General features: G+C 45.9%; 4 protein-coding genes and 1 pseudogene across 20 annotated transcripts; 2 read left to right on the top strand and 3 right to left on the bottom strand.

Annotated features, from left to right (window-relative positions):
* Positions 1 to 1,420: 1,420 nt before the first annotated feature.
* On the bottom strand, positions 1,421 to 20,836 carry ADORA2B (adenosine A2b receptor). Its single transcript, XM_079904408.1, has 2 exons — positions 19,916 to 20,836; positions 1,421 to 2,104 (listed from the first exon to the last, which is right to left on the bottom strand). Exons 1-2 carry the CDS (start codon positions 20,251 to 20,253, stop codon positions 1,441 to 1,443), a joined length of 1,002 nt encoding a protein of 333 aa, XP_079760534.1. The 5' UTR covers positions 20,254 to 20,836; the 3' UTR covers positions 1,421 to 1,440.
* A 1,927-nt stretch (positions 20,837 to 22,763) lies between these two features.
* SPECC1 (sperm antigen with calponin homology and coiled-coil domains 1) lies at positions 22,764 to 270,661 on the bottom strand. Of its 10 annotated transcripts, XM_079903739.1 has the most exons (19): positions 270,603 to 270,650; positions 270,007 to 270,062; positions 206,003 to 206,169; positions 186,766 to 186,901; positions 115,984 to 117,560; positions 104,034 to 104,241; positions 101,018 to 101,091; positions 100,487 to 100,665; positions 87,581 to 87,726; positions 86,373 to 86,473; positions 84,300 to 84,338; positions 83,541 to 83,622; positions 80,437 to 80,593; positions 77,430 to 77,532; positions 44,907 to 45,023; positions 35,586 to 35,645; positions 27,467 to 27,552; positions 23,001 to 23,208; positions 22,764 to 22,796 (listed from the first exon to the last, which is right to left on the bottom strand). In XM_079903739.1, the coding sequence occupies exons 3-18, from the start codon at positions 206,147 to 206,149 to the stop codon at positions 23,187 to 23,189; spliced, it is 3,234 nt and encodes a 1,077-aa protein (XP_079759865.1). In that variant the 5' UTR covers positions 206,150 to 206,169; positions 270,007 to 270,062; positions 270,603 to 270,650; the 3' UTR covers positions 22,764 to 22,796; positions 23,001 to 23,186. The 10 variants fall into 10 exon arrangements, with proteins under 10 accessions (XP_079759865.1, XP_079759863.1, XP_079759866.1 ...); XM_079903737.1 differs by lacking the exon at positions 270,007 to 270,062 and having other exon boundaries at positions 270,603 to 270,661; XM_079903740.1 differs by lacking the exons at positions 270,007 to 270,062; positions 270,603 to 270,650 and adding an exon at positions 229,851 to 230,082.
* A 23,218-nt stretch (positions 270,662 to 293,879) lies between these two features.
* AKAP10 (A-kinase anchoring protein 10) lies at positions 293,880 to 353,517 on the top strand. Of its 5 annotated transcripts, none has more exons than XM_079905339.1 (15): positions 293,880 to 294,098; positions 301,149 to 301,196; positions 306,541 to 306,723; positions 309,203 to 309,742; positions 318,152 to 318,250; positions 322,456 to 322,540; positions 323,346 to 323,469; positions 324,588 to 324,724; positions 326,954 to 327,098; positions 329,052 to 329,225; positions 334,300 to 334,409; positions 337,249 to 337,331; positions 342,066 to 342,118; positions 342,738 to 342,833; positions 347,616 to 353,517. In XM_079905339.1, the coding sequence occupies exons 1-15, from the start codon at positions 294,011 to 294,013 to the stop codon at positions 347,646 to 347,648; spliced, it is 1,998 nt and encodes a 665-aa protein (XP_079761465.1). In that variant the 5' UTR covers positions 293,880 to 294,010; the 3' UTR covers positions 347,649 to 353,517. The 5 variants fall into 5 exon arrangements, with proteins under 5 accessions (XP_079761465.1, XP_079761466.1, XP_079761468.1 ...); XM_079905340.1 differs by having other exon boundaries at positions 346,183 to 353,517; XM_079905341.1 differs by having other exon boundaries at positions 293,961 to 294,098; positions 306,597 to 306,723.
* A 4,946-nt stretch (positions 353,518 to 358,463) lies between these two features.
* On the bottom strand, positions 358,464 to 361,076 carry LOC307177379 (heat shock factor-binding protein 1-like; annotated as a pseudogene). Its single transcript has 2 exons — positions 361,055 to 361,076; positions 358,464 to 358,743 (listed from the first exon to the last, which is right to left on the bottom strand). The product of its transcript is annotated as a heat shock factor-binding protein 1-like (transcript).
* Positions 361,077 to 372,922: 11,846 nt separating this feature from the next.
* ULK2 (unc-51 like autophagy activating kinase 2) lies at positions 372,923 to 440,025 on the top strand. Of its 3 annotated transcripts, XM_079905336.1 has the most exons (28): positions 372,923 to 373,504; positions 374,365 to 374,457; positions 375,598 to 375,639; positions 383,940 to 383,972; positions 384,268 to 384,304; positions 389,541 to 389,714; positions 390,573 to 390,646; positions 392,418 to 392,519; positions 393,823 to 393,881; positions 395,098 to 395,180; positions 396,714 to 396,761; positions 397,104 to 397,192; positions 402,832 to 403,003; positions 411,829 to 411,889; positions 417,390 to 417,527; positions 420,618 to 420,763; positions 422,466 to 422,546; positions 424,403 to 424,689; positions 425,572 to 425,759; positions 426,173 to 426,276; positions 429,233 to 429,382; positions 430,794 to 431,002; positions 432,549 to 432,727; positions 433,138 to 433,256; positions 433,588 to 433,760; positions 436,176 to 436,311; positions 437,127 to 437,215; positions 439,106 to 440,025. In XM_079905336.1, exons 1-27 carry the CDS (start codon positions 373,415 to 373,417, stop codon positions 437,183 to 437,185), a joined length of 3,126 nt encoding a protein of 1,041 aa, XP_079761462.1. In that variant the 5' UTR covers positions 372,923 to 373,414; the 3' UTR covers positions 437,186 to 437,215; positions 439,106 to 440,025. The 3 variants fall into 3 exon arrangements, with proteins under 3 accessions (XP_079761462.1, XP_079761461.1, XP_079761463.1); XM_079905335.1 differs by having other exon boundaries at positions 437,127 to 440,025; XM_079905337.1 differs by lacking the exon at positions 439,106 to 440,025 and having other exon boundaries at positions 433,588 to 433,745; positions 437,127 to 437,266.
* Positions 440,026 to 441,714: the final 1,689 nt, after the last annotated feature.

The raw sequence follows: 441,714 nt of genomic DNA, 5'->3' as shown, positions 1-441,714 counted from the left end.
AACGGCTGATTAAATAGGCTGTATCGTGAGACATGTAGTCAGTACCTAGGACAAGGAAGTGCCGGTTTGCTCTGCGTGCACTTCTGAGCTGTGTAACGAGCCAGACGAAGGAAGCTGAAGACGCTGCTGGGGATTTCCAGTCTGAGGAAGAAAAGGCTGAGAGATTCCCAAGAGGATGCTGGGAGGGAGATCAACGGGACGCATCCGGACCCCAAGAGAGAGCAAAGGAGCAATGGCGGATGAAAAGGAACACGAGACAGATTTCGGCACAGGACAGGAACTTTTCATGGGGAAGGCTGTCCACAGCTGGAACAGGGTCCTAGAAGGACAGGCTCTCCCTGTCTCTCTAGGGGTTCGTGAGCCTGCAACATGCGCGCAGGGTTACTGCGGAAGGAATCGAGTCAGCGACCAGACAGGTGAAATAGATGGTTTTGCAGCCTCGGACAGCCCCCAGCCCTGTGCCCCGCAATGAGGTGCTAACGAATGACTGTGGGGAAGGCCGCAGATGGCGCAGGGCTCTGTGGTGGCAGAGCCTTCTCTTAGGTCGAGGTGTGGCGAATAAAACCTATCAAGACTGTGCTACTTGGCAAACTTGGGCTCAGTGTAAACTTATTTCAGGATAAAGAACGGAAGGTAGGTGAGCTCTGCATAGCAGGCCGGCGCAGCACCCTAAACTGTATTTTTGTTTTTAAGTTTTATTTTTATTTCACCTCATACATAAACACAATTCTCTAACTTTCCTTAGTAAAATTTTCACTTTGGATTCCAGCAACTTGGCCAACTTGAACTTGGGAGAGAAGTAAAATTCACTATCTAGCTCTGGAAGGGGGAAACAGAATCTGGTGGCGGAGGGATCCCACTTCTCCAGTTTCTTCCTTTAGGGTAGTTTGCTGTACATGGAAAAGACTGTTATCAAACCCGTCATCTGATGACATTCTACTTAAGAACTTATGAGACTATCATCTCCCTAATATGGCAGTGTCTTGATTGAAGAATTATACTTCTAATTTTCCTGGTCACCTTCCCCAGAACAAGTATATATTTTTAGTATGTCCAACTTTTTCCATTGCCTGCTAAGTTAAAAAGTATTTGTATTGTAATAGTTCACAGTGTTTCACAGTAAAATAGTTTCAGTCATTTTCTACCACGAAAGAGGTAGAGTCTTAGGAAAACAAAACTTTCTTTTACAATCCATTCAAGTTGTCGGCATCATCAGCCAGAGCAGCCAGAGAACCGTAAACACATGTGCCGCCCCTCGGGACCTACGAGTAACGTGTGCATATTAACTAGGAACGTGGTACCTCCGGGGAAGTGCTCCGAAGAGGCCACCTGCTGGCCTGTGAGGTGTAGCTGTCCTTCCAGTGAGAATCCGCCAGCCATGCCCTGTCCCTTTGTTACCGAATTTGTGCCTTCTCCTCGAACAGGCGAGAGGAGCCTCGGTCACAGGCCCACCTGGAGAGCAGGCTGCGCCCCTGCCTGCCCATCCCCACTCTTGCGGACGTCTGTCCGGCAGAGAACATACCTGGAGATGATTTTGTGGAAAGTGTAGCGGAAGTCTTGGTTCCGGTAGGCGTAGACAATGGGATTGACGACCGAGTTGGCGTGCGACAGGAGGATGGCCGTGTTCATGGCCCACTTGGGCTTCTCCTTGGCCCAGCCTGGCTGAAAGAGCGAGGCACAGTTGATGGCGTGTACCGGCAGCCAGCACAGAGCAAAGATCCCAACAATCATGGCCAGGGACTTGGCCGCGTGGACCTCCCGCTGGAGGACAGTCCTCGAGTGGCCCACGAGCTCCATGCGCCGGAGCTGCCTGCAGGCCACCAGGAAGATCTTGACGTAGATGACCAGCATTATGAGCAGCGGGGGCAGGACGCACCCAAAGAAATTGAAGTACACCATGTAGCTCATGGGGACCACGTTCTCAAAAAGACACTTCACAAGGCAGCAGCTTGCGTTTGTGGTTCCATCCCAGGGCTCCGTGCAGTTGGCGGCACGGTCTTTACTGTTCCACCCCAGGAACGGGGTCAGGCCGATGCCCAAGGCGAGGATCCAGAGGACAGCAATGACCCCTCTTGCTCGGGCCCCAGTGACCAGACTCCTATACCTGTTGAAAAGAACAGCATCTGTCACCGCCAGCGTACAGCACTCTGCCACCGAAGTCCAAGACCCCACCTCTGCTCTTTGTTCCTTTGCCCCAACAGCCTCTACCGTTCAGCCTCAGGGGGCACCGTGGCCTTTTACTCTCAGCACTAACAGCTCGCAAACAGGTAGAAACAGCTTTGCTCTAACAAGCTCAATAAGGTTTTCATTCTTAATAAGTCACCTCTGTCTAATGACAAATCATGGTCGAGGAGAACAAGTGGAGAATTCTTAAAGGCTGCTTTCTAATCACCCAGATACTGACCTTGGGTCTAGGTCTCCTATGAGACACAGCTCTAGGGGGTCGAGATACACCAGGGAATGGAACCCACAAGACCCCTGCTTCTCAGGGACTTAACGTTCTAGCAGGGGAGACAGATCATAATAAACAACAAGCATAGGTTAGTAAATTATACAGAATGTTAGAAGGAGACGTGTAGTGTGAAAAGAGAAAAAGCAGAGTGAGGAAGGTGAGCTGTGGCAGGAACTAGTGTTAAAGAGGTCAGGCAGGGAGGCTTCACTGATAAGATGCCCTAGAACAAACACCCAGCAAGTGAGGACCGGAGGCCCCTGGAGTCAGGCAGCCCCACCTGGTGACTCTGGGCGAGAAGCCTTCTGGTCAGTCTCCCACCAACACCCTAGGAAGAGTCATCCCCCTGAATTCCCCAGTAAGGTGCTGGAGAACGAGAGTTCTAGCAGCGTCCCTGGCTGTCTCGGCTAGCGGCGAAGTTGATAAAAATTGGGAAAGAACTTAGCAGATATCCAACCTTTTTAGTAATTTTTAGACCATTAAATCTTATTTAAAATCTCTAAAAATCATCATACACATTTTGGACGGTTTGCTACAAGGTAGTCCATATATGGTTTATAGCAAAGGTATAAACTCTGCTATTCATAACTGGTCCATCATATGTATTTAACATAATGTATTGAAAAAAATGAAATAACATCTTTACTTAACCTCTGGGAAGAAAACTGGGAAATAACTGGATACACATTATCTTAAGACTCGTGTGTGGGAAGCGTCCGATCTCCTTCGCCTGCAGGGTTAAGCTCACACTTCTCAGCATGGACCACGGAGCCCTCAGGCCGCAGCCCCAAGTGCCCCTGCCTGCTGTTCCAGACGGCTGCTGCGTCCTGGCCCGGCTGCTCTCCTGTCTCAAAGGTCACCTCCTTTCCTGCTCCCTTCGCAGGCAAAGGTGGCCTCTCCCACTCTCTGGCCTCAGACACACACCTGTCATAGAGCTTGTTTATCTCTCGCAGGTGTTCAGCCTTTTAAGGACTTGGACCTTGTCCCTTTGATTTGGTGTCCCCAGGAGCTAGCATAGTGCCTGGCGCATAGGAGGTTCTTAGGATGGTGGCCATTACAAACACATTCCTGGCTCGCTACCAGACAGCTTTAAAACGGGCTTCTGCTTATTAGGAATGCCTGATGCTGTGGCCGGACAGGCAGCAGAACTGGTCCAGTTTGCGGGGGCAGTTAACTGAGGCCTTGCCTCACGCTGACAGTGATCCCTCATCTTCTCTGCTCCCTACGAGGGCAGCTCAGTTGTGGGGTCTTGACTACAGAGGACCTGCTGGGTGCAGCTGCTCGCTGAACTTTTCTGGGCCAATAAACCCATCTATTTCCAAATCCTTTCTGCTTCCCTCCTCACGCAGGAATGTAAAGCCATTCCTTATAAAAATGTTATTCCTGGCCATTGCCTTGCCAGAGACGTGAAGAATGCAATGTTACCCCTGTAGGGTAACAAGGCCACCGCCTCCTGAAGGCCAAGCACTTAAGAGTCCCAGAACTTCAGGCCCACGAGGCAGCCACGCCTCCACTGTTCACGGGACTCAGCTGCACCGAGCTGTGTACAGCTGAACACAGACCAGCCCCGGGGGATGAGTAAGATCTGGGGTTAGCACATTCTCTTGTCAGTCATGGTCTGGGATGGATATGGGAGGTGGTTCTGGCCAATGTGACTAAAGGAAGTCTGCTAGGGTACTTCCAGGAAAAGTTTTACTTGATAAAAGGAGAGAGACACACGAGGAGAGCTCCTCCCCATACTCATCCCTTTCTGCTTTTGATGCTCTTATGGGAGGCTGTGATGCCTAGAGCTGCAGCAGCCATCTTGTGACCATGAGGCATGAGCCTGAAAACAAAGCAAATGGCGAAGCAGAAGGGAGGAAAGAGTCCAGGTCCTTGATGGTGTCTTTGAACCACTACACCAACCCTAGAACCACCATGGCTCCATACTGTAGTTCAAGAGATAATTGATGGTCTTGACGGCTTAAGTCACTGTTACCTGCAGCCAAAAGCATGCTCGTACAAACTGGAAGGGACTTTCATCTTTTCTAGTCCAACTTCTCTTATTTTACAAATGAGGAACCAGACATACAAAGTCTTTAAGTAACAAAGGCAATACAAGAACCAAAGACCAATAAGTCAGGACTTTCAGGCCTCTGTTCCTTACACCACGTTATGCTGCTTTTTTTTTTAATATTTATTTATTTATTTATTTGGCTTCGCCGGGTCTTAGTTGCAGCACACAGGATCTTCGTTGAGACATGCAGGATCTTTTAGTTGCGGCATGTGGGATCTAGTTCCCTGACCAGGGATCGAACCTGGACCCCCCTGCATTGGGAGCGCGGAGTCCTAACCGCTGGACCACCGGGGAAGTCCCTATGCTGCTTCTTTTACGTGACTTTTTCCTAAGCAATATTAGACACGGAGTCCTCTGTACACAGAGGGATCCCAGGAGGTGGCTTCCTGGCGGAGTTCAAAACAACTGGAATCCACCCACATCTGAACCTCTCAAAACTGCTGGATTCTGCGCATATGAAAAACTACTTTTACGCTAAATCGTCTTAGATGAGGAACAGCAGCTGATTTCATTCGGGGAGCAGCTGGTCCCAGCCTTCTCCGTGACCCCCTGCACCAGGGCCCTTCTCCCCTACTGGCTCATTATTTTATTCAGAGTTCTTCCTTGTATTACCACACACTCCGCTGGCACTGGAAACAGAATCACAGCCCTCGTGGGCTGTGAAGCTAACGGAAGAGACAGAAAATAAACAGGTAAACACTCAAAGGTACAATCACAAGTCAGAAGGAGTCTGGCCAAACCAAAAGGAACAGGGTGCAGATTAGAGAAAACCAGGAAGAGCTTGGACACAGGGTGTCAGGGAAGCCTCTTAGGCAGCAGAGCCGGAGGTGCAGGGGGCAGGGAGGCTCTGAAAAGCGGGGAGAAGCCATTCTAAGCAGAGAGAACAGAATGTGCATGGCTTCCAGACAGGAAAGGGTTTCGAACTTCCTAGAGAAGCAGAGGGGTGAGGCGGGCCCGTCCCCCGGCCGGGGGAAGGGGCTGGAGCTTGATACTCAGATACCCCAGTGCTGCGGGATGCCATGGGGGGCTCGAGGCACACTGGGGGGACGGCACTGGTTTCGGCTGTGTGAAGCTCACCGTGGAGACTGAGTTTCAGAGCCACCAGAAGGAAAGCAGAGCAGTTAGGAAACTACTTCAGTGGTTAACTCAAGAGAAGACGTTGGCGTGGGGCAGGATGACAGCAAAGACAGGGCTCACAGACCCCACCCCCCATCCTAGCAGCTCTGAACCACACGGCCACACGACACGCTGGGGGCTGGGGGAGACACGTGCCTACAGACTCCCCCGGCCGCCAGCCGCACAGGGCACATCAGACGCGCGGCCGCCCCGCCTGAGCGCCGCTCCGCAGGCACCAGACCCGCGCGCATCCCCCGTCTCGCGAGGTCAGGGCACCATCGCCAGCTACAGATGTGGAGGCTGAGGCTCCCACGGTTAAATGATTGGCCTGCTGCCGCTGAACTGCAGTCAGGACACAAACCCACCGACCTGATCTGATTCCGGTTTTGCCCAGAGCAGTCACTTTCCTGCTCAGGACCCCGTGGTTCTTCTCACAGATCCCAGCTCCCCCCTCCGCCAGCCCCGACTCTGCTGCCCTCTGCCCCGGCCAAAGCTGCCGGCCGTTCCAGGGATCCTCCGCCCCAACTCCGTGGCCGGCCACCTGGGAAGCGGCAGAGGCCTCTGCTGCCCGCTCGGCAGGCAGTCCTTATAAGGCGGCAGGGAGACGCTTCTGCTGGCGGACACAACCAGACCCACAGCAAGACGTGGGCTCCAAAGGCAGACGCGCTTTTAGCGCCGGAGCTGCAGCCCCACGATGGCAGAACAGTCCGTGTCCGCGAGACGCTGCCTGGACCCAGGCACGGGTGGGAGACGGCCAGGGATGCTGGGGAGAGCAGGCCGGTGTCCCTGCACCGGGCGAGAGGCTGGGGTCACGACCCCCGGGTCTCTGGCATCTCACGGGGGGTGGTGGGCTCCGCTCTCCTCCCCCATACCCTCTCGTCTCCCACTTCCGGCTGGGCCTCTGTCCTCTCCCTGAGCGCCCCACTCCCACCCTGCCCACCCCTCGCTCCTTTGCTCCCCGAGCACCAGGGGCTCTCAGAGCATCCTCGTATGTGTGTGCGCGCGTGCCCCCCACATCATTCCTGAACGGCGGGAACGTGTCCTTTCCCACATCCGCCCCAATTGCAGGAGGAGTAAATGGAAGGCGATGAGTAGAGGAAATGTAGACGGCGGTATTACACCGAGCAAGCAGGAACAACTCCAGCCCACACAAAAGGGGTGTCCTGGGGGAGTCCACCCTCTGGGAAGTGGCTGTGCCCCCGCTGTGCCGGACCCACCCACTCTCCATGCAAGGGGCTCATTAGCTAAGGAGCCAGATCGAGAGACAGTCACAGCTAAAGGGAACAGTGTGGACGCCCGGGCTCACATCATGACACAGGGCTTGCCAAGCGCTGCCTGACAAGCGCTGGCCTATTTCTGGGCCAGGGTCCCCCCCGCTCCGGCTCTGCAGCCCTCGGCTCAGACCAGGCCACACGCTCAGCCTCGGAAGCCAGAATTCCCAGCGCTCAGGGTGCCCTGAGTGCGGCAGATCCCCAAGGGCAGCCACCCCGGCAGTGACACTGAGTCCAGACAGGGGCTGGGGAGAGCCGGAGCTCTGCTCTCAGAAAAATGGGGAGAGCGGTGGCTGCAGAACCCACCCCTGCGGGGCCTCTGAACACAGATTTCGTGTGTGCAAAGCACTTTATCAATGCAAATCACTAGGTAAGTACACCCCGAGTTCTGTCCTGCTCCTTAAAATTGCCGATTGTTCCTTTAGGGACTTTTCCCTTTATGTTCTGTTTCGCTCCCAAGTTTCATTTCTCTGTAATAGAAACACTTCTGCTCCAAAGCAACATACACATTCTCAGAAAACATCATATTCTCTAAAATCGCACACAAACAGTAACGGGACTTACATGAAAATGGAGTGAGGACAGACCACTCAACACCTACCAAGAGTTATAACTAGAGTGCTAACAAGATAACTTGGACGGCCCAGCAGGCAGGTCCGCGGAGGGGGTGGGGGTAGAGGCTGCCGCGGTGAATATTAAAAAAGTCCCCAGAAAGTCTAATGGAAATCCCGGCAAAAGTGCAATTAGAGCAAGGCCGACGGGTGCCAAGGCAATGCAGCCGGACGAGGCGATGCGGCCGTGCGCTGTGAGGGGTGAGGGCTGCGGGTGCCGCAGGAGGCCCGGGCCCTGCTCCCCCCCCCCCCGCCCCCCCGCCGGTCCTGGGAGCCGCTCTGGGCTGCGCAGCAGTCACACTGAGGGCTCTTCCCGCCCCTGCTGAAGCCGGCCAGGCTAATCCCACTATTCCTGCTCCTGTGTCCGGGCAGAACGCCAGATGAACCCAGACAGTGCCTGCACCATCCCAACACCGCTCGCCCAGCGCATGCGTCCCGTTCACAGGACAGAAATTCCCCTGAAGTGCAGCCCTGGGCTCCCGTGGAGCCCCGCGTCCCCAGGGCCCCTCGCAAGAGCCTCCCCGGGGGGCTGCAGGGCCATCCCCTCCCGCGGAGCCGAGACTTCCTCCAAGGCAGGGACTCCCTCACTCACGCTCGTATCCAGAACACCTCACACCGGGCCTGGCGAGCAAAGCCCCGACGCCAGCCTGACTTTGTAAGAAAGGAACAGAGCTCTGGTTCCTTGGCACATGTACCCGCTGAACACCCACCCGGTAGCTCTAGACAAGCCGAGGGGCGCGTGGACGTGTCCCGAGCTCCAGCTTGTAGCTCACAAGAGGCATCTGTCTAAGAGGGACCTCCTGAGGCTGAAGAGTTGCTTCCCACCGAGGTAACGGGGGTTTCAGACGTTGTCACGGACAGAAGCAGTAGCAGTTCTGCACTGTGCCCATTCAAGACCCAGGATCCACAAAGCTTCCCGCAAAGAAGGCCGAAGGCCCACATGACCTCACCGAGGAATTCTCGCAAACACATAAGGAACAAATAAAACGATTTTTACACAAAAAGAACTGCTTGGTTCTGTTGACGTTAAGTTCAGGTCTAGGGGTGGGAGAAGGGTCTCCCGTCTACCGTCTGTGGTAAATAAATGTCTTGAGGGCCAGCCGCCTTGTGGCCTGAGATGGTCACGGCTGGAGCCTGCAGGGCCGCTGGAGGCCAGGACAGCGCCTGCCCACCTACTGGATGACAAGCTCTGGCCGCCGGAGCTGCCCTTCAGGCTGAGTTCCTCCCGGGAGGCCAGGACCACTCTGGCTGCTGGGGGTACCCCATCCCCTCCACCAAGTTCAGACATGCCTGAATCCCGGTGGGGACCTGAGCCGGGCCACTGCCAAAGTGCAGGCGGGTGGAAGAGATGCCACCTGTCCTTCATGGCCACCCGGGAGCCTCAGAGGAAGAGTGCAGGAAAGAATGTGGGCAGCTGTCCGCACCAGGTCAGCACGGCCAGAGGAGGCCGTCCAGAGTGGCCTACAGAGATGGCAGTGGTGGCCAGGACCAGGTCTCCCAGAGCTCACCTTTGAGGCTGGTTCTCAGCGAGGCTCCCATTTTGGTCTCATATATCGGGTGGGACCTGGGGACAGCCCAGGGTCGCTGGGCTCCAGACTCTGGTCTCTTTGACGTGAAATAAGAACCCCCGAGAGAAAAGCCCACTGCCTGAACCCAGACCAGAGAAGAAAGAGGATACCTGTCATCCTCTCTCCCCGCAAAGGTACCCTCCTCCCACGGCTGGGGCTGAAACACACTGCGCTTCAGACACACCATTAATTGTCAACAGCGTCAGCCACCACGCACACTAACGACCAGTTAGACGTCAGGAGACACGCGGCATCGGAGGGCGCGGCATCCTGTTACTGGTGACGGTAACTTTGAAGGTAACTGCTCGCGGGGGCGTCCACCAGGCTTCTCCGCTGGGACTGCTCATCCCTCTGCGATCGGCTGTACCTCGTGGTGCATAGACTTTGAGATTCTGTAAACATCTTGGCCCTCATCAAACTTTCACCGGTGAGTTTTATCACCTATTGACTGTTCTTCCCTGAACCGGTTATTACGATGACAGTTGCCAAGTGATGACCCTCTTACACTCAGTCATCCCTACTCATTAGTGAGCTGGCATTCTCCTGCACGCAGGAGTTCCTCCAAGTCATTATTTAACAAAACAAAACAAAGCTCTCCTAGCTGTGTTCATCATGAGGGCCTAGAAGAAATGACGCTCCAGCAGCCATGAGCGCTCCTGCCGAATCTTGGTTTGTAAATACCATTCTCCACTGCAAGAAAACAGGGCTCCTTGGAGAAACGGCTGATTCCAAAGCCAGAAAATACAATGGAGCCTGAAAACCCTTTCTGTGCCAGAAAGTAAGAAGTGCTCAAAAACGTGACGGGAACGCTCCAAGAGAAGTCAGCTTGCACAGGCTCTCATTCTCCAAACTTGGGCATCAAAGTGAATAACAGGTATGGACTGTAACACATTAAATGAAAATAAAATTCCCTAAGTCCACTGGCATGTAAAAAACATAATTTAAGGAAAAGCAGGGAAAGGTAAACCTCTTCTCTACAGAAGAAGGACAACTGATACAGTGGAAGGAATGAAAAGAAATAAAATTACCATCTGACATGGTAATAATTGATCCAAGCAAGAATCATCAACGGGGAAAACACACCTCTACAGTGATGAACGCTAGCAGTGATGAGATTTAACACAACAGCAGTGGGACAGATTGACCCCGTGTGCCGTCCTATGTGATGGGCTGAAATGGACACACCATCAGGTAGACAGTATTCCCACCAAAAATGTTCAACTTGAGAATCTAATCATAAAGAAACAACCAAACTCAAAATAATGTATTGCCATGAAAGAGAGGGGGGGAAAAAAAGACTGAGGAATGCTTCCAGATTAAAGAAAACCAAAGGCACATATTAAATGGACGTGTGACCTTTTATTGGAATCTGAATTTTTAAAAAACTGTAAAGAAAATGATCGGGATAACTGGGACATCTGACTATAGACTGTACCACGTCAATGTTAAAGCTCTTGAGTATAATTGTGTGTGTGTGTGTGTGTGTGTGTGTGTGTGTGTGTGTGAGAGAGAGAGAGAGAGAGAGAGAGAGAGAGAGAGAGAGAGAGAGAGAGAGAGAGAGAGAGAGGGAGAAAGCGAATGTAGCAAAACACGAACCATGTGGGAATTTGTCTTAGTTTTGAAACTTAGAAGTTGTGAAAAAACACACACTAGTTCAGAATGACTCATTCTTTCTGAAACCACAGACCACACTAGATTAGTCAAATGGACACAAATGTGTGTGTGTATAACTATATATATATGTGTGTGTATATATATATATATATATATATACACACACAGATATAGATACATATATACAAATATATCTTTTAATAGCAGGGACTTTTTAAAAAGTACAAAATGAATGCAGTATGTGTGTGCTTGTGTATGTATTAAAAAACTACGTTTCTCATGACCTCTGAAAACGCCAAACTTAGGAGCTATTTACCTCTCTAGGCGATGCCAGTATGTCTTTGTCCTGAGAAGCAAAGCAGAGACACAAAGGGGAGAGGGGGGCGGGGGAGGCCGGCCCTGTCCCCAGGCGCGAGCAGGGCTGCAGGGGCAGCAAGGATGCAGGGCTGGCAGCGGGGACAGGGAGGAAGCAGAGGGGGGACCAAAGAGACCGGGCTGCAGGCGGGGTGAAGGCGTGCAGCCGCCAGGACCTGGTCTGGGATGTCTTTCACTAGCGCTTGACACTCTACATTATAAAAAAAGAAAAAAGAAAAAAAAGGCAGCTTTGGCGCTGGCGTTGGCGGTGTCAAAATCAGCGCTGGAAATCAAGATGTGGGACAGAAAGCTGCTTTGGGGAGCCCTGTGCGGGGCAGGGCGGTAGCAGACCGGCCAAAAGCAAAGCCAGTGGGGCTGAGAGAGGAGGATGTTTAAACAGCGCTGGGTCTGGAGTGATGCTGTCAGGAGGGGCTGGATACGGAGCCGAGAAGGGCCGCCCAGCCTGGAGCTCCCCGAGCGCCGCCCGCCACGTGCCCCGCCCCATGCGGGCGCCTTAACGGCCCCCGTGCCTCTGGGATGGGCCACCTGGCGGCCCAGAAACCCGGGCTCACCTGGACTCTTCCTCTCCTCGGGCCCAGCATCCTGCCCAGTCAGCGAGCCCTCCTGAACCCGTCACCCCTGTGACCCCGTGTCCTCGTCGCGGGCCCGCCGCTTGGCGCGTGGTGTCCAGGCGGACGCCAGCCCAGCCGCGTCTCTGGTCCCCGTTCACCGACGGTACCCCCAGGGCCCACCTCTGGTCTCGGGGGTCCTCCCCGTCCTGGTCTTCTGGTCGGCTGCACGGTTTTCCCCGTGGCCCCTCTGCTCCAGACTCTGCCCGACCTCCTGGCTGGCGCGGCGCCGTCAGCCTGCTTCCATGGAGCCCTAAGCCAGAAACAGGTTGGCCGGGAAGAGAGGTTCCAGCCTTGCAGACAGCAGGTTCCAGACGGGATTTAGGAAGGGAGCAGAAATCAAGAGGAAGGCTGCCTGCTGACCAGCCTAGGGCGGCCTCGCCCCTCAGGCATCACGCCTGCACTTCCCGCATAGCTGGGCACTTATCCCTCACGTCCCCACCCTTCCCTGGCTGAAGCTTGAGACCCAGTGACGGAGGATGGGGCTGGAGGAAGAGTCCTGATTATACACAATCTATGCCACAGCAAGAATCCGAACCACGTGAACCCAAAAGTGGTTTTTCAAAACTGACTCCAAAAGATTTAACCTTCAATCAAAAGTAAAAATATGAACGCTAAAATTTAAAAACAAACAGAAATAGAAGAACTAGGGGGAAAAAGTCAAGGAACTCTTCCAGGGGAGAACAAAAGACTAAAGTATTGGAACCTTATATGGAAGAGTACGTTTACAAGACAGAAACAGTCAAGGAGGGAAAGTCTCCATCTACTTATTAAGAATCCCAGAAGGAAAAACAGACGGAATGGAGATAAGGAAATAATCTAGGAAAATTCTTTTTTAAGATTTCAGAGCTGAAGACAGACCTAAGTCTTCAGACTGGCAAGGCGTCGTCCCCAGGTGAAGGAGACAAGCTGAAAGTCAACATTTAGACCCAACCTCGTGGAATTTCAGAACACCAAGCAAAGCAAAAGATCCCAAAGGCTTCCGAGGAAACAGAGTTACAAAGAAGGATTACACCCACGTCGGACTTCTTGGGCACCCTGGGTGTTAGAGCAATGCCTTCAAGCCTCTGAGCGTATCCAGTCCCACTACCAACCACGTGTGAGAAAGGAAAACGTTGCTGGCATGAAAGAACCCACGTCCTGAAAAAGCTACCTACGGATGGTATATAGACAAACATGTGGAATCCCAGAAAGAGGAAAGAAAACATGTGGGAGGGGGGCAAGAAATGGCAGAAGCACCCCAAGAGTATGATGGGGAGACCCAGCACGACACCCGCGCAGCACCGTGCACCCTCCGCAAAGAGAGTGAAGGAGCTGGGTAGTCCTCTGATTTCCAGATGGGAAGTTGATGGTCCAAACACGAGGCTGACTGAAATGGGGCATAATTCTGAGCAGTGGGCGGCACCTACAAACAGAACCCACGTGACCTGCCATGAGACCCATCTCCTGGAGAAGATGGGCTTAGCGACAGGAGGGCATTTCTGCTCCAGTCACCCTGCCCTGCTCGGGAAACGCGTGCGCAGAACATTATACGCACCGGGTATCGGTTTCCACTTTTCAGAAACTCTCTACAAAGTGCAGGAAACTTTATTATAGATACAGAATAAAATGCGAATGTTATGAACCTTGACACTGTAAAAGCAATGGTATAGTATAAATGTGTTCAATACGTAATTTGTGCAGGAAAAAAAAAAACAACTAAGAAGCAGTGGTTTCCTCTAACAGGCAAATGGGAAATCAGAGGTCAGACTGGGTGACTTCCTTCCCCCAGTTTACCCTTTTATATGGTTTCATTCTCTTTACTACGGCATGCATCGCCTTTGGAAAGTAACACCTCCTACCTGTCCAAAGTAAGGTAGAGACGGGGTGACAGCAGAGGTGGAGAGATGGCGGGGGGAGGGTGGTACACGTTTCCTCATTTTTCTTGACGGTTAACAGCTACTGCCTACAAGTGATGGAATCAGAAATAGAGGCTGAAATAGGATCCACAGGAAAAAATCAAAATATAACAGAAATTGGAAGGAACAGGGCTTGTGTCGTGTGGTAGGCAGTCGACAGATTCTGTTTCAAGACGGCAGCACAAACCCAGCTGTGACCGTGGAGGGTGGAGTGGCCCTGGGAACCAGTGTGGGAGGGCTTCCAGGCAGAGGGGCTGGTGTGGGCCACTCGGCCTTTCCCTGTGGAGCCCTCTGTGCTTTTGAATACCTACTCCTTCACACTAGTGGATTTCTAACGTAGGACACGACAAACAAAACCAAGTCCTTCGTGGACTTACCAGTGCCTTGAGGACAGAACCCACACTGCTCAGCAAGCCTCCGGGCCCCTCGGACCCGCGGTGCTGGGACCCCGACCCGAGGCCCGGCAAGCCCGCTGCTCCCACACAATCCCCACCGCGCCGTCACCCTCCATCCTCCCATCCTTCTCCCACATGAAACTTTGGCATCAGCCCCCCAGAAGGACCGCCGCCCCCTCAGCCCAGGCCGAGTTAGAAGGCCATCCTCAGCCCGTGACAGCCTGTTCCCAGCTTTAATTCTTTCAAAGAAGGTACAGTTGCTCTTTGCGGTCCAGTCCCTGCTGCCCACGGCAGTGTCTCCAGCCTGTCAGCCTCCGAGGTGAAGATCACAGCCTGCTAACGGGTCTCCTGGGTCGGGGGGGGGGGGGGGGGCGTATAAGAACCACGCTGAAGCCCAGCCCCTGAGGGTCAGTAATGAGTCAGAAGCATCAGAAAAGGCTGGGCCTGGCTTCCCGCATCTGAGGAAGGGGAGGCGGCCAACAGGCTCCCGCGGTCCAGGCAGCTGAGTCACATCCTGTGACGGTTCATGCACCTGCCGAGGCACCGGCCTCCTTCCCCTCTGGCCACGGTGCTGTTCCGCTGCATCCTCTTTATCCCGGTGACATTTAAAGGGTCCCACTCATGACCGCCGGGGTGCCCCCGCGTCCACGCCGAGAGGCTGCAGCCTCTCCCTCCAGGGGACACAGGCTTACCCCGCCCTGGCTGTGTGACCTGGGCCGATGACAGCTGAGCCCTGTCCTCCCCACCTGTGGATCTGGAGGTGACAGGATCGCCCCCAGAAGGCTGTCGCAGGGGCTCACCGAGACGAGGCATGGGGGGGGCGGTGCCCAGAAAAGGTCAAAAGAGCGGCTGCTGCTCACAACCGTGCCCTGCATTCCAGTGTCCGGAGCACACCTGTCTGCCCGCGTGTCCCTGCCCTGGTGGTGTGACCCCGGCCGGCAGGCAAGCGTGAGGTGGAGACAGGGTACCACAGGGCAGCTGTGCCCACGGTCACAGCTCGTCTGCCTGTGCAAACGCAGTTAACTCTGCCCCTTGACACATACTTTTTCTGCACGTGATCAAAGGCCACCTGTGCTTTCCAGAATCCTGTGCAAACGCTACTGAGCCGCAGAGCCGGGCACTGTGTCCCTGCGAGGCTGCTGCCCCAGCATCAGAGCCCGAGGGCCGCAGCCTCCCCCGCAGAGGGGCTCCTGGTCACCATGGTCACCATGGTCCAGGGCAGCCTAAGGTCGCGGGGGACCCCATCCCCCTCCCCCGACCCCCCAGGTGCTCGGGGCTCCGTCTCCACCTCCCCCTGCCCCAGGGGCTCCTGCACGAACGTCCAGCTGGTTGGACTCTACCCGCAGCGAGCGGATGGGACCCCAGGCGCCCTCCAGATTGGAGATGGGCCGGAGGGGAGCAGCGGGTGGGGGGGGTGTGATCCCCGCAGGAGCTGGTCCAGAGCTGCCAGAGGGCACAGGCAACGAGGCCCAGGAGGGACTCTCGGATTCCACCAAGAGGGGGCCCTGCAGGGGTGGCCTGACGGGGGGGACACGGTGACAACGGAAGTGGAGGCCGTGAGCCTGGACGGCATGTCAGAGAAGCTTCCTGTCAAGGAAACCAAGCAACGGCCGGCATGTGGGTGGGGCGAGCGGCGAAGGAGGGTCCGTTTCGCACGTTCGGATAGTGATGGGGGTTCCCTGGGGCCACGGTAACAAAGCGCGGCGAACTTGAGCGGTGGCTGACACCACTCACTCCCTCCACTCCCTGGAGGCCAGGAGCCCGGAATTAAGCGCGGCAGGGCCAGGCTCCTCACGGGCTCTAGGGGAGGCGGGGTTCTGGTGGCCGCCCAGCATCCCAGTCTTTGCCTCCATCTGCAAATGCCTTCCCCCTTCTCTCTGCTTGTTTACTTTATAGGAATGGGGTTTCACTTAGGGGCCGCCAGGTCATCCCGGGTAAGCTCCTCCTCTGAAGATCGACATAAGGTGATGTTCATTCTTTTCCCACCTAAGGCCAAATTCACAGGTTCTGGGGATTAGAGTGTGGACACCATTCAACCCACTCCAATGGGAATGATCTGGAAGAGAAAGACAGCCCTGGTGTGGAAGAAGGGAGGACCCAAGGCGGGGAGTGGCGGGACCCAGAGCTGAAACCTTCTTTCCCAGCTTTATTTCAAAACAACATCACAGGGACTTCCCTGGTGGCTCAGTGGTTAAGAACCTGCAGGGGACACGGGTTCGAGCCCTGGTCTGGGAAGATCCCACATGCCGTGGAGCAACTAAGCCCGTGCGCCACAACTACTGAGCCTGTGCTCTAGAGCCCGAGAGCCACAATTACTGAAGCCTGCACTCCTAGAGCCTGTGCTCCGCAACAAGAGAAGCCACCGCAATAAGAAGCCCATGCACCGCAGCAAAGAGTAGCCCCCGCTCGCTGCAACTAGAGAAAGGCCACGCGCAGCAACGAAGACCCAACGCAGCCAAAAGAAAAAAAAAAGTGGATAATGTTTTTAAAAAATCACAGGTGAATTTTATTGTATGCGAACTGCAGCTCAATTTAAAAAAAGAGAAAAAGTGAAAAAATAAAAGAACGCTCAAAATCCCCTGCCAGCCTCCTACAGGTCAGTCACCTGCAAGGAGCTCAGTGGAAGCCACCTTTTCACCCAAGACACAGTCTTGCTAAGAGGTCCCCAACACCTCCCTCCCAGACTGGACACGTGAGGCTCTGAGAAGATGCCTCCACGCGGCAAAGGGGGCAGGAGAGTGAGCATCCAGGGACAGACAGACAGATGCGGCGCCTGCCATCCTGCTGACACACCCAACCAACCCAGCGCCCCCAGAAACACCCTCCTTCGGCCCCAGCAGACACCAAGCAGCGCGGTGCAGGGGAAACGGGGTCCAGGAGCCGGGAGGGCAAGCCTCCAGGCGGGCAGAGGGGAACCACACGGCACTCCAGTGGCCTGGGGTGCGGCTGACAGGCAACAACATTAGGGAGGAGGAAGGGCTCCTGCCGGAAACGCCTGAGCCAGCAGCTGCGGGCAGACACCCCTGCCCCGCAGAGCCCCGCCCTGCCGGCTCCCCAGAGCACCACTGGGCCGGGGCCTGCCTCAGGAGCCGCGCGCACGTGAACTGCAGTTAGCGGATGTTCTCCTGTGTGTGGACGCCCCTCGCTCTCAGGCCAAGGGCAGGGCCCGGTGTAGGCAGACACGCCTCCTGGTCAGGTCAGCACAAGTTCTCGTCTTCGTTTCCAGCCATCTCCTCGGGCGCCCCTTTCCTGCAACGCTCCCTGGTCAGTATCCGCCTTGACAGCTGGGCAGCCGCAGGGCTGCAGGCTCTGCGGCCTCGAGCCGTGCCCACGGCGGACCGCCGGGGCCTCTGTCAGAGCCTTGGGGCACCGGCGACGAGTCCAAGCCCCCGCTCGTGCCCGGGTAGGAGGCGGGCCTAAGCTTCTGGCCCTCACCCTGGTTACTGCTGCCTCTACAGGGAGTCCCCTCCTCCCCAGCACACTTCCAACTTCACTCCCACTGACCCGTGACCCCAGGGAGGGCCTCGGACCCGAGTGGGAGCTGCCCGGCCTGGGCCAGTAAAGAAGGGAGCCCCCCATCTCTTGACTCCCAGAGGTCCTCGAAGTTTGGTGGGACCGGAAGTCCCCGGTTACATACTGGTACTGGAATCCACACACACCCGGCCCCAGAGGTTCTGATTCGGAGGGCCCGGTGCGGCCCTGTAATCTGCTCTTTAGCTCAGCAGGCCAGGAAGTGCTGAAACAGGAGCCGTGAGGACCTCTCCAGCCCATGACGATGGGCTGGGCGCCAGGGGCCAGGACACATGCCATTCCTTCCTGGGACAGGTCACACACACCTCCTGCAGACCTCTGACCTGCTGCGGGCAGGCCTGGAGGGCAGGGGTGGGACCGGCACTCACTCCGGGGTGCTCCGCCCTCCCCAGCCTACATCCCGCCCTCCTGGCTTCAGCAAACGCAAAGGAGAAGTTAGGGACCTGTGATTCACATTTCTTTCGCCTTCACACACCCACACCCATTCCTTCAAGACCCCGCCCGGCAGAGACCGGGACAAGAAGTAACAGATTTAAACTTTCATGGAACTTCCTGCTCCGTGGGGCACGGGGGATTCTTCCGGGGGATTCTTCCGGTAACTCGCACTGAGCTGAGGTCTCTCTGGACCTCTGCCAGGGCCAAACCCAGGGGGCTTCCGTGAGATAAGGCTGGGGCTTGTGGCTGCCTGCTGGGTGCAAACAGTCCAAAAGGCTACCAAGTAACCAACACAAGGACCAAGAGGCAGGAAAGGGAGCCCTAAGAGAAAAGAAGCTCGTGCCGTGCGCCCCGGTCCTCGGAAACCCCTGGGCTCTGTCACACCTGATGGGACAAATGGGGCCTCCTGGTCACAGGCCAAGGGCAGCAGCATGTGGCAAGGCCCAGACACACAGAGAAGGCTCACAGCCTGGCCAAGCAGGAGGCTCCTGCCCTCACTGGGACCCAGGACACAAAGCACAGGGAGCAGGTGTGCCACGCCAACCTGCTACAAAGGCTTCTGGGAGCATGCCCCCCACCCCTGTCAATTCCCTCAAACACTTTTCCCGTACAGCCACCAATTCACTGCAAGCAGAATCCACTTCCAGAAACGCCGTCTGCTCTCCGCCCACATGCCAAACACTGGTGCCACACACAGCGGGAACATGGGGCCAGCGCTGAGACCCAGTCCTGCTGCTACACTGATTCAGAGGCACCATCCTGCGTGTCCTCCCCTTGCCTACAGGACGCAGGTACCTACCTCTGGAATTACTGGCAGGATTAAAGGATGTAAGTTTAAAGCGCCCGACAGAGTTGGCACTCAAGAGATTAATTCCTTCCTTTCCCTCCTACTCAATTTCCCTGTCTCAGTTCTAGACCCAAAGAGATCCCAAGCTCACCCAACTCAGAAACGCCAAAGGGCATCCAGGCGCGCGCGCAGGAGAGAGCGAGAGAGCGAGAGAGGAAGAGGGAGAAGGAGAGGGAGGGAGGAGGGAGGGAGGGAGGGAGGGGGAGAGAGACAGGGAGGGAGGGAGGAGGGGGAGGGAGGGAGAGAGAGAGAGAGGCAGAGAGAGAGAGGGAGGGAGGGAGAGAGGGAGGGAGGGAGAGGGGGAGAGAGGGATGAAGGAGGGAGGAGGGAGGAGGGAGGAGGGAGGAGGGAGGAGGGAGGGAGGGAGGGAGGGAGGGAGACAGAGAGAGAGAGGGAGAGAGAGGGAGGGAGGGAGAGAGGGAGGGAGAAAGTAAATACTTTCAATTAAGCCCCACGTGATGCTTGTGATGCTCCGGCTCTCCAGCTCCCAGTTACACCTGGGACTCCGCTCCCCTTGCCGGCTGGCTCCTACATCTTCGGACTGTGGGAGAAACAGTGACCCGCAAGTCCTCCAGCGTTTGGAAACCCTGGTGGCACTTTCCCAGCCGCTGGGAATGGGCAGCAGATAAACAAGGCTATACAACGCACGAGGCTCTCAGGCTGTCGGTCTCGGCGAGCCGGGAAGCACTTTAACTCTCTCTAAAGTATAAGAAGGTGATGAGAGTCCGCACGAAGCGCGCAGCGTTCCCCAAAGTTAACTGGCACCTCCACCCGGGTCGGCAGGTACAGCCTGAAGTCGGGCGGCGAGTCGCGTCATTTTGCCCACGCATATCCCAGCGTCCAAGGTTGCCCTGGAGCCTCTCTCTCCGGCCCTACCGCCCAGCGCTCGCCCGGCCCCTTCCCGCCCGCTCGGGGCGCTTTCCCCGGAGCTGCCCCGCCGGGCCGCACCCCCAGGGCCCCAGGGCTGTCCCTACTCGGATCCCCTGAAGGAGGCGCGCGCCCGGGGCACCGACAGGGTCGAGCGCGGCGCACGTGTGTCCGGAGGCTGCGGGCCGGAACTCGCGCGCCCCGCGCCCCGGCCGGGAGGGTCTGGGGTCCCGGGGGCCGGGGCGGACGGGGCTCCGTGGGGCCGGGGCCTCACCTGAGCGGGACGCGCACGGCCAGGTACCTGTCGACGGCCACGGCCAGGAGGCTGAAGATGGAGCTCTGCGTGACCACCAGCACGAAGCAGGCGAGGAAGAGGCAGCTGTGGAAGTCGGTGCAGAAGCCCAGGCTGATAGTGACGGCGAAGGGGATGGCGAAGAGCCCCACGGCCACGTCGGCCGCCGCCAGGGACACCAGGAAGTAGTTGGTGGGCGTCTGCAGCGCGCTCGAGGCGCCCACCGCCGCGCACACCAGCACATTGCCGGCCACCGCCAGCGCGGCCAGCGCCAACTCCAGCACCACGTACAGCGCGGCCTGTGTCAGCTCCAGCGGCATCGCCACCCGGCCCAGCCGCGCTGCCACGAGCGCCCGGACCGCGCGTCTGAGCCGGGGTCTCGAGCTCTGCCGGCCGACGGGCGGGACGAAGGCTGCGCGGGGGCGGGGGTGGTGCCTCGGCCAAGCCCGCCCCCTCCGCCCTGCCGCCGGCCCCGCGCTCCGTGCGCCCCACCCGGCGGGGCGGTCCGAGCGCTCGCACCTTCCCGGGAACCCGCGCTGGGGGTCAGGGCCGGACCTGCCGCGAGAGGACCCCCGCGCCGCCGCCGCCGGGCGAGGCGACGACCTGCAGGCTTCGGGGTTCCCCCAATGCACACCACGGACACCGCTGGACGGCAGGGCTCACCCGAGAACGACGGCGAGGCGCGGCCCGGCCGGGCCGGGCTCCCCATCCTCGCCCCCAGCGCCGCCTCGGCCCTCTGTTCACCCCGGTTGAGCTCAGGCCCCAAGGCCTCACACGGGGCCCTTAACTGAATCCCCAGACCCTTCCCCTGCAGCCCCGGCGCCTCCGGAGAGCCCGGCCTGCGCCCCCTGCCGCCTGTCAGTCTCCCCAGGAGAGCCCGGGCCCAAGCCCAGCTGTTCCAATTTCGGCTCTGCCCAGGCCCGTGCCCCACCCCGCCCCCGCCCCGGGCCTCAGTGACTGACCTTACCACCCCTCGCAGCCTCGCCCACCCCGGGAGGGCGGGTGCTGACAACCTCCCCCGCCCTTCCCCACAGACACATCCGTACGCGGTGCTGCCGATTCTGCCTCCAGAGCTTCGGTTCTCTCCACCCCGAAGTCGCGGCTGGTGGTCCCGCCTCACTGCCTGCTCCCAGCATCCACCCCCATCGCTGCCCTGGGTCCCCGCACCCTGCTCCATGATGCTCCGGGGTCCTCGCCTACACCGTCATCATTCCAGAGCACACCTGGGCGTGCCTGGCCCCCACCCCACGTGCTTTGCTTGCAGTCACCTGACGAGGTAGTTAAGAAGTGTCAGGGAGCTTCCCTGGTGGCGCAGTGGTTGAGAGTCTGCCTGCCGATGCAGGGGACACGGGTTAGTGCCGCGGTCCGGAAAGATCCCACATGCCGCGGAGCGGCCGGAGCCTGTGCTCCGCAACGGGAGAGGCCACAACAGTGAGAGGCCCGCGTACCGCAAAAAAAAAAAAAAAAAGAAGAGTGTCAGGGACTTCCCTGCTGGCGCAGTGGTTAAGAATCCGCCTGCCAGTGCAGGGGACACGGGCTCAAGCCCTGGTCCGGGAAGATCCCACATGCCACAGAGCAGCTAAGCCCGTGCGCCACAACTGCTGAGCCTGCGCTCTAGAGCCCGTGAGCCGCAACTACTGAGCCTGCACTCCAGAGCCCACGAGCCACAACTACTGAAGCCTGTGCACCGCAACGAAGAGTAGTTGCTCGCCGCAACTAGAGAAAGCCCACGTGCAGCAACAAAGACCCAACGCAGCCAAAAATAATGGATTAATTAATTTTAAAAAGTCACCGTTTAAATACATGAATGAATGAATGAGCGGATCAGATGGCACGTGAACTCTATTTCAGTGTAGCCATAATAACAACACAGCCCCTCAGCCTCCATCAGGCATGACCAGTATCACCTGCCTATGTACCAACAGGGGCAACAAGTTCTCCAAAAGCACTCACAGTGGATGTCCCGGCTGGGCGAAGTTATTATAGGGAATTTTCTCTCTCACTACCAAGGGTTAGAAGCAGATGGCAGTACTGCTCCTTGCCCCCTCTCTGGGCTGCTAACAGAACCCCAGGTGGCAATGACATGCACACACCAGAGGATGAATCAGGAGTGGTCTAAGCCGATCAAATGACCCCTTTCCCCTTTGCCAGTGATTGATCTAAGGGATGGGCGGGTGACTAACCCTGGCCAACAGGAAGGAAGGGGGATTAGGCAGTGAGGTTCCCACCTCCTCCCTCCCCTCCTGCTTTGGTCACTGTTTTGTGAAAACATGTAACTACAGCTACGGCAGCCACCTTGCAACCATGAGGTGACAAACCTGATGTGAAAACCAACACACTGAAGGTGATGGAGGAAAGGGCTTGTGTCCCTGATCACATCTTTGAACAGCACGAACAACCCCGAGAACTACATCTGGACTTCTTGTTCAACACCCCTGCAAGTGTCCCCACAGTTGTGCATGTTTTCTGGGACTTGCGTCAAAGAGTCCTACAGAATTCAGAGCTACACAAATACTGGGTCAAGGGGATCTTAGTTCTTGGCTCACACATTCAGCAGAACCCCATGGGAGAGAGCAATGGCTGGGACCCCGAAGCCTAGTCTCCAGGGCAGGGCCAGGGCTGGGACCATCGCTTCACGTCTCTGAACCTTTGTTTCCTCAGGGATGAAATCATGAGATGAGAAAGCTGAATCCAGTGCCCTCTAAGGTCGCTTCCCTCTCCAACCTCCTGTTACTCAGAGTCCAGGACAGAAGTCCTAACTGCACAGGCCACGGACGCAGCAGGCCGCCAGCCCCTGCTCCAGATTCCACTCCACAGAGCTCCAGCTGTGCTCTTCCTGCTGTCGGGGGTGACAGCTCGGATTCTGGGGAAGATGAAAAAACCACGAAAGGAGAATTGCCACCCCTTTAAGAATAAAGGTTGTCCAGGGTTGAAAAGTAAAACCGGCCATCCAGCGGCTCAGGATGACATCTGGTGGGGCTGACCATGGCCAAGTCATGGCTGGTGACCACCATGCTCCCTGGTTTTCTATTCCCAGATGCCTGCAGTTACACAATTTGTGACTCACCTTTATGGCCAGTTTTGTGCTTCTCCAGCTGGACTCACGCCGCCCCGAAGCTGGACTCACTCCCCGGGCTCGCAGGCAGGCCTGTGGGCTCTCGACACCACGGGACATGGCTTTAGGATGAGGTGATGAACCTTGCCGGCATGCTGATGTTACTCAAAGATTTTCTTAGGGGAAAAGTCACCATCTTTATATGAGACTCACTGATATGCTGTGGAGGGAATGTAGAATTCTCAACATTTTTAAGACTTCAAATTAAAAATTGAGGCCCTCAAAATAAAAGATCCCTAAAAAAGTCATAGTGCACGGCTTCGAACTTGTCTTGAGACACTGAGGGGCATGAGCTGGTCTAGGAGATAAGGTCTAACACCCTGGCTTACAGGACTGCAAGCTCAGACTGGTTGAAAATATCCCTGGCCCTGTCATACATCCGATCTCGTCATCTGAACAAATGAAGACGCGGCTCTGCCCTGGGGAGCTGAGTGCCCTGCGGCAGGAGGTGGTGGTGCTTGGCCGCTGGCCACAGACCCCTCGGGCAGCTCAGAGCCACTCGGGCTGAGTCACGAGACACCACCAGGAGCACGGGCTGCGGGTCAGCCCCACCGGGAGCAGACTCAGCATACGCGGGCTGTGCTTCGTCCAGAGAGGGGCCCAGGCCCACAGACCAGGAACCTCCCCGCTGGACCCCAAGCCACGGAGGGATGACTGGCAACGGCTGAGGCACTGGCCATCCACCAAACGTCCACGCGTCCGTGTGTGTGGGCGCGCACGCACGTATGCGGGCTGAGCCGCTGACACGGCTTTGGGTCATCACACGGGGAGCCTGGTATCTTCTGGGTGCAGCATCACGCGGCAACTGACGGCCCAGAGGAAGTGGCTGGCGGCCACCGTCCTGGCCCCGGGCCTGTCACACCCTCATCCCAGGCTGTGCTGTCCTGGGAAGACCGAGTCCCCCAGGAGGGAAAGGCCAGCGCGTGGGGCCTCCGTGGGAGGAGGTGGAGGTGGAGAGGCTTCTCCTCTGTCCTCTCCTGTGGGCAGGGCTGGTCCCCAAAGGCACCATGAAGGATGGCCTCCGAGTGGTGCCCGAAGACCACACGTCACCTGACGAATCGCTCGCTCAGCGTCCTGGTGTCAGCACACACCAGCATCCCCGGTCCGTTAAAGTTCGTGTTCACTCTGCCTCCGCGATCTCGGTATAACCTCTCCTGCCCCCCACCCTCAGTGGGCACGTCCAAGCAGCTCTGCAGCACCCCGTGCGGCCCTGGAGGGCGGGGCCCCCGGGGAACCGCGGTCACAGCAAGGGGCCGTGCAGGGGAGGGGGCCAAGGGGCATCAGGACCCAGTCCTTTCTGGTGACCCCCGGCAGTTGCAGTGGGGACCACGGCCCAGTGAGGAACAGGGACGCGAAGATGCCAGTTTGGAAACAGACTGAATGGAAGCCTGGCATTTTGAGAAAATAGTAACAATAAATGTCACTGGGACAAATTCATAGTCAGACAGAAACAAAATATATTTATTAGAAATATTACAGAGCCATACATCGCACGCGTCCACGTTCACAGTTACACACGCCTCTGTTGCGTCCTGACAGCGCTGGGCACGGTCTGTGCTCTTGGCAGAAATGAGGCCACAAACGCACTGCTGCATTCCACTCATGCAGTCGAAGCTACTGAGCTACTCCGGACAGCACAGGTTTAGCCCAACTCTAACCTGGGTCGGAGAAGTGAAACCCGCAGTGATGCCAGGCACACGCGATATTAAAAATCCTCTATAAAAAGGTTGCTGGGTCCTGTCCTTTGCCGCACGTCACTCGTCAGCTCCTCTCAAATGGCCCTCGAGCTCTGGGCTGGGAAGAACTAGGGCTGGATTTGGCAAAGGGGCTTGTATCTGACGACCGAGACCTCTGTCCCCAGGCAGCGCGGTGCCTGTCCCCTCAGCGGGGACGTGGGGGGCGACTGGGAAAGCAGCCCGTGGGTCTGGGGACCGTGACGCCAGGTGTGAGCCGCTCAGGAGCCTCTGGGTGGAATCAACAAAAGCTATAAAACAACAGCTGGGTGAAGAAGGGAAACCAAAGGCCGTCTTGTTTCTGAAGTGAGGAGGGACAGAATGGGAGGTGGGTGAATTTGCCTGGTTGCCCAGACACCGCGCCCGGTGGGCAGGGCCCGTGCCACCATCAGCTGTGAAACAGCTCGACGCAAAGAACCATGGGCTTCTCTCCATGTCTTTAAAAATACAAAACACAACTCCTCCACCTTGGGGGGGTCTTGCATTCTGCATCTATCTTGTGTATAAAAATAATACATTTTTTGGAAAAAGGATCTGCAGAACCACCAAATAATTTTAGGTGACGAAGTACTGGCTGAAGGAAGACGGGAAGTGACACGGATACTGTGACCTCTGAAAACCTCAGGACAGAAAACTGGGGACGATGCAGTTTGCTGACAGTAACCACTGTGTGTTCTCAAGTTTTCCACACTCACCTTGTGCTCTGAGCTCCCCAGTTAAAACCTGACCTACGCGGTGGCCCCCTGCCCCCCGCCCCGACCCTGCAGTGCTGACAGGCCTGAGCCGGCACCCCCGGGCCCAACGCCACCCTTGTCCCTGCGGGCAGGACACAGGTGCCCTGTGCCCTAAGGGTGCTCTTGCTGCAAAGCAGTCAGGCAACCTCTTTCCGTTATAAAAACAAATTGCACGTGGCCTCCTCTCCTCTTTTTAGCCTAAAGGCAGCAGCAGCTCTAGCATGGGGGGAGGGGAAACAGCAACACCTCCACCGCAGAGGCTCCGTGCTGATTCTGAATCCCCCTCAGTGACCGCAGCATCAGCGGCCCCTCCCACACGGAGCCTCACGGTGACCCCAGGCTGCACACAACCAGCAACGTCCCAACCGCACTCCCGGGGAAGCAAGCAAGGCAGGGTCGGGGGAGGAGGAGACACCGGGAGTATCTTTCAGCGGTCCGCCCCTCAGGAAGGCGAGAGCTACACCTGTCCGGGTGGTACCTCCAGCTTCATGTGAAGACAAATCGTCACGGCCACCGTCACCAGACTCTCTCCTTTCAGCACTTCTCGGGGACTTTGAAAATATACAGAACGCAACCCTGGTCCCCTTCCCAGTACTCTGACCCCACGCTGGGGCAGGTGAGGAGTGTGTGTTATCAACGAGCCCCCTGCAGAAGGACCCCAGCCAGCGGCCTCGGCAGCATGAGGTGGAGGGACGGGCGCCGTGTGGGACCCGGATGCCTCTTCCAAGGCGGCCGGGAGGGAGGGTCGAGCTCAGCCGCCCCCAGGACAGGGACCGATGGGGCCCCGGCTACGAACAAGGGCTCCTACCAGCCTGCAGGGAGTACTGCGCCAGCTGCCCTGGGCTCTGGGGCCGTGGGAAGGACCCTGGTCGACGGGCGCTGATGTAAGCAGCTGCGGGATCCCCCGGGCCGGGGTGAACCTCATTTGCTACGTAATGTACATTTATTTGCCCAGGTGATTACCTGCACCTGCACCTCCCAGGCGGAGGGCAGCTCTGGAAAGGGCTCTGCTGCCGCTTAGGGTGACTGCAGGCTCTAGGGAAACTGAGTTGCCTCCTTCAGTTGTACCCCAGCCGGCTCTGCCTGCCCCCAGGGCCTCCTCTGCCGTGCAAATGTAGGCGGCCTGGGGAAGGGCTAACACCACAGCCAGAGTTGAGATACTGTTTACATCGCCGCCTGCCCAGCATCCCAAGAAATACACGTCCTCCAGCTGTTTGTGCAAAAGCACGAGGACCCCGGCCGGCACAGGCCAGTGCCTTCTGTCTGAGCGACTTTGTCAGGTTCCGTGCGGGGCAAACGTGTGGGTGTGGATGGGGCGTGAATACGTGCAGGACACTCGGAGCAGGTGACAGTCACGGAGGCTTCCCGTCCGCCGCCGCTGAGCACGGGGTCCTGGTGTGACTGCGTCCCAGACACACATCCTCCTGTCCTCCCAGGGACACCTAGCAAACTACCCAGGGGCTCCTTTACATCTCAAGTTTGATCTTCCACCCAAAGAATCAAATAAGGGACAGAAGACCTAAAGGTGGTGAAGTTCTTACTGAGGACGCAAGTCTTTTCCCCAGGATGCAGGGTGCTCATGTGTTTCAGGGTTTCTTGAGAGCAAACTTTCTCTTTTTGTGTTTTGTTGGGCATTTTTCTTTTGGAGGGGTCTGGGAGGTGTCAAGTGGAGAGTTTTTATAGAGGCAGAAGACAGCATCTGTAGTAGAGACGGTGGGGTTTGGAAGTGCTGTTTGTCGTGAGATTCAGGGCAGCTCCAGTGAACACACCGCTGGGCTCCCGCGGAGAAGGGGGGCCCAAGAGAGCGTGGCCCCCCAACTCCCGGGCCACGTGCGTCGGCATTCAAGGTGGGCGTGGTGGACCTGGCTGTTTCTTGTGTGTGTGCTGGCCCTGGGCAAGCTGGGCGGTGGACGGAGCAGGGACGAGCAGCAAGCGCTGCCTCCAGACTTACGTCTCGAAGTACTTGTAGATCTGGGCCACGTACTGCATGACGCTCTGCCAGTCGGGCCGGTCTGTGTGCAGCATCTCACTGAGCTCCTGCGGGAGAGGGCAGAGGTCACAGGGGGCCACAAAGCCTTCCCATGCAGCCGGCAGGTACAGGCAACACCCAGCCGGTGCTAAAGGTGCTTAGTGAAAAGAAAAGCTTTTTCTTCCCGTTTGTTCAAGAGATGCTGTCCCTTTTAGGAAACATTAGACTTGACCTCCCGCCTCTCCCATCTTTTAACAACATGACAGTGAACATTAACAGAAGTTTTGAACTAAAAATAAGAATTGCCCTATGATCCAGCAATCCCACTCCCGGGCATATGTCTGGACAAAACCAGAATTCGGAAAGACCCATGCACCCCAATGTTCACTGCAGCACTGTTCACAACAGCCAAGACATGGACACAACCTAAATGTTCATCAACAGAGGAACGGACAAAGAGGATGCGGTACATATATATGATGGAAGACCACTTGGCCATAAAAAAGAATGAAATAATGCCACTGGTAGCAACATGGATGCAGCCAGAGATTACCATACTACGTGAAGTGAGTCAGACAGAGAAAGACAAATACCATATGATATCACTTACATGTGAACCTAAAATATGACACAGGGCTTCCCTGGTGGTGCAGTGGTTGAGAATCTGCCTGCTAATGCAGGGGACACGGGTTCGAGCCCTGGTCTGGGAAGATCCCACATGCCGCGGAGCAACTAGGCCCGTGAGCCGTAACTACTGAGCCTGCGCGCCTGGAGCCTGTGCTCCGCAAGAAGAGAGGCCGCGATAGTGAGAGGTCCGCGCACTGCGATGACGAGTGGCCCCCGTTTGCCACAACTAGAGAAAGCCCTCGCACAGCAACGAAGACCCAACACAGCAAAAATAAATTAATTAATTAATAAACTCCTACCCCCAACATCTAAAATATGACACAAATGAATCTATATAGAAAATAGAAACGGACTCACAGACAGAGAACAGACTTGTGGTTGCCAAGGAGGAGGGGGTTGGGATCAGCAGATGCAAGCTATTATATATAGAATGGATATAAGGTCCTACTGTAGAGCACACGGAACCATATTCAATATCCTGTGATAAACCATCATGGAAAAGAATATGAAAAAGATGTACATATGTATATAACTGAATCACTTTGTTGTACAGCAGAAACTCACACATTGTAAATCAACTAGACTTCAATAAAACAAAAGTTTTGAAAAGAGTCACCGCGATTCCATTATTGTAAAAGGATTCCTACCTCTCCAAGCTACCTCTGAACGCACACCTGTGTCCCACACGCTCCGTCATTGTGTGCCCCGTGCTTTGACACTTTTCATACACCATTTCCCGCACAACTGTGCTGTGTTGTTTTAGCGGATGTGCACTGTCCTCTCGGTGCACGGCATGTGACCGTGGTCCCTCCTTCACCACAGACTTTGCAGCGAGCATCTCCTCTGTGCGGTACTGCTTCCTTCTGTCGGATTCGTGCCACAAAAGTCCTGACCTGATTGAAAGCTGTTTTACCAGAATGAAGGGTCACCATTCCATGTTTTATTGTCGTTTCCCCCTCATTTCGTTGGCAACGAGCAGGCAGAGGCAGAGGCCGGGAGTGGTGGCAGGTAGGACGGCCCTCCGTCCGTCTACTGCGTGGCCAGGCCTTCCTGAAATCCATGGCGCTGAACGTATTTAATCATTCACTTTGGGGCTGAACCTGGATTCTTCTGTGGTCACAGGAGAACACTAGGGAAGGTCCTGGCGTAAAGCCAGAAGCAGAGATGCAGTGGAAAAGCAGGCTGACCTTAGCACATCTGCTCCTGGGCGGGGTCAGAACTGGCTGAGGCCTGGAACCAGCCATTTAGCTTCTGTTTCAACATCTGAATATATCTTACTGACTTTGCTCCCTGGTTGTGCGAAGAAATCAGCACAGCATTGGTCACGGGAAAGGGTGGAAAAGAAATGTGTGGAACATTCCGCACAGATGTACCTAGAACAATTTGAAAAGGAAAACAAAGTGTTTTCCAGAGATGCTGGAGGGACGGCAAACCTCCCTCCAAGGGGGGCAAGGACGCGTCTTCCTGCTTAGAGAGGATTCGGAAGTCTGATCAATATTCACTGTTTTACTCAGAGTATCCGATAGGCCTGAACCTAACAATAATTAAATTTTAAAATATTTTGGTACATGGTTAAAGTGACATCTGAACGTGTTTGAAGAAATCATTTAGCACTCTTCAGGAGAAGAGAGGGTACGCCGCATCAATAAAAATCTGCTAGTGCATGACACTTGTTTGATTTAGTAGCTTAAAACCTTCCCCAAAAAGAAAACACCAGGCCCAGATGGCTTCACTGGTTAATTCTTCCAAACAGTTCAGGACAAAATAATACCAATTCTACACAATCTCTTCCAGGAAACAGAAGAGGAGGGAACACCTCCTCACTCATTCTGTGAAACCAGCGCCAATACTAATACCGAAATCAGACAAAGACATTACAAAAAAACAACTACCAGGTTCTCACTTGAACACAGACACAATAATCCTTAATAAATATTATCAATTGAATCATGATCAAGTGGGGTTCATCTCCGGAAAGCAAGGCTGCTTCAACATCCATGAATCAATCAATGTTATTTATACTAACAGACTAATAAGAAAAACCATATGGTCATATCAATAGATGCAGAAAAAGCATTATACAAAATTCAATAACTATTCATAATAAAGGTTCTCAAAATACCAGAAATAGAGGGTATTTCTTTTACCTAATAAAGAACATATACAAAACCCAAGGGCTGACATCATACTTAATAGTGAGAAACTGAGCACTTCCCCGCTAAGATTGGCAAAAAAGAACAAGGTGAGGATGCCTTCTCTCACCTCTCCTAGTCAGCACTGTACTGGAAGTTCTAGCCAGTGCATAAGGCAAGAAAGAGAAACAAAAGGCATACAGATTAGAAAGAACTAAACTGTCTTTATTTGCCGATGACATGACTGTCTATGCAGAAAACTCCAAAGAGTCTACCAGAAAAACCTCTTGGAACTAATACGCAAGTTTAGCCAAGTCTCAGGACACAAAATCAACAACTTTCCTACATGCCAGCAATGAACAACGGCATATGAAAAAAAAGAAAAAAAAAAACCCAACCATTTAAAATGGCACCCAAGAAAATCTACACGCAGAAAACTATAAAACACCACATGCAGAAAATTACAACATACTGATGAAAGAAATCAAGAAGCTCTAAATAAATGGAGAGATGTTCTAGGTTCATAGCTTGGAGATGGAGTATTGTTAAAATGGCGATTCCTCCCATCTGATCTACAGATACAATGCAACCCCAATCAAAATCCCAACAAGCTGTTTTTGGGGGTAGATAGCGACAAACTGATTCTAAAATTTACAAAGGCAAAGGTACCGGAATAGCCAAAACAATTCTGAAGAGAAGAATAAAGTTGGGAGACTTGATGTCACAATTTCTAAAGCTCTATTGATCAAGGCAGAGTGGTGCTGGTCAAGGGGCAGACACTTGGGGCATGTTATGCGTATTCTACCACAATAAAAATAATTGATAAAAAGAAAAATGATAGGGCTTCTTGTCCTCAGGGGTCTTGGTGGGGATGGAGATAAGCTCTATCATCAGAGAAATTACAATATCACACACACGTGCTCCACAGACTATGAATAAATTGTGCTTTCAGAGCCCAGGTGGGCATGGCTGCCCAGAGGCAGGGTCACGGAGGGGTGAGACGTGGGCTCTGGAGACAGCTGGGCTCCTTGACCCTTGTCTTTGCTACTCACTGGCCACGTGCCCTTTCATGGAACCGCACTGTCTCAGTGTCCCACCCACAAGGAGCATCTACGTCGCAGGGCTTTTGAGAGGGCCAATGACATGGAAAATGCCCGGCACAGAGTAAACATGCACATAGTAAGTGAATTAATTGTCTAAGTAGCCTCTATAAAGTTTATGCTACAGATCAGGCCCAGTTATGCCTAAGGAATCATTCTGATATCCCCGTAAAATCCTGAGTTGCAATGACCTCCCTTCCCAGGTGACCTGAGGACCTTAGGCTGTGTGAGGAGTGACCGTTCTGGTGGACACAGCGGCTCACCCAGCAAGCAGCACGCTCACAGACCGTATGACCTAGTGCGGGCGTGCCCACCTCAGCAGGTGCGGAGGGCACACACGCTGGCTGCTTTCACGGCAGTGCCAACAGTAGCACACGTATTCTCTCTCCTATTCTTCCTGTGAGGAGTTGTTCCACCTGGGATGTGGCGTGTTAAACTTCTATATTACACCGTGGCTGGGAAGGAATGCATTCTAAAATTTGGGGAACACTGTAGGGTTTTCACTTGTAAAAAATCTCATCCTTGCTAACAATGGTAAACCCAGAAACCTATATTTGCTAGAATATACACATATAAGGGAATTTTTTTCCTGACTAATCTAATAACAGAACTTGACCAAGGACTTGGGATTATTACTGCTGTCAGTTCTGATTGGGTGTATTTTTAAAATGTCATGTGTAACTAAATATGTTATTTTTCAATCCATCTCACGATACTGTAAAGCGAATTTAATAATGTAGGAAGCTTCTATATTTTTGATGGCATAAACAGGTTAAACTGCTCACAAACATTCCTAAATGGTTTTGAGATTCATCATGATGTTTGTCAGTAGTTCCTCAGAGACATCTCTACAAATGAAACTGCTGGCTCTGACTGTTAGTTCAACAAGATGATCTCATTTGCTCCCCAGCTTTCACTACAGTAGTACGTGAGATGAAAAAGAGGAAAAAATGTTAAATTTAAAAAGCAAATATTAACTGTAACACCACAAAGAAAACCGTATTCTGTGTATAATATCATCTTCTAACAAGTTCTCATGGTGTCTTTGATTCCTTATGTAAATTATCTGTGGTCACTTGTTAGCTGTTTAGTGTTTCAGAAGATAAATCAGGTTTCTGCTACGCCGTCTTGGCCAGACATTAAGTCCCCTCACTCCTTTTTAGATTCTCTAGACTTGTATTTACACAACAGGGACACCTGTTTCTTAAAGGTTCAGTGGAATTTGGGCTTACTGGGAATTTTTTGTTCGTGTGTGTGTGACTATATTTAAAACAATGAATTTCACTTGCTAAAGTTCTACTTCTAAGTTTTGGAGAAATATTTATATTTACTTTTTTTTTTTTTTTTTGCAGTACGCGGGCCTCTCACTGTTGTGGCCTCTCCCGTTGCGGACTACAGGCTCTGGACGCGCAGGCTCAGCGGCCATGGCTCACAGGCCCAGCCGCTCTGCGGCATACGGGATCTTCCCGGACCGGGGCACGAACCCGTGTCCCCTGCATCGGCAAGCGGACTCTCAACCACTGCGCCACCAGGGAAGCCCTACATTTGCTATTTGAAGGAACGTATTTACATATTTTTTTTAGAAAACTGCCCGTTCTGTTTCAAACACTTTGGCGTACACTGTCACGGTACTAAAATTCCTGATAGCTGTCCTTTCCCTTTGTCATTTCATCCTCTGAGGTTACACAAGTATGTCTCACTGTTAACTTCAACTGAGATTTTCCTAATCGCTAGTAAGATTGAACATCTTTTTAAATGTTTACTGGCCATTTGTGAGTTGTCTGTTCCAGACTTTGATAATTTTCTACTAGGTTTTTTTAAATTATTATTATTGGTTCGTAGAAATCATTTGTAGATTATACGTCTTTGCTTTTTTTTGCAGTTACGTTATGATGTGTCTGGATGGATATTTTGTATTATTCATCCTGTTTGAGATTCATTAAGAATCTGTGGTCTTTCATCATTCTGGAAAAATTTCAGGCACCACTTCTTCAAATACTATCTCTCTTCACTTTTTCTTTCCTCTTCTTCTGGAATTCCCACTGGACGTGGGACTTGGACACGGTCTGACTTTATCTTCCATGCCTCTTAAGCTCTGTGACAGACACTATCAGATGTTCCCAACCTCTCTCTCCCTTGAAAGGCTTCCCACTAAATTTAGAGAATGAGAAATGTTATATGCTTACTTTCTCAAACTCCCTTGCAGCTGGTGTGGCCACATAACAGTACTACCAATGAGCTGGAGGGACCCTGGGAAGGCTTTTGGTTTCCTTATCAAAGGGGGAAGATGTTAGGCACTTGCTCCTCTCCCTTCTCCCTCCTTCCTGCCCTGCAGACAGGAGTGATGTCTGGAGCTTGGTAGTCATGTTCAACCACAGAGAAACAAGTATGAGGGCAAAGAACCAACAGATTAAAGATGGTGGAGTGAAGAGAAGAGACACTCTGGGGTCCTTGATTATAACATTGAGCAGTGAACCATTCCTGAAACTAAAAAAAAAAAATATATATATATATATATACACACACACACATACACATATATATACATATATATATACACACACACACATATATATCTTTATGGTTGAAGCAACTGTTAGTTGGGTTTTCCATTTCTTGAAGTTGAAAAACCTATTAACTAATAAAACCCCTCTATTACATTTTCCATTTTTAAATGTCCCTGTTTTATGTTCTGGGTAATTTCCTTAGATCTAGTTTCCAATTCAGTAGTTCTCTCTTCTGCTGTATCCAATCAGTTTTCAGCCCAACTGGTAACTGGTATTTTTAATTCCAAATTTTAATTTCTACAAGTTTTACTTGATTCTTCTCCAAGTCTTTTTTTTTTATAGTACTGTGTTCTTTCCTTATGATTTTAATATGTTTAAACGCAGTCTTTTGAGGTCTCTCTCTTCCTGTTTTATTATCTCAAGTTCTGGTAGGTGATCCTCTTGTTGGTGGTGTCTGCTGACTAGCTCAAGTAGATGGATTTCTTTTCTTTTTTAAAATTTTATTGGAGCACAGCTGATTTACAGTGTTGTGTTACTTTCAGGTGTACAGCAAAGTGATTCAGTTACACATATACATATATTCACTATTTTTCAGATTCTTTTCTCACATAGGTTATCACAGAATCTTGAGTAGAGTTCCCTGTGCTATACAGTAGGTCCTTGTTGTCAAGTAGATCATTTTCTTGAGCGCTTTGTAATTCTGGATTATGAGCGTATTTTCAGCAGCCTCTGTGCTACGGGCCCAGGAGCCTCCAACAGCAGAGACAGTATAAACCGGGGAATGCTTGCAGTAGATATTATAAATTTGGACTCCAAACCTCATCTGGCCCAGTTTTCTTTCCTTACAGGAGATTTTCCTTTTCTGGCCACCAAAAAATCCCAGGAGGAGACCAAGCTTCCTTATCACCTCCCTGGACTGGAAGGTGGAGATTTTTATTTCCCCGTCAGTAAGAGTAGCATTTGTGAGCCTTGGCTTTGTGCAGGGGTCTCAGGACTAATGCACTGTTTACAGGAGCTCAGGGCCTTGTCTCTTGCCCCTGCATGGGCAAGAACCACAGCCTATACCCATCAGATGCCCGCTCATTACGAGCTCCCTCCACTACCCCAGCCCCAACCCTGGGGGTGGCCAGAGTCCTAGCACATGCCTCAGGGCTCTGGTCTTCACGCCTCTTTTAATTTCCAGCATCTGGTTATTTCCCCGTCTTTCTTCAGAGATCAGCTATGTATTGATTTTTTTTTTTTTTTTTTTTTTTTGCGGTACCCGGGCCTCTCACTGTTGTGGCCTCTCCCGTTGCGGAGCACAGGCTCCGGACGCGCAGGCTCAGCAGCCATGGCTCACGGGCCCAGCCACTTCGCAGCATGTGGGATCTTCCTGGACTGGGGCACGAACCTGTGTCCCCTGCATCGGCAGGTGGACTCTCAACCACTGCGCCACCAGGGAAGCCCTAATATTTTTAAAATTACATTTTATTCAGATTTCTAGGTGCCTTGAACAAGAGGGTTTTAATGATAATTCAGTCTAGAACTGAAATTTATCCACAGTGAAATCTTCACTGAAAACACTCTAAATCACATGTGGTCAGACCAACTGGATAATTTTCATTAGGAATCACGAGTAACATATCTTCAGCAGATGAATTTCACTGTTGTGTAAAAATTATTTAGTAGATGGTATAAAGTTCTTCCTCATATGATTAGAACAAAGTATCACAAGGACACGAAGGAGGATACTTACCAGGCTGGGTTTGATGCCTACACTTTCAGCTGCTTCAAATGCCAACAAGAGATTTCTTTTCTAGGTTAAAAAGACAAAGACAATGAAATTATCAACTAAAAATATATAGTTTTTGCTAGGAAAAAACACCAACTGACATTCCTATAAAGATTACCTACTGTTTATAAAACACTTAAGTTTTGAAGTCAAGTATGCAACCAATGATCATAGTTTACGGGGAAAAAAAGATTAACAGGTTACCGTTGTCACTAAAAATGACATTATTGATTGATTCCTGACCATCAAAGATACATTTTTGTTAATTCGGTTATTTATTTATTTTTTTGCTTTGTCAAGATTTATGACATACACATTACGTTGGGTATCAAGTTGTTTAATCATGGTGTTAGACCAAAAAAATTATCAAAGGAATATGTGCACATCGTTAAACACAGTCATATGAAAAACTGTTGCTTCCCTCAATCCTGGTCCTCGGGAGAAGACCTTTTTGTTTCTCTCTTTAATTCTGGTGATCTCCTCCATATCTCTGTAACTGCTCACACCACCATTGCTTGATTTCCGAAACAGAGGCATTGCCTTCTAACTTCTTCCCAAGATAAATGAGGACTTAGGTGCCTCTCTCCTCCCTGCATTATACTCACATAGCTCACGTTTGTGCCTGTGTTAGTTATGTCTGTGACTTGGACCATTTTCCTGAAACCTCCATTTCTCGTCCCATCAATTGCAGACAGCCGTTCCCGACTCCACTTTGGATGACAAGGAAGACGTCCCCTTGCCTTTCATCCACCTTGTCAAGTTTTAAACTGTTAAAAGCTGATAGAATTTGCTTCCTTTTCTTCAACCACACTTAAGTGTTCAGCACCCTCTTAACAGAACGACTCTGAAGGCTGAACACAGTAAGCGGTGTTTACACAGCAGCTGCGATCAGATTCCTCTCCCCAGTTCCACAGTCGTGATGCTGTGCCCCTCAAAACATTTCTTCCAGATGATTTTCTTCTTTGTAACTCGACCAATGGCTCAAATCCACACCACGTTTCAGTGTGCTGCAGACCTGGACCTTGACTGTCCTCAAGTCCGTTTGTTTTCAGTTCTGCTTGTTGGGATTTTTCTTGCTGGGAGAAGAACGGTGCCTCCTCTCATCTTCTGGTTTCTTATCTTTCTGACTATGGCTTACAATCCATGATATTCTCTTTGTACCAAACTGACTTTCTGTTCTAATATGTCCTGTTCTCTCATTGCCCCCCTTTATTAGACCCCCAAGCTCTTAATCGTATCATTATTCTATGAAACCCTTCAGCCCTGGAGTCCTCCAGAACCTGTCGACTGACCAAAAAAAAAAGCACAACCTAAAAGTGGAGAATTATGTTTTATTTGGTGGACATACTGAGGACTTAAGCCTGGGAGACAGGCTCTCGGATAGCTCTGAAGGCATTGTTCCGAATAGGTCAGGGAGAAGCCAGAATACATAGGAATTTTGCAAAAACAAACCAGGTAGTTGAATATCAAAAGATTTCTGCTAATTAAAGAACAAAACAAACTTCTCAAGCTAGTGAGTTTAGCACTTTTCTATGCATGGGAAGATGCAAGAGTCTGGGCTCACTGAAATCGTTTCTCCGAAATGCACCTTAACTATCTAGGGCCCGTATCCTGCTTTTTTCCTCCATCCTGGATCCTCACAGGTTACATGCTCGGGGCGGAGGCAGTGGCTGAGGGCTTGATGGCCACAACGTCCTTTGTTTACTGATATGGCAGGCGACACTTTTTGTCCACAAACCTCATGTCAGTTTTTGGATAAAACCCCTGCTCTTTTAAAAATTTTTTTTAATCTATCTATCTATCTATGGCTGTGCCCTGCATCTTGCGGGATATTAGTTCTCCGAGCAGGGATTGAACCCACACCCTCCGCAGTGAAAGCTCAGAGTCCTAACCACTGGACCGCTAGGGAATTCCCCTGAGAACCACATTCTACTAGAGCACGTTCTTAGTTTCCCTCTTAAAGAAAGGCTGTGGGAGAGATACATTTTCTGGATGCATTCATATACGAAATTTTCTCTTTTCTGCCATCTCACTTGGTTAATAATCTGGCTGGATACAGAACTCGATGTTGAAAATAATTTCCCCTAGAACTTTAGAGGCTCCACATCACTTAGCCCTCGTTTGTTGTTCCTGTTTTGAGACCCTTTCTGGCTGTTCTCTGATGCTTCTTCACCTGGATGAACTTAAGAATCATTTGGTCACACCTCCTCCCGTAATTCATTTGAAGTCATTCAGATTATATGAAACTTTAATTAAATTGGTAAAGTAAGTCTAATTGAGAGACGAATGTTTCCCTATGTATTCACGTTTTCTGTTGCTCAGCAGAATTTTGTAATTTTATGCATTTAGATTTTCTACAGAATTTTATACATTTCCCCACTTCCCCTTTCCGTCCTTTCCGGCACATCTGGTGCCTGAAGATTAAGGGGTCCGCTGGATACCGAGGCAAACTCTCTGTACTAGGTACCAGGTCACGGGAAACACTACAACACGGCAAAACACTTTTCTTCTGGTCTGTGGTCGGGGCCTTGGAAAGCCGTTGACCTGTGGTCGTCTTGCCCAAGCCGCCGGCCCCCTTCCTCCATATTAAAGGTAATTAATGGGGATGGACTGAGCGGAAACTTTAACACTGCTCTCCGTCCTGCTGAGAGGGGAGCTGTCCAGTGGCTTCTGGCTTCCTTTACTTTAGCCCCAGCCAGCAGCAGGAAGCTCCTACTCTGGTGCTAATGAGGCCTTTGTCCTTATCTTAAAGTCCTGTGGGTTCATTCTGGGGGAGGAAAGGGGTCTGTAAGCCAATGGTTTTTAGGCTCCCATTACTCCAGACATTAAGATACAAACATTCTTTTACGGTTTTTGGTATGCAATGCCCAACAGCTTTGTAAATGTTAACACAGTTTTCAGTTCCAGCAACAGCGTTTAAGGGCCCCTTTTCTCCCACCTTTACTTGCACAGAATGTTACGATTTTCAAAAGTCTCTGCCAAATGTGACAGGCTAAGAATAATATTTTGTTTTAATTTGTATTCTTTGATTACCAGTAAGGTCTAAGGAAAAGGCATTTCTAAACCTCAGGTTTTATACAGAACTCCCCCCCCCCGCCCCCCAAGACCCTTTATCCTGATTCTAATGAAACTGCTAGTGTTTTCTAAGCAGAAATTGAACAAAGAAGAAATAGTCGAAAACTTGTCAGAAAACACTCTGAAACTGCATATGGTATGACATGGACCATTACAGGGAGAGGTGGTTTCCGGTGCATGAAAATGACTTTTATTGGTTTTGGTGGCAGCAGGACATTAGTGATGAAGCATCTTGATCCTAATTCTCTCATTAGAACACCGTCATGGCCACTGTGGGGAGGCCAGAGGGGAGACAGACGCAGAGAGTGTGCCCGGCCAGGACCTTCCAGCCCCTGGACAGTGGAAGCCCCCAGCCATGGGGACTCTGCTGCCAGCTGGCCCTGCAGTGGGGATCTCGCCTGAAACTGATGGGACTGAGGAGCCCCAGCCCAGAATTTCCCCCTCACATCAGTACTTCGTTTCAGACACCAACATAAAGACGGTCCATCCTACCACCTGAATCTGAGCACCTCAGCGGGAGTTTCACAGGAGGACAGAGGAATAGGCTTATTACTGAAAAAACACCAAACCTTCCACTGACTGTAACTCACATCCCGTGTTTGTAAATCTCTTTAACGTCTCAGGAGACATCCTTGTTAATGTTATCAGAAATTCCCTACCTAGTACCGATGTCACACTTCCACTGAGGAAGGAGGAACAGCTCATGACTTATGAACGTTCTGGGCTGTCGAGAGCTAGATCGTACAGTTTTTAAATTCTGATTTTAATGGGTTTTTACAAATATTACCGGCCTCTCTTGGTGCCCTTTTTGATGTATGTTGCTCAGCAAAAAACCTGAGAAGCGCCCAGCACTGAGAGCTCCCCAGATTCAGGCTCCGGGTGAGGGCTGGACTCCACGCGTCCTGATGACGTCAAAGCATACTTTTCGTTCAAATTAGCTCGTCCCCTTTGAAGCCCACCTTCGAATAGGCCCCTTCTAGGAAGGCTTCCCTGCCTGAATCCCTCTCTCTCCACCAGCAAGATACTCCCAGGCTGAGTCTCACACACATGCTCAGTTTTAAACTTGTAATGATTTGATCTGCCTGTGCTGACACACTGTTTCTGAGAACCCCCATCAGTAACTCTGATAGATGTGAGTTTCTCTCCCCATCCTGAAGGCAAAGCTCCCCAAGGGCAGTGGCTAAACTGTCCCTCCACCCAGAGCGCCTCTACATGGGGGCATTTAGGAAGCAGGAGGCTGGCTGGTCCTTTGGGGAGGCTGTGAAGCTCCATGATCTTTTTTTTTTTTTTGGCCACACTGTGTGACACGTGGGATCTTAGTTCCCTGACCAGGGATCGAATCCGCAACCGCTGAAGTGGAAGTGAGTAATCTTAACTGCTGGACCGCCAGGGAAGTCCCACCCCATGATCTTAAAATGAAAACTCTGGCCACCTGGAGCTGAGTTCTTCATCTCCTCACAGACCCGAAGCCTTCCACGGTCCGACGGCGGGCTCCCCAGTGACAGTGTTCTGGATTGGGGAGAAAAGAGGCAACCCCACGTGTAGGGACCACGGGCCCCTGGACCACAAGGACAAGAGAGTGACTGAGCCGTGACGCCTGGCTGTTCTGCAGGTTTCCAGATCCAGGCATCCGGCCGCGCATCGCGGAAATCATCGGCATCCGGGGAGACGCTGCAGTTTTCGTCATTGGGAAGCAATCACGATCCCAAGTGTGAAAACACACACGTTTAGGCCCATTATTTTCCAACACATCCGTACTGACTGGAGGGCAAAGCGCCCACGACTGCAGGCAAAAACGTCACACTCTGAGGATGTATCTGCATTAGGCATCGACCAGACCTCCCCATCGGCAGGAATGCCTACTCAACCGCAAGGAGCACCATTCTCCCGGCACCAGCGAGACACTCCCTAGAAGGCAACCTTCCTTCTTAGTCTTGCCAGGGGCCGTCATGACCCATGACCCGCAGCAGACCTGGATCATGTGAACCATTTAATGCACAGCCCTCTGTCTCAAAATCCTATGTAACTGTGCTTTGACCTCTAAAGGGTGGAACAGTTCTTGGAACTTCCTCAGAAGCTGTTCCCGGGTTATAATCCTCAACTTGGCTCCAAGAAAATTTTCTATCTCTTCGTTAGATCAGCTGATTAATTTTTTTGTCAGCAATGCCCGGGCTGCGTGGACCCCGGCACTCCACATGCCCCCGCTCGTCTCCTCCGTGGCGGTACCTTCTGTCCTTCCGTGGCGACACCCTCCTCTGTCCTGACAGGTGTGGAGTCCTCAAAGCTTGTTCCTTGGTCTTCTCCCTGTGCCTCTGTGAAGCTGTGATTTATAATAAGAAATGCACCTTTGCTCTGTCCTGGTTCCTGGCACAGAGCTCCTAAAACCTTTGTAATTTTCTACGTAGGAGCCACGGGGGCATCTTTTGTTACAATATTTGGTTTCTGTCCTCGGTTCCAGAAACAGCTTCAGAGCAATAAAGGTGAAACAGGTGTCTTTTGTTTTTTGGCTGCATTGGGTCTTCGTTGCTGCACGCGGCCTTTCTCTAGTAGCGGTGCACGGGGGCTACTCTTCGTTGTGATGCGCGGGCTTCTCATTGCGGTGGCTTCTCTTGTTGCGGAGTACGGGCTCTAGGCACGCGGGCTTCAGTAGCTGTGGCTCGTGGGCTCAGCAGTTATGGCTCGTGGGCTCTAGAGCACAGGCTCAGTAGTTGTGGAGCACGGGCTTAGTTGCTCTGTGGCAGGTGGGATCTTCCCGGACCAGGGCTCAAACCTGTGTCCCCTGCATTGGCAGGCAGATTCTTAACCACTGTGCCATGAGGGAAGCCCGAAACAGGTGTCTTTTGTTACTCATAACAAACCCCTTCCAACAACACCAGCGTTTATGTTAACGAGGCAATTTTTTTTAAACCCCTGGATGACTGAAGGATGGGGCTGGTTGCCAGGGGAACCAACCACGGGATTAGAGGGTTGGAACCTTCTGTCCCACGCCCTGACCTGCAGGGGCGGGAGAGGGGCTGGAGGTTGAATCAATCACCAAAGGACAATGATTTAATCAATCAGGCCTCTAATAATGAAGCCACCGCAAAAACCCGAAGGACGGGGTTCAGAAAGCTTCTGGGCGGGTGAACGCATCGATGTGTGGGAGGGTGGCGCGCCCCGAACCCCAGGGCACAGAGGCTCCTGTGCTCGGGACCCTCCCGGACCCCGCTCTACGCATCTCCTCATCTGGCTGCTCATCCGGACCCTTTAATATCCTTTGTAACAAACCAGTAACCTCGTAAGTCAGCTGCTTCCCTGAGTTCTCTGAGCTGCTCTAGCAAATTAACTGAACCCGAGGAGGGGGTCCTGGGAACCTCTGATCTACAGCCGGTCGGCTGGAAACACAGGTGACAACCTGGACTTGTGACAGGTGTCTGAAGGGGGTGGGCAGTTGTGGAGGACTGAGCCCTTAACCTGTGGGACCTGACGCCGTCTGCAAGTGGACAGTGTCAGAACTGAGTTAAACTGCAGGCCACACAGCAGGGGGTGCAGAATCACGTGGGGTGGGCCCCCCACAGCTGTTCACAGAGGTGTCAGAAGTGAGATGCTGAGAGCAGAGGAGCCACGGGGAGGGCCTTTCCTTAGTGCCTGGGGCCCAGGTGACCTCCACGCTCACGGCTTTAATACCACCTATACCTGCCCTGTTTAATTAGAAGTAATTAAAATTAAAAATTCAGTTTTCCAGTCACACGAGACACTTCCCATCAGCAGCCCATGTGGCGAGTGGCTACCGCACGGGACAGCATGCATGTATCACATTTCCATCATTTAAGCTCAATTAGACACAGCTGGTCCACTTCCTGGGGCCCCAAATCTCTATTTCCAGCTCTGACCTGCCCTCTGAACCCTGGGTTTGCTATCCAGTTGCCTCTGACATTGCTACCTGCATACTTCGCAGACATCTCAGATGTAACATGATTCAAAACGGACCATTTCCCCCCCAAAATGTTTAATAATCCTGTCCAGCCTGCTTTACAGATTACAAAGCATAAATTTTAATTTATGCCCTGAAACTTTAATACTTCTGTGATGGTTAATCTTACGTGTTGACTTTGCTAGGCCTTGGTACCTAGATATTTGACTAAAAATTATTCTAGGTATTTCTGTGACGGTATTTTTAAGACGAGATTAACATTTAAATGGGTGGGCTTTGAGGAAAGCAAACGACCTGCCATAATGTGGGTGGGCCTCACCCAATCAGTTGAAGGCCTGAATGGAAAAAAGGCTGATCTCCCACCAAGAAGAGGGAATTCTGCTGGCAGACGGCGTTTAGACTCCACCTGTAACACCAACACTTTGTGTCTCCAGATTGCCAGCCCGCCCTGCAAACCCTGGATTTGTCAGCCTCCACAACTGCATGGGCCAACTGCTTAAAATAAACATCTCTCTCCCCCTCTCTCTCTCTGTATGTGTGTATATATATCTGTGTGTTTACACACATACACACCCAAATCCTAGTAGTTCTGTTTCTCTGGAGAACGCTGACCGATACACACCTTAAACAATTAAATCACTTTGTTCAGTTATCATCGCCACCAGTGCCAGGACCATTTGGACTTTATTTACATCCTAGTGTGAGAAAGTCAAAACCAGAGCTTTCAAACATTTCTGTTCCTTCCCCCTCAGCAAACTGTCCTGCCAGCCAGACACCTGGGTCGCCTCCGACTTTCTCTTCTCCCCACAGCCACTTAGTCACCGTGTCCAGCTGGTTCCGCGTCTCAGATGTATCTCGAATCTTCCTCCGCCTTCCCACCCACGATGCTGCTACTGGCCTGCACTAACGGGTGAACAGGGAAGTGAGCTCTCACCACAATGCCTACAACCTCCCAACTGCAGCCTCTCTTTCATTCTTGTCCCCGTGACAGTTCACTTTTTCACAGAGAGATCTTTTCAGAACAGGAATCGTCGTCTGTCACTGTCCAATGCCGTCTGCCAGCTGTTGTGGAAGCCAGGCGGCATGGCAGGCCGCCTTCCCTGTCCCCTGCAACCCTGGCTGCAAGCACCGGGCGTCCCCTCGGCTGTGCTCCCTGGCTCTGGAAAGCTCCCCCGCTTTGTGTCACTGGTTCCTTCATGTCAGCTTTTCAGCTGGAATTCCGCCTCCTCGGAGACCTTCCCAGCCTTCCTGGTGGAAGGAAGTTAGGTCCCCTTGTTCACACTACAGCCCCGTGTTTCTCTCATGTTCTTCCACATTTTGTTTATTTACAGTGTTGCTTGTTACAGGTTTACTCACTTGTTTACTGAACGTCCACCTGCTGAGGACAAAAAACCTGTCTACGTGCTCACTGCTGCCCTTATTACTGTGACTGACGCCTGGCAAGAAATGCTTGTTGAATGAATGAGCACAGGGCCCGGGACAGCGTTTCCCAAAGTACACTCTGTGGAATGTGATTTTTAGGATATTCTAGGTCAGGATTTGGCAAACCACAGCCTGCAGGCCAATCCTGGCCCTCAGCTCGTTTTTGTAAATAAAGTTTTATTGGAACACAGCACGCCCATTTGTTTACAAACATCTGTGGCCGCTTGGGAGCCACAGTGGTAGAGCTGAGTAGCTGTGACAGAGAACACAGATCCACAAAGCCTACCACTGGCCCCCAACAGGAGAAGTCCGCTGATTCCTGTTACGGGTGATTATATTAAAAGTTAAAAAGGTTCTGTGGCTCTGATACAGGTTGGGCTAAACAGAGTCACACAGGTTTCTTTAACAAAGGACTTCTTGAAGTCTTTACGAGTGCTGTGAATCTCCAAAAGTGTGATCAAATATACAGCTTCCCAAGCTTATTTGAGCAGGGAACTCTTTTTAGTGGTGCTTTCTGGTTCTTTGGATTTTGAAAGATTTTGAAAATGCTGGCCAAGGTCTTAAAATCATGAAGGTGAGAGTCCATCAGGGCTTTCTTTGAAAACCGGGTGACGGGAACTTCTCAGCAGCCACAGTCAACTGGGCTCCACTGTGTTTTTCTAGGTAACAAAGGAAACTGAGAACATTTGCCAGGGGCGGGGTTCTGCAGTGTAGCCCTGTCCTCCGTAGTTATCTGTGCTGGAATCAATACCCCAATTACCACCTCAAGTCCACAAACCTCACCCCGGTCGGGATGTACTGAAAGTATGAGGAGTTCACCTTGTGTGTTCTGGAGGGTAACAGGGGTGACCAGGGAGGGGTGGGGGGGGACTTACCTTCTCCTGACTGTTCAGCTCCTGGTATGGGATGTGAGCAGGCAGGTAGGTGTGCAGGAGAGCACACAAGGCCAAGCCATCACTCCAGCTGCTGCTGAAATTGGTGATATCGATGTTCTGTGGGGGAAAAGCAGCATTTATCACCAAACCGTGCCAAGTCACAGACTATGAACGGGACCGTGCTGGGATCCATGTGCGTATCCACCTCTGGGTTTGCAGTAAGACAAGATCAGACACTGCCCAATCTGCTGGCAGTACCTTTAATTTTGGTACCAGGAATGGTGGCCTGGTGTTGCCCAAATCCATTCACAGAAAAGCACAAGGGACTTCTCTGACGGTCCAGTGGTTAAGATTCCATGCTTCCACCACAGGGGTAATGGGGAACTAAGATCCTGCAAGCTATGCAGCATGGCCAAAAAAAAAAAAAAAAAAAGGCACGAGAAAAGCCTTTGGAGCTCAAAACAGTAGGGAACTTCTTTTTTTTATTATTAATTTTTATTGGAGTATAGTTACTTTACAATATTGTGTCAGTTTCTGATGTGCAGCAAAGTGAATCAGTTATATATATACATATATCCATTTTTTTTAAAGATTTCCTTCCCATTTAGGTCACCAGAGAGCACTGAGTAGAGTTTCCTGTGCTATACAGTAGGTTCTCATTAGTTATCTATTTTATACATAGTAGTGTATACGTCTCAATCTCAATCTCCCAGTTCACCCCGTCCCACCTTCCCCTCTTGGTAACCATAAGTTTCTTCTCTACATCTCAAAACAGCAGGGAACTTCTGCCCACCCTCTGGTATGTCAAAGGCTCTGACATCTTACTCTCAAATTAGCCTACCTAGTCAGCTTTGCACATCCCAGCACCTCCCAGCCTTATGTGGCCAAAGAAGAATCATCACCATCACCACCACCATCACCAACATCACCATCACCACCACCATCACCATCACCATCACCAACATCACCACCACCACCATCACCACCACCACCATCATCACCAACATCATCACCATCACCACCACCATCACCATCACCACCACCACCACCACCATCACCAACATCACCATCACCACCATCATCACCATCACCACCACCACCACCACCATCATCACCAACATCATCACCATCACCAACACCACCATCACCACCATCACCATCACCATCATTACCTATGACCCCAATTAACAACAGGGAGACCAAGACTAAACAAAAGACCTTAAAAACCCACATGGCTTATTCCTGCCACTACCCTCTTCTCCCTACAACTTGGGGGCATCTCAGGGGGGGGAGAAAGGAGCTCCTCCTTCAGGACAGGCGGGGGCCCCAGGAGCTGCCTGGCAAACAGTGATAAGGAAGCCAACATCCAACTTGACAGGCAGCCCACGGAGATGACAGTTCCCAGGCAGGACCCCTGGTAGCTTCGGGCTACCTCCACCTCTTAGACCCTCACACCCATCTGCCTTTCTCCCTGACCGAGCTCATCCTAACAGGGCTGGTTTTCTTCCCAAGTTCACAGGCTCATCCCGAATGAAATGCCAGGTTCCCACGCCCACCGACCCCTCACCGCTTAGGCTGATCTACACAGCGGCTGCCTGAATGTGTTGAAACAGCCTGGGAGAGGCCGTGCAAGCGCCTGCAGGAGGGCACACCCCAGGGGGCCCCGAGTGCAGGCCTGTCCTGGGTGCTTTCGGTGGAGGAGGTAGTGTTGCCGCCACACATGCAGCTTTACCTGAACCAGGACACGCCAGGGACCCAGGGCCCTCATCTGGCCTCTCTAACAAGTCTTTTCCCGCCTCCAACTGCAGTCCAGGGTGGTCCCGGGACCCCAGGACGCCCCTCGGGGGCACCGCCTTCAGCTGTGTGTCCTGCTCCGGGTCTGGTCTGCAAGCACACTCCCACTCCCCGCGAAGGGACGTGGCCCAGAGCACAACCAAACACACAAGCTGCCAGGTACCAGTGTGACATAAACGTCTGCGAATCCCCCGCTGGGAGGGGCCCGTCTGTTCTCAGGCTGGACCCAAAGCCGGGATCCCTGACAAGTGGCTCATCTGCATCTTTGGCTTCAAAAGCCTCCTGGGGACTTTGGAGCTACCTGATGCGGGGGCTGGGGGCTGCTCTAGACATGGGAAGTGCTTTGACTTTATACCTTCTGAAGAGGGAAGAGCTGGGCGGGGCCACGGTCCATCCAGTTCACTCCCAGCTTTCAAAGCAGACACTGGGCCATCAGACCCTGGGAAGGGGAAGCCAGGCTGGGCCAGGCCAGCTGCAGGGAAACCGGGCAGCACCGTGAGGGGCGGTGTTTCCAAATGCTCCGCGGTCCAGACTTAAGGGGGCGGTAGGGCAGAAACGTTTGCTGAGTGTCTACAAGGTGCCTGTCGCTGTGTATCTTCTCATTTAACTCCCAGAACCACCATGCACAGTAAGCGGTGTGGTGACCATTTGACAGGTGAGAGAGCTGAAGCGAAAAGAAATGCTGCCGGTGTACCAGAGTCACCGGCCGGCTCCCGCCCGCCCGGCTGCAGGGCACGTGTCCTCTTGCTGTGTCTCCTTCCTCCTTTTCCCTTTCTTTTCTCTCTCCCTCCCTCCCCACCCCCCGACTTCCTTCCTGTGTAAATTCACTTTACATTGAAAGCGTCTGACACTTGGCAGATCTTTCTTTTCCTAAAACGTGAAAACATTTTCTACTTCTCTCTCGTGCCATCTATGACACAAAGCATCATTTTTCCCCATCTGCACAATCTTCACTGGCGTTTGGAGAGCCCAAAGGGACCCAGAGGGATGACAATGCCATCCACCTCACAAAACCAGGACGGCACCCTCTGTTTTAGTTCACTGAGCACCACTCAGGAGCAGCTTTTGATCTGAAGTGCAAATGTCCTCGTTTATTGAGCAGGTTGAGACGAAAATCTGGTGCGACCAAAGCCAGGGTTGAAAAGTCAATCAAAACAACTCATGCCCTCAGGATAGCGCAGATGGCCGGGTCACTTCCGGGTGGACAGCCCCTCGCAGGCCATCGGGGATCGTTGAGACACACGCAGACCCTCACGTTTCAGCAGCGGGACCACCCAACACTGTCCCAGACTAAGGAGGCAGTGTCCTAGCTTTTAAAAAAAGGAATAATGGAAATTCCAAATCCGGTCAGCTCAGCAAATCCAACATCTGGGTCAGGAAGGGCTTCTCTTTCATGTCAACCGTTTCCCAGGTTTCGGACTTTGAACAGTTCTGACTCTGGCAGAGACAGACGGCATCAGGCTACGATTCCGTCACATTACGTTCATTCCAAGAACATGATGTTATCAAAAGAACCTTACTTTTATCTCTGGGTGGAACGACCCAGCTCTAGTTCCCTGAAGGTCATCTGAGACTGTCCATGGTTCTACGTGAACAACAAGAGTAACAACAATTCCCACCTCAGCACAGCTGGCGGGACAGCTAAACACATGTGCATCTATGGTCCCTCTGGTCCGAAGGTGAGGGCCAGCGTGCGGAGGCATCAGGCCTCAGCGGTCGCCCTGTTGCTATATCACCACCCCATGTGCTTCCTTACTGCCCCCCAAGGTATATTTGGGTGAGTGAGGGGTTAGCTGTGGGGTGACACAATTTGATAACGGCCGCCTTTTTCACATGAATCACAGGAAAGGGGTGAGCTGATGTGTGCCCTACCGGGTCTCTCTCACTTGAATCCCCGTTCACCTGTGCACCCGTCTTCGGATCACTGACCTGAGTGCTCTGAGGGTCTCTGGTCAGCAGACCGAGGGGGTGCAGGAAATGCTGAGGACGCAGGGGGATGGCCTCGCCGAGCAGGGAGCTGGTGCTTCCTGGGGACGGCACGGCCTGCCCGGGGGCCCTGCAGACTGGACCGTGTGGACAGCTTGGGGGTGCCGGTGGCAGCACAGGGACCACCTATCTCTGGGTGGCCAGTTTCCCTGGACAAGAAAGGCATCCAGGGTAGCTGGGCAGGGGCTGTGGGCCCAGCCCCACTGCCGTGACCAGAGAGGTCAAGGAAACACAGCAGGAGGTACTCGTGGATGGGACCGGGGTGCCGGGTAAGGGCAGAGAGGACAGTTTCCTGGGCCAAGGAACAAGGTGACTACTGACTCCAGGTCCCACCCCTGGACAGGATGAAAAGCCTTCTTTTCAGTTGGGGATGATCAAGGTCAGCTCAGCCTTGGTGAGGGGTGAGGCCTGCCGAGCTTGCGGGCAACAGTCCTCAATGCTCATAGATGCACTGACCAAAGACAAGAACACAAACACCCTGTGAGTGCTAATACGATGTCTTCCTCTTCCTAATGCCCATTCAGCTGAATCTTAGGGCTTCATCAAAAGAATAACTTAGAGAAAAAAGGAAAACGGCCAACAAGGCATTCTACAAGATAGAGCCTCAATTCTTTGCCTTGTTACTTATTCCTGAGTAACACTGACTGCGATAACTGCTATCCTTGACTGGAAGTCGGTAACTGGAAGGGAGCACGAAGGGGATTCTGGGTGGGGGCAATGCTGTGTGTCGTGAGCTGGACGCTCGTGACGTGGGCTACATGCACTTTGTGAAAATTCACTGAGCTGTACGTGTGTATGTACAATAAAACCTACATCAATAAAACAGAAAGGAAGGGAGGGAGGAGGGGGAGGGAGCGGAGGACGGGGAGGGGGGAGGGGGATGGATTAGGAAGGAAAAAGGAAAGAAACTGGGACCCTGATCTTCTTAAGGGGCTGAACTGTGGCTATTAAAAAGAATGCCAACATTTTGCAGTTTAGGTACTATAAGATTTACTGGCGGGAAACAGCAGAGCGACAACCAAAAGAAACTTGCTGATTATTTTCCCAAGGGTGATCACTCACTGCAAATTATCTTTAACTTTCTCTGGGATATAAATACCTCAGAGGTATTTCTCAGTGAGAGAAAATTCTGGGGAAAGGAAGGCTCAGATATAAAAAAGGTAACATTCTGAGCATCTCCAAAATAGGTTAAGTTTCTAGGAGCACTTAGAAGAAAATTTCCTAAGATAAGAGAATTCTGTCCTCAGGGCAGCAAAAGTCATTTGAGAAACATGGAAACACTGAAGGGCACAGGGGAAGCTAAACCAACTTTAGTGAACATCCAAGAAAATAATCGGAGGGGCTGAGATTGCGGACAAGCTCCAGAAGGGCGAGTGGAGAGGCAGCGCTCTTAACGCAGACGGACGGAGCAGAGCAGAACCCAACACGCCACAGCTTCCGCTTCTGGAAGGCCCATCTCATTTGCTTCTGTTGCCTGGAAACACCAACATCTGGTAAAAACAGGAACCACTCTGCCGAGCCTACACGGGTGGGTCCCCTCAACCCCACCGAGGATATGGCTGTGCTCCCACCCCATCTTCATCTTCTCTCAGGGCCTCTCTAGGCTCCTCCGCTAGATTTCTATGAGCGGGTCGACCCTGTGTGCACTAAATGCACGAGTTTTTAAAAAGTTAAAAAGGAAAAAAAAATGAAGGTTCTGGGAAGAAGACAGGAGACTGATTAGAAAATGCCGTCTGTCCCCTGCTGTAGGGACCAGCTGTCCTGGGCACAGGGAGGCCTTAGCATCCCCTCTCTGGGACCTCCTGGACCTTTTTTGGAGACGTCTTATTGTCACAGCTGTAGAATCAGACTGGGTTTTTTTTGCGGGGGGGGAGATGTAACAATTTATAGCTCATGGAGGATAAAATCAGCTCATTCCTCAGCAAGGTTCAGCTTGTCTAGGAAGGAGTCCTGGGGAGACCCAAGCTTCCTTTGAAGATTTGGTGAGAAACAGTACAGAGCACGTGCACACGTGGGGGGAGGGGGGCGGGGGGCAGGTGGCAGGTGGCGGGTGAAATCACCACAAAGGCGGCCTGCACGCCCTCCCCTGCACGTGACCCGGCCTCACCCCCTGTCTGGATACGTGTCTGCATCCATCCCATTCCAGGAGCCGGTCCAGCCTCGGGCTACCCGGTGAACCCCGAGTGGCCTGGACCCACACGTGGACAGCACAGTCCTCAGCCATGGAGTCATGGAGACCCGCCTGTGGACCACAGGGGCCCCTCTCTGCAGAGTCTTCCTTTCTGAGGCCCCATACTGCTGAATGTCACTGTTTTGGGTGCCCACTCTGATCACTGCCTCCCACCCCCGCAAAACACGCCAGCTCTGCACCATGATGGAAACTGTTCCCCAGCAGAGAGCTGTGACCATGGGGTCACCTCGCAAGTTTCCCTTCTCTCGGAGATTAGCTGCCTGGAGATAAGTATGTCTTATCAGATAGCGAAATTTATAAGCCAACATCAAACATTATTAGAATATAGATGAACGGATTTATCATCTTGGGGAAAGAAAGCCATCCAAGGCACAAGATGCAACGAGCATAAAAGGACTGAGAGAACCGACTACATAAAATTAAGTTTCTGTATGACAAACATTAAAAATAAGCTAGATGCATACATACAGCAAATGACTAATATCCAGCATCTATTCCTTTAAACCATGAGAAAGAGAGAAACAGCTCAAGCAAACACTGGCAGAGGAATGAACTGGTGAGGTGCCAAAGAGGAAAAACAAACAGAAACATAAGAAGAGGTGTTCAGCCTCACCAGAAAATAAAAATAGCGAAATGTTTCACTCAACCAATTGGCAAAAATGAAATAGATGGTAAATTCACAGAGGTAATGAAGATACGGGGAAATAGGTATTCTTATATTGGCTGATAGGAACACAAATTGGTACAGGCTTTTAGGAAGGCAACCGGAAGCGTTTTTTTTTTCATGAAAATATGATTTGATCAAGCAATTTCACTTCTAGGCAACTTTTCTAGAAGAAAGAGTCATGCATCTATCTGCCCAAAGACATACCTACAAGAATGTTTACTGCAGCATCATTGCTCAGAATGGGGAACTGGCAATACCCTAGGTTGTCTACCAATTAAGCTAAGTAAACTTTTCTTTTGAAAAACTTCATAAAACATCTGTAACTCAGTTTTCTAATCTGTATACGTTCCAATGAAGCTCGTGGGAAAACTCCGACGTTCTGGTTTTTGAAATGTTTGCCACATGCAGTAACTTCTAGATACTTGGTAGTTTTCATGAATTACTGGATGAACGTTAGCCTAGAGGGTTGTTCCTGGATTCTTCTACATCATCATTGACTTAGTTGAGGAAATCTGGGAGAGACAGAGAATTACAAATGCATAGATTCAGACGCCAAAACGATTTCAATAAATCAGAAACAGGAACCAAACTGAGCGACATTCAACCTAATTCTTCATCTTCCTTTTGTATGTGTTTCCTGTTTTTTTCCTACAAGCACTATGTGCTACTTTTACAATTAGGAAAAATAATACACGTTATTAAAGATATTAATGGCATCAAATACAGACAGAATAAGCCAATGTAGATGCCAAGGTGATGAATGAATCTGAGTCCTAATAATTGCATGTTTCTATACTGAATAGTTCCTTGCGTTATGCCCTCTTTTTTCTTTCCCCCCCCCCAAAATTTTGAGGAAGGAGAATACAGACTTGGCTGTAGATGAGCGAAGGAAAATGGAATTAAGAACTTGCTAGAAAGACAGTCTAGTGGCCGTAATTTTTTTCCCCTTGTGACAGATTAAAGGAGGCTACAGAGTCTCCGAAATCTTCCACGGGAGGGGCTGAGTGTACCCCCTCCTCCTCCTGAAATCTGGTTTGGCCTTAATAGTTTACGTGAGTGTGGAGGAGTGACCCGTGGGACCCTCAAGGCTGGGGCACAAGGAGCCTTAAGCTTCTACCCGGGACTCGGAACACCATCTCTGGGAGCCCCGAGGCCCCCGGTATGCGGAAGCCCACCCCAGCCAAGGGCAGAGGCTGTCTGGAGAGAGGCTGGCCAGCCCCCAACTGCTCCGGGCCCCAGACATGGTGCAGCAAAGCAAGTCAAGCCTAAACCGAAGACTTGGGAACAAAACACTATTGTTATTCTAACCCACTAGCTTTGGGGGTGGTTTGTTGTACAGGTATAGGTAACTCAGAACTTGCTTAATGTACCTCTTTTATGTCTGCTGCACAGTGGAGAATGGAAACCAACCTTTTGTCCCTCAAGCAAATAACTCTGGGGCTTCCCTGGAATTCCTTTCCTCTCCTGATCCTATTCATATCGTTGTTTTATTATTTGTTTCTCTACTTAAGATTTTATGTGGCTGATTCTCTCTCCAGTCTGAAAAGTTTTGCTTATCCTTTTTTTCCTCAGTTGTACTAGTCACATTTTAAAAAATTATTTATCTATTTTTTATTTAAAATTTTTTGGAAAATTGAGGTACAGTCAACATACAATATTATGTGAGTTTCAGGTGTACGACATAGTGATTCACAGTTTTTAAAGGTTATACTCCATTTATGGTTATTACAAAATATTGGCTATATTCCCTGTGCCGTACAATATATCCTTGTAGCTTATTTATTTTATGTGTAGTGGTTTGTATATCTCTTGATCCTCTCTCCCTATCTTGCCCCTCCTCCCTTCCCTTTTCTCCCCACCACTAGTTTGTTCTCCGTATCTGTGAGTCTGTTTCTTTTTCTGCTATATTCACTAGTTTGTTTTATCTTTTAGTTTCCACATATAAGTGATGTCATACAGTATTTGTCTTCTCTGTCTGACGTATTTCACTGAGCATAAGATTTAAGATTTTATGGTCATCTCTCTGGAATCCGTAAGGTGGGTTAACGGGGGTAGGAGGAAGGGGCCTGACCTACTCCAGCTTCAGTATGTTCCCCATCAGGCATGGCAAATGCGCCTTCATTATTATACCATATACTCCTTCAAAACTTTCTTGGCTGTTCTTGTTTGTTCTACCAGGTGAATTTTTAACTATTTTAAGTTCATGAATAAAGAAATCCAATTGGGATTTTTTTTTTAAATTATTTATTTATTTATTTTTGGCTGTGTTCAGTCTTCATTGCTGCGCGCGGGCTTTCTCTAGTTGCGGCAAGTTGAGGCTACTCTTCATTTCGGTGCACCAGCTTCTCATTGCGGTGGCTTCTCTTGCTGTGGAGCATAGGCTCTAGGCACGCGGGCTCAGTAGTTGTGGCTCGTGGGCTCTAGAGCGCAGGCTCAGTAGTTGTGGCGCACAGGCTGAGCTGCTCCGAGGCATGTGGGATCTTCCCAGCCCAGGGCTCGATCCCGTGTCCCCTGCATTGGCGGGCCGATTCTTAACCACTGTGCCACCAGGGAAGTCCCCCAGTTGGGATTTTAATTGGAACTGAATTCAGAGATTAATTTGGAATAATTTACTTTTTCAATGAGTCTTCCCACACTGTATCCATGTTGAAGGAACTGAGGCCTCAAGACCTGGGAAAGCATAGCTCAGAGCAGCGAGTCTAGGAAGGGTTGCCCTTTGCCTTATATGGCGAGGACCAAGGGGTAAGTTACAGGGGAAAGAGAACAGGAACATCTTCTGAGGATAAGGGCTTTCTGATGACAAAAGGGCTGCTGTGTCTCCAGGGATGTATAGGCAGATATGCATAACCTCTCCCTGGAGACAGAGTCAAAAGGGTACTGACATCAGAAGAGTGGCTGGAGCTTATCCTTCTTGCTTCGTCCTTCTTCACTGAACAAGCGCTGGCGCGTCCCCAGCCACGACTTCCCTCCCTGAGGTTCTCTGACCTTGGCATTGTGACACGTGGTCCTGTTTCACTGCAAGTGCCCTGCTGCCTCACGCCGGCCCCTGAACTACCTAGCTGGGTCCAGCCCCAAGCCAGCGCCCCTCCCGCCCTGCCCCCAGCTCAGCTTGCAGGGCTGGCCTCCCTCAGCACGGGGACAGGGGACAGCAGTTCCTCTGCAGCTTCCTGTGATGTCTCCCCTACCCCTTCGGCTTGGCTCCCAAACAACCCCCTGCCGCGCCCCATCCCCAGGCCCAGCCCTCGTTCCAGGTCTCATTCCAGGAGGAACACGTTTCAAGAATCTTCTTCCTCTCCTGTCCTCTACTGCCTTTCATTAATTTCACCCATCATTTTCATTAATTTCACTCACCTTCTTGGCTGTCTCTTTCTAAAAAAGGAGATGGTTATTTGCAGCTCTGCTGGTTCCATGCATCCTAGAATGGCCCCGTCACCCCCTTTCCAGGCTCTGTCATCTCTCTGCACCCCTAAACCCCATCCTTCTAGCTGAGAGCTTATCTGTATCCATCAAGGATGTGTTACAGAAGCCTTCTCATGCACCATCTGCACCCACGGGTCAAATCTCCAGGCTGGAGGAAGAGCCCAACCCACTGCTCTGAAATCTAATTACAGCAAGTGTTCATCAAGCCCCTCCGGGGGTCAGGGCTGAGGGACAGACAAACAACGAAGCGCGGTTCCCGGCCCGAATGAGTGGCCACGTTCAGTGGAGCAGGCGGGGCAGACACACCGTGATGGGGGAGCGGGTGTCACATGGAGGATGCCCCTGGTGGTTGGGCTGCAGAGAACCAGCAAGTCGTGGACGGGATTCCCCATGTGGTTGTGGGACACTGGAGACAAAAGTCCGGTTTTTGTTTTCTTTTTGTGGCCGAAAGTCGGATTGAACGGGCCTTGGCAAACCAAAACGTAAGTGGCTCTAAGGAGAAAAAGCACACCCGAGTTGTGACCAGCTCCTAGGCCCGGGTCTTCCTCTGTCACTAAAGCAGCCATGTGACTGTGAATTCAGGCCAATGACTCAACTCTTCTGGTTTTCAGTTTCCCCATCTCCCAAATGCCTAGATCAGATGTGGTTAGATTATATTCATGGTATTGAAATGACTGGCTATGGAACCTGCCCTTCCAACGAAAGCTTCTGCTAAAGTCGAGCCTGAAAACCAGACGATTAAATGCTCTCTCGCCAGCTCCCGCGTCTGTTCTGTCCTACACTGTCCAACACAATAGCCACTAGCCACGGGTGGCTGTTTACATTAGTTAAAATTAAATAAAGTTTAAAATTCAGGTTCTCGGCCACACGAGCCACCTTTTAAATGCTCGGGAACCACGAGTGGTGAGTGGTTACCATGCTGGATGTCACAGATCTAGAATATTCTAATCAGCACAGCCCTGCCCTGCACTTACACAAACACGTATATTTATTTCCTCTCCTTTTATGCAAATGTAGCACGATGTGCAGACAGTTCTGCATCCTGATTTTTTCCCTCTCACCAAGATCCACAGAGATAGGTCTTTACACCACATAACATAGAGACGGTTACAGTGTAGAAACTAGGAGGCTGGATTCTGAAGCCAGAAGTCCCGTCAATTACTAGTGGTATGACTGTGAGCACGTAGGCAACTTCTCTGTGCCTTGGTTTCCGAATCCTTAAAGTGGATTTGGAATAGATACCTCATAGGATTGCAGTCAAGGTTAAATGCGCAAGGCACAGGTAAGCATGCAGAACGATGTCCGCCACACGTGAGATACTCACTATACACCAGCTCATTCTCATCTCCGTTCTTTCCTATGACACGCATGGACACAACAGACGTTTAGGCTGTTGCCAGTCTTTTGTTATCACTCTGCACACATGTGGAACAAATTATGATGGATTCTGCCAAACTGCCCTCCAGGACGTTCTTTCATCTTATTCCCTCCCATGCCCACCCCACAACATACCAGTGGCTTCTCTATACATTTGTAAGGGAATCCACAAAGTTTCAGGGAACAACATGATTCTGTCCACCCTACGATGTTCTAAGCACTCCAAACAGAATATTTTTAGCAAGGAAAAAAAAAACCCATTTTTTAAGGGAAACAGCACTTGTATATTTTTGGATGTGCTTACTAAGAAAATAATACATAATAGCTAAACAACTTGTGGAGGAATTCTGTTCTAAGACCGAGTTTAATTTATACTAGACAAACAATCTTCAAGCCAATCTTAACCTCCCACCCCCAGAAAGACTGAATTCAGCCTCTGAAATCCGAAGCTTCTTGCGGCTGGAACGCTTCGTTTTCCCAGATGAACATTTCATGATTAAGAGAATGGAAAAAATCCTCAGTGCAGAGTCACTTGGGACTGTTAGTATCTAAACAGACTTGCGTGCTGCCCTGGGGGATGGAGAGGGAAGGGCTGCAAACATCCAGGCCTCTTACTGAAGGCAGGACGATGGCGTTTGGTGTCTGGTGGTGCCGCACTGGCTGCTGGTGTATCTCATCTCCAGAGCCGCCCCCCACAACCAGGGAGCAGACAGGAGGAAACATTCTCACACCATTTGACTTTGAAAATCCTGCTCTTGCTTCCTGAAGCCGGCAGGACACCTAACATCTCTATGCGTGTGGAGAAATGGACGCACTGGCAGTGGAAGAACGCAGGCGTTTCGTGCCAACGATCCTGTGCAGCCACAAGCCTCAGCTGACTCACAGCAAGAGCCTCGAACGCTGTCCCTAAAAGCCCACTTCCTTCTGCCCCCTGCCTTTCTCCGGCACTTGCTAGGAATTCAGCAGGTTGGAACGGACAGGATGTGGGTCCCTCGGCCTGTGGCCTGTTGGGCTGCCGACACTCCTGCCCACTCCCCCCGACGGCCCCTCCCCAGCCCGACTCCAGCCCACACCCAGCCTGCCCTCCAGCCCTCTCCCTCGGGGACCCCCTGCCTCTAGTTCCTCAACACAGACCTTTATGACCTCGGAACTCCAGAGTCCAAATCCTCAGGGACCAAAACACTCTCCTTTTCCTGGAGGACACAGAGGAATTACTCTCCCAGTCTTTCCAGTAGGTGGTGGTGACTTGGGCTGGGGGGGACTACATTCCAAACCTCTGAGAAAAGCGAGCGAAAACAAAACAGCTAAATACTCCTGCTGGAAAAGCCTGACCTTCTCACACAGCCCACAGGTACGGGTCTAACGTCGGGTCACTGAGGGTGGCAAGTGGTCCCAGGGCACTGAGGTGTTCCTGCTGAGTTCACCCACGAGGCAGGCGGAGGGCTGCAAAAGCAGGGGGGTGACACCTGCCCCAACGTGGACGAACCTCGAGGACGTACTGCCCAAGTGCTATCAGCCGGACGCAGGGGGACGAGCGCAGCACGGGGCCACTTCTACGGGCACCTGGGGCGGCAAACTCACAGAGACAGAAAGAGAACAGAGTTTACTCGGGGGGAGGGAGAATCACTGTTCAGTGGGGACAGAGACTCAGTTTGGGAAGCTAAGAATGGTCTGGGGTTGGAGGGCGGGGACGGCTGAACAACAACGCGATGTGCCTAATGCCGCTGAGCTGCGCACTTAAAAATGCTGAAGACGGTAAATGTTACGTTATTTATATTTGATCACAATTAAAAAGAGAGAGAGAGAGAGAGATGGAGGACAAGAAAGACAACCGGGCTGAAGGGATGGCTCCTGCCACGAACACCAACACAAGTACCTAAGTGGGTTTCACTGACAGCAATGGATGCTCCCTGGGTAATTAAAAGTACTTTCAAGAATATCCTGGGGCTTCCCTGGTGGCGCAGTGGTTGGGAGTCCACCTGCCGTTGCAGGGGACGCAGGTTCGTGCCCCGGTCCGGGGGGATCCCACATGCCGCGGAGCGGCTGGGTCCGTGAGCCATGGCCACTGAGCCTGTGCGTCCGGAGCCTGTGCTCCGCAATGGGAGAGGTCGCAACAGTGAGAGGCCCGCGTACCGCAAAAAAAAAAAAAAAAAAAAAAGACTATCCTACTCTACTCAGCAAACTGCTAAGTAATCTTGCCCAGTTCAGATTCCATCAAATCGCTGCTCAGAAGTTCTCCTTGGCTGTGCTGTTGGCACCGTTCTGTCCCTGGAGCCCCTGCACAGCTGCATGTGTGACCACATGGTGTGGCCACGTTCACTCCTTCTCCCCTCGCCCAGCTTGCTCACCCCCCCGACCCTTCCAGGTTGCTGTCTGACCCCCTCCTCTCCAGCCCACGATGCTCCAGATGGCTCCCAGGTCTCCCAAGTCCCTCTCCCTCTCAGGCACGACTCTGGCTCTGACTGCTTCCCTGGAGGCTGACCCGTCCACCTGGCCCGAGCAGCCGGCCTGCACTCTGACCCCGGCAGGAATCCCTGAGCCATTTCTCATTCATTCGACTGGCTTTTTAGCTCTACATTTTAAAAACCTAACTGTGATGAAAAAGGTCTCTTTATGCTACTCAAATTTGATAAGTACTGACCTTAGCTTAATCTTCACTTGGATCCTCAGGTGGGGACACCTGTGCTTTTCCCACCTTTTCAACCCGCATGCTTACCACAGGTGCCGTGGCTGGAAATCAGTAAAAAGAAAGCCAGTAGGAAAAGTATACTACGAACAAAATAAGACTAAATCCATACTAATAAGCCACAAGAAAATGTGAACGGACTAAACTTCCCTATTAGAGGAATTTTCAGATTACACATAAAGCTAAAACTATTTACAAAAAATCCACTTAGAGCGAGTAAAGAAGACAGAAAACGAAGGAAGCCGAAGATACATCACGCAAATAAAAGCGGAACAGCAACGGGAACAGTAATGTCTGTGTCACAGAATGTAAACTTTCAGATCAAAAGGTTCAACTGAAATGACAGGAAAATGTATAAGAGCTACAAACCCTTAAATCTGGTATCAAAATAGTGTTTAAAAACTCTTAGAAATCAAAGATTTTGACAAAAACCACAATCAGCGTGAAAGACTTCAACGAATCCCTTGACCATACAGTGAGGGGCACTGTTCAGCCTAAACCACGCAACAAGACAAATGTCCTTTATGACGAGTACAGTACAGAAAACAATATACTTTGTATTAAAAGAACAGCCACAATCAAGCAGAGATTTCCCCCAGGAATAATACACCATATTAATAAATACCATACACCATGACCGAGCTGGAATTTGGCCCCCAAGGGATATAAGAATGTTTCCCTAATGGGAAATCTGTTACATAATCTATTTATGTTAATTACACAGATGGGTTAAAAGAGAAAAACACCTGATGGATTTATTGCTCGACAAATGCCAAAAAGGAATTTGATACGTTTCTTATCTATTTCTGGATTAAAGAAAGAAAAACCTCTCAGTAAACTCAGAACGAAGCTTCCTTTAGTGGGCAGAGTGTTTATCAGGAAGCAACACAAAAATCATATTTAAAGGTGAGATACTACTCACCTTGAATGCAAAACAAGACAAGAATATCCATCATCAAATGTATTATTCAACATTTTCTGAACTTTTACGAATGAAGGAAACAAAAAAAGTACGAGAGGTATAAATATTGGAAAGAAGGGAGAAAGTTATTATTTGCAATAGTCTGCCTCAGAAACTCTAGAAAATCAACAAATACAACCAAATAATGAAAAACGAAGAGTTGCAAACACTGTGATCAACCACAAGGAGAAGGAATGTTCTCGGAGCCCTTCCCATGGCTCCGCACATGGCAAGTACCTGCCGGTCACCTTCCCATTTTTCTGCACGGCAGCCACTGGTGGCAGAAAACCAGACCAAGAGACCAGCAGAAGAGCCTGGAAAGTCCAGACGCTGAATCTCCATTTATGTCTGGGTCTAGTAAGTGGTTTAACAAAGACTGTTAAATAAATGATGCTATAACACAGAGCCACTCATTGAGAAAAAAAGTTACAATTCTACCTGGTAAAATAAACACAAATTGCAAAAAAAAAAAAAAGGAAAGATTTAAATGTTTAAAAAAGGATATCTGGAACCACCGTGGCAGCTGAAGGCTAATATTTTAACCTATAAATAGCTCTGAGACTCCTGGGTAGAGAAGGCAGACGGACACATGCTCTTAATATCATTCTCTCTCAAAGCCACTTTAAAACCTCAGAGAAGAGATTTTGTTTTTCTCCCCCAAAGGTATTAACTGATAAGGAAAAAGGAAACGGGAAAGGAAACAAAATTCTGCTGTCTGAAAAGCAGGTGCACCGGAAATAGCTAACACAACAGACCTAAGAAAACGAAATCCCAGGCCAGTAGGGGGAAGAGCGAAGATCCAACCTGACGTCGGCGCAGAACCTCCCCAAGGTCAGGCGATTGGCACGAGCACTGGGACGTGGGGACAAAGGCCGTTAAGACCAGGAGGCCCGGGTCTGGAAGTCCGTGCACAGCGGTCAGAGCCGCACATGCCCGGGCATCTCTGTACAGCCTGGAGCGGCCCCTCCACGTGGCCGAAGCCTGGAGAGCAAAGGGGGGGGGTCCCCGGACTGGGGGGTTATCGAGCACAGTGCTTATCTATTTCTGGATTTAAAAACAAATTCCCAGTAAACGCAAAAGAGAAGCAAGATTCCTTTCGTCAAGAGAGCATTTATCAGAAAACAATACAAAATTCCTATTTCATGGTGAGGCATGTCCCGAAAACAGGGAATCAAGAGGTATTTACTGGGTGCCCAGGCGGCGGACAGTCCCCGCCCCTTCCCACTGACTCCTCTTCTCTGATCTGCTGCCCCAAACCCCTGCTGCCAGGCCGATGCCCTCAGGCAGGAGACCGGAAGGTCCTTCTCTGGGGAATCTGACCAGCCCCAGACACCAACACCAGGAGTCTGTCAAGGGCATGGCACGAGCACAGCACTCCACAGTGACAGCCTCAGTCACAAGCCAGGAGCTGCCAGTCAGCTCTGCAGAGCCCCACGCTCATCAAGACCACCTGGCTTCCGATAAAGCCTCCAGCAAGAACAGAGGCCCGGCGATACCAACACAACAAAGGAATCTGTAGGAAAATCTAGGCAGGGGGAAGATTTGGGAATAAAAACAACCTATTATTCTCGGCAAGATTAATAGATGATATTACATGTGTGAAAAAAGAATAGGATGCTATAAAAAATTCAGGGTCCAAAAAAAAGAACCCCTAAGACTTAAAAACACGATAGCACATACACATAAAGGAATATTACTCAGCCTTACAAAAGAAGGAAATCCTGACACGTGCTACATGGATGACCCTTGAGGACATTATGCCCACATTATCATGTAGAATAAACCAGTCACAGAAGGACAAACACAGTATGATTTCACTTGTGTGAGGTCCCTGGAGTCATCAAATTCATAGAGACAGACAGTAGTAGAAGGGTGGGTGCCGGGGGGCTGGGGGACAGGTAGTTAGTGTTTAATGGAGACAGGTTTTTAGTTTGGGAACATGAAAAGGTTCTGGAGATGGATGGTGGTGATGGCTGCAAAACAGTGGAAATGTACTTAATACTGAATTGTACACTTAAAAATGGTTAAGATGCTAAAATTTTATGTTATATGTGTTTTACTACAGTTAAAGATTAAAATAAACTGAAAGGATGCAAAAAATATGATAGCAGAAATGAAACATTTAATAGAGTTTGGGAGACTAAGTTAAAGAAGTTTAGAAAAACAAAACTGTAAAACAGATGGAAAAAAAGGTAAAAAAGATAGGATAATGGGGGATCCAGGCTAGGAGGAATTTGAGAAAAAGAAAACAGAGATGAAGAAATTACCAAAGAAATCATTCAAGAAAATAAATACATGCATTACCTTATTGAAAAGGTGCAGTGAGTGTCCAGTATGACAGCAAAAAAAAAAAAAAAAAAGATACACATCAAGGCAGATGACCCTGAAATGGTAGAATACTGGGGGACAGAAGCTCCTACAAGCTTCTGGAGAGGAAAAATTACAAAGGATTGGAATTATTTTGTTCTCATTGCAACACTGGAAACTAGGAGACAATGGAGTGACATCTACAAAATTATGAAGGAAAATATTTTATGACCTAAAATTTTATACCCAACGAAACCATCAAGTGTCAGACTAAAATAAAGATGCAAGGTCATAAAATTTTACCTTCTTTGAACTCTTGTTCAGAAGATACTGGAGGAACCAAAACAAGAAAAAAAAATAGGGTATGGGACCCCAAAGATCAAAAAAAGGGGGGCAGGCAGAAATATAACAGCGACACCTGAGCATCCCATAGGTCTCCCACTCATCTCTCCTCTGCCCCATCTATTCTCTACACCATCACCACAATCACCTTTCTTTCCTTTTTCTTCCTTTTAAAAAATTTTGGTAAAATCTACATAATGTAAAATTTGCCATTTTAACCATTTTAAGTGTACAGTTCAGTGGCGTTAAGTACATTCACACTGTTGTGCAACCACCTTTTTCAGTTAAGTAAACTTCTTCTGAAGTAAAACATATACGCAAAGGGGGGTACAGATCATAGATGGGCAGCCTGATTGTTTATAAAGTGTACACACTGTGTATCCCATCAACTAGATCAGGAAATAGCAGCTGGAGGAGACCTTCACATCAAGAGCATACATTTTACATAACTGTAACCATAAATACAGTTCTGCAATTAGGACAGCTAGCATTTATTAAGCCTTTATTCTGTATTAGTCTCAGGGTTCAGTGATTTATTTGCATTATTTCATTGAATCCTCCTGATCTTTTAAGGTAGGGATAATCATTATCTCCATTTCACAGATGAGGAAATGGAGGCCTAGAGATTATCCAAGACCATATCATAAGCGGGGTTTGACTCTAGGCTGGAGTTAATGCCATTATACTGTTCATATTATTTCATGCCTGAACTGCTTCTCATTTTTTTCTTGCCTTATTTATTTTTTTACAGAAAAGCCTGTAACCATTTAAAAATTTTTTCACATAGATGTCATAATGAATTTTTTATAGTGGAAGAAATTACATAAAATTTAGTGTTACCATTTTAAAGTATACAGTTCAGGTGCATTAAGTACATTCATTATTTTGTGTAACCATCACACAAAAGTCATCATTATTTTGTTCTTCTTTTTCAACACTGTTTTGGGTTTTCAGGACTCCTTGCAATTCCATATGAATTTTAGGATCAGCTTTTCCATTTCTGCCAGAAAAGGCCTGTTTTCTTAAATTTCATCTTCAGATTGTTGATTGTGAATATATACAACTACAGCTGATTTTTGTGTGTTGATCTTGTACCCTGCAACTTGTAGACTCTTTGGGGTTTTCTATGTATAAGATCATGTAATTTGTGAATAGTTTTGTTTGTTCCTTTTCAATTTGAATGCCTTTTAATTTATTTATCTTGCCTAATTGCTCTGGCTGGGACTTTCAGTACTGCGCTGAATAAAGGTGACTAAAGCAGGAAAAAAAAAAGAAAAGAAATACAACAGTGAAACGGTTTGACGGCTGGGCACCAGGCACAGAGGACAAGCCAGGAGAGAGGAGGTCAGAAAGCTCAGGAAAGATTCCTCAGGGGGAAACTAGTGGAATCCCTCACACGTATGATGTAAGGAGATATTCCATGAGGGTTTGGATTGAATTAGTGATAATCATATAGAAAACTAAAGTAAACAAAGAAACACCAAGATGATTAAAAATACAAGTAAAACAAAAGATTATGCAGAAAAGAAAATGTAACATGTACTATTACATGGCTTATCCACAGATAACATTTGTATCATTTTAACGTAAACTCCAAACACCCACAACCACGCTGGGTAGAATGGGAAGACAGGAAGTACGGGGGGTGGTGAAAAATATAAACTCTCATCTTTCACAGGAGGAGGTCAAGACACAACATCTAAAATAAGAAACAAGAAACAGCAGTATACGTGTGCTGTCTAGCAATGGGAAGGTAAATTCCGAAAGACACAGCGGCTGCACCATTTTACATTCCCACCAGCAGTGCGAGGGGCACAATCTCTTCACATCTTTGCCAACACTTTTCAAATTTTTCACTTCAGTTCTAATCCTTCTCAGCTGCAGGATTTGTTTGGTCCCTTTTTATACTCCCTATCTCTTTGCTGATTTTCCCATTTTGTTCATGAATCCCTTCCTTGATTTCCTTTCGTTTTTTGGCCGGGGCCTCCGTGAGCTGAGTGTATTGAAGGCAGTTGGTTTAAAGTCTTTGTCAGTAAGTGGAGTGTCTGGGCCTCCTCAGGGACAGTTCCTGTATTTTTTTCCCCTTGTGCATGGTGCCGAACTGTCTTGGTTTTCTACGTACCTGTAACTTTCTGCTGCAAACTGGCATTCAGAGCATGACCGTGTGGCAACTCGGGAAGTCAGAGTCTCTCCCTCCGCAGGGTTTGTTGTTACCATTTGCGGTGGTGCCTGTTTGTGTAGGGACTTCTCTGAACTAGTTTTGCAGAGTCTGTATTCTTTTCCGAGCGAGTCACTGCAGTCTCCGCTCTGTTAGATCAGTGACCAGCTAGTGACTGGACAGAGATTCCCTCAAACGCCGGGAGACCTCCCCAGTCTCTGCAGGGCGGCTCTGGGAGGGACTCGCCTGCAGCCGCTTAGGGCTCAGCCTTCCCCTCCTCCCTGTGCGGAGCCTGAAGGTCAGCCAAAGGTCAGAGCTCAGGCCTTTTCAGGTCCTTCCTGAGCTTCTAGATTCTCGGGATACAAGGGGACTTTTCACAGCCCCGTCCCCACATACCTCCCTCCCCAGGCTCTCCTGTCGGGCTGCTCAGGCTGCCTCTGCTTCAACCACCCGTCCACCCCTCGACCTGGGAGGCAGAATACCTCTGCCTTCAAACGCTTGTACCTGGGAAGCCACCCTATCTTTAAGGAACCATCAACAGGTCAAAACGCACAACTACAGTCCTCGGAGAGCAAGGTCTGTTTGGCGCCCTCTGGTACTAGCGAGCTGCCCAAGGAACAGTGGCCTCCATCTTCACAGTTATCACTGAGCTGGGGGTGCGGGGGACGCTAGCAGGGGAAGCTCTCTGCCTGGAATTCTGCCGGTGATTTTCCCCCTTCACCTATTACGTATCCCCGCCGGTTGCTGTAAGTTTTTGATTAGATTTCAGAGTTCTGAAAAGGTCGGTCCTGACAGTTTTGCCACCTTACTTCTTGCTTTTGTAGAGGGATGGAGTCTTGGATTTCCTAACTCCCCACTTTTGCTGCTGTTCCCTTGGCAGCATTTCTAGGGGTGGTGGTAGGACAGATATTATGGATTACTTTAATCAACGGTCATCTAACCCCTTTCAAGGAACTCCGAAGTTGAAAAGTACATCTCCAAGGCACACATGCAGCCTGGGTTCAGCATGTGATTTGGGTTCTGCCAATCAGAGGCACTTGCATGAGACGGATTCAGAGCTGAGTCACACGAGGAAAGAGGCAAGGCTGCGGCGTCCACCCCATAGCAGAGGCGGTCTGATTCTGGAGCCCACAGCTCCAGTAATCACGGATGCAGCTCCCCTGGCAGGTCAGTTCTGACACGTACAATTTGGGAGTTATCAGGCTGGCCAAAAAGTTCGTTCGGGTGTCTAGCAAGCGGTTGTGAAATGCCTGAACGAACTTTTTGGCCAACCCAATGTTTCTAGAATTTCAGCCTGGAGTATGTGTCTTTGATACTCCCAACAATTCTGTGAGCCAAGTATACCCTTACTAAACAAACCCCTTCCTGCTTAAAACACCTGGAGTGGATTCAGTGGTCTGTAGCAAAGCACCCTGAGAAAGTCAAACGTAAAGTAACAAGCAACCTAACAGTTCATTAATAGGAGACCAGATAAAGTATGGTGATGCACACCGTGAAAACCCATGCAGGTGTGAAACATAATAAAGTAGCTCTAAATGCACCAACAGAGAGATGACCACAAGACGTCAACGGAAACATTCATCACAGATCAATGTACGACCTCACGTTTGTGGAGTTAAGCTTTTATACACACAGTTGTATATTTAAAGCAGCGATTCTCAACCAGGGGCAATCTTGTCCCCTCCCTCTCCTGGCTGGGGACATCTGCCAATGTCTGGAGACATTTTTGGTTGTCACCACCAGGAGAATGCCATGGCATCTAGTGGGTAGAGGCCAGGGATGCTGCTGTAATCCTACAAGGCATAGGGCAGCCCCCACAAGGAAGAACGATCTGGCCCAAAGTATCAGCAGGGTGAAAGCTGAGAAACCTTGATTTAAAGAAAAATACCCAGGGACTTCCCTGGTGGCACAGTGGTTAAGAATCCGCCTGACAAGGCAGGGGACACGGGTTCGAGCCCCGGTCCGGGAAGATCCCACATGCCGCGGAGCAACTAAGCCCATGAGCCACAACTCCTGAGCCTGCACTCCAGAGCCCGCAAGCTACAACTACTGAGCCTGCGTGCCACAACTACTGAAGCCCGTGCGCCTAGAGCCCGTGCTCTGCAACAAGAGAAGCCACCACAATGAGAAGACTGCGCACCGCCAAGAAAGACCCGATGCAGCCAAAAATGAAGAAATAAATTTATTAAAAAAAAAAAAAAGAGGGGCTTCCCTGGTGGCGCAGTGGTTGAGAGTCCGCCTGCCGATGCGGGGGACACGGGTTTGTGCCCCGGTCTGGGAAGATCCCACATGCCGCGGAGCGGCTGGGCCCATGAGCCATGGCCGCTGAGCCTGCACGTCCGGAGCCTGTGCTCCGCAACGGGAGAGACCACAACAGTGAGAGGCCCGCGTACCACAAAAAAAAAAAAAAAAAGAAAGAAAGAAAAGAAAAATACCCAATAGTTATAAAAAAAACATTTTTAAAGGGTAGAATTGAGCAATGGGCTAGGAGTTGTCACTGTTTATTTATTTATAAATTGATTGATTGATTGATTTTTGGTTGCACTTGGTCATTGTTGCTGCGCCCGGCCTTTTTCTACTTGCAGCAAGCAGGGGCTACTCTTCGTTGCTGTGCGCGGGCTTCTCATTGTGGTGGCTTCTCTTGCTGTGGAGCACGGGCTCTAAGCGCACGGGCTTTAGTAGTTGTGGCACACAGGCTCAGCAGTTGTGGCTCTCAGGCTCTAGAGCGCAGGCTCAGTAGTTGTGGCTTGCGGGCTTAGTTGCTCCGCGGCATGTGAGATCTTCCCGGACCAGGGCTTGAACTCGTGTCCCCTGCATTGGCAGGCGGATTCTAAACCACTGCGCCACCAGGGGAGTCCCTATGTCACTGTTTATACACAATTATTTTATTTTCTCCCAAAGAATTATGATTTTTTAAATTGAAAAAACACAAATAAGGAATAAAGCAAACAGCACCATTTTTTCTAATAATAAAAGGAACAAATGCTTAGCGTAAAATATTCAGAAAACACAGAAGTAAAGAGAAGATCAGTTATGATCCTTTTGTATGAGCTAAACTGTTAAGCAACAGAACCCAACTGGAACTGTTTTAAGAAAAGGGGAAATCTGTCCTAAAGATGTTAGTGTCTCACAGAAGCCAACGGTACCCAAAAAGGATGCTGCTGAGCCTTGAGATGCTGGAACCAGGACACTCAAGGTGTCTCATTCTGTCGTATTATCTGGCCATCTCCCCCTGCATTTGAACCATTCTCTGTCCTCCACTCTTTTCCTGGTCAGTTAGCCACGTCAGGGTCTCCGAGACCACCTCCAACTCAGGTTCAGTGACCACTCGGAGGGTGCCCAGGACTCAGCCCAGAGTCACACTCACGGTGATAAATCTGTGCACAGACTTATCACAGAGAAAGGACTCAAAGCAAGATCAGCAAAGGGAAGAGCCCCGTGGACTCAAGTCCAGGCGTGCAGGCTTCCACGAGTCCTCTCCAGGCGGAGTCACGTGGCGACAAGCCGTGAGAACACGGGAAGCTCCCCGGGGACTCGGCACCAACGTTTCCTTCTGGGGGCTGATCATGTAGACGCCCTTTACCTAGTATGAACCCAAACTCCCAACTCCCAGAGGGAAAGCAGAGGTTCAGCATAAACCACAGTGTTTGTACCCACTGTTCAGGCACAGTGAGCCTCTCTTATCAGCTCTGGGAACGGTGAGAACCCTCCCAAAATCCAAGTCCCCAGACGCCAGGCCCGGGCGCCCTGGCTGGCAGCCTCGTGGGCACAGCCTCCTCAGGCCCGCCACGCCCGCTCTTTCCTGCACAGCGATGAAAACACAGCTGCACAGTTTCTGGTGCTGTATCGGAGTCACGTCTCTCTCAGCTGTAGTTCCGAACCCCCTGGCTTAGATCGGGTGCCTCCCCGGACCCGTCGGCAGTGGAGAGGACGTCACGGGGCTGCTTTGCGATCGTGTAGGTGAAGGTGGGGGAAGACCCTCCCCATCTGCTGCGCATACAACCTCACAATCTACAACCTTCATTTGATATTGTTGTTCAGAAAAACCTTTTTATTGCTCAAAATTTCATCCCTCTGGGCGTGCATACACAACTGCGAGCAGGAAAGGGGGACTCCTGAGCACACCGGCTCGCGAGATACAACCAGCAGGAGTTACGGGTCGACTGCACGTCTACCACAACTTCATCTTTATCCTCCAGACAAGCTCTACTGTTGCCTCACGTTGTAAGGCAATGCCTGGTGCCATTTAAAATGTCTCCACAACATACAGACGGACAACAGGCCCATGAAAAGATGCTCAGCATCGATAATCATTAGAGAAATGCAAACCAAAACCACAATGAGGTATCACCTCACACCGGTCACAATGACCATCATCAAAAAATCTGCAAACAACAAATGCTGGAGAGGGTGTGGAGAAAAGGGAACCCTCTTGCACTGTTGGCGGGAACGTAAATTGGTGCAGCCACTATGGAGAACAGTCTGGAGGTTCCTCAGAAAACTAAAAGTAGAGTTATCACATGATCCAGCAATCCCACTCCTAGGCATATATCCAGAAAAGACAAAAACTCTTAATTAGAAAAGAAACATGCACCCCAATGTTCATAGCAACACTATTCACAATAGCCAAGACATGGAAGCAACCTAAGTGTCCATCAACAGACGAATGGATAAAGAAGACATGGTACATAAATACAATGGAATGTTACTCAGCCATACAGAGAAGGAAATAATGCCACTTGCGGCAACACAGATGGACCTAGAGATTATCATACTAAGTGGAGTCAGACAGAGAAAGACAAGTATCATATGATATCACTTATACATGGAATCTAAAAAGATGATACAAATGAACTTACTTACAAAACAGAAAGACTCACAAAGAAAACAAATTTATGGTTACCAAAGGGGAAGGGGGGTGATAAATTAGGAGTATGGGATTCATAGATGCACGCTACTGTATATAAAATAGATAAACAATGATTTACTGTATGGCAAGCACGTGAACTATATTCAATATCCTGTAACAACCTATAATGGCAAAGAATCTGAAGCTGTACACCCGAAACTAACACAATATTGTAAATCAACTATAGTTAAGTTTTTTTTAATGTAAAAGAAAAATGTCTTCACAAATCACCGTGTTTCATCAACAGCTGCAGAAGCAGAGACAGCAGGTGAAAAGGGGCCTCCACAGAGCACAGGCCAATAAGGACATTGGTTTACTACTGGGAATCTATCTTTATAATGCAGGAAAAGAGCCACTTTAATGACGATAAACAAAGCAAAGCATTTTGCATTCTCTGAATCGTGCTCGCAGCTCTCAAGAGACCTGTCTCAAAAAAGAAAACAACCAACAGAGCCCCAAGTGGCCCGATGGAGCACAGGCTGCTCGCTATTGGTTAGGTGCTTGCTGGTGCTTGTCTGGGAAGCAGAGACAGAAAAACGCAGCGCCGGCGACAACGACGTGGGTGTTCTTTCCAGATGCAAAATAAGGTTTGTTTTGGACAACACAAAGACTGCTTTTTTCTCTAACAGAGGAGAATGCGTAGCTGCTAGCTGAGAGGTTAAAAACAGGCTCAAAGATGTCTGGGCCTTCGTGACAGCACAGCTATCTCCTTGCTAGCTCAACTCGTGCAATACAAAATCAGAAACTGAACAGATTCAGATACACTTTCAAGTAAGTCTCTTGACATCTCTTGACATCTGAACACTGGCTTCTTGCTATCTGAAATGCAAAAGCCAAATACGATTTGAATGATGGGGGATACTTGTATGCATCTTCATCTAAGGGAGGGGTCAGCCAACTTCTCCCGGCAAGGGCTCTTTTGCAACTACCCAACTCCACTCTTGCAGTACAGAAGCAGCCATAGGCAACATGTAAATGAACGGATGTGACCGTGTGCCAATAAAACTTTATTCATGAAAAACACGTGGTGGGCCACATTTGGCCCCCGGGCCGTGGTTGGCTGAACACTGATCTGAGTCAAGACTTAAATGTTACTTAGTGTAACAGGATCAGACCTGTGCTACTTCAAATGGCAAAAGCTTTGATGATATAAAATGTGAAAAGATAAGACGAGCCAGGCCAAAATGAGAAAATTCTGAGTTATAGTATGTGCCATTCGGGGTTAAGGACATTTTAGGTATACCACTTGGAGAAGCCCATTTTTCTGAAAAATGTGGGATCAACCTTTTAGGTTTATGTTTGATTTTCAAGCCCATTCTTTGTACTATAATTCCTTAGGTGTTCTGCTCTTCCACTTTAAAGTTTTTATCAGAAAGGATGTGGTTTAATTGTTGACTGTAACACACTTTTACGGCCTTTTCCCTCAGACTTCACCCCCAAACTGTATGTCATAACACAACGATAGATACAAAGAATGTATCTGGATTATGAATCATGATACTAAAGTGAACAAGTGTGAATCTCACCTCCCAAGTAAAAACTAGAGGACCAACACCTTGCGTATCTCCATTTTACTTTTCAATATTTTAAAAAAATTTTATTTATTTTATTTATTTATCTTTGGCTGTGTTGGGTCTTCGTTGCTGCGTGAGGGCTTTCTCTAGTTGCGGCGAGCAGGGGCTACTCTTCGTTGCGGTGCGTGGGCTTCTCATTGCGGTGGCTTCTCTTGCTGCGGAGCACGGGCTCTAGGCACACGGGCTTCAGTAGTTGTGGCGCATGGGCTCAGTAGTTGTGGCGCACGGGCTTCGTTGCTCCGTGGCATGTGGGATCTTCCCGGACCAGGGCTCGAACCCATGTCCCCTGCATTGGCAGGCAGATTCTTAACCACTGCACCACCAGGGAAGTCCCTCAATTATTTTTTAATATACAAAGTAATACATGGATACGTTTTTTAAAGTTATAGTTTGATAAGATTTATAATTTAAGTACTGGTTTCCTACCCCGCCCCCACCTACATCTCACCCGCCATCTCCTTGATGTCTCTACAGAAGCTCTTCTAACTGCCTTTCCTAAAAGTAAATAATAGCTTTACTGAGATATAATTCACATACCATAAAGTTCACCCTTATAAAATGTACAATTCAGTAGCTTCTGAGTGTTCTCACATGGTTGTACAACTACCACCACTATGTAATTCCAGAACATTTTCATCACCTACAAAAGATGAAACCCTGTACCCACACACTCCCTCTGAAACTGGATCCCCCTAAAATCGAATTCCCCTGCGGAGTTTATGATAAACCTCTCTATCTAAAAACCTTATTCCCTTCCATGTCCTGCCCCGTTCCCCTCAGGATGGAGGAGTATATCGAAGAAAAGGGGGGGACTGAAACAGCGCAGGATCCTGTGGGGCCTTCCCGTGTACAAAAAGCCCCCGTGTCCCCTGTCTCTTTTTTGTAGAAAAAAGGCTTTAGTCTCCTAGGCTTTTCCTGAGCTCCAAAGAGCAGATTTAAGCAGTTACTAATTAGGTAAGGAAGGAATGTGGAAAGAAAGGACAAGTGGTCAAGAAACAATAGTTCAGCATGAAAACAGAGTCCAGGTTCCTCCCAAGAGATACACAGAACAACCTGACGCGTATCTCTGAGTTGTTCCGCAGGAACTAAGACCCCCACCCACGTGGCGGATGGTGACTACAAGGCTGACCACAGCATGCAGACCCCAGACTGGTTGGAACCAGAAGGTTGATGACTAAGATTCCTGAAACACCACCCTGTTACCTCACCTCCAGCCAATCAGAAGGATGTGCTCGAGCTGATTACACACCCTGCAACCCTTTCCCTCTCTTTGTCTTTAAAAATCCTTCCCGGAAAGTCATGGGGGTTTGGGCCTTTTAAGCATGAGCTGACCGTTCAATGAATGGTACACTAGTGGCCTGAAGAAGAAGCGTCTGTCCCTGGTTGATCGGGTAGGAAAAGTAAATAACCTGACCCGAAGGCAGAATCTGGGGCTCTCTCTGCTGCGTCCAGATCCCAGTGACTCCACGCTACCAGCATTCTGTTGCTGCAGCAGCTGAAACGACACCCATTTACTGTTAGCTTGTGTTTAGCGGGTCAGAGGTGCCGGCAAGCTCCGCTGGGTTCTTTGCTTCAGACGTCAAGGTGTCAGCCGGGCCGGGCCCTGCCCTGGAGGCTCTGGGGCAGAATCCGCTTCCCAGTTGACTCAGGGTGTTGCCAGAACTCGCCCTCTTAAATTTGCCACATGACCTTGATGGAATTGCCAGTGTGGCCGCAGTCCAGGGCATGGCAGGGCCCTGGGAACGCAGCCAAGGGGCCACCTGCAGAGGGCGGGGTGTGCGCCTCTGTCCTGCTTCCTGGGAGGCCCCAAGACCTTGCCGAGATCGGGGCTGAATTCCACACATTCGTCATGGTTACAGGTCAAGGCCCCTCAGCTAAGGGCGGCAGGAGGCCAAGCAAGCCGAGCACCCTTAGCCCAGCTGAGGTCCGAGGGCACCAGGACAGGGACAGAAGGGACAAAGGACTTGCAGCACCAGCCGGTCCACTTCAGAACTGCTGGGTGCCCCCACGGCGTTTCCTGGGTGTTGGCAGGACCTCGGCGCTGGAAGGCCTCCATGCTGGAAAGTCCTGGTCTCCTCGCTGGCTGTCAGCTCCTCTCCACGTGTCCCCTCCACCTTCACACCCACCGACGGTACGGGTCCTTATGCTTCAGAGAAAACTCGCGGCTTTTACAGGTTCATGTGTTAGGTCCACCCAGGTAATCTCCCTTTTGTCACATATACAGTGGGAAACTCCACAGGGCGAGGGTCACTGGGCATCATGCTTAGAATTCTGCTCCCCCCACCCACCACCATCGTGGTTTTCCGCCCCTGCAGAACACTTCCTGGTTCTTTAGAGATGGAAATCTCTCTGTCATAACCCCAAAGAGGGAACTAAAAGCAGATGAAGAAAGGGAGTAGCAGGGGTTCTGTGGGTTGGGTGGGATACAGCTAAAGGCATAACCAGTGCCAAGCCCAAGACTGAGGGCAGCTGCAGGGCCTTCCCCGGAAGTCTGACTTTTTCCCAAGAGGATCCAAGGAAATCTGAGTTGAGCAGACCGTCTGGAAGGGTCTTCTCCTTTTAATGAGTGTGGGCCCCACCCCACAGTGCAGGTCTGCTCAGGCTCTCCTGCCCAGCCTCCATCCTGGGGCAACCCCAAGACACCAGAAAGCTGGGCCGGGGGCTCAGCCGGGGGTCTGGCTGGCCGTTCTAACCTTCGCTGCCACCAAACGAAGCAACCACCTCGCATTACTTCAACTCCAACTGATGCGCCACTAAGGCCGTGACCTCTGAGCCTAGTACTTGGTGTGAGATAAACACTGATGAAAACACGAGTCCTCGCCTTCTCCAGGTGAGCTGAACCATCATCCAAATATCACCTCTCCGACCTCTGTGTTAAAATGGCATCCACAGGACCGACATTCCCAGTCCTCCTTCCTGGCTTTATTTTTCTCCCTAGCACATTCCACTGGCGGATACAGTACATATGTTCCTTTTCTATTTTAATTAACTGTCGTTCCCCATGAGAATGTAAGTTCCTCGCCTGTTCCATTTCCAGCACTTAAATATTACACGGCTCCCAACTGGCACCTCAATACAAATTCACTGAATTAATATAAGGAGAGTTCCCTTTTTTTTTTTTTTTTTTTGGCTGCTTTGGGTCTTCATTGTTGCGCGCGGGCTTTCTCTAGTTGTGGCAAGCAGGGGCTACTCTTCGTTGCGGTGGCTGCTCTTGTTGCAGAGCACGGGCTCTAGGCACATGAGCTTCAGTAGTTGGGGCACGCGGGCTTCAGCAGTTGTGGCACGCGGGCTTCAGCAGTTGTGGCACGCGGGCTCTAGAGCGCAGGCTCGGTAGTTGTGGTGCACGGGCTTAGTTGCTCTGCGGCATGTGGGATCTTCCCAGACCAGGGCTTGAACCCGTGTCCCCTGTATTGGCAGGCAGATTCTTAACCACTGCGCCATCAGGAAGTCCCATAAGGAGAGTTCTGATCTAACCCATCACACTACACTTTGGTGGGGTAAAAAGAAATCATTTTCACTCAAAATTACATGGCCACCGGTTTTTAAAAAGATGGTTTTTAAACTGTCTGAGTTTTCTACAATTTACTTTTGGCTTCCCAAGTTGGAGAGAACAAGCTTTAAAGGCCTGTCTTAAACAAACAGGTCTAGACAGAGAATATTTTGTGAAGAGTAAATAAATCAGACACATATGATTTGTATTTCTCTCCAAGTTTACAGAGACTTAACAATGAATGGAAGATACTCTGCAGGCAAAATCAGTTTGGGTTTCATCCAATGTGAGATGCTCTGAAAACTAGTTCAGAATGTTCACAAAAAACAAAGCAAAACAAAGCACTACAGCAGGAAACGTCATTCTCACTCACACGACTGGAAATGTCTCGTCTAATCCCTCCCTGTGACCTAATCATAATGACGTTCCACGTTCAAGGGCTGATTCCTTCTGAAAATTTTAATTGTCTTTCGTACCTGTTCTAGCACGTCCCTCAGCCCACTTCTGTGAATCGGGGAAATGACAGTGCCTTCGACCACGGGCTTGGCCATGGCTGGACCTCGAGCCTGGTTGATTACTCCTTCCCATTTTCACTTTTCTGTTACCAGGTCTACTTCCTTCACCCTGAAACCTCCTGTAACCAGCTCTCCTCTCTGACTCCTTTGACCTTGGGAGCCTCTATTATTGGTCATTACCCTGACCCTTTCTTTTCCTTTTTTAACAGAAAATGAAAAGAAGGTGATGTCACATATTCGGGACACTTCTCTCCTTGGGCAGAGTCTGACTTTGAGACGCTTGACTTGCTGCTGCTACACAGACATCCCAGCTGCTGCCTTGCCGTCGGGGCTGGCTCTCAGCCAAGGCCTTGTTTTCTTGCCACCCTTAAAAGCCGGAGGTTGGGGAAGGAGAGTCGTGGTGCCGGTGGCTTCAGAATTTTTAGAAAAACGGGGTAAAGGCACGGGAGGCTGGGTCTGAATAAGGAGAGTGGAGAAGTTGGCCGTTTGAAAGAGGGCGTCTCTTTAACGGGAAGGTAAAACAATCCAACTTCCAGAAGAAAACATAAGAAGATGTTTTCATGACCGTGGAATAGTCAAAGCTTCCTTAAACAGAAACAAAATGCACTAATCATCAGAGACTGATAAATTATACTTAACTGAAATGAAGAACTTTGTTCAACAAAAGAGTGAAAATGCAACCACCCTGGGAGAGGATATCTGTCTATTTGACAAAGGACTTGTATGCAGAATATATAAAGAACTCCTGGAAGCAATAAGGAAAGAAAGACAGTCTGCTTCTAAAAATGGACAAAAGGCCTGAGCAGGTGTCCCAAGACAGACAGCCCAGACAGATGTCCAGTGAGCACATGAAAAGGAGCTCAACCTCACCCTCCAGCAGGGAAACGCCAAGTCACAACCACAGTGAGACCCCACGTCACATGCGTCCAAATGACCAGGAGCAAAAAGACTGACAACAGCAAGTGCTGGGGAGAAGGTAGAGAAAACAGAAATTTCATAAATCGTTGGTGGGAGGTAAACCGTCCAACTGCTTCGGGAATCTGCTACCACACTTGAACACACGCACATCCTGTGGCCCAGCCGTTCCATTTCTAGGTATAGATCCAGAAGGAATGAGCACGTGTGTGTTCCAAGAGGAGTACAAGAACATACCAGCAGGATTTGTGACAGCCCCAGAATGGAAGTAACTCACCTGCCCATCAACAGCAGAAGGGATAAATGAATAATGGTGGGATCATACAATAGGTTACTGATGGGTTGAAGAAAACGAACAGACTTACAGTTATAGGCAGCAACATGGATAAATCTCAGTAACTTAACTTAAAAAGACAGGTGGAAATACTACAGTTTTTAACTTCCATTTATATAAAGTTCAAATGTGGGCAAAACGGACGTGGCATTTAGGGATGCACACTTTTGGAGAAAGCCATCAGGAACCGAATTGAGGACAAAGGTACCTGTGGGAGTCGTGAGGGCTATGACAGGAAAATCACACAAAGGGTTTGGAGGACGGCAGTGCCGTTTCTGGGTGCGACTCCGTGGGTTTTCACTTGACAATAATTCATGAAACTATGATTCACGCTTGCCGCGCTTTTGTCTTTGTACATGAAATTTCATAATAAAAAAACTTAAACTTATATCAGGTATTACTTCCTTGTTTAAACTTCACGGAAAACAAAAACTGTCCCAGCAAACCGAAACTCTTCAACTAAATGCAAGCAACTCCTAAAGTAACAGAAGAAGTTGAAGGTCCACCACGTGGGGACTTTATGTGAATTAGGAAACGGCTCCCTCTTTGGGAAGATGATTTAGCGAAAGCTGTCTGCTCGGGCTGAGCAACCTGTCGGGCGCCCTGCTTGGGGGTTTATACCTCCTCTGAGCAAAGGAAAGGGCCCCCTCCCGTAAGAGACACAGGCCTGCGTTGAGGTCACGTCTGCTGGGAGTACAGACGGGCCTTCAGTCCCGCCCGCCTCTCCGACGGGGCCCTTGGGGCCGCACAGACATCTCCCTCCCTGGCAACCCCGCCTGTGAGAACAGAAGCCGACAGTGACAGGCACAGTGGCCCAGCCCGGCCAGTACACACGCAGGACACAGGACCCCGCCCGCCCCCCCGAGCCGCTGGGCGCTGGCCGCCGCCGCCCCTTACCGCGTAGCCCTCCGTCTTCTTCTGGCACCACCTCAGGAGAGCGTTGCGCTTGGAGCCACCGTATTCCCGGGCCAAGGCAGCCAGGGGGTCTCTTCTTTCCACGCTAGTTAGAGAGGAGAGCACACAGTACAGAGAAGATGCTAACTTTTAAAACCCACAAATACGTAGGAAACAACTAACTAGATTAGAAAAGCAGAAGTCGAGGTCTATCCAGTGAGACTCTAAAGAAACCACCCAATTGGTCCCATCAACAATACATTTTATCAAGTCTCATGGTATGAAAGAGAAAGTAAATTGTGCTTCTTGGCTTTCCGAAGTCTGAGGAGGGTTTTTTTTTTTCTTTCTAATCTATCTGCTGCTCCATCCTTCTAGCCTTTTATTTATGTATCAGTACTTATGTACAGTATCATTTTAATTAAAGACACCTATAGAAAAACACTCTGCATGCTTCAAGGCTACACCTATTTCCATGTAACAAATAAAAGGTAGATTGGAAGGGCATTTTAAAAACACCAGATTGGCTACTTACGGGGAAGTGATGGGAATGGAGATGAAAAACAAAATCGGTAAAACTGACTCAAAATGGCAGGGGGGACCTGATACTCTGAAGGTGACACTCATACTCCTCAGTTTATGGTGCAGGAACTCAATTCTGAGCACCTGTTTAGCCAAAGGAAGTGATTTCACTAATTAATACCATATCATTCCAAGAGCAAGAGTTTAGGTGCCCCAGCCTCAGTTTTCTATAGACACCTATACTTCGTATGTGACCTAAAATTATCCAAATACTAAAGAGGGACTAAAGATTACACAGTGTCTTCCATGATGAATATCATGAAATGAGAACTACATTCCTACAGCAGGTGGAACAGTATTCTATTTCCCTACACCGCTAGCAGTAGAGGGAGAACAGGAGGTGGTGCACGTCTGGAGCGGCACCTGTAGCAACAATTTACGAGCAACAGACAAATACTCTATGATAGGATTTATATGTGGGACCTAAAAATAAAACAAACTAGTGAATAGAACAAAACAGACTCACAAATATAGAGAACAAACTAGTGTTTACCAGTGGAGGGGGGCCGATATGAGGGTGGGGGGATTAAGAGGTACAAACTACTGCGTGTAAAATAAATAATCTACGAGCATATATCGTACAGCACAGGGAATATGGCCAATATTTTATAACAACCATAAATGGAGTGTAACCTTTAAAAAGTGTGAATCACTCTGCTGTACACCTGAAACATATATAATATTGTAAATCAACTATACCTCAATTTTTTAGAAAAGAGTAATAGGATTTCCTCCCCGATGTACATAGCATCAGGGCATATATACAAGAATGTTCATAGCAGCACTTTTTATAAGAGCAAAAAATTGGAAACAAGCAAATGTACCTCATCAGGAAATGGATAAACTGTGGTATATTCATACCAGGGGATGCTATATACCAGTAAAAACTAAGGAGTTACAGATGTATGCAATAACGTGAGTGCATCACAGGAACAATTTTGAATTTAAAAAAACGGAAATAAACACAAGATGTTTCCACGTATACAAAACGTTAAACATATAATTTAAATAATATAGTTTATACTGCTAGAGGTACAGACATACACAGTGACAGTATAATGAAAAGCAAGGCAAGTTCAGAATGGGGGGGCAGGGAGGTGATACCAATGAAGCGGCTGATAGGAAATTTCAAAAGTAATGATTTTCTTTTCCTTAAACTAGAAGGTAAGTACCCAGGTGCATCTCCATTGTACTGTTAATTCTTCATGCCTTAGACATATTTTATTCTTCTTCTTTTGTATCCATCCACTATTTAATTACAATGACTTTTAAAAGAGTAACGGGACACTTCTGGACCTCAGGTGATTTCTCTCCCGTGTACCCAGCATATTTGTAAATTGGAGTCCATGAGTTTCTGTGGTCAGAATCACCGTTAACGATGAAGTTATGGGGATTTTGCCTGTTTTTACTATGCCTGGTCTTAATTCATCACTTAACTCATCGAATTTGTCAGCCAAGTTTTTAGGCCTGACAAATCAGAGAAGACTGAGGGAAGGCTTGGAAAAGAGTTTCTGCATAAACAAATAAAACATTTACCAGTTTTCTTTAAAATTATAAAGTTAACTAGATATGATTGCAATAATAATAATACAAGAATTTCCAAAGTAAATAATTTCTATTCTATTATAGTTTTGTCTCAGTAACATGAATATAAAAATGAAACAACAAATTAACTTCACTAATGTAACCTTTCATGATGAATGTATAATATAAATAGCATATTAACATACACATAGCCTGTTTATATACATTTCTGGCATAAAGAAAAGAGAAATTTCAGAATAGCACTAATTCTGGTACTTAAAGCCTGTTTTGATTACGTAAATCTCTTGCACATAAACATGACAGAAATGTAATATCTGGGGCTTTAAATTAAACCTCTGAAAGATATGACCTCATCTATTTGGGTCCAAATATAGGCCACACCCAAAGATATGACAATAGCTGGCCTGAGGTATTCAGACTTATATAAAATCCTTTCATAATACTCATAATGGTAGTTCTAACATATGTTAAAAAGCCATTACTTCTAAAGTAGCCCATTTTGTGTATTCATCTACCTGCCTATTCGTAAATATTTACTGAAAGGCTCAGTGTAGCACAATACAAGGGGCTGAGAAAGAGATTAAAGTGTTAAGATGGAGTATTTACTGTCCACTAAATTATAGCCCAAACGGGGACCATGGCACACACACTATGCAACGGTAAATTAAACACCAAATGGGTGTCAGACACCAAAGGCAGAAAAGGGGGTGCCCCGGATACCGGGTGGTGAGCTGCAACCTCAGGGAAGGGTTGACACAGATGGAGAAGTGGTATTTAGGAGTGTGAAAGGACAAAAGGAAGGCAGTTCGGCCGGAACCTCGTCAGCAGTCAGAATTGCTGGTGTGACACTGCAAAGGCAGGAGACATAACAGGCTCTGATGGATACCTGAGTTTGCTTTGTGGCTTCCAGCCCCCGGTGGGAGCGCCCAGCAGCCTGGAGCCCCCGAAGCCCAGAGAAGGAGGTCTGCTCAGGGACTCGAGCGAGGGGCTCTTCCGGAGATAAGGGTCTGGTCTCAGGTCCTCGGCCCTTCCCTTCAGAAGATCTGTGGGGACAACAGAATCGCCCGTGTGAGGAGGAGAGACCCGAGGGGTCACCACACTCTCCAGTACAATCCTCACATCAGTGTCACGTACAAATGCACAAGAGACACTGACTCACTGTGCTGTGCACCTGAAACCAACACGACGTTTGAAATCAACTGCACTCCAGTAAAATTATTTAAAAACTACACAACAGATACAGATGGAGATGCAGATACACTTTTTGGACTGAGTGATGAAAATGCAAACAGGGACGTCGTGTTTTCTAGAAAGGATTCTCCAGGCAGGACTGGCTCTGTAATTCATAGGGACTGATGCCAAGTTAGCCCCTCGTTCAAAAACTACTCTGAATTTCAAGATGGTACCAGCAGGGCACTGAGCAGACATCCTGCTTCTAAGAGCCTCTGGCAGGTGCGCAGGTGGCCAGGCCCATGCAGCCAGCCCGACCCCCGGTGAAGCACCATGTTCTAACGAACGCGCATCTGAGGGAGGGCGCCAGCAGGAAGACCTCTAGTGGGATTATCGGGTCAAAAAGCTGGGAACAGGAGTGACACCCATTTCCCAGGACAGGAAGCCATGCCAACCACAGGGCCTGGCTTGCCAAAACTCAGTCACAGTGTTTCTTCTGAGGCTCCTCTCTGCTGTCCTATTAGTCTGTGGCAAAAGAGCTAATGAAACGGCCTAACCCTCCAGAGGATATTCCCTAAAGGATCACAAAAGTACAGAATGGGAGAAAATTCCCAAGACTGTCTAGTTTGTATGTGCAGAGGATCTGGGAGCAGGAAACTGGTCACTTGCTTGATGCCACACACAGCTGGTGACCAGGCCGAGCCCAGCGTCCCTCCTCTGACGCCACAGTCGTGGAGAAAACAATACTTGTATAGCTGATAGCATCAATTATGGGTGCTCAAGCTGGGAGTGAGGCTAATTAGCTGGGAAGAGCAGAGAAAAACAGAGTTTACATCACTGAAGGGAACAACAAAAACAGTGTATTAACCCCAGTCCTGCAGCTTCTGGGGACGTGATGCTGCAAGGCTGGCCAGAAAACAGGCAATTGTCACCGTGCAGTCCTTTCTGAGCCAAGTAAACAGAATCACCTGGGTGGACAGGGGCCTGCCGGGGTGGGGGGGTTGCTGAGGATGAACTATTTACTTCCGGGCAATCGCCGCTGTGGTCTCAGCGTCAGTATTTATCTTGTCAATGAAAAGAACGGTTTCTCTATACAAAGGAAATTTTAGAGCTGGAGGAACAGAGATTACCAGTACTAAGACCAAAAGTTCAACTGATGCACTGAAAAATGGTTCAGATGGTAAATCTGATGTTACAGATATCTTACCACAATTGAAAAAACATCACACACACAGCCCTGTGCTTATAACCAAGTCATTCCTATTTCACACTATGTGGCAAACAAATGTGGAGAACTCAGCGCGGGCACCCCCTCTGGTTCCCTTATTCCTCTGACCCTGGACAACCCGTGGTCTCTGGTCACCATTTCCTCTTCCTGGAAGTCATTATGACAACTTGAAGTCCTATACAAACCGTGACCACTTCTTTATGAAGCTGCTATCAGAGCGATCGCCAGCCTCGTCACCAGAAGGCAACCGGGTAGAAAGAATCAGGAAAAATCCTATCCTGGTCCCAGAGCTACTCAAAATCAGTGTGGCCTTTGTAAATTGCTTAAGCTCTTCAGGGCTTGCGTCTCTTACCTGTAAAATGCAGGGAACGGACCAAGGTAATCTTTAAATTCTCAATGTCGGGGTTTATCTAAGGCTAAAATCCTATTAATTCCATGAAAAAGAAAAAATTCAGAAGCGAAAAAAATAAGGTGGTGAGGTGAAACAGTTTACAGTCAAAGGGTAAAACTTATCTCACAGAAACAACTATTTTAAGGATAAACCTGTGTTTGACCATGACCTAAAAAAAGGATAGTGGGGATGTCTTTTTTATTCACCATGTCACAGAAACTGACACTTAAAAGACACAAAGGATTTCTCTCCATGCGGTCTAGATTTCTGGCTTTCTCTCCTTCTAACAGGCACCAGGAATAAGTCAGTTAGTGTTCTTTTCATTGTTTTTGTTTCCTCATAGCAGTGACCTCGCAGCCAGCCATCAATTTCCAGGGTGAATGTTCTACACAGCCGGAACCTTCCGCTGACGCCTGCCGGCTCTGGGGTGTGAGCTGACTCCACAGGCGACAGTGCGTAGGTGACAGCAGCCCCTCCGCGGCTCTGTCCCCAGCCCGGCTGGGTTCACTCAACCCTCCAGGCCGTCCCGCGAGGCGGACGGCACGATTTCTGTTTCGGAGATGGGGGAACCCCAGCGCCGAGGGCTGGAACAGCGGGAACAGAGCCGGACCGTAGGCAGCAGGGGGGCCAAGGTGCAAGCCCACACGCCATCCCGCCCCGGTTCCCCCTCAATAGCTCCCTCACATCGGCCATCAGCACGGCATGTGCAGCAGGAGCGAAAATGAGGCGCGTGCGGCCCTGCAGTCACAAGCAGCGCTTCGCCGTTGGGATCCGAAGTTTTTAAAACAGGGCATAACAACAGGAAGAGGTCTACACTCAGAGACAAAGACGGCTCAGAAGAGGCATATTTTAGGTACTGTGGGAGCAACAGACCTTCAGAATCAGATAAGATTTTTTTCTCAAAATAGTTTCTTTTAAAGATGCGATAGTCTCTTGAGATTTAGTTAAAAGAACAGACAAAAGATCTCCACAGCCTGACATTTCTCCCAAGCTCATGCACCCTGAGAAGTGCAGCCAGCAGAACACAGCTGGGGTCTTGTGTCCATAAAACATACACTCAGAATTTGAAATTGTTGGCGATAAATGCCACTTACTGCAAATAAATGATTCTTTTTCTAAGCTCAGTTTCATGCAAAGAAAAGAAGAAAAGTTAACCTCACAATATGTAAGTCAGAACTACTTCCTATTTAAGGTGATTTACCTGAGAGGGGAAGGTCTGGGAGATCCAAGCGCTGAGTCACTCCTTTGCTGGCCGGCCGAGCACTACTGAAGGTTGAATGCCTCTGAAACCAAAAGGTACCCGCACATAGGTGGACGTGTCACATCAGGGACAGCATGAGCAAGGGGTGTGTGCGTGTGTGTATGCGTGTGTGTGGGGGTGCGTGTGTGCGCACACGCATATAACAGTTCTCAAGCTCATTAGAATCCCCAGGGGGACCTTTTAAAACGACTTCTTTATTTGAATAGGTAATAGATCCTATTAGGAACAGAAGGGACACAGAGTGAAAACAAAGTCTCCCTTTCACTCCCATCACCCAGTTCTTCTCCCTGGGGTAATTGTTATTAATCAGGTTTGTGAACATCTTCCTGGAATATTCTATGTATATTCAAGGATGCGTGTAAAAAAATACTGTTTTTTAATGGCCAACGGGTACATGAAAAGATGTTCCACATCACCAGTCATCAGGGAAAAGCAAATCAAAACCACAATGAGATAACGCCTCACACCTGTAAGGATGGTCATTATAAAAAAAACAACCACCACAGAAAAAACAACTGTTGGTGAGGGTGTGGAGAAAACCCTCCTGCACTGCTGGTGGGAATGTGAAACGGTGCCGCTGGTATGGAAAACAGTAGGGAGGTTCCTCAGAAATGTAAAAATAGAACTACCACGTGATCCAGCAATCCCACTTCTGGGTAGATACACAAAGGAATTGAAAATGGGATCTTGAAGAGGTACCTGCACACCCATGTTCACTGTAGCATGATTCACAACCACCTAAAAATGTATTAACAGATAAATGGATAAAGGAAGCCTCTGCATGCAATGGAATGCTATTTAGCCTTAAAAAAGAAAGGAATCCTGTCACTAGCTACGACCTGGATGAACCTAGAGGGCAGGATCTGCTGACAGGGGCTGCACCTGTGCCGTGGCCCGAAGGCTGAACCTAGATGTTCACAGAAGTGGTCCCAGGCTGCACTTAGAGGAAGACTTCCTGATTCTGGCAGAAATAGATGTTCCTTTAATGGGCCAACTCTGGGGTGTTCTGGGAACGTTTGCTGAAGCTCAGTGTAGATCAGAGCTTCCCCTGCAGCCTTCCCTGTGTTAAATGGAACCATCAGTAGGATGGATAAACCATCAGTAGAATGGTATATTTACACAAAGGAACATGACACCGCAACGAGAAAAGAACTGCCACAAAAACAGGAATGAATCTCACAGACTCAGCGTTGAGCAAAACCATCCAGTGACAAAGTCTGAGGTCACAGAGAACTAATCTGTGGTGAGAGGTCAGAGAACGGTTCTTTCTAAGGGGTCACTGACGAGATGGTGGCATGAGAGCCCCTTCTGAGGTGACAGACATGCTTTATCTTGGTGTTGGTTACACATGGAAACATCCAAGTTACGTATTGAAGAGGTCTGTACTTCACGGTATGTGAATTATAGCCAGTGGTGTGCTGCAGCTGGTGTGTACCTGCTCATAGCGCCGACGGATAAGTCTTCAGGAACCGTGCAGGCTAAGCTACTAACCACGGCTGTTATTAAAATGAGACTATGTTAAAAGCAAAAGTAATTAATACTCAAAACTCATTGCTTCCTAATTATTTGTCTACATTTTGCTAATGGGGTTTTCATACCTGCCGTGTCTGTCTTGTACAAATACTATCTAATGTACATCTCTTCTCAACCCCATATGCACTGAGGTCGTAGAAAAAGCTTGAAATTGGCCACAACGGGAATATTTACCAAGAAATTGGCAAACACTACAAATCCGGGCTCTTTCCCCCAAGGAGCCAGTTGTAAAACATTTACTAGCAAACTTGTGTTTATAGCTCAGTAAAGATAAGTAAAAATGAAGCATGACCTCTTTCACTTTTATTAAATAAAAAGTGATTATCATAAAATAAATAATTGTCTTATTTGGTTTTACACAGAAGGTGGTGGAAGTTACCTTCAAGGGCAAAAAAGTGAAAAAAGTATTTTTTTTAAAGCTTAAAAGACCCCAAACAATGTCCGTAACTACTAATAACATCAGAAATGGAAGCTGCTGACGACAAGATCAACCTTAGCTCAGCAGAGGCAAAATGCTGAGCACTACTGATAACAACAAAGGCCCTGGTCACAGAAATGCCAAGAGGCTGTGGTCTAAAACCTTCAGGTTTCACATGCAGTTACATGCAGTGAACTCTAAGAATTTATAAATTGTAAACATTCTCTCTCTCTGGGGGCATTTTAAAAAATCGATTGTTTGAGTAATATACCCAGTTCAATGTCCACTTCTAATAAAAATTACAATCTTCATTTAACTGAAATCTTTGACAGTGTCATCTTATGGGAAACCAAGAAAGAGGCATTAACAAAACTGTATGACAGGGGCTTCCCTGGTGGCGCAGTGGTTGAGAGTCTGCCTGACGATGCAGGGGACACGGGTTCGTGCCCCGGTCCGGGAAGATCCCACATGCTGCGGAGCGGCTGGGCCCGTGAGCCATGGCCGCTGAGCCTGCGCGTCCAGAGCCGGTGCTCCGCAATGGGAGGGGCCACAACAGTGAGAGGCCCGCGTATCGCAAAACAAAACAAAACAAAACAAACAAACAAACAAAAAACCGTATGTCGTTTGCAGCATCTCAGACCTTCCTCAGGAATCAAAAGGCAATTTTTAATGCAAGTTTCATTATTATTATTTTAGGCGTACTAAAAAAATGTTCCATGTGCCTCAAAAAAATAAACCCACTGGTTTTCGGTTCCCTTTTGTTGCCTGGGTACCGTGTGACACCAGCCCTACCCCCCACCCCACGCCGTTGGCTCTGATACCTGCATTGGAGACACAGCGGCAGCTGGAGTGGTCCTCACGGGGATTCCGCTCAGGGGGCTCCTGGAGGCCTTATGGACAGAAATGTCCTGCCCAGCTCCACCTGCCAAGAAAAGAGATGGGGACATTTCTACGCTGCTCCGGTTCAAAACAGCAAGTAATAGTTCCTGACTTGCTACTCTTTTTGGTGACTAAAAAAGTATCCCGTGATGCTAATTAGGTATTACGTGTACTCTTTCACCCTCTTCTGCCCTGGACCAGTATTGAATTGGGGAATGAGTTGGGGGGAGTTAACTAAATGGGGGCTGGTCTTAGATGTAGGACACACGCGGAACAAGAAAACATACAGGTGATGAGTCACCTACAGCAGGCAGAACAGAACACTCTTGCATAAACCATTATTGTTCATTCCTTTCCCACCTTCACAGACCAAATGGAGTCACTGAGCCTTCACAGCTTCCAGTCTTTGTAGTCTAATCTTAATCTAATTTAGCCCCGAACTATTTTAGCAGAGACAGCATCCTAGGATTAGCTGTTACCCTGGCCTTCCAACACAACAGGCGTATCTGTTGCAATCAAGGGAAAAAATAGATTGCATTTTGGATACAGACACATCTGGTTTCTTCTCTTTACTGTATTTACAGGTGTACAGTATAGAGATGCATTTTTCTCATGTGGTGGTCACAGTGACTAAAGGTGACTTGTGAGTCAGGCAGACATTGCCAGAAAAAGCTGGGAATGTCCCACGATCAGGAACGACACGTCAGCACCAGCGGCCACACACGAGACCAGGGGGAGAAGCATGTAACAGCACGTTCTAGGATAAAGGAGCCCAGGGTGTCAGCAAGGCGGCCGAACACACAGATCAGCGCCTCATGTCCCAAGGGACGAAGCCTCTGGCTGGCCCTGCTAATCCTCACGAGATGATAAGAAGGCGCTCAGCAGTGACCTGGATTTAACAGACACAGAGGCAGACGAGGAAGGTGGAGAGGCAGCAACTGGAGTTGCGGAGAGGAGGAGAGGAGAGCTGACTCTCTCTGTTGTCTCATTGGAGCCCCAGAGGGCATCACGCACCACGTCTACACGTGGATGGTCTGGGAAGGGCCCCGTGGTCACGCCAACGTGGGACCAGGGTGGTGGAGGACGGGCTTGATCCATGGGGCCACGGTCTGAATTTGAGTTTTGCTTATGAAACAAAATGACGAAATACCTGGACGCCCCAAGTCAAATGACTTGATGAGGGATTTAACGGTGGTTGCAGACTCTGAAGATGTCGGAGGAGTTCTGTTCACGTAGCAGCCGTGCCGCCGGCCAGGAGCATCCGCCTCGGAGGGCTCCGCATCCTCCTTCACAGGCCTGCACGGCAAAGAGCAAATCAGACTGAAAAGCTGGAGGATGTCCCCACGGGACACAGGACACAGAGGGAAACAACCAACGTCGAGAAGAGAAGCAAATCTGGGAGGGGGATCGCAAACTGAAAATCCTGTTTTCCGTACCAGCTTTGCATTTTAGGAAATAACGTGGGTACCGCTCTTAATTTGTATCAGAGATGTTTTCTCCGGAATGGCCAGAGATAGCATTTTTCTACGCAGAGTGACTTGACATGAGCTCTAAATAAAAAGGATGTAACTGTAAACTGCAAAAAAAAAACCCCAGACAAATGTTATCATAAAACAGTTAGCTTACTGTCCGTGGTGGATACAACGGGTTGGGGTGTCGATGGGAATCTAATCCCCACCTGGCACACAGAGGTTCGAAAGACGACATTTCGGGACCCCCTGCAGCTAGGATTTCAGATGGGGGATTTAGGCTCCTGCCAGAAAGACTGGACAAGACGTGCACCAGGACCTGAGTCAGGAAGGAGAGGCCGGGCACAGGGCCTTCACTACGCTGAGACAGACGGAAGCAGAGGCAAGGTTCTCCTGCTGCTGGAAACTGGTGGCAGCTTTCCGCCCAGGCAGGCAGCTTCCTGGTTTAAGGCTCCCCTTCACGGCAGAGGCAGCAGCTGGCCTGGCAGCCCAGTTCTGTGTGCTGTGACTTCGAGCGTCGTTCCTGGAAGCTGAGCCTGGAGTCTGTTTCTCCAGCAATCCCCCCATCCCCCAACAGTCCTGCAAGCCCTTTAGTACCTTCCTGCTTAAACCCCCGAGGCTGCCATCTCTTAGGTACAAGAGAATCCTGACTCATATGTGTTTGCCCCCCCAAGAGGATGGTAACTGTGCTCTAGAGCAACACTGCAGCTCTGCATGAGCTGAGGCTTCTCCGCTCTCCCACACTTTCCTGGGGAGTTCTCTCTGTGGTTTCCAGACTGCAGCACAGACTCATAGAAGCGCCTTTTAAAGACAGACCATCTGCGTCAATCCTCCCATGCATGGCTTCCTCATCCAGGGGACGTTGGCCTGTCATTTAATCTCCCTGTGAATGTGCCAAGACAACACCTCCCAACTTCCCATTCCTAAAGCACTGCTCTTTCCATTGTGTCAAATTGCCACAGCTGTTTTGCAAAAAGATGACTAATTTATGAGAATACGGCTCAAACAGAATACTTCCGGCAAGGTCAGTGGAAGTTTAAAATATTCATTTATTGATCTTTTTGAAAGGAACCTAGCTACTCATAAGCTTCTGCGGTTGAATTTACTTGTCCTTAATCCTCAAAGCTTTCTCCTGTTGTTCTGTAATCAACGTGAGTAGAATAAATTTAAGTGAAACAGAACTTAAAACGCTTAAGTCACACTGCCCTACACTCTTGTCTCCACAGTCCCTTCTTTCGAGTGAAAAAGAAAATCAGTAAATTGATGACTTTTTCTGGAACGAAATATCAGGTATTTCAGAAATTGGTAAGGGTTTGTTTTTTTTTTTAATCGAATGGCGTTGGTTCTCTTTATTTTCCCTGTTGTGTCACACAGTATAAAATCAGATGGTAAGTAGGAAGAGAGAGAGCGAAATCAGGTTAGGTGCGAGCCGGGGAAAAACCTCTCCTTTCTGTCCCAGCCATTCTCAGGAAGGTGATACAGAGGGCACCTTCTTGCCCATCCATGTACCCGCCCTGCCACCTGGCCTGGAGGATTTAGAGCACCCCTCAAAGGAAGACTGTTGTTAAAAGTCCACTTCTATTGCACTCCCTGATAATTTAATAAGAATAAAATTACATTCTGCCGAGGTGCTCCCTTTGATTACCTAAGTTTCTCTGTGACTCACAACATCAAATGATACAGACGACTCATTTCGACACCATAAGGAAGTAGCAAGGATGCAAGAAGCAATCCCAGCCCCCCTGCTTTCAGGTGTCAAGGGCAGCATTCCACACTAGCCACGCTAGTCTGCTGGGCTAGGACAGCAAGAATGAGTGTGAGAAAACCCAGCCAGTTGTTTAAGTAGGTTAACGAAGCTACTGGACTAAAGACCTACCATGTTACATAACAGCGATGTGTGTGTGTGTGTGTGTGTGTGTGTGTGTGTGTGTGTGTGTGTGTGTGTGTCTAGGGAGAAGAAGCATAGGTGTGTGTGTGTGTGTGTGTGTGTGTGTCTAGGGAGAAGCATAGGGGTGTGTGTGTGTGTGTGTGTGTGTGTGTGTAGGGAGAAGACGCATAGGGGTGTGTGTGTGTGTGTGTGTGTGTGTGTGTGTCTAGGGAGAAGACACATAGGGGTGTGTGTGTGTGTGTGTGTAGGGAGAAGACGCATAGGACACTGTTGGTCCCATCAGTGCTGTAACCGTGAGCAGGGACACCTCCTGGCTTCAGACTGTTGGGATCGACCAGCAACAACCCCAGCGATACACCGAGTACGACATTCCCTCTGTTCTGCGGAAGAATAAAGACCCTGTATTCTATAAAGAATACTAAGAAATACTCAAGCATACAACCAGGTGTACACTAACCAATTCACTAAGTAAAGGAAACACTCCAAGGGCCCACTGCGGGTTAAACACTGTTCACGGTCAGCCACGGCCTCCTAAGACACACGAGAGGCTCTTGGGTTTATCTGTAAAGTAAAAATCACACGTGTAGCCTACGGAGCCTTGGAAATCCCGTGAATCGCCCAGAACGGCAGCTTGCACGGTGCTGTAATACAACTGCACACAAAAGCAGCTGCTCTTCTTGCGCTTTGCGCAGTCTGCTTCTCAGGTGCAGGTCAGACAGCTGCGTCGTTTAGCGACCACGTTTAACCAACCACAGAAACGAGGCATGTTTCCCGTCGGCTCCCAGCATGTACAACTCTGGTGACAATGAATAACTTCCACAAAAAAATCTGTGTCTGATATGTAACTCCACGGCCAGTACCATGGGTCTTAAAAACATTATCTAATATACTTTTCCACAAAAACTCCATAAGTTACAATCCTTCATTTTAGATGAAACACTTGATGAAGGTCATAAGGCTGGTATGTGGTGAATCTGGGGTGAAAACCCAGCTGTTTGATACGCCTTACTCAGGTTTTTCTATGACACGTGGGTGTCCTGGGAGAGGCACAAAGGGCTCTTAAAAAAAAAAGGTAATAATGCTGATGGGACTTCTTCTCCAAATTTGTTTAATGTATATTTAAGAAAAATGCTACCGGGGCTTCCCTGGTGGCGCAGTGGTTGAGAATCTGCCTGTTAATGCAGGGGACACGGGTTCGAGCCCTGGTCTGGGAGGATCCCACATGCCACGGAGCAACTAGGCCCGTGAGCCACAACTACTGAGCCTGCGCATCTGGAGCCTGTGCTCCGCAACAAGAGAGGCCACGACAGTGAGAGACCCGCGCACCGCGATGAAGAGTGGCCCCCGCTTGCCACAACTAGAGAAAGCCCTCGCACAGAAACGAAGACGCAACACAGCAAAAATAAATTAATTAATTAATAAACTCCTACCCCCAACATCTAAAAAAATAAATAAATAAAATAGTTGCGTAGGAAGATATCACTCTAAAAAAAAAAAGAAGAGTAGCCCTCGCTCACCGCGACTAAAGAAAGCCTGAGCAACAATAAAGACCCAACGCAGCCAAAAATAAATAAATAAAAGTTCCCTTAAAAAAAAAAAAAAAGAAAAAAAAAAAGAAAAATGCTACCAATATTTCTTTCCTTGCTTGTATTTTTATGGGGTAATCTGATCTTAGCAGGTGGCAACCCATCTCTGAGAACGACAGACAGTCAGTTGTATGTGAGGTCACCCGAGGCACCAACACAGGAGATGGGGGCGTGTCCTGCCCGTGGACCACGTCCCCTGCTCGCTGACTGCTGCCTACCTTCTGTACCTCTCATTGGTATGTAAACATGTACACGCGCCTATGTCTGTACTTACCCCTTACTTATTAAATGTTGTCTAATGCCTCTAACGCACGGCTTCCCTTGTCTGGTTACAGAACAGAATCTTCAAATAGTGTCGGTTTTCTACAGCTCTTAGGTCATCACACAGGGCACAGCTCGGCATTGCTGCTGGTTTTGATCCAAGGACGTGCGAGTTATTGCTTGCAATTAGCTTTAAGGTATTCAAGGGTTAACTATGTTTGGGAAACGTCGCATTACACCACTGCTGCCTCCACCACCGGGAGACTAGTTTTTGTAAAGAAGACGGGGCACGTCAATCTCGCGCTCAGGACAGCTCTTTCCTGAACAACGGAATGGAGCCACCCAGGCCCTTCCTGGGGCCGCACAGACCGACGGCCCGTGACTCCCCTCCACCCACTGGCTTCCGGACCAAAGCCCGGCCGCCTGATGCTCTCTTCCTCTTCTGTCCTCCGTGCCTTTGCTCGTTCTGTATCCTGACGTGGAAGGAAACCTTCCCAAAGTGTTTCTTCTTATTATGTACAACACAAACCTAAAAGAAGTCTGCAGGTCCACAGCGAGACAGAAATCAGTTAAGCATTCTGTCTCAGGTGTCAGGGTCCTCGGAATCTCTGTGTAAGTATGTCTATGACAATAAAAACAAACAGCGTAAGACAGCATTTTGAACACAGCCTCTTACCCTCCAAATCCCAACAGCAAGAAACACAGGAATACATCGTAAAAATCCTGCATCGGCACCAGAAACTACAGAAAGATAGCACGTCCGTGCCTCAGACTTTGAAGAATTTCTGCGACGCAGAGAATAAGTGGGGGAAAGTGACAAGAAGATTACTACCGGTTTACCCCGATTCCCTTGCAAAGAGATTGAAGATGTGGGAAACCCCACTGAGGCCCCGGGTCCTGGAGGGCGGCCAGGGCTGGAAGCAACACCTGGGGGACAGGCAGAGCACCCCTCCTGCAAAGGATCAGTGACACAAAGAAAGACACGCCCGTCCAAGGAGGCCAGGGTGGTTGATTCCCGGCACAAAGGACAGTAGTAAAAAGGGGCAGATTGGGAAAGGCCACAGGACACGCCTGAAATGGACAACGGCCAAGCAAAACAGACCCCCCAAAACCGGCTCCTCCATGCTGCCTCCACCAAACAGAGAAGAAACCGGACACGGGTGAAGTTCCCCCACGGGCACCTCTTCCTCTGCGCTCCTCCTCGCCCTGTCTGTGTCTGCGACGTGCCACAGAAATTTACGTTAAAGAGGCTTCCTTCAAGTTTAAGATATGAGAAGATTTCTAGAGCAGTCAGGCAGAGTGAGCACAGATCAAAGCAGAATCCAGACACTGATCCTGGGCGAGTGACAGGCCCTGATACACTTTTATCCACTGAAGCAAGAATAAGTGATGGGAAAAAACAGGCCCTGATCTATGAATAGATCTCACAGCATAAACTGAAAAGGATCACCGCACTCAAAGGAGAACAGACATTTGTAAATACGGAACAGGAAACAGATTTAGACACTTAGAAGCATCTGCCTTCAGAATACAATAAAATTCAAGAAAGTATATGAAGGATGACACTTTAAGATGAAAGGCCGAGTGTCAAAAATTACATTAGCAATCTAAGAATCCCATGAAGACAGTTTAAAGCAGAATCAGCTCCAGAGAAAAAAGAACAAGGGCATCCTGGGAAAGTCTCTCTGAAAACGGATGAAATGAACGATGTCAAGGTGGGATTTCAGTTCTGCGGGCAAAGGATGGTGTGGTAATATAATAAACAGTGCTGGCGTGAATGGCTGTCCATCTGGAAGAAGACCCACTCCTCACATCAGGCTAAATAAAGAAAGCAGACCAAATGTCCGAGAGAGTATGTGTGTAAAACAGATGAAGAATACTGATTACCTTCCAGGACGCTACTCAAGGGGGAGAAGGATGAATATTTTTCTTTAACACCTCCATTTTATTACCGGTTCACCTAATATTACTTCATAATTAAGAGGAAATCCAATACAGTAAATCACCAAACAATCTACTATTTGTTTTTAAATTTCAACAAGACAGTTCTAGACTTCAAATACCATGTCCTGTACTTTCCAATACTCCAGAATCTTTAATTAAAAATTCATTTATGCAAAATTATTATATTTGCTCCTTGCCCTCATTTTCAATAATGAAATCATTTTTTAAAAAATAACATTTGTACTTAAAAATCAACCTCCTATCTACAACTTGCATTTAAAATACCATTTGCTTCTGCCTCAATTCCAGTCATCTGACATGGCTTTAAAGTTCTGAAACTACACACCCTGGAAAATTGAGAACAAAGTGACCGGAAGGCCCTGCAGAAACGTGGCCAGTGATTAAAAATCAGGCAAAAGACTCTTCGAAATAACGACATGTTTATTTAGCACTTCATAAACGCTTACATATAAAAATACTCGACAGTCCCCAGAGAAAGATCAAAATATGTGGGGCAGAGACAGCTGTGCATTTGAAGCTGAGATTGCCTTTTTCTTGTTTGTATTTGAAAACACCCGGCAAGTGAGTTTTATATCATCCTAACGATTCTCAGTCCGAGGTAAAGATCTCCCAGTATATAAATTCCTGTCCCACTAGGATAACTCCAGCGAGTGTCAGAACTATTTTTACAGAGAGGACGTCGACCTCTCCTCTTTCTGTCACCAAGTCGAATTTTTCTAGTGACTCTGTGCTCTCTTGTTTGACACTCACAATGTTGTCCTCAGTTAAAGGGCTTTCCTGTTCCTGATTTTCCGTGGATCCCATCTTGTCTCACCTTCCTGATGACGTAGCTAATGGCCTAGAAGTTCTTCACATGAGAGCTGCAATGAGTTCTGCCTGAGGGAGGTTGCTGAACTGGACCCAGATCTTAACAAACGTACGTACTTCCAAGAGTTTCAAGTCACACTTTGAACCTTGGATCCCTCTGAGTTATATGCTTCCGGATTGAAAAAGTCTTTAGATTTCCAGGGTGAGTTTTATTCACGAGGCTTTTGTCGTTGTTCGTTAGTTCTCAGTTCAATTCCAATTAGCATCGTCCCCACAGAAGCTTATCTGATTCAACTACATCCTTCATGATCAAGCAAACATCGATGCATATTGAACCCCAAAGAGATTTTGGAAATCAGCCCAAAACATGGTGGTGGCTTGTTTCAGACAAGCTTAAGGAAGTCAGACCCCAGCTGGAAAAGGTGAAATCAAGACTGGACACAGAGGAAGCAGAACTTTCTAACTTCTTCAGAATGAGACATCATGCAGATGGTTTCCTGTTTCACCTAAAACAGTGTTAATTCCAAGCTTATCAGACACTGTATTCAAAAGGATACATAAAAGTAAACTCCAAAAAAGTAAAGCACAGCCTGGGCTGTGTTCACTCTGCACGTGCAACGCCACGGCCCTCGCTCAGCACTCTGGCTGCATCTCAAAAATTTTTTCACGACAGACTTTGTTTTGCAGAACAACTTTATTTCATGCTCCAAACAAAAGACTGCTGAATCTTCTGTGAAGAATAAAGAAAAAAAAAAAAAAAAGAGGGAAGGATCATCTTTGTGCAGAGTTGACTCCAAAATGCAAAAAGAAAACAAAAAAAAAAGGTAAAGAGACTTGATGACAATGACTGGGCAACAGTGGCTGTTCTAAGGAGACCGTTTGGTTCTTTATCAAAAGGTTATTTCTCCTCTACACATTCCCCCTTTCACAAAGAAATGGCTGTGGTTTCCCATCATGGCAAGGGCTGGGCGGCCTCTCTTCCACCACCTGCTCTGCTATAGCTGACAGATACCATGGAGCTGGAAAATAGAAACGGGAGGCAAAGGCTGGTAAAGGTGTTACTTAACGCAACACGACCTTAGTCTACACACACAAGGACTAACAGCTGGCGCTGTCCACGGGGAAAAGCTCAGAGCAGCACGTCTGAATTTCGACTGTCCCCATCTCTTTTGGAAGTCAAAGGTCTTCAGACAGAGAAAATGCTAAAACTTCAAAGTGTCGGGCTCCTCCCACTAGACCGTCACCAACAGACAAGGGTGTCGGCAGAGATGTCCAAGACCAACCAAATCAGGTCCCTGTGATTGACAGAATGGCTCGTGCTTCCCTCTACTGTCCTACAGTTAAGGCCAAAAAAAAAAAAGATTTCTTTTACTATTTCAGTATACACATTCTAAAGGCTTCCGGGAAGCTCACGCCCACTTTTCAAAGCAAATCTGTAAAGACAGGGGCCTGGGAGCAGAGAAGGAGACGTAGCTCTTTAGAATCAGAGGCTACAGCTCTAACGCCACAGATGCAAACTGAAGCTATAAAACATAAGTCATATGAGAGTGAAAGGATTATGCCTGTTGGGATACCAGAGGACCGGTTTCTACTTCGAGGGGCAAATAAAATGCCAGAGGCCCCCAACAGTTGGAGCTTCGCATGTGAGGTTCACTCGAAAACTGCTCAGGAATCCCCACGAGAACTGGCCCCCTAACTGGAGGGCCCGAGATGCTGTATCGAAGCATCCGCAGGGAGCGAGCTGGACAAGTCATCTCAGTGACCCAAGAAGCTATGCCTCCAACTTCCTACTTTCCCTTTCCAGTGACAGCTCCAGACACCCAGCGAGCGGCTGTGACACATTACAGCTGTAAGAACGACACACAGGGCGCACAGGCACACAACTGACGTCAGGGCAGAATGCACGTGTGCACACACAGAGTTAAAAGCCAATTCCAGAGAGTCTGGCAGTGACCGGCCGCCATGCTGCTCAGTTCAGAGGTGACAACAAGAGAACCAGTGGTACAAGCTAAACACACTGGGAACCTTCGACGTTCTATTTCAGAAACTGATACAGTTACTTAGGCACAGACGTTCAGTGTGTTTAACTCTTTAAGAGGCTGCTTATTGGTGTCGTACGATACATACAGCAAAAATCGAATGTCACCCTGAAAACAATGGTCCACACCGTGTCAGAGTAACAGGAGGCACACAAAGGTCTCTCCCTGCTACTGTTTGAGAGGCCCATGTCATGTACATGTCACCGACAGTGTCTTCTGTTAGAAAGGCTGCATGTGGCCCAGCAAGGCATTAAGTTGAGCTGCACGTGTGTTCTCTGAAGCCCAAGGACTCAACTTTTCAGGAAAAAGTTCTGATGTTTTGACTTTGGCGAAAGTTTTAATTTCCTTGTATTTCTCTTAATGGTTCAAAACAAGACACAGCCAGAGTTGAAAAAGTTATTCATTATCCTTCCATCCAATAATTTCTGTGTCTGGCAAAACAGATCATTTTCAGGTCCACAAAAACTACACAGGTTTGTTCAAATTTCTGGAAGAGAAAGAGGAGGTCCATGGCCCAGCTACAAGACGGAGATGCCACTGTGTAAGGGAGAACCAAGGCTTGAGCTGGGAACGTGGTACTGGGGGCACATGTGTCCCTGACTCCCCCATCAGAGAAAGGCTCCCTGACCAACCAGTCTCAGAACAGAGCTTAGGGGGAGTCTTAAAATCCGACCTACTCTTAACCTTCTCATTTTTTAAAAAAAATTTATTTATTTATTTATTTATTTATTGGCTGCTTTGGGTCTTCGTTGCTGTGCGCGGGCTTCCTCTAGTTGCGGCGAGTGGGGGCTACTCTTCGTTGCGGTGCGCGGGCTTCTCACTGCGGTGGCTTCTCTTGTTGCGGAGCACGGGCTCTACGCGTGTGAGCTTCAGTAGTTGTGGCACATGGGCTCAGTAGTTGTGGCTCACGGGCTCTAGAACACAGGCTCAGTAGTTGTGGTGCACGGGCTTAGTTGCTCCGTGGCCTGTGGGATCTTCCCATACCAGGGCTCAAACCCATGTCCCCTGCATTGGCAGGCGGATTCTTAACCACTGCGCCACCAGGGAAGCCCTTACCTTCTCATTTAAGAGAGGAAGGAGCTCGGTCTGGGAAGAAAACCTTGCTAGTTGGTGGCAAAGATGAGACCAGAGCCTCATTTTCCCATGTACCTTAACATCAGTTATTCTGACTCCAAAATAAAAATACCTCTGAAAACATCACAGGATTTAAGATGGCTAATGAGCTAAGCTTTAGAATCATCTAAAACTACGTTAAGTAATGTTCCACTTTAACTATTAAATTCTTGGGAATAAACGCTAACTTGCCTTCACACCCAGGCACCCCACCTGCCTGCCTACTGGCCTGTGATCCCTTGAATGCCAGTTGATGAGAATGTGAATCAGTCCATCCAGGGTCACAATCAAGTCGCTTTTCTGATGCTCTTACTTTCTCTTGATTGTACTTGGAGGACCCCATCAGAGAATTTTCTGCAAGCTCTTTGGCTGTGGCTGAACCGGGAAGGACTTCTGAGTTCTCGTCAGAAGACTGTCAAAGTCAAGAACCCAGGCAGCCAAGATGGAAACCCTCTGCAGCTCTGGGGCCTCGGAGGGTGTCAGCTGGCTGCAAGTCTGGCTCAACGTGGTAGGTTCAGGAAGAGGTGGAGCCATCTGCGAGTAACTTTCCAACAGCCAATGCTTTAGAAGGGCAGCTAGCCGGGGCAGCGCAAAATCAGACAAGAAACCACTCTGGCAATCATCTGAAGGGCAGTGACAGCCAAGAAACCCACGGACGCCTGCAGGGTTTCAGCAGCACGCCATGCTCTGAACTGCTGTCAGTTCTCGAATTTTGAAACATTTTGTGATAAGGGATTAAACTGCTGGAATTAGGAGGTAGGTTTGCAAATCACTGGAAAATCAAAAGAGAAACATACTGTGTTTGAAAAAAAAAGTGACCCTAAGTTTGAAAACGTTGGATGTAGCACATGGGGCCCTAAACTGTCAAGACGCAGGCAGATTTCCTATCATATCAGGGTTCAAGTTGTATAATCTGACCTGTATCTTAGAATCTAAGTAATAAATGCAGCATCCCATACAATAACTTATTTAGGGCCACCTCTTAAACGCAAGGCTTGTCTTTTATCATTTATCTGTAAATTCACGTATATATGAAGCAATGCAGGTTATGACGTGGTTCCTCTTCCAAAGACACACAATAGAAAAGCAAGACACATGGACAAATACACAAAAGCAGACACCAAAGCAAACCAGAACGACCTCACAATCACTTCAATAGAGAACACTATGAAATCTAGTTGTCCTATTCCGCTTCTCCCTTAAAATTCACGTGCTTTTGGTGGCCAGAGGGTATAGGTGTGACTATAAAACTACGATCTTGATTTTTATAAACAAAGGGCCGCCAGATTGATTGAAGCAAGTTTGGTAAGAGAATCAAAAGAGAATTCTGAGCAGAAATCTACTCCTTCCACTGCTGTGAAGTTCATGATACTATATCAGACCCAGAGGCTCAGGATCCAGCCCCTGTCAACCCTGGAAAACAGGTAAAAAGGGCAAACTGTACAAATCTGCACCCAGAATGTAATAAATCTGATTTTTAAATTCTACTACATCTTATGTTGAGAGACATCCAAAAATTCAAAATAACTTCTAATAACCAAGAATCTCAACATCAAGGACATCTATTCCTGATGGGGAAAGAGACAGCACTGCATTAGCTGAAGCCTAAAATACTGTAGATAGTCTTGTTTGTAAACCATTTAAATTTTAAGCAATAACCAACTCTGGGCTCACTTTCGGAACAGCTTATTCTGAAAGCTCGCTGTTAAGAAGGGCCTGCTTGGGTAACGGACTGTAACGATCCCCTCGAGAGCATAAGGGAATCACGTATCAGCCAGACATATGTTCTCCACGCTTACCCTTTCTAATAAAGTGGCTTATTTCAAGGTCTTCTGCAGGGAGCCCACGGGGGCTGCTAATACAGAAGCAGGTCCTGGGCCAGGACGGTGAGGCCTCCACCTGGTGGCCAGGCCCCAGGAAGCGGTCAGTTTCTCCCATTGGGTGAGGGTGACCGACACGAGTTGCCCAGACCAACAATGAGATGTAAGGGCATCCTCTCCTCCAAACCCAGAGGGGACTGGGCTAAAACTTTGTCCCCTCGAGTGACGAGCTTTCTCACCAGCGGGAATGGTGGTGACGGTGTTGGGTGGAATATTTCTACCATGGAGCTAGTTATGCCCTGGCCGTGGGGTTCGTTATACCCTGGCCGTGGAGTTAGTTATTCCCTGGCCGTGGGGTTCGTTATTCCCTGGCCATGGAGTTAGTTATTCCCTGGCCGTGGGTTAGTTATTCCCTGGCCGTGGGTTAGTTATTCCCTGGCCGTGGAGTTAGTTATTCCCTGGCCGTGGGGTTAGTTATTCCCTGGCCGTGGGGTTAGTAATTCCCTGGCCGTGGGGTTAGTAATTCCCTGGCGTGGGGTTAGTTATTCCCTGGCTGGGGGTTAGTTATTCCCTGGCCATGGGGTTAGTTATTCCTTGGCCATGGGCTAGTTATTCCCTGGCCGAGGGTTAGTTATTCTCTGGCCGGGGTTACTTACTCTCTGGCCGGGGTTAGTTATTCCCTGGCCGTGGGGTTAGTAATTCCCTGGCCGTGGGGTTAGTAATTCCCTGGAGTGGGGTTAGTTATTCCCTGGCCGTGGGGTTAGTAATTCCCTGGCGTGGGGTTAGTTATTCCCTGGCCGGGGTTACTTATTCTCTGGCCGGGGTTAGTTATTCCCTGGCCGTGGGGTTAGTTATTCCTTAGCCGTGGGGTTAGCTATTCCTTGGCCATGGGCTAGTTATTCCCTGGCCGTGGGTTAGTTATTCCCTGGCCGTGGGTTAGTTATTCCCTGGACGTGGGTTAGTTATTCCCTGGCCGGGGATGGGGGCAGAGGGCCCTGGAGGGAGGGGAGGGCTCAGGACAGACACCCAGCATCACGTGCGTGGATGCCGTCGGCCCTGGCCAGGAGGGCAGGTGGGCCCGGCCCAGGGTGCGTGCGGCATGACCCACCTGCCGCGGGCCCGCGCGTCCCCCAGGGCCTTCTGCAGCCGGGCGTTCTTCTCCTCCTCCTCCAGCAGCCTCCGCTTGACAGCACGCAGCTCCTGCTGGGCCTCGCACTTGATGTCGTTGGCCACCACCACCGCTGTCTGCAGGTCAGCCTGGAAGCGCCGCCACTCCTCCGTCTCGTCCTGGAAGAGCCGCAGTCCGCGCCCGCGTCAGACCGGCCCCCAGGCAGGGGCTGCGGGGCCCCGGGCGGGTCCCCGAGCAAGGCTGGCTGTAGCAGCCTCGCCGCCACCGGGAAAAGGCGCAGGCGGGGCTGCCGCCTCAGGTGTCGGAGTGCCCGTCCTGAAATCAAGGCCGCCTGAACTTCCCTCCCGGCCACACCGTTCATGGTTCCAGGACCCGGGCCCCGCAAACCTGCTATACGCAGCGGGCCAGGGAGTCGTCAGGGCACCTCTCAACGGCGTCCACACCCATGTTCCCGGGGACCCCTCCAGTAAAATGATGGCGGCGTCCCATCCCTGCGTGACTGCGCCTCACCTTTATCTGCTTTGTCAGCGTCTTCAGCTGCCTCTCCAGGTCCGACTTCTGTTCCTCCAGTTTCATCACGTTGCCTGGAAATGAACAGGCAGACGGAGTTGGAAAAGTCTCAAGACCCTGGGGAGAAGCTAAGCTCGGAAACAGAGCAGACCCAGATCCTGCAAGAGGCTTTGAAGTCCACCCCTTCTGCCTGCCGGGGCCCTATCTCAGCGTCCTGAGCACGGGAGCCAGAGGCGGGGGCTCCTCCGAGAGAGGGGGGGATGATTCGGGAAAGCGGCGGCGTGAGGTTAGGGCACAGCCTCACAGAGCTCCGGGAAGAGGGCAAACAGCGGCTCACACTCACACACTTACTCTTGGCCTCCCTGGAAGTGAACGCGGCAGCCTGAACGTCCTTCATCACCGTGAGGTGGAGGGAGGGCTTTAGCGTAACAGCGGATATGGCTGGTTATTACCGTCGTGACTTTTAGGTCAGTTTCTACAGCCATGGGACTTAACTGCAGTTAAAACTCTGAATCACTTGGGAAGCTTTCCAAAAGAGCAGATGTTCAAGCCCCAGACTCTGCACAGACTCAGAATCCCCCAGGGTGACAAGGGTCTGGCGGGTGTACGTTAACAGCTCCACTGGGGACTGGACTTCCTTTCCTTAGTAAAGAACATCTTACTTGGAGGGTGTTATGCTCAGTGAAATACGTCAGAATGAGAAAAACAAATACTCTATGATCTCACTTATACGTGGAATCTAAAAGTATACAACAAACCAGGGCTTCCCTGGTGGCGCAGTGGTTGAGAGTCCGCCTGCCGATGCAGGGGACGCGGGTTCGTGCCCCGGTCCGGGAGGATCCCACATGCCGCGGAGCGGCTGGGCCCGTGAGCCATGGCCGCTGAGCCTGCGCGTCCGGAGCCTGTGCTCCGCAACGGGAGAGGCCACAGCAGTGAGAGGCCTGTGTACCGCAGGAAAAAAAAAAAAAAAAGAATACAACAAACCAGTAAATACAACAAAAAAGAAGCAGACTCGCAGACTCGCAGACATAGAGAACAAACTAGCAGTTACCAGTGGGGAGAGGAAAGTGGGGGCAATATAGGGGCTGGGGATTAAGAGGTACAAACTATTAGGTATAAAATCAGCTCCAAGGATATACTTTACAACACAGGAAATACAGCCAATATTTTAGAATAACTATAAATGGACTGACACTTCAAAAATTCTGAATCACTGCCTTATACACCCGTAACTTATACAATATTCTACATCAACTCTACTTCAATAAAAAAATAAAATAAAATTGAATTAGAAACTTAAAAAAAAAAATCCTCAGTCCCTCTCTCTCTCAAGTTCTCTCCACGTTGCTGTCAAGAGTCGTTCAGTTTAAATCTGATCGCGTCCGTTACACGTAGTGTCAGTTCTCCAGTGGGTCCTCACGGTCCCTCCAAAGCCGTCCTTGTCTATTAAGGACATGAACCGAAACTACCAGAAAAGCTTCAAAAAACCCACACATGGTCAGGTTCTACCCCAGCAGTTCAGGTTCACACGTGGGGCCTGAGGATTTGTGTTTGGGGTCAACGGTGCAGAAAAGGACAGCGCTCCGTAACTTCTTTTTATCTTTCTATCCATTCCTCTGAAGGGTCTTAAGGGGGAGGAGCGGTTCATTTCAAGATGGATTTTCGTGTCCCCGCGTATCCTGGTGAAAAGACACCTATCAACACCCTAATGTCCCCAACAGACGTTAACGGCTTCTCAAAAGATGCAGGTCTGTCACTGTTCTTTTCAGTCTTGGACACATTATGACGTAACCAGAGGGAGTGGGCCTGACATGTGCTCCGGATAGTAATTACATGCTGCTTTCTTGGTGTGTCTGTGCTGACGTTTTAGGATTTGGGGACAGTATGACCGAATTCTCGACAACAATAAATCACTGAAGCAAAAACAAACAAAATGCAAACGAAACAGGTCTCCTCCTGTTTGGCCCTGTACTTGTCCGGTCCGGCGTCAGGTGTTCTGCTGTACTCTCAGGTGTGACCTCTGAGAAGAGCCTGGGTGACAGTGATGCTGAGTGTCCTGTCGTCACCCCCACATTGCACACGAAGTAGCCGTGACGCTGACCACCGGAGCGAGGCACAGACTACGCGGCCAGGTGCCACGGTCGAGGCAGGTACGTACAGTCGCCAGGCGCACGGGATCAGCTCCCGCGGCAAAGACGGGTCACCTTCCCGTGGGCCTCTGGTCCCGACGTTTTGCACATCGGGAGGGTCAAGCTTTCCGCTGCTCTGCATGGGCGCCGGCGGCAGTGGGAGCGCTGTGAGTACTGGTTTTGGGGGTTACAAGTCAGTCTGGGCGAGCAGGTGAATTCGAAAATAAGGGCTCCTCAGATAATCAGGATGGGCTGTGCCCACTGGGGGACTTTTCAGGCAACCAGCATGCTACTGCCAGCAAGGCCGTACCACTAAAAGCTCTGCACGCTAGTCTTTTGTTGCGAAGGGAAAGCATTCGATGCGATCGTTTGATAAGGCTTATTTGGACAAGGCAGGCAGTGTTTAATCTCTGACAAACATCCCTCCCTATTCAAAACAAGCAACCGGTTCACAGGTAAGGCATACAGTGGTGCCTCCTGAGTAAGAAGGGGGTAACATCTGTAAGTCACTTGATACCAACTATCCATGGGGCCCATGCTGGAACTGTCTTCTTCTGAGGCCAAGAGCACACGCCGTCCGAATCGGTCTGACCCCCTGCTCCCTACCCTTCTATCCATCAGAGCCCAATGGCAACACCTGTTGGCACCTGCCGTGTGGTCAGCAGCGGCTCACACGCGGTGCTCCTAACTCCACACACTGTCCGCCCACGATCCACAGTCTTTCTTCTGTATCACCTGCTTTGCAGCTCAGGCGAGGAGACTGACGATTCTGTCTCTTTTAACTGCCGTTCTTCCCGGGAGACCACAGCACACGCAAGGGGAAGACCTCTCACCAGCATGCTCCCCTCCCTCCTGACCCACGCGGCCCGGGGCTTGGTTCCACTTACTCTCCAGCTCACTGATGAGCTGCTTGTTGTGTAACTTGACGGCTCGATGCTGCTCCACCTGGTCCTCCAGCTCGAAGATGGTCTCCTTCATGTCTTTAATCTCCGCGTCACTCTCCGACGCTTTCTCCTGCAGCTTCAGGCTGGTTCTGCTCAGCTGTTCTGCCTGATGATCGCATATCTCCTTCAAGTAAGAATAATCCTTTTCCACCTGGAAGAAAAGGAAGGTTCCCTGCTCACCTGGACAGGAAAAAGCTGCCCGCATGTCAGCGTCAGACCCATCGATGCAATGGCAAAGGAAGCTCTGGGCACGTGTGTCCGGCACCGTCTCTGTATCCTGAGCCTTGGAAACAGCCAAGGCAGCAGACGTGCAGAGGAACGTGGTGGATGTCAAGGGCCCAAACGGGGGGATTCTGGGCCCCTTCCTACAGCCTACAGAAAGCTGCATGTGCTTATTAAATACCCTTCCTTCCTGCCCCTTCCGCGGTGCTGCCCAGCCGCCTCGCGTCCGCTATGCTGCCGCGCCCCCTGCTGGGGCCCCAGGAGGCTGGCACCCCCCCACACACACCCCAAACCTCTGTAGCTACAGTGTTTCTTTAGAGGAACATCCATGTGACAGCAATGCCAGAAATGTGCACACGCCAGACAGGGAGAAACGCACAACACGCCCATTTCACCTGTTCAAGTTTAATCAGTGAATGTTCTCAACACACAGAAAAGCACCAAAGGTGACGGTAACCAGGCACCAAAACAGATGAATCCATGGTTAAATGTTGCCACGTCTGCGAAATCTTTAACGTTTGTTAAAGCCTCAACCTTCCTTCCCACACCAGAGAGTGTCCAAAAATTGGCATGTGGTTTTTCCTCGAATGGTTTTTCAGGTTTACTATATGTGGACGTGCCCAAGATAATACACAGTATTGTTCTGGATGTCTTTAAAGTTTTACACAAATGATATTACACTGTATGAAGCTTCTGCAGCGCACCGTATTATACTGCGTTGTATCCTACGGTAAGATGCTCTTGTCCGGTATTATACTGTGTCCTGTTATATGCTATGCTGATTACACTTCTGTAACTTGTTTTCAACTAGGTTTTTGAGATGTATTCATGATGATACACATTGCTCTGGTCAGTACTCTTTTTTTTTTTTTTTTAAGGGAAGCTTTATTCTTTTTTTTTGGCCATGCCACAAGGCTTGTGGGATCTTAGTTCCCCAACCAGGGATTGAACCCGGGCCCCTCGGCCATGAAAGCGCCAAGTGCTAACCACTGGACCGCCAGGGGATTCCCTAAGTCACTACTTTAGATGCTGCATTGTGTTCTATTGTCTGAATACACTAATCATTTTATTATTATGAACTATACCCTGTTTCTGTAGTTCTCTGTTATTAAATAACTATATATTTGGTAACATAAGCTTGATACCTAACACATTTCTTACTAGATTTGGGAGAGGGGGTCTCCATATATGATACAATTTTTTCCAATTGCATTTAATGTACAAAACGTGTAGGCCGTAAGCTCTGTGGGGACAGAGCCCATCTGCGGTCTTCCCCGGTGTATCTATCCCTGGTGCCAACACCGCCAGGCCCACAGGAGGCATCTAACGAGTAGCTGATGAATGGATAAACAAACACTGGAGGGCAGTATTGCACTGGCTTTCAACTGGGAGGTTGTGACAAAGGATAACTAAGGAAGGAAGGGAAGAAGGGAGGAGCAGAGAGACAGAGAGAGAGAGAGAGGAAGAGAGCGAGAGAGAGACTGAGAGCGAGAGCGCGAGAGAGAGAGAGAGAGAGAGAGAGAGAGAGAGAGAGAGAGAGAGAGAGAGAGAGCGCGCGAGAGAGAGAGGGAGAGAGGGAGAGAGGGAGAGAGAGAGAAGGAGAGAGGGAGAGGGAGAGAGGGGGAGAGAGAGAGGGAGAGAGGGAGAGGGAGAGAGAGAGAGAGAGAGAGAGAGAGGGAGAGGGAGAGAGAGAGAGAGAGAGAGAGGGAGAGAGAGAGAGGGAGAGAGAGAGGGAGAGAGAGAGAGAGAGGGAGGGAGAGAAAGAGAGAGAGAGCGAGCGCCGGTGTGGGCAAGGTAAGGGGGAGAGTGATGGTGAGAAAGGGTGGCTCTGGAGGGCCATGCCCATTGCTGCAGGGGGGTCAGGAGCCTGAAGGCTGCTGTGTGACATCCAAGGGGCGGAGGCTGCAGGCCCGGAGCCGGACTGCAGAGTTTAAATCCCAGTTCTGTCAGACCAAGCCCTGTATCCTTCCAGCTCCCTGCCTCAGTTTCCTCATCTGAACAATTAAATGAAACAGTGCACTTCACGAGTTTATCACAGTGCCTGGCACATGGCAGGCATGCGAAGGAAACTATTATTTCTCTCTGTCTTCGTGTATGCACACTAAATGATAATACAGGTCCAAGAAAATTACAACACATGGAAAAGGCCAGAAGTCTTACGTTCTATGATAGCTACTTTAATAAACAGAAGGCAACTCCTAAAGAGAAAGAACCACTACACCTTGGCTACTAGAAGGCTGACGTCTGGCAGCCTTTAAAAAGCAGCCACAGGGCTTCCCTGGTGGCGCAGTGGTTGAGAGTCCGCCTGCCGATGCACCGGACGCGGGTTCGTGCCCCGGTCCGGGAAGATCCCACGTGCCGCGGAGCGGCTGGGCCCGTGAGCCATGGCCGCTGAGCCTGCGTGAACGGAGCATGTGCTCTGCAACAGGAGAGGCCACAACAGTGAGAGGGGCCCGCGTACCGCAAAAAAAAAAAAAAAATCAGCCACGGAGGGCACCTGTGAGTCTTGCATCCCGAGTCAGACCTGGCTTTTCTTCTGCAGCGTGACCGGGCTCCACATCATGGAACCCTCAGGCTGAGGGCTGCTCCCCTGGGGTCTAGAAACACGCCCATTACTTGGCTGGGACTAAAATGGGAGGATGTGACCAGGTGAGGCAAGGCCGAGGGCCTGAGGAGGGTCTCTGCGTGCAGCAGAGGCTGCCGGCCTCTCAGCGGCTCTGGCCTCCCGTTACGTCCTCCATGTTGGGGTCATGAGCACAGGCACCAGTGTAAGCTCAGCGGCGGGGAGGGGCCCCTGTGATGTGTGCCGAGCACAGCTGAGGCCAGCCAACCCATACGCCAGTGAGTGCACTCTTCCAAATTACACACATCGCTCTTCCTTCTTGATTTTGGGATAATTCTCTCAAGTTTAGCCATGTATTCTGGAAAGCTCTTTTATTTAAAAGAAGAAGAAAAAGAAAAACCCTAAGTAGCTTCACAACTCTTCCCCCAGGGGCTGGGTAGTAACAGGGAGGTACTGTTATATTCCTCTCACAGAGTAAACTAATGGAGAGAAAAATTCAATCATTTGAAAAGAACAGTCTGTTCAGCCGCTCAGACCAGCAGCCTGCCCCTGACAACTGTCGGGTTCCAGCTGCCCCCGCACCCAGCCAGTTCCCCTGAGCCCAGCTCCTCTAGTCCAAGAACTGCACTCGGCACTCACACACCCGGTGACGTGGTTTCTGTCCAACGCTTCCCTTTAAAGTGAGAAATCACTCACGTGTTCCAAGCACCTCTCCTCTTCAGAAGCCAACTTTTCTCTAGAAATGGGCCGTGCAGAACTGCACCACAAATATGTCAGATGAATTCCCTGGGAGCCCAGGAAAGGTGGCGCTTAAAGCCGTCCCTGCTGCTCTGACAACCAGCAAAGGCAGGTGGCAGCAGAGACCACTCAAGAGGGACTGTCTTGCGGGGCTCAGCCTGAGCCAGACGGACGGGGCTGGGATCTCAGCAAGGCTCACCACCTTCCCTCTGGCCTGTCAGACACTGACACTGAGGACCCGCTATTGTCAGAGGCCTGTTCCCAGGGAAACTGACCCTGAGATCTCTGGGCTGTGCACAAGGAACTCACCCGGGAGCACTGTGGAGACCCACACCTGCAGGGGCGGGGGCAGGGCCGGCGGCAGAGGGGGGCAGCGGTGGAGCGGTCACAGCAGAGGCTCAGCTCCTCCCAGGGCAGCTCTGCCCCAGGACGCCCTCCAGGGCTGCCCCACGCTGAAGCAAGGGCCAAGGGCCAGGCCTTTCTCCACGCCTTCACCCCCAGTGGATTAGCCATGGGGGCACGCACCCCGGAAGGCGGTGGCTCTCCCCACAGAGGGCAGGTTCGGGGAGGGGCTCCAGTGGGGTGCTCGGGAGAGGAGGGCTTCGGTGCTGGGGGCCCTGGGGGCGCCCCCCCGTCCCCCCAGATATTACAGAGCATTCCTGGCTGGCCACGGGGGGCACCACACACACCCCTAGATTCTCTCCCAGGGGAGTGGACAAGCTGTTGGCATGGTTTCACCACCATGTGATCTGACCACGGCGGGGGAGGGTCATCTACACGGGCAGAGGGTGGTGACGGCAAGTTTAGAATCCTACCCACCCTATCTGCAAGGATGTGTCCCCCCCTGACGCCACTGAGACGCTTTGCGAACCCCAGCAGAGGTAAGTGCAGGGTGTTCTCCTACTCGTGTTCTTCCTGTGTCTCGGATACCGGAGGGGCCAGGGGTCCTCGCGCACGAGAACGGAGGGGCCTCCTGGACTCGGGGGCATCCCCGTCCGGCCTCAGCATCTGCCCGTGGCTAGGTCGGCGGGTGCCGAGAGCAGCCGGGCTTTGCCGGCCTGGACGTCCCTTCTGGCTCCACTACTCCCACGTCCGACAGCCGTCCCTCCTCAAACCCGCTCCGTGTTCCATGACACCCCACCTTACAGTAAGCAGCACAACCACGCCGTCAGTGACACAGCCAGAGATCTGCAATGAACTGAACCCCTCCTCTCTCCTGCACACACCCCCAAACGACCCGCCTGTCCATCAACTGACGAAGGGATAAACAAATCACTCAGCTCTAAGCAGGAATGAAGTTCCGGCTCACGGTACGATGCGGATGAACCTCGAAAACGTTATGTCAAGGGAAAGAAGCCAGAAGCAAAAGGCCACAGACTTCAACTCCATTTAGATGAAATGTCCAGATCAGACAAATCTACAGGGACAGAAAATAGAGCAGCCGTGGTTGCCAGGGGCTGCGGGGGAGGGGATACCGAGGAGGTGACTGCTCCCAGGTACAAGGTGATAAATATGCTCTAAAAGTGATGGTGGCGACGGCTGCACAACTCTGAGAATACGCTAAACCCCACAGACTTGTACACTTTATATGAATTGTATCTCCATAAAGCTGGCATTAAAAACAAAATTCTTCAGAGGCTCCCACTGGCTTGAGGGTACAGTTCAAAGCTCTCGACTGGGTCTCCTCCAGGCCCACCGCAGGTGGCCACCGTGCACTCAGCGACTGCAAACCACTTCCTTGATCGGTGGCCGAGAACTTGCTGTTCTCTTCCTGCGGCATTCCCGCTGTCCCCGCCCCACCGACACACCTGGGTAACCCTGACTCCCCTCAAGATTCAGGTTATAAATCAAACAGGAGGACGTGTCTTGATGACTCAGCTTTTCGCTGAGAACTTCTCTACTGTGTTTACACGTAAGAAAATGTTTCCTGGTTCATCGAGACCCAACCGGTTGCTTTCTTCAAACCAAAGGGCTTTGGCCCCCGTAAGACTGCTCTGTATTTGAGCCCTTAAGGTCTGCTTTCGATGGTTCTCTCTCTCTCCTCTTTACTGTCACGTAACCAGGAAGCAGCGTAAGTCAGGGATGAAGAATAAGAGCTCGGGGGTCAGACCCGACTTTGAATCCTGGCCTTCATCAGTTAATTAATTAAGCCTCGTAACTTCATCATTCTCTGCCTCAGTTTCCTCAACGGAAAAAAAAATAGATAATGACAGTACCTACAGCCTAAAACTACGACGATTAAGTGAGATTAAATGACCTAAAGGCCCTAAGAGTGCCTACTAAAACGGAAGCTGTTATTAAAATACGACAAACTTTTATTTTTTAACATACTGATATAAAATTCTAGCAGCCTCGCTCTCCTAATTCTGTTGCGAGTTTCTCTGACATTCATTCCTTCATTCATTTACTCACTCACTCAACAAGCATTTACTGGGGGCTTAATACATGGAAGAAGTGACATGTCACGACTGTACATAGTATGACGGCTTGAGTAACTGTACCATGAGCGTGTGTTATTTTGTTGTGTTTGTTTTACATCGAACTTGGTTATTCCAAAACTCCTTCTGCTGACTCTTGGCCCTGTTCTGAGCAGACACCGCTGATGGGGAGCCGGGTCTCATTCACTCTGGCCTACGTTTGCACTATTTTTTTACAGTGCTACTCTGCACGGGACAGGGAATAGACAGGCTAACTCAGTCTGCACTTTTGTTCTGGAAAAAGAAAAATGGCGACGGAAAACTCAAGGAAGAGGGTAAAAAATCTGTATTTCACCGGGGAACCCTCGAGGAGACCTTCCGAAGCCAGGGCTGTGATGCTCCCCGAGGTGTTTCCCAAGATCTCACCGGGGAGGTGAGCGCTGGGGTGGCCAGAGGCTTCAGAGACCAGCTCTGTGGTCAAGTTAAAGAAGAGAATGGCGCTCAGGCCCAACTCAGCACCACCGAGGTGCCCGGGGCGGGCAAGAGGCCCCATCTCATTCGGGACATGATCATCTCGGTCCACAAGCCCACAGCCCCCCAGAGCTGAGGGTCTCCCTAAAGAAGGGACGCTGCAGTTGAGACCTAAAGCTTAAGACAGGACCTGCAGGGGGAGGAACGGGGCAGCCACACCTGAGGGCGAGAACTGCGCCTGGCAGGGATGGGGGTGGGGGGAGGGCAGTGAAGGGGCCGAGGCTGGAGGGGGAAGCAGACAAGCAGACGGGTGGGGAAGTGACCACGCGGAGTCCTGCTGGCTGTGGCAACGGCTCACCTACCCAGGGGCCACTCCCCCTTCTTTTCTTACTTAGAACGCCCATTTATTCAGGAATCAGGCTGTGATCCTGTGATTTCAGGGAAGGTGACCAAGGGAGGGTGTGTGACCCAGTTCTGACCAGGTATAAAGGGAGGGCTGCTGAGGGGCTCCCAGGGAAAGTTCTTCCCACGGGACTGAGAGCCTCCTGCCTGCAGGGACCGTGGAGACCAGACGCTGAAGAGGTCGCGCTCACCTGCACCCCAGGCAGAAGGGCTGAGAGGGTCACGGAGCCGCCTGCCTGGAGCCGTGACGTTACCCCGCCTGGACCCCAGGCTCTGGGTTACGGAGTGCAGTGCGCATCTGCCGGCTCTGGCACCGACACCAGGGGTCTGTTTCTCACGGTCCAAAGCGTCACCTGGGTATCCTCACGGATCACCTGCTATTTAAGGCAGGGTCCAGGTCCCTCCAGTCCTGGCAGGGTCCTATTCTCAGTCACGGAGACAGGATCATCCAGTTGGCCACGCCGTCCTCTCGAATTCTGCTTTTGCCGTTTCTGGCCAGTAGCTACCCTAATTATTCTGCCTTGGTGACCAATGCTGGTCGCACGATCATCATGTCACCTCCAGTTTTCCCCGACCATTCACAGCAAGTGTTTCTTTACGATCCCCTTACTCCTCGGGACAAAACACCTGAGTTTTTGCAGAAAGAACTGAATTTCAAAGGATACCACCTATAAGCTTTCAACCTCAGGAGGGGAAAAACATCAGTGTTTTCTCTGAAAACGTCTAGGTTCCAAGCCTTATAAATTCTCTAGCTTGACATCAAGATCCCAAATGAATGAAAACTTGAAAGTCAAAAAAATGTCAACCTGGGTTGCATTATAGTCTGGAAACAATGATGTGGTCCAACTCCACGCACCTGGCTGGCTGGGGCAGGCACGTGTGCGATCGCAGGAGGCCGAGACCTCAGGATTCTGTGGAAATCAGCCCCTCCCTCAAAGCTGTGCAGAGGTAGGTTACATACTCACACAGAAAGCTGGCAGCAAAGTCATATAATGGGTGTCACAGAAGCTCAAAGAATGAAGACATTAGCTGAAGACAAAGAAATGAGAGGGAGAGAAAGCCTACAAAACATTCACACCATTAACAAACACACCCGCCAACTGTCCACTCCCTGTCTGAGGAACTGACACACACAGGCACCCCACCCCCTCGCCCCGTACCAGAAAAAAGTACTTTTTAAGGCCTTTCCGAGGCTCTTCTAACAGTATCTGAGTCACTTAAGTAACTTATCTAAACTGGAGACTTCTCCAGATTTACTAAATCTAAAAGGTCACAGGATGGTTTGGCATTGCCTTTCCTCTCTGTAAATAGGTTATTTTGTTCTTTTCTCGTAATATTCACCTTCTGCCAAGAATAGGTGGACGGATGCAGGGCTCAAGGGCAAGAGCTGTTCAGCACCACGCAGTCTGCTTGGTGACAAAGAGGACAGCCACCCTGGCATCTGCTTAAGGAGGTTACGTTTGAAAGTTCTATGCAAAGTGTCCAGTGAAGCAGTTGAGAACTGGAGACTTAGAATTTACCCAGGAATGCAAAAGTGGCTTAACATCAGACTGCCTTAGAAAGTCTGTTACCCTAATCTACCTCATTCACACATTAAAGGAGAAAACTCATTATGATTATATAAAAACTATAAGATTTTAGTAGATGTACAAGATCTACTGCATAGATCTTACAGATGTCTAAGGTCTACAGCAAATATAGAAAAATACAATCCCCATCCTTTTTTTAAAAACAAGCAATGAAGTTAAAACACTAATTCTTCGCAAAATACTTGCATAATTCAATAAAAGGTATATAGCCAATGCCTACCATGGACATCCTTCATGATGAAATGCTGAAAGCACTCCCTTTAAATCAGGAACAAGGCCAGGATCCCTCTACCATCACGCTTCTACTGTACACTTGGAAGGGGCCCATGGTCACCAAATTAACCATCAGCTGAGTCAGGAGGACCCAAGCGTTCTAGCTGGTCCAGCATTTATATCCTCATTAGAGTTTTGTGCTAAAAGTGCTCTGGTTTCCTTTGGGCAAGAATCCCTACGTCTTACCATCTAAATTCACGGTTGCTGGTGGGTCAGTTGATATGCTTCGGTGGGGCTACAATAAGCTATTAGGCTAGGAGATCTGGGTTTTACTTTCCTACGTAACAGAAAAGGGCATAAAGATTAGAAGTTACAACTTCTCTGTGTACAAGCACAAAATCACAGACCTAAGATCTCAATCTGTGACATCATGCCTCACACCTTTTACCTCCAACTCATGTCAAAATACTAGCTAGGACCTTTTTCATCCTACTGTCAAGTATGTGATCATTCTAATCAGCAAGCAATTAATAAAGATATGGAATATACAAATAATATAATAAACAGCTTGATTTAAAGCATATATATTAAAAAATGCTTTTTCTTTCTCTCCAAAATAGATTCCATTTATCCTAGAAAATTCTAGACTTTACTGTCTTCATTTAGCCAAAGCTATAATAAGGGGCAAATTCATAGCTTTAAATACTTATACTATCAACCAAGAAAGGATAAACTTAAATGAACAAAGAATTCTACTCAAGAAACTAAGAAGAAACCAAAGAAATATACAAAAGGCAGGATGAAAGAACTGATAAAGATAAAAGTAGAAACAAATTAATCAGAAACAGATTAATAGGAGAATTGATAAACTAATCCAACTGGGTCTTTGTGTTCACAGAATGTGGAGTGACATACTCTGTTCCCCTGAATTGGAAGATTAAATATTGTAATTATGCCAGTTCAAGTTTGTATGCATGTCAAAATGTGCTTAACCTAGGAAAATGTCTGAAAAGACAAAGAGTAAAAATGTTAGCGGCACTTTTTTCCTCCAAGTAGTGAGATTAAAGGTAATATTTATTTTCTTCTTAACACTTTTCTGTATTTTCTAAACCTTCTGTGATGAATATACAACTTTTTGATCAGAAAAATAAGCTATTGTCTTAAGATGCCAAATTATTTCTCGCTGATGCACGTATTTAATGTAATGCCAATGGAAATAACAAAGAGACAGATGAAGGACTGAGGGAGGACTTCAAGAAAGTTGCCTGGGAGATCAAACATTTTGCAACAGAGTAACAGAGGGGGGATTATTCCAGACACGAAATCTCAATGTAAAGCTACAAATTACCAACCGACAGTTCACATGGGCACCTGGCTAGTACCTGCCAAGGGTACCGCTTCCACACTTTCAATAAAATGCTGTGAATTCAGAACACAATGATAAAAACTTCTAACACTGCCCACCACTCAGATCGGCCCAATGCCAGAATCAGGCTCAACTGTCAATCAGTGACAATTCTTAAGGCAGATAAAGCAGGAAAGAGAAATCCCCCTGGGGGTTCAGGGCAAATTTGTTTCTTAAAAGAGTGACAGCCTCTGAAATAAGGTGGGAAGATGTTTTCAAGCTCTCTCACCAAGGGACCCCTAAATCACAGACCCAGAGCTTAGAGGAAACAGGAAATTGGAAGCCACCTGTCTACACTTTTCCAGCACTGCTCTGTGGGTGGGCAGAATATCACACAATCGGGCTTCCCTGGTGGCACAGTGGTTGAGAATCCGTCTGCCAATGCAGGGGACACGGGTTCGAGCCCTGGTCCGGGAAGATCCCACATGCCGCAGAGCAACCGCGCCCGTGTGCCACAACTACTGAGCCTGCACTCTAGAGCCTGCGAGTCACAACTACTGAGCCTGCATGCCACAACTGCTGAAGCCCATGTGCCTAGAGCCTGTGCTCCACAACAGGAGAGGCCACCGCAATGAGAGGCCCGTGCACTGCAAGAAAGAGTAGCCCCCGCTCACCGCAACTAGAGAAAGCCCATGCGCAGCAACGAAGACACAATGTAGCCAAAAATGAATAAATAAATAAATTTATAGAAAAGAATATCACACAATCACCAGCAATCTTCACCACAGAACAAAGGTCCAGACTGATTAAAGGATTATTTTTAAAAATGAAGGTGGTGATCATTTATTCGATCCTGGGTTGGGGAAGATCTTTCTAAGTAAAAAGGGGAAGGGTCAAAGAAGAAATGAAAACCAGATCTGAATGACCCAACAACTTGATACCAAGTGTTGGCTACGGGTCAGGGAATCCCTCTGCTGGTGGGAGCACCTGTGTCACACTCCTGGCGGCCAATCTGGACAAATGCATTCAAAGTCCTTAAAACAGTCATACTCTGACACAGTAAGTCAATGAGTAGGAATTTTTCCTAAGTCAGAGAGATAAAAAATGATTTACACTATTGAAAGACTGGAAAAGAACAAAAATGTTGAACAACAGGTGACTAGCAAAGTACTTAGGAAATATTTATAGAACAGAGTACTATCTGGCCTTCAACATCATGTTTCAAAGAATAGTTAATGATAATAGTTAATAGTTATTAACTATTAAATAGTTAATAGTTAATGAAGAGTTAATGATTAACTAATAGTTAATAACACGCTCAGGAAACATCAGATTTTTAAAAACTTAATATACACAGGATGACTCTAAAAAAAATTTGTTTTAACTTGTGGGACACACACAGACACACACACACACACACACACACACATCTGGAAGAAAACACCAAAATAGTGGTTATAGCATTACTTGGTGGGGAAACTTGGGGTGGTTTTAATTTTCTGTTCCTAGGTGCCCAAAGCATGGTATCCGAGAGACCTGGATGCCTCTCACTCATTCCTTCAAGACTCAGCTCACTGCCACCTCTTCCAGCAAGTCCTCCGGCACTACTACCTCCTTTATCCACGTTTTTCTAGGTGTTCTTCTGGGCACTGGACTCCAGGCTGTCCTCTGCGATGCTCTTTAATCCCACATCATCTTTATCCCTGCATCAGACTCACTATATCCCCACTACACATTCAACTGCTGCAGCCAGAAACTGGGGTGTCTCGTTTCTGCATCCCCAGTCTGTCTGGACTCTGACAGATCTTCAGGCTAGAATGCTGGATTATGAATGAAATCGAGGGCCTGATTCTCTGTGCCGTGTGCCTCTAAAGGCCGAGGAGGGCTGCGCTTTCAAGGATGAGCAAACACTGGCAGAGAGAACGCCCCTTACCTTGGACAGCAGGCTTGAGACACGCTTAACCTCACCACGTGCCTTCAGCAGTTCCTGTCTGAGCTCTGCGCAGGACTGTTCCAGCTGGTCCTTCTCGGCTCGGGCCACCGTCAACATTTCCTGAACCTCACAGCCCTCGGCCGTGTGCCCCGGGGGGCTGGTCTCTACGGCTTTCGGCTTCTCATTCTCCAGGTGCGCCTTCAGAGACCCGTTCTCCACCTTGAGCCCTTCCAAGGGAACCCGACACTCCTCCAGGGTCTCGGCCATGGTCCCGCTGTCGCGCCGTTCCGGCTCCAGGAAGGTGGTCCGTTCCCCGTTCTCCTCCTCCAGGAGCCGGACCGTCTCCAGAGCCCCCCGGTCCTCCCCGCCCTTCCTCAGACGGCAGGTCAGCTGCTGCTGCATGTTGAGCAGCTTCTCCCGCTCGAAGCGGCCCTGCTCCAGGATCTCCGTGCAATTCTGCTCCAGCTCCAGGATTTTTCCTTCCTGGGCGCTGAGCTCCCCGCTCTTGACTCGCTCCTGCAGGAGGGTCATCAGCTTCTCGTTCTCCTGACTCAGCTGCTCCGCCCTCTCCCGATGCTGATGAAAGGACGCTTCCAGGAGCGTCTTCTCGTCCGTCAGCTTCTCGTTTTCAGCCGTCAGTTCCTGCACCATCTGCTGCTGGTCCGACAGCTCCTGCAACGTGGCCTGCAGCTCCTCGGCAGTACTGTGGTGGTTTTCCTCCATCCTGTGGATCTTCTCCGTCAGGGACGCCAGGGACAGCTCACTCGCGGTGTGCGGGGAGCTGCCAGCCGCCAAGCACCTGGAGCTCTTGATGAGGCTCCCGGCGGGGGACAGGGGCCCCGGAGGGGCGTCTGCTGGGATGTGCTCAAAGTCGGAGGCGTCCGGGGACAAGGAAGCCTTGGTGACATCGCTGCTCGAAGAGCCCGACGTCCGCAACACACCTTCGTGTGGGCCTTTTTTATACACGTCCATTTCGCCCGACAACTCATTTCCCATCGGGCTCCCGAAGCTGGACTCCTGAGTTACCGACGTCCGGCAGCTGCTGTCCCCCGTGTGACTCGCTCCCCCCTCTGAATTTGGGGAATGCTCAAAATAAGTCAGTTTCTCCTTCAAGGCCCGGTTTTCATCCTCAAGCTCAGCGAGCTCTTTCTGGAAGTTCTTGTTCTTCTCCTCGAGGGCTCTGATCAAAGGCTCCGAGTCACCCGGCAAGACTGACGCTCCGTCCACACTTGGGTCCAAAGCGTCAGCCCCTTCGGTGTTCTGAGTCCACTTCTCCATCCATTTCTTGAGTTCACTTCGGAGCCTGTTAATTTCACCATCTTTCTCTTTGGCTTCTGCCAAGAGTTCCCGAACCTGGGACTCGAGCGCGGCCTTCTCTGCGTCTTCGTGCTCCGGCCTGGGTCTCGTGGGAGTGGCCCGCACGTGCTTGGTGGGGGTGGGTGTGCTGGAAGAGGTGGGGCTGGATACCGCTTTCCTGGAGTTGGAGGGACCGCGTGGCAGCGTTCTCTCTCTCGAGACAGCTACCGCGAGTTCTCGAGGGGTGGGAATGCCTGTCCGCTTGGCTGCTGCCACAGCCCCTGAAGAGAGAAGGAGAAACCAGTGAAACCCAGCAAGCGCTTATATAAACAACTCCAACTACAGGGCACGGTGAGCAGGGTGGCTGTTGCCTCCCTCCATCCCCCTCCCCTAAGTAACTACCCTGCTCTGACTGGGGTTTCTGTACCTGTACTTCAGCGGGGAGCTGACTACAAGCTGAGCTACTCAGCATAACCCCATCCCCAGCCATGGCTGCTGGTTCAAGGCACGGCACAAGCCCCCCAGTCAACGTCCATGAGACACAAGGAGAGGTTTCCTGGGCGAGTTTCTAAAACATACTGGACACGGGTGAGCAATCATGTTAAGTCTGGCGATGGCTGGCAACCACCATCACAAGAGGAAGGTGAGGATGCAGGGTAGAAAGAAGGAAACCGAGCTCTTAGTGGACTGTGGAGCTGTGCACCAGTCACCCTGAGGCTGGCCCTACCCCTAGCCTTCCAATTACACAAGCCAACAGTCACCCTTCATGAGTCACCCTGAACTGGGTTTTCTGTAACTTGCAACAGAACACATCTGAACTGAGAGTTCTGGCAACTAAACAAAGTACAGGATTGTTGTGAATTCCTAAATAAACACTCAAAAAAATTTTATCATTAACATTTTTTTTTTTTTGCGGTACGCGGGCCTCTTACTGTTGTGGCCTCTTCTGTTGCGGAGCACAGGCTCCGGATGCGCAGGCTCAGCGGCCATGGCTCACGGGCCCAGCCGCTCCACGGCTTGTGGGATCTTCCCGGACCGGGGCACGAACCCGTGTCCCCTGCATCGGCAGGCGGACTCTCAACCACTGCGCCACCAGGGAAGCCCTATCATTAACATATTTTGACTGAGCACAAATTCGATGAAGAAATCATAAGACCCAAATAATACTAAGGAGACACGGATCTGATTCAATGACCTATTATTTTTAACCTAAGTGTGAATGCTGTGTGCATTTATATTCATATAGAAACAGGAACCAACAGGATAAGGGCCCAGTATGTTCATCTATGGTATGGTTTTCAATGCCAAACGGATTTATATAACATGGAAATGATTCAGGATTTAGAATACTTATAATGGGAAATGTAAGGTACGGAACTATTTGTTATTTTCCCCTATACCACCATCGTTATTTTTTCGTCTTCATCTATACTACATTTTTAATTTTCACTTATACTATTTACTCTAGACGATGTCAAAAAAAATTCTAGGGGTGAAAACCCAGACATCGATCTCCTAAATGCTCTAGAAATAAAACCCCCTTGGAGGTTAAAGTATAAAATGAAAAATCTGGACCTCTTTTACAAACTCAAAAGACATTTGATGAATCACAGCCGATCGCAGTAACTTATACATTTGCACCGTGGGTTGGAGGCCTCTGCTGTGTAGGGAGGGTTGGGGGCAGGGACGCGCTCACAGGCTGGCAGAGGCCTCCGTCTTCTGAGGCAGAAGCAGAAACCACTGTGGTGAAACAGCTCTGAACCCACTGCCAAGACAGCTACTGAGACATGAGCAGCTGCATCTCCCAGCATCCCAGAATCCGAGGGGATGAAGTGGAGGCGGGTGGCGTCCTCTGCTAAGTGTCTGACGGCTGAGTGCTTTGAAAACTTTGACATAATAAAGGCTAAACTGCCATATTCATACACTGGAAAGTTATGGTTTTTAAGTTAACTTTTCCAAATTAAGCTACCAGAAAGCTAAGAGCACGATAATACACATGTAGTGCATGTAGGTGTCCAGACGCCTCACTTGCCATCACGCTAAACAGTGATGAAGAAAAGATGCATTTAATTATTCTTGTAAAATGAAGATTAAAACCACTAAGCGATAAAACATTTTAGTAACACCAGCCCTCTGGAGTGAAGTAATCTTGGCAAGGACCATAATGAAAACTGGAGGGTAGCTGAAGTTTCAACATAATTACAGTCAGAACAGGCAAAGCTGAGAGTCCAGGACTGACTGTCATAGAGGCGTTTTCCATTCCTAATAACACCACTAAAAGTAAGGCTCCTTTTCAGCTATTTGTTGGTTTGGGAAGAATGACAGAGGACCGTAGACCAACCCAGGCATCATTCTCAGCTACAGCTTCAGTCCTTCCTTTTGCCAACAAATCTTGGTCTGTTCGCCACTTGGTGTTACTTATGCCTTATCTAAACCACTAGGAATTTGCTTACATCAAACCAAAGTACATTATGAAATGCATCCAGTCGTAGATTATGAAGCACACAGTCCAGCTATACTTTTACCACATCTGCTCCTTTTTCCGTTCTTGCCACTTCATCCCTGGAAGATCAGTATAATTTGCCCCCTGATCTTCTGAAAGCCTCTTCCCATCTCTGGACACATCTTTTCAGAAACTGTAACGAGCCGAGGTTAAGTTGAGAGGGTTGCTAAAATTCATCATCAGACCAAACTAAGGTGGGTGTCGCTCCCCCACCTGTGCTCAGACACCCCGGCACTGTCACTGGCAGGGGGGCGGTCCCCCAGCTTATGATGTCATCCACCAGAAGGGTTCCTCTTCTCAGTTCTCCTTCAAGTACTGAGTTCAGAAGGCTCACCACGGAGCCATCCATCCTGGGCACGCTCCCTCGCACAAGAGAGCGGGGCAGGGCGACAGCAAAGGTGGCGGGAAGCCTGGGTCCATGGACAGGGCCCGGCTCAGCTGGCGCCCTGAATCTTTCGTCTTCTTCCCCTCCTCACACCAGAGCGCGGCTTACTCCTAACCGAGGCTGGTGGTCCAACTGCAAGAAGTTAAAGTAAAAGCAGGCTCCACCTAATGTAATCATTTCTTTAAGCCGCGTGTGACGTGTCACGTTTCACAATGCCAAATGAAAAACTGTATTGTACTGTGGTTGATCACAGGTGCACCTAACTACGTATCACAGAGACACACACGGGAAAGGAAGAGAGAACACAACAGGAGAGTGTTAAGCTGGTCGGACTGTGAGTAATTTTCCTGTTTCTTTTTATAGTTACATTTATGCAATAAAGAGAAAAAGAGGAGGGAAAAATCCTATCATGCCAACACACAGAGAGAGAAGGGGGTGGGAAAAATTAATCTTTCCACAGAACAAAAAGCACGTTGTGAGTAACAATAGCGCGATCATTTCAATCATGGACCAGGTTTTCAGAAGTGATTCTCAGGAGCTGAAGATAAAATATTTTCAGTCCCTTTCTGACTTCCTCATCTTACCTAGGGAACATGCTACTGGGGCTGTTCTAACGTGCACGGGTGAGGGAAACGGTGGCATTTTGAAGTAAGCGATTAACCTTTGGTTTAGGCACCAAGGAGTCGAGGACCTGCTCTACAGGAGATACACGTGGTTCACATCGTCACACGCCTGTTGCCCTGCCTCCTAAACACAAGGGGACTCACTCGTTCTGTGTCTAAAAATCTAAACTACTAGGTTAGTCTTTACTGTTAAGTTTTTTTTTTTTTTAAAGCACTGACTAATTTAATCCTCACATCCACGGTGGCATTGGTACTTTTTTGTTTTTTTAATTAATTTATTTATTTTTGGCTGTGTTGGGTCTTTGTTTCTGTGCGAGGGCTTTCTCTAATTGTGGCAAGCGGGGGCCACTCTTCATCGCGGTACGCGGGCCTCTCACTATCGCGGCCTCTCTTGTTGCGGAGCACAGGCTCCAGACGCACAGGCTCAGTAGTTGTGGCTCACAGGCCTAGTTGCTCCGCGGCATGTGGGATCTTCCCGGACCAGGGCTCAAACCCGTGTTCCCTGCATTGGCAGGCGGATTCTCAACCACTGCCCCACCAGGGAAGCCCCTACTGTTAAGTCTTCATAACCTTTTTCTCGGAAAGGTCCAATAATTTCTTCACCGTCAAATCTAATTTCCCCGGGCTCCTTGTCCCTCTCCGCTCTTGGCCGGCGGCTCACTTTTGAGAATCTTCACTCTTTTTATTCACGTTTGACACTGGCACCAAATGTTTTTCAGGTTCTCCCGTTCAAGGAACCTTGAAAACATATTTAAAACTTCCCTCCCCCTTTCTTTTTGTAAGCAACCAGTCGGTCACTCAAACGTATTAACTGGTTTTGGAAAAGTCTCCATATTTCTCCTTTCCCTTCAGTATTGAATCTAGGCCAGGTCCTTGGGATGTTCCGTTGAAATTTCTGAAACGTTCTCACAGGGCTTCCTGATTCCAGCCTCTCCCACCTCTGAGATGTTCTGGATCAGTAACCCTTAAAAAACTCTCATTTTTCTGTTTCAGAATCTGTAGGTATTTCCTCTTGTCTGCTGCATCAACGTCAAACCTCTTCCCGTGGCTTCAAGGTCACTCCAAGGTCATGCATAATCTCTAAGCACACAGCCAACCATACTCACTATTTGGGTGTTTCTGCTCTCCACCACCCCCACTGAGCCCTAGCCAGTGTCCCCAGTACACATGTGACTTGTGGTATCATTCTCTTTCCACTGGATACTTCAGACTGGCATTTAAACACACTGAATTCTCTTTAATTTAAAAGATACATGCACTCCTATGTTCACAGCAGCACTATTTACAACAGCCAAGACATGGAAACAACCTAAGTGTCCAGTGACAAATGAATGGATAAAGAAAATGTGAGATACACACACACACACACACACACACACACACACACACACACACACTGGAATACTACTCAGTCATAAAAAAGAATGAAATAATGCTATTTGAAACAACACAGATAGACCTAGAGATTATCATACTAAGTGAAGTAAGCCAGACAGAGAAAGAGAAATATCATACGATATCCCTTATATGTGGAATCTTTTAAAAATGATACAAATGAACTTCTTTACAAAACAGAAACAGACTCATAGACGTAGAAAACAAACTTATGGTTAGCAGGGGGAAAAGGGGAGAGAGGGATAAATTAGGAGTTTGGGATTAACAGATACACACCACTGTATATAAAACAGATAAACAGGGACTTCCCTGGTGGCGCAGTGGTTAAGAATCCGCCTGCCAATGTAGGGAACACGGGTTCGAGCCCTGGTCCAGGAAGATCCCACATGCCGCGGAGCTACTAAGCCTGTGCGCCACAACTACTCAGCCAGCGCTCTAGAGCCCGTGTGCGACAGCTGCTGAGCCCGTGTGCCACAACTACTGAAGCCCATGCGCCTAGAGCCCGTGCTCTGCAACAAGAGAAGCCACCGCAATGAGAAGCCCGTGCACTGCAATGAAGAGTAGCCCCCGCTCACTGCAACTAGAGAAAGCCCACACGCAGCAACGAAGACCCAATGCAGCCAAAAATAAATAAATAAATGTATTAAAAAAGAAAAAAAGGGCTTCCCTGGTGGCGCAGTGGTTGAAGGTCCGCCTGCCGATGCAGGGGACACGGGTTTGTGCCCCGGTCCGGGAAGATCTCACATGCCGCAGAGCGGCTGGGCCCGTGAGCTATGGCCGCTGAGCCTGCGCGTCCGGAGCCTGTGCTCCGCAATGGGAGAGGCCACAACAGTGAGAGGCCCACGTACCGCAAAAAAAAAAAAAAAAAAAGGAAAAAAAAACAGGTAAATAACACGGACCTACTGTACAGCACAGGGAACTATACTCAATATCCTGTAATAACCTATAATGGAAAAGAATCTGAAAAAGAACAGATAATTATATATGTATAACCAAATCACTTTGTTGTATGCCTGAAACTAACGCACCACTGTAAATCAACTATACAATAAAATTAAAAATTTTTTAAAAGAATAAAAAAAAATATATCCGAATCCACATCTTCTTCCAGCTCATCTCTGATCTGCCCCTCCCCCTCCCAGCAGAATCCTGCCCCAAGCTGTGTTTACTGGTGGTCTTCATGTCTCCCCCTATATCCCCTCCTCTGCCCACTCCCATTACTCAACCAAATGCCAGTTCATCAGTGACCTCCAATGCAATGGGCGTTTCCAATCTGCTCAGCAGGGCGGGAACAATACCTCCCTTTTTGACACATGCCTCCGATGTCACACGCTGACCTACTCTCTCTGACCTCAGCAGCCACCCCCTGTCTGGTTCCTCCCCCGCCCCACTCTCTGCATGCCGGAATTCCTCAGATCTCAGTCCTGGGCCTTTTCCCTTCTCTTATTACAAATATTTTCTTGGTGCTTCTACTCAGTGCCATGATTTTAAATATCACCTACATACTGATGACTTCTACATCCCTTCTCTCATAGGGTCCTCTCCTCTGAGCAACATCTGAATATCAAACAACTTCATAAGCATAACTGAATTACCACAAAAATACCTCAAGCTAGATAAAAGGGAGAAAGGAAGGCTAGGAAAGTGTGAACAGAATGGGCAAAGGCCCTGGAGTGCAGGGAGGGTGAGGTAGAAGGCTAACTGGCAGAAGGCACTCAGGGAAAGTCTTGCCATTGAGATTCAAGGTGACACACATCCACTAAAACAAGGCCAGGACGCTATGGAAAAGGAACAGAGATAAAACAAGAAGAAGCTCTCAGAATATTTAAATATGTTTTTCAAATTAAAAGATTCAATGGAAGGAATGGAATGCAAAATCAAGAAACTCTCGCAATGTGTACAAGAGAATCGATACAAGATGAAAACAGAAAAGAGAAACACAGAGGGCCAATCCAGGCAATCAAATAATCAATTAATAGGAGTTCCAGAACTATAGATCAGTGGGAACGGAGTGGAGGAAATAATCAAAGAACGGACACACAATCCCCCAAAGTTGAAGAATGTTGAGTCTCCAGAATTCGTGTCAGGCAAAAAGATCTACATGGAGATAGATAAATATTTTTTAAAGTTTCAAAATACCAAGAATGCCTGAAAGTTTAGGGAAGGGGTGTGAACTGAGAATGAGACTGGCCATCACCATGTACAGGCAATACTGAATGCTAGAAGGCAACAAAGTAAACGCCTTCAGAGTTCTGTGGGAAAATGATTTTCAACCTAGAATTCTATACCCAATCTAACTATAAATCAATTAGAGAGGTGGAAAACACGTTTCAAAACATGCAAAGTCTCAGAAAATTAAATTGTGAACACCCTTTCTGAGGAAGTCATTTGAGGACGTGCTCCAGGAAAACAAGGAAACAAACCACAGAGAGGAGGAGGAGTAATCCAGGAAGCATGGCCCTATCAGAGGAAAGTGTTCAAGGGAAGTCCAAGATGGTAACCATGGAGCAAGTCTGGAGAACAAGCCCAAGCTGGGTGAGAGGACAAAGTGCCTAAGAAGGGAATTTCTTTAACAGAACACCTCATCGGATGATGAGTACGGGGGGTGGGGGGGGTGGGGGGGGATGAGGGTATAATAAACATGGTGAAGAAAACAGAAACCTCATAAAAACAAGAAGCCACATAAGAAAGGTAACAAAATCATAGCACAGGACTTCACTCTGCAAGGAAGACTATCTATGTAGTCATAAAAACATTAATACTACTTAAATTGACACCAAGTAGGAAAGACCCAAAGTAGGAAAGACTATTTTATAGAACATTTGAATAGTATCATCCTTGTTAGCAAAAAAAGTTAAAGTACAGATGAAAGAAATTGGGAGGTAGAAGACAAGGTGGAGAGAGCTGGCAGAGAGGGGTAGAGACAATAATATCCATCCTCATCTTACAAATGGAGAGGCCAAGATACTAAATACAGTTGACAAAAGAAGAAAAAAAGATGAAATACATTATTAAAATAAAAGAGGTAACCACGAAAGGAGCTAAAAATAGTGATATTATGACACTGGGAGGAGGTGAAATGTTATGAGTTAAATCCTCATCTATCACAGCAGGAATCCACAAAACGTCTAAACTTGAAAAATTAAAATATAGCAATGTCGGGGCTTCCCTGGGGGCGCAGTGGTTGAGAGTCCGTCCGCCTGCCGATGCGGGGGACACGGGTTCGTGCCCCGGTCCAGGAGGATCCCACATGCCGTGGAGCGGCTGGGCCCGTGAGCCATGGCCGCTGAGCCTGCGCGTCCGGAGCCTGTGCTCCGCAACGGGAGAGGCCACAACAGTGAGAGGCCTGCGTACCGCCAAAAAAAAAAAAAAAAAGCAATGTCAAGAGAATGATTAGACAAGCCACAGACGGGGTGAAAAAATTTGCCAAAGACGTATCTGATCAAGAACTGTTATCCAAAATACACAGAGAACTCAACAATAGGAAAATGAACGATCTAATTAGTGGGCAAAATATGTGAACAGACACCAAGCAAGATATACAGATGGCAAGTAAGCATATGAAAAGATGCTCAATGTCGTATGTCATTAGGGAATTGCAAATTAAAACAACAGTGAGATACCACTGCACACCTATTAGAATGGCTAAAACCCCAAACACTGACACCAAATGCTGGTGAAGATGTGGACCAACAGGCACGCATACCTTGCTGGTGGGCACGCAAAGTGGTACAGCCACTCGGGAAGACAGAGTGGTGGTTTCTTACAAAACCAAATATACTCTTGCTGTGCAATCCAGCAACTGCACTCCTTGGTATTTACCCAAATGAGCTGAACATTTATGTCCACACAAAAACCTGCACATGGGTATCGATAGCAGCTTTCATCACAGTTGCCAAAACTTGGAAGCAACCAAGATGTCCTTCGGTGGGGGAATGGATAAACTGTGGTACATCAGCCAATGGAATATTAATCAGTGCTAAAAAGAAATGAGCTATCAAGCCATGAAAAGACACAGAAGAACCTTCAATGCATATGACTAAGTGAAAGAGGCCAACTTGAAAAAGGCTACATTCTGTACGATTCCAACAACATGACATTCTGGAAAAGGCAAAACTATGGAGACAGGAAAAGAGATCAGTGATTGCCAGGCTTTTAAGGGGGGCGGGGATGAACAGACAAAGTGTGAAGTATTTTATGGGCGGTGAAGCTCTTCCGTAAAATACTTAGATGATGGATATATGTCGTTATACATTTGTCTAAACCCATATAATGTACAAACACCAAGAATGAGCCCTGGTGCAAACTACGACTCTGGGTGATGATGACATGTAGGCCCATCGACTGTTAACAGGCCCACCGCTCTGGTGCGGGACGCTGCTGGTGGGCGAGGCCGTGTGTGGGTGGGAGCAGGGGGCATATGGGAAATCTCTGTACTTTCTGCTCAGTTTTGCTGTGAACCTAAAACTGCTCTAAAAGTCTACTAAAAAAAAACTAAGCAGCATAAGATGATGAAATGGTTACCTTTCAGAAGCGGGACACAAAAGAAGAAGGTGACAGGCAGCAGTGGCCTGGATTTTCATAATAAGGGTCTTGCCCTATTTCATTTTTTTAACCTGTGCATCTGTCACTCTGTTAATAAGACTTAAGGAAAAGAAATGTGAGCGTCTGTGGATGCAGTGTGGAAGCAGGTAATCAGCAGTTGGTTTTATAGGCAGCGCTGATCCTTTGGACTTAGAACAAACGAGATAAAGGAGGACAGCTTGAGGCCACTCAGCAAGCAGCAACACTGCCGCGAGGAGTCTCTTATCACGCCTCCGGCCGCACCTTGCCTGTGGCAGTTAAGCCTTTCCATAGCTGGACTGCCTTCCGGAGAATCTCAGTCCAGCGATTTCCAGAAATTCACACATACCTCATATTAAAGTTCACAGAAACTCCCTCTGCAAACCAAACAGAGGAAAACACACAAAAGAGTTCTACACGCACACAAATGAACCGAATGACGTGCTCATCTGGCTTCCTTCACCGAAGGCAAGCAGTAGGGTCCACATTCGGAGCTGGTTTTTGAAACAGGACAAATGGGCTGTCTCGTCTTCACCTCACTTTTCTTTCTCCAGAACGCAGAATTAACTTCACTCACGCTCCATTTCGTCAGCGACTTGGGTGAGGTTTCAAAACACCCGGAAATCTGCATTCTTCTCCTTCCCAAACACTCACGCTGGACCGCAGCCACGAGGTACAGTGCTCCAGAACCGGGGAGCTTCTGAACAAAAGACCCCTAACACTCAGGAGGGGCTCTGGCCTGGGGAGGACACAGTGGCCGCTCTGTGCCGGGTTCAAGGCGAGATGGGGCAGGAGACAAAGCGGCAGTGTTTGCAGAAGAGCTTCTTGCACGCGGCCCGAACAGCCGCTCGATTTGTCATCACCAGGAAGAGCCGAAATGCAAACGGGAGCTGGACAGGCAGCTCCCAACGTGCTGGCCGAGAGGCACAGGGACAGCTAGTTTCCCTTGAAACCAAAGTGGCCCGGACGTCGCCCTGCAGGCCACGTGAGCCTCCTCACATACCATCCTCATTGCCTAACCCTAGAGCTCAGCATCTGCACGCAGGAATCTCCCAGCATCCCCAGGGTCTCCAGGCAGCAAACGCGAAGAATGAGGGGGATCTGGGGGCGGAGGGGCTCTAGTGAATGAAAAGACCTGCCTCTCCATGCACAGCCTTCCTTCAGGTCAGACAGAAAAGATGGACCTTGCGAGGCTTGATGCAGGGGGGAGCGACCTATCTCGGATCATGATTTAGCTCTGGCTCCTTAAGATGAGACACTTGGCTGTATCTCACAGTGACCCCCAAGAAACTTCCGAGTTCCACCATTAAAAGATATGAAATTCACCTGAATTTGCGCTTGGAGAAACAAGAGAATTAGGTGGACTGGGCAAGCTGAATCCTATTTATCTGATTAGTATCACTTTTCTTTTTCTCTCTCTCTTTTTTTTTAACCACCCATAGGTCAAAACAAACAAAGAACTTTAAGGAACTGTCCACATTCTTTAAACTGGAGTTCACAATGTAGGCAGTGATAACAGCTTTTGCCATGTGTGGAGGGCCTTGGTTTTCACAGCATTTTCATACACATTATGAGGCTCACAAAAGTCAGCTGGCAACGTGCTGTTATCTTCATCTTATGGAAAAGGAAAACGAGAGCCTGAGAGGCCTCACAATTTGCCTGAGGGTCACATAATAAGTACATCTTCTGAGACCTAAGGAGGCTCAAAATCCTGTTATTTCAGAACTGGAAGAAAAAGAGAAATCATGTAGCCTCATCTTCCACGAAAAGCAGTTATCGACAGCACCCAACTTCTGCTGCTGTTCTGAACTCTCACGTTGGGCCCAGCATTAGCTGCTTCCACTGCTGAGCAGCTCAAATAGTCGGACCTTCCTTCTTTATACTCGGCTGGACGGTGTCTTCGTTAACATGGCACATGTGGGTTCCAGTTCCGAAACCATCTGGAACCACAAACAACAAATGGACTGCCTTTTCCACGTGACATCTGAACATCTGAGGGCAGCTTTCATCCCCCTGGTCTTCTATTCTCGAGACAGGACATTCCTAACCCTTCCCGCCAGGCCTCCCAGGACCCGGGGCCAGTCACCGGATGAACTGCCTGGAGATCCCCTGATTTAGCAAGGTCCCTCCGAAATGTCACCCAGCATCTCAAAAATGCTGTGGATGTGGTCACTAGGAGTTTTTGCAACAGAAAATCCAAGTCAAGCTTGCAGTAATAAAAAGAGAGGTTTTGGGCTCACAGAACTGTAAGTCCAGGAGCGGCCCAATGTCAGGTCCAGCTCAGCAGGAAGATGTCCTCAGGGCCCATTTCCCTCCATCCCTTCCCGGACAGGTGCCCTTCATCAGTAAGCTGCTCTGCCTCAGGGCCCCAGGATGCCCCTGGCAGCTCGAGGCCTCATATCTATCTGCACACCCCCAAACCCAGTGAAGAGTGCTAAATCTCTCCCAGAAGCCCCGACAATGTCTCCTCACATCTCAGTCTGACTGGACCATCCTCGTCTCACTGATGTCAAGGGATCGGCTGATCTACTAAAAGTGGAGAAATGGTGAATTAGCCAAGGAGAATTCCTGAAAGAAGAGGGAAGTAGATGCTGGAAACAAACATCAAAGTTTCAGAAAGTGTTCACAACGTGGTCTGAGCAAAGCTGAGTCGGTTTCCTGGTATAGTACGCCAGTATGGGAATACAGCATAGAGAAAATGGCACAGTACTCCAGCTCAAAACGAAGAAACAAATAAGGCTTCAGACCCCAGCACGGGATATTAGGCAACAATTAAAAATCAATCGACAGATGAATGGATAAAGACGATGTGGTGTGTGGGTGTATATATATATATATATATATATATATATAAAATACACACACACACACACACTGGAATATTACTCAGCCATAAAAGAGAATGAAATAATGCCATTTGCAGCAACATGGAGGCAAGTAGAGATTATCATACTAAGCGAAGTAAATCAGAAAGAGAAAGGCAAATACCATATGACATCACTTATATGTGGAATCTAAAATATGACACAAATGAACTTATCTACAAAACAGACTCAGACAGAGAGAACAAACTTGTGGTTGCCAAGAGGGGCGTGGGGGGGGGATGGATTGGGAATTTGGGATTAGCAGAGGCAAACTATTATATATAGGATGGAGAGACAACAAGGTCCTACTGTAGAGCACAGAGAACTATATTCAATATCCTGGGATAAACCATAATGAAAAAGAATATATATATATTTATATAAGTCAATTTGCTGTACAGCAGAAATTAGTACAACATCGTAAATCAACTATACTTCAATAAAATTTTTTTAAACGTATATTGTTTGCCATACTTTTAGTGTATGTAATGCATATATAATATATATATAACATACATACAATTATAATATCTAATACATACATGTAATACTTAAAAATAAAACATTATATGTAAAAAGGCCAAGTGGGATACCAAATATTAAGAGTACTTATTATAACCAGGCAAACCTTTCTTGTTTATGGCATGGTTTATTTGCGTGCAACACGCAGCTGGGATCAGCCCCGTGAAAGCTCCTCTACCCTGAGTGTATGAACATAGTCACAGTCACGCTGCTGTCTACCAACCCTGCATGTCTCAGTTACTGCTGTTTCAGGACTAGTTTCCCCATAACCTCAACGCTTTAAACAACCATTTTATTTCGCTCATGGTTCTGCAGGTCAGGAAATGTGGGAGGGGCTGGGCTGGCTTGCCCGCACGGCCGGCAGGTGGGAGCTCCCGGCAAGGTGGGCTCAGGGATCCTAGCGTCCCTGTTTCTGCAAACAAGGGCAGCTGCCGGGCCTGTCGTAACCCGGCCAGCCCCGGTGGTCACACAGCATCACTTCTGTCATATCTAGTGGTCGGAGCACCTCCACAGGTGGACAAGACAGAGCTGCTTCTCATAAAACCAGCAACCGCTCACTGAGCCGTCCAGACATGAAGCCAACGTCCATGCTACTGGCGATCTGCTAGTCCCCAAGGCACAGTGAAGACACCTGTAAAGTCCACTCTGCTAAGCACACGACTCTCTGTGGTCTGCACTTTCCTGGACTCTCTGTGGTCTGCACTTTCCTGGACAAGCTGGACAAGTCTTCACTACATGCCAAGGAGTGAAGCCACACAGAGATAACAAAATTGAAATATTCAAAATCCCCTACCTTCCCGAGCCATCAATAAGAACTATGAGACATGGGAAGAACGCGCTCTTCCACGGTGAGACAAAAGGGCTTAGTCTTTTGTTTGGGATCATGACATCTGCATACACGGCATAAAGCTGCAAACGCCCCTTTGTGAATTCCATTTCATCACGTTAGAACACACTGCATTTACAACCTTCCGAGACAGTGGGAATAGATCTCGCTGCTTTTTTAATAATACAATACTTCCTAAGAATAATGGCCTGCAATTTATTCAGCCAGTTCCTACCAAGGAACATTCAGACTGTTCCCAGATTTGGGCCATTACAAAAAAAGTACTGCAATTGACAAACTTTTTCTACCTTCACTGCGTGCTTAAGTACTGGTGCTTTTATTTCTAGAGGACAGAATCCCCCAAACGGAACTGCTTTGTCAATAGAAACGTGTATTTTCAATCTCAGCAGCTACTGCCGGATTGCCTTCCAAAAAGACTGCAATCACTCATGCTGCCACCAGGACGTCGGGGAGTAACTGTTTCTCGAGTCTCTGACCAGCCCGGGAAGCTATTACTCTTTTCGATGGGCGAAAAATGGTTGTGTTTGACTTCCACTTCTCTGATCACCACTGATGTTCACTATCTTTGTTTTTTCTTTTCTTTCCTTTTTGCCATTTAGTTGCTTGTCATACTGTTGCCAGTTGACCTGGACCACCACCCACTCTGGCATTTAGTTTTTCCTTATTTGTTTCTAGGCGGACATCACAGACACGGGGTATCCTGCAATATTTCCCCCGATTGTTACATATCTGTAAGCAGAGGTTGGCTGTAGCCCAGGATTCCTTCCCTTTTCCTCCTCAGTAACTTGACTTTTCACTGGGCACATGGTTTCAGAACGAGGACATTTTCCAGCCTCTTTGCAGCTGGGTGTAGCTGGGTGACTAGGTTCTGGCCAACTGGATGAAGCATTTTCTGCAAGGTCTCCTTAACACCCCTTTCCTCCATCCTTAAGCCTGAAGTACAAATGCCACGTTTGGGACCACGAAGTCAGGGTCTCACACGGTGGAGCAGGAAGTCCCCGGGAGCCCAGGCCTGGAACATCAAGCCCCATGCCGGCCTGGACCACGTACCTAGACTTTCACGTGAGAAATAAACGTGGGTCTGGTGTCAACCTCTATCATTTGGGGGAGGGGGATTGTCACTTGTAGCCAAACGTAATCCTAAGATAGAGTGACTCTGCATCTAAGGTGATACCCATCTCCCAAAGAGCAAAAAAAACAAAACAAAATACAAGCTTCTTGACCAACCTGAGAAAGGTTTCACTGCTGCAGACAAAGGGGTCAAATCCCTATCTTTAATTTATATATTATATATTTAACATATAATAGGTATTCTATATTTCCCTACAAAATATGTACTTTAATTATATATTTCTATGTGTTAATATATACTATGATTATATATAATGCCTTACTGTATTACATAATATGTATTAATACATTAAATTTCTGTTTATATGTACATATCTAAAATCACATTATATAAAATATATTCGTTCAGAAATATTGATCCCATACTCACATTTCAAGAAAATGTCCAGATCTGTCACAAGCTATGTCCTACATCACAGTCTCCATCACCACTAGAGCTACTTTTTTTTTTTTTGCGGTACGCGGGCCTCTCACTGTCGTGGACTCTCCTGTTGCGGAGCACAGGCTCCGGACGCGCAGGCTCAGCGGCCATGGCTCACGGGCCCAGCCGCTCCGCGGCATGTGAGGTCTTCCTGGACCAGGGCACGAACCCATGTCCCCTGCATCGGCAGGCGGACTCTCAACCACTGCGCCACCAGGGAAGCCCGGCAGGCAGATTCTTAACCACTGCGCCACCAGGGAAGCCCTAGAGCTACTTTTAAACCATCTATTCCAATTTACAAGAGAACCGCTGAAGCTGTTTGAGATTCTGTGCTTTTTGAGTCCAGTGACAGTACCATGCTGTCACTGAAAATTTTATACCAAGTCACAAATACATATTTGCATGGTATCAGGTTGATTCTTTAAAAAACAGTTCTTCCCATGGGAATATATATTTCAGAACTCTACGACCTAACCACCTACTGTACTGTCATGTCATCTTTCAAAGCCTCACGCCAACAACCTATGATGCTTGTAACTCTGAGATCATACCTCATGGCATAAGTACTAAGTTTGTTTTAAATGTGCCTCCCTTTTTCTAAACCAACTCTATAATTAAAACTCTAAAATTAAATCAGAGTCAGGTTATTTTAGTCTGTCTTCCCCAAGTATTACTTTGTTATTCAGAATAAAGTAATTAAGGACATGCTCAGTTAAAAGTGACATTTTGTGAGGCTTGAATGTAAGGAACTTCCTTTTTTCCTAAGAAATAATTCTGGGGAGAAATTAGTCTCATATCCAGGCATATTAATTGAGAAGTACAGTTGCTGTATCATTTCAAGTCTTGTTTTATGAACCACAGTGAGGTTTAATATTTTCCACTTTATGTTCTATAATAGTTAAAATTAATCCTAGATATTTTATGACACCCGTGATTTTCTTTTTTTTTTTTTTTTTAATTTCCAGGGTTAACCAGTTCCTGCTAGTATAGAAAAAAAAGCTATTGTTCTTACAATCAAATTCCCTTATTCTTGGGTCTAATTTTTTTCTTTTCAATATTTAAACCAACAGACGTTTTTGCTTAATAGCATTAATACCAGAACAATGTTAAACGCTAGTGATAATAACTTCAAGTTTTCTATTTTTTCTAGGAACAGTTTTGTGAATTTATATTTTGAGGGAAATTCATCCATGTCCTTCAGTTTTTCAAATGTGGGCTCAATTTTTCATTTCTTTCATACTATAACAATAGATCCTTACTCATTTTTAATATTTTTCCTCTTTTCTTTTTTTAATCAGAGATAATTTCCATTATTTGCCTTTCAAAGAACTAGTCTTTGGCCTTATTTATCTTCTTTACCATTTTGTTTTCTATTTCATTCGTTTCAGCTTTTATCATTATTAACTTATTTCTCTTTTATTTTTTTTCTGTTTCATAAGTTGAATATTTCACCCATATATTTTCAGTCTTTCTTTTCTTATATACTAGTATATGCGTCTATGATTATACATTTTCCTCTGAGTATGGCTTTAGTTCTAGTCCATGAATTTTGCTACAAAACTCTCCTCCCTCCGTTTATTTCTAGGTGATTTGTAGTTTCTGTTTTGACTTTCTTTTGGTGCAGAGATTATTTTAAAAGTGTCTCTGAATTCCAAAGCAGTTTTTTTAATATTCATCTTTTTTTTACCACTAATTTCATTGGATTAAGATGACATATTGCAAATACAATCACAATGTTTTTATTTTACTTTTTGTTTTCTGTGACAAAGCACACAACTTCTGTCAACAATCCTAAGGTCCAGAGGAAGAACATATAAATTTGCTGAGTGTGCTATTTATAATCTGTACACTTTGCTTTTTCGTTTTGTTTTGTTTGTTTTATTTATTTACGTAGTTATTTATTTTTGGCTGCGTTAGGTCTTCATTGCTGCGCATGGGCTTTCTCTAGTTGCGGCGAGCGGGGGCTACTCTTCGTTGCAGTGCACGGGCTTCTCATTGTCATGGCTTCTCTTGCTGCAGAACACGGGCTCTAGGTGCGAGGGCTTCAGTAGTTGTGGCACGTGGGCTCAGTGGTTGTGGCACGTGGGCTCAGTGGTTGTGGCTCGCGGGCTCTAGAGCGCAGGCTCAGTAGTTGTGGCGCACGGGCTTAGTTGCTCCGCGGCATGTGGGATCTTGCCGGGCCAGGGCTCGAACCCGTTCCCCTGCATTGGCAGGCGGGTTCTTAACCACTGCACCATCAGGGAAGCCCTACTTTGCTTTTTTAATTTGTTTCAGAGGTTGAAAACTGGCAGCCTGCAAGATACAGATATGTTTTCTTTAGCTGGCGAAGTGCTTTAAAATGTATGAATCTCAATGCCCTTAGGCAAGGCATGCATCCTCCAGTTCATCGTGCAATCCTGTCATCTGTGCTGTTTTACACCAGGAATTCACATATTCACGCTGCCCAACTGGTCCCTGTGGGCATCCCAAGTTGGCAACCTAGTTTCCCTGGCTCGTCAAATTAGAAAAGACACATAATTAACATCTCCTGGCATAACATGTGTTTTTTTTTTAATTCAATTCTTCTTCTATTCCCAGTTTTTGTTCTGCGTAGTTACTTGAAGATTAAAGATGGTCACGTACTTTTGGTTTTTATCAGTATGTATCTCTCTGTGCTGTCCAACGCTTTTGTTCTTCACTCTACTTTGTCTGGCACTAATATTGCTACCTCTGTTTTTCATGGGTGAATTTGGCTTAAGAATACTTATTGTGAGGCTGTTTCTTTGGCTTTATTGTTCCAATTCATTTTGTTTACTGTGTATTAACTCCTGGTTCACCATCTTTCCTCTCCCCATTTTGGCTGATTTGGTACTGTTTCTCCCCATTCCTCGGTGGCCTGCCTACCCCTCATGGTCACCCTCAATCCCTGTTATTTGGGGAAAACTAGCTTTTCTATTCTGTTTGTGGTTACCAGGCGTTCCTAACAGTCCTAACCACACGTTCATCAAAATTAAATAACGATGCCCCCCAGTCCCTTGCCAACAAAGACGAGATCACTTTCACAGTAATTTTACATCTGAACGTCTTGAATGCCCCCAGCCGCAAGCCTGGGTTTTGCTGAGGTAGGCAAGAGTTCTTAGTTCTGGGCTATTCCCTAGATTTTCCCTGAGAGGGCAATCCTTCCTTTCAAGACTCCTACTTCACATTTTCAGCCGTATTAGCATCCTCCACTTGTGTGCAGTGTTTCCTGAATTCTTCACCCCCGCCCCATTTCTACTGATCCAATCACCAACATCTCATTGGACGTCTGAACATTTGCTCAAGTAGGGAACATAAGTCCTTCATGTCTAAAAATACCCTTCTCCTGCCCTGATTCATTGGACTGATTCATCTTGGCAGGGGGAGCTGCATCGGGCACCCTTTCTTTCCTGTGCTTGGGGACTTCACACTCTGTGAGTCCCGGGAGAGGGCAGGGTCCACCTCCCATCAAATAAGCTGAGAACGTCACCCGCTTGCTTTCCCAGCTGCCGCCCCGCCTCCCCTTGCAGCCAGGGAGGCCCCTTGTCCTGACGTCATGTGCGCCTGCCCTGGACTCTGACTCCGGAATTCCCGCTGCACGGCGACGCCAAGACAGGGGTGCTCGCTGGCAGGCATGGTGGCTGCAGCAACACCCCCAGGTCCCGGCAGGCGGTGGCTCAGGCGCTGGCCGTGGCCCCGGTGTTAGCGTATCTGGGGCCAGGCACACTGGCCACGCTCCTGCACACGCAGTGGCGTGTCCAGCCGGAGCCGACCTTGCCTGCGGTTCTGCGCGCTGCTCCTGGCTGCAGCATCCCCGAGCCTCGCTCGCCAGCCCTCGGGACAAGTCCACAACCACTCAATGGCCTTCACGAGCTGAGTTTTCTTCCTCAAGGAACCGAAACCAGCTGCTGTGGCTGCAGGGAAGCACCCAGGCCCGCAGGGCTGGCACGGAAGCCGCGAAGACCTTCAGAGTCACTCGTCCCTACGGATGTGACCCTCGCTCCCAGGGCAGGGGCACCTGGCCCCATCCCCACGCCCCTCAAAGCTGCATGTCCTCCTGTGGAGAAGCTGCCAGGATTTCTATCTTCATTTCTGCAGTCTAGCCACCAAGTTATGTCTTTTTCCAGAATTCTGCGAGCCCTCTTCCTCTGACGTCTAAAGTTTTCTTCGGCTCAGGTCTTCTCCCTTTACTTATTTATGTCTTCCCCCTTTTACTGATGATTTAATTTCATTTTTTATTTTTTGGCTGGGCCACGCAGCTGGTGGGATCTTAGTTTCCCGACCGGGGATGGCACCTGGGCCCTCGGCAGTGAGAGCGGGGAGTCCTGACCACTGGACCGCCAGGGAAGTCCCTCTATGTCTTCTCCATCTGTTCCTTGTTCCCTGCTAGAAATCCTAGTGTTCAATGCCTCGGTCTCCTGGATTGACCTCAAGCATCTTCCCTTCTTCACCTCGTGATAACAGTATCTTTGTGTTTACAAGCCACTCCTTCCAGAAGACTAATTCAGTTCCCAGTAGGGGCCGTGATCTTCTGTATTTCATCAGGAATACTAACTCCTGGAGAATGATCACTTTCTTCTGGTGAATGCTTTCTTCTGTCTCTTTATTCTCAATGTTCAGCTTGAGGTTTCCAGCTCAAGTTATTCAATCTCTCTTAAGGTGGAACAGGTTTGTTCTTTGCAAAAAAAGGGTTTGGCCCCCGGCATGCAAACACGGCAATGCTTCTAGGGCAGCGGCAACTCATCACACAGAGCAAGTTTCATGCTGGAACCCATCAGTGAACGGGCTGGCATACTGGGACCCCCTCCACCCAGCCATGGGGAACATTTCCGTCTGAGCTCACGTCTCTGAGAATAAACAGAGGAGACGCGCTCCTTCCCAACGGCCAGCTCCTGCCCGCTCCAGGTTCCTGGGATCTTCGGGACCCGGGGCCCCTTCCAGGCTGAAGGCAGGGAGGGCAGAGGGCATTGTTCTACCTGAAAGCAGGGAGGGCAGAGGGCACTGTTCTACCTGACACGCTGCGGCTCCTCCTGTGCTGAAAACCGCCTGTGTCCTGAGCAGTGGCCAGAAGATGGGACCAGGCCTGAGATACACCATCTCCATCCCCAGACTCCAGACGTAAATAAGGTTCGCAGGAGATGGGTTGGCGGGGGGGGGGGGGGTTGCAGGGTGGAGGGAGTGCTGACTCTGCTCTTCCCTTTTTGTACCTTTTCCATAACCCGCCTCTGACGTGTCAGACAGCCACCCCATGTGAATGATTCCCAAATATTAATCTCCAGCTATAAGATTTCCAACCACCTGTGTAATTTCTCTATATCTATGTCCTGGCATGAATGTAGCTCAGATTGTTTGCTTTTTTAAAAAAATTTTTGGCTGCATTGGGTCTTTCTTGCTGCGCGCGGGCTTTCTCTAGTTGCGGCGAGCGGGACCTACTCTTCGTCGCAGTGCGTGGGCTTCTCATTGCGGTGGCTTCTCTTGCTGCGGAGCATGGGCTCTAGGCACGCGGGCTTCAGTACTTGTAGCATGCAGGCTTCAGTAGTTGTGGCTCGCGGGCTCTAGAGCGCAGGCTCAGTAGTTGTGGCGCACGGGCTTAGCCGCTCCAAGGCATGTGGGATCTTCCCGGACCAGGGCTCGAACCCGTGTCCCCTTCACTGGCAGGCGGATTCTTAACCACTGTACCACCAGGGAAGTCCCAGATTATATGCATTTTAACAAAGCTTTCCTGAATATGTTGTATGTGCCAAGCACCCTGGTACATGGTACTGATGCCAGAACGTATGTAACAGATACCCAAAGAGGTGCTTTCAATACAGTGCGGTAAAAAGAGAGACTTGGGAGCACAGAAGGGCACTGGGTCCAGCCCAGGGGGACAGGGGAGATGGTCAAGGAAGGGATCACAACTAAGCTGGGTCTCGAGGACAGACCAATAGGAGCAGTGAAGACAGGCCATCCCAACAGAGCTGGTGGACTTGCAGATGAAGAAAGTGGAGCAGACAGATGAAGCTACAAACCCAGTAAAATAAACAGCACGTAATAAAACAACAAAGAGTACACCAGCATTTCAGAAATTAGGGAGGAGCCAATCTCATCCCATCATCTTGAAAAGCGCCATCCTGAGACAGAACAGTTAAGAGGATGAAACCCAGAAAGGACTCCATAAAGACTGAGGGCAGCACAGCAGGGATGACAGCAAACGCACCTGCTGTACAGTGACTTGTAAAAGATACCAGAATGGCTGTCCACCCTCCTGGAAGAAAGGAAGCATCCCTGGGGGGTGGGGTGCGGGGAGGGAGGTACTTAGACCATCTCCATCGACCAGCAACCACTTTCCCCTACACAAATCGATGGCAGCTCAACAGAAGACGCAGAGCCATTCAGATGTGCCCATGCGCTAAAACTCAACATTTCTAAAAGTGAATTCTTCACGTTGTCTCTCACACCCTCCTCCGGAAGTCCCTGTTTTCAGCCTCTGTCTCTCTCTCTCTCTGTTACTGATATCACCGTTTTCCCAACCACCCAATCTTAACACACATCACCTTTAATTCATTTCTCCCTTTAATGGGAAGAAAGTGAAAAGTTTTACTAGAGAATACAAAAGAGAATGACTGAAGACATATATCACATTCCTAGAAGGAAAAGCTCTATACTGGAAAATGTGCTAATTCCCTCCTAGAGTAATACAATTTCGCTAAAATTCAAATTGGATGTTTTGGAAACCAGCTAAAGTGACTCAAATACTCATTTGGAAGAATAAATAAGAAAAACAGTAAAAAAAAAAAAATTACAATGAAGAAAACTTGTCTTGTCAGATACTAAGATACTGCATAGCTACAACAATTAAAATCATACAACCAATGAACAAACTATAGAGAACAGAAAATATATCCAAGAATATACAAGTGTCTAACATAAGATAAAAAATGGAAAATTCAAATCAGTGAGGAAAAGAAATTTTGCTCAGTAAATGCTGCTGGAATAATTGCCAAATGTTTTAAATACATTTTCTTACAACATATGTCAAAGTACATTCCAAATGAATTACAGACATAAATATTAAAAAATGCAAACATGAAACCCCAAAACATCTGACCTTTGGGAAGGAAAAATCTTTCTAAGCCTAGAAACAATGCTAGAAATCACAATGGAAAAAAAAAGACTTCTATGTTTCAAAAAACTGAATAATTAATATACTACCAAAAAAACCCACAAAAAACCCTGTACAAATTATCTGCAACAATAGAACAGAAATAGATTGGCAGTGTTCACATGCCAAAAAATAAACAAGAATAATACTAAAACTCCAATGGAACATTGCGAAAAGACAGGAATAGACAAATCACAAGAAAAAATAACCAATAAATATATGAAATTCAAGAGATACACAAATTAAAACAGTGAAATACTTTTTTGCCCATCTAATTAGGAGAAATCATTTAGGATCAGAATAACACTGGCAAGGCTACCATGAGACCAACACTCTCCTCCTACCCAGCTGCACGTATTTTATAACACTTCCAGAAAGGACACAGAATACCTATCAAGAGGTTTACAAATGATCTTATATTTTGGCCAAGTAAATATCTATCTAATAATTTAGCCTAAGGATATATTCAGAAACTTAGACACATTAATACATAACAATAGAATATCACGGAGACGTTAAGAATATTTGGGAATATTTAATGACACAAAAAAACTTTATGATACAGTGTTAAGTAAAGAAGTCAGGACGTGAATCTGAATACACAATACGGTTTAACTGTGTGACAGTGCGTATCAAAAAGGCTCAGTAACCACACCACACAGAAACGTCAAGGGTCATGATCTCTGAGTGGCAGGATTATGAGTGATTTTATTGTCTGGACACAGTTCTTTAGTTTCTTCATTTTCTATAAAATGAGCACGTATTACTTACGTAATCAGACAAGACATATTTGTATTTTAAGAAAAACTACCAAAACAGCTGCACGGGCTCCCCCCTCTCCACGGGGTACATTCTAAGCCCCTGACCACAGCACACTGCCTTTTTAACCTGCACATCTTTGCCTCCCATCCCTCAATGCTCTGGCAACAACAAAGAGCTAACCAGCCCTCAACACTGCTGCATCCTCGCACAGCTCCACTTCTTGGCAGGTGCTGCGCCCCCTGCCGAAAGACCGTTCCACCCCCAAAAGGCCTCTTCATCCTGAAAGACTCACTCGAATGTCCCTCTTCTGTGAAAACTTCCCCAGTGTCCCCAGGAAGAAATACTGCTTCCTGGTCTGGGTTCCACACCTCTTTGCTCAGGGCAGCAGTGTGGAGGGAGGGCGCCATAACGAGGTTTACTGTGTGTCTTCCTCCCTGTGGTAGACACGACGATGCCCCAAAGGTGTCCATTCCTAACCCCGGGGCCGGGAATATGTCACATGGCAAAGGGGCTTTGCAGGAGTGATGAGATTACGGATCTTGACTCAGGGAGATTATCTTGGATCATCTAGGGGGTCAACATAATCACAAGGGTCTTGTAAGAGGGAGGCAGGAGGGTCAAAGACAGAAAAAGGAGATGTGACCACAGAACCAGAGGCTGGAGGAGGAACTTTGAAGGTGGAGGGAAAATGCAGGTGACCTTTAGAAGTTGGAAAAGGCAAGGAAACAGATTTGCCCTGAAGACTCCAGAAGGAATGCAGCCCGGCCAACACCTTGATTTTAGACATCTAACCTCTAAAACTATAGGCAAATAAATCTGTGCTCTTTTAAGCCCATAAGTTTGTGGATTTGTTACAGCAGCAATAGGAAACTAATACACTCCTGACCACACCAAAAGCACCTTGGGGCGGGCACGGGGAGGGGAGGGGAGGGGACGGGGAGGGGAGGGGAGGGGGGAGGGGGGAGGGGTGGACAGGGCAACAGGGGACACACTCTGTCAAACATCAGGTGATAAACGAACCACTGTCTACCTCAAGGAAAACGATGGAAAATAAGTAAGAAAATGAGAGGAAGGAGGAGAGAGAAGAGGTTAACATTTACTGAGACATTCAAGTTTATTGCTAATTTATTTGTTAATGTTTATTAACGTTTTTTGAGAACTTATTCCCCCTTCCAGGCATTGTTCTAAGAACATTACGTCGTTCTGGTAATTTCTTTAAGGAAGTGCTATTATCCCCATTTTACAGAGAAGGAAAACAAAACAAGAAATTAAGCAACCAGCCTAGGACCACCCAGCTGGTAACTAGGGAAGCCAGGATAAGAATGCAGGAATTCTCGCTCCAGAGCCCAGGCTGTTGAATATTAAGAAGAAACAGCGTACACACTGAGGGACCGGCAGGAATTTGCACGTTTGCATAAGACACAGGGAATAAATATGCTTTAAATTAGGCTGAATTTATTAAAGGACTATTCGCTATTCGACCTGCCATGCTTGGTGCAGCTCTGTTTTCTGCGTAGTCCGACTCACACGGGGACGCAAACCCCGCGGCCTGATGCCAAAGGGGCTGTTTGAAGGCTGCGGGGATGCTGCCTGGGGTCTATCCTTCCCAGGCATCCAGCCCTCCCTCTTACCCCCCGCCCAGTCTGTCCGCCCAGTCCGTCAGTCCAGCGCACACTCCCCGCACGAGGACCTGAGCTGACAGTGGTCAGAGAAGCCCCAGGACCTGTAAGAAGTGTTCGTTTTGGTCAGGAGAGCCGGTGGAAGGGAGGTGGGTGACTGTAGGCCGGCAGCAGCACTGACCGCCGGAAGTAAATCGGTCACGGTTCCCAGATTACAAGGCAAGGCCAGTGGGGAAACACATCTTTGCAAAGTCTCCCTTCCCTGTTTTCAGTAAGATCTGAAAGGAAAACACCTTCCTTTAAGGGGAAAACTTGGCCTCAGGAAAGACTGCTTTCAGGTGCTAAATACCGATGCCTGGCCATACTGCCCAGGACAGAAAACCAGTCCGGGAGTCAGAAGACCAGCTAAGGAAAGTCACTCCGAATCCTGAGAAAAAGGATAATGGGATGAATACAATTTGGGGTTTTTTTGTTTTTTTTTTTTTTTGCGGCACGCGGGCCTCTCACCACTGTGGCCTCTCCCGTTGCAGAGCACAGGCTCCGGACGCGCAGGCTCAGCGGCCACGGCTCACGGGCCCAGCCGCTCCGCGGCATGTGGGATCTTCCCAGACCGGGTCACGAACCCGTGTCCCCTGCACTGGCAGGCAGACTCTCAACCACTGCGCCACCAGGGAAGCCCAATTTTTTTTTTTTAAATTAAGAGACACGGAGGACGATCAGAGAGACCAACCTAAGCACTGTAGGAAAGCCAGGTGGTAAGAAGAAAGCAACTGGAGAAAATTAACCTGAGATAAAGAACAGGGTTAACGGACTTCAGGGATCACCAATTACCTGGCAAAGCACCACCAGGGGTGTCAGCCCAGCCGGGCTGGCCCACAGCAGAGGCAGGAGGGAGGGTTCCGACGTCTGACGAGGGTGCTAGAGGCGGGAGCCTAGGAATGACTGGCCCCGACTGGGGGCCCCCCATCCTCCGGGTGGCGCTGCAGATAGAGGTGCCGAGCCCACAGCGAAGGTGCCAGGCTGAGCTGGAGGATGTGGGGAGGCCCCTGGCTGGAAAGAACGAACCCTGCTTCCCCGCTGCACTTGCCCCGACAGCCGACCCCAGAGGGGTGGGTTCCCCACTCCGGCCGCCTCTCTCAGCCGCCTGAGTTCTGCCCTAACTACCTGGACTTAACCCGGGACCCACAGGTTAAAGTAAGGGCTCAGTCCCCAAGATCGCCTCCCCCCACCCCCCGGAGGTGCTGTCACAAGTTCCACGTTGTCGCCTGTACTTCTGACCACCCGGCTATGGACCACCAGTCTCACAGCCTCCCCCTCAGCTTTGATCATGCGCTACAGCCGCTCACAGAATTCCGCAAACAGGTAGATCACCGGTTTACTGCAGACGACACAACTCAGCACAGCTGGATGGAAGAGAAGCCCATCCAGGGGGGCCACACCCTCCAGCACCTCGACGCCCTCCGCAGCCCGGAAGCACCACGGCCCACAGTGAGGAGTTTAGGGAGGTTCCGCTACGTAGGCAAGATTGATGGGATCCCTGGCCATTGGTGGTGAAACCCCTCCACACCCCCTCCCCGCCCCAGGGGTCCCAAGCCTCCGACCGACCGATGGACCGCCCGCCCGCTGGTCCCTCTGCCACCAGCCCCGGCCTCAGGTACAGAAGAAGGAGCTCGTTACAGTTAAGAAAAGACGTTCCCCTCACCCCATCACTCAGAAATTCCACTGGTCTCGGGGCTCTGTGCCGGGAACCGGGGCCCAGATGTATATGTCTTAACTCTGCCAGGCATCACCAGGCCTGTGACTTTGCACGGCCTCCGGCGCACGTGTCCCGGGGGAACAGAGCGAGTCAGGCCCCGCGCTGACCTCCTGAGTCAGCCAGTCCCTGTGGGGCAGGACCTGTGGTCAGCATGGAGCCAACTCCCCGCGAGTGAACTTTTTAAGGAAGAAAACTCCGGGTGATCTTCATCTGCTTTCAGGACATCAGAATGCTCCCTTCGGGGCAGAATTCGTAAAGGAAATGAAAGATTGCTGGAAGACGCCAGGAAACAGATTCTCCCTTGGGGCCTTCCCCTGGCTGATGGGGGACGACAAAGGTCTGACCACCCGGCCTCAATGTGGGCCTAGTGTGAGGACCGTCCCAGCTCCGGCTCCCCCAGGACTGACGGACAGCGGCTGTGACTGCATCACTCCCCCTCTGCCACCCCACTTCCGTGGCCCCCTCACAGGTACTGTTTCCACGGGGACCCGCCCATAAACCTGCTGCACACAAATCTCTGTCTCGGGGCCTATTTCCCCGGAAGCAACCAGAACAATCCGTTAAAACCTCATTACACGTGTGTAGTGTGTTCATTTAATTACTTGATCTTAAAATCATCTTTCTTTTAATTTAGTCTTACTTCATTCTTTTAATATATAAATTTATTTATTTATTTTGGGCTGCGTTGGGTCTTTGTTGCTGCGCACGGCGTTTCTCTAGTTGCGTTAAGCGGGGGCTACTCTTTGTTGTGGTGTGGGGGCTTCTCATTGCAGTGGCTTCTCTGTTGTGGAGCACGGGCTCTAGGCACACGGGCTCAGTAGTTGTGGCACGTGGGCTCTAGAGCGCAGGCTCAGCAGTTGTGGCGCACGGGCCCAGTCGCTCCGTGGGATCTTCCCAGAGCAGGGCTCGAACCCGTGTCCCTCGCACTGGCAGGCGGATTCTCAGCCACTGCGCCACCAGGGAACTCCCAAGTCTTATTTCGTTTTAATTCGTCTTATAATTTCTTCAATCAGAGGTCAAAAGCTCAACTGCCAAGAGATCCACACAGGTAAATAAAGGTCTGAAAGGCAAAGTAAGGAGCCAAAGGGAATGGAGGGAAATATGACACGGGGAGCTCAGGCCCCATCTGAAAACTTCCAGACGCTCCGGAAGTAAAGGAGGTTTGCCCATCCACATCCTCTGGACCGTACTTCCACAAAGACATCAACGGTACACACACAACTCTGCACTCGGCTTTGTTCATCCCCCTCGACATCACATGCTTCTCATCCTTGGGTGTAACCCTGACGGTTCCGTCTGGTGCTACCCAGTGAGTCAAATCACCACAATCACTGGACCATTCCTTCTGTTTAGACGGCTACACTGTGGGGAAGTGACCCAGCAACACTTGGGATGGTTATCAGATGGGGCGCTGACTGAACGTCTACTGTCAACATCTGTGGGCTTAGATTAAGTTTTTCTAAATTTGGCTTTCAGGCCCTGCTCCTGATACACAGACAATGAAGCATGGCAGTTTCACGGATAAAAGTGAGCACCAGGCTCTCAAGGATAATATAATCCACTCGGTATTACGCAAACATCTTTAAAGTCTAAATTGCAACTTCTTTGGGAATAATGGTCAAAGCTGCCCATTTCACCTAAATATGAAATAAAACAGAAACCTTTAGGTCAGTCAGCAGTCTGCATTCTTTTCATGCCAAGGCAAAGGCTAGACTTGTATTTTAGTATGATTTCCCTTTGTTTCCCAGAGTAGCTCATGCACCCTTATTTGGAAGTTTTCCTTTCTGGCCTGCAATTGGGGGAAAAAAACAGTACTCTAGAAACTCAAAATGCCTTCTAGTCTGGCATCTCCAAAGCATCCCGTGGAATCATGCACTTCTTCTAAAAGGTGGAAAGGGCATCACGAATACAGCTCAGGCCCTCATCTGACCAAACGTGAAAACCCACCGGGTCAAAATGGAGAAATGAACCTCCAGCGTCTGTCTCTGAATCCAGAGTCTGAATCTGTCTAATATACGAATCCAGGGCTCTGTCTAATATACGACCTATCACCGAGAGAAGATGCAGTTTATTTCACGCAATCCGTGTATAATCAACCCCCTCCCTGCATCGTGCACAGTGACTGTCTCATTTCTGAAGCACTTAAATCTGATGCTACAGGGCTTCCCTGGTGGCGCAGTAGTTGAGAGTCCGCCTGCCAATGCAGGGGACACGGGTTCGTGTCCTGGTCCGGGAAGATCCCACATGCCGCGGAGCGGCTGGGCCCGTGAGCCATGGCCGCTGAGCCTGCGCGTCCGGAGCCTGTGCTCCGCAGCGGGAGAGACCACAACGGTGAGAGGCTCGCGTACAGCAAAAAAAAAAAAAAATCTGATGCTACAGCCTTGAGGGAAGAAGAGGGGATTAGAATTCCTTGAGGGAGGTTGCCCAGGATCACAGCAGTGACTCCCCCCTCCCACATAGACCATGTCCCCTTGTTTCTTCCTCTCTTTCTCCTCTTCCATTCACCTCCCTCCCTGCCCCCCCACCCCACCTAAGCATCCCCTGTCTCACTCCTCCCGGCCTGGCCCTGCTCCGTCCTGTCCTCTCCTGCAAAGAAGCCTAAATTTCTCTACTTCGCACAAACCCCGGCTCAGCCCCGCCCCGCCCCGCCCCGCCCCGCCCCGGGGGCCGTTCAGCGGCCACACAAAGAATCTTCCCCCCTCCCCGCCCCCTCCCACCCCGGGGTGGGGGTGGGGGAAGGGAGCCTGCCCGGGCTGGTGGGGAAAGGTCCACCTGGGGAGGCCACATCTGAGCTGAGGCCTGGGAGCATGAGGAGTAGGTTAAAGGTATCGTTTATCTTCTCAATGGCGGCACTTTTGACGGTGCAGATAAGAGTAAACCGATGGGCGGGCGGCGGGCGTTAGCTGGGACGGTGGCAGGCAGGGTAACCCGCGGCGGCGGGCTGTGAGTCCTGTGACAGGAGCAACCCAGGAGAGGGGCAAGGACAGAGGCAGGTGGGTCACGGGACACAGAGGACACGCCTTAGGCAGGAACGGCACGTGACCACACAGGTGTGCACTGAGGCCCCGGCTAAGGCTCACCTGGACGGCCCTTCAGCCTCCTGCGGTAACCGGGAACAAGAAGAGATCTCCAGAGATGGTAAACATGTCTGTGCCCTAAACTTCACACCCTTTCATCAACAGGAGAAGCACCTCTGCTTTAGACACATCTGGCAGCTTTGGTGACTGGTTTCCAGGTGCGTGGGAACACACTTGCGGCAAGAGGTAAGTGACGGGGGGAGTCCAGAATGTGACCAGCACATGACCCCCGTGTGGACTGACCACAGCCATCAAGGAGCCCCAGGGCACCCCATTCTGGGGACAGAATTGACATGGACAGTGGCGACCTGGGTAAACAAAAGGAGGACGTTGGTAACACTTTGGGGGATGATTTTGTATCCGAAGTGGTTAGCATAAGACTCTGGATACCAGAATTTATTACAGAGAAGAGGTTGTTTTAATGTACAGATTACATTAAAATGGAATCACTGTTATCTCTTCATTTTCATTTTTTCTTAATCGCCAAGAATTACTGATTGAAAATCCCTACATAGGCAGAAAGCACAAAAGCAGAAGGCCACAGAAGATTAGGATGCCAGCAAAGTTGTGAGGGACACACACAAACACAACACACACAAAGGCACACCCCTCCCCAACATTGTGAACCTGCAAAAAGACACTCTTCTGCCACATCTTTGGTCCAGCTTGCAAGCATGTAATTCCACGTAACTCTGGCACACTGTAACGCACTCAGACTGAAGAGAGAGCAGAAGAGACCAAAATAAAACTACAAACAGATAATTTTCATGATAGTTCTATGCCCATGTGAGCCTCTGAATAGGCTCTTTGTTCATCTGTTTGTAAATCAGAAGAGAAGGTTAGACTGCTGATAACTTAACCTTCCAAGTTGTTTTGTTTTGTTTTGTTTTTTAATGTGGCTACTGGTGCCAGAGAGAAAAGCAGGACCATTTAGAGGAAGGAGATGAATTCTTTGGCAGATAAAACAAAGGGGATTTTCAAGGGCTCTGAAGGTGGTTGGCACTGGTTCTTTCCTGGATATAGTTTCAGGTCAAAACTTATGACTTTACTTTCCAAGTTGATCATAACCCCTAATCTTAACACTCATCGTAATTAGGTTTAATTTGGAACAAGCAGCTGGAAATGAGGGAGGATAAGGGGTAAAGGAGAAAAGACTAGAGAAACAGAGCACGGGTTTTACAAAATGAGCAGAGGCAGAAGGACACTGGTGAGAGAATATTTACGAATAGATCTGAGTTATGACAGGGGGACAGCCTCTGTGACAGGCAGGGAAGGAGACGATGGGGGCAATGTCCTGGCCAGCCCCCCAGGGAGTCCTCAGCCCAGGATATCTGGCTTATCTCTGTAGTGGTCTGGAATGCAGAAAAACTCTTTCTGTGAAAGAAGCTTTTCTGAATTTCATAACATTAAATGATTTTTTTAACCTCAATTTTAAATATTTGGCCAACCGCATTAATTTTGAAATATCAAACCTACTTTCTCCTGAGAATTCAAAAATTCCCTGGCAATACAAGGGCCAGCTGCCATTAAGGTCTTCATAAGGATACACGGAAACCTTCGAAATTCTCCATGTTTTAATGCTGCTTCTATGATACTACTACACAGTCTGGTCTCAGCTGATTGGAGCCATAACAACACTTAAAGAAAGTAAAACAGGATTCAACAGACTAGAAATCTCATACCTAAAGCACATTCGGGCAACACGCTCCCCAGGTGAAATCCCAGTCTCCCCCATCCCCAAAGTCACAGAATGTTAAAGGCAGCAGAAAACCCTGCACACACACCCTGTTTTACATACAAGGCAACAAGGGACCAAGAAAAGCTTTAACTGATAATTCACCTTTCCTGTTAAAAAGGTTTTTTTTCCAAGAGGAGGATTTAAGAAAAACCTGATTGAAAATTTCATTATAAGGTGAAAAATTTCAAATCCATCACATTATTCTGCCTAAAAAGAAAAATCATAATCTCAAGAGCGATGCCCAAGAGGCATTTTACAAAACTCAGCAACTGTTTCTGACCTTAGAACCTGTAATATGTGAAGGATAATTCCTCCGTGTAACAGGGGACATCCATCCTGTGATCGCGAGCATGCAGCTCAGAGTGGAGAGCTCACAGCTCATCACAGAGGGCCTCACACACCCATTTCTCCCCAGGCTCACGCCATGCATGTGACCTTTTAATAAACCCTTGTTTCTGGTTATCATTAACTTAAAGAAAGCTACGGTCCTACACACATCTACATACACACATGGACGCACGTATACGCATGTTCGCACATATAGGACTATACGTGCATTTCCAAGCTGGTTACCTTACCGTATTCTCACTAGTTCTAATAGTTTTTCAGTTGATCTTCTTGGCTATTATAACAGAAGAATTACAGTCTCTATAAATAATGCTAATTTTGTCTCATTTTTAATAAACCTTAAAAAAAAAAATCTTACTGCCTTGGCTAGTCTATCTGAAAACAACGTCCTCTATGGGCACCACTGTTTTTTTCCTGACCTTTGAAGGAATGTTTTTAGTTTCCTGTTAAGCATGGTGTGTGTGTGGCTTTCAGACCATTTTATTTATTATCTTAAGAAAGAATCCATTCATTCCTATTAAATGTTTATGAGGTAGATGTTAAGTGTTATTAAATGCATTACTGACATACAGTAAGATGAATTTTTTTCCTCTTTAAATTTACTGATGTTGTAAATTCTATTTATATAATACTATTATTGCATTCTTGGAATTAACCTTTTTTTTTTTTAACCAGTGGGTATAATATTTTAAAAAGGCATCGCTGTAGTAAATTTGGCTTATATTTCAGCCGGGATGTGCACTCCATACTGTCCTCTGCATTTCTTTTTTCCTCTCTCTCTGAAAGGCTCTGGTATCAGGATGAGCACTGATCGTGTTAGCACTGCTTCTGTCAAAATAAATTGAAATGCTCTCCATCTTTTATGTATTTTGGAGTATTTTTCAAGCTTCTGTTATTTGAGTATCACCTTTACATTTTTGGCTGTATTTGCATTTACCTGTCCTATTACATATTTAATATTTTTCTGCATAAACTTAGTATCGACTCACTTTTTAAAAAATCTAACCTTGTCCTAAGCAACACAGATTCAACGAACTAGTTACAATTTTTCTAACACATTTTAATTTAATTATTAAAATAAGAACTAGTCATCAGTATATACCTTAAACCATTATCTGCACCTTCTGTAATATAATAATCTTTGGGAAACGATGCATTAGACGTCTTTAAATAGCACAGAAATTCTACTTTTCTGATCTTTGAAAAACTCTGCCTATAACACCATCTGGGTTCAGGATTCTTTTTGGAGCTTTTTTTCTTAAGTCACTTTGTGATGTCTTCCAAGATTATTTTTCTGCCCAAGTATCTCATTACTTCATGAATTGATTTTGGTAATTTCATTTCCCTAGAAAATTTCAATTTCATCAAAAATTTCTATTTTTTTCTCTTTTTTAAAATCTCCACATCTCTGATTACATACATTCTTACATTACTAATTTGGGGTATTTGTCGGGGGGGGGGGTTTCTAAGTTTAACTACAGCTTTATCTACTTCATTGTTTTAACAAAGGACCTACTCTTAGATTTTTCAATTCTAGCGTTTTTTTTTCTTTTTTGTTAATTCATAGATTCATTTAACAAATATTTACTAAGTGCCAACCATGTGCCAGGCCACCTGCCAGGTGCTGAGGGTAGGAGAAGGGGGAACAGACGCTGTCATAATTTACTTCATTAATTTCTGCCCCTTTAAAAAAACTCCCTCCTGTTTTCCCAGATATCTTTTGTTGTTTATTTTCTAATTTTCTGCACTTCATTTATGATAACAAAAGCTTTCAGAGAAATGAATTTGCTTGCTATTTGTAACTTTATGAAGTATTTCATAACTATTTTTCTAAAGGATGTGAATTATAGTTTCCAGTTCCTATTTGCGTCAATTTCCAAATCTTTTTTTTTTTTTTTTTTAGGTATAATTGACAAACAACATTATATTAGTTTCAGGTATACAACATAATGACTGGATATTTGTACACACTGTGAAATGACCACCCCAATAAGTCTGGTTACCATTGGTCACCAACAAAACGATTTACCCTCCCAGCAACTTTCAAATGTTCAATACATTATAATGAACTATAGTCACACCATGCTGTACCCAGATGGATTAAGTTTTTAAATGTCCAATTTTTTTTTTTTTTTTTTTTTTTTTTTTTTTTGCGGTACACAGGCCTCTCACTGCTGTGGCCTCTCCCGATGTGGAGCACGGGCTCCTGACGCGCAGGCTCAGCGGCCATGGCTCACGGGCCCAGCCGCTCCGTGGCATGTGTGATCTTCCCGGACCGGGGCACGAACCCGTGTCCCCTGCATCGGCAGGCGGACTCTCAACCACTGCGCCACCAGGGAAGCCCTAAATTTTCAATTCTTATTCCTACAGTTTTATGGCCTTACAATCACACAGTGACCAGTAAAATTTCCCTTAAGAGATGGTAATAAGGTTTTCTTTCTGGTCTAGAACAGATCAATGTTTTAACCATTCCACGAACAATCTAGAAAAACTGTAAGACACAGGTTGAAGTCTCTCATTTCACATGTGAGTTTTTCCAGGCATTTCTAATAGCTTTTGCTTTAATCACTTCCATGGTTTTGCTAGTTAGTATACTGCATTTTGTAACTGCTACTTTTTCTTCTGGAATTGTACTTTTGTCAATAAAGAAGGTCCTGTCTGATTTAAGGTACTCTGTGGTGTGTGTCTTTAAATGATACTACAGTCAGCTGTAAGCCAGGCAGAGGCGTGAGCGATAGCCACAATTAAATCACATTTTGCTTTACTATCAAGAAAGACACCGCCTTAAGAGACCAAGTGTTAAGAAAAGCAGGCAGAGTTGTATCAAGTCAAAGGTCTTCTGAGTCAGATGGGAAAACGTCTACATATTTTAAGTCCCAAAGACGTGCAAACCCTAATCAAGTGATACAAGTGATACGGCCGCTGGCCGTTTGAATGGAGGTCTCAGACTGCTGTCGGGAGCTACAGGAATTACATAAAATGTAATTTGAATCTAAGGTACATGGGCATTATGACCACTTCCTTCTTCAAGTTTTGAAGTTAGTGTCACAGAGAGATTACAAGGATTTTGAACCTAGAATTCTCCACCCTATCAGTAAGGTTGAAGGCATAAGAGAGATATCCTCAGATAAAGGCTGAGTCAGTGCATCACTCCTGGATTATCTTTGCATGGGCGCAAACCCAACTGCTCAAGAATGTGCCCCAACCACAGCAAAAGGTGCTCTGGATGCTATGGGTAAGAATCCCGTCCCTGTTCCTGCCAGAAATCTCTGTTGGTTAAAAAACCTCAGCAAACTGAGACGGCAACCCCAAAATTATACGGGATGAAATCCCAATACCATTTATTATTTGGAATAAAACACTTAAGTAAACATATTTTAATTTGAGAGGTTAGAATCAAGGAGAAAAATATTCAGAATAATTTAACAAGTAGTAATAGTATTATGTATTAAGAAATACCTGCATTTTGGAATTACGTGTTTTAATGTTTAAGAGAACTGGACCTACCAAGAGTTACCGATCAGCCTCAAGATTCTAATTTAAAATGTGTAACTGAAAGTGTGCATCTATATACACGCACATATAAAGAGAGAATGTGTGAGTGTTTGGGGATGTATAAGAGGACTTAAGAAACACTATATTTTTAAGAATAATTATTAAATGTATAAGACTTCTAAAATCTGGACTTGTCAGTCAGATTTTAACAGGTACCTAAATATATTAAATAAACACAATTTAAAATATTTAAAATTTATTAACCAAGTTTGAACACTTGGTTAATAAATACTAATTAAATAGTGATTAATAAGTCACCCTTAAATAATGATTATTAAATTTTACTTGAGTTATAAATAGAATAACAAGATGCTGAATTGAAAGCTTTCTTTAGAATTCGTTTCTTATTATTCACAACTTTAACTGACTTAATTTTAAGAATCAAACTAACATCTGAATATGATTTTCTGCAGCATATTTTGTTTTTTGTTTTAATCTAGAGGAGGAGGCTCTTTTTTTAAGTGAGTTTAACCCATTCACATTTATTATAGTAACAAATACATCTGATATTCTCACCTTTTTTTTAAATTATGTGTTATCATTGATCTTTGATATACACATCTTTTTAATCCTAAAAGGCTGCATTTTCCCAAGTATGTCTCTCAGGACACTAGTTCCACTCTGAAATTCTTCTATGGAAGAAAATACATCTGAGAAAAATGCATGCTATATTCTCTTCTTTGTGACTATTGTAAAAACTCTGATGAATCCCTGAAATCTAAAACTAAGGACAAGAGAAGCCACTAACTCATTTACTCAAGCCCTCCTACCAATTCCACTCCCCTCCTCCCTTAACTCAAAACCCTAAACTGCTATGAATAAGATAAAACAGAGCACAAAAAAATACACTGGAAATAGAAAACAGAGTTGATGAAATTTTAGAAGTCAATAGGAAACCTGGAAGAAAAATGTGAATGTAGAGATGATACAATATATAAAAGTTCAGCAACAGAGAGAATCACAGGAAATATTCCAGCCAAAGCAAAGGGAACGCAGGAAAAGAGAAAAAGGATTCAAGAAGCAGTCTGCCCTGAGAGTGAGTCAGGACCAAAAGGCAACCAAGTCCAAACGGAAACATTAAGTCAGAAGGCCTAGAATAGTAACAACTAAACCTTACCAGGCACTTTCTGTGACGTGTGAGCCTATTCTAACCCATCATGTGTTTCAACCTATTCATGACCACAACAACCCTATAAGGTAGGTTGTTCAACTATCCCCTTTTCTAGAGCTTAACTCACTTGCCCAAAGTCTCAGAGCTACTAAGTGACAAAATTTGAACACGGAGTCTGGCTCCAGAGCCCAAACTCTCAACCACCATGCCTTGTGTCTCTAAGAAGAAAATGAATTCTCCACGACAATCCATAAAATCGAGAAGGTGGATAAGAGGTTAAAACCATGTTAAGATAATTTTCAAAGTATCAATAAATAACTATACTACTTTCCAATCTCCTTACTCGTTCTATTTTTCTTTTAAAGTAATATTGTCTGTCACAGATTATAAGTTAAATGACCTAAGATTGCATGTCCTTCTCTTCTACATCTAAATGCACTACCTGATTTTCCAGCACATAATATACATGGGATCCTAATATTTTAAATGTTGATTGGTTTTCAATTTTTAGAATCAACCTACAAACATGCACAGAAGATTTAATGATACTGATTAGGAAACAGAATGTTCTAGCCAGGTAAAAATAAAGGTTGAGAGTAGGCCAGGATAGGGTATGGAGGATGTAGGGGAAAAGGCAGAAGAACTTTAGAGACAGCATATCCTCCTTTACCCAGCCAAGGACACTGTTTAAAGTTGGTTACCGTCAAGAAATACAAGTGGTAAATAATAAAAGATCTCCTTAGTATTTTTGTTTTTTGAATGAAAATTTCATAGAGCAAAGTTAAAAGAATTTTACAGCGAACAACCAAACACCAACAACTGTATTCCACCGTTACCACTTTACTAACAATAGATTTAGAAAATTTCAGTATGACTTGCAGGACTGGGGGAGGACAGGAAGACAGCAGTAAAAATGTGCTGAATTCCTCACCTTGCACAGTGACCGTTCGTAGACAGCCTTCAAAGCTAATAGGTCAAGAAATAGCAGAGGTATAGCATATTATGTAGAATTACAGAGATAACCACCATTTCTTTGAAATGCATCAAAAAATAAGAGGGACTGACGGATGGATAGCAGGATGAATAGAAGGATAAAGCAAATGTAACAAAATGTTAATTGTAGACTCTACGTGGTGGGTCTATGGCTGTTAACTATATATATCTTTCCATTTATCTGACTAAAATTTTGTAAGAAAATATTGACACAGATGTGGTTGAGAGTGAGCTGCCTTCCAGCCCCGAGCCTGGCCGGTGGAATGCGGTAGGGATGAGGGGCACCCCGTCCAGGCCTGGCCCCACCAGCCCCCGCAGGAACCTCATGCCCTCTCCCCTCTCCTGACCGCCACCAGAGCCAGCACAACCAGGGAGCCAGACCCTGAAGACGATGTTCCCCAGCCTGAGCCTCTAAGCACCCTACAACTCCCTGGACGGCACCCACCTCCCCCTAGACTGGGGGCTGAGCGAGAAATCATCTTTTACTGTCTTAAGGGGCTATTTTGGGATTCGTCTTTAACCACAGTTAGCATTAACTATAACCAGTACCGAGTGGAACCTGAGGGAGTGTGGGTAGAAGCTTTTACTTTTGTTTCCTATCACTGGTAGCCACTGTTTAAACACATACATGCAAATTTAAAGCAAAGACTAAGCAGATATCAGCTAGTTGTGAGACTGGGAAAAGCCTTCTAAGCTTCTAACCCTAAGTAGAAACTAACACCTCCTTTAGCATACTGGGTACCTTTGTGTGAACATAAAATGGCAAAATGGTACCCCTTCCTCTGGAGTGATACAACCCCACCTGGGCCCACTCGTTTCTTTATTCCCAGCTGCCTTTGAACAGTGTGCAACCTGCGCGACTACACCCAGCAACCCTCTCTGACTTGCAGGCACCAACAACCTGGTTGGAAACTGAAAGACTGTTAACTGAGATCTTTTAGGATGTTAAGAGGTGTGGTCATCAACACGTTCTGATTCCAGCTGCCCTCATCCGTGCAAACTTTCGTGCCTTCTGCTTGATTCATTTCTCCTGTCCATCCTGTAACACCACAGTAAAAGTGACTCATCTCAGAGGATCGCAGACCCCACAAAAGAGACTCTTGCTGTCACAGCAGCCAATTCCAAGGCTAGAAAAGCAGCAGCAGCTGAGAACCGCCTTCTGCCTCAGGCCTGCCCGCAGAGGGGGCTGGGGTGGGGTAGGGGTTGGAGATGGGGCTTTTACCTCATTTACCCTCTCATAGCCCCTCCCTGTGCGAGTAACCGAGGTCAGGGATCCGAGGGAGTCAGCCAGGAGGTGCGCCACTTGGATCTCCATTCCACAAAGACCTCGGCGTTCAGCTGCAAGGGCTGGGGTTAGCTGACACTCCAGCTGTCAGCGCCGCTGGGACTCAGCCTGGCTTCTGGGCCTAAGGCACATTCCTCCCAGGCAGCCTCCAGCACGAGGACCAAGGACTGGCCATCACTGCCTGAGCGGGGGCTCCTCTGCTGGGCAGTCTGCTGGGGGCTCCGGGCAGCTGGCCAGGACTTGGTCGGACCTGCGCGGTTCTCTGCCCACACCTGCTGCTCCCTCCTTTCCCATTCCTAGGTGGTGCGTCTGCATCATGGTCCACAGGCTTTCCAGGCCCGGTCCTGCTTCCCACCCCTTCCGTCTCCCCTCTGAAAACCCTCCTTCATTCCTGATTCTGTTTAAGGGTCTGCGCCTCAGAGGACAAAACTGACACGACAGAAGATGGGTGTGAAAATCATACTTGGGCGTTTGTCGCTCTGCCTCGTCTGCCTGTTTCTACTGCCCGCCCTTGGGCCCTGCTCTGATGACCCACTACAGCACTTGCTCTGATGCTAGTCCAATGCACCGCACCTGCCAGTGGGAGGCACCGCCACTTCCCGTGTGGGCGAGGTGGCAAAAGGGATCGAGGATTCGTTAATCTTTAACTAAACTCTCATTTCCGGGATCTCATTGGCGCATTCTATAGGATTTCATCACAGCACGGAGATCACCTAAAGTTATACACACACTTTCAGCCAACAATATTCTAGCATTACAATCTTTCCTAAGACTTTCTAATTGGGTATCTTTACTCGCAGCAAATCAGCCTGAGTTCCCATTCTGAAATTATTTGCACTCTGAAAAATGCAATAAAATAACTCACTGGCATAAAGTGTCCTTTTCATCTCCTATCCATCAGAGTTCCCTGGTGGCGCAGTGGTTAAGAGTCCACCTGCCAGTGCAGGGGACATGGATCCGAGCCCTGGTCCGGGAAGATCCCACATGCTGCAGAGCAACTAAGCCCGTGCACCACAACTACTGAGCCTGCGCTCTAGAGCCCACAAGCCACAACTACTGAGCCTGTGTGCTGCAACTACTGAAGCCCGAGAGCCTAGAGCCCGTGCTCCGCAACGAGAAGCAACCGCAATGAGAAGTCCGCGCACCGCAACGAAGAGTAGCCCCCGCTCGCCGCAACTAGAGAAAGCCAGCGTGCAGCAACGGAGACCCAACGCAGCCAAAAATAAAGTAAATAAATAAATACATTTATTAAAAAAAATAAAAAGGTCACTTAGAAATCGGAACACAAGCACCCGAATAACTCTTAAAAACTCTAACAAAGGGCACAGTCTCTTCACAGTTTTGACACTAAAGAAATAATACACAGAGCAAGTGTGTACTACTGAGAGGTGTTTTTAAAATGTTACATATCCGGGGCTTCCCTGGTGGTGCAGTGGTTGAGAGTCCGCCTGCCGATGCAGGGGACATGGGTTCGTGCCCCGGTCCGGGAAGATCCCACATGCCACGAAGCGGCTGGGCCCGTGAGCCATGGCCGATGAGCCTGCGCGTCCGGAGCCTGTGCTCCGCAACGGGAGAGGCCACAACAGTGAGAGGCCCGCATACGGCCAAAAAAAAAAAAAAAAATGTTACATATCCTTCACCTAATAGCTTACCACAGGGTTGTTTATGACACAGGCAAATTTGCACTAATTTGCAAATGTTGGCTATTTTTTGCCCAAAGAAGTTTGGATAAGTGCTGTGTAGTTTAGAAAGTCACCCCTACGTAATCAATGCAGTAACCCCATCTCTAGAGTTTTTCTTCGCGGTCTGTCTCCCTGTGTGGCAAAGTTTTCCATCCCGGTTGTCATACCGGTCCAATGTCCCACAGCTGCCAGGGAGGCACGCGCCTCCGCCCAGCCTCAAGGATGTGGCCTGGCCCTGCTTGGCCTCCCTGCCAAGGTGAGTGAAGAGCAGTGACCCGAGGCTGAGATCCAGGTCTTAATTAGCGGCCCTGCCTCCAATTCGACGGATAAGTCACCTGGACCATTCGCTGCACCTCTCAGAGCTTCCATTTCCTCATGCAAATTCAAATTTAAAAATCACCCGCTGGAAAAAGTATTCCGAGTTCTGACTGTCCCACAAACACAGACCCGTCACCTGCCAGCCCAGGACTCCAGTCCCTGGTGGACCATCTCTCCCCAACCGGCCAAGATGCACTTTTGGGGGCTAAAGGAAACCCCGTTTGCGTGTGTGACAGTACAGAAATGTTCTGTTTTGTTTGTAAATGCGACCCCGCGGTCAGCAGCATCTAACTCTGCTTAGGAGGTCAGAATGACCAACAGGAGATGAAAACCAGAGGCCAGTTGCCTTCCACCCAGCTCGCCCAATCTCTGAGCAAATAAAAATTTGATAAGCCGGAGAAGCGCCGGAATCCCAGAATAAGCACTGGCTATTTTGAGTAAGAAACAGTCACAATCCAGACCCGGGTCTGAGGATGAGTTAACAGACCTGCTGATGGGCCGCCACCTTCCACAGGACTCTGGAAAGTGTGTGACACGCACACGGACAGTGCCCACAAAGTCCGCACGAACTGCCCACGCGGCCACGGGGGCGACCCCGGCCCCTCGGCCGCCCCCGCCCCGCCCCCGCCCGCGGGCCCGGGCGCCAGGTGAGCCGGCGGCGTTTCCCCGTCGCGGCGCGGGCACAGGTGAGTTCACCACCCCCGGCGCGCATTCCAGAGGCGGGACTCACGCCCGAGAACTTCGCCGTCCGCGCCCCTCGGCGCCCGCGGGCAGCGAGGCTCCGGCCCAGAGCGGTGGGGGAAGGGCGCCCGGCCGGGAGGGGGTGCGGCGACCCCCCGCCCGCCGCACCGACCTGCTTCGGGATCCTCGGGTCGCCCCGAGTGGTTGCCCATGCTCTGCGGCCTCGGGCAGCGGCCGACCGGCCGCCTCGGACGGCGTGTCCACCAAGCGGCGGCTCGCGCCGGCTCCGGCTGGCGAGGCGGCTACGTCCGGCGGGTCCGCTCCAGTCAAAGAAAGGGCCGGCGCCTCGAGTCCCCGCGACCGCCGGCCGCTCTGCGCCCGCTCATCTGCATACCGCCCGCCCACCTTATCTACATACCGCCCCCCACGCAGGCCGTCCACCTCGACTCGGGCTGCCCACCCCACGCGGCCCGCCCACCTCATCTACATACCGCCCGCCCACCTCATCTGCATATCTCTCTGGATCTTCCAAAGCTTCCCTCCCAGGCGGGGGAGGGACGCGCCCGCTGCCCGACTTCCGGCCTCTAGGGGCGGACGCTGAGAACTGCGGCTGGACCCTGCAGGCTGGAAAAACCCCACTGCGGGGACGCTGAGGCCAGGTGTCACGAGGAAGGAAGGCACAGTCCCGCGCGTGAGAAATCAGACCTTCGGGAAATCTGGGTTGCCATAAGACAGGCGCTTCGTAAGTATTTTTTGGGACTTAGTTCTTGGATGAATGAGTAGACGAATAAGCAAGTTTTGAGGCGGAGGCAGTGTAGACGACGCTTTAACAACATTCTCCACGATGAATACTGCCACTAATAATAAATATGCATGCCAGTCACAAGGACAAACTGCCCTCAGAAATGACTGCCTTATCGGGGACTTCCCTCGTGGCGCAGCGGTCAAGAAGCTGCCTGCCAATGCAGGGGACACGGGTTCGAGTCCTGGACCGGGAAGATCCCACATGCTGCGGAGCAACTAACCCTGTGCGCCACAACTACTGAGGCTGTGCTCTAGAACCAGCGATCCACAACTACTGAAGCCTATGCACCTAGAGCCTGTGCTCCGCAACAAGAGAAGCCATTGCAATGAGAAGCCGGTGCACCGCAACGAAGAGTAGCCCCCGCTGGCCGCAACTAGAGAAAGCCTGAGTGCAGCAACGAAGACCCAACGCAGCCAAAAATAAATAAATAAATAAAAGAAATGACTGCCTTATGTGAAAATGCTTAGAACTCACTAACTCTTGCAGTGAAAAGTATGTAATGGGGAAAAAAAATTATGAGGACAGCGGGTTCCACGTGCTGCATCACTTCAACACTGGCCCATTCTCAGCTCTCATTCAACATCTTAGGTCACCGCTGGTCACTCTCAACAACAGTTTATTCCCTTGGTTTCAGGGACACCACACTCTCCTAGTTTTCTGCCACTTCCCCGGTCCTCCTCTCTGTCCCCTTCATTGGTTTCTCCTCATCTCCTCTAGACCCCCAGCGCCCTAATGCCCAGTCACCTCCATCCAACTTACTCTTTGCCTTTAACTTGGCCATCACAGCCAAGCTGTGGCTTTTAGATCCCACCTGCATATCTTCAGCCTGATCCTGCCCTCTGAACTCCAGACTCATCTATCCAACTACCTTCTTGACGCCTCCACTTTGATGTCCTAATAGGCATCTTCAGTTTAATGGGAACAAAACCAAATTCTAGATTTTCTTCCATCGATGTCTCATGTAGTCTCCTCCATCTCCATAAACGGAAGATATCAGGATCAATATGGTAAATGCCACCTCCTCAGCACTTCTCACCGCTTCCACTGCTACCACACCTGGTGCAGCCCACAATCACCTCCCACCAGGATCACTGCAGCCGCCTCCTAACCTTCTTCTCCCTTCTTCTGCTCCTGACCTTCACGTAACAGAGTGATGCTTCTAAAACCCAGGTCAGATCATATCACACCCCCACTGACACGCTCTGATGGCTTTCTGTCTCACTCGGCAGAAAAGCCAAGCCCTAACAATGGCCTTCAAGGCCCTGAATTCCCTTCCCCTCCCTCTACCAGTGGACTCGCCCCCCCCTCCACACACACACGTCTTGCTACAGTAGCCTCCTCACTCTTCCCAGGTAAGCCACGTTGCTCCCACCCAAGGGACTTTGCACTTGCTGTTCCCTCTGCCCGGGACGCTTTTCCCCACATTCCTACATTACACAGACCATATGGTTCACTCACTCTCACTTCCGAGAGGCTCTCACTTCTCATTCATTCGATTAAGAGGGGCTTCTCTTGTCACATCATGTGAAATAGTCAATCAGACCCTCCACACATACACTTCCCTGGTTTGTGGACCTCTGTGACACTTTCCACCGTTTAGTCGACGTTAACTGGTTTACTGTCTCTCCAGTAGAGTGCAACCATCATGAGAGCAGGGAATGAATGCATGAGTGAGTTTATAAGCTGTACTGTAAACACATCAGCTCTTACACGTTACTGCCTTTCAGTAGGAGTGCTGTGAGTTATTCTGCATCAAAACTAGTTTGTCAAAGACAAGAGCCATAGTTCTACTTCTATAAACTACAAAACCTGGCACAACCCAGAGCACATAGAAGCGGATGTATGAAGGAAAATAAATTGCATAGGATGACTTCAGAGCAGAAATGCATATGAGATCAAGCTCAACCCCCCTTTTTAAAAGGTGAAGAATGGACTTCCCTGGTGGCACAGGGGTTAAGAATCCACCTGCCGGTGCAGGGGACACGAGTTCGAGCCCTGCTCCGGGAAGATCCCACATGCTGCAGAACAACTAAGCCCGTGCACCACAACTACTGAGCCTGTGCTCTAGAGCCCGCGAGCCACAACTACTGAAGCCACGTGCCTAGAGGCCATGCTCCACAACGAGAAACCACTGCAATGAGAAGCCCGCGCACCGCAACGAAGAGCAGCCCCCACTTGCCGCAACTAGAGAAAGCCTGCTCACAGCAATGAAGACCCAACGCACCCAAACATAAATAAATTAAAAAATAAATGGTGAAGAATAAGCCCAGAAAAGATGTCTGACTTCCCAAAATATGTATGGATCAATTGACAAAGGCTGAGTTTGTGAACACTGCCACAGTGACACCACTTCCACTTACAGAACAGTTACATACTTATCTGGAGCATTTTGCAACTGATGAGTCATCTTCTTAATCCCATAAACTGTTATGCAATTAACATGTATCTTGTCACGAAAACTTGACAAGATACCAACCCGAGATACATCCTGTACAACTATGACTCTCTTTCACAGTCGAAAATATTTAAGTTGAGTCCTGTGTGTATTTCACCTTCTTAACATTGTTCTAATCTTGCCTCTCTCTCATCTTTGCTGGCACTTGCTTAACTCAGGCTGTTAATTCGCACAAGGAGAAACTAGCACTAGCTTCCAACTCACTCGATGCTTTGATGCGGCTGCCCAAACCCCTCCGCCATTCCACCCATCAAGGAGGCAAATGCGACCTTATCACACCTCTGCTTAAAAGCTCCCTGCCGCTCCCTTCTACCTTTAGCATAAAGTCCCCAGTTCTTGGTGTATCATCTTGTACCCCCTTACCCCTTACTCTACCCTCATCTTTCAAAAATACACCCTCCCTTTATCTCCCAGTGACATGAAGCCAGTTGTGGTGCCCTGAAACATGCCCTACTGTCTCAGGTCCCTACGCTTTCATATCTGCTATATGCCCTCTGACTTGATACCCCACTGTAGCCTGGCTACCTGGCAAATGCCTACGCTTTCCTCTAAATTCCTGGGCAAGCATCACTCCCCCTGGGAGCCTGCCCATCCCAGCCAGAATCAAATACATACTCACTCCCTTATGGTATTTCTGTCCCTTGTAAATGCTTGTATTTTCCCACAGAATCACATTATTTAAACTATGCTTCTTTGTAAGACTGTGAACTCTCTGAGCAGCAGTGATGCTGTCTTAGTCATGTTTGCATCCATATCTCATAAAACTGAAGTAAATAATATATTTGCCTACTCTATAATACAATGCTAACTTAAACAAACAAAATAGTTCTGGGATGGTCACTTGAACTTCTGAAGGATTCTTTGCTCTCCAGAGACATCCTATGTTATTGAAATGAAAAGACTAAATATTATAAAGACATCAAGTCTGCCCAAATAATTAATCTATAATTTTAACAAAATTCAAATTAATCATGAACTTGATGTATTTACTCCAAGATTCACCTGGAGGAATAAAGGCATCAGAAAGTCTAAGAAACTCTGGAAGAGGAAGAAAAAGAGAAGAGATTTGCCTTATTAGAGATGAACACATGCCATAAAATTACATCAGAAAACCAGTGTGGTTACAACAGAATGGAAATTCCCCAAAAAACAGATTTAGAAGAATTGAACAGGACTTCCCTGGTGGCTCAGTGGTTAAGAATCTGCCTGGCAACACAGGGGGCACGGGTTCGAGCCCTGGTCGGGGAGGATCCCACATGCCGCGGAGCAACTAAGCCCGTGCACCACAACTACTGAGCCTGCACTCTTCTAGAGCCCGCGAGCCACAACTACTGAGCCTGCGTGCCACAACTACTGAAGCCCTCGCGCCTACAGCCCGTGCTCCACAACAAGAGAAGGCACCGCAATGAGAAGCCTGCGCACCGCAACGAAGAGTAGCCCCCGCTCGCCGCAACTACAGAAAGCCAGTGCGCAGCAACAAAGACAAAACGCAGCCAAATAAATAAAATAAATATATAAATAAATTTATAAAAAAATTAAAGAATTGAACATAAAGTAGCACTTCAAATTAAGTGACAGCCATATATCCCTCTTTATGCCAACAATAAGTTCAATTCAGTATAAATTTAAGTGTAAAATATGAACATATAAAAGTCTTGAAGTAAACACAGATGAATGTTTTATAATATTGAAGGGGAAAAAGTCTTTTTTTATTCTCCGACTTTTCACTGTGAACATTTTCAGATTGACAGAAAAGTGTGCCCAGAACACCACAATGAACCCCTTCTATATCCATCACCTACATTTACCAATTGTAAACATTTTACCTCATATAAACATTCTACCACATTTGGCCTTTATCTCGACCCCTCTCCATTTTCCTTCTCATTGACTCATTTGAAAGTATGTTGCCAACCACATGACATCACAACACTTCACCCCCAAATACTTCCAGCAGGATCTCCTAAACTCTCCTACAACCACCATGATCACACCTACGAAAAATAATATTCTCAAAATATTACACGGTACACAGTTCATATTAAAATTTCCCCAATTGCCTCCAAAAAATTTTTTTTCCAAAAACATCATGAGCCAATCAATGTTAAATACTGTTTAAGGAAGACACATCCTGAAATAAACTTCATCAATGATAGTTTTATTTATTTATTTATTTATTTGGCCACGCAGCTTGTGGGATCTTATTTCCCCTAACAGGGATCGAACCCAGGCCCTCTGCAGTGAGAGCAGCGAGTCCTAACCACTGGACCACCAGTGACAGTGATAATCCATCAGTGACAGTTTTAGATGCTGATGGCGGTAACCTGATAAAACCATTTGAAAAGGAGATAGAGAAATTTAACACACTCCTAGTAATTATTCCTGAGGGCATGACCTCACAATTTTAAGTATCAGCCATCACTGAAAACAAATCTTTTAAAGAGAACTTTGAAAGCAGGACAGCGAGAAGTCAAGTTGTGGCGATAATACGAACTGGGCAAACAAACGCTGACCGTCCAGTGTTGGAATAGGATAAAATTTCCAGTGGAATCAGTTTGTCCGGAGCCACAGGTGGAGGTACAGCTGACATGCTCCAGAACCAGAACCGGTGCTAAATAACCTCAAAAATGGCTCTAGGGACGTCAAAGGCACCTATGATGCTTGTTTTAAAAGAGCAACAGGGCTTCCCTGGTGGCGCAGTGGGTGAGAGTCCGCGTGCCGATGCAGGGGACACGGGTTCGTGCCCCGGTCCGGGAAGATCCCACATGCTGCGGAGCGGCTGGGCCCGTGAGCCATGGCCGCGGAGCCTGCGCGTCCGGAGCCTGTGCTCCGCGGCGGGAGAGTCCACAACAGTGAGGGGCCCGCGTACCGCAAAAAAAAAAAAAAAAGATACGCTGCGTTTGTCTTTCTGCTCAGACCTCCCCGCGCCCTGCCCTGTACTGCTCTTTGCTGCCTCTTCCTTCTCTGCTGCTTCCAGTGAACTGTGCGCTGGACCTGCCGGCAGCACCCTCAGGAAGCAAGCCAGTCCCAAGCGTGGCTGAGGCCTCTCTCTCCCCTTTATCTCATCTTCTTCAAAGCCAGTATCTTTCTATCCTTTATTCCTGGCATTGAGGCACCCCCAGGCTTCAGTCCTGCTAATTGATTTGGAGTAATGACGGGGCTCTTTTTAGTTCAGAAATAATTGAGTCTTGAAGGCTCATCCGTTTATCTCCTTTTACTTATTAAAAAAAGCCCCAGGGCTTCCCTGGTGGCACAGTGGTTGAGAGTCCGCCTGCCGATGCATGCAGGGGACACGGGTTCATGCCCCGGTCTGGGAAGATCCCACATGCCACAGAGCGGCTAGGCCCGTGAGCCATGGCCGCTGAGCCTGCGCGTCCGGAGCCTGTGCTCTGCAACGGGAGAGGCCACAACAGTGAGAGGCCCGCGTACCGCAAAAAAAAAAAAAGCTTCTAAAGATTTTAAAAATTAAAAAATTTTTTTAAAACCCAGCTTTATCGAAGTGTAATTTACGTATCACTAAATTCACCCATTTAAGATGTGCAAGCGAAAGAGTTTTAGTCAGTTTACCGAGTTACAACCATCCACCACGACGGAGCTTTAGAACATTTCTGTCACACCGAAAAGATGCCTTCTGTTGATTCCAGTCAACTCCCGTTTCACGCCAGCTCCAAGCAACCACAAATCTGCTTTCTGTCCCTACAGATGCGCCCTCGACGTTTCCTGCCACCTTTTGTCGTTGGAGTGTTTTTCAGACCAATATATGTGCTGTTTGCCTGAGGAAATTTTCTTTCGATTCAGTTACTAGACTTCTTCTGTTACCCTCTCTTTGACTCTTTCTCCCAGCGTTTTAAGTTTCTCTTGGTTTTCTTTGTGCGAATCTCGTTGGCCTTTGACTTATTAGGAAAGTTGAGGTTTCCCCCCTCCTTTAGAAGATGGAAAACTTGGAGAGTGTCATGTACAACACAGGTGCTGAATATTATTGATTGAATAAAGCAGCCTAAGCCCCATGCTCCTGGGACTTCCAGAAATCATTGAGGGGAACACCACCCCCTTTGTGCTCCTAGACTTGGAAGCTTAGGGAAAAACTCACGTTACACCCCTAGGCTTGTCTTTCGCATATAATGTGAACTTCAGAATCTGAAGGCCAGTGATGAGTTTTTATTATTCATACGAAGCTCCAAGGGAAGGTGATGGGTAGATAATAAGGCTCTTGTAGGCTCCGGGGGTGGTCTGGGCGAGGTCACCTAATGAGTCAGTGGCTGAGACAAGGACAGACAATGGGCATTTTTATTGTACCGGGGTCTATAGTGGTAATGACCATTATCTCAATCTGCCTTCCTTTACCCTCTAGCGATGTTATTTATATTTAAGTTAAGCCCTGTTGGAGATTTAAAAAATGTGTTTTCTCTAATTCAGGAAGGGTTCTTCAAGATTTTCTCCCATAGTTTACAGTTACTTATTACAAGAAACTATTTGCTTTTCTGAATCCTGAAAGAGTCGCTTCTCTTTGAAGATTCCGCGGCCAGCTTCTCCTGAAGTCAGAGAGGTAGAGAAAGAAAGAACAAGTGCTTCGCAGGCAACAGGCCTGAATTGAACTCTGGCTCCTTCCTTTTTATCTCTATGTCATTGGGCAAGATAGCGAATCTCTCTGAACCTGAGTCCCTTATGGAGAAAAAGGAGAGCTACCAGGTCAGATCATATCTGACTCAGCTGGACTTCAACACTGAGGAAGCGTGCCATGTTGTATTAACAGAACAGAAGGTAGGTGACTCAGAGCAGGTTTACCTTGGGGACACAGTGATGTCGTGGGAGAACCAGTTCTCTCTGTCTTTCTCATCTACCCTCCTGGCCACCTCCCTTCGCCGTCTTGGTGGGGATGGCCGCTGTAGTGCTGGTGACTGCAAGCAGGGAGGACAAAGCCCCATGGAAGAAGAGAGCATGCTTCCAGTGTGTCCCCTTAAGGGCAAGAAAGCGTTCCCGGACTCTCCCACCAGACCTCCCTCAGTCACTAGCAAGGAAAATGGAATCACCACGATTGGCTTCGACCGTGTAATTAAGATTCATTCCGGAGCTAAGAACAGTGTGACCTTCTATCAGCATCGTGTTCCGTGGAGTTCATTAGCAAAGAAGAAGGAAATGGCTGATGGACAGGTGATCCCTGGTGACTGTTATTCCTGTTTTGTGGTGTTACTTTAAGCCCGAGGCAGTTATTTGGATCACGATTTTTGTTAAAGGAATGGCCTTTGTTTTTTAAAGAGGTTTCAGGTTTATAAAAAAAATGAGTGGCAAGTATAGAAAGTTCCCATATACCCCCTCCGCACCCCCCTCTGTTTCCCCCTTTATTAACAGCCTGTACTGTGGGGTATATTTGTTACAATCAATAAGCCAATATAGATCCGTGTTTTTTTTCTTTTTTTTATTGACGTATAGCTGATTTACAATGTTGTAGATCCGTTATTGTTAACGAGACTCCACAGCTTATATTGGAGGTCACTCTTTGGGTTGGTTATACATTCTGTGGGTTTGGACAAATGTATAATGACATGTATCCATCACTGGAGTGTCACACAGAATAGATTCCCTGCCTTAAAAGTACCCTGTGATCCACCTAGTCTTCCCCCCACCTTTCTTCCTCCAAACCTCGGCAACCACTGATTGTTTTACTGTCTCTGTGGTTTTGCCTTCTCCAGAGTGTCGTATGGTTGGAATCGTACAGGATGCAGCCTTTGCGGACTTACTTCTTTCACTCTGGAATCTGCATTTAAGGTTCTCCAGCTCATTTCTTTTTTTTTTTTTTTTACACGGTACACGGGCCCCTCACTCTTTTGACCTCTCCCGTTGCAGAGCACAGGCTCCGGACGCGCAGGCTCAGCGGTCATGGCTCACGGGCCCAGCCGCTCCATGGCATGTGGGATCTTCCCGGACCGGGACACGAACCCGTGTCCCCTGCATCGGCAGGCGGACTCTCAACCACTGCGCCACCAGGGAAGCCCAAACGCAGTGTATCTTTAAAAGGGGAAAAGCTCATCCTGTTGTGGGATCGAGAAAGTCTTCACGGAGGAGGTGATGCTTACCAGTTGGTCCTCCCTCCTGTGGTGAACAGCACTGCTGTCAAGGTCCAGAGTGGCAGGAGGGGCCAGCAGGAGAGGTGCCGGGCCTGGACGTGTGTCCTGGAGGAGCATTGCCGGGTCTGTGCTCACCAGGACGAACAAAGGCTTGATTGTTGGAAAGTCTTGAGTGGATTTGGAGAACCAGCCCCCTTGTGGCCCAGGGCGGGAGCTCAAGGCACAAACAGGGTTGGGCCGAGGCTGCTGTGGGATCGCGCTGGATCCAGGCAGGAGCTTTGCCCCTGGTCTCCCATGGGAGAGCCGCAGGTGTCTGAGTAGAAGGCTGAGCCATCCAACACTGTGGTTCAGGATGAGGGCCCTGCTGATGCAAAGCCTGTGTTCATCCACCCTCTTCCTAGCATTTTACACATAACCAGCTCACCAAGGTAACCAAGGTGCCCATTTGAACAGGACACATTGACCAATGTCCTGGGCAGGACGAGCACAGTTGGCTGGCAGGCCCCACCTGGAACAGCCGTGCACTTCAGCCCCCTCCACATGGGTTGTCTGCATACTGAGAGTAGGTCTATTTGTTCCAACCCTATTTACGCTAGTTGTACCAGTGATTTTATTTACGTAACTTAATTATTATGTAAACCAATGAAATAGTGCAGAGAGAGAGAGAGAGATTGTTTCCTCAAAAGCCACTCTGGGGCTTCCCTGGTGGCGCAGTGGTTGAGATTCCGCCTGCCGATGCAGGGGACACGGGTTCATGCCCGGGTCCGGGAAGATCCCACATGCCGCAGAGCGGCTGGGCCCGTGAGCCATGGCCGCTGAGCCTGCGCGTCTGGAGCCTGTGCTCCGCAACGGGAGAGGCCACAACAGTGAGAGGCCCGCGTACCGCAAAAAAAAAAAAAAAGCCACTCTGAATGGTTTGAAAAGACTGGATGAAAGTGAGCTGTTAAAATAGGGGATGGGGGACAGATAAATTAGGACCTGGGGATTAGCAGATACAAACTACTATATATAAAAGAGGTAAATAAGGTCCTACTGTATAGCACAGGGAACTATATCCAATACCTTGTAATAAACCATAATGGAAAAGAATCTGAAAACACACATTACATATAAATATATATATATAAAACTGAATCATTTTGCTGTACACCTGAAACTAACACAACATTGTAAATCAACTATACTTCAATTTAAAAAATGCCCAAAGTAGCTCTAAATGATGAGGGGACCAGTAGCAAACACGTGAAGGGAGTCTGCAGGCAGTCCTCTTCGGAAGCACCTATGCTCTCGCTCCTGTTTAAAGCTGGAAATCATGGAAGGTGTGTCACAGGTGTGGGAAGATGCCAAAGGGTTCCCACCGACATGTGCGCTCCAAGAAAATACCTTGGCTCTGTAGCTGGACATCAGTGAATGAAAGCACTTGAACATTTTAGGTGAAAATAAAATGTTTAAAGTATATCTTTCATTTTTTAGGATTCCCCAATTTAACCAACTTTGTCAATGAACTGACCCAAACTGGTCCCAGTCTCTCAGGACAAGAGGGTGGGGCAAACATTACCAGCAGCCCGACTTCAACCAGGAAGCCTCTGTGCCTTAGGTGAGAGACGCTGTGCCAGGTGGGGTCAGGGGAACCCAGAGGAAATGAAAAGAAGTGGGTAGACGTGGTGACAAAGAAAATCACACGCTGAAGGAAAGGAGGCTGATGGATAACAGGAGAGTTGATCTGGGTGTCGGGAGAGCGCTGCAGTCGGCAGGAGTCAGATGCTAGAGGAAGCAGGGAAACAAGTGCAGTGAGAGGGGTGGGCATCACTCCCACAGATCCCACACGAACGCAGTGTAAGACCCAGGAGAGCCAGGGCTTCCCTTGTCTCGCTCGTGGCTGCGTCCCCGGCACCTGGGAAGATGCCTGGAACTCAGCGGACACATTTGTTGAAGGAACGAAGGGACGGACACAACACGTGCAGAACATCCACGAGACGCCGTGGGCAGCTGGAGGCGTGTTTCCGGAAGGCAGGTGCAAGTTGGGGCAGAGATGCAGGTTTGGAGTCATCAGGTACCTGGTGGTCCGAGGGGCTGGAGCAGTGTCTCCCACATGGAAGGAGACAAGAGGAGGAGGTCTCTGAGCTTCACAGCAACCCCTTGAGGGCTGGGAAGGACGTTAGTGAGGATCTGCTCCCATCGCCCTCCAACATCTCCAGCAAGGAGTTCAGCGCAGAATGAAACCTCCCCACCGATAACCGGCAGCTCTTGGTTTCCTGGGGCAGCATGCTTCCCTGTACTTCTGTGACTGCTAGAACATTCTTCCACATATTCAGTCAAAACCTGGCCCTAATTTTACTGCTTGGAACCAAAAAGGAGAACTCTAACTTTGACTGAAAAAGGAATTGTTGACAAAGTGCAAGGAAGAAAAAAAGCACATCATCTTAGGAAAGCAGAGCTGGAAGAGCCTGGTCAGGACGCCCCAGAGTCCAAAGCAGGTGGATTTTACTGAATTGTCACCATTCCTAACTCGGAGATCCTGTTATGGAGGATGGTTTCAGAGGAAAAGCAGGTTTTATAGAGATATCTACATTTTAGGCTCTGTTCTTGGTTCCTGACAAAGGCCATTGCCTTTTGTGGTCCCCACTTCCTGAGATGGGTGGGGTTAACTTCGTCTTACAGGTAACGAAACACGTGATGCTTCTCCAAACGGGAGAGTCTCATCCCACAGTGAGTAACGATGGGAGAAAGGGGTGATCCCTAAGCAATCAGGGTGACGGTGACGCGGGCAAAGTCGAGGACTTGCGTAAAACTGAAGGACAGGACGCAGAGCCTTGCCTGACTATGAAGTTGGCAGAAACCTGTAAGAAAATGGTCTGGAAAGCTAATCCTGGAAAGGAGCTGAGGTTTGCTGAAAACAATTAAGGGCAAAAGCTCTGCCCCTTCTCCTGTCTTCCCGCACACACGTGCCCCCCAAAATGGTTTTGCCCTGTGGAGGGCAGACCAAACCTTAGTGAGAGGAAACTCAAGCCCAAGAAAACCACCTAAGGAGCATAAATTTCCTGGCCCAGGGAAATGACGACCCCAGAAGTGGAGATAACTTTGAACAAGGTCATGAACGGCTCTCATAAACACAGAGAGATGAGGGGCAGGCTGGAGAGGAGTGAAGCACACCGCACACGTGGGAGGGTGCAGACTGGGTTCCGGGGCTCACCACGCGGAACGTGTGACCGTTCCCGCCACCGTCCGTGCACAGAGAGGGAAGAGGACGCACACCTGCTTCTGCACACACTGGGAATCTCTAGAAGGATAGCGGAGGGCCAGACAGTGCTGAACGAGGCAGACGGGGTGGCAGCAAAGCTTCTCCCTGTACCCTTTACATTGTGAGCCATATGATTCTATGACCGATTCAAAAAATGAATATGATTTAAAAATTTTACCTGACCAAAGACTAGAGTTTGATAGAACAGATTTTTAAAGGAATGGTTTGCAAGGGCCCAAAAGGAGCCCCAGGGGTGGCCGGGAGCCAGGATGGGTTAACTCGGAAAACGCACTGAGAACGAGGCAAACGGCAGAAGGACCCTTCCTACCTGCTTTCATTTGAAAGCCCACAGGCGCGGCTACTCCAAGAGCGGGACTGGCAGCGTTGCTGGAGGATCCTTTTGCTTCAGGCCACACAGCTGGGGCATGGCGGGAAGGGAAGAACAAAGCCGCATCTGTGCCCGCCTCTGCCACTTTTCTTCCAGCCTTCCTGCTGCTCCACTGCTGTCTTCAAGCCTTCCTTTCGGACTCTCCGCCATCAACCCCACACACAGTTCCTGACTTGAGTACTCTGCACTTAGATTATCAAATATATGTTGATTTCATTTATTATCAATCTCTTGCGTTCGGGTTCCGAAACGAATTCCCGCAGCATAAAGCCACCTCGGCTGGGCTGTCTTTTGGAATTGATCAAATGAGGATAAATATCCCCTCCAAGAGCATTTAAGAAAACCTGAGCAAGGTTCAGTTGAGGAAGGGGGACGGCACGTATCCGCAGGACACACTTCTACTCTATCTGTACTGTAATTTGCTTAGGAAAAACAGTTTCCTCAGTATTCACCTAATTTTTGATGCGGAAATCAATATGCTAAGAAATAAAATTCGACGGCAAGCTTAATCATCCAGACAAACTTTCAGGAAGAGAGAACAGAGCACTGAGAATCTACTGTGCGTCGGCAGCCAGGAAAGGCAGCACGAGGGAGCAGGTCTGGTCATGTTTTCCAGAGGGCGATGTGAACGTTTCAGAAGGTCATGGCCAAGTTCAGGGCCTGGAACTTGAATGTTCCATGAATTCAGTGGAAAGACCTCCGGCTTACCTTCCATCCAACGTGACGGTTACCCAGAACCAGAAAAGCAGAACTTTCTTCTGGAACATAAAACTCATTCCACAGTGGGACTCACCGTTTCCTTCCCTTTTCTCCGCTTCCATAAAGAAGCCTGGGGCACGGGCGCCAGGCCACGTGGTTCTGACCAGGAACCAGCTCACGTTCACTCAAGGAGCAACACCCACGATCATCCTCCTAGAAGAACGAATCATTCCATCCCTCCGTCCAGAAGCTGACCCTATTAAAGGCCATTAGTCACCATGCTCTCCTGGGAAGGGCAGTTGCAGTGGGAAATGTCCTCGACCTCCACCCACTGTACTGCAGTCATACTGCCCCTGCCAAGCTTACTCACAGGCATCCTCGACATTTCAGCTAGCAGACCCCAGCTGTCAACACAAACACGTATCATCAGTAGTATCACAGCTCCCTCCCTGAAGTTTACTGCTGTAATGTCACTCTGGCACGTAACCCAATACGCTCACCTGGTTTAAATTCACCGAAATCTAACAGTAATGCTGTGTTTCTGACTAAATACTGCAGAGAGAGAGAGTCAATGTATGAATTGTTTAAAAGAATAATAAAGGAGAGAACTGCTACCTAGGGGTGCTAGTGAGGTGTTCAGACATGTAAGTTTTGCTTTATAAGATGCCTTTGCCGACTTTAGAAAATCGATACCTTGTTCCCTTCAGATACCTAAAGGAGACTTGATTTCTGTACATTTCAGTCCCGGGACGGTTGTGTGTTTCATCAGTAGCTGGCTTCTTCTCATCTTATCATGAATCAGGTTTCCCTCTCCCCTCTGGCTTCCAGAAACTCCTCACCAAACTAGCAATCATGCACTTTCCTTCTAGCTTTTGCTTTTTCTATTTCCGCCCCCCCACATTTTTATCTTTTTATTTTCTTGCATTTATCTCTATAAGATTTCTTAAATTCTTTCATACAACAAAGGGTATAAATCAAAACATTAAAAATTCCACTCTCCCTTTTCTTAACGAGTGGTTCACAAAACGCTCTCCCAACCATCCACATTTTTAAAAAGTAAATCTAAAAATAACTAAAAAAATAATAATAATTTTTAAAAAAAGTAAATCTAGCTGGTGAATACATTGACGGTCAGCTGGTCCACTTTCCACCTTCCGTTCATGATAAACGTTGGAATAGAGGGGAATTCCTCAGAAAAAAAAAATCTTACAAAAATTAGGATAGAAGGGAAATTCCTCAGCTTGATAAAAAGCATGTACAAAAAACCAAAAGCTAACATTATACTTAATGGTAGAAGATTGAATGCCTTCCCCCTGGGGTTATGAACAAGGCAAGTATGTCCATTCTCAGCACTTTTATTCAACACAGTGTTGGAATTTCTAGACAGTGTAACAAGGCAAGAAAGGGAAATAAACGGTATACAGGTCAGAAATGAAGAATTAAAACTGCTCCTACTTGTAGATGACATGATCGTCTACATAGAAAATCCCAAGGAATCTAAAGGAAAAAGAATCTCCGACAACTAGTAAGTGAGTTCAGCAAGTTCACAAGATACAAGATAAACGTAAAAAATAAACTGTATTTCAATATTCTAGCAATGAACACCAAAATTAGAAATACAGTAACATAATACTTACAATTGCTAAAAAAAAGCAATAGGTATAAATCTAGCAAAATAGGTACAGGATTTGTACGCTAAAAGCTATAAAATGCTGATGAAGGAAATCAGAGGAGATCTAAATAAATGTTTGTGTATTGGAAGACTCAACACAGTAAAGATGTCTATTCCCAGAAGACTTTCTGTGTGTACACAGATGAGATAATTCTAAATTTATATAGAAAGTCAAAGGAATGAGACTAGATAAAACAACTTTGGAAAAGAAGAATAAGGTTGGGTTTTCCCTGGTGGTGCAGTGGTTAAGAATCCACCTGCCAATGCACGGGACACGGGTTCGAGCCCTGGTCCGGGAAGATCCCACATGCTGCGGAGCAACTAAGCCCGTGCGCCACAACTACTGAGCCTGCACTCTAGAGCCCACGAGCCATAACTACTGAGCCCGTGTGCTACAGCTACTGAAGCCCGCGGGCCTAGAGCCCGTGCTCCACAACAAGAGAAACCACCGTAATGAGAAGCCCGCACACTGCAACGAAGAGTAGCCCCGTTTGCCACAACTAGAGAAAGCCCACGCACAGCAACGAAGACCCAACGCAGCCAAATATAAATAATAAATTAAATAAATAAAATTTTTTTTTAAGTTGCAAAAGAAAAATAAGATGTGCTTCAACATCATTAGCCATCAGGGAAATGCAAATTAAAACTAGAGTGAAATATCACCACACACCTATTAGCATGGCTGTGGAGAAACTGGATCACTCACACATGGCTGGCGTGACTATAAAATGGCGCAGTCACTCTGGAAACACATTGTGGCAATTTCTTAAAAAACTAAACATGCAACTACCACACAATCCAACAATTGCACTCCTGGGCATTTGTCCCAGAGAAATGCTTCCACAAAACGTCCACGTAAAAACCTGTATCGCATTATTCATGATAATGTTTGTGACAGCTTTATTCATGAGAGCAAAACACTAGACACAACCCAGACTTGTGGGTAAATAAACTGTGGCACATCCACACCAAGAAATACTATGAAAAAATTAAAAAGGAATAAACTTTTGATATATACAACAACCTGGACCACAACCTAACAGATCACCCCAAATCCCTGATCCTTCATAGCCTACTTAATTACACTGATCAGAACCTTGCCAATCAACAGTGGGCCCTTATTTGCCCCCTTGCCCCAGGCCCTACAAATGTCAGGGGTGTGCCTGCTTCTTGCAGCCCTCTCCCCTTTCTTAGGATACCCAGCATTCGGGAAGTGAAAAAAAGAACTGTTTATAATGATCTGAGTCCAGAATCTAACACTATTTTACATAGAAACACAAGGAGAGGTTTTTTTGTTTGTTTTTTGGGGTTTTTTGCGGTACGCGGGCCTCTCACTGTTGTGGCCTCTCCCGTTGTGGAGCACAGGCTCCGGATGCGCAGGCTCAGCGGCCATGGCTCCCGGGCCCAGCCGCTCCGCGGCATGTGGGATCTTCCCGGACCGGGGCACGAACCCGTGTCCCCTGCATCGGCAGGCGGACTCTCAGCCACTGTGCCACCAGGGAAGTCCACAAGGAGAGTTTTTACACTTTATTAGACACTGAATTTTCTAGAAATGCAGCTAACATGTAAATCAAGGGAAACCAGCACTTTGCATTATTCAAAGTTTACCCTGAGTCTCAGCGTGAGAGAAAGTCACCGCATGGACACCACCCCTGGGACGTGACACAACAGATTTCCCTCTGTGAAGATAGACGATTCTAGAAAATCACTAGATCTATATGGAAAGTCTCAGCAGTTCATAAAAGGGGAATCATCTGAGGAATTCAGATAAATATGTACCTATGAAACAAAGTTATTGGAAGAAATAGGAAATGTTTTTAAAAATCTCTAACCTGCATCCTCATTGAAATTCAAGGAGCTTTTATAGCTATGAAGATAGAGCAGGAAGTCATAAAGAAGAAGCAGTTTGCAATCAGAGAAATTATACTAAAGACACAATAGTTGAATTCAAGGAAAGAAACAAAGCAAAGCATATTAGATGATAAGCTTTTAAAAATCAGAGGATGCATGAAAGCAATCAAAAGGATTAAGGAAATCCGTGATGTGGAAGACATACCCAGGAGACCAAGTATACACATATTTGGATTTCCTGAAGGAGACTCCAGGGTAAAAAAGAAAATCAGTAATTAAAGTAATAACAGAATGCCTTGAGGGCATTTAATAAATCTACCACCCAATCCTAGTAACTCTGAGCAAAAGAGGAAAGGAAGAACTGAACCTGCAAAACAATATCTCAAGCCAACTTTCTGTATCTGATTTAATGGGGAAACATCAAAAGCAATCACAGTGGGCTTCCCTGGTGGTGCAGTAGTTAAGAATCCTCCTGCCAATGCAGGGGACACGGGTTCGAGCCGTGGTCCAGGAAGATGCCGCGGAGCAGCTAAGCCCGTGCGCCGCAACTACTGAGCCTGCGCTCTAGAGCCTGCGAGCCACAACTACTGAGCCCACGTGCCACAACTACTGAAGCCCGCATGCCTAGAGCCCGTGTTCCACAGCAAGAGAAGCCACCGCAATGAGAAGCCCATGCACCGCAATGGAGAGTAGCCCCCGCTCACTGCAACTACAGAAAGCCCACGCGCAGCAACAAAGACCCAACACAGCCAAAAACAAAATAAATAAATTTATAAAATTTTTTAAAAAGCAATCACAGTAAAATGAGAACAAGGACATCACTAGCATTGAACACAACTCGGGTCTCACGATACAGCAGGAATCAGAGAGAAAAGACACAGCTATGGGATGGAGGAGACAAAAGGCATTGTTATCGCAGCTGACAGAATCCTCCACTTGGAAAACACATAAGAATCAACTGAAAACCATCAGTACCAGTAAGGGAAGGAGTCAGTTATGAATTAAATAGTTTAAAAATATCTAATTAAAAAAATACAAATGCTCACTTCAGCGGCACATTCTAAACTTGGAAGGATACAGAGAAGATTAGCGTGGAGGATGACATGCAAGTTCATGAAGTTTTCCATGTTAAAAAAGAAGAAAAAGAAAGAAAATACAATGACTAAGGAATCCCATCCACCAAAGCAGGATAAGTATAAACCTAGGCATAAACTCAACAAACAGAAGGAGCCGGAGGAAGAGCCGCGGTCAGGAGGAGGGGGAGGGGGAGGGGAGGGGGGGAGGGGGAGGGGAGGGGGGAGGGGAGGGGAGGGGGAGGGGAGGGGGAGGGGAGGGGAGGGGAGGGGGGAGGGGAGGGGGAGGGGAGGGGAGGGGGGAGGGGAGGGGAGGGGAGGGGGGAGGGGAGGGGGAGGGGAGGGGAGGGGGAGGGGGAGGGGGAGGACGGGGGCAATAAGCAGACATCAGGGAAAAGCGAAAATGAAAACTCAGAGAACTGGAGAGGCAGCACATTTCTGGACGGAAAGACTTGGCAGAAACGTCAGTGTTCCTGGGGGCAGGAGCAGGGAGAGCGCCCCCCTCTGAACCACGGGTTCCCGGGGAGGACCCCGGAAAGCCGCCGAGCCCTGATGACCCCTGGGAAATACAGGGCCATGAAACCACCAGGTACTACCTAAGAACCCAGGACTTGATAATACCAGCACCAAGTTCGAAACCTCCTCATACCGGGGTCACTCCAGACACCACCTGAAGTTAAAGCTCGTTCCTGGTCTTTCTGGTCTGTCCGACGGCGGAGGGATATAGAAAATGTAGTATTTACATATGATGGACTATTATTCAGCCTTGAAAAGTCTCTCTCCTAGGGTCTGGCCATGGCCTCTCATCTGGTCTCCCCTGTCCATTCGTCCAGTCTGCACAGGCAGCCAAAGTGCTCCTTCCAAAATGAGGTCGGGTCATTCACCCCTCTTTCTCTCAGTCCCCGGCCCCCCCGCCCTCTGTCCTCCTCCCCCACACGGCTCTGTTTACGGAGCTCCATGTCCTGCTCCTCGATGTCTCTCTGTTGCCTAGGACAGCGCCGAGCACACAGTAGGCGCTCGAAAATATTTGTTGACCTAATGAATGCCAGGAGGACTGCTGGTCAGAGCGGGGACTCCCAGCGCAGGGGTCAGTGTTTGGACGAGACTGCCATCTAGTGGCAGGACCGCCTTGCAGCTTTGGGGGGCGCTCAGCATCTCGTGGGGGCTGAGATGCGCGGTTATGGGGTACCAGGGAGGACAGCTGCCTACCACGAGGGGCCACCCCATTCTCTAAGCTCCACGCCTATCGGGTAAAACTAGGTCTGCACCACGGGCACCGGAGGGAGAAAAGGAAGAAGCAGGTGTGTCCGGCTGTACCGCAGAGATGTTATAATACTGATTCAGAATCAGTTAGGAGGAGCCCGTGTTCAGTGTGGAAATAGGGCGGGCGTGGGCGACACAAAGCCACGCTCGTTTGACCTCTCTGAAGCCCCCTGATCTGGATGAAACACCGCCTTCTCCTGGAGGCTGCTGGGAGGACGAATGAGGCCAGCACCTCGGGGGCATCAGCTGGGGCTGGACTCCGAGCGCCCGTCCACACCCCTGCGGCTGCTGCAGTTACTGCAGACGGCGGCAGGGCCCCGGGGATGCTGGGGCCTGGACACCAGAACCCGGAGACAGTCCAGCTCCTTCACGCAGTTCCCCCAGCACCTGGGTTAGACTGTGCGTTAGCAACAGATGCAAGCGTGAGCAATCATACAATCATTATTATCTAAGGAGTGAGCATTTTCTCTTGTTCTACGTTTGAGGGCTCCTCCTTGAGGATAGATCAATTCCCAGGAAAGGGTGCAATACAGGCTGATCACAGGTTTAACCACTGTGAGTTTCAAACCACAACACCGTATCATAATTTCACAATGAGATCCCTTCCAAATTTAATATATTTGAAAGAAAACACAGATTATACCATACCATGCATTACCAAAAAAAGTGTCCTAAAGCCAAAAGTTCAAAAACTAAGTAAGACTTGAGGGCCATAAAAAGATTTCTGTCCCCTAAGTTCTATAAATAATTTATAATTACATCTTTCCTTTAAGAGGAAATCAACTACATACTGCTAGCATTTTCCTTATTTTCTTTAGTTTTATATTATTCTTCACAGCTGAATCTATAGAGAATGGTTGTGAGTCCAGTGAGGTGCCGTTTCTAACACACTAAATCACCTCCCTCTTTGACTCAACAGGACTGAGATTTAAAAACCCACACTTACTACTAGTGCCAACACTCTCGTTCCCCTGGTTTTCGTGCTCATAAAATAAAGACAAAGTGTGATCCGATATTCACACGACCAACTAACACGACTGCATAATTGCAGGGGTGCTGGCACCTGCGACAGACACACACCGGCTGACGGGCAGCATGGCCATGCCGGCCACTGCTTCTAACAGTGGGCTCATCAGCTGATGCACGGGTCCAAATTCACCAGGAACGAGGCAGTTTGGGGATACATGACAATGTACAAAAGTGTCAGCTGTCCAAAAGCTGATATGAAAATGTTAAGGACAACCTGCACTTCAAAACAAAAGGTCCAGAGACAAATGCAATTTTCTAATTCAACTCGATGAGGTCAAAGGATATAATTTCATTACAATCAAGTAGATGGCAAACTGGATTTGAATGATAACTACAGGAAGAGAAGTGCATCTTACATTTCAATAGCCCGTTACAGTTTACAAAGCATTCACAGACCTTTGCTGTGACATCATTGTGCCGTAGATCTGTAGGTATTTCCTCAAGGGAACAAGTAAGGAAACTAAAGCCCATGGGGTGTGGGAACCAGTAAAACCAAGGTCTTTCTCTAGAATCCTGAACAAAGGGAGTACGTGCTGGGATCAAGCAGTTAAATAATTTACCAATGAGTAGTTAAGACACACTAAAAAGCAAGTGGAAGAGGAAGGATTTGGCTAAGGCAAAAAAAAAAAAATTAGGTTATGATTTGTATTTACTCTGTTTTTATTTTTTTAAAGCAATGTCTGCATGTGTTTTTAAACAGAAAGATCTAACATGAAAAGTCTCCTTCCTCCACCACTTCTTTTTTGTGTGTGTCTTTTTTTTTCTTTAATTTATTTTTGGCTGCGTTGGGTCTTCGTTGCTGCGCGCGGGCTTTCTCTGGTTGTGGCATGCGGGGACTACTCTTCGACGCGGTGCGCGGGATTCTCATTGCGGTGACTTCTCTTGTTGCGGAGCACAGGCTCTAGGAGCGCGGGCTTCAGTAGTTGTGGCTCGCAGGCTCTAGAGCGCAGGCTCAGTAGTTGTGGCGTGTGGGCTTAGCTGCTCCACGGCATGTGGGGTCCTCCCGGACCAGGGCTCAAACCTGTGTCCCCTGCACTGGCAGGCAGATTCTTAACCACTGCGCCACCAGGGAAGTCCCTCCCCCACCACTTTCAATTCTGGTAACTCTCCTCAAAGATAACATCCCTACATCCTCCCAGAAAAAAAGTTATGATTTCAAAAATTATATTAACATCTATTTAAAAATCAAAACAAATGAGGTCAGACTAGATGCACCATGTTATTTTCCCCACTTAGTAATGATCTTTCCCTGTCCGTACAGACGAATCTGTGTCCGTTTCCATGGCTGCATACTGTTCTGCTGTACCAAAATCTCATTCTGCAATCAGCGCTGGGCTGATACACACTTAGGTATTTCCAGTATTTTACTATTACAATAATGCCACAACCGAATATCTTGTCCATATATATAGGCATCCTTTTTCAAGTATATCAGTAACGCTAAATGCTAAGCGGTAGAAATTCTTGGTGAAAGATTATATGTATTTCAAATGTAGATAGATTTTACCAGATTGTCCTTGCCATCAGTTATATGTGGTGTGGTTCCTTTCACACTTCATAACATCAGAAATTATCAATCGTTTTAATGTTTTGTTTTGTTTTTTTAACTTATTTTGGCCGTGCCACACAGCATGTGGGATCTTAGTTCCCCGACCAGGGATCAAACCCGTGCCCCCTGCAGTGGAAGCGTGGAGTCCTAACCACTGGACCACCAGGGAATTCCCTCAATCATTTTAATTTTTACTAATCTGTTAGGGGAAATTGTATGTGATAATTATTGCTCTGATTTACATTCCTTTACCTCTAAGTAAGACTTGGCATCTTTCTAGTGGCTATCTGTATTTCCATTTTATGTGAACTACTCTTTTCTTTTTTACTATTTTTCTTTTTCTTATTGATTTATACAAACTCTTTGTAAATAAGCCCCCTTTGTTACATGTTTTGCAAATAATTTCCTCTTTTTACGAAGGAGTGTTTAATACTTATGTGATTTTTCACCATTTCCTCTATGGCTTCTGTGTTTGTTCCTACTTAGAAAGGCCCTTCCAGGGCCGAGACTACAAGTTGATTCTCCCATGTTTTCTCTTTGTACTTGCATGGTTTCACTTTTTAAAATTTAATCTCTAATTCACTTGGAATTTGTTTTGATGAGAGGAGTGAGATAGGGATCCAGCTTTATTTTTTCCTAAAAATCCAATCAGTTATTATTTTTGAGTGAATTATCCATCTTGATATAAAATGCCGCCTTTATCCTACATGAAATCCTCCAGTGTATTCTGGACTGTCTCCACTGTTCCACTGAAGAGGTTAGTCCCTCGATCACTAATTTTTCAGAAATTTCCTGGTTATTCTAGAGTATTGAGTCTCCTAGATCAGGGTTTATCAACAGCGGCACTAGTGACATTTTGGGCAGAAGTCCTGTGCTTTGTAGGATATTTAGCGGCATCTCTGATCTCTGCCCACTAGATGTCAGTATCACCCCCCTAGTGATGACAACCAAAAAATGTCTGCAGACTTTGCCGCTTGTTCCGTGGGTTGGGGTGCAGGGCAAAATCGCCCGCAGTTGAGAACCCCTCTTTTAGATAAATCCAGTATCATTTTATCAGTGTTTTTACTCTCAAATTCCCACTGATATTTTAATTGTGATGAAAACGAATTCACAGAATAATTTAGATATTTTTGTTGTATACTGACTAAATTTAATCTTTTTTTTTTTTTTTGGCTGTGTTGGGTCTTTGTTGCTGCCTGCGGGCTTTCTCTAGCTGCAGCGAGCTGGGGCTTCTCTTGTTGCAGAGCACGGGCTATACGCACGTGGGCTTCAGTAGTTGCAGCTTGTAGGCTCTAGAGCGCAGGCTCGGTAGTTGTAGCGCACAGGCTTAGTTGCTCCACGGCATGTGGGATCTTCCCGGACCAGGGCTCGAACCCATGTCCCCTGCATTGGCAGGCAGATTCTTAACCACTGCACCACCAGGGAAGTCCCTAAATTTAATCTATATTATATTTAGTCTTCTTATCCAAGAATCATGTGTATTTATATCTTCTTTTATGTCCTTTAAAAGGGTTTTAAGAGTTTTTAAAATAGAGGCTCTGGTAATATTAAGTTTATTACTAGGTATTTTACCTCTTTTGTTCCTTCATAAATGGGATCATTTCTTATTATCTTTTCTAACTAGTCACTGATAAGAAAACTACTGATATTTTATATTCTATAACCAGCCACACACTGAACTCTTTTTTTTTTTTTGCGGTATGCGGGCCTCTCACTGTTGTGGCCTCTCCCGTTGCGGAGCACAGGCTCTGGACGCGCAGGCTCAGCGGCCATGGCTCACAGGCTCAGCTGCTCCACGGCATGTGGGATCTTCCCAGACCAGGGCACGAACCCGTGTCCCCTGCATCGGCAGGCGGACTCTCAACCACTGTGCCACCAGGGAAGCCCTGAACTCTTATATCTAATAGATTTTTAGGACATGCTAAGTTTTTTCTCATGATACAACTTTCAGGAAATTCTAAGCATTTTTCTAAACATACAGCGGTATTACCTGCATAAAATCATCATCTTGTATCCTCATTTCCAACATGAATACACTCCTATAGCTCTCCTGTCTCAATGCCTAGGTTAATACTTGCAGAAAAATTTGGTGGTGGGCAACCTTGAATCATTCTTGATTTTAATGGAAACACTTCTAGGATTTCACCATTGGGCATAGTGCTGGCTTTGGCTTGAGATACATATATTTCTTTTTTTTAATATAAATTTATTTATTGATTTTTTGGGCTGCGTTGGGTCTTCGTTGCCATGCCCGGGCTTTCTCTAGTTGCAGTGAATAACGGCTACTCTTCGTTGCAGTGCACATGCTTCTCATTGCGGTGGCTTCTCTTGTTGAAGAGCATGGGCTCTAGGCACACGGGCTTCAGTAGTTGTGGCACATGGGCTCAGTAGTTGTGGCTCACGGGCTCTAGAGCTCAGGCTCAGTAGTTGTGGTGCACGGGCTTAGTTGCTCCACGGCACGTGGGATCTTCCTGGACCAGGGCTCGAACCCATGTCCCCTGCATTGGCAGGCGGATTCTTAACCACTGCACCACCAGGGAAGTCCCAAGATACATATATTTCATATCACTAAAGAAGTACCCATACACTTGTAGTCTACCAAGAGCTTGTTTTTAAATCAGAAAGAGTGTTAATTTTGTCAAAGACATCTTCCATCTCTATGGGCATGACCATATGGTTTTTCTTTTGTAGTCTATTAATATTGTATGATGGATTATATTCCCCAATCTCCTATTAAGCATTCCTGGATGGCGTAAATCCACTTGGTTGTGATGTGCACTACTGTTCTTTTAATTTCTTGTTGAATCACACTTGCTAATATGTTCATCTCCCATTTTTGCATCAATATTTGAGAGTGAGGTCAGTCTGTTAGTTTTTAGTGGTGCTTTGTTAACCCTTATTTATTTGTTTGTTTGTTTATTTATTTTTGGCTGTGTTGGGTCTGCGTTGCTGCACGTGGGCTTTCTCTAGTTGCATCGAGCGAGGGCTACTCTTGGTTGCGGTGCGCGGGCCTCCCATTGTGGTGGCTTCTCTTGTTGCAGAGCACAGGCTCTAGGCGTGCAGGCTTCAGTAGTTGTGGCATGCGGGCTCAGTAGTTGTGTCACGCAGCCTCTAGAACACAGGCTCAGTAGTTGTGGCGCACGGGTTTAGTTGCTCTGTGGCATGTGGGATCTTCCCGGACCAGGGCTGAAACCCATGTCCCCTGCATTGGCAGGTGGATTCTTAACCACTGTACCACCAGGGAAGTCCCTTTGTTAACTTTTAGAATCAGTCTTAGGCTGCCTTGATAAAAATAAGTTGTACTTTCATATGTTGTACTTTACAAACCAAATGTGGGGACTTCCCTGGTGGTCCAGTGGTTAAGAATCCTCCTTCCAATGCAGGGGACACAGGTTCAATCCCTGGTAGTGGAACTAATACCCACATGCTGCGGGGCAACTAAGCCCATGTGCCGCAGCTAGAGAGCCCAAGTGCCGCAAACTGCAGAGCCTATGCACCACAACCAGAGAGAGAAAAACCTGCACGCCACAACTAGAGAGAAGCTCACGCGCCACAATAAAGAGCCCGCACGCTGCAACAAAAGATCCCGCATGCCTCAGGAAAGACCCCACGTGCTGCAATTGAGACCCAATGCAGCCAAAAAAAATAATAAAAGAAAATAAATAAATTTTAAAAAATAATGAAGTGTCAAGTTAAAAAAAAAAAAAGTAAAACCATTATGTAGAAACACAAGGCCATTCCCCTGCATCCTAGAAAAAAAAGCCACATATATTCTTCACAGATTCAACTTTTTGAAAACTAAATAAATTAAAATACACCTTTGGAAAGCTAATCTGGATTGTGATATTTTATGTAACAGTGAAAAAATCACAAGTAGTCTACCATTCACCTCCTATTATAAATGAGTAATGTCATATTTCAGCTGTGTTCCCACCTTAGACAATTGAGCAGTACATTACTATTATTAATGGAGCTGCATTGTGAGTTAGACCACGGAAAGCTTAGCTTTCTTATCTATGTGCTGCAAAAGAAAATGAAATACATTCTCTGACGTTTTAAGTTTCCTATACTCTGGACTCAAATATAATGGTTTAAAAAAAACCTTTTCGAAAGAATGAAATTAGAACACTCCCTCACACCATACACAAAAATAAACTCAAAATGGATTAGAGACCTAAATGTAAGACCAGACACTATACAACTCTTAGAGGAAAACATAAGAAGAGCACTCTTTGACATAAATCACAGCAAGATCTTTTTTGATTCACCTCCTAGAGTAATGGAAATAAAAACAAAAATAAACAAATGGGACGTAACGACACTTAAAAGCTTTTGCAAAGCAAAGGAAACTACAAACAAGACAAAAAGACAACCCTCAGAATGGGAGAAAATATTTGCAAACGAATCAACGGACAAAGGATTAATCTCCAAAATATATAAACAGCTCATGCAGCTCAATATTATCCAAAAATGGGCAGAAGACCTAAATAGACATTTCTTCAAAGAAGACATACAGATGGCCAAGAGGCACATGAAAAGCAGCTCAACACCGCTAATTATTAGAGAAATGCAAATCAAAACTACAACGAGGTATCACCTCACACCGGTCAGAATGGGCATCATCGGAAAATCTACAAACAACAAATGCTGGAGAGGGTGTGGAGAAAAGGGAACCCTCTTGCACTGTTGGTGGGAATGTAAATTGATACAGCCACTATGGAGAAGAGTATGGAGGTTCCTTAAAAAACTAAAAATAGAATTACCATATGACCCAGCAATCCCACTACTGGGCATATACCCAGAGAAAACCATAATTCAAAAAGACACATGCACCCCAATGTTCATTGCAGCACTATTTACGATAGCCAGGTCATTCATCGACAGATGAATGGATAAAGAAGATGTGGTACATATATACAATGGAATATTACTCAGCCATAATAAGGAACGAAATTGGTTCATTTGTTGAGACGTGGATGGATCTAGAGACTGTCATACAGAGTGAAGTAAGTCAGAAAGAGAAAAACAAATATCGTATATTAACACACATATGTGGTACCTAGAAAAATGGTACAGATGAACCGGTTTGCAAGGCAGAAATAGAGGCACAGATGTAGAGAACAAATGTATGGACAGCAAGGGGGGAAAGTGGAGGGGGGGTGGTGGTGGTGGGATGAATTGGGAGATTGGGATTGACATATATACACTAATATGTATAAAATAGATAACTAATAAGAACCTGCTGTATAAAATAATAAAATTCTAAAAAATAAAGATATGCAAAGATATAAAATGCCATTTTTCTCAATATTATTTTTTGTTTTTGAAAATTTTTCATAAAGATATGGTAATTATGTTAACATGTAATGGGTTTAATTTTATTTCTGTTATTTTTAAATGAATTAATAAATCAATATTTTTAAAACTTAGGAAAAAAAAAAAAAAACCTTTTTGGTTTCTCAAAAAGAGCTAGTAACACTGAGAAAGCCCAGGGGTTCCCGAGGCCACTGGCATCTAAACGAGTCTGAACAGCCTTCCGAGAGGACCTTCCCGGCTTCCGTAGGGCCCAGGACGGATGCTGTGCCCCTGCCTCTGCCAGGGACTTACGCACTGACTCGCTTATCTGACACGCGGAGCAGCACGAAGACACCAAGACGGCCCCAGAGCCTGCACCACCCTGCCCGGATCTCCAGGGACGCAACACGTGCTAGATGATGGGCAACCAGAGGGACCGGGGGAAGCACAGGGCTCCCCACTGCCTCTTTGCTTCCTTTTGTGGATCATCCCATCTCCTGTTGTGGGCTGTTGTCACCTGAACCAGTTCCTCACTCAGAGTAAGTGCTCCGTACGTATCTGATGGGGAAGGAGGCGTGAATGCCCGAGGTGCTTTCAAATGGACAAGAAAAGGCCCGCCTGGGTCCCTCTGTCCTGGCTCCCTTCCTGCCTGGGTCCCTTCAACCTGGGTCCCTCTCACCTGCGCCCCCCACCTGGGTCCCTCCCACCTGTCCCCCCTCAACCTGCCTGAGTCCTTCCACCCTGAGTCCCTCCCACCTGTCCCCCCCTCGGGCCCTCCTACCTGGGGGGCCCCTCAGGCGGCTCTCTGCGAGTTCGGAGACGGCCCCGGACGTGGACGTCTTTTTCAGTCGAGCTGCCCCAGAAGCGGCGGCACCGCCTGGCTTGTTGAGCGTGTCCTCACTGCTGGCCCGCTTGAGCTGAGAGAGAGGTGGACGGAGAGAGACAAGGTGAAGAGACGCATTTTCGGGCCGGAGCGCTATAAACCAGGAAAGCACCGAGCAGGCCCACCTGCCCGGCAGCTGAGGGGCAGCGAGGGCACCTCGAGTAGCGAGGGCACCTCGAGTAGCAGGAAGGTGCGAGGGGAAAAGCGCAGACAAACCCGCGATGCCCTCACAGGTCACAGCGTGATCCTCCATCACTGTTTCAGAGATCGGTATAAGGTTGCGGGTGGTTACTACCCATCATTCACACGTCAAATAATGAGTTTTTTTTTTTTTTTTTTTTTGCGGTACGCGGGCCTCTCCCTTTGCGGAGCACGGGCTCCGGATGCGCAGGCCCAGCGGCCATGGCTCACGGGCCCAGCCGCCCCGCGGCATGTGGGATCTTCCCGGACCGGGGCACGAACCCGCGTCCCCTGCATCGGCAGGCGGACTCCCAACCACTGCGCCACCAGGGAAGCCCAAATAATGAGGTTTTTTAAAAACAGTTAAAAGGCTGGGAACTGATGAAGAAAGAACTGTATGGTACACAGAAGTCAGGATAGGGCAACGCACAAGAAATTCAAAGACAATAAAATGTAGCACAAAAACATACGTCTGGAGGAAGCAGGCCGAAGAGATACAAAGATCTGAACATCTGCGCGTGCTCACCCCAAGCACTCCCATGGCCCCAAACACACGCCGCCTCCGAAGGGAGCAGAGGGACTTTTTTGGAGGCCAGAAGAAGGCTGTTAGGGACCCTCGGCTCCTTTTCTGCTTTCTTCCCTGGCATGGGAGGTGCAGAACAAATATTTGTTGAAAGGTATTGAAGTGTAAGGGGGGGACCCCGTCCCGAAATGAGCTCACACTCTGGCTCAGGTAAATTACGCTCAAGGTGAAAGAGAAAACCCACAAATAAGTTCTCTCAACCAGTGTGAGTCTCTGCTAAAGAACACTAATCGTTCCAGAAGATGGAGGCAGGCAGATGCCACCACAAACGCACCTGACATCCTGGGAACCAGCGTGAAAACGCCCTCAAATCAACCGGGACGTGGAAGCAGCAGCCTGGCCCACCACACCGGCCAAGGGCCCTGCTCCAGCCCGCTTTGCTGGCTCTGGGGTCACATACTGAAGGTTAGGAGTCTAGATATTTGCACCATGCAAAAAAAGCATGTCCACCTTTGCAGCATTTAGATTTCAGGGTGTTGCGACATATCCCTCAGAATGCCTTGAAAGAGAAGAGAAATACCAAGTGCTGGTGAGGTTGGGGGGCAACCGGAACACTCCCCGTCTGCTGGTGGGAGTGTAAACTGGTCGCCGCTTTGGAAAACAGGGAGGATTCACTAAAGCTAAATATTTGCACCCTGTGATTCAGCGAACACCCTCAAGCTCTACACAGGCTCCTCAAAAGAATGTTCACAGCAGCTTTATTTATTATAGCCAAACCTAGAACAACCCGAACGTTCTTCAACAGAAGGGGTAAATTAAATAGTGGTACAGTATACAATGGAAACCACGCAGCAATTTAAATAGTTACCGATACAGTAATGAATGGGTGGGTCTCACATTCATTATGCTAAGTGAAAGAAACCAGACACAAAAGAGTATATTATGCCTGGTTCCATGCAAGTGAAGTTCAAGAATGGACAAAACCGGGCTTCCCTGGTGGCACAGTGGTTGGGAGTCCGCCTGCCGATGCAGGGGACACGGGTTCGTGCCCCGGTCCAGGAGGATCCCACGTGCCACGGAGCGGCTGGGCCCGTGAGCCATGGCCGCTGAGCCTGCACGTCCGGAGCCTGTGCTCCGCAACGGGAGAGGCCACAGCAGTGAGAGGCCCGCGTACCACACAAAAAAAAAGAATGGACAAAAGCAAATGATGGTGACAGAAGTCAAAACAGTGGTTCCCTCCGGGGGAGTTACGGGCTGGGAAGGAAACTTCTTGGGCACTGGCATGTTCTACATCTTGCCTGGGTGCTGACGGTGACACAGATCTAAGCACACGTAAAAATTCAATGGGCCGCACAGCTAAGACTGAGATTAATGCACTTTATATGCCGATTTGTAAGTATGTTGTGCCTCACTAAAAAAAGAAAGAAAACTGGAGGATGGGTTAAACCAGGGGCAAAGCCCTGGTGCCACCCTGCCAACTGCTCGTGTAGGGTTTTCCCTCATTGTTATTTTTGATCGTGGTAAAATATACATAACATAAAATGTATCATTTTAACCATTTCAAGTGTACAGTTCAGTGGCCTTAAGTACATGACGTGGTTGTGCAACCCTCACCACCATCTAGAACTTTTCCGTCTTCCCAAACTGAAACTCTCCTCCTTAAACACTAACGCCCCACAGCCTACATTTTAAAAAAGGCGGTAAAAGTCTAAATATTAGCCAAGCAATCCTAGTCGAGATCTTTAACAAATGATTAATGTTTAGAACAGCCAGTTAATAATGACAGGATAATCTGCGTGCGCACGCTTGCAGTTTACTGGATGTAAATGTAACCACACAGCCCAGCCAACAGCACAGGCCACCACAGCTTAACAAAAGGGATGAAATACGACAAGGGTTGACGCAGAAATACCTCAACTGCCTTCTAGCACGGACCCCATGATCGCTTTCCTACCTCCCATTTCAGAGTAATAAGGGTCCCTGCACCCAAGCTCTCCAGCCTCTCAAATTATCCGCCAGGTCATCAGTGTAACATGTATTTAGTACTGAACGACAATAGCTCAGGATGTCAGCACCATTTCCTCAACAGAAAAGAACTATTGTTCACTCGGCCTAGAAGCGTGCCAGGGGCTTCCTGGGTCCCCACAGGGAAATCAATTCTGATCTTAGACTTTGAAAACACCTCAAAGGAAACAAGGAAGGGAATTCTTAACGTAATTTTGCTAATGATGCTCTTGGTTCTGCTTTGCTCTGTCTGGTTCTCCGACATTCCTAAAATCAGTAAGTCTGACGCAAAGAAGTGCGGAATTATCAAACTCTGCAGCAAAGGCCCAGAGAGCCAAGGCTGGGTCTGCAAACCAGGACAGGGCACCCACCGAATGAGAGGTCCCCACCGGCCTCCAGCCATCCCACCCTGGCCCCCATCCCCGCCTGCCCCGGGGCATGGGCTCAGGGGTAGAGCTTGCCCCCGGCCCCTTCCCATAGAGCTTGGTTCTTGGTGAGATGGCGGGTGAGGCAACAGAAGGCAGGGGTGGCAGGTGGCACGTCACCACCCCAGGCTCAGGGCTGGAGGGTCTCCAGTGGGGATTTAGCAGTGCGCAGATGCTGTAGCTGAGGGTCTGCTTTTGTTCACAAGGGCGGCAATGCAAAAGAGGACTTGGGATGTGGGAATTCAACATATGAGGTGCCCAGCAATCCCATGGGAAGCAACCCACATAGTGATTAAGGTGTGTGCCTGTGGCTCCAAGAGAGGCTGCTGGTGACGGACCCTGCCTCTGCCTCTCCCTACCTGTGTGATGGGAGAAGGTGCTGAGGGCTCCTCGATTCTAAAAGGGAGAAAATAACACACACATCTCCAGGTTTCTGACCCTAATTAAGAACACAATAAATAGCGGCCATCATCACCACCACCACCATCATGATCATTAGCAACACCACCATCACCACCACCATCACCACCATCATCACCATCATCATCACCATCATCACCACCATCACCACCACCATCACCATCATCACCATCACCACCACCATCACCATCACTATCATCACCATCACCATCACCATCATCACCATCACCATCATCACCATCACCATCATCATCACCATCACCACCACCATCAACATCACCACCACCATCACCATCATTATCATCACCACCATCACCATCACCATCACCACCATCACCATCACTATCATCACCACCACCATCACCATCACCACCATCATCACCATCATCACCATCATCATCACCACCACCATCACCACCATCACCACCATCACCATCATCACCACCACCATCACCACCATCACCACCATCACCACCACCATCACCACCATCATCACCACCATCATCACCACCATCATCACCATCACCACCACCATCACCATCACTATCATCACCACCATCACCATCACCACCATCATCACCACCACCATCACCATCACCACCACCATCATCATCACCATCATCACCATCACCACCACCACCATCACTATCATCACCACCATCACCATCACCACCATCACCATCACCACCATCACCACCATCACCATCACCACCATCATCACCATCACCATCACCACCATCACCACCATCACCACCATCATCACCATCACCATCACCACCAGCACCATCAGCACCATCACCACCAGCACCATCACCATCACCACCAACATCACCATCACCATCACCACCACCATCACCATCACCATCACCACCACCATCATCACCACCACCAGCATCACCATAATCACTGTTACAACTGTGGGAACTCAGCCAGAAACTTCCCTCTTTGCTGTCTGAAAGCTTTCCCGGTGCTCCTTCCATGATGGTTCTCTGGGCTGGTAGCCACGGCAGCACCTTCATACTTACAAACAAAAGTCTGGAACCAGAGCATGGGGTATTGTTATGTATTAGAAATAGGTGACTGATTGGCTGCGGGGCCCTGGGCAAGTTATTACATAGGGACTCAGTTTCCTCACCTAAAAAACAGAAGAACTTGATTAAATCATCTAATATCCTTCTCATCTCCTAAATCCTAGCTGTTATATTAGATTTTGTTTACTTATTTAGGCTTAAAGAATTTGTTGATCAGGCTTATTGCATACTGTATCAATGTAAAGCTTTTGCTCAAAGCACAAGTACTATAACGATGTGACAACAACAATACCCCAGGCTCTGGGCTGATAAATAGGAGGGCGTGCCAGCCCCATCATGATCCTAGACTAAGGCTGCACTCGCTCCCCACCCGCTTACCACCAGCAGTGGCTGCCTCTGACCCTTCCTTACATCAGAAACACCGGCACTGCCAAGGCACCGCGGTAAAAGCCAAGCGTTGTAGTGACTGGCTTGATCTAACCTCCGTTTCAAATACAGTGAATTTTGACTATTAATCCTAAGGCAGACTTTACATTCATTCCACAGACAATATGGAAACTCTGTGATTAATCACCTTGGGTCTGGATGAAACAACATTTCACACCAAAAGACTGTGATTCAGGGAGGTCCTGAGAAAACGCCCTTCTCCCCCACCCTTTGCTCTTTTGCCCCTTTTCCCCCATCCCTAAGGTGTCCTGTGGGATATGGGGACCATCTGAAATATCAGCTGCTGCTAATAGTTTAAAGGTTCAAGGGCGTTTCGGCCATTGAACAGCCTTTCATATCTGATTTCATCCGACTGCCTTCCATCCAGATGTGAGAGCCAGGAAGAAGTGGGCCGGGAGAGTCGGGTCCCGGGGAAAGAACCGAGGGCATCCCTTCTGGGTACCATCATCCCAGGGAGCCCAGAGCAGCCCTATGCACATACCCTGGGGAAGAGAGAGAGAGAAAGGGGGAGCGGGGCCGGAGCAGAGACCCTGGGACTCCTCCCCTCTCACCACGACCCCTGGGGCTGCTCCTACCGTCCTGGACACTGTGACCCGGAAGGCCTACTGCAAGCCAGGCGTCCATCCTCAATACACACAGTGTACTTAGTCCACGGGGCCAGGCTGCATGCGTGTCAAAGCGGAGCAGGCAGGCCTGTGTTCTGAGTTAACGTCCAGCAAAGGGCCTGGTTCCTGCGCAGTGACTCAGAAAACCAAGACGGGAGAGGCGGGTGGCCTCCCAGAGCAGGTGCCCTGGAGCAGGCCTGGAAGACCACCAGGCTTTTATCGGCAGATGAGGCAGCGAAGCATCCCGGAGGCCGCAGGTATGTGCTAGAGGGTGGGGACAGGCAGCCGGGGAGAGGGGGAGCAGCGTGTGGGACCAGGGCAGGACCCTCCAGATTCCCCAGGTCTGCAGCAGTGATAAGGATTCAGACTTGGTGAGCTGACAACGGGGACACCCATGTGTCTGCAGCCAGGTGAACCCTCGGGCTGCGCTGGGGAGAGCCCTCTGTCAGCAGGACCAGAGGAGGCACCTAGGGGAGGTGGAAGGAAGGCAAAGTCGAGTTCTTGCTTTGAAGACACGGAGGACGGGGCTGTTTGGAGGGCCGGGGGCAGAATTCAGAAAACGGACGGGAGCTGATGACACGGGGCGGCGTGGGTCCTTCTAGGTCCTTTACCCACAGGTTTCTTCTCATTCAAACCACAACTCTGCCGTGTTGGACGTGAGAAAACTAACATGAGATTACTAACTCACTCAAGGCTGTATGGGTAAGGCAGAGTGGGATTTAGGCCCGGCACTGTGTTTCCAAGGGCTTTAACATTCCTGCTGGGCCGGAGACCAACAGGAGTCAGAGGCTCTGGCCATACCTCATGGGGTGAGGGCGAATAAATGGGGCTGCAGGAAAGCCACATCACGTGGGCGGCCCAGGTTGGTGACTAAGGGCATAGGCTCTAAGTCCAAACCTAGAATCCTGGGTTGGAAACTTGGCTCTGCCTCTTACTAGCTGTGTGACCTAGGGCAAATCACTTTACCTCTCTGTGCTTTGGTTTCTTCACCTAAAAATCAGATCTAGCAATGGTACCTACCTCAGAGTGTAGCTTTTAGGCTTAAATGAGTTAGCCATAGGACGTGCTTAGAATAACAGTGTCTGACACATAGCGTGCTTTTAACAGATGCCGGCTATAATCGTAACCAACACAACTCATCGTTATTATTTTTGTTATTAAAGGAAAGCAAGAATGAGAAGGGACTGTTTTAGGAAAAGATTAAGGCAATGCAACAGGGATTCCAGAGGGCACAGTAGAACTTTTTTTTTTTTTCTCAGCGGCCATGGCCCACGGGCCCAGCCGCTCTGTGGCATGTGGGATCTTCCCCCGTGTCCCCTGCATCGGCAGGTGGACTCTCAACCACCGCGCCACCAGGGAAGCTCACAGTAGAACTTTTTAAAGCAAGTCACTAACCTCCCTGGACCTCAGACTCTCCGTCTTTTCATAACAACGTCCAGGAAACATTCATGGTGTGCGCGCTTATGAGGCACCAGGCACAGCCAGGGACGGCAGACTCTTCACGTGGCTATTGTGAGAAGTGGGAATGAAATATACAAAACACCTTGGCACAGGGCACCTGCTCCACACATGACAGCTGTTCCTGAAAGTTCTGTTGCTTCTACACACCATGCCAGCCCTGAAGCCCGCTTCTGAGCTCCATTTTCCCAGCCGCACCCAACTTACTCTGCCTCCTCGTGGACTTTGGGGTCCCACTCTGTATTATAAAAAGATCTGAGCCCATCCTTTCCAGGTGAAAGGATAAGTCAGACACGTTCCAGGCCAGGGGCATGCCGTCTCTCCCTACCACGCACACGGCGCGTTTGGGTGGCAGCAAAGCTTTTACGGGGAGCACTTCATTTCTCCTGCACCTTCCACAGGGAATTCCATCAGAGAAAGAGTCACGGCTTAGAAGGTCTCCCAGGGGGCAGGGCCTACAGACCCCAAAGCGATCCTACCAGTCCTCTGAGGCAAACTGCCGAAGCCTCTCTTACACCGTCACTATTTTTTGAAGGCAACATCAGACACAGGAAGCTATGAGGCTCCGTTTCTAAGTCTTTTTCTTTCTCTGTTTGTGGCTGCATTCTTGGCTTTGTTTCCTAGTCATCAAGTGCAGCCTCAGCACCACTTGAGATTTCTGGTTTGTTACAGAAGATCCCTACGAAAGTGTTGGTGTTGCTTTGATATGCTTGGTAAGTATTTTCACTATCGCTTCCATTGATATTCAAGCCGCTGAGCACCTGTACCTGAAAGCTGACAGAAGGAAAACCTTTGAACAGCTCACAGGTGAATGTAACTAAGAAATTCCTTCAATTCCACGAAGATGGGGTGGGGGGTGGAGATGCAAAGCTTTCAAATCGTCACACAGAACACAACCCGGTCTTTAAAGGGAGATAACATGTTCTGGTTGGAGCAGTGGTTCTCAAACTTGAGAGTCCATCAGAATCCTTGGAGGTTCTGTTAAAATGCAGACGGCTGCCTGCACCCCAGCCCGCAACCCTAGCATCACCACCAAGCTTCCGAATCCCTAGGTCTGGGGCAGGGCCTGAGGATTTGCATTTCTGGCAAGCTCCCAGGTGATGCCGATACTGCTGGTGTGGGGACCACACTTTGAGGACCAAATGGTTTACAGCAGCACTGTCGATGGAAATAGTATAAGAGCCACAGACCTAAGTTTACATGGTCGAATAGGAACATGAAAAAACGTAAAATGAAATAGGTAAAATTAATTTTAACGATATATTTTCTGAACCCAATACATTCAAAATAGTATCAGTCGATGTAAAACACGTTAATAAGGTCTTTTACTTCTTTTGCAGTCACTCTTCAAAATCTGGTTTGTATTTTTTTTTCACCCCTGTGACTCATTTATTTTTTCTTTTAACATCTTTATTGGGGTATAATTGCTTTACAATGTTGCGTTAGTTACCGCTGTATAACAAAGTGAATCAGCTCTACGTATACATATATCCCCATATCCCCACCCTCTTGCGTCTCCCTCCCACCCTCCCTATCCCACCCATCTAGGTGGTCACAAAGCACCGAGCTGATCTCCCTGTGCTATGTGGCTGCTTCCCACTAGCTAGCTATTTTATATCTGGTAGTGTATATATGTCCATGCCACTCTCTCACTTCGTCCCAGCTTACCCTTCCCCATCCCCGTGTCCTCAAGTTCATTCTCTACGTCTGTGTCTTTATTCCTGTCCTGCCCCTAGGTTCTTCAGAACCTTTTTTTTAGATTCCATATATATGTGTTAGCGTACAGTATTTGTTTTTCTCTTTCTGATTTACTTCACTCTGTATGACAGTCTCTAGGTCCATCCACCTCACTACAAATAACTCAATTTCATTTCTTTTCATGGTTGAGTAATATTCCATTGTATATATGTGCCACATCTTCTTTATCCATTCATCTGTCGATGGACACTTAGGTTGCTTCCATGTCCTGGCTATTGTAAATAGAGCTGCAATGAACATTGTGGTACATGACTCTTTTTGAATTATGGTTTTCTCAGGGTATATGCCCAGTAGTGGGATTGCTGGGTTGTATGGTAGTTCTATTTTTAGTGTTTTAAGGAACCTCCATACTGTTCTGCATAGTGGCTGTATCAATTTACATTCTCACTAACCGTGCAAGAGGGTTCCCTTTTCTCCACACCCTCTCCAGCATTTATTGTTTGTAGACTTTTTGATGATGGCCATTCTAACTGGTGTGAGGTGATACCTCACTGTAGTTTTGGTTTGCATTTTTCTAATAATTAGTGATGTTGAGCCTCTTGTCCATCTGTATGTCTTCTTTGTAGAAATGTCTGTTTAGGTCTTCTGCCCATCTTTGGATTGGGTTGTTTGTTTTTTTTATATTGAGTTGCATGAGCTGCTTGTATATTTGGGGGATTAATCCTTTGTCCATTGATTCATTTGCAAATATTTTCTCCCATTCTGAGGGTTGTCTTTTCATCTTGTTTATGGTTTCCTTTGCTGTGCAAAAGCTTTTAAGTTTCATTAGGTCCCACTTGCTTATTTTTGGTTTTATTTCCATTTCTCTAGGAAGTGGGTCAAAAAGGACCTTGCTGTGATTTAGGTCATAGATTGTTCTGCCTATGTTTCCTCTAAGAGTTTGATAGTGTCTGGCCTTACATTTACGTCTTTAATCCATTTTGAGTTTATTTTTGTGTATGGTGTTAGGGAGTGTTCTAATTTCACTCTTTTACATGAAGCTGTACAGTTTCTCAGCACCACTTATTGAAGAGGCTGTCTTTTCTCCACTGTATATTCTTGCCTCCTTTGTCAAAGATAAGGTGACCATATGTGTGTGGGTTTACCTCTGGGCTTTCTATCCTGTTCCATTGATCTATATTTCTGTTTTTGTGCCAGTACCATACTGTCTGGATTACTGTAGCTTTGTAGTATAGTCTGAAGTCCAGGAGCCTGATTCCTCCAGTTCCGTTTTTCTTTCTCAAGATTGCTTTGGTTATTTGGGGTCTTTTGTGTTTCCATACAAATTGTGAAATTTTCTGTTCTAGTTCTGTGAAAAATGCCACTGGTGATTTGATAGGGATTTCATTGAATCTGTAGATTGCTTTGGGTAGTATAGTCATTTTCACAATGTTGATTCTTCCAGTTCAAGAACATGGTGTATCTATATCTCTCCATCTGTTTTATCATCTTTAATTTCTTTCATCGGTGCCCTACAGTTTTCTGCATACAGGTCTTTTGTCTCCTTGGGTAGGTTTATTCCTATTTTATTCTTTTTGTTGCAATGGTAAATGCGAGTGTTTCCTTAATTTCTCTTTCAGATTTTTCATCATTAGCGTATAGGAATGCAAGAGATTTCTGTGCATTAATTTTTTTGTATTCTGCTACTTTACCAAATTCATTGATTAGCTCTAGTAGTTTTCTGGTGGCATCTTTAGGATTCTCAATGTATCTGCAAACAGTGACAGTTTTACTTCTTCTTTTCCGATTTGGGTTCCTTTTATTTCTTTTTCTTCTCTGATTGCTGTGGCTAAAACTTCCAAAACTATGTTGAATAAGAATGGTGAGAGTGGGCAACCTTGTCTTGTTCCTGATCTTAGTGGAAGTGCTTTCAGTCTTTCACCATTGAGAATGATGTCGGCTGTGGGTTGGTCACATATGGCATTTATTATGTTGAGGTAGGTTCCCTCTGCCTACTTTCTGGAGGGTTTTTATCATAAATTGGTGTTAAATTTTGTCAAAAGCTTTTTCTGCATCTATTGAGATGATCATATGGTTTTTATCTTTCAATCTGTAATGCAGTGTATCACACTGATTGATCTGCGTATACTGAAGAATCCTTGCATTCCTGGGATAAATCCCACTTGATCGTGGTGTATGATCCTTTTAATGTGCTGTTGGATTCTGTTTGCTAGTATTTTGTTGAGGATTTTTGCATCTATGTTTATCAGTGATACTGGCCTGTAGTTTTCTTTTTTTGTGACTGTCTGGTTTTGGTATCAGGGTGATGGTGGCCTTGTAGAATGAGTTTGGGAGTGTTCCTCTGTCTGCTATATTTTGGAAGAGTTTGAGAAGGATAGGTGTTAGCTCTTCTCTAAATGTTTGATAGAATTCACCTGTGAAGACACCTGGTCCTGGGTTTTTGTTTGTTGGAAGATTTTTAATCACAGTTTCAATTTCAGTGCTTGTGATTGGTCTGTTTATATTTTCTATGTCTTCCTGGTTCAGTCTACGAAGGTTGTGCTTTTCTAAGAATTTGTCCTTTTCTTCCAGGTTGTCCATTTTATGGGCATATAGTTGCTTGTAGCAATCTCTCATGATCCTTTGTATTTCTGCAGTGTCAGTTGTTACTTCTCCTTTTTCATTTCTAATTCTGTTGATTTGAGTCTTCTCCGTTTTTTTCTTGATGAGTCTGGCTAATGGTTTATCAATTTTGTTTATCTTCTCAAAGAACCAGCTTTTAGTTTTATTGATCCTTGCTATCGTTTCCTTCATTCCTTTTTCATTTATTTCTGATCTGATCTTTATGATTTCTTTCCGCTAACTTTGGGGTTTCTTTTGTTCTCCTCTCTCTAATTCCTTTAGGTGTAACGTTAGGTTGTTTATTTGAGATGTTTCTTGTTTCCTGAGGTAGGATTGTACTGCTATAAACTTCGCTCTTAGAACTGACTTTTGTTCATCCCATAGGTTTTGGGTCATCGTGTTTTCATTGTCATTTGTTTCTAGGTATTTTTTGATTTCCTCTTTGATTTCTTCAGTAATCTCTGGGTTATTTAGTAGTTTAGCCTCCATGTGTTTGTATTTTTTACTGATTTTTTCCTGTAATTGGTATCTAGTCTCATAGCGTTGTGGTCAGATAAGATATTTGAAACGATTTCAATTTTCCTAAATTTACTAAGGCTTGATTTGTGACCCAAGATATGATCTATCCTGGAGAATGTTCCATAAGCACTTGAGAAGAAAGTGTATCCTGTTGTTTTTGGATGGAATGTCCTATAAATATCAATTAAGTCCATCTTGTTTAATGTACCATTTAAAGCTTGTGTTTCCTTATTTATTTTCATTTCGGATGATCTGTCCATTGGTGAAAGTGGAGTATTAAAGTCCCCTACTATTTTTGTGTTACTGTCAATCTTCCGTTTTATGGCTGTTAGCAGTTGCCTTATGTATTGAGGTGCTCCTACGTTGGGTGCATAAATATTTACAATTGTTATATCTTCTTCTTGGATTGATTCCTTGATCATTATGTAATGTCTTGCTTTGTCTTTTGTCATAGTCTTTATTTTAAAGTCTATTTTGTCTGATATGAGGATTGCTACTACAGCTTTCTTTTGATTTCCATTTGCATGGAATATCTTTTCCCATCCCCTCACTTTTAGTCTGTATGTGTCCCTAGGTCTGAAGTGGGTCTCTTGTAGACAACATATATATGGGTCTTGGTTTTTTGGTTTTTTTTTTTTTTGCGGTATGCGGGCCTCTCACTGTTGTGGCCTCTCTCGTTGCGGAGCACAGGCTCCAGGCGTGCAGGTTCCAGACGCGCAGGCCCAGCGGCCATGGCTCACAGGCCCAGCCGCTCCACGACATGTGGGATCTTCCCGGACGGGGGCACAAACCCATGTCCCCTGCATCAGCAGGCGGACTCTCAACCACTGCGCCACCAGGGAAGCCCCCATGGGTCTTGTTTTTGTATCCATTTAGCCAGTCTATGTCTTTTGGTTGGAGCATTTAATCCATTTACATTTAAGGTAGTTATCGATTTGTATGTTCCTATTACTATTTTCTTAATTGTTTTGGGTTTGTTATTGTAGGTCTTTTCCTTCTCTTGTGTTTCCTGCCTAGAGAAGTTCCTTTAGCATTTGTTGTAAAGCTGGTTTGGTGGTGCTGAATTCTCTTCGCTTTTGCTTGTCTATAAAGGTTTTAATTTCTTCACTGAATCTGAATGAGATCCTTGCTGGGTAGAGTAATCTTGGTTGTAGGTTTTTCCCTTTCATCACTTTAAATATGTCCTGCCACTCAGTCTGGCTTGCAGAGTTTCTGCTGAAAGATCGACTGTTAACCTTATGGGGATTCTCTTGTATGTTACTGGTTGCTTTTCCCTTGCTGCTTTTAATATTTTTTCTTTGTATTTAATTTTTGATAGTTTGATTAGTATGTGTCTTGGCATGTTTCTCCTTGGATTTATCCTGTATGGGACTCTGTGCTTCCTGGACTTGATTGACTACTTCCTTTCCCATATTAGAGAAGTTTTCAACTATAATTTCTTCAAATATTTTCTCAGTCCCTTTCTTTTTCTCTTCTTCTTCTGGGACCCCTATAATTCAAATGTTGGTGCGTTTAATGTTGTCCCAGAGGTGTCTGAGACTGTCCTCAATTCTTTTTTTTTTTTTTTTTGCGGTATGCGGGCCTCTCACTTCGTGGCCTCTCCCGTTGCGGAGCACAGGCTCCGGACGCACAGGCTCAGCGGCCATGGCTCACGGGCCCAGCCACTCCGCGGCATGTGGGATCTTCCCGGACCAGGGCACGAACCCGTGTCCCCTGCATCGACAGGCAGACTCACAACCACTGCACCACCAGGGAAGCCCTGTCCTCAATTCTTTTCATTCTTTTTTCTTTATTCTGCTCTGCAGTAGTTATTTCCACTATTTTATCTTCCAGGTCACTTATCTGTTCTTCTACCTCAGTTATTCTGCTATTGATTCCTTCTAGAGAATTTTTAATTCCACTTATCGTGTTGTTCATCATCGCTTGCTCTTTAGTTCTTATAGGTCCTTGTTAAACATTTCTTGTATTTTCTCCATTCTATTTCCAAGATTTTGGATCATCTTTACTATCATTACTCTGAAGTCTTTTTCAGGTAGACCGCCTATTTCCTCTTTGTTTGGTCTGGTGGGCTTTTACCTTGCTCCTTCATCTGCTGTGTATTTCTCTGTCTTCTCCTTTTGCTTAACTTACTGTGTTTGGGGTCTCCTTTTTGCAGGCTGCAGGTACGTAGTTCTTGTTGTTTTTGGTGTCTGCTCCCAGTGGGTAAGGTTGGTTCAGTGGGTTGTGTAGCCTTCCTGGTGGAGGGGACTGGTGCCTGTGTTCTGTTACACGAGGCTGGATCTTGTCTTTCTGGTGGGCAGGACCGAGTCCAGTGGTGTGTTTTGGGGTGTCTGTGAACTTAGTATGATTTTCAGCAGCCTCTCTGCTGATGGGTGGTGTTGTGTTCCTGTCTTGCTAGTTATTTGACATAGGGTGTCCAGCACTGTAGCTTGCTGGTCGTTGAGTGGAGCTGGGAATTAGCGTTGAGATGGAGATCTCTGGGAGAGTTTTTGCCCTTTGATATTACGTGGGGCCGGGAGGTGTCTGGTGGACCAATGTCCTGAACTCGGCTCTCCCACCTCAGAGACACGTGCCTGACACCCGGCCAGAGCACCAAGACCCTGTCAGCCACAGAGTTTTGTTTTTCTTTAAGGATAATTTGCTTCATGGAGGAAGAAGTATAGGTTCTTCTGACTCTTTTCTATCTTGCTTGTTTCTCTTTAGGGCCTGACAGATTTGGTGCAGCAAGTTAGAAGGGAGAGTAGAGAAGATTCCTAGAGACTGTCTTAGCTACGCCTTCTTGTGGCCACAGGAAGCTGCAGTGGGTCCCGCCCTCTCGGGGTGGATCCTTTATTCCCTTCCCAGGATGGTGTATCTGAGGCAGGGCTTAGCAGAGGCGGGAGGTGGGGAAGCCAGCGTCTCTGAGGACGTCAAGGAGACATGAAGATGGCGAGGCGACCGCTCTGGTGTGTATTTTGCACTCACAGCACATGTCAAGGGCTCATCGCCACACGGGGCTGGTGGCTCCTCTACCAGGCGGCGCAGGTGTAGAGCATTCACTCCTGAAGGATAATGACAGGGCTGACCGGGTCCCCGAGATTCGTAGAGGACATAAACCTTAAGACTCTGCTTTCCGGGCACGCTGAACCCTGGCCACAGGAGACTGGGCAGGATCAATACATGACTCGCGCCTAGCCAATTCTTCTCTTGCTTTTGTTTTTAACCAGCCAGAAGCAAAGAAGCAGCTGGGCCTTCCAAGGGATGAGGGAGGCTTGGGCCGGCAGGCAGCCATGCTTCATACCACGTGCAGGCGACAGAGAAGCAGAGACAGGTGACATGAAGTCCTGGGACACCCCAGTCTATGGTCCTGGCCTATCTGTGCTCCGGTCTTGCACCTTTGGCCTGCACACAGTGACCCGGGAACCTCAGATCTGTTCCATATATTTCTTTTCTGCTCAAGCCAATGTTTTGTCATTTGCGACCAGGAGAGTCCTGACTAATAGACTTGGGCCGTGTAAGTGGCCGGTGTGACGCAGCCTGTCTGCATCAAAGCAGTCCAGGTACCTGCCTCCCTGTGCTGTGCTCAGAGACACAAGGAAGACTCACGGCAGCCCCTCACAACACCCCGTCCCATCCAGGCTCCTGTTCCCCCACTTGCTCCCCCAGGGCCCCTTCAGCTCAGGCCAGCATCTGCAGTAGGGTATTTCATCCTACTTTTGGTGCATTTGTTTTAGTTTTCCTATTTGGGGCTAGTGAAAACACATCTGTCCATCCCATATGTGTCCATCTCCTCCAAAGCAGTCGTAGTAAGACGTTAACTGTGGCATCCAGGTGGTGGGACGCTGTGTTCACTGTGTAATTCAGCTTCTCTGAACGCTGACAGATTTCCATAGTAAATACTCAGGGGGAAATCTGCTTGCTCTTCTGTCCATCGCTGTTGCCTCTTTCTCTTCTGTTCTCCGGGTTTTTTGTGTTCTTCCTCTGTCCACTGAGGCGGACAGCAGAGACGGTCAGAGCCAGACAGGTACAGGGGGGTATGGCTCTCTGCTACTCCGTCCCCCAAGCCCCATCATCCTCTTTTACAGGGTCGGGCCTGGGAATCCCAAGGACCAGGACGAGAGCTGAGAGTCTCCCCAGGAGTATCTGCTTTGCCCCTGACATTTTCCCCGTGGAACAAGTTTCCAAAACACACACCGATCAAAGGCGGAGCGGCCACCGTTTCATTGTCTTTAGGAAACACACGAGCTTCAGACCTTTTTTGAAACACTGCTTTTAAAATATTTTAATGTATTCCAGAAGCTCTAAGGGTCTGTTCTGGGGGAAATGTATGTATTCATTTAAAATCCATATTAGGGCTTCCCTGGTGGCACAGTGGTTGAGAGTCCGCCTGCCGATGCAGAGGACACGGGTTCGTGCCCCGGTCCGGGAAGATCCCACATGCCACGGAGTGGCTGGGCCCATGAGCCATGGCCGCTGAGTCTGCGCGTCCGGAGCCTGTGCTCCGCAATGGGAAAGGCCACAGCAGTGAGAGGCCCACGTAACGCAAAAAAAAAAAAAAAAAAAAAAAATCCATATTAGAGATGTCTCCCAATGTGCTATAGGTCAAAGATAATAAAAATTAAAATCATGGAAATAACAGTCAAGTCTGGGATATTAGAATAATCATCCAAATTATAAGTAGGTCACTTTATCCACATTTACTCCTTGTGGCAAGTACGGTGCTCGTCCCATCTCGGAGCTCAGGGCAGCTACCTGGCTTGCCTGACGTTTCACAGCTAGAAAGGGGCAGAGCTGGGGGTCCCAATGCGGCCAGGGGTCCCGACCCCCTCTCCTCCTGTTCCCACATCCATCACCCCCGGGAGAACAGGTGTGCTCGGGCATTCAATCCACGCCGAGCGCTGCCAGGTAGCAGGTGCTCTCCTAAGCGTGAAGGACACAGCTTGTGACAAACAAAAGAGCAGATGGTCCCGGCCCTCGTGGGACTTCCAATCTAGCCATGGGGAGACGACAGTAACCACGCAGGTGGGTGTGAGGGCCCTAAGAGCTGAGAAGGAAAATGAGGCAGGGCGGGGAGGACGGGCCAAGGCCACACTTTACACAGACTGGTCAGGGGCGCGCCTGACAAGGTGACCTTGAGCACAGACTTGGGGAGGAGAAGCGGCAGAGTGCAGGGGGTGGAGGGAGGGATGCCCCAGGCTGGGGGGCAGCTACCACACCTGGCTCGCACGAGGGACAGCGCCAGGGCACCTGGAGGCTGTGTGTCCGGAGCCCGGGCAGCCTGGGGGGCGGTAGGGGTTGGACTTTGCTCCCCTCTGAGTCGGTGGGGAGAGCCTGGAGCGTATTAAGCAGAGAAGTGACATGACTTGTGTTGAAAGGACCACTCAGTTTCTGCTGAGAACGGAGCATAGGCCTCAAGTGAAAAGCAGGAAGGTGGTGGCATGTCCCCGGTGGTCCCCAGGAGGCGCTGGGAGCTGGTGGGAGCTGACATCTATTTTTAAGGTAGACAGCATTTTGCCGATGGACCACGGGATGTGAGAAAAGGAGGGTCCAAGGATGATGCCACGGGCTCTGGCCTGAGCGACTAAAAGATGGAGTTGCTGGGGACTTCCCTGGTGGCAAAGTGGTTGGGAGTCCGCCTGCCAACGCAGGAGACAGGAGTTCGAGCCCTGGTCCAGGAGGATCCCACATGCCGCGGAGCAGCTGGGCCCGTGCGCCACAACTACTGAACCTGCACTCTGGAGCCTGTGAGCCACAACTACTGAGCCCGCGTGCCACAAATACTGAAGCCCACGTGCCGAGAGCCTGTGCTCCGCAACAGGAGGAGCCACCGCAGTGGGAGGCCTGCGCACCGCGGCGAGGGGTGGCCCCCGCTCGCCGCAGCTGGAGAAAGCCTGCATGCAGCAACAAAGACCCAACGCAGCCAAAAATATAAATAAATTTTTAAAAAAAAGATGGAGTTGCTGTTTACTCAAATGGGAAGAGTCAGCAGGGGCAGGGGCGGCAGGTTTGGGGGGCAGGAGAGATGGAGAGGAGGAAGAACAGATTCAGTTTTGAATAGGTCACCTTCAAGGTGCCTTGTAGACATCCAAGAGGTGGTGTCACAAAGGCAGTTGGAGGAGTGCTGGTTGGAGATGCACATTTGTGGGTCATCCACACATGGTGTTAAAATTCATGAGAGCAGAAGCTGTCATCTAGAACAAGTGTCCTCACCAGGGACGGTGCCGTCCCTCATGGAGTGTGTTGGAAACCTGTGGGGGCATCTTTACTTGCCACTGCAATTGGCGGTGCTACTGACACCTAAGGGACAGGAGGATGGAGATCGTGAACGTGACAATCTTGCACAAAGAATTGCCCTGCATCCCACATGTCTCACGGATTCCACAGACACTCAGCGGTGGAGCATCTTCTTATTGTTAACCGAGCCAACAGCATCCCTTTGTTTTACATGTAAAAACAGTGTATTTCTTGCACAACTTTAAGATACACTCAACTTTCTAAGAGTAACGAGGGGAGGCTGCACTTGGGTTCAGAACTTTACGAAGAGCGCTCAGCATTCAAACCAACATGTCACGCGTCTCCCCCCCAGCCTTCCTGGTACCTGAGACATCAGCACGACAACCCTGAATCCGTCTGCCCAGAGCCGCCATGCCCACAGGGCTCCAAGGAGCATGGGGGTCCTTCAGCGGAGTCACACGCAGGCAGACGTGGGTAGAAATGCGGTTTACTTACCTGTAAGCGATGTTCCCTTTGTTTGGCTTTTATAGTTAGGATACTACACTGACTTCTCCAAAGTGTGTGTGTAGGTAGGTGACACGGTCTCTGAGTTTCATCTCAGGGTGAGGAAGGAGGCGCCCCAGCCCACCTGATATTAGGAACCCCTGGGGGGTGAGAAGGAGCCAGCAGTGGAGCCCCCAGGGGCTGCCCGGGTCAGGGGAAAGGAACACGGAGAGGAGGGAGCCCAGCTGCAGGCAGGTGGGGAGTTGACACCTGGACTGTCAGCATCCTGGTGACGCTGAGCCCGTCTAGCGGGCGCTGGGGGTAAACTCTGGCTGGAGAGCCCACATGGTCCAGGGCAGGGGATCCCAGGCACCCTGTTAAGCTGCACATTTCCCCTCTCCACCCCAGGGCACTCCGACTGCATCCCCTTTGCTCTGCGTCTTTAGGTCAAGCAATGCCGGGGCTCCTGGGGCCTTGCTCACTGTCACGGGGCGCCCAGCAGCCCTGCCCTGTGTGTCCCATCCATACCTTGCTGAGTCGGGACTCAAATGCCAGCGAGGTGGACGACTTGGAGCTCTTCATGCCGGGAGGGGGGGCGGGGAGGGGTCGCACGCGGTCCACCCCACGGCCTCCCACTCTGGTGACTGGACTCCAGGGCTTGGCTGCACTCCTCATGTCTGTCCCAGTGGGTCCTTCTGTACAAGAGCAGAAGAGAAAAAGCGTGTGTCCACACTTGAACCACCTGCTGAGACATATCACAGAGATCCATCCCCACGCACCACGGGCACCACCGTGGTCATGGAGAACGAGCCTTCGGGATGGGGCTGCACACAGAGCATCTTACTACTGAGAAGGTACCTTTGCAGCAGGTTTCTTTCTCTGGCTTCACTGCAGCTTTCATGAAACTATTAATAACACATGTGCGGGCTTCCCTGGTGACACGGTGGTTAAGAATCCGCCTGACAATGCAGGGTACATGGGTTCGAGCCCCGGTCCGGGAAGATCCCATATGCCATGGAGCAACTAAGCCTGTGCACCACAGCTACTGAGCCTGTGCTCTAAAGCCCGCGAGCCACAACTACTGAAGCCCGCGCGCCTAGAGCCCGTGCTCCACAACAAGAGAAGCCACTGCAGTGAGAAGCCCGCGCACCGCGATGAAGAGTAGCCCCTGCTCGCCGCAACTAGAGAAAGCCCGCGCGCAGCAACGAAGACCCAACGCAGCCAAAACTAAATGAAAATTTTTTTAAGTGCAATATTACTGATGCTCTGACATTACTCTTTGGCAAAATGATGGCTTCTCCTTGGTCAGGGGCACCTAGCACAGTCTTACTGCATATGTATATATATATCTATATCCCCACATAAAGCAGGTCAGCTTGAGTCAAGACACGTTATGTCCATAAGCCTTGCCGTTTTAGGGTTGATAATTGAGCAACTTAACGTAATTTCCAAGTAGACATAAATGAATTACTTGAAAAACAGATTTCACAGAAGCACAGGTTTTTTCTTCTTTTGGACAAAAATGGTATCAAAAATTAATAGGGTGCCCTCAATAAATCTGTGAAATAAATTTTTAAAAATTAATAGGGCAGCTTTTAATTGGGCAGACCTGACATTATAGGACAGAGTTACCCACCCTAACTAAAACATTCTATGAAAGACAATTTATGCAAAGGAGCAGGATGCGGTTAAAGACCTGGGGGGTGGGGGAGTGTGAATCCACATCCCAAGGCAAGCAAGACAGCCTGAGTCCTTCGATCAATGCTGAGGAGGTGGGCCGGCCGTCTCTTAACCTCTCTGAGCCCATTTCGTTCTCAGTAGCACAATGGGACCCTGACTCTGCTGTCCCCGTGGACTCCCATGACCAGGGATGTGAGACAGAAGACCAAAACCGCAGACAAGAAACAAACTGAAAAAAAGCACTTTAAAAAACACCACTAGGGGGCTTCCCTGGTGGCGCAGTGGTTGGGAGTCCGCCTGCCGATGCGGGGGACGCGGATTCGTGCCCCGGTCCGGGAGGATCCCGCGTGCCGCGGGGCGGCTGGGCCCATGGGCTGTGGCCGCTGGGCCTGCGCGTCCGGAGCCTGTGCTCCGCGACGAGAGAGGCCACAACAGTGAGAGGCCCGCATACCGCAAAACAAAAACAAACAAAAAACAAACAAACAAAAAAAACACCACTAGTAAGGAAATCCAAAAAAGAGGGGCTATATGTATAGGTATAGCTGATTCACTTTGCTGTACAGCAGAAACTAACACAACACTGTCAAACAACTATACTCCAATAAAAATTTTAAAAAACAAACAAACAAAAAACACACCACTAGGTGACAGCTAATGCCAGTGGCCGCACTCACAGGACCCGGGGCTAAATAACTGCTCCCCAGGATCACAGCTGGTGCTCAGCGGCCCTGGGCCTCCTCTCCCATCACCGCATCCCAGGACACCCTGTCCGTCCCGCTGAGAAAAAGAAAAGGCTGCCCACTGCCCCCAGCCTGGCACAGTGGGGTCCTCCTCCCATTCTTATCTCCTTTCCCAGGGACACCATTTCAACCCACAGCGTCCCAGCCAGGGCCATCCAGTTCCTGCTCCTACTTAAAGGGATTAGCTGGGGGCAGGGGTCCAAGACCTGGGGCTCATTCTGCAGCACTGCTATCCTGGCAGCTGTGCCAATGTGGCTACAGGTGAAAATAATATTTTTTAAAAGATTTATTTATTTTTGGCTGTGTTGGGTCTTAGTTGGAGCATGCGGGATCTTTCGTTGCAGCGCACGGGCTTCTCTCTGGTTGGGGTGCAGGGGTTTTCTCTCTCTAGTTGTGGCACGCGGGCTCTGTAGTTTGCGGCGCGCGAGCTCAGTAGTTGCGGTGTGCGGGCTTAGCTGCCCCGCAGCCTGGGGGATCTTAGTTCCCTGACCAGGGATCGAACCCCCATCCCCTGCATTGCAAGGCAGATTCTTTACCACTGGACCACCAGGGAAGTCCTGTGAAAATAATATTTTTAAGACAGCGATTTGTTTTCTAAAGTGTTTTTGAGAAAAATTATTCACGATTTCAGTTATATGATTAGTTCAATAGTCTCAGCTTGGTTCCAGGTATCATGATTTTTAAAAATTCTATATTTAAAAAGCCACTTCTCGTGTATTTTATGATGTTCAGCGCCAGCTATTTTTCTTTCTCGGCCCACAATTTTTAATTATGGTTTCCACAGCAACAATGAAAGAATTCCTAGGTTAAGACCTATAGAGCAACTGATTTTATTAAATGAATACAAACGTAAAATGAACGAACATAGCCTGAGTGATTCTTGGAGAGAATTACTGATGAATTTTATCCAGGACTGCAGGAACAACCAGTAACATGTCAGTGTGACTCATGGAGACGAGAAATAAAATACGTTTCATGAAGACGCCCTTTTACGTGATGATTGCAACTACTTAGAGATGATTATTGCAGGGCTTACTTGATGAAAACATAGGTGATTCTGCAATGCATCTATGCTTTCCAAAATCTGCCCAGGTCACCCCTGAAATGAAATGCCTCTTGTTTATTCCCCAGAAGGAAGAAAGAATGTGAAGAGGAAAAGCAGAAGAAAGATGATAGAAAATATCCCCAATGTTGCCCTAAGTCCTTGGCAAAAAAAAAAAAAAAAGTAATAACAATAACAGAAATAAACAAAGGAAGGAAAGAAAAAAGGAAGGAGAGAAGGAAAAGGAAAGGGGAGGGGAGAGGGGAGGGGAGGGGAGAGGAGAGGAGGAGAAAGGCATCCTAGTGAAAACTCCAGATCTAAACTCTTAATCTCTGACAACCTTCTAGACAATCACCTGAAAAACATGCAGCCACTTTTTTTTTTTCATGCAGCCACTTTTCAAAGGCTGCCTGGTTACTTGCTCTGAGGCAGAATTCTCAGGTTTACTTCATTTGCATCATCACACCTTTCTTTATTCTCCTAGAACCTTGAACCCATCAAATTACTCCCAGACAAGTGTACACAGAGGGCCTTCCTGCCGCGGGCCCTCCTCGCTGCCAGGCTCTTCTTCCTTGTCTCCCTTCATGCGTCTTTCCCGTTATCTCCCCAGACGGAGGCTTCTATTTTGTATTCGTGCACCAGCCAGGCTCTTCAAATTCCATCTTCTTCCAGAATTCAAAATACAGAGCAATGAAGTAAGTAATGTCCCCTCTTGAACCAGGAAGAGAGCCCTAATGGTAGGGAGCGTGCCAGGGGGTGGGATGCCGGGGGGGTAGTGGGCTCTGCTAGATCAAAGCAGCTCTCCAGGGACGGACAACGAAAGGATGAGAGCAGAGGGTGGGGACACCGCTCCAGCCAGGCTGAAGGCCAGCTTTGCACCCTTCTCCCCACGCTCCACGTCCAGGACCTTGTTAAGCATCGCCCAACCCCCATCCAGCAGGACTGGTGTCTTCCTAGTGTTCTCCAAATCTCCAAATCAGCCTGCTCCAGCCCTGCCCTCTGTCCACTCCCAAGAAGGCCTCCTGCTGGCAGGGGGCAGGTGCCCTCAGGCCCACTCCTAGTTTCTGCAGCCTTTCACCCAATCCGCTTCCCCCCGTCTCCTCTCCGACCCTCCTCTCGCCCCTCACCCCGGGCCTGGTGTCAAACCCTCCCTGTAATCCTACGAGGTAAGGGTCACCTCCGTTCAGGGAGGTTAAGCAACGTGCCCAGACCACAGAGTTTATGATACAGCCAGGATTCAAACCCAGTTTTAATGGGCTCTTACACACCAGGGTTGGGTACGGCCTCCCTGGATAATCTTTCTCCCACAGGAAAGCACACGGGCTTCTGGATCCAGTGTTCCTGGTCAAAATCCAGCTCCACTGTTCACTGCGTGAGCTGGGGCATGCTTGCCGAAGACTATGATTCTCAACATCGTCACCCGATAAATGGAGTTACTGGTGCCTGCACCGCAAAACTGAAGATGAAGGAGGACACGGCACCCGTAAGACACTCAGCAAACACCAGATGCCCCCCACAACCGTTCGCCGTGTTCAGCTGAGGGCCGCTCTGCTTTAAGAACTCAGCAACACCCAGCGGTGGATGGATGGGATCAATGTGCACTGGCCGGGGCCACCTAAGGAAAGAGCTCTCTTTATACACAGAGCGGCCTGTTTTCATTTGGAAACGTCAAAGAGGGAAAGTACGGAGGAAGATGAACACTGAGAGCAGACACCTTACAGTCACTAGAACTGGCCCCTGCTGCTGAAAGAGAAACACGGGTGTGAACACTGGGTGAACGATACTTTTCTTAGGGATGTGAACAAGTAACGGAAAAGAAATAGACGGGTTCTGGCCAAGGACAAGATCATGGGAAAAGAAGTTTCTATTACTAATTCCCTGATTTCTTAACATCCTCCTAAACATCTCAAAGACGGTTGCATCCACTGTTGCAAAACACTCACTTGTAAGTAGATCCACGCAGTTCAAACCCGTGTTATTCGAGGGTCCACAGTACAGTTAAATTTAGGAATTCACTCCCACAGGGGTGGGGAGAGGGCCTTCCCAGAGGTGTTTTCCTTAAATTGTTCATTTTATTTAATTATCAAGCTCCTTTCCTCGCCAGAATCATGCAAGACTTCTCTTTAAACCAGAACTCATTAATTGTATGGAGTTAAGTAGAAAAGATAGAAGAGAGAGAGGGAAGAGGGAACACAGTTAGGAATACGGTGAGTGTCCGGGCACCGGGGAGGGTCAGAGCCCCTCCAACATGCTGCTGGGCTGCTTCATCACCGCCTTCAGAACCTGGGCTGGAGGGGTTGTCTCGGCCCTCAGATTGGTTACGCTTTTAAGGCAAGAAAACGGAAAGGCGACTGGGAAACCATTCTGGACCATCACAAATAACAGGGAGCGTCCAGGGACTTCCCTGGCAGTCCAGTGGTTAAGACTCTGCGCTTCCACTGCAGGGGGCGAGGGTTCGATCTCTGGTCGGGGAACTAAGACCCTGCATGCCGCGCAGCTTGGCCAAAAATAAATTTTGAAAAAAATAAGGAGTGTCCGGGAGTGGGAGAGGGCATTGAGGTTTGCACTCCAAATACAATAAGCCCCAGGAAGCCGAGAACTGAGGCATTCAAGTCTGAGAACGAACAAACTAAGAATGTTCGCATAGCTCAACTACCAGGGGACTCGGCAGGAAATAGAAGGCAAGTGAACAGCAGGCCGAAAATATCTAGCTAGAGCTTTCTAGAACACATGCCCAGTTTGCTCTTGACCTCTTCAGCAGGGTGGGTGGCTGATTCTGCCCCCGGGGGAACATTTGGCAATGTGCACAGCTGCTTTGGGTTGTCACAACGTGGGGCGGGGGGAGGTGCTAGGGTAGAGCCAGGGATGCTTCTGGACATCCCAGTACCCAAAGGGCAGCCCCACAGCAAAGAAGGATCCAGGCTAAAAGGTCAAGAGTCGAGGTCGAGAAACTCAGTTCCAGAGGAAGAGGGAGGCTCCTCGGGCGCTGATTCTTAGGCACCTGGTTCGTTTATGCTAACATTGGAATGTTTACGCCGAAAATCTAGTTTGGGAGCAGCTGAGGGAATCCCGGACTTCGGCTGGAGGCCACAGGAAACTCTTCAAAGCTTATTATTTCCTGTTAGTCTCGACATGAAAAATCATCCCGTTAGCCTTAGATTCCCTCCTGGTAAATAAATAGAAAAGAACAGGTTTCCACACAGCATCAGGAGGAAAATGGCAAACAAAAATTCACTGATCCTATCAGGAGAAGTTATTGAAAGAAAACGAGAACCAAGAAGGGATAAGACAAAAACTAAACAGAAGAGAACATTTGCACAGCACTAGCCATACCATCTCAAGCCAAAAACAAACTCTGGAAATGGAATAGGGACTTGCAGAAACTATGACACACTGCCACGAGGTGGAGACCGTAACAAATAGAGCTTAATCTGGAATAAGAAACAGGAGGAGCTGGTCTCTAAATATGAAATGCAGACCCCAAAAAGAGGCTGTAATCTGGGAGCTATATTGAGACCAAACCCTGAGAATCGCTGCCCCAGGACATCCTTCTGTCTCCAAAGCTGAACCAAGAAGCCAGCATCCCACAGAGCTGGTGGCCCCTAATCAGTAGTTATTTCCTTACTTATAACATGGCTTCACATCAAAGAATTAAAAGAATGAGCCAAGGCAGTAGAAAGGAGACGGAAATAAAATACTTCCAGGAGCTCTTTCTATAGGAATAGTTTGAAAAGGTCTGTTGAAAGAGTAACTAAGAATACAAACTATAGTCTAGTGCCAAGACCATTCAATAGGGAAGGACAGTCTTTTCAGCAAATGGTGTTGAGAAAACTGGATATCCACACCAAAAGAATGAAGTTGAACCCTTACCTTACACCATATACAAAAAGGAACTCAAAATGGATGAAAGACCTAAATATAAGAGCCCAAACTGTCAAACTCTTAGAGGAAAACACAGGGGAAAAGCTTTATGACATTGGATTTGGCAATGAATTCTTAAATATGACACCAAAAGCACAGGCAACAAGAAAAACTAGACAGATTGGGATATGTCAAAATTAAACACTTCTGTGCATCAAAGAACACAATCAACAGCGTAAAATGGCAACTCACAGAATGGAAGAAAATATTGGCAAATGGGTTTGCTGTGGACTGAATTGTGTCCCCTGTCCCACCACATTTACATGTTGAAGCCCTAATTCTCAGTGTGATTGCATTTGGAGATAGGGCTTTTAGGAGGTAAAGTAAGGTTAAATGAAGTGATAAGGGCGGGTCCTAATCCAATAGGATTGGTGGCTTTATTAGAAGAGGGGGAGAGAGAGATCTTTCTCCTGTGCACACACACTGATGAGAAGCCATGGGAGGACACAGTGAGAAGGCGGCCGTCTGCAAGCCAGAAAAAGAGCCCTCACCAAGCACCAAATCAGCCATACATACCTTGCTCTTGGACTTCCCAGCCTCCATTATGGTAAGAAATCAATTTCTGTTGTTTAAATCACTCCGTCTATGGTATTTTGTTATGACAGCCCAGGCAGACTGAGACAGGGCTAATATCCAGAATATATAAAGAACTCCTGCAACTCAACAACAAAAACAAACCTGATTTAAAGATGGACAAAGGGCTAGAATAGACATTTCTCCAAAGAAGATATATGCATGGCCAATAAGTACACAAAAAGATGCTCAACATCACCAATCATTAGGGAAATGCAAGTCAAAATCACAATGAGATACCACTTCATACCCATTAGGATGGGTACTACCAAACCAAACCAAACCAGAAAGAAACAAATGTTGGCGAGGATGTGGAGAAATCTGGAACTCTTGTGAACTGTTGCTGGGAATGTAACATGGTGCAGCTGCTATGGAGAACAGTATGGCAGTTCCTCAAAAAATAAAAAATAGGGCTTCCCTGGTGGCGCAGTGGTTGAGAGTGTGCCTGCCGATGCAGGGGACACGGGTTCACGCCCCGGTCCGGGAAGATCCCACATGCCGCGGAGCGGCTGGGCCCATGAGCCATGGCTGCTGAGCCTGCGCGTCCGGAGCCTGTGCTCCGCAATGGGAGAGGCCACAACAGTGAGAGGCCCGCGTACCGCAAAAAGAAAAAAAATTAAAATTAAAAAAAGATAGATTTTACCGTATGATCCAGTGATTCCACTTCTGGGCACATTCCCAAAAGAATTGAAAGCAGGGTCTCAATGAGGTATTTGCACACCCATGTTCAGGGCAGCATTATTCACAACAGCCAAAAAAGGTGGAAGCAACCCAAGTGTCCACTGATGGATGAGTGGATACACAACATGTGGTCTATACATCCAGTGGAATATTACTCAGTCTTAAAAAGGAAGGAAATTCTGATACATTCTACAGCATGGATGAATCTTGAACACCTCATGCTAAGTGAAATAAGCCAGGCAGAAAAAGACAAACACACTTGTATGATTACACTTATATGAAGTACTTACAGGAGTCAAATTCACAGGAACAGAAAGTAAAATGGTGGGGGCCAGGGGCTGGGGGAGTGAGGAACAGGAGTTAGTGTTTAATGGGGACAGAGTTTCAGTTTTGTAAGACAAACACAGTTCTGGGGACGGATGGTGGTGAATGTACTTAATGCCACGGAACTAAACGCTTAAAAATGGTTAAGACAGTAAAGTTTATACTATGTGTATTTGACCACAATCTTTTAAAATGTGATAAGAAAGACAAAACAAAACAAAAGCTATAGTGTAGGAGAGAACCGCAGACTTTCATCTCCATTTCGGCAAAAGCATCTTGGGTCAGAATGTTTGCTCAGTCACATGATGCCCCTGCCACTGTCTGGGACATCAGCTGGGAAACTGGGAGAGCTCCAAAAGGACCCGTTTACAAGGGGCTAGGCTAGGATGTTATCACCACCGGCCCACGGGGTCGGGGAGGAAGCCGCTGGGACCCGGAGAGAGCTAGACCAAGAGCAGAAGCTGAGGCCTAGGTAGAGAAATGCAGCTAACCCAAACAGCTCAGTAGCACTGGGGGCGGGGGCGGCGGGAGCAGCTGGGGAGAGAAAGGCCTCAAGGGCATTCTCCCCTCCCCGAACCTCCAGGGCTACCCACGGGCTCAGGGAGAAGATGGGGGTGCAGGGGTGGAACGGCCACCACTGATGCGGCATCCACAAGGTGGTGGCAACGTGGAAGGTCTGGCCATCTCCCACCCGCCTTCCAGAGTGAGCTCAGGGGTCTCCCTCCGGAAGCCCCCCCCCCCAGCCCAGGAGGGCCTCCTCGCGGCTCCTACCCTCGTCTGTCCACCGACCCGCCACGCTGCTGGCCTGTCGCCTTCCCAGGGGCCGCCTGCCCGAGCACAGCGCGGAGACAGTCCTAACTCCAAAGCTTCTCCCGACTTCCCGTTTCTGTTATCCTTGAGGGCTTCCTCCCGGCCTCCCAGACTCAAAACCTCAGAGCATCGTGGCCTCCCCGCGGCCCGCGGCCGCTTCTCACAGCCACGGCTGCCGGGGGAGCTCAGGCTCCGGCACCAAGCCCGCAAGCCCTCCTTCTTCTCCGGATGGACTGAGCACAGCTCCGGCTCCTCCGTCCCGGAGCCACCCCTGTTCCGCAGTCCTCCTGCCCGGCTCCAGCGCTCAGCTGAGGCCGCCGCTCCCGCTCAGACCCTCGGTCGGTGCTCATCTTCAGGCTGACGCTTCTCACAGCGTCTCCGTGCCAGGCTCGGGGCCAGAGGCAGAGATGTCACCATGCTTCACAGTCAGCGCCCAGTGAGGCCCCAGGAATTTGCTCGCTTCCCAAGCCGGGGCCTGTGCTCAACCTTGCTCCAGATCAAGGGACTGCCCAGCTGAGCTCTGCCGTGCGGTGCAGCCAGACCCAGACCTCCCCACCGTTCTCGTCTGGGGCACCCACGGCCCCGGGACCCTCCTCAGAGACCTCCCCCAGGAATGTTCCAGCCCCTCCTGCGAGGCTCTGCCAACAACTTTCTGATACTCACCCGCCCAAGACTCCCCCCGCATTTCCCTGCCCCCTCCTCGTCCCGCCCCCCTCCTGATGCCGCAGCACCCCCGGATCCCCAGCTCTGCTCTTGCCCATCTTGCCCACAACAGTTAATGCCACTCAACAGCTGGAGGGCTCTTTAAAAACACAAATCATGGGGCTTCCCTGATGGCGCAGTGGTTGGGAATCCGCCTGCCGATGCGGGGGACGCGGGTTCGTGCCCCGGTCCCGGAGCGGCTGGGCTCGTGAGCCATGGCCGCTGAGCCTGCGCGTCCGGAGCCTGTGCTCCACAATGGGAGAGGCCACAGCAGTGAGAGGCCCGCGTACCGCAAAAAAAAAACCAAAAAAACAAAAATCATAAAATTGGGTAACATGGTACATTTTATGGTATGTGTGTGTTTTTAACCACGATTTAAATTTTAAAAATTATTAAAAAAAAAAACAAACCACAAGTCAGATCATGTCCCTCCCTACGGAGAAACTTGCTGTAGCTTCTCACTATATTTAGAGTGCAAATCCAAGATCTCTGTCACAACCCCAAAGTCCTAGGCCATCGTGGGGCTGCCCGTCTGCATTCTGAGACCCTCCCCTGTGTGCTGTGGGAGCTACTCCAGCCCCTCGGACCTGCCCAGCTGGTTCCCAAGGAGGGCAGTTGAACTGGAAGGCCCCCCTCCAGCTCTTCACACGGCCCGGGGGGGTGGGGGTGGGGGTGGCGGTCCTTCCTCCAAAAGGTCTTTCCCTTCCAGTCTCCGGAGGAGCTCACCGCACAGCCCTCCCGTCATTCCTTCAGAGCTTCTATCACCCCAGCCAGGCTCTGGCTGTACTGACCATCCATCGTGGGTCCTCAGCCTCCGCCCACCCCCTGCAGCTCCCAGGGCACTTTACCTTCCGGTTCGTCACAGTGTTCCCGGATGCACCGAGCAGGTGCTTAACCAACATCAGCTAATGAATGTTTAGATCCTGCTTGTCACTGAAGAACTGTGAGCAAGTGTCTCCCTGCCCTTCCCTCTCTAGCCAGGCACCCAGATTCACAAAGTATTTGCTGAATTAATCAGAGAACACAAAATGGAGCCGTAAAAAAAAAAAAAAAAAAAAATGGAGCCGTAAAGCAATGACAGTTCTTCTCCTGTAAGACTTATAAATGCCTCTAAACAATTACCAAATAAGCAGTCCCCAGATTGCTTTCAGGATGAGAACCCCATGGATATTGATACAGAGCCTTCCAGCATTATTACCTTGAAAACACGGTTCATGTTGCTGTATACGCATTAGCCTTATGAAATTCATCTCATTAACTTATAACATGCTGGAGAAATAGTTCCCAAAGTTATTCAACACCAAACCTCAGAAATCATCTACTGATTCATCTCCATTCGTGAGTTTATTCCCGAAGGACAGCTTTTTCAATTTGTGCTAGACATCCCAGTTTCACCGTAACAGTCAATAATAGTTTACAAATTTTTTTTTTTTCTTGCGGTATGCGGGCCTCTCACTGCTGTGGTCTCCCCCATTGCGGAGCACAGGCTCTGGACACGCAGGCTCAGCGGCCATGGCTCACGGGCCCAACTGCTCCACGGCATGTGGGATCCTCCCGGACTGGGGCACGAACCCGTGTCCCCTGCATCGGCAGGCGGACTCTCAACCACTGCGCCACCAGGGAAGCCCAATAGTTTACAATTTTATGCTCTAAGAGTTCAGACACTTTAACCAAAATATCACAATACATGCATTTATGTTCGATGCTCTGTTAAGTGGTAGCCAATGGCAACCACAGGTTTAGGGACCCAATAAGTTAAAGTGTCAAGTCTAAGTACCTTTTATGCAGCCTTTTCTGTTTCTTTGTTCCTACCAGGGGCCCCTCAGTCAGGTGGGACAAGGGGCAAGGCCCTATGATGTCAGTGGCACAGCTTCCAAGGAAACAGGCGGCCACTTCTGAGTCATTCTGTTCTATTTCCTCTAGAAAACAATGCAAACACTGCAGGGCATGCCGCCCCCAACCCCAGTACCCCCAGCAAAACCCTATGCCCTCCACCACTCACTTCAATGCACTTGCCCTACAGAGATGGGGGGCACGCAAGTCCCCTCCCCCAGCGCTACAGGGCACAGATGCAAACAGGGGCCCTCCGTCCACGGGCGGAGAGATGGGGCCCCACCCCACATCCACCGCCCCCCTGGGCTCACTATACGTTAGCCACATGGGCCTCTGGCCATGTTTCTGACCTTGTGTGTGTCTGTCTGTATGTATGTATACCTGTGTGTGCACTGTCTGTGTGTGTGCCTCTGTGTGTCTGTGTGTGTGTGTGTGCATCTGTGTGTGTCTGTCTGTGTGTGGGTGTGGCAGTGGGAACAACCGATCTGTTTTAGGATTTTTTTTCTATTGGGGTATAGCTGAGGTACAGTGTTGTGTTAGTTTCAGGTGTACAGCAAAGTGATTCAGTTATATATACATATATATATTCTTTTTCAGATTCTTTTCCCTTATAGGTTATTACAAGATATTGAATATAGTTCCCTGTTCTATACAGTAGGACCTTTTTGGTTATCTATTTTATATAGAGTGTATATGTTAATCCCAAGCTCCTAATTTAGGAGTTTGGGAACAAGCAACTGAATAAGCAAAGTAAATCTTGAGCTCGACAAAATGAAGAACTTGTATAGGCAAGAAACCAAGATGGACTCTGGTTGCCTTCTTGCTTCTTACTCAGAAAGGGCGGACTTCTCCTCTGATCGGTACCTTCAGAGGTCTGTGGTCCCTGACAGACTCACAAAGGACCCCATTGGCGGCTGTGGGTTTTCTATAACGATGACATTATTCTGAAAAGGCAGCCCCGAGTCATGGGAGCTTGAAGGGTTCAGAGTGGCAGGGTCTCAGCTGGAGATCAGCCACGCTGCGTGCTGTGGCCCAGGAGTGTCGGGAGGCCGGCCAGGGTGGCCCCTGGCAGCCCGTCCATCTGTCTGCCTGTCTGTCTGTCCAAGGCACTGAAGAACCTCCCGGGAGAACTCTCATCCTGGGGGCCCAGGGAGGGAGGCAGGGACTCGGCCGGGAAGATGAAGGGCCCTTTCATCGTGTCTTTGGGGGCGTATGGAAGCCCTGGCTCTTGGCAGTGGCGGAGGAGCGGTAGCAGGCGGGCCAGGCTCCCAGCTGTGGCCCCAGGAGCTGGGTCTGCAGCACCTCGAGTGCAGGGACAGGACAGCGGGGCAGGGGAGGGACAAAGGGAGGGACCGCACAGCCGCTGACCCTGTTAGCGGTCTGTGTCGGCTCCTGGACCACGGGAGGAAACGAGGGGGAAAGAGAACTTTCCTGGACCTTCTACAGGCACAGAGCGTGCAGGGGCCTGACTCAGGCCCGCACGGTGGCACTGGCCACCCCAGGCGTGGCAGACACCCCCTCTGGGTAAGGGGCAGAGTCCGTCCCTCCAGCAGGGCTGTAGGACTCTGCCATTGCTCTGGATTTCCTTATTGTTACCGGCTTAAGTTAAATCACTGGACGTGCTGATTTCTTTTTTGTTTTCACATTCCTGAAATATTCTTTTCTAAGCCACAGGCTTCAGCTATTTTCCTGTAGTGCCAGCTGGCTCATGAAAGCAACTGCTGTCCTTTGCAGGGTTAACGTATTCAGCACCTGGAGCACGCCCTACCTTTCCCCAGCACACCACACTTTGAGGATTGCCTCAAATATGAGGGATCATGTACAGGCTGCTCCTGGGACGACCTTGTCATCATGGGTGCCTCTCAGGGGTCTTGGGAGCGAATATACAAGGAACAGCAGGACAGCAGCGGCTCTCTGGTCCACCCCAGGGTAGGAGCCTGAGACAATGACGCCACAGCACTGTGGCCGTCCCCTAAGGATGGGCCCTTTGTGATACGGAAGAAAGATAGTCCCCTGTCCCTCAGGGGACCCGGCATGAGCCACGTCACCAGGCTGCCCCCACCTTCTCTTTGTTCTGGGATGAGGCCCACCGTGCGCTCTGCCCACGCCTGCCAGGCGCCCTGCACTCAGATCCCAGCGCCACAAAGGATGGGCAGCTATCCTGCCACCAGCCTCCAGGCCTCCCCACTGCCACTCCACACCCAGGACAATGGCTCCCCACCCCCACTCCTACTTTCAACCTAACCCCTACCGTCCTGTCCTGCTCCCCCACCACAAGGAGTGTCCACAGCACCCCAACCAGACTGACACCCTGCTGACTCATCTCCCACCCCGGCTTCTCGGTCCCCAGGATCCTGGAGCAAAGGACCATCTCATTCCTCTGTGGTTTCACAGCTCTCCGCCCACTGTCTGGGCCATAATCAATGTTGTGTAAAGACAGGCTGAAAACCTCAATAAAATTAGAAAGCTGCTAGAAGAAGACAGGAGAAAATCTTGGTGACCTTCAGTCAGGCAACGATTTCTTAGAATCAACACCAAAAGCGTGATCCATAAATAAAATTTTTTTAAAAACTGATAAATTGGACTTCATCAAAATTGAAAACTTCTGCTCTTCAGAAGACATTGTCAAGAAAATGAAAAGCCAGCTGGAAGGGAAGCATCCGCAAAACACAAAACTGATGAAGGACCTGATTCCTGCATTTAGGAGGAAACTCAGCAAAACTCACAAAACTCAACAATGACAAAACACACAACTCCATAAAAAATGGTCAAAGATTTAAACACTTCACCAAAGAAGATAACTGGACGGCAAATAAACACATGAGAAGATGCTCAGGGGCATGAGTCATTAAGTAAATGCAAATTGAAACCACAGGGAGATATTACTACATGCCGAATTAGAATGGCTTGAAGCTTAAAAAAATAAAAACAAGTGCAGGCAAGGATACGGAGCAACTGGAACTCCCATTCATTGTTGATGGAAATGCAAACTGGTGCGGCTGCTTTGCAAATCAGTGTAGCCATTTCTTATTGTTAAAAAAAACCCCAAAATTTAACTGAGTAAATTTTAAAGATCTTATTGGCTTTACTCAATGATTCACAAAGAGAGCAGCATCCCATCTAGCACAGAGAGAGGAGCTCCGAGGAACTGTACAAAGTGAAAGTCTTTTACAGGCAGGAGGAGCGGGAACAGGAAGTTATACTCGGCCAAAAGCAGGCTGGTTACTGCAAGGTCACTTCCCTTTAAGGGATGCAGGGGTCCACCCGGCAGGTGACCTCACTGGTGCTGATCAGGGGATTCCCGATTCCCTGGTTAAAGATCCTATTTCTGGGAGAGGCTGAAACTGTAATTAAGTGAAATTTGGTGGCGTGGGGCTCAGCACCAGCGACTCCATTTGGGGCCTCTTGTTTTTAACGTTACAAAATTAAACATGCGCTTGTCATACAATCTAGTAATCCCACTCCTCAGTATTTATCCAAGAGAAATGAAAACTGTGTCTGAGTGGGAAGCCTGATTCACAGGCTTGGGTTCTGATGAAATAAAATGCCTATTTTAAGGCAAGACAAGAAAAATTTAAACAGAAACTTTTTTCTCTGCTTTTGGTCTCCTCCCCCGCCTCCAGTGTCCACTGTGCATCTTCATCAAACAGACTTCCCCCATGGCAGAGAGAACTGCTCAACCACAAAGATCAATTTTTCTCCTTCTGCGACAAGGACCTACTGGATAGCACAGAGAACTATACTCAATATTCTGTAATAACCTGTAAGGGGAAAGAATCTGAAAAAGAATAGATATACATGTATACATATAACTGAATCACTTTGCTATACACCTGAAACTAACACAACACTGTAAATCAACTACACCTCAGTAAAAAAATAAAATTAAAAAACAAAAAACAGGGCTTCCCTGGTGGCGCAGTGGTTGGGAGTCCGCCTGCCAATGCAGGGGACACAGGTTCGTGCCCCAGTCCGGGAAGATCCCACATGCCGCGGAGCGGCTAGGCCTGTGAGCCATGGCTGCTGAGCCTGCGCGTCCAGAGTCTGTGCTCTGCAACCGGAGAGGCCACAACAGTGAGAGGCCCGCGTACCGCAAAAAAAAAAAAAAAAAAACAAAACAAAAAACAAAAATGTTCTCCCTCTGGTACCAGCCATGTAACTCATGAGAAGACAATATTCCTTTCTCAATCCTGTAAGGGGTCACGATGACCACCAGTGGCCTGGTGCATGCAGACATCTTTGGTGGACTTTATATAGGAAGCCAATATATCATTTCCCTTAAAGACAGTGATTGGTGCAGAAGAGACTGGTCAGAAGACCTAGAGAGATGCTGGGCCATACCTAAAGGAAGTTCTTAGCTTAAATACTTATGACCTTACATGAGCATTACTAGCTATGTTACCTGTATCCTGCCTATTTTACAAAAGGATTGTTTCTTACGTCACCAAATGTGTGACTGAGTCTCAGGTAAAATTAATGATGATTAGGTGACTTGAAACGACTGACCAAATACATAGTTCTATAAGATCAGTGATTGTAACAGTGTAACTCTAGAATTGGGAGGAAGCCACAGAGGGAACCGTTTCCTGGACCATAACAGACTGTAGGACAGGGGGTCCAGAGGTTTTGGGCAACTATTAACAGGGCCTAGTCCAGTATCAGCACATCAAGGGGCACATCAACAAAATCCTCACCCGACCTGGGAATGAGCATTCCTAGGACCATGGGACAAATTGGTCACTAAATGCCTCCCAAACCTTTGTCAAAATTAAGACCAAAAGGGAGGGGCCTGTAACATAAAGAATGTAGCCCACCATCCAGTTCCACAAGAACCAAGTCATCAGCCACTGCAGCGCAGTCAGTGACCCACAGGACACCTTGAAAGGAATTCTGAGCAAAGACCAAGACGAGGCACTCTGTGTTCTGGGAAACCTGGCAGAACCAACCCTCAGACAGTTAGACATTTCCAGGAGAAATTTTTTATGAACCTGGATTCTTGCATCTTCCCATACTTAGAAAAGCACTTAAAAAAAAAAAAAGCATTAATTAAGGTGTCTGTTCCTGGTGACCAGCAGCAACCTTCTACTGAGATGAGTGCTTCACTGTATGTACCCCCTTTGCCAAAATCACAGCCTCCCCGCCTTACCTCTTGGGAACAGTTCTCAGAGTTACCTGACAGGCCGTCTCCCGGGTTATAATCCCTGGGTTGGCTCGTATAAAATGTCCATTTCTTTCTTAGATTGACGATCAATTAATTTTTGCATCGACAGTTCATAACGGCAAAAACTGGACACAACCTGTCTCCATGGTGGGTGGATAGACAGACTGGAGTGTCCACGCAGTGAAACACTCCTCATCAGTGAAAAAGAAGGAGTTAGTGGTACATGCAAGAAAGTGGATGAATTATGCTTAGGGGAAGAGGTCAGCCTCAAAAGGCTTCCTGCTACGGGACTCTATTCACATGACGCGATGGAAAAGGCAACACCCTGGGGACAGAGCACAGACCAGCAGTTACCAGGGCCTGGGAGTAGAAGAAGGAGTTGTGTATATGAAATATACCTGGCCTTTGCCTGTGGTTCCTGGTATGGGGCTGGTCACCAGGAAGACCAAGTGATTAGAGGGTTGGGATCTCAGCCCCTTCCCCCAGCCTCTGGGAAGGGAGAGGGGCTTGCAGATTAAGCTCCATAATCTCTTGGTGGACACGTACACATCCAGGAGGGTGACACACACCAGGTCCACAGGGACAGGAGCTCCTAAGGAAGTGCTCGGGACCCTTCTCGACCGCCCCCTCTATACCCCTTCATCCAGCTGTTCATCTGTAGCCTTTATAATACCCTTGATAATGAACTGGCAAACGTAAGGAAATGTTTCTCTGAGTAGCAAATTAGTCAAATCTGAGGAGGGGGTCCTGGCAACCTCTGATCTATAGCCGGTGGGTCCGAAGCACGGGGGTCAGCCCGGACCTGCGATCAGCGTGTGAAGCGGGGACAGTCTTGTGGGACTAAGCCTTTACACTCTGTCCAGGTGGACAGCACCAGAACTGAGTTAACTGCTTGGTGGCTGGAAAACACCTCAGAGGGGCTGACTGTAAAGAAGAGCCAGGAGACCTGGGAGCGACTGTGGCGGAGGTCACACTCTGCAGGCATTGGTCAAGCTCATGTGGGCTGACTGAATGCCATCTCTCCTTGGTCCAAGCCCACCTTCCCAAACTCGCTTCTGCTCCCCCCAGCCTGGGCTTCCCTAGCCCCCAGCAGCCTGGGATGCCCACATCCTTGCTTTTTTTCTTGTTCCCCGGCCTGAGCTGCCTTTCTCACCCTCACTGCCCTTTACTCAAATCTCACCCATCCTTCAAGCCCCAGATCAGATGTGACTTCTTCCCTGTAACCTCATCTGACTGCCACCTCCCCACACCCACAAAAAGCTGGAAATTAGGGCTTCCCTGGTGGCGCAGTGGTTGAGGATCCGCCTGCCGACGCAGGGGACACAGGTTCGTGCCCCGGTCCGGAAGATCCCACATGCCGCAGAGCGGCTGGGCCCGTGAGCCATGGCCGCTGAGCCTGCGCGTCCGGAGCCTTTGCTCCGCAATGGGAGAGGCCACAACAGTGAGACGCCCGCGTACGGCAAAAAAAAAAAAAAAACCGTTAAAGGGCTTCCCTGGTGGCGTAGTGGTTGAGAATCTGCCTGCCAATGCAGCCCTGGTCTGGGAAGATCCCACATGCCATGGAGCAACTAGGTCCGTGAGCCACAACTACTGAGCCTGCGCGTCTGGAGCCTGTGCTCCGCAACGAGAGGCCGCGATAGTGAGAGGCCCGCGCACCATGATGAGAGTGGCTCCCACTTGCCACAACTAGAGAAAGCCCTTGCACAGAAACGAAGACCCAACACAGCCATAAATAAATAAATAAATAAATTTTTTAAAAAAAGAAAAACGTTAAGGAAGAATAAAATGTTGCCTCTTAACACTGCCTCAAATGTTGCCTCTAAAATTCCTAAAATTGTGAACTTTCCCAATCCTGAGCCTCTACAGCTGGGATCCTGCTCCCTAAAATTTTCTGGCCCGCGGGCCCGGAAAAGTGTCTATTTATGTATTTATCTTACACAAATACAGACTCATGAAAAACTCAAACATGGACGTATATCTAGAAAAAGGTAAAAGAGGCCTTGCCCTAATTCTCCCTACCTCTCCAGAAGTAACACCGTGAACAGCCTGATATTTGGTATCCAGAACTTTTTAAAAATGAACTTTTATATTCATACAAATAAAAATCTAGAGCTCAGGTTTCTTAACATAACGACATTTTTAATGTAAATATGATTATGTTGGATGTGCGTACTTGAAAACATGTACAGTATTTTCTAAGACATTAAAGGCTATTACACGTTTTGGTAGGTTTTGTAAAATTGCCGTACAAAAAAAGGTTTGCTAATTCTTGTTCCTATTAGTTGTGACTGCCAGTGCCCATCTCCATATGTTCTCTTTGACGCTGCCTATCTGCTACAGGGAAAGTGACATTTCATTAGTATTTGAATTTGCATTTCCCTGATTCTTACCGAGGTATCTTTGTTGGCTGTCAATATTTCTTCATATATTTACGGAAATAAATATACATTTCTATTTATAAGTTGCCTTTGCCCACTTTTCCTGTGTGTCTTTGCCTTTTTCTAATAGATGTGTGGAAACTCCTCTCTTATAATGGTTAGCAGCTCTCTGTGGTATGGGCACTACACATAGTTCTCTCTGCCACATGCCTGTCTTTCAATGTACCAAGTTTTTAAATGTGTATAGAGTCAAGTGTGTCATCTTTTTCTGTCTCCCAAGATTACATGAAGGGTTGTCTTAAGTCATAAAGGGAAAGAATGACACATTTGACTCTATATAAGAAATACAAGGGAACCCTCCTACACTTGGTGGGAATGAAAACTGGTACAACCATTATGGAAAACATTATGGAGGTTCCTTAAAAAAAAACTAAATATAGAACGACCAGATGATCCAGCAATCCCACTCCTGGGCATATATCCAGAGAAAACCATAATTCAAAAAGATACATGCACCCCAGTGTTCACTGCAGCACTGTTTACAATAGCCAAGACACGGAAGCAACCTAAATTTCCACCAACAGAGGAATGGATAAAGAAGATGTGGTGCATATATACAATGGAATATTACTTAGCCATAACAAAGAACGAAATAATGTCATTTGAAGCAACATGGGTGGACCTAGATATTGTCATACTGAGTGAAGTAAGTCAGACAGAGAAAGACAAATATCATATGATATCGCTTATATGTGGAATCTACAAAAACAAAAAATGGTACAAATGAACTTATTTACAAAACAGAAAAGGAGTCACAGACATAGAAAATAAACATATGGTTACGGGGGGGGGGGAAGGGGGGATGAGGGATAAATTGGGAGATTGGGATTGACATATACATGCTACTATATATAAAACAGATAACTAATAAGGACCTACTGTAGAGCACAGAGAACTCTACTCAATACTCTGTAATGAGCTATATGGGAAAAGAATCTAAAAACGAGTGGAGAGATATATATCTGTACATACAGATAGATATAGATGTATCTATATAGATTTATCTATATCTATATATATATCTGATTCACTTTGCTGCACACCTGAAACTAACACAACATTGTAATAAACCAACTATACTCCAATAAAAATTACATTAAAAAGAAACACAAAGAATGCATATTTATGTATATAAAATAGATGTATACATATATATATATGTCTCTATGCATATCTGTGTACCTCAAATACTTTTTCAGTATTTCCTTGTTTAACTTTATTTCCCCACCCCAACAACCCATGGCGTGGACACTATAACCATCCCCATTTTACAGATGAGAAGACTAAGGCCAGGGAGGCTGAGACGGAGCCCTCGCTGCCAACAACTCTTCCTTTGACTCAGCGTCCCTCCACACAACCCATTCTCTCCACACATCTTAAAACAGCAAAATCAACACAGAGTGATAACAGCTCAGACACGGTCAGCTCCTATAAATAAAACAGACAATCCAGAAAAAGCACATATCATAGAACAGCTGAGGATATAAACTGACAAAATTATAAAATACTAGCGAACATAAAGATCACTCATAAATGACAATGGGAAAACGGCCTAGCATTATTTTGTTTAAGTCAAAGTGCACTTTTCACATCATGCACCAAAGTAAAAACTAGAAGGAAATAAATCCCTTAAAAAAAGACAGATTTCTAAAGTAAGAATAGTTAAAAATGGACAGATGTGACTATGCAAAAATGTTAAACGGCTGTATGGTTTTAAAAAATTCATTGTAAAAAGGTAAAACATAGTCTGGGGAAAATAACTGATGAAACTTTGTGAGTAAATCTTTTAAAAACCTTTATGGGGACTTCCCTGGTGGTCCAGTGGTAAAGAATCCGCCTTACAATGCAGGGGACGCGGGTTTGATCCCCGGTCAGGGAACTGAGATCCCACATGCCGCGGGGCAACTAATCCCATGTGACACAACTACTGAGCTCACGCGCCTCAACTGGAGAAGAGAAAAACCGCACACCGCAACTAGAGAGAAGCCCGTGCACCGCGACGAAGAGCCCACGTGCTGCAACTAAGACCCAACGCAGCCAAAACTAAATAATAAATAAATCTTAAAAAAAAAAACTTTATGAATTAGCCACCCCCACGAAAAACGCATTAAGATCCTAATAGATGAGTGAGCAAAGAGAAGGTACAATTTGTAAACAAATGTGAAAAAAAAGTTCATCGTAAGTATATTAAAAAAGATGCAAAATTACCAACAAGTGCTTCCTTTTTACCTGTTCTTTTTTTTTTCTTTCATGGTGCTGTCACTGGAATGGATAAAATTAAACTGACATCTCACACACAATGTTGGTAGAAAAGCAATCTAGCAACATATACAAAGCACTGTTAAAAATTCATGCGCTTTGGGCTTCCCTGGTGGCGCAGTGGTTAAGAATCCGCCTGCCAATGCAGGGGACATGGGTTCAAGCCCTGGTCTGGGAAGATCCCACATGCCGCAGAGCAACTAAGCCTGTGGGCCACAACTACTGAGCCTGTGCTCTAGAGTCCACGAGACACAACTACTGAGCCCGCACGCTACAACTACTGAAGCCCAGGCGCCTAGAGCCCGTGCTCCACAACCAGAGAAGCCACCGCGTGAAAAGACCGCACACCACAACGAAGACTAGCCCCCAATCGCCGCAACTAGAGAAAGCCCACACGCAGCAACGAAGACCCAACGCAGCCAAAAGTTAATTAATTAATTTTTAAAAATTCACGCGCTTTTGACCCAGTAATCCCACCTCTGAGAATCCATTTTACAGATAATCCAAAAACTTGGGGAAGATTATACGGACAAGACAGTCACTGAAGTGCCCTTTATCACAGCGAACAAACAAACAAAAATCAATCCCCTTTTCAAGAACAGGGAATAGTAAATTAATTTATAGAACAAACCCTTACTAGAACATTATACGCCATTAAAAATAATTGTGAACTAATAATATAAAGAAGTATGCTATAATATTTTATTGTACAGGTCCAGAGAAATATAGAAATTTGAAGTCGTTTTAGTGCATGGGATTGAGTCACTCTTTTCCTCTGATTTCTAAACTTACTCCGGGTTTCGAAAGACCTACGTTCCAATCCCAGACCACCCCCACCCACCAGTCAGTCTGCCCTTGGCCAAGTTACAAGACCTTTCTGTGCCTCAGTTTCCCCACCTCGAAAGTGAAGACCGCACATGTGGGCGCCTCAGGGGACGACAGTGAGACTCAGAGAAGATGATCCTCGGGGAGAGCTCAACTGCTGTGTCTGCCACGCAGTAAGCAGACAAAAGTGGTATGTTTATCATTTTTAAAAATATTAACATGCTTGAAAAATAAAATTGAAGCGCGGGAAAAAGATGCTTTTCCCAAATGAAGGTGTGGTCTTGTCTGTTTTGCACTCCCTCGACTTTCGCGGGTGTCTTCTGCTGAGACGACACTGCAACTTCCACGTAAACTCACTTGGCAAAGGAGAGATGAAGGGAAGTGAAACGGCCACTCTAGCCAGAGCCACATAAAAATGTATAGTCTGTGGGGCGCAGCTGCAGAGAATGGACCCAAGGTCCAAGGAGCACATGTGTGTCTCCACCTTTGCATCCTAATGGGAGGGGGCAAAGCACATTTCTCGAGTCAACTTAAAAAATGGACTTTCTACATAACTGAGCTAAAGGTTTGATTCTACCAAGAGATTAGACCCAATGGAAAAAAAAGGGGAAAATAAAACCCAAACTTAATTTCCAGCAGCGTGGTGGAGACCTTTCAAAGTAGCTGGAGCCCTTTGCCACGGCGGGTGGGGCAAAAGACCGTCTAAACAGAAACCATATAATGAGTAACTTCCTAGAAAAGCCTCTATCTTTGTCATATCTTTGAAACTCTGCCATCTAGGCCTTGCAAGCACAATGTTTGGCCCAGATACTGAGCACGGGCACGTTATCGGGCCCTCTGCAAGGAGGGGTGGGCGTGCTCCCCAGAGCTGGTCTTCCAGGGGAGAAGGCCCTAGAACCTCCTGGGGGTGAAGAACCAGGCAAGTGGGCGGCTCCCCCCGTGGGAGTTCAGACTTCCACCCTTGGCGAGAAGAACGCACAGAAGCAGTCCTCTTCACCGCGGTTGTGAAACACAGATCTCCACGCTGCTAGGAATTAGTACCCACCGGGAGGATTTCTCTTCCAAAGACCTTTAGACGTTTAACCTAAAGTTAGCATTAATTATCCTTACTTGGCAAGACGAGAAAAGTGACAGGCAGTGAGAAAAGACAGTGTTTTCAAGCCGTCAGAAAATGTCTGAAATCCATTTTTAGGCCCCCAAACATGCACGTAGCATGAACTTGCCCAGTCCACAAACCACAGGACGATATATTAATAACGCTGTAGTCACAGCAGGAGTCACCGGGACTTGAGACGTTACAGCCACAAAAGAAGAACCTCTTCCCACAGATACAGCTGTTCTAAGAGTTTCCACCTCCATCTTAAAGAATAACCAACTGGGTACTTACTGCAAAACCTTTGGCTTCTCCTGCTTCTCAGAGCGGCTGGCCTCAATCAGCAAGCCAGCCGCACTATTTTGGGGTTTGGTGCCGGCCGGGAGGAAAACCACACTCGAGGGGCCAGGCACTGAGCACTGGAACGACGCTTCGCTCAGGAAACAGGCGGGCTCTGCTCTCCAGGGCTTCCGACGGCCTCTCCCTCTGCCTCTCCCTCCCCTCCACCCCCCACCCACTCCCCCCAAAAACCTGCAAAATCACTTCTATCCTACTGGTTCCTGAATACTTCCTTTGAACCTCTCTGAACCAGAAGGATTTAAAGATGTAGGCTGACTAGTTTCTCGCTGATTGCTCCCTGAGATATCAAACAGAAAAAAAAAAAAAAGTCAGTCTGCTCTTCAGAGGTGAGTCTGCCCTGAAGCCTCAGGGTCCCTTCCTTTCGAGCCTGTGACTCGTAGAATGTTCTAGGTAGGATGGGAAATTCAGATTACAGCCAGGAACATTTCAAAGCAGGGGGTTCTGATCAGCAGACTCTAGGGACCTCGGAGGTAAGGCGTCTGGATCTCCAAGGCTCCGTGATCGGTTGAGATTTCACTTTTCACTCAAGATAAATACTTTCATACTTAATTTTGAATTCAGAGAGCTCCAAGATCATAAGAGCACCCTCACGACAGGTGGCCTACAAGCCCCATGACGGTAAGATCTCCTGTCACAGGGGGCGAACACGCTGCGTGGAAAATACACATGGAAGAAATTTTGTGAAGGTAAACAAGCTACTGTGCTGTATCCACACTCACCAAGAACCGAAGGGATCAGGGCCAGGCAGAGCTTAGTCACAGCCATAAACTGGATTTTAATTGCTATTTTACTGAAAAATAGGTGTGAAAAGCAGCCGAGTAGCCCTTACATGGCGGCGTGGGTCGGCAGAGCCTCGGTGATGCTGAGTTCCCTGTGTTCACCGCGGTTCCATCCCCATCCCAGACCACAGAAAGGTGCTCTGCTCACGCAGCTTAGAACCGCTCCCCACTACCTCCACCGCCAGGGGTGTTGCTATAACTGTGGCCCCATGCCCCCCTGGCAAACGCTGCTGCCTCGGGGGGCCCCCCCTCTTTCCCTTAAAGAAAGCGAGAGGCACAATGCACGGGACACGCCCTCGCGGAGGAAGGTCCATCCTCCGGGGTGCCGGGGACGCACGGGGACCTAACTCACCCCGGGGTTCCTCCAGCGCATGGCCCCGTGGCACAGTCACAGGAGGTGGCCATGGTCCGGACTCTGCAAGTGACAGAACTCCGTTTAAGCAAAATAGCAAACTTACTGGCTAACTGGCTAGTCTGGGGATGACTTCAAGCTGGCTTTAAGCCAGTTATACCTGGAGGTTCAAACGCCACTGGGAAGCTGCTTCTCATCACCTCTCAGCTCTGCTTCCCTGAGTTCGCGTCACTCCAACACAGGAGCTCTTGGGATGGGAAAGCCTTTCCCAGCAGCATTCCAGGACTAGGGGGCTTTAAGCATTCAAGATCTCAGGAGAAGAGACCTCAGAAAAGAACCCCAGAGTGATACACTGTCCAACCCAGTGGAGGGGAGAGGGACCTGGGTGATTGGTGACCCCACTAGTTGTAAGAGCAGTTCCCAAAAGCAAAAGGACAGACAAAAAAGTACAAGCTAGTCACCCACTAGCGCCTTGGAGTTAAGCCTTTCATGTGATCATGTCTTACTTCCCCAATCGGACTGTAAATCTATTAATAGGAAGATATACACAAAATGTTAACAGTGGTTATCTCTGGAATTGCAGGTCATTTATTTTTTTTAATTCACCTTGTATCTTCTAAATTTTCTAAAACAAGTAGGTATTAAAATTGTGTAATAAAATAATTAATTAAATACGTTACTGCATGCTAAACAAATCCTACTTACAAAGTAAAAAATATGTATATAAAATATCTATGAATAAACCTGGTAAGAAAATTGCTGTTGCCCCCCCAAAATCTACAATATTTTACAGAATGACAAAAAGAGGGCTGGAGGGAAAAATATACCATGATTTTCCAATTAGATATTCATCATTCACAAAATAATTTTATAAATGTATTGTAATTCCAATAAAAATTCTAATAGGATTAGAAGTGTGAAGAAAATTCTTTATAAAGTTATCCTAAAATTCATCTGGTAAAATAATTCATTCTTCTCTATAAAAGAAAATTCTAAAAAAAAAAGAAAGTGTATTTATACTCCCAGATATTAAAGCAGACCAGAAAAGTAAAATAATTATAATAGTACGGCTCAGGAATAGAAGGATCATCAGTGAACCATAACAAAGCGCAAGCATGAGAATTTGGATTACAATAAATAAATAAAGATGGCGTCACTAATCTGAGGACAAGATGGCGTCACTAATCTGAGGACAAGGAATGGATTGTTTTTTAAAATGGCATTGGGAAAACTGGCTGGTCATAGGCAGAAAAAGAGAGTGACAGGGAAAGAAGGAAAGAGATTCCTACCTCACACCAAATGAATTTTGAAGGAATAAAGATTTAAGTGGGTAGAAAAAGAAGCATTAGGGCTTCCCTGGTGGCGCAGTGGTTGAGAGTCCGCCTGCCGATGCAGGGGACACGGGTTCGTGCCCCGGTCCGGGAGGATCCCACATGCCTCGGAGCGGCTGGGCCCGTGAGCCATGGCCGCTGAGCCTGCGCGTCCGGAGCCTGTGCTCCGCAACGGGAGAGGCCGCAACAGTGAGAGGCTCGCGTACCGCAAAAAAATAAATAAATAAAAATGAAGCATTACAAGAACTAGAAGAAAATAGAGGATATTCTATATCTAAACAAGATGAAAAAGGCCCCTCGGAGCCCACCTGCAAAAGCAGAATACATAAAGAAAAACAGATTTGACTACTTTAAAAAACAAAAACTCTGCGAAACAAAAACTATGAACAAAATGTAAGTGCCAATGACAAGATGAGCTGAGCATCTATGCATAACCTTTGGTTCAGTTATTCCATTTGTAGAAATGAATCCTATGAAAATAATTATGAAGGAATTTACAGCTGTGTGTACAAGGGTTATAAGCTTATCCTTGATTATAACAACGATGACAACAAAGGAAATGATTAAAATCGAATTGGTTAGATGATGGTATATTCACATGATTAAACATTATGCAGCTGTTAAAAGTGACATATATCAACCAATATTCCCTATGATACTAACGCAAAAATCCTCAACAAAATACTAGCAAACCAAATTTAACAATATATATAAAAGATTATACACCATGACCAAGTGGGATTTACCCAGGAATTCAAGGTTTTCCAACATATGACAATCAATCAAATACACCATATTAATAGAATAAAGGGCACGACCACATAATCATCTCAATAGATGCAGAAAAGCATTTGACAAAATCCAATGCACGTTCACGATTTAAAAAAAAAAAAAAAACACTCAACAGGCTAGGAATAAAAGAGAAACTCCTTGGCCTGATAAAGAGCAACTACAAAACACCCAACAACTAACATCGTACTTAATGGTGAAAATCTGAAACTTTTCCTGTAAGAGCAGTAACAAGGTAAGGATGTCTGCTCTCACCGCTTCTCGTCAACAATATAATGGAGTCTTTAGCCAGGGAAATTAGGAGGAAGGAAGGAAGGAAGGGCGGGAGGGAGAGAAGGAGGAAGAAAGACAAGGTATCCAGACTGGTAAGAAAGTAAAGCTATATTTATTAGCAGATGACATGATCTCATATGTAGAAAATCCTAAGGAATCTACAACAACAAAACAGAGCTAATAAACTTGTTCAGCAAGGTTGTAGGCTACAAGATCAATGTACAAAAATCAATTTTATTTTTATACACTTGTAATAAACAATCCAAATATATTTTTTAAACTCCATTTACAATAGCCTCAAAAATATTTAGAAATATATTTAACAAAATACATGCAAGACTTGCAGTACACTAAAAACTATAAAACATTTAAAAAATTGAAGAAGTCTTAAGTAAATGGACAGACATCCCAGGTTCAAGTACTGAAAAACTTGAGACGGCAACGCTCCTCAAATTGATCTACAGAATCAACACAACCCAATATCAAAATTCTAGCTGCTCTTTTCATAGAAGTTGACAAGTTAATTCTACAACTCATATGGAAATGCAAGGGACCCAGAATAGTCAAAACAATTTTGAAAAAGAGGAACAAAGCAGGACTCACACTTCCCAATTTCAAAACTTACTACAAAGCTACAGCAGCCTAGACCATGTGGTACTGGCATAAGGATAGACATATGTAGATAAATAGAAAAGAACTCAGAGTCCAAAAACGAACCCATACATTTATAGGCAGTTGATTTTGGACAAGGGTGCCAAAACGATTCAATGGGGAAAGAACAGTCTTTTTCAACAAGTGGTGTTGGGACAACTGGACATCCACATGCAAAAGAATGAAGTTAGACTCCTACCACATACCACATGCAAGAATTACCTCAGAATGTAAGAGCTAAAAACAGAAAACTCTTAGAAGAAAATATAAGTATAAAACTTCATGACCTTGGATTAGGCAATGTTTTCTTAGATATTACACCCAAGACACAAGCAACCAAAGAAACACTAGATAAGCTAGACTTCATAAAAATTAAAAACTTTTGTGCTTCAAAGGACACTATCAAGAAAGTAAAAAGATAGCCCACATAATGGGAGAAAATATTTGCAAATCATGTATCTGATAAGGGTCTATTATCCAGAGTATAAAGGACAAGTAACCCAACCAAAAAATGGGCAAAGGAGCCAAACACACATTTCTCCAAGGAGAATATAAAATATACAAATGGCCAAAAAGCACATGAAAGGATATTCACCATCATTAGGCATTAGTGGTATGCAAATCAAAGCTACAATTAGATACCACCTCACATCTACTAGGATGACTATAGGCAAAAAGACAGACAGTAATAAGTGTTGGCAAGGATATGAAGAAATTGAACCTACATACATTGTGTGACCCAGTAATTCCACTCCTTGGTATATACCCCAAAGAACCAAAAACAGGAGTTTAAACAAAAATTTGTACACAAATGTTCACAACCACACTATTCACAATAGCCAAAAAGTAGAAAAAAAATGTTCATGAAGTGATGAATGGATACACATAATGTGTAGGTCCATATGATGGAATAGTGTTCATCAGTAAAAAGGAAAGAAGTAAAAAAAAAAAAAAAGAGTGAAGTAGTGGCACATGCTACAACATAGATGAACCTTGAAAACATTATGCTGAGTGAAAGAAGCCATGTCAGAAAGGCCACATATTGTATGATTACATTCATATGCAATTTCCAGAATAGGCAAATCCATAAATACAGAAAGTAGATTAGTGGTTGCCCAGGGATGAAGGGATAGGTTAGAATGGGGAGTGACTGCTAATGGCTCCAGGATTCCTTTTTGGGGTGATGTAAATATTCTGGAATTTGACGGAGGTGAGTGTTGCACAACTTTGTCAATACACAAGAAAAACTACTGTATTGTATACTTTAAAATTGTGAATTTATGGTATGTAATTTATAGCAACTTCACAAAGGATACTGTAAAACATATTTGATCATGTAGAACAATGGTGACAATAAATTAGTGGAAAATATGATTGTAAAAGGTGTATACAGAAAGACTTAGAGAAAAGAGACTTAGAGAAAAGTCTATATATTAGAAAAAGACTTAGAAAAAAGTCTATATATTAAAAATGTTATTATTGACTCCCTTGTTGAAGGATGAGTTGACCATATAGGTGTAGATTTATTTCTAGAATCTTTATTCTGTTCCATTGGTCTATATGTGTGTTTTTTATGCCATACTGTTTTGATTACTATAGCTTTGTAGTGTATTTTTTAATTAGAAAGTGTGGTGCCTCCAGCTTTGTTCCTCTTTCTCAAAATGATTTGTGGGGTTTTTTTGCAGTTCCATATGAATTTTAGAATTATTTTCAGTATTTCTGTTAAAAAATGCCATTGAGGGCTTCCCTGGTGGCGCAGTGGCTGAGAGTCCGCCTGCCGATGCAGGGGACAGGGGTTCGTGCCCCGATCCGGGAAGATCCCACATGCCGCGGAGCGGCTGGGACCGTGAGCCATGGCCGCTGAGCCTGCGCGTCTGGAGCCTGTGCTCCGCAACGGGAGAGGCCACAACAGTGAGAGGTCCGCGTATCACAGAAATAAATAAATAAATAAATAAATTAAATAAATAAATAAATGCCATTGGGCTTTTTTTTTTTTTTTTTTTTTTGCGGTACGCGGGCCTCTCACTGTTGTGGCCTCTCCCGCCACGGAGCACAGGCTCCGGATGCACAGGCTCAGCAGCCGTGGCTCACGGGCCTACCGCTCCACGGCATGTGGGATCTTCCCGGACCAGGGCACGAACCCGTGTCCCCTGCATCGGCAGGCGGACTCTCAACCACTGCGCCACCAGGGAAACCTGCCATTGGGCTTTTGACAGGGATTGCACTGAATCTCTAATGGGGAAAAGACAGTTTCTTCAACAAACGGTGCAGGGTAAATTAGATATCCACATGCAAAAGAATGAAACTGTACCCTTATACGATAAACAAAACCAACTCAAAATTGATTAAAGACTTAAACATAAAATCTGAAACCATAAGACTCTTAGAAAAAAAAAAAGGTGAAAAACTTCATGACATTGGTCTTGGTAATGATATCATGGATATGACACCAAAAACACAAGCAGCAAAAACAAAAATAAACCATCAGGACTACATCAAACCCCAAAAGCTTCTGCACAGCAAAGGAAACAACCAACGAAGTGGAAAGGCAACATACAGAATGGGAGTAAATATTTGCAAACTATATATCTGATAAGGGGTTAATCTCCAAAATATATAAGGAACTCCTACAACTCAATAGTATAAAACTAATATCCAATTAAAAGATAGGCCAATGACTTAAGTAGATGTTTCTCCAAAGAAGACATACAAATGGCCTACAGGTATATGAAAAATGGTTAACATCAGTAATCATCAGGGAAATGCAAATAAAAACCACAATGAGATATCATCTCACACCAGTCAGGATGGTTATTATAAAAAAAAAAAGAAGACAAGTGTTGGTGAGGATGTGGAGATGCTGGAACCCTGTGCATTGCTGGTGAGCACGCAAAACAGTGCAGCCACTATGGAAAACAGTATGGAGGTTCCTCAAAAAATTAAAAACACAGTTGTCCCTGTGCATTTTCAGGGGTTGGTTCCAGGACCCACCACGGACACCGAAATCAACAGATGCTCAAGTCCTGCAGTCCACCCTCCGTATCCATGGGTACCACATCCACAGAGTCAACCACCCATGGCTCAGGTATTAAGTTTGCATCAGCACTGAATTGAAGATGCAGAACCTGTGGCTACAGAGGGCCAACCATATATTTATTTTTACAAATCTGTGTGTAAGTGGACCCATGCAGTTCAAACCCATGTTGTTCAAGGGTCAACTGTGGAACTATCATATGATCAGGTCATCACACTTCTGGGCATTCACCTAAAAGAACTGAAATCAGGATCTCTAAGAGATATTAACACTCCTGCGTTCATGGCAGCGTTATTCACAATATCCAAGACGTGGAATCAACCTAAGTGTCCATTGACAGATGAAGGGATAAAGAAGATGTGGTGTATACATACAATGGAATATGATTCGGTCTCAAAAAAGAAGGAAATTCTGCAACATGTGACAACATGGATGAACCTGAGGACATTATGCTAAGTGAAACAAACCAGTCACAAAAGAACAAATACCGCATGATTCCACTTAACGTGAGGAAATCTAAAAGAGTCAAATTCACAGAATCACAGAGGAGAATGGCGTTTGCCAGGGGCTGGGGGAGGGGAATGGGTCATAAAGTTTAATTATTTAATTGACGGGCATAAAGTCTCAGTCAAGCAAGATGAGCAAAAGCTCCAGAGACCTGCTGTATAACGTTGTACCTACAATCACCCATCAGGTATTGTACGTATAAACATTCAAGAGAGTAGATCTCACGTCAAGTGTTCTTACCACGTTAAAACAAAACTTTCAAAAATAAATTACAAAAAAGAGGATGTTATCTCTGGGTGCTGGGACGATGGGAGGTTCTCATTTTCTTTACGTTTTTAAGATTGTTCTACACTCGTTACAATGAACGTGTAACGTTGTACAATTTTAATAACAGTATTTAAGCATAACAACAATTATGCATCTGAGAGCATCAGACTCTATTTGTGACTTGATAGCTTATACTGCAGAGAGTAAGTTCAATGTGACCCAAGGAAGGCTTTCTTAATTGTAGAAATAAGTAAACCCTGGACAAGACTCCCTCTGCAGGGACTGAGAATCTCAGAACAGAGGGAGGTGACAGACCACAATGGCATGTCCAGGTGTCCACTGGCACGGAGGCTGCACAGTACAAGGGTGGACCAGCTCCTGGGCTGGGTCCATGACTCCAGACCAGCGCTAAAGGAAACCTCTGTGCCAGCCAAGTTCATAAGCGCCTCAATGGGAAACCTGCCAGCTCTCCATGGAACAGAATTTACTAAACCTTAGCCAAATATCAAAGCCTTAAAATGTTCTGTTTTGCTCTTGGAAAAATAAATGTATCAACCCTAAAAATAACTAGGACAAAGCCAAAAGATGAAAGTGGCTCTGAATGGGCTTCAAACAGATGTTTGATGAATTTTTGCAAAGACTGTGAGAGTCCCCAGGACCCCTCTGCATTCTAGCAGAGAGGTGCCCACGAGGATCTGTGATGATGCACCTTGAAAGGGCGCCCTCCCAGGGGCAAAAACAGCTGGTAAATCTTCACGGGTTTCTACATGTCACCTGCCAGCAACAGATCCAGCGTTTCTTACTGGAAAATGAGTATAAATAGAGATTGCTGGCACCTCCCTGGTGGCGCAGTGGTTAAGAATCCGCCTGCCAATGCAGGGGACACAGGTTCGAGCCCTGGTCCAGGAAGATCCCACATGCTGCAGAGCAACTAAGCCCATGCACCACAACCACTGAGCCTGTGCTCTAGAGCCCACAAGCCACAGCTACGGAGCCCAGGCGCCACAACTACTGAAGCCCGCATGCTCTGGAGCCTGTGTGCCACAACTACTGGGCCCGACTGCTGCAACTGCTGAAGCCCACATGCCTAGAGCCCGTGCTCCACAACAAGAGAAGCCACTGCAATGAGAAGCCCGCACATCGCAACGAAGAGTAGCCCCCACGCGCCGCAACTAGAGAAAGCCCATGCGCAGCAATGAAGACCCAACGCAGCCAAAAATTAAAAACAAAAAAAGAAAGAAAGAATAATTGTTTACCTGATGGGTTAGCAGGTCATAATGAATATGCTGATCTACTATAGAAACTCTGCAACCTGACGTCAGCGTGTAGGATATACATTGCTCTTCCTCGTAAATATCTACAAGGCCTGACTGTAAACACTCATTCCTCCTAAGAGCAACTTGACTTTTATGTTAACCCAACCGTCTCTTTAGACGACTTTTTAATTTAGTTCTAAAGCATAAAATTTCACTGTAGGAAATTACATAGAGAGGAGTAATTACAGAGGGAGACACACTGCACCAGGAAAGGGGTGGTTAGTGAAGTTGGCCTCCATAAGAGCTCTGGGCAGGGGTCACCGCACCCTCCCTAAGAAAACACAAAGGCCAGGCTCTTTCTGTAAATGCACCGCTAGGAACAAGAGTTCTGTCAGCCTATGAGTTACAATGCGTTGATATAGTGTCCTAAAAAGCACTCCTGGAGGGCCAGATGAATTCATGTGCCCAAAGGAGCCTGGACAGGTCACGTCGCCATGAGGCATATGTGGCTCCAGGGCTGGACCCGCTCTGCTGACTTCCCACCGCAGCCCAGACCACCCTCGGCTGCTGGTGCCACGCACCTGCCACCCACACTGCGCTCCCCTCCTAGCCGTGTGAGGGTGCTGAGTGACGCAACGCGTATGTTTGAATTTGTTTAATTAGCCAGGAATAGGAAAGCAGTGACTCTTTTGGCTTCAAAGCAGATGTTAAGCTAAATTTGGGAAAGAACAAGAGCCCCAGAGCGTCTGAAGAATGACTCAGCCTTGGTCCCCCACAAGTCCCATCATTTCTGGAGACGTGCCCGTCTACCTGACTCTCCTGCCATCAGCATTCCGAACCTGAAAGACCCGTCTCTGACATCCAGCGGCCCCTCTTCCAGCTGTCCCACCACCTCCTCCCTCCCAGCCTGGTTTGCCCCTGCACCCTTCCCAGACTCGTGTTCCTTCCCTCCCCTGCGGGTCCCACAGGCCTCCCGGCCCAGTCTGAACCCCAAGAGCACCTGCTTCCGCCAGGCTCCCCACCAGCTCCCTGGATGCCCTTACTCTGGCCCTGCTCAGTCAGCCACCAACTGGGGACCCACCAAATCACCCATTTTTCTTTGTTTCCAATCTGGGTCTCCGGATGGAACTCTGGAGACTGAACTCCCCTGCGGGCATGTAGCTCTCATAGCCCCTGAGCAGTTGATTTGTTCAGCTCTAACTGGCTTCATGTCGAACCTTCCAAAAAGCATTTGCTCTAAGAATGTCTTGGTTAAGTTAACCCAGAGGGAAAGGGTCGTTAGCCTGACTAATCGCAGGTCAGGCATTATTCTTCAAGCCAGCCTTATTATTAACAAAGCTGACACGATCTCCACCTGATGCCTGACTTGTTTCTTCCTGATTCTGAACCGTCTGTATTGGTGATGGGGGGGGAGGGGGGCACGCGGGGCGAGGATGACGCCAACAGTTACTCTCCCAACCCCCAACAACCATTGAGCCTTTGCTCCCACCTTCCTATGTGCGCACAGAAAGCAGAAGGAAGAAATGAAAGTAGTGCATCCACCGGAGGTAGAAGGAAGTAATGAATAAAGAAAAAGCAGCAATTAACGAAACAGAAAACATTTTTTAATGGTCCAGAAGATTAATCAAATTAAAAGCTGGTGTTTTAAAAGGACTAACAAGAGAAAAAAACCGCTGGCAAATTTAATCAAGGAAGAAGAAAAGGCATCCAAATTAGAAACAAGAAAGAGGACATAATTATATATACGGATTTGTAAACTAGGCAAAATGGATAATTTTGTGGGAAAACACAGATTACCAAAGTTAAGTCAAGGAGAAACCAACAGTCCCAGAGGGAAAAGAAGGGAAAGGTAGGAAAAGGCAATTCACAAAAATACTAAAGACTAATAAACATATGAAAAGATGCTTAATCTACCTTTTTTTTTTTTTCTTCGGTACGCGGGCCTCTCACTGTTGTGGCCTCTCCCGTTGCAGAGCACAGGCTTCGGACGCGGAGGCTCAGCGGCCATGGCTCACAGGCCCAGCTGCTCCGTGACATGTGGAATCCTCCCGGACCAGGGCACGAACCCGTGTCCCCTGCATCGGCAGGCGGACTCTCAACCACTGCGCCACCAGGGAAGCCCCAACAATGAGATACTTTTAAACCCATCATATGGACTAATATTTTTTAAAAGGGATAACCATGTGAGCAAGAATGTAGGAAACAGGCAATTTCACACACTTGTATGTATGGCTCCTGGGAAGCAGCTGGACTGGAGACTGTAAAAGGGGACTTTTCATATTTTACTCTCTGTACTGCTATATTTGAATTTTTACAAGAATGTGTTTTATGTATTACACCTGGAATTTCAAAAATGAAATTTCTGAGCTTGTATACACAAGGATTAATGCCACAATTGTTATCGTATGTTTAGATTGGAGAAAAAAGTAACCTGAAATGAGGACACAGACTTAAAATAGTTTATGGATCTGAAACATAATAGGTAAGAAAAAGGGGAAATAGAAAAATAAGCCGCAAAGTACAGACTGGATATGATACAGAAGGAAACCGCACACGCAAAAGCCATTAGCTCCGTGAGGGCAGAAGCTCTGTCTTATTCTCCCTGCCCCCTGCCGAGTGCGGAACACAGGGCACTTAGTAAATGTTTGCTGAATACTGAAAGAAAAACTGGAGGAACACATCAAAAGGTACTCTGGGAATTTCAATTTCAAAAGAAACAAATGCAACAATTTTGCTCACATGTATTTTACAAACTTAAAATGTTAAGATTATTCTTTTCACTGAAATCCTGTTGCACTCTTCATATAACCGTTAAGTTTGAAATTTATACTTGCACTCATCATTTTTCTGCATCTAACCTTTAGTTAAAAGGATGTGGTTCATCTTGGTTGGTCTGTTACTCTATTTTCACTGTATATTTCCAAAATATTGGTGCACTGGTGTTCGTATTTGTTAAAACTCAGTTTTTATCTTTTTATATTTTGTAGCATTATATCAGTTCAGAAAAACTGATATAGCAGAGAGGTTCAAGGAAACATAAAGGTCAGGTTGAGAGTATAAATATGACTCAGCAATCAGAAGGGTCACTGTTTTTTTTCTATTTTGAATCAACGTTTTTTTAATTGAAGTACAGTTGTTTGGAAGGGTCACTATTGAACAGGACTAAAATGTAAGCTGGAGAGATGCATGTCCCATACGTTGTGACGTGCCACCCAGCCAGTTAAAATAGGGATGTTGAGGCAGAAAGCAGAGCAGCGAACACTGAAGAATTGGAATTTATTGGCCCATTGATGCATTTGTTCCTAAAGGCTAGAGCACTTTACTGCTTTTATGAAGCTTCTGAAATAGTGGCAGAAAACCACGCATGCCCTCCACGTGACTTCCAAACAAAGCACCGTGGCCTCTTTGGTAAACCAACCAAGCTCTTCCTCAAGGGCAGAATAATGTTTCTCAGGGCAAAACCGATGCATTTCAAAGGAAAACTAGAGAGGCCTCATTTAATGTTGTACCCCTCAGAGATAAAACTGGTACAGAACACACACTAACGGAACGTCTTTTAGAACTGCCCCAAAGTTAATGATACATGTTTTGGTCAGAGAGAAAACAGAACAAGATGTTAGCAAAATTCCTCTATCAAATAATGCTCTGAATGTCAAGGAATACCTATGGCACGCCACGTGGAAGAGGAATCGCAGATAACTTCAACCCACCGTTGATTGAAACCTCAGGGAGCTAGACAGGTGGAGGGCCTGTCACTGGTGCAGCCAGGGAGAAAAGGAGCCGCAAAGTAGACTCAAAGACATGGCACTCAAGGCCCATCCACACCACTGCTGTTTTTCTCGGACAAGAGCAGATGATCTGAATAAACCATCTGATCTTCACTCAGGGCTGAGAAAGGGATAAACACTCGGACTCAAACTACGGTCATGGACGATCTCTCTCTTCAGTGTGCAGTACGGAATGTGACACCAGGGTTTGCTTTTCACACCGGACAGGCACTCACACGGGTACTTAAAATGAGGAATCACAGAAAACTATTTCTTCAAGACATTGATGATGCCGATTAAGACCGTTTCTATGATCTCAAGTGACTCGCTGACACGGTATATCTCAGTAATCAATATTTGGAGCGGCCTGAATCTTAACCAAAACATCCAGGCTTTTAATGCTAAGATGTTAGGATACCTTTTTTAAAAATTTTATTGAAATACAGTTGATTTACAATGTTGTGTTAATGTCTGCTGTACAGCAAGTGACTCAGTTATACATGTATATGTTCTTTTTCATATTCTTTTCCATTATGATTTATACAAGATATTGAATACAGTTCCCTGTGCTATACGGTAGGACCTTGTTGTTTATCCATTCTATATATAATAGTTTGCATCTGCTTATCCCACACTCCCACTCCATCCCTCCCCACCCCCACTTGGCAACCACAAGTCTGTTCTCTATGTCTATGAGTCTGTTTGTTTTTTTGTTTTTTGTTTTGTTTTGTTTTATAGATAAGTTCATTTGTGTCATATTTTAGATTCCACATATAAGTGATATCATATATTTGTCTTTGTCTGACTACTTCACCTAGTATGATAATTTCTAGGTCCATCCATGTTGCTGCAAATGGCATTATTTCATTCTTTTTTTGTGGCTAATGTTCCATTGTATATATGTACCACATCTTCTTTATAAGATGTTAGGATGCCTTGATGTGACCAAACTACAATGGGCAACTAAGTCTCCATGAGCCTGACTTCCCCAGTAGTTGACAGTTTTCTTTACAAATTAAATACATTTTTCACATATTATTGGCATATTTAAAAACTATACTGAAATGCTGCAAAGCAAGATAAACAAGTATTCTTGTGATGGCTGAACTCTCTCCTGCATGAGATTCAGGAGATGAAGCTGCAAAGCAAGAAGGGCTCAAACCTCAACTATCTTTACCTGTGTTGCTAAGGTGTTTGGACTTGATAAGCCCTAGTCAGTGAGGAGGATTTAAGCAAAGAAGCAAGGCGATCAAATTCACATTTTAGGACAACTGCTCTGATGGCGGCGTGGAGGATAGATTATAAGGGAGTAAAGCTGGAAGCAAGAAACCAGTTAGGAGGCAATTTAAACAGTCTAGATGAGATATAATATACTAAGAGAGGGACGGAGAAATTCACAAGAGGTTGAACCTACAGATACCAAAATGGAAATAACAGGACTTGATCACCAGTTGGATCTGGGGGAGGAAGGAGGTGTTTCCGGTTTGGAAACAATTTGCTGAGATGGACAAAAGAGAAGGTTTGCCATGCATATTCGTTATCTACTGCTGTGTTAACAAATTAGCCACAAAATTTCCCAGCTTGAAACAACCAGCATTTATCATCTCACAGTTTCTGTGGGTCAGGAATCTAGGAGAGGCTTTGCTGGACTGTCCCTGAGCTGGGGCTGCAGCATCCAAAGGCTTGACCACAGCTGGAGTTCCAAGGGCTTCGCTCACGTGCCTGGCAACTAAGCGCCGGGTGTTAGCAGACCTCAGTTTCTTGCCAAGTGAACCTCTACAGGGTTGCTTGAATAGCCTTCAATGACGGCACATGGCTTCCCCCGGACCAGGTGACCCAAGAAAGAGCAAGGAGGAGGCCACAATCTTTTTAATGACCCTCAAGTCTCACACATCCTTTCTGCCTTATTCCATTCATTAGGAGGGAGTCATTAAGTCCAGCCCACATTCAAGAACAGGGAATTAACTCCACCTCTTGAAAGGAAAAGTATCAAAGAATTTGTGGATATGTTTTCAAATCACCACACCACTCAAGCGGAGGACGAGTTCAGTTCATGCGGAATGTGAAATGCTGGAGACATTCAGCTGGAAGAGTCCAGAGGGCAGACGGACATACCCCTAGGTGGTCGCTGCTGAACTCAGCGAGGACAAAGTCTACAGAAGACCGAGTTAGAAGCAAGGTTACAGAGTTAAGGAGGAAATGAGAGACAAGGGGAGTCAGGTTATTCCTGAAAACTTAGGCATAAAAGGAAGTCAACAGTTAGAGGTCAGAGTAGGGGATCTGGGTGGACTTCTTTTTAATAAGTTTTTTTTTAATTAATTTTTTAATTTATTTTTTTAGTTTTGTCTGTGTTGGGTCTTTGTTGCTGCGCGCAGGCTTTCTCTAGTTGCTGCGAGCAGGGGCTACTCTTTGTTGAGGTGCGTGGGCTTCTCATTGCGGTGGCTTCTCTTGATGCGGAGCACAGGCTCTAAGCGCGCGGGCTTCAGTAGTTGTGGCAGGCGGGCTCAGTAGTTGTGGCTCGTGGGCTCCAGAGCGCCAGCTCAGTAGTTGTGCCGCACGGGCTTAGTTGCTCCAAGGTATGTGGGATCTTCCCGGGCCAGGGCTCAAACCCGTCTCCCCTGCATTGGCAGGCAGATTCTTAACCGCTGCGCCACCAGGGAAGTCCAGGACTTTTTTTTTTTTTTTAAGACAGGAAAGCTTTGAGCATGTTTACAGGTAGAGGGAGAAGAAATCAGTGGAGAGAGAGAAGTCAGAGTACAAATGAGTAGGGGGTAGTTGACAAAGGTCCCACTGACTCAGCACAGAGGAGAGACCCCTTTACTTGAGAGAGAAGGAAAAGAAGAAAGAAGTGGTGCTATATAGGGTGGTCCTGTCTCCAGGACAAGTAGGTACACGACCAAGTGTGCCGTTCTGAACGTGGATGCAGCCCCATGCTGGGAAACACACTGGAGTCAGCTTAGCTGTTCCCTGAGCCTTCCCACCTTCTCTTGTTGCTGTATGCAGACCCTTGCGACAAGCCCCTGGCCTGCTGTAGGTTTCACCGTTCTGACTTACCTGCTTTCCTGTTCCCTAAGCTCTTATAAGGCCTTTGATTGGCTGCCTATCTAAGAAGATGACCAGCTTGGCCTCAGAATCTCCTCTGTGGAAAGTTCCCATCAGCAGCCCTGATAGACTTGGTATCTTGGGGGCTCTGCCTGCTCCCGCTCTGTAGCCTAATAGGATCCCAGCCTGGACCCCTAGTTGTACGGATGAGGTAGTAAAATTCCTCTGAACCGCAGCATGTCGCATTCCTCGCGGCGGAACAGAAGAAACTGGTGGTGCTGACGTTTCTGCACTAGAACCCTGTTCTGGTGTCTAGATTTATTACCTTTCAGTTCTACTAAAATTTTGCAGTGTTACATACAAATGTAGCTCCCTTTCTGTTATTTTGGACCTCAGCAAAATCTGACCAAGAGTAGATGAACATTAAACTATGATGATTCATGGAAATGAATAAGCCGATACCAGCAAGTCCCCGTGTTAGCAGTTACCATGGTGACCATGGGCATGAATGGCTATTTAAAGGTGCTTTCTTTGAAACATCTCATTAGGCACAAGATAGTAAACCTAATGAAATCATGGGGAAGCTTCTTGTTTTTTAAATTTTAATGAAGAAGGCAATTAAGCAAGAAATATTTTAGCTACTATTTATAAAGCAACTATTACAGATCCAACACTTTCCTAGGGTTTTTTGCTTAAATTGGCACATTTAATCCTTAAAAAGCCCCTATGAGCTACGTATTACTTTTTACCCTCAGCACAGTTGAGGAAACTGGGGATCAGAGAGGTTATGCAATTTGCTGAAGTTCACACAACATGTGTTAAAAAAAACCTGAGATTTGCATAGAAAAAGCCCATGCTTTTTCCATTTTCCCACATTGTCTCTCTAATGAACGGTAACTAACTTAAAGTATAACTATAGTGACCTTCCACCAGATAGTCACTCTCACACCACCCTGCTTAACTTTCTCCGTAGAACTGATCATGACCTGAAGTTTCCTTATTGCTTGCCTATCTTCCCACTGAGATGATAAACTCAACGAGAGCAGGGTCCTTGTCTGCTTCACCCCCCACCCAACCTCAGTACCTAGAACATCATCTAGCATGGAGCAGGGAATCAAGAAGTATTTGTTGAATTAATAAATGAATGAAAAACTTCCAAAGGAAAGCGAAATTGAGCAGGACCCTGCAGGGCCTTCCTGGGGACAGACAACTCGCCACCTTCCGTGTCCCCTGCCTGTTGTTTGTAGAACAGCTTTGATCTCCTAGGCCTTCCTCAAGTTCCAAAGAGCAAAGTTCATCAGAAAAGTCAGAAAATGCAGAAACAAAGGAAAAAAGTCTAGCAAGACGAAATAATAATAGTTTAGCCATCAAACAAGTCAAGGACCTTTCGTTCCTCCTCAAGGGCTATAGATAACATCCTGAGCCGTATCCTTAGCTGTTTTGCAGATACTGAAACCCCCCCACCAGGTGGAAGAAGTTAGCTGCATGCTGACCACCAGCACGCAGACCCCAGACCCACTGGAACCAGAAGGTCGATGATGTTGACTCCTGATTACCTCACCACCAACCAATCAGAGAATTGTGCACTAGCTGATCACACACCCTACAGCCCTCACCCCTAACAGTGTCTTTAAAAACCCTTCCCTGAGAGCCCTTGGGGGGTTCGGGTCTTTTGAGCATGAGCTGTCGGTTCTCCTTGCTTGGCCCTGCAATAAACGCTGTACTTTCCTTCACCACAGCCTGAAGTCAGTAGATTGGCTTGGTGAGAGTGGGCCCAAGTTTGGTTTGGTAACAAAAGCACTGAAACAAATGCTTATATAAATAGGCGTTTTTAAAAGAAAGCATTTGACAAGTCCAAGACAGAATTTAAATTATAAATTTTAAAAAGAAATACCCAAGGGCTTATTTGGGACATACTGTGCTGTATTTTTCCATGTACTATTTTCAGTAAAGCATTTAGCAAACTTGCAAGATCATGATAACAAAGATGTGCTTCTATAACTCTGAAACTGTGCCTAAAGGAAGTTCTTCTTTACCAGCTCACGCACACATTTGCCCAAAAAAATTGTAGCATTTTTTTTTTCCTGGAGAATATCCATGGCCAGTTTAATCAAAGGAGGATGCTTACTGAGGTGAAGCTATCAAGTATGAGCCTAAGTTAGTGCCGATATATTCCGGAACAACAACAAAAAATCCTAATTTCCTCTACCAACCCTGAAAATGCATTTCCTATATCACTGGGGAGCCAGGGTAAGAGACTGTAGAAAAGTCCTGATTTCTATCAGCAGAATCAATTCAAAGCAAGTAAGTAAACGGATGCCCTAACAATGAAGAGCGGGTTATGTCCAGAAGAACCATCTAAAATATCTTACTGTGAGGATGCTACTAAAATCTTTCAACGTGATTTCTCTCCGAAATAATATTATTGAATTAGTATTTTTATAAAAAATATTATAAGACTAAATTTTTAAATGTTTGACACTGGTATACATCAATAAATAAACAGAGCAACAGAATCGATAAATCGAGAACTCGGTCCATACTGCATAGCACATGGAAATATACTCAATATTTTGTAATAACCTATAAGGGAAAAGAATCTAAATATATATATATGTACATATATATATATAAATACATATATGTATAACTGAATCACTTTGCTGTACACCTGAAACTAACACAACATTGTACATCAACTATACCTCAATAAAAATTAATTAATTAATTTTTAAAAAAGAATTAGGTCCAAACAGACACAGGAATTTAATACATGATAAAGCTGATATTTCAAAGGAAAAGATTGGGTTCAATAAATGGTCAGCTGGACAGGCACCTGAGGGGAAAAGTGCCGTTAGATACCCTACTTTCTCCTTACCCCCAAATGACTCCAGCAATACCAAATATTTCAAAGAAAAATAAAGCTAAAATAAGTAGCAGAAGAAAGTGCAGGAGAATATTTACAGTCAGAATGGGGAAGGTCTTTCTATTTATAATATGAAAACTCAGAACCTAGGAACGAAAAAAATCAACTACATACAAACAAATCTTTCTGTATATTTAATTAAACACAGCACAAACACAGTTAAATAAACATCACTGAATGAACCGAGAAAAAACACTATTTACTCATATCCAGGCAAAGAGTTAATTTTCTATACATGAAAGGTGCCTACAAACCCAAGGAAAAACCACCATTAATCCAAAATAAAAATGTGCAAATGTAACTGTTCACAGAAAATACAAATGGCTCTTCAACATATAAGATGCTCAACCTCAGTTTTAAAAAAGGAAATGTTAATTAAAACTATAGATCTATTTTACCTATCAGCATGGCAAAAATTTGACAACTCTGGTACATCACAGTGTTGGTAAGAGTGTGAGGAAATCAGCACTCTTATTTTTTGCTAGAAGGATACATATTGATATCTTCTATGGAGGGCAATTTGGAACATCTATTCAATTTACAAATGCATATCTTCTTTGACAAAAGCAATTTCACTCTACGAATGTATTCCATAGATTTATTCTTTCCAGACTCGGGAACTGGGGACTAGGGAACAGTGGTGAAAGAGGAACTTCTTTTTCCCCATATCTCCTTTTGAACATGTTGAATTTTGTATACTGTCATTTGTTACTTTCTCACAAAACACAATTTTTAAGCTATATGTCTGTGAACTCTTATAAAAGAAGACATATTTATTTACTCTTCCCTTCAGTTAAAGTCAAAACAGAGAGGGAAATTTGGCAAGTAACAGATTTCTCTATATTAAGAGGTAGAAGCAAGGAACATCCCACCGAGGGCTCTGGTCCCCACTGAAGGAAGATACAGGAGAAACAGGTCATCACAGCAGAGCTAATAAGACGACAGTAGGAGATGAAAACGACACAAATGGAAGAAAAAGGCAGCACCATCCCATGGTAAACGTTACACAAGGAAGAGCAAGAAGTGAAACTGAAATGCTGAAAAAGCCAGGGAAATAGAAGATTCATTTGAGAAGATGGAACAGAGGAAAACAGGGGTGAAAGTGACTAGAAAGATGTTTGTTGTGGAAGATAAAAATGTGATGCACACGTAATTGCTATATTGAAGAAGAGAGCAATGGGACAGGAAAGGGAACAAAAGATGTACTATAAGAAAACTCTTCCTGAAATTGAAAAAGTTCACCGTATATCAAGGAAATTGGGAGATGGCAATCAAGACAGGCTCTATCCTGGCAAAGCTGACTGGTGCTCAAAGACACAGAGATAACCTAAGAAAATGAAGCAGAAGCATCAGATCACCTATAACAGGGAAACAATCTTCTCCAGCCACCTCCATGACATCAGCAGTCAGAGATGAAAGAGCCATGTCTGTGGAGTGTTGAGGAGGAGAAGAGACCCAGGAATCCTTCACCATGTTAGAATGTGACTCATTGAAAGGGAAAAAAGGCAATTTAAGATATGAAAGAACTCAAGAATCTTTTAGAGGGAGAGATAAATTAGGAGTTTGCAGTTAACATAGGCACATTACTGTATATAAAATAGATAAACAACAAGGACCTACTGTATAGAGACAGGGAACTATATTCAATATATTGTAATAACCTATAATAGAAAGGAATATGAAAAAGAATATAATATATATGTGTATAACTGAATCACTTTGCTGTGCACTTGAAAGTAACAACATTTTAAATTAACTACACTTCAATTTTAAAAAAAAAAAGAACTTTTAGAAAAATGTAGTCATAATGCAGCCAGTTATAAGTTAGATGTAAATAATGTGCTCATTTGCGGAAATTTAATGCCTCTGGCGTGAAGTCCAGAGGCATAAAAAAGAGATTTATAATGTTACTATGTAAAAATTCAAAACTTTTATAGGGCGCCAAACCCCATAAACAAAATCAAAAGACAAGAAACAAACCAGATTAAAAATATGTGCAACACTGCTAATATCACATAAAAATAGAAAGAGTTCTTCAAATCAATTATAAGGTAAACAGTCCAGTTGAAAAAAAGAGAAAAGAACACAGATGAAATACAAATGGTTTAAAAATACATGGGAAAGGTTGCTCACACCGATTAATCATTTTAAAATACACAGTAAAACAATGATCTGTGATACTTGCTAGACTGGCAAACATTGACAATACCAAGGCGAGAGGGCGGGGGAATATTTATTATTTGCTGAGGACACATTATGTGTAAGGAATTATTCTGGGTGCTGGAGATACAAATATGAATAAAATAGAAACAATGTTCCTGTCCACACTGAACTTATATTTTTAGGGGGTAAATAGGGGAGGGGGAATTTACATAATTATTTAAATGCAATTCTGACACGTGGTACAGAAGAGAAATACAGGGTGCTTTGAGAGTGTAGGAGAGGGAAGATCTGCTTTAGTTTGGGGGGGGGGTGCCTTCTTCGCCACTGTAAATTGATCAGCTCTTTAGGAGAACAATTGGCAAAATCCTAAATAGTCACAACTTTTTATTTTTTAAGTCTAGTTGATTTACAATATTGTGTTAATTTCTGCTGTACATCGAAATGACTCAGTTATACACATATATACATTCTTTTTTATATTCTCTTCTATTATGGTTTATCCCAGGATATTGAATATAGTTCCTTGTGGTCTACAATAGTACCTTGTTGTTTATCTATTTTATGTATAGTAGTGTGTATTTGTTAATCCCAACCTCCTAATTTAGCCCTCCCACCCCCACCTTTGGTAACTATAAGTTTGTTTTCTATGTCTGTGAGTCTATTTCTGTTTTGTAAGTAAGTTCATCTGTATCATTTTTCTAGATCCCACATATGAGTGATAGCATATGATATTTGTCTTTCTCTTTCTGATTTAATTCACTTCGTATAATCACCTCTACTCCTAGATATCATTTCTACCAAAATACATAACTGGGCAAAGATACACACACAATAATGTTACTGAAGCATTGTTTATAAGAGGAAAAAGATGAGAAATAATCCAAATGTCCATCATCAGGATATTGCCTATACGAGAGCACAAAAGAAGCATAAAGATGTCCACATATTGACATACGGAGACGTGTGTTATGTGAAAACAAAACCAACGAGCAGTACAGTGTGATTATGATAATATGAGCAGATTCCTGAAAACAAATATAGACTATGTGTTCCAATGCACGCACAGGAAATGTCTGGAAGAATAGAAACAAAACAGCTGGGGGAACATAAGGAATTTTCACTAAGTCGTATATCTGTGTTGTTCGCAATTTTTACACCAAGCAAGAATTACTTTTTGAAAAAAAAGAGATTAAATTCAGGAAACAAAACATTTCTTTAAACCCACTGGTCTTAAGCATCGACAACTTTTCTCGTATTTTGATATCTAAGACACACAGAGACACACATGGAATGCCTCTGTCAGTGATGATGGAAGTAAAAGGATTCTTCCTGATCATAAAAAAGTAACACACACACCCTTTGCTTGATAAATACTGTGTTTAATATTTTAGTCTTTCCTTTTAGGTTCTGTCCCTTCAGTCAACATGCAGGTTATAAATAATGTCACTTTACATGTGCCTCTGCCAAAGCCCACTTAAAGTCAACCAAAAAACCTACAAGCTTGCAGTCCCTTATCATTACAATCTCAAAGCTAGACTCGGTCTGCAACCACCCTGTCATTTGGAACACTTTTTAAAATGCCACACTACAGCTCCTTTAAAGAAAAAAAACAGGGGCTTCCCTGGTGGCGCAGTGGTTGGGAGTCCGCCTGCCGATGCAGGGGACACGGGTTCATGCCCCGGTCCGCCGGTCCGGGAAGATCCCACGTGCCGCGGAGCGGCTGGGCCCGAGAGCCATGGCCGCTGAGCCTGCGCGTCCGGAGCCTGTGCTCCGCAGCGGGAGAGGCCACAACAGTGAGAGGCCCGCATACCGCAAAAAAAAAAAAAAAAAAAGAAAAAAACAAACCCTACCATATGGTGTTAGGCATCCTTTGTTGCTACTTATAAGGACTAAGTCCTGCACTTTTAATACAGCTTTCACTTAATTACTACACATCAAAGGGTTTTATAGGTTTTTCTCATTACACCTTAATTAAATTTGTTTAGGATACCGTCACACTCTTTTCCAGACGAAAATGAGGAAAAGAAATTGAGCAACTTACAAAATAATATTGAGGGAGATTAGGTGGAAGTATAGATAAAACAAGTTTGGTCACGATTTAATCATTGTTGAAGCCAGGTCATGGGTACATGAATATTTATCATATGAGGCTGTATATTTTTGTGAATGCTTGAAATTTTCTACAATAAAAGTTAAAAGAAAAAAAAAAAGGAAATTGAGCAACTGACTTAAAAGTCACAAAGCAATACAGAAGGAGCACCTGGCAGCAAGAGAAAAACCCTAGTTCACTTACCCAGAAGCTGGACACCAGCGGTGCACTGTTACCTGTAGGGTGAGCTATGAAGCTCTGAAAGTCACCTTCAGCAATGAATGATTCATTCCAAGTGAGGCATGTCCCACTGCCTTACCTGTAAGACCAGCCTCAGATCTTATTATAGCCATGGTAGCATGCGGAAGCCAATAAAATGTCTGCCAGCCTGCAGAGAACGTGTTGCCTGCTTTAGAAGAAATACTAGAGGAAGTTCTTCAAGGTAAAAGCAAGTAGCCCCAGGAGGAAATTCAAATTCACACACAAAAAAATCACAGAGCACCAGTGAAGGTAATTAGGTAATTATAAGTGATAGTAAAAACACAGGTTTTACTCTCCTCTGAATTGATTTTTTAATTATGTAAAATATTATGCATATAATATATTGTTGGACCTGTAACATCTAGAAATATATGTGTAATATATTTGCCAACAGCTACACAAAGGAGATGGGTTGGAACAAATCTATGTTGGGCTAAAGAAATCACTGTAGATGGTTCAGATGATAATTACAACAATGTACGGTCAGGTTTGCAATATTCATTGATATAATATGTTATACCACAAAAGGGGAGCAAAGGGAGTACAGCCATACAGCAATAACGTTGCTGTAACTCACTGGAACTAAACTAATATAAGTCTGTAGTCGATTCTGATAAGATATACACGGTGTGCCCTGCGGCAACAACAGAGAACATAACTCAGGTGTGGTGGGGGGAAAAAATCACTAAAGAAGATAAAAGGTTTGCATTCGTTTCCTAGGTCTACAGGAATGAATGACCACAAATTGAGTGGCTTAAAACAACAGAAATGTCTTCTCTCCCAGTGCTGGAGTCTCAAAGTCTGAAATCAGGGTGTCTCCTCCCTCTGAAGACTCCAGGAAAGAAACTTTCCTTGTCTCTTCCAGGTGCTGGTGGGTCAAGGCGATCCTAGGTGTTCCCTGGCGTGTAGCTGCACCTCTGCTGACTTTGGGTGGACTGCTTTCTGGGTGCCTCTGTGTGTCCTCTTCTCTTCTCATAAGGACACCAGTCATTGGATTTAGGGCCCACCCTAAATACAGGATGATATCTCAGGATCCCCAGCTAGTTACATCTACAAAGACCCTATTTCCAAATAAGGTCATATTCTGAGGTTCTAAGTGAACGTGAAGTCGGGGGGAGACTATTCAGCCCACTGAAATGTTATATTAGAGAGCACTCAATGCAAAAGAAAGCAATGAAGGGATAACAGAAACAACTATACTGGTGATAGTGAAGAGGCTGAATTAGTAATTTAAAAAACTACCCTCTCAGCTCCGTGCTTTGTGATGACCTAGAGAGGTGGGACAGGGAGGGTGGGAGGGAGGCTCAAGAGGGAGGCGATATGGGGACGTATGTATGCATATGGCTGATTCACACCGTTTGTACAACAGAAACTAGCACAGTATTGCGAAGCAATTATCAATAAAGATCTACTAAAAAAAAAAAAAAACTACCCACAAAGAAAAGCCCAGGCCCAAAAGACTTCAATGCTGAACACTACTAAACATTTAAATAATAATTAACATCAATTCTTCACAAACTGTTCCAAAAACAGAGAGGAAGGAACACTTTCCAACTTATTTCATGACAACAATATTTTCCTGATACCAAAACCAGATAAAGACATCACAAGAAAACTACAGACCAGTATCTCCTCTGAATATGGATATAAAAATCCTCAACAAAATACTAGTAAACCAAATCCGGCAGCATATTAAAAAAATTACACACCATGACCAAACGGAATTTATCTGAGAAATGCAAGGTTGGTTTAACATCCAAAAATCAATTAATAGAACAAGTAAAAATCACACAATCATCTCAACAGACATAGAAAAAGCATGTGACAAAATCCAAGACCCTTTCCTGATAAAAAACACTGAACAAGCTAGGAACAGAAGGGAACTTCCTCCACCTGAAGAAAGGCATCTACTAAAAACCCACAGGCAACATCATTCTTAACAGTGAAACACTGGATGCTTTCCTCCTAAGATCAGGAATACGAGGATGTCTTCTCTGCCACTTCTAGTGAAATTGTACTGGAGCTCCTGGTCGGGGCATTTAGACAAGAAAAAGAATAGGCAGCCAACAAAGTGTGCTTCATCAAGCAAATTACCACTGTGAGTACCTGAAGCTTAATCCCACCGGGGAACTCTGGGCGCCAGCATATACAGTACACTCCTTAGCGTTGTCCCATGGTAGGGGGAGGTGCAGGGAGCTGGGGTGGTTATACACCAACTCCATCACCTTTGGCGGAGGGTTTCTGGGGAGTTGGGAGGGTGTTCATTCCCTGGCACTTCCACTCTGCTGTTCTGGGCAGCAAAGTGGGCACCTGTGGGCCCCAGGAAGCCCGGGGCAAAGACATGCAAGTGCTAATCACTGCGAGTCGGGCCAACGTCCACCGAAGCGGTGAAAAGAAGGGGATACAGACAGGGTGCCCATGCTTCTGCTACCCATCCTAACCTGGGCATCCAAGTTCCTCTTGGATTCCCCATCATGGCTGGTATCCAAGCCAAAACAAAGGCGTCAAAACGAGCTCTTCCAGCCCCACACCCAGGACCCTGAGGGTTCCAGGCCCTCTCGTCATCCCCACTGCAAAAGCCTTGGCTCACACACCATCGAGGTTCCCAACTGGCTCCCCTACACTCAGCAGACTCTTTCTCTTCTTGACAATCCTCTAAAAAGTGGCCCGTGTGAATGTTCTAAAATGCACATCTATTTACCCACCGTGTTACCACCAAACTTCAGTGGTTCTTATAAGGTACCTAGAGTAGTCAAATTCACAGGGACAGAAAGTAGAAGAGTGGTTACCAGGGCCTGAGGAAAGGAAAATGAAGAGTTGGTGTTTCATGGGGACAGAATTTTAGTTTAGTAAGATGAAAAAGTTTGGAGATGGAGGGTGGTGACGGTTGCACAGCAATGTGCACGTACTTCACGCCGCGGAGCTGTACGCTGAAAATGGTTAAGAAGGTAAATTCTATGTCATGTATATGTTACCACAATAAAAATTTTTAATGCTTCAATGGTTCCCACTGCCTAAGGAATAAGGTCCAAGCATCTTACTTTACACATCAGCCCCATCCCCCAGCCCTTGCCCGTCCCTCAGCCTCACCTCCAACCATCTCAGCTCTGAGCCTCCCCTCCCAGAGCTTCCCTACATGCAGTTTCCAGAGCACGTCTTGCTCCTCCAGGCCCATTTGCCTTTGCACTTTCTCGTTTCTCTTCCTGGAGCGCCTTTCCCACCCCTGTCTACAAGCAATTTCTCTTCCTTCCTCAAAACGCATTCATTCATTTGTTCAACAAGTATCTACTGGGTCCTTGATTCCTGACTTAGGAAACAGCAGTGAGAAAGACAGTGGGGGCCAGTAGTTTGAAGCACGAGTGTACACGGGGTCCTTGGGAAGCACCCCAGAGGAGGGTCTGGCCTCACCTGGGAAACTCAACAGTCAAAGCTTGACCACCTCCTCCTTAGGGAACCCTCAGACCGCGAGTCTCTCTCTTCTTGATGCTGCTTCTGAGCCTTGATATTCTTTGAACTCCTGCACACGCCACATTGCTTATACTCATTTTATAAGCTTCTGGATTAGTCATGATTCTCTAGGTTGCAAGTGACATGAAACTAATCTGAACTAGCTTCACAAAGAAAGAGGGAGGGATGACCTGCTTCCGTACATAAACCGTGGAAAGCACAGGGGTGGATGCGGCCCAAGGAACAACTGGGTCCGGGGACACCCACTCCCCACGTCTTCCTGCGAGTTGTCTTCACTCTCTCAGTAAGGGATGGGTTCAGGCAGCACCAGGTTCCTTCGCTTAACTAACTGTGCAAATACCACAGTCTGTCGATTCTAAGACACACATTTTAACATCCCTGAAGTCAGCATGCCGCCTACGGTAGCCACTGGCCGGGCGTGCTGCTCGGCCGGTTACAAGATAAGCTCCCTGGGCTTCCCCGGTGGCGCAGTGGTTGGGAATCTGCCGGCTAATGCAGGGGACACGGGTTCGAGCCCTGGTCTGGGAAAGATCCCACAGGCCGCGGAGCAACTGGGCCCGTGAGCCACAACTACTGAGCCTGCGCGTCTGGAGCCTGTGCTCCTCAACAAGAGAGGCCGCGACAGTGAGTGGCCCGTGCACTGCGATGAAGAGTGGCCCCCGCTCACCGCAACTGGAGAAAGCCCTCGCACAGAAACGAAGACCCAACACAGCCAAAAATAAATAAATAAATAATAATTTTTTTTTTTAATAAAAAAAGATAAGCTTCCTGAAAAAGTGCAGTGACTCGGCTTCCGTTCCAGGTGGCCTTACAGACGACCGCAATCCTACAGTATTTCAGCCTACACACCAAGACGGGCAATCGAAGGGGCGGTGTGAGTCCTGGCTGCTTTATCAACACCTTCTGCTGGTCCCTTCGGTGAGATAAGGAAGGGCCAGGATCAAATTTGAAGGATGGGTGTCAAAGCTCAAAAGAAAATCCTGGAGACAAGTGAGGAACAGTTTTACAACCACACGTTACCAGGGTTCCTGATGGCAGAGGGGACATCATCTGCAAAAAGTCACAGACAGATGACCTGGAGTCAAAGTGACTCAGAAGAGGAGGTTTTAGAAATGCCCTAAGCAGTTCCCTTCATTTACACTTTCCGTTCTGTATACGAACCAGAACGCCGTATGACATGAATTGATGTCTTAAATACGTGTAAATGACCTTTTAATAAGTCTAAAATAAAAAGTGCACATAATCAAAAACATTACATCACAGTTTAATTGACAGTATTTTTTTTTCTTTTTTAGTGGAACACAAAATAATTGTTTGAAAATGGATGGCATCTTAGATTTTATGAAATGATGTTGACTGGGCACTCACTATGCACTGGAGACACACACTGAACCAAACAAAGACCAAGTTCATAAATTTAAAATAATCAAAAAACCCCCAAAGACCAACCTCCCGCAGAGCTCACGCATCCTATGACCCCCGAGAGCAAAGGGGGCTCTGGCCCCACCAGCTCCATCTCCAGCAGCTCAAAAGAAAGGGATTAACCTGGTTTGGAGACATGATTATCCTTGGAAAAGTCTCTGTGAACAAGGAGTGTGAAGTCCTACAATGGTCTCAGTCTGGGTCACGGCCAGTGCTTGCGCCTGAGGTGAGGTCTACTTGGACAAAAATCAGAGTCGTTTTAATGTCTTTGTCCTATAAGATTGTGGGCACCCAGAAGCAGGGCTCTTGTCTACACTGGGCAGGGTCCAATCAAGAAAACAGAATTCAAGAGCAGTAGTTCAGTAGAGGGAACCTAATACGGGAACTGGCCACAAGGTCTGGGAAGAGCTAAAACGCCAAGTCGGGGGGCGAGCCGACCCAGAGATTCCCAACAGCGGGACCCCTCCAGCATGTTTAATAAGGCTGGAGGGACAAGGGAAGGAGGTGGGACAAAGGCCAGAGGCCACTGTCACTCAGTTGGAGCTGGAACCACCCCTGAGACAGGGTCCAAGGCAGCAAACGGGGGAGAAATCCCCTGGCTTCCACCCTCCTCTCACCTCCCCGCCTCCTACTCACACCCATAGCCGGCGGCAGAGGCCAGGGGAGCACCGGGGACCAGCCTGAGGGCGAAAAGGCAAGTGACCGGCATCATGTAACTTAGCTCCTTATCTGCAGTGCCCACCACAGGACCAGGCTCCAACAGAAGGAAATCAACTAAGTATTGAGAGAGGCTAAGAATTACAACTGAAATGCACCATGAGAGGTCTGAATAGTGTTCCCTGGACCAGGGAGAAGAGAATAACCTAATTCCACACCGAGGACACAGGAAAGGGTCACAAAGGACATGAAGAAGGAAAACGTAAAGAAATGAAGAGCAGAGGTGTGCCAGGGAAAGAAAAAGGTGAGGAAGTTAGGCAGGGAGACTGCACACCTGAAGGCAGGGCAGTGGAAGCTTCTCAGGAAAGCACACTGTTCAGCGTCAAATTCCATGAAGTGCGTTTTCAGTTTCTCTCAAGGTGATTACACAGCTTTCCCCTTTTATTACTTGCATAATAAATTAAACTAACTTATGTCCTAATATCAAAGCATTCTTCAATTCCCAGAATAAAACTTACTTGGGAAAATGTATTCCTCTTTAACTTCTGCTGAATTCATTTTGCTATTTTATCTAGGATATTTGCATACATCCATATGTTAGCTTGGTCTACACTTTACTTTTGTGGGCTTGCACTGTACTCCATCAGGGTTATTTTAACTTTGTGAAATTAACGTTCTGTGTTTTCTTATTTTCTGACACACCATCAACCTTTTTTTTTTTTTTTTTTTTTTTTGCGGTACGCGGGCCTCTCACTGTTGTGGCCTCTCCCGCTGTGGAGCACAGGCTCCGGACGCGCAGGCTCAGCGGCCATGGCTCACAGGCCCACCCGCTCCGTGGCATGTGGGATCCTCCCGGACCGGGCCACGAACCCGCGTCCCCTGCATTGGCAGGCGCACTCCGAACCACTGCACCACCAGGGAAGCCCCCACCATCCTTTGATAATTCAAGCACACGTAACTGTGTGTGTGGAATTTTTACCCAGTCTCTGTCTTGTCATTCCTGCTTCCCACTTTTTGGCTGGTTACCACCCCTACTACATCCACCCTGAGCCCCATTCCTTGCCACTACAAAACCCAGATCTATGCTTTCCAGCTATATTGAGCAAAACTCGCGCCTTTTGGATTTGTAGAGGAAGTACATAAAGGCCCTGCCCCTGTCTTGCCTAATTCCTCTACCCGCTCATTTCTGACACCTCCTTCTTACAGAAAGTCTTCCCTGATATGCCCTACCCTAAACCCCGATGCCCGATCTGGGCCCACCCAGTCCTGGCCTGTTATCCTCCCTTGTCTGTCTCCCCACCCAGACCTCGAGCCTAAAGTCTGAACTTGTGTCTCATCCATCGCTATAATCTCAGCACTGGCACACAGTAGGTACCTGCTACGCAGTGATTAGATGAATGTTATAACCGTGCACCTTAGAAACAACAGAAGGAAGAAAACATTAAGTGAGCAAACGATAGTCTGTGGGTCAAGTCTGGACCAAATGAACGAACCACATTTATTCACATACTGTCTACGGCTGCGTCTGAGCTATCAGGGCAGGAGCAGAGTGGTTGTGAGCGCGTGTATGACCCCGAAAAGCCTAAAATATTTTCTATCAGGCTCTTTACAGTACAAGGTTTTAGACCCCTGGTTTGGAGCCTCCACTTGTATGCGGACTCCACTAAGCCATGGCCTTTTTTTTTTTATGCATCAAAACAAGAAACAGCCCAGGAAAGGTTGAAAAGAATGAGTTACTACTGCTGAAAGATGGTGGGCAGTGCAATAGGTTCTTTTCCTACATTGACACTCGTTGGACGTCGTGAGAACGGCAACCACACTGTGCTCCCAGCTCCACGCCCACTTCACCCCATAATCGAGTTCACTTAACACCCTCATGCACACTTACTACCACCATGCTTGTTTATTTCAAGGTGTTGCTCCACACACAGCAGGGGCTGGTCATAAGCTCAAAAGACCACACAACCAAGAGGTCACAAGAACGAGTGAGGCGAGACAGCCCACCACTCGGTTACCCTAGCCAACATCAAAGCACGACTGATTCAACAGAGGCTAGAAATCTGGATTTTTATGTGGAATGTCTTGATTATTAAAATGTTGTCAATCAACAAACATAGGCATTTATCTTGGGATCTGGGGGCAAATTTTTTCTTTTGAACTACAGTTGAATGTTGTGTTAATTCTGTACTGCAAAGTGACTCAGTTATACATATATATATATTCTTTTTCATATTCTTTTCCATTATGGTTTATCACAGGATATTGAACATAGTTCCCTGTGCTCTACAGTAGGACCTCGCAGTTTATCCATCCTATATATAACAATTTGCCTGTGCTAATCCCAAACTCCCACTCCTTCCCTCCTCTACTCTCCAAATTGGTTATTTTGATTACAGAATTAAGGATTTCTACTCAACAAAGATACCAACAACAAAGTGAATGGACACATTACATATCAGGAGAAACCATTTGCATCATCTAAAAATCAACAAGCGGCTAATGTCTAAAATATTCTAGTCAGAAATTCCAGTTGAAAACTGGGGGGCATGGGACTTCCCTGGTGGCGCAGTGGTTGAGAGTCTGCCTGTCAGTGCAGGGGACACGGGTTCGAGCCCTGGCCGGGGAAGATCCCACATGCCTCGGAGAAACTTAGCCCATGCACCACAACTACTGAGCTTACGCTCTAGAGCCCACAAACCACAACTACTGAGCCCACGGGCCACAACTACTGAAGCCCGGGCACCTAGAGCCCATGCTCCACAACAAGAAGAAGCCACCACAATGAGAAGCCCGTGTACCACAACGAAGAGTAGGCCCCGCTCGCCGCAACTAGAGAAAGCCCACACGCAGCAACGAAGACCCAATGCAGCCAACATAAATAAATAAATTTAAAAGAAAAAAAAGAAAAATGGGGGGCGGGAGGGAATTCCCTGGTGATCCAGTGGTTCAGACTTGGACTTTCACTGCTGTGGGCACAGGATTGATCCCTGGTCAGGGAACTAAGATCCCACAAGCCGAGTGGTGCAGCCCAAAAAAAAAAAAAGAACGAAGGAAAAATGGGGAAAGAGCGGGAACAGGCAATTCATGTTACAGGAAATTCAACAAGGCAGCAAACATATATAAAGATATTCTCAAACTCAGTAGTAACCAGAGAAATGTAAATAAAAAGAGTAAGGCTGCTAAAAATTAGAAAGCTGGACAATGCCAAGTGTTTGCAGAGATAAAGATCTTTGGAATCCTGTGCACTGCTGGGGGGAGGGAGGAATGTAGGATGGTGCAGCCTCTTTCAAGAGCAATCGGTGGTACTCGGTTCTATTAAGTATAGGCACACGCTATGAACAGGCAGTCCTCTCCTGGCCTGAATCCCAGAGAGATGCTCCCAGAAGTCCATATGGGACAAATACAAGAGGTTCATGTCTGGGCGTAGGAATCAATGTGGGCGTCCATCACCAGGAGAGAGATAGGCAGAATGCGGTGGATACACAAACCAGATGGTCACCATAGCAACAGGGATGAGTCAAAGAAACATGGCGGTGAGTGATAACACTAGGAAGAGCCATAACGTGACACCATTTATGTAAATTAAAAATACTTGCACACAAGGGCTTCCCTGGTGGTGCAGTGGTTGAGAGTCCGCCTGCCGATGCAGGGGACACGGGTTCGTGCCCCGGTCCGGGAGGATCCCACATGCCGCAGAGCGGCTGGTCCCGTGAGCCATGGCCGCTGAGCCTGCGCGTCCGGAGCCTGTGCTCCGCAACAGGAGAGGCCACAACAGTGAGAGGCCCGCGTACCGCAAAAAAAAAAAAAAAAAAATACTTGCACACGTAGCCTGGATGGGAGGGGAGTTTGGGGGAGAATGGATACATGCACATGTGTGGCTGAGTCCCTTTGCTGTGCACCTGGAACTATCACAACGTCGTTAATCAACTACACCCCAATATAAAATAAAAAGTTAAAAAGAAAGAAAGAAAAAAATACATGCACACAAATTTTAAAAAATATGAAAAAACATGCACACAAAACAGTACACATTCTTAGGAATACATACAACAAGACATGGAAATATTTGGTAGGGAAGAGACTTTCATTCAAATGCAAATATTTTGGGAAGATGTAAGCACATTATCTAATGAAGTCAAGGTAGAGAATAAATTGAGTTACATTTGGGCCATACAACTACAAATAAAACCACAACTGACGCTAAAAAAAAAAGAATACACACAACAAAAGCATATGTATTAAACACATTAGAATAGTCAGCTGTGGGGGGAAGAGAATGAGAGAGTGGGGTACACAGAAGAAGAAGGAAGGAATTATAAATGAACCAACAAAAGCATGAACAAGCACACAAAACAAGAGAGGATCTTGGACGGACGAACGATGATAAAGTGCTAAGAAGGAGCATGTGATTAATTCAATTCCCCATACCTGAGGTCTAAAACCATGGGGAGACGGAGGAATGAGGTCTACAACTGGACACTGCCCGTAGAGTCAGAAAAGATTTGACAATCTAAGTCCACACGCAGGTTCAATGACCTCAAAAAGCCTTTCCAACGGAGACGTTTCGTTATACCATCTGCTGCTTGGGAAGACAGAACTCAGACAACCCAGGCTGTTAATGTCAGCTTGGAGCTTTCCCTCACCATCCTCAGCACAGAACAAGTCAGCAACGTGGGGAGCAGGGAATAGGATGAAAAAGAGACAGCTTCCTGTGTCCTTAGGATAGCTGAGACAGGCTGGGACCTGGGACTCTCTGCTGCAGTGCTGCAATGCTTGCCCCTGGACACACCTCTCCGGAGCAACAAAATACAAAGAAACTATATGGGACTAAAAATAACCGCACGAATGCTCAGCTGGGGCAAATTCTGGACCCCAAAGATACAAAGAGACCGAAAAACCCAACTGCCACTTCCGAAGAGCCTGGAGCAAAAACAGGGAGCCGGGAGCAAAAGCAGGGTACGGTGCATGCCCCCTGCACACACCACCACCTAAGGGGTGGGCAAAACAGCTAAGTCACCCCTCTGACCCGTCACCTGGACACACCCCTACCCTCTCCGCATATAAGGCACAAGCCCCACCCCCTACCCCCACCCCACCCCCCCACCCCCACCCCCGCCTCAGAGAGAAAGCAAGCAAGAGAACCGGTTTGTTCTAGCTTCCCCCAGCTGCAGCAGGGGCCCCAATAAAGCCTTGCCTGAATTTCTTGTCTGGCCTCTGGTCAATTTCTATTAATTAAGGAGGCCAAGAACCTGGTCTGCAACACAGCTAGCTGTTCCTCAAGCAGCGCTAACAGGGACCAGTGTCAGCAGTCACCCTGGCAGGGAGGCTCTGGGTCCATAGCTACGTGTGATTTGCTGTTTGATCCTCAGGGAATCCTCAATCTTGTGGGAGATTAAACTTAGACACAAAGTGAAGCAACAAAAGCCACTGAACACAGCCACGGAAGAGGAGTAAGAGATGAAAGGCCCCATGAGCAGAGCCAGGGCCAGAGTCTGGGCAGCAGAGCCTGCCACAGACGGGGTGACCAGAATGGACCATGGAAAAGGTATGCATGACACCGGGACTGCCATGTTCACGATGAGCCACCAGTTGCCCTGAAGTGACCAAAGACCAACAAGAAAACCAATGATTTAACAGCCACCCCATGCTCTGCCCCCTCAGGGCTGCTTGGCACGCGCCATACTTTGGCTTCTTTCAAAGTCAGGAAACAGTTCTTTACCCATCACTGCATCTTAATACTCAAAAAAAGCTGCTCTCTCCAGAGAGAGGGCAAAAAGCACTTGGTGAGCTGGATGGGAGAAGTCAATTCCAGGTATGGTATCCATCTTTTTCTGTGGAAAACAGGAGGCACACTTTACAAAAAAGGGTTAACAGAGCAGGCCTGAGATGGCTCTTCTGAAAAAAGACCTGCTTGCCAGGTTGGCCCTTGGCTGGGAACTCGGGTTTTACTTCCTGACATGTGTAGGACTGTGAAGAGAGGCTCTTATTGCTCCTAAATTGTTTGTGCAAACACGGTGGTTTATGCTGAACACCTGCTTTCCTTCCGGGAGTCAGGAGTTCGGATAGGTGCCAGGCAGAGGACGCCCGTGTGGCCAGCCCCCGGAAAAAAACCCTGGTGCCGAGTCTCCAGAGAGCTTCCTGGTGTTCTCACGACGCGTCACCGTGTGACTCAGCCAGGAGAGGACTTTTGGAAGCCTGTGCCTGGTCCCCTGGACCTGACCCCATGGGGCTTCTCCCTTTGCTGACCTTGCGTTGTATTCTTCCACTGTGACAAATCGCAGGCATATAGATGGCGATGTGTTGAGTCCCCTGACACCTCCTGGGGAATCACTAAATCTGGGGGTGGTCCCGTGGACCCCTGACACAGAAATAAATTCAAGATAAAAGAAATATTGGAGATCAGACCAAGAAAATGAACTAAACACATACTTCTGCCTTCCAGGTACCCTAAAATGCTTTGGAATGACAGAAGTAGTTTGAAACCACTAAATCAGTAAGAGACCTGGGAAACAAGAAACAGGGCCACTGGCCGACTAAAGCATCTGAGACACTTCTGAAAGGTGGAGAGTTCTCAGGATCAGACGGCCTGAGTGAACCCCAGCCCAGTACAAGCTTGGGAGGAGGCCGTCATGCAGGGGCAAATGGTAACGGGTTTCAGGCTCCAAATCTGCAGACAGAAAGAGGGGCAGGGATGGGCTCTGACAAGATGAACTGGGGCGCGGCTGCTGGGATGGCCAGGGCCCTGGGATGCTTTCCCCGCACGCTGAGCGGCCACAACATGAGCCCCTCCCCTGGGCTACACGCTCCGCCAGGCAGCACGTCACAGCTCGTCAGCAATCACCAGAGGCAGCAAAGAGATAGGCAGGGAAACAGGAATCCTCACACTCAAAATGAGCACACACATGGGCTTCCCTGCTGGCGCAGTGGTTGAGAAACTGCCTGCCAATGCAGGGGACGCGGGTTCAAGCCCTGGTCTGGGAGGATCCCACATGCCGCGGAGCAACGAAGCCCGTGCACCACAACTACTGAGCCTGCACATCTGGAGCTTGTGCTCCGCAACAAGAGAGGCCGCGACAGTGAGGCCCGCTCACCGCGATGAGGAGTGGCCCCTGCTCGCCGCAACTAGGGAAAGCCCTCGCACAGAAATGAAGACCCAACACAGCCAAAAATTAATTAATTACAGATGAGCACACAAAGAAAGGCACCCCAGGTTTTACTCGGCGTCATGAACATGGGGACACGAAGCCAACAGGAATACATATACCAGAAAAAGGAGTTCATAAAGCCCATAGAAGAAATTATTAAATGTCCTTGGAAAGACTGAGGGGAGACTCTATCGGCAAAAGCAAGAGCCAGCTGATGGGTGAAGAGCTCTACTGCACGTTGTGAGATTAAAAAGGAGGGTCAAGAGAATCCCCCGGCGGTCCAGTGGTTAGGGCTCGGTGCTTTCACTGCTGGGGCCCAGGTTTGATACCCGGTCGGGGAACTAAGATCCCGCAAGCCATGGGGCGCGGCCGAAAAACAAAAAAGCAGGTTCAAGGGTAGTACTGTTTGTGCAAAAGGAAAAGGAGGGATCAAGAATCTAATTCATATTTGCTTATATTTACATAAAGAGACTCTGGAGGGATACGTAAGAAACTAGTAACAATGGTTACCCACTTGTGGGGTGAGGGAGAACTGGGTAGCGGGGGATAGGGTGGTGGGGAGACCTTTGAATACAGTATAATTTTTGAACACTGAATATCTTATCTATTCCAAAAATTAAATTTCAAAAAGTAGAAACCTTGAAAATTAAATATATGATAAACAATACTTAAAACACTCAACAGATCGGCTAAAGAGTTGACTGGACAAAGCTAAACAATAGATTAGGGAAATCTCCCAGAATACCGTCCACAGAGATAAAGAGACAGAACATTTGAGAGAAAAGTCAAGAAACTTGAAAGATAAATTAAGATATTCTAATACCCCATTTAACAGTAATTCCAGAAGCAGAAAATAAAGAGAATGGAGGAGATGAGGAAATCCTCAAACTTCCCCAGGGCCAAATAAATGTATTAATCTATAGAATGAAAGGGACCACAGAGAACCCAGCAGGAAGAACAAAAGAAATCCAGCCCTAGACAAACAGTGCTGAAATTTTAGAACACTGGAGAAAAAGAAAAAACTGTAGAGCTTCAGAGAAATAAACAGTTTAACTACAAAGAAATAGGAATCAGGCAGCATAGACTTATCAACCACATTAGATGCCATGCCAGCAGGTAATGGAGAATTATCTTCAAAATTCAGAATTTTTTTAACCTAGAATCCTATACCTAGTCAAGAGTATTCATGTGGAACAGCAAAATTTAAAAATATTTTTAAACATGTGAATGCTCAGAAAGTTTACCACCCACAGAATCTCTGGGGGAAAAAATTTACTTAAAGACTCATTCAATCAAAATAAATAATGAATCCAAAAAGGAGGAAAACAAGAGATAAAACAATCAATGATGAGCAAATAATCAGTAAAACTTATGACTGTTGATGCATAAAGTACAAAACCCCCAAATCTCATATATGCAGATATCTTTAAACATCAAGAGAAAAAAATGTTTAGATATGTGTGAAAACTTAAGGATACCAAAAGAGCTCAATTTCACCTGTCATCAGAGAAATCCAAGCTAAAACCACAATGTGATACCCACCAGAATGACTAAAATAAAAAAGAAATTAACCAGGAGTTGGCAAGGATGTGTGGCGACCACGTATGCTTCTTGGGTACATAAGTTGATGCAACCACTGTTGAAAACTGTTTGGCAGTATCTACAAAAACTGAGCCTATGCATACCCTATGACCAAGCAATTCCACTTCTAGACATATGCTCAACGGAAGTGCACACAGCCCGTTTGCTTAGGGCTGGCCTGTAAATGTATATAATATTGCAAAAACTAATAGAACTAGGAATCATAGTGGAAGTCTTTAACACAACTCTCGGAATCAATAGGTCAAACAGAAAAAATAAGTGTACAGACAATATAAGTTATAATTAATAAATTTGAGATGAACATATAACTTTGTACAGGGAAAAGTCACTAAAACTGACAGTTTGTTAGACTACAAATTAATTTGTTTTTCATCTTTCAGCAATATAGCAGAATTGAAGTCCCCAGACCTTCCAGCTACAAAGTATCTTTTAAAAATACTAGAAAAAATAATATATATATATAACTTTGGAAACAATAGGTTAGAGAAACCTGGTGAAGTCAAAATTCAAAAATGTGGACAAAATTAAAGGAATTTTCAGATATTATAAAAACAGAAAAATATGTTATCACTGATGGAACTTCTACAGAATGTACTTCAGGGAGAAGGAAAGTGATCCAAAGAAGAGTATCTGTGATCAAGAAGGAATGAAGAGTGAAGACAATGGTAAACAGGTAGATAAGTTTAATATTAACCTAGAAAATAATAATAACAGCAATAATGTCTGATTTGAAGGGTTAAATTAAAAATAGAGCAAAGGCCAGATGGGAGGCCACAGGAATTAGAGGCTCTTGCCTCCATCAGAAGGAGATTGATTACATAAATGACCTAATCTTTCGATTCAAAGGCTAGAATTTGAGTAAAATAAACTCAAATTGAGTAGAAAGAAAAAGAACAGAAATTAATGACATAGAAAAAGAAAAATGAATAGGATTAGTCAATAAATCCAAAATCTGGTTCTTTGGAAAGACTAATAAAGTAAGCAAGCATTAAGCAAGTCTGACCAATTAAAAAAGAGAAAAGGCAGACATGCACACACACATGCACACACACGCACACACACGTATGAACAAGAAAAAGTGCACCACAGATATGAAAGACTTTTTTGCTTGCAACAGACAACTATACACATTATGCTAACGTATATTAAATATCAACAATGTTAATGATTTTCCAGGAAGATATAAAGTATTAGGTTGACTTTGGAGATAGAAAACCTAAGAAAAGTCAATGATCATGGAAAAATGAAAAGGTAGTTAAATACTGATACCAACTTCCTTAAAAACAAAAACAAAAAAAACACCAGCAGCCCAGGCGGTCTGCAGTCAGATTGTGCCACACTTCAAGGTGCAGACCGTTCTTCTGCTTCAAAGCATAGAAAATAATGGAAAGTTTCCCCACTTAATCAGTGAGGACAGCATAACCTTGATTATGAACTCAGACAAAAATGGGAGGAGGGTGAAAAAATATATACCAATCTCTTACAAATATAGATACCAGAACCCTAAATAAAATGTTAGCTAATTGAATCTATCAAACAACCCAGACGTGTATTTTAAATTATCCCAGGATTTTATTGACAGAAAAGCTAGCAGAATAATCACCTATGTTTAATAATGTTAAGAAGAAAACTACATGGTCATCTCAATACATGCTATACAAAAGCATCTGGGGGGAAAAATCAACAAAACAGAAACTTACTTAATCTGATAAAGAAGATACTTAGTGAAGATACACTGGGAACATCCCCCGAAAACCAAGCCCAAGACAAAAATGTCCTATTTTACCCTTAATAGTCCACACTGTGGAGAAGGTGGTCCATAGAAAACAAGGAATGAGCACAAACGCTAGAAAGAGACATCTGTTGCTTCTTAACAGAAGAAAAGATTACGCACCACAAGCAGACACATCAACTTGAAAAACTATTAAAACAGAGTTCAACGTGGAGGCTTCAGATCTAGTTTGGGGCACCAAATTAAACCCGCTTGCTTTGCGAGTTCATCGTACAAAGCCATTTGCTGTAGAGTTAAGGCATCAGGGTTGACAGGTTTTGCTGCCCTCACCCCGTCTTAAATGAAACAACATCTTGTTTGAAACTAGATGACAAAAGTCTTCTGAAACCAAAATTTGCTTTGAAGGGTTGACTTGTGCCGACTCCACGGGACTTTATCTGCTGCCTGCAGCGCCCGCAGCTGCTAATGGATAAGCGTGTCGACCAGTCCGCGAAATTCTCCCGATAGAGGGCAAGGGAGAGCAGCTTCCCCGGAACGCGTTATTTCTAACCGTACACCGCTTATTATATAAACTTACCTGCTGGTAAATACAGCGCCCACAAAAGAAAAATGAGGTATTCAGGGTCCCACTTCCTTTAAAAAAAAAAAAGAAAAGAAAGCATCTAAAACTAACTGTGCTTCCAGGATGCGCAGGGAGGAGGCGTCCCCGCTGCGCTCCTGACAGGCTGCGCGCATCCCGGGCCACCGGGCATCCAAACGGCGCCCGGGTTCCAGGTGCGCCGCGCGGGCCCCGCCAGCGCAACGGTGCCCACGGCTCCGCGGAGCCGGGATTCCACGGGCCGGCCGGCCCCCGCCACGCAGCACTCAGGACAGCTCCCGCGGGGCCGCCGCGCGCCGGGCCGCTGGCGCCTCTGTGGCCCAGTGTCCGCGGCACCGGCCTCCGTCCTGCGCTCTTGGACACCCCCGGCCCGGAGGGGAGGCCGGCCACCTGCCGCGCCACCCGCTACACGGGTCCCGGCACCCGACTGGGCGGACAGGACGCCGCCTCAGTGACGGGCAGCCCCGCGCCGGACCCCGCATCCCGGACCCCGCACGCCGGACCCGGACACGCAGCCCGCGTAAACGACGCCGCTCAGGCGTGAGGAATGGGCGGTCGGCGTGGCCCCTACTCACCGGCCAGCGCTGCTCTGCAGCCCGCAACCGCCGCGGCTTGCGCGCTCGCTCCCGGACTCCCCGAGGGGGCCCCCGCCACCAAGCGGTGCCCCGGAGGCGCCGGCAGGAGTCGCGAGCGAGCAGCGCGGGGCAGCCTGGGAGATGTGGTCCCGCGGCCCTGCGCCGTCTCTCGCCCGCGCAGTGCCCGGGCCGCCCGGCGTGGTACCTGTATCCCCAAGCTCTGTGCCCGGGCCGCCCAGCGCGGTACTTGGACCGCCAAGCTCGGTACCCGGACCGCTCAGCGTGGTACCCGGGCCGCCCAGCTCGGTGCCCGGACCGCCAAGCATGGTACCCGACCAGCAGCTTCAGCATCGCCTGGGGACCTGGCGGAAACGCAAACTCTCCCTCCCCCTGAGGCTACGCAGGGTTTGCTGCATTGAAAACTCTATGGGGGCGGGGGGGGGGGGAGCCAGCAATCTGCCTTTTGCAAGCCCTTCAAGTGATTCTGAAGTTTCCTCAGGTTTGAGAACAACTGCTCTACATCCCCCCGACCCCCCGACCCCCACCCCCGCCAAGGGACCTCATCTCACCTATGGCATCAGTTACACACATAGCACACGCACACCCATACGTCCCCAGGTGCACCGCCGGCCCAGACCGCCCCTCTCCCTCCCTCCGGCAAGTCTCAGTGTCCACCCAACATGTCCTCGAGGATGCCTCTGAGACACTCAGACTCATCAGGGTCAACACCAGACTCGGGATCCCCGCTACCCCCTTCTGGTTCTGCTCCAGTGCGCCTCGTGTCCACTGTATTCATCGACGCGGAAGTCACCTAAGACCTTAGCGGAAGCCGAAGGGGCAGAATGGCAGGACACTTAGTCATACTTGAGGGAGGATCAGAAGAGGAGAAAGGAAGGGAGCAAGGAAAATACCAACCCGTCAAGACGTGAGGGGAGGGGAAGGACAGGTGCCGGTGTAAGGTGTAAGAGTTCCCTGGAAGTGTTACTGAGGGAGGGTTGTTTAAAGATGTTGAAGTATTTATGACAAGAATTCAGTTAAGAGGGGCTGTGTGCTACACAGGAAAGAACAAGATAGCTCACACTGTATGATTCCTAAGAAGTTGTACATATGTGAGCGGGCAGGCAGAGTCTGAGGGCAAGTAGAGGAATGAGCCAGGGCTAGAGGTTCTCAGGGGCCATATGTCCCCACACCTTCCCCCCACTCGCACCCAGGAAAACTTGCTGCGTCTGGATACACTGTGGTTGTCACACTGGGGATGCCACCGCCATCTAGTGGCTAGAGGCCGGGGACGCTGCAGCGTATAATGTTGGCACAGGACGGCCCCGCAACAAAGAAAGATCTGGCCCAAATGCCGAAAGTGCTGAAGCTGAGAAGCCCTGAGAAAAGAAGAGAGGAAGTTGTCTGTGAGGACAGACAGGTGTGCGTGTGTGTGTGTGTGTGTGTGTGTGCGCGCGTGTGTGTGTGATGCTGAATCTAAGCTGAGCAAGAAAAGAAGTAGGAGGGAGAAAGCTGAATGGCTGAAGGAAGTAGTGGGTCAGACAGACTGGGAGTTCTGATGGAAGTCAGTGATTTATTTATCTTACTGGAGTCATTGAAAAACCAAGCTAGAGAGGAGCTTCTGGTAAGGGAATAGGATGGTCACGGAGGCCCAGGTCAAGATGTGAGGATGGATGTCTAAGGTGGGGGAGAGGCAGGGTCCCTGAGTACCATTATGTCAATTGCACAGCCTGGGGTTGGGGCGGAGGAGTGGAGTAAATGAGAGACCAAGGTCACGTACGTGGATGCGGAAACCACTGACACACACGGCAAGAAAGTAGAGAGATATCAGGAAGGGGAGGGGAGAGGGTGGTAAAGGCAAACGGTTGAAGGCTTGGACAAGAGTGCCGGGGGAGGTGTGGGCTGGCCCTGTAGAGAAGAGCAGGCTCAGGTGTCCTTAGGTGTTCTCAGGACGGTCAGTGTTTCCATCAAGGCAGAGGTGGAAAAGTGGAGCCACCCGGAGTGCTTGAGGTTAAAGAGGGATTTACAGGTTGTGGGGCAGATATTCCAGGGGATTCTGGGTTGGGATGGGAAGGGTTCGGGAGGTGGGTTTAGGGGAGCAGGGGAGAGCTAGATCAGGAGCAAGAAATACAGAGCATGGGGGGACGTAGGGGTGGGGTCATGTCTTATGTCTTGGAAGTTTATTGAGCCTTAAGACCAGAGAATTTGCAGGTGGCAGGGGGGAGGGGGGAGGGGGAGACATTCATCCTGGCAGTGTCTGTAATCTCAGCAAGTCCTGTGACAGCAGAGTTCCTCACCCTGAAATGGTGAGTCTTAGTTACAATAAATTCCTAATAAAAAACCTATTTCATTCCTGGAATAATCTTACTATCATATATTTTTTTTAATTGGGGCTTGATTCGGTTTGCTAATACTTTAGGATTTTTACACTGATATTCAAAAGTGAGAGTGGGCTATAATTTTCTTTTTGAATGTCCAATACTGTCTGGTTTTCAGAATCAAGGTTACGATCAACATTTGGAAGCTTTTGTTCTTTGCTTTTACTCTGGAACATTGAAGTAGCATGAAATTTTTCTGTTCTCTGCGGTCTGATCACTGTCTAGGTGAAACTGTGTGGGCCTGATGCTTTCCTCGGGATGAATAACTCTTTAACAAGCTTCTTTATTTCTTCTGTGGTAATTTCACAATTTAGATTTTTAAAACTCTTACAGAGTTAGTTTTGATAAATTATAGTTTCCTCAAAATAAATTGTCCAGTTCATCCAGATTTCCAAGTGTATTTCCGTAAAGCGGAGCAAAGCATTCTCTTGGGAACTTTTTTTTTTAATAAATTTATTTATTTTTTGGCTGCGTTGTGTCTCCATTGCTGCACGCAGGCTTTCTCTAGTTGCGGCGCACGGGGGCTACTGTTCGTTGCAGTGCATGGGCTTCTCATTGCGGTGGCTTCTCTTGTTGCGAAGCACGGGCTCTAGGGCACGGGGGCTTCAGCAGTTGTTACACACAGGCTCAGTAGTTGTGGCTCGCAGGCTCTAGAGTGCAAGCTCGGTAGTTGTTTCCCAGACCACGGCTCGAATCTGTGTCCCCTCCATTGGCAGGCCGATTCTTAACCATTGTGCCACCAGGGAAGTCCCTCTCTTGGGAACTTTTTAACTTCCCACTAATTTCTTATTTTGTATATTTTCGCTTTCTTATTTTACAGTTTAAAATTGTATTTTTCTTTTCAAAGAATCAGCTCTTAGATTTATTTTTTAGTTCTATCATTTTTTGTCACTATTGTTTCCTAATTCATTAATTTCTGCTTTTATCTTTACTAGTTTTTTTTTAAAATTTCTTCAGGGGTATTTTTGTTGCTCTTTTTCTAACCTCTTGAATTGGACGCTTAATTTTTCAATTCTTTTTGTAAATGTAGGTGTTTAAGGTTAAGACCCAGCCTTTAGATACAGATATGTACTATCTTAGATATAGCCCATAATTTCTGATGTAACTCCATGATTGCTATTTTGTAAATATTTTAAAATTTTGGTTTTGACTTATGGTTGATGTGGAATGTTTTTTTAATTGAAGTAAAGCTGACTTACAATATTATATTAGTTTCATGTGTAAAACATAGTGATTCAGTATTTTTATATATTACAAAATGACCACCACTGATGTCGAGTTTTTTAACCTGAAGCAAGAGTATGAGAGTTTTTAAAATTCCAGGCGTTAGGGTCTTTTGTTTCTGATTTTGTGATTAATGTTTAGTTTTATTTCATGGTGATCAGAGATCAGAAATCAATGTTGCCTGTACTACTTTATTTTTTTTTAATATTTGAGTTTTCATTTGCAGCCTAAATAGTGTCAATTTTTGTGAAGGTTTTAAGGGCACTCAAGGAAAATTCATAGTCTCTGGTTTTGGCCTAAGAATTTTGATATGTATCAATGAGATATAACTTATTAACCGTATTATGTAGGTCTTCCATATCCTTAGATGTATTTTGACCTGATGTAATCTGAGAGAAGTAAATTCAAATCTTTGACTGCTACTGTGTTTCTTATTTCTCTGGAGTCCTACTTTATAAATGACGATGCTATGGTATTTCTGCACAAAGAGCCCTCTTATATTATATATCCCTCTTTTCGTTATAAAGTGACCTTCCTTGTCTCATTTAACCTTTTGACCTTTGCCCTGAGTTTAACCTTGTCTGCTATGATGACAAGCCTGAGGAATTTTGCTTGCTTTAGCCCAATATCCCTTGGCCCTTTTATTTTCATCATTTCTGAAGCCTTTATCTTAAGTAAATCCCTTGAATAGGGCACCAAGTTTTGCTTTGTGATTCAATCTGAAAGTCTCTTTTCTTGGAATAGATGAGTTTAGCCCTAACATGAATGTGAATTATTTTATGCCATGTTTTCAGCCTTTTTAGTCCTTCTTTATTTTTATATTGCGTGCTTTGTGTTTGCTTTGCCTTTGTTCTAGGTGTGTTTCTCCTGATCATTTGGAAGGTTTGCATGTTTATTCAAGCAGCTGCCTTTACAACGATAACTTGACAGGATACTCTGTTTCTCCAGACTGTTTCCGTTGACCCCATTCTGAACAATGTAACACAGCACTTTTCCTCTTTTTTCTTTACCCCTTCTCCTTCTCTGCACTCAATGTCAAATGATTTCATTTTTCTTTAGTGTTTGTTTTTTTTTCATTAAATATGTTTATACATACCTCTGTTACTTGATTTTTTAATCAGTTTTAAATGAGATATTTCAATCCCTGTGTATAACAGATGAGGAAACCAGTGAGTTTAAATGCCCCCTCTTTTCTTTCCCTTTGCATCCCTATTTTTGTTAATTCTACCATTCCCACATTACTGGGTTTGTAAAATCATCCGTTCTGCTGTGACCATAATTCCCACATTTGTTTCGTTCCAGTCCTACAGTTAAACAGGTTCAGAATCCCTTTCACCAAAGCGTTTCCCCTGGATCATTTTGTTTTAGATTTCACCTTGTGATCTCATCTTGTGAAGATCCTGCTTCAGTAGTTTCTTCAAGAAGAATTTATGGAAATGATAGTCTCTGATGAGCTTTTCATGTTCAAAACTGTTTGTTGCCTTTATCCTGAAAAACAGTTTGACAGACTATAAAATTCTTGGGTGACATATTTTTTCTTGAGGATGTAGATATTGCTTCCTTATCTCCTAGCACTGAATGTTGCCATAAACATCTGAAACCAGCCTGACTTCTTTTTCCTTATACGTGATTTAATTGCCTTGCTGCCCCTATGAAATCTATAAACCTCATTGTTGTACATTTTGGAGTTATCATTCTGTGCCTGTGTTTCCTGGGACAGAGTGGATTGACTGTACGGATTCAGCTCTTCTTTTTATCTGATCATTTTTCTTAAATCTTTAAATATTTGTTTTAATACTTTATTTCAGTCTAATTCCTGGGTGCACAAGCACCCTTTTCCCGTTGTTCCTGGAAAGTGCCAAGGTCTGCCCTCACCTTGGTAGTAAACTTGGCTGGCTCTTCCCAAGAGATCCAGGTTCCTCCTGTTTCACTTCTGTCAGCCCTCACCTGTTCTGGAATTAACACCTGTCTCCTAGCTTTATTAAAAATGGTGTTTCTGCTTCTGTCTCATATTCCTCCTTACTCTTGCATAATTTCTGAAAGAGGACTGGGAGATTCCAACTTTATTTCACCATGTCTAAGCCAGATCCAGTTTCGACCCTTTCTCAGCCCCTTCTATTACTTTAATTTCACCTGTGTCAGGGGACCATATCGTTGACTGTCCAAACCTGGATACTATGAGCGTGAAAGAGGGTGATATTAATGTGATGCTGGGACTCGCATTGTAACCTGGGATTATCTCTGGGAAAGCGAGAGGTGTGGCCACGCGTCCTATGGGGTGCTTGTCTTTGGATTGTCGAGTTTGGAGTTTCCATGTGCAGACCTATTTCAGCTGAACAGCCTTGCTCCCTCCCTGCCTGGCACAGTTACAGGTCCCGGCACTGGCCCTGTGGGACCTGCAGTCCAGACCCCCAGTCCAGTTGTTAGCTGGGGTATTAAAGGTACTGCAGATCCCCTCACCAAACCAGAGGCTGGCTTAGCTCAGTCCCCTGTCCTCCCCGGTCCCTGAATGGCTGCTTCACAAACTGTAACCCTGGACAGGTATCGGCTGCAGCTTTTCTTAACACCATTTCAGGAGCCAGGAATCCCCCCTCAGGTCCTACAGCCCCATCTCTCATGAGGCCGTTTCAGTTCTTGTTGCCCATGAGTCGAGCCCCCAGCCTCCACTGCCTGATTTCAGACGGGGGCCCAGCAGTCCAGCGGCTTCAAGCCCGCAGCCCACTTTGCATCTCTGCCCCCCTCTAGTCCATGGAGATGCGGCAATGTCTTTGAGCCTGGATACATACTTAAATTTTGTTATTTTTATATTTCTTTGCTATATTTGAGGAATGAGTTTACAGTGCTATATTAAATAGAAATATCTATGTGATTTCTACTTTGGGAAATATTCCATTCATAAATATTAGGCCACAAAGAAAAAAATCTCAAAAAGTTCCAAAATCAACAATCACACTGACCCTAAGGCAATAAAATTAGAAATTAACCACAACATGATGTTACAAAAATGATTCAGGTCAGGGAGGAAAAAGGAAATGAACATTAAAATTATCCACTCTCTACAGAAATAACCGGCAACATGAGAGTTACCTGTCAAAGCCTGGGGGAGGTTGACAAAGGAGGACTCAGGAAAATTGATCACCGTATGTGAATTTATTTGAAAACAAGAAAAACAAGCCCTAAAAATAAAGGAATCAAGTTTTCAACTCTAGAAGCTAGAAGACTGTAAGTGGAAGAAAAGGATTAATAAGAGTAAAGGCAGAAAATGTTTGACCTGGTAATAAAACAAAATACTGGTCCTGTACCCTCTACACTCCTACACCCAATGCCCAATTTTCAGTTCTTTCCTTTTTTTTTTTTTAGGTCCTAGTCATTAAAAGAAAATTTTATTGAAGTACAGTTGATTTACAATGTTGTGTTAATTTCCGCTGTACAGCAAAGTGATTGTTATACATATATATATACATTCTTTTTCATATTCTTTTCCATAAAAACACCAAACATTGGCGAGCTCAAATTTACACCCATTCAGCCGGGTGCAGAGAAAGATGTCCAGCCCTGCTGACCGGTTTTGCTTCAAAATTCAAGGTCCCTCAGCCCTCAGCATTCCCCAGAAACCCAACTGTGTTTCTCTCCCTCTTCCTCTCCATCCTCAGACCTCCAGCACTTCCTTCCCCTTCCTCAGCCTCAGCTGCTGACCTTGCTGAGAACCGGACGCATCCAGGGGGGGAACTTCCACGTCCCGCACATCTCTGTACACCTGCGTCCAGACGGGCATCCCCACCGGTGGGGATGAATGAACAGTCCTGGGGTCCCACCTCGGTCCTCCCCTCCCCAATCCCCGCTCCGGCGCACCTCCCACCTGGCACTTCCTCCTCACTCTGCTGCTTCATCAGCTCCCTGCTGTCCCAACAGCACATCTTTCTCCTGTCTGATAAATATTCTTTTTCTTTCTTTCTTTTTTTTTTTGGTTAAATATTCTTTTAACCTCACCCCTCCCTCCAGCTACTATCCCACAAGTTTCTTTCCATTCCCAGAAAACTTTTTCCGATGATCTGTCTGATGTGCTGACTGTGTCTCTCTTCCCCTTCTCCTGCGAGCCCCCTCCCACCAGACTTTTGTCCCAGGCCCTCCAAGAAATACTCTGGTGGAGGTCATCAAAGACCTCTACAGTCCTACACCCAATGCCCAATTTTCAGTTCTTTTTTTTTTTTTTTTAGGTCCTAGTCATTAAAAAAAAATTTATTGAAGTACAGTTGATTTACAATGTTGTATTAATTTCTGCTGTACAGCAAAGTGATTCAGTTATACATATATATATGCATTATTTTTCGTATTCTTTTCCATTATGGTTTATCACAGGATATTGAATATAGTTCCCTGTGCTATACAGTAGGACCTTGTTGTTTATCCATCCTGTATATAATAGTTTGCATCTACTAATCCCGAACTGCCAATCCATTCCTCCCCCACCCCCTTCCCCCTTGGCAACCACAAGTCTGTTCTTTACGTCTGTGAGTCTGTTTCTGTTTTGCAGATAACTTCACTGTGTCATATTTTAGATTCCACATATAAGTGGTATCGTACGGTATTTGTCTTTCTCCTTCTGACTTACTTCACTTAGTGTGATAATCTCTAGTTGCATCTGTGTTGCTCCAAATGGCATTATTTCATTCTTTTTTATGGCTGAGTAGTATACCATTGTATATATGTACCACATCTTCTTTATCCATTCATCCGTTGATGGACATTTAGATTGTTTCCATGTCTTGGCTATTGTGAATAGTGCTGCTATGAACATACGGGTGCATGTGTCTTTCTGAATTAGCGTTTTCTCCAGATATATCCCCAGGAGTGGAATTGCTGGATCATATGGCATCTCTATTTTTAGTTTTTTGAGGAACCTCCATACTGTTCTCCATAGTGGCTGCAGCAATTTACATTCCCACCAACAGTGTGGGAGGGTTCCCTTTTCTCCACACCCTCTCCAGCATTCGTTATTTGTAGACTTTTTAATGGTAGCCATTCTGACCAGTGTGAGGTGGTACCTCACTGTACATTTGATTTTCATTTCCCTAATAATTAGTGATACTGAGCATCTTTCCATGTGCCTCTTGGCCATCTGTTGTTAAGTCTGCTTTGGAGAAATGTCTATTTAGGTCTTCTGACCATTCTCCAGTTGGGTTGTTTGGTTTTTTGTTGTCCAGTTTTCAGTTCTTAATTCTACCTGATCTTTCAGCAGCATCTGACCCAGCCCATCGCTTCCTCCTCTCAGTAATACTTTTCTCAGCCACACTCTTCGGGTTGTCCTTCTCCTTCTGGATGGACCTTCTCAGTCTCCTTTGCTGGTGCGTCCTCATCTTCCCACTCTCTTGACCTTGGAGTGCCCCTGAGTGCAGTCCTTAGACCACCACTACACTCACTCCCTTTGTGAGCTCACCCTGTCTCAGGGCTTTAAATGCCATCTATATACCAGGGACTCCCACATTTTTATCTCCTGCTGGGAGTTCTCTGAGCTCCATCCTCACATATCCAACTGCAATCCTCAGCATCTCAAATGCAATTTGCTCAAACGTTAACACCTACTTTTCTCTTCAAACTTGCTTTTCCTGAAGCCTTTCATATCTTAGTTAATGTCAAATCTAGCCTTCAGACGAAAAATGTTGAAGTCATTCTTACTCTTCTCTCTTACACACCATATCCAATCTTTCTGTCAATCCGGTTGGCCCAATTTTTAAATCTATTCCTAAATCAATGAATTCTCATCATCTGCCCTGTGACCACCTGGTCCAAGCCACCGTCCCCTCTCACCAGGTGGTCACAGGGCACTGTAATATATTTAGCTCATGGTGAGATGGACCACTGAAAGAGCTGAAAGAAGCTCCAGGTTTGGGTTCCGTACTTGGCATAAAAAAAACAATGTGCTAAGAAAATTCAGAAACCAGAAGTGCATTTGAGGGTTTTGCTGCCACCTAGAGGACTGATGTAGTACTGAACTAGGCACCCTGAAATGCAGAGCCCCAAAGAGTAGGCTGCTTTTAACAGAATACCCCAGAATTATTTGGAGCTTTGAATAAGAACTTTTAGATGTTTTATGCAGGGATTCATAACACTTTGGATCATGGGCTCATGTTAAGATGTGATGAAACAATGAACACTCCAGATAAATGCACAAACCAATCCCACCCATTTCCAGGGATCCTGGGACCCCCCCAAGACCATAGCCAGGTTCAGTTTCCAGTTAGGAACCTCTATGTTACATGGGAATTAACTACAACTTCAGAATTCAAATTCAATTTCAAATATAAATACACTTTTTTCATATGGAGGCATGTTCCTGCATGGGACATTGGCTGCATACACACAGGGAGCCATTGCAGGAATGAAGACATTTCTGCGTTCACAGATGGGATTAAATGAATGGCCAAGGCTGAGAGCACTGGTTTTGGGGTCAGACAGCTGCATTCTGAATCTGGGCTCTGCCACTGAGGCAGAATCTGTTAGTTGCCCCTAATACCCATCCTTACCCTCTGACATGGAACGAGAACCCCCAACTATATGAAACGTGTTGTTTCAGAAGAAACAAGGCTCTAGGTCCAGACCCAGTGTTGACCCTCAACACAACAGGATGTTGACCCTGCTTTGTTCTGAGCACATCAAAACACGGCTCTGTCTAGATGTCACCAACACGCCACCCTTCCCGCAAATCCCAGAATAACTATGCTGTCCCTTGTTTGCTGAGTCCTCCCCGTGGGTGCTCAAGTGTGCAGTTCCTCCTTGCAGGAGGTAATGGCCTGATTTTGTCGGATGGCAGGTTCGTCCCTGGGGGCTTGGGCTGCCTGGGCCATAACCGTGTGCCTGACACATCTCTGCTTCTGGGCTTTGTCCCCAGTAGACTCTGCAATATTTATATTGTGTGATGCTGGGAGCATGTGGGTTTGTGCTCCCTTCTCACGACCGTCTTCTGAAACCTGCCCAGGGATTTCCTCCTCGGCTTCCTCAAGTCCCGCTGCTCTGCAGGTGTTTCTCCCCTCACACCCCTCAGCCACAGGCTCCACTCTCAGAACACTTAGAACAGAGACTCCCTCTGCAACCCCAAGAGCAGCCGTATCCTTCTCTCCCACCCCCTCCAGACTGGGTGATCATAGCACCTGGCAGCCTATGTCAATGAGCCACTGGAGCAGGTGGACTCCTCCCTCTGGCGCTGTGCCATGGCAGCACTGCTGGCACCTGCACAGGAGGGGTGACATTCCAGGAGCCGGAGCGCGAATCTCAGGGGGACGGGATGGTAATCAAGCAGGCAGCCAAAGGTTGGTAGAGTGAAGCCACCAGACCTTCCTGACCTTCCTCCAAAACAGGGCACCTGTACTGATGGTCCCTTCCTGGGGGCCACGGTCTCTGCCCCCAGTTGTCCTGAATTCCTGTGAGTGTCCTGATGAGGTCCTTTTCATACCCCAGGGCCTAGAACAGCGCCTAGACCTTCAACATGAATAAATAACAAAAGCTGGCTTCCCTGGTGGCGCAGTGGTTGAGAATCCGCCTGCCAATGCAGGGGACGTGGGTTTGAGCCCTGGCCCTGGAAGATCCCACATGCCGCAGAGCAACTAAGCCCGTGCGCCACAACTACTGAGCCCACGAGCCACAACTACTGAAGCCCATGCGCCTAGAGCCCGTGCTCCAAAGCAAGACAAGCCACTGCAATGAGAAGCCCACGCACCACAACGAAGAGTAGCCCCCACTCGGCGCAACTAGAGAAAGCCCACACGCAGCAACTAAGACCCAACCCAGCCAAGAATAAATAAAATAAATAGATTTATAAAAATAAATAAATAACGAAAGCAATAGAACCATTGCAACAGTAACAGCTGTAGCAGCGACTACCTGTTGAGTGACTTCTATAGGCTCAACTCTGTTCTAGGCACTTCCAATACATTATCTTTATTTTTTAAATTCATTTTTATTGGAGTATGGTTACTTTACAATGTTTTGTTAGTTTCTACTGTACAGCAAAGTGAATCAGCTATACAGATACATATATTCCCTCTTTTTTGGATTTTCCCATTTAGGTCACCACAGAGCATTGAGTTCCCTGAGCTATACAGTAGGTTCTCATTAGTTATCTATTCCAATATATTATCCTTAAATGCACAACCACCCCCAAGAGGTAGGTGATATTTCCATTTTACAGATGCCACTCATCAGCGGTAAGTACTTTACTCAAGAACAAATATAGCGTTGGGGTAGATATCCAAATCACTGTTCCCAGACCTACATTCTTTCTGGTAAGACATAACACTCATAAATGGAACATTTAGGAACCGGTGGAGTCGGTCTTCCTGGATAACCCGGTGGAGACAACGGTTAAGAGATGGACTCACCTAGTCCTGCAGCTGCAGTGAGGAAACACCAGACAGGAAATCCCCATTGGCCCCGTATACACAGACCATCCCCAGAACAGGGCCTCCCTCTTTCTGGGATATGGCCTTACCATCCCTCTTCTCCTCTCACATCGGGAGGGGGACAACTCCGGTCTTGCCAGCTCCCTGGCGGCACAATTAGCCAGACGGGTTCCAGAAGCCTGTGCAAAGAGGGTTTGTACAAGACCCAGCTGCTAGCTGTTTTCTCTGCTTGGCTACAGGGTCGACTTGTCTGACAACACTGAGGGCAAAGCTCAGTTTCTCTACACGTTCATCTGTTATAAAAAATTCTACGAACATCTGTGCCCGGAAGCACGTGCAGGCTTGAGTAGTCTTTGGATGGAAAGTTCATCCTTCAGCACCTCGGTCTGAGGAATCCCAGTTCGGGCAGGTTCTGGCCTCTGCTTGTGGCTCTGCTCGGCTTACAGACAAAAGCTGTCTGGGGACGTCTGCGTTTCTGCTGCAGACCCGGGTATCACACTTGCTTTCTGAGTCCCCTAAGTCAGGGCAAAGAGAATCAGGAACTGAAAATCATTCAGCCACTTCACATTCTCAAAAAGACACCTGTGCAAAACCTGGTTATTATTTTCAAATGAAATGAGTCATCAGATTTGACAAACCAACCCTTTACGCAGCATGGCACAAAGAAAGAGGGCTTTAGAGGCAGAGGAAACCGTGTTGCAATCCTGGGCTCTGCCTTTTTAGCTGAAACGTTTTAGGCAATTCATTTGCCCTCTCTGAAGACTCATTCGCTCATTTGCAAAATGAGGCAAATAATAACACCTAAGATCTCAAGCTGCTGTGAGAATTAAATGCACCATTACTTTAATCAAATAAAAAGTCCCTTGGACAATATCTGGCATTCAGTACGCACTCAGCAAATGTTAGTCTCTCATCTCTAGCTTTTCGTCTAGATACTAAGCATCTCAGGATGGATCCCCATAGTAACAGAATATGGGAGATATGCCACCCAAATTCATTTTAAATGAATGAGTTTGATGGTATTGTACACAGGCAATTAAAGGAGGGGACAAGAGCACCGACGATAAAGTTTCGGGCTCGCTAGTCTCCTTTTGGGGGAAGGGAGACAAAACAATTTGCGGTTAAATGTCTAGCCTACACCCTAGTCACTAGAATCAGGCAGACTGGTTAAAACAGAGCCCACCTGAGACCCTTTTTCATCTGCAAAATGAGACCTCTTATGGGAATTAAGTTTTCTAAAAGTATGTCTGGTAGGTGCTCAAAAATGATAGCTGAAAGATGGATAGACCTAGAGATTATCATATGAAGCAAAGTATGTCAGAGAAAGACAAATATCATATGATATCATTTATATGTGGAATCTAAAGAAAATGATACAAATGAGCTTATTTCCAAAACAGAAATAGACTCACAGACAAAGAAAACAAACTTATGGTTACCAAAGGTGATAGCAGGGGAGGGGGGGAGATCAATTAGGAATTTGGAATTAATATATACACACTACTATATATAAAATAGGTAAGCAACAAGGACCTACTCTGTAGCACAGGGAACTATACTCAATATCTTGTAAAAACCTATAAGGGAAAAAAGACCCTGAAAAAGAATATATATAACTGAATCACTTTGCTTTATGTTTGACACCAACACAACATTGCCAATTAACTGTACTGCAATTAAAAAATGATAGCTGAAATTCTCACCTTAAATTAGCACGTTAAAGAAACGGGCAGTCAAACCTCCAGGCTCCACAGATGCCCTGGAATCCGTGCACCTTTGCGACCCTACAAACCCATTCCCTCGGCTGCACTCCTGGCCGCTCTGAACTTGCCGGTCTGGGGTGGGGTGGTGGGCCGGGGTGTGAAGCGCGTGGTGTTTGCCCACTGCTTCCTCTGATCCCTGACTTGGGCCATTCCGGACCCTCTCGGTCTCAGCTGGCTCTACTGCCAGCTCTGCACGGGCTCCGGACGGCTTCGCGCAGGGGTAACCGGACAGCACCTCACCTCCCGCCCCTCGCTGTGCCTCCCGCCCCGGCTCCGGGGCTCCCATACTGACCGCGCCCTGAGGTCTGTACCCCAGCGCTGAAGCGCAGGAGACTCGACGCCCTGTGGGGTGACTCCCCGAAGAGTGCGGGCTGGGAGCCGGTGGGCGCAGTTTGTACACTTCCCCGGACGCAGTCCCACGGACCCGGCGGTCCTGCCCACTCACGGGCAGCCCACTCGGTAACACCGGCTCCCACTGGCTCCGCCCCCTTCCCCGCTTCCCTCCCCCCGTGAAGGCACCCTTAATGCAGCCCTGCTGGGAGCCCTCTGCTGCAGGCTTTGCTTTCTGTGGTTGAAATTTGGGAGTTAGGATATTCACCAGTATAACAGCAATAAGAGGACTGTTACAAACAACAAGGTCCTACTGTATAGCACAGGGAACTATATTCAATATCCTGAGATAAAACCATCATGGAAAAGAATATTTTTAAAATGTATATATATGTACAACTGAATCACTTTGCTGTACAGCAGAAATTAACACAACATTGTAAATCAACTAGACTTCAATTAAAAAAAAAAAGGCACTGTTGCTGGTGGGGAGTGGAGGAGCCAGTCGCCGCCAGTGAGTAGGGAGCCCCATGCAGCAAGATTACTCAGGCTCTCACCTGTGGCCACAGGTGTAGCTGAGGCACTTAGCGTCCCTGTAATGACCATGCGGTGGCCTGGCTGCCAGTTGAAAAACGGAAGGGGTGGGGGGCTCAGGGTGGCTAATTGCCAACTCGGGTCACACCGTGAAAGCCACCGACCCCTTGTAAGGAACAATTGCAGGACGGACTCTGCTGCAGAGCAGGCCCACGGTCTAACTGCAGGAGTGGCAGAGCTGAAAAAGAGTGCGTGGTCCCAATGGGACCCCACCTGATGAGCAGGCGTGGAATCCGACCTGTGAAATGGGGGCATTTGAGAGGATACCCCTGAGCAGCTGAACCTGCAGACCCCTCGAGCCCCCTCTCCCCTCCAGAGGAGGTGGGACCACGACCTCAGGGGAGGCAGGTGCTCTGCAAGGTGCCTCTGGTTCTGCTGGAGATCTGCCCTCCACTCCTGATGGCCTCAAAGCAAACAGCCAAGGCCAGGTCTCCGCACAGCCATCCCCGCTTTGATGAGAGGAAACAGCACACGTGCCAAAGGACTCGTGGGGGCCACTGCACCTGGGCAGAGACCGGGGTCACACGGGAGGGTTTTGAAGCTCTCGGACTGGGGAACAGGTGGAATATAAGCCTGGATAAGGGGAGTGTTTTCCCACTTGGGGGCCTTTGTCTGAAAGTCAAGATCCAGTGGTACAGCAAGAACGCCCAGGGCTGTTCCAAATAGACTGTTGGGATGGAACTTGGCCTAGAGAAATGGGGACTGACATAGTCTTGAGGAAAGGTGAGAAGGGCTAAGGAGGTGGAAATGTTGGAATTGATTTACTGTGTAAGAAGGACACAGCCTCTATTAAGGCCACTGGCCTGAGATGCTTAACGGTGGCAGTGCTCTGTCGGCTAGTGTGGCCAGTGAGAGGTGGCCACAAACGGGAAGAGGAGGCCAGGTGACTGCACTGAAATATCAAAGGAAGGCGAGTGTAATTATTGTGCCAGAAAACTAGGCTGGACCAGCTCTCAGGGCTCCTTAACCCACAGGGATCTGGGGCAGTGGCTATTGGGTCACTAGTGGGTCACTGTGTTCCTAGTGGGGAGAAAGATGGACAACCAACTAGGACACGCTGACTTATATAATTTAAAAATAATCAAGAGCTCATGAGCAGAAGGCTGATGTCAGCTGTCCTAATGGAAAATCACGTTCCCTCCCAAGTTTCCAGGTATAAGTCAGTTCACAGGCCCAGCACTCATTGTTTGATAGGGAAGTCAGCTCTCCTTAAGGAAGGTCCTGCAACACCACCACACCTATATATAGCAAATATTTCCCCAATCATCCCCCCAGAGAGACTTGAGGTCATTTTCCAGGGTATCTATGCACCAGGGAAGGGAGAACACCAGAATTTCCAAGGACTTTGTGATACGGGATCTGTAATAAGACTGACTGAAACCCAAAAACTCAAAACATCACATGCTCCTGTGTTTAGAATGAAGGCCTATGGAGGTCAGATGATAACTAGTCCTAGCTCCAGTTTAGCTGACAGTGGGCCTAGGGAGTCTTCAGACCCACCCTGTGGTTATTTCCTCAGCCCCCAAGTGGGAACTAGAGTAACACAGCAGACACTCTCTGTCCCCGGCCCACATACCCTGGGCACTGAAACCTGACAGCTTTACTGCAAACACCTGTGACTCTTTGTGTGTGGTCTTCCTTTAGCAGCTGGCCTGTGCCTGGAGCAGGTTGGACATGCCAGAGGACTGACAATCCTAGGTGAGAGAGGTGGGGAGTCCGAATGTCCTGTGTCCTGCCAGAGGCTCCATCAGCTGATTGTGTTTCCTGGGAAGTCCCAGAGGTCACTCCCTTCTCTGAAACAAGAAGGAATGAATTAGTGAGAAGGCCACTGGGTCATGAGAACCTGAGTGGTGGCCCAGGACTTAGGGGAGGAGATGCTGCTATGGAACTGTGCTCCCTACTGTCAAGGGTCATAACAGGACTCCAGGATAGCAGAGCCCACATGACAGCCCTAAACTGTCAGAGACGTGGTGAATATAATTGCCACACCCGAGGTGGGAAAGGTGCCAGAGGGTGACTTGACCCTCAGGATATGTGGAATGGCTGATCTAATGATGATTATGTCCCTGGAGGGAGATTGATGGGCAGTGTCATGGACTGAATGTTTGTGTCCACCCAAGTTCACATGTTGAAATCCTAACCCCCAGTGTGATGCTATCAGGAGATAGGGACTTTGGGGGTGACTGGGATCAGTGCCTCTGTAAAGAAGACCCCAGAGAGATCTCTTGTGCCATCTGCCTTGTAAGGGCACAGAGAGAAGACAGCCATTTATGAATCAGGAATTGGGCTCTCACAAGACACCAAATCTGCAAGGAAAAAATGAAAGTTCACTGGAGGAAACCAAAAGTCCCAATGATGACAGCTTCTCATTGGCTGAGCTGTGGTGTTTTCCATTGGCTGGGCTTGTTGCTGGGTGAGAAGAAAGCCTTCCTTCCACCCTCTGCAGTAGTAGAGCAGTGGCACTTCCTGTTCAGGGGTGTAAGGTACCTCTCTCCATCTCCCCGTTAGTAACTGATGTCTTTCTGTTGGGGTAATTAATGGTGAGGGGTAGGGGGGGAGACCTCCCTCTACAGGCCTTCTCAACTCCAATTTTAGTTGAGGTTTCCTTTTATTAATTATTAATTTTCACAGTAACCACACTAAAAAAAGTTCAAAAAGCAACAAGTGAAATTAATAATACCTGTATTTACTTAGCCCAACATATCTAAAATATTATCTTTTCAATATGAAATCAATATAAAATATTAGTGAGCTGTGTTAAATTATTTTTTCATACCAAGTCTTTGGTATCTGGTGTATATTTTACACATACAGCACATCTTAATTCAATTACCCACATTTCAAGTGCTGAATAGCTACATGTATCTAGTGGCTACCATGTTGGACAGTGCAGGTCTGAAGAATCCTTCATCATCTGGACGTTCTGCAGAACATGACACTAGGGCACTATATTGATGACATCATGCTACCTAGACCCAGTGAGCAAAAACCAGCAGGTATTCTAGATGCCCTGGTAAGACACATACATGCCAGAAGGTGGGATATAAGCCCTACAGAGATTCAGGGGCCTGCCACATTGGTGAAAATTTTAAACCTGTTAGATGTTTGTGTAGAAAACAATTTAACTTGCCCAAAGGGGAGTCTGGCCTTAGCCATGGGCTGCAGGAAAATTATCTCTTGCCCTTGGAATGTCATGTCTGATAGGAGTGTTTTGTTTTGTTTGGCCTTGGGCCAGCCATATAATAACAATGTGATTTGGGATGGGGGCTTTGGGTCATGCGATCTATCGGGTGTGACCTCTTGAGGGCCAGGAGACTGAGATCAGCCACGAGGGCAGTTAACCACGCTTATTTGATGGTGCCCTGCCCCGCCCCAAAATATCTTTACACACGGAGGCTTGCGTAAGCTCCCCTGGTTGGCAATCCTCCATGAATACCGTTACAGATCAATGCCTGGAAGTAATGCTGTCCAGACTCCACGGGGAGAGGACAACTGGGAAGTCTGGGTTTGGCAGCTCCCTGGATTCTGCCCTTGGTATTTCTTCCCTAGGCTGATTCTAATCTGTATTCTTTAGCGGTAACAAGCTATAACTGTGAGTATATAACAGCTCTCAGTGAGTTCTGCAAGTCCTTCTGGCAAATTATCAAACCTAAGGGTGGTCTTGGGGCCCCCCAAACTTGTATTTGGTGTCATAAATTAGGGTGATCTTATGTGGACTGTGCCCCCTCACTTCACAGTTGGTTACTTTCACAATGTTATTAAATGTTTATTTACAATTATCTATATATTTACCATTTTCTTTGCTCTTTATAATGTCTTGCATATCAGACTTTCCATCTGATATCACTTCCTTTTGGCCTGTAGCAAATTCTTTAGAGTATCCTTTAGTAAGTTCTGCTGGTGACAATTTTTTCCTGTTTGTGTCTGAAAATGTCTTATTTTGTGTCATCTTTGAAATATATTTTTGATGAGGTTTGTAGTTACTTTTACCAGCACATTGAAGATTTAATTCCACAGTCTTCTGGCTTCCACTGTAGCTGTTGAAAAAACTCAGCAGCCAAAGTGTCATTCCTTTGAAGGTAATCTATTTCCCCCACCTCAGCAATGTTCGATAAGTTTTCCTTGTTTCCTCAAGTTTCATTATTAATAATCTAGGTGTGTATTTCTTTTTCTTTATTTTTGTGTGGAGTTCATAGTCCTTCCTGAACTGGTAGGTTGGTTTTTGTCATCACTTCAGGACAATTATCATCAGCCTTTAATTTTTCAAATATTTCCTCTGCTACATTCTCTCTCTTCTCCTCTTCTGGGACTTTGATCAAATATATGGTAAACTTTCTCACTGTATTCTCTATTTCTCTAAACTTCACTACATGCTTCGTTCTGGATATTTTCTTCTGACTCATCTTTTCACAAATTCTCTCTTTAGCTGTAACTCGGTTTATAGATCTATCTAGTTATTTTGTGTTTCAGTTCTAGAATTTCTAGTTGCTTCCTTTTCGTATATACTCTGTCAGTTCTTATAGTTTCCAGTTCTCTACCCAAATTTCCAGTTCTCTGCCCAAATTTCCAGTTGTTTTTTATATCCTTGACCATAGTAAGCAGCATTATGTTAAAATCTATCTCCAATAATTCCACTACCTGGCGCTCTGGTGTGACTATTCTATTACCTGCCACTTCTCTTGGCTCTTGTTCCTGACATATTATCTCTTCATGTGTCTGATATCTGTGATTGTGTGTTAGGCATTGTTTTTGAAAAATTGTTTGTGGAAATAATTTGAGAATTTGAATGTTAGTATCTTATTCCAAGAGGATTTGCATTTGCTTCTATCAGGCACCTGGATCACTAGCAATCAGGATTTTCTTAATTTACTGTTAGGGATTAAGGTTTCCTGAGTCACACAGATGACTTGAAGCTGGGTTGCATCCTGGCAAGGGCTGGTGTAGATTTTTCAGAATCCCAACCCAAAGCAGGCCCTGAGCTCCAACTTCTGTCCTTTTAGTCTGTGCTGCTGTCAAAAGCATCACTCAGCTTCTCAGTCTCTTTTCCATGAACAGTGGATGCTCCCAGAACAGGAGGTCCCAAACGCAGGACGTGATTCACTGGATTTTGTTTTTCTTCTCTATCTTCAACTGATAATTCTTTATTACCTTCTTATTTCGTCAATGTCTTTTAATATTTTGTTCACCCTTTTCAGCTTTCCTCAGCAGGTGGCTGGCTGGTCCCAATTACCTGTTTCACTGTTATTAGAAGTGAAAGTCTCTGTTATGCAAATGTAAGAGATTATTATTGTTATAATTTCCTGACTACTGGTTTTGGGTTCCTTTGATGGGAAAAGTGTGCGCTAAACTCCCATTTACTTGGCATGATATAGAGATTACAGAAGAAATAAATTTTGTTAAGCCCAAATTGCTTTGATTCACCTTTGATTAAAACTGAAATCAGAGGCCACAATTTTTTTAGAGATAAATTTTACAGAGCTATTGATACAAATGCTTTTGATAATGTAAAACACTGGGTTATGAATTAGCCTTTGTTAGACAGTTGAGGAGAATTTTAAGTTATATGAATATATATTCTGAATTTTGTTAAAAATCTGAGTTTTTATCTGCTTATTAAAAAGGTACAAGGAGGGCTTCCCTGGTGGTGCAGCGGTTAAGAAACCGCCTGCCAATGCACGGGGCATGGGTTCCAGACCTGGCCCAGCAAGATCCCATATGCTGCGGAGCAACTAAGTCCATGCACCACAACTACTGAAGCCGGGGCACCTAGAGCCCATGCTCTGCAACAAAAGAAGCCACAACAATGAGAAGCCCGCGCACTGCAATGAAGAGTAGCCCCCGCTCACTGCAACTAGAGAAAGCCCGCGCACAGCAACAGACACAATACTGTCAAAAATAAAAACAAATAAATAAATTTTTAAAAAAAGTACAAGGAGCTTTCTTTTCCTATAATACCAAACAATTTGTTTGAATAGTTTCCTTGATGTTATGAATGTTTGATATAGAAAACTAACGTGTTCGAATATTTGTTGTGGAACACCATTCATTTGATTTGTAAATCGTATTTGTCGTAGGAGATTAATTTTATTCACTGGCTTTGTGATAATTAACTTGCTGATTTTACCTCACTGATTTGTTGTAATTAATACAACTGGTAGAAAAAGCCTGTGAGGATTTTCTTAAAATTAGGAACATAATGAAAGAAATTCCTTCTGGTAAAAACTAATTTTGTTTCACAAAAATTATATTTGTTTTACGTGTAAATTAAAGTGGCTCTAACAAATTAACTTAGAAATGCAATGCAAAGTGTCAATTTGTCACAACTGGGTATTCAGGCTAATGGAATCTTCTTGCTTATTTTGATATTGTTGTTTTATTTTACCTCTATTCATATGTGGATCATCACATTCCAAAAGATTAAATGATAATTCTCTTAAAGCTTCCCTAAGCATATAAACACTTAAACAGGTGGTGATTCAGAAGGCGTCTGCACTGCTAAATTATCTCTCATCCCCTCATTCTTGCCCAATAAATAGACATCTCATGGTGGAACATGGGATAAATGGGAATTAGCAGCAGGTGGAGGGAAAGACAGGAGCAAGTGGTACAAGCAAATGGCCTTGAAGTCAGACTGATGGTGATTGAAACCCCTTACTAAGCTTTGTGATCCTGGGTAAGTTACCCTGAGCCTCGGAGTCATCAACTGTAAATTGGGGGTAATGATGGTAGCCACCTCACAAGGGCTTTTGTGGGGGAGAAGGTGAAGGATTACCTAAGATTGTGGTTATAAATCACTCAGTCCCTTGAAAGCATGTGATAAGTACTGTATAAATAATGACGGCTATTATTAGCTGACTGGGATGCATTTAGCTGTCTCGGGAATAAAGGCAGCTGCAGAATTTCTGCTAGGAGGGTCTCCGGAACAGAGCTCACACTGGAAGGCGCGATAGGACCCTGCTTTTAAGTTGATTCTTTGCGTAGTTGAAGAAAAGAGGAAGGAGATTTAGAGGGACTGGAGTGCTTCCCCCACCCCGCACCCCTTGTGCGCTGCTCCCGTCCCGGAGATGTTCGGGGCTTGTCTTGCACTCCTCCGTCCCGTCCCATTCGTTCCAACCAATCAACCAGTCAACAAACACGAAACAGCCCTGCCAAGGGGTTGTGGACTCTGGAGAGAGGGCGCCGCATTTCTAGCTTGAAGGGTAGCCGCCCTGCGCTCAGGTCCCCGCCAGATGCCCCTTACCCCTTACACCGACCCAGTGGGAACCCACCGAGACCCACCCCAGCCCCGCTCGCCCTGGACGTCAGCCTCATCTCCCTTTCCAAGGAGCAGGGGCAGCATCCGGGGTTTCACCGGCCACAGACCGCAGAGAGTGGTCCCCCTGAGCCAGGCTGGTGTCAGCGCACTGCTGACCCGGGGAAGCCGCTCGGACCCGCTGCAGCCTCCACCGTCAGACAGGGATCCATTCCCAGCACCTGCTCAGGTCGGGGTCACACTCGGGCATCCACAGCCGCGGCCAGTCTCCTGTTCCCGCACGGCCACTCTCCCCACCCAGGGCGAGGCTTGATCTTGGCACTGGAGCCGACTTTGAGGTCCAGGCTTCGCCTCCAGTTAGGACGTGACCTTGGGCAGGTTATGTTTGTGTGTCCGGTTTCCACCATACCATGATCACCCCCAAGGACCATCATCAATCTGGAGGGTTTGGCACCTGCGCTCAGAGAACTTTCAATACGCGTCAGCTGTGATTACCTTACTTGCCCCGAACCCAGACAAATCTATCAACCTGCTCTGATTGTATGGTGAAAAGACCCCGGGTTCTGGTTACAGTCCCAACTGCAGTCTCAACACAGACACGCTGAATAATCTGGGACCAGTTGCCCCTTCTCTCTGGACCTCTGCTGCTCCGTCCGTCACCTGATCGACGTCAGATTTGAAAAACCCATTTATTGATCTTACAGGCTCCTCCCCCGCAGGAGCGCCCAGCTACAGGGATTACGCAGTCCTGTGGGAGGGGCCCCACGGGTGGGAGGCTGGTCACTCTGCTTTAGGGGCGAGGGAGGTCAGAGGTTCATAGGAAAATGGCATTTGAACGAGGCTAGAAGGATGACCCACTGGACTCCGTCCGGTAAATAATGGCGAGGCTTTTATGTCGCTGCCCTTTCAGAGCTGAGCGTTCGCAGGGATCGCGTCCTGTAGTAGGCCCACTTTCCTCCTCCACGGCTGAGGTCGCGGGGACCGCGGAGGAGCACAGAGCAGGTGGTGCCCGGAGTCCGCATCCCAGGACCTGGCCCGCATCTCGAGGCCCGCTCCAGGGTCCGCTCGCTGGGACCGCGGGGGTGCGGCCGTTCTGGCCGCCAGTGCCCTGGCCACACTTGGCCGTGGCAGAGGCCCCGCTTCAGGGAGGATTGGCTCGGCTCGGGCAGCGCCCGCGCAGTCCCAGCCCGCGAGAGCCACGGGGTCCCGGACCGAGCGCCGGCTGCGCGCGCGCGTCACGTGGGCGGCGCGGGCGCGCCCCGCCGCGGGCGGGGCGCGGGGGCGGCGCGCGGCCTCCCGTGAAGCCCCGCGCGGGGAAGGACCGGAACTCCGGGCGGGCGGCTTGTTGTTAACATGGCGGCGGGAGCTACCGGCACGTCTCCAAGAGACGGCGGGGCCCACACCCGGAAGACGGGTCTCTTTTCGGCCTAGCGCGGCGGCCGCTGTGGACCCGGAAGTCCGGGCCGGTTGCTGAATGAGGGGAGCCGGGCCCTCTCCGCGCCAGTCCCCCCGCGCCCTCCGCCCCGACCCGGGCCCCGCCATGTCCTTCTTCCGGCGGAAAGGTAACGAGGGGCGCGGACGGGCGCGGGGCCGGGCCTGGGGCGGCGGGTGGTGGCGAGGCCGAGGCCTCGGCGCGGAAGGACGCTCTGTGCGCCGCGCCCGCGGTCTTGCGAGAGGGAGCGGGGCCTCCGCGCGGGCGGGCGGGCGCCCAGCCGGTTCCGAAGTGTGTTCCGGGACCCGCGCGGGGTGGTGCCTTTTGCGGACACACAGCTTTTCGGGGGCGGGGTGGTGCGTGTGTGTGCGTTTGTACCAGAAGAAGGGAATTCCTTCCGTACTTTCTTTACGGAAGTCTCGGACTTGTCAGAATATTGAGGGGTTTATGTCAAGCAACACGTGAAAAAATTGTTTTCTTCAACTAGTGCTCTTTTCCAGTTTCCCCTTTTTTCGGGGGGTGGGGTGGGGGAGCGGGATTCTGCTGTTCCTGAAGTGACAGTGCTTAACTTATGGCTAAAAGTCTCCTAACGAAAACGACTCCTTCATTTGATGGGTTAGCAAGTTTACTGAGTCCTGGCACCCAAACTCCAGAAGCAAACTGCTTATATTTCTGATTTTCAGGAGTAGCTCCCCAGTTTTTGAGTAGAGGCAGCTTGATTTTGAGCCTGGGTAAGGTTGTTGGCGTTTCGTTACCTGTACGTATCCAGAGTGGACAAGTGTGGGCCTTCTGGGTTGATTAGTGGTTCTTGTATCGATTCTCGTTGCTTCCGGGAAAATTTACCAGACAAAAACGGGTTTTGGGGAAAGCACTAAACTAAATCAGGGACTTAGGTTCACGTGACAGCTCTGCTACTAACTCTGTCACCTGGGACAGAAAAATGTTAACCCTCTTTCCTCTCTCACCTGAGAATTCAATGATTCCTAAAGGCCCCATTCAACTCTATAAATTAAAGATTTCCTTTTAAGTACGCACAGAGTTTTAATAACCGATGCCGTGTGATGAGTGAATGAAACCATGATGAGTGAATGAAAAGCACTCTGAATGAATGAAAGTGGTAAAATGGTACCAGGAAGCTTTATTGGTAAGGTACCTTGGTATAGTTAATAGCTCTCTAATTTGTTTGAGTGTTGGAATGGTTAGTTGTAGTGTTTTTTTCGGGGGGGGGAGCATTCTGTGTATAATGAGGCAGATTGCATGTTGCACAATAGACTGTTGTCTCTATTCAACAAATACTTTTGAACGTCCACTGTTTGCCAGGCACTGTGCTAGGCGCTCAGTATTAAGCACTGAACAAGACAAAATCTTTATATCCATGGAGCTTGTTGTCTGCTGGGGTAGACGGACGATAAATCAATCTCTCTCTCTGTCTCTCTCTGTCTCCCTCTCTCTGTCTCCCTCTCTCTGTCTCCCTCTCTCTGTTTACAAATTGAATACAGTGTTATGAAAGAACTTGAGAGAAGAAACATATTTCGGTTTGATGTTAGTCAAAGGCCTCAGCAGGTGACCTTGAAACTTAGAGCTGAAGGAACAGCAGGAGGTAACATACAGAGGCCAGGGAAGAGCATTCTAGGCACAGGGAATAACGTGTTCAGAGGCTGGGAGGTAAGAGTTTGGTGCCCTTCAAGAAAGACAAGCCCACTGGGACTTGGGCTTAGAGAGGTAGACAAGGATCAAATGATTCAGAGCTTTGTAGGTCACGGTTAGGTGTTATTCCAAGTGCAGAAACAATATTACTTTTAAAATTTTAAAGAGGGGTGATTTGATCTCTTTTTATGTTTTAAAAAGATCATTCTAGATGCCTTTTGGAAACTGGATGTGGCAAGAATAGAAACTGGAGATGGTCTTATTTAGGGATCCCATCCAGTCTCTGAATACCATTTTTAAATACCACCTATCTGCTGATGACTCCCAAATTTACATCTCCAGCTTGGATTCTCTGCCCTGAATTCAGACTGTGTATCCAGCCCTTGGTCCACTTTGTACCTCTACCTAATAGATGTCTAATAGATAAATCTTTAGCCTACTGTATCTAAAATTTCCCCTTAGATTTAGTCCTCCTAAACTTGTACATCACTTTTTCTCATCTTAACAAATTACATTTCTGGCCTTTTAATTGCTCAGGCTAAAACTTTAATACCTTCCTGAACCTCTTTCTCTCCTACTGTATATCTGATCTGTTAGGTCTACCCCAGAATATACCCAAATCCAACTATTTCTCACCATCCCTGACCATTAGCACCCTGGTCTAGGGAGTCATCTCTATTTAGGTTGGGTGGTTAAGGAAGTCCTCTGAGGGATGTCATTCGGATATCAGCTTAAATGTCAAGAGGAAGCCCGTTTTGTGAAGATCAAGGAAGCAGGATTATTTTACTATAGGCTTCAATTTGGTTTGCCTTCTTCCATTCTTGACGCCTCTGGTGTATTTTCGAAATGCATTCTGCCACACCTCTGTTCACATTCCCTCAGTGGCTTTCTGTACATGGCCCTCCATAATCTAGGTCCCATTTCTTCTCTGTGTTCATCTCCTGCTTTCTTTCTCCATCATTCTTCCATTTATATTTGCCTCTTTGTTGTTAAGTACATTCCCACCTCAGGGCCTTTGCACTTATTCTCTCTGCCTGGAAACCTCTTCCCACAGATATGTGCCTATTTTGTCCCCCATCTTCTTCAGGTTTTTGATTAATTGACATCTTAGTGAAGCTTTCTCTGACTAACTTGCTTAAGATTGTAGTCCCCAGGCCCTGCACTCCCATCCCGTCACCCTACTTTATTTTTTCTGTAGCATTTGTCACCATCTGCTGTACTATGTGTTTTATTAGGATGGAAGATGATTTCTGTTCATGGCTGTATCCCCATGTCTAGATTAGTGCCTGGGATATAGTTAGGAAGTTAGTAAATATTTGTTGAATAATTAAAGTAGGAAGTAATAAGTGCTGTGCAGGGAATTTAAACAGTGATGTGGGAGCAGATCGCCAGATGACAATTTGTGTTTGGATAGTGAGGGAAGGCTTGTCTGAGCAGATGGTATTTAAATTGAGGTCTCAATGAGGAAGGAGAGCCAGCCTTGCAAAGGTAAAAGGAACTGCATTCTGGCTGGAAAGAACTGGTAATACCAACATCCTGAGGCAGGAAAGAGCAGGGTTTGTTCAAGGACAGAAAGAAAGCTGAAATGTGCTGGGAGTGGAGGGCAATGGGGCATGTTTTAGAGATAGAGATAGCATGACTTGAGTAGATGATTGGAGTGAAGGAAAACTGGGAAAGCTTTGGAAAGCTTAGAGCTTGAGGTAGGAGGAGTCCAGAGCTCTCTTCTGGCAGTTGTGAGTTTGCAGAAACTCTTGGACGTCCGTGTGGATATGTCAAGGAGGCAGTTGGATGTACAGGTCTGTAGTTCTGGGAGGGGATCAGAATTTGAGTGCTGAATCTGGACTTAGAAGTATTTTGCATAAATGATGGTTAAAGACACAGGCCTAAATGAGCTCATCTGTGGAGTACATATGGGATATGAATTAGTTGTGTTGAAAGGCTAAGGTACCGTGACAAAGAGACACTAAGTACAATGGCTCAAACAAGGTAGGCCTTTATCTCTATCTTGTGTAACTATCCAAGTCCCTGGTCATCAGGTGGCTTTGCTTCACGATCATTCAGGCATCGTTTTCCTCCCATTGTGTTATTCCTCTTTCTCTTAGGGTATAGTCTGTGTGATCAAAGCCAGATCTTAGTCCCTTCTGTCAGCTTTCTGACTCCTGATAAGGGGAAAGAGAAGCATTGGCCAGAAATGGCACACACCTCTTCTGTTCACACTTCATTGCTGAGGACCGAGTCATATGGTCACAGTTAATTAACTCAGGGGCTTCTGGGAAATGGAGAGAAGCTAGCCAGTTGTGTGCCAGGATACAACCCTCTTACTAGGAAGGCCAGGTAGAACCCTCTACAACCCTCTACAGCGGCCAGGTGGAATCTCCTGCCATGCTGTAGACAAGGAGAGCGCTCCGGGGTTAATCCAGCTTTTAGAAGTTGAGGAACATGAGTCATTGGCAAAGGAGAATCACAAGAAAACGCCAGTGATATAGGAGTACGATATCATGGAAGCTAAGAGAAGATAATATTTCAAAAAGGAGGGGTAAACGGGGAAGGGGCTGGAAGGGGCCATTGGGGTAAGGGTGGGGGGTTGTTTTTTTAAGATAAAAGATGCTAAGCGCGTTTGTTCTAGGAAAGATCCGGTAGAGAGGGAGAAAATGATACCAAAGAGGTTACTTGCAAGAGTGAAGTTCTTGAGAAGACCTTAGGAGTTGGGATTAAAGCCTGGCTGTATCAAGATTTGATTAGGATACACTGCAGCTGGAGATGGCAATCGGCACAACCACTTGTTTAAAAACCTTCAAACAATGCTATAACCTGTTTATGAATACATAAATATATTAAAGGCTAAAAATGATGGAAACCATAAACATTCCATTTCTGAAATTTTTTTCTCTAGGAAGAGGGGGAATGAGTTGAGGGAGGGACTTTAGTTGTAACTGCAGTGTTTTATGTCTTTTAAAAATTCTTCTGAAGCAAATATGGCATAATGTTAAGATTTGCTAAACCTGAGTGTTCCTCATATTAAGGTCTAGTCTTGCCTTTGTTTTAAATGTTTCATAATAATAAGAAATTATTATTTCTTATAGAAGAAGTAGTGCAAAATAAGATGACAGAAATAAACCACTTTAAATATAAATAGAATAAAATCTCTATGGCTAAAAAATCTAACAAAAGTCTGTATAAAGATGGACTAAAAGATGAAGGCTCAAGTTGGGTAATAAGCCAAAATGCACCTATTTACCAGAGACACAACCAAAACATAAGGACGTAGAGAAATTGAAAATAAATGGATGCAAAGATATATCAGGCAAATGTTAACTAGAAGAAAGTTTGTGTGGTAGATGAAATACTTCAAAGCATAAAATACCATTAGGGCTAAGAAGGCCTGTAAATCATGATGAAGCGAAAAGGGTACTAGGAAGATAAAACTGTGAACTTGTTTGTACCTAAATCAGTTTCAAAAGGTATAAAACAAAATACAGAATTACCAGGAGAAGTCAACAAATTCGTCGTCATAGTTAGAGTTTTAAGAATGTTCTTTTTAGAAATAAAGAGCAGTAATCACAATAAAAAGAAATGGGTTAACCCAGACGATAAAAAGATGGTGATCTTCAGATTGGTTTCCTGTACTGTTTAAATGTTAAAAAGGTCATGGGAAAGTTAAAAGTAAAAGGATGGAGAAACATATCAGGGATATACAAACAGAAGGAAAGCTAGCATAGTCTTCACAACAGCACACACATGAAAAAAAGATGGAAAAGTTAAGTTTTGTGAGGGAAAGGGAACAAGAGTCATTATTCACAGATAATATGATTGCATACATAGAATATTCAAGAAATTCTAGGCTTCCTTGGTGGCACAGTGGTCATGAACCCACCTGCCAGTGCAGGGGACACGGGTTCGAGCCCTGGTTCAGGAAGATCCCACATGCCGTGGAGCAACTAAGCCCATGCACCACAACTACTGAGCCTGCGCTCTAGAGCCTGTGAGCCACAACTACTGAGCCCACGTGCCACAACTACTGAAGCCTGCGCTCCTAGAGCCCGTTCTCTGCAACAAGAGAAGCCGCTGTAATGAGAAGCCCAGGCGCCACAACAAAGAGTAGCCCCCACTTGCCGCAACTAGAGGAAGCCTGTGCACGGCAACAAAGACCCAACGCAGCCAAAAATTAATTAATTAATTAATTATTTTATAAAAAAGAAAAAACATAAGAAAAGTAAAGTGGGCTGTGTCAGATCTCGTAAGTTTCTCACTTGGCTTGAGCTACCATGCCCTTTCCTTCCTGCATGTGATCTTGCTAGTGTGTCTGCATTAGAATTTCCAGTGTTTTGTGTAATAGAGGAGAAATGGTATAATTTTTTTAAAATTTATTTTATTTATTTTTGGCTGCGTTGGGTCTTCCTTGCTGCATGCGTGCTTTCTCTAGTTGCTGAGAGTGGGGGCTACTCTTCGTTGTGGTGTGTGGACTTCTCATCGTGTTGGCTTCTCTTGTTGCGGAGCACGGGCTCTAGGCATGCGGGCATCCGTAGTTGTGGCTCGCGGGCTCTAGAGCACAGGCTCAGTAGTTGTGGCGCACGGGCTTCGTTGCTCTGTGGCCTGTGGGAACTTCCCAGACCAGGGCTTGAACCCTTGTCCCCTGCATTGACAAGCAGATTCTTAACCACTGCGCCACCAGGGAAGCCCGAAATGGTATAATTTTTTAAGAGACAGTTGTTAAGGCTTGAGTAGTAGAAGTTTTAGAATGTTTGTAAGTTTAGAATATTTGTATTTGATGCTGTGGCAGGGATACACAGGAAGTCAGAGATGTTACACAACCAGAGAACTCTGTCTTTTTCTTCAGGTTGCATCTAGTAGTGAGTGGCACATGGTAATAATGTTAACTAGCGTCTTAAGTTTACTGTGTCCTAGCTCCTCTTGGAAGCCCTTTACAAGTACTTATGTTTTCATCCACAACCCTATTAGGTAGTCTCCACTGTGGCTGATGGAGAACCACACTGGGCAAGTACATGTTCGGTTTTGGTATGCTGGCTGGGAGATGCTTTTGAGATGTCCATTTACACACGTTATCTTAACCACGCAGTAATTCTACAGTCCGAGTTTTTAACCAGAGGTAAAAGAGTGATTTTTTTAGGGTCTAGCAGACCAGGGTTGAAATCCTGCCTGTTGAAATGACTCTTTACTAACTCATAACAGTGACCTAGTTTTGTAAATGAAGGAAGTTGAGACCCAGAGAATTAAAGTAACTTGTCCAGCATCACATGGCTATTGAATGGCAGAGCCCAGATTTGAACCCAGGTGTTCTGACCTTGTCTGTCCTTAAGCTCTGAGCGTACTTGACCAAATGCTGTTCAAAGATCACTTCCTGAGAGAAGCTTCCCCTGACAACTGCCCTGCCCCGCTCCAGGGCAGCTCGCCCGATGTTGCGGAACTTTGAACACACTCACCTGTGTCAGAATAGAGCTGGTGTGATTTTTACAAGGTCTGGAAGGGGGTTTCTGGCTGTAGAAGTTGGTCATGGTGATCTCTTCTCTTCCAGTGAAAGGCAAAGAACAAGAGAAGACCTCAGATGTCAAGTCAGGTAAAGGTGAGTCAGCATGTTGCAGGGATGAACTCTTTCATCCTGTTACATTCTCCCTTATTTTGCCATTAATCGTCTCTGCCTTCTTTTATAATTACTTATGACTGTGACACATTTCCCTGTTAACTTATATACTCTTCAACACCCACCATATAATAGACTTTTACTAAGTATTTATTGGTTGTCCTAGTGATTTCAGTGAACCAGTGTCGTCCTTACTAATCACACATTTGATTATTCCCCAAAAGCAATTAGTTGACTGTATTTAAAAAAAAAAAGCAAAAAATACTCTTTACTGAGTAGTCTGACCACTGACTTATGAAGCCTGGTTTTCTGTGGTTTATCTGGGAGTATGGATGCTGACAGTTTTCACTTCCTTATTACTTTGGATGAATGGCCTTAACCTAAAGTTTATTTGGAGTCCTTTATTGGAGTCAATATATTGTCCTTATTTATAGGCAAGAGTATGTTTCTTTAAGATTGTAATCTCTGCGTAGTTTTGACTGATTTCATTATGTCAGTGTACAAAAATTGAAAAGGGAAAATTATAGTGAAAATTACTTTCATGACCATTACGTACAAATTTCATAGGTGTAATTTATTTACGTGAATTCTAAAGATTGCCACTTATTTAGATTTTTCTTTTAAATGTTTGTATGTTGTGTGGCTAGCATTGAGTAGTAACTCCATATGCTCCAGAGGGACACTAATCAATAACTTAGAGGTTTGTAAGATTAGGGAAGAAGCAGGGTAGCTTACAGCCTTATTTTCTGCTTATTTCTGATAATTTAAACCCAGTTGGTTCATATTGCCTTTTTTAAGGAGAATTTGATTGATATTGGTAAAGACTTCAAGCCCTCAGCAAGCAGAGGCTTGTGAAGTCTAACCTTGATTGCAGTAGCAGGAGGGACTTTGATGTCCGAGGCACACCAGCCTCCGACAGTGTGACCTGGGGGAACTTTCCTCATTTGTACAACAAGGGGATTGGCCTACCTAACTCCTCAATCTGTCCCAGGCTAAAACACTCCATGCTTGTACTCTATTTATGACAGTACATTGTCTGTGCTCACATTCACTGCCTTAACTTTATTATTATTTTTATTTATTTATTATTTTTTTTGCGGTACGCGGGCCTCTCACTGCTGTGGCCTCTCCTGTTGCGGAGCACAGGCTCCGGACGCGCAGACTCAGTGGCCGTGGCTCACGGGCCCAGCCACTCCGCGGCATGTGGGATCTTCCCGGACCGGGGCACGAACCCACGTCCCCTGCATCGGAAGGCGGACTCTCGACCACTGCGCCACCAGGGAAGGCCCACTGCCTTAACTTTAGAATAACACAGACACAGCAGGGAAACAGGCCCTCAAGAAGTTTGCAGTCTGATTAGAAGGACAGACTCAGACCCAGAACAGTAGCAAATAAACCAAAATCATAATAACTATGGTTTATTGAGCACCTGTTCTGTTCTAGGTGTTAGACAAAAATTGTGGCTGTAACAGTGAACAAAAAAGACTTGGATCCAGATCCTGCCCTCGGTGAACTTACAAATTGGTGGTAGGAAGAGGAGCATGAATCAGATGATGCACAGATGGCTGGGCTCAGTCAGCAGTGGTGGAGATAAAGAGACCTGGACAGAGCCGTGTGGGAGGTGGAATAGGTAGAGCTTTGTTCTCGATTAGGTATGAGGGCGAGGAAGCTAAGCCTGGCACCCAGCTTTCTGGCAGGCCTAACACTGTGGCTGGTGGAGAACCACACTGGGCCAGTACCTGTTCCTTTTTGCTATGGTGGCTGGGAGGTGCCCTTGAGACGTCCATTTACACACGTTATCTTAAGCACAATAATTCTACAGTCCAAGTAACCAGATAAAAGAGTGATTTTCTATAGTCTAGCAGACCGAGGTTGAAATCTTGCCTGTTGAAATGCCTCTTTACTACCTTATTGACTTAGGGCAAAGCACTTAACTTTGTTCTGTTTGTGTATTCGTCTCCAAAATGAAGAAAATACTGGTCTTGTAGCATTATTGTGAGAGATAAATGAAATAATGTACCCCAAAAAAAGTACATCAAGAAACCAGTACAGGGCTTCCCTGGTGGCGCAGTGGTTAAGAACCCACCTGCCAATGCAGAGGACATGGGTTCGAGCCCTGGTCCGGGAAGATCCCACGTGCCGCGGAGCATCTAAGCCCGTGCGCCACAACTACTGAGCCTGCACTCTAGAGCCCGCGAGCTACAACTGCCGAGCCCATGTGCTGCAACTACTGAAGCCCGCACGCCTAGAGCCTGTGCTCCGCAACAAGGGAAGCCACCACAATGAGAAGCCTGCCTACTGCAACAAGAGTAGCCCCCTCTCTCCGCAACTAGAGGAAGCCCACGTGCAGCAACGAAGACCCAACGCAGCCAAAAATAAATAAATTTATTAAAAAAAGAAAGAAAGAAAGAAAAGAAACCAGTACAGTGCCTTGTACATAGTAGGTTTTATATTGGTAGCTATTACCATCTAGTTTTAACAGAGTAGGCCCTTGATATGTTGGATTAGTTGTTAGTTATTAGTATTACAGGGAGTTCAAAGGAATTTGAGATCAGCAGATGGTTTCTGGAGCATAGGAAAGCCTTTATAGAAATGAGACTTAATGTGTATGAAATTTGAATGATAAGAAGGATTTGAATGAAAGAGTCAATTCTTCCTCTTTCCCTTACCAGCCCAGCTTCTTAATTCTTTGAGTATATACTGGGCAGAAGGACCTTCAGACTACTAAAAGGAAATTTTTAAGATAGATTGAGGTCAGATTGTAGAGGGTCTTAAAGACCAGAAAAGAGTTGAGACAGAGAAAACAGGGAACCACTATGGGCTTTTGAGCAGGATGTTGATGCTTTACATATGGCATTTATAGAGGTTAGTCTGAAGGAGTCATGTAGGATGGAGACCCTAGAAGTGCTTTGCTGTGATACAAGAAGGCCTGTACTAAGGGTGTGGTGTTGAAAATAAACAGGTCAGTATCTTGAAGGAAAAGTCAACAGATCTTGACAAGCAAACAGGTATAGTGAGAAGAGTGGGTCCAAGCTCTTGAGCTTTAGGGACTGGTGGATTGACAGAGAGAGGGAAATGAGAGGAGAATTAGTCTGGAAGAAGATGTTTTAAGTTTAACGTTTGGAAAAATTGGTCTTGAGGTGGTAAAGATGACAAATGAGAGGTTGGTTAGAAGCAAATAATTAGAGCCACAGGCAGGAAGCTGAGCTCAGAGGTCAGCCTGAGATCGGGTCAGGGTCCCCTCTGCCTCCAGCTCTGCAGGGGTGAGCCCTTGGAGCTGGCGCTGGGAGGGCCCGAATCAAGCGCACGTGTGAGACTTTCCCCTTGAATCAGCCAGAGTTACAGTTAACTCTGTTTTGTCTATTTTAGATAACACTTTAGATTTTAGATATCTGTTTTAGCTAAAGTTTTATCTATTTTACAGACATATCAAGGTCCCACTTAAGTTTATTTGGGTGGGGGGAGCTTACAGCTAAAAAAAAGCTTGGAAAAGATTGCTCTAGTAATAACTGAAGGTTTGAGAATAAATGTGCCTTCCAGCAGAAGGAGTAAAAGAAGAACAGAGAACCTTGGGAAGCAGAGGAGTGGTGGATGCCTTGTCTGGCCCCGTGGGCGCTGATATGCGCATTAAAGAGAAGGAGAGGGAGGAGCTCTTGGGAGAGGAGAAGGGGGAAGAGTAAGGGACCACGAGGCCTGGGGGTGGGATGCTAAGAGGGTGAGTGTGAGAGAGGTGGCTCTAACAGAGAATTAAGAAAGAGAGAAGAAGGCTTGCACAGATGAGTTAGTATTATTTCACATCATCATACACGTCTAATTAGGAAACAATCAGAAAGTCTCACTGTTCTTGATGCAGGGTATTTGTAGCTTGTCTGTACAAAAAAACTAGATATTATTGTTTATAAACCTACCAAAATGATTCTGCTCCCTTCAATTTATCATCAAAATAAAAACAAAAAACAACTTCCTTCTAAAATTGAAAAAATCATTTGAAGACAACTCCATTGCATAATTCTCCCAGCTCTTATTGAATGACTGATAAATACATATGCCTAAGATAAACATTCTCATCTGCTTTATCCTGTAAACACATCTCACAGTAATAGATTGAATTACAGTACTATGTATTCTTCATAGGAGGTATTACGTGGTATCACTCAGATTCTGTGTCCGGGAACCGTTTGCTAAGATTGAGAGCACTTATCTGTTGACCAATTTATCATAAATTGACCGCTCAATAAAATAAGTGGTGCTAGTAGACAGAAGTTTAGTCATCTGAGAGTATTTATATTGAGGGTGTGGAATGCTCAGTGACCTGTATGTTTCTAGCCTTCTTGCTATATAGCAATGCACAAAACCAAAACTTCTTAAAAACCTTTCATGAGAGTCTTTGATATTTGTGTAGAATAAATGGGATAGGTGGAATGTTAATTCAGCTGTAGCAACAAGTTCATAGGGTTACTTTGACCGTATTATAATATGGAGTTGATGATTTCCTACTAACACATTGGTGACTAACCTCTTTATTCTGAAGTCAAAAGGATGATACTAATATTTCTTCAGGCTACTAAAGAAAATATATTATGTGAATTTTTAAGTATGCTTCATCTTTAGGCAGCTTGAACTTTGATCAGTTTTTATTAGACGGTGGAATTTTGTTACTCATTTAAAAAGTAAAATAAGTTTCCTGAAGAGTATTTTTCTAATTTTTTTCCCGTAAGCTTTTATTTTGGAATTTTAATTTTGTTCCTTCAGCAAGCAAGTATTAAGGAATTGAAAAGGGTCCATGTTTCAGAATGTTTGCTGCCTTTGGTACTTTCTGTCTTCAGTAGAGTTCTCAAAGAGAACTCAAAGAAAGATCTCTTTTTTTTTTTTTTTTTTTTGCGGTACTCAGACCTCTCACTTTTGCGGCCTCTCCCGTTGCGGAGCACAGGCTCCGGACGCGCAGGCTCAGCGGCCATGGCTCACAGGCCCAGCCGCTCCGCGGCATGTGGGATCTTCCCGGACCGGGGCACCGGGGCACAAACCCGCGTCCCCTGCATCGGCAGGCGGACTCTCAACCACTGCGCCACCAGGGAAGCCCGATCTCTCTTTTAAGTTACATTTTTGGCACAGTATTTTGAGAATTACAAATAATAGTAGGACATTTCTTTCCAATTTTCTGCTGCTTGGTTAATTTACCATTTCCCCAAGTATTTTTGTTGAGTGTATGTACTTAAGAGAGGTGTTACAAAATCTAATTTTTCAAGTTCCCTTAAAGCCCTCTTAGGAGACAGTTTTAGACTATCAAATTGTGTTTAATTTTTAACAATTTTTTGAAAAATTATAGCTTCAATATCCGTACATTCCCCACAAAAAAGCACTAAAAATCATGCCTTGCTGGAGGCTGCAGGACCAAGTCACGTTGCAATCAATGCCATTTCTGCCAACATGGACTCCTTTTCAAGTAGTAGGACGGCAACACTTAAGAAGCAGCCCAGCCACATGGAGGCCGCTCATTTTGGTGACCTGGGTAAGTGACTTTGAGTTTTTGTTAACTTCCTAGGAGGAGGAACTGAGTATAATATGTGAAATTCCTGCCAAAGGATACCGAACTGTGTAATTGGATGGGACTTTGAAAAAAATGTTTTAACTGAAGTAACAGCTATAAGTGTAATTAATGGATGACTCCATGTTGTGTTTCTATAAATATAAAAAGCAGGCCCAGTAGAAAAATGGGCCATTTCCAGAAAAAGAAATACATTTGGCCACTAAATATATGAAAAGGTTGCCTCACTGCAGTAATACTAGTGAAATGCAAATTAAAATAATGAGTTAATGTTCCCCCTAACACACTGGCAAATATTTAAAGTTTGATAATTGGGATGTTAATGTAGATGCAGAGAAATAGCCACTTCTGTATAGAGGAAGTATAAATTGGTAAAGATTTTTTGGAAGGCAGTTTGCAAGTATTTATCGAAAGGTAAAGTATAAGATGTAGCCCTCAGATATGCTCCCATATGTGCACAAAAATATATGTACAAGTATGAGGCTATTCATTGCAGTAATGTTTACGATAGCAAAAAATTAGGAACAACATACAAATATCCATTAATAGAGAAGTAATCCAACTGTGATATGCCCATGCTCTGGAATACTGTGTAGCTATATGAAAGCCTTCAGAAGACATTGAGAAATGTCTAAGATATGTTAAAGTGAAAAAAGGTGGTCACATAGTGGTATGTATAGTAGGATCTCTGTTATGTTAAAATAATTCCTCCCTCTCCCCGCAAAAAAAGAAAAGACATGCAGGAGATCCTTGTTTTCTGAATATTTGTTGCCCAAATTTCTGTACTTACAAAAATTGTATGTCAGTTTATCATAAATTGAAAAAAATCTATGAATGGATCGCCTTTACTAAAATTAGTCCCTCTTCTGATACCTCTCTCTGCTTAACATTTGTGTGTATTCAGAGCTGAGGTGTCAGAGTCTTTGTGGGTCACCCTCAGCAGTGCACTGCAAATGACATTTGTGTTGGTCACAAAGTAAAATTGTAAGTCACTGGATTACTCGTATGTCTGGTGGGAATGTAACATGGTAGAGCTGCTCTGGAAAACAGTTTGGCGGCTTCTTACAAAGCTAATCATGCAGTTACCATACGACCCAGCCATTGCAGTTTTAGGCATTTATCCCAGAGAAATGGAAACTTATGTCCACAAAAAACCTGTACACCAGTGTTCATAGCAGCTTAAAAGCCAAAAACTGGATGTCCTTCAACAGGTGAATGGTAAACAAACCGGTACATTCATACCACAGAACACTACTCAGCAGTAAAAAAAAGAACAAGCTCTTGATACGCATAACAGCTTGGGCGAATCTCAAGGGGATTATGCTGAGAGAGAAATGTTTCTCCGTTCTGGGGATGGCGGAGAGGTAGAATGGGAGACAGAAGAGCGCTTGCCGTTGCCTGGGGTGGAGGAGGCAGCTGTGAGAGGCCGCATGAGGCACCTTTGTGTCACGGGGCTGTTCCGTGTCTTGGTGGTGTTTACACGAATCTACACATGGGACAAAATTGCATAGGACTAAATACACAAGTGAGTGCTGGTAAAATGGGGGAAATCTGAGTACGGTTGATGGATTGTGTCAGCGTCAGTATCTTGGTGTGATATTGAACTGCAGTTTGAAAGGTGCTACCATAGGGGAAACTGGGTAGAGGGTGCACAGGTTCTCTCTGTGTTACTTCTTCTACCTGCACATGAATCTGCCAGTATCTCAAAATTAGAAGTTTGATTTAAAAAAGTGCTTAAAGTCTTACAATGGATCGGGATTTCCTGAAGTGCATGAAAAGAGATGTTGGCAGAGATGGACTCGTTAACATTGGCAGTAGGATAGTTAGCAAGGATGATGATACACGAAGTGCTTCAGAAGAAACATCAAAGGATTAAGAAGAGCCCTTTTGAAAAACTGATGAAGCCCTCAGTGAATTTTATGAAAATGAGCCTCTTTATGTCATGCTGTGAAAGTTAAAATTTTTTTATTTTTTTCTTTATTCTGATAATTAGCTTGTGGTTATAATCATAACCTAAATTTAGTTAACTATAAAATAAACTTCTATTAAGTTTTATTAAGTTTGGTTTTACTTTTCAAGATAAAATCGCAGAGCTAGCTCTTTATTTTGTTATAAATAATGCTAAGAGTTCATAACATCTTTCTAGCTATATCCACACATCCACAATTTTTCCTCAGGATAAGTTCCTAGAAATGGAGTTACTGGATTGAAAATCCAAAGAGGTCTTGCCATTTTACATTCTCATCATCCGTTTTGCTATGCCCTGGTTAGTGCTTGTTATTTTTTTAAAAAAACATTTTTCAGTTTGACAGGCAAAAATGTTATCTTCTATTAATTTGCTTTTCTGAGATTTTTAATGAGGTTGAGTTGTTTAAATATTTTTATTGTACGTTTTGGCGGTTGTTGTCTGTTACTGAACTGCTAACTCTTCTGCTTCTTTTAGGCAGATCTTGTCTGGACTACCAGACTCAAGAGACCAAATCAAGTCTTTCAAAGACCCTTGAACAAGTCTTGCATGACACTGTTGTCCTCCCTTATTTCATTCAATTCATGGAACTTCGGAGAATGGAGCATTTGGTTAAGTTTTGGTTAGAGGCTGAAAGTTTTCACTCTACAACTTGGTCCCGAATAAGAGCACACAGTCTGAACACGGTGAAGCAGAGCTCACTGGCTGAACCTGTCTCTCCTTCTAAAAAGCACGAAACTACAGCAGCTTTTGTAACCGACTCTCTTGACAAGAGAGTGGAGGATTCTAGCTCAGCCCAGTTGGAAGGAATTGACCTGAATAATAGAACTAGCAACACTCAGAATCACTTGCTGCTTTCCCAGGAATGTGACAGTGCCCATTCTCTCCACCTGGAAATGGCCAGAACAGGAGCTCATCGAGGTTCCGTGGAAACCCAGGAATCCTCCAGACTTATAGTAGCCAGTAGAAATAGTCCCTCTTCTCCACTAAAGGAATTATCAGGAAAATTAATGAAAAGTAAGTGTGTGATTTTTGTCTCTCTTTATCCTGTTTTGTTGTGTATTTTTAAAAAAATTTTTGAATCTGTTTACAAAGTGAAACTTGAGATGGGGAATAAAAGGGTTGGAATAGTTTTCTCCCACACTCACTTGCAGATTTGGGAGTATTTGGGTAGTGCCCTGGAGTAGGGTCGGTGTATGAAAAAGGAACAGAAGGGCTGTCTACAGTGATTGGATCCTCTAAGAAAGACGTTGGCAGAATTAACAAATGAAGAAGGGTCAGGGGTCATGCTGCTTTTTCCCTTCCACAGATTTTGAAATCAGATCCTTACCCAGATAGGCTGATTTCAGCCCTGCCACAGTCTTAGTTTTGTTACTATTTTACTGTAGTTTGCAGATAAAATTATTTTTTAATTGCCAGCAGGTGACATTAATTGAGTTCTGTGCTAGGGGGGTACTTGGATTTCATGGAATAATCACAGCATCCCTGTGAGGTAGGCAGTTACCCCGTTTTACATGTGAGAAAGCCATGGTTTAGGCAGGTGGAGGAGACTTCCGGGGTTACACAGCAGGTGGGAGCTGGGATTAAAGCCCTGGCATCTCAACAACAGCACCTCTTTCTCTTTTCTGTTCGTTTGGAAATTACAGGCTCTTCACTTTTCAATTATCACCTCCTGGAATTCTGATTAGACAGCTTCCAATCCATGCTTGTCGTCTTCTCTTTTATCTTTTCTCAGGGGTCTAGATGATTTCTTTTCTGGATTTTCCTTGTGTGTTTTTTTCTTTTCTCTTTTCTACGAAGACTTTATGAGGGCAGTTTTAAGGTCCACAGCGTAATTGAGGGGAAGGTACAGAAATTTCCTGTATGCCCTTCTGCCCCCGCACTTGCGTCGCCTCCCCCGCTGTGAATATCCCCCACCAGAGTGGAGCACTTGTTGGCATCAGTGAACCTGCCTGGGCACGTCGTAATTATCCAAAGTCCGTAGTTTACTTTAGCGTTCACTCCTGGTATTGTATGTTCTCTGGGTTTGGGCAAATGTATAACGACATGTAACTGTCATTATGGTGTCATACAGAACATTTTCACTGCCCTAAAAATCCTCTGTGCTCTACCTGTTCATCTCTGTATACCTGCTGATTTGACCCTGGCAACCACTGATCTTTTTCCTGTCTCCACAGTTTTGGCGTTTTCCAGAATGTCATGTAGTTAGAATCATACATAGTATAGCCTTTTCAGATTGGTGGTGACTTCTTCAGATCTTTTAGTTCATTGATTCTCTCTTAAAATGGGTCTAACCTGCTATTGAGTCAGTCTTTAACATGTTATTTTAATCTAAAAGTTAGTGAATTTTTCATTTCTAGAAGTTGTTTCTTCAGGTTTGCCTGGTCGTTTTTTAGTTTCTTAGTCCTTTAGCCCTCCATCCCACTTTTGAGCCTATTTTTTATTTATTTAAATTTATTAAACATATATTCATTATCTGAGAAGCCCAATATCCCAGTTTTTGTGTATTTGAATCAGCATTTATTTGTTTCTTCAGATTCACACTCTTGGTAGCCTGTGATTTTAACGGGTTTTGGCTGTGAATATATGTCTTTGGATTTTTATCTTTGGTAATTCTTTGAGGACTCTGATTAAATTGCGTTATTGCAGAGTGTATTTACATTTGCTTTTTTAAAAAAATTTAATTCATTTATTTTTGGCTGCATTGGGTCTTCGTTGCTGCACGCAGGCTTTCTCTAGTTGCGGTGAGCGGGGGCTCCTCTTGCTTGAGGTGCACGGGCTTCTCATTTGCGGTGGCTTCTCTTGTTGCAGAGCATGGGCTCTAAGCACGCGGGCGTCAGTAGTTGTGGCTCGCAGGCTCTAGAGCACAGGCTCAGTAGTTGTGGCATGTGGTCTTAGTTGCTCCACGGCATGTGGGATCTTCCTGGACCAGGGCTCGAACCCGTGTCCCTGCACTGGCAGGTGGATTCTTAACCACTGCGCCACCAGGGAAGCCCCTGCATTTGCTTTTGCCATACTTCTGGGGCCAGCTTCATTACTATCCCATTATCGCTTAAAACTGAATTTTTGTCTTGGGTTTTCCAGGCCCTAAACTCTTAAGGCCTTCTGCCTGGTTTTGGTCTAATCTACCCTGTTTGGGCCCTGGGCAGCTGCCCTTGAAAGTGCAAGCCTCAAGTCTCTTGGAGTTGGTGGTTTTTCTCAGGTGAATGCCCTCTCTCTTGTACTTTTGCCCATCTTGATTTGTACTGACTCCTACAGGTCCACCATTCCTTGTCTGCAGTCCAGAAATCCAGAAAGCTTTGCCTATCACAAGTTGTTTTTTAAATGAACAAAACTTGACCTGAAGGGACGTGAGCTTATTGCAGAGTCATGAATGCGATCGTCTCACATGCTGCTGGGGTATTAAAATGGTATATATAGGGACTTCCCTGGGAGTCCAGTGGTTACAACTTCGGAAGCAGTATTGTAACAAATTCAATAAAGACTTAAAAATTTTTTTTAATGGTATATATAAACACAGTGCGTTACCTCTGTAAAAACCTCAAATTCCGAATGCTAAAATATTAGTGGTCCCAAAGCTTTCATATAAGGAGCCTGCTTGTACTTGTTTCTGTTTCTCACTATTTCCCACAACCTCTGATGTAGTTTTCAAAAGCATTTTGGGAGAATTCAGTATTAGGAAGTGTTTCTTTGAACATCTAGTGAGGCCTGTTTCTGGAAATGAAAGTCCAAAGTCTGTTTCTTTGATTGTAATACACTTTATTGTTTTTGGAAACTGTCTTTGTTTTGGTGTTAATTTATTTCAATAGCAGTGGAGTAATTAAAAGAGTACTAGTTTTTCATTTTTTGTTATTTAAAAATTTTGCATGCAGTGAATTTGACACCTTTTGATGTGTACGTGAGGTTTAACACATGCATAGATTCCTGTAACTGTCATCTGTTAACTTTAATAATATAATAGCCAGTCATTTTACCAGCAGAAGCAAGTTTACTTGGAAATAGCCAGAAGAATTGCAGTTTGAGATATGCGAATTGTGGTGGACCATAGGCAAATCTAGAGAAGGGGAGCTTGCTTTTTTTATATGGAAAAGCTGGGGCGCCGGTAGTAACCGGAGACCATCAGAGGAAGCTGGGGGGTCCAAAGTGTGGAGCCTTCTCATTGGTTGGGCTGCTACAGTGTCTGATTGGCTAGGCTGCCCTGGGGCAGAGAAAAGTTTTCTTCTTCCTGCTGGATGATAGAATAGACAACACCTTCGTGTTGAGACATAGGTGCTGGTCTCTTCCTGTTTGGGGTAATGAGGATGCCTCGCGGGGTGTGAGAGCTCACCCTATAGGCCTGTCCCCGCTCCAACTTTAGCTGAGGTTTCTTTAACTCCACACATCACAATCAAGATGAAGAACAGTTCTGTCGCCTTTGTAGTTAAACCCTCTATCTCAGCAATTAACAAGCACTGATCTATTTGTCTCTTTTTTTTTGCCTTTTCTGGAGTGCCATATAAGTGAATTTATATAGTATGTAGCCTTTGAGACTGGCTTCTTTCACTTAGCATAATGGCTTTGAAGTTTACCCATGTTGTTTCTGTCATTGCTTTCTATAGCTAAGTTCCGCTGTATGGATGTTCTATCCATCCACCTGTTGAACCACGTTTGGATTGTTTCCAGCTTTTGATTATGAATAAAGCTGCTTTAAACATTTGTGTACAGGTTTTTGTGTGGACAAAAGTTTTTATTTCTCTGGAGAAATACCTAGTAGTGGATTTATGTGTTAAATGTGTGTCTAATTATATGAGAAACTGCCAGACTGTTTTGTAGAGTGGCTGCACCATTTTGCATTCCCAGCAGCAATATATGAGAGTTCTAGTTGCTTTATTTCCTTGCCAGCGCTTGGTGTAATCAGCTTTTTGTTTATTTGCGGGGTTTCTTAGCCATTCTGATAGATGTGTGGTGGTATCTCATTGTGGTTTTACTTTGCATTTCCCTAATGTCTGAGGATGTTGAATGTTTTTTCATGTGCATATTTGCCATCTGTATCTTCGGTAACTTGTTCCAGTCTTTCCCAATATTTTATTGTTGAATTTTGAGGTTCTTTATATGTTCTGGTTATAAGACCTTTATTGGCTATGTGACTTGCAAATGTTTTCTCCCAGTTTATAGCTTGACTTTTCATTCTCTTAAGAGTATCTTTCAAAGACCAAAAGGACTTTTCTGATTAAGTCCAATTTATCAACTTTTTTCCTTTATGGATTGTGCTTTTGGAGTCATGCATAAGAGCTCTTTGCCTAATCAAAGGTCATGAAGATTTTCTCCTGTGAGATATAAGCTGTGGTGGTTAGGTCAAGTTTTTTTTTTTTTTTTTTTTTGCGGCACACAGGCTTCTCACTGTTGCGGCCTCTCCCGTTGCGGAGTACAGGCTCCGGACGCGCAGGCTTAGCGGCCATGGCTCACGGGCCCAGCCACTCCGCGGCATGTGGGATCTTCCCAGGCCGAGGCACGAACCTGTGTCCTCTGCATCGGCAGGCGGACTCTCAACCACTGTGCCACCAGGGAAGCCCTTAGGTCAATTTTTTTTTTTTTTTTTCTTTTCACATATGGATCATTCCATACTTTATTAGTTAAAGACTACTCTTATGCCATTGAATTGCCTTTGTACCGTGGCCATATTTGTGTAGGTCTATTTCTGGACTCTCTGTTCTGTTCCATTGGTGTATATGTCTGTTCCTTTACCTGTACCACGCTGTCTTGATTACTATAGCTTTGTAGTGAGTCTTAAGATTGGATAGTTTGAGTCCTCCAAGTTTGTTCTTTTTCAAAATTGTTTTTTCTATTCTAAGTCCCCCCCCCCGCCCCCGATATAAATTTTAGAATAATCTTGTCAATATCTACAAGAAACCATGCTGGGATTTTTATTGGAGTTGTGTTCAGCCTATAAGTCAGTTTGGGGAGAATTTATGTCTTAACTGTATTGAGCCTTAAAATCCACAGATATGATGTGTGTCTTCATTTACTTGGGTCTTTGATTTCTTTCCTCCACATTGTATAGTTTTCAGCATACAGATCCTTAATGTATTTTGTTATTTGGTGCTATTGTGAATAGTATGATTAAAAATTTTTTGTTTCTAGTGTTTTTCATTGCTAGTACATAGAAATATCAATATGATTGACTTTTATATGTTGACCTTCTATTCTGTGGCCTTATTACTCACTTGTTATTTCTAGGAGCTTTTGTGTAGATTGCTTGAGTTTCTTGTCTTGTTCGTGATCTTAGAAAGTATTCAGTCTTTCACCATAAAGTGTGAGGTTAGCTGTGGGTTTTTGTAAATACCCTTTATCAGGTTGATGAAGTTCCCTTCTCTTAATAGTTTACTGAGAGTTGTTGCTGTTTGAATCATGAATGGTGTTGAATTTTGTCAAATGTTTTTTCTGCGTCATTTGATATGACCATGTGGTTTTCCTTCTCTGGTCTGTTAATATGATGGATTACATTGATTTTTTTTTTTTAATATTGAATAAGCTTGCATTCCCAGGGTAAGCCTCATTTGGTTGTGGTGTATTAGTCTTTTTATATGTTGCTGGACTTGATTTTCTAATATTTTGTTGAGCATTTTTGCATCTGTTTAGATGGATATTGGTCTGTAGTCTTCTTATACTGCTTTTGACTAGTTTTGGCATCAGTGTAATTCTGGCCCCATAAAATGCGGTGTCATTTCGTGGAAAACAGCTGACAGTATTTGTTGCCCAGTGGTAAAATTTAAGTTTACAAGTGAAACTTAGAATTTGGAAAACTTCTATTCACCACCGTGTGCTCTAACAGCTTTATAGAGTGTTCTGATAAGATCATTGTGATATTAATGATGTGATTTTTTTTATACCGTATGATGCAATGCATCAACATTTGTAAGATCTTCATAAGTCAGCAAACCAGTATTTTCTACAATATTTGAAAATATATGATGCTATAAAATCAATCATGAGTAAAAGACTCTTTAAACATGGGAGATAGACCAATAGATATTAATGTAACAGAATACAACAAGTTCATTATATGGTTTCAGATTCCACCTTCTAATTAACCTTTAAGAAACTACCACTTTTCAAGTTTTGGTATAGTATCAAAGAAGAATATATCCACAGTTATCTCAGAAAGCTATTAAAATACTCCTTTTCCCAATTACACATCTCTGAGGCCAGCTATTCTTGATATAAATAAAAGAAAACCATTTCTCTATTCATAACACTTCTGACACCAAATATGTGGGTTTCCCACATTAAGCAATTCTCTAATTCTCTGTGGACAGTAACTGGGTACCCTATAGTTTAATTCATTCTGACACTACCCGGAGTTATTGCAGACCCCCCCAGGTTAAGGGCTCAGTCCAGAAGACTGTCCCCCCACTTCAGATGCCAGTCACAAGTCCCAAGTTGTCACCTGTACTTCTGGCCAACCAGCTATAAATCAGGGGTTCCCACTACCCCTTCCTCTTTCAATAATTTGCGACAACAGCTCAGAGAACTCAGGGAAACACTTTATGTTTATTTGTCTATTATAAAGGATATCGTAAAGGATAGAAATGAACCGCCACGTGAAGGGGTACATAAGTCAAGGTCCAGAAGGGTCCCAAGTGCAGGAGCTTCTGTCCGTGGGGTTGGGGTGCATCACCCTTCCGGGACATGGATACATTTGCCAACCCAGAAGCTCTCTGAACCACTTCATTTAGGGGTTTTATGGTTCTGTCACGTGGGCCCAGTTGAGTAAATCATAGGCTATTGGTGATTAGCTTGATGGTCCCTAACCCCTCCACCTTCCCCAGAGGTTGGGGAGTGGGGCTGAAGTTCCGTGGTTGCTTCTTTGGCAACCAGCCCCACTCTGCAAGAGTCACCTCATTACCATAAACTTTTCCCCTGGTTGAAATCAGAGGCTTATTATAAATAACAAAAGATGCTGCTCTGGCCCCTGCCACTCAGGAAATTGCAAGGGTTTTAGGAGCTCTGTGCCAGGAACCAGGACAAAGACTATACATACATATACACACATGTACACACACACACATACTATATATATATATATATATATACACATACATACTATATACACACATACATACTATATATATACACATACATACTATATACACACACTATATATACACACACATACTATATATACACACATATACTATACATATACACACATACACACACATACATACTATATATATACACACATACATACTATATATACACACACATACACATACTATATATATGCACATACATACTATATATACACACACATACTGTATATATATATAGACACACGTACATACTATATATATACACACATACTATATATATACGCACACACATACATACTATGTATATACACACATATACTATATGTACACACACATACTATATATATACACACACATACATACTATATATATACACACACATACTATATATATACACACACATACATACTATATATATATACACACATACATACTATATATATACACACATACTATATATATACACACATACATACTATATATATACACACACACTATATATATATATATATACACACACACACACACACACATACATACATTTCTTCTCATATCATGAGAGCACAGTATATTTCAACCAAAACAAAAAAGCAGAACAGATTGAATGCCAAAGCAGATTTGAGAATCTAACAGTTTGTTATCAAGACGAATAGAGATGCAAAAATGTAAATTGATGCCCTCTTCTCATTAATTTTTTTCAGTTTGGGAAACAGTTATTTTCTGTAAAAAATAGTATTTATGTTAACTTCTAACAGATTTAATATTGTTAATTTAAACAATAATTTTTTCTCATTTTAATTTTTAATACCTTACTATCTATAGATAAAACTCACATAAACAAAAGCTCTTTAGGGTCCTCAGTAATTTTTAAGATTTCAAAGTCCCAAGACTAGGAAGTTTGAGATTCACTGTTTTAACGTTCCAGGGTTGTTGAAGGTCAAATGAATGTATTCATGAATATGAAATTTGGTAGAATATGTAAAATGTAGATTTAAAAATGATTTTTGAGCTCCCGCTGTGTAAGTCCTTCAGGTTAGGACTTTGGAGAGGAGAGATGGAAAGAGGATGGGTACAGCGATTGCTGTTACTCATCAGCTTGTGAGCTGAGGCGAGGAGGGCCACGGGGTCACATGTATCTCCTCTGCTCCAAGAACCAAGCAGTGCAGAAGCAACATTACCATGGAGGCTGTTTTGTCCTAAGTATATTTACAGAGATATTTATTTGTAATAAAAGATATGTTTGTGTGTGTGTGCCTGGGCACACGGCAAACAAACCTTGCTGTTCATGAATATGGTCCGTTACTGGTCCAAGTTGCTTTTTGATTTTTGAAGTTGTCCCCTTCTTACCTTGCAGGTATAGAACAAGATGCAGTAAATACTTTTACCAAATATATATCTCCAGATGCTGCTAAACCAATACCAATTACAGAAGCAATGAGAAATGACATCGTAGGTAAGCGGTGCTTGAAGCTATGGCATCAAAAAAAAAAAATTTGGTTATTATTAAGAGAATTTTTCATGAACATGTAATTCAACATATACCTTCCTTGTCTGTTTTCAGGGTACTTTATTATATCTGATTGTAGCTCACTTCAAAAGTTTCCCTCTTACTTGTTGGACCCAAATTATGAGATTTTTGACTTGAATAATAGTAGCACATGTTTACTGAGTACTTGCTGTGTTCCAGACAATATTCTAAGCATTTCCCATTGACAAACTCATTCAATCTTCTAAAGAACTGTGCAGCATAAATACAGTTGTTATTTTATAAGTGAGGAAGCACAGAGAAGGTAAGTAATTTGCCCAAGGTGACAGCTCGGACACGGCAGTTAGGACTTGAAACCAGACCCCTACATGGTAACTAGTATGCTATTCGGCAGTGTTTTTCAAACTCTGGATTAGGACCAGTCTCCTCATAGGTCCTCACCCCCTGCCAAAAAAGACCAGACTGGAAAAATCAAAGTGCTTCACAGTAGTAAGGGCAAATACACACCACTTCAGAACATTGTTTCCATCATATGTACATATATATACTGAGTCACATAAATATATTTTTCTGTAGGTCATAATAAAAATGTTTGAAAGCTTTGACTATGTTGTATCAGAAAGACTTCAGGTACACCTGTAATCACAGATACAAGTGGTTGATTTATTCATTGAACAGATATTTATTATACTCTCATCAAGTCCTAGCACTAAGTTTTGAGTTTTTAATACAAAAATTAAGTGTTTTTGATTTCTGAATGAAAGCCTATTATTCTGCTCCTAGCAGAGTCGACCCAGCCTGGGGCTCTTTCGGTCTCTCCTCGTCATTGGGGACAGCAGAGCCCCTCCCGGTCTCAGCTGAGCCTCTTGAACTGGCCTCGTACTTCCAGGGCACACCTGCTGTCTGCCTCAGGCTGCCGGGTGCTGCCCCCATTGTTTCCTTTTTCTTCTCCCTGGCAGAGCCTGTGACACATGGGTCTTGTGGCTGTTGGTGGCTGTCCCCGTCTGCTTGTATTTTGGAGTTTTCACCCAGTTTTGTTGCAGATGTTGTCATGGGATTTTGGGTTTTCTATGTAGTTCCTCTATTTCTATCTGAAAATTTGTTGCTGCCATCTTTTAGACTTTCCTAGACCAACTGTGCCTAATAATAACTGTTAGGTGTACGAACAGATTAGCATTTGACTATTTGAGGAATTGGTTGGCTAGTAATTCCACTGGGTGTTTGTACCAATTGATAACTAAACTGTTTGGGGTAGGTGAGAAAAGGAGAGAGTTTTGAGTCAGACATTTTAAAATGAAGTGTCACTGCAGTTCTAATTTTCCTTTCCTTAAACTTTATCAAATTAACGATGTAATCCCATGAGGGGAAAAATCTGAAGGATCAAGTTGATAACATTTAATGATCAAGAAGTTTCCATTCCAGTGTGTATTACTATGCGTTCTAAAATGTTAATTACCTCTGTGTCTTTAGACCACTCACTTTTCCTCTTTGGGCCTCATTCTTTTGAATCCTGCCCTAATTACTTGTCTCCTCTTCAAGCTGGAATATTTTAATATAGCTGTACGTCAAGTAAGTTATAGTTTGAAGAAGCCTCCACTTAAGCTTTTATTGTGTATCCCACCTGCCTGGTTTTGTTGTAGATGTTATCTCTGGGTTTTGGGTGTTGCTATTTAATTTGTTTGTTTTTATGTGGGGAATTAGATTGACCTCAAAACTGTGCTTCCACTGCTTGTTCCATCTTCCACAAATCCTTGAAGTGGTGGAATTTTTAAAATATTGTGGAGGTACAGTTGACAGAAGGTGCTGATGGTTTGGAAGTGAGTGGTGTGAGAGGAAAAAAGGAATCAAGCATGACTTCATTTTTTTTTTAACAATATATTTTTTAGAAGTTTTATAGTTTTATTTTTATTGATTGATTGGTTGATTGCTGCGTTGGGTCTTCGTTGCTGCGCGCCAGCTCTCTAGTTGCGTCTAGCAGGGGCTACTCTTGGTTGTGGTGCGTGGACTTCTCACTGTGGTGGCTTCTCTTGTTGTAGAGCATGGGCTCTAGAGCGCAGGCTCAGTAGTTGTGGCACACGGGCTTAGTTGCTCCGTGGCATTTGGGATCTTCCCGGACCAGGGCTCTAACCTGTGTCCCCGGCATTGGCAGGCGGATTCTCAACCACTGCCGCACCAGGGAAGCCCCAACTTCATTTTTTTAAAACCTGCATACCTGGGGGAGTATTTATAAGGTGAAGAAGATGCAGGAGTAATGGCTGAAGGGGAACATTAGGAGTTTGGGTTTCAGACATCCAAATGCTGAGCACCAAGTAGGCAGTTGGATGTTAACGTTAGGAGCTCGTGAGAGAGGTCCGGGTTGGAGATGTATGTTTGGAAGTGATCAGCCTATGGTTGGGTTTGGAGCCATGAAACTGAGTAACATCCCTTGGAGGAGTGTGGTGAGTGAGGACGCGAGGTATGAGGACTAGGTGCTGTGGCAGGTCTAACATCTGGAAGAAACAGCCAGTAGTGGAGGCCTTCCTGCATCAGCTGTGTATCAAGAGAGCAGTTTTTTCTGGAAGCCAAGTGAAAAACTCATTCTGGGAGGAAGGGAGTGATCAAAGATGGCAATTCGCGCTGATAGGTTAAGTAAGGTGAATACCAGGAGTGGGATGGACTTGGCAGTGGTGGGCATCTTAATTACAGTGGACCATTAGGGACAAAACTTAACTGGAGGCGTCTTAAAAGCAAATAGGAGGAGCGGAGACAGCAAGTATGGCAACTGTTAGAGGCATTTTACTCAAAGGTGAGCTGGCAGGGGGTGTTAGTCAAGGGACAGTGGTTTGGGGTTTTGTTTTTAAGGTGACGTGTCACAGCATGTAAGGTGTATGACAGTATACAAACACATATATATGTATAACATACAAACAGTTCATAGCTGGTGACAATGAGGCAGTAGGAGGAAGTTGATACAGTAGGGAGAGGGGGCAGTTGCTGTAGAAGAGGTGCCTTGAGGAGGTAAGAGAGGATGGGACCCGGTACTCCTAGAGTTTTCCAGATAGGAGCGAGGACAGTTCATCTGTAGTAGCAGGAGAGATTGCAGAGTCAGTGATGCGGGCAAGTTGGTAGAGGTGGTGGGAGTGGATGGAATTTGTTTTCTGATTGCTTGTTTTCCAAGTCATCAGCAAAGAGGGTAGAGAAAGAGGTGCTAAGACGTCTACAGAGAGAGGAGGTGTGCTGTAATGGACCAGGTAACTGTAGCACGATCCTTGGGTTTCATGAAGGTCCCACTAAGGTCCTGAACTTGAAGTGAAACCAGCCATCATGGTGGGGTTTTTCCAGCCATGTTTAAGAGCTAGCTAGTAAACAGCTTATTGATTTGTTGCAGTTTATTTAGACAGTTCCTAATTTTAGCCCATTTTATGTTTTAAAATTTCTACCAAATAACATTTTGATAAACAGATAATTCTTTCACAAGTCTGTAGTTCCTTACGTTACAACCCTAGAGATAGAATTGCTGATTGCAAGGGTATGTTCATTTCTAAAGCTTATGCTAGAAACTGCCAGATTGCCCCCCATAAAAAGATATACCCGTTTATATGCGCACTAACACACGTGTCAGTTTTCCCATGCCCTTGCCCAAGCATATGTATCGTTAAACAATTAAGCTTATGGATTGTTAAAACAATTTTGTGCCACGCTACTAGACAGAAGGTGGTGTGCCTCCTCCTTCTAATCTAGAATTATATTTACTTGGTTACTAGTGAGCACGCATATCTTTTTATATTGGCCATTTTGTATTTGTTCTTTAGTGAATTTTTCTTCGTGTCCATTTTTCTTTCTAGACTTTCTTGTTAGTTTGTAAGAGCTCTTGATACATGAATGAAAATAATCTGTCATTCATAAACTGTCATATATGCTGCCAATTTTTTCCCCCAGTTTACCCTTTTATTTTGTTTTGGGGGTGTTTTAAGGTATAGAAGTTAATTTTATATTGTTGACTCTTGATTTGTGCTTTTGCATTTATGCTTAGAAAGACCTTCCCTACCTCAAAATCACCTGTACACCTGTATTTTCTCTTAATTCCATTTAAAACCTGCTCATCTTTATGCCTTTACAGGTACTTCCTACTTTGATTTACAAATGTGTATAGTTTGGATTTAGAGAAAAATTATTTACCATTTCTTTTACAGCAAAGATTTGTGGAGAAGATGGGCAGGTGGATCCCAACTGTTTTGTCTCAGCACAGTCCATAGTCTTCAGTGCAATGGAGCACGAGTATGTCGATTTCATATTTCCACGTTGTGCATTCTGGGTAGTTCGGGTTCAGCCTCAGGAATAAGTAAAACCAAACTATCTTTGAGGATTTAAATATTTTGAATGTTTACAGGATCTTATAGACATTCCTAAGACTGTCTTGGGTAATGGTTTCTTTTAAATATAAATTATGTGAGTTCTGTTAAAAATAAAACAGATTTTTATTTTTAATGTTAGTATTTCCTAAGTTAAAAGAATTTATTTTTAATTCCAAAGTCCTTAGGGGTGATTGTGACTGTAGTGTGATATAGTAATTGGTTTATCTGTTTAAACAATGCATGTCTTCAGGTGGATATCCTGATTTGTTAGTGCATGCTTTAAGCTTAATGGATGCCATATTACTAAATCCACATAGATTTGTTGAAACTGCCTCCAAAGTTTTCTTAGATTAATTATTGCTGCATGCCCTCAAAAAAATCTCCATATTCATTCTTTCATGTAACATTTATGAAAAGCGTGCTATGCACAGTTTGGATGTAGTGCCTGCTTTGAAGGAAATTACAGCCTAATAAGAGAAATAGGGCATGTTCTTTGCTTACTGTAATACGAGGTAGCGTGAGTTAGCTATCAGAGGAGAGCTGCACGTCATTAAGGGGTGGGAGAGATTACTTACAGGGAGAGGAATCAGGAAGGCGCCATGGGAAGGGAGGTCACGTTGACCTGGGCCGTTAAGATGCAGTAGCACAGTGGGGAAAGAGTGTGTTCTTCCCAGATGAGCCCTTTCCTTGGTCGGTCCCTCAAACTTTACCTTTTCGTCCACGTGCAGGCACTTTAGTGAGTTTCTGCGAAGTCACCATTTCTGTAAATACCAGATTGAAGTGCTGACCAGTGGAACTGTTTACCTGGCTGACATTCTCTTCTGTGAGTCAGCCCTCTTTTATTTCTCTGAGGTAAAGTCTGCATTTCCTTTCACACTCTGTTAGAGCATTCCAGCCTCTGAGCTGTACGTGCTGGGCCCTGTCTATAGGGAATAACATAGAAGACACAAATCATTTCCAAACTGATCAGGTGGATTTAAGTACTCTGATTACTGTTTTAAGTTGTATCTAATGGCAAGAGTACTTGAATGGCATTAGTCAGACTAAAGAGAACATGAAAATTCAAAGTAAAGTAACTCTAATTTTGAAAAACCTAATTAAACTGCTTATAAGAGAATGCAGATTTTTAGTTATTTAGAGCTGTTTTAAAACCACGAAATTTGATACTTGATTCCAGTGCATAAGTGTTTGCAGAGCAGACTTTAGAAGAGAGAAGGAAAAGTAAGTATTTTCCCACTGTCTTCATTTTACTTTAGCCACTTGATAGGATTGCCCTTGATCGGACTGAAGCATTTGCAACAAGCAATGAGTATATATTCATCTCTTTGAGGCATACAGTGTAGAGTGATGGGATTTGTTAGGCTTCAGCAAATGAAATTCTTTTGTTGCAAAGCAAATGACTATTAAGTCGAGATAAGAGGATTCCCGGTCTCACAAAGCAGTAACTTAGACTCACACTTGCATCCTGCCTCTTGACAAGGATACAGTTATTCAGCTGATTTGTGTTTTCACTCCCTCTCTTTGCCTTAAGTTTAAGTCAGCATTTGTTCAGGTTAGTATGGCCACGTGGAGTGGTGGAAATGATCAGGTATAAAAGATTTGGTCTGCTTGGTTTACCTTTTGTATGTTTGCCAGCGAGGAACCACTAATCCATCTTTAATTTTTACTCCAGTTCACTAAAGTTTGCATTCAGCTGTGTAGTGGTTGCTTTTTGTTGTTGTTGTTAGGTTTTTTTTTGTTTTTCTCCCCCTAAAAGAATATTTAAAAATTATTCAATCTCAGATGACTGTAAGTTGCAGACTGGCATTAACTGAACAAGTGGACCTGTTTTGGGGTGGGGGGGTTTCTTTTGTGGTTTTTTTTTTCCTTTATGTCGTGTATTTTAATAGTTGGGGCTTAGATATAGACGAGAGATAGTGAGAGAAATCTGTGTATAGCCTGATTTTCCTCTTTGTGTTTTTCCTTCCCAGTACATGGAGAAAGAGGACGCAGTGAATATCCTACAGTTCTGGTTGGCAGCAGACAACTTCCAGTCTCAGCTTGCTGCCAAAAAGGGCCAGTATGATGGGCAGGAGGCACAGAACGACGCCATGATTTTATATGACAAGTGAGTCTTGGTGATAGACACATCCAGCTTTCTGCGAATATTGAGTACTTGAAGCATATTTCAGAAGTCACCTTGGTCTCTGCCGCCAGGGAGCTCACAGGGAGCCGCATAAGAGCTGCTTTTCATTCGTGTGTTCAGAGTAGGGGGTTCTTAGAATAAGTTGCCGGCGGGGCAGGGGGAGGCTTGTGTGTGGCAAGCAAGACGATGTTGGTGGAGGTCACCGAGGGCTTCACAGAAGGGAGATTTGATTGGCGACTGAAGAATGGATTGAATTCTGCTAGCGGGGAAGGACACTCTTGGCAGAGTCATCGGTACGAGCAGCGCCATAGAAACTTTGCGTAATTGACACTTGGTCAAGGGAACAGAAGAAGATGAAACTAGCTGGAATCTATTGCAAAGGGTCTTAAATGTCTGTGTGGGGTATACCATGTTTTCTGGTGCAAGTCTGCTCAGCCAGATTAACTACTTGGTGAAGAGTAGTTATTCATTAGTTTTCACTGAAAATGAGAGGACAGCACAATCTTAGTGAACAGAATTGAAAACTGTGTCTGTCCCCCCTTTCATCTAACTTTTCTTGTTCTATAAAGAAATGTGTTATTTGTATCTGTGAGCACTTGCTAATAAGAAGATAACTTGAGAGGCAGAGAAAAATCTATGGGATATTAGGGTTGGGAGAGAGCTGAGAGCATCTAGGTCAGTGGTTCCCGAACATCACCGGGCTGGTCCGTGCTCCTGTCGGCATGAGAGTCACCTGGGAGCTTGTCAAAAATAGGTTTCCAGTCCTCTTCTCTAAGAGATTCTGATTCAGCAGGTTTGAGGTGTGACCCAGGAATCTGATTCTGATGAATAGCCAGATTAGGGAGCTGGTTTGATTTTCGCATTTTGCAGATGAGGAAACTAAGGCTTGCAGGGGTAGTGACTTTCTCCAAGTCACAGGGCAAATTAGTGGCAGAACTTGAATGCAATTCTAATGTTTGTCCAGTGTTTATTTTTGTGCAATATATTTGTGGGAAAATATTATATAAGAAACATTGTTATATGGATGTTAATGTAGCAAGCATTTACCTTTAGAAATTTGAGGGAATTCCCTGGTGGTCCAGTGGTTAGGACTGCGCACTTTCACTGCCGGGGCCTGGGTTCAATCCCTGGTTGGGGAACTAAGATCCCACAAGCCGCGCAACACAGCCCCAGAAAAAAGGTCTGGGCAGTCCCAAAATTCAAATTGTGGAGGAAAATTTGCCAACTTAGTTGTTGCATGATGGGAGACTCACTTTTTGTTAAGGAAGTACTGATAACAAGATAAAAGAAGAGTTTTCTCCTGCTGGAATAGAAGAGTGGCAGTGGTAAGGTCCTGGCTGGAGCTCAGTGCCAGGCAGAGCTGAGACCCTGTTTTCCCACTGGATCCCATTTTCAAATTGGGAGCCATTTTTAAATGAAGATTACTGTGTGACATCCTCCCGGCACTGTCATTTTAACAGCTCCTGCTTATTTGTTTTTCTGTCTTTACTTTTTAATATCATGCCTCATCAGCCTGTCTGTATTTGTATCATGGACAGGAGTTAGAAGCCGCAGAATGCTCAAAAGACAACATATATGTTTTTCTGCTTTTAATGCTTTTTTTGTATTCAGTTTATAACCAGTTTACCAAAACACCAGTTGCATTATATCCTATGAAGTTAGAAATCTTTATCATTGATTACTCCTTTTCCTTTCATTAGCAAATCCTGTTATTCTACTTAAATACATCAAATTCATCCACTTCACCCTCAATGCTATTTTGTTTTGAATTCCTACATGTATGTTTTGTATGCCACATAGTTATGCTGGTATGTTCTGCTTTGTACCCTGTACAGGGATCTTTTCTGTTCTCTTTCCAGGGGACATGCCTATGTCTTACCCTGTTTTAAATTTGTTTCTTTCTCCCAAGCACTGAACAGAGACTAGGTGCCCATTAAACGTGTGCAATTGGTTTCTTTGCCTCAGTTGTAACCTGACCTGGAAAATCTTAAACAAGAACCGAAGATGATGGCAGGCAGATAGGGAGGGGGGCACGTTGGCTCAGGTATCTCTTCGGCGGTGGGAATACAGGTTGCAGCAGGGCTGTCATCAACCCAGCTCTATAGTCCTAGGTCTGCAGGAGCCTCATAGAAGGTTCTCTGGTGTAGGTGCCAGAAATTGCTTATGATTGCTGTGAAGTTGGGGTTTACTTTGGCTGTCTTTCTGCCATAGGTACTTCTCCCTCCAGGCCACACATCCTCTTGGATTTGATGATGTTGTACGACTGGAAATTGAATCCAACATCTGCAGGGAAGGTGGGCCACTCCCTAACTGTTTCACCACTCCGTTACGTCAGGCCTGGACAACCATGGAGAAGGTAACCAAAACTTGAAAAGCATTAAACTACAAGAAGTTCTTAACTGGTGGAACCCAGAAAATAGAACATGGGAAAAAGCAAACAGAACAGTGGAAAGTTGAAGCAGTGCAGCAGTGATGAGAGCGGGGGCTTTGAGTCTGGCTTGGTATGTATTAATCTTAACCTTCACAGGCTGGGTGACTTCAGGCAGCTACTGAAGTCCTTTAATGCCATGTTCCTCCTCTGTGAAATGGGGCTAATACAGATACTTAGAGTTATTTTGAGGATAAAAATGAGGTACGACGTGGAGAGTGCTTATTAGTAATGTAAGCAGTAAGCATTAAAAAATGTTAACTGCTATTATTACTGTGATTATAACATCTTTTAGATAATTAGTATTGAGCAAAGTTAGCTTGGGGATGATCCAAATATTTCACCAAAACTCTCCAACAGGGTTGGAGCACTAGTTTTCTGTATCATGATCACTTACAGAGTATCACTAATAGCTGCTTAATAAAGTGTTGGAATTTGTGAATCATTTATTCTTCTGATGAACTAAAGCAGATTGTACTAGGAATTGCAGGAGCCCAGGATAAGCCCATGAGGTTATTTTGCTCATATGTGTCATGTGCATCTAGGTGGAAAGGGATTAAGTAAGCACTGCCACATGATACCACACATAAAAACTGAATTTCAGGAATATGGAGGAGTTACATATAAAAATCAAATCGGGACTTCCCTGGTGGCACAGTGGTTGAGAGTCTGCCTGCCAATGCAGGGGACACGGGTTTGTGCCCCGGTCTGGGAAGATCCCACATGCCGCAGAGCGGCATGAGCCATGGCCGCTGAGCCTGCGCATCCGGAGCCCATGCCCCGCAACGGGAGAGGCCACAACAGTGAGAGGCCCGTGTACCGCAAAAAAATAAAATAAAATCGTTGAAAGGCTGGTAGTAAACTGGATAGACTATCGGCTGTTGTCCAAGGTCGATAATTTTTTCATGATTAAAATTAAAATTTTCTGATCTTAAAGGAAAAGTTCAAGATATGTATCATATAAAGAATGTAAACTTTCTGGGTAATAAAGTTAAAATACAGAGAAAAACAAAATGTAAAAATATTTCTTACTAACTGTGTATCTAGGGAACTTATACTAATTTTAATTTTTAAGAGTACTATCAAGTAGGTACATGGTAAAAAGATACGTATGCTTCGTTCCCTAATACTTTGAGTATTTCTCTGCTAGGTATTGTTGTTATGGGGTAAACTAAAAAAGAAACATGGCTTCTGCCCTCCTGGAGCTCTGTCTATAAGGAGAGCACATATTAAACACAGACGTAAATATTTACAGTTGTGCTAAATGCTGTGAAGGAAAAGTTGGTAATAGGAAATGCCAATAATAAAGATGGGAACTTAACATCATTAATAGTTTTTAAATGGAAATAAAAGTATCCATGTACCATTAGACATTTATTTAACAACTATTTGAAAAGACAGAACCCAGTGTTGGGAAGCCCATGTCAAAACAGATGCCTTGATGATGCTAGTGATGCATCCTCCACATTTATCAAAGCTAAAATGTTCATATCATTTAACTTAGTAATCACACTCCTGGTAATTTATCTTAAGGAAATCAGATCAAAAGTGAAAATCAGTATATACACAAAGACTTCAATATTTATAACAAACAAGAAAAATGTAGCTTCAAATTAGATCCCTCCCTGGTATCTAAGAAGTCTAGATAATCAAGTCCATTCAGTAGTTTCATGGCAAGTTTTCTGAGGGAAAAAATCTATAAATTGTACACATTGTAGTTTTAGTTACAATGTAAACTGTGTACAAAGGGATAATACTTGGAGTGTAAGAGGAGTAAAATCATGTGTGCTAACTGGTAGCATTGAAAGTAAAATTTTGTTGTAAAATAAAGTTTTAGTGTATTTGATTTCAACTTTAAAATAAATTGTATCCTCTCTTCAGGTATTTTTGCCTGGCTTTTTGTCCAGCAACCTTTATTATAAATATTTGAATGATCTCATCCATTCGGTTCGTGGAGACGAGTTCCTGGGAGGAGGTGTCTTGCTGACGGCTCTGGGCTCTGCCGGCCCCACTGAGGACTCCCACCCCGGGTCGGCCGACAGCTCTGCTGTGCAGGTAGTGACCCCTGTGACTCTGCGCCAGGATTGTTTCGCTCAGATCTTAGCATCAGATCCCGTTTGTAGCTTTTAGGTGGTAGAAGAAACAAAGGAGTGATAAAATTAGCTTACTTACTATATATGCTAACCAAAGTCTTTGTGATGATTAACAGTGTGTCATATTGTAAAGATGTCAGACCATTATTCTGCTTGACACTGCGGCTCTTGCTTTATTTTTTTAAACATTTATTTACTTATTATGTATGTATGGCTGTGTTGGGTCTTTGTTGCTGTGCGCGGGCTTTCTCTAGTTGCAGTGAGCGGGGGCTACTCGTTGTGGTGACTTCTCTTGTTGCAGAGCAGGGGCTCTAGGTTCCCGGGCTTCAGTAGTTGTGGCTCTTGGGCTCTAGAGCGCAGGCTCAGTAGTTGTGGCGCACGGACCTAGTTGCTCTCTGGCATGTGGGATCTTCCCAGATCAGGACTTGAACCCGTGTCCCCTGCATTGGCAGGCAGATTCTTAACCACTGCTCCACAAGGGAAACCCAGCTCTTGCTTTAAATAATCAAATCACATGACATATTTATAGCCTCTGAAAAGTTGTTTGTATAATTATTTGGGAAATTTTAGTAACTAAATTTGGAATGCTCTTTTAGAGAATAATTGAGTGAACTCCTAGATTTATTAATATTTCACTGAAGAGCTTTTGGTTTCATTTTGAACTATAATGCCATTGTACATTTCCTTAACCTTTTTTGTTTTTTTGGAGTGCTTTCATATATCAGGCCTTCTCTGACTATCTGCAAAATCACACAAAGTGGGTTATGCCCAAGAACAGAGTAAGGAGGTAGTAAAAAGTCGATTGATTTTATTGAAGTCACACAGTAAGTGGCAGAGCCATGAATATATTCTCTGTCTAGTTTTTTCCACCGTAAGTTTAATAATATAGCATAATTATTTTCTCATCACTATTGGCAAATAATTTTTGACCCTGGGCCTTGGATAAATTTTCTTAAGTTTTAAGACAGTGCAGTTTTCTTGCCGTCAACAAGGCTGTCTGTCCTCAGTACCTTTTCCTCTTATTGAGGTTGCATAGGAGGTGACCTGCTGAGTGTGGTTGCCATTTCGTTTTTTGATATAAGCTGGAATGCTTTGTTTTTATTTGGGTACTTAAAAGGTCTAGCTGCTAACCATAAAATGTATTTTTACATTTTTGGTTGAAGTATAATAACATATACAGAGAACTCTACATTTCATAACTGCATACAGCTCAAAGAATTTCGGTAAGCAGACCTAACCCATGTAACCAGCATCCAGATCAAGGCACAGGCCTCGTTACCAGCAGGTCAGAAACTCGCGCCCCCGCTCCGGTCACTATCCTCCTCTTTTCTTTTCTCTCTCTCTCTTTTTTTTTTTTGGTAGAGCCTTATTGAGATATAATTCACATACCATACAATTTATCCATTTACACTGTATAATTCAGTGGTTTTTTAGTATGTTTATAGAGTTGCTAAACTCTCACCACAATCAATTTTAGAACATTTTTTCACCCAAGAAAGAAACCCTGTATCCTTTAACTATCACCTTCCTAATCCTCTGTCCTCCAGCCCTAGGCTACTGCTAATCTACTTTAACTTTATGTCTCTATAGCCTAGTCCAGACATTTCATATAAGTGGAACCATACGATATGTGATCCTTATGACTAGCTTCTTTCACTTAGCATGTTTTCAAGGTTCATCTGTGTTTCTAGCATGTATTAGAATTTTGTTCATTCTTATGGCCAAATGATATTCCACTGTGTAGACACACCACACTTTGTTCATCCATCAGCTCATCGACATTTGGGTTGTTTCCACCTTTTGGCCCTTATGAACAATGCTACTGTATAATTTTTGTGTGGATATGGGTTTTCATTCCTCTTGGGTATATACCTAGGAGTAGGATTGCTGGGTCGAATGATATCTGTTTAACTCAGTCTTGGTAACTGTTGCTTTGTAATAAGTTTTGAAATCAGGAAGTGAGAGTCCTCCAACTTAGTTCTTTTTCAAGATTGTTTTGACTGTGTGAGGTCCCTTGCAATTCCATGTGAATTTTAGGGTCAGCTTGTCAATTTCTACGACAAAGCTAGTCAGGATTCCGATAGGGAGGGAGTACTTTGACTCCACAGATCAATTTGGTGAGGATTGCCATCTTAACAATACTTTGTAGTTTTCAAGTATAATTCAGTATTTCTTTTCTTAAATTTATTTCTAAATGTTTTATTCTTTTTGATGCTATTATAGATGTAATTGTTTTCCCAATCTCATTCAACTTGTTCATCGTGTTTAGAAATACAATTTTTTTTAATTGAGGTAAAATTCATTTAACATAAATTTAAGCATTATAAAGTACACAATTCTGTGACATTAGTATATTCACAGTATTGTGTAGTCATCACCACAATGTTTCATCATCCCAAATGGAAGCCTCGTGTCCATTAAGTAGTTACTCCCATACCCACCTGTTTTTGTTTGTTTGTTTGTTTTGGGGTTTTTTTTGCCATACGCCGGCCTCTCACTGTTGTGGCCTCTCCCATTGCGGAGCACAGGCTCTGGACTCGCAGGCTCAGTGGCTATGGCTCACAGGCCTAGCCACTCTGCGGCATGTGGGATCTTCCCGGACCGGGGCACGAACCCACATCCCCTGCACCGGCAGGCGGACTCTCAACCACTACACCACCAGGGAAGCCCCCCACCTGTTTTCTTCTAAGAGTTTTGGGCCTTTGGTCCATTTTGAGTTAGTTTTATGTATTATGTGAAGTGGGATTCAACTTTATTCTTTTGCATGTGGATATCTGGTTGTCTCAGCACTATTTATTGAAGAAACTACTCTTTCACCGTTGAATGATCTTGGCACCCTTGTTGAAAATCATTTGACCTTAGATAGATGGGTTTAATTCTGGACTCTCAGCTCGACTCCATCATCTGTGTGTCTGTACTTAGACCAGTGCTACATTGGTTTTTTGGGGGGTTTTTTTGTGTGTTTTTTTTTTGCGGTACACGGGCCTCTCGCTGTTGTGGCCTCTCCCGCTGCGGAGCACAGGCTCCTGACGCGCAGACTCAGTGGCCATGGCTCACGGGCCCAGCCGCTCCACGGCATGTGGGATCTCTCCAGACCGGGGCACGAACCCGTGTCCCCTGTATCGGCAGGCGGACTCTCAACCACTGCGCCACCAGGGAAGCCCTGGTACATTGTTTTGATTACTGTGGTTTGCAGGCTCTGTTTTGAAATCGGGAGCTGTGTGTCCTCTGACTTTGTTTTTTTTTTTTCATTTGCAAGATTGTTTTGGCTATTTGGGTCCCTTGTAGTTCCGTGTGAATTTTAGGATCAGCTTTAACAGTTTGATCAGGATTACACTGAATCTGTAGATTCCTTTAGGGAGTATTGCCATCTTAACAATATTAAGTCTTACAGTCCATGAACGTGGAATATCATTCCATTTATTTAGGCCATCTTTAATTTTTTTCAGCAGTGTTTTGTAGTTTGAAATGTACAATTCTTACACCTCCTGGAGTCAGTTTATCCCCGAGTATTTTATTATTTTCAATGCTATTATAAATAGAAATTGTTTTCTTAATTTCATTTTCTGATTGTTCACTAAGTGTATAGAAATGTAACTGCTTTTCGTGTGTTTATCTTGTACCTTCAACTTTACTAAATTCATTTGTTAGCTCTAATAGTTTTCTTGTGGATTCTTTAGGATTTTCTATATGTAAGGTCATGTCATCTGCGAATAATAATAGTTTTCTTTCTTATCAACTTTAGATGCCTTTTATTTCCTTTTCTTGGCTAAACTGCTCTGGCTAGAACTTGCAGTATAGAAGTGGTGAAAGTGAACATCTTTGTCTTTTTCCTGATTTCTCGGAGAAAGCTTTCAGTTTTTCATCATTTATTGTGATGTGTGGGATTTTTATAAATGCTCTTTATCAAGCTGAGGAAGTTCCCTACTATTCCTAATTTGTTGAATGTTTTTTATCATGAAAGGCTGTTGGATTTTATCAAATGCTCTTTCTGTATCAATTGAGGGGATTATGTGGGTTTTGGGGATTTACTCTGTCGTTATGGTATATTACATTAATTAATTATCAGATGTTAAACCAACCTTGCATTCTTGGGATAAATTCCACTTAGTTGTGGTATATAATTATTTTTATATGTTGCTAGTGTTTTGTTGAGGATTTTGCATCTGTGCTCCTAAGAGGTAGTGGTCTGTAGTTTTCTTTACTAGTGATATCTCATTTTGGTATCTTACCTCAGCGGCCTCATGGAAGTATTTCTCTGTTCTTTTATTCTGGTGCCTCTTTCTTTTTAATTATGTGCCCTTCTCAGCATGTAAAGAGAGCCCTTTTTACCCCTACTATAGAGTGTTCCATAAGTGTCTGTTCAATTATTTTTTTAATTTAACCTATGCTTTAGTCATGGATGTTAAATGTATTCCTGTCTTTTGTTACTGGAAATAATGCTGCAATAAGTATTCCTGTGTATAAGTCATTTTGCATAAGTGTGAGTCTGTCTATAATTGAATTTTTAGAAGTGGAATTTCTGGGTCAACACATGCCTCCGCATTTCACAGAAGTACCAATTATGACTTGCTTTTTTTTTTTTTGTGGGCATGAGGAGTAGGAGATAGAATGCTGGTCATTTTAGAAAGTTTCCTTTATCTTCTCTTTTGTCACACGGCCACACTGAGAATCAAAAGCATTCATGTTTATCCTGTAAAAGTTGGGCTTTACATTTATTAGGCAAGATACATATGCTTGGAAGAATGGGAGTTTTGGGAATATAAGCACGTTTGTTGGAACTTCAGTCATTAAGGAAAATACATTTGCCACATAGACGCATGTGTCATACGCTTTAGTATTGTGCTTCCCTCCTGTAGTTATGTTCAAGATGACATTTCAGAATCATTGCTGTTAAACATCTCATTAGTGACAGGGTTGAGTGAAAAGTGCATGTGTTTCAAACACTGAAGATTTTGTACGAATCTGTTATTCCAAACCCAGGACTGATTTGACTCCTGAATAACATACTACTAATTTCACAATTTCTCTTGTAGTCTAGTGTGAAAAAAGCCAGTGTTAAAATTCTGAAAAATTTTGATGAAGCGATAATTGTGGATGCTGCAAGTCTGGATCCAGAATCTTTGTATCAACGGACATATGCAGGGTGAGCATCTTTTTTATTTTTTAATTTAAAAATTGTTTTCTACTCTCTTGAATATACCTGCAATGCACTAGAGCATGGTTAAGGGTGAAGGCTCAGGAGTGACTTCCTGGGTTTCAGTCTTGGCTCAGCCGCTTATGGCAAGCTACCTAACCTCTTTGTGTCTCAGGTTTTTCATCTGTAAAATGAGGATAATATTCCTGCTTCCTTGGGCTGGTGAGGGGATTAAATGATATAATACGTGAAAAGCATTTAAAACATTGCCGGATGTCAGTGAACACTTGGTAAATATCATTGACATCATTATTCTACCACCATATACGACTCTGATGAGTGTCATGTTTACATAGTGTGTTTTAGGCTATCTCTTCCACATTTCATTGGATTCATATGTTAGCTATTTCAAAGTCTCTCTCTTAAAACCAAAACTAAACTACAAAGATGCCGATATGGTTCATCATGGACTGTATAACTATTACTGTTATCCCTCAGTAACTGCAGGGGATTGATTCCAGGACCCCCTCGGATACCAAAATCTGAGGATACTCAAGTTCCTTATAGGAAGTGGCCTAGTATTTTAAGCCTGTATAAATCATCTCTGGATTACTTATAATACCTAATAAAATGTCAGTGCTATGTAGATAGTTGTAAATACAATGTAAATGCTATGTAAATGGTTGGAATGCACAGCAAATTCAAGTTTTGCTTTTTGGAACTTTCTGGCTTTTTTTTCCCTAAAGTTTTCAGTCGGCAGTTGGTTGAGTCTGTGGATGTGGAACCTGCAGATACGGAGAACCAACTATACTTGGAAAAATGGAATAAAATGATTCCTTTGTATTTAAGAATTAACTTGGTTCTTTATTTTTTCCTGTAACAGAAAGACAGTGATTCCTGTGTTACAGCACTTCTTGATCCTTACCACAGATCAAATCATAAAATCACTTCCTCTTCCCTAAAGATGGCTTGAAAACACAGAAACCTGTGTAAAGGCATGATTACCGCACCCCAGTCCTGGCAGTACCATAAAAAAGGGATTTCAACATGTTTAATTGCTTTTACCAGAAAGTAAATTGATATTTGGGAGACCAAGAAGTCTGAAAAATACTTTGAAGTAAATAGAAGGTTATTTTGACCACATTGTCTTCAGCTGTATCAGTGTTGTAGTAATCTTTATTTCTTATTTTAGGAAATGGCGGACAGTAAGCCTAAATGAGTTAATTCCCAAAGATGATATTTATTCTTAAGGAATGGTTGGTTCATTTATTTCAAACCTGACTTAAGAAAGTCTATCAATTGCAAGACGTTTTACTTCTATAGTTTTTTTTGTGTGTAAAATAAATATATTTTAATTTATAAAATTTAAATTTGTAAAATATAGTGTATAATATACATATTTTTTAAATTATAAAATGGGTCATAAATAGAGAAATAATTATCTTTCTCCATCTTTAGAGATAGTTTTCAGTGTTTGTTTTAGTTTTATGGTTTTAGCATCTTCCTGAAATTTTTCTAAAGGCAAACAAATTTGTATCAGTTGCTATATTGGCACCCATATATTCATTGATGACTTATTAGGAAGGCTGTCTCTAAAATAAGATTCACTTTGCCAGAAATGAAGTAATATATAGGCATCATAGGATTCTTTTTTCTTCTTTTAACTTTTAATTACAAATATATTAATCTCTTCTTACAAAAATTAAATTTACAGATAAGGCTAATGTGCCCTTTGATTACACACCAATGCTTATTTCCCCCCCTTCCTTCTCAGGATAGTCACTGTTATGTTATTGTGTATATTTTTGTTTGCTTATTTTTATGTAACTGGTGTTATACTCTATGCTGTATCTTGTGCTTTCACTCATAGTGAGTTTGGAGATTTTTCTGTGTTAGTCTGTACATATTTACCTCATTTTTAACTATGTTGTAGTATTCCATAAATAATATTAATTATAGCTCATAACTGTGTCAAAATCTTCCATAATGTGGTATGTTACTATTTGGCTATTTTGGTATTAATGGGTTATTTAAATGGCTTGCAATTTTACTGTGATACACAGTATAGCAAAGACTTCCTTTTATATTTCCTTGTACCAAGAAGCAGATTTAAAATTTTCATAGCCCTTAACCAGTTTACAGTTTACCTGTAAAAGGATCTGTACATTTTACATTCTTACCAATCATTAATAAAGTTACTAATTTTCCCCACATCCTTGTCAACAATAAATAATATCAGACTTTAAATGTTTTACCAATCTGGGTTTGTTGCTTATGAGATTGAGCTTCTCTTGTCATGTTTGTTGGTTGTTCAGGTTTTTCTTCTGTGAATTGACTATCATCTCTTTTTCACATTTTTCTGTTGGGTAATTTCTTAGTGGTTTGTTGGAGTTCTGTATGTTTATGGTTATTAATTATCAGTTACTGCATCTATCAAAAATAAGACCTGTCACTGTATTTTTTGCCTTTTAACTTTGCTTTCTATTACTATAGCTTTATAATGTATATAATTATATTTTTATCTTGTTAGGGCAAGTCTTACCTTTTTGTTTCTTTTACAGAATTATCTTGGCTATGCGCGTGCCTTTTCTGTATGAATTTTAGAGCTGTGAATTATCTGTTAACTCATGTTTCATAAACTTTTTGAGGATTTTGAATGGAATTGCATTGAATTAAAGATTGCTTTCTGTGGGGACAGTTCTTTTTGAAATTAGCCCCACTTAGAGTAACATGGGGTAGATATAAATTGTATTTCTAGCTTTCTAGATCTAGAAAAGATGCTTAAAAATTATTTTTTTTTAATTTTAAATTGATTTTTAGAAAGTATGTTCTTTTCATACTTATTTAGGAAGATGACATTTGGAAGAGTTAGTGACTTGGGGCAGTTCATCCGAGAATCTGAGCCTGAACCTGATGTAAAGAAATCGAAAGGTTTGTGGTTGTTTTTGTACGTTGTATCAAGCCTTTACTCACATTAGTTACTGACAGTAAGTAAAGCATCGCTGAAGATTTAAACTGTCTATTTTGCCAGATAACTGCCATCTCTTGACCTTGGGTTTATAGTCACGAGCGCGTGCAAGGGCTTCGTGTAATCAGGTCTCAGTGCAGTCTCTCTCTGAATCAGAAGTTACTGAACTTGCTTTACCATTACAGAAGGCGCATGTGCGTGAAAAGATACTCTTCACCTTTTGATTTAAAGGCAAAATACCCAATCCAGGTTGAACTTGAGGCTTATCTTGATACCCTTTATTTTACTAAATTTCCTCTAAATTGCTGAAAGTTATTATGAAATACATGTGGAAAATATTAATAGGTTGAAATTGAAATCCTTTGTTTAATCAGCAAAAGAGTGCTTGGTTAATTCCAAGAGTTAAACACAGACATACTCTTTGTGACTGAGCTCAGCTTCCAAACAGTTGGTTTACACAGGAAGATTTAGGAAACCACTGTGGGTCCATTCGATAATATGTAGAAAATTTTCAGTGTGATTGGATTGACAGTATTATCTTGAGTAAAAGATACTAACTTTTGTTAGAAGAAAATGTTCCATTTTGATAAGTGTGTTTAAAATTAAGAGCTATTGGCAGTCTTCCTATTGAATTGAACTGCATTTCTATTCTGTTTATCTTATTTTTTAATACACGAATTGTTTAGGTAATGATTTGCACCACATTTTTTTTTTTAATAGTTACTAACTTTAGATTTTGTTTGTTTGTTTATTTTTGGCTGTGTTGGGTCTTCGTTGCCACGTGGGCTTTCTCTAGTTGCAGCTAGCGGGGGCTACTCTTCGTTGTGGTGCGCGGACTTCTCATTGTGGTGGCTTCTCCTGTTGTGGAGCACGGGCTCTAGGCGCGCAGGCTTCAGTAGTTATGGCACGTGGGCTTCAGTAGTTGTGGCTCATGGGCTCTAGAGCGCAGGTTCAGTAGTTGTGGCTCATGGGCTTAGTTGCTCCGTGGCATGTGGGATCTTCCCGGGCCAGGGCTCGAACCCGTGTCTCCCACATTGGCGGATTCTTAACCACTGCATCACCAGGGAAGCCCTGCACCACTTTTATGTTGATGAATAATCTACTTTGGGGTCAGATATAAATTAACAGAGTAAACAAAAAGTGCAACAATTGTTGAAATAATTTAAACGAAGAAAGGGCCTGTTAACCTATTTGTCTTTATTAGTTTATCCAAAAAATTGATTTTATTTCCTATTTAGCCAGAGAAGTCTGAGGTACACAGTTGGGAAAGTGTAAAGACCGAAGGAAGTCTGCACAGCTCATTCTGTAAATAATTATTGAGTGCCTCCGTGCACTCAGACTCACGGGGCAGTTAGAAGATACAGAGCCTGTTGTTAAGAAACTTACAGTCCAGTAGTGTCTTTTATTGGGTAGAAGTTGAATACTAGGAAGAGATCAGTGGTAGCCTAGGTGTAGAGAAAGTGCTGGACAACCTCTGGAGGTATCGGTCAGGAATGCCTCCACTGTCATCAGGTAGCTTCTGCCAGAGAGGGTAATGGGGTCTCCAGTAATAATAGAGTCTCTGAGCTGTTTGGGTTTTTTTTCTGAAGCTGGTCTTATTCCTTTGACAGCTCATAAGGTGCTGCTGCTCCAGAGAATAAGTGTTGGGTGTTTGCAGTTTGTTTTTGTATTATATGAATTAACATATATTAAAGATATATGAGTAAAGATGAAGGTAAGATGTACAAAAAACTTTTCCCCAAATCACTGTCTCTGCTTATTCTATTCATTCAGTTTCTTCATATTATTCGTTTGTTCATTCATTCTAACATTTGAGTGCCTACTATATGCATCTACTGCTCTAAATACTGGGAAGAAAATGAGATTCCTGCCCTCATGGAACTAACGTTATAGTGGAGGGACAGTAAACAGATAAATACAGTGTGTGTGTCTGTCTGTCTGTGTTTATACACAGACAAATAAGCAGAGTGAGGGACTGGAAGAGTGGTGGGTAGTGCAGTCTTAGAAGTGGTTGTCAGGAAAGGTCTCACTGAGGAAGTAGCATTTTGAGTAGACACCTGAGCGGAACGGGGGACTAAGCCCTGGCTCATTCGAATCGTAGATGATACATCTGTGGGTACCGCCTCCTTCTTCTACAGGTGAAGAAGTTGAGGATCAGGGAAATGGTAACTCGTTACGGATCACAGAGCAGATAGAGCGCAGCCTCGAGCTTTGGTTCAGAACACCACGTTTGTTTGCAGTTCAGCTCTGCTTCGTCCCCCTTCATCTCCTTGCTGAGGGCAGCTGCGAAGAATGTTTGTCATTTACCAACCTGTAGTTTCATTTTGGATTTTAAAGCTCTGATAGTAGAGCACAGAAGAAAGGACTATGTTTTGGGGTGGGTGTATCTCAGAAGCTTCTGAGAATGTGAGAACTTTGCTTTCAGGGCAAGCAAGGTAATTTTAAAAGTTACCTTCGCATCATCTAGGAGAAAGTGTAACAAGAAGGAATTGTAGAGGATGTTGTGAGAAGGTAGTCCCTGCAGTGGCAGTCTCCTCGTGCACCGGTGCAGTGGTGGGAGATAGAGCCGCGTGTACGCTGTGAAAGCCCGCGCATGTCATACTAAGAAGCCTGCGGTACTGTCTGTTGAGCACCAGAGATTTCTAATCAGAGTGCAGTGAGATGCATTTTTCTGGCTGTAGTCTGCGAATGAATTGGAGTTGGGGAGAGACTGGTATCAGAGATTCAGGTAGTAGTCAGGTAGTGTAATTTGCTAGTAATGTAGATAGAAGAAAAAGAGGATCCGAGGATAGGTAGTGGTAGCAGGAACTAGAAGGTCAGATTTATAAGACTTCCAAGGGGGAATTCAGGAGACTACATCCAAGGTGGAATTTGGTGACAGATTTCCTACGGAGAGCAGATGAGGAAAGCAGATGAGTTTTCTAATATCAGTTCTCTAGATGAAGCATTATGATGTTAATTTTTAACAGAGGATTAAATTAATTTCTGAGATAGAGGCTACAAGAAAAAGAGTACATGGGAGATAGAAGAGCTCAACTCGGAACATGTTATGTTTGAGGTGCCTTAGGACAATTTGTAAGTATTGGTTTGACACCCAATGACAAGTTTTTGAGTTATTTGCATTTTGAAGGAAGTTAAAGCCACAGGAGGGGATGAGATGCCCCAGAGAGAAAGTGCTGAACGGAATGGAATCCTGATGAAGCTCCTTGTTAAAGGGGGCAGGGATGCACAGGAGTCAAAGACATTAGAGGGCATTAGAAGAGGAGGAGGAAGTGTTCACAAGTACGCTGCCAACAGGGTGACTGCAGGGGAGCCCGAGGACAGAGCATTGCGGCAGGGGTGAGACTATAGGCAGAGTATGTAATGTTGTGGCCCTGCTGGCTCTGCTTGGCTATAAAATTTAACTAGATCAGTGTTCAAACTTTTAGCTAATAATACTAAACATTGGGCTTCCCTGGTGGCTCAGTGATTAAGAATCCGCCTGCCAAGGCAGGGGACACGGGTTCGAGCCCTGGTCCGGGAAGATCCCACATGCTGCGGAGCACCTGAGCCCGTGTGCCACAGCTGCTGAGCCTGCGCTTTAGAGCCTGCGAGCCACAACTGCTGAGCCCACGTGCTGCAACTACTGAAGCCCGCACGCCTACAGCCCGTGCTCCGCAGCAAGAGAAGCTACCACAATGAGAAGCCCACATGCCGCAATTAAGAGTAGCCCCAGCTCGATGCAACTAGAGAAAGCCCGTGCACAGCGACGAAGACCCAACACAGCCAAAAATAAATAGATAAATAAATAATAAATTTGTAATAATAATTTTAAAAAAAAGAAAGCCATTGTTTTAAAAAATAAATAAAATAAAAATATATTAAGGGGAAAGGATCCAGGTTTTTTTTTTTTTTTTCATGAATGCTTCAGTTTACTATAGCATATCCCAGTCATTGAACTAATCAGGATCTTGCCTAAGAAATAATCTACCAACCACTTGGTTGAAGGCAAAGTTAGGATGTGAGCCTATATGTATTAATGAAAGGATAAGCTGTGTATTTTATACCTGGAAATAGAGGCTAGCCTACGTCCTTGGTGACTCCTCAGCATCTAGAGTACAGATGTAGATAGACTTGTGTGTCTCCTGGGAAGTTGAGGTGTATTATGGCCTGGACAGAGCATGGCTGTTTAAAACTCTGATCTTACCCAGCAAATTTACACAGACCAGAGATCCAGCATGTAGCGGCATAATCTGCACTGGAAGCCCTTTTGTATAGGAGCTGATCCAAAAGATTTATATACATGACATCTCCTGATGTATTGCTAGATTCTTATCTCAAGACCAGATCCTGGTCATGGTTTTATTTGATCTTTGAATGTTTACTGCAGATTTAACACTAGATGATAGTTTCTTTCATCAAGTGAGGAGAATAGAAGAAACATCTAGAGCTCTAAAACAGCTTTTCAAAGTTTTTCAAACCATAATATTTGCAAGTTAAATACTCTGCTATGGAGCCACTATAATCAGTTTTTATTAATGGTAATATTCCTTAATTTTGGGGTGAGGTTGTACCCCAAAAATAGTATCTTTTAAAAAAGATACATCTTTAAAAAAAGAATATCTTTTAAAAGCTGGGAAATAGATGTTTATATAAGAGCATTTTTTAATGTAAAATTACGCATGAGGTCTACATTCAACTTTGGCTTTGTTTACTAGGATCCATGTTCTCTCAAGCTATGAAGAAATGGGTGCAAGGAAATACTGATGAGGTAAATTCTGCTTTTAGTGTAAACAGATTCCTGTTTATAAGGGACACTTGCTCTAAGCAAGGTTTCGAGTTTTCTCTTTCCTTAGTTCCCTCGCTTAAGCAGCATGGTACATCGCTGCTTCCTTATCTAGGAGATAACAAGAAGGGGTTGGCCCTCCGTAGCATCTCACAGTTGCCTGGTAGAGGCAGTGGAGGTATCCTCAGTCCAGAGTCTGGCCAGTGAAAAATATCCAAGCAGTCAAGGTTCCATTAATCAGCAGAGGCACCAGTAACAGTGTAGAAACAAAAGCTCAGTGTTTCCTTCCTCACTGTCTGTTATACTTTCAGAAGTAGAGGCTTGCTTTTTGAATAGTTAAGTACATTGAAAGATGAGAGTGGAAAAAGAAAGATGTTTTGTTTTGACCACCTAACATGAAAATAGTCATGATGTCGGATAGACAGTGAAGAGCATGTTAATATATCACGACCAGAGGGTGGCCCGGGTCCTTTCATACGTGGGGACGTGCTTCTTCCCAAATAAGTAGAAATGATCTGCATATACAGGTGTGTTTAGAACATTAATAATGTTTGCTTATTCTTCTAGTGAGTAACCATTATCAACAGTTGAATTACTTTTATAGGCCCAGGAAGAGCTAGCTTGGAAGATTGCTAAAATGATAGTCAGTGATGTCATGCAGCAGGCACAGTGTGATCAGCCGTTAGAGAAGTCCACAAAGGTAAGGATGATTTGTGTTCTGATCTAGCGTGTGTAAAACTGAAGAGAATTAGATCCCAGAGACACAAAAATTTAAAAGGACATAAGGGAGCTTCTGCTTCTGCTGTTGAAGTGTTAACTGCTATAGGAATTGCCCTCTCATTATAAACAACTAGAAAACTGACAAACTAAATGAAACAGCTATTTCCAGATATTAGACAACACGCAGTAGAGGACTTTAATCCTTGAAAGGAAGGTAACATTGAGATGATCCCTAGTTCACTTCCTGGAAGCAGTTTCCAAAGTGTAGGGAGGACAAACTGTAAGCTTGCAATGAATTTTAAAGGATTGAAAGCATACAGTTTCTTCTCTGACCATAAAGGAATTAAACAAGAAATCAGTAACAGAAAGATATATGGAGGGAATTCCCTGGCTGTCCTGTGGTTAGGATTCTGGGCTTTCACTGCTGAGGGCCTGGGTTCAGTCCCTGGTCGGGGAGCTAGGATCTCACAAGCTGTGTGGCACAGCCAAAAAAAAATAAAAGAGAAAGAAAGATATGTGGAAAATCCCCAAATATTTTGAAATTAACATACTTCTGAGTAACCCATTAGTCAAAGAAGAAATCAAAAGGAATATTAGAAAATATTTTGGACTGAAAACACAACATAGTAGAATCTGCCCTCCCTATTCGTGGGCTCCACATCTGAAGGTTTCACATCCATGGATTCAACCAGCCACGAATCAAAAATATATTAAAAAAAAAAAAATTTCCATGAAGTTCCAAAAAGCAGAACTTGAATTTGCCATGGCCTGGCAACTATTTACATAGCATTTGCATTGAATTAGGTATCACAAGTAAGCTAGAGGTGATTTCAGATACACAGGATGAGGTGTGTAGGTTATATGCAAATACTGTGCCATTTTATGGAAGGCACTTGAGCATTCTCGGATTTCGGTATCTGCAGGGGTCCTGGAACCAATCCCCCACCATTACTAAGGGACAACTATATTTGTGGGATACTGCTAAAGCAGTTCTTATAAGTAAATTTATAGCATTAAATATTTATAATAGAAAAGAGGAAAAGTCACAGTCTTCTATCTTAAGAAACTAGAAAATGAGTAAATGAAACCCAAAGAAAGCAGAAAGAAGGAAGTAATAAAGATAAAGGTGAATATCGATTACTTTTTTTTTTGGATCTACTAAGTCATTTACACTCTTCCATTTTGTTGTTGCCTCTTCTCTCACTTTTCCCTTTCATGTGACTTTGGTTTTTTTGTTTGGTTTTTTGTTTGTTTGTTTGTTTGTTTTTGCGGTACGCGGGCCTCTCACTGTTGTGGCCTCTCCCATTGTGGAGCACAGGCTCCGGACGCGCAGGCCCAGCGGCCATGGCTCACGGGTCCAGCCGCTCCGCGGTATGTGGGATCCTCCCGGACCAGGGCACAAACCCCTGTCCCCTGCATCAGCAGGCGGACTCTCTGGGTTATTTTTTTTTTAAGTACTACTTTAGGAAGGAGTGAATTGAATGGATGTGATCAATCTGCCATCTTTACCTGGAGGTCAACAACAGTAATTATTAGGAAATTCTGACTTGCCCCCAACTGAATACTCTGTTTTTCTATGGCTTCACCAGCTGTGCCCACAAGAGCCACACAAATAACCCAGCAAATTGGAGGCAGCCCCTTAGCACCCCCGGTTATCTCTTCAGGCAAAGACTCCCAGTTCCTCCACCACCTTTGCTTTCTGTAACTTGAATTGACTCACAAAGACTTCATGTGATAGGAGAACCTCTGCTCAGACTCTTTGTGAAGGTGTTAAACTCTTCTGTCTACTTTATCAGGAGTTAGGAACACTATGTTAGTTACCTGTGTTAGTTACCTATGCTCAGATGGAGGCGTGAACTTAGATTTGGGTCCAGCATCACCTTTCCTTGCTATCTTTGTAGCCAACTTTTTACTCTTGTTATTACCAGAGCTTGGTTTAATTTTGAACTTTTCATTGAGCTGATTCATACCAAAACTCTGTTTACTTTTGCAGACTCCATCCTCTTTTCTATGTAAGGGTGATAATTTTTGCCTATATTCACTGGCTCAGTCAAACCCAGAATAGCAAATAACATGGTAAAGGTGTATAAAGAAGTGCAAGGTAGTTATTTTTGTGCTTCCCCATTGTCATGTGGATGATCAAATGTTTGACAATATGAAAATGTTCTTTAGAAACCATTTTGGAAAGCAGATGTTTAAACTTAATGCTTTTCATTGGAGTTGTGTGTTCAGATTTTATTACCATATGCTTTTCATTTCTAAGATACACAGATATATTTTGCGTTTAACCTTGCTAGACCTTCTCTTTGGCTGGCCAAGATGATTGTCCTGCCTGTCCTTTAGGAATCAGCAGTGTATTGGTATGGAAAAAGCAGTAGGATGGCAGACCTCGTTCAGTCCATTTTTAGTAGGTGTGACCTTTTGCAAGTTAATTTTCTCTGGTCCCTTCATTTCCTTATCAGTAGATCAGAGAAGTTGGACAAGAAAATCTCATAAGATCCCCTGTAATTCTCATTCCATGAATGTGTGAATGTGAGAAGTCCTGCACCCACAAAGGAGTACCCAACCCCTCTTTAACCCCTGTGGATACCTCTCTGCTTTGAATCACCTACTCTACATTTGTCTATAGAAAGCACTTGGGCATTTAATGTAAATGACCTCACAGCATTACTGAATTGTTTCATGTGTTTATGTCCCATCTCACAAATAGCAGGGACCATGTCTTCTGTGATGTTTGTTTCCTCCCCAGTGCAGTGAAAAAGAGGACTCAGCCTCAGAAGCTTGGTCTTAGGAGGCCAGAAGATCAAAGCTCTCTGTTTTCTTTCTAAAGGCTTTGGCGCATTCCATATTATGGCTCTGTCTTCATCTAATGAATCCCCTGTGGATGGTCACTTAGGTCGTTTGGGATCGTTCCCTGTTACAAACAATACTTTGATGAATGTGTATGTAAGTCTTTGCCCTCTCTTACGAGTATGCTTTAGAGTTAATTCCTAGAAGCAGAATTATCTGTCAAAAAGTAGATGTTTCGTTCTAATATCTGTTGCCAAAACGGAAAGATAAAAGCAAGTCTGGGTGCCAGTCCTCGTTATATAACCTTCAGGTGGGTTGCTTGGCCTCCTTAGGCTTCCATTCACTCAGCTGTAAATGAAGATAATTAGGGCATTTTACCTCCCGTGATTGTAGTCGGGTCCTGGCTGTCATGAGCGCTGGTATGTAGTAGGCGCTCACCAAGTGTAAGTGTTGGTGCCCTTCTTCCTTAATCTGTGATGGTAATGTGTCACTGGTTGTAGAAATGTACCTTACCTTTTTCTTTTCCTTTCTTTCATCAGCTATGACTCAAGACCTGAGATAAAGGAAATCTGCTTTTGGAAAATAGGAGAACTTTTTTCCTTTGGTTGGATTCTTCCCCACAGCCAGTGAAAACAGAGCACTGTATTTCTTCTCACTGTTGTTCCCAAGAAAGAATGGCAGACAATCCTAGACTTCCACCGTCGGCAGAGTGTCGCGTAGACACATCTGCACATGTTGATCACACAGTGAAGGTTGTAGAGACAGAGTGGTGTTGTTTACATTACTAGAGAATTACTAGTTTTCCAATGGCAATAACCCATGTGTGGAAGAGTGTTACTCCACTGGGATAGGCAGGGGCCACACGCCATGGGAGACGCAGAGGCGTAGAGCCGGTATTTGATGCACCTCCCTTGGCGGTGACTCACCCCAACAGCATCAGACAGCGGGTACCAGAGGGGCCTCGCTTGGTCTCCTGAACAGGCAGGTGAGTCGGCCCCTCAGGAGCCAGGCAGTGCGGCGCCAGCAGGTGGCTTTTCTTCCGGGGAGCGGGGTCTGCACAGAGGCGTCAGTTTGGGAGGAAGCTCACGGGCCGTGAGTCAAGTCTTGGTGACGTTGTCCTCCCCTTTGGTGACAGTGTATGGTTTTCACGTTTTAATTGCTCCTGAGACGCAGTACTCTTAAAACCAGCTCCCCCGCTGCCGGAAGGGCGAGCCTCTGCACTGCAAGTGGTAGGACTTGCTCCTCCGAGATTCTGGGCTCCGGTGACGTCACCTCCCCTCAGAGTACTTGTTAAAAGGGATGTGCAACAGCCATCACTCCAGTTTTCCCCTGTGGTTCCTTGAACAAAATGTTTATTCCCAGATTGTAGAGTTTTTAAAGAAGGTGGGCGGGCAGGTGTGGAGACAGAGAGGCACTCAGTTCTGACTCTCTCCTCTTCTTTGCTCTGCGCTGGGAAATGTGCAGGTTGTGGCCTTTTTCTTCTGTCTGTGGGGTAACGAGAGGCCCCTCCCTGCACTTCCACTTGGTCAGCTTCAGGGTCTGGACCTCGCTGCCATGGGCGGGGCCGCCCTGTCGGCCAGCACACTCCATGCAGGCGGTGCCCGTGCTGCCTCACCACACGGACTGTTGGAGGGAAAGAACGTTCTCTTAGGTGTTACTGCTTTTGCTCAGACTTTGCAAAAAATACATATATACACATATGAATATATAATTATCACCTCTGTCCTTGAGAAAGTCTTGAATGAACAGAGAATTTATTCCACTGCAATATTTGGTTGTATAGACATGCACTGTTTCATCAACAGAAGAAGCAGAAAGGCTGTGTATGAGTTTTTGGTACTATGTACCACCTCTGTTATTCTTCTAAAGTGAAGTATTCATGTACTTAAACCATATTCTATTTAATTGTGTTTGATTTTAAAATATATATATATGAATTATATTTAAAATTGTGTCAACTTTCTGCTTTCAGGGCATTTATGGCTCCTCTGTTGGGATGTGTTGATTCTTCCCAATATTTCCATTTGCTTTACAAGAACCCAGAACATGAGCCACTCCTGGACTCAGCCTTGTGTTTGGAGCGTATGGCATAGACCTGAGGTGTTATTAGATGCATATGCTGTGATTGACTCACTTTGTTCTTTTAACAGAATATTTCCATCCACTTCACTTTGCTTCAACCTTTAAATAACAGAAAAGCAATATAAAGGTCATAGAATAAACTGTGGTTTTGGGTGACTCTTGCTGCCTCTGCATGGTTTGAAATAACATTTTCCGTAAGACTCTAGGCTATTTAAACTAGTGCTTTCAGTTAAGATACTGTCCAGTCATGTCTTTGTGTGCGTTGTGTGCTTCGGAGCTAGAGATGTCGGTAGTTGTAAGGTTCTTAAAAGGAAAAGAATAGCAAGTTTGAGACTGGGTTACTTTTTCTGCCCCGCCCACTGTAGGACACAGAAGCAAAGTGTGGCCTGAAACTGGTAGCCAGACGAGACATATGCTCTCACGGAGCTCCTTGTGCTTATTTTCAGGTTAGGATTGGAATCATCTGACCTCGAGTGCCAGGCTCTGTGTGGTGTGCCCACAAAATAGGATTCCCTGGCAGGGTTTTTATAGGTGCAGTGAATCAGCTGAACATCCGGCTTTATCACGATGTTGACATCAATGCATATTGTTAAAAAAAAAAAATGTCAGTGAAAAGGGGCGTACCTTTTGTAACTGGGCGTGTCTTCATCACTCATGTAAGATGTGATGAAAATTAAAAAAACAAGTACCAACCTAGCCCAGTGAAGGGCAGTAAAACAGGGAGCAACTTTTTGTAACCTTTTCTGCTTGGGTTTCAGCTTCAGTACAAGTTTGTAAAATGCCGGTCATTTACGTTTCTGAAGCTTTGGCTAGTTCAGTAAGCATTTGGAGGGGAAGGTCGCTCTGAATAGAAAAGTACAGACGTCTTTGTTTTAAGTACTGATAGCTAAGCACTGCTGAAGCGGCGGGCGCCTCTCTCATTACCGTGCTGTGGGGCCTTTTGTACACAAGGACCTCGTCCCTCCCCTCCCCCGCACACCAGTTGATCAGACCAGGGTTGATCTTCTCCCGATCCAAACAGGCCCAGGAACATTCTTTATCCAAAGAATTTTGCAAAGGGCAGGAGACATCCCAGTCCCTGTCTGGGGTGATAGCACGTATGGGGCACTTGCAAGTCAGGACCCCTGAGCTGGTGCCACGTGGACGAGCAGAGATCTGTACAAGCAGAAATGACAGACACGAGAGCAAGTGGGTGAGAGCAGCTGCCTTGTAGCCTGGAGGTGGTGAAGGTTTCTGGCTCTAGTCCTGCATCCTTGCCGTGGACTCCATCAATTCCTCGGGTATCCTTAGGATGCACTTTGGCTTTTTAAAAGTCAGTCTCAAGGGAGTTTTTCCTTTGCACAACCAAAAGGACCTTGACTACAGTACTACCAGATTGATGTAATCACTAATGATCGCATGTGCTCAGCATGTTCGCAAAATACTGGTGAATTCTGGAGAATTTTTCTTCAGTAAACCTTCCTTGGTCATTTTGTATATTCTCTCAAAATGGAATCCTAAACTCACGGAACTAAAAGGCACTCCCTCATTTTTCCAGGGGGGAGTTACTCAGGCCTGGGAAAAGGGCAGGTCTTTGGCCTTTTGTCGGATGGTCACCTTCTGGACCAGGGCCTTTGCACGCTTCCCAACTTCCTTCTGAAGGATAAACACCATTCCCACTTTCAGCACCTACAATAAAACCCAGAAATAGAAGGGCATTTCTGTTAATGAGTGATAAAAACTTCAAATGAGGGAGGGCAATGATTATCACAAACTTTGTAAGTGCTGACCATTTCTACGTACTAGGCAAGGTGTCTGGCCTTTGGCTGGGGCCGGAAGTAGGAGTAAGTTCCAGCAGGACGTTCAAGGTTACAGCTTCAAAGACCCACCAGGACAGCTGCTGTGTGGGGCCCTCTGCAGATGAGCCCTGGGACGCCACGGAGGCCTCTGCTTGGGCTCAAGAGTAGGAAGTGGGGTCCTACGCGGACTCGGGGGGTGGGTGGAAAGGGCCAGCAAAAGCCTGGAGGGCGTTCGTGACCACGGAGGAAAGCCCGTCTGCTGCCTGTCGGTCGGAGTTGGAGCTCTTCCCGCTTCGTGGTTCATGCCAACGGGTGCTTCCTCGTCTGGTCCCTCCACGCTGCCTGCTCTGGCTGGCGCACTGCCCGGGCACGATGGGGCACCCACGGGGCTGCTCCTCAGCTGCCCCCGAGGGAGCACTCAGCCCAGGCAGGGGTGGCTGGACCCTGTCGGCGGTGGGCGGGCAGGTGCCCGGATAGAGTGGCTTCCATTCAGCCAAAGACAGCTGCCATTTGCCAAGGAGCAAGTGAGGGTTGTGACAGTGGCGTTTCCTCGGACGCCTGACTCCCCGATCTTGAGTAGCCGCCAGGCTTAGCCCGAAATGATCCCAAGCCGGCCTCCACCTCCATCCCGGTAAGAACCCCACCTGCGGGCACCTCATGGAACGGCTCGAGCTGGGCCTCCAGACCAAGCAGAGCTCCCCGTCTTGGCAAAGGGCCCTTTGTTCTTTCTAATGAGAGAGCTGCCGGGTTAGCAGATGTTCATCTACAAAGTGTTGATGGTGCAGGGACGCAGGAAGGGGTAAAAACCTCTGGGCCCCCTGGAGCTTCCATTCTACCGAGGAGGTAGAGGTTGGAGCTTCATCTGAAGTGGGTGCTGGTATTTTTCACTCAAGACAGCCCTTTGTTTTTTGTTTTTATTTTTTTAATTTTTTTTTTGCGGTATGCGGGCCTCTCACTGCTGTGGCCTCTCCCGTTGCGGAGCACAGGCTCCGGACTCGCAGGCTCAGCACCCATGGCTCACGGGCCCAGCCGCTCCGTGGCATGTGGGATCTTCCTGGACCGGGGCACGAACCTGTGTCCCCTGCATCGGCAGGCGGACTCTCAACCACTGCGCCACCAGGGAAGCCCCAAGACAGCCATTTGAGCCAGTGATTTAACACCCTCCCAAAGCCCTTCCTGGCAGAGGTCACCAGCTTTAGTGACCTCTTGCCCGCGCCCTTCCACGTGCCCCCAGAGGGCCGGTGGCTGTGCGGCTCCATTTCCTCGCCGTCACCTGGCTGACAGCGAGGGGTGGGCACCTTGACCCCGGGCCCTTCAGGCTGCTCTCTGATTCGGGTGGGCCTAGGAGCAGCCACAGCCCCGTGGGGCTCTCTGTAGAGCTCCGGGAAATGTGGAGCCTTAGAAGCTAGAAACAAGGGGACCAATGTAGAGTTATTACACGCAGGTGGTATAAAAACCCCAAGCTTGGAAAACCCAGCTCCCTACTGAGCTGATGCCAAGAGGTGATCAGCCCCTCCCGAGTTCTTTCACGAGAATAACCAGCACTTGTGTACTTGTCGTGTGCCGGCCTCTCTCAGGTAACCCGTGTGACAGTCTTCTAAGTGTGTACTTTTCCCTCGTTGTAAATGAGGAGACTGAGGCTCTGGAGGCAAAGGAATTCTCCAGGGGAATCAAGTCCAGGCAGCCATTAAAAACATTCCATTAGCTCAAAGCAGCGGTTCTTAACACTTGCGTGTGCATCAGGATCCCCTGCAGAACATGTTAAGATGGATTGCTGGGCCTCCACCCCTCCCCCCTGCCCACAGTTTCTGAGTTGGTAGGTCTAGGGTGGAGCCTGAGAATGTGGATTTTAGCAAATTCCCAGCTGCTGCTGCTCACGAGACCACACTTTTGAGAATCAAGGCCTTAGAACCTCTCCTGTAAATTGGGAAATACATGTTTTCATTCCCTTTTATTGGACCACAGAAGTGTAATTTGAGATCTATTACTCATTCACTCAGGCACATAAATCCTTTATCAGTATTCAGGTATTTGTCAAAGCCGAGGGGACCCAGACGCCAACCCGCTGTCTCATTGCCTGGGCAGGTCTGAGGCCGTCCAGGCAGGTGTCTCCCCCGGGGGTGCGGCTTGGAAGAGGCCCAGACCAGCCTCAGCCCCCAGTGCATTTGCTGGGGACAGTGCACGTATCCTCCCTTCAGGGCTGAGTCCGGGCTGGTGGGTCACACCAGGGTCCCGGTGGAAGCTTTTGCACAAATCCTGCCTGGTCCACTTCCTTCCAGCTTGTCCCCCAGGTCCTCGATGCCACCTGCCCCTGAGGCCCTGACCAGGCCTCTCCCGCCCCCTCTCCATTGCTGCCTCTTTTCAGGTCCCTCCCGCAGGGCTCGGGTGCCTTGTTCCCCTTCCTCTGTCTTCTCCCTTCAGCACACGCTTCCTGGGGGCCAGCTGTGGGCGTGTCCCCAGAGCAGACACTGCCCACCCTCCTTGCTGCCTAGGAAACAAACCCTGACGCATTGCTGGGGTGAGTGACCTGCTGGGGGCAGCCTAGGTGGACCTGAGGTTCGTGGACTCCTGATTGCAGTCTTGCCCTGGAACATGCCCACTGTTTGTTCCCTCAAGACTGTACCCTCCCCTCCCCTCCCCTCCCCTCCCCTCCCCCAAATGGACCAGGACTCCACATCAGCATCGCCCATGACTGCCCACTGCTGGCCCAGCCCTGCCATGTCTGCACTCCACATCCTCCGTTACTGCCTGAGGAGGCTGTCCTCTTATCTTCTTACCCAGCTCGGGTCCACTCACCTGCGCACAGCATGGCCAAGCCACTGACACAGGGTGAAGGAAAGTGCAGCATTTATTGTAGAACCCCAAGCAAAGAACTGGCAGCTCTTGCTCTAAAGACACAGGGCTTTCAGGGAAGGGTTTTAAAGACAGGGTGAGGGAAAAGGTCAAGGGGTGTGTGATAAGCTTGTGCACAATTCTCTGATTGGCTGGAGGTGTGGTAACAGGGTGGTGGCTCAAGAATCCCAGTCATCAGCCTTCTGGTTCCAACCTGTCTGGGGTCTGCGTGCTGGTGGTCAGCAGGCAGCTAACTTCTTCCACCTGGTGGGGGTTTCAGTATCTGTAAAACGGCTCAAGGATATGGCTCAGGATGTTATCTATAGCCCTTGAGGAACTAAAGGTCTTTTGGCTTTGTTCTATGGCTAAACTATTCTTATTTTGTTCTGTTTGACTGTTTCCCTTTGGTTTTGCATTTTCTCACTTCTCTGATTAAATCTGCTCTTTGGACCTCGGGGAAGGCCTAGGAGGCTAAAGCTTTTCATCAGACAAGAGGTGGGGGACACGGGGGTGGGTCGTCCCGGGGCCACTCTGGCTCTTTCTTCGGAGCTTTCATCCCTTTCTCACCCCTACCCCAGCAAACTGCACTGTCCATGATGGCGACCCCGCCTGGGGCTCTCCAGTCACACCCATGGCCAGACTGTCATCTCCTGCAACTGCTCTACCTCTGGTTTCCCCTCACATTTCAGCCCCTGGCAACCTCCAGCCATGCAAGTTTTGCAGGGTTACAGATGCCTCCTATTGGAATGGGTTGAAAGAGGAGTGAGAAGAAGCTTGCGAGTGATCCCAGGGGTTTTCCCCTCACTGTTACTAGAGTTGGGCTTTGTAAACCAGTGTCAGAGAGCAAGTTCAAAAGCAATAAGTGAGTAGTTTTGTTGTAAGGATGACAAGCGGGGGCTGGGGAGGACCGTGCTGATGTGGAACTTGGGTTAGTCTTCCCAGTACCAGTGTGGGATACGTGTCTCATGCATCGTAAACAACTTAGATACAAGGAGAAACACTTCGAGAAACCGTAGCTCTATCGTGATGAAGACTTTGGTGTCCCAGATGCACATATAGTGTGAATAACATTGTTACTTGAAATGTGAGATGGGGAAAAAAAGCAATATTTTGTACTGATGTATTCTTGTATATAATGTTATTTTAAATATGCATGTGTAAATAAATTAGATATTATAACTAGACATCTGACTATTTTGTCAACATTCCAAAAACTTTAAACTCAGATTGATGCCTTACTTTTTTTTTTTTTTTGCGGTACGCAGGCCTCTCACTGTTGTGGCCTCTCCCGTTGCGGAGCACAGGCTCCGGACGCGCAGGCTCAGTGACCATGGCTCACGGGCCCAGCTGCTCCACGGCATGTGGGATCTTCCCGGACCGGGGCACCACGAACCCGTGTCCCCTGCATTGGCAGGCGGACTCCCAACCACTGCGCCACCAGGGAAGCACGATACCCTATTTTTTTTTTTAATTTTTTCTTTAGGAAAATTGGGGCTTGCCTTAAATATAGAATCACTTATATCATTCATTACCTCCCTGTGGTCTGCTGAATAAAATCCAAATTCCTTATTTAGCACTGAACGCCCTGGCTGACCCAGCCTCCAAGACCTTGGAACCCTAGACCCTTAGCTCCGCCTCCCCACACTCTTCCCCTGTGGGGTTCTGCACACTTCCCCCCTACACTCTGCCTCAGGAAGCCCTTCCCCTTCGAAGACTCACTCCTCCCCCTCCTCCAAGACCCTCCCTGATGTCCGGTCCCCCTGAGTCCCCCAAGCACATCCTCACACAGCATCCAACTCGGCCTTATCGCGGCTGGGTCCTGGCCCTGTCTGCCCCACCCGATGTGCGCGAGCTTTTCCCAGGGAAGGGTCCCAACCAGGGAGCGTTGCCCAGGAGATGCTGGAGAAGAAAAGAGAAAGTTTGCTTTAAATGGACCAGGCCCAGCTCGTGGTCTTTCTGGGCTCATCTGCCCAGAATCGCAACCAAGGCCCCCCATGCCTTAGGGGCTGAAGGGGTCCCTACCTGCTGGCGGCAAGAGGCTGACGTTGAGGTAGATATCTCAACCCAGGTCCAGCAGCTCACAGGTTGCCCAAGTGTCCTGAAACCCTTTCAGAAGGTCTGCAAGGTCAAAACTATTTTCTTAGCAACACTAAGATGTGAATTGTCTTTTTCACTATGTGAATATTTGCATTGATGATGCAAAAGCGATGGTGACCCCCTAGCAGGAATCTGGACACACTGTGCCAGTGGTCACTGTACTCTTCCCCACCAGGCACTTGGCACTTAAATAAAGGGAGCCAGTTTCCCATAAGAGTGTCTTGATGAAGCAGTAACATTATTAATTTTATTAAATCTCAACCCTCAAGTGCCTGTTTTTAATGTTACGTGGGACAACATGGGAAGGACACAGGAAGCCTTTCTGCACAGCGAGGGGTGATGGGTGTCTCCCGGGAAGCTCTGGCCACCCACCGTGGACCCCCATGAGAGCACACTCGACAAGCCGGTTATTCAGGCTTGGGTTTTGCGAAGACATTTTCGTGAAAATGAAGGAAGCGAGCCTATCACTTTGAGAAGAAAACACTGCTGGTATTTATTATATTATTGCCCGGGATGAAATTTGAGTTTTCAAGCAAAAACTAGAATTTTGGAAAACTGATATTCACCACGGAGGCCTTGATAGCTTCCCTTCCTGAAAGACGTTTCTGATGAGGTCTAATATATGTGTGATTTATTAAAATATTGTATGATGAAATGTGTCATATTTGGAAAAGCAGCGTAACCCAATGAACCAGTATTTTCCAAATGACCGACACATGATGCACAAAACAACAAGTAGGTGAAAGATTGGTTCAATGTGTGAGACCCACCCATAGGGTATGAAGGATTCCGAGATGAGAAAACTTGAGAACTGCCCCGCTGGTCCGACCTCGGGCCGGTGGAAGAAGCCACACCCAGGAGGCCAGACCTTATTTGCACTGTGCTTGTTTGAATGAAGGTAGGTTTGATTCCACATGGTGCTCTATTCTTGCTGGGGGTCTTCGGCCTTTCCTTCACCTCTTTGGGCCTCTGTGCCTTCTGTAGAAACGGAGATCGTGATTCTTCAGAAACAGGTGGTGGCAGAGAGGGTTCGCTGGCACGGGAAACATTTGGTAGTGCAGTCGGAATGTCTGGATGATGTACGATGAAGAGGCTGGAGAGCTAGTTTTCTTTGGTTTAATTACAAAGACAGACCCGCCCTAATCATCTCCCAACTAAGGCTGCCCTCAGGGTACAAATGAGCGGCTTTGCGTGCAGGCCCTGGGCTTGTGTGCAGGGGCTCCTCCTTAGAGGCGAGAGGCTTTGTTTAGAGTCGTGCTGTAATCACCAGGTGTGGGGAGAACTGCAGATCCGAGGTCTTCAGCCAGCACAGGAGGAAGTGAGCGTTCTGTCCCGAGCGCAGGGCGCCAGGCCACCTCCTCTGCCTCTGGGAGCCCCCGTCTGAGGTCAGCGGCACAGCTGGCGGGCCAGCCTCTCGGGAAGGAAGCTCGAGGAGGCTGGGAGCCTCTCTCAAAGGAAGCAAGAAGCAGAACCACAGGCAACAAGGACCAGGACTGTGCACGGGGTCTCGGAGCAGAAAAGCAGAGGTCAGCGGAACTAGATGCAAAGCCCAAGACACAGGCGAGGTCAGCCCAGCATGGGGGGTGTTGGCAGGAAGTGGATGGGGGAGCAAGCGGCCCTGCTGTCATCCCCCAGGGGACTCACCACACCTGATCTCATGAGCCCCGAGGGCCAGGGTGTCAGATTCAGGGACAGTTCACGTTAATCAAGCTCCCACAGGCTGTAACACACAAATACAGGTCAGAAGCCCTCTTACTGATTTCTGAGGAAAAGTTCAACTGTCAAAAAGTAAACCAAGGACTTCCCTGGTGGCGTAGTGGTTAAGAATCCGCCTGCCAATGCAGGGGACACAGGTTCAAGCCCTGGTCCGGGAAGATCCCACATGCCGTGGAGCAACTAAGCCAGTGTCCCACAACTCCTGAGCCCGCGAGCCACAACTACTGAGCCCGCGTGCCACAACTACTGAAGCCCGCACACCTAGAGCCTGTGCTCTGCAACAAGAGAGGCAACCGCAATGAGAAGCCCTTGCACCACAATGAGGAATAGCCCCTGCTCGCCGCAACTAGAGAAAGACCGCGCACAGCAACGAAGACTCAACGCAGCCAAAATTTAATTAATTAATTAATTTTAAATAAAAGTAAACCAAAAAGAGCATTTGACACAATCCAACATGCCTTCACAATAAAAACTCTCAGCAAAATAAGCTACGAGGACATATTGTACAGCACACAGAATATAGCCAATATTTTATAATAACTATAAATGGAGGATAACATTTAAAAATTGTGAATCACCGTATCGTACACCTGTAACTTATATAATATTGTACATCAACTAGACTTCAATTAAAAAAAAAAAAACGCTCAGCAAAGTAGGAAGAGAGGGAAACTTCTCTCAACTCTGATGTTTTTCCAACCCCACGGAATGCACCACAGCAGGGGTGAGCCTCATGTCAACTCTGGGCTCTGGGTGGTGATGATGTGTCCACACAGCTTCATCAGTGGTAACAGATGTACCCTGTGGTGGGGTGTTGATGCTAGGGGAAGCTGTGCGTGCGTAGGGGCAGGGGTATGTGGGGAATCTCTGCTTTCTGCCTAATTCTTTAACTGAGATAGAGTTGACGTTTAGCATTGTGTAAGTTCAAGGGGCATGACACGGTGATTTGATGCACTTATATTGCAACATGATTGCCACCGTAGCGCTGGCTAGTTGGCTAACACCGCGGTTGCATCATACAATCATCGTTTCTTCTAGGGGTGGGAACAACTTTCTGCTCAGTTTTGCTGCTATGATGTTGTTCTTTCCTTAAAAACCTTACAAAGGCTTCTCATCTGCCCCAGGAACCTGTGGGACCCTACAGCCTCCGGCCAGTTTTCCCTGTGACATCATCTCCAATCACTGTCCCGGGTCCACTCAGCCGCAGCCGTGCTGGGATACAGGCACTCCCCTCCCTCAGGGCTTTTGTACCTGGAATTCCTCCACTCTACATGGATCACAGCCTCACTTCCTTCAGGTCTTGGCTTCGATGTCACCTCAGTGAAGTCATTCCGGGTCACCTTTTCTCAACTTGGGCCCCTCCCCCCATACTTCCTCCCTCCCTCCCAGATTTAGTTCCCTCCTTGGTCCCTGTCACTAGCTAACCTCCTAGCTATTTTATTTATCCTATTTATGGTCTGTTTCCCCCGCTAGAGAATAAGCTCCTCAAGGGTAGGCACTTTTTCCATGTCGTCTTCTCATAAACACTTGTTGGATGAATGAAGAAGTGAAGTGTACAGTGGATGAGAATGCTTGTATCAGGAGATCCTGCAAAGCCACCAGAGAGCCAAAGCCCCAGTGGTACTGAGTGAGTTGGACCAAAGCCAGGGTTACTCTCTGACCTTGGGTAACAGTGTTGGAGGCCCTCACCCATCGAGGCAACTGAAAATCCTAACCCTCTGTCTCCTTGACTCCACTTTTTTACTCTTCCTAGGTTCCCAGCCCCTCTTTGGTTGGCATAGGCTTTCTTTTCTTCCTTCCTTCCTTCCTTCCTTTCTCTTTTTTCTTTCTTTTTTTCTTTCTTTTCTTTCTTCCTTCCTTCCATTCTCTTTCTTTCTTTCTTTCTTTCCTTCTTTCTTTCTTTCTTTCTTTCTTTCTTTCTTTCTTTCTTTCTTTCTTTCTTTCTTTCTTTCTCTCTCTTTCTCCCCCCACCTCTCTCTCCCTCCCTCCCTCCCTCCCTCCCTCCCTCCCTTCCTTCCTTCCTTCCTCCCTCTCTCTCTCTTTCTCTTTCTTTCTTTTTCAGGAACTGCCAAAGTTTTCGTGTTTAACAGCACAACTGACCAAGGTCCAAGATGTGAAGTTACCGTGTTCAGGAAACATGGGGGGTGCAGGGGAGGGAAATCACTCTATAAACTAACTATATCACATGTGCGGAGAAAAATGCACCCTTTAGAATATAAAACATGTCCACGCATAGTAGTTAGCTGCAAAAAGCCATCTGGCTTCTCTTGGCTTGTGGAAAGGGCGCTCCAGATTCCAGCGTAAATGAGCACCACTCAGCTCTTCTGTGCAGCAGGGTCTTGTCTTCACCATCCAGCTCTTCCCCCCCAGCTCGTATCACGAGGGCTGCGATGTTTTTCTCCGGGTCATCCATGCGACCGCTCATGTCCTCAATTCTTCCAATGATCTGGTTGGACTTGGTCTGCCATTTACCTTGCATCTGTTGCAGGAGTGTCTGCACCACTGAGGTGAGATCCTGCACGGTCTTGGGGTCAGTCTCGGCCACCTCCCTGGTTCCTGGCTTGGTGGTACTGTCTCCGACCGTCACCTCCACTTCTGTGTGTCCCCACAGACTGGCACAGGCCTTCTTAAGAGATGCTCGACTTTACCGCGTCACTGACCCGGAGTCACATTTTTTTCTCTACATCTTGCATGAACTCTGCCGTGAGCCACTGTGCCGACTTTGAACTCCAACTCTCAGGGCCAGTCCTCCAGTAAAATGCCTACTACGCCTGCTTCCATCACAGAAGTCCCTGGGCCCAACGTAGCAGACGGAAATAAAAGGAATGCCAGAGACGTCGCAAAACAGAGGTGCTTCACTTAATCCATTATCCCGGGAAAATGAAAGAGCAAATTTTTTTTTTTTTTTTTTTTCGGTACGCGGGCCTCTCACTGTTGTGGCCTCTGCCGTTGTGGAGCACAGGCTCCGGATGCGCAGGCTCAGCGGCCGTGGCTCACGGGCCCCTCCGCGGCAATGTGGGATCTTCCCGGACCGGGGCACGAACCTGCGTCCCCTGCATCGGCAGACGGACTCTCAACCTCTGCGCCACCAGGGAAGCCCAAAAGAGCAATTTTTAAAAGTAGAGTTTTATTTTTATAACTTAGGAAAAGCTAACTTTCAGATGGATTTAAAAAATTAAATGAAAAAAAAAAAAAAAAGAACTTCCCAACTAGCACAGGAAACCCAAAGATGGGGGAGGGGGGAAAAGAAATACATGTTTGCAAATTAAAAATGTGAAATGAGGGATACTGTAAACAAAGCAAAGGGTAAATTATGGATTTGGAAAAACAGTAGTCTCAAGGCAAATGACAAAGTGTGTGTATTATATAATTCCATAAAGAACTCTGACACATTCCATTAAAAGAGACAAATCACCAAAGAGCAAATCCAATGGCCTACAGATATGTCCCCCTTAGTTTCCAGGGGAAAACATATTAAAGAAGAATAAAACATCATTTTATTGCCCATAGACTGGGAAAATTAAAGAGGTAGAAATGGAACTGTAGCAGCACTTTAGGAAAGCAATCTGGAAAAATCCATTACATTTAAAAATCCATATACTTAGACCAAGCAATGCCACTCCTGGGAATCTATTCCAAGAAATAAAAGCACCAATACATAAAGGATTAATGTAATATAGCAGTGTTCATAGTGGCCAACACACACACACACACACACACACACACACACACACACACACACACACACACACACACACACACACACACACCAGGGAGCAGTGAATGTCCAGCAACAGAGAATGAGTGAATATATTCTGGTACATCCATACCATGGAATGTTATGTAACCATTAAAAAGGGTTAACCAGCTTTGCTCCAGTTAACTTAAAGGAATTCCATCAGTCAATACCTGAGAAAAGCAAAATTCAGGAAAGTGGATCATATGATCCCACGTTTGTCAAACTGACATACAGGAAGGATGTTTTCCACATACATGTTTATAAGCAACGGTCTGTATATATTTGTATATGACAGTCATTGCATGGGGAAAATCTGTAATAGGTTGCTGACATGGGTCTCATGGGAGGAGAGGAAGGGAGAGGTGAACGCAGATAAAAGGGAAACAAACAAGAAAGAGGGGAGGAAAGCGGGGGCCCCAATAGCATAGCACCATTTATACTTTCCTGAAATCTACATACGTGAACACACAACTAAACTTCAACATAGTTTAAAAATAGATACACTACCAATATCCCTCTCACTCTCTAAAATTGTAAACAGATCGAGCAAGAGACTATGAGTATCTCTGCCAAGACTGGATGTCCCTTGTATTTTCAAGTTTGTCTACACTAATATGCCGTAGCTTTTGTTACAAGTAAAGGTAATATTAGAGGGGGCTTCCCTGGTGGCACAGTGGAAGAATCTACCTTCCAATGCAGGGGACACAGGTTCGAGCCCTGGTCTAGGAAGATCCCACATGCCATGGAGCCACGAAGCCTGTGCACCACAACTACTGAGCCCTCATGCCACAACTATTGAAGCCCACACGCCTAGAGCCCGTGCTCCACAACAAAGAGAAGCCCCTGCTTGCCGCAACTAGAGAAAGCCCACACGCAGCAACAAAGACCCAACGCAGCCAAAAATAAATAAATAAATGTATTTTTTAAAAAAAAGGAAGTTTGAAGATAATATTAGAAACAAGAAAATCAGGGGAGGTTCCCTAATACCCACCAACACCCTGTCGTGGCCTGTGTAGCTGTACCAGATCCACCCTCCTCTCCCGTCTGGCCTCAGCCCCTCTCCCTGCTTTACCTCCTGCGTGTTCCCCAACAGCTCCCAAACCTCTCTCCCGTCCAGGTGCTAAACAAAGGCTTGTTGAATGAAGACCTGCTGTGTGCCCCCTCCACTCTCCCGCTCCGCCTCCGTCATCCCCTGCCCACTCCCTGCACCAGCCGCCCCGGCTTAGTCACCGTAGCTGGACCTGCACGCGGGGAACCCTTCCTCACGTGCGCCCGACTCACTTTCCTGATTCACCTGAAACACCGCAGCCTCACCTGACTCCAGATTCGAGGAGCTGCTTCTCGTGCTATCTAGTTCTGCTCTCAACAGATCGCCCGGCTTGTGGGAAGCCCCAGCCGGTGCAGGACAGGTAAATCGAGAGACCAGATGTATTCATTCAACAAATTGAGGCTTTACTGTGTATCAGGCCCTTTTCTAGGCCTGGAGGCTAGAACAATAAATCTCTACGTCCCAGTGGGGAGCACAAATGGGGAACACGGGCGAGAAGGAGGTGAGGGGCCACACAGACGGAAGAGGGCTCCCGGCCGAGGGAACAGCAGAGGCAAAGGCCTTGATGGGAGACATGGGAGACATGCAGGAGGGACTGGAGAACCCCAGAGAGCCTTCCTGGAGGGGGCGTCTGAGCTGGGCCTTTGAGAGAGAACAGAGTCATGCCAGGCAGGATTAGGACAGCAGTGTGAGGGGCGGGTGGGCTTGGGAAATGACTGGTCCATGGCACATCTGGAGCTGGTTTGTGGTGGGTAACGATGAGAAACAGGGACCTCCCTGGGGGTCCGGTGGTTAAGATTCCGCAATCCCAATGCAAAGGGCTTGGGTTTGATCCCTGGTCGGGGAACTAAGATCCCACATGCCCCACGGCGCAGTCAATAAAATAAAACAGAATAGAATAAAATAAAATATAAAATAAACAAAGCAGGAATGCATCAGGATCCAGGTCTCCTGACTCAGGGTCTGGGGCTGCCGCAGCCTCTGAGGGAACCCAGAGAACAAAACCACTACCCACGTCCCCAAATTAACTTCCACCGATTTTCAAATCACCATCTGTCCAACCAATTGCCAGGAAGCTGTGGTCCCTGAGGGCTGCTCCTCGTGGCTTCAGAGGTGAGGCAACTGGTCCTCCTCCAGTGACACCAGCCCCAGAGGATGTCCCTGGGCTGTAGAATGCAGCTTATGACCTGCCAGGAGGAGGTTAAGACCGTCCTATTACACTCACCAAATGGATAAAAAGACTGACACCACCAAGTACAGGTGAGAATGCAAAGCAACAAACTCATACTCAGCTGGTGAGTGCGATTGGTCCAACCACCCTGGAGTCCACTTTATTACTGTCAGTGCTGAGATGTGCCCTGCGGCCCAGCGACTCCACTGCTGGGTGTGAACCAAACAGAAACGTAGGCACATGGTCACCAAAGTCCACATACACCAGACACGCCCTGGGTGCTTATCAAGAGCAGAACGGAGAGGTAACTCGAGGTTTCTTCACATCGTAGGACCTTGAGTAGCAGCCAGAAGGAGCGGATGACCGCAGACAAGAAACTGAATGATTCTCTCATGCCCGTAATGCCCAGGAAGGAAGCCAGACAGAAACCAGACAGAACTCAATCCACAACCGAGATAGTATTACTCTCTTGGGGTCAGTGACTAGATGGGGCACGAGAGGGTCACTAAGTGAATCCAGCTCACCCCAGCTGGTCAAGCCATGACCCGGGAGAGGCACCAGGCATTCACTCCAGTCGGACTGTGCCGGATCCTCCAGCCCCACCTGAGCCTTTCCTGATGCGCCCCGCCGGAACTCCTGACCCACAGAAGCCTCAACAATTGACAAAAACAAGCAAACAAAAAAGGGGTCTTGTTTGAAGTCACTACGTTTTTCAAGAGAGCAATTGATTATCGAAACAATTTTCATCCTTGAGGGGCTGCTGAAGACAGGGACCAAATCTTTCTTGTATTCAAAGTGATGTTAAGAACATTTAATAATATTTAATACAAACAATACTGTATGTTAATATACAAATAAATAATTTTAATCATTCTTTTTTATTCTCTAAGTAAACTAAACAACATATAACATTAAAGCCTCTTACCAACGCATGTAAGGTGCAGCATGCATTACTTATTTAATTACTTTGATAATTCCTGAATAATTTAATATTTTGAAATTGTTGGGTGATTATTTCTCTGATGTGGCTGTCACTAGTTAGATGAGGGCTCGGTCTGAAACATGATTTAACAGTAGGGAACTACGGCAAACTCTTCTTGAGACTTCTCCATGAAATTTGAAGTCGTAAGGTGTTTCAGCATTCTTAATTTCAGAATAATTTCAGTATTCTTAATAAGTAGTGAATGTCTCTTGATATTAACTATGCTGTTCTTGGCTCTGAATCTTTCTTAATCCTTGTAATAATCTCAGAGATTTTAAAATATAGTCAACATCTTTATCATCAAGTATATATAAAATAAGTCATTAGTGTGTCTAATTAGTTGGCATAATTTTGTTAGTTTTTGTTCATCTTCAATCCACGAGGCTAAAACATCATGTGGATGAGTTTCCATTTAATAAATGAAAAGATTTAAAAGTTTACTCTAATTTTCACTTTTGTCATTAGATAATAAGTTCATTATCATAGAATTAAACAATCTAAAATTCTCTCTTGGAATTGATACTTTGTTTTATTTCTGATAGTATGCCATATCTCTTTATTTCTCTTTCTTCCACTCACTTTTCAGAGTTTCCCTTACGTAGTTTTCTTTTTAAATAAATTTATTTATTTAATTTATTTATTTTTGGCTGTGTTGGGTCTCTGTTGCTGCACGCGGGCTTTCTCTAGCTGCGGCAAGTGGGGGCTACTCTTTGTTGTGGTGCACGGGCTTCTCATTGCGGTGGCTTCTCTTGTTGTGAAGCACGGGCTCTAGGCACGAGGGCTTCAGTAGTTGTGTCTTGCGGGCTCTAGAGTGCAGGCTCAGTAGCTGTGGTGCATGGGCTTAGTTGCTCCACGGCATGTGGGATCTTCCTGGACCAGGGCTCGAACCCGTGCCCCCTGCATTGGCATTCAGATTCTTAACCACTGACTGCACCACCAGGGAAGCCCCCCTTACTTAGTTTTATGTGTTCAGTCACTTTTTATCATTGGCTCAATTAATCCAGCAGTTCTCAAACTTTTGTCTCAAGAGACGAACCCCCTGACATGTTTACTGTATTAAAAATTAAAACTAAAATGTTAAAAATATGTTTATTCTTAGTTTATTTAGAAACACAACAATAAGCCCATTATAAATGAACATAAATAACATATTATTATGAAAAATAGCTATATTTTCAAAAACAGATTTAGTGAGAAAATGATTCTGCATCATCAGTGCCAATATTGACTCAATAAGAAAGGCAATTCATATCTCTGTGTTTTTATGAAAAGAGTTGTGAACTCACCAGAACCTCTGAAAGTGTCTCAGAAGATTTCAGGATACCACACTTTGAGGACCAGTGAAATGATCTACAAGCTTCAACAATATCTCGTAAAGATATTGCCTTTTCTATTATAACACATAATAGATAATGTATAATATCATTTATTAAATCCAAACTCCTAAAATTTTTCATTTATTTATTATTTATCTAGCCACTCCCATTTTACAATTTTTATTAAACTCTATAGAGCAGGATTGATAGAATTTTTAAACTGCTTTGTCATCCTAGGGTAACAGGCTGCCTATCAAGTTTTAAGTCTTCATCCAAGTTCCATTATTTCAGTCCCAGCTTTCAGATATTTTATTTCATTCTTCTTACTGTTTATTTGACATGTGCTAGTAAATATAAAATCTATGAAGGAAAGACTTAAAGCAAGTTAACAGATTTGCAAATTTGTTTCTGTATTTGGCTATTTGGCTGAAATGCTAGACTTTCTCCATAGCATAACACCGAGCACTGTCTGTACAAAATCCATTAAAATTTTCACATGAATATTTATGATTGAAACCATTTTTCTTGCGCACGGACCATCAAATTTAATGTATGATTTTAGATGTTGTTCTACTAGCCCCACATAACCCGCAAGGCCCACTAAACGATCTTCCAAGTGTTCAGTTTTGCAGTTTAAGTACAGTACAGTCAACCCTCTATATCCGCGAATGCACAGTTGGTTGAATCCGAGAACGCGGAATCCGTGGATGCGAAATCCGTGGATACGGAGTGCCCGCTGAACTACCCATTTTATGTAATGAGCATCTGCGGATGGGTCCTGGAACCAATCCGCCATGGATACGGAGGGACAACTGTATTACTTGTTTGTGGGGCCTACAGCCAGATGGGGAAAATTGGTGAGCACTCTGGGAACTAGTGACTGCACGGGGCTAGAAGCCTGGCGGGCCTTGCAGATCCGGGTGGAGAATGCCTTGGGGGCCCGCAGAGCCAGGGGAAGGCCACGTGGTGGGGGTGTGCAGTGGAGGAGTGCTTCTTCCACAGTGAGCACCTCCGCGAATAAAAGGCTCACTGTTTGGACCTTCACCCACCAACGTCGTGGACCCAGCAACTGACTTGGAGCTAGATGAGACAGAAAACTCCCTCGGGAGCTCACGACCAAGGAGTGTGGTGTGGTTGGGGAGGATGGCGAGCCAGCCTCTGCAGACCAGTCCCACCACCTCCAGAGGGTGATGGGGCTGCTCGGAGGGAAGTGGGCTCCCCATCTCCCAAAGGAAGTGCAGGGTCAGAGCCTCAGAGCGTAGGCCCGCCAGAGAGACTGACCAGGGTGAGGATGATGTGGACCCCCAGCGGAGATGGAGTCACAGCTACAGGTGGGGTCTGCCCCTGGCCTGAACCCTCGGGTCCCCACTCTCAGACTATTAAGGAAGAGGAGATGATGGAGGATGGCCGGCTCATTGTGCAGAGAGAAAAATGATGGGGCTGGAAATGGTTGGGGCCCTTGTTTGCTGGTTGTCTGAGACTCCTTTGTAGGAGTTTTCTGGAGGATTGTGGCCCTCTGGACTGGTTACCGCCCCCCGCAACCCTTTCCCCATCCCCTATCCAGCCTCCTCCAGGGGAGGAAGGGCCTGGTCTTGGGGTGGTGGGACCCCACTCACATCACCCCCTTGGGCCCTAAGTTACTGAGTGATGAGGCCTGGTTTCCCAGCGCAGCCCTCTTGGGTGCAGTCAGTGTGATGGGCGAGGCATGGGGTGTGGGTGGGGCCGGAGGGGAGCTAACCCTGACTGGAGACAGTGGGCAGGTGGATTGTGAGGGGAGGGGACCAGCAGAGGACCAGTTCTCAGCGCCAGGGAACCAAACTCGGGCTGGGTTGGGAACGGTGAGATGAGCATGCAGACAGAAGGGAGACGCAGTAGGTCCCCTACATTCGAAAGGGGTTCTGTTCCAAGAGCACGTTTGTTAAGTCCAATTTGTTCGTAAGTCCAACAAAGTTAGCCTAGGTACCTGACTAACACGATCGGCTATATGGTACTGTACTGTAATAGGTTTATAATACTTTGTGCACCAGTATATTGTGTCTGCTGAAATAAATATAGGTTCTAGGGATCCAAAGAAATCATAAAGACCACACATAATATTGATCTCAGTTTTAACAAATGTGGTCACAGTGAAGTAATTGGATTAAAAAGATGATGTCTGATTTTTATCTGTCAATCAATATCTATAATATCTAAAGTACATTCCTATTCAAAATTCTTCAGAGTGAAAATGGGTCTGATGAACCCAGAGGCAGGACAGGAATAAAGACGCAGACGTAGGGAATGGACTTGAGGACAAGGGGAGGGGGAAGGGTAAGTTGGGACGAAGTGAGAGAGTAACATGGACATATATACACTACCAAATGTAAAATAGGTAGCTAGTGGGAAGCAGCCGCATAGCACAGGGAGATCAGCTCCGTGCTTTGTGACCTCCTAGAGGGGTGGGATAGGGAGAGTGGGAGGGAGACACAAGAGGGAGGGGATATGGGGATATATGTATGCATGTAGCTGATTCCCGTTGTTATACAGCAGAAACTGACACAGCATATACTCCAGTAAAGATGTTAAAAAAAAATTCTTCAGAGTGAAATTATTTTATGGCTTTAAATATAATTTTTAAAGAAATAGTTTATTCTAAGTTCTGCACTAGTACCAAAGAAATGAACACTTCTATCTTTTACTAGTACTGTACTCTATACAGTACTGCACAGTAAAGTACACAAAAGCACAACCACTTGTAGAGGATGCCTGCACGTGAAAATGTACACCAGACGTGAACTAACGTAATGTGATTGGACACACGAACACACGTTCGCATCTTTGAAAGTTGCAACTTTGAAAGTTCGTATGTAGGGGACTTACTGTAGTTGAAGACGTGAACCAAAGTAACAGTGGAGCCCGCCCACCTTCCAGCCCTGCTCCCATAAACACACACACACAGGGCAGCTCTCACCCTGCCCAGAACTCAGAACCTCCCAGGAACACGCGCTTCCCGCAGCTTGGCCTCCAGCCCTGGGTTCCCTCAGGAAGCCTAAAACCTTGGCTACGTGGTGAGCTTGCAGGATCTGGGTTTGTTTTCTGTCTCCTCCAACCTGTCTCCAAATCTTCATCCCATCCAAGTTCAGGGATGAGGCTTAAAGCCTTAATAAATAGTATCTTGTTGTTTAATCTGTGTCTGGACCTGTGAGCAGCCCTGGAATCAGCCTTCTGGGAGTTCAGCCGGAGGCCCGTTCCTGGGCCCATGCCAGCAGCCTGGGACGTGTGGGCAGACAGACAGACAGACGAACAGAGCACAGCGGTGCTCTGAACATTTCCAAGATAAACTGTATTTCTCTTTAAAAACAAAGCAAAGCAAAACTACTTGTCTGTGAAACTTGTCGTTGATAACGATAGAAACTTTACAGCCTGACTCATACGTTTTCCAAAGCTGTAGTCTGTGGTCGCCTAGGAGATGCGCCACCCAGACTCCCCTGGGAGGAAGGACGTGCTGTCCAGCTGGGGAAAGACTGTCAGTCCCCAGTTGTCTGCTCCTCCAGGACCTCAGCCTGAGAGCAGCCTGGCCACCTGGGGTCATGCCCTCCAGGGCAGCCCTGGCAGGTGATGGGTGAGCTGGGCTTTTTGGGCTCAACTCCAGAGCTTTCTGCTGGGGTGGCCCAGGCGTGGTCAAGCCTGCATCAGGGTTCTCCCTGTGCCAGTCACTGATGTCCTTCCTGTCCCTGTCCTTCCTGTCACTGGTGTCAATCCCTAATGAGCATCTCCATTCCAACTGCAGGTCAGCATCTGTTTCTGCAGAACCCAGCTGGGACAGCTGTTTTCTCCTTTCAGCAGGTATGTGATTTACAAGAGGGAGCAAAAACCTAGGCTGCAATTACACATTGATGTTGATCTTATTCTTGTCTAAAGTTGTAGTAGATCCATCATGGTTGAAGACGTGTTATTCTTTTTAAACCACGAAGTAGATTCTGTTTAAGAAGTTGTGTTTTTTTGTTTTTTTTGCGGTACGCGGCCCTCTCACTGTTGTGGCCTCTCCCGTTGCGGAGCACAGGCTCCGGACGCGCAGGCTCAGCGGCCATGGCTCACGGGCCCAGCCGCTCCACGGCACGTGGGATCTTCCCGGACCGGGGCACGAACCCGTGTCCCCTGCATCGTCAGGCGGACTCTCAACCACTGCGTCACCAGGGAAGCTCTGTTTAAGAAGGTTTTGAGGGAATTCCTTGGTGGTCCAGTGGTTAGGACTCCGTACTTTCACTGCCAAGGGCCTGGGTTCGATTCTTGGTTTGGGGAACTAAGATCCTGCAAGCTGCAGGGCATGGCCAAAAATAAAAGTTTCTGAATAAAATTGTTTCAAAGTTAAAACTTTTTCATTTCCTTTATTGTCACATCAATCAAGTATTTCCTTTAGGAGTTTTAATATTTCAGATGCTTTATTTGGACAATGGACTCATGATGTTTTCTGAAATTTATCCTTGTGATGTTTGAAAATATTCTTTATTCCAACCATTAGCGTTAACAGAACAGTATAGCCATTCCTGTGAAATATATGCTTAGCGTTTTAACTTAATAATTCAAGTTTTGAGCACTGTTTGGGTCTAACAGTTATAGCAATAGCAAATATAAGCTGCTCAAATTTTTGGTTGAAATAATCAAATTGTTTTTCATTTTAGAAATGAAAATTTTATATTGATTCTTGCACAATATAGAAAGATGCTCCTGGGAATTACCTGGCAGTCCAGTACAGACTGTACTGTACTTTCACTGCCTGGGGCCCGGGTTCGATCCCTGGTTGGGGAACCAAGATCCCACAGGCTGTGTGGTGTGGCCAAAAAAAAAAAGAAAAGAAAAGAAAAGAAACATGCTCCTTGCTGTTGCCATGTTATCATAGTACCAGAAAATTCAGGCTGGGACTTCCCTGGTGGTGCAGTGGTTATGAATCCACCTGCCAGTGCAGAGAACAGGTTCGAGCCCTGGTCTGGGAATATCCCATATGCCGCGGAGCAACTGAGCCCGCGCGCCACAACTACTGAGCCTGTGCTCTAGAGCCTGCGAGCCACAACTACTGAAGCCCACGCACCTAGAGCCCATGCTTCGCAACAAGAGAAGCCACCGCAACGAGGAGCCCGCGCACCGCAACGAAGAGTAGCCCCCGCTCACCGCAACTAGAGAAAGCCCACGCTCAGCAATGAGGACCCAATGCAGCCAAAAATAAATAAATTTATTTAAAAAAAAAAGAAAATTCCTGGCTGAAGTCTATTTTTCATATCATTCCAGAAGATTTGTGTTTATGATTCAGAAGATTTGTGGTTATATTTTCTAAAAGCTTTAAGAAATGTGTCCAAACTTTGTTGTCTCTTCACTTTATGTGCTTATTGCCATATTTTACTCTAAAATCGTACACGTATAAACAACAAAGCTCTGCACACTAACGGTCCCAAGAATTTCAAAGCATCAGCAGTATGATCAAAGTAGAGACAATAGAACGAAAATAGAAGCAAACAGCAATGATGCGATTTGAAGAGCATAATTAACTGGTGATTCTCCTGATCTCAGAACGCCTGCCTGCCTGGGAGATGGGGCCGTGAACACTGGTCACATTTACTTGTCACAGGAGGTCCTTTTACCGTCATAGCATCCCGTGGCATTTGGCTGATCAACTAAGTTTATGTTAGAATTTTTATTAGTAAGTGATTTCACTTCTCACTGCGGTTACTATTACACAATTTACTAACTGAAACATTTCAATAGTTTGTCAAAGGCATGTTTACACACACACACACACACACACACACATATACACACACACAGTTACTAGAACAAAGAACAATGAAAGTGAATCAGATTGGCAACTTTGCATGCTTTCAGAAGTAAAGTAAAAATCTCCCTTGCTTGCATTCCTGATTAAAACCTAAATTTGCCCCCCGGTCACCCTTCCTGAGTTACCCACCCAGCCCCTGCTTCTCCACCCTCCCTGCAGTACCCACAGCCTTGGACAACTCGACCTGCCCCCCTCAACTCCAGTCCCTGGCTTGAGATGATTGCTCAGTGCACCTCTCCTAAGCGGGGCTGATCAGAATCCCTTTCTGAAGAATTTGGGGTTGAGACTGCTGGCTACTGGCTCTCTGCTCTTCTGCCCTGTCCACGGAGCCCTGAGGGGAAGGAACAAAGAAGCAGACTCCTCCTCCAGTCCCAGGCTCTGCTGGGAACCCGAGAGCTACACTGGTATCTTTATCTACATTCCTCTTTTATTTTTTTGCTTTATCACATTTGATGTTTGTTATGTGCTTATCGACATAGTCCTAACTAAACATCTCCTTAGCAAAGCTCTCCCACCCCACATGCCCCCCCCACTTCTCCTCGGTAGTGAGCCCTGAGGTCAGAAATCCTTCTGTGCATGCTGCATACTTTATTTTTTAAAGCAATGGTGTGTTCCTGGGGCCCCTGTTTAGCCTGTGTGTACGGGATGGGATGCAGGTCTGAATTAAGGGCTTCTAGTGGCTTCTTTAAAACATCTCCATAAGGTCCTACTGTGGGGATATAATTTTAATGATATTAAATATAAACAGCTCAAAATTGTATATTGATTATTAGCTTCAATTAACTTCAATTCCTAGTGGATGCAACCATCTGAACAGGGCTGAGTTATGAATGATGTCTCATGCACTGGCTCAGCTGACAGAGGATACACCTGTCCTCACCTGGATGGTGAGGTGACCAGCAGGAAGGTCGAAGCACTGCTCCCGGAGGGTGCTGAGGCCCACGAGGCACCTCAGCGACAGATCCTGAAACTAGGAGCTTGGGCACCTCAGGACAGCCTGGGCAGCTCGCCCTCTGCTCCATGGAATGTTGGCTGTTGTCAGGTACTGCACGGGAAAGGCTGCCAGCCTTGGTCCAGGTGTGTTAGCCCTCCCCATTGCTTCCCTACTGTCCAAAAATTTTATACCCATTGATTCTTCACAGAAAGTTTATAGGAAGTGAATTCTCCAGGCGACAGTTAGATAAACAGCTCTTACAAAGGTGTAACGGTCCATCCCTAGAACTGCAAAGCTTGCATTCTGTTCACCTAAGCACCACCTGCGGACTGGACAGAGGAGGGAAAGGGGAGACCCCAGCACTGGGCCGGGGTCGGGGAAGGGTTGCCTATGGCCAGCTTTGATCTCACTTTACTTACCTAACACACACTGAAATAGTGCTTTGTAGAACCAGGCAATCTTCCAAGCTCTTTCCACATTTCAGTCCTTCAATCCTCTTAACAACCCAGTGAAGGTATATGTTGATGTTATATCTTCACTTTACAGATGAGGAAACCTAGGCAGGGGACATGAAGTGGCTGGTCCAGGGTCCTACAGCCTGTAAGATATTTATCCCAGAGAACTACTTTTCAGTGAATTTTGGCACATTGAATCTTATATCCTATTTAAATACTCATGTTTAAAGAGAAAGGAAGATAGAGAATCTTTCAAAGAGGTAAGGAATCATCTCCACATGAATTTTTGTGTGTATGTGCAAACTTGCTTCATTTGCTCTTAATTTTTGAAGGCTGCAGACTTTCACAGGGCCTAACATGCACCTGGGTCAGATTTTGAAGTAGGGAGGGAATTAGGTAGGTGTGCACAGTTGGGAGCATAAACCCAAGACCCCATATTTTAAGGGTTTCAGGAAGGGGCCAGTTCCTCTCCGGAGATTTTCTCTGCTGACTGCCTCAAGGTTGGAGGTTCTCAGGGTCCCTGCCTTCAGAGGCCATTGTGCAGGGATGGGCCTGGGGTGGGAAATGTAGCTCTGGAGGTGAGGGATAACCTGAGAGCAAATACGTTAAACCAGTGAACATACAGTGCATGATAGGACCTGAGATTTCTGACGTTCTCAAGCACGTGGTTTATAAAATGATTTCGTTAAGACACCTCTGAGGGAAAGGTGACAAATAAGTTCCTTGTCGCTTGAACGTTAATAATCGGGTGGAAAAGAAAACTCCCTTATGTGATTTAAGGTAAGTCTGAGGTCATACCGGCAGGACACCGGAGGTGGGAATCAAGCGTTCTCACTAGAAACTTGAAAGAATGCAAAACTGAGTCTGCGAGCATTGGCAATTCTCGGGGAGGATGGTCCTGAGCTGTCATCAGCTTCTCATAGAAGCCAAGCGACCCCAAGAAGTGCAGGATCCCTGCCCTACACGACGTCGTGAGGGACCCTGAGCAGTAAACGCAGAAGGGTTGGGACTTGGCAGCGTGACCCCTGGCTTTGGAGGGCGCGGGAAAGGCCGGGCTCTGGGAGATGCTCCCTTGCCCTCACCGCAGGCCCGGGGTCCACTCTGCACAGGGATGCCCTTGTCCCTCCCGCAGCCGGTGTTGGCGACCCGCTTCCCCGAAGCCCGGCTCCTAGCGGGTCCAGCCCGCGGCGCGCAGGCTCGCGCGCTCCCTCCCGCCTCCATCAGCAGCTGGGCACTCATTTTCCCGGCGGAGGGAGCGCGCCTGCCGCGCCGAGTACTGCGGCAAAGAAGATGAGCTGACGTCGCGGAGGGCCGGCAGTCGGCGCGGAGCGGCCGACGCGCGCGTGCGGGGTCGCTGCGGGGCTGGGCCGGCGAAGGGCGGCGGCCGGCGCTGAGCAGTGCCCGCGGGGAGACCGAGGCGCCGAAGGGCGGGGATGAGGGGCGCCGGGGCCTGCACCTCTCCCGGGCGCGCGCGCGGCCCCGGGGACGCCCAGTGACGGAGGCGGCGGCGCCCCTGCCCGGCAGCGCCGAGCCCGCTTCGCCAGGGAGCCCGCTTCGTCAGGGGGCCCGCTTCGCCAGGGAGCCCGCGGCCGGCGGTGGCCGGCATGAGGAGCGGCCGGGGCCGGGCCAGGCCTCGCTGACCCCGGCCCTGCGCGGCGCCTCCCCGTTTCCGCCCGGCCTCTAGGCATGAGCGCCGGCTCGGGCCCGGGGCCTCGGCTGCCCCAGCTCGGCGGCCGGCGGGCGCGCTCGGGGCCGGCGGGCCCGCGGTTCTGATCGCCGCCCGCCCGCCCGCGCCGACCCCGGGGCGCGGCCATGGAGGTGGTGGGCGACTTCGAGTACAGCAAGCGGGACCTCGTGGGACACGGGGCCTTCGCTGTGGTCTTCCGGGGGCGGCACCGCCAGGTGAGCCCCGCCGGCCGGGCGGCCGGCGGCGCCTGAGGCGCGGTCGCGGCGGGTGCGAGGGGGCGGCGGCGGGGCCGCGCCGGCAGCGCACGGACCCTCCCCGGTGGCCAATAATTGCAGACCCAGCGGAAAACCGGCCGGCGGTCCGCGAGCCCGGGGCTTCCCCGACTCGGTGTCGCCTTTCCCCACGCGGGGCCCGGACGGCCCCACCGGCCTCAGTCCCCGGGGCTGGGCGGGGCGCGGGGAGACCCAAATCGACCCGTAAGCGGGCTTAGCTTTTTTTTTTTTTTTTAAAGCTTCTGCTGTTTCGCAAACAGGCCCCCAGCAGGTTTTAGGATCTAAAGAATTTGGAAAGGCACCTCGGGAGTGGAAATAATCCTAGAAGGCTTGGGGCAAGGGGCAGGTCCAAAGGGATGGCCTGGTTGCTTAGCCGATAAAGTAATAAATACTACTGACTTTATCATGAGAGTAACTTAAAACTCAAGGGAAAAAAAATAGCGAAAACACGTTTAATCCTACCTAGCTGTCAAATCCTGTTTTCAGTTAACTATACCACCTCCGAGGTTATCCTCCATAACTTTTAAATAGTTGTAAATAAACTGTGTCCTTTTTTCACTTAATGCTTGTTACTACGTGGTCTTCATATTTATTTTTACTGGCTATCTTGTAGGACATTAGCTTGCTACACCTTTAATTTATAAAATAATTTTCCTGTTAGAGATTCGGGTTCTTTTCTATTTTTCTTCTCAGTGCTGTTACATGAATTTGCTAAAAACATCGTTATGCTTATAGATTTTTTTTTTTGCTGTTGCATTGTTTCTGTGGAATAATTTGCAGGAGTAACTGTTTTTTCTTTCCAGAAAACTGATTGGGAGGTAGCTATTAAAAGTATTAATAAAAAGAACTTGTCAAAATCACAAATACTGCTTGGGAAGGAAATTAAAATCTTAAAGGTATGTTTCTTTATGTGATATTTCATACTAGATTAAAACTTAAATGGATACATGATGACATCCTTTGCAATTTTGGTAGTTGGCCCCAAGTTTGAGAATGTTCACCTGTCGCTTTCATTTTTTGCATGCTCAGTTTTTTGAAACATTGAGTACTGGGAAGCTGTTTTTAAGAATAGATGTTTGTGGCTCTTGGCCAATGCTTAGAGGGATTAGATGAAAACTGCTTTTAGCTTCTCATCCTTTCTTTCCCTTAGTTATTGCCTTATTGTTTGAGAAGAGGCAGGTCCCTCTTACACATTATTTATCTCTTCTGCTGATTCCTTTCATGTTATAGTTAATTTTTTTGGGGGAGGGAGAAATGGGGGCAGTTGCAATCTTTCTTCCTTATAAATTGAACAAAGTTACTTTCCTTGGAAGTGGTCTTTTTATTTTTATTTATTTATTTAAAGTGGTCTTTTTAGATCACTCACAAGCACTGTTATCCAAGTGGGATGCTTTGAGGGAAAAAAAGAGTTCGTGGTCAAATAAGTGTGGAAAATCCTGTTTACTAAATACTTCTTGGAGAGTGACAAAGCACTTGACTCATTAAAGAAAGTCGAAAAAAATTATACAATGAAGAGACCAATTTAGGTGTGTTTAACCCAGTGTTTCCCAAAGTAATATAAACATGGAACCTTCATCTAACATTCATCAGAACTACTATTCTCTGGACAGCTCTTTGGTAAGAATTATAGCTTGTTGAAGTATACTTCGTGTTCTTTTAGGCAAATGGTGCTTTTTAAAAGCACTTTGGAATTTTATGCCTTTCTTGTTGTATATTAAATCTGAAAGACTAGCAGAAAGTATGTGGTCATACTAACTCTGACCTTTATTTTGTAAATGAGAGTACTCACCTTGTTAAGAGTCTAAAAAATTAGGACAGTAAAAAAATATTTAGGCCCCAAGTAAAGTTTGATCAGGCACATTTGTTTTTATTCTTCAGTAGACTGAATTGTTTTAATCTAGTAACAGAAGTATGGTATACTAGAAGTAGTATAAATGGATATATATGTGTGTGTATACTTAATTTTATTTGAGTATTGAAATATTATAATTATTAGAATAAATACAAATATTTTGAATTCTCGATTTTCTTAACAGGAACTTCAGCATGAAAACATTGTAGCGCTCTATGATGTTCAGGTACCTTATTTTGGATTTTTAAAGAAATATTTGTATGTTAATAAAGAACTTAAATTTTTTTCTATTTCATACAAATCTAAGTGAATCTTAACAGAAATAGAAAATTGCCTTATTCTTGTTGAAAAGATATATAGCTTGAGCTGTGTGTTTATTAATTAAGAATTTGTTTACAATAGCATAGGGCAGAAGGATAAAATAAATAATGGGCTGCATGAGTAAACTTACTGACAGATAATATACTATAGGAGTAGTGTTGTCTTAGGTCAAGTCCAGATCTAGCATCTCTGTGATAAATGTAGAAAGGACTATTTTGAGCTATTAAAAAAATCAGATAGAGCTTTTTTCTTATTGCAAAAGCAACATTTGCTAATGGTGGAGATATTAGACAATACGTGGAATAAAAACAAAGAAACTCTGCATATTCATCTAGATTTGTCTGGGATTATCGCCATGGCATGCAGTAGAGTTGCATTGTATGTGGAGGTGGGAAGGCTGGGTTCTGAAGTTACTTTCTGTTTTTTTTCTTTTAATAAATTTATTTATTTTATTTATTTTTATTTGTGGCTGTGTTGTGTCTCCGTTGCTGTGCTCGTGTTTTCTCTAGTTGCGGTGAGCAGGGGCTACTCTTCATCATGGTACGCGGGCTTCTCAGTGCGGTGGCTTCTCTTGCGACTCGCGGGCTCTAGGTGTGTGGGCTTCAGTAGTTGTGGCTCGCGGGCTCAGTTGTTCTGCAGCATGTGGGATCTTCCCGGACAAGGGCTCAAACCTGTGTCCCCCTGCACTGGCAGGCGGATTCCTAACCACTGCGCCACCAGGGAAGTCCTCAGAAGTTACCTTCAAAGGCAGCATTTCTATATAGTCAAAATTACCCTTGGAAATCCTTTTAAAAAGGCCAACTTTGGAGAGGATTCCTGTTTTTTGGGTGGAGCATCAGAGCAAGTAGTTGGCTTATATTTGGGGGCCATATTGTGTTTTATAAATCCCTGAATACTGGAATCACACTTGGCCAGTGATATGCACCCAGTGAGAGCCCCAGGGGTCTGTTACTGATGAGCACGCGTGAGGTTTGAGGGGCTACGGTGGCCAGGCGTTTGTAAGTGCAAGGAACAGAGGAGCAAAGCCGTGAGCAGAACGAAGTCCTTGCTCTTAGTGTGCTTAATTTTAGCGGACTGCTCTCTATATGTCCTTTAAAAATATATATATATAGTCGTTTTTCATGTCATATCATACCACAGAGTATTTATATTTAACTAAACCCATGTTATAAGATGTTAAGGTTTTTCCCATTGTAAAAAAAAAATGCTACGAGGAGAATACATACCTTCTGAAGATACCCAATTATTTCCTATAAGTTGAGTTTCTAGAATTGGAATTACTAGGAAAAATAGCATGAACAGTTTTAAAGTTTTTGATGACAGTGTGTGATTGTTCTCCAAAAATGTTGCAGTTTAAACTCCACACACAGAATATGTGCGTGCTGTGGGTATACCTATTTAAATAGGTATTTAAATAGGTATACACCTATTTTAATAGGTGTAATTTACTCCTTCATTTGAGAAATTTCAAAGCAGCCTAGAAAGAAAGGGGAGAAAAGTTTAAAGTAAAACTGATCTGATGTCAGAGTCCCTATTGAAATGTTGGTTCTCCTCAGAGCTGTTTGTGTAGTTGTTTTAGTCTCTGTAGATAGAGGGCACCACGTGGTACAAGTCAGCGCCTCGTACAAAAATTGTTAAATAATATTAACTCTTAATTTCCCATCTTTTGAGAAGTGCAGAAAACCCTGTCAATTTCCGAGTAGGTCTTGCTTTCAGGGTAGAGAGTGTAGTTGGATTTTTTCTATCAGAATGAGAAATATTTAAAAGTACTGGTTTTGGCTGCAGAATGAGGTAGCATCAGGGAGACCATGTACTCAGAAACCAGAATTAAGGAACAGTTGGGAATGTCAAGGTGACTGCATGAGAATGTTTACTGTTTTGTGCATTGTGTAGTCCTGGAACTAATTTGTAAAAATAAACTTAAGAACTATTAGTCGAATGAATCTAGTCTTCAGCATTTGGCTGTCAAGTAAACAGAGTTTGGGTTTGCTTCCTGGATTCCGACCGTTCATCAAGGGGTACAGGGTGTTGGCACCATTCTCACTGGCCATCTCTTGTGGAGGTCCACCTCAAGTTTGTGTGCACTTTGATGAATTGAGAACTGTTGACGTTGTTTGTAGTGATCAGGTTTCAGTTTGGATGACACTTAAAAAGAAACACATTTTCCCTAATTACAAAAGTAATATATGCCCACAGTTAAAATATTCCAACATTGTCAACACAAATAAATTGGAAAAGACATGGCACTTCCCAGAGACAACCACTGTTTGTTATGTTTATTTTAGAGTTTTCTAAATAGATATATGAATCTATAATCAAGTGGGAGGAGGCCGGGCTCCAGTGAGGGCGGGGAGAACAGGTCAGCTTCCCCTGCAGATGCGGCCTCTGGGAGGAGCTGACAGGAGGGATGAGCTAGCATGAGGACCTGGAAGAAGGGATGTGGTGGGAGTGCAGACGGGAGGTAGGAGTAGTGCTGAGTGATGCAGGAGAGGGTGGAGGGGCCACATGGGGTGGATCTCTAGTTTGAGGACAGTGCAGAACCATTTGGGGGGTGATACCATGTCTGTTTTTCAGAAGATACATATCTTTGAGCATTCTGGGCATGAGGTAAATATTGTTAGTTGGGAATACTTCCCTGCATGAATGTCAGTGATCTGGATAAACATCCACCTCTTGGTAATTTTTAGTATAGTGAGAAAAAGATGCATTTCATAGAGGGTGCTGGCAAACTGAGACAAAATGAAGTTGGACGTCTATTTTCATCATTTTCCAAAATAACTTTTAGATGAATTAAAGGCTTAAATATGTAATCTAAGAGCTAGAAAGGTATTTTATATCAAGATAAACTCAGAAGCCATAAAAGTGGTAGGGACATACAAAATTTAAAAAAAATTATTTCATAGCAAATAATATTGTGAACAAATTGACAGCCATAAAAAGGAACAAACTTGATAGTTGCCATAACATATGAATCTCAAACGTTATGTTGAGAAAAAGAAGCCAGCTATATACAGCTATTGTGTGATTCTGTTTTTGTGAGTTTCAAGAGGAGACGGGACTCAGCTAGGGTGATAGAAATTGGGGAAAGCAGATCAGAGGTTGCTACTTGGTATCAGGGACGGACAGAAAAGGGGTATGTGGGAACTTTCTAGGCTGATGGAAATGTTCTGTATTTTGACTGGAAGCGTAGTTATGTGGGTGTATACATGTGTCACAAGTCTTTGTACACTTAAATCTATACCACAGTAAAATGCAAAAACATGGAGTTGACGAATGGCAGTTTGAGAAAATTTGTATAACCTGAAAGGTGACGGGCTGACACCTAAAATGCCTAAACCTCGCAAATTAAGGAAAAGACAACCCAAAGAGGAAGTGAGCAAAGGATACAAATTGTTGTTTCTTATAAGAGAAATAAAAATGGCTAAGAAATACATGATATTCATGAACAAGTAGGGAAATGTAAATTAAGGTAACAGATGTCACTTCTCAGCCTTCCGGTGGGCAAAATTAAAAAGTGCAGTAATTCTTACTGGTGGGATTGGGGGGAGGTGTAAGCTATTCTCCTGTGTCACTGGCACAAATGTGAACCGCTAGAATGTTTTGGGGATGCTGTCTGGCGACACCTTGCCCCCATGCCCTGAAGAATAGTCCCGACACTGCGGTCAGAGCCCTCCCCCCGTAGTGCAGGTAGGGCGTGTCCCTCCTCTGTGCGGACCCCATTCCTGTGAGTGAAAGCCCAACCCCGTTGCCCCTGGCTCTGGCTCCCCTGGTCTGTGCTTCGCTGCTTGTGTTCCGTCCACTCGGGCTTCCTTGTGGTTCCTGGAGCGCCGTGTCCCCTACAGGGAGACTGTATGCACAGGACGGTCTCCGTGTCTGTAGCCTGCACAGGCACGCCCCAGCCTCCTTTAGGTCCTTCTTCAAGCGCTGTGCTTTCAGGGACGCTTTCTTTAGCCACCTAAATAAAACTGCAGTCCCTCCCCAGCGCGGTCTCCCCTCCTCCCAAGCACCTATCACCTCTAACGAGCTCTGCATATGTATTTCTTCCGTTTGTTGTCTTGCGCCTGACCCTCCCTTCTTAGAATTGAAGACTGGGGAGAACAGGGCATTTAACTCTGTTGGCTTTCTGCTGTATCCTCAGGACCTGGAATAGTGTCTTGTATATAATAGGTAGTTAAAAAATCTTTCAATGAGGAGAAATATCTGTCATCATTAGAAATACACACCCTTTTATTAAGCAACCCAGATTCCTGGGCATCTGTCCCAGAGCCATAAAAGCTTGAGAATTAGGATGTATGTCCAAGAACCAATATAGCTTTGCTTATAATGGCCCAAACTAGAAACAAGTGATGTTCCTTAGCAAGGGAATAGCTTAATAAATGGTGATATAGTCACACTATGACATATAACACACTTATGAAAAAGGGTTGTCTGTATGTAGTTGACCTGGAGGGATTTCTTTGGTGTATTACTGAGTGAGGAAAGCAAGGTTCAGACATCTATATATGATATCCCATTTTTTCAAAGTAAAGTATGTGTATGTTTAACTTATGATTGTATGAGTAAAAGAAAGATATGGAAGGATATTAAAATTTAAAAAACCTAGCATGTACATGCTTCCTTTGGGTGTGAATATGTGTACAAGTATTATAGATGCATGAAAGCAAGACCACTGAGATATTAATAGCGCTTCTTTCAGATGGTGAGATTAAGGTGATTTTTTAACTTTCTTCCTTCAGATTTTATGTATCTTAAGTTTTTGCAATAAGCACATACTTTTTTTTAGAATCAAGAAAAAAAGCAATTTTCTTCTTTTGGGGAAAGGGGAAGACCTACTTTTGCTTTCTTTCTTTCTGTAATCCTTGGGCAGTCTTCTGATTATGAATTAGCATTCCAGGTATTTTTATGCCAGTTAGGGAGTATATATAGAGAGAGTATTAGACCTAATCATTATGGTTAGAGAAAGACATATTCTCCATTATAAATTAATAGGCATACGAGTTTCTTAAAGTGTGTAGAACACTGGCTACTCACTGAACACTGGAGAGTGGGCACGGGTGGATATGGGGCCACCATGCTGCAGGGGTTTGGGTGGGTGAAGGCACCGGTGGAAATGGGGAGGCCTGGACAGACTGATGGAACGTCTAGGAGGCCGGGTTGATAGGACTTGGATACTGTAGGAGGTGAGGAAGAGGGAATCAGAGTTGGCAGCTCTTTGTCCTTTGTGCTGAAGTGGTTTACCCAGCCCTCTGGTCTGCTCCCTGCCCCTTCCTTGGGTTCCATTAATTTGCTAGAGTGGCTCACAAAGCTCAGAGAAAACTTACCAGATTACTGGTTTATTATAAAAGAATGTAACACAGGAACAGCCAGATGGAAGAGATGCTTAGGGCAAGGTATCCACCCTGAGTGGGCCACTCTCACCAGATTTCATCATGTTCACCATCCTGGAAGCTCTTGGAAGCCTGTCCTTTTGGGTTTTTACGGAGGCTTCATTATAGAAGAGGAATTTCTGGATCATAGGCTATGCATAGGCCTAGCTTATACTGCCAGCGTATTGGCTTACACTCCCACCACATTTCGTCAGTTTGTCACGCCACATCCTTGCCAGCACTCAGCAGTGTTAGCCATTCAGGTGATGAGGTGTCTTATTATGATTGTGATTGGCGTTTTCCTGATGATTCCTGATTTGAGTACCTTTTGTAAGTTTATTAGTCATTTAAATATCTTTTTGAAATTACTGTAGAAGCTTGTTTTTCTATTGGGTTGTCTTTTTGTTATTAATTTGTTAGAGTTCTTTATATATTGTGGATATGAGTCGTTTGACAGATATGGGTGTTGTGAATGACTTACCCACTCTGACTTGCCTTTTTGCTATCTTAACCGTTTGTTTTGGTGAGTAGAAATTCTTAATTTTAATGTAGTCCAGTGTATTGTTTCTTCCTTTTGTATTTAGTGCTTTTGTATCATATTTAAGAAAACTTTGCCCACCCTAGGGTCATGAGGATATTCTTTGTTTTTCCCCAGAGTCTTTATTGTTTTATCTGGCACATTTAGCTCTATAATCTACCTGGAAATGAGTTTGTATGTGGCGTGAGGTAGGGGTCACAATTCATTTACTTTTACAAAGGGGAGCCAGTTGATCTGTTGCTGAACCGACATCCTTCCCTTCTGTACTGTCATCTCTGCATTGCGAGCTCACATGTGGGGGCCTGTTTCTAGACTCTTTTCTGTCCCCTTAGCCTTTACCTCACTGTCTTTTTCAGTATAGTTTTATGATATCTAGTATCATACTTGATATCTAGTAGTATAAATTCTCCAACTTTTATTTTTCTTTTTCTGCATGATATTTAGTTATTCTTAGCCTTTTGCATTTCCGCATACATTTTGGAATCAACTTGTCAACTTCCACACATGCACAAAACCTCCTTCGATTTTGATTGGGACTGTACTGAAACTTAAGGAGAATTTCTTTGTGGAAAGGTTTTAAATTATAATTCAGTTTCTTTAACAGATACATACCTTTTCAAATTTTCTATTTCTTGTCAGTTTTAGTAAGTTGCGTTTTTCCTCAAATTGTTTTTTTTGTTTGTTTTTTGCGGTACGCGGGCCTCTCACTGTTGTGGCCTCTCCCGCTGCGGAGCACAGGCTCTGGACGCGCAGGCTCAGCGGCCATGGCTCATGGGCCCAGCCGCTCTGCAGCACGTGGGATCTTCCCGGACCGGGGCACGAACCCGTGTCCCCTGCATCGGCAGGCGGACTCTCAACCACTGCACCACCAGGGAAGGCCCCTCAAATTGTTTTTCAGTATATTCGTTTCATGCAAATTTTGGCATACTGGCATTGAGTTGTTCATAATGATATCCTTTTTTTCCCCTTCTTTTTAGAGAATAGGTGTTTTTTTTTTATCAAGTTAATAAGGACTTTGAGTAGGGAAATGTTAAAATGAAATCATTATGTTTAGTTTTGTTGGTGGAAGTTCTGGGGAGTAGTTGAGGATGTGGATGTCTTAACATTAGAAGGGAGGGTAAATATATATTCAGCTTTGGAAAACCCTTGGTGTGGTCTGGCTCACCGGTATGTTGGCCTCACTTCTCAGCCTTTCTGACCCTACAAGCATTTCTTAGTTCCCTGGGCTCCAGTACCGTTTCAGTTTTGATTTGTATATAGATGGCTTGATTGGTTTTGCTAAAAAATGAACGTTTTTTTTCTCCTTCCTTTGCTGACTCTTCCGGGCTCTTGCAGCTCCTCCTGCTGCAGGTTACTCTGGTGCTTCATGTAAAGGACGGGCCTTTACGCAAGGAGGGTGTTGGAGAGAATGATTGAATCTGTGGAGATTTTCATTGCCTCAAAGGTGGGCAAAGGAAGGTCTGCCCGAGAAGTCAAAGATGTTAAAGTATTTCTGCCTTATTTATTGAATGAGTGAGTGAATGTTTGGGGAAACTAAGTGGTTATGTGTACCCCCAAAATTGTGAAAACCAAGACGGGAATGTGTCTTTGTCATATTGAAGGAACAGAAGTTCTTTGTGTCTCCTTAGCCTCCCCTTAGGCGTCCCTCGCTCTCTTTCCTCTGCAGTAGCTAGGGTATGGTGCTCCTACATGATTAAACAACACTGGTTTGAGATCAGATTTTTGTATTTTATACTTGAGAAGAAGAAAATTTTGTTGAAAGGTATGTTTCATGATTTCTCATGTGATAAAATGTCTTCCCTTTGCCAGCAATTCCCAAGTAATGTGATTGCCTTCAGATATACAGAAAAACAAAGAACTAAGCATCCTGGATCATGTATTCCAGAACTCAGATTGTGCATTTAGTGTTGCTAGGGAGGATTTATCAAGTCATTGCTCCAAATCGTAAACTTTTCAAAGTGGAAGTGCTTCCTTGAGGACCAGAGAATCCTTCCTTTTTTCCACAAGCGGTAAATTTACCATAACCATAACCAAAAGATGAATCTTTCTTCCAAAAGATGAATCTTTAGTTCTTTCCATGAATAGAATTGAACTTTTTGATGACTACATTAGTGTCATTGAAGCTGAGGTGCTATGTCATTGTTTTGGGGATTTTAAATTTCACTTACGAATGGATTTTGTGAGTTCATTTTTCTTGTTTAAAATGGACACATGTACTTTTTTTATTAACTGTCATTATTTTTAAAATTTGTGCTTAATTTTTTCTCTAATCTAAACCATATTTAATATGTTTACTTTCAGGAATTACCCAACTCTGTCTTTCTGGTGATGGAGGTAGGTAGTATACAGGTTTCTGTTTAATTTATTTCAAATTTCTTTTGATTAATAGGTACTTTAAAATTGATGGTAGGTTATTTGAAAATTTGGATTAATAAAGTTGATTCAGTAATTTAGATTCTATTTTATAAGGAATATAAAATTTTTAAATGTTGATTCTATAATTCTTATAATTTGTGAGACTTGATTTATATTATATACAAATGTATTTTTAATTAAAGTTAAGTGATAATGAATTGAATTAAGCTTGAAGCAGTGTCTTATTTTAATTACTTTTTCTTTTATATATCAGTATTGCAATGGTGGAGACCTGGCAGATTATTTGCAAGGTAATTTTTTTATTTTGTCAGTGTTCAGTGTAGTAATGTAGTCTGTTTAGTCTTCATTTACTTCTGAAATATGCTACCCCTGTTTTCTGTACTTGTATAGAAACATTCAGTAAATATTTGTGTATGTGTAATTGTGGTCACTTTGCTGACTGACTGTCATTTGTTGTGGTTTTGCTCCTAAACGTTGCTTGTGTATAAGTACTTGTTTATGTGTGCCTCTCTCGGACAGTTTGAGAGGTAGGGCCTCTCCCCAAGAGAGAAAAACCAACAGAATTTCTCTTCAAAAGATGCTAGTGGGCTGCTGTCAGTGAACCTTTAGTCCATTTCATTTACTTCACAAAAACAAAACAAAACAAAGCAAACCAGAATGGAAGAATGTATCCAAGAATGTGTTTATTAATGTGAATGTTGCTCGTAAATTTTTTAAAATGTTATAAGGGATTAAGTGTAACCTTGAAATTATTATGTGGCCCAGAGGTAAGATATTTTGTGGCCCAGGGGTAAGATTTTAGTACTGGATGTTGCTAGTATGTAAAGTGTATTCATGTAGGACAGTAAGTGCTCAAATCAAGTTGTGTCCCTCCAAAGTGCTTTTTAAAACGGCCTTAGGTGAGGCCAGCACCTACTTTCTCTCCCCTTAAAGATACACGGGGAGTAGGCAAAAAGGGAGAGGCTCGTCACGCAGCCTAGAGACAGGCCATGACAGTTGCTTGTGAAAACACTAAGACAGCAGTAAATACACACACAAAGGGTATGGACAGCTTACAGAAGAGAAACAACATATTTCAAATGTTCAAGTAAACGAGGAGTGCAATTGAAAATGAGATTTTAAAAATCTTTAGAATATATTGCTGAGGTTTGGAAAGCCATGTAGAAATAATGTAAAGAACACAAGGATTACTCCTTCTAAATACAGCTGAAGCTCCTGTAGGCCCTTCTATGATCCTACTCCGGTCCCTCCCGCTTAGAGACAGCCATTATCCTGAACTCAGGAGTTTAGTCCATGTGTGTTTTTGTATTTCCCTGAGATTCTTTTTTAAGAAATTCTCAGTTTGATGAAAAGATTTTTCAAAATGTCATTTCCTAGTGGATACCTTGCAGAGACAGGCACTTTCTTCACTGCTGGGGGAGAGGAGTTGGAGCTAGAAGACACCTTGCCTTTACCTTCTGGTCCGCCTCTGAATCTTGAACTCCTTGACTGCTTAGTGATCCTGATGAAAGCTCCTTTCCCTGGGGTCAGGTTGAGGGGCACCTTAGCCGTTTAGAGCCCTCATTGGAATATCAGTTTCCTTCTTTCACAGAAATCCTGTTGGACTGACATAGGTGCTGATGCTGCTGTAGCAGATTTGTTAGCTTCGACAGCACTTTTGTCTGTGATGTTGAGCTCTGCATTGGATATTCCAGAGCAATAGTGCTAGAACAGGAGACCCAAGAGTAAAGAGCTTACCAGAATGCTGCAGTCAGGCAGGCAGGCTGGTTTGCAGTAGTTCTGTTGTTCATATAACTTAATCACTATGCGATTTTGGTTATTATTTAACCTCTCCCTGGTCTCTAGCTGCCAGTTGAAGAGACATGTAAACTAAATTTGGTCCTTAAGGAATTGTCTAGAATTAAAGAATTGTCTACTCTTCAATATGGTACCATGGACCACGTGGGACTGTTGAGCTCTTGAAATGTGGCTAGTCTGAATTGAGATGTGCTGTGATATAGAACACACGTTGGATTTTGAACACTTCATAGGGAAAAAGAATGATTATATCTTAAGTTTTTTATATTGATTATAGGTTGAAATGATAATATTTTGGAAGTAGTAGATTAAATATATGTTAGTCCACCAGTTTCTTTTCATGTTTGAAAATGTGGCTACTAGAAAACTTGAAGGTACATATGTGACTCACATTATATTTCTGTTGGAGAGCACTGGTCTGGAAGATCTGGCGGCCAGAGGTCTGGATGGTCTAATGCCGCTAAATCACAAGACAGCTATTTAGTCCTTTTATTTGCTTTGATAAATAAAGTCCCTTTTCTATCGAAAGATAGAAAACAAATTCTATCAATTGCAAGTTTTAAATAAGACAAATTGTAGAGTACTTGGTAAGTTGTACTTTAATTCTAGCAGATATCTTCAGTGTGGCAGCCACAGCTGAGCCTGCCCTGCTAGGGCGAACTGCTCGAGAGTTCATTCATCTGAGAGTTTTCATGATAGCTGTGCCTTTAAAATGTTAAACTTTTAACGTGAGAATTTCAATTTATGGGATTGTGTTGAGAGTAGGCATCCTGTGTTCATAGAAATATGTGAATTTTTTACTGTCGTTGGTGCCCAGAAGCAGCCTAAACTAGTTCATTAATTTTTCCCCACAGGAACAGTGTTAGAATTTGGACTCTGAATCAGATAAACCCTAAGTCTATTCAATAGTATGTCATGGGGCAGTGATACTGGTTCTAAGCAGCCGTAGTCATTTAAAGTAGCAAAATTTTTCTAAGCCCTAGAATGAAAATGTAAATGAATGAAATGGAAGAAACTGTACCATCCTTTTTTTTTTTCCCCCCCCTGCTGTACGTGGGCCTCTCACTGTTGTGGCCTCTCCTGTTGCGGAGCATAGGCTCTGGACGCGCAGGCTCAGCGGCCATGGCTCACGGGCCCAGCCGCTCCGAGGCATGTGGGATCCTCCCGGACCGGGGCACAAACCCGTGTCCCCTGCATCGGCAGGCGGACTCTCAACCACTGCACCACCAGGGAAGCCCTGTACCATCCATTTTAAAAATTTTATTTATTTATAATACATTTAATTAATTTATGTATTCTTGGCTGTGTTGGGTCTTCGTTGCTGTGCACGGGCGCTCTCTAGTTGCGGCGAGCGGGGGCTACTCTTCGTTGTGGTGCGCGGGCTTCTCATTGCGGTAGCTTCTCTTTTTGGGAGCATGGGCTCTAGGCGCGTGGGCTTCAGTAGTTGTGGCTCACGGGCTCCACCAGGCAGGCTCAGTAGTTGTGGCGCACGGGTTTAGTTGCTCCGCGGCATGTGAGATCTTCCCAGATCAGGGCTCGAACCCGTGTCCCCTGCATTGGCAGATGGATTCTTAACCACTGCGCCACCAGGGAAGCTCTACCGTCCACTTTAACTGTTTCAGTGTAACTTAAGTAAGACATTACAAAAATAAAGCTCTAGTTGTTGATTTGATGCTCCCACTAATGTGCAGTCATTTATGTGTTGCCACCTGCAGGAAAGTAGATCTGGAAGAATATACTCCAGAGGTAAACAGTGTTCATTCATCTCCAGGATGGGATTAGGGAAGATTTCACTTTTCATATGTTTTAGCGTATTTGGATTTTTATTTTTTAATAGCATCAGGAAAAGAACTCCAAAGAATTTTAAAAAGTGGATAGGTTAAGAACGACCCTCACAGAAAAAAGTATTAGATAATTTTTTTTTAAAGTACATTTATTTATTTATTTTTGGCTGTGTTGAGTCTTTTATTCATTGTTGCGCGCGGGCTTTCTCTAGTTGCGGCGAGCGGGGGCTACTCTTTGTTGCGGTGCACAGGCTTCTCATTGCTGTGGCTTCTCTTGTTGGGAGCACGGGCTCTAGGTGTGTGGGCTCGGTAGTTGTGGCTCATGGGCTCTAGAGCACAGGCACAGTAGTTGTGGAGCACAGGCACAGTAGTTGTGGCGCACGGGCTTAGTTGCTCCATGGCGTGTGGGATCTTTCTGGACCAGGGCTCGAACCCGTGTCCCCTGCATTGGCAGGTGGATTCTTAACCACTGCACCACCAGGGAAGGCCAATTTGGTAATTTTTAAACCATGGGGATTTAGTTTATTTGAAGATGTTAAGGACATGAACTGTCACTTAATGTGTCATTAAAATGATTTTTTAAAAAAATTTAATTAATTAATTTATTTTTGGCCGTGTTGGGTCTTTGTTTCTGTGCGTGGGCTTTCTCTAGTTGCGGTGAGCGGGGGCCACTCTTCATCGCGGTGCGCGGGCCTCTCACTGTCGCGGCCTCTCTTGTTGAGGAGCACAAGCTCCAGACGCGCAGGCTCAGTAGTTGTGGCTCACAGGCCTAGTTGCTCCGAGGCATGTGGGATCTTCCCAGATCAGGGCTTGAACCTGTGTCCCCTGCATTGGCAGGCAGATTCTCAACCACTGTGCCACCAGGGAAGCCCCTAAAATGATTTTTAAAGTAATATTTCACTTGTTCTGAGTGTTAATGTTATTTCTTTCTTAATCTTAAGTGCATATGGAAAGGTTATAAAGAACATATTCTAGAGTTGTATGGGCAGAAGTATGTTCACAAAGGCTTTAAAATGGGGCCATGGATATTAAATCCCTAATGTAGATTCAAGGAATGACTTTTAGAACCACTGTCTTGAAGTATATATTTGTGTACTGCCCACATTTGAGTACTTACATGCCAGACCTTTTTCTAAAGTCTCTATTATTAAATATGCTGTCTTGCTTGATTGTTACAACAGCCCCGTGTGGTTAGTCTGTTTTCAGCTTTTTATAGATGAGGGTGGGCACAGAGGGGTCATCTTCCAGGGTCACAGAGTAAGTGGAGGAGCTGGGATTTGAACAAAGGCAACCTGACTCCAAACCAAGCTCTGTTCTGTTACGTGCTCCAGTGTGCGCGTAGAAACACTGCTGTTTGCTGAACAGTGACTACCCTCAGATCATTCCTACCACCTCTTCGTAGTACAGAAGACATGGCTTCTTACGGGTGTCTTTAGTTAGGAGAGATGCTGCAGTGAGGCGGTGTGTTGGCAACAGGGAGATGGGAGGAGACAGGTGTAGGGCCACCAACCCCGGCAGGCCCACGTGGAAGGGATGCCCAAGTCTCGCCATCCAAGCAGTTCACCTGTTTTTAATTCGTGCTCAGGTAATGGTTGGAATTAAATGTGGACATTTATTCCAGGTATTTGACATGAAGGGGCCTTATTTTTGACTTGTGGAGGAGACTCACATTTGTTGAGCACCTCTTGTTATGCTCATTCTTCCCAGTAAAAATGCGAGAGGAAAGCCAAAGAGGAACACCAGTGAACATGAAAGGTGCAAGTGTAAATCAGTTCTCTGTACAACAGATTGATTAAAAATTTTGAGATATCCGCTCTCTCTTCACAGACTTAAATTGTTAAAGTAAAAACTGAGAAAATGCGAATCCCAGTTCCGTACTCCCTCAGTGTTCTCCTCAGAATATGCAGATGATGCTTGAATGTTGATGGAGCGCCTTTTCTCCCAGCTAAAGGCACTCTCAGTGAAGACACCATCAGAGTCTTTCTGCATCAGATTGCAGCCGCCATGCGGATCCTGCACACCAAGGGGATCATCCACAGGGATCTCAAGCCCCAGAACATCCTGCTGTCCTATGCCAACCGTAGGAAGGCCACTGTCAGTGGTATTCGCATCAAAATAGGTACCTGGCTCAGTATTGTCTCATGCAAAGAACGTTTTTGGGACTTGGTATTTTTAGATAATTTTAGTTCAGCTTTGTTAGAATGATGGACTTTGTTGAGGCACTTTTAACATTTTTATTGAGTTCAGTGAGGTACATTTGGATATGGGAACCCTTTACATTATTGGCAGCAGGCGCTAGACGGGGCCAAAGACCCCATGCTAGGAGCTCTGAGTACGACTCCCAGCAGGAAATCCTGCTTCTCCTTATCACAGGGAAGCTAATGTATCATGGTTGCTGGCAGCAAATTAATAACCCTGATTCTTTACAGCTTGTTGGATTTTAACGTGAGGGACCTGAGAGATCATTTAGTTCAGGCTTCTTACTTGGAAGTTTTTTTAGCACTCTCAGGATTATTTGAAGCAGTTTATAATGCTAGATTTTTTTTAAAGTTTTTCTCTTCGTTGGTGGAAAAATGATTATTTAGCAGTATTTTAAGAAATCTCTGATATTTTATGGATTACATCTGGTATCTGGAGGAGGACAAAAACAGCTCCAGTTCTATACTGGTATTGATATTGGATGAGAGCTGTATTAATGGATCATGTGTTATAATTAGCATTTTCTCTTGCGAAGTGTGGCACTTCCTTCTTGGTTACAAAACTGGCAGAGCAGTGACTTGTGCAGTTGGTGATGACTACTGTTTCTTAACTTGTTGAAAGTGAGGTAGCTCTTTTTTCTTTGGTGGACAGTCTTATTCAGTAAGCTTTAATTTCTCACAGTTCTTTTGTACGCTCCTATATCTTTAAAGAATCATATGATCTGTGTTAACTGAGCAAAGATATCATTTGATTTTCTCCTTTTTATTTTGTGAAATAGCGGATTTTGGTTTTGCTCGTTACCTACATAGTAACATGATGGCTGCAACGCTGTGTGGGTCTCCAATGTACATGGTGAGTGAGTGTTTGCATCCTTGTGTGTTTACAGCACAGCAGCATAAGCATTGGAATTTAAGTATAATGCTTGTTTCCAAGTAAGATGTGATTTTATATATAGTCTGAGTTTTTATTATATTACAAATGTTAATTCTATTACTGATAATGATATAATGCAGACGTCTTTCACTTTAGTATAGCGGACTGTGAAAGTCTGTCATCTTTGCCCATTGGCATTTATTTTTTAACATGATTAGTTAGTTATTATGGTAGAAATCTCCTGTTAGATTAAATTGAAAACAAAAGTTGATGAAATATGGTCATGCTATACATAATGTATAATTTTAGGAATACTTAAAAAAAAACCTTTTGGGGCACGTACCTCTTCAGCTGTAGGGTATAGTCATCTTCTGCATGTTGTCTCTTTAGACAGTATCCCTATATTGTAGAAGTGTTTTCCATCAGTGTCACACTTAACAGCTGAAAAAAATCTTAGTTTTCCTCTTTATCCTCTCCTGTGGTTACTGTCAGGTCTAATAGGGTGAAGCTGTGAAACTTCTGAACTAATGTGAGGTGTTAAGCCTGGAAGTACCTTAATTCTGGAACTTCAGAATCCTGTGAAGTAAATAAATGTACCTATTTCAGTTTTAATTTAAAATGGTTTTATGTTCAATTAGGGTTTCTTCTAATGTAAAACCACTTTGAGCTAAGGGAACTAGTAATCAAAGTGCAGAAAAAATTTTTTGTATTAGACTTACTTTTTCCTGATCATAATCTTACTGCTTATTTAGTAAATGTTATAATTTAATATAATTAAATACCATTTTGCACTTCTTGAGTGTGAAGGTAGTTCAGCCTTGAACTAATAACCTTGAGGATAGACAGTGCTTGGGCTGATTATTAAAGGGAGGTGGCTCAATAAGAAATTTATTAAGGACAATAAATAAAAATGTTATGCCTGGAAAATAAAATTTCACTATCTTTTAAGTGTATTTGACATTCCTATTTAATGCTATGCTTGCCTTGATGGATGGTATTTTTAAAAAGCAACATCTAATGAGAGGGTGGGAAAATAGCTGTGACAAAGCAGCAGAGAAAAAAAAAATTGATTTTTTTGGCTGCTCTGAGCAACATGTGAGATCTTAGTTCCCCGACCAGGGATCGAACTCACGCCCCCTGCATTGGAAGTGCGGAGTGTTAACCACTGGACTGCCAGGGAAGTCCCAAGATAGTTTTCATTATTGTATTTTGCATAATAGATTTTCCATTATTTTAAAAGTTTTCAAATGACAGGAATAATATAGCAAACACTTGTGTACCTACCATCCGTATTTAACAAAGTTAACATTTTGTCATGTTTGCTTTGATCTTTTTTTTAGAAACAAAGTATTTCAGAAACAGTTCATGTGCCCTCCGTAGCCCTCCTTTTTCCATTTCCCACTCTCCTACCCCAGAAGTAACCTCTATCCTGTAATTGGGGTATATTTTTCTTTATTATTATTTTAATACTCTTTTTGTAGTTTATGTGTCCATAATATTATATAGAAATGTTTGTTTCTGCAACTTGCTTCTTTTCATGCACCGTTGTTTCTGAGATTTACCAGTAAGCCTCAATGTAAGAATGTGGTTCTGTATTCGTTGCAGTATCATTTGATTAGGGCAATATCACAGTGTGTTGTTTTTATTTTTGTGGTTTTGTTAGGAGTATGACCTTTTCCAGCTAATTAATCCATACATATTAATTATGTAAATGACCTAATGCATGTCTCTTGAATTGTTTTATCCCCAGGCTCCTGAGGTTATTATGTCTCAACATTATGATGCCAAGGCCGACCTGTGGAGCATAGGGACAGTGATATATCAGTGCCTTGTTGGAAAACCACCTTTTCAGGTACCTTGACTTTTTTTGGATGTGCTCAGTTTGGGAATCTTCTCATTTTGCAGTTGCCTTTGACTTATAAAATGGGGAATACAGTTGACCCTTGAACGATGTAGGGGTTAGGGGTGCTGACCCCTTGCAGTGGAAAATGTGCTGTAACTTTACAGTCGGCCCCTTGTACTTGCCATTCTGCATCCGTGGGTTCAACCAACTGCAGATCGTGTAGTACTGTAGTATGTATCGAAAAAAGGTTCCTGCACAGTTCAAACCCATGGTGTTCAAGGGTCACCTGTACTTTGAAAGCAGTGTTTCTGGTTCCTCTGTGACTTATTTTGATTTTGTTAACAGGCAAAACTGCTGTAGTGAGCCAGAACGTCTTTCGCTTTTTCCTTTTTTATCTGCCTTCCCTAGTAGTTGGACTGGGCCTGGGGCCGCTTAGGTTCCCCAGGCTCATAAAAGCTGGTGCAGCTTAGCTAACAACCTGGTGGGAAATAGGTGTGAACAGTGATGTCAGCGCTTCCTGCTTAGCCTTGTTTTGGGGTCTTGGAATCCACGTGAGGGCTAGGGCAGGTCTGGGAAGATCACTGGAAACTGTCCCCAGCTCTCTATTCCTGTCACTGCTGGGTGAGAGGTAATTATTTAGGCTTTATGGAAGTTACTTTGAGTAGGTCTTCCTCTCCCTTAACATCCTGTCAAAAAGAGGCCTCCTAGGGTATAATCACAATGATTCCTCTTGAGTTCATACTGCCCAGTTACAAAGAGGAGTTTTGAATCTGAAAACTGGAACAGAGTGAAATTATTTGCCCAACATGGTTTTTAAAAGTCGGTGACACAGCCAGGTTGAACACTTAATTTCCCAACCTAGTTTGGGCGTAGAGACAGCTTCACTAATTCAGCAGCGCTTATTATGAGGGTGCTGCTTGTTACTATGGCAGAAGAGTAGCAGTCATCTGAGTTCTCTTCCTTGAATCCCTCGGAGGTAAAATACACCCTGATCTTACACAGTAAAAATACACCTGTGGGTAGGCCATGTAACCTCCAGAGTAGTGATTTTCAGGCCTTTCTGAGAATCTGACCTCAGAAAAGGTACATTATTGTGCCCAGATGTGCAGAATTCACGTACAATTTCAGAAGTTTTTTAAGTTCCTGGTGCCCATCTATGGCTCCTTCAGCATTCCATGGCTTTCAGGTTCAGAGTTTCTGTTCTATAGCAGAATGTGAGCTTTGATCATATGATTTGGAATTTTTGCCCTTAGTTGTTTAGGAAATTAAACCTTTTTCTTCCCCTTTTTTTTTTTTTTTTTTTTTAAAACAGGCTAATAGTCCTCAAGACCTACGGATGCTTTATGAGAAAAACAGAAACTTAACGCCTAGGTATGTGTTTTGATTACACTGGGTTTTACCATTTGTCGGTGCAGTGTTGTCTATTTGAATTCTATGTGTTTTATGTTTTTCCGTTATTGAATCTTTTTTCAATTAACAGTAAGGAGAGCTCTCATTTTAACAGGAAATTAGAAAATTACTAGTGTATCGTAGGTGCCTGTGTGCTGTATCATTTTCTTTCTTTTTAAAAATGTTAAGTTTATTTAAAAGAAAAACCTACAGAAGTTATATGTGTTCTTTGAGGAGAGGGAGATGCAAACAGAATAGATGTGCATAAAGTAGAAAATAGCTAGGCTTTCCCCTAGAAAATAGCTAGCTCTAAAATAGCTAGAGAGTCCCCAAGTTAGATGTAACGTATTTTGTTTAATCAGATCCCTGTTTTCATTTTTTTGGATACTACAAACAGGCTTTACTGAGGAGAGATTGTGTATGTGTGTGCGTGCGTGCATGTATACACACATTTGTGCATTCCTTTAGGATGGACTCCTAGAAATGGAATTGTTGGGCTTAGAGACACTCTCTCCAGCTCGGCTGGCCCTGTTTGCACTGCTGAACAAGCAGTGCGCTCCTTTCCTGCGTTCTACCAGCAGGGGTTGTTACCAGTCTCGATGCCTCCCAAGCAGGGCCAATTAGCTCTTCATTTAACTTGCATTATTTTCTTTACTAGTGAGGTTGGCTCGCTATTTGTTTAACATCCTTTTGTAGTTTTTATTCTGTGAATTACATATTCCTATTACTCACTTTTTTTTTTATTGCCTTGTCCTTTTTTATTGGATTTCAGGAAGCTGTGTTATTTCTCACTTGTATTTATTTAAGCTCTGCCCTTTTGCAGATGGAATTGGAGGTGGCTGTTTGTCTAACAGAGAACTCTGTAGCAACCGTTAGTGCTAGGTCGACATTGTGTTAAAACTCAAGATGGTCTGTGCTTGTGAAGTGCTGTGTTCTCGCAGATATTCCAAAAACAGCAATAAGAAGCACGATGCAAGAGTCTTCCCAAATTGATGCTATTTTTCAAAGGCAGTTGCTTAGTGTTTGTTTGTTTGTTTTTTCCTTTAAGGAGTGAAGGTCTACCATGGTTCTCTTGGTATAAAATGTAGTGTTTGTGAAACTGTATATACATTTTCATTTACTGTAATGAAGGCGAAAGTCGTGTAGTTAATATATAAACTCACCACTTAGGTGGTTTTTTTTTCCTTTCCCCCCCCAGCATTCCCAGAGAAACATCACCTTATTTGGCTAATCTCCTTTTGGGTTTGCTTCAGAGAAACCAAAAAGATAGAATGGACTTTGGTAAGTAATATTTTCAAATTTTGTATGTATGCTAGTTTCTAATTTTATTTTTGTGTATTCAAAAAAGGTTTTTTTTAATTTATTTTTTATTGAAGTATGGTTGATTTACAATGTTGTGTTAGTTTCTGGTATACAGCAAAGTGACTCAATTACACATATGTATACATTCTTTTCATATTCTTTTCCATTATGGTTTATCACAGGATGTTGAATATAGTTCCCTGTGCTATACAGTAGGACCTTGTTGTTCATCCATCCTACATATACTAGCTTGCATCTGCTAATCCCAAACTCCGACTCCATCCCTACGCCCCTACCCACCTTGGCAACCACATGAAAAGGTTTTTTTAAAAGATACTATAAATGTTTCAGAAGAAAATGAAAATCAGTTTTACTTTTCTTTCTATCTCTTTGTCTTTTTTCTTTCACGTATTTTGTAAATGTATGGAAGGTATATAAATAGTTAATATAATCAGTAATTTAGAAGCTATTATCCTATTTGTCGTTTCACTATTGGCCGATATTTCTCATGGTCACAGAGCAATCTCAGTTTAATTTCTCCCTCGGAAAGATAAAAATATTTACCAAACTACATGACTAAAGTTTAATTCCAATTTTTACCACACTTTAAGAAAAGATATGTTTAGACTATTTCATCTTTCCGCCATACAGAAACTATTAGAGCTACTGTCTACTGAGAACATTTACGGGGACAGTGAACCGAGTGCTTCCGAGTGGGAGGTAGTTTAGACTAAACCTGACTTCAGCTCATTCCTGATTGTGTATTACCTGGAGAACCTCCGTGCTGGGCTGTGCCATTCTCCTTGTCTGCTCTGTGCTATTTAGTAACATACAATTTGGAGACTTAATGAAGAATGAGATGGTCTTCATGAGGTTTTAAAGAAATAACGCAATTATACATACAGGAAAAGAGTAAATTAATGAACTGCCATGTACTCACCTACTTATTTATCTTTATCTAATTAGCAGGCTTACTGTGTAGGTTTTATCCTTGGTGAATAGCTGAAGAAACTAAAAATCAAATTAATAGCTTTTTTAAAAATGTGAAACCAGCTGTAGGAATATTTCTTCTGGGACAGGAGAGTAGAGTTTATTATACAAATCAGCTGTCTAAGATTTCCCGTTAGGACAGTTAAGAGCCATAGTTCACAGAGCGATGAGCGAGGGCCTGGTCACAGTTCTCCGTGCCCTTGTCTGTTTGAGGACAGCACACACTAGAGGACACATCTGCTTTAGTCGCCTCAGGGGTGCTGTGCTGGTAATGGACACTCTGAGAATTCACACCATTATTTTAAAATTTTCATTCATTAAGAATTACTTATAATTTGATGGGTTTTATGGATGATTTATAAAATAACGTGCTTTTACATTTAAAGGAAATGGAGTCTATGTAAAGAAGCTAATAATAATTATGTATGATCTCAAGGATATTATGTTAACTACATTGACGAGGTTAACCTATCTGCAAAAATCAACATCAGTTTAATGGTTTCATTCTCATTTTCATTATAGAAGCATTTTTTAGCCATCCTTTTCTTGAGCAAGTTCCAGTAAAAAAATGTGAGTACCCACTTTTTACATTTCTACTTAAAGAGTGAATGCAAGCTTAAGGAAAAATTAGTATTTGGTATTATAAAATTAATTTTTTATGTGCTTCTCAAGATTTCATTGAGCTTTTCTTAAATATTTGTAGTTGTGTTTATTTAATTACAATTCTGTTTTTCCTTCCAAGTCCAAATTGAAAGAGTTTAGTAATTACTGCATTTTTGGTTTCACCCATGGGAGCTGTAATAAGTAGGTGAATGTAAATTTTTGGCCAACACAAAGCTGTAGTAGTTGTGACAGGTTTGCTAGTGGACAACTTGTGTAATCGCACTCCATTCGTCGGTGTTTCTCCCCCAGCCTGCCCGGTCCCGGTGCCCGTGTACGCCGGCTCCGCCTCTGAAGGTCCCTGTAGCAGCTCTCCATCCTGTCGCTTCGCCTCTCCACCTGTAAGTCCTGGTTGTATTAAAGGTAACGTTAGAGCCTATGTTATTGCATCTGCTCACAGAGCCTGCAGATACGTCGTGGGTATTCTCTTTATGTGTGGAGTTTCCTAGCGCAGCTGAGGCCTGGGCAAAGAGTGCTGTTGTTGAGGCCCTCGGTCTGGACTCTGCCTTATCTGGCTGTGCACACTCCCCTCGTGACTGGTGGACACAGTACTCTCACCCTTTCGTGACCAGTGAGGTGGGGAAAGATGTCACTGTGACACGTAGATAGGTAATTCGCATTTGTTTCATGAATGTCATAAACATCGGTCTGGACAGTTATCGTACATAGAACTTGCAGTGGTGGACGAGTGCCCTCTGAGCGGACTTCACTGCCTTAGGCCCCGTAGTCATAGTGACTGGCCCTGTGAGCTGGCTCCACTGCAGCCTCTTCCCTCCCCAGGGCTGCCCGATCCGTGCACCCCATGGCCATCTTCCCTGCAGTCTCAGTGCTTCTTCCTGATCCTGAGAACTTACGGCCACTTCTGGTCATTCCTTCCTTCTGCTCTGCTCTCCCAGGTCTTGCCTTTCCGACTTCTGTGCTTTTCTGGACTTTCCCCCACATCTCTCTTGCTGCCTGAGAGGGCTGTGACCTTGAGACTTTTCACAAGCCAAGGTCCAGGGGCCGTTGTGTCAGCCACTGCAGGTATTTTCCAGACTGGCCTGGCAGACGTGCATTTCTTGAATTCTGCTGGCAGAAGGGTCGGGGAATCGCAGAGGGAGCTGGTTGGGTGATTAGCAGCTTGAGGCTTAGGAGTCTGGGGCTTGGGAGCTTCCACATCCCTGACTTGCCATATTACCTATGACAGGTGACTCGGTGTCTCTGAGCCTGTTTCTCATAAGTAAAGTGAGTATAATTTACCCACTTCAGAGTTTTTTAAGGATTAATGAGCAAAAGCACCTGCTCCAGTGCCTGGCACACAGTAATACTCAGGAAGTGGCAGGTGCAGTTATTCTTATTTTCCAGGGAAACCTAGTACCCCACAGAGAAAGCAGATGCTGCGGCAGCCTGTTGCGAACGGATGAGCCCTAAAGCTGGCAGGAAGCCCTTCTGCACAGCCCTGCAGGCTCAGACCAGATAGACTAATAAGACTTACATTACATTCCCATGAACTTAAAAAAACTAAGAGGGGCAAAAAGTGTTGTATATTTCCAGTTTCAGTCTGGAATATAGGAAAACACTGGATTTGGAGCTACTGGGGAGAAATGCAGAGGAACTGCAGGGAAAGACCGAAGGCTCTGTTTGGAGCCGGGCAGGACCAGCCTCAGCGCTGGCCCTGCTGCTTGCTCACTATATCCTACAGGGCAGGTCAGTTCCCAGGCTGAGCTGAGCTTCCTTGTCTGTAACGTAGGTTACAGAGGCCTGGTTAACCTCTGGTTGAAGGGGAGTGGGTGGTAGTATGTAGTGAGTGCTTGATAACTGTAGCTACCATGATAGAGCACGTATGTGATACAAGGTGACACGCGGTGTGAAAAGCAGAGATGGTGCTGGAGAAGGACAGCAGGGGAGAAGCTGAGTGTGGGAAAGCCTGGGGGATGGTAGGACCCCAAGGGAGGAGAAAGAGAGGGGCCGCCAGGAGGGACGCAGCTGGGAAGTGCTTTGACTGGACAGAGTGTGCTGGACTTTTGTTGGATGGGGATGCTTTGAAAGGGAGCGCAAGACAGCAGCGTGTCTTGGGCCGCTGGGAAGAGTGGAACAGGTGCTTGCAGGAGGAGGGGCGAGGGGCGGGGGAGGGGAGACATACTTAGATGCTCAGAACTTTGGTGGAAAAACCTTTTTTAGAAGGCCTTTATGACAAGCTAATGCTTGAAGTGAAAATAACAAGGAAATCTGGAAATAAGAGGAGAGCAGGAATAATATAATGTAATGTAGTGTAATTTCCAGTTAGTGAGATTAGAAAATGGGATGATTTGTTAGGCCTTGCTTTCAACATAGTCTGCAAAAGTGAGAGGACTTCCTATAGGCACTGCCTTCCTTCCTACGGCTGCAGCAGACTCTTGTACTGAGGGTGGATGCATGCAGGCATGCCCACGTAACATTCTCTTTTTTACGTTCTCACACAAATATCCAGCTGCTACTTCATTCCAGAGAAATCTTTGAAAGGTGAAAAACAAAAACTCTGTAACAAAAAGCTCAAATCACTCTTTTAGTTAGGATTCTGGCTATAGGCTAAATGCTACTTAGATAATATCTCTTGAATATCTATTGCTTTAGTCACATTTATTAAATGCCTACTTTCTGTGAAGTTTTGGTTGATACCAGTGGAAGATATGACCAGGTCCCTTCACTGAGGAGCTTTTAGTTTAATTGTGTGGAGAAGAGGCAGGTAAAGCATCGCTATAGAAGCATATGTATACACGCCTTTACTGCCTGTGGGAGTGTGGATGAGGGGCATGAAATCAGACTAAGAAGCCAGCAAAGATGCTCAGGAGAGGCACTGAGCTGAGTTTTTTGTTTTTGTTTTTTGTTTTTTTATTTATTTATTTTCGGCTGCGTTGGGTCTTCGTTGCTGCACGCAGGCTTTCTCTAGTTGCGGCGAGCGGGGGCTACTCTTTGTTGTGGTGTGCGGGCTTCTCATTGCAGTGGCTTCTCTTGTTGTGGAGCACGGGCTCTAGGTGGGCGGGCTTCAGTAGTTGTGGCTTGCAGGTTCTAGAGCACGGGCTCAGTAGTTGTGGTGCATGGGCTTAGTTGCTCCGCGGCATGTGGGATCTTCCTGGACCAGGGCTTGAACCCATGTCCCCTGCACTGGCAGGCAGATTCTCAACCACTGCGCCACCAGGGAAGCCCTTGAGTTGAGTTTGGAAGGAAGAGTAAGCACGGTGAATTTGTAGAAGAGTGGTGTTGTAAGCAGAGGAATCCCTGTGGAATGGTGACCCGCTGAAGGAATCTGTAGCCGTCCTTGGCCATAATGTTTATTAGAATTAAGTGAAATGTAAGTTCAGCTCGTTAGTCTCCCTGGCCACATTTCAAGTGCTCATAGCCACATGTAGCTGGTGGCCACCATGCTGGATAGAACAGAACTCTCCCATCGTTGCAGGAAGCTCTGGTTGGACAGGCTTCTCTGACGATTCAGTCTGTAGGGTGCAGAGAGCATTGGTTATGTGCCGAGGGGAAAGCAGAGCCAGAAGGGTACAGAGAGGCTGTGTCTTGGCAGAATTTGGGCACCGAGCAGAGGAGGCCAGACTTTTTGTGGTGGGCCATTTGAGAGATCTTAAGTGGAGGCGTCATCTGATCCACTGTGTTTTAGCAAATAAATTCCTCTGTAAGCAGGTGGAGGATTGGATCGGAGACAAGGAGAGAATCCTCTCTACTAGATCAAAGAGAACAACCTGTGACCATTGCAGATTTTTTGGTTTGGTTTTGGTCTTGCTTTGTTTTTATTGAGAATGAGGGCCTGAAGTAAGTCAGCAGTAGGAAAGGGGAAGACGAGGAGCCAGGAAGTGCAAGGTGAAGAGTTTGTAGCACTTGGCGATTGCTTGAACTTGGGACCTAAGGAAGAGGATGATCTTGATGGGACCCAAGTGGGTGGACTTTGATGGAGCCACTCAGCGAGGGAGCACAGAGGCGACGCGCTGGCGGTGCAGACGCGGGGGCAGCCTGGGAGAGGCAGGGCTGCAGTCGTCACTCTGGCAGTGGTAGCTGAGGCGGGAAGGTGAGAGTGACCCCAGGTGAGGCTACGAAGTGTGCCGAGTGGAGGCCCAGGGTGGCCCTGGGGAATCCCGCAAGCCACTCCTCTCCGTCAAGGGGCAAAGGAGACTAAGAAGCAGTGGGGAAAGCAAGACAGTAGGGTCACTGAATGGAGGCGGTGGGTCAGGAGGAGAGCGGCCCACAGTGTCGGAGTCGCAGAGTCAGGTCACTTAAGGCATAGAGGAGCCTCCGGAGAATGCAGCCACAGGGGTCCCCGGTAGGCTTAATAAAGGCGGTTTTGGTGGAGGGTTGAAAGCAGGAAGTGGATTATGGTGGGTTAGGCGACACACAGGGGGTGAGGAATTGGGGTCAGTGAAGACTGAAGTTTCAAGAAACATTGTTAAGTGAAGAAGGGAGAGAAGATGGTAATTGAGAGGGCTGCATTGATTTGAGATGTGGAAAAATTCAACATGTTTGTGTGCAGAGGGGAAAAAAGCCAGAATAAAGGGAGAGGGTGAAAGTGTCAGGAGCAGAGGGGAGTGATCTGGGTCCTTGAGGAGGTGGGGAGAATTAGTGGAGAGATTAGTTTTGAATGCAAGAAGCATCTCTTCCACCCAAGTGGTTGTGGATGAAGGTGATTTTATAAATAGCAAAGGAGGAAATTGAGAGAGTTCCTGCCTGGAAAGAAATGGCACTGGAAAGAAATCATGGAGTTAGATACTTGGAATCCAGCCCAGCTCAACCGCTCTTCAGTTGGCAGATTTCCTAATCTTCTGAGTTTTGTTTATTTATGTATGAAATGGATTTCAGAACAGGGCTGAAGTTAGATAATACACGGAAAGCTCTTAACAGTGCCTATAGCCCATGGTAGGTGCTCTGTAATGTTAGTCCTAGATCTTCCTCTCTTTATAACCTTGAAGCGTAAGTGCTCTTCAGAAAGTGATAAGGAGAATTTATATCATGTGTATGTCAAACACACACACACACACACACACACACACACACACACACACACACACACACACAAAGAAGTGATAAGGAGATCTGAGACTGATTTCATTGCTCAGTGACATTCACAGGAGCAGTAGCAGTCTAACCCTGGGGTTGAAAGAGCATATTATGTCGTATTTTCCTTTTTCTTAAATAGAAACAAAGGTTAAACATGGTAATGGGGACCTAACACAACAAACTACGAAGTTCATTGTTTTAGGAAACTATTGTATGATGAAGACATTCAGTTAGAGTTGTCACTAGTGTCCTTGAAGTGGGCAAGTGTCAAGAGGTCTGTAGCTACTTACGCCCACGTATCTTTAAATATCTTTATATGCTTTTCTTCCCTTCCTGTCCTGTCTCCCACAAATCAACTCCTTCCCTTGACAAAAAAGAACACAAAAGGAACACACCCACGCCTGTAAGGTTTTCTAAATCTCTCCTTCTGGAAGTGTAAATAATCTCTGTGCTTACATGCCCTTATCCTTACTGTGAACATGGGTCTCTCGCTTTCCCTTTTATAATGTTTTCTTCATTGGAGATTTAAAACTTTGTGTGTGCAGGATGTCATTAATTTAAAGTCCCTGGACGTTTTGTTTTAGTCATGAAGTAAACAGGTATTGAGTATCTGCTTTGCTAGGCCATGCGCTGAAACGGGGATGTGGAGATGATAAAAACTCCCCTCACCCATTTCAGGAGAGGCAGCTTGTACGTGTGATAACTGGTATGATGGGGTTTTTGCTGTTGTTGTTTTGGTATGATGTATTTTTAAGTATCATTTTTAGAAGACATTTTAGAAGTCATTATGGAAAGACACTTTAATCTGTGCTTTTCTAAGGGAAAGATTTTCCAAAGAGATTTTTTTAATCTTAAATGGAATTGAACTCTATGCCACTTTCATGAAAAAAATATTCCTTAGTCTGATGGCTATTCTGACTTGCATTTTATTATGAGGCCACTTTTAATTTTATGTTGTTAATTTTAGTCCCTTCCAGATGTGCAGCATATTCAGGAAGAAAGCTTACCCTCCCCACCGTTGGGTCCTCCCAGCTCCCTCCAGGTGTCCAAAGATTCCGCCAGTACTAGTAGCAAGAACTCTTCTTGTGACACGGATGACTTTGTTTTGGTTCCACACAACACCTCGTCAGACCACTCATGTGAGAATCTTTTCTGCTTGTACACATTATATTTCTGAATTTACTAGACTAGCATTTTCTAACCTTTATATCACGCTGTCTTGTGTAGGACACCTTTACAAATGGACATTTTATTTAGTTGATGGAATTCCAGAACTATCTACCTACCTTCCTGTAATCTGCTCAGTCATCTTCTATAAGACAGTAACCTTGGATTCTGAAGGTAGATGAAAACTTTGTAGGAAATGATCTCAAATTCTGTTTGTGTCCAAACAGAAAGGAATAGAGAAGCCAACATAATGAGAAAAATTAAATTTAAGGAAAGGAATTAAAGGAAGACCTCTTCTGGAAAAAGCCTGAGAGTCAAAGGGTCTTAAAAACAGTCTAGATGGTGCTTCAGGAGCTACTGGCCTGAGTGCAGGAATGAGCCTCATAAATTTACAGGAAGAATTTGTATAAAGGAAGCAGAATCCAAGCTGACTGAATACAGTCAGGGTTCTGTGGAACAGTGAAGGGCAGCAGAAAACCCACAGAAAGAGAAGTTAGACAAAACCATGAAAAAAGAGGGAAACATGGTTTGGAAATTCGATTACTTTCAACAAGTGAATAGTACCCAGTTGACTGTGTGCAGATGTAGAAAGTTGGAGACGTTTGTATCAAGAGGTCTCTAGTTGTTTGTCAAATACATATTTAGTAGCTGCTTACATTCACCCCTGCGCTGGCTGTTGTGAAGGCTGTGGCCCTAGACCAAACATGCTTCGGGGCTGATTGGCTGGGGCAGGGGGAACACACACGGCACATAAGGCAAGCGGCGGGCCCTGATCCGTGTGCTGAGAGCTGGCAGCTGCCTTTAAAAATCATCCTGTGTGGTGGTTTTATTTCACTAAAAAGGTAATTAAAACTTTTTAAATTGTGAAATATTTCAAACAAAATAACGCGGCAGATACTCAGATCATCCACTGTGCTAATTTTATTTATGTCAGCATTTTGACATACCTGTTTTAGATGTCTTTTTAAAGGTATAAAATGCTGTAGGTACAGCCAGAGTACTTGCATCATTCTTCTCTTGCCAGAGATATATTCTTCCTCTTGATTTGTAATTCTAATATGCCCCTGTATCCATAAAGAACATGTAGTATTTTTATGATTTTAGTTTCAAGTAAATGTTACATAGAATATTGTTTTCTGTAGTTTGCTTTTTCATATTTTTGCTGTGTATCTAGATCTGTATCTAGGTGTGTATCTAGTTCATTTTAATATATGATATTTATAGTACAACTAAACCATAGTTTATCTATTTCCCTACTGATTATGACTTGGAACATTTCTATCTTTTTACTGTTCAAAATGTGTTATAACAGATGTCCTTGTGCCAGAATTTCTTCCAGGTGGATGCTCTAGATATGTACAACTTCAACTCTATAAAACATTGGTATAAGCAAGTTGTAGCCACTAACACCTCTGTCATGCTGCCCCAATGTCATCATGGTGCCTTCTAAAGATTTCCATCGTTTTTTTTCATATTTAACTTTACCTGGAATTAATTTGTGTAGATGGAATAAGGGCTCTATCAATTACCCTAGCATTAGTTATTGAATATTCTGTCCTTTCTACACTGATATTGTCATATCAGGCGTATATAAAGGATTTGTTTCAGTGTGTGTGCATAGCTGGGGTGGAAGGTGACGGTGGGGAGCCTCCTAGAATTCTGTGGAGTCACCAGACTATTCTCAGCCCCCTTTCCTCCCCCATATAGTTTAATTTCAACTTGAAACTCCTACAAAAAACCATCTGGGGATTTTGATCAGCATTGTATTGATTCTCTAAGACCTATTCAGGGACCTAGAGAATTGTCTACTCAAGAATGTTTGTGTGTTTGTTCCTCCACCTAGATTTCTTTAGTGTGTTTTGATGCATGTTTATACTTTTCTATGTAAAGGACATTCACACCTTTTGTTTTATTCAAGTTACCTTTGGTTTTTTTTGTAGTTGTATAAATGTTGTCTTAAAAACATTTCTTTTTTTCCAAAACTGCTCCTGTCGAGGTCTTTTCATGCTGCCAAATCCCAGGGGTCATTTCTCAGTCCTCATCTTTTTGATGTGTCCACAGCATTTGTTATGGTTGACCACACCCTGCCATGTAATTAGTAAAAATTTGTTATTGTGAAGTATATCATATGTATAAGATAGTTTTTGTTTGTTTGTTTGTTTGTTTTGCGGTACGTGGGCCTCTCACTGCTGTAGCGTCTCCCACCGTGGAGCACAGGCTCCGGACGCGCAGGCTCAGCGGCCATGGCTCACGGGCTCAGCCACTCCGCGGCATGTGGGATGCTCCCGGACCGGGGCACGAACCCGTGTCCCCTGCATCGGCAGGTGGACTCCCAACCACTGCGCCACCAGGGAAGCCCAAGATAGTTTTTTAAAAGATTTAATTTTTCCTTTTTGGTCACGGCACGCAGCTTGCGGGATCTCATTTCCCCAACCAGGGACTGAACCTGGGCTACGGTAGTGAAAGCTTGGAATCCTAAGCACTAGTCCATCAGGGAGCTCGCTAAGATTTAATTCTTTAGGGTGGTTTTAGGTTATACAACAAAATTGAGAGAAAGGTAGAGATTTTCCATATACCCTTATGTACCCCTTATTTCATAGCTTCCCCCATTGTCATCATCAGTCACCAGAGTGGTACATTTGTCACCAACGATGAACCGACATTGACACATTATAGTCACCTAACGTCCACAGTTTACTTTAGAGTTCACTCTTGGTGGTGTACATTCTGTGGTTTGGACAAATGTATAATGACTTGTTTCCACCATTGTTATTATACAGAGCATTTTCACTGCCTTAAAAATCCTCTGTGGTCTACTTACTTATTTCTCCCCACCTAACCCCTGGAAGCCACTGATTTTTTTTTTTTTTTTTTTTGAAGGGAACTGCAGCTCCTGCATTGTGGGTGGGACTCGTGGCTCATCTGTAGAGCTCCCCCTCCCCCTCTCCTACTTTTTTAAAAATTGAAGTATAGTTAATTTACAATGTTGTGTTATTTTCAAGTGTACAGCAAAGTGATTCAGTTATACATATATGTATATATGTATTCTCTTTCAGATTATTTTCTGTTGTAGGTTATTACAAGATACTGAATATAGTTCTCTGTGCTATACAGTATAGGTTCTTGTTGGTTATCTGTTTTATATACCAGTAGTGTGTATATGTTAATCCCAAACTCCTAATTTATCCCTCCTTATCCCCTTTGCTAACCATAAGTTTGTTTTCTATGTCTGTGAGTCTATTTCTGTTTTGTACATAAGTTCATTTGTATCATTTTTTTAGATTCCGCATATAAGTGACATATGGTATTTGTCTTTCTCTGTCTGACTTACTTCACTTAGTATGATAATCTCTAGATCCAGCCATGAAGCTGTAAATGTCATTTTTCATTCTTTTTTATGAGTAATTTCCATTGTGTATATGTACAACATCTTCTTTATTCATTCATCTGTTGTTGGACCTTTAGGTTGTTTCCATGTCTTGGCCATTGTGACTAGTGCTGCTATGAACATACGGGTGCATGTGTCTTTCTGAATTAGCGTTTTCTCCAGATATATCCCCAGGAGTAGGATTGCTGGATCATATGGCATCTCTATTTTTAGTTTTTTGAGGAACCTCCATACTGTTCTCCATAGTGGCTGCACCAGTTTACATTCCCACCAACAGGGTAGGAGGGTTCCCTTTTCTCCACACCCTCTCCAGCATTTATTATTTGTAGACTTTTTGATGGTAACCGTTCAGACTGGTGTGAGGTGGTGTACCTCATTGCGGTTTTGATTTGCGTTTCTTTAATAATAAGCGATGTTGAGCATCTTTTCATGTGCCTGTTGGCCATCTGTGTATCTTCTTTGAAATTTCTGTCTTTTAATTGTGCATTTAGACCACTGACGTTAAAAGTGATTATTGCTGTACCTGGATTAGTATCTACCATATTCATTACTGTTTTCTGTTGTTGTCCTTGATCTTTGTTCTTATATTTGTCTTCCACTCTTTTTCTACCTTTTGTGGTTTTAATTGAGCATTTATTATGGTTCTGTTTTCTTTCCGGTCTTAGCATATCAATTATACCTCTTCTTAATTTTTTTTAGTGGTTGCTCTAGATTTGCAATATATATGTGTAACTAATCCGAGCCCACTTTCAAATATGCTATACCATTCATAAATAGTGTGGGTATCTTATAATATCAATAACAAAATAATCCTAATTCCTTCCTCCCATCCCTTGTATCACTGCTGTCATTAATTTCACTTATATATAAGCTACATAAGTATGTATGTATATGTACACATAAGATATATAGGGAAGCATACATAACTGAGTACACTGTTGCTGTTATTTTGAACAAATTGTTACCTGTAAACAGCTCATGGAGCTCAATATCAAAAAAACAAACAACCCAATTAAAATACAGGCAGAAGACCTAAACAGACATTTCACCAAAGAAGACATACAGGTGGCCAAGAGGCACGTGAAAAGATGCTCACCATCACTAATTATTAGAGAAACGCAAATCAGAACTACAGTGAAGTATCACCTCACACCAGTCAGAATGGCCATCATCAAAAAATCTATAAACAATAAATGCTGGAGAGGGTGTGGAGAAAAGAGAACCCTTTTGCACTGCTGGTGGGAATGTAAATTGATACAGCCACTATGGAGAACAGTATGGAGGTTCCTTAAAAAACTACAAATAGAACTACCATATGACCCAGCAACCCCACTACTGGGCATGTACCCTGAGAAAACCATAATTCAAAAGGACACATGTACCCCAGTGTTCATTGTAGCACTATTTACAATAGCCAGGACATGGAAACAACATAAATGTCCAATGATAGGTGAGTGGATAAAGAAGATGTGGTACGTATATACAGTGCAATATTACTCAGCCATAAAAAGGAATGAAATTGGGTCATTTGTAGAGATGTGGATGGACCTAGAGTCTGTCATACAGAGTGAACTAAGCCAGAAAGAGAAAAACAAATATCGTATATTAACGCATATATGTGGAATCTAGAAAAATGATACATATGAACCTAGTTCCAGGGCAGGAATAGAGACGTAGACATAGAGGATGGACATGTGGACACGGTGGGGAAGGGGAAGCTAGGACAAATTGGGAGCTTAGGTTTGACATAAATACACTATCGTGTAAAGTAGATAGCTAGTGGGAACCTGCTGTATAGCACAGGGAGATCAGCTCGGTGCTCTGTGATGACCTAGACGGGTGGGATGTGGCGGGGTGGGAGGGAGGTCCAAGAGGGAGGGGATATATGTCTACATATAGCTGATTCATTTCATTGTACAGCAGAAACTTAACAACATTGTAAAGCAATTTTACTCCAATTAAAAAATAATAATAAAAATAAAAGTTTTTATTTTACCTTCACTTCTTCCTTCTTCAGTGTTCTTCCCTTCTTTATGTAGATTCAGTTTTCTGATCCATATTATTTTCCTTCTCTCTAAAGAACTTCTTGCAAGGCAGATCTACTGGCAACAAATCCCCTCAATTTTTATTTGTCTGAGAGTCTTTATTTCTCCTTCATTTTGGAGGATAATTTTGCAGGGTACAGAATTCTAAGTTGGTGGTTTATTTCTCTCAACACCTTAAATATTTCCCTCCGCTCTCTTTCTGCTTGCATGGTTTCTGAGGAGAAGTCTATGTAATTCTTATCTTTGTTCCTCTGTAGGTATGGTGTTCCTTTCCTCTGGCTTCTTTCAGGATATTTTCTGTATGTTTGATTTTCTGTAATTTGAAAATGACATGCTGACATGTAGTTGTTTGGGGCATTTACCCTGCTGGGTGTTTTCTGAGCTTCCTGGATCTGTAGCTTGGTGTCTGACATTAATTTGGGGAAATTCTTAGTCATTGTTTCAAGTATTTCCTTCTGTTGCTCCTCTTAATTCTCCTTCTGGAATCACCATTATGTACATGTTACACCTTTTATAGTTGTCCCACAGACTGTGGATATTCTGTTCTGTTTTTTGGGTGTTTTTTTTTTTAAGTCTTTGTTCTCTTTGTTTTTGGGTTTTCAAGGGTTCTCTTGAAATAATACTCTTGCTCAGAGATTCTGTCCTCAAACATGTCCAGTCTACTAATAAGCACACCAAAGACATTCTTCATTAATGTTACAGTGAATATCTCCAGCATTTCTTTTTGGATCTTAGGATTTCCATCTCTGCTTACCTTGCCCATCTGTTCTTGCATGCTGTCTGCTTTCCCCATTAGAGCCCTGAGCATATTAATCATACTTGTTTTAAATTCCCTGTCTGATAATTCCAGCATCCCCACCATGTCTGGTTCTGATGCTTTCTCTGTCTCTTCGAAGTGTGTTTTTTTGGGGGCTTCCCTGGTGGTGCAGTGGTTGAGAGTCCGCCTGCCAATGCAGGGGACACAGGTTTGTGCCCCGGTCCAGGAAGATCCCACATGCCACGGAGTGGCGGGGCCCGTGAGCCATGGCCGCTGAGCCTGCGCGTCCAGAGCCTGTGCTCCGCAACGGGAGGGGCCACAACAGTGAGAGGCCCGCGTACTGCCAAAAAAAAAAAAAGTGTGTTTTTTTTTTTTGCCTTTTGATATGCCTTGTAATTCTTTCTTTTTTTGTTGTTTAAAGAAATAAGATTCTTTTTTAAAAAATAAGGTTATTTTTTAAATTTTTGGCTGCATTGGGTCTTCGTTGCTGCACGCGAGCTTTTCTCTGGTTGCGGCGACCGGGGGCTACTCTTCGTTGCAGTGCGCGGGCTCCTCATTGTGGTGGCTTCTCTTGTTGCAGAGCACGGGCCCTAGGCGTGGGGGCTTCAGTAGTTGCAGCACTTGGGCTCAGTAGTTGTGGCTCGTGAGCTCTAGAGCACAGGCTCAGTAGTTGTGGCATACGGGCTTAGTTGCTCCGTGGCATGTGGGATCTTCCCTGACCAGGGCTCGAACCCGTGTCCCCTGCATTGTTGGCAGGCGGATTCTTAACCACTGCACCACCAGGGAAGTCCTGTAATTCTTTCTTGATAGGCGCACATGATGTACCGGGTGAAAGGACCTGCTGTCAATAGGCCTTTAGTGATGTGGTGGTGAGGAGTGGGCGAGTCCTGTGATTGGGGCTCTGCCTTGCGTTGAGCCTGTGCCTCTGGGCTGTGAACTTCACAGGTGTTTCAGATTCTTCCTCTCGCCTCAGGTGGAACAGGAGGACTCCAGGGGCCTGGAGTTGGGTGTTTCCCGCACCCCCCCCCCAATTAAATTACTGAGTTTAAAGTCACTTGAAAGCATCCCCAGACTTCCCTGGTGGCGCAGTGGTTAAGAACCCACCTGCCAGTGCAGGGGACATTGGTTCGATCCCTGGTCAAGGAAGATCCCACATGCCGCGGAGCAACTAAGCCCGTGCGCCACAACTACTGAAGCCCACGCACCTAGAGCCCATGCTGCACGACAGGAGAAGCCACCACAATGAGAAGCCTGTGCACCGCAACGAAGAGTAGCCCCCGCTCGCCGCAACTAGAGAAAGCCCACGCACAGCAACGGAGACCCAACCCAAACAAAAACAAAAACAAAAAATCCTCAATAAAGAACTTAAAAAAAAGAAGAAAAGAAAGAAAGCATTCATTCCCCTCTGGTGGTTATGCTACCAAGTTGATATATGATTAGGTTCTATCACTTCATTTTATTTTTGATTTCTAGGGCTTGTTCTTTTCTTTTGACTTAATTTTGTTTCATAATGATGTATGATTCCAAACTCAAAGCTACAAAATGAAGAGGTGAACTCTTAGTGAACTCCAGCTTCCAACCCTGTCCCCTCTGCCCCGTTTCCTCCGTAGGAAACTATTGTCTTTAAAATCGACTCCTTTCTTGCCCCTCTCTTTATCCCCTTACCCTGATTCATTTTCCTTTTATACATCTTATCACTGCCTGGTATTATTACCTTCTTTCACTACTAGAATGTAAGCTTCATGAGAGTAGTGACCAAAGTAAATGTGTTTCTCAGTTCCATGTAGGGCCATTCAAAAGGATATTTGTGATTATTTTTTTCCTTTTTGAGTATTTTGAGGTTACCATAGTTTATTTTATTTTTAAAAATTTATATTATTTGGTCAACACTGCTATTTCACATCAACACATATGAATTATACCTTTGCAGCCATGTAAAGGTCACACAGGGCAGTATGATCTAGTGGGTGTAGAGGCGACAGGCCCCTGTGTTCTGAGCTGTGCTCTATTCCCTTAGACGAGTGATGTCTGAGCATGAAGATGGCCTGTGGAATCTGTGTCCAAGAGGCCCCAGTTTCATGACATCTTGTTCAGCTACCCGTGCAAGACACAGGAGAGTGTCATGCAGGAGTGTGGGTGCTCCAGCATTAGAGTGAATTAGACTTCGGATACAGGCAGCTGTACTACAACGTGACACACATGTTCCTAAAAGTCACCACACCCTGCAAAGTAGTTTAGTAAAAACCACAGAGTTTATGGGCAAATTGGGATTAGGAGCACAACACTCAAAACCTTTGTCCATGGCACATGAAAAGGAACATGATAAAAAACAGCACAGGTTTTGCACATGGTAAAAGGTGAAGAAATATGTATACACTGCAATACACTTACCCTGAAAAGAACTGATGTTGGCAGCCTGTGAATTCAGCTGGGTGCAGTGTTCCGTGCTCACCTGTTTTTACTCATGGGCAAAATCACAACATAAGCAAATGGTAAATTCGTACTGTGATCAGATTGTTTCCTAATAGTCATGTTGGAACAATATATATACATTTTTTAAACCGGTGGTATAGCAGAACTGACTGTATTTTTCTCTTTTCCCTTTAGATGATATGCTGATGGGCACTGCTGGCAGACGTGCTTCTAATGAGTTCTTGGTGTGTGGAGGGTATGTTTGCATATATTTCACTAAACATTTTTTCATATTTTTTGTGTGTGTGAGTAAATTATAGAACTCTGTGTTCTTGATGTAAAATTTACTTTGTTTCACAATCTATTCTTTAAAAACTTTTTAAATTGTGTTAAAAAACATAAAATCTGCCATCTTAACCATTTTTCAGTTTGAGTTCAATAATAGCATTAAGTATATCCACAATGTTGTGGAACAGATCTCCATATACTTATTTTTTTTAATATACATTTATTTATTTATGTATTTATTTTGGGCTGTGTTGGGTCTTCATTGCTGCACACCGGCTTTCTTTAGTTGTGTCGAGCGGGGGCTTCTCATTGTGGTGGCTTCTCTTGTTCCAGAGCACGGGCTCTAGGCGCACAGGCTTCAGTAGTCGTGGCACGCGGGCTTAGTAGTTGCGGCTCGCGGGCTCTAGAACACAGGCTCAATAGTTGTGGTGCACGGGCTTAGTTGCTCTGTGGCATGTGGGGTCTTCCCAGACCAGGGCTTGAACCCATGTACCCTGCATTTGCAGTCGGATTCTTAACCACTGTGCCACCAGGGAAGTCCCTCTGTATACTTTTATATGGTTATATATTATATTGTTATATTTAGATCTTTAATCTGTTTTTAGTTGATTTTTGTATACGGCATAAGATAAGGGTCCAGTTTCATTTTTTGCATGTGGATGTCTAGTTTTCCCAGCACCATTTGCTGAAGAGACTGTCCTTTCTCCATTGAGTGGTGGTGGCACCCTTGTCATAAATCATGTGTCCATGTATGCAAGTGTTTGTTTCTGGGCTCTCTGTTCTGCTCTACTGGTCTATAGATCTGTCTTTATGCCAGTGCCACACTGTTTTGATTACTGTAGCTTTGTAATATGTTTTTTAAAAAATTTATTTATTTTTGGCTGTGTTGGGTCTTCCTTGCTGCGCACGGGCTTCCTCTAGTTGTGGCGAGCAGGGGCTACTCTTCGTTGCGGTGCATGGGCTTCTCATTGTGGTAGCCTCTCTTGTTGTGGAGCACGAGCTCTAGAGTGCAGGCTCAGTAGTTGTGGTGCACGAGTTTAGTTGCTCTGCAGCATGTGGGATCTTCCCAGACCAGGGCTCGAACCCATGTCCCCTGCATTGACAGGCGGATTCTTAACAACCGCGCCACCAGAGAAGTCCTGAAATATGTTTTTAAATAAAAAAGTATGAGACCTCCGGGAATTCCCTGGTGGTCCAATGGTTAGGACTCAGTGCTTTCACTGCTGTGGGCCTGGGTTCAGTCCCTGGCTGGGGAACTAAGATCCCACAAGCCATGTGGCGCAGCAAAAAAATAAATAAATAAATAAAAAGAAGAAGTATGAGACCTCTAATTTTATTCTTCTTTTCCAAGATTATTTTGACTATTCAGGGTCCTTGCAGATTCCATATGAATTCTAGGATAGATTTTTTTATTTTTCTATTTATGCAAAAATTGCCGTTGGGATTTTTTTTAACATCTTTATTGGAGTATAATTGCTTTACAATGGTGTGTTAGTTTCTGCTTTATAACATAGTGAATCAGTTATACATATACATATGTTCCCATATCTCTTCCCTCTTGCGTCTCCTTCCCTCCCACCCTCCCCATCCCACTCCTCTAGGTGGTCACAAACCACCGAGCTGATCTCCCTGTGCTATGCGGCTGCTTCCCACTAGCTATCTATTTTACATTTGGTAGTGTATATATGTCCATGCCACTCTCTCACTTTGTCACAGCTTACCCTTCCCCCTCCCCGCCATTGGGATTTTGATAGGGATTGCACTGATCCATATAAAACACTTTGGGTAGTACTATTGACATCTTAAATACTAAGTCATCCAGTCTATGGAAATGAGATGTCTTCTTTAATTTCTTTTAGCAGTGTTTTGTAGTTTTCAGCATACAAGTCTTTTGTCTCCTTGGTTAGACTTACTCCTCAGTATTTTATTCTTTTTGATACTATTGTCGGTGAGATTGTTTTCTTAATTTCCTTTTGGGATTGTTCATTTTTAGGAAATGGAAATACAGCTGATTTGTGGGTGTTGATTTTGTATCCTGCACCTTTGCTGAGTTTGCTAGCTCTAATATGTTTTGGGTTTTTTTTACATGTGAAATCTTTAGAGTTTTCTACATTTAAGGTCATGTTATCTGTGAGCAGAGATAATTTTACTTCTTCCTCAGTTTGAAAGTCTTTAATTTCTTTTTCTTGCCTAATTGCTCTGGCTGGGAATTCTACGTTGAATAGAAGTGTTGAGAGTGGCCATTCTTGTCTCATTACTGATCGTAGAAGAAAGGCTTTCTGTCTTTCACCATTGAGTATGCTGTTAGCTGTGGGCTTTTCATATATGACCTTTATTATATTGAGGTAATTTCCTTCTGTTCCTATTTTATTTAGTGGTTTTATCATGAAACGGTGTTGGATTTTGACAAATGCTCTTTCTGCATCAATTGCGATGATCATGTGATTTTTGTCCTTGTTCTGTTAATGGTGGTATACTGTAAATCCCATTTGGTCATGGTGTTTGATCCTTTTAAGGTGCTGTTGAATTTGGTTTGCTAGTATTTTGTTGAGGATTTTCACATCAAATTTCATCAGAGATATTCTCTAGTTTTCTTGTAGTGTCTGTGTCTGGCTTTGGTACTAGGGTAATGCTGAACTCATGGAATGAGTTGGGGAGTGTTCCCTCCTCTTCAAATTTTTGGAAGAGTTTGGGTGTTTGTGTTAAGTCTTTAACTGTTTGATAGAATTCACCAGTGAAGCCATCTGGTCCTAGACTTGTCTTTGTTGGGAGGTTTTCAGTTACTGATTCAGTCTCATTACTAGTAATGGGTCTGTTCACATTTTCTTTCTTCATGATCTAGTCTTGGTAGTTTGTGTATTTGTAGGATTTTTTCTGTATCTTCTAGGTTATCAGTTTGCTGGTAAGCAATTGTTCATAGTATTCTCTTAAAATCCTTTTTATTTCTGTGGCACTAGTTATGTCCCTTCTTTCCTTTCTGATTTTGAGTCTTTTGTCTTTTATCCTTAGTTAATCTTGCAAAGGGTCTGTCAATTTCATTGATTTTATTTTAAAAAAATAAACCAACTCTTAGCTTCCTTGATTTTTTTCTATTGTTTTTCCATTTTCTCAGTTTTCTTTACCTCTCCTCTAATCTTTATTATTTTCTTCCCTCAAGTGGAAGACAACCAGAATCTTAGAAAAAGAGTTCTGAATAAATCAAGATGCATAATCTGTATATGTTCTGCCATCTACCTCTTATTTCCTTCCTTCTGCTAACTTTGAGTTTAGCTGTCTTCTTTTTCTAGTTCCTTGGGGGATAGAGTTAGGTTGTTGATTTGAGACCTTTTCGAATGTGAGATACAGACTTCATCTTAGCACTACTTTGACTGTATCCCATAAGTTTTGGTACATTGTGTTTTCATTTTTCTTTTTCTCAGGTTATTTGCTGATTTTTTCCAAGATTTCTTCTTTGACCCATAGGTTGTTTAAGAGTTGTGTTGCTTAGTTTCCATGTATTTGTGGATTTTCTAGTTTTCCTTCTGCTGTTGATTTCTAGTTTCTATCCTGTGTGATTGATTGGAAAAGATACTTTGTATGATTTAAATTTGTTAAGATATGTTTTGTGGCCTACCATGTGGTACATCCTGGAGAATGTTTCCAGTGCATCAGAGAAAAATGTGTTCTGTCAGTGGGGGGAGTGTTCTGCAGCGTCTGTTAGGTCCTGTTGTCTGTGGCACTGTTCAGGCGGTTGTTTCTTTATTGGTCTTCCATCTGGTTGTTCTATCCATGATTGAGGGTGTGGGTTCAGCCTGCGATTATTTCTGTAGAATTGTCTTTTCTCCCTTCAAGTCTGTTATGTATGTGCCTCATATGTGTGGTAGTGCTGATGTTTGGTGCATGAATATATATAATTCGTATGTCTTCCTGGGTAATTGACCCTTTTATCATTATATAATGTCCTTTTTTTGTTTCTTATAACAGCATCTGACTGTAAGTCTATTTTGTCTGATGTTAATGTAGCCACCCCTGCTCTCCTTTGGGTACCATTTGCATGGAATATCTCTTTCCATCCTTTCACTTCCAGCCTAACAGGGAAAGATTTATTACTGCCATTTTGTTACTTTTCTGTATGTCTTGTGGCTCTTTTGTCCCTCATTTCCTCTCTTACTACCTTTGTATCTTGTTGTTTTTTTCAGTATTGATATGCTTTGATTCTCATCTCATTTCCTATTGTGTATATTCTGTAGGTATATTCTTTGAGGTTACCATTGAGATTATATAAAATAATTTAAAGTTATAACAATCTATTTGAAACTGATAACTTCAATCACATATAAAAACTCTACTCGTATAGAGTATAAGAGTATACTGCCCCTCACCTTTATGTTACTGATGTCCCAGATTACATCTTTATTTAGTGTACCCATTAATATCTAGATTTATAATTTGGGGGTACTTTTGTCTCTTAGATTCTTTTTTTTTTAAATATTTATTTGTTTATTCATTCGTGCATGCATGCTGTGCTGGGTCTTAGTTGAGACATGGGGGATCTAGTTCCCTGACCAGGGATCCAGCCCAGGCCCCCTGCATTGGGAGCGTAAAGTCTTAACCGCTTGACCACCCAGGAAGTCCCTAGATTTTCTTTTTATTTAAATATGAAGTAATGGTTCCAAAGGTTCTAAAGTGACACTTTAGAAGATAATCATATTGTTTGTTTAGGTAACTAAATATATAATCTCTTTATCTCTGTAAGGTTGTAATTGGGCAAAAATGGGAGAGATTGTGGCTTTTTTAGAATTACAGAAGGGCAAAAGAAGGAAATAACTCATCTTTCTTAAGGCCCAGTACTGTCCCTGATGTTTTAAGGTATGTTGTAAATTGAATTGAAAGTCATCTAAGGACATGCTGTTTCTGAATTTATGAAAAGCAAGGAAAGAAACCAGCTACACTACAAAATGTGGACCTCAGATGGGTTATGTGCAGGGAGAGTCACACAGTGTATAGGGAGAGTCACACAGTGTATTTTCAGTCTGCATCAAAGTCCAAGTTCCTTGGGAATGCTTACTGCACTCATAACTTTGTAAACATTCCAGTCATCTCTACTCTTGAACTTCCTGTTCTTGTACCCAGCATATTTTCCTAGAAGTATTTTTCCTCTTGCATGAGGAGTGAAGAGCAGAGTGTGAGCAGATGAAGCTGCGTTTTGTGGCCTGTGGCTCTTCCTGTTGTTGCAGAGGGGCCTCTGTCCCCTTCTTCTTACAAGCCTTCCTCCTCAGTGTGCATGTGCAGACCAGTAGACTTCTGTAAAGGACAAGTGTGGTTTTTTTGGCTTTATGTATATTTTCAAGATGATCATTTCTTATTCACATTCAGAAGTGATCATTTGGCTTCTTATAGAATTTCCTCTAAATACCACCAATGCATCAGATGAAAGGAAAGTGGTCTCACTTGTATTTCTTTCCTTTTTCAATGAATGATGTCTGCAGGCAGTGTCAGCCCACTGTGTCCCCTCACAGCGCAGCCACCCCCATTCCCGTCCCTACTCAGATAAGGAACTACCAGCGCATAGAGCAGAACCTCACCTCCACTGCCAGCTCTGGCACAAATCTGCATGGCTCTCCAAGGTAAGCTAGCAGTTGCTTCCTTTCCCATTTTTTCTTCCTTTCTTTTAAAATTGTTGTTGTTGTGATTGAAACATCTGTTAATTTCCATGGTCGACTTAGACTCTTACGTATGTGTATAATGGAGATGTACAAAATTGAATAATAATAAATTTTTTTGTAATCGATCTATTTAAATGATATTTAAGCTTGGCTGGGTAATTAATATAGTATGAGATATATATATATATATATTTGTCCACAAGTATAATTATTTTTAAGAATTGAGGAAGAACTTGTTAAAAAATGAAATCTCACCAGTTTTAGCAGACTATGTACATATTATTTATTTCTCCCACATCCTAAAACCCCACTCAAGTAGAAAAGGAATGACAAAGGTATAAGCCCACAAAGACAAGTAAAACGAGAATAAGTATTGAGTGGGTGACCGCTTCCGATGCGTTTCTGGAAGTGAGAAAGAGAACAACGGAGGGGTGCCTGCTGTCGCCACCGGGCAGGGTAAGTGTGTGAGCAGGCGGGGCTCAGGCAAAACAGGGCAGCCGGAGTCATAGCTCAGGCGGGGTGGCCAGACGGAGGCGGACGGCTGACAGCAGGAAAGCTGCATCTGGAGGAAAGTACATGAGTGCAAAGAGAGGAAAACTTACATGAAGAACTAGTACCTCAGAGCTGGGTTAGAGACTGCATCTGTAAGTAAGAACGAAATGCTACTGAAGACAAACGAAGTAAAAAAGACCTCTTGGACATTACAAAACAGAATAACTGAACTAAACAAAAGTAAATGTTGGAAGACAGAGTTGAGGAAATATTTGAAATAGATAATCAAATCAAGAAGATGGGAAGTGTGAATTAATAATAATCTTCAAGGATTAATTAGTTTAGGCATTCTAGAAAGAAAACTATAATAGCGAGGAAGAAAATTTCCAGGAAATAATTATGAAATTTTTTTCCAAAATTGGAGGAGACAAGATTTTAGATTAAAAGGACCCACCAAAGGAATAGCTCAGTGAATGGAAAAGGATCCTCACCGTCTTGTGCGATGTAAATTAAGAAAACTTCTAGGAAGAGTATTTGGCAATACCTGTGAAAATCAGTAATGCATATATCCTTTGACCCATCAGTCAGCTTCTGGTAACTTATTCTAAGATATATATTCCTTGCCTGTGTATAAAATCATATGTATACAAAGTGGTTAGTTGTTATAATAGCAACGGATGAGCAATAAGCCCAGTGCCCACCAGTAAGGGACAGATTTATTCTGATCCATCTGTGACAGTGGAACACCTTCCAGAGAGAGTCAGGAAGCTCTCTGTGTGGTGAGGTAGGGCGGTTTCCAAGGTACATTGTGAAATGGAAAAAGCAAAGTGAATAACAGTGCACTAGCAGTGGTTCTCAAAGTGTGGTCTGCGGCTCCATTTCAGAGGGTCCATGAGGTGGAGACCATTTCCATGGTAATTCCAGGATACGGTTTGCTTTCTTCACTGCGCTGACACGTGCACTGTTGGTGTGAACGCTGTGATGGGAAAGCTGCTGGTGCCTCAGGACAGGTCACGGGAGTGGCTCCTGTTCTGCTGTTAGCCCTGGTCTCTTTACCTCCACACACTTGTAGTACCTAGGAGTGTCTTTAGTGAAACAGTGAAAGGTATTATCTCTCTTTGAAAATCTCCACCTTGAGTGGAAAGTAGGCATAAAGCACCTTTGCTGCACATCGGAGTAGTGGTCCTAAGGAAAAGCCCTTGTATGGTTGTTTTCATTGTGAGCTGACTTTTAGCCACTTTTTCATGGAACACCTGGTGCTTGAGAGGACAGCTGTGGCTGTGGTGTTGACAGCCATTTTGTCAAAAGTGAACTAAGTTGGTGGTGATATTTTGATATGAATGTGACTTTTTGATATTGTATAATGCGTCAGTGTTCGGAATATCTGCATAACTCTGTCAACCAGTATTTTCCAAATGACCAAATTTTTAAAAAAGCATACATAGATATAAGATCCATTCCAAGTACAAGATATTTTTGCCAGAGAATGGAGTTTAATGGAACAGAGTACAAATTTTACCGATGTGGTTTCAGATTCCATATTGCAGCTGATCTTAGAAATGACCACTTGCTGAGTTTTGGGGTAGCATCAAAGAAGAGTGTCACAGTATCTGAAAGGCTACCAAAGTGCTCCTCCTATTTCCAGTTACAAATTTATAAGGCAGTGTTTTCTTCATGTACTTCTCCCAAAATAACACATGTAACAGACTGAATGTAGAAACAGTTATGAATACCCAACTGCCATCTCTTGAGCCAGACGTTAGAGATTTGCAAAATAATGTCATGCTTCTCAATAATTTGTTTTGGAAAATATTTTTCATAATCTTGTGTCATAAGTTTATTATTTTTAATGAATTAATAATTACAAAAATTTCTCAGTTTTAACTTCTAGTACCATAAAAATCAATAGGTATAATAAGTTGCATAAATAAAAACTCTGGTATCTTCAGTAACTTTAAGAACATAAAGGGGGGCTTCCCTGGTGGCGCAGTGGTTGAGAGTCCGCCTGCCGATGCAGGGGACACGGGTTCGTGCCCCGGTCCGGGAAGATCCCACATGCCGCGGAGCGGCTGGGCCCGTGAGCCATGGCTGCTGAGCCTGCGAGTCTGGAGCCTGTGCTCCGCAACGGGAGAGGCCACAACAGTGAGAGGCCCGCGTACCGCAAAAAAAAGAATATAAAGGGGATCTAAGACAAAAATGTTGAAAATGATTGGTATGGAATCTATTACCTTTGTTAAAACAAGGTGAAAATAAGATTATATATTCAGTTTGCTTGTTTTTGAATTAAGGAACTCTGGAAGGATACATTAGAAACTAAAAATAATGGTAACCTTTTGAGCAGGATTGAGGAAGTGTTGGGAATTAGGTAGACAGATACAAGGATGGGAGGGAGACCTCACTCTGTATAATTTTATAGGTTTTATGTTTGTTGCATATCACTACGTTCCATATGTTTAAAAAATCTACTCCACGGCATATTGTTAGGAAGTTTTAGGAGAAAAGACAGAAATAAAGTCCTAGAACCTGCTGGTGAGGGAGTAATATTATTTTTCCCTTTAGATCTGCGGCGGTACGAAGGTCTAACACCAGCCCCATGGGCTTCCCCCGGCTGGGATCCTGCTCGCCGGTGCCGGCAGACGCAGTACAGGCGGTCGGACGAAGACTCTCCACGGGGTCTTCCAGGCCTTACTCACCTTCCCCTTCGGGTAAGGAGAATTTATAGCAGTTGTTTCCAACCTTTTTTCATTGTGACCAATGCGACATGACACTCCCTTTAGGAACACTGGCTCACGATGGCAGTGAGTCCCAGCTGGCTGGGAGCCACATCCCGCCCCTCCAACCCTACCCTTCTCTGATTCCCTCTTGAGAACCTCTGTATAACGCCATTAAGACCGCTGTCGGAAACAGGATGATATAAATGGGTCTTGCGGATAAAAAGCATCTCCACTGGGTTTGGGCTCTAAACACAAACTCAGAATCCCTAGGTGAAAGTACATAAAATGCCTACCCTACTTGGCACTAGGAGTTAGGAGGATTAAAAGGCAGTAGAGTACGTGACAGCGCTGGGTTACGTCCACCAGAGGCCTTCCCGCTGCGGGGGCGACCGGGTGGCAGCTCCACTGCGGATCCTCCCACCTCTCCTGGACACCGCGGGGAGCAACACGGGGAGCTCGAAAACAGCCGCCCAAGGCACGCAGGGAGGCCACAGAACAGCCAATCCCAACCCAACAGGGAGACCTCGAACCACATTTTCAGGGGCTTAGCTAAGAGAAAACGCTCCCGCTTCAGAACACACGCGAGAGAGGCCAGGGCAACAGAGATCCAGAGTCCGTGAGCAGCGGCCTCCTAGCGGCGACGTGGGGGAGAACGGGAGCGGGGAGGGCAAGCGTGCACGCGCGCACACGCACGCGCGCACACACACGCACGCGCATCCAAAGGGGGAGGCCCCACCCCCTCCATCTCCGCCCCGGAGTAGGACTAGGAGGGAGGGGCGCGCCTCGGAAGCAGGCGGAGCGAGCGGGGCCGAAGTCTCGCCCAGCAGCCTCGGTTCACAAGGCGAAAACCACAGTGATAATGTTTTTTAAAAGTTAATGTCACCACTTCCCTGTGGCAGTGGTTTGGACACTACTCTTAAATGAAAAATCTTATTCAAGCAAAGTCTTGGCGTGTCCTCGCCCCCTCAGAGGCCCCCGGGCTCCCCGGAGTTTGCGGACGAGGCCCCAACACTTGCTCTCAGGGACGCGGCCCTCCCTCGGGGTCGAGTCTCTGCCCACTGCTCCGCCGCTGCTGGAGACGCACGTCTACTTGAGCGCCCGGAAGCCTTCCCCGCCTCCCACTCTTGCTAATTCGGGTTCGCAACGGTAGATGCAAAGAAGGGGGCTGCAGAAATGTGCACGGAGCGCCTGGGCAGCCGCTGTGAGGGAGAGCGGGTAGGAAGCAGGGACCGCAGGGCGCCCTTTCTGACCACCTTGTAGGCCTGACCCCCGAGGCAGAGGGCTGGAAGGAGGGGTGGGCAGGCTCTCGACGGCCAGTGAGTTCTGAGGAGCGTCCCCAGGCACAAGCCACCCAGAATCACCGTGACCCACACAGGCTGGGCCAGCCCGGGGGCAACCTCAGTGGGAGGGGAATGCGGCAGGTGGACGGGCAGCATCTGGGGCGCAGCAGCTCCACGCCCGAGACCTCCGTCAAAGGTTTGCCTGGCTCTTACCCAGTCTCTGCCCTCCGGGCAGGTCCTACGGTGCTTTGATCTCAGCGTGCCCAGCATGCTGTGGCTTAGGACATGTGAGCTGAACTACATCTTCGCTAAATTTTGTCAACTGTAATGTACGATCTGTGCATGTGTCGCCTTTTCCATGCTATATTAGTTGTGAGCCATTTCTCCCTGCTTTACCCTTCCCTTCTTCACAGTTGGCACCATTCCTGAGCAGTTTAGTCAGTGCTGCTGTGGGCATCCTCAGGGCCAGGAATCCAGGAGCAGGAACTGGTCAGGTAGGAGATGGACTCGCAATGTTAATAGTTTAAATCCCATCGTAAGTGAATTCGAGATACGTTTTTCCAGTCTTAACAAACCAACAGAGTTTACGTGAAGTATTTTCTCTGCTCTCCTGCCTTTTATGCTAATGTGCTCTAGTGTATCATTGCCGGTTGGTTATCGCCTACGTATAGGATTCTTTTATGAGACTAAGTCCTAGGAATTACACAACTTGGCTAAACTCTGGTTGTTGTCCCACAGATAATGAAAATCAATCTAGAAAATGAAATTTCATTACTTTAATACTGGTTTTGATAAAAGCTACCAGTTAGCATCAGATAAAAAAAAACTAATGGATGTTTATTTGCTTTATTATATAAAATATACATGCCTGAAAAGATCTGCGCAAATCACACTTTGATAAGTCAAATTTTATTGTATGTGCATTTGAGGAGTTGGGCAGTTAAAGGAATGCTCTGTTACTTAGAAAAGCACTCTTGGGACGTCTCTGGTGGCGCAGTGGTTAAGAATCCACCTGCCAACGCAGGGACACGGGTTTGATCCCTGGTCCGGGGAAGATCCCACATGCCACGGAGCAGCTAGGCCCGTGCACTGCAACTACTGAAGCCTGCACGACTAGAGCCCATGCTCCGCAACAAGAGAGGCCTGTGCACCGCGACGAAGAGTAGCCCCCCATCTCTGCAGCTAGAGAAAGCTTGCGCGCAGCAGCAAAGGCCTAACGCAGCTGCAAAAAAAAAAAAAAAAAAATCAATCAGAGGTTTTTAAAGAAAAGAAAAGCACTCTTTTCTAGGTTTAGTGTTTCATATTTTGTGTTTCTTTAAAAATAAAGCTTGATTAACTTTCTCCGGATCATAACACTTTATCAGTGTTTATTTGTGTATGTGTACGTGTAGACACACATGTATGGCAGAACCCAGTTCTGAAAAGTGAAATGGTAGATTTAGGATGAGATAAGCCAGGAGTGGTTGGCAGCAAGAGCTCCTGTTTATTGCTGCCTGTTTGGGGAAAGGTGATGGTTATCAGCCACTAAGAAGGTTTGTGTGTCTTTAACGTTATTGGTGGTAGTTCAGCTTGCAAGAAACTCCAAGGAATTTGTAACTGGACCCCAGGCTTAGTGAATGTTAAGTCAGCAACAGCAGGGTTTGTGGGGGAGAATCCTCTTGTTGTAGCCAGCTGTTCATCGTATCAAGACTCCATCCCCCAGAGTCCCCTTAAGAGGCAATAATATCTGTGGACAAGTGTTTTCTTTGTAGAGAAGATGGACACTTTAGGTTTTAAATGAATTTCGTGAAACTGACAAAAATATGCGTATGCTTGTTATTTTTAGACAAAATCCAGGAAAAGTATATTATCTTTCTAATTTTCTTTCCAACATTCTTTTTTGAATAAAGAGCTATTCTAGTTTAGCTTGAAACGTTTCTTTTAGTTGCTATGTGAGAAAAGAGAATAATTACATTGATACTACACACATACATATCGATATAAAGAGTGAAAATCATCTCGTTCCATGTAGATTTTTGTTGTTTTCGTTGGCTTTACGCGCTCTTTAGCTCTCTGTGGTGCTGACTAGACGTTATGTTAATTGAGTTGTGTGCCCGCTGTTGGTAAAACAGCCGACAGACCCGTCGTCACTAACCCCTGTCTCCTGGGAGGGCCAACGGCAGTGTGCTTGTCACTGTTTGTAAAGGATGCCAAAAAATGTCTCTTGCCAGGTAAACAACTTTTGGAATATCTCACAGGAAACAAGACATTCACTGGAACTCTCCTTGAAGAGGTGTCTTCTTAACTCGCCAGTTTTTGCCCTGCACTTCTTCTTCCCTTTGGGTTAACGCTGTCTCTGTGTCCTCGGCAGGCTCTCCCGTGCCGCAGCCTCCGTCGCCCCAGCCACTCTTGTTGGGTGCTAGACTGCAGAGCGCCTCCACCCTCACTGACATCTACCAGAGCAAGCAGAAGCTCAGAAAGCAGCACTCGGACCCCGTGTGCCCGTCCCATGCCGGGGCGGGGTGCAGCTGCTCCCCCCAGCCCAGTCGGCCCGGCAGCCTTGGGACCTCTCCCACCAAGCACGCGGGGTCCTCCCCGCGGAGTTCCGACTGGTTCTTCAAAACTCCATTACCAACAATCATTGGCTCCCCTACTAAGGTGTGTTTATTAAGCCCTTTTGTAGATGTTGTGACTTTGCTAAATTAACATTTATTAACTGGGGCATTTTGTTCCGGGTGGTCAGCTGAGGTCCAGCAACGGACCACAGGAGAAATTGAAATAGAGAAGTTGGTTACTCACCGGTCCTGGAAGAAGCACCCAGATGCCACACGGGGAAGTCAAGTCAAAGTGCAGAGAGAGACAGGACCTGGGCACATGCCTTTATTAGGGTCTGTGGGTGGAGTGCTCTGGGGTTCCCGGGCCAAGGCTGGATGGGTCAATCCAAACCAAAAGAGCAGGGTTCTGATAAGTTCCACGGGGGTCTTGTCCAAGGGGCACACAGCGGGAAGGCCCTGGGAGACGGGGGGAGATCACCAGGCCTGTCAGGGAAGTCGTATCCGGAACATACATTTATTTGCGACTCTGTGGGCTGCTGTCTAGGGCGTGTGCTTGTACGAGGGGCTGGTGTCAATTTAAGGTCCCTGCAGGCCGCATAGCCAAGCACAGTGGATGTGGAAGCAGCAATACCATGGAGTAGCTTAACTCTCAGTAGTAGGTCATGAACTAGTATCATAAGTACTTTATAGGCAGCATTCAGGAAGAGGATAGCTGCAATTTAATCAGCACCTGCCGTGTACCAGGCAAAGTGTAAGTCCTTTACTTGCTGAATGCTTTATATACACGTTCCCATTTAAGCCTGAAAAAAGGAAACAGGCCTAGCGTGAATGAACTGTCAAGGTCACAGAGACTGGAAGCAGAAGAGCCGGAATTTGAATCCAAGACTGACAGAGTCTGGAGTCTCTGCTCCAGCTACTGTGCCATGAGCCTGACGGTTCTGAACATTCCTACATCATAACAACCAGTTTACATGTGTTCCCTTAGACCACGGCTCCTTTCAAAATCCCGAAAACGCAAGCGTCTTCCAACCTGCCAGCCTTGGCCACTCGCCGCGGGCCTTCTGAGGGGCAGTTGAAGGATGGGAGTGACCCACGGGGATGCTCTCACTGTCTCTCAGTACAAGGAGGGGAGAGGCACAAGTCCGAGCAGCAGGTCAGGGCAGCGTTTGGCAGGTAAGAGACGCCATTTCCTTCCAGCCCTAAACATGGAAACTGTAACAGTGCATCCATTCCTATCATAAAACAACCAGACCCGATTAGCAGCTGGTTTATGCCAGTGGTTAATGACACTGTACACGTGTAAGGAACTGCATACACTTAGAATCTCTGAAAACCATAGCTGTTGCCTATACCTGTGGGAGTCCAGAGCTCTTCCTGAGTTTCCTGAGTAGTCTGTTTCTGCCTTTTTGTTTATTTTGGGTATTGAAGTTTATCTCTACCTTGAATTGTTTGGTCTCAATTTTTTGTCTCCTTGTTCTCTGACTTTCCTTTAACCCTTTTATGGCTTGGCTTAAATCACCCTTATTACTGATAAGTCTGGATTTTTTAAAAGTACACATTTACGTTATTATCATTCTTCTTTTTAGATCTGTCAGTACTGGGAAATTATCAGATCAACCAGTAAAAACACCTTTAGGTGGACATCAGGGCAGCACGGACAGTTTAAATACAGAACGACCAATGGATATAGGTAAGAGAAGTCCGGTTTCTTTTTAGGCAGGTAATCTGTTTGTTAACTTTCCTATTGCTGCTGTAACAAATTGCCACAAGCTTGGTAGCTTAAAAACAACACAGATGTATTATTTTACAGTTCCGGAGGGCAGAAGTCCACAGTGGGTCTCACTAGGCTAAAACCGAGGTGTAGGCAGGGCTGGTTCCTTCTGCAGGCTCTCGGGGAGGGTGCACTTCCTGGCCTTTTGCAGCTTCTGGGGGCTGCCCTCATCCCTTGGCTTGTGGCCCCTTCGACCGTGAAAGCCAGCAATGGCCAGTCTAGACTCAGACCTTCTGCCCCCTTAGTCTACACTTAAAGGACCCTTGTGATTACATTGGACCCACTGGATAATCTCTCTAAGTTCAGCTGATGAGCAGCCCTGGTTCCATCTGCAGCTTTAGTTCCCCTTTGCCGTGTCACATAGCCTATTTACAAGTTTCAGGGCTCAGGACGCGGGCATCTTTGGTTTGGGCGTGGGGGTAATTACTCTGCCCATCTACTTCTGGTGACTGTTCACGAACCTGTTGACCAGATTGCTTCATCCAGTCCCTGTCATCTCATCTAAGTTCTTAGGAGCCTGTCACGATAGGGACATGTTCAGTGTCTTGATGATCGGCAGCCCATGAGTGAGAAGTTAGATGCTGACCAAGATTGCTTTTTATCAGTAGGATAACACTGGCCAAAGTTGCCTTACACATACGAACTCTTGAGCATCTCTTATACAGCAAGCCCAACCTATAAAGAACCATAGGTCACTGAGATCCCTGGCTCTTTCATAGTTGTTCCAGGGAACTTTATGTCCATGGACCCACATCCAGATTACTTTAGACTGCTTATCAAAAAATGAAAACAAAGGGCTGGCTCCAGACCCTAACCCAGGCTCGTTGAATCAAGTTTTCCGGGAAAGGAGTTTAGGAATCTGTGTCTTTAACAAGCTCCCCACGTGATTATGATGTCCACTTAAATTTGAGTCAGTATTGGAGCCTCTTTGTTCTTGTTTTCTCTGTCATTCTTTTACCGTCTCTCCCATGAGCCTCCAAAGGAGGAAATATCTAGACCAGCAAACACCCGAGTATGGTTTCTGTGCTGTAGGGCTTGATATTTCACTCCACCGTCATCTTGCTGGCATGGTTTCTGAAGAGAAGTCTCGTGTCATTCTTACCCTCGTTCCTCTTATAAATGAGGTGCTTTTTTTCTTTGGCTTCTTTCAGGACTTTTTCTTTGATTCTCTGCTGTTTGAAGATGAAATGCACAGGTGTAGATTATTTGGCATTCTAACCGCTTGGTGTTCTTTAAGCTTCCTGGACTTGGAAGGTTTGGTTCTGCATTTATTTTGGAAATTTCTTGGACATTACTACTTCACATATTTCTTCTGTTTCTTTCTCTTTCTCCTTTTCATATTCCTGTTGCACATATATTATATCTTTGTAGTTGTCCCACAGTTCTTGGATATTCTGGGATTTTTGTTGTTGTTGTTTTAATTCTTCTTTCTCTTTGCTTTTCAGTTTTGGAAGTTCCTATTGACATATCTTCAAGCTAACTGATTTTCTTCTCAACAATGTCCTGTCTGTTGATGAGCTCATCAGATACATTCTTCATTTCTGTGTCAGTGATTCTGACTTACAGCATTTCCTTTGAGTCTTTCTTAGAGTTGCCATCTCTCTGCTTTGTTACTCATTTGCTCTTACATGTTTATTTTTTCCATTAGAGTTCTTAGCATTAATCAAAGTTATTATAACTTCTGGTGTGATAAGTCCAATATGCGTGCTGTATCTGAGTCTGGTTCAGTGCTTGCTCTGTCTCTTCAAGCTGTTTTTACCTTTTAGCTTGCCTTTTAATTTTTGTTGAAAGCCAGAAATGATATTACTGGACATAGAATTGAGTTAAATAGTGTGAGGTGTTTTTTTTGTTTATCTGGCTAAGAGTTAGGCTGTGTTTAGTGTTTGCTGTAGCCATAGGTATCAGGGTAAACTTTTCTCTGGTGTCTTTGTATTTGTCTCCCCTGTTGTCTTTGAGTTTCCCTAGATACCCCTTCTTAAATGCCTAACTCTATATTTTCTTCTAAGAAAATATAAGCTATAAAACAGCTTAGGGACTTCCCTGGTGGCACAGTGGTTAAGAATCCGCCTGCCAATGCAGGGGACATGGGTTCGAGCCCTGGTTCGGGAAGATCCAACCTGCTGCAGAGCAACTAAGCCCATGCGCCACAACTACTGAGCCTGCGCTCTAGAGCCCACGAGCCACAACTGCTGAAGCCTGTGCACCTAAAGCCTGTGCTCCGCAACAAAGAGAAGCCACCGCAGTGAGAAGCCTGTACATCAGCCCCCACTCTCCACAACTAGAGAAAGCCCGTGTGCAGCAATGAAGACCCAGCACAGCCAAAAATAAATAAATAAATTTATAAAAAAAGCAAAAACAAAAACAGCTTAGCTCTTAGTTTCTCCACATTCTCACCAACGTTTGTTATTTGTGGTCTTTTCGATGATGACCATTCTGACAGGTGTGAGGTGATGTCTCATTGGGGTTTTTATTTGCATTTGCCTGATGATTAGTGATGTTGAGCATCTTTTCATGTGCCTGTTGGCCATATATATTTTTTGGAAAAATAACTATTCAGGTCTTCTGCCCATTTTTTAATCAGGTTGTTTCCCCACATATTTATTCCCAGTTCTTGGTTTCCACCTTTTCACATTATCCTCAGGTGTGACGGCAATTCACGTAGAAGTAACTGAATTGTAGGCCTTGGTGAAAAGAAGATTCACAGCTGTGAAGAGATTACCATAAAATATTTTTAATGGAGATCTGTATTGAACTTTCTGTTTTTAAGAGTAATAAATGCTTATTGTAAAAAAACCAAATCTAATATAAAAGTAAAGGTGTCCCTATAAAACCCACCCTCTGATACATGACACGTTTGGTGAACTTTTTATTGCAGCCCCTGCAGGAGCCTGTGGTGTTGCACGGGCTCCTTCTGTGGGAACAGCAGCGAGTCCCAGGGCTGTGCTGTTCACGGTAGGGTCTCCTCCACACAGGGCTGCGACCCCCGCTTGTACCCACATAGTCCTTCGGACAAGAACCACCTCAGGTGAGGATTGTCTTAGTTCCGCCTTGGGCTCGTGTTTGGTGTGCAGATTCTGATAATGGCTTAATGGTGTGACGTAGTTTTTTTTACCAATGACGTGGAGATAATGATTTACTTTACCTTAAAGGGTTATGAAGAGTAGATGAGGGGACTTCCCTGGCAGTCCCGTGGTTAAGACTCTGCGCTTGCACGGCAGGGGGCATGGGTTCGGTACCTGGTCGGGGTACTAAGATCCCCTATGCCACGCTGTGCGGCCAAAAAATAAAAAAAAGAGTAAATGAGACAATACTTGTGGGGAAAAAAAAAATCTACAAAACAAAAGGTACTATGTTATATATTTGTAATAATATATATGTAATTTTATAACATTATTACATGAACGTGACGTCACAGTAGAGCAGCTATGCATATTGGTGCTTCTTAGCTTATGTTGAAGGCTTATTTTAGTACATCCAGTAAATTTTTTGAAAATGATAGATTTTTGTTTATTTTTGGTTTTGTGGGTTTTTTTAGAAACCTAGGTTTCACCTTTTTTTTGGTACTTTGAGTCCCAATCTTTGCACTTAATCCTATATCCTACTTCTGGATAGGCTGATAGATTGGTTTTATCAGCCATAGTCTATAAATAGGTAATTGGTACCAAAAATTAAGAAAGTATTTAGATTGGACTTGAGTTATCATTTGACATCATATATTATACCTTGTGTCCCTTAAGTTCTCTTATGCTAAATCAGTTACTAATCAAGATACAAGTAGATTAATAAGCAAAGGATATAAATAGATAATGAGAGTGGAAAAAGAGCTAATAATAATCTTGATTTTAGGATTATTAAGAGTATTAAATAATAAGAAAATACCACTTTGAGAAAATAACTTTTTATACCTGTTAACTAAGCCAACGTTTAAAAAATGTAATGCCCAGTGTTGTTGAGGCTTAGTGGGATCTCTGCGCTCACTCACGGCTGCTTTAGAAAATAGCGTGGCAAGTCTTACAAAGAGCTATAAAAATATTTATAGTAATATTTGATCTGTGGTAATCCCATTCTGTTTATAAGGCCACTTACAACAAAGTGATCTTATAAAGTATTTATCACAAATAACTCAAAAGAAGGAAGGATTTCATTACAATGTTATTGGTGGCATTAAAAAAATCAGAAATAGTATAAGTGCCCCCACATAAGCATTGGGGTATAATTTTAGTGAAGCGTACACATCCGCTGAGTTTTATCACCGTGAGGACTGTGGAGCAGCAGGGAGAAATGTGTATGTTAGAAATTTGTTTAAAACAGAATTTAAAAGTAGCTGTGCTGATTCTGTAAGGAATGAAGGTGAGCCTGGGAAGATAAAGCCTGTTCATGTGCTCAGGGAGGGGTCGGGGGCCTTCCTTTTAACGCTTCCTCGCCCGTCTCCACAGGGGGCTCCAGCGGCTCCGGAGGCTCCCTGGGCTCCACCGGGGGCCGTGTGTCTGGGGGCTCCCCGCCTGGGCTGTGCTCGGGGTCTCCCCCTCTGGGAGCAGAGGCAGCTCCCAGCCTGAGACACGCGCCTTGTGGTGCTTCACCCCCCAGCCTGGAGGGGCTCGTCGCCTTTGAAGCCCCTGAACTGCCCGAGGAGACGCTGATGGAGGTGGGAAGAGACCCTGTGACGTGTCACTTACGGGGACCCCGAGGAGAGTGTTGGTGACGGGAGGACAAAATCCCCCTAACCTTTCCTATTTGGAACATTGCTCATATATTTTCAGAATAATGTTGACAGTGACACTCATTCATAGCAAGCTTTGGCTGACAGGAAGTGATGCATACAGATTTTGTATTCTTAATTTCTTTATCTGAAGTTTATTTACTACTTACAGGACTTTTAAAACATAATCTTTTTCCTAAAACTGTAACTTTTTATTCTCAAAGCTTGCTTTTCTTAATAAGATAAAAATGATACACTTAAACTTAGGTTTAAAAAAATAAATTAAGATGCCAAATCAGTCAGTAACGCTGAGGAATAAAGCTGCCCGGCAGACTGGACAGTTGCGTGTGTACACCAGTACCTTTTCCCTCCACGGAGCCAGGTCTCCAGGGAAAAACACATCAGAACGTGAAGTGTGCTGAGCACAAATGCAGAATAGAGGTGAATTTTATGATTCCAGAGCCTCTGCTAGCTAATTCCTCAGTGTCGACTCTAGGACAGTGTTCCATAGACTGCACCTCCTCCAGGTCAACTAGAGAACAAATTCTCTTTCCATATTTCTATTGTGTGTGAAGGAAAATTAAGTATTTCACATAAAAGTTATAAAGTACTGCATGCAAAATTTTAATAGTGATTCTGTAGTAAGTTTAAGTTGTAATTTTGAAAATATGTATAAGATTGGAAAAGCAATCTTCAGAGTTTTTTCAGTCTCCATCAAATTAGGCATAAATTATGTTCCAATATGTATTGGAACATATAGTCTGATATGCTGTCATAGAGCAGAGAGACTTTCAAAAGTTGATTGGTTTATTCTTCTGTCTTTAGTACACTGATTCTCATCCCTTTTTAACCATAAAAGGAGAGTGAGAAACTTAGTCTTATTTGAGATTTCAAAATACATTTATAGCTAAAAACAAACCTCAGAACATAAATTTTAGAGTACCCATTTTTAATGCGCTGCTACTATGTCTATCTATACTCCACTCTTTAACTGAAAAGATCACAAAATTTAGAGCCTTGGTATTAGGAATCACTGTTAACTGAAGAGCCACCAGAAATTAAAGTGTCTCTGAAATTGTAAGTCAGTAGAATTCATTAAACTATCAAGAAGTGTGGTTTACTGCACAGAATATCCTTACATTCCTATATCTTGGTATCTGTTTTGTCATGTTTCTGTCTCATGTATATTGATTTAATTGTTCCGTGTTTCATTTTTTTCCTGGTGCAAGTACAATGACCTCATATCTTTGAGGCTGAATTTTGTGGGTGCTCTCGTACATCCATACACACAAACATATGACACACTCTTGTTTGGTTTCATTTGTGTTTATTTTTCTCACAGTTTTCTGGAATTTAAAACTTTCATTCTCCTTTGATCATTCTGACATTCATAAGTATAGAAAACATTAGCAGTGGCCACAGTTTATGTGCAGAAATGAGTGTGCGCCTCTCCTTAACCTGCAAGTTTTTAAGATGATTGGCTTTGCCGCAGCGAGAGCACACAGACACCTTCCGCCACCTGAATGCAATGCTGTTGTTCACGGAGTGTGTGCTGGACCTGACGGCCGTGCGCGGGGGAGACCCAGGGCTCTGCGCGTCTGCGGTCTCCTTGTACCAGATCCAGGAGAGCGCGGTGGTGGACCAGATCAGCCAGCTGAGCAAAGACTGGGGGTAGGTGCCCCCTTGCTGTCCATCTCCAGAGGCTTCCTGCCCTCTGTAAACTGGTGTCCAAGCTGGGGGCCGTGTCATCCACTGAAGGTCATGGGCATCTCTGAGTTAACTCATTGTGCTCGATTTCACTGTGTGAGCCGAGACTTGGAGGTTCTGCAGCCTTGGTGTTTCCTTTCCTGTAAATTGTGCTGTTAAGATATTTGATGATAAAGAGATTGTATTTTTATCTGAGTGCACCCATTGTATTCAAACTACACACGTCTTTCTCCATGCCGGCCCTTCTCCCTTCAGGAGGTGTTCGTGCACTAAAAGTGTCAAGGGGAATGATGTTCCCTTAGAGAGACTGTTGTGATGGGGCACTGGCCTGTCAGTTCGCAGGCTAACGCTCTGCTTGCTGTCTCTGGGTGCAGGCGGGTGGAACAGCTGGTGTTATACATGAAGGCCGCACAGCTGCTGGCAGCCTCTCTGCATCTCGCCAAAGAGCAGATCAAGTCCGGGAAGCTGAGCCCGTCCACGGGTGTGAAACAAGGTACAAGCAGAGCGTGACGGGGCTGCTTTTCCCCTTACACTGGGAAGGGGAGTTTTTGGTGAGGGGTCACCGTGGTATTAAGCATGCTTAAATGGGAAAAGATGCTGGCTTTTCTGTTTTTTGGTTTTGCCATTTAGCCGATACCGAGAGCAGTCAGAATTACTTTATTCTCAGTCTTCACTAAGAGAGAGAACATGTGGAAGAATGATTTCCAGTCACTTTTTTCAGTGATCATTTAGTGTCGCTTTCCATAAATTAGCAGGAAAGTTGCTTGTCACCATGACTCTGTTTCTGGAGGAAAATTAAAATTCTCATTTCAATTTTTTTCCAGTTGTCAAAAATCTGAATGAACGATATAAATTCTGCATCAGCATGTGCAAGAAACTTACAGAAAAGCTGAATCGCTTCTTCTCTGACAAACAGAGATTTATTGATGAAATCAACAGCGTAACAGCAGAGAAACTCATCTATAATTGTGCTGTAGAAATGGTAACCCTTTTTAAGGTGTAATATTGCATAGTAATACTACTTGTCTTTAAGAGCACCTGTTGTTTTTCTTGGCTGCGTTGGGTCTTCGTTGCTGTGTGTGGGCTTTCTCTAGTTGCAGTGAGCGCCGGGGGGTGGGGGGCTACTCTTCCTTGCGGTGCGCGGGCTTCTCATTGTGGTGGCTTCTCATTGTGGTGGCTTCTCATTGTTGCGGAGCACAGGCTCTAGAGCGCAGGCTCAGTAGTTGTGGCGCAGGGACTTAGGTGCTCCGCGGCATGTGGGATCTTCCTGGACCAGGGCTCGAACCCGTGTCCCCTGCATTGGCAGGCGGATTCTTAACCACTGCACCACCAGGGAAGTTCCCTAAGAGCATCTTTTGAAGTGCACACCTACTTGACATCATCCTTTTAAAAAGAGTTTATGCCCCACCACTCCCAAGTCCCAGGTATTGTGGTACCTCTTCCTGAAGGAGTGATTACACTTAATTAACATGCAACAAATATAAGTTATGTTGGTTACCTACCACATTTGGTAAAAGTTTACCATACCTCTTAAAAATTGCTAACATTGGGCTTCCCTGGTGGCGCAGTGGTTGCGAGTCCGCCTGCCGATGCAGGGGACGCGGGTTCGTGCCCCGGTCCGGGAGGATCCCGCATGCCGCGGAGCGGCTGGGCCTGTGGGCCGTGGCCACTGGGCCTGCGCGTCTGGAGCCTGTGCTCCGCAGCGGGAGAGGCCACAACAGTGAGAGGCCCGCGTAACGCAAAAAAAAAAAAAAAAAAAAAAAATTGCTAACATTAGGCATGATCTAATCTTTTTATAGTTTGCATCTAAGAGCTTTCACTGGATCTCTGTCTTCATTTTCTGCTATTTAAGGAATTTGGCTTGATAAAACATTACAAAAATACTGCTTTTATTACCCAATCTGCAGAAATTCACGTGCTCAGATTCCACAACTGACCTTACTTAAGTGTAGACACACAAAGTATAATCTACTTTTCCAACTCTCTGGTTATATTAGTGGAAATAATTTGTTTTCTGTATCTTCGAGGAAAAATTGCTCTGAAGGAAACATGAAATTAGGGACTGTCAAAGAAGGAATTAAGTGGGAAAAAATTTAATTACTGACCAACCGTATAGTTTTTACCATATTAACATAGTTGAGCTTCCTTTTCCCTCTCAAATTTGTGTACTTTGAATTGTACTGTTATATTACCCCCTTGGTCTTATTTTGAAAGCCATCATAATAAAAAGGCGTATGAAAATAGTTTTGGAATATAAACTGTCGATGAGAATAATGTACATTATATTGCCCTAAACTGTTGATACGAATAATATGCATTGTATTGTTTTGTACCGAATTAAGACTTCATAAGACAGATTTTCTTTTAGAAATTTGTGCCAGGAAAGACGTCCTCTTGTACGGAGTTAGGGTGCTTCTGTCTCTTCGGATGACAGAGCCACGTGCCTCCAACAAGACTCTCCTTGTGCCCTGGCTGCTGAGCAAGCTTGGAGACACTCAACTTATATTTAGTTATTTCTCTCCTTCCTTTTCAGGACCTGGATTTTCTGTGTCCATTTTATTTATCATATTGTATGTGGCTTTACTCTTTGAAAGAGACAGAGCATACTGACAAGTAAATTAGGATACTGGATTACTGACAGTCTGGGCAGTGAATGATTAAAGAGAAAATCAGCATGCTGTTGGGGAAACAAATGCTCATAACCCCGTGAATGACACCATGCCCATCTTTCTGGGGAGCCCTACCCACCTCTCCCCCTGCCCGGCTCGCTCCTGCTTCCTTATGGCTCTGCCTCAGCATCACTTCCTGGAGGCGCTCCCTAACCACTTCCTCCATAGTCGGGTTAGGTGCCTCTCGCGTGTGCTCCATACCACCCGGGGCTTCCTCCTGTGATGCCAGGTACCCCTTGGAGTTCACAGCCCACGCCTCCCTCTGGACTGTGAGCTCACCTTCATCGTGCACTCTGGGCCGACACTCAGCAGGTGGCCAGTAAATACCTCTGAATGAATGAATCCCACACACCAGAAAACTCTGTAACTAAAAGGAAAAGCTGATAAGTGGCTTTTAACGTCATTTAATTGTTTCGTTGTAACAAAATCTACTTTAGTGAAATGCCAGGTTACTAGTGTGGAAGTGTAAGTTTAAAATAAACTTTTTAGTGAAGTCATAGAAGAGCCAGTTTAGAAGTGCAAATATCATGAGTTAGGAATCTCTGAGTTCAAGAAGGTTATGTTTGAATGCAGAGTAACTCTTTTGTCAAGAAGCTCTTTTATGTCGCTCACCCAATAGATTATATCATTTTGTCGAAACGTATTAATTTTAGACAGACTCCATTTAAAGCTGCATTGCCTGAATGGATTCGTATTTTCATGGAAAAGCTGAGAATCTTCTTGTTTTTGCTGACTGGTTCTAGGTTCAGGCTGCAGCCCTGGATGAGATGTTCCAGCAGACTGAAGATATTGTTTATCGCTATCATAAGGCGGCCCTTCTTTTGGAAGGCTTAACTAAGATTCTCCAGGACCCGGCAGATATTGAAAATGTACACAAATGTGAGTTGACTTAGAAAGCAGTGTGCGTGTTGGTTGCACTTTCATTGTCTCCTCCTGGTGCAGTAGACAGCGCATGGAGTTTGGAACCGTGCAGCCTGAGGGTTGCATCTTGGCTTCCCAACCTTGGGCAAGTCACTCACCCTTTCTGTGGTCTCCGTCTCTTCTTCTACAAGATGAGGAACAATGCCTGCCTTGCCGAGCTGTTGTGAGGATTAGAGAGGTTGCTTGTACAGAGCTGTTGGCTTTTGTCATTAGTCTTTAGATTTCTAAACTGCATGACTCTATTGGTGGGTGTGTTTGTGTATGCAGAGAACTTTGCTTTTATCATTAAACAATAAGAAAGGCAGCTGTTTTAATCCTCGTGACCGAAGAGCCCTGTGACAACCCTGTGTACTGCAGATTTGGTGTACAGAACGGAGTGTGGACACTGGTAGGGTACCAGGATGGTGTTTCCACTTGTCAGATATAAGACCAATGATGTTTTTTTTTGAGGAGGAGGTGTAGTCATACCACATTTTGAAGAGCCACAAGGGGCTGGCAGTTCTAAGATTGTTTGCAATTGTGAGCGAACTAGCTGTTAAAACCTAAATGTTCTTCATTTGACGTGCTAATCTAGCTTTTACCACTGTGCAGCGCTAAGCTAGACGATTACCAGGCAGAAAGAAGAAAAAATACTCAGAACTGTTAACTCTGGGGCAAAGATAGAACAGAGGTGAGGGTGTAGGTGGAGAGTGAGAGATTCTTTTTCATTGGTTCTTCTTTCCTTGGTTTTGAAAATATAAATGATTTTTATTATGAATTTATTTTATTTCTAGATAAATCTCGTATTGAAAGGAGATTGTCGGCACTCTGCTACAGCACCTCGACCTTGTGAGCAGCAGCAGGCCTGCCCCCAGGACTAGTGGTGGGTGTGAGGCGATGCCTTTGGGAGCACAGCTTGGATCCTGTCGCCCCACCCCCAGGAAACTGTAGGTTCCTACACGGTGACCACCAAAGAGCAAGCAGTGATTTCAAAAAGGAAAAACAACCCCAGAACTACCTGCCTTATCAGAGAAGTCACCCCTTCCCTTTTTCTTTGTAGAAGCAGAAGCAAGAGTATTCCACTTGACTTTCAGTTTGAACTTGGTAAATAAATGTACCTTAGAACTAGAGTTGTCAGTACAGTTATTCTTAAGGGTAATTAGGAATGAAACGATGAGTGGCTCTTCACGCCAGTCACCAGAGCAAAGTGTGGGGTTCCACATGTTCACTGAGGCGAAAAAGTAAAAAGCCACGTCTCATCCAGGCGGTTTGATACCCGGGGTAAGTTTATCTGAGTCTGAGCACGCGTCCATAAACAGCTCAGGAAGAAATAGCTTAAGGGGTGAAAGGCGTCTCTTGGAAGAGATTGTGAAATCTTCAATTTGATCTAATATGGACACATATTAATAATCTTCCAAAATCTTTCATATTGCACTAATTTATTAAAACAACTGTGTATTGGATTTTGCAGTTTAAAACTAACTGAGGCACAATGGACTTGTTTAAAATATTTTACTTGATTATATACACGTACGCTTTCCAGAATTCACAGGTGATTTCTCGTGGACTTTTAAGTGGTAAAAAACTTGTGTTGTGTGAACCTTTGCATTTTCTTAGCCTATTCATCTACACCTACAGGTTTTCTCAGTGATATTTTTAAGTTGCTCGTTGTCTGCTTTTGTTTGCGTTTCTTACTGTGCATGCAGAATGTGCATTCATGCCTGTGGCCTCTAGGCTTACTAAAGGCTGGGTCTATTGGGGCAGTATCAGAACAAGTGTCAGTCCAGAGATACTCTCAAGAATTGCAATAGGGCCAAAACAAAGTTGGTGGCTTAAAGGCTTATTAGTGATGTGGAATTTTACATGAAATTAGTGAAAAATGAGGTATGTTTTCTCTTAGGAAAATGGGCAGCTCTTTCCAGCCTGTGTGCATTTTCCTGTTAGTCCTGACAGTTCACCAGGTAGCTAGTCATGGAGAATGTGGGCACTTAACACCCCTCTAGAGGTGGTGCCTACGTGGTAGGTTATTTCGTTTCTCTTACTTACCTGCTTGAATACTTGAATAAACCATTCTCCAGTTTTAATCCTTTTAGATAATGTAACCTGAACTCTGACAAATTGCACAGAAGCTCTTCGGCATTAATTTAGTGTACTGATAAAAACAAAAACATGGTTTTTCTTTACTTTGACGAAGTAATGTAATTTTTACTTTATTTATCTGTATGAAATTCCAGCAGTTAATTTGAACATTTATTTATATGATGTTTATATTTTTAGGTCTTTAATACAGTGTTTCTACCTCTTATTTGTAACTGCATGCATTATTCATGAAACTAGGTAAAACTCACTGAATTGTTGTGTCATAGCCTTTTTATTATTGCCTGTACAGATGTATATTAAGGTAAATAAAACTGACCAGGTGTTTCTAGGGTGAGGCTGGGTCCCTGTGATGTGGCTTGTCAGGCCAGGTCCTTCCTCAGTGAGTTTGGAGCCTTGGTGGTTAACACCTGTCGCCCTGCCCCAGGGTTTCAGATGCTCGGTGACGGTCCTGCAGGCTGCCAGGAGCATGGGCTGTGCGGCGGCTTCCTGCCCTCCCTGCAGTGGCCGTAAGCACTGTCACTGGTGATACTCCATTTTGTATGATTTTTTCGAGTGTAAAGGGCAGTTTCTTGTATGTTCTCTCAGTTACCGCCCGTGTCATCTCACTGATCCTCCGAGGGGGTGGGTACATTCCGGTCCCTCCTCCCCTCTCCCGCTTGTTTTTTAAACACAGGATGAAACAGGTTCACAGCGAGGAAGTGCTTGGTCTGCAGTCAGTACCTAGGGAAGTGGCCGGGCTGTGCTTTGTGACCTCCAAGTGCATTCTTCTGCTTCTTGTACGACAAAGGTCAGGTGATAGGAGGTATGTGTGAGACCGTGAAGTCTGAACAGCAGAGAAGAACAAACTGTAAACTCGTGATTAATGGTTCTGATTATGTTTCCATTATCAAGGCCAATTGTTTTAAGAGATTTTGCCTTGATTATAGCAATAATAAACAAATGCTTTATGTTTCCACGTGTATCTTTTGATTTTGTATCATCTATTTCATAAAAAAGAGAGAAACCAGCTCACACATTCACGGGTTGACACCGGGTCTCAGGCGAGCCTGGAAGGTGGCGGGCGCACAGATGCACACGGGGCTAATCTGTGAGCGTGCCGAGTGGCCGTTCCTGCTGTGAGGATTTGCCTTAATGGCGCCTGCGCCAGGCCCGTGGGATGCTTCCCACATGCCCGTCTCTTCAAGGGGGGGTGTCCTTCTGCCCCTCCTGGGGTCCAGGAGAGGAGCCCGGAGAGGGGGTTACTGTTTGGGCCCAGTCACCTCAGTCCCCACAGATAAATAGCAGGGGAGTCGAGCTGGGCACCGTGGGTGTGAAGTCACTGACTTGGCTCTAAAAAGCGCTTGAGGTAACGGAGGAAGACTTGCCGCTTGCACCGTGCGCCTCCTGTAGCTTCTGTGGGCAGTCCTCACTCCTGCGGGAGCAGAGTGCGGTTCTGTTGTTCCAGGGAGACTGGCTGCCGCCCGGAGAGCTTGGTGTCTTCCCTCCGTTGACGGGCGCAGCCTAGGAGCATCCGTATCCACCTCTGCACGCCGGGAGACAACTGACACTGGGTCCTGGGCCCTGGGTCTTCAGCCATGGAAGTCCTGGGCCCTGCCCAAGTCTCCGCCTTGTCTGTCACAGCCCTGGCCAGAATGCTGTCTTTGGGAGAGGGGTCAAGGTGGCATCGTCCTCACCGGAATCAGAGGGAGTCACATCAGAAGCGACCCACCTGGGAAAGCACCGCACGGCGGGAAATGACAGTCGGTCCCTGAAGTCTCGGCTTTTGTGGACGAGGCAGAGCCAAACAGGTGAAGGGTCACAGGGGTCAGTGCCCAGGGGTCAGTGCCCAGACTGCTGTGGAGGAGGGAGGCGAGGCTGGGAGCTGCCGGCAGCACGGACCCACGCAGAGCAGGCCGCCCGGCGGAGCCTCCGGCTCCCCTTGCACAGAGGGCCTCGCTCGGCCGGTTGTGAACGTGCTGTCCTTTCTGAACAGCCTCCTGGCGTGGATCTGAGCGGAGGCTGCAGCAGCGGTGGCCGAGCCCTGGGGCTTCCCCTCGCCCTCCTGCTCCCAGGCTGTCCTGTCTCTGAGGGTTTGCTCGCTGCAGGCTGTTCTCCGTTTCCTTGGGTGCAGCTGTCTTGGTCTCGGACTCCTGTGCAGAGCGGTGCGTCCTTGGGCACTCTCCATCCCTAACCTCTCCACACCTGTCTGCGTCCGGCTCGGAGCTGGTCAGTGGTGGTGAGAACGGAATGAGTTACTGGGCGTGAGGTTGTTTGAACAGCCCCAGCCGTGGGCGGTGGGCAGCCTGCAGCTCCTCTCTGTTAGGCTTGGTTTGGGGCGAGGCCCAGTTTCAGGCTCTGTCTGGACACCTTCTGAAAGGACCAGCCCCGCCGCCGTGGCCGAGCCCTGGGCACCTGCTTGCAGACGTCCTTTCCCTGTGGATTGATCTGACCCTTGTAGTTCAAGGTTTGTGGCAATCTTATATTTATTACTTCATTAGATCTTCGTACCAACCCTCAATGGCCTCATTTCACAGATGGAAAAGGCAGGCCTGGCAAATAATTTCCAAAGAGAAAAAAGCCAGGGCTGGGGTTTGGCCAGCCAGGCTGCTGGGCAGGGCCTGGGCCCACGAGCTGCTCATCCCACACACGCGCCTGGAGCCCCGGCCCTGCTCACCCCTCGGCCTTCCAGCCTCTCCTTTCTGCTGATGCACTTTTGTGCTTCTCGGTGCGCAGGTGTCTCTGGCTGGACTCCCCCGGCCAAGCGGCAGGCAGCAAGTTTTGAGAAGCAGGTGAGGTTAGCAGACCTGCCACCCCCTTGGGGGCTGGGGCAGGAGCCCAAGAGCAGAAGCTTTGAAACCACCCTCAGAATCCCCAGGGGAAGGGCTTCAGGGACACACGGACAAATGGACACTTTGCAGGTTCCCTGCTTGTTTGTTTATTTGTACGAGAGCCGCTGAGGTAGACCAGCAGGGATTCGGCCCGTCCTGGGTGGGAGGGACCTCAACCCCAGGTTTGCCAAGGGGACCCTTGCAGGCCCTGGCGTCCTAAGACCGGCTCTTTTGCTGATGGCAGCACGTAGGGGCCCTCTCCCGGGGACGTAAGCCAGCGCCCTCCCCTCGGTCCCTCAACAGGAGATGGCACGTGGATCCCTGTCTTCGTCTTGAAGCACTGAGGCCCACCCAGCTGCCCCTTCTCCCACCTTCTGCCCTTGGGCCCCACCCCTGCTGCAGGGTGAGGTCGGGGAGGGAGATGGTGGGCCGGGCAGGGGCAGGTCACAGGTGCCTTTGCCCAGAGTGTCGTCTG

Source organism: Stenella coeruleoalba, assembly GCF_951394435.1.
Source record: "Stenella coeruleoalba genome assembly, chromosome: 19".
NCBI lineage: Eukaryota > Metazoa > Chordata > Mammalia > Artiodactyla > Delphinidae > Stenella > Stenella coeruleoalba.
Note: the sequence above shows the minus strand (reverse complement) of the source record. Positions and strands in the feature narration are given on the sequence as shown.

Coding starts and splice junctions, on each gene's coding strand:
- ULK2 (XM_079905336.1), top strand. CDS start 373,415: ATGGAGGTGGTGGGCGACTTCGAGTACAGCAAGCGGGACCTCGTGGGA. Junction 374,458..375,597: donor AGGAAATTAAAATCTTAAAG/GTATGTTTCTTT, acceptor TTTTCTTAACAG/GAACTTCAGCATGAAAACAT. Junction 393,882..395,097: donor AACAGAAACTTAACGCCTAG/GTATGTGTTTTG, acceptor TTCCCCCCCCAG/CATTCCCAGAGAAACATCAC.
- AKAP10 (XM_079905339.1), top strand. CDS start 294,011: ATGAGGGGAGCCGGGCCCTCTCCGCGCCAGTCCCCCCGCGCCCTCCGC. Junction 306,724..309,202: donor CGCTCATTTTGGTGACCTGG/GTAAGTGACTTT, acceptor TGCTTCTTTTAG/GCAGATCTTGTCTGGACTAC. Junction 334,410..337,248: donor TATCAACGGACATATGCAGG/GTGAGCATCTTT, acceptor ATACTTATTTAG/GAAGATGACATTTGGAAGAG.
- ADORA2B (XM_079904408.1), bottom strand. CDS start 20,253: ATGCCGCTGGAGCTGACACAGGCCGCGCTGTACGTGGTGCTGGAGTTG. Junction 2,105..19,915: donor GCCGTGCGCGTCCCGCTCAG/GTGAGGCCCCGG, acceptor TCTTTTCAACAG/GTATAGGAGTCTGGTCACTG.
- SPECC1 (XM_079903737.1), bottom strand. CDS start 206,149: ATGAGGAGTGCAGCCAAGCCCTGGAGTCCAGTCACCAGAGTGGGAGGC. Junction 104,242..115,983: donor TCTCAAGCCTGCTGTCCAAG/GTAAGGGGCGTT, acceptor CTTTTCTTCCAG/GTGGAAAAGGATTATTCTTA. Junction 27,553..35,585: donor TAGGCATCAAACCCAGCCTG/GTAAGTATCCTC, acceptor CCTCTCCCGCAG/GAGCTCAGTGAGATGCTGCA.